At 38.7% G+C, this 481,483-nt stretch overlaps 5 protein-coding genes and 1 long non-coding RNA gene across 28 annotated transcripts; 4 read left to right on the top strand and 2 right to left on the bottom strand.

Moving 5' to 3' along the window:
• The first annotated feature begins 50,777 nt into the window (after nucleotides 1-50,777).
• PTCH1 (patched 1) lies at nucleotides 50,778-124,381 on the top strand. 4 transcript variants are annotated; one of them, XM_038124206.1, is made up of 24 exons: nucleotides 50,778-50,907; nucleotides 58,638-58,830; nucleotides 80,330-80,519; nucleotides 81,825-81,894; nucleotides 82,007-82,098; nucleotides 83,527-83,725; nucleotides 84,372-84,493; nucleotides 85,808-85,955; nucleotides 86,893-87,024; nucleotides 87,324-87,479; nucleotides 88,145-88,243; nucleotides 89,507-89,632; nucleotides 97,086-97,204; nucleotides 99,142-99,541; nucleotides 100,035-100,344; nucleotides 105,631-105,773; nucleotides 107,796-107,979; nucleotides 109,459-109,739; nucleotides 111,260-111,397; nucleotides 113,343-113,485; nucleotides 116,436-116,535; nucleotides 117,896-118,150; nucleotides 119,188-119,719; nucleotides 121,199-124,381. In XM_038124206.1, exons 1-23 carry the CDS (start codon nucleotides 50,845-50,847, stop codon nucleotides 119,716-119,718), a joined length of 4,194 nt encoding a protein of 1,397 aa, XP_037980134.1. In that variant the 5' UTR covers nucleotides 50,778-50,844; the 3' UTR covers nucleotide 119,719; nucleotides 121,199-124,381. The 4 variants fall into 4 exon arrangements, 3 of the variants coding, with proteins under 3 accessions (XP_037980134.1, XP_037980133.1, XP_037980135.1); XM_038124205.1 differs by lacking the exon at nucleotides 50,778-50,907 and adding an exon at nucleotides 56,895-57,103; XR_005255239.1 differs by lacking the exons at nucleotides 50,778-50,907; nucleotides 119,188-119,719; nucleotides 121,199-124,381 and adding exons at nucleotides 54,194-57,103; nucleotides 116,247-116,263 and having other exon boundaries at nucleotides 117,896-118,032.
• On the bottom strand, nucleotides 66,239-79,676 carry LOC119695524. The gene is made up of 2 exons (XR_005255240.1): nucleotides 68,761-79,676; nucleotides 66,239-67,202 (listed from the first exon to the last, which is right to left on the bottom strand). It is a non-coding gene; the product is annotated as an uncharacterized LOC119695524 (long non-coding RNA).
• Nucleotides 124,382-151,225: 26,844 nt separating the features above from the next.
• On the top strand, nucleotides 151,226-229,613 carry FANCC (FA complementation group C). Of its 6 annotated transcripts, none has more exons than XM_038124213.1 (16): nucleotides 151,301-151,374; nucleotides 153,296-153,462; nucleotides 166,034-166,207; nucleotides 167,756-167,843; nucleotides 173,462-173,556; nucleotides 196,917-197,036; nucleotides 197,835-197,899; nucleotides 199,989-200,153; nucleotides 203,033-203,189; nucleotides 210,683-210,735; nucleotides 213,321-213,420; nucleotides 217,952-218,027; nucleotides 218,868-218,949; nucleotides 222,294-222,465; nucleotides 225,278-225,478; nucleotides 227,356-229,613. In XM_038124213.1, exons 3-16 carry the CDS (start codon nucleotides 166,043-166,045, stop codon nucleotides 227,497-227,499), a joined length of 1,683 nt encoding a protein of 560 aa, XP_037980141.1. In that variant the 5' UTR covers nucleotides 151,301-151,374; nucleotides 153,296-153,462; nucleotides 166,034-166,042; the 3' UTR covers nucleotides 227,500-229,613. The 6 variants fall into 6 exon arrangements, with proteins under 6 accessions (XP_037980142.1, XP_037980141.1, XP_037980146.1 ...); XM_038124218.1 differs by having other exon boundaries at nucleotides 167,759-167,843; XM_038124215.1 differs by lacking the exon at nucleotides 151,301-151,374 and adding an exon at nucleotides 152,055-152,107.
• Nucleotides 229,614-240,394: 10,781 nt separating this feature from the next.
• LOC119696000 (aminopeptidase O (putative)) lies at nucleotides 240,395-412,883 on the bottom strand. 15 transcript variants are annotated; one of them, XR_005255474.1, is made up of 18 exons: nucleotides 412,697-412,883; nucleotides 403,856-404,805; nucleotides 396,632-396,798; nucleotides 389,996-390,158; nucleotides 386,011-386,259; nucleotides 355,250-355,439; nucleotides 353,382-353,491; nucleotides 348,164-348,266; nucleotides 347,949-348,056; nucleotides 341,768-341,811; nucleotides 335,649-335,709; nucleotides 316,252-316,314; nucleotides 315,568-315,651; nucleotides 263,683-263,799; nucleotides 246,858-246,944; nucleotides 244,110-244,254; nucleotides 243,575-243,715; nucleotides 240,395-241,840 (listed from the first exon to the last, which is right to left on the bottom strand). XR_005255474.1 is itself a non-coding variant. In XM_038125423.1 (17 exons), exons 3-16 carry the CDS (start codon nucleotides 396,780-396,782, stop codon nucleotides 244,114-244,116), a joined length of 1,671 nt encoding a protein of 556 aa, XP_037981351.1. In that variant the 5' UTR covers nucleotides 396,783-396,798; nucleotides 403,856-404,063; nucleotides 412,697-412,883; the 3' UTR covers nucleotides 240,395-241,216; nucleotides 244,110-244,113. The 15 variants fall into 15 exon arrangements, 11 of the variants coding, with proteins under 11 accessions (XP_037981351.1, XP_037981344.1, XP_037981341.1 ...); XR_005255473.1 differs by having other exon boundaries at nucleotides 243,575-244,254; XM_038125423.1 differs by lacking the exon at nucleotides 243,575-243,715 and having other exon boundaries at nucleotides 240,395-241,216; nucleotides 403,856-404,063.
• Nucleotides 412,884-436,930: 24,047 nt separating this feature from the next.
• Nucleotides 436,931-446,451, top strand: LOC119695899 (fructose-1,6-bisphosphatase 1-like). Its single transcript, XM_038125147.1, has 7 exons — nucleotides 436,931-437,129; nucleotides 439,602-439,764; nucleotides 441,068-441,160; nucleotides 442,189-442,332; nucleotides 443,549-443,686; nucleotides 444,927-445,046; nucleotides 446,028-446,451. Exons 1-7 carry the CDS (start codon nucleotides 436,960-436,962, stop codon nucleotides 446,217-446,219), a joined length of 1,020 nt encoding a protein of 339 aa, XP_037981075.1. The 5' UTR covers nucleotides 436,931-436,959; the 3' UTR covers nucleotides 446,220-446,451.
• A 4,428-nt stretch (nucleotides 446,452-450,879) lies between these two features.
• On the top strand, nucleotides 450,880-471,464 carry LOC119695903 (fructose-1,6-bisphosphatase isozyme 2). Its single transcript, XM_038125151.1, has 7 exons — nucleotides 450,880-451,162; nucleotides 453,843-454,005; nucleotides 454,940-455,032; nucleotides 459,802-459,942; nucleotides 461,138-461,275; nucleotides 467,394-467,513; nucleotides 470,650-471,464. Exons 1-7 carry the CDS (start codon nucleotides 450,990-450,992, stop codon nucleotides 470,842-470,844), a joined length of 1,023 nt encoding a protein of 340 aa, XP_037981079.1. The 5' UTR covers nucleotides 450,880-450,989; the 3' UTR covers nucleotides 470,845-471,464.
• The last annotated feature ends 10,019 nt before the right edge of the window (nucleotides 471,465-481,483 follow it).

Consider the following 481,483-nt stretch of genomic DNA (forward strand, 5'->3'; position numbering starts at 1 on the left):
ACCCTAAAATCATCTAGTCCAAAATCCCTGCCATGGACAGGGGGCATCTTCCACTCAAGCAGACTGCTCAAAGCCCCATCCAGTCTGACCCAAAACACTTCCTGAGACTGGGTATCCACCACTTCTCTGGGCAACATGTTCCCGTGCCTCACCACCCCCACAGCTACCTCATATTTGCCAGTTGAGTCTTCAGACTGTTGAAAAGTAGTGGAGAGAGGTCTTGTGATGACATCAGCCAGATCTTTCAGATATCATCACCCTGGGTTGAGTTCCATCAGGCTCCATAGGCTTATGTGAATTCAGCTGGATCAGCAAGTCACAAACAAGTTCAGAGCTAACTGGGAGTTTACATTTCCTTCAGTTATTATCTTCCAGCTCTCCTGGCTCTGGGACCCAGGGATGATTGTTGCTATTGAAGACAGGGGCAAAGAAGGCATTAAATCTCTCTGCTTTGTCCACATCCCAATTTGTGAGGTGACCAGCCTCATCAAGTAATGGGTCAGTGTTATCTTTGCTTCTCTCACTGTTAACATATAACATAACAAAAAGCTGTGTTGGACTTCACAGAGTTATAGCCAGCCAGCTATAACCCTAATTGAGCTTTGGCCACATGCGTCTTCTTCCTACAGTGGCAAACCACAACTCAGTAGTACTCCCATGTTGCCTGTCCTGGTGTCCAGTGCCCATACACTTTCATTCTCCTCCTAAGTTCTAGAAGATTCCTCCTGGCCCAAGCCACCTCCTGACCCTCTTGCTTGATTTCTGATATTTTGGAATGACCTGTTTCTGCACTCTTAAGACAGGGCTCTTAAAAAGTTACCAGCATTCATGGACTCCAATACTTTCAATCTTCAGCTGTTGTACTGTGCCTTTTGTATACCCTTTGGCAGGGCAGGAAGAGCATTTTGAATGAATGCAGGTCTTTATATCCAGTATACCTACACACTAGCAGGATCTGTAAGATGGAGGTGGGGTTTCCATTACCATGGCCTGCAATCTGTGTGGACCCCTCACACCGTGCTCTGACAATTACAGTAGTGTTCCCATTAATAGTAAAGCTCCTATTGATGTCATTTGTGTCCAAGCATGACCAGTAAAACCTACCTGGCTGCTGGATGGCATTTGACATAGGCTGTTGCCAGGAGCAGCCCAGTGGTGGTAGCCAGGACAAGGCCCAGCAGCACACCTCCCAGCTGAATTTTCTGAGCTTGAACTTGGTCATGTCATAGATGAGGTGAAATCAGCTGCAACAGGTCTTGCTTCTCAGAGAATAGTGCGAGATGTTTGTCCTGCACCAAGGCCTTGTCTTCTCCAGACCTGGTTAATCTGATTCTTCTGTGGGGACACCCATCACAGACCTCAGGCAGAGCTCCTGAAGTTGAGCATTTTTCTCTTCTCACATAAAATTCTCCTGAGTACAAAAAAATACAGTTTTGCCATGCTTCCAAACATACAATTACCTAGTAATTAATAAAAGACTGGTTTTCTCATGTTGGTCTTCAAACTGAGTGAGTAATTAACTCTCCTTCTTTCACAAAAAGGAGTATTTTCTCAGCTTCAAGTCAGACTCCAGACTGTGATTCATTAGGGTTTTCACAAGAAGCCAGTGAGAAAAGAAGGATCCGAGAGTCACTGTAAATACATTTCCCAGATGTCTTACACTTCAGTTGGGATTTGTACAAATAGCCTTTGAGACTAAATGAACCTCACTTATCTGCAGGGCAAAGCTGCCTCTATTGCATTTTCTGTTTGTTACCACAAGCAGTAGGATGACAGTTTGATTACATTTATGATGTTTAAGGAGCCAGGACTTCCCTTCTGTTACCAGAAGAAGAGAAATCAGTTGCTTTGAAACAAAAGAGCCTGTAAGTTAATTTTTTGAGCCTTAATCAATAGCTCTTCATGAATGTTTTATTTTAGAGATTAGAGGAAGTTATCTCAGGCTAAAGGTATGTGGTTATGCATTACCATGAAAAAAAGTGGTATTCCACACTAGCACACCATTCAAGGACTGCAGTTAAAACCAAAAAGAGTAAATGTCACCAAGCCATAATTTCTGTTCTCAACTGCAAACTGATTGAAATGCATGACCTTCTTGTACTACAAGTAAGAGTCAGCCTTTCTCCAGAGAACACAGCAAATCCAAGTAGTGAGACTCATATAGCATGTAATTCGAGAAAGAAGTAATGAACTTAAAAGGAAATGTAATTCAAATAATGGCTGCAGTGTATTTTAAAATTAGAGTCTGCCTTCACTGCAGTTTCAGAGCTCCCACTGAAGTCTCCAAAGTGGGTAGTAAATAACAGAAATATGGGGCTTGATCTTCAAATGACTGCTACAGAAGAGACAAAACCTCTAACTAAATTCACAATGAAATGGGTATGTTCAGCAGGACCTTTTCTGGAGAATGAATAAAGCATGTCATTTTGTACTGATTTTAAGTGGTTAATTGTTCAATCATTCTTTTGAATAGTCCTTCTGCTTACCAATCAGGTTAATAATTTTTGGTAAAAAGAATAAGTTCTGCTGAAATCAAAACAAAAATTCTCATCAGGAGAGGTAAGGCTGTGTCTGTTATTAGCTTAATCCAGGCAACCCTATCCATTTTATTTAGTACTTGTTTCCTCATGTTAAAATTTCTTCATGCCTGTGAAAAGAGAGGCAATGGCTGGAGTGGACTGTGGAGGTGATAATCTTTATGAAGATTCTTGAATCTTTTTCTCACTTAATAAATCCAGCAGTGTCATCTCGTAATGTCCTTTACTTTAACATGTCTTTCAGGGCTTATCAAACTGTTCATGATGGATGAATTCTTTCTGAGCATACTAAAACTATACACATACATTAAAATGCAGTTTAGTTATGACGTAATTCCTAGAGCAGGTAAGAATTCATTTCGTAATACCAGTGACATCTGTCTACTGATTTCCTCTTTTAATTCAAATCACAAAGTACTCCTTCCTTCAGAACTCATGAATGAGTGTTCAGCAGTCTCGTATTTATTTCATTAAGAAAAATAGTTTCTTAATAAGGGAAAAAAATAGTACTTCTAATTATTTCAATTAGTTTCTAATTCGAATTAGTTTCAATTGTGATAAAACTTCAGATCTCAGAAAAAAGGCTCCCGTACAATAAAATCCTTAAAGCAACATAACATTTTTAAAGACAATGGCAATTAACCTTGTTTTGCATTGGCAAGAGTAAAGAGGAGGAAAGAACATGCAAAGGCACATCAGTTATACATTAACGTAATTTTGGTTTCTGCAGTCCCTGGGTCACAGTTGGCTACTGCCTTAGGTAGGGACAGGTATCAGTCATTCATGGGTATTTTAGCAAATACAGACTTACATATCTTGAATGAAATATAATTATATAATAATTATATATATAAATATATTACACATATAATTATATTTGTAAATATTGTTTCTGTAATGAAAAAATATATAAGGCATTGTAAGAGAAAAAAAAAAAAGCTAACATTTTCCTGGAAATTGTGAGGCAATGCTGCTGCTTTTTTAGGAAAAAAGCAAAGAAGGCCAATTCTTTATTGTATATTTTTGCATATATTTTCATTTCAATCCCAAGTAACTAACTATTGCAAATCTATCTCTTTCTAATGCCATGATTTTAATTTTTAGAGGTACTAATTTTTTTATTTCCAAGTAAAAAGAAACAGGATTAAAATAATCATTACTTCCATGTGCAAATAATTGTCTCTGTTTCATATTTCAACTCCCTTTGAAGGTTAATTTGTTATTTCCAAGATTATCTATTTTTAAGATAATGAAGTATATTAGAAGAAACTACTTTGGATTTAGCCAACAGATAGTCTCTACCAGATCTAGTTGTGCAAGTTAAAGATAACTTCTCCTTTTTTTCCTTCAGTTTTATTCTAACATGTTTTGCCAGAATTGACCACACCTGGCAAACGTCAGCAGCTAAGCTATCAGCACCACCCACTCATTTCCCCACCAGCAGGGTCAGGGAGAGAATTGGAAGGGTAAAAGCCTTCATGGGTTGAGATAAGTGCAGTTTAATAGCAAAAGCAAAAGCCATGGAAACAGGCAAAGCCAAACAAGGAATTAATTCACAGCTTCCCATGCAGGAATGTGCTCAGCCATCTACAGGAGAGCAGGGCCCCATCACACGTAACAGTGACTTGGGAAAACAAATGCCACCACTTCAAATGTTCCCCCTTTCTTCTTCATTCCCTCAGCTTTATATCCTGAGCTGTATGATGTCATACAGTCTGGAATATCCCTCTGATCTGTTCAGGTCACCTGTCCTGGCTGTGTCTCCTCCCAGCTTCCTGTGCCACTCCCCCAGCTTCCTCACCATCGAGGTATCGCAAAAAGCAGAAAAGGCCTAGGCTCTGTGCAAGCCCTGCCCCGCTTAGCAACAATAAGAACATCTCTCCATTATCAACCCTCTGTTCATCACAAATCCAAATCTCAGCCCCATACCATCCACTGAGAAGGTTAACGCTACCCCAGCCCAAAACAACACATGTCCTTAGTCTATTCTGGGCAAAACCAGGCAGATAAACACCATCAGTTTATGAAAACCTGGCAAATAGATGGTAGTGAAGAATTTGAGATTATTATCATCAGTTAGAACTGTTGTTTGTGAAATGAGTATTCAACCAGGAAATGAGAAAAAGAGAAGGTTTAATATCTTTAAAGAAAAATGTGGTGAACATGCAATCCCTCAGTGATGCATTTTCTGTCCTGCAGAAGACATGGATGGCTCAGTGAAATTAAGTAGCTCCTGTGTTTTGCTGGGCCATGTGAAAAAGACAGGCACTACAGTACCTCAGCAAATACAAAGCATCATAAATTGTGTAATTTGGGTTATCATAATAAATTTTTTGACATGACATCAACATAAATAATATCCAATAGAACAATCTTCCTGAGATGTGCTGTGTTGTCCATATTGCACAGTGTATGAGTAGTCGCAATTATAGTTTGAGCGTCTTTTTGCTCAATAGCCATGCCAAAACCAATGGTAGCTGCCTTCTATTTTCTAAGGTTTTTAAATTTTATCTCAAGGTATTAAAATATTTTACAAAACAGGTACTAACTGTGATCAGTTGAGTTTTTTTATTTATTTATCGCACTTTAAGGGTTGTGGGGTTTTTGCTATTCTGGTTAGTTTCAGCTAGTTCATATCATGTTGCAGGTCCCAGATTATTTGAGCATGCAGCAATATTACTGACAAGAATACTTAAAATTCCAAATTTAAATGTTCATCTCCATAAGTAGTTAAGAATGGGACTTAAAAAGTTATTCTTTTGGACTAATGTAAGTTAGTTGTGTGAGTGATAGTAGTAGGTAATAGAGGTGAAGGGGAGATAATGTTGACCTAATGTAGGAGTTGCATGGTTTTATACTCAACCCTTTATTTCAGTGCAGCAGAACTGTGTGGCTATTTTAGAAACATTTGCTCCTTATTCTTAGGATTGAAAACTCTATTATAAGGACGATCTGCAAAAAGGAACAGTCAATCTGCAGTTTAGGAGAATTGCCTGGATCATGCATCAGGTGGTATTTCTGATTATGAGCCACAGCTTAGAGCAAGCTTGTAGAGTTGCTGCTGGCAAGAGGTGACAAGGAGAGATTCTATAGCAACATTGTCTAAAAAAAGCACGGCTATAGAGAAATCAACAGTGTCGTAAGCAGTTAATCACAGCAGATCCCAAACTGCTGTTATGTCAGAAAGAGTAGAACTATGATAGAGGTTTAGCAGTCTTCTGATGAATCTCCTGAAGATTTCTGAGTGAGCAGAAAGCTGTAGGTTTTCACACTCTAAATCGGGTATCAGTAAGACAGAAGATTTCCTGGAAATGCTGAGGAGCAAGGTTGGGAGTCCAGCTTTGGTGTCACTGGATGCAAGATCAAAGTAGAACTTTCTGTTCTCTGGAAGGCCTGTGACCACTCAAAGGTTCAATAGGGATGGATTTGGTCACTCAGCATGTCATAGCATAATGTCTGCCTGTCCATCTTCAGTCTTGGACTACAGTGAATGTTGGACACCATACTGTAGGAGGAAATCTAGTATAGACACCTGAATTTTTAAAAACATATTTTTCACCTTTAGACATATCAAAAATTGTTTTTCTTGAATTTAATCTCTCACTTTTCCATGAATAAAGGAAAATAGAAAGGAAAAGAAAAAGAAAAATTTCAGCTCACATAACATTCACATGGCAAAAGCCCATCTGGCATTTATCTTTTTTATTAATTGACTTCACAGCTAAAGACTTCAAAGAGGAGCTGTGTGGGAACTGGTAATAATGTTATTTCAAAATTTGTTTTCATTTAAACTCAAATCAATGTGCTATATTTAGAAATTTTGTATAAAATGTATTTAAATAAATAATTTCAGTCTTGTAGTATTACTTTAAAAGGCTATCAAAACAGTCCTTCTTAATTTTGATAGGTTTCTTCTGTTTTCTTGTTTAGTTGCTGAAGTCTTTTTCAAACGGATTTTCAAGTTTCTATTAAAAGAAAAAAATCAGAATATTCTCTTCAGACTTTTGAAATATTTCACACCAGTTTTTTGCATTCTGCCTTCCCAGTCATTACATTCCCATGTTTCAGTGCAGACTGAGAGCCATTCTCTTTCAGTGAAAAATTTTGTGAGATCTGTCTACAAGGAATCAGCTTTCTAGAGGGTGCTGTCAAACAATCTTTAAAAAAACAAAGAGAAATTCTAGAGATATTAGTGCTGACAAATATCTCTAGATATTTGTGCTGATTTGCGCCTCATCTTTATTGGTTGATATCACCACAATTTCTTGTCCATATCCTATGGATGTTCCATCTGATCTGTGCTCCTGTTTAGTTATATCTTCCTTAAGCACAAGGGATTCTCTCCTGCTGGTCTCTGGAGCATTTCTTTGAAACTGGTTGTACATTTTCTACAAAATATACCTTACTTTGTAATGTGCTCAAAAGGTGATAGTATACACATAGCTTGCCTTTGTAAGCTTGCCTTTACAAAAGTAGGCTAGTACTGCTTGTTTTCAATTGCTTTTTTCTCATTTTGTTTCAGAAAGTCAAAACATGCCACTGTAATAGTAACAACTTTCATTTCCAAAACTTAAATTTTTAAAAATACTTATTTCGTAGGGAATTTTACATTTTACAAGGAAAGAAAAAAATCATCTTCAGGGAAAGCATAAAAAGTTTCCAAGTCATAGCTTTACTGGAAGTTAGAACATACAAAATTGCGTTAGAAGTTATGTGCATTTTCAACCTTAGTGGAAGTTTTGCATTGCAACTGCAAAATTCAAACATTTTTATATGATACAGTGTTATTATATAGTAAATTTTATGCTTTCCACTTTACAAATTTGAAATTTAAAAAATTAGATTCCAGTTTGTTCCTGTGACAAGAATTACTCATAGAGCTTCTAGAAGTGTATTCCACATGTGTCTGTGATGCATGCCAGAAACAGTAAATAAATGTCATTCATGGTGGCTGTGTTGTTATCTACAGTACAGAGGCCAGAGGATAAAGCTGTGCTTTTGAAAGTTTGTGAAAGTCATACTTATTGGTAAAGTTCTGTTTTAGCTAGAAGGGGAAGGGTAAGAAACAGGTAACCCTTGAGGGATTTTAAAGGAGTGACTGGGATGTAGACTTAAGCTAGAATTCAGAAAGAAAAAGCTTCAAAGGATTGCAGCATGTACAGTAGCCGTTGCCAATACTGTGGTGCATGTATACAAACCCACACTGATACACAAACCTAGATTTTCAAGAGAATATCCAAGTTTGGGACTACATTTTTTACATCATCTGACCTCAACTGTCGGCACCACACAGGCAAAAATCTGGCCTCATGGCAAGCACATGGCACATGTTTATATTTAATTGCAGCTTTCAGATTAATTGATAGCAGGGCGTTCAGTTGTGATTACGCAGATCACACTCATTTTTAGTGAAGGTTAAGAAAAAGGTGCTAGGAAAATCCAGCTGAGACCCAATGAATGTCTGAGACCAGTGGTCAAAGCAAATGTGGGTGGGCAGTCCCAAGCTGTTTATGTATGCTGGCCAAGAGACACCAACCAAGAGTGCCAGCTGCTGGAAACCAGACGAGAAGGCACAGCCAGCTCAGTGGTGCAGGGAGTGTTTTCTCTGAAGAAAGCATTACAAGAAAAATATACAGGCCAAAGTCCCATCATGTGAGAACTTTTGACAGATTGCTTTCAGAAAATATTATTTGTTCAAAATTGCAGCGATTAACAAAACAACTACAGTGCAGCTCAGTACCATAGTAGAATAAATGGGGACTGCAGGGAAGTGTCCTGTTATTTTAAAATGTGCTCATAAAATCTTAAGGTGGAAAGGCTACAGGAGTTGTTTCTGGGGTTAACATATTTCACAATGGTTTAGAGTTGTTAACTTTTTCTCATATACTCCTTTGAAGCAAAAGGGGAGGGGCAGAAAATCTCATTGAAACTGTGTATTTCTTCACAAAAAAACCACAAATAACAAAACTTTTCTCAGAATTCACATGAAACCAACTCCAATTGGGTATCTTTGAAAATTTCTTCTCTGGCTAATTAGGCATGAAGAAAGGAAGTGAGCCAGCCTTCTTTTGTTGATAGCATACCCATGCTGATGAGACTTAGCCACAGCCCCCAGTCAGAGGCAGCTCTCTGGAAAGAGGACTCACAGAAGGAGACAAAGAATAAGGGATGGGTAAGAATTTACTCTGTCACAGTACTCACTGGTATTTAGGTTCTGACATTGATAAAAAGTTAAACTTTCTAGAGAACAGGAGAGATAAAAGAAAATCCATCTCCAGGATGTTAAGACTGCTGTCATAATTGAATTTATCATTTGTCAGAGGAGTGAGATTTGTTTCTTTTTTCTTTTCTTTTTGATTTCTTTTCTGTGGGATGATGTTGAATGGTTAAGGAGTGAGAATCAGAAAGGGAGAGGTACTGGGGAAGTCGAACTCTGGCCTCCCTGAGACAGGAGCAGCCACCAGAAACTGAGTGACTTGCTCAGAGAACAATGGAAGCATTACAGATATTATTTATCTGGACTTCTGTAAAGCCTTTGACATGGTTGCCCACAACAACCTTCTTTGTAAATCAAAGAGAGATGGATTTGGTGGGTAGACTCTTAGATGCATAAGGAATTGAGTGGATGGTCACATGCAGAGGGTAGTGGTCAACAGCTCTGACTCCTCATGGACACCAGTGACAAGTGATGTCCCCCAGGAGTCTGTAGTGGGACCAGTGGCAATTAATATCTTCATTAATGACAGACAAAGGGATCAAGTGCACCCTCAGCAAATCTGCAGTTGATACCAATCTGAGTGGTACTATTGACACACCTGAAGGACAGGATGTCATTCAGAGGGACAGGAAAAAGCTTGGCAAGCTGGCCCATGGGACTGTCATGAGGTTTAACAAGACCAAGTGCAAGGTACTGCACCTTGGTCAGGGCAATCCACAGTACCAACACAGGCTGGAGGATGATCAGATGGAGGGCAGCCCTGGGGAGAAGGACTTGGGGTGCTGGTGGGTGAGAGGCTGGACATGACCCAGCCCAGAAAGCCAAACGTGTCCTGGGCTGCATCCAAAGCAGCGTGGGCAGCAGAGCCAGGGAGGGGATTCTGCCCCTCTGCTCTGCTCTGGTGAGAGCCCACCTGGAACCCTGCATCCAACTCTGGGGTCCCAGTACAGGGAGGACATGGACTCCACACGGGAGTGGTTATCCAGAGAAAGACCACCAAGATAATTAGAGGGATCTAGCACCTCTCCTGTGAGGAAAGGCTGAGAAAACTGGGGGTGTTCAGCCTGGAAATGAGAAGGCCTTGGGGTAAACGAATTGTAGTCTTACAGTTCCTAAAGAGCGCCTACAAGAAGGCCTATAAGGGCATGCAGCAACAGGACAAGGATCAATGGCTTCAAACTGACAGTAGATTTAGATTAGATATTAGGAAGAAATTCTCTTCTGTGGGAATGCTCAGGCACTAGAATAGGTTGCCTAGAGAAGTTGTGCCCCATCCCTGGGAGTGTTTAAAGCCAGGTTGTACAAAGTTATGAGAAACCTGGTCTAGTGGGAGGTGTCTCTGTCCACACCAGTGGGGCTGGAGCTAAATTGTCTTTAAGGTCCTTCCATCCCAAGCCATTCTATGATCCTAAGTTCAGCAAACATTTAGAATGGCTGCAAATCGTCCAGTTTGATGTCTGATAATGACATTTTACCTCATGACTGAAAAAGAAAAAAAGCAACAAAGTTAACTTTTACAGCTGCCCTCAGAGGAACAGAATAGGAAGTTACAAAGGAGGTCTGACAATTAAGCTGAGAAAGGTGTCTGTGGAAAATGGGTTTTGGTCATTGGAAAATGGGTTTTAGTCAAAGCCCTAGAGGGAGAAGGGTCCCTGCAGTTTGTCCTGTCTGGCATATTGACCTACAAATATCTGATTTATGATACAGTAAACCCTGCCTTGAGTCAGTCTGTTTCTGAAGCATGGTAAGCACAAAAGGGGAAGGGAAGGGAAGGGAAGGGAAGGGAAGGGAAGGGAAGGGAAGGGAAGGGAAGGGAAGGGAAGGGAAGGGAAGGGAAGGGAAGGGAAGGGAAGGGAAGGGAAGGGAAGGGAAGGGAAGGGAAGGGAAGGGAAGGGAAGGGAAGGGAAGGGAAGGGAAGGGAAGGGAAGGGAAGGGAAGGGAAGGGAAGGGAAGGGAAGGGAAGGGAAGGGAAGGGAAGGGAAGGGAAGGGAAGGGAAAAGTTCTCTGTTACTCCAAAATCTCTCTTACAATATTTACTCTAATTCAAAGGGGCACATCCTCTTGATGTATTTGTCTGTGTATACATATACAAAAAAGAATATATTTAAGGGAAGTGGAAAATGTATTATGCAAGTAATGATGAAAAAGGCCAGGCAATTAATTCTCAGAGAGGATATCTTTTTTCATGGGTGATATAATGTTTATATTGGATCTATATCAATATACAATTTTAGCTAGGGTCATACTAGTAGACTGTGTCTTCAGACTAGCTTAAAACAATTCCTCAGCGCCTCCCTCTTTGTCTTTAAAAGTAATCACTGGTAACAAAAAATTCTACTTGCAGAACCTGGGTTCCTGTGCTGGCCGAAGTTCAGAGCAAGATAGTGGGCTTGGCTAATGCATGTCCAAAAAAATTATTTAGCTATGTTGACGCTGAAGGGGTAATTGCAGTAAAATGAAAGAAGGAAAGTTTTCCTCATAAAAGCAAATACATATTTCCTGAAGCATTTACTAGATAAGCAGATATGTTAAATTAAGAATATTTTTACTTTCTTAATTTCAGAAATCTCCCTAATTTCTATATTTCCACAGCCACTTTTTGTTCATTTTAAAGAAACATTGTAATCACAAAAGATAAGTGATATTTAAGAAGTTATAGGGAAACAGAACTCCAATTCTGAACACAGAAAAGCTGATGTGGGCTTCTACACTCAGGCAAGAGTAGAATCATCCTGTATCACCAAAATGTACATCAATGGCTATATTTTAGAGAACTACTTTCTCTAAATAAACCTGCCTTATAAGTACTTTTGTCAGTCCTCATAGACTAATAAGCTGCTTTGCAATAAAATAGGTAGTTTAAAATTAGGAGGCATACTAGGATTGTGTGTGGTGCAAAATGGTGATGAAAGAGTAAAGATGCTGTGAAAATGACCATAGCAGGGTGTTAATCATCTATCATAGCAGCAGTTGCACTCTCAGTGAAAGGCTTATGGAGACCACCAAATGGATAGGAAAAAAAAATTGGTTTTGATGAAAACTTAATGGAAATAGTAGAGAATATGTTTAATTTATAGTGATTTGAGATAGGATTAATTGAAATACTAATATTTACTACATTAACTTTCATAAACAACAATAAAACATCACAACAGGGGTTTGACAAAGCCTGCATGTTTTATTTTTGCCTTTAAAAATGTAGAGTAATTTCAATATTTGTGTTTTCATTTGTTGAAAAAGGCTTTAACAAGTGACAGAGTTTAATCTTCTATGATTCTGGAAGCAAGACATTCTTTGATAAGAAGCAGGTTTTCCCCTTTTAATATTCTTATTCTTTAAAAATGAAGCAAAACAAATTAATTGTGGGAGCATCTGCAATGACCCTGATAAAAATAAGATGCTACAGGGAAAAAAATTTGCTCAATCATTCTTTTTTCTTCAATCTTAAAAACAAATGCTTGCCTTGTGAACACCAGGTAGGAAGACTAGCCTAGATCCAGCACATAGAAGGCATCTTTCTAGAAACTCCAAGGAACACTGAATTCTGAAGAAACGTCACAAACCTCCAGCAAAATTCTGGTCCTTGTTTCATTACAAAAACCCAACAAGAATAGTCTAATTAGTGGCAAATAGCAAACTCACTCCCTCATAGTTTCTTACCCATAGGAACAATCCACGGGCTGGAATGTGGAATTACTCCACAGCCACTAACTATGCATCTCACCATAGATGCTGCAAGCGCATCTTGGCTAGAGATGCACTTGTGCAGGCAGAATGTGTTCTTGAAACCAAGAGTGAAACATTTGATGAATGTCCTTATGCCAAAGGCTGATGGGGGAATAAGCCAAGCTGAGGGAAGACCATGGAGAGCTGAGTGATGGCTGTCAGGATGAGAAAGGTGGGAAGGGTGAAATTCATTGTGTGGTCTTTAAGAAGGAGTTGCCCCTGTCCTGTGGAGGGTTATCCCATGATTCAGACCTGTCTTGCAGCCACAGAAGTTCTTAATTAACTTTTCAAGACTCAGAATTAATCTAAATTGCTCTTTCACATCTCTTTGCAATCTGCTACAGTGGACTGTTGCCTGGTTTTCTTAAAATCAGGTGTTATTTTCTTAAAACCTGTCATTTTATTAAATTCACAACACTGATTCATTACAAGATGACACTGCAGAATGATGTCCATCTACTCCTTTATTTTTGAAATAAAGGTCTAAAAAAGCATAGTCTGTCTTCTGAAGTCTTCTCATGGAGACCCAGGGGCTTACAGCCCTCATGGAATGGTTGTCTACCTGCGTCATACAATAGAATCTACTGCTATTGGATCTGACAAATGTACTTGGTGTTTGTATCAGTCTTTCTGTTCCAGAAAAATAATGAAGTCTAACCACACTCCTGTCATAGTGCCAGGGCCTTGCTTATTTTCAATAATAACGTCCAGGACAAAGCAGATTTTTAATTGCATAGGACTCCCATGTTGGGTAAAAGATACTGAGATATTTAATATGAGGTTTATATGAGATTAGAGTATTACCAGCATTTTGGTAATAGTTCCAAGCAACACATTTTTCTAATGTCCTTGATATTAGCAATCATGCACATTTATGTGTGATTCTATATTGATTAAAAGCAACACTACATTTATCAGGGTGTTATTTTCTTTCCCTTCCTCTTTAGATCCTCTTCATAGAGACTCCCATGAATTTAAGCTTCAAAGTACTGTCAAATCACTTAAAATGCACAGCCATATATGTAATTTCCTCTCTTTTGAGTAATTGTCAATAGCAGCAACTCTTTCATGATTTTGCATGAGACAGTATATTTTAATTATTCAGCCAAAAGTTAAAATTGTTGCCAACATCATGTTACTGTCATGCACCACTTTCTTATCTCCCTGCTGACATAGCTCCCACAAAGACAATGCTTGGACCAAACCTGTCCAAACCAAAAGATTCAGATGTTTAACAATGTGAGCAGGAGTCAGACTTCTACTATTTACCAAGCAATTAGATGAATCTCTATTACACACAGTGACACAAAGGTAGTGTAGATTTATCCATAGTAATTCAGTGGAATTCAAACCTCATAAACACTAAGGTAGTCTACAATCAAAGTACTGATTCAGTTCTGAAAGAGTAATATTAAAGAGAAAATATTACAATCTCATAATAACCTGAAGGTGATTCCAAGAAAGAAGTTTGTTTAAAAATAGATGTATCATAAAAAATGATAGGCAGATAATTGTTTCAAAGGACCCCAAAACTCAGTTTCAGATTAAGCACAAGCTTAAGCTTTTACCTAACAGTTACCTCATGCAAGGCTGATTTAATAATTTGAAATATCATCTCAGACAAAGGGATAATATATCTCATATATAGTGATAGCACATATATTCAAGCATATATGAATCTTTTTAACCACACACCAATATTGCAAAACTCTATTCTATCATACTTATCTTTAAGTTTGCCTATATGTTAGAATAATAAGATCCCAGGGTATCAGTTTTAAATTACACTGCAAGTAAAATGTTGGTTTAAAAGATGTTGTAATGAAATGAGATGTAAATCTACAGTTACAAAAATCTAAACATTAATTCAGTGAAGAAAAATCACAGCATTTTCTGGGATCAGAGAGGGACGGCTTTGAATGTACAGTAGTTCATTTGTTAATGAATGCAGGATAGCCAGGAAATTAGAGACCTATTTCATTATGGCTGCCCCACAGTTACTCAAACCCTTATATTGCAAGAGCATGAAGAGAATAAAAACTTCTTAAGCTGGTTGTCCTTTACTCTGAGACAGGATAATCTTTGAGAAACATTTTACGGTGCATCTTTTGAAGAAAAGTGCATTAGTCTTTACTGAAAAAACATTTGGTTGACCTTGAAAATAAAGCATTCATGAGAAGTATGAGCAGAAGTTTTCATTATTCCTTAAGCCCTCCCTTCAGAGAGACAAAAAATTCCTCTCTCCATTGCAGCTTCACAATACCCAGTTGCCAAGCAACTGATCTTTTATGGTGGATCTCCATGGCAACTGATGTAAACAAAATCATAAATCCCATTACCTAACTAATACTAAGGCTGCACTATAAAAGGCGAAGGAATCATACTGAAGTTTAAAGACATAATATATGAGTGACAATGAGATTTAAAAAAAAAAAGCTGTTGCTGAAATTACAGTTAATATGGTTCTTCTTACCAAACTTTCTCATTTTGCAATTTTCTGAAAGCTATTCCAAAGAAATTTTCTCCTAACTTAGTAAGTGCATTTTCAGCACAATTGTGCTGCATGAGGAAACCACTACACTTGACAGGTAAACCTGCAGTTACCATTAAGACCAGCCTGTGCAAGGAAGAATTATGCTAACATTGTTATAGTGAGTTGAAGAGCCTTTAGGTAGATAAAACAAAGCCGATGCTGATTGTAAACTAGGGTGGCTAAGCAGGTTCCACCATTCTTGCCTGTGAGAAAGCCAAAATAGAAGTTGCAGCACAAAGTTTGTCTTTGCTCCCAGTGAGAAATTCAGGCTGGTCAGAACCAGGTCAGAACCGAACACAAGCTCCTGGACTCTTCAGAAGGATCTTGCAGCTATGGCAAAAAGACCAGGACAAGGCAAAGACCTGGACTATTCATGCAGCTTTTTCTTTATCTCAGTGGTTGTAGCACCCACTTGGACGCTGTCATCAACAAGTCATTTTAGCACGGTTCTTTAAAGATAGAAACAATGATATTTTGCATCTTGGAGTGGAAATAAGCTTTATTTGCATTTCTTTGTTCTACTTAGTCTCTATTTATATGTTTCCCTGTATATCACAGACAGTCTAGGGGTTTTCTCTTTGTAAAGATCTCCTTCTGCATAGACTCTGTCACTTAAATATCAGTTGGGCATGCGCACTCACAATCTCCCGTAAGATGGAATCTAGTTAGATCGCTAACTTTGGTTACAAGTCTTCCATCTAAAAAGTGATCTTTTGTGACTGATTCTACTTTTTAATATGATCAGCTTGCAATACATACATACAGATCTGTGTATTCTCTTTTAAATCTGATCATAGCACTTCTTTCTTGAGCAGTGTGCATTCAAGTTATGCTTCCAAGAAGGAAAGAAATTTTTGTACCCAAAATATACATCACACTTTTCTTATCTGAATTTATAGTGCAGATGAACTCATCAATTTTAGAAACTGATCAATTTTAGAAATAAGTATTTGTGTTACATATTTAACAATTTAAGTATGCAAAAGTTAAAACTCAAGACTGCAAACTAATAATAGTCACAAGAATGTTACAGTTTTGAGTATATACAAATTATTCTAAAGTACTGACTATTCCTTGTGTGAACACCTGTAGTCTTTTAAAAACTATATGCATTAATGGATTTTGTGCCGAGCAAGCAAGAAAAAAAAGGAAAATAGTAATTTATAGACACCTTCACTGGAAGAGTTTGTGGACTTCTTCTGTCCCTTAACAGTTCACAGCAGTATCTTTTAAAATGGATTACTGAATATTGAAGCAAGGACTGAAGAATCCATATGCTGAACCTTAGGTATGTACAGTCTAGGTCAAACAATATACTTTTCAGATACATGTTACTGTATTGTGGCATTCCATAGTTGAAATTGTATTAACCAGTACATTTCTTTTAGAAAAAAAGAGTTATGTACCTGTCATTGAACGTTTCTTTTAGAGACAAAAGCCCTTTTAGAAATGTTAAGTGAAATTCACAATAGTCCTTGTCAATGATAATTAAGTCCTTTAGCAACTCTCTAGCCTCTAAAAACTTGTTTTGATAGTAAGACAGGCATACCAGAAATTCCCCGAAGTACCTCTCTAGGTCTGCCTGAGGACCTAGAGAAGAATGAAGAATCTGGGTCTTTTTGTAAGAATGTTGTGGAGTTTGTGTGGTCTCCCTTTCTCAGTTAAATTACTCTCTAATTGTTCCACAAACACAATTTGAGTTATAAAAGGATTGGAACAGCAAATCCTTAGAATCTTAGAAAAAAATAGGATCACAGAAACATAGAATCAGAGAATGGTTTGTGTTGAAAGGGACATGAAAGATCATGTAGTTCCAGCCCTCCTGCCATGGGCAGGGACACCCTTCCACTAGACTAGGTTGCTCAGAGCCCTCTGCAGCCCGCACTTGAGCACCTCCAATGATGGGGAGCCCACAACTTCCCTGGATAACTTGTTGCCTCCCTACCCTCATTGTAAGGAATTTCTTCTTAATATTAATCTAAAACTGTCCTCTTTCAGCCTTAGGCCATTCCCCTCTGTCTTATCAATGCAAGCTCTTGTGAAAAATCCCTCTCCATCCACCTTCTAGGACACTTTTAGGTTTTGGAAGGCTGCCACAAGGTCTTCCTGGAGCTCTCTCTTCTCCAGATTGAATGACCCCAACTGGGTCAACCAGTCTCCACTGTCCAAGTGGAGAGTAGTGATGAGTGGTGTCCTCAGGGGTTGGTATTGGGACTGGCACTGTTCCACGTCTCTGTCAGTGACATGGGCAGTGGGGTTGAGTGCACTCTCAGCAAGTTTGCTGATGACACCAAGCTCAGTAGTGCAGTCAACACACTCAAGGATGTCATCCAGAGGGACCTTGACAGACTTGAGAGGTGGGCCCATGCAAACCTCATCAGGTTTAGTAAGGCCGAGTGCCTTCTGCACCTGTACTATGGCAATCCTAAGGCCAGGCTGGGCTGAGAATGGATTGAGAGCAGTCCTTGTGCTGCTTGTGGAGGAAAAATTAAATATAATTTGGGCATATACACTTACAGCCCAGAAGTGTATCGTGGGCTGCATCCAAAGCGGTGTGATCAGCAGTGTGAGGGAGGGGACTCCTCCCATCTGCTGTGCTCTGTTGAGACCCCACCTGGAGTGCTGTGCCCAATTCAGGGGCCCCCAACACAAGAATGACAAGAACCTGTTGAAAGAAGTCCAGAGGAGGCCACTAAGTTGATCAGAGGGCTGGATGAAGGCTGATTCTTCTCCTGTGAAGACAGGCTGAAAGAGTTGTGGTTGTTCAGCCTGGAGAAGAGCAGGTTCTGTGGAGACTTTATAGCAGCCTTACAGTTGACTGCAACTCTTTGAATATGACCATCTAGCAAATTCCTAATTGATTAAGTGGTCCACCCAACAAGTCCACATTATTCCAGTTTAGACTAAAGGATGAAATGTGGGACAATGCCCAGTTCTTAGCTCAAGGCCAGGTAGATGACACGTGTTGCCCTTGTTTCTTCCATCATTGATATAACCCTGTCATGGAAGGTCACCAAATTTCTCAGGACTTATTGGCTGCCACCTTCCTATTTATCATGTGTACTTATTGCTTTTTTTAAATTTGGCTTATATTTCCCCCTTTTTAAAGTCAGTGGGAGCTTCATCAAATCACCATGACTCTTCAGCTGTGATGGGCAGCAGTTTAGCCTCTTCCTTGGCCACTTCCCTCAAGACCCTCAGATGCATCTTATCAGTTCCCATGGATTTGTGCACCTTCAGGTTGCTCAGATGTTCTCCAGCCTGATCTGCTCCTGCATAGGGCAGCTCTTTGTTTTCCCAATCTCTGCTCTCCCTTTCTGTGACTTGGGCAGCGTGCATGGAGCACTTGCTGGTGAAGACTGAGGTGAAAAAGTAACTGAATACCTCAGCCTTCTCCATATCTTGAGTAACCAAGTTTCCCGTATCCTTCCTGAGAAGACTCACATTTTCCCCAGCCTTTCTTTAGTTGCTAAAATAGCTAAAGAACCTTTTTTTAATTAACCTTGATTTCCTTTGCCAGATTTACAGCTGCCAGTCGTTTAGCTTTCCTAAATATCTCCACGGCTGTTCAGACAATTTCTTTGTATTGCTCCCAGGTTACCTTGCCTTGTTTTCATACTCAGTAATCTACCTGTTTGTGTTTAAATTTGTCTAAGGTCTCCTTGTTCATCCATGAAGACCTACAGGCTTTCTGCCTGATTCTCTCTTTGTAGGGATGCATTGCTCTCAAGCTTGGAAGTTCCCCAAGACCTCTTTTCTTTCTGTTGGTAAAACTGCACCCAAATTGCAACATACTAATGAAGCACCCATGCTTACTGGGGACATTCATTGAAATAGGCATGTGGCTAATTCTTTTGGTGGATATAGCTTTTCAAAACCCAAACTAAAACAGGAAATATTTCAGCCTTTGGGACTCACTGTAAAAGGCTGAGAAGGACAGATAAGGCTGTCTTTCTGCAGAGTTGAATTGCTAAGGCCTTGTAGCCTCCTGCGTGCTCAAGTGCAGAACTCACAAGCAGGCATGTGTGAGTGTATTGGAGATTCAGAGGATGATACAATTTGACATCTGCACCTCAAACCTGGCTGTACCACTGCAGATGTTTATGAAAACCCTAAATAAAAATCTTTCAGGGGAAACCCCAGCATGTCCAAGTATTTCCTTACAACTATCTTGCTCATTAGAAAATCCCACAGGACCAAACAGAGAGCAAATGAGTAAAGAAATTTGTAGAAATATGTAATAAAGATTAGCCACTAAATTAATTCCTACCCTTTTGACATGTTCATTGTTCCCATTCAGATTTTGTGTTTAAAATTGTTGTCAAAGGGATTTTAAAAACAAAAATTACCTTTGTTCTTTTTTGTCAATTCAATTATATCAGAAAAAAAAATTGTAAGAGTTGTTTATAGATGGATTTAAATAAAGTAAGATTAAAATTATTTAAAAATTTTTAAAATCTAAACTTAAGACTGACTTAAATAACAGTAAGACCTCTGTAAGCTCAATTTCTAAATGCAACCAGATTGACACCTTTATGTGTTCATCTGACTTCCTGGATTTCAAGGAGTTAAACTGTATTCTTATTCTCATGGTTAAATCAGCTTTGCTGTAGCTGTAAAGCTTCTGCTTGGGAATGTAACTATGATCAGTAGCAGAAATACCATATTAATAACAGTTAACTTTACACACAGTCTTCACAAAGTTTGAAAAACTCTCAACTTGTAATTGAGTATGGAGACTGTATATCTGTAGGGCATCACAAAATACTGTTTAGACTATCTCTTTAGGATTAATTGTGCCTCTCCAATGCTATAGAATAGACTGCTTATTTTAATTTGTTGTGGCATGACATCAAATTTGCCTCTAGAAAGTTTCCCCCTAGTGTCTTCTAAGTACTTTTTAAAATTCTCTTGAGTTTTTCCCCCCTTTAACATGGACATTAATAATTCCCCCTCTTAATAGTTCCCCCCTTTAACATGGACATTAGATGAAAATGGAAGGAAATCCTTGATCACACAGAACATACACTATTTTGTATTTGAATTGCAGTAACTATTCTGACAAGTCCAGAGAACACTCCCTTCATAAATGTTAGAACCCATCTTTTATGTCTCAGAGATGGACAGAAGAGGGAGTGGTTTGCCATCATCTTTTTAAGAGTTTTTTGCCTAATCTCAAAGGGTCCTTTTAGCAATAAGGTGAAGGTGCTTTTGACCACTCTTTCCTATAAAGATCGAGAAAAACAGAAAGTAAGGTAAAAGGAACACACAAAATTCACAGGCCAGTCTTTAATTACAGAAATTAACCAAATGTCTCTGAAAATCACTGGATACAGCTAGGCTTTCAAATACCACTGCATTTGATTTCAGAAGAACATGGAGGGTACCGCACAGCCTAAAGGTGATTGTCACAGAGCAAGCATTAATCTCCAGAGAAATATATCACACCCACCACCAAAACAAACATGCAGACATGTTATAAATGCAGATGGTTCCCAGATCAAGTAAGGTGAAAATATGATCTGTTTCTTCCAGCACTTCAAGTGATTTGTTGGAAAGGAGGTAGACTATTCAACTAAGATGAATGACAGTGAATACTGGTAACAACCACATACAATTAAGAAAATACTTTTCATAATCACAATTCCACTCCAGTCACTCAGAGGAGGTGTTCGCAGTTTTTCTGGAAAACGGCACCTGTTCAGTAGAGGTACTGATTTTGTGGCACTTTAAAACCTTCCTGTTTCTCTTTACCCACTGTACAAGCATTAGCATATTTTTCCCTCCATTCCGATGTATCACTCTACTGTCTTATTTTCTGTCTGTGTTTGACTCTTGCTCAGTAGCCAGAGACGGCAGCCTTTCTTGCTCAGGTATTATAATAAAGCAGCATTACCACAGTTAAGTAAAAGTAATTACACTAATTTTGGTTAGGAAGTCTATTGACTTCCCTGCTTCTTCTCAGACTTGCTGGAGGAATACTGGCACACAAGGTTTTGTCTACATTTTCCACCTGTAGCATGCCATATAGTGAGATAAGACCTTTGTCTATAGTCTTTCATGAAGAAAATCTCTCTCTATGCTAAGAATAAACAAAGTGTATTGACTAGACTCATCTTGAGCACATACAGCTCATATCAACATTTTAATATGTTTTTAAGTTTAAGAGAGAAGCCTTAAATAACTGACTAATTCAGTAAATTACGCCTCTGTATTTGCTTTCAAATGCTTTTAAGGGCAAGAATATTTGCTTCTCAACTCCTCTTGCACAACTACATAGTTCTGTGGTAGTGGGAGCAATGTTGGGATATGGCAGAATAACAATTGAGTGTGAGGCTAAGAGCTTAGTGGGATTTAAGAAAGGATTATACATTTATATGGATAATCAGACCAACCAAAGTTATTTTAAACAATGTAAAAATTAAAGGAATATAGCTTAATTCTTAATTTCTGACGGCAACCCCTATCTACTTTAAAGATTTTTTACACTACTGTGTAAAGATTCTTACAGCAGAAGGTTACAGCAGAGTTATATGACAAGCCTGCTGTTGCAGTAATGCAATTCCTATATTCCTTTATGGCTGTGCAATCAGGCCTGCTTTAGTTGCATCAGTGCCAGACTCCAGTTTGCCACCTAAAAAAAATGGATACAATTCTACCTGGAACAGCTGTTATACTTTGGAACTACTAAACTAGTAAGGTTTTCTGCCGAAAAAGTGGAAAAAATTAATGTGATATGTATACTGCAAATATAACAATACTTGTATTTTTTGCAAAGATAAATGAGTCCTTCTGACATTTTTTGGTGCTAAATTCTAAAAGCCTCCTGTTCTCTTCTATAAACCGTCAGATTAGAAATAGATAAAAAATAAAACAAGCAACACAGTTAAGAGAAATTCAGCGTGGAAAAGAATTATACTCTTTCTCAGAGTCATAAACAACAAGAAATATTCTGTGTTTTTTTCAAAAATAGTTAAACTTCAAAGATGTTCTGTGATTTCTGACTGTTGAAACAAAATTAGATTACAAAATCATTTTTATTTTTCTGTACTCCCTCTCTAAAGAAGAGGGAAGCTGGAACAAATGAAAACACAAGTCACAAACACCTCCAAAAAATGCTTGTGTAAGTCTTACTTATCTTTTAACTAACATTTGTTAACCATGGATTAGTGGAACAGCCTCTTGTAATAATGGTTGCTGTTTCATTTGTGGCTATCTTCATGAGGCCGGTGAATCTTTAAATTACAGGCTGACCACCCGGGAGCACAAGCATTGAATCAGCCACATCTCCATAGGCACCACATTTGGATGATTATCCCGAAAGATGACATGCTAACACACACATACACAACAAAGAAGGTTTATGCTCACAGCTTCAGAGTCACTTTTAGTCCCTGTAGTGGCTTTGAGTTCAATAAAACCAGGGTGGCCCCTGACATAATGCGCTCCAATTTAGTATGGGGGAAATCGCTGTTGAAGATAGTCTTTGTTAAACACCGGGCATTCTGACAGCTATCACGGCATCCTTCGGCTGTAACTCAGACACTGAGCTGCAATGGGAGTTAGGAAGCTGGACCAAAGAAAAGACATTTGTTTGCTTAAAGGTTTGTTGTACACATTTGTATACATTTGAAAGAGACATACATTTATGTTGCATGTATACACATGTAGATATAAACATACATATGTGCACCAACATATACACAAATGTATCAATTAGAAAGAGAAAAAGAAATCTTTTTTGTTCCTAGGAGTCTGTATAGTCAAAGATATTTTAATGTATGTTTGTTGTTTTCTCTATAATGCCTCAGGTCTTACCATTCAAATCACGACTTCCAAGACAAAAGACTTCATGGTCTTTATTGCATGGAAATTCATCTTTTAGTCTTAATCTGTAGTCCCTTAGGATCAGATCACAGATGTAGTTCTCAAAAATCTGAGTCCAAAGAAGTTCAGTCAGCCAGCAAAGAGACTGTCAAGAGACAGCGCTGAACCAGCCTTTCCTTCTCCCATATCTCCATGGAGTTGTGCTGGCATCAGAGATGCACCCAGATGTTGCCTGAAGGACTTGTAAAGAAAGTTGTTCACCTTAAACTGAAATTTATGATCACCAGTTTATAAATACACACAAATTCTTGACTAAAGGCCTTTCTGCAAGCCATACAGCAGATCTGGGTACTTTGCCTTTGCCCAGGGTGTAATTCAAGGTGGCTAAGCAATGTCATTCAAAACCAGCTCTCTTCTTCCAGAAAATTTGCTCTCATATATTCATTGTCCAGTAAATCATTTCTTTTGAATAAAATGTCAGAAAGAGACCCAGCATCCTTCCAAAATCCCACCTTATGTAAACAGAGGCAAGGAATCTGGCTTTTACTTAGTTTTTCATTCCTTGTTTACTGTATAAATGATATGTGTGCAATACATACACACTTATAGAATTCAAAGAGTATTTGGCTCCCCCTTGTAGAGGTCACCATAGAAACACTCTTTTATAAGGTGGTCCTTTCCCCAGAGGCCTTACAAAATAATGCTAGGCCAATGGATGCTTCACTGTCTGTACAGAGCCTGTTACCAAACAACTGTCAAATTACATACAAGCAATGCACATCTGAACCAAAAATGTTTCAGTGTAGAGAGTTCCAGGTAGAAGGTGTATACCTGGTGTTAATTTGGAACTGCAATGTGTATTCCAAATTGCTTCTGGAATGCATAAAATCCGTCTGCTGTACTTTAAACAGAGTCCTCTGTACTGTGAATCAGGATTTGGCTCTTTGTTTATCTAGTGTTTCTTCTATTGAAGGGGAGAGGAAGTTTTGTTTTACTGTGCAAAAATTGTCACAGGATCTTAAAATATAGGGTGACTCTACACAGCATACAGTGGGTCACCCACAGTGTGTAGGGTAAACCTTGCCCACAGCACACCTCCTGTTTGCCTCCTAACTCTGCACCAGCTTGGGATCTTGGGATCTGCATCAGCTTGAGCATGTTGATACCACAGAGTACACCCTAGCTCTCTTTGGAATCAAAAACTAGATGGGAAACAGCCCTAGTTCACCTCAGTGTTTCCTCTGGTTTGACAGAGCAGGGGTAGAGGAGCACTAGCATCCCCTGCCCTGCTGCAAGGATGTGGCCCAAGGCACTAGTAGATACCCCAGAGTCCTGGTTTTCAGCAGTAGCCCTGAGGGCATGAAGACTGGAGCCATGTGGGCATGTCTGGGTAGTTATTCTATACCCCTTCACATCACTGCTAGGGGGCAGAAGCACAGGATTCTCATTTCCTGGAAGAAGGTGACCTGGCTTGAGGTAGGGAAAAAGCCATGGTGGCTGGAGGGCCTGTGCACCATTTTTTCATTGTCCTGGGCTTTGGTGAGCATTTTTCATGTAAATCACCATCTCTATGAACACTTTTATTAGTAGTATTGTTGCTGTTACTGCTCACTTTCTTGTCTCATTGCTGATTATAGCAAAATGTTCTCATTTCAGCCAGAAATCTCTGCCTTTTTTCTCCCTCACTAAAGGCCAGGAGGGGAGTACTCATGGTTTTCCTTTAAGTCGTAGTACCAGCATGGGAATACCAAATCTGGGAATACCATCGGTAAAACAGGACAGCCATAACTGGTGCCCAGTGTGGCTCACAAAGGTTTGAGGTAATAACAGATCTGAGCAGGTCGGAAACAATTTTGGTCTAAGGATTTGTTGTGTTACATGTAGAGCCACTGGTCACAATGTTGCTTGCCTGTTCATGTGGGTATGAAACATAACCCAGTACATGTTCCCATATGTCCTCCCCACAGTGCTGTTTTTCACATATTCTTTTTCCACGATTGCTTTGCTGCTATGCTGTGTGATATTAGTTTATGATATGATAACATCGAGGGTAATGATAGGATGTGGGATTTGTGTTCGTTTATAACCTGGGATGTGTATTCTTGTTGCACTTTTGCTCTGGGCTTGGGTGAAGCCTCTGGAAGTTCACCAATAATTGTGCCCAAACTGTGGGGGAAAGGAAAGGATAATTTTCCCCAGCCTGTCACCCCCTTTTCCTCTTCAGACCTGTTACAACAGCTTTTGAGAATTTTAGATTCCCTTTGGATGTTAAGGAAAGTATGTTCTTGTTGCTAGGTCTGCATGGTCTCCTCAGCATAATTCACACCATGTTCAGAGTGACAAAAGCTGTTTCTAGGAAGGTCATTCACAGATACACCCTGAGGATGAATAGTCATGAGTGGCATGGAATGTGGGAGAAAATGGGCCAGGTTTTGGGGAAATTTTCTGCTCTAGTGATTTGGAAGTTCACTCCTGAGTAACTACAGGACCCTGTTAAAGTTGCAGAATATTTTCATGGATAGTGCTGTGGTGTCTCCAGACAGGAGCAACTTACTGCAGTGTGATGGGCCACAGCTCCTACTTATTGGACACTGCTCATCACTAGAGAGACCCCTCAGGGTAGGAGGTACTCACTCAGGTACGAGTGGAAAACAGACCAACAGGCACTGTGGCCACTCAAACTACAGCTGTACCAGAGGAACAACTCATGCCAGTAGTGGTCACACCCATACAGAAAAATGCAAGAACAAGTCAATTAGCTTAGTGAGGGATGAAGAGAAAGAAAGCAAGGTCCTCAGAGAAGGAGGAAGAGACAGGGCCAGAGATAATCACCTAGTTTCTGTGTCTGTCTGAGCTGAGTGAGATATGTGAATAGATTTCAGCTTCCAGTTGGGTGAGATCTGAGTGACCTCTCTGCTCTGATGCTGGGATTTCTTACGTTGTGGGATAGCTACTATGGAAACAGAGGAAGTTAGACAGCTGAATACCTTGCCTGGTCTCTCTGAGAGCCCTTCTGCTCTGTGGCTGCCAAGGGTCAAAGGACAACAGGTACTGATCGCTACCACATCACTGCACTGTCAGCAAAATGGCACCAGCTGGGACTCTGTGGTCCCCACCCATGAGATAATTTGTGAGCTGAAGAACCAGGGAGTGGTCAGCAAGCCTCCCTAACCCTTTAACAGCCCTGTATGGCCAGTGTGTAAGTCCAGTGGAGAATGGAAACTGACAGTGCTTGTCAGGGCCTGAATGAAGCCACGCCATCTCTAAGCGCCACTGTGCTGGCACTGGACATGCTGGAACTTCAGTATGGACTGGAGTCCAAGGCAGCAAAGTGGTGCCACCATTGACACCTCTAATGTGCTTTTCTCCATTCCTTTAGCAGCAGAGTTTTAGTCAGGCCAGTTTGCTTTCAGCTGGAGGGCTGTGCACTTGGAATCAACTGCCCCAAGGGTGGAAACACAGCCCCATTATTTGTCATGGATTGATCCAGACTGCACTGGAAAAGGGTGAGGCTCCAGAACACTTGCAGTACAGCGATGACATCGCATGGGACAGCCCAGCCGAGGAAGTTTTTGGGAAAGGAGAGAAAATATTCCAAAAGGCTGGTTTTGCCATAAAACAGGGTAAGGTCAAGGGACCTGCCCAGGAAATTCAGTTTTCAGGAGTAAGATGGCAAGATGTACCTTGTCAGATTGTATGGTCAACAAAATAGCAGCTATGTCCCCACCGACCAGCAAGAAGGAAATACAGGCTTTCCTAGGTGCTGTGGGTTTTTGGAAGATGTGTATTCCAGATTACAGTCAAGTTGTAAACCTGCTCTGTCATATGAAACAGAAGAAGAATGGTAACCCCTGGGCCAGTCAGGACAGGACAAGATGAGAAAAATATGCTCTACACTGCAGACAGGGGAGCATGGTCCTTCCTGGAGCCATTGGAAAAATTACCCAGGGAGACTCCAGGATGACTCCCAGGATTCTGCAGCTGGGGATACAAAGGATCCAAGGTTTGCTACACCCCAAGAGAAAAAGAGATACAGTTTATGAAGGGGTTTGATCTCCTCCAGACATGATTGACATACAAGCACAGCTCCTCCTGGCGTCCTGACTTCGAGAGTTGGGCTGGATGCTCAAAGAGAAAGTACCCTTCAAACATCATGACACTGATGATACGAGAAGTAAGAGGATGACTCTAATCATATGAGCTCAAATAGGTACCCAAATCACATAGGGCTCTTGTAAGTCATCACTAAATGGCCTGAAGGTGAACATTTCAAACCATTGTCAGAGGAGAAGGAGAAGGAAAAGGTGACAGGCTGAGGAGCTTCCACAATTTAGGCAGCTACCTGAGAATGAAAAGCCATACATTTTATTCACTGGCAGTTCCTGCCATATTGTAGGGATACATTGAAAATGGAAAGCAGCTACGGAGCCCTGTGCAGAGTCATAGAAGCAATTGAGCGACAAGGTGGATCAAGTCATGTTGCAGAGTGGAAGACTGCCCAGCTGACTTTAGATATTGCTGAATGAACCAGCGCTCTACCTCTGCACTGACTTGTGGATTGTGGTATTCACATGCCCTCTGAACAGAGAGAAGCTGTGAGAGAAGCAGAGAAAAGAATGATCAAAACAATCCTTACCTCATTTGCTGCTCCTCTGTTTGTGAACATGTGGAATGTGTTGGAAGATTATTTATCTGAAGGAATTTGGTGATTGGATTCTGCTGAGGATTGTTTTGTTTCCTCGGCCAATCAGGCAAAGCTGTGTCCTGACAGTCATGAGTTTTCTTTAGTATCAGTAGTATTCTTTAGTATTCTTTGTAATAGTTATAGTATAATATAGTAAAATAAAGTAATAACTTAGCCTTCTGATATCATGGAGTTCTGCGCATCATTCTTCCCTCTCAGGGGCGCCTTGCAAATCCGATAGTGGATGGTGTCAAATGCTCTATGGAGGTGGCCGGAAGGATAGAAAAAAGACCATTTGGGAGAAGAGAGACAAACCCACCTGAGCTGCTGAACTGTGGCAAGATGTCACTGCCTGGAAAGAGAAGTTGGCTGTAGAAGTTCATCATGACATGCATGTGTGCCCAGGAGTTGGGCTGCTGAAGAACGTCGCAACAATGGACAGGTGGATTGAGCTGCCAGGATTAAAATGTCTCAGGAGGATCTGGACTGGCAACATAAGGGTGAATTATTTCTGACTTGGTGGGCCCATGATGCCTCATCAGGGAAGATATACAGCACCCAGATGGGCTTGTGATCAAGGGATGGGCTCTTTATCCCAGGTTGTCCATAACTGTGAAAGGTGCTGGGATCAAGCAGGCCAGGAAAAGCCTCTGTGGTACGGTAGACGATGGTCAAAGCAGAAATAAGAGGAGGCCTGGCAGATCGGTTGCCTCATGCTCCTGCAGGCCTGCCAAAGCAAGTGCTGCGTGCTCTTCTAAACAGCCACTGGATGGCTGGAGAGGTAACCTGTGCCTTGCACCACTGCCTGGAACACCATCCTGGGCCTTAGAAAGCAAGTCCTGTGGTGACCTGGCACCCCTGAGAGAACTGAGTCAGACAAGGGGACTCATTTCCAAAACAACCTCCTGGACAACCAGGCCAAGGAACACAGTATCAAGAGGCTGTATCATATTCCCTAGCACTCACCAGCCTCTGGGAAGATTCAACAGTGAATGGACTGTTAAAAACCACATTGAAAGCAACGGGTGATGGGACCTTCAACCATTGGGCTCTACATTTAGCTAAGGCCGCCTGGTTTAGTTAATACCCCAGGCTCTACCAGTAGAGCTGTCCCTGCCCAATCAAAACCTCCATGTACTGTAGAAGGGGATAAAGTTCCCATAATTCATGCAAGAAAAGTTTTAAGGGAATACAGTTTGAATTAGTCCTGCCTCAAGCAAAGGCAAACCCATCCTTGGGATTATTTTTGCTCAAGGACCTGAGTGCACTTGGTGGGTAGTGCAGAGGAAGCAGGAAACATGATGTGTACCTCAAGGGGATTTGATTTTGGGGTGAGGAGAGTGTAATATTGAATTGTATAACATTGGTTGCAGAATGGCACTGCCAGTGTACGCCACAACTACCAGGAAGAATGAGTATGGACTGCTCCAGCAGTCTTGAGCTCCTGATGCAGACTGCAACCCCAGCAGTACACCAGCTCTCCTGCCCTGGAAGACATCTAGGATGGATAGAACCCACAATTATAGACTAAACGAACTCAATAGACAACTTGGAGGGATGGGTGTTGACTACGGAAGTGCTGCCTGTTCTTATGTGTGTATATATATACTTGAAAGGTGTGGGTCTAGGCAGGATGCATATGGTATACAATAAAAGGTCAATAATATCCTGGTTTTCAGCCAGGACAAAGTTAATTTTTTGCAGTAGCAGTGAGAGAGGGGAGTCTGCAGCCACACAGGTGTGTCAATGCAGCTGGGTTGTTATTTTATACCACCTCAGGTCATTGCTGGGGACAGAAGTATGGGACTCTTGCTTCCAGGAAGAAAGTGGCTTGTGGCCAGGTAAAGTTGTGGTGGCCAGAGGGCCTCTCTGCCATTGTTTTTTATTGTCCTGGGCTTTGCTGAGCATTTGTGCATGTAAATCACCCTCTCTTTGAACACTTTTGTTATTAGTATTATGTTATTGTTACGTTGCTCTTACTGTCAATTTTCTTATCTCACTGCTGTTTCCAGTAAATTGTTCTTATCTCAACCCATAATTTCTCCCTTTCTTTTTTTCTCTTTCCATAGCAAGGAGGAGAGCAACTCCTGGTTTTCTCTCTAGCCAGAGTGCTAAATTTGAGAATACTATTCCTAAACCACAAAACCCAGGACCTTCAAGAGTGTAGCAGAACTTGCCATCATTTTACTCACTGGCTGTTTTCCTGAGGACAGCAGGGATGTACTGGGCAGCAATGAGAATTCGGTTCTCCGGAATAATTGGCTTCTCTTCTTCTCCTTTCTCCCTTTGAGCAGTCTGTGAAAGCATTCCTGTGAAATGTCGCTGCCTGTTCCCTCATCTCATGTCAAGAATGCACATAGATACAAAATAGTAATTTCTCCTAATTTTTCCTCTGCTACCATTATAATTGCATGCCACCTGCCTGCTTTTGGGTCTGTGTTCAGGATGCAGTGATTCACAAATCATATTTCAATTCCTACACGACCTTCCTGTAAAACAGATTTTCCTTGTTGGCAGTTAGTAAACAAAATATTGAGGTTCACAACTTCATCCTGTTTATTTCTTGGTCTGTGTAGCCACAAGCGTATTTATCTAGCAAGAATGTTACTCCTTAGACTGTTTCACTCTGGCAACAAAATGCTGTGTATGGAGAAGAGCTCATTCTATTGTTTCCCTATCCAAAATAATTTGGGGGAGGGACAAAAGACGTGGAAAAATTACAAGATGAGACAGCCACAGTTGTAATTATGCAGTAGTCTTTTAAGGCTGATGCAATATTTAAAAGTAGTTTGCTTTGGATATCAAAAAGGCTGAGAAGCATTATCAAGGCATAATTTGCACCAAAAATTACTTCTGTCTAATAGGAGAGATTAACTAAGAGCCAAAACTAAGATTGCAGTTAGGGACAGAGGGGAGTTCATCATATCAGTGGACGAGAAATTAAATTAACAACTGTCCCATTTACAAAAATGCATTTGAACATGTTGGTGGTTTGACATGGTCAAAAATATCTGTCAACATAATTCAAAGGCAGTTTCCTTATCTTTTTTGTCATGTGAGAGTGCCCAAATGTACTAGTTTCACAGATTAACCCATATTACAGCTACAATTTGGATTATAGCCAAAGACCTCACAAAAACCCCACACATAATAATATTCCTGTGTTGTTGCAGTAGATATTTTGTCAGATGACTGAAAACCTGGACTAGCATCCATCTGCCATAAAAGTAGCAGAAGCAGCTGCATCCTATTAACTTTTCATGTTTAATTGGGAATGGACCATCACATATGGTAAAATATGAAAAATCTGTATTTTCTTGAATATGTGGTGTCCAGCCTTGGTGCAGGGAGTCTCAAGAGCCTTTGCAGAGTATACCCCTGAGTCTCAGTGAGGTAGTGGTATAGGTAAGCAGGAGAGCAGCTGTATGTAGAGGGTATTTTCTGCTCTGCTTGTTCCCCATTTTGTAACTGAGAGAAGGATGATTTGAGTGTCAGCAAATGGCAACTGCTCTGAAGTTGAAGCTTGAAATAAAATTAATCTTAGAACCACAAACTGTTTCATAACATCTTTCATAATAACAACAATTTATTGCCTTATGATGCTAAGTCCTTCCCTGTTTCTTCACTCTGCAAAACCTCTATTGTACTGGTTTCTTCCTGTTTCATTGAAGGGAACAGCTTGAATGAATCAGTGATGAACCACTCTCCAGAGTTATGAATACCCAGCTATCACTCTCTGTCTTGACTGTCCAGAAAGGCCAGAGCTGCATCTTCAAACATCTTTTCATTCTTCCACTCTTTTCCCTCTGTGTAAGTGAGACATGGCTGAAACCAGGGTATTAGCCAAGCTTGTGTGCAACAGAGATTCAGGCCTCCTAATGGCATCAGGACCACATAGCTGTCAGTTTGTGCTCTATATTCTGTTATAAGCCATTTCTACTTGTAAAGTTTTTTAATTCCTTTTAAAGAAAATTAAATTCCCTCTTGAAGACAGGGTGTAGTTGAGACACCCTTACCCAACCATGAGATTTTTCACTGAAACTTTAAGGATCATCTGAAGATACCATTAAGTCTTGCAATACACGAATAACAAAGGTATGAACTTAACATCTCAAGAAACAAATTGATAAGTAAGCTGATAACAAAAATTTTATCACTTATGAGCTACCAGTCTTCTAAGAGATTATTCAGTCTGTTTTCAGATTTCCTGCTTCATAAGTACTCTGGAAAATTTTGCCTGGTTTAGCAATGTTCCTAAATTCCTCAGTTCCTTCCTTGGTGGTGCAGAACCTCCTGTTCAGGCTCTTTGGCTCTTGTCATGACCAGTGTTCTCACAACCAGACTGAAAGGGCTAATGAGCAAACGTTATAGTTTAGCATAAATATGCAATTAAGAGCACATATTAAAAAAATGTAACTCATTACTAACATCGCTTTTCCACTCAAACCAAAGTAAAATCAATAATGTTAAAGGGAGGATATGACAAGCTCATATACAGAGCTTTCACAGTTGGTTACAGCCTAATACCGAGAGCAAAGCATTTTTTACGTGCAATGCTGGACGCTGTAGGGTTTCATTGTGAATCTGCAAGAGAATGACTGTTCAGCACTTGGATGGAGTACACAGCCAACTAAGATTACCATCCCAGAAAACATGGGACATGAGAAGAATATTGTTTTCTGACCATGAAAAGACCACACACAGAGTTAATGTGGAATGCACACTGGACCATCTTCAAAAACATAGAAGTTGCATTCTTTGTTATGCTCACAGACTGGTTTAATTAAATATAGGCATTAGGCAGTAAATGTGTTGGCAGTTTCACACTGAAATGCTGCTGTTCTACAAGTGCTGTTCAACTTCCTCACTGTAGTTTATTATTTTAAAATGGTACCACATTTTTTCATTCTGCTTAAGACTGTAGAGGCTTGCAAGGAAATATATTTCTATAAATCAGAATCTTTAAAAACATGAAAATAATTAATTTGTTCATTCAATTAATAAATGTTTAAAATTTTAGTAATTAAAAACATAGGTGTTTACAAGGCTTGAGCTTCAAAAGAGTTATGGGTCATATTATACATTCAAGTGTTTATTGTTTTATATTTCAACAATTAATTTTCTGAGGACAGGATTTTCTCATTAATGCTATTATTTTAATATATACGTATATATCTATCTATATACTTACATAAATATCATCCATATTTTATTCAATTTACCATGTCAAAGCTAGACTGGGCCTGAATAACTTATGTTAAATGTCTGTGACCAAAAATGTAGCTAATAAAAATTTAATATATGAGCTTTTCGGAACACAAACGTGAGCTACTTGATAGTGCATGAGTTTTTAGTTTTGAAAATTCAGGATGTTTAATGATAACACTGATTTTCTTCTCTCAAAACATCCTTCCAGGGATAAAAAGAATCATTGCTAATAGCTTTTCCTTCTAAGGTACTTTTTCTCATTGCAAATTAGCTACTTGCCTAGCACACTGCTACAAAGTCATGAGCTCTACAGCTTGTTGACTTGTATAGCTGCAAGCTTAAAATTATTTCAATCCTGTCTTGCATAAGCATATAGAAAGGGTTTATGAAGGTCATCTTTTCCATTTTTTTCCCCATTAAAAGCAGGAGATGCAAAATCTGACTGATAGATGAGTGCAGACTAAGGCCACAGTCACTGGCGGGGTTGCCCATTGAAATGATGCCTTGCCTTGAGAAACCTTAAACACCGCTTATTGAAGCTGCAGTTATGTATGTACATCCTCACAAGTTAAGCTCACAGATTCCAATGAGATCAATAAAGTTATATCTGGCTCAAGGACTCTGGAAGCAGCAAACTTCAGGCTGGAAAAACTCTTTTTATTCCTATTTTAACCTGCCCACAAAGATTGAATAGGCTTTATTTTATGGGTGTATATTAGCATGAGCTAGCTAACAACACACTGCTGGTAAGATGTAGGCACCAGAAAAGTGATCATGGACAAGAAAAGATTTGACATGAGCAGGGATGAAAGACTTTCAGGGACTGGAATCAGAATTTGCTTCTGATAACAAATTTCATTACATCTTCTCTTTTGACATTTTTATTTGGAGACTCAACCTCTGAATTTGGGTTGGGTCTTGCAAGTAACCTGAACAACAGCTAGCAACCCTCAGCTTCTAGAAGCAACATCTCCAGGGGGTTTAGCTTGTTTTCTCTGTACTTGAGGTTGTAAGTGTTTTGTAAGGCATATGACTTGGGAGGGCAGAAAGAGGACACAGTTGGTTATGTGTTATTTGTATTGTTCTGACTTTACTAGCTCTACTGTGGTTTTAAAATTCTGAATAAAATTCTTCTAAATTCACTCTTTTTAAGCTGCTTCTTTGAGACAATTCCTATTAATTCCATGTGGTTGCCAAATCACATCCAATATCAGTGTGTCTTCACTTGGGATACCTCTCTAAGACTTCCCACTAGCATTATTGTATAAATGAGGTGGCATCCTCATATATACAATAGGGCTGTGGACTGGTGTCCATTCTATGGACTCCACCCCCCTTAGTGTATCCCAGAGATCCTGAACCTGTCATGAAAGACATCAGTGTGCCTAATAACCTATTTCCAGGCTACACTGGTAGATAAACACATGGAGCAGTGCAGTAAGTGACTAAGGCATAGATAAGGTACCACTGCAGGTCTGAATGAGACATTCACCCTCCCTGGTAACTGCGGATATACATCACTGTGTAAATAAGTGCTCCTCAGAAGGCACAGCACTGTTTGCTCCTGCTTTGAGGAAAAAAGGTTATTTAAATAGATGGCATAGATGGAACCAAAATATTTTGCAGAATAGAATAACTATTTCAGTGTTTACAACTTCAGTTGCAACTCTCCTGAGATTGCTGATCACAGTTTGCGAAGTCCTTGGGTCATGGTGCCCACTATTTTTTGTGATGTATAGGGACAGGGCCGTTAAATAAGCAGCCTTTGTCACAAATTGACAGCAATATTTTTTTTCTGTTCTGAGCCTGCATCCACGCACATCTCAAGTCAGCATTTAGTATTAAAAACATATGTTGTTTTAATCTGCTTTATGTCTTGTATCAGTAATAACAGCAGCAATATAACCCATTTATTTTGCCTGAATGAAAGAAGCCAAAAGCCACTCTTTTAATGATTTTTCCATTCCTGCTGTTTATATTTTTATAGTGCCTATTAATTGGAAACTATTAGTAAAACAATACTGCGCACACTGTTTAGGAGGCACAGATAAAAAGAACTCATTAACTGACAAGTTGTTACAGAGAAATACTTTGGAGTTTAAAATAAATAAATAAGTAAGCGCATGCACTCCAGCTCAGTCTTCACTGGCTGGCATTGAAAGGATTTCCCCCATTTTCTGAAAGCCCTTCCATGGGGGAGAGTGAGCTTACTTCCTAAGGAAATTACTCTAGAGGTGTCTGTAAGAGAAAACCAGGCACCACTTTGCAGCTCTACAATTGCAATGAGAGTAATCATGAATGAACCCTGAGCCAAAAGAGTGATGCATGTTTACATTATGCTTACTATATTAAGCCTGCAAATGCATAAAAATGTAGCTGCCATGAACAACTGCCATGTATAGCACTTAGTATTCAGGAAAGCATTTGGTTCTGGATATGGGCCTCTGTGTTGACCTTCTGCTTTAAAAAATTCTTGCAGGCTTGGAGAGGTGAATGCTCTGAAATGTAGTGCACATAGCAGCAGATGAGCAGTGACTGTGGGTGTGTTTCTTTTAAAGAAACCTCACTGGCTCTTACACTTTTCTGGAACTTCAAAAGGAGCCAAGTTTGCTTCATGCCAGGCAGTTGCTTAGTTGCTTTGCACTGCCCCAGTGGCACCCGTGGGCAGGGAGCAGGGCAGCCAATGGATTGCATGTGTGTTTCCCTTGGCATTTGGAGAGGTTCCTCCTCCTCCCTCCGGCCTCATCTGGCACAGGTTATGCTGGTGCTACTCTTTGTGGGACTGTATGAGTGAAATGAGTCAATGACTGTGTCAAGTCGAAAATTACCCTTAAAAAAGCAAAAACAAACCTGTGTTTTTAACCTGGATGTACTACCTGATTACTTTATCTCATGGCTCCACAAGCACTTGAACTGACACTACTAAAAGGACAGAAAAATGAGCAAGTGGAAGATGCTTACATCACTTGGCCACTGAGAAACAGGCATGTGTAAACCATATCCATAGTGTGGAAAAAGAAAATCAATCCACAAGTATTTGTTTGTGATTTTTTTGGGATCAGTTAATGTTCAGAGTTTTTTAATACAGTGAATTCTCTTATTCCTTCTAGCTAGAAGTTCCCAGAGTGACACATTTAGAGGGGCTAAAGAACCCTTAAAAGTTGTTTTAGATGGTTGCTAAAGAATCAAACACATTTATAATTCCTTTTGAGGTTAACAAATCAGCCTCATAAGGTTGAGGTTGTGCTACCAATCCTGTAATACATCGGAATATTAGTGACTATTAAAAGCACATGAGTTTTCAAGGTGATTTTAAAAATATTTTTATTTTTTGTGTAGCTCTGAAAAAAAAAATAGTGTCATCATTAAGTTGATCTTGAAGAAAAAGATATTTTCACAATCGATTCCTGCAATCTCTTTTGCACATTCACTTCTTTATTGGTGTATTAGTGTTCTAACATTCATTACACAGAAAATGCACTGGTGAGTGACTCCATAAAGAGGACCAAAAATACAAGTTGATTAAATTATTTTGAATTCCCTGACAAGAAAACAAGTATTATGAAAAGGTGCTGAAAAGAAATTGTTTAAGTAGTGCTGTATTCACAATCTAATGACTTAGGCCTGCCTATTTCCTTTGGACTTACTTTTAAAACCCTTCCAGTATCCCATGTAGGCTGATAGAGAACAAATTATCCTGAGTGTGAAAATAGATGGCATTCAATCACACCTGTAAATCGTGGCACAGGTAGTTCACCTACTGTGAAGGTCTGTGGCCAGCAAAATGAGGGTCTGCAGGCAAATGGGAGCGTGGTAAGTGCTGTGCCTAATTTCTATAACCATTATGTAAATTGACTAGCCAAGTTTAGCAGCATCCTGTGCTACTGCACAGGCACAAATCCCTCCATCCATTGATGGCAGTGTGGTGGAGTGAAAGGAAAAGCAAAAGAAATAACAGCTTCTGCCTGCACCAAAACCTAACTTAATGCCTGGTACATAAAGCTTGGTTATGTTATACCATACTTCCAAAAAAACCTTCAACTTTTGAAATATTATGCATTTGCATCTTGTAGCTAATTGTAAACTAAATACATGTGTCAAGTGATTTTCAAATATTAGTATTTTGCACCTAGCTGATGTGTATGATTTTTAGCAAGCCTCACTGACTAGCATTCTTTGTGTAGAAATTTAGAAAGAAATCATTGTAAGTTCTTTGCTGTCAGTTCTCCTCACCATATTAACAATTAGTCCTGAGGATTTTCACTGACAGTACTTAAAAAATAAAAAATCTTTGCTTCAAAGTCAGTCTTGCATGTGGTACTCTATACTGTATGCTCCATGCTGACATATCAATGATCATGTTGTGAACCCACCCAGCACCACAGAAAGCCTGGTGGCATCAAGTTCCCTGGTTCCTTGGTCACATTCAGGGTATTAATGTGACAGAGAAATTAGTGGATTGATGAAAAGCTGATGCTCTTCAACAGAATGCTTACAGATCTTTAATCAGATAAGTGTTAGGAGCAGATAGCTTTTAACAGTCTCACTTTGAGACAACAGGCAGAAAGAAAATAGCAGCTGGCAGATGTAAAGTTAGCAAGAGAAAAGGGTCAACAAAGGTTTAGACAGCCTCAGGTGGGAAAGCTGGCAGGCTGCACCAATTGCAAAAGGCCAGACAGGGAAGTAAGGATGAAATATTTTGTTTATAGCCATATTCTGTAATGTTCCTTGAAAGGCAGTCTGGCTAGAGATTTTCCTGCCAAACATTCAAATCTGGATTCTTTTACATCCACATGGAATGACGTGGAGTGCCAGGTCTAGATCTTGAGAATTTAGCTCAGTGTTCACTTTCAGCCAGTACTGGAACGAGAATTCAACTACATGGAGGCAAGGAACACTGAGGCAGTTTTCACATAAAAGTATGTTAAATCACTTTAGGGCAATCTAGTCAAAGAGCTATACTTGAAAGATTTACTACTGAGGATTTTCCTAAAAATCAAATCAGTCCTAACAAAGATTTTCAGTGATGAATGTGTGAGTTTTAACAGAGAGACAGCTTGGAAGAAATCTAAATATCATCCTGTTACAGCTTTCTGTTTTGTTTATTTTTTTAACTGTATCTTACATATTTACTTCACAACAATGAATCATATTGCTTCTAAAGCCTGCCCACAAAACCTTCCATCCACTAAGTAGATTTTTCCAGCTCACACTATGCAGAGATGACCATGGAAAAAAATAATAGGCTATGACTCAGGCAAGATGGGGCTAGTTTTGTCCCCTTCGTTATTTGGATGGGAAGTCATCAACACAGCCTCAGCTGTCAGAAAGACACACAGACCCTTCTGCAATAAGGCAGCTTGTGAACAGAGAGCCATTCAGAAATTGAATTAACCATCTTCTGTGGCAAGGACTGCACTTGGGTGTTGTGCAAGTTGTGTAAAATCTAGTTCTGTCCATTGAACCACACCGAGACCTGTGGTTACCTTACCATAAGATGCACATGCCAATCCCATTCACCACCTGTGGCTTGCTACCTGAGTCCACAGTGGTATTTGGGATAGTAAGCCCACAGAAACCAGGAGACTGAGAACAACTATCCAGAGGCCTTTGGCACTGGCATACAGCAGCTCCAAACACCTGTGAAATCCCCACTGGCAGAAGCAGCCACGCAGTAAAATGCTTCATCTTTTCAGTGTGTGTAACTCCTGTTTTTCATGTGGTTGTTACTGACTAAGGCACTGCACACACCTCAGTAGTCTACAGCTCAGTACTGGGGAAGGTGGTCTCAGTGCATAGCAGTACTTTTGACTGTACAGACTGACCACAAAGGACATACAACCATCCTCAGGAATCTTGTTGATTAACACAGAGCTTTTGCAGCTACGGGGAAATTATTGCAAGAAGGATAAGTACAATTTTATGCAAACAATGGTTCTACTAATAGTTTTGTCCGAGACCAAACTGCACAAAACTAATGCTATATCTACAAAGCATTCTTCAATCCCATCTCTTAAGGAAGATGACTACATGATTTTAATTTGGTTTTCTGAGGAAATAGGAAGAACAGAATTATATAGTCTAGCTGTTTACTGATTTTAACCAGACTTAAGTTTCACTGAGTTTTGCAAAAGAGTGAAATATGTCTGGGAAACCAAGATTCATTAGTACTCAATTGAATAGAGCAGCTTGCTTATTTCCATTTTCAAAGGCACTCCATTTGTCACCTAACTGATACAGTCAGAATGGAGAAGTTTTGCTTCTTAGCTGTAGAGTGAGGTTCTGAAAAAATATAGGAAAAGCAAGACAGCCTTTGCACAGGCTACACTACCCCTTCCATAGATGGTAAATAAACAGATTTTATCTCATTTAATTTTTTAAAGGATAACAAAAATAAGTATGTAACTAGTTTTTCTGATAAATTACTCGGAAGCACCTGAAAAGTTTCTTGTTAATTTACTACATTATGCTGCTTGCATCATTTTTCTCTTCTATCAGCTGTGATAACAATTGTGATTTTGTATGCTTTTTCTACAGGACAATTCTCCTCACTATGTTCTGTCTACATGGCCTCCTACCTTCTTTTGTTAGAGTGAGACTGCTGGTTTTCACAAGAATTCCCTATTTCTCTTAGTGCACAATAAAAGTACAATGAGGTGAGCAAGTAGAATATAATAACAGAATAATGCACTAACTTCTGGGTGATGCTTGAAGTGCAGAAGCTAATATTAATGAAGAACTCATAAATAAATTATTCAGTTCTGAACTACACTGCAGGTAAAGTAATATTAAGGGGGAATGAAGTACTTAATAATTCTTGACCTGAGAATGAGTCCTTAGTGGAAAATGATACTTGGTTTATGAAGGCCTGGTATTTAAAACAGCAGAATTTTATGCAGTTCTTTTGCCATTTCTGGACACAATCCACATGATCAGCTGGTCTATATTGAAAGCCAGCAACACCATTTTAACAAGATTGGCTCATTTCTTTATGATAGATGATGAAGGCTACATCTCTTTTTTCCTCTGACTTTATATCAGCCTTCCAGATACTCAGATTCTCATCTGTAGTCACTCATCACCATACAGGCTTCCAGTCTGGGCTGTTGTCAGGGCGCCATCCTCATGCTTCTTCCTTGCTCTGGACCACTTGTGCCAGCTCTGATGCATATACACCTACATAGTGAAACAGATTACGAAACTGATCTGGCTGAGACGTAATTGTAACAAGAAGAAAAACTGGTTATGAGTCCTCAAGAATTTTGCTTTGTCTGGCTTGCTGTCATCAGCTCTCAGGCCTTACTTGGTTCAAAGGCTAAGAACACATCCCTGCTTACTTTGCTTTAAGCCACGCACTGCAATCAGATAGTGTCCTTGGACTGACCTTTGTACCGTAGGACTGCAGGAGCTGCAGTGGTTAGTCACGTAAACATTTATTATTTTCCTAGCATTTCTTGTTCAGTATTTCTTTTTGAACATAACTTCTTGCAGTCATAACTTTCCTGCAGTCTGCTGGTGAATTGACTTTTCCACCAATGCATTTTCAGAGGAAGAAGCCAATTACAGAGATGTGGATACATATTTTATTACCTCTGGTTAGTTCTATTCCACGAGGAGGAATATTTTCTAAAATCCCATTCTAGTAGGACTCAATGCTCTTGTTGTAGACATATTGCAGCAAACTCAATATGTGTTCAATTTTAGAAATCAGAATTCAGATATCCTACAGGAAAATAAGATGCTCAGGCTGCTGTATGAATGAAAAAATAAGTCCAGCTTTGAAACTATATTTAAAAACTCTACTGTAACATCAAGAAATGCCAAATTAAATGTAAATTTTTAACCTTCATTCCTCATTTTAGGGATGCATAAACTATGATTTACGTGTAGAACATTGTTGTAAATTTAAGTAAAATGCCTATTTGATTATTTAAGAGGAAATCTCTAGCAAGAATTAAGAAAGAGAAAACTGATTTAGCTAAAAATTTCAACATTCATAACTTTCTATTTGTTTTAGATTCAGAAAAAATTTGTCAGATTAAACATAGCCCGCATGCTGTCAGTTTAACTGGATAAATTCTAACTCAACTAATTATTTTACATAAGGTGTAGAAAGTGAACAGAGTCTTTTTCTACTTGAAAATAAATTAAATACTTGGATTATTCAATGATTACATGTTTTTAAAATGTTTCCCTTTGTGTTTAGCAATCTTAGCTGGAAGTGGTTTCCCATAGTTTTAAAAGTGCTAACCACACAGAGCTGCACTGAGAGGTCATAGCATTGAATTCAATGATCAGGGAGAAGGAACTGCAGAAGTGCCAAATCTTTGAAAATACAGATTTTGGTCTAGCTGTATAGGTATAGAAGCATCAAGTCAAAGATACACCAATCTGTTCTCTACATAACAGTATGCAAACTATGAGCAATCTTGAGAGCACACTGACCACGCAATGAAAAGCCTTTCCAAAATGGACTTTAGTATAGAATTTTTACTAAGACAACAGGTCACTGTCCCTAAAGAGTGAAAAACCCCATTACTGATATGCCATACATCACACCCATTTTTTCCTTATGACTGACTACAGATGAAGAGCCACTGTTCTTATACAAGATCTTGTTAACACATAGAAAAATACTTCCTTTTCAACCATAAGCTTCTTCAATAAAAGTCTTAGAAAAATTTAAAAAGTGTTCCATGTGTCCTCAATTCATGCTAAAGAACACTTCGTTCTGTATTACTGTATGTTTACTGGCTGCTGTCTAAAATTACAAAGCCGCATCTTAGTTTCATGAAGCACAAAACAGAAGCAACCAGTGAAAACCACTCAACTGGTGCTAGCCAAATATAACCATTGATGAGCCCTATTTGACTCTTAAATTCAGGACCCAATCCCTAATGTGATGGCTAAGAAAGCTCTACTTTATTTTGGTGGGTTTTGCCCTTGAAATCTATTGCCTTTTTCACCACAGGAAAAAAATTGATGTCTCTCCCTCTCCCCTTCAGTTGTGTCACACCCAAAATTATAAGCAGAACTGGAGCTCAGGGCAAATACAAGCTCAAAGCAAGCACTGCTGGCAGTTTGAAAGACTGCAATTACTTTCTTCCATTGTTTTCTTCATCTTTTTTTTTACTTTTTTTCCCCTAGTGCTGTATGATTCCTGCAGAGATTGTAATTGGAAATGGAGAAAGAACATAAGAAAACCTGTTTACAGAGAACTGTTCACCTATTCAGAAGGACCCTGGCACAAATCAGTTTTTCAGTCCATGTTTACAAACTGAAGAGCATTGTCAATATTTCAGAATAACATCCACATATCAATGTATAATTATTTTTATTTGTTTATGCTGTGGCAAGATGAAGAGATCCCACAATATTAGGTAAACTGCAAAAGAGTCCCTTTCAACCTTCAGATTAGCAATTGGCTTTAAAATAGTTGTCATGTATTCATCTATATTGCAATAGCTTAAAAGTGTAGGGGGAACTTTAGCCCTCCTACAGAAGATATAAGAAAAAAGCTTGATTAGAGGTAATGTAGGAAAGCTGTCCCCCAATAGATTCCAACTCTTTGTTAAGCTGTGTTCTATAGCATCTTAATTCATCCTGAAAAATCTGTCAACAGAAAGAGAGGGAGGTCCATCTGCTCTCCAGTAAGATTGTGCACAGCTAAAATAAGCCATAAAAAGCTGAAATGCCATAAACTCATATCCTTTAATCTGAATTCAGCTCCTGGTGTTATCAAACACCTATAGACAGTCCCTATCCTACAACTCAATTTAGTACCTAAACACAAAGACGTTTGTTCAAACCAGTATCTTCAAACTAAAGATTCTTCACTTAACCACCACTTGCCCATCAGGCTACCACTTTTTTTTTTTAGTTCGTAACCAATTAACATTAGAAAACACAAGTTCAGAACAGCTTCCTTTTGGTCTCATACAAATGTCAGGGTGATTCAACCAGCCAAGCGGGCTGCCGCCTACTGTAGCAGCTAAGGATGAAATACCAGGAATTCTGGTGTCTGATTTGAATGCATTTTAGTTGGTATATTTCCTACTTTTCTTTTTCACATAAGAAAAGCCTATCCCAAAAAGACATTTATTACTTAGCAAGAGTTAACAATTACTCCCCAGTGATACATATATATAACTTCCATGACAGCTTTGCTCGGTTTGTGGGTCAACAGCGTATGCCTTAATGAAAGAAGGAAAAAACAGAGTTGCTGTTATGATGCAGGTGCTGAAATCTTGGTAACAGTTCCAGAGCAATATGAAACCCCTGTAAATCATTACTGCCTCACAAGGCAACCAAGGCAAATATTTTCCCAAACTACTCTTATTTTGCTAAGAGTGTCATCTTGTGGAATTCTTGGAACATTCTTCGGCCCTGATTGGCAGCTGAAGAGGAGGATTAGTTTTCCTCCTGGTGGAGTAATCCGTTATAGCTGAAGGTGATTACTTTTAAGAAAGCAATGTGTCAACAATGTGCCAATGTTCCCTGACGTCTACCACTAATGAGACACCATTCTTTTGTTTGCTTTCCGGTGGCATTTCTTAATGACAAAGTCTGGGGTAGTAGGAATGGAGAGAATAGAGAGGCCTTTGGTTTCTTTAAGCCACAGCAACTGCACAGACTTTGATATCAAGCTATTGTAATCTCAACTCAAAAGACACTTAGCACATATCTGTACAGACTTTATTACACCTGATGGATCAGATTGCCCCATTGCCATTACCACAGTCATTCTCACCTTCAAAACTCTGTAGTGCTGAAAGCAATTACCGTAATCAAAGCATAAGCTTTCCTCTTGATGTCACACTACAAGAGGTGTTCCTTTAGATTGTCTAATTTTATCAACCTTTCTCTGATGATTGATAATATTTTAGGCCATAGTACTTCCCAATTAACAGCAGAATTAAGAAAAAAAAGTAAATTCGGAGAATGTCATTTATTTCCTGTAACCAAAGCTATAATATGTGGCAGTATGCCAAAAGGCATTTACATTTCTCTTTAGTTATCTAAAGCAATTCACATTCTAAAATATTCTTTTGAAGTAACATGCCAAGAAAATATGGTTTAGAAACTTTAATGATTTTATGTATGTCAGCAGAAAAAGGCAGTTTTCAAAGTACAGTTTGGCACAATGGACTGATATATAGTTCATTGTGCTGAACTGTATGTTGCTTAAAATTTCAACTGGTGTCATTCAGTCCACATAGCTTCTATAGAGGACATATAGGTAGCATATAGGCACCTCGTTTGAAAAAAAAACAAAAACAAATGCAAATCCCCACAAATAACCCAACCTCAAACCCCAAATAAAATGTAAGAAAAAGAAAAAAAATATTCAGAATTGTCGCTCTTGCAGGATCCATGAGCAAGTCAGAATACTTTATTAGTTTTGAAAATATGCAATGAACTCTTTAATTAACTTGTAATACTAAGACACACAGATGGAAGAATTCTGTTGAATAACTCAACAGCAACATGGTATTCAACAGCAATTAATTCTCAGAGAAGTCAACTCTGTTGGAAATACGCCCATGATTCTAACAATCTGCATTTTTCTGAGCCCTTCCATCCAAATATTATGTAGCCTCAGCTTGCGAGAGAATTGTTGCACAAAAAATTACCTCCACATAGGTATTTTAGAAGCATTAATATCTACCTAAATACGAACCCTCACCTTTCCTATGTAAGGTCAGGGATTTTAAAGTGGATTATTGTTTGTTTGTTTGTTTGTTTGCAGGCGGGCTCCTAGCAGCGTGTAAAGTGGACAAAATCAAGCATTTCCCACAATCAAGAATATTGTGAATTAAAAGAGAGTATAAGTCATAGGTCTTCAGTGAACCAGAAGAGTTGCTCTCACTACTACCAGTACAAGCTGGAAACAGCCATTTGCAAAGCTCCAGCTACCTGTCCAGAGAACAAAATCATGCTTTTTTCAAAGAGAGCACAATGGCACTAGTAGCAATAAAGACAATATACAGAAACACAAGTAAACATTAAACATACATTCATAAACACTCACAAGTGTGTCTTTGAGTCATGCATGCTAGACTGCTTGTCCAAACAATTTGTTCCAGATGAGTACAGAATTCTCAATAACACATCACTGAACATCACTAACACAGATGCTTCTATTGAGTTTCACACATTAAAAGAATATTTACTTAGTATAATAGCATAGTGAGTGCAAAGACTTCATTTATAATTTTCCTTAGTAGTAAATAACATCATTAATAAAGAAAACAAAACTGATTAATGTAAAAAAATGTATTGTGATGCATGATTCTTAGAGAAAGAGGGAAAGAATTGCTCTGTGCATTCCTTCCCTGCTTTGCAAAATAATAGGAAAATTTTTTTCCATTGCTATTTAAGAGAAAATATACTCTACCATGAGAGTTGCAATTGGGTTGCAATTTACAATGCAATGTTTTTACCCTGCCTCATTAAATATAGTAGAGAAGGCTAACTGGCTGCTCTTCCCCCAGCGGAACGTGAAAGTACTTGACAAAATGAAAAGGCAAAGAAACTATACAAAACACAGCTTCATCATGATACTGAGGCATGTGTATCTGGGCAGAAAAACCCTATAGCTAACCTAGCTAAGATAAAACATCAAGAGCAATCTAACAATTCTTACACTTCAGGGCTTAAACATATCAGCAAAGGACAAGACAGATTTCTGTCCTGACATCTAAAGACAAGCAATTAAAAACCTGAAGAGAAGAATGTTAGGCTTCCTGACAAGCAGTTTGGCATTCAGAAACACTGGACTTCCTTGTAGCTGAGCTGCTAGTTTGTTAAAATGGGAAGATGTAAAGGCAGAGATAGTATTTTTTATTAGTCCAGCTTGTACAGCTGGGAAAAAAAGGATAACTTTTGGGTACACAAGCCCATCAGTTCTGAAAAACTCCCTTCAAATTATGCACTTGGGAGCTGAAACTCATAATAAAGGGAAGACATTAGAAATCCTGGATTCCTTAGGGTTTAGGGCATACTCAAGTGTATGTATATAAGTATATAAGATGCATAAAAAAACTGTCTTCCATTTTCTCCTCCAGCTCCTTCCAAAAACCTCTGTGTGCTCCCTAAGCAATAAATTCCTGTTTCTAAACTGTATTAGAAGATAGCACCTCTTAACTCCTCTATATTCCAGAGGCTCAAATACCTTTCCTCTCATTTTTAATTAAACTCAGCATAATTAGATTCACGGGCACTGTTCCTAACATGCACAGAACTTTGAAGTTCATTATTTCTGTTTCAGAGCTGAAGAAAGACTTGTGTACAAATGACTTTGCTGAGATTCCCAACTATTCCACTTGTTCCAATTTATTTTTTAAAAAAGTTGCCACAACCTACCAAACCATGTTCTGGCTTATTTTTACCACATATGATCCCAACATCCCAACACAACTTTCACTCTGTTTTAAAGGTGGAGTCAAATATGGTTAGTAGCAAGTGATGGCATAGGAAATCATCTCAGTCCTGGTGATCACTAGTGTTCTAGGAATAGGGAGAAGAGCAGATTGTTTAGCCCTTGTATAACACTTCTTCATGTGGCAGACAAGTAGGAATGACTTGTCAGCATAACCGTAGCAGACTTCCATGGCTTACCATGGCCATTAATGCTCATGTTCCCAGAGGATTTTTCACCAGATTCCAAGTGTCTCTTGGATGAAGTGGCACATGAAGTATACTCTCCCACAGAGGGGTATAGAACTGGGAAACGGTGCAGTAGAAACAGGATGTTTGTAGACTGGTACACACTTCGACATCTCCTCCTAATCATGAATCCTCTCATTAATCAGCATGGTTTCAGTAGGTACAAGGTGTGATTCTGTCTCTTAGATCCAGATAAATTCCTGTCAACCACTCAGACACATAGTACTGCTTATGTGGCTTTTCTGCGCCACATGAAATCTTTGGTCTCATGGAGATGTCTTGCACCATATTTAGGATGATGTGTAGGATCCACAAAGGGTCACACATATCTGAATTTTCACAGCTTCAACTTAGAGCCTGATGGAGAAGAGACTATACAGAAGATCTGCTTCTCTTTTGCCTCCTGGCACTTGCATTCTCTCTGTATTTCCTGTATGAACACACCAGAAACAATATGTGCTAGGTTAATTACACCAATCAACATGAGAAACTTCTTAGACCAGGTATGGCCATTAGTCCAAAGATGACCTAAGAGGTTTCTCACATATATCAAGTTTATATCAAGCCAGGGATGGCCTGAGAGTGCAGCTTAAAGACCCAGTTATTTACTTTCTGCAGAGTTTTCTTCAGCTCTACATTTCTGTTGGCATGGTAGGAATCCATATGTTTATAGCTGAAAACAATGTGGATTTCAAAGTATTGGGTGATAAGGACATGACATCCATTTTCTTGATAGTGAGGGTCAGGACTGGAGTAATAAGGGACTGATTTTATACAAAACAAACAAACAAAACTCATAAACTTGTTTAGCTTTAGATCAGATCTGCAGATGCTTTGTACAAGATTCAGTTGTGTGCCATTGGGTCTTGTGCCCTTGAGGTGACTTTCTGAAGTAAACTGTCAGTCTTAGTCAATGAATTAGCCATGCAAATCACATACTGTTGAAGTCTTACAAAAGATGGGCTAATTTCTAACAGCTGAGCTCTAATATTTACTAATCTTCGAAAAACTTTCTATCAAAAAAATTTTAGCAATATTTTTTAATTAAGTCAGTGAATTTTGAGTTCACTTGCAAGAATAACAAGCTTTTTTTTTTTTTTTTTGCTTTTTTTTTTTTTTTCTGAAGAGGCCCAACAGAGTTATGGTGTTAATGTGCTCATTAATGATGATGAAATTTTTACTTGAGTGCTCATTTTATTGCACTACAATACCAAGAAAAAGTAGATATGAAAATAATATTTCATAACAGCTGAACATCATACATTAAGTTGTAATAGAAGTGTTTTCCACTGGCATACAGGCATGCTTGAAGGGAAGACTTCAGGGAAGGATAATGAAGAAAGGAATCTGGGGATTATAGTGACTTCTATCCTGAGCACAAGAAAAAAAAAAAAACCAAAAAAAACCCAACAACAACAACAACAAAAAAAAAAAAAAAAACCAAAAACCAAAAAAAACCCCACAACTACAAATAAGGTGAATTCCATACTAGGGTCTGTTGGGAGAGGTTCTGTGTGAGAAAATACACCAGTGGAGAAAGGTAGAATAAATTGCCTGAAGAGTAAAGATTGAAGAAAGGCATGGATAATCTAACTATCTCTTTTTTATGTAATGAGAAAGGAAATAAATTTTATGATCAATGCTAAAATGGAAAAGAAGCAATATGTCTAAATTATAGAAATGGAAAGTTTAGGTTAGACATTGAGAAAATATTAATACCTTTCCAACAGCCAGGACCATATTCCCTACTGTCTGAGCTGAAAAATTGTGGAAGGAGATTTTAAAAGCCAGACTGGGCAACCATCTCCCAGGAATATTGTAGGAACCAATCCTATTTTCAGAAAAAGGACGGAGCAAATCATCTAACACTTCTGGTAGTAGGGTTTTCTGAAGAACACTTCGCCATCTCTTTCACGGAGTTTCTTGTATCCCTAGCCATCAGGATGATACATGTGATACAAGTAGTAAAGGACTATCAGACTTGTATCCATGGCTTCCATGGGCTTCCTCTGCAGAACAAATAAAAACAAAGTAAACAAAGTAAGTGAAAAGCTCATATCCCTCCTGCTTCAGAGAAGAACGCGCTTATAGCTCAAAACCATGTAGAGTTTAATGTGCTGGGTGATAAGGACATGACACTCATTTTCTTGATAGTTAGGGTCAGGACTGGAGTAATAAGGGACTGATTTTATACAAAACAAAACAAAACAACCAAACAAACAAAATTCAGAAACTTGTTTCACTTTAGATCAGATCTGCAGGTGCTTCGTACAAGATTCTATTGTCCAGGCATGGACCTGGCCAAGGCTATGAAACAGTTCTCTTAATCTTAGTTAGCTAGTCTAATTGTGTCTCAAACAGAGGTGCAACACATGGTTATTGACAAGATGGACTTGTCACATGTTCAGAATGGTTTTCATGGCAGAACTACCCCATAGTTGCAGCCAAAATAGCTTTAGCTGAAGACCTTCAACAGTGGCTCAGAAGGAAAACACAGAATTGGATTGAAATATGGTCTTTATCCATATAGGAGCAAAGGGGAATAAAACAGGATAAAACAGAAGCACTGAAGTGCAGTGCTGCTTAGAGGGAGGATGTCTGGTATTCAGCAGTAAAGTCAGTTTGGGCATAGTTTTCTCAGTTTCCCTTCCCTTCCCTCCCCTTCCATGTTTTTCATGCATGTTTTAAAAATCCTGTAAAATGTATTTCCCTGTGCTCTTCCAAGACTTTGTCATTGACACAAGCCCCTGTCATGTCAGTTTTGTAGGGGGAAAAAATTTCTTTCTTACTCATTATTTTGATACTTAGACTGGTTTTATGCAGATCATATATATGGAGTACAGGCTGCTTAATGCAATTGGATTATAAGAGGTTTCATTACAGTTTTTCTTATACAATCTTTTTATATTGTTGATAATGAACACATGAGTGTGTTCATACACATTACACATATACATACACATTATTTTCTTTTAGTGGAATTCTCTAACAGTAGAGTGATATAAAATTTGGCTAAAAAGTATTCCAAAAAGTCATGTGAATCACTGAACCCAATCATGAAGCACATTTTCAAAACATAACACAAACAGAATTTTCTGGGCAACTTGGACACAAGACTGCAGCAATATAGAATGTATTTTATTCTCAAAATATGTTCTAGAGATTCCAAATCTAATAATAAATCAAATGTAACCGACTGGAGGGAAAGGATCATCCATAAACAATGAGTGACAATCTTCCAGACAGGTAATTTTTTCCTTACAATGTGCCCTAATTCAGGAGGAACACTTGACAACACTAGTCTCAGATCCTGTAACAATATCAGCCACCCTGAGCTCCAAAAAAGTAGTAGTAAATTTCTGCTTGTGTATGCTGCTTGTAACTATTCAAGAAAATGTTGCTTTTAAAATAAAATCACCGTGGTCTTCCCCAGTAACGTCCAGGAATTATTCACTGGTGGTAACTTCTTGCATTGCCCTGCTTCACTTGAAAGATGCCTTTCTAGTGAATTCTACCAAAACTGAGGAGGACGGGCATAAAGGTTTTAGGAACAAACATACTAAATCTGGTGCAGTCTGGGGTGCTCAGCACCAGAAGGAAACTCCTTCTCTCTCCTCTCTCTGTACCCATCCATCTGCATATTTCTTTTGACGAGGAAACAGCATTCCACCAACCTGATACCTTTCACACTCTTCCTCCCCTGGACACCGGGGTGGGAGCAGGGGGAGGAGGCAGGGGCTGAAGGAGACCGCGCTCTGGTGCGCTGTGCTGCTGGGGGCAGCAGCGGGGCGGGGTCAGCGGTGCGGGGCTCTACCGTCCTGCCTTCCTCCGCTTTTTTCCCTAAAGTTTATTGTAAAGGGGCAGCGTTCGCCGGTCGGTCACGTGACCCTGACAGGTCCTGCCTATTGAGAGCCAGACCACCCACACAGAGGACGATGGAGCTGCTTAATAGAAACAGGCATGTAATTGTGAGGCTTTCCAGCACTCGGCAGAATGTCTGCAACCTAGGAGGGTTGTTTTTTTTACATTTTCAGCTCCTTCAGCGTAAAGGGGAAGGAGGGAAGGAGGGAAGGAGGGAAGGAGGGAAGGAGGGAAGGAGGGAAGGAAGGAAGGAAGGAAGGAAGGAAGGAAGGAAGGAAGGAAGGAAGGAAGGAAGGAAGGAAGGAAGGAAGGAAGGAAGGAAGGAAGGAAGGAAGGAAGGAAGGAAGGAAGGAAGGAAGGAAGGAAGGAAGGAAGGAAGGAAGGAAGGAAGGAAGGAAGGAAGGAAGGAAGGAAGGAAGGAAGGAAGGAAGGAAGGAAGGAAGGAAGGATAAGAAAAGAAAAGAAAAGAAAAGAAAAGAAAAGAAAAGAAAAGAAAAGAAAAGAAAAGAAAAGAAAAGAAAAGAAAAGAAAAGAAAAGAAAAGAAACGCACTGATGTTCCATTTAAGCCGTCAATACCAGTGAATGAGGGCGCACCCAGACCTCCAGCACGGCTCACCCCGAGCGGCTCCCGCCCGGGCAGTGATGGTAGGTGCCTTCCCTTCGGCGGGGCGACAGCGGGCCGGAGCCGCGGGACCCGGCGGACAGGGCCCGGGCCCGGGGCGGTGTTGGAGGGGCTACACGTGCCTTCTCCGGGGTCCGGAGGGGGCGGGAGGAACCTCCCTCTCGCAGTCGGGGGACGAGGCTATCGACCGGGCACCAGGTGCGGCCCGAGCGGGAATAATATCGCGGGGTACGGCAGGCGGGGTGTGACGGGGGCTTGGCGTGGACCAGGGGCTACGGGGCTTGCTCGGAGCCAGGCGCTGCTCTCCCTCGCCCGGCTTGGCAGTGAGGTGGCTCAGAGCTGCGGTAGGGATGCGCGGGGGACATCCCGCTGATGGGAGGCGGCTCCTGAAGCGACTGCAGTGCCGCAGAGGACGGCCGTCTCTGCATTTCGCACCTGTGCGAGCTCTGGTCCGAACAAGCTGCCTTGTGGGGAGCAGAAACTTCTCTAGAGCCTAGCCTAGGGCTAGGCTCTAGAGGACATGGGCCGGCTTAGTTTGAAGTCAATATTGGCTTCAGCCTCCGTCTTCAGGACTGGACTCCTCGCGCGGCTGGTACCGGGCACCATCAGGACCGGTACCGTGCTGCTGTAATGGGTCTCGTGCGTGCTGCCTCACTGCTTCCAGGGACTGGAGAGTGGGGGGATGTTCAGTGACAGATCTCACCTTCTCCGCTGCCTTAGTCCCACTACAGGAGGTAGACGTGGGGGAGGCAAAAGCGCGGAGGGGGGTGGGGAGATATCTGGCATCGTCGGATGGTTTTAAAAGAAGCGCTGCAGCCAAAGTGGGTGTTTCACAGCTCCTAACCAGGTAGCCTTTACGAGCTAGAGTCTCGCACCAGTTTCATAGGTGTATCTAGTTCCTGGTTATGCTACTGGGGGCATTGTGTGTCTGAATTGTAACGTGACATTGTATCTGGACAACAGGTAGTGTTGTTTAGAAACAATAGGGCTGAGGAGGGAGGGGAGGAAAAGGAATCTTTTAAAATCTGTTTGGTTTTTAAGAGCCTGTAGATATAAAACTGGCAGCCCACTCTGAATTAAAATGTCGTAGGCTTCTCTGTTTTTATCCTTATTTTTCACACACACATGCACATGCACGCACACACGCACACACACCTTTTATTTTGTTCTGCCTTTGCCACAGTGTATAAAGCCCTATTGAGACATGTAGGCGTGATGTGTAAACCGGATTAGCAGTATGAAAGAAAGACATACAATGAGCCTGAATTGTTTTACTTCCTTTTCATTTCTCACGCCTATATCTCTAATAAATTTGTTGCTCCAGCAGTGGGTCAAAGAGATTGTGTCGTTCAGCTTTTTTTTTTTTCTTCAAGGCCCGATGGCAGAGATCATGGAAGTGAATGCCCTGCCTTCTGGCACATGCAAAACTTCAGCTCTATCTTAACACAGACCTGGTGTTGTCCAGACTGGCTAAAAGTGGTTCAGTGTAATTTTCCCCTCTCAATGCACATTCATGACCTGTAAGTGGCGGGGCATTATGCCAGGAAAAGAATCTGATTGGAAGACTACTTGGGTTTATAGAGGTACAGCCCCTCGTGGAATATGACAGTCTGCTAGGGCTGGGATGTCCTAGTGGTTTGCATGGAGCGGGCTGTTCCTCCATCCACTGTCTTCCTCAGCTCCCCGTGCGCTCTTCTCCTCTGGTAGTCCACTGCTGTGCGGGAGGAGCCCAGAAGCCTCGGAGACTCCTCTGGAGGCACATTTCCCCGCAGCCCTCCGCAGAAGAAAATGCCAGCGCTCCTGGGTTGGTGCTGTAGATCCCTCATTTGCTCCTTTGTGGCGTGCAGAGCAGCTTTCCATTAAAGGAGATCAGGGGTAATTAGCCGCATTATTTTGACAAGTTGGCTCGAGCAGTTCCCTTTCTTCCAGGGCTGAGGAGGGGGAGAGGCCGCCCGCCTCCTTCCCCAGGCGCGGGCGCTGAGCGGCGGCGCTGCCCTGCAGAGCTGCTCCCCGCTGCGCGCCGCCGCCCCCCGACGGCAACCCCCGCCGGCCCGGTGGCCAGCACGGCACTCCGAGCGGAAAAGGAGAGGGAGGCTCAGGCTGCCCTGCAGAACCCAGTGCCTGTGATCTTATGTCATAGCCAGAATCAGGTGTGCGGGTGGAGCACAGGGCCAGGGTAGGCCTGTCCACTTATGTGATGCAAACCTGTGTGAGAGACAAAAATCTGAGGGAATAGAAAAAATCTGATTATTTTCCCACAGGTCGGTCTTCTCCCAGGGTCAGCACTCTTGTGAACCGTACAAAAGGAATGCAAAGTGGCTGCACTTCATTTTTGTCTTTTTTTTTTTTTTATTAGGGTAATCAGATGCTCCAGCAGTGCAAATGTTTTTGGTGGGTGTCTGCAGGTGAAGAGTGACCTGGAAAAAATGTGTTAAAGTAACATCACTGTAAATATCGGCTACCCATTGCTAATCTCTATTGGATTGATCCCTTACCTGGCTGGAGAAGTGCTCTGCAATATCAGGGGTTATGAACACAAAGGGAATGTATGTAAGAGGCAGAGCATCACAAAATGAAGCCACTATTACTAAAGTCAATGCTGAAAGTCTTGTACACCAGCCTGGGCTGTCTAGGCATTGAAAGGAACAGGTATGAATGGTTGTAGATTGCAGCCCCTCCACATAACGAGGCAACTTCCTAGGCCTTTACCACATAGCATGTCCTATATAAGAAATCTGAGAGATCCCTTCGAGTTGCTGATGATGGAGATAGCCCGTGGTGTGGAGGACCAGTTGCACACTCAGCGCATGCATATCACAGTCAGCAGTGCTTACAAATGTAAATAAGGGCAGATTGATTAGGAACAACATTATTGCCAGGAATGTAGCAAGCAGGCATCAGCTATGAGGCAGACTGGGGGCAGCCCCTGCTCTGACCACCCAAGTGGAGACTTTTACACTGACATTTCTTCCTTGAGGGGAAAAAAAACCCCAACATACATACACACACCCATCCCAGAAACAAGACCAATTAGATCTCTGCAGTAATTAATCTCTTGCGTATGCTTAAAAAAAAAAAAATCCTTCCAGACCACAGGGAGAGAGGAGAGATTAAGACAATGCTTGTTAAATTTGAGTCTTCGGATAGTCTTTTGGAACCAGTAGTGAGAACGGGCTTTAGGCTACTGTGTGAAGACTAGCAGGCAGGAGACATGTAGGACAGTGCTGGGGATTCCAGCTGCTTGAAAGGACACTCTTCCCTGATTTTGGAGCCTACCAGGAGGCTGAACCAAAATGCTTCTGTGCCCATCCCTTCTTTCTCGATTCCCCTGCCCTGCTACCCGATCAGACACAGTGAGGTTGAGCACTTGCAGAAGCAGTGTCACATCCCTTCCTAGCTAGCTGGATGGTCACTTTCGCAAGTGGAAACTTGAATTGGAGGTGACCGACTGCACCCCAGGAACAGTTTTCAGCCTCAAACAGAAAACAGCCTCCAGCTGCAACTGCTTCAGGTTTCTTTCTCCCATACATACACACCTACGTGTGCCTGCATGACTGCTTACTGCTCCTAGCAGCTTTCCTGGACAGAGTCCTGTGCGGGGCACAGGGCAGGGCCTTCACGGAGACAAGTTTCCCAGGGTGGGAAAAAACCAGAGTTGGGATGAAATCAAAGAAGAAAGGAACCCCCTAGCCGGCGGGTTTGGCCCTTGAAAGGTCCTGACCGTTGATGCCTTTAAGCAGTCTCATGGAGAAATCGATGCGGTGCAGTGCGCAGCTCGCTCCCGCCGGCTCTCGGGACCCTGCCAGCCCGCGTTGCGGGCGCCGGGACGGCCCCGCTAAGAGCCGTTGCCAGCCCGCCGAGGGGAGGAGGACGCTTGCAGTGACAAGGGGCTCAGGGGTTTTGCTCAGGACCACTGCCCCCGGTAGACGCACGGCGGGGCTGAAGGGAGAGGTGCGCAGTGCCGGCGGATTTGTCGAGCCGGGCACCGCGCCGAGCAGGGGCTGCACGGGGCTCTCTTCTTACCTCGGGTCCCCATGCCCCTCTCTTCTTTGCAGCATTTCTCCCACCCCCGCCTACAGCTCCCGAACTATTTACAGCCGCGCTCCTCCGCAGGCGTGTAGCAGCCGTCCCGCAGGAAGGCAGCCCCCCAAAGCACCTCCCCGGCCAGGGTCGGGGGCGGAGGGAAGGGCTGTGGGCTGCCCCCCCCCGGTGCCCATGGGTGTCCGCCATGGCCCGTAGCTGCCTCCGCGGGGAGCCGCGCTGCGGGTCGGGGCCCGAGCTCGGGGCTGGGGGGTACGCGCGCAGCCCTAGAGGCAGCAATTAATGGCTGATTCTCAATGAAGAGAGACGCGGAGAAGCGGTGCCCAAAAAGTAACAATCGCGTGTAGTTCGAGAAATGTTTAGCGCGGCCAGGCTGCGTTTCATGGACTTTTACACTAAAAACATTAGAATTGGCTTTCCTCAGGTTTCGGTTAAAGAATGAGTTCTAAGTTGAAACAGCTAGCTACCGCGCGGCTTTAAATCCCTTAAGTTTTAAATTTTCATTGTGTTTTTCTAACTGGACGGAGTGGTTTTCTTGCAAGGAACTACGTCTCATCTTTAGTTAAAAAGAGAGGGGGAGAAAAATCTGGCACTTTCTACCGCAATATCCACCACCCTGTCATTATTCCTGCAAGCCTGGGAATTCAGCTCGGACCTCCCAGTATTTGTTGCAGCTCGAGGCCAAGGTGCCTCTAAAAGGATTTTCTTTTAAGGCCTTTAGAAATCGTCTAATGCTGCTTTTTCTTCGTTTCCCTCTCTTTTTCTTAAAAGGGAAAAATGTATTTCTATATGTCCCTGGCGAGAAAATTCCGCGAGTGTATTTGCAAGCATCCCGGACGGGGGTCGGGGGAGGGGAGTAAGGGGAGGGGGGAGTAACGCTCTTGAAAAGAAAACGAAGAAGAAAGAGGGAGAAGGCATTCCTTAATGGAAGTATTGCATGCAAAGAAGACTGGATCTCTTTAAGGCTCCCCCTGAAGCTGGAGATGCACACACAAGGGTTGCCGGCCTGGGTGGTCTCTCTACTTTGGTGAGCTGTTGCTAAGCAGCTAATAATAGTCATGTTTGCTGAGTAATTTCTGCCCTCCCCGAGCCAATCACCTCTCAGAAACCCAAGCCATCTGACAGCCCCGGGGGCGGGCTCTCAGCCCCTTTTTTTTTTCCCTCCCTCTCTCGCTCTCTCTCCACTCATACTCCCCCCACCCCCCCCACCCCTCCTCCTCCTCCTCCTCCTCCTCCTCCTCCTCCTCCTCTTTATCCAAATGGAGAGAGTCCTTTTTTTCTTCTTCATCTCATCTCTGGAGCCGAGGGGCTGCAGCTCGGTGCTGCCGCGCACACACCGGGGGAGAGCGCCAGGCAGCCGCCCGCCCGCCGCCGCGGCGGGGCCAACCGCGGAACCCCGCCGGCCCCGCGGCCCGCGGGAAGCACCTCGGCCCTGAAGCAGGATGGTGCAGCGCGGCGAGGCAGCCCAGCAGCAGCAGGAGCAGCCGCGGCCCGCCGCGCCGCCGCCCCGCCGCAGCCGCTGAGCGCCGCCGCGGACAGCAGCTTCCCCGAGGCAGCGGAGGCCGGCCGGACTAGGCGATTCCAACGGGAGAGAAGGATAGCGCGGCGGCGGCGGCCGGGAGATCCCGGGGGTCGCGCCCGCCCGTCCGCCCGCCCTCGCCGGGCGCGGGGAGCGACCGCCTGCAGCTCGGGGTCCGCGCGCGATGTGGCAATGGGAGGCGCGGGGAGCGACTCGGCCGGAGCGGCCGCGGCGGCAGCCGCCGCCCCGCGCCCCGCGTGAGGCGGCCGCGCTGCAGCAGCCCCAGCAGCAGCCCCGGCGGCGGCGGCGGCAGCAGCAGCGGCGGCAGCAGCCCCCGCAGCAGCAGCATCAGCCCGCGGCCCGCAACGCCGCCAGCCCCCCGCGGCCCCGCCGCACCCCCGGGGCCCCGGGCCCCGCCGCGGCAGCGCCAGCTCTCCCGTCCCGCCGGCGGCGGCAACATGGCCTCAGCCGGTAACGCGTCGGAGCCGGAGACCAGCAGCAGCGCGGGCGGCGGAGGCCACCCCGGCCGGGCGCCGAGAAACGGCGGCGGGAGGCGGCGAAGGACTGGAGGGAATCGGCGCGCCGCGGTGCCCGACCGGGAGTATCTGCAGCGACCGAGCTACTGCGATGCGGCTTTCGCCTTGGAGCAGATTTCAAAGGTGCATTCAATCTCTCACTCTTTTTTCCAGAGATACACGCTAGTGGTAGTGCTGCTTTTTCCGCGGGGGAGGAGGAGGGAGGTGGTGTGTTTTCTCGCGGGGGTGGAAGGAGGAGATGGAAACGAAACGGCCACCAATAAAATGCTGGGAAAAAGAGAGGGACGTCTGTGACTCTTCAGTGCGGGAGAGAGTGCCCTCCTTCCCTCCCTGCTCGCCTGTGCCTGCCCTGGTGCGTGCCTGTGCACTTCTCCTCCTGAACTTCCCGAAATAGTCTCGGCTAGGTCCCGGCCTCCCCATGGCTAACCCCAGGCCCGCTCTCCCTCTCTCTGTCCGCTTCCTTTTTGCTTCTCCGTCCCCTCGTAGCGCCCTGCGATCTCGGCAACACCCGCTCCCGGCCGGAACAGGGGAGAAACCGGCCGGCTTCTTAGCAGAAGTTGGGCTTTTGTGAAGTTTTCCGCCGAGCGCCGAGACGGCAGCTGCCCTGGGAGAACGGGGTCCCCCAGCAAACAAGGCAGCGGTTTTCTCCCTTGCCCGGCGGCCGGAGGGGGAGCGAGGGCCATAAACAAATTGCCACCTTAACCCTGCCGCGCCGGTCCCCGCGGAGGACTGGAGGTGCCGGGCGGGGCGGGGGACAGCCCTGGCCGCCAATCTCCGCTGGCCAAAAAATGTTCAAAGTAAACAATCTCCAAAAGCTGTCTTGCTGCAGGGATGGTTTCACTTCAGGGAGCGGATTTCTAGGCTTTGTAAGAAGAGGGAAAGGAGGAGGGAAAAAAAAATCCATGTGGCTGCCCTCTTCCGTTCACAAATATTGTCGTAACTTACAGATGGCTGCTCTACTTCCTAATTCAGATCACACAGCGTCTCCAAACTCTATGGAAATGAATTACTGCAGATGTTACAGCGCTGCTCACCACGTGGGTCTTGCCTCAGCACCAAGCCCCTGCTAGGAGCTGGGAATGGGGGAAACGGCCGCTGCTACTCACTATCTGTCATACAACCCCCCCACCCCCCCGCTCCCCGCGTCTCCTCCCTGTCATTCTGGGGTTCCAAGGAGAGCAGGAAAAGGGACTTTTTTTGTGGCTGTAGAGGTTTGTCGGAAGTGGTTCCTACTTCCCTGGAGCCACGGGTCTCGCCAGCACGAATGCTTTGCAGCCTGAGCTGGTGGCGATGCCTCGGGCAAGAGAAGAGTAGATGCCTCGGGCAAGAGAAGAGTATGGTGGTGGCTGGCACAGGCGAGGGCCCGGGGCCAGACGCGGTGTTGTCACCACCAAACCCGCGTGTTGGTCTGGGGCAAGGATGGCTGACAGCAGGTACATCTTGTCCCTGTGTGGGTGCTCAAGGGTGGCTGCACGGCAAGGCCGCGGGGCAAAGGGCCCTGCTGGAAGGATGCCTGTTCACGGCGCTCCCTCCATCATTCCTCCGGGGACTGCGCCCCGAGAGACACGAGCTGTGCCGCTCGTGGGAGGACTGGGGGGCTCCCCCCACTTCTGCGGCTGCCGCAGCCCGCAACTACTGACCTCTTCTTGCTTTGCAGGGGAAGGCGACGGGACGGAAAGCGCCGCTGTGGCTGCGAGCAAAGTTTCAGAGACTGTTGTTTAAACTGGGCTGTTACATTCAGAAAAACTGCGGGAAGTTTTTGGTTGTCGGCCTCCTGATATTTGGGGCTTTCGCTGTAGGATTAAGGGCAGCTAATCTCGAGACCAACGTGGAGGAGCTATGGGTGGAAGGTAAGTCCGGGGGATGCCCCCGTTTTCTGTTGCCGTCCCTGCCCGCCCCGCCGGCCGGGTAGAGCTGCCCGGGAGGAGCGGCCGCCGGCTGGGGAGGCGGGCGGCTGTCGGGGCGGGAGGCGGGCACTGAGCTGCGGCGCGCAGCCCCGGGCGGCGCGTACCACTACTCCGCCCGCGGGGGGCCGCGGCGGCCAGACCCTGCACTCGGCGGGGGCCGCCGGGACAGCCCGTCTCCAGCGCCCCGTACCCTCGCCTCTGCCCCGCCTCGCAGTGCGGGCGAGCTGCGGGCGGCGGGTTTCCGCGTCCCCGTCGGCGGCGGGAAGCGGCGGCACTGCCGGGAGGCGCCCCCTCCGCCATTTTGGGAGTGCGCGCGGCCGCGGCGGGGGAGGGGCGGGCGGCGCGGCAGGGCGGGAGCCTGTGTGTGGTCCTGGGCTTGGACAGCTTTCAGCTGTGGGGAGCGCGGGGCGCAGCGCTGGAAAAAAAAATAGGAGAGGAGAGAGCGAGGGAAAAAAAGCCCTAAAAAAACCTCAAAACCAAAAAACCCAAAACCACGAAAGAAAGGCAGCCGAGGCGAAGCGGAGCCCAGAGTGGGGCACCCAGCCGGGCGCGCCCCGCGCTGAGAACCATGGCTCCAGGCTGCCGCGGGTTTGGGTTTAGGTGTAGTCCTTGGTGTTTTTTTTTTTTCTTTCATTTTTTTTATTTGTTTGTGGTTTTTTGTTTTGTTTTGTTTTGTTCCCCTTACCCCCCCCCCCCCCCCGCCCCCCTTTTTCTTTTTTCTTGTGGGGGAAATACTGTTTATTAAGGATCACGTTCCCCCGTTAGCTGCTGGGTCAACGTGGAAACAGAGTTCCTTGTCTGCAGCAATTACTGCTCTAGGTTTATGTCAAAGTAGCTTGCAGCAGTATTTGGCTTATAAAAGTTAATATGAGAGGCTGCTCGAATAATAATTTCTAAATAGCTCTCTGTACGTGTATGTGTGGAAAAGCTAGGGTTGAGTGCAAACAAAGTCGGTGCCTGTTCTGAAGGTGGTCTGTCCTGCTCGGGTAATTAGAGCGTATAGGGTCGGAGTCCATTCTTGCAAATGACAGCTGTATTGGAGTCAGGTTTGGATTTGCCAGTCCTTTAGTAGGTGTTGTTTTTTTCTGTTGTGGAAAATAGTGATCTTTTTTTGATCCGTGTAGTGTAGTCCCAGAGCCCAAAATATGAGATCTGCTGCCAACAGTTCCGTCTGAGAGACAGAACAAGGCACTGCTGGGTTCCATCTGTAGGCAGGATGTGCAGTCAGAGTTTGCACTGGTTGCTAACTACAGTACCTTAAATACTAATGAAAATTACTGCGAATCTTGTTTTTCTTTGCTGTTATTTTTTCTTCTAAACACGCTGTGAGGTTGTTGTGGAGAGGTTTCTTTTGTCAGTTTTTGCTCTTAGCTATTTTGTTTCTTCTTTTCTGTGTTAGATAGATTAATATGTGATTGCAACTCCATCCCACATGCTTTGCTGACATTTATTATCCTGATGTTACTGGTACTTGCTTGCTTGGAATGGTGATCCTGTTCAATTAGTGCCTCCTGATTTTTGTAGTCTTGTAATACCAAGAAACTACTTGCTGATGATGCCTCAGTGACTGGCCTGTCAGTAAAAATACAATTCTCAAGTTAAAAAATAGGATTTGCAAAATAGTTGCTATACTGGTCTCTTCTCATGTCATTATTGTTATGGGAAAGGAGTGGGGGGAAGTCCCTAGTATAGAATCTAGTGGAAATTGATCTCTGAGGTTTTTATGGACAATTCATAATGCAGCTAGTTTGACAGAGTTGACCTATGTAATTTCACATCTACTTAGTTTAGTATTTTTATTGAAAAGAAATTAAAACTCTGCATTTAGAAACCCTCGCTTTTCAAAACTAACCAGCAAAAACTACCAGATCAGGGTGAAATAAAATATTCTGGATTAGATTTATTTTCCAGTTTTCCCATTCTAGCACTGCATGACTATTCACAGTAAAGAGCTTGCTATAATGTGCTTTCTTGGTAGAGGATCTGTAAGTGTTCTGCTCATAACCCACGGTGTTGTACAATTAAACCTAACAGATAGCAATTGCATATTATTGTTGCTAAACTACAAACAGGAGTACAGATTGAGAGTTTGAGATGGAACAGATAGCATGGAGAATGCCCTTCTTCCTATGCAGAAGTGCAAAGCAGCACCAAACCTTTTCTTCTGCACTTACATGGAGCTGGTCCTAACAGCTTTAAAGTACCTTCCATAGAGGTTGGTACAGTAAGGGATTCTTTAGATCAAGGTTTCTTAGCAATGAAGTAGTGGCTGAATTGTACTGTTTATTAAAACAGCTGTCTCACTTTACCTTTCGTTTACTGAGAGTTTGGATGAACTTGGCAGTGCTGGCCAAATATAGAATCATAGAATTGCTTAAGTTGGAAAAGATTTGCAATATCATCAAATCCAGCACCATTGTGTTCATCATTGAACCGTGTCTTTAAACGTCACATCTAAACACCTTTAAAATACCTCTAGGGATGGTAATTCAGGGGTGGCCTGTTCCAGTGATTAACAGTCCTTTCTGTGAAGAAATTTTTTTTCCTATCCAATCTAAACCTTTCCTGGAGCAACTTGAGACCATTACCTCTCATCCTGTCACTTGTTGCCTACATCCTCCATTCAGGAAGCTGTAGAGAGGGATGAGGTCATCCCAAGGGTGCACTTCTCCAGGCTAAATTACCCCAGCTCCCTCAGCCGCTCCTCCCAGGACTTGTGCTCCATTGCCCTTCTCTGGAATTGCTCCAGCCCCTCAATGTCTTTCTTGTTGCAAGGGGCCCAAAATTGAACATAGAATTCGAGGTCTGGCCTCACCAGTGCTGAGTACAGGGGTACAGTCACTGCCCTGGTCCTGCTGGCCACACTATTGCTGATACAGGGCAGGATGCCATTGGCCTTCTTGGCCACCTGGGCACAGCTGGCTCATGCTCAGCACCCCCAGGTGCTTTTTCTGGGGTGGCTTTCCAGCCACTCTTCCCCAAGCCTGTAGTCCTGCATGGAGCTGTTGTAACTCAAGGACAGGACCTGGCACTTCATGTTGTAGAACATGGTATCAACCTCATACCATTGGCCTTGACCCATCAATCCAGCCTGTCCAGGTCCCTCTGCAGAGCTTTCCTGTCCTCCTGCTGATCAACACTCCCACCCAGCTTGGTGATATCTGGGAACTGACTGGGGGAGCATTTGAACTGCTCATCCAAATAATTGATAAAGATATTAAATAATTGATAAAGATATTAAACAGGACTTGTCCCATCACTGAGCCCTGGGGAACCCCTCCAGTGTCTGGCCACCGACTGGATGTAACTCTCTGGGCCCTGCCATCCAGCCAGTTTTTAATCCAGCAGACAGTGCACCTGTCCAAACCATGAGCAGCTAGTATCACCAGGACAATGCTGTAGGAAATAGTGTTAAAGGCATTATTAAAGTTCAGGTAGACAATATCCATAGCCTTTCCCTCATCCACTAAGTTGTAGAAGAAGATAAGATTGGTCAAGCAGCATATGCCTTTCCCAACTGCATTCCAGCTAGGCCTGATCCCTGTACTGTCAGATCCCATGTGCTGTACAGATTCATAGGTTACTTGAAATATACTTCAAGTAACAGTTTTCATTTGCTACTGAAACTTTTTACAGTTATTATTGCTGAATAAATTGGCAGTATTTAAAGAGACAAATTTGATATGGTCTGTCTCTGAATACCATGGAACATAATACAGCACTGAAGTTTGCTGGAAGTAAATGGTTGCTTTAAAACCATAACAGAATTAATCAACAAACAGTGAAGTGAACTCTGAATGAGTTTTAAGACCATGCACCTTCCAAGTTAAATGATTAGTAGTCTGAACCTGCAGCTGTTATGGTTGAAATATTTATGTGAGTTTAGAAGCTCACCTGGTAGGCAAACTTTCCAGGAGAGATCTTCAAAACATCAGATTTCTTTCAGATTTCCTGCAGCAGTCTTCCTCCTTCAGAATTTATGCTAGGATTCTTGGCCTTCTCTGAACCTCCTGATACCAAAGTGGCTTTCCTCTCAGCTTGTTTCTTGGCACTAAGTGTGGTAGCTTTGGTGTTTTGGGTTTTCTTTTAAATGTAGTCCTCTTCTGGTTGCTGTTCAGAATACTTCAGTTATTACTCTGTGTACCACAGTGGCTCCATCTATGTTGCTGTCTTGTAGACTTGCCCTTAGTCATCTTTGCCTGTACAGGACATACACCTGTATCTTTTCAGCATATGAACAGATCTATCATCCCCATGTGCACATCTTGCTGCTGGTGGCAGAGGGAAGGGGTTCTCTGCCAGGGCAGACAAATTCTGGACTGGCATTTTAATGGCTGTTCGGTTATTCAGCTTGAGTTGAACTGCTGTATGTGAGTGTCCATGAATTCTGGAGTTGTGGAGACTGTTCAGCATTTTTATACATTGTACACACAGTGAGAGAAAGAAAAGCTTTGCATTGATTTCCTCCGTGACTGAATTTTGTTGGACACTGATGTGCTTATCCATTCATAGCTTGAGAGTGCTCTGGATGGAAAAGAAATCATGGTCATAACTGGATATGTTTATTTGCTACCACTCTAAATAGGCAGTCTAAGACCCAGTGTGTCGGCAGCAGTCACACATGTAAATTCACAGCCTCTGCTGCTGAAAGAAGGTAGTTTTTTGGCTCCAGAGGAGGTTCTGTTAAATGAAGCTTGAAATTTAGCTACTGCAATGCCTTAAATTATGTTAATTGGACCAGCTTATAATGGGGGAGATGGTATGGTCTTCTGCTTTGGTATTTCATTTCATGTCATCATTGTCTTGGGATGTTTTTCTCCTCACTTTTTTTCATTAGCTTTCTTCCTTAAGTGGTCAAAGATCATGCTGTTCTTCCCTTCCTTTTTTGCTTTCTTCACTTTTTGCATTAGCTGAAGCTCAGTCAAACTATTCCCTCCTTAAGTAGCCCTCTTCACAAAGCTTTGTGGCGCTTTGTGAGCTTGAACTGAGCTCTAACATGCAGAGCTTCTTCTTTAAGCCGGTTTGAAGGAAGAGGGTGGATGATACAAATAAGTAGGACATCTTACAGAGAATGCTTCAGAAGCTGCATACTTCAGTTCAGGTATGTGGAATAAAGTGAGTGTGTTCATATTGTAAGTGAATTAGGATTGAGTGTCTATGACAGAAACACTTTGTAAGTCAAGATTTGGGCTATGTGTAGTATTATTTCCTTTTTCTCTTAAGGGACAAAAATCAGGTTGCTGTATTGTACTTATGGCTAACCCTTCTTAAAATATGTTAATCTATCCATGCAACTTAAGAATGAGGTGAAAACGAAGAAAGTGTGTGAATGATGCAGGAACCAGTATTATTTCCGTAGATTCTCAGTTTTCTTAACCCAGCAAGATTAAGTGCAGGTGGAGAGAAAAGTTGTTCTTAAGTTCTGCCTAAAGGCACTGGTTAACTTTACACTAGTATTCTTTGGAGAAACAAAAAATAATAGTAATGTAACATATCTGCATGAATTTGTTTTTTAAGGAGACAAATTTATGTAAATGGGCTGAAGTAACATGCTTGGTTTGAGTACAGTTAGCAAGACTTGACACAATCAAGTAAAATTCCTTTCTCCCACAAACATATGCCTTTGAGGACAGCAGCAGGGGAGTACTGTTTTAGATGTGCATGCTCCTGTATGACGACATTGGCATGGTATAGAAGAAGTTACAGAAGTTACTCTGCTCTTCAGGTTGTTGGCAGGCTCTGTGGCAGTCAAGACATTGTCTCTGATCACATCACCAAATTCATCAGTTTCCTGTGAATCAGGTGACTTAAGAGCTTACTTATCCTCGAATGCTGTCTTACACTGTGTTGCATTTCTCAGCGCACATTGAAAGTTCATTGGAAGGTGTTCATCTGGAAAATTTCCAAGCCACTATTTTGTCTGGCTTCAGTATGATTATTTATTACATCTCTTTTTTTCCACATGATAGCTGAAGGATGGACATCTGAGCAACATGTTTATTTAAATGTTTACTGGTGAAGCACAAAAGTATTTCAGTCCATGCTACTGTTTTGTAAAGGAACATAAAATTCTAATATTTACATGATATTTGTGGATAAAAATATCAGGGCAGTGGGTGCTATGTTCCTTTGAATTTGAACTCCCTCTGCTTCTGTGTACTGCAAGTTGTTAGGTAAAGATGTTTAAAAGTTTTACTTATATGTATATTTAATTGATTGTCATCTTTCAAGAGCCTGCTATTAAATTCAAAATCACTGGAGACCTCTGTTAAGTTCCATCTTGACAGGCATCCATGTCATTGCTCGGAGTTGGTGCTCCTTGATGAAAAGCTTGTAGATGAAAAAAATCCCTGCAAGTTCAGTACATAAAATTCTTCTCTTGTCTGTAAGAGTTTTAATAAAGGTATTGTCTGTGACCATTCTTTGGTCATTAAAAATGTAGAGGGTGAAATCCCAAATTGACTGAATGTGGTGGCAGAACTTGGGATGACTTTGGTGTCACCAGGCCCTATCCATGTACAAAGCCAGAGCAGACTAACAGTGTGCCCATGTCTTAGCCTCTTCAGGGAAGGGAAAGAGAAGCTCCTCCTGTAGAATTGGCACCCCTCTAAGCTGTAAGTGCATTGTTGCATGGTTCCTTCTGACTTTCGGACTTCAGAAGCATTTAATTTACTCAAGGCTGTAGAAAATTAATCTTCATTGTTATTTCCAAACTTAACACTGTTGCCAATGCCCTGCTAGAATGTGCCCTACAGATCATTGTTTGGAAGGATCTGTTTTTTTCTCTGTTGGAATGTGTATTTAAACAGGGCAGCGCCTGGGCTGTGCCATTGTCCTCCTGAGCTTTTGAGTGTCATCTTGTGCTCTGGGGATTTTGCTGCCTATGAACAGGGTTTGAAGGCATTTCTGTAGCTCTGGAGAGCTTGCGGATTTTGGTAGAGAAGTCCTGGTGTGAAATAGAATAGTTGAAAGCAACATTGCTTTATTGCTGTTCCCCATGCTGCTGTTGCTGAGCAGGAATGGGGAAGCGTAGGTAAGCAAAAGACCTAACTCAGCTGTCGGGCTGGCTGCTACTGGAGTTGGTGGTGCTATGTGGATGTGGTGTTGAGCGGTTTGGGCCCTACTCACTACCAGCCCTTACCACCTGCTAAGTGGCCTGCTTTTATGTTTATTTGCTTGTTTTTGTACAGAACTGGCCTTCCTTCCTCATTATTCATCAGCAGCCAGTGGGTTCAGAAAAGAATGAACTCTAAAAGCCATGGGTGCTCAAGCTTTCTTTCAGCATAGAATGCATTAAGGTAAACCTGAAGTACTCACCCTGAATCTGTCAATTTTCGTGATTTTTTTTTCCTTTTTTTTTTTTTGTGGCAAGAGGTGGTCCAAGCCCTGTCATTACATAATATTTTCGATGATTCCCCAGAAAGTCATAATATGATGTAGCGTATGCATATAACTGTTCTTGACCACTCAACAAATTTAAAGGCTGTTACATCCAAGTGAATGTTGCACTTACACATAACTGTTAGGAGGCTCCAAAATATGACAGCTTCCAGATGTATGAACCAACTGATCCCTTTATTTAGATTACACACCACAGCTGATGCCTAGATTAGTGCTGGCTGGACAAAGCTATGGGAGATTTTTCTGGTTTCCATAATGCCATGTTTATATTTCAGTTGGATTTTTCCTTAAAAATTGACCTCCCTAAGACCTATTGGAGCTGTGTCCACTAAGATGCTGGTTTTGATGTGTTTGCAACTACTTTTCTTTTCATGTCAAATGGAACATGTTCTCATTTTTGCACTCTTGGACTATTATGCGCAATCTTTTTAACTTAACTGTGAATTACCTACTTCAACCTATAAGCACTCAGGTAAAACCATGCTTGTAAAGTTCTTTGCCCCACAGCTAGCTTTTTTTTCTGATTGGTTCAAACTGCATTTTGATTATAGATCTTGTCGGGCTGTTACTTGTCAGATGTTTTCTTCTGTATACAGAATAAAGTCCAATCCTTTGCACAGTGATTTTTCTGCCTACAGATGATGGTGTGTGTGTATATGTGGCTCTAGCTGCTCTATTTCAGAGTTCAGCAGGATCTGGAGTGCAGAATTTTATCAAGAAGCTCACTCTTCTTTGTGTATACTATACAGTTATATGCATTTTCTCAGCCACCCTTATTTTCTTCAGTTATTTGTCTTATTTTTTCTTCAGTATTTCAGGCTTTGGTTCTTTTCATTTCTCTGATCTCTGCTGACTTGTAGTATGCAGGAAGTCTTGCTGCAGTTATGTTTGTGAGTTACTCTTCCAGGGAAAACCTGAAGACATCAGTAAAACTTCTTAAGGTCTGCATGATAGTTCTGTTCTAAGAATGTAGTCACCTATCAGAGTTCAGAAAAGTAAAGGTGCACAGCATTCATTAGTACTTAAGAAACCATACAATTTTCTGCCTTCTGTTGATGCTTTGCTGGAGTGGCAGATTCCCAAGACAGTGCCTTATGACAGAAAACTGTGCTTTAAAGTGTGGTATCTGTGCTGAGAATGTGTGCCATGTTATAATGGCCCCTTCATTTCTGTGTCCATGAATGAAGGAGAACAGGAAAATACTTTAATCCAGTTTTGCATAATCTGTGCTATTTTATTATCCGCTCAGACTGTGCCAAATATGACTGATGAATACCATATACAATAAATTATGTTCACCCTTGCTCTTGAGTGACTTTTGACTTGGAGAAGTTTTTCATTGTACAGTACAGTAAAATAGATAGAATGGAATTGAAAGGAGTAGTTATTCATTCAGGATTTAAAAAGAAAACATTTTTCTTTATTACTTTTTTACTGTGTAAACTTAGTTTGATATCTGTAAATACAATTTACTTGTTCTTGATTTTGCTCTGCTATTTTCATTTACTATCACTTCAGTTACTATGAACAGACTGATTTTGGCAGCAGTAGTAGTTTCATGAGGTAAAAAGTTCTTTATGGAAACTGCTGACCATATACATGTTTTGATGTATGGAGAATTTTAATTTTGCTTTTTAGCATGAATGTCTTGGCTTTAACTTCTGCTTGGTTTTGGGAAACTTAGTTATTTCAGCGCTTGAGCAAAATATACAAGAGGTAAGGGAATGAAGAGAACCATGACCTGATTCTTTCTGCAAAGGTGCTGCTTCTTTAGAGGATTGTACTGAACTTAATTCCAGCTTCAAATGCACAAGTAATCAGTGTATTTTGCTCATGTGCAAGTACATGTGCAGTGTGGTACACCCATATTACCTGAAGCTGAAGCTCAGTCATTAGACTGTAATACAGTCTTCTTTTATTAACAGCAAGATAAATTATAAAAAACAGTCTTCTCTTGTTTACCAGTATGATGCATTTCTGCCTTTCAGTCAGTAATCAAAAGTTAAGTGCAGCAAACTAGTAATGAGCACTGTTGAGTCAAGTTGTATGATTTTTTTCCCCTGTTAAATCATTCCTTAAGGGCTTCTGGCCCCTAGCTCAGGAATCCTGCCCAAAAATGCCAGATGTATTACACAGTCAAGTATTGCAATGTAAATAGTGTTCTGTGCCATGAGAGCAGGGTGGTCCATCTCCTAGTCAAAAAAAAAAAAAAGGCAGAAAAGGGGAAAATCCACATGCTCTGAAATAAACAGTAGTTGTAGTGTTATTTCTGGTTTTGGCTGCACAACCAGTGTTTTGGAGCTGAAAGAACACAGATAAATTAGTGCTTTGGACTAGCAGAGCACTGAAACTGAGATGCTAGAAAGCAAGATGTGTCTTGGCTGAGGGTCTATAATATAGTCAAGCAGGCAATGTAATAAGTAAAATAGTAAAGTAAAGGCCATTGCTGACAGGCAAAATGTGTTACTTTACCTTATTGTGAGCAGCAGTCTCTTGCATGTGGAAGCAGAGTGGACAAAGATGAGAAGTTGGGAAGGCACAGACATAGGGATCTTCTTGACCTCATGCTGTGACTGGGTGTGTTACTGGACCTTCTGAGCATAAACATTGCTGAGCTGTTCTTGTTTTTAATTAAATCCCTTGGCTGTATATTAACAGTTACTTACCTTCCGGTGTACTTACCTTATTCAGATGTGGTAGTGGATATAAAAGGTTTTTCTATTTTGTGTATGAACATGCCATTTCATAACATTTAAATCTAGTTGAAAAAAGATTCCACAAATCTAACCTGAAAGGAAATGGCCAAGGGTGATGCCATAATCAGATTTATGTTTTGGTTATCTGACAAATCTGTGAACTACCATAGCTTCCTTGGGTGTGTGCAGAGGAGAAGGGGGTTATAGGTGATAAACTGTATTTAAATAGCTTCAGGAATGTGATCCCAATGCATGCAGATCTTGGTGTAGTCTCCTCAGTGTGATACTCAGTAGAATGATGAGCTTTAGGGACTCTATTAAACATCTCCCTTCCTGCTGACACTAAGCATTAAAAAAAACCCTTATTCATTACAACTTTTTTTTTTTTTTTCTAAGTTACCTTTTCTGTAATGGTAAAAAAAGTACTTAAAGAAGATACTTTATTGTACCAGTTCTTCTGGTGAGTATCTCCTGGGCATTTTTCTTATTTGCCTCTCAACATGGGCCTCATTCTGATTTCATTTACAGCAGTCTTCACTAACTTTGCAAAGGGTTCCCATAGTCAGAAGAGAAGCCCTAGCTGTTTAGAAGCTGATGCTGTTTAAGCAGTAGATAAAAGAAAATGTAATATTCTAGGGGAAATTATTAAGATCAAGAAACAAAACCTGAAACATATTTAGTATGATTTCCAACTGTAGATAAAAGGTAGCAACTTGAGAGAACTGTGAGCAGGTGTAAATATCTATTAAACTGTTCTTTGTAGAGATTTGGGGAAATAGGATGACCTTTTTCTTCTTTTTTGTCTTTTTTTTTTTTTTTTTTAAATAGGCTACAGTTTCACATGGCTTGCAAAAGAAATCTTTCTCCCTTTTTGTTTCCCACACCAATTGATTTATCATTTTGCTTGCAAGCAGACTTAGAATGTTAGGGCAGGAACACACTCACTTTTTTCTCGTAACTTTTTTGTTGCGGACCGAAACCAGTTGACTTGAATAAATTTTTCTGTGGTCTGAATGAAGCCAGCAACGTGGAAAAATCTTGCCATTCAGAGACGTCTGAATGTACATTTCAGCCACACAGTAAGCTGTATTGGTAGGCAGTGGACTGCTAAATACAACCATTTTTCGCAGCAGAGAGTTAGACAGGTGATTAGCATAATTAGCACAGAGTAGGCTATACATATGGTAATGTTAAGTGTGTAAATGCCAGCTGCGGTGTAAAATTTATGTCAGGGGTCGACAGGGCTGTGCGAAAGTATTGTGTTACAGCTGCAGGTCAAAGCCTCCATTGCTTTAGCCCCTTTTCTCTTGTCGGTGAATGCGCTAAACAGAAGAGAAAGACAGAAATATAACAGATAAGGCTTTGATTGAACAGCCTGGTTCTGTGCAAGAGGGACTTCTCTTAAACCACGCACTTCGCCCCCCCCCCCCCCAAACTCCCCCAAAACTACACATGCAAAACAAAAGTCCTGCTCTTTCATTATAGATTTTATTTTGCATCATGCTAGCTATAAAAGTGTTGCAGTCTTTGAGTGATGTCATTACGATGGGATGAGGGTAATCTTGCTGGGGGGGAGGTGGGCGAAGTACAAGATGGGTAATTATGCTTTAAAGAGCAAAAACAAACAAAAAACCCCTTTAATTCACCTTCTCCTTTCTTCAATCCAACCCTCTTTTTTTAATGTCTCTGTTACTTACTGCACTTGGGGGGGGGGGGGTAGGAATTAAATAGTCTTGAAGGTGGCAGCATTAAATGTAATAAAATCTCAACAGTGCAACAATCTTGGAACTGCATGACTGGTTTTAAACTAAGTCCCAGAAGTTCCTCTGTGGTTTTTGTGTGTGGGTTGCTACACTTATTCCCCAGGTTCCTCCCACCTCCTAAACCACTAAATTCTTTATAAATTAAAAATTACTAATACAGGTTTCTTGTTTTAAAGAAATGCAGCGTTGGAGGGTACACATCTTTTTAAGCATTTGAGGGGGAAATCGGTAAATCTTTTTGTTGCTGTAAACTGTTCATTCATATATTTCACTTGCAATTTCCTCCTTTCCCCCCCGCCCGCCCCCCCCCCCCCTTTGTATTTTTTGTAGCTGGCTATAAGGAGTGGTGGTGTTGACAGAATATAGTTCACACCACACTGACCTTGTGATGAAACTTCCTCACAGCCGCAGGGGGTCCTTATGAATCGGCCCCTAATCCAGCTAATCCCGCTCGCAACAAAATCGTGAAAGTGGCTCCCAGCGATGTGTGTTTCCCCGCGCAGATGCCACGGGAAGGAGCGGCGTTGGGAACGCACCAGCGCCTCGGGGCCGGGGCGGCCTTTTGTGCGCGGCCCCCCGGGCCGGCGGGGCCTGAGGGTGCCCTTGGGGCAGGGCTGGGGCTGGCGGCGGGGCTGGCTCCTGGCCGGGCTCCAGGTGGGACCCCGCCGTGTGCCCCCTCGGGACTGCCTGGTCCACTCGGCCTCCTCCCGCCCCAGACCTTGGAGCCGCCGCTCTAGGTCCAGAGCGAGCGTGGCCTCCGCCCTGAGCTCCATAGCGAAAAACCACCAGCGTGGTCACAGTGGCCCAAAGCAGAAAATAAAAGCCATGCTGAGGGGTGTGCTTGGCCATTTCTTTGGCTTTTTTTCCCGACCTTTCCTGCTTCGGCATAAACCTGGCCATATGGTCGCACACTCAGAGTGTCTGACAGGAATCCCGGTGTGCATCCCGCACAAAGTGAGACGCACTCTGTCCTGCTCGGTGTGAATGGCGAGCGAGCGATGAAAAATGGGCCTCTTGACAGATGCAGCGCAGGCTCGGGAGCTGGTGGCCAGTAAGAAATATCGAGGTGGGGGAAGCTGTGACAGGCAGCAGGTTCGGTGCTGGGGGGAGCGCTGACCTGACCTGATTGTGTCCAACAGTGAGAGCAGTTCTGCTTCAGTGCAAAGCCATTCAGAAGGAAGCTGCTTAGGCAACAACAGATGGTACAGCAAGCAGCTGGTAGGGAAAACTTGAAAGGAGCTGTACCCTGTGTCGTAACATGTTCATTCCTTTCATTTTCCTATGTTAATTTTGCCATGTCCTAAAAGGGATATTTAGGAAGTGATATCCTCTAAAAGGTTCTGGATTCTGTTTGCATCTGTTTGCATTGCTGTTTGCTGTTCCTTTAAAAACATTGCATTCAAATTTTGTGCTACTCCGTGTACAGATGAAATTTGTGCTATCCCAGGAGTACAGATGAAAAGACCTAAAAATGCTGGTTTTAACCACACAGGAAAACAATTACATATTTGAGGAAAGGGCACTGAGAGGTTAAATGAAAAGTTTGGCCTAGAGGAAAGCTGACTGCTGTGGAACAACACAGCAAATTGTTTGTAACATATTACCCAGCAGAAGCTCTTATTCAACCTAAAGTAACTTAAAGAAATTATATTCAGCTGTTTTGAAATACTTAGCTTTAGACCTTGAAGCCCTTTAGATACCCTTCTCAGCAGAACTTCTCTAAATTTTGCCACTTTCGTGTACAATTGAAGATTTTTGCTTGTTATGAAGCATGCTTGGCTGTTATTTTAAATTACTGAAGAATAAAAATTCAGCTTGCTCCTCATGGGGTATATAATGTTATGTGACCATAAACTGTTGGGAGAATTGCAATAATCTGTATTAGCTGCTGAAGCCAGTCTCCTTGATATCTAGGAAAAAGATAAGTCTGAGACACTTCTGCTACTATTCCTTTGCTACTTGAGCCATAAAATTCAGTGGCTGGGCTTCTTCACTGCAAGCTATGGTTTAGGTGTGATGTGAAGGGAACATGTCTTTGGAAGGAAGTTTGTTCTCCATGCCCATTCATTCCTCAGTTTCTTGCTGGGTTGGTCAACAAGGATGCCTGTTGTGGCAGTGCTGCTTTATAATGTGGACACCTGCCCGTAGGAAATGGACTGAGACCACCAACTCATTTCACATAAGTTAGCAAACAGCTGTCAGATGGTAAACAACTTGTGGTCACTATTGTTCCTGGCTGGATTAGGAACGGTGACCCAGAGGTGAACAGCTCATATCCTGTTACCAAGGACATGTGTCGCAGCTCAGTAAGCAGCCACTGCATTTTATGTTTAATTGAAAAGTTTGAATTGTGATGTACCAGTTTTGTATATTATTGTATGTTTCAAAACTCATTGCATGTTGGCTTTGCTTTTTTTTCTTAAATTTGTGCTGGTTTTTTTTCCCTGCCCTTTTCCACTCTCTCAACCTAGATAGGCACCAAGCAAGAAATAAAAATATCTCTTTTTCTTTAGCAATCTATCTATTTTACCCAATCAAAGAGAATATTTTTCTGCCTATAGGCAATACAGATGTATACACGTAAAACTAGATTTTAGCTGATTTTTAGAAAGAAAAGTTTTAGTTCCTAAAATTGCAGGGAAGGTTGCCCTCTGCAAGCAGCGGCAGCTGTTGTTGGGCTGTCTTCCTGAGTATGCAGACAGCTTTGTGTCCTTGTCACAGCTCCAAACTTTATCATTCTGTGACAGAATGAAAAGGCAACTTTGATGGGTGTTTTTATTTTTGCTATTCACAATCGTGTCAGCGTTAACACAGTTTGTAACAGCAAACGGGAGCCATCCCCATCATGTGTAAGGAGTAACTTAATTCATATCATATGATGGCTTGAGAGATAAAGTGAAGTGCTTTGTTGTTGGGTGGTTTTTTTTGTTAGCTTTTTTTTGCATAGGTTTTATCTCTGTCTCTTCCCACCTCCCTGCCCCCACCCCCCCCACTTTTTAAAAGTAAAAATGAAGAGTCTGGTGTTATCTTATTCTCAGTGTAATAGAAATGGTTGATATGGTCCTATTGCTTTTACATTATCCTAAAGTCTTTGGCACTAAAGAGATATTGATACTGATTATATCTTCTCATTGGGATATGATGATCTAGATGGTGTCCTTTTGTTGGACAGCATAACTGGGGAGAGGGATAAGAGTAGAATGTCTACCTGTGTGTTGGGAAGGGAGATGGTAAGGTGCAGGCTGTTTTAACCTGGGCAGGCACAACAGCTGCTCCATGTGTGCTATACAGATGAATAAATGTGTATTCAGTGAATGCTGTGCAAGAAAACCTAGACAGACACAGCATGCAGTTTCTGACAGCCTGTAGTGCAGTGCTCACAGAGATCATGTCTAGTTACGTGATTAATATGATTTTTTTATTGAGCTGCTGCACAGCCCACTGAATGACCATGTAATCTCTTTAAGACGCTGATTGTTAACCACTGTGTTCTAGCTCTTGTAAGCTCACCATTTCTCAACTGATTTTTTTTTGGCAGCTCAGTTCCATTCACTTTCTGTGAAGTATATATTTTTGCATTACGTTTTTATAATGTAATCCTGATGGATTTATGACAGCCATCCTTAGCATCATTAGATACATCATTAGATGTATCAGTATCTCACAGCAGTAAATACATTGAGAGATCAACCATGTAAACGAACAGCAATTGTGGCCCTACAAGCAGAAGACATTTTAAAAGTTTAAAGAAGCGGGCATTCCAACCAGTCCCATTTCTGCTGCCTTCTAACCTTGGACTTCCAGAAGGTGTTTTGCACTTTCTCCCAGTAAATGGTTTTGCCTGTCAGGCCTGAAGAATGATAATTCTGAGGAAAGTGCTGTCTTCCCTGCTCTTCTGTCAGGATGCTGACTAAAACTGTCCGTATGCAGAAAAACTATATTCTGTTGCTGACACAAAGCAGCACCAGACAAGCTCAAACATCTGAGAGAACATGAAGACAGAACTCCCTAGAGAGCAACAGGAAGCTTTAAATCAAAAGGCCATTATTTTTCTGTGCCCAGTAAGAGACAGGATAGTCTTCATATCTGCTGTAGAACTTCAACTCTTTTTACCAGTTTCTTTGTAGGGGGTTTCAACCCTTTGCGATTAGTATTTGGCTGCTGTGTTTTTTTTCTCATGAGGTCTGCGTTCTTTATCTGTAAAAATGGAGATTGTCACTGGTGCCATTAGGTACTGCTTTCTGCCCTGTGGCATGTGTGACTGCTTGTTATTGTGGTACCCAGTTGGGATGGGGAAGCAGAACTGTGTCTCACTGGCCTGATCCGTGTACCATTGTGATGGACTGAAGCTAGCTTAATTGCTAGTGCTTGAGTAACACCTGCACACACATGTTACAGAGATGCACATAGGAACAGCATTCCATGAGGAAGTGGAGTAGAAGAAAGCCCATAATGGCAGTCAAAGCTGAGGGAGATGGGTTGTGCAGGGTGTCAGGGAGAGAGGTATGAAGTCCCTTTCTGGTTCCCATCCTGGCAGAGAGAGGGTGCTGAAGGTGAGAAGGTAGGGTAGAGGCAGGATGTCTGTTTTCCATGTAAGTCTAGCATCTTTCTCTGTACACTGCTGCTTTTTGAGTTGGTTGGTGAAGGCTGAGACCCAGTGGAACATCTTGGAATATTATTCAGTCCTTGTATGTGATCACTAGGTTGTAAGGGGGTTTTATCTCCTATGCCTCCTGCTGTAGTGGTTACAGGTATTGCAAATTGCAGAGGTTCCCTGCCTTGGCTATTACTATAAAATAAGCACTGCAGGGGATACTTATCCATATGCTTGATTTATCAAAAAGGTCAGCATCTTTCAAAGACATGAAATAAAAACACTGTTTATGTGAGATGTCCGTGACTATTAGAGGTATGATTCTGTTGCTTTGAGTTTTCACTGGCACAAGGTTGCTGAATTGGTCTAATGCTACAGATTTATAGTCCTGAAAAAATTTAAAAGGTGGTGTTGCTCAAACAAAGCAGAACTGTGTCTGCCTCTCAGGTGCTCAGATGGAAATATCTTGAGGCCCATAGTCTTTAGAAGGGAGGTTCTCCAGAAAATTGTTTGTGTACCTAAAATTTGACTGAGAACTTAGGCTCCAAAACCTGTATGTATTTGTGGGAGATTTGGCTTTGGTTTCTCAAAGTCTGTCCTCCGCATTGGTAGGAAAACATTTTTATCCCAAATGTTTGTCTCTCAGGAATGCTCTTTTTTAGAGAGCGCTTGCTGTCTACTAAGCTACTGGTTGCGTGGTAGTGCACAAGGTAAGTATTGAGTGGTTAATAGAGGTAGTGTTCATGTCCAAGAAAAATAAAGAAACCTTGGGCTATGTGATGCAATTCCAGTAACCTGAAATGGAACATTGTAAGACACTCTGAAAAATAAGTAGTTCATGCCTTCAGAGCCACTGGACAGTAAATTAATAAGCAGTGACTTCTGGCTATCCCTGATGTCTTGAACTAGCATTGATCTCTAAGTGTAACAGAGGTCAAATTTACTCCTCAGGCTACTTGGTGTGGAAGGGACTGCAGTGATGGATTTCAGACTTCTTTGTAAACATGTTAATGACATGTAAATTTTGACTTTGGTTGTGAGAAAGGTGTAGATAAGACTGAGATTCTCAGTGGAATGAGCACATGAGCTGAATTACACAGGAACTTCAAAATGGGTACTAAGTCAGTGGAAGGAAATGTGTCAAAAACTGTGCCAATGAAAACAATCACAGTCTTATTCTTACATCATTGAAGGGTGTATCAGTGCCATGCACCAGTCTTAGTGCAAATTACCTTGATCAGCTTCTGTTCCAGTTGGTGGGGAAGTTCAGGAGGAGCAGCAGTTTGTTTCATGGTGTAGGATGCTGTCTTGCTCAAGGCAGATCTGGAGTGCTCTTGCAAAGAGCTAAGAGGGAAGCCTGTGGATATCAGAGAGGGTGGGGAGGAGGAAGATACTTTCCTCTTCTCTGGAAAAAAAACAGCCTTTTAACAATAACTAACCCTCAGCAGTAGTGGTGCTGTCAGCTACACGGTTTCATGTTGAGCAATGGCCTTCAAATACATCCCTGAGAATTAGAAACAGATATATTAAATGTGAAATAATGCCAGGACACTGGTGTTGCTGCTTTGCTGTTTTTTTCTTCCTTAAAAAAAAATTGTAGCTAAATCACACAGATGGCATGGTATCTCATTTTTCATAGGCAGACACCCATGACGCTGCTGGAAAGGTAGTGTACAAGCCACTGCACTGTCTTATCACCAGTCATGAGACTCTGCATTGACCTGTTAATTAAATCATCTTTTGATTATGGAATTCTTGCCACTAACTCAGCCATCTACGTAATTAATCATAAGGAATCATGTAATAAAAGACTAGAATGCCATCAAGTGGCTTTAGGTATATCAAAAAAGAGCAGTGATGTGTGGATTTTTCATTAGAATAATAAAGTGAGATGGTTTTGTCTTTGATATGAAATAAAATTGGAAGTATGTATGCCGTACATAAAATTTCTGTTAGTAGCATTCTGAGTGTAAGATGTTGCCATTACCAAGCAGAAGAAAACAGAGTCCGTAAAGGAAAACCATGAAACAGCAGCATTTTGTTCATTGATCATACTTTCCATTATGTTGTTTGTCCTATGGTGTGGAAATACTATAATGACTATAATGCCTTTTCTTTTCTTCTTTTTTTCTTTTTTTTTTTTTTTTTTTTTTTTAAACAAGTATAAGGAATGAATTCCTGCAGAATGTGTGAGTCTTGCAGGTAATAATATATCCAGCACAGTGACTTTAGTACATTTCCGTGACATTTTTAGTCATTTCTCTCCTTAGTTTTGCACTACTTCTGGATAATCGGGGAAAAAAACCCAAAGCAACAACAGGCTTCATTTTAAATTAATGCCTGTTCAGCTAATTGTGCTGACTGTATATGTTGACTGTGAGTATGGCAGGTTCCAGTGATCTTTGCAAACTTTTAATTGAAATAAGTTGACACATAACTGGTAAAAACTTTTTTTTTTTTTTTTTTTTGTTTTCTCCTTCCCTTTCACTCTCTTTTACTCCTAATAAGTTGAAAGACCACTGATGTGTTCACTTGCTTCTGGTCTGTCCACATGTTTTAACATAACATGGTTTTGCAGATGAAAATTCTGCCAATGTACATTTATGATTTTTTTTTTTTGTATCTGACTGCTACATTGTGTAAAACATTTGCAATATTTGGAGTTACTTTTACTATATTTGGCTGAAGAAATGTAGATAATGGACCCATCAAAGGAATAGTTAAATGGTGTAATGCCTTAAGAAGAATGCGAAGCAGATCTGCTGATGGGTTCTGGAATCTGTGCCCAGCTTCTTGGGTGGTTTTGCTACTCCTGGCTGAAATGTTAGAAAGGGAAAAAACAGCTTCTGTTCTGATGACTGACTTGCATGATGCAATTTTGATTAGCTAGATCCGCCTTGTTCAGTGAAGTTAATGTGGTTTGACAGGACCTTGATTAGGAAGCGATCATCTCTGTTGATAGTAAACAGTTGGTCACTTTCAGCAGAGGTAGGAATGATGCCCTTTGTCTTGCATGAAGTATGATTTGTTGGTTCAAGTTCTGGTTAAATTCAAAAGGAAAGTGTGGGTGGAATGGGAGAGAATATAGTACCAGGAGTAGAAGTTTATGGTAGACTCCCCAGTCCTCTTAACATTGGGGCTTTATTGTCTTGGCTGGCATTGAGAGACAAAAGAGGGAGAGAGTCACTTTGCCTTTGAAGCACTTGCAGTGTAAAGGGTTGTGAAAGAAAGGTTACAAGACATACAGATTAGGATAACTCTGCTCCCTTATTTCCCATATTTCTGTAAGATGAAGCAAAGTTCAAGTATCAAGGACTACTGATTGGTGGACTACTGTGGAAAAACAGCATTGAGCATAAACCTGGGGCTGATGAAGGAAGTATTTTTAGGGTTTAAATCTTGATAAGAATTAGCAATAACATTTTGTTATCATGCAAATGCAGTCTTTAAAAATAGTAAAATATTATGTCTTGTCCTGTCACTGTAGTAAGAGTGATGTTAAAAAGTTCAAAAGGGACTCTAGGTAAAAGTTTGTACTTTGATTTGTTTTGTTTTGCTTTGCGTACTGTGAGCTAGTCTCTGTTCCATGGTATAAAGGAGGTAATCCCACATGTGACAGGCTGAAAAAAATTGGGTGTGTTGTGGAAACACTTATTTCTTCAAAGAATTCTTGAACAAGAAATTAAGCAATGCTTCGTGCCAGAATGTCTGTATGGTTTAATTGTTGAGGGTCTCATTCTGACAGCTTTATGCATGCAGGGGCCCAGCTTCTTGCCTGGTGGTCGTTTTAGCCCCAGGAGTGTTACGGGTGGGTTGAGGACCCGAGTGATTGAAAAAGTATGTCCCTGTTCAGGCTCAGGAATCTCATCTCCCACTCTGCCAACTGGTTATAGATCAGTCTTCTGTTGTATGACCTAGGAAAAAATAAATATATGTGCTTAATTTCTGTTCACACTGTTGCAAGCTCAACTTTGGCAGTAATTCAGATCACCAGTGTCAAGCTTACTAGGACTGAGAAAAATGTAACAAATTAGACCAGATCTGTAGCTTGGATTTACATTCTTGTCCTCCTCATCTGGATGTGGTCTTGATTCAGCTAATAGGCTGAATTAATTGACGTTGCCTCCCACATGCATTGGCTAGAGACACTACAGGGGAGGTTACACGAAGCATATGAACTCTAGCTGGCTGGGATTTTTGTAGAAGGGAAGACAGTTTTCCTTTCTTATGCAATGTTTTCTGGCGAGGCAAATTGTGAATGGCTCCCTCTAGAGCCTGTCGACTCTGCGGTCGTTTATCTTTTTTTCTTTTTTTCCTTTTTCTTTTTTCTTTTTTTCTTTTCTTTCTTATTTCTTTTTGTCTTTTTTTTTTTTTTTCTTTTTTCCCCACCATGTTTTAATATGGAGCACACCATTCAGCTCATGTGGGTTTAGAAACAGATGTTGCACATGAGCAATCTCCTGCATCACAGCAGGCAGACAAAAAAAGACAGACTTTTTTTTTTTTTTTTTTTTTTTTTTGTAAACCAAAGAGAAACATTTGCCTTCTATCTTTGCCAAATTTTTTAGTAGAAGAGTGTAAATAAAAGCCATTATCTTGAAATGTGCTTTTGGAGCAGACTGTACATACAAGTATAAGAATTTGTAACATAGTATTTCTTCTGGTCTGCCAGGTAAAGTTTTCCCTTTTTTCTTCCTCTTCTTTAATTTTTACACTTGGGATATTGGTTATAATATAGAAAAAACAGAGGCTCCAGTTTATGCATCAATGTTTCAGTACAGTAGCAGTAAAGGTATTGTAATGAGGAATGTAGGGCTTTTTTCAGAGATACTGAAAGTTGTTCTTAGTTTTAGAGTTACACAGTGATCAGTTTGAGAAAGATTAGGCCCTGCACACAGTCAGAGTTTTCTGACTAGAGAGTGTTCATCAAAAGAATGCAGAATAAGCAGATACTGGCTAATATAAAGTCCTTAATATTTATCCATCAGTTGGTGGACGAGTGAGTCAGGAGTTAAATTACACAAGGCAGAAGATTGGAGAAGAGGCCATGTTCAACCCCCAGCTCATGATCCAGACTCCACAGGAAGATGGTGCTAATGTACTAACAACAGAAGCTCTCCGACAGCACCTTGAGTCTGCGCTTCAGGCCAGCAGAGTACATGTCTATATGTACAACAGGTGAGGGGAAAATCAAACGTTTTCTTGAACATATGTAGTAGCTGAAAAATGGACGTGTGCTTTCCTCAATGTGTTTTTAAATGGCTAGCACTTCTGAGCCTTTCCCCTGGGGCTGTGTTTTGAGTTGAGCGTCACTGGTTTCTGATAGCTTGACACCGTGGCTTGATAGCTGGGATAAATTGGCATTTAACAAGTAAGATGGGGGACGTGGTGTTACATGAGGCATGCTACAGCATGCAGCATTTCTCTAGGTAAAGGTATAATGTCTGTGGTCTTAAACATAGAACCTTATGGATAGGATTCCAAACATTGAAAATCCTTCCATACTAGAGTTGAATTTACTTGTGAATGTCATAATGAGGTACATAATGGCTGTGAACAGTGGCAGAGGCTAGTGTTCCTCCAATAGTTTGGCTGTAAAGAGAAATGCAGATGTGTTGGAAATGTCAGAGGGTGGAATAAGAGCTGTTTAATAACATAGACAACAGACTGTGCCTTAAAGAGTGTCTGTGGCCCCATACTGGTGGTTGGCAGTTGTGTGTTGTCCAACAGAAAAATAATAATGGGGCACATCAGGACCTGAGGAAGGTAGCAGCACAGGGCTAGGATGTCTCCCTGAAAAATGGTTCTGCCAGGGTTACTGCTTACACAGTGATGTGCCTGGGAGTCCTGCATGTGAGGCACAAAGCTCCCTGTCTTTCAGCAGATGTTTTCAGCACACCCAGCTGGTTCCCCCATGAGCTACTGCTAAGGCTCCTATTATCTTTTACGCAGCTCCTGCCCCTGTCCAAGTCATTAGAAGCCATGGTAGTGGAAGTTGTAATACAGCTGAAATAGGAAGGCAGGAATCTTAATGGTTTATTTTCTTCTGCATGTCTTGGTCCACTGACTATATTTGAATCCTCTGAGGTGGAGGTGGCTTTTCTCCTACTGGTGTCACCAAGTGATACCTTAAGTCACAAGTAGTCTCATATAAATGAGACTGACAAAAATACAAGATGTATTTTTGTCCTATTAACATGTGTTGACTAGCCTGTATGTACAAAAGCACCTCCCTTATTTTGAATGAGTTTTACAGAGGATATGGAAATAACTAAAATAACTGCAATAAAGAAAGGCGCTTTTTTTTTATATCTACTGAATCTATTTTTAATAACATTTGCCTTACTCAATGATTTGCTGCTTGAGGCCAGTGTGTGCATATGAGTCACAGTTTTAAATGTCTGTTACATTTTCAAAATTACTTCTCAGTAAGAAGTAATTTTCTTTGTGCAAGAAAATATTTGTCCTTCATATTTCTTACAGACAGTGGAAATTGGAACATTTGTGTTACAAATCAGGAGAACTCATCACAGAAGCAGGTTACATGGACCAGGTATGTGTAGCAGGCATTTAATTACAAGGTTTGTGTATTTTCATGATTCAGCTTGTGCTGCATTGATTATATTCTCATGTGACTGTGTTTTTCCTCTTTCTGATTTTGACAGATCATAGAACATCTTTATCCTTGCTTAATTATCACTCCTTTGGACTGCTTCTGGGAGGGAGCAAAGCTACAGTCAGGAACTGCCTATCTATTGTAAGGATGTTTTTCCGTAATTTTCTGGTCTGAATGTTTTAAACTCTGTAACTGTGTACAGTGCTTCAGTTTCATTTCCATTGTTTATTCAGATTCTGATTTAACAGGAAAAATAAAAGATGAAACACAGTGTATCTGCATTAAAAATACGCATGGATTTTATTTCATTTAACACAAGGTTTACCTGTTTCTGTGAGATTATTTGTAAATCTCAATTTAAATCCTCTTTTATTTTTCCTATGTTGCTAGCATGCAAATTACAGTGTAAATTCTGAGTTGGAGTTTTAAGAATTTTATGCTTTGCCTTTTTTTTTTTTAATCCCTGGAACAAAGTTGTTTGTGGTGCACTTTTTTTTCCCCCTATAAAATACAAAAACATTGGTTGGCTGGGAATTTTAGACCTAAAAAAATGTCTTGGGTTAATTCCCAAGTCTTCCTGAGGAATAAAGAACAAATCCCTTGCTTCAGGGACCATTAAAGAAACCATATAGTATCTTTTATGGATGGTTTCTCACAGTTTACGAGCGTGATATTAGATGCCCCGCGTTCTTTAAAGAGTTAATTGTTAATCTGTGCAGGTATTTTCTGTTAATTATGCAAGAGTTAGCATTTGAGTTATTGTTTCTGTCCTGGTTTGCATGTCTCTGCAAAAGCAATTTGCAATGGCCATCTCCTAACCTTTAGTATACAGTTTTAGATGGGGAAATAAGGGGGTTTGTGTTTTCTGGTTGGGAGATTCAGAATAATGACTTAAGCCTGGTTAAGCAGATACAGTGTGGTTTGAACCACAGAATAAGGCAGTCAAAAGCCTTTCTGGTCTGTCAACATCACAAATTCAGAAGTGGGGGGTGGGAGACGTGACAGTGATAGTGGTGACAGCCATGGTAGCAAGAAGGCTTGATGGTTGATAGTCAAGCTGCCAGGGTATTTGAAGGAGCACAGTATTGTTACAGATAAACAAAGATCAGTTATATTGATTGATTATATTTGCAAGATGATTTTTAGACTAGCAAGAAGTAATCTGATACTATGAGAAAGGCTTTCTTTCCTCAGCCCCCTCTCTTCTGTCCCTTTCCCCTCCCCCCTAATTCTTTGAAGCAGCAGTTGGCTGCTTTTTTGTTATTTAGGTTCTTGATAATTTGTTTTGCTTTGTTTGTAAGTGAAAGTATTTTTAACCACTTTTACAAGACAGCTTTGTGAGAACCAAGTATTTTTGTTCAAATTACATCTGGGCTTCAAGAAAAGTACATAAACAAATCTAATTAAAGCATGCCTTACATTTTATGAAACAGCCTTACCAGAAAAGGTTTTAACTTGTAGCAGAAAATAACTCAGTTATTTGCTCAAACATGGATTTTAAAGTATGTTTATTTCAGAACTTCTTTTGTCTTTTTTCTATGTGTCTTTTTCTCCTGGTTGCTCTTGCAGAGGGAAGCCTCCTTTGCAGTGGATCAACTTTGACCCCTTAGAATTCTTGGAAGAGTTAAAGAAAATAAACTACCAAGTGGAGAGCTGGGAAGAAATGCTGAATAAAGCGGAGGTTGGTCATGGTTATATGGATCGACCCTGCCTGAATCCTGCTGATCCTGATTGCCCAATCACAGCTCCCAATAAAAATTCCACCAAAGTAAGTTTGCTTGTCCTTGTGCATGTCTTTTCAAGGGAGGCTGGGGCGTGGGGAAGGTTGGGGGAGAAGGTCAAACAGACTAGAAGAAAGTACCATTTCTTCCAAGCTGTATATAGCTTCTATTCTTGCATGATGTCATTTTTCTGTTCCTGTTACCTGCTGTTAGCTCACTGTCATGGATTTTGCCTCGTTGTGTGATGCAATGCTTAATCCTGTACATTTAGAGTGAAAGTACAGTTGTCAGCTGTTGCTGTGGCACTGCAGTGATGTGGCATTTCAGCAAAACAGTGCCCCAGACAGACAATAGCCACTGCTGGAACACAGCTGCTGCTGCACCCCCATGCCATGCAGAAAAGCCTTTCCTCAAGTAGCACCAGTTTTGTTGATTTTTTGTGATGAATTCGAAGTCATAAGCCTTGAATTTATATATCCCTTTATCAGTCACATTAGACTTTGGAGAAATTGCCATCTGGTCAACAAGCACCACCTGGGTGATTTCTTAGCTTGAGTTGTTGAATGCTTTTCTTCTAGTAGACTACCCAGATGGTCTTTAACATCCATGATTCTAATTCACTGGGTGCTGAATTAAGGTATGAATTTATAAAGTTATGAAACCTATTAACTGCTTATTTATTACTTTTTCTAGCCTCTTGATGTAGCCCTTGTTTTGAGTGGTGGATGCTATGGACTATCAAGAAAATACATGCATTGGCAGGAGGAGCTGATTATAGGTGGTACAGTCAAGAACAGTTCTGGTAAACTTGTCAGGTAAAAAAAATATTCAAAGAAAATGTCAGTTTTAATTTGTTAGGATTAATTTTATAGGACACAGTAGGAGGATGATACAAATTTTATTACCCTTCACATGTATTATAAATTTCGCTTCAGGGTAACACGTCTCAAGAGAATAGAATTTAAAAGAATGCTTTGGCTGTTGTTTAAATATAAGGTGGTGTCATCGTTTCCTGCTTCACATCTCAGAATGATGGTGTATGTCAGTCAGAAAGAAAGCTTTTTACTGGCAGCTTTGTTGTTTAGAATGTATGTATAAAGCATTGAACAGTGTGTAAAGCACTGAACACCTTTGATCACATTTTGAAATACAATCAAAGGAAAAAGGAAGGAAAATAATGTGAGTAATGTACTAACTCATTTAACTTCTCTCAGAATTCCAAAATATCCACTGAATGTTTTATTCAGGGTCAATACAGAGAATAGTCTATTTTCATGTCCCTGTATTGTTAAGACAGCTTTGAGTAGTAAAACAAACTCAAACCCATTGTTTTAGACTTCTGAACAAAGACATAGAACACTGGACTTTAGTGGGGAATAAAACTGTGTCATTTACTGTTCTGAAAAATGCAGGTCATACTAAACAAAATCAAGCATAATTTTTTTCCAGAGAACATTTAACCTTTTCAGCATTCACACAACACATTGATAAGTCTCTCAAGAAAGAGCCAAGTAAGGAACTTCTGTTGAAAAAGAAAATGGTTCCTTCTCTTACTAATTAATGGTTCCTTCTTCCTATTAACTAATAAGTGCTTCTGAAATAGTTTTATGGAGTTGCATACTGTGGAAATTCAGGATGGGCTGCCTTTGTGTATTTCCCACAGCTTATTAGGCATGAGGAGTTTAATCTTCTACTTCTCTCCAAGGGGTAAAAAAGACCAAGGTCTTCAAATGACATTTTGCCAGCATTTACAAAACCTCATAGAAATAACTGTTCCTGTGGCATCCTCATAGCAATCTGTCTTATCAAGCATGAACTTCAGTACAGATTTGTAGGGTTTTATTATTTTCTCCTGAAACTAATCCTACTGAAAATAATGTCAAAACTCTTATTAACTTTAGTGAAAACAGATTTAGCCTCAATACTTGCATGAAGCACTACCACTGCACCAGATACACAGTAGAATAATTAAATTCTGTTCAATTGTAATACAAGCAGGTGCCCTATAAAATCAAGAACTCAAGCAAACTCCTGTTAGAATTGCGTTTGGGATTTCATGCAATGAAAATATTTTCCTGAAAATTCTCAGTTTATGCCTATTTTTCCTCTTTCTTCTCTCCATGTCACAGTGCCCAGGCTTTGCAAACCATGTTTCAGTTAATGACCCCTAAGCAAATGTATGAGCATTTCAAGGGGTATGAATATGTTTCACATATCAACTGGAACGAGGACAAGGCAGCGGCAATTCTGGAAGCCTGGCAGAGGATGTATGTTGAGGTAAAATTGAAAATAACTTAGATACTATACTATAAAGTCCTACTAAGATCCACTGCCTACTTTTTATAGTATTTCCTTAAGGAATATGCTTAAACCAGAACTGAGTCATTGTGTGCCTGGTTTTAAGAGTTCTTTTGGTGGTTTGTTGGTTGTTTTTTTAGGTTTTGGTTTTTGGTTTTTTTTTTTGTTTGTTTGTTTGTTTGTTTGTTTGTTTGTTTGTTTTGGGGTTTTTTTGTTTGTTTGAGTGGGTTTTTATGTTTTTGGTTTTGTTTTTCTGTTTTTTCCAGTAAGAAGCTGCTAGGTTATTCGTATATGAGAAGCCATGAAGGTTTTACTTTTTGCTGCCTGGGACAATTTTGTTTAGTTGGGCCTGAGAAGAAACCAAAGAGCTAGCTGGAATTTAAAAGTTTTTGGTTGGCATGATTCTTCTAAAGGTGTCCGGAAAACATTAGCCACCCATGGGCTGCTCCCTCAGCAGCAGCCCAGGTGAGGAGGCTGTGTGACTATGTCTGCCCTCTGTGTCCCAAACCTGCCCTCCACTGTGCTGTTTCTGACCTCCTCAAATGGCCAGGCAGGGAGGGGCAAAGAGATGGCTGGCCTGGGTTAAGCGCAAAACTGGTGCTGCGTTTTGGAGTTACAGGAAGGGGTTCAAGTTAAGTGTTTGTAATGAGCTGGGCATGCAGTAGGCTTTCCTGAAGGGCACAAATTCTGTCTCATAATCAGCAGCTTGCCAGAAAAAAATCAGGAAACACATCAGTGTTGTATCACATCAGGGTAATGTCTGTGTAGAGCATGGGCTTTAGCAGCAACATTAAGGCAAAAAGATTTGATTTCAGATGTGTGCTGTAGAAAATGGTAATGAGTTCTTTTGACTAAATGACTAAAATAGAAGGAAAAAAATCTTTATTCCCACGAAGTTTTATTTTTCTTTTAATAGGTTGTTCATCAAAGTGTTGCACAAAACTCTACTCAGAAGGTGCTTTCCTTCACTACGACCACCCTAGATGACATCTTGAAGTCATTTTCTGATGTCAGTGCTATCCGAGTAGCTAGTGGCTACTTACTAATGGTAATAAAATAAATCTATTTAATTTTCTTTGGTAGTACAGGAAGACTTAAAAATATACTTTATTGTTACCAGTCTGTAGTCCAGAGTATTTTACAAATATTTAAAATAAAGCCTACAGTTTGTAAACTTTACCTCAGGCTTCTCACCTTTCCACTTTGTAACCTCATGACATGTGTATTCTGATTAAAAACTGTGTAAGAATCTGTAGGTGAGTGGGGAAAGACAGCTGATAAATAACGATCTATTCTAATATTTTGGTTTATTTTCCCCAAATTCCCCTCCCTGCCTCCTCTCCTTAGCTTGCCTATGCCTGTTTAACGATGCTGCGGTGGGACTGTGCCAAGTCTCAGGGTGCTGTGGGGCTGGCAGGAGTCTTGTTGGTTGCACTCTCTGTGGCTGCAGGATTGGGCCTGTGCTCGTTGATTGGAATTTCCTTTAATGCTGCCACAACTCAGGTATTTAGAAGACACAAGTCTGCTGTGAAATTGCAAGTACTCTGTTAGTACTCTGTTAATGAATGAACACAAGTCAATCAAGTCAATTGAGAAATAAAGTACTGAAAAAATATTTTGGCTCTAGATTTTTACTTGTACTGTTTTCCTATTTCATAGTTTACACTGTGATAAATTATCATGCTGACAAGTGATAGTGAAGAAAAAACATGTATTATGTAATCTGTATCTTTCTTGTTTGGGATTTCTGTGTCCCAATCCAAGTGGAGGCATCGTAAGTACCTAAGGAGCTGCAGATTTGTTTTTACACCTGAATATACCAGATTGTATATTCTGATGTTCAGTTCTGAAAATATTCAGAACTGAATATTTCAAATTCTGAAAATATCTGGAATGTTACTTGAATTATTATCAGATATTTGTCTGTCCATGACTCGAATTACTTCTGCTGAGAATTTGTACCTGTTAATGGTATATTTTAAATTCCTCAGCTATATTCCACAATAAAAGTTAATACCTGTATTGCATCCTGTCCATTTTCATTTTGCCCTTGGATTTGTGTAGAGTGTTATGTAAAAGTTGCTATAATTAGCCATTTAATGGCTAGCTGCATGGCAGATCATAACACAATCAATTTGGGTTTTGTTTTGTTTTGTTTCTTCCCCAAGGTTTTGCCTTTTCTTGCTCTTGGAGTTGGTGTAGATGATGTTTTCCTTCTGGCACATGCATTTAGTGAAACAGGACAGAATAAGAGAATTCCATTTGAGGTAATAACAAAATTGAGATTTGTGGGAAAATAAAACAAAAGGTTTCCTATAGGAACAGATACTAATATCCAGAATTAATCAGTGGACTTGGGTTTTTTTTAATAGCTTTTCCTAGGGTCTAGAAATTCTTATTTCTGTCGAAATAGGAAATTATAGCAATACATGTGGTCCTAGGACATTTTTGAATGTTCATATTCTTGTTTCCTTTTTTTTTTTTTGTAGTGTCTTAGGTTTATTTTCTCTTGAAATTTTAATTTATAAATGTTTGCATAAAGACAGACTTCCATAATCCAAATTCTACCAAAAAATTTCAGTGAAAGTTAATGCAAATCTAGGAACAAACTCAAATAGGAGCCTTGACAATGAGATGGTAAAAAGAAAGCATAGAATAGAAAAGGGGGAGAGAGAGGGAAGACAGTTACCTTTACTTTTTTCTTTTTTTTTTTTTTTTTGTAGCCTAAAAATTGAATTATTTTCTGTATTTTTCTCTTGTTTTTATTTTCTGAAGTTAATAATTGACCATGACATTTCAAAGCATAACATATAACCGACAGGAAGTCTGAGGTATCATCACTTTTATGATCCTTTGTTAATATTTTTAGTCTCAGTCCAAATTTTCACATCCAGAGTACATCCCATTTAAAACTAGTGTATATTTGCTGATTTTGTTCTGTATGAGTAGCCTTCCATGTGCTTTCTCCAGCTGATTTTGTATGCAGGCAGTACAACCTCGCTCTGTAATCTCTGTTGGCTTCATAATAGCCTGTTGGGTTAGGAAAGGGTCATGTGTTTATCTTCATTTCTTGGTGGGTTTTGTGTGTGGTCCCTAGACTTGGTGGAGTTCTTTTTGTTTGTTTTGTTACATACTTTTTCAAGATGTGTGGCTATGTTATGCCTCTATGCTGTTAATACATACTTATTTTGTCTGAAAAATGAGAACACCAAGTGATTCCACTGGTAAAAATTAAATCCTTCTCAACAGCAGATGTATTTGATATATTGTCAGTATCCATTAGTTGTGTATTCTGAAGCTAGAATCGATTCTAGTCATACTTTCTGCCCTCAAAAACTTGAGCACTTCATCTATGTTCCTATTGAACAGTAAACTTGGTATGTAATTTTCTCACATACTCTGAATTTATATTCAGAATTTAATTGTAATAATTTTTCACAGCTACTGTGTTACATCTGTAGGATGACTCCTTCCTTTGCAGGACATCACCTTATTTGCTTGACTTTTAAGATGCATCCTTTGTTTTGCAGGACAGAACAGGTGAATGTCTGAAGCGAACAGGAGCAAGTGTAGCCCTTACATCTATCAGCAATGTTACTGCTTTCTTTATGGCTGCCTTAATTCCAATTCCGGCTTTAAGAGCATTTTCACTCCAAGTAAGTTTAAACCCTGTTTCGTTAGCTCTGATGCGCTGTGGAAGTGCAATGATAGTACTTGTTAGTAGTGGCACTGGAGCTTGATTTTGGTGTTACTGTGGTTTACTGAGCCAGAACCTCACTGCAGCAGCACCACCGACCTAGCAGTAACAACTGCTGTCTGCTCTCCATTCTCCTGCTCAGAGTCTCTCAGATCCTGCTACCAAGTGAAAGAATACTCTGTCCCACCACAGCAGGGTTGAACGCAAAACCCAAGCTATATGTAACTAAAAAGAAACAAGTTCCCAGATGGATTTGTGTTCTAAAGTCAAGAGGAGTAGGCTGCGGAGTAGTGTGTACTGTAATGTTTCTCAGCAGCAATTTAATCCTGTCATTCATGTTTGTCCAGTTTGCTGCTCTCAAAAACTACCTGTGCAATGACAGCAGTACATATGAATTTGTAATTTTAGTAATTACTGTAGCACTTTTTACTGCCTTACTCACAGTAATTTTAGCAAACTTGGAGGAAACTTAATAATTATGTGTTCCAGATGGGTACAAAGAAAACGTGAATTTTATGTGCTGAACCATACATTGCTTGCTCTCCCTTTCTCTGTCTTCTTGTATTTGTTTGTGATAATATATCTTCAGAAATACGAAATATTTATGATATTGAAGATGGATTTCTTCTAAAAGTGAAGAGTGAAGAAAGATTTGGAAGTTTCTCCCCTGACACAAGCAATTATAGCACTATAGAGCACTGTACTATTTCAGTAGTTATTTTTCTTTTCTGGCCTGGCTCTCCATTGATTTTTATTCTCATTGAGCCATTGGCTACCCAGAGGAAGCAGGGCTGCAATTTTTCCTAGTACATGTGGCAATTACTGCTGTTCGCAGAATGCCTGCATTAAACTGTAAATTGGTAAAGTGTGATTTCAACTATGTTACTAATAATACAGAATCTGAAAAATACAAAAGCTAAAACCTGAGGCATTAATAATTTGTTTACATTTCCTTCTCAATAGGCAATTTGATAGAGATGTAAAGGCCTCATTGGTTTTCTTTATCATTTAGCAGATGCTTGTGGCAACTAAACTGAGATGTTTAGCCTTGAATGGTTAGCAATGTTTATCTCTGCTGATTTGCCAAAAACTAGATGATCTTACAGATCATATCATAGTGAATTGTTTTATTTTAAAGACTCACAGAATAGCTTGAGTTGTAACAGGTCTTTTGAAGGTCATCTAGCTCAACCCTGTCCCCTACACCCTGAGCAGAGACAGCTTTAACTAGATTTTTCTGGGCAACTTGTTCCAGTGTTTTCCTACCCAAAATTTAAAAATTGCTTCTTTCTTATATCTAATTGAAATCTACCCTCTTTCAGTTTAAAGTCATTCCTCTTGTTTTGTCACTACATGCTCTTGTGAAAAACCTGTCCCCAGCCTCCTTGTTGTCCCCCTTTAGGTACTGGGAGGCTGCTGTAAGGTCCCTCCAGAATTTTTTTTTCTTCAGGCTAAGTAATCCAAATTCTCTCAGCCTTTTATCACAGGAGAGGTGTTCAATCCCTCTAATCACCTCTGTGACCCGTCTCTGGACTCAGTCCCATGGGTCCATGTCCTTCCTGTGCTGGGACCCCAGAGCTAGATGCAGGGTTCCAGGTGGGCTCTCACCAGAGCAGAGGGGCAGAATCCCTTCCCTGGCTCTGCTGCCCACGCTGCTTTGGATGCAGCCCAGGGCATGTTTGGCTTTCTGGGCTGGGAGTGCCCATGGCTGGATCATGTCCAGCCTCTCATCCACCAGCACCCCCAAGTCCTTCTCCCCAGGGCTGCTCTCCGTCTGTTCATCCTTCAGCCTGATACCGGGATACCAGGTACAAGTGTAGGTGCAGGACCATGCACTTGGCTTTGTTGGTCTTAATGACGTTTGCATGGTAAAGACTAAGCTTTATATGTGAAATACCTTTGATAGTATATCACTTCTCCCACTGGAAGACGTTATTTATGTCTCCTAAGTTTGTGTCCCAATTTCAAATATTTGATAGGTACCTTCAGCAGCTAACAGGATACTGGAGGTCATCAGACTGTAGTACCTGCTTTATAGAAGTTACATCAGCCTAAATGCATTTCATAAAAAAGTACTCAATACAAATTGACCATTTTGTTGTAATCTCACTGCTGAGCTGTTGGGTGTGAGCCACCAATATTAATTCTCTCTTATCTGATCAAATATTGCTCATTTTTTTTACTTGTTTTCACTCTTCAATGTCAAAATGTGACAGGTTGTCTTTGGAACATATGTGGAGACAGCAGCTGTAATTGGTACTATAATCAGTTAACTTACATATTCCTGTCCTAAAGTAATTTATTTTTGCCTACTACCATCCTACAGACTGAGTCACTGAAAGTTTAAAGTAAAGTCTGCATAGCAAAATGACAAACAAAAAGTTTCCAGTGAGATTTCAGCATACTGTATTATTGTATAAACATGTTGATATTATTCAGAATAAAAACATCAACGTCTTTTATAAGGCAATGATTAATATGGAATTTATGTGTAGGAACTCACATGAGTGTCTAGAAATTAGGATTTGAGTTACTCAAACTTTTCTCACTTGGTAATTTGTCTTTGCTGGAACACAGTAGCCCTGTATACGTATATAAGAGGTGAAACATGCAAAGGAGGAGCAGTGGGAGACTTATATTCATTGATGTCGGAGGCTTATATTCATTGATGCATATATGACTGATGCACTTATAAGTTAGCAACCACTAAAATGAAATCCTTTGTTGTTAGGAGGGAACATCTATTAGTTGATCTGCCTAGCTTCACCAGGTAAAAGCAAAATCAGGTGATACTTTGACCTCAGTACTTGGAATCAGAGAACCATGGCAGTTTTGGTAGGTAGTCTGTATTTATGCATGGATTTCTTTATTTACAGTCTCCTTCATCTCTCTCCCTCTTACTCGAACTTGTTTAAACAAGAAGTCCTTGCTGTTTTGATGGTTTCCTAGCAAAACTTAAAAAGCAATAAAATGCTGCTGCATTTACTTTTCACAGATACTACCATCCTCTCATCTAGATAATGAATTTTTAACAGAGGGGCTTGAAAAAGAAGGATTGCTCTTGACCTTGTTTTGCTCTCCATTCACTTTTCTTAAGACATTACAAGGTAATTGTCAACCTTTGCATAATTTTGAGGCCCAGTATTGGTAAAATAACCTGGCTGCTGAGGGAGAATAAATAATTTCCTGCATCTATAAGATAAACTTTTAGTTAGAAACTCATGTTTTGCACATCAGTGCCTTCTTCTGTCTCAGCTTCTGTCATATTCTGCCAGCTAAAGCAGTTCATTGATACCTCTGAGTTGGTTATTTACTTTATGGAACTTGAATGCTTTAATTCTGATGCTGTCTTAAGAGTCTGCTAGGGTTAGCTCTTTTCAAAACTTAAAAAGTGGAATTTAGTTCTTTTGAAAGTGAGATCTTTGAAGTTAATTACATGCACAAGTAGGGACTATTTTAGCTCTTTCCCTGTTCTATTTTTTTTTTTCATTTGTTAATCTTATTAGTCCCTTATTTAAGCAGTTTTAGGGCTTTGAGATTGCTGAATACGACCTAAATACTCAGTCACAAGAATCATTTCCAAGAGTGCTCAAGACTCTAAAGGAGTAGCTCCTGAATTTTCAGATGCATTTGCTTCTTAAAATGGTGGTGAAGGAAGAGGTTATAATAGGAATGTCTTAAACATAGCCCTTTGTTTTGAGTATAAGTAAAGGAAGTCATGGCGGGGTCTAACTACCTCTGGGCTGTGTTGTTCCCTAAGACAGACTGCTCAGAGACTGTCACACAGTAAATTCTGCCCAGGAAAGATGAGGTAAAAAAAAAAAAATCAACCTCTTCTTTCTTACATCAGAAACTTCCTTCCCTAACAGCAGAGGAGTGATGTGGATCCACTAATGAGCAGAGGTGAAACTTTTCCCAAGAAGTGTTAGAAATAACTTTTTCCCTCACCACAAGAATGACAATTTTTTTCCTAAATGTAGAAGTCCATTACCAGGTGGCAGTGGTGGGTTTCTGGAGGGAAAGAATGTATGCTTTTAAGCTCATTCCATTATCTTACTCTGCTGAAGTGGTTCGTCCCCCACCTTTATCCACACCATTTACCTTTCCCTGCCCCTGACACAAGAATTTAACAAGCAGAATTAAAGCCTAAGGGAAAAGAGGGCAGGGGACGAGGATCTGAGCCTGTACCATATCAGCAGGGAGTTGCAGATAGAGAGCAGTAGGGTGGAAGTTTTCCTGACAGACCTCCTCATCTGTTCATCACCTCTGGCTATACAGCACACCCGGTCTCCTTGGGTGGGCTTCCAGGAATGGCACATAGCAGCACATACTTCAGCGGGGCCCCAGCACATACCTACCAGCCTGGCTCCCTGCTCCCTTGCTGCCTCCGGCACAGACTCTGTTAACAGACTCTGTCTCTGTTAACAGTTGCAGCAGCAATAATATTTTTAAGCTGTGCATTATGAAAAGATGCAAAAACCGTAGCATGTTTCTTAGGAAGTGACCAACATAATTTTCTTCTGATTAATGGAATTTTTTTACTACTCTCTGATCTCATTTCAATGAATGCTTTCATTTTACACCCTTGAGTAGGCTCCATTTTATTCGTTCTAGACTAATCTTTTTTTTGTTGATTTCCTAAGGAAAAAGTCTGAGGCATTTTTCTCTCCCATTTGACCACTGGTCTCCAAAGGTACGAGAGAGGATGCCCTGTTCTCAGAAATCCTAAGCATGCTTTCAGCCTGGGTACTGCCTGTGTTCGGAAAGCTCAGCTGCCACAGTTCCTTGTTGCTTTTACAGATTGTGGCTGTCGTCATGATCTCAGTTCTCGTACTTTCCTATTCCTCAACACTGTGTGTATGAATGACATTGGGAGGGCAGCAGTGGCAGATGCATCGGGTCAGGGACTGAATCACTCCTCAGTAATCAATCCTTTCCTCTCCTTATCAAGTCAGAGGGTGGGGTTTCTTTGATTTTCTTTGATAGGACAACGTATTAGAATTCATACAAGAATGTATTTAGTTGTGAAAGCTGAGAACAGTTTATCTTTGTAATGCTGAGTTAAGGTGGGTGAGGTAGAGTGTGCAATATATAGGTAGTGCAATACTAAGCTCTAGGAATCTATTGAAATTAAAATCAGATCAGAGATTGCTTTGAAATATTTTACTTGCATGGTAGTTAGTACATCAACACTAGGATGGCACAGTGTTCTAAAAAGAGATGTAAGTAGGCAGATTTACTCTGCATTGTTGGATTAGTTTTGAGGCTTCCTAAAAAAAAATCAAATGTCAATATAACTAACTTTAATGGCATCTCTACCATAGTAAAGTATTACTTTTCAGATTCAGTAATATTGGTGATTCAAGGATGTTGGGGTCTAGAAAGGGAACTGATATGGCGTGAAGCATTTGCAGTTTATAGAGCAGAAACAGAGGACTTCTGTTAGTTTTTCAGCCATGCTGAGAGGAGTAAGAATTATTGACTCAGACCTCAGCTATTTTTTCCAAATCTCAGTAAATCTTAGCTGATCCTTGATACAAGATCTTGGTTAGGCACAACTAATTATTCATGTTATATGGGTGATTCAACCTTTTTTTTTTGGTTTAGCACCAGCAAAGAAAGCAGTTGTAAGAACAAGGTCCAACAAACACCTTTCTTTCAACAGCAGCCATTTGTTTTTCTGACAGATTGAATTAATTCTAGAGCAGATCAAAAGCAAATCACTTAATTTTAAAGTCTTGGCTATGACCTTGCATACCTTTCTGTGTGAATATTTATAAATCATTAAATAATCATTGGATCTTTTCTCGCAAAGATGACTAAATACTAATTTGGCTTCAAGTACCAGGTAAATTCTGTTTTAGTAGCCATGTCTGCAGACAACCAGCAGTACTAAAATCTTACTTCAAGCAGGCTGGAGACCAGGAAAGAGAAACAGCAATAAAATCAGCTTTTGTGCACAGTATATTTATGATTGAAATTACTGGAAAATGTTTACATAACTAGTTGACTCTGTCATTTTAAGAACAGTGAAAACAAAATCTAAGCTTTTTATTATATTCTGACTATTTCAAAACTGTAAAAATAATTCAGGATGTTATTAATTGGATTTATGCAGATAAATTAAGATTAATTTAAATTTAATTTTGAAAATCACATTGTTTGTACTGCCAGTTTTGAGGTCTGATCTCTCAAGATCAAAAGAAACCTTATATCATTTTTGGAAAAAAAGACATCACATTTGTATTGGGTCATTTTTGTAGCCCAACTTTTGTTCTTTAAGACTGTATTAACCCAGTAATTTCAGAAGTTACAGGTGGAGGCACTTGATAGTTTATATATAGATAGCTTAATATGAAACTGGGCTACTATCGAGATAGCTGCTGCTTACTGAATGGGTGAAACATAAGGCTTTCAAAGGGTTTTTTCTTTTAATTGGTTGGTGGCTGAAGAATTTTTTTCCCAGTGTTTCCCTACTCTTACAACTGTCTTCCAGTTGCAAGTGCCCAGCTTTCCTTTGTGATGGGTAAGGCTCCTAACAATTCTGCATTATAAATAAACGCTATCAATAATAATGATAGATGCTGCACCACATATGCTTATGGAAATTCTCTGGGAATCTCTGTGTGGGAAAGGGTTTGGAGTATGGTTTGAAAGGGGGTGGGTGGGGAGGTTGTTTTTTTCATTATGTGATACTTGCTTTACAAATTAAATCAAGTATTCTTGTTCCAATTTAAGACTCATTTTGGTAGACTGGCTCATAAATCAAGCTCTGTTAAACACAGGCATATTAATACATATATTTGCTGTGTGGTGTTGGTTTAATTTTGATTCTACTTTAAAAATAATCCCTGATAAACTCAAAATATTGCTCTTTCTTGGCTAAACTTTTAAGTAAGACTATCAAGTGCAGAGTATTTCACTAAAGTGATCTGTTTTTTTTTAAATGTACTGAGATCTTATTTTCTGATTTAATACATGCTGTAATATTATTGTGATACTTAAGTTTCTTCAGATCCCATAACTGTAAGACCTTCAGTTCTAGTTTCAGGTTTTCTTTGATTTTATTTTGCTTTGAGACTCTAAATATGTCAGAATTTTATGTAAAAATATGATTATGGAGTCAACAGACTGTTTTTGCTCTTTAAAAATAATCACCACCTATCCAGGCACAGATGTATTATAATAATACAGGGTTCAGTATTAAATAAAGTTAATTCACCACAATAGTCCTACCATAATGAAATGGGAATGTGAGTATATATCTCTCAGTTTGCTCAGGCAAAAGCTTGAAAGCATCAGGTGGATTGCAATGGTAAATGGGGATGAGAATTGAAAGCGATTTTATGCTTTGTAAAGCTGATGCCCTAAATTAAGTTTAGTAGCATTACTTATCCTATGATTGTCTCTAGGCAGCAGTTGTGGTGGTGTTCAATTTTGCTATGGTTCTGCTGATTTTCCCTGCTATCCTGAGCATGGACCTTTATCGTCGGGAAGACAGGAGACTGGACATATTTTGCTGTTTTACAAGGTGAGAGTTAGCAGTACCTTTGTCCTTTCTGTGGTCTGCAATCAGTGTATCCATTCCTTGTCAGGAGTGGTAGTTCTTCACTAAAGTGGGGTCAGCATGTTATTGTTACCATTTCATTGCTAATGACTGGCTTACATTTGCTACCTTGTTTTTTACCTGCCTGAAGGGAAAAGCTGAAATACATCTGTCTCCCTCTCTTCCCCCACATCCCCTTTCTCTCACACTTTTCCCTTCATTCCTACGTATGACTGTTGGGGAACACTTTCTGAAAGTAGATGAAAGATCCACTATTTAGGAATATCTTGAAGTATTTTTAGAAGGTTATGGCTTACTGCAAGGTGTCCAGTGCCAGTACTAGCTAATCTTGGAAAGCTGTACATAACTCAGGATACTGAGAAGCCTGACTTACAGTAAATCATTATGTGCTAATTTTTATGCTTTTATGCCTTTAAACCTAAGTAAATAAACTGTGAAATTACTTCCCCTTAGGTGAGTTTTTCATAACACTGTAAGGAATAATCACTACCACTACAGCATAATGCTTGATAAAGTATCCTTTGTGGCTGCAGTAGTATTACAGAATGGTAATACTGGTAATACTGCCATTCTAAATTGTGTACAAACACACACCTGATACACAGCCAACTCTAAGCCTATAATGGGGGTTAGGAGTCTGCTGTCATCAGTGCAGCCACTGCTTGGAAATGCAACATCTTTTCTACTTTAGTTTGCTTTTGACTGCAGTGAAGAGTATGAGCTACACTTCTATACAAGTTTTTCTACTGTCACAACCAAGATGTGGACAATCTGCATTGGGACATTTTAGCCTTTTACATGCATCTGAGGTGATAGTTTAATATCTCATGTCCAAGGAAGAAAACATTTTACTAAATTTGTCTCTGAGGGAATGGTTAAGACAGGGAGTAGATCCCAGTCTATTTCTTATTCAGTCATAGTTCCAGACAACAGCTGAATGTATTAGAGTATTGAAGTCATGATTCTCAAGAATTCAGGACACTCAGACCTTCAATTTATTCCCTCATCTAAAGCTGCACCAAATGTGCATCAAAATTCAGTGTCTTTGCATGTGAAGAAATGCAGTTAGTGAGAGCTTGCTTTGATTAGGTAGGCAACATTCTGAATTCCTCTTGTTTTTGTAGAATTTGTGCACTTGGTAAAAAATCTGATACTGTTTAGTATCATCCATTTGTCATTTCTCATGTACAGGAACAGGCTTGTCTCTGATAATTGTATTTTTATAATATAAACTGGGTAACTGTTAGGGTCTTGCATAGAGTAACATAAAAGGAATACTTCAATTACTTCTGTGGTTTTGCCTCTTCATATGTCCCATCCTTCTTAGACATTAATCCTTTCATTAATACTTTAATGTTTTCCTGATTTATAAAATATTTAGTCAGTATATGGCAAATCATTTCAACCTGCCTCCCAAAAGTCTGAGATCTTATCCAGAAGGCTCAAATATTATTTAACAGTTACTTCATTTGTTCTAAACACAAGAACTAGCTATGTCATGCATTTCCCTCTTCATCTGAATATCTTAATTCTCAGCACAGGTACAGAGATGCAAACTCACAGACTTACTGTGCATTCAGACTGTGCAGCTACCTGATGAGCATGTGTAATTAATGGAGTGATGTGTGTACATGTCAATGCCTTCAGACAGATGCTGTTTACTTCTTTCTGGAGGACAAGAAATTAGCACATATTCTCAAGGGCTTACACTATGAACCATGTCTCAGAGATTTTTCCTGAATGCACAGAATGAAATTAATATCTAAGCGTTACACGTAATTAGTGTAAACTGTCCCATATAAGTAGAAAAAAACTCAGATGAAAGCATGATATCCTATCTAGCCTGATTAAAATAAGGATCTGTCTCAATGTGAACAGATGGTTTTTTTCTTCTTTTACAGCCCGTGTGTCACTAGAGTGATTCAGGTTGAGCCTCAAGCGTATGTGGAAAATGACAATACTTGCTACAGTCCTCCACCCCCATACAGCAGCCACAGTTTTGCACACGAAACTCAGATTACAATGCAGTCCACAGTGCAGCTGCGCACAGAATATGATCCTCACACACAGGTGTACTACACCACAGCAGAGCCTCGCTCAGAAATATCTGTGCAGCCAGTGACAGTGACACAAGATAACCTGAGCTGCCAGAGCCCAGAAAGCACAAGCTCGACGAGGGATTTACTTTCCCAATTTTCAGACCCCACTATACATTGCCTTGAGCAACCCTGTTCGAAGTGGACACTCTCATCCTTTGCAGAAAAGCATTATGCTCCATTTCTCCTAAAACCAAAAGCTAAGGTAATCGGGAAACTATTTACCTAGTTTTCAAAATTAGATTTCTGCCTTGCCCAGTTAAAAAACTATCCTAGCAATGGTTTTAAATATAAGGAATAAATACAACTCTTGTGAAATAACAGTTTTTAATACTTTACAGATGATTTCCTATTTTAGAATTTTTATCTTGCAAGTGCTATAGAGACACACTTAAAATATATGTTACAAGTGAGGGTTCTGGTGACTTTTAGTAACACAAGCTTGTGAACAGTGAAATTAATGCCACTTTTAAACTTTACTACAATAGAAATTTCTCATCCCTGGTGCAGAGCCCCTTCAAGGAAGAACAAATGACCTTAGTCTTGTAGTATGTATATGCGTTAAAAAACACCAGAAAAATAAAAGCTTGAAAGTACTGATGGATGTTAATTTTGAATTTGGCTTTGTAGTATGACATTATGAATGGTTAGCTCCTTTAGAAGCCTCAAACCAAATACATCTTTGTTTTCTGTTGCAGATTGTGGTTATTTTTCTTTTTCTGGGTTTACTTGGGCTCAGCCTTTATGGAACTACCCGGGTAAGAGACGGGCTAGATCTCACAGACATCGTACCACGGGAAACACGGGAATATGACTTTATCGCTGCACAGTTCAAGTACTTTTCCTTCTACAACATGTATATTGTGACGCAGAAAGCAGACTATCCCAATGTCCAGCAGTTACTTTATGAACTTCACAGAAGTTTCAGTAATGTGGCATATGTTTTGTTGGAAGAGGATAGGCAGCTCCCCAAAATGTGGTTGCACTACTTTCGAGACTGGCTGCAAGGTAAGAGAGCGTTACAGAAAATTTTCCTAGTTTGTCAGAAAGAGCAGTTGTTCACAGTGGTATTGTTGTAATACAGTCACACAGTTCAAGGCTCTGAGCAGTAGGGAGAATGCCTAGGTGCTGCTTTGACCCCATGTGTGGGCTCCCTGTTTGTCACTTATTTTCTTTAAGTTTACTCCCCAATAAAACAGTTTTCAAACTTTAAGGAATTATATCCATGCCATTCATGTCTAAGCAGTTGATGAGGCATTATGCGTTATGGCTAAATGTAGTCCTGTGTCTTGGGTAAATAAATATTTGCTGTTTTCACCAAACAGTGAATGAAAAATCCCTGTCTGGTGATGTATTCTGACACATACTTAACTTTCAGCTCTTGAGTGATCTTGTTGGCTTCAACTGGGACTGCTGGCATGAAGAAAACTCAATGTGGCTTATGTGTTTTATTGGGCTAGGAACTTACTGTATAGTCCAGGTTTCTAATCAACTATACTCACTGTGGTGCTGTTTTTCTATGCTGAAGTGTAACAGGGTGGGGAAAGACAAGAGACGGCATGGCCTTTTAGGTACTATGATGATAACTATATTGAAACCAAGTAATTGAATATTGAAGATACTTTAACAGTAAACATACCCTGCCCAGGATTACTTTCCTACCTATGTCTTTCTATTGGGAGAATTTCTAGGAAGCGTTTGCAAAAAAAAAAAAAAAAAAAAAATTGTGCTGACCTGGTGAGACTGTAAATTTTAAACTTAATAGTGTATAGATGACCACTGCAGCCTGTGATTCTCAGAAAAATGTATACGTAACTGTCAGTATCTGCTATATTTTATTCCTTCTGAAAATATGTTGAATAAATTAGGAAAGCAGATGCATGTAAGTGACAAATCTACACAAAATGAAGTTTCCTATGTGTTTAATGCATTCCTAAATAATGCAAAGCAGTATTTCAGCTATTAGCTTTGGGGGTTTTTAATGGGTTTTAAATACATTGGATCCATTCATTGCAGTCTACTTACTGGAAGCTTTATTTAAAATATTTTGCTCACATAAGCATATTGAGCTGTAAGGGACGGCATTACTGGCAGGAAGAAAATTCAATGTAGCTAGATGTTTGCTGGATTGGAACTTTACTATACTTGCTGGAATTCTAAGCAATCATCCTTCTACATGCTTTTCCAAATTCTCTTAAACCTCTGCTGTTTACTTTGTTTCTTTTGTGGTTATTTTTTGCTGCTGTTCCAAAACAGTAGGAAAAAGTGTATCTGGTGTCCCCTCTTTCTCTTTTTCCCCCTCCCCCATGAGGGAGATGGAAATCTGAGATTGTGTTCAGGAAGCTTTATTAGTGCTCAGCCTCACTACAGTCTGCCAACGATAAAGTCAGGAGGAGGTGCCCTTGGATCTGCTCCCTTGCAGGCTGCTCAAAGTGAAATGCTGGAGGCTGGCCCACTTGGTGTTACTCCCAGGAGTACTCCCGTTCCCACTGCCCCTCTGTCAGGCGTACCACATACTTTCCCAAACCTCTTTCACTTTGGGTGCCTCCCTGTTCTCTTTGCAATCCCTTGTGTCCCTCTTGAGCTAAGGACTGTTTGTGTGGCCAAGGGCCTGCATGTCCTCTCACACTGTATGTCTGTGCTTGTGTGTGTTCTTTGCAGACATGCTCTTCTCATAGCGGTGTTCCTAATCTGTACTTAGCTCAGCACATAGTTACTTTTCCCTCCAGTCCACATTAGCCAGCCTATCCTTATTTGTCCTCTGCTTTTCTTCCACTAGAGGAGCTGTGTGTATTCCTGGTACCCGGGGCACGCTGACCATTCCTGACCGGAGGCTACAAGGAGCCTAAAATGTTACAGTAGAATAGTCAGGGTGACTCCAGGAAGATGTAGTGACTTTCTGTGGCCCATGTGACATGCCAGTCCTGTGACAGGCTGTGGATTGGCTTTTTGATCACACATAGCTTTAGAATTAATCATTATGATTATTAATTAGCATATAGGTCTGTATCCTTACCTCTCCTCCCCACCTTTTCCGAGGAGGACACAATTAGTACAACCCTGCTGCTTTGTAAAGTTGAAGGGCTCTTAGCACAGAGTGATTGTGCATTCATGGGGCTGTAAAGGAGGATGTTGAGATGTATCAATAGAAAGAGATAATATTTTCAAGTGGTACAGGGAATTGATGTTATAGGGGGGAGCTAGACTGTTGTACTAAAAGCTGCCATGCTTGTCATAGTTGGAGAATTATTGAAAGGTGCAGAATAACATGCAGAATAACACCTGATTGTTACCAACTGTGGCTGATGCCGAAAGAGTCAAGGGAAGGGAAGTTGAAGATAGAATTTTCAAACAAGGTACAGGTTTAGACTGGATTCAGGGAGAATCCTCTGTGAGGTAGAGCAGTTCTACTGGCATAGTTTTATGTGCTGGAAGGACTGGACAATCAAAGCAGGAATAGCTTTGACCTGCATGGCTAATTCCTGCTGACTTGACTGTGAATCCAGTGCCAGAGGTTAATGGCTCAAGATGGCCTTCTGACATGCACACATTTGTCCAGCAGAATGAATGGTTGGTTGTTCACATGTTGTTCACAACAACATGTTGTTCACAACAACATGTGAACAACCTTTTTTTACCAAGTAGGCACCCTTGGTTCAGCTGTGCATTCTTCCTCATCTAATAGCAGTGGAGTGTGCTTTCTGCCTCATGCACTTCTCTTTTCAGAGATCCCTCTTATTTTGCTTTCTAGTATAGTTTATGTTACTGTATTTTCTGTTACTGAAAATGCAACAGAAGAAAAGTTCACACTAATCATTCAGTTAAGCTGCAAATGTTAACATTGCTTTTGTTAGTGACCAAATGTAAATGAGGTAGCTTGGATTCCCTGATGGCTGCTAATTAGGCTTGTTTTTGCAAAGGGAAGCCTTATCTGGTGTTTCAAGGTGGCAGCTGCTCACATGAGCCAGTAGGAATTCCTTCCTCAATCCTACTCCCACATAATTTTTGATATTGTCCCTTTCTTCTGATGCACTAAGCAAAAGAGACTGCTTATGTGAAAAATCCCTCATATAAAGTTTTAAAAATTCCCTTAATTTCTCTAACTTTTCTGCAGAAAGATGTCAGCAAGATACTTTCATCTTTCTGCCCAGAAACATATAGTTTATCCCATTTATGATAGATTAAATGTATATTTAAATAATTGTTATGAGCATGTTTGCTTTGAAAACAGAATAGTCCACTACAATTTTCAAAGTCTAATGGCAAATTTTACTTCTTGCAAGTTTGAAATTCTTCAGAAATTAAGTACAGCTGCCAGTGTTTTCTTATATTCTTTCTGTAGACTTTCAGCAAGGTGAGTTATAAAATGACCCAAAACGTAAAGTGTTTAAGCTAGCTGAAGAATAAAGTGTAAAAGGAAGCAGTTTGTAGGATGATCAAACTTGTGAGAACAGGGGAGCAGGGGGATGTGGAGATGTAAGAGGGTTTTCACTCATCGCAGTAATGTTTCCAAGTACATGCCTTTTTTTGCAACCTCAAACTGGTATGTCACATGCCAATGGATTTATTTATTTATTATTGTGTCTGTGGAGCCCCTTGACAGGGGTGAGACGTTTATGTGAAAGCTCTGCCCTGATGTGCTGTCTATCATAGCAATTTGTGTGCTCCTTCTGTGGAAGGGAGACACTTCTACTGGAAGTTATACTGTTCTTAGGTCATCTCCTTCTTTTCCATGTTTTTTTTTTGAAAACATCCTCTTAACTTTCCAAAGTCGTTGCGTTTCTTGTCACTGATCTAATAGCCCAAATACTCTCACTGGCCACTTTGTGAGAAACTGATGTGGAGCTGGACTTGGCACAGAAGGGATGGATTGGTATTTTTTCATACTCTTACCAATATTTCCCCTCTCTGCAGTGCCAGTTAACAGTGCATTTTTGAAAGGGAACCTCAAAGTCCTTTGGTGATGTCAGAACACCTGATGGCAAATTGTCCTCCTTCTGGAGCAGTGCTAGAGGACTGCATGCAGAGATCTGGCAGGCTACTTTCATCATTTGGTTCTCAGTCTGTTGGCTTCACATGATTTGACATGGTTTAGTGAGACAGCATGGGAGGCAGTTTCTAAGGAAGAGAGGATGAGTTTGTCAATGGGAATGGGTACTCTGCCCCGGAGACAGAGTCAGCTGGGTGCATTTTGTCTTCCAGTGCTCTTATCTCAGTACAGCTGTAGCTAACCTATCCAGCCTGCAGAGATGGTTTTCATTACGGCTGCTCAGCCCAGCTGTGAGGTGGGTCGATGATTTCCTCCACCGCCATTCCCCTGGCCTTTTTTTTCCTTCCCTGGACATGTGGTTTGTCATCTGCTTGCACAGAGCCTCCTTGTACTGGGCTGTGGCTTCCTGTACTAAATCTGATCCAAATTTCTGCTGTGAGGTATTCCCTCCCCCTTGAAGGGTGGCAAGGAGGAAAATAACAGTTGAGAGTGAATAGGTGTTGGCTGTGATCTTTACATGTGCTGGCAGCAGATCCCATGACTTGTATTAGCTGCACAAGTTGAACAGATGGAACAAATTGACAAAATCGTGTTCACTCACGCTGTGCTTGAGGAGCAGCTGAGTTGCTGTTTGAAGTTGAAAGTTTGAGTGTGTTTTTCTCCCCGCTCGTAGTGGAATTTCTGGTTATAGTGTCGAAGCTATTGCCCCAGTACTCTGCAGTAGCTCAAAACAGTAATGAGAGCGGTGTGTGTCCTCCTCTGTGGCTCCATGTACACAGACAGGGTTTTGATGAGGCAGAGGCAAGTAAGGAGACTGTTTACCTTCTAGGTAACAGACTTATGCCTCCCCTGGTTAAAAGATGGTGAAGCTGGATTAGGGCTGAGCTCAGTCCTTTTCTATTCTAGACAAGATTAACTCTTTCCCATACACTTCTCCAAGTGGAACGCTTGGAGAAGATCTTGAATTTCCTTTGAGGGGAAGCCATTTTTGCTAGTTCACAAGGCATCTGCAGCTTGCTAGCTCAACTATGCTGGTCTGCACAACCTGGGGACTCCTGGGGCTTCTCCCTTGCATTTTCTGTGTTTCCCCTGCCTGTATTTGGGCAAAATATTGGACATGCAACTGACGCTTCCCACCCACTGACAATGTGGAGCCCCAAATTTAGGAGGTACCAGATCAATAATTTTCGTTCTGATTCAGCTATGAAAAAGCATCATTATTCTTTCTCCTTCTGAAGCTTGTTTATAATAGTGATTATTCACCTGCTTGTTCTGTCTTCCCCTTGTCTCTCTTAACTCCTCAGGACTTCAGGATGCATTTGACAGTGACTGGGAAACTGGGAAGATCACTTACAACAGCTATAAAAATGGTTCTGATGATGCTGTTTTGGCTTACAAACTCTTGGTACAAACAGGCAACCATGCAAAGCCCATTGACATCAGCCAGGTAGTGTACCAGAGTCCATGCTTGTTGTGATGCACTAGATTGTTATTCGGATACTGCACTGGGTGTTGTGTTATACAAATGTTCCAAATCATGCTGGTTTACACAACAATACACTAATCATCAGGAGGTGGGGGAGGTGCAAAGTCTACAGAGGTTGTAGTATCTTTTGTCCAGCTCAAGGAGCTGAATGTCTGAATTATGCCTTTCTTGTATGGCCTTGCTGATGTTGCTGAAGCCACTCCTCAGATGCAGTATGGCCTATGTTGCAAAGTGTTCAAATCAACATGGCAAATACCAGTCCTAAATTGTTACTGGGTGGTATGCATTTTGTCTTCCCATGCCAGGCATGCTGTTTCCATGGAAATGGTTGTGAAACAAATGGTTGTTTCTCTATATCCATAGGTGTTTGGAGTTTAGTCCTATGTTGGACATTTGCAATTATTTGCTTTGTTCCTACTGATATGTTCAAAGAAGAACATTTTGAAAAGATATTGATGAATTATAGAGGAAGGAGACTGAAATGATTACATGCAGTATCATATTCTTGTACCACCACCACCACTAAATACATCTAAAGTGCTGTAGACCTACCGATGGCAGTTGTTAAAGCTGAGTAAATAAAATATGCTTGAGGTTATCACAGCATATGACTGCATTTGCTGTAGCCATTTGTAAGGGGAAATACATTAGGAATGACTCTTTACATTAAAATTAGATTTCAAACGCTGAAGAAGAAATTCTTCAATAACATATCTTCTCTTCTCTGGGAGTCATCATCAACTCACTGTGCTTCCAGGCAGAAAAATAGTGTTTTTAATGAGCTTCTTGGCAGTTCTGCTGTCTTTCTTTTTTCTTCCTGGCATTAAAAGTGACAGATTTACAGAGTACATTGTTCAAAGTTACTGTAGTGTGTGAAACACACTGCTGTATAGCAACATGCAACATGCTGTCAGGTCTGAATGAAGCTTCAGCAATGAATTAGGCAAAGAAAGGGAGTTGAAGAGAAAACCTTCAGTGAGATTTTGTTTAGCAGAGTGTACCAGGTACGCTGTGGAACAAATGCAATTGGATTGCAGCTGCTGATATAATTTCCTGTGCCTGGGAGGGAGAAAAGTGTGGTGCACCCACAGGGGTTGAGTGCTGTACTGTGCAGTTCCAGAGACAGCTTGAAGACATACAGTTGTTGCATATCCTGTGGACTAATTGAATCCAGATCCTTGGAATCCAACTTTTTTTTTTTTTTTTAACTGCTGTCACTGTTGTTTTTCATTTCATTAAAAAGACCTGGAACTGGAGCTCAGCCAGAATTTTAAATAAACAAAACAAAAAAACCCAGTAATACTTTTCACCCATGGAGTCCTCTGCAAGAACTCTAGCTGCGCAGGATTTGGCTAACAGAACCCTGGAAGTATACCACTGCTGTTTACCCCACAGATGCATTTGCCCACAGTGACCCAAATAACACTGGGCAGTCGTCTGCTTTTTTGAGGCTGGCATTTTCTGAATACACAGGTCATAGGAGGCAAGTGTTAGCAAAATTTATACAGATGTTGTTTTATTTTTATAGCTCTCCTCCATTTACTGGGTGGCATTTCCTTCAGTGTTAACAAGAGAGGTTAACTGCACACAGACATGTATAGGGACTCTTGCCAGGTTTTCTTTCCGTGTCTTTAAATATGTTTCTCCAACTTGGTTGTTTTTCATTCTTGGCTGCAGTCTTTCAGAATTTGGATTTAATTGGTTTAGTGTATTCTGGAACCATCTGTTGATTTACTGGTTATTGTAAATATTATGTGAGTACTAATTTATAAATAACCACTGTCACTGCATTTTTTTAGATTTTGTTTTTGTTGTCCAACAATAGTTTACTGATAAGTCCCTTCAAGTGAAGATTCATCTTCTCTTGCTTTTGCCCTCCTATACGTGCGTTGCATCTCCAGGCCATCTGTTGAAAGCATTATGGCAAGAGCGCTAAAGCAAAAACTTATTCTGAAAGGCTTCTAATTTTTTCCCATTTTGCAGTTGACTAAACAGCGTCTGGTGGATGCGGATGGAATCATTAACCCGAATGCTTTCTACATCTACCTGACAGCCTGGGTTAGCAATGACCCTGTGGCATATGCTGCCTCACAAGCCAACATCCGCCCGCACCGCCCAGAGTGGGTCCATGACAAAGCAGATTACATGCCAGAAACACGGCTGAGGAGTAAGTAGTGTTTCAACTTAACATCCTACAGTTTACCTGAGTGCCCCCACTCCTTCCTTCCACGGGGCTGCACAGGGCTCAGAAGCATAAGCAGGAGAAGACACTGTGTTATGCTGCAGTCATAGGAGATCCAAGCGCTGCTGAGACTGTGACACCATTGCAGGATTTTATCATATTGAATAATGAGTTATAGAACAGCTCAAAGCTCTAAAAATTTATAGTAAGCATTGCTTTTTAAAGTGTTACCTGATAGTTCTGTGTGAGAAACATGGGCATTTCATTAAATTCCTGCCCAAGATTTTCTGAAATTTCATTACTGAAATTCTATCATGGCTCTTCTCAGTTCTTAATATCTAAGAAATTTTTACCAAGGTAACTGGTACACTAAGCTACTGCACTATCATCCAAGAGCTAGTGGGACTAGGGGGTAAGTCCCACTTCACACCATTCACTGTTTTCCTGGTACCAATACCAAAAGCTGGCTTTGATTTAGCTTTCAATTGAGGATGGCTAGTTGGACACCAGTAGGAAAGGAGAGAGGGCATACAGGGGACAACTGGTGCACTTGGAAATGTGGTTGGATAACCATGCTTCAGTGTATCCAAACCCTAGAGCTTTGTGGCAGTCAGCCAAGTTTTGTCTTAATGAAAACTTATAGTTGAGATTATAATAGGGCAAATCACGTTAAGCAAGTCAACTGAATGAGGCTGGAGGGTTGGAACACACAATGACAGTAACCAAAAGCTTGTTGAAGAAACCTTTTCTTTTCTAGTCATAGAGTAGACCTTGCATTACACTCAAAAAGAAGTATGGAGAGTGTTGGTTTGTCAAATTATTAAGGGATAAAAAGTTATGTATTTCCCCAGTAAGCCATTACTTCTATATTATGGAGATTTTTCCTCCACTAATTTCCACCTGAATGTGTATTTCTGCATTTGAATTTCCAAATATTTGATGGAAATCTTTAAAAAACAACCAACATGCTCAAGCCTAATTTTTCTCTAATTTTGTGTCAGTGGATCTCAGTTAATCTTAGAGAAATGATCTTTGATTTCGAAGAAACCGCATAAAAGAGGAGCATTTGGATAAAATTTCTTAATTATGTGATTGTCTGCTCTTATGTTGCAGTTAGGGATTTTTGACTAGCTGTTCAGTAAAAAGCACTGTAACACTGTTAAGGATTAAATACACTGATCAGGATTGAAAGATAACAGTGAAATTATATATAACCATTAGGGAACTTGGTGGAGGCTGTGTTTGTCCCATTGCATTACATGATAAAATAGAGTAATCTCATGTACTGTTTCCAGTTTCTCTTTATTGGAGAGTTTTAAAACTATAATTAATTCCAAACAAGCAAATTTAAATTTGCCATCTTTTATGCATTTTGCTATGAAGAATAAAATGTTTTGCTAATCCTGGTCTCTGTCTATCATCTTTTCCCAAAAGTGCATTTTAACACTGCTGTCATTTTCCTAGTTCCAGCAGCCGAGCCCATAGAATATGCTCAGTTTCCTTTCTACCTCAATGGATTGCGTGAAACTTCTGACTTTGTGGAGGCTATCGAGAAAGTGAGAGCTATCTGTAATAACTACACCAGCTTGGGGATCTCCAGCTACCCTAATGGTTACCCATTTCTCTTCTGGGAGCAGTACATTGGACTTCGTCACTGGCTCCTCTTATCCATTAGTGTGGTTTTGGCTTGCACGTTTCTGGTGTGTGCCCTCTTCCTCCTAAACCCCTGGACAGCTGGGATCATTGTAAGTTTATTATAAGGGTCTTTGTTGAAGTCAAATTCCTTTCAGCATAGCTCTTGCTGTAGTCGGGAAGGTTTTGTTTATGTCTGGGCCTCTGGTGGAGTATGTATATTGCATCATTCATTATATATTTATTCAACTTGAGGGGGTAGGGTTCATGCTGAAGGTACAAAACTTAATAACCTTAATCTTCTGGCCACCTTTTTTGCAGATTTAAAGGTTTCTAAGAAAGGTACATAAACTTTTACCCTTGCTCAAATGCACACTAAGATAAGAAATAAGGACACAGAGGAAAATTAAGAGCTTTATTAAACCAATTTCTAATTCTGTACTCCTTCTTTTCTTTTGTCACACATAATTATGTTTTAAGGCAGTTGCTTATGACTAGCTTGTCGGTAAATTTTCCCAGTCATTTCTGAACACAGTATTTCTGTAAAAAACTGAAATGCTTATGTTGTACGGTACAGATTGTGGAAAGGCTGTAACTGAGCTAGGAGAAAGAGCATAAAATTGTAAACTGCAGAGACTACTCCTCCATGCTTTCTGCAAGGCACCAAAAGCCTCCCAGTAAACATTCAAATTAAATTGAATGGTGATGTTCCTATGTTTAAATTCCATAAACTATTGTATGGTTTATAAAAGGCCAGAAGTAGAAAAGCATAAAACAGTTACTAGTTTTTTTAATGTACATTTATATGACAGGTATGTTAAAAGGTGAATGTTTAGTCTAGAATATTTTTCATAGCACCTTATCAAGCAATTTATGTTATTATGCTTGATTCATTAGCTTATAAAATCACTTATTGTAGAGCATACTTTTTCTCCTTTGGAAAAGGAGTTTGTTTTCAGAGTCCACCATTGCTTTTATAAGTGTATCTATTTTTTTTTTCTCCTGCTTGTCTTTAGCTACTTTTAAAGTTGATTCTCCAGATTCCCTTCCCTCCCTTTTCCTCAGTTTTTTTTACAAGGTAGATGAAAGAAAAATAAAAGCTTCCTCTTATATTTAACTGTTCACTTTGTCCATGTCAATCCCCTCCAAATACTTTCAAAGCTGAGAGTCCCTCTGTAACCTGAGATTCATCAGCTGATTTTGGCATTCAGTTTCTTCTGTGCTTTAGACATCCTCACTTACATTTGCAGTTCTACAAAAGAGAGTTCAAACACAGATAGTTGAAAGATACTTTTTCTGGAAGGATTGTCTGAAAGATGGGTGAAAAAGAAAAATGTACCTTTTGGGAGTATCCATGATAAGGAGGAATAAATCGTTTTTCAGCTCACTGATGGATTGTAACCAACACAAAGCTGGTGCTTCATGTCTTAACTGGTTCTTAGGGTGTAATTTAGACAGGCTGTGCAGCATTCATTGCCATTGAGAATAATGAAACAAGTAAGAGTAGCTTGTTTTTGGGAATATAGGATGGCTTTGAGGAATATGTCCTATCGTAACCATGTTATTTTGAAATGTCTTTCTCCTCATTGTCTGGAGTATAAGAAAATACTAACAGATGTTTGGAATCATCTAGGTGGTGGTGCTGGCTCTGATGACTGTGGAGCTGTTTGGCATGATGGGTCTAATTGGAATAAAGCTGAGTGCAGTGCCTGTGGTTATCCTGATTGCTTCTGTTGGCATTGGTGTGGAATTCACTGTTCATGTTGCTTTGGTACGTAAAATCAAGAAGCATTTTAAAAAGATCTTATAATAAAATGGTGGCAATGTTCAGATCACAAATCCTTACAGTTTCTTGTCAGTGACACGATTCTCAGAAGGAAAATGGTCACAGTTTTGTGTACGTTTCTGTTTGTCTCAATGGAACAAGAGTTGATCTTCATCAGGTGGTTCCTAGTTACTGAGTAAGTCTCCCAGGAGACAAGAGAGAATACATTAGCTGTGATACCTGTTTGTCTGATTAATGCAATTATATAGAGAAAATAGAGATCTTAAATCACCTTGCTTCATTCCAGATTCTCATGATCCTTGTCTGAAGCCTCAGTGTTGCTGCATCAGCGTTAAACAGCTTTTTGTTGCCTCTTGTGTGTAGATTCTCTGTCTCACAAAAGAAAATTCTTCAGGGGAGATTTTCAAAATCAGATATTGTGTCATTTGGTATTTCTGGACTTCTTGAATGTGAACATGTTTGAATTAGTGTTCCATTTGTTAAATTTTTGCCTTCTTTTCAGAAGCCATTGGCTAATAATTGGCTAATAGCAGGCACAAACATGCAGTCTGTAGCAAAATATTTTTCTACTGTTTATCTAGTGGTTTAGATGATGTACAGACTTAGGGCACATAAAGTCACCTAAATGAAAAGAATCATTTTGAGAAAAACCAAAGTGGAAGGGTAAGGTTAAAGAGGAGCAATTGGATCCCTTAAGTGATGACATCTTTTTTTTTTCCCCTGCTGCTACAGATAGACTTTTGGGTGTAAATGAATTTGCTAGGACTTGGAATCATTTGGGAAGTGTTAGTGTAGATGAGAAAAAAAGAAATTACAGCTTCTAAGTATTGAAGAATTAAAACAGGAAAAATGGAGTAAAAAAAAAAGGACAAAACATTTGTTTCTAGATGAGAAGAAACTAATTTAATTTACAGGACTTTACAGGTCACCTGTGCCTGAAGGTAAAATGCTAAGCAAACTGAAAATAGTTTTCTCACATTGACACTGGAGATAAAAACTTTGGAACACATAAATAGTCAAATCAGTGTTGTATGAACAAAAAAGGTAGTGCTGGAACTTTTAACACTGAATTTAATTGAGTTTAAGAGTGATTCACAATCCAGTTGTGGGTCAGTTTTCTGCTATTGCTTGTGAATTGTGACCTTGTTTTTTACTAGTTGTAGAGAAGACAGACTTAAATTCCAGGACTGTGAGGAAGATAGCTGTTTCAGCACATATCTTAATAGGCAGTAGGGAATTAACTAAAGAGAGCCCTTACAAATCACAGTAAGAAGATCAGTCAGGTTCTTGTTTTCTTAAACCATTAAGTCATACACAGAGTAGACAAATTTGTAACAAATTTATAACACCAGCATTTGTGTGTTCTTGATGTAGCTTATTCATACAGAGTTGTAGGGATGAAGACAGTTCACTAGTGATATTGTTGCTCAGGCACTATCATGTTAAGCACTATTCCTAGGATAATTTTTTATGTATAGAACCACTAGCTTTGAAGTACTAAAAGTTTCAAAAACTTTTTGTCATTTCACTCAATGTTAAAAAAAGCCACAGAAGCCATGGACCCACAAGAATGAGAGGAGCAGCCCTGCAATTTTCACACCTGAAGTGCTTTCACCAGGATATGGATTCTTTTCAGGTGGAAATAGGCAAATCCAGAGATAAAAAGCTACTGTTGCTAGTAGGCATTGCTTCCAGAATTATTATGGTCTAACTTTGTTATCAGTGCTTACTCCAGTTGTGTGACTTCAGCAGCTGCTGTGGTATATCTGCAGGATCAAGCCTTCTCTCAAGGGTTAGGCAACTACAGAGATAATTTTGATAAACTGTAGTTTAGAGTAATTAACTGACAGAAATCTGTGTATGCTAGGAGAGAGGCTGTTTGGAAGGTTGTATACATCTGCCTAAGGAAATGGACTTTTTTGTTTTACAGGCGTTTTTAACTGCCATAGGAGACAGGAACCATAGGGCTGTCCTTGCATTGGAACACATGTTTGCACCCGTGCTGGATGGGGCCGTGTCCACACTGCTTGGGGTGTTAATGCTTGCAGGATCAGAGTTTGATTTTATTGTCAGGTAAAGCATTTTTGTGTTTTGACTTTCTTTCAAAAATAAAAAAAAAAGTGTGCTTTTAATTTTTATTAACTTCAGTGAATCTGTCATTTTATTACTATGCATAGTGTGTCAAGTATGCTTATGTCATGGTCCTGCTTTCCCTCTGTTTTATTAACTCCTTGTTACTTGCCAGATATGGTAGTGTTTCCATTGCTGACATTACAATCTGTTCCAGGAAAATCTGAGACTTAGCATGAAGGAACACAAAAATGTTGCTCTTTAGAAAGTTTGCTGATTCTGGGTTTGAATTACTTCAAAGCATCTTGTATTGTCCAGTATTAGCTGCAGCTGACCTTTAGCCTTGAGGTCCTCCAGACTTTTTGTATGCACAAGAATTTGTATGCAAAAGACATGTGAACCTACAAACATTCGACTGTGCTGCTAGTGACTCTCTCAGGGCCTTCCCTTTCTATCCTTATGTAGGTTTTACATAATGAGGAAAAGGGGTGGGGGGATGTGGTGGGGGGAGAAGGCGCTGTTTGGGAGCTGGGGAACCATAAATATGAACACAGAACTTCATGCTAAAATTTTGTACAGCAAAGCCTAAAGGCCCTTCTGTTCAGAACTACAAGCAGGCTGTTTCTTGTGAATATAATTAAGAATGTGTGTTTGTCAAGTACAGAGGAAAGCAAGTCTTTTCTTGAGGGGAATTTGAGAAGTGCAATGAAACAGATCCTCTTCTATTCCAAACAACCTGTGGAGCTCTGCAAAATGGCTAATCTTAGAAGTAACACAGGCTCTTTGTGGTAAACTATAGCACATACACAAAAAAATAATCCAAGCCCTAAAATGGAACTGAGGTAGAACTGGACCAAATAAAAATGCTCTGAAAGATGGCTTGACTACTTAGGGAGACATAAGCTGGATAGATGACTAGACTTAACTAACATCCATTTGACAACAAGAACAACAAATGTCAGGGGCAGGAACTGAGAGAATGACTGCTAAGTCTCATCAGGCTTTTTGTTTATGTATGAAAGAGATTTGAAGAAAGCAGGCGGTTTGCAATTAGATCTCATGAAACCTGCATGAAGATTATTACTATATAGGTATTCCATGTCCCGAAATAATTTTTTCCCCCCAAAATGACTATTTTTTTACTTTATTGAATTCGTATTGAAGAAATAGAATTTTTCTTTTAGGACCTGGTTTTGTAAGGGTTGGAACGTTTTGACATACAGGTTACTGATAGATTTAACCTAAATTTACAGGGTATGTTTTTGGTGTGCTACTTTCCTACTTAATAGATGAGATTTTGGCACACATTTTTGTGTCACAGCAAATGGAAGATTGTAGCAGCCCTTCACACCAAATTTGGATTGGATGTGCTCTCAGTTTATAAAATGAGCCTTTCAACTTTTCAACTTATGTTATTTTACTTTTTTTGGCCATCAGTTTCTGTTTTTATAGCACAATCTCACTTCAGTTTGCTGTGTTTAAAAAATATAGTAAAATAAACTATGGGGAGCCTGAGCATTGTTAGAGTGGGCAAAGATCCTAAACTTCCGGAAAGCGACAGATTAGTCCAGCAATGTGGAAGATTAAGTAAATTAACAGACACTGTATACACCAACTGGTCAAAGCTATAATCCTCCTGTTTATTCTAACATTAGATGGATGAGATGCAAATGTTTTTAATGTCTGTTGTTGATCTGTATCCCAGTTTAAAGTTCTGGTGTTTATGTTAGTAGAGTAGATTGGCTTGCTGATTTTTGTTAATGCAGATCAGAAATTCCCAAATGTTTACAATAGCAGGATATTTATAGTTTTACAGGAGTCTGATATATTTGATCAGATGTGGAAACAGGGAGGCAGTAAAGTTTGTTGCCAGCTAGACAATGTAATCAGCAGACCCATTAGCAGCAAACTTGCCCTCTGTTCTTCTCCGTTGCCTTCTCCTTCAGGAATTTACCAAGACTGAGTCCTTGAAATCATTAGTTACAACGCAGCCTTAAGTTTAGTCTGAGCCCCAGCTGTGCCGAATACCAACTATCAAGACTTTCCTTTTACTGACAGGTTTACCTTGGTATTCATGAAGGATCCCAGACCTTAGCCCTCAGTGGTGGGAAAGGACAACTACTTGTGCACTTTTCTCTTCTTCCATAGTATTTCAGCCTTTATGTTTGAATTGGCTGACGCAAAACAAGAGTATTCAGAGATGCTAAATTGTTCAACAAAAGATTAGCCTGCAATGCAGCTCTGCTATTGTGGAGCGCTCTTACTCAGTACAATGCTGAAGCTTACTATAGAATGGGCATTTTCTTTGCAGAAAGCAGGTTCCTGTGTTGTAAAAGAGTTGCAATTCAAGCTATTTGGTAAAACTGGAACTCACAGAATTCTAGGCGTTAAGTTTGATTAATGAACGGCAAGGAAAACCCGTACCTGATATACTGTAGATTTAATTAGACATTCTGCTGTAAGTTGCAGAAGCATTTCACAGTGGATTAGCTGCTGGGAGAAGAGGGCTTCTTTTCCTTCTACACTAAATTGTTTAAATTCTACACCCTTCACTTCATTTGTTTGCTTCTGCTGGGTTTTCACTAATGGGGGCCCCTTTTCATTGTATTTGTGCTTTCAATCCATTCAGCTATTCCCTGCACATTCCATATTTTTGTGTTTGTGTAACACATTCGTAAATAACATTACATGCTTACAGATTCTAGGAAATTAACAAATTTAATTTTTTTCTTTCCTTTCTCAACTAACACTTTGTGGAATGTAGCTTCTCTAATTCAAAAGGTAAAAAACCCTCTATTTTATATGGAAAGTGATATAAGTTTCCTTTGATGTTAGTAATATGTTGGAGTTAATTTAGTATCTGTATTATTTTAACATATGTAGGAGTAATTTGTAATCCCTTGTTTCTAACAGTGGCTATTCTCTCCCTCAAATCATTTAAACTCTACTTCAGGTATTTCTTTGCTGTTTTGGCAATCCTAACCATTCTGGGAGTTCTCAATGGATTGGTGCTGCTTCCTGTTCTTCTCTCGTTCTTTGGACCATACCCGGAGGTCAGTAAAATTAATGGTGAACAGAAAAATAATACTATGTCTGCGCTGCTGTCCCCCTCAATCACCCCCTGGTTTTAGAAAGTATTTTTTAAATTTTCTTGCATTTAGTTTTTTGCTCTCAGGCTTCTTTATAAATTTTTATTAAAAGTGCTGTTTGTTGCGTAGTTGATACTACTCTTTTTTAAAGTTTTTTTTTTTTAAATAAGTCTTGTTTTAGAAGTCACAATAAGCAAACTTGAACATGTTATTTATACTACTAGCATAATGCGATATGCAAACAAGTTTGTAAAATAAGGATTTCCCTCAATATTTTGCAAAAGATAGTTTGTTTTGTATACATACCTTCTGCTTTCCTACCTCACTGGCTCTGTTGCATTCCTCAAAGTGCTTAACTCAGCAGACCACCAGGAAGGCCTGTGTGGACCAACACACACCGTGGTGGTCGACAGACCACACCTTGATAACCATGGTTGGTCTGCCAGAAGGTCCCCACTGCCCAGTCACCTCTCCCTGCGGCATTCTCCTGCCTCAAGTAGCATTTTTGGTGTGGGGAAGGCTTCACTTAGATGTTGATGACTTTACAGTACGAAGTCCAAGTCCAGACTCCAGGATTCACAGATACCAACTTTATATTTGGTTGTTGGTCATTTACTGCCTACTCTGTAGTTAATACAATTACTGTGTTACGTGGGGTTATCTTTATCACGTATCAATAGAATCAGTGTGCTATGTTTCACGTGTGCTATGTTTTATGTGTGTGCACAAGAATAAAACACAAGGTATGTATTCAGCACTAGTATATTTCAGAAGTGTTTCGGTTATTTTAAACCGAAAACAGTAAAACAGTTTTGACAAGAATGTGTACTCTCCTAATTCCTAACAGTATGCATGACCTGTCTCTTACTCAAACAATGTGAATGTGTGTGTTATTACCATATATATTGCTGTGATGTGTGTACCCATCTCTCTTGCAAACGGTCACGCAGTAACACTGTCCCAAGCCACTGAGGTGATTTTATGAAATCACTGAAATCAATGCTTGCTGAAGGGGGAGCTCACATATTATTTTTATTTTTTTTATTTCCAAGTGCATGCACACACACACATGTATGCTCTTCCTGATACAATGGTATTCAGAAGAATCTGTGTAGTCTTGTTTACATATGTATCTGCAGATGGAGGTCAAGTCTTTTATACTTTCATTAATTTTTTCAGTTCAGTATCTGTGTTCATAAGAAAACTGTTGCTAAGCTTGTTGTGGAATGGCAGGGTGTATTTGGCAGAACATTTTTTGTGTCAAGCACGAGTGATTAAAAGGGTAAAGCTAGCTGAATGTAACTGAAAGTGTTGCTGTCACCAGGTTTCTCCAGCCAATGGACAGGACAGATTGCCCACACCATCTCCTGAGCCACCGCCCGGTACTGTGAGGTTTGCACTGCCACCTGGCCACACAAATAATGCTTCAGATTCCTCTGATTCTGAGTACAGCTCTCAAACCACAGTGTCTGGCATCAGTGAAGAGCTGCATCAGTACGAGGCCACGCGAGGTCCTGGGGCACCAGTCCATCAAGTAATAGTGGAAGCCACTGAGAATCCTCTCTTTGCAAGATCCACTGTAAGTAGCTTTCATATGTAGTAGCAGGAGATCAAAAAGAAGTTTTCTGGTGTGTTTTGTTTTTTGGATTTTTAAAAAAAATCTATTTATTTTTGTGGAAAACACTTTCTGACTGATTGCGCCAAAACCTGTTCACAATGAGTGAAGGTTTTCCTCATTCTCCCCTTTAGAACTGAGCTGAGGGTAAAGTGGTGGTACAAAAGCAGAGCCTTGCAGGGTAATTGCTATTACATCCTATTGGCACCAGCCACAAGAGAGAGCTCTCAGTCTGTTTGATGACTGTTTTCAGAGAGAGGAGGAGAGATTACAAGATCCCAACCTCTTTCACACAGCTCCTTGTGGATTGCTATCATATACCTCTCTGTGGCAGCACATTTTGGAGAGAAAGATTAAAGCCAGAAGAAAGCAGTTTAGGTGTTGTACCAAACCTTGAGCCTTGTTGCATCTTGCTACTGGGTTGGCATAATTGCGATTTCAAAGGAAAGTGAAAAAGCTCTGTCTCCTACCCCTGCTGATGTTGCATGCTGAGCTGCAATGCGGATCTGGTTTTGTTCAGCAGAGGCCTAGAAATAGGTACAAGCACAGCCACATTTGAAGTTGGTCACGGTTTATTGACTGATGTAGCTGCTGTGCTTCACGGTCTTTATGGAAATCAGAAAACAGATCTACAGTCTATACAAACTACCCTACTAACATCCTGTGTATGTTCCCTGCATGGAATAGCCTTTTCCAAATGCCTGCAATTCTGCTTGTTGAGTTAAGACCAAGTGCTTGTCACCCATCCCTTTGAAAAGATGGACCAGCATGTAGGAAGCTTACAATAATGTTTTCAGCTGTCATCCTGTCTGTTTTTAAAGATGTGCTTTCCAGGTTTTAATAACTTCAGACAAAAACCATGGAAAAATCAATTATCAGATTCAACATTCCCTTTGTAGAGTCAGAGCATTATTATAATTATTCCCAGCATAAAATATAAGCAAGCATAGCATTTGCTTGCTTTGCTTTGTCAGAGGCGTAACTGTGCGTGTCTCTCTCAGGTGGTTCAGCCGGAAGCGAGGCATCAGCTGAGCCCTCGGCTGCAGCCGAATCCAGAGCCCAGCATGCAGCAGCCGTGGCATCAGGGCAGACAGCCCAAAAGGGAAGCGAGGGAAGGGCCACGACCACCTCCTTACCGCCCTCGGAGGGACGCTTTTGAAATTTCTACTGAGGGGCACTCGGGACCCAGCAGCGGCAGGGATCGCTTGGGCCACAAGGCTCGTTCCCACAGTGTGAGAAGCCCGGCGTTTGGGGCCGCAGGTGCCACAGGAGCAGCCTACTGCCAGCCTATCACTACTGTGACTGCCTCAGCCTCAGTCACTGTTGCTGTCCATCCTGCCCTGCACAGCCACAGTCCTCGGGGAGCGAGCTTTCCATCCTACGAGGGACACCATGAAGCCGGCCATGCCCCATTTGAGGACCCCCACGTGCCTTTTAATGTACGGTGTGAAAGAAGAAATTCTAAAGTGGAAGTTATAGAACTGCAAGATGTTGAATGTGAGGAAAGGATACCTGGCAACAGCTCACAATAAGGTAGGTTTGTCCTGTGTAACTGCAAACTTTGGCCTGTGTCAGGCAATGGTGTGATCAAAAGAAAGAGGAAAAATACAGTTTCTTAGAGGTAACTTTTCATTGATAGCACTACTTACAGGTCACACTGATCATCTTAAATCTGCTAACTGTAAATATAGTACATTTTGCACTAGACATGAGGTTGGCTGAGATAGTGTACTCCAACACTGGGAAGTCATACTGCATTCAGACATTTACTACTTCGAAGAGCCTTGCAAAATGGGTAAGTACATCATACAATCCCAGTCTACCAGATGAGGAAAATAAAGCAGAGGTATTGTATAACATCTTCAGAGCTGTGCAACTGTATTTACCATTGTGTAAGTCCTGTCTTCTGATCCCTGAATCAGGCATGCTCTAAAACATTATATGAAATGACATTGCCTAGGAGAGTGTAAAAATTGCCAGCTACTTCAGGAGTTGTTCTCTCTTGAATAAAATACTTTGTGAAACAATTTAAAGTCCATAATAAGGACTGGATGCCTCTGGAAGATAAGCCAAGTGAGAAGTGGGAAGTCTTACCATGCCTAGTGTACTGCTGCTCAGCAGAGTGTCCCCTGCTCCTTGGAGAGGCCTTCAGAGACCTCCCCAGTGACCTCGTACACTGGAGGTGTCTGAGCTTACCTCTGTTGTGCCAGGGGCATCTGCAGTGGCAATTGCAGGTTTCCACAGGATAGAGCTGCCGACTGAGTTTTTACACTGAAAACTTCTTCGGGCTCTTACATGAAAAACTATTTCTCACTATTTTTACTATGTTCTTCTCTTGCAGGGGAAAAAGAAGGTGTTAGCATAGTTACTTATCTGTGGATTACTTTTTTTTCTCTTTGCTTGTCTGAGCTTTTCAGTGACAGACACCAGATTGAGCAGAACAAGTAATTTTATTTTGATTCTGGAATATTTTGCATGAACGCATGCATGCATGTGTATGCACACACACAGAGTTTTGATGAAAATTTTTATGATAATTCAAAATGAAACCACTTTCTGAATTATAAAATGTCTCTCCAAACATCCCAAAGCGTAAATAGGTATGTGAATGCCTTTAGCCTTGCAGTCTAGAAATATGACAAATAATAGTATCCACAGAATAAGGAAATACTTGGGCTTAGTTTTTTCCAGCTGAAGCGTATGGTAATGTCAGACTCTTAAATAAACTCAGTATTCAATGTAGCATACTTATCCTTCAATTGTTCATTGGTTTTGACTGAATTTGTCACAGGTATCTAAAACTGGGAACTTAGAAATTAAAACACCTACATTTTTTTAAATTGGCATCAGTATTTCTTCACCAGGAAATTAATGACTGAGATGAAAGTAGAGCTAGCATTTCCTGACTGCTAAATCTAACCACAAGATTAAATGAGTTGGTTTCATTTGATTTGTTTGTTTTTCTTGAAATTTAGTGAATGTTTGCTTTTTTGCCTCTCCTTATGTGTACAGGGTAATAACTGAAGAAAAGAAGAGGCCAAAGATGGAAAACTGAATTCCAGAACTGCTTGAAGAGAAGAACTGCTTGAAGTTGTAGAAAAGGACATGCTGCATCAGGACAACAGTTCACTGTTACTGTAACCTATTGTATTATTTTGTTAAATATTTCTTTTAAGTATTTAAAAGATGTACACATATGTAATATACAAAGGAATGATGTAAAGTAGTATAGTCTGGAGTAATTTGCCTTTGGGCAATAGAATGGGGACAATATTGTGTGCTCTTTGTACTTTTTGTACATTGATATCTGTGCCACAACTAAGCTTAATCTAGTTCTAAATTTCAGCATAAGTTGCTGCTGCTTAAATATTTTATAATTTACTTGTATAATTCTATGCAAATATTGCTTATGTAATAGGATTTTTTAAAGGTACATGTCTGTTTAAAATATTTTAAATTTGTGTATCACAACCCTGTGGTAGTATGAAATGTTACTGTTAACTTTCAAACACGCTATGCGTGGTAATTTTTAAAATAAGCAAATATGAAGAAAAGCAAGTTAATCTGGGAAGCTTAAATAGACTTAGCTATGTGCAGGTTTTGTTTTGCTGTATGTGTCCCAAGTGTGCATCTGGAAATATGCTTTTGTGTGTATGTTCCTGGTGTACTCTAGTTTCTCTTTTACTGTATGTTAACACTTGGTGGGCTTACAAACCCACCGATGCTGATGTGAGTCTGGCTTTCCCTGTTAGTAGGCACTAGTGAAAACTCTGTTGTTGTTTACCAATATATACAACTATAGACTGCCATCATCAAAGGCCCAACTAAAATACTAGGGAAGACAGGGAGTTGAGGTTTAGAATTATGTTTCTCCCAAACCCTTAATTACTTGCTTCACGTGACTTTAGTCAAGTCACTTATCTGCCCCATGCCTCAGTTTTTCATTTTGTAAAATGGTTATTACACTTACCTACCTCCCAGGAATGTTGTGAGGCTTAATTACAGTTCATGTAGTGATTTGAGGGTTTTTTTTTTTCCCTTGCAAAATATACCAGGTAAGTGCAAGCACTATAACCATTATTTTTTCATTTCCAAAGGTGCTGGATATTGATAGGTGCTGGTGGTTATAGAAATACAATGAGCATCTGCCTTATTTTGATACTGTTAATTTTGAATGGCATTAGAAGCTGGATAATGGATTGTCTGATGGTGAGCCACAGCTTAGCTGAGCCATTACAGCATTGAAAGCAGTATCTTTAGTCACCTTATTTTCATGGCAGAAAGGAGTTAATAGTAAGTAATAAAAATCAAATGGAAGGATTAAAAAAAAACGTATATTCACTTTTAAATATAAATGGCTTTCTGGTGGGCCAGGATGGTAATGACACTTAAGGCCTGGGTAGTTATTTTCTTTATTGTTTGTGTTTTCCCATGCTGCATTGGCACTTTTAATTATAACAGCTAAACTGGGATCTCTTTGCGAAACTAATTTAGCTTTTTGTACTATTATTTTTAAACTAAAAGGGGATTGCTGCAGGTGAAGGGTCTGGAAAAACACTACAATCTGTGTTCCAGTTGGAAACAAACTGTAGGAACAAAGAACTTTATTTTAAAATAATGCAACACAAGTTTTCATTATCTCTGTCTTCTTCATCTTTTTTTCTGCCCTTCACCAAGCTGTTTTTTAGAGAAGGTAGATGTTCAGTTTTGTATTCAGAGCCAAACACAACCAATATTCAGTTTCTAAACACAGCAGTGGTGGGGCTTTTCTTTATGTATACCTGAACAGCAGTGGCCAATTCTTTGATGGGAAAGTGTTTTTCTCCAGTGGCTTCAGGGAGTCTATCTTTGCCTACAGACCTTGCCAGCAAAACGAATGGGGATAATTAGAATGCACAAATTTCCATGCCTTTTTTGCTCACTTGAAAACACTTTGATATGAGGCACTTGTTTACAGATCTCCAATGTGAACGCTCGAAGAGCAGGTGGTGAGAGCCTGGTGTCATTCCCGTGATACATAAGCTACTGTTTCAGTGCACACCAAGGGTTAATGTTGCAACTGCCAACTGGTCCAGTTCACTGTCTAACACAAAAACTCTTGGTGACAAAAAGATGAGGGGCCTCAATTTAGCACTAGCAGCATAGTGACCTCAGATCATACAAACTCTGCAACAAAACTGTATGATACTAATTGGAAGCCGCCTTCAACTACCAAGCTTGTGCGCTCACAAGTCAGAGACTGGCAGGGCTCCCACTGGCACTACTCTGTGTCGCAGGCTGCCTTGCTTCCTGCTCTTCCTTGGGAGGGAAGGGCCCAGGGCAAGTTGCAGCGTCTCCCACCTGCCCCTGCCCAAGTCTTCCTGCGTGCTTGTATGTGGGTGAGCTGTCTGCTGCTTTGTGCACAATGTAGACCTTCTTCTTCGATAGTCACATTGGCAAGGGGAGGACTCAGTGGCTGGCAACATTTGTTTTGTTTTGGTTTTGTTTCTTAACTTTTTTAATCATGGGTGATATTTATATTTTTGTATCATAAGAATGTTTTTCTTACAGTATTTGTCATGCCAGTTTATAACAAACAAAATGCAGGGATTTTATTTCTATTAGAAACACTATTACAGTTATGTTTTTACTGTTTAATGGATTTTTATTTGTATAGAGTGCTTACTAATGTTAAATAGGAAAGAGTATATAACATTTACATTATGGACTTGTTGTAGCTTTTAGTGTAAGGAGTTAAAAGGAAAAAAATATTCAAACTGGGTCTCATTGCCTGCCTGTTTGGTAGGAGTGGGTTTGTGTCATTTCAGTTACAAAGATAAAATTATGCCATATAATTTATTTATATGAAAATTTATTTTTGTAGTGTACATAGTAGCCATCAAGTCTTTTGACAGAAGTATATTTTTAAAGAGTTTATATGTAATGATGATACCATTATGTTTTGGAACACTGCTGAGATACAATTACAGTGCACACTTTTCCTTGTAAACCCCCTGGAGAAAAGAAAGTGTTTAACAGTGTTAAGAGAGAAAGAGAGCATGAATATTCATACAATTCTGAACTGTTTTAGTTACCATTTGTGATCTAGCGTGGTTCTCATTTTAAGCTTTGAATGGAAATTGTACAAACTCTCTAAATATTAATGTTCAAACACTGATAGAAATTCTAACATGAATAAAAAAATATTATAACTTACTGGTTATGGATTTGGTTATTTATGGAATGCTTCTTTATTTACTGCTGGTTATCTCTGCAGGTGCAACCATGCAATTTGGAGCATGAATCTGAGATCTTTCAGTATTTGGGATGTATGGGATATTCAGATTTGCCCATTTTGGAGCAAGTGCCATTTGTTAACCCTGTCTAAAGGGTAGCATGCTGGTCCTTGTCTGTTGATTCTGTACCTTTGCATGTTGGGAAGGATAGGTTTAGGACTGGGTTATGCATGTCATTCTCACTCTGAATGAAACAATTTGTTGACTAAAGCACTTTATATAAAGGTTATTTCTTCTTAGACATGGGAGGAAATTCTTTGTCTTTTTTCCCATCTCTGTGGTTGTGCCCTAAACTGGATAACAGAATCAGTCTGGTATTTCCACTTAGTGGAAGAAAAAATAAATGTGTTCTGAGTTCTGAAAACTACAGCCCTCCATAAGAAGGGAGACTCTTGACAAAATTCCCTCCGGGAAGCGTGCTGCTGCTTGCCAGGACAGGATGCAGGTCCCTGTGCCCCACACAAGCCGCACTAAGCAGGAAGGAGAAGCTACAGTGGGCAGCAGAGAACAGAGTAACAACATCTGTCTGAAGTCATTAGCATCACAAACCGCAGTGTGGTTTCTCCAGTGCAGATACTCTGCCGAGCATCCTTCAAAGTGCCACAGAGCCAGCAGTCCGTTTCTTTATCCTTTAACCCTTAGATGATTTTTTTACATGAGACTTCTAAACTTCTCTTAAGGAAAAAGCCCAAACCTGTCTTGAGATAATTTATAATTCAGCCTTTGCTTTCCATGGCCAGAGTAAATACAAATGCAATTTTCAATTTTATGTTTTCTGGAAGTTTAACCACAAAAGAGAAAATCAGAGTTAAAGGACTTGAACTGCAAAACTTCAACACATATGTTTTTACTACTCAAAATACTCTCCCTCACACCCTCAGGATTAGCCAGCCTGAGTCAGGTTGCAGATTTGGCTCTTGTGGATACAGCCCATGAGAATAGTGCTCACTTAGGCCTTGTTTTAGCTCAGCTCACTCACTTCATCTTTTATGCCCCAGCCATCCATGGGAGCTGCTCCATTCACACAGCTGGAAACCATGTAAATAAATCAATACATTCTGTCTGTCAGAATATGGTATTTTTTTCCTTAAAACATTCTGTTTTGCAACAACAATAGTTATTTACATAATATTACTTGTCATGTTTAGTTTTCTTATCATTTTGCCATCAGTCTGATTAACCCCAGGTAAGTACTTGATCTGATTTTTGCCTGAGATTTGCCATATTTATTCAGGCCTTAAGTAAACATGTGGCCAAATTTTTGTTGGCATAATGCATGTATTTAACAGCTTCAGGAATGCTGCATGCTGCTAAACTGCAGCAGCACTGATATATGAACAGGTGTTTCATTTTTGTTAACTTTTACTCCCAAGGAATGTTTGAGACACTGACTGTTCATATCTGAATATACCATTGCCAAATTGTAATTATTTTTAATGTCTGCTTCAAGCAATGAGAACAATTACTACTTTCTAACTCCATTTAATCATTCTTGTCTTTTTTGTTGCAAACATGTTGAATTTTATTGCTAGAACAGGGGGCATGCCAGGCAACAGCACTACCTAGCTTAATTGGCTTGAAAAAACACATGCCCAGTTTAATTTTCCCTGGTTAATTTCAGCTAATTAAGCACAAAAATGAAACAGTACTGTGCTTTGGAAAACGGAAAAAAAGTTTAATGTATATGCTGGCATATTTGATACTGCAGAAATAATTTTGCTCTCCTATAGACACTATGAAAGAAATCTCTGGCTCAGATACTTCGTTATCTGCAGTGTCATCATCTGGGCCACTTATCACCCTACCACAGCTTTCCTTATGAACATTTCCACTGTCATTTTAACAGCTGTAATTGGGTGGGTCACTAGTGTTTCAGCTGCCACAGCAGCTGAAAAGCAGCACCTTGCCATTGGTGCAAGGTAAGGCTGCAATGGAGAACATTGCATTTAGGGTTAATGATTCAGAACAAAAGGCAGCTTGTGTTTTAGCCTGTTTTGCTAATCCAAGCATTCCCACAGGCTCTTCTCCAGGCCTAACTCAAGTTGCCAGTTAAAAGTTACTGGATCTGTGAGTCTCCTAGATGAATTAGAATGTCAAGTGTGCACAGTGGATGCAAACTTTTGCACAATGGAGCACAAAAAATGGGTCTTTTCTCTCTGGTGTTTCCATCCCTTCAGCTCAAATCTTTGCAGTGCATCCAACTTCACAGGCTCCCAGCTGCCTAACACACCACAGCCTAATGAAACCTGCTGGGGAGCAAGGCCGTAAACCACAGAAACTGGGATGTGGGGAGATTGGAAGCTGGAGGTTGGAAGCTGCTTCTCAGGCAAGGAAGAGCTCTGTCTCGGTTGAAGAGGGGCTAGACTTCACTTATGGGTGTGTGAATGAGGTGGATTTCCCCATCTGTTGAGTGGGGGAAGACAATTCAACTATTTGAAAAGTGATTTATGGCAGAAATGAGAGACTCTGGGTGCTCTGGAAGAGGGATAGCTCCACCATTTGATTTAGGAGACCCAAAATGACATAAATTTATTTCAACACCTAGGTAAAACTGATTTTACTGCTCCAGGCTAAGTCAAGGTTAGCACCTGTGGATTTTTTCATCTGAAGTTTGTCTTGGGGAAAAGATTTGTAGGAAGGCATGTCTGCCTAGGCTTTTGAAAGAGAGGAGAAGGGAAAGGCATTTAACAAGAATTACTTGGCAACTGAGAAGAACTCAAAGAAGTAACACTATCATGCTTCTTTTTTATCCAGATTTTGCAACCTCCATGAAGAGAAATCTTAGCTCTTTCTCTACCTGGTGACAGATGTTGTGTCTCATCTGGAAGACAAGGGGTTGCACCTCTGTGGTCTCTCAGATCTTAGCAGAGTTTGTAAGTGGGGAGCTTCCTTTAGGAGAGCTAAGCTGGCTTTGCTGACAGTATATATATGACTCTGTAAGTCGCAAACACAGGTGACCAATAGCCCTTGAGATGTCTGAATTTAAACTAATAATTCTGAGGTTAAAATGCCAATTGACCGTTCCTAGTTACCAAACATTTGAACCATCTACAATTAGAATTCACCTGTGAGACAAACAGGATATTGCTTCTTATTAAACAAAGAACCAGATATTTTTTCAGCTATTAAAACTAATAGGGTAAAATATTTAAGCATCTTATTTCAGTATAATACTGAGGGTAAATAGGAAACTCACAATTTTCATCCTAAAATAGCATTTGCAGTAAGAGAATTCAAACCCTCTTTCAGGATTACACAACCATTTTAATTAGGCTATTCATTTTACTTGAGAGTATTTACTTTGCTAGCCAATATAATGTGCTGCTGTACCATGTCACAATATTTTTGAAGGCTAACAGGTAAAACTTAAAATGATTGTAAAGGCTAAGGGCAGGTATTATAGTACAGGATCACACACCTTGGTGTAGCACATCTGGTTGGTGGCCTGTCGCTAGTGGGGTTCCCCAGGGATCAGTGTTGGGGTTCCTCAGGGATCAGTCCTGTTTAACATCTTTACTAATGAACTGGATGAGAGGATCAAGTGTTCCCAAGTCAGTTCCCAGATGACAACATGTTGGGTAGGAGTGTCAATCTACTGGTGGGTCAGAAGGCTCTGCAGAGGGATCTGGACAGGCTAAAGCCAATTGCATGAGGTTAAACGCAGCAAAGTGCTGAGTCCTGCACTTCAGCTACACCTCCATGCAGTGCTACAGTCTTGGTGAAGAGCGGCTGGAAAGCTGCCCCGTGGAAAAGGACATTGGGGGTATTGAACATGATCTAGCAGAGTGCTCAGGTGGCCAAGAAGGTCACTGGCAACTGGACTGTACCAGCAATACTGTGGCCAGCAGGACCAGGGCAGTGATTGTCCCCAGTTCTGGGCCCATCACTCTAAGAAGGACATTGAGGGGCTGGAGAGTATCCAGAGAAGGGCAACAGAACTGAGGTAGGGTCTGGAGCACTGTATCCTGTAAGGACAGCTGGGTTTGCTTAGCCTGGAGTAAAGGAAGCTCAAGAAGAAGCTGTACTTTTCTCCACACTGGCCTGAAAGGATGGTACATCTGGGTGGCATTCAGCTTCTTCTCCCAGGCAGAAAGTGACAGGGCAAGAGAAAACAGCCTCAAGTTGTGAGAGGGGAGGTTCAAGTTCTCCATGGTTTTCTTCATGGTTGTTGAACCTTGGAATGAACTGCCCAGGGAGGTGGTGGTGTCAGTCTCTGGAGGTGTACAAGAAATGACTGGATGTGGCACTCAGCCCAGATCTAGCTGTTAGTGCTCATCAGTCAAAGGCTGGACTCAGTGATCTCAGGGTCTCTTCCAACCTAAATGATTTTGTGACTCTGTGACTCTTTGTTCAAGCTTCCCAGCACACCCTACACCACCCCACTGCCCTCCCCATCACATCCTCGGCAGGACGTCCATGAGTGCTGTTTGCTGTGAGCACACATCACAAAAAAACTCATCTCTGTGTTCCCCAGGGCTCCTCCCCTTCTGCAGCCAAGCTGACCATCCAAGTGAGCAGGGGGAGAGATGGCAGCTGCTGGGTTTCGTATCAGGAGTTGCTGCTAAGGCACAAAGGAAGGCCCAGCTTCCCATGCCAAGAGATGGTTCCAGACGGCCCCAGGCACACAGCTGGAACAGGCGGGAGAAGCAGAACATGGTGAGGTTCGGTGGGCAGGCTGCGAGGGCAGGCAGAAAGCTGCGAGGGCAGGCCAGGCACCACCCCCGGGGCTGCAGAGGGACAGAGGCGTGTCCTGGGGGGAGCTTGGCTGCAAGGCATGGGGTATTTCTGGAGCTCTCACGATATAGGAAGTTCAGACCTGACATTCAGAAGAATTTCTTTCCTTGAGAGGATTGCCAAACAATGGCACAGGATTCCTGGAGAGGTTCTCAATGCCCTGTGCCTTTCAGTGACCTAAAAAGAGGCCCTTAATGACTGGATTTAACTTTCCTGGTCAGCCCTGTTCAGGCAGTGGAACTAGATGATCATTGTAGGTCTCTGCCAACTGAAACAGTCTATTCTATACTGTTCTATGCTGTGCCATGCTATTCTATTCTGAACATTTGAAAATTTCATTACTTAAATAAGTATACATGGAGCATGGAAATTCCTGAAATATCTGATGGGAATAAGCCATGAGTCAGCAAAGACATTTAAGATCTTTAAGGAAATCAGCTTTTAAATTGTTATCAGTGGAATTACTCAAAGCTAAATCTGCAAATCTAACTTTGTATTAATCTTTAATGGTTTGGTGTGCAGTGAAAAGTGTCGTCCTGGTTATGTTGCTCATACCCTTCCTTTAATTCACAGTATATAACTTGGACACTATGGGTCAACCCTATGGATGTGTCCTCTGCTGTTAAGTACAGAGATTTCTGACTGCTGAGGCTTCAGCTCATTCTTGAGCTAGTTGCATGTAGCTCAGAATCAAGTAAAAAAATACAGGTTTTTTTTTCTTTAGACTGTAATTGCAACTTAGTCAGTGGTACTCTGGTACTTCATGAAGAGATTCACATACTTCAGGAGCCTTTTTGAGCTGCATCTGAAGCAGAAAGTTGGACAAGGAGAAGCAACGAGGATCTGATTTTTTTTGTGGAAGGGACCTGTCACACTCATCTGACATGTGCAGAAGAGCTATGCTAGGATAGCCTTGTGAACCATAAACCTAGGCTTCCAGGTCACTGCCATTATAACCAGTCTTTCTCTTAATATTGTAATATTTTATAATTGTGTTCTGATTTTGCCATTCTGTATTAATTTATCACCTTTTAATTTTTCTTCTGTTTAAATCTTAGAAAACCTTTTAAGTCAAGGAAATTACTGCACCATTACCTCTATGGAACCGCATCTATGTAGGGCAATATTTGAGGTGTAGTTCCTTTCAATTTACATGTTCTTTTACTCACAACTGCAATACCTCTTCCTTTCTTTGGCCTTCCTCTTCCTTACTCTCCTCCTTGTACATCCTTCCAAGTATGTCAGTCAGCATGGCATCCAGCATGGTTAGCCAGCGAATGGAGCTCTGCCCAAAGATACCGAAAATGCAGTTTGAATTGTTTGAAAAAGCCAATGAAAAGAGCTAGTGCAGAAATACAAGATCTCTGGTGTATCAGTAAGATATTACAGTTTTGGTTTGGGGCTGGGCAGGCCTGAGGAAACCCAAAAAATAAATCTCTGTAAGAAGCGTTCAGAGTGTATCCCCTGGGAAATGATTACCTGCATTTCTTCTGTTTTGTTTCCTTTTTGTTTTGTGTGTGTTTCACAAATTATTTTATGATTCAGGTCTTGCATTAGTCTAATGGAGAGTTTGCAGTTTTGCAAGTTGTTTTTATTGGACATGCTTAGCAGAGAAATTTCTGATAGAGAAAGCCCAAGATTCTCCTAACAAAAATTGACATGGGCTCTGATCCTTTGAATAGTTAAGTCCTAATCATGGCAAATAACTAGGACTGTTCAAACTGGAAGAATTAATTCAGAAATTGGATGTGAGTCCTGTAACTGATAAAAGTACATATAAGAAAGTTTGAGTTTTACTACTAATGAGACTTGTTTCAGCTCGGCAACATGGAACTTGGATGTTCTGCATGCAGTAGTACACACAGATGCAGTGGTGCTGGTTTGTTTGCTTTGGTAGATGCAGGGTGAAGGGATGCTGAAACACACAGAAGCAAATAGGCTTGTGAGCCTTGGAGTAGAAAATAAAGGAAACAGCAGAAAGAGAAATAGATTGAACTACATCTGAGCCTATGTAGGAGGACTCACAAAAAATTCTTTAAAAGGTGCATTTGAAGTTTGTGTAAAATGATGAGGGGTGTCATTCTGATGGACAAGGGAGGTTTGGCTGTGCCTGCATGCTAAGCATAAGAGCCCAGTGTTCCTACTCAGAGGTGAGGTGATAACTTGCTTTGGGGGATATTTTTTTATGATGTTGATGCTGGCTTTTTCAGTGTTTTTCTATGCAATGTGTGTGTGTCTATGTGTGTGAGTGTGTATGATGGGAAACACACGAGTGTGTAGTAAGAACTGTGGTTTCAGTGTATGGAATTTGCTACTGGCAAGTTATTTTAGCATTGAGTCCAAGATAAATACCAGTTAGACTTATGTTTTTGCATGTGCTTTTTTGTCCTGAAATGTATTTAAAGTCTTCCAAAATGAGGGAAGTTGCAGCTTGGATTTCACATTTTCCTTGGGACTGACATTCCCAGTGCATATTGCTTAATTTTCTGATTCTGCGTTAATTTTTGTTGTTTAACAAAAGGGAACCATAGGAGAAGAGGCTCCAGACAAGTGTTTGTCTTTGGTCTGGGGGCTGGCTTCCCTGACTTTCCATGAAGAATTTTCTTCAGCAGTGTTCTACACACCATAGGAGTCTCTAGACCTTCTTTCCACACTCCTGTTGTTCTGATTTATTTCTCTGGACTACAAATAGGATTAAGCAGAATTGAAGGGTACTGACTTACTGGAAGTGGCCTTGTTAGCTTCCTTAATGTACATGTAATACAAGAAACAGATTCTGAATTGAAGACACTCCACTGTGTCATTTAAAGTTATTATCTCTCAGAGTACCTTTTCTTTTCAGGTCTTCTTCACATGAATACTTGAATATGCTGGAATAACACTTAATTTTTTTCCCACTGAAATTGTGTGTCAGATGCAGAAGTGGGCTGTGACCCAGCTGACGTTTTTTTCCAGTTCCAGAGAACACACATACCCTGAATAAGCACCATATTATTTCTCACATGCCATCTGACAGACTAAGCATGTGAAAAAGCAAAGGCTCTGGAAGCCCTCATGAAGAAGCACTGCTTAGGAAGCCATTGCTTATGGGTCAGCTGAGAATCTGGTTGTTAGGCTGGCTTTTCCGCTTTTCCTGGGGTTTTTTTTTTGGCTTTTCTGTGGGAATTTGTGACAGGTGCATCTTGGTGCATCTTGGTGGGTGTTTTTCAATCCCTGAACTCTGGTCATAGAATTATAGAATCATTAAGGTTGGAAAAGACCTCTAAGGTAATCAAGTCCAACCAGTAACCCAGCACTACCATGTTTACCACCATGTCCCAAAGTGCCACATCTACACACCTTTCGAACACTTCTAGGAGTGGTGATGCCACTACCAATAGAGCATCCTATTCCAATGCCTGACTACCCTGTCAATGAAGAAATTTTTCCTAATATCCAATCTAAACCTCCCCTGGTGCAACTTGAGGCATTTTTCTCTAGTCCTGTTTTCTGTTACCTGGGAGAGCAGACTGCCCCCTTACTTTGCTACAATCTTTCAGGTACTTACAAGAGAGTGGTGAGGTCTCCCCTTGCCTTCCTTTACTCCAGGCTTAACAACCCCAGCTCCCTCAGCTGCAACTCATAGGACCTGTGCTCCGGACCCTTCACTAGCTCCATTGCCTTTCTCTGGGCACACTCCAGCACCTCAATGTCTTGTTGAATTGAGGGGCCAAAAACTGAACACAGAATTTGAGGTGTGGCTTCACCGGTGCTGAGTACAGAGGGACAGTCACTGCCCTGGTCCTGCTGGCCACACTATTGCTGATACAGGGCAGGATGCCATTGGCCTTCTTGGCCACCTGGGCACAGCTGGCTCATGTTCAGCACCCCCTGGTGCTTTTTCTGGGGTAGCTTTCCAGCCATTCTTCCCCCAGCCCGGCAACCCCCTTCATGGGGTTGTTGTGGCCAAAAGGCAGGACCCGGCACTTCTCCATGAATTACATACCATTGGCCTTGGCCCATTGATCCAACTTGTCTAGATCCCTCTGCAGAGCCTTCCTACCCTCTTGCAGACTGACACTCACACCCAGCTGGTGTCCCTCGGAACAAGTGACTCAGGGCACTTGATTTCCTCTTTCACATAATTGATAAGGATATTAATTAGGACTTGGACCCAACACTGAGTCCTGGGGAGACTGACTAGCAACTGGACATCACCTGGATTTAATTCCAGTAACCACAAATATTAGGGCCCAGCCTTTCTGCCAGTTCTGAATCCAGCAAAGGATACACTCACTCAGGCCATGAGTAACCAGCTGTTCCAGGAGACTGCTGTGGGAAATGGTGTGAAAAGCTTTATTAAAGTCCAGGTAGACAACATCCACAGACTTTCCCTCTTCCATTAAGTTGATCACCTGGTCATAGAAGGTGATCAGATTGGTCAAGCAGGACCTGCCTTTCACAAACCCACACTGGCTGGGTCTGATCCCTGGGTTATCTTGCATGCATTTTGCCATATAATGGCACTCAGAATGACCTGCTTCAGGACAGTCCCCAAGGCCAGGCTAACTGGTCTCTGGTTCCCTGGATTCTTCTCCTGACCCTTCTTGTGGATGGTAAATTGGTCATGTTTACTAACTTCCAGTCAACTGGATCCATTTACCAGTCAGGACTGCTGCTAAATGGTGAAAAGTGGCTCTCTGAGAACTTCCACCAGCGTCCTCAGAACCCTCTCAGCACCATAGACCTGTGTGCATCTAAGAGGCATTGCAGGTTGTTGATCATTTCCTCTTCGGTTGTGAGGGATTATTCTGCTCCTGGTCTCTGTCTTTCAGCTCAGGGGCTGAGTACCCAGAGGACAACTGTTCTCACTATTAAAATCTGAGTCAAAAAAGGCATTAAGTACATCAGCCTCTTATCCCCCTCATCCTTTGTCACTGTGTTTCCCTCTGCATCCAGTTAAGAATGGAGATTCTCCTAAGATCTGCTCTTGTTGCTGATGTATTTGCAGAAGCATTTTTTATTCTCTTTTATGGGATAGACAGATTAGAATCTCACTGGATTTGGCCCTTTTAATTTCCTCACTGCATAACCTCACAGCATCCTTCTAGCTCTCCTGAGTTGTCTGTTCCTTTTTTCAAAGGTCATAAACTCTCCTTTTTTCCCTGAATTCCAGCCAAAGCTCGATGTTCAGCCAAGCTGGTCTTCCCTGGCTGCTTGTCTTTCAGCATATGAGGACAGCTCCTGTGCTCCTGTGCTTTTGGGATTTCCTTCTTAAGTACGTCCAGCCTTCTTGGACTCTTTTGCCCTTCAAGACTGCTGCCCAAGGGAGCCTTTCAACCTAAACCTCTGCCCTCCAGAAGTCCCAGGCACCAGTTCTCCTGTCCCCCCTCCTTATATCTCTGAGAACCAAAAACTCCATAATTTTTTGATCGTTGTGCCCAAGATGGCCTCTAGTGATCACATCACCCACCAGACCCTCTCTATTTGCAAACAACAGGTCCAGGAGCTGCTGTCCCTAGTTGGCTCACACACCAGCTGTGTCAGAAAGTTATCTGCCAAAACCTCCAGGAACCTCCTAGACTAAGGCATTATTTGAAGGCAAGACCTTCACAGGGATAAGTAAAGCACTTGCAGTTCATAGAACTGAGAGAAGTAGTCTTGGGTTGGCAGACTTGGGTTATATTCTCTTACAAACGTGCTTCAGTTGACATTTTGTCTGCTTTGCTATCATTTTGTAAAAAAATTTCAATGACACAAGAAAACTCCCAAATATAAGAGGGGCTGGTGCTGTTCTTAGTTGGAACCCAGGGCACAGGGAATATTTCTCTGCCTGTCCTGAGAAGTCCTGATCCCCAGAAGAACAATGCTTTTAACCTTTGTCCATGGAGAAAGCTTCCAAGACTTTGGGATGAATTGGAATCTATGAGTGTGTCAAAAAGATAGTAGTATAGTTTATCACAGGGTGAAAAACTTGGAGTTTTGGGTTTTCAGTATGGAAGTAGATAGAAGACAAGATGGAGGACTTTAGGCATTGTCTGATCTCCTTCTTGTTCTTCATCTACTCCATTTTCTGCAGTGTTGGAAGCACAGAGTGATTGGTTAGAAAGAACCGCAATGCAGATGTTATGTGGACAGACAAATAATTAGTTGTCAGTAGAAAAGTATAAATAAAATATGTTCTAAGAGTTAATTGGACAAAATAGTTTTAAAAGACCTTGAACATGTGTCTTGTGACTTTTGGGACCTTCTCTTTGTACGCTAAGTCTGGTATGTAGACGATGTACTGAACTGTTGATAAGAGAAAAAATTAACAGCAACCTGAAGACAGAAAAACCCAAAAGTCCTGTTCATCTCTCAATGCTGGCATAGAACTTTTTAGGAGTCTCCCCATCAGGGGTTCCACAGGGGGATTTCCATAGTTCTAGATCCTTTTCTTCTGAAATTCTGCAAAACCAGCAACAGGGAATAATGCATTGTATTTTTTTTTTCTGTTTTGCCTACGAGTAGTTTCTTTTTTTCAAGATAAAATGTGTAATTTTTAGTGGTTTTGTTTTAATAAAAATTATTTAAAAGGCAAATAGGATTTTGTGATTGGCTGTATATAGAGCATAACCTTACTAAGAATACACCGACAATAGATATTATTTAACTTCAGAAATTCTGCTTGCAAACTCATAGATACACATCTATGATCAAAGAACCTTTCTTATCAAGATAGCATGTCAAATATTGTTTCTATAAAGTTTTGATAACAAAGCACTCTTTAAAAACAAGCAGGAAAGAGCCATAATAAAAGACTTACACTGTATAACTGAAGCAAGTGAAAAGGGAATTTTGCCTTCCTACAAGTCCCTTCTGGCTTTTGTTTATCCCGTGGTCCTCTTCAGTATAATACAATTTTATTTAGGCACCAAAAGAGGTAACTAAATTTTCAGGAGCGCTGAGCGCTCAGCGATGGTTTCTCTGTTGGATCGATGCTGGCCCCTTTGTTTCACCCTACAGAAGTAAGAAAGCTTTTTTCTCTTTTATTTCTTGCTATACTTTGTTCCAAAGGAAGCTGTTTCTGGAAACATTCACCATTGTAAATCATGGCTTAAATTTGATACTTGGTCATCTGTTTAACTGCTGCTCTGTTTTCAGATTTGCACCCAGTGCTGCATCGTCAGGAGAATAGAGGGTGCTGTATTGTCACTTGAAAATATATGAAAATCAGAATGGATAGTGTAGTCTACAGTAAAATTACAGTAGTAAATTGTCAGGAAAATACTGATAATAAAGAGTCCTTTATGTTTCAAAATTAAAAGTGGCTACACATTTTATTTGTTGTGTTCCATGAATATTTTCCCATTCTTTTATGATTATACCTTTCACTAACTGATAAAATCTAAGCCTTTCATCCACCACAGATGCTCTATATTCCAGCAGGCCTTTGATCCAATATCATTGTCTTAAATGGCACTATAGGGTCAGAGCATTTTTGCCAGAACTTTTTGAGCTGCAGCATATTTCATAAGGGTGCTCTTTATTAAGATCTCTTCTGCTACTGTAATGGAAAACATAGGTTTGTAATCTGTCCCTTACAGGATATTAAACAAAAATTATGGCATCATTATTGGAGCAGTTACCTCAGTGCTTTCAGAGATTAACTTCTTATCATTACATTTTTTCTAAATGGCTTATTGCTTCTTTAATACAAATGAATGTTGAGTGGCCCTGAAATAGAAAATTAATAAAGAGACAAACTGTGTAATCCTTTAGACGAATTAAAAAATGTGTGACTTTAAGCTTTATAAAATTAAACTTGATTTAAATTCTCTCCTGTATCTTTATCAGGGTTTAAATTCCCTTGTGCACATCCATGGAAGGAAAGTTCCATGCTTAGTAACTCAGGAGATGGCATTGAGGAAGGATTTTTCTTTAACTAGTTGAGATGAGCTGAAGTGAATGTGGAAATATGATACACAGAATTTACTGTGCATGCATAAATGCAAAGAATTTAGATCATGTAGTCTGCCCAGGTATCTACTTCATGATCTTCACATGTGTCTCAAAACATGTTGCTGAAAACAGATGTTCACTGGGTCAGCAGAAACACAGCCACAATACTGGTCTTCGCAAACCCTCTGATGAAAAGGACATGTCTAGGTACATGCGCAGTTAAGCAGTTTGTCATAGCCTGGGAACAATGATTTACAGCACTCCATGGCATACAAAATTTGAAACTACATGTTGTTTGCAAGTGGCTGAAAGAAGACACTGCCTCTATGAAATGTGCAACTTTGTATGGTGCTGTGTAGAATAATTTATACACATTCAAGAAGTTTATGCAAAAGCGTCTTTGTTAGGTTCTCTCTAATATCTTTACAGTACATGAGATCAAATGAAGAGGAAAACTCCAGGAATAAATAAAAGGATACCAGCAATCCTATTAAAGAGAATGCATTGCTTTCCCCATAAAATGCTGCCTCCAAGAAGTGTATTCTACCTTCAATAAAATATCTTTCTAAAGAATAAAATGCATCCACATAGTTATTCTGGGAATTGTCATTAGTGGTTCTGCATAGCAGTAAAACATTGTAACTTTGGGTATAGATTAGTTTAATCTTTCGTGGAATCTGAACACTATCATGTGAACATCTACTGTGTCAATTGGCTTGACTTCAGATTTGTGAACAGAATTCAGTGGATGTTGCTTACTTGGATCTGCGTCTTCTGAATGTTGCAGAGTAATAACTCTTTTATTAAAATACAGAAATTTGTCGTTGTTTCTCGTTCCCAGTGTTCTGGTTTGGACCTCCATACTGCTTATATATGATCACTTATGTTTTTCACTTGGATATTTACTTGCATTTGCTCCAATTTTCCCCTTCTTTTCACATAAGAAAACAGAGACACTTGAGTTAGGTCTTCTAAACAGGTGTCAGATAATATAGAAATAATAAATGATAAAGTGAATGGCCCCAAGAAATTTTCCTTTTATTTTGATGCAACCTATTCTGTTCTGAAGAAAAATATCCTTTCTACCCAGATGAGTGATATCTAAGTATCCTCACAAGGAAAAAAGTCTATTAATATGAAGAAGAGTTAATTCATGGAACAACCCAGTGGGAAAAAAAAATATTTTCAAAGGTTTGGGAGGGTTTTTTGGTTTTTTCCAAGTACTTGTCCACAGGAAGAGAAGCTTCATTTTAAAACCTGGGACAAATCTTTTGCCAGTATACGTCCTGAACATCTGATATGGATTTCAGGACTGAAGCTATTCATTTGGTGAGAAATTTTTGTTCAGGGTAACATGCAACATGTTGGACAATCAGATACTGCTAAATTCGGGTATACATCTGGAGTGCTGATAACTGTGTTTTGGAATAGTGGTTTTATTATTAATTGCCTGGTTGAAAGACTTAAACCATTTGGTGCTTGGACACATTGGAATCCTTTAAGTAAATAGTTTAGTCTTGGCATCCTTTCACTGTAACTGCTGCAACTTATCCAGTTAATGTTGAAGGGGTGGATGTTTCATCTCGAAGCCCATTTAGAAGGACAAAATTTGGTTTAATACACACTGTCTCTTACACTAAAAGCACAGATTTTCAAACACTTTATGAAAGTCCATAATTCATGTCCAGCCACAGGTAGGATTTGTGACTATTTCAGCCTAAGTTGAGAAAGCACCTTTATCTTTGTTGGAGAAACCTGCATTTCTTAGATTGCCTTGAATACAGGTTAGGAGTCTGACATCACAAACTGCATTCAAATATTGCTATCAGAATTTGGTGACAGAGAAAGAAAATTTACATTTAAACAGGTAGTACAGTCATGTACTAAGCATACTCTTATGTGACTAACAATATATTACAATAAAAATAGTCAAGCTATAATCCTGCAAATCTTTACTAAGTGCTTAACTCTCAAAGGACTCCTAAGTCTGTAAAACTAAGCAGACGTGCAACTATTTGCAGGATCTGTGCCTTAGGACTTTTCTGTATCCTATGAAGCTCCATGAAGGTCAAGTGTGGGATATTTAAAAGCTTTGTTGAGGTGTTGAAATATTTTTGAAAGTAGAAGATACTTATATGCCAGTGGAAATAATTTGAAAATAGGATGGAACACCTATCGGCATCTGTATGTGTATCTATGTGCACGGAAAACAAGCAAGTAACTACAGGTGCACTTCAGCAGAAAAGATACAAGATTTTGTAGTGCAACAGGACATCAACAGGATTACGGGAATCACCTTTTACTCTACAGCTCTGAGTACCTTAAGAAAAAATCAGTTTCACTGCTGCAATATAGTTTGCCAGGTAAAACTTTAGAAACTTCCCCATCTACTGATAGGAACCCAACAGTGGCTGAGAGGGATGTGATGATACTTAGTTTTATCTTATTAAAAGCAGTGAAGTCAAATTTCAAAGCGCTGCTGCTTCCCTCTAAATGTAATCACCCAGGGACTTAAACTCTGGTGAAATAAAAGTCTGTCGTTTGACAAGATCAGAACTGGTTTTATGTACTGATAAAGGTCACAAACTTCAGGTAGGTGATTTCACTTCTAGGAAAAGTCAGTACTGAGGTAAAAACTGCAAATATTAGAACACTGGCAACATAAAAGGCTGTACCTAGACTTGTTTGTATTATCACAGTACAAACACATTATAGGCAGTAAAAAGTAATGTGTTTTTTACTAAACATAAAGAATGTTTTTGTTTTTTTTTTTACCCCGGCAGCAAAACCAATTTTTCAATAACAGTGTCTTTACTGTGTTTTGTTTTTTAAAATCTGAATATTACAAAAATATAAACCCATGTGTGATGACTGTTTGGAAAGATATCTGACCTATCAGATACATAAGTTTCAAGATTTGTTTTGTAGACCTTAAATGAAGCCATGGTTTATTCCTAACTATGCCCATCTCCATTTCTGAGCAGGAATAATTCCACTGAATGGTCCTATTCCATTCCAGCAAATCAATTCCAAATGTATTTTCTTGACTTCATCTTTTGCTACTACACTGTCTCCCCAGAAGATGTTTCAAATTGAACTATTTATTATTTATAGGCTCTTGTTAAAGACTGTAAAACTCTGCCTGTGTTAAATTTTCATTTTCGCCTGCTGGCCAGCTGGTATTCGGAATGATCCTGTCTTTGTGCAAACACACTAGATGCTTAGGAGAAAATGAAGTACTTATTTCTTGGGCAATAAATGCTCATATCAGAGACTTTGTTTCCTTGTAGGCAAAAAAGATGCTATATTTGCCAGCAGACGAGAAAGGCTAATCAGATAAACTGATATGAAATTTGCCAGAGCGCTACACTTCCATTTTTCATAATAAGGATAATTAAAACTGTATGACTAGAATGCTGAGAGGTGACTCAAATAATTGACTGGTTAATGTTAAGAAGGTGTAAATTCTCCAGAAAAGCCCTGTGCATACCAGCTGAAAATGCAACCCATGAAATAAATCCATCTGCCTACATTTGTTTTAACAGTAATACTGACCTTGGAGCAAGGTATTTCCGAAGGATTTTTAATGACCAGCTGGAGTTAATAGCCTCTGGCTGTACCTCAGGCTTTAAACTCAGCCTAGCAAGCTATTAATTCCTAGGAAATGCTCTATTCCTTGGTTGTTATTGCCTAACAGCATGACAACCTAGACTGTAAATAGCTCTTAGCAGAGAAAATTATATTCTTATATGCACTCAGAAAAGACTCCAAACTATTTACTAGGTGAGGGTTCTGAAAACTGGTAAGGGTTTCTGAGGGTTCTTCTACTAGGTAAGTAGAAATTATTATATTGCTGGGAAAAGAGTCTTTCATAATGGACAGGCCTAAGCAGATGCATATTACCAGTATGTCTCTGAGAAATTAGACACCCTTAGGGCTGTGTCATTGCTCACTGCTGGTGTTTCTGGCTGTAGGCTAGGGAAGCATCAGCATTACCCTTTTCTACTGCTGGCTATTGGCCAACACAGTCTGAGTTTTGTGGACATTTATAAGTCTTCTGGGGAAATACACTGAATGTCTGCAAACGTCTGTCAGAGAAGCAGAACAGCAAGGAAGAAAAAAATAAGTTGTTTGCAATTAAGTCTTTTTGTGTATGTACAATGTCTAATACATCTAAGGCAATAGAGCCTTATTTGCAGTGATTCCTGGCTGCAGGTGAGGAAAATGTGATTACTGAAAAGGATGAGCCAAACAAAATCTTTTTTGATTGCTGCCGTATCTTCAAAAACATCTGCAATGACATTAGTAAGTATGACATTAGAAGTATTAAGAGTCAGACCCAGTGACTACTAAACCAGAGGAAGCACCTCTCTGGAAGCCAGACTTTCTAGTTTACTCTGTAACACCAGCGTGGTCAGAGTGGCACATTCAGGCCATTTGCCATTCAAGCACAAGCATTAGTGAGGTGCCAAGGAATTTAGTCCTGATGCTGAGAAACTGTAAGCTCATGTTTAACAGCATGCACATCAGTTGCACTTGCCAAGTACTCTGCCTAGCCTTAAGCACAGGGCCTAAGACTTTGTCAGGCCATTAGAAAAGGCTGTGCAGAAGGCTTTGCTAGGTATGCAGCTACACTACACAGAAACACAGAGCTTCTAGAGCCTGAAATTTATTCATAACAACCCACCGTTAAACATGTCTGTTTCAAATTTGTGCATGAGAGGAGACTAATACTACAGATTTGTAACAGTGCTAAATATAATATGATAAATACCTTTTGTCACATGTTGGTTAAGGAATTTTATAATATGGATATGAATAAAAACCAGTGGTGAGCATAAAACTACTAGAGAAATCAACCTCAAAAGCCACAGAAAGAAAACCAACCAGTGGTCTTCTGATAAAGAATATTTTGCAGCATTGATCTTTTTAATTTATCATCATTTGTAACTGGCCTACTATGAATTTTGTAGGTCTAACATGGTTACAAGTTCTCTGAACAAGCACTAATACATTTTATTATAATTTTAAATAGAGTGCTGCTGAAGCTAGCAAAATGACAGTTAGAGATCTGTTTTTCATTTGTTGCAGACTTTCTGAAAAGACCTCTTGTGCTTTCTCCCTGTTGTTTCTTAATTAGGCACTCTTTATCCCATGACAAACAGGTATCACACTATTATTCAGATACAGATCATACGTGTTTTCAGTTCCCATTCATGCTCTGGCACAACTCAGAGCAGCACTAAATCATGTCCATTTCTCATTCCTCTTAGTGGTACAGAGCAGCCATAACTGAACAGAGTGCCTGGCAAAGTATGAATCATCAGGATGTCACAGCACAAGAGCAGCCCTGACAAAAGATGCACAAGGTCTTGCTGATGGAGTTTTTGCTTCACCCTCCTTACACCTTGAGAAAGAAGTCTAGATAGGGTCAAGCTCCCTCTCTTCTCATTCTTTTGGCCATGCTCCCATGTACAGCCTGGCTCACCCTGCGGCATAGAGAAGGATTTTTGAGAGGTAGTAAGTGATGCCACAGTCCCCACATAAGTTTTGAATATTGAGGACACTGGAAACACTGAAAATAGGTAATGTCTCCCTAACTAATTTAGTTACTTGTTTTACATGTTGCATTTCACATGTTGTAATGTATAGCCACACATGATCATATTTAGAACTGCTGTATCCCACATCACAGAATCATAGAATAAGCTGAGTTGGAAGGGACACACAAGGATCACTGAGTCCAAATCCTGGCCCTACACAGCACCATCCCCGAGTCGTACCATATGCCTGAGAACACTGTCCTAATTCTCTAGAGCTCTGCCAGGCTGGTGCTGTGACCACTGCCCTGGGGATCGTGTTCTACTGCCCAACCACCCCCTGGGAGAAGAATCTTTCCTCAAAGTCCAACCTAAATGTCCCCTGGCACATCTTCAGGCCATTACCAAGGGTTCCTCCACTGGGCACCACAGAGAAGAAATCAGTGTCTGTCCCTTCACTTCCTCTCATGAGGATGTTGTAACTGCAGTGAGGCCTGTCTTCAGTCTCCTCTTCATGCTGAACAGACCAAGTGACCTCAGCCACCCATACCGGCTCCCCCAAAGGCCCTTCACCATCTTTATGGCCCTCCTCTGGATGCTCTCTAACATCTTAATGTCTTTTCTATATTGTGGGGTACAAAACCAGTAAGTACACTAAGAAACCACATAGAAGGCTTTTTGCATTCTAGGTTCTTTCCCAGTATCACTTAAAGTTTCCTTCTCAGTTACTAAAGTTACTGATGTTTTAATTTTTTTTCTTTACATTATGGCCTTATAGTATTTAGTTAGTCCTTGGAAAAGGCAAGGATTAATGACTTCCTAGAAACCACAAACCCAAATAATAAAGATTCAGAGCAACCAGGCTTCTTTAGTCCTATCATTTGAGTGTATTTCTTTGATTTATAATAATTATTATACTTGCTTTTAAAATCATATTCCTTAGTCCCCAGTTCTACAAACATTTTACAATTATCATGTTGCTAATTTACTAGATAGAGAAAAATGGCCACTTGGAGGAAGGGCATTCAGCTACATATCATGTTTGATATCATATTATTTCATGACAAAAACTATTTTGTGAGATTGAATATGAAAGAACATCTAATGTTATTGTAGCTGCTGTCAAAGATTTTTTATGTCCTATGAAATGAAAGAAATATGTAAAGGTATGGAAATACATAGTTAAATCTCAGGTTTGAGCTAAAGCTCTTAAGCAAACTTCAGGGCACACCTCTGAGAAATAACATGAAAAACAAGGAATGTGACATCATGCGTAGAAGAGAAACAGGGGGATGCAACTGTTTCCAAAATTAATAACATCTTTTATGGAGCAACAAACTCCATGCCTTAAACTTAGGATTGCATGAACAGCCATATGAGCTTTTGGGCTCCTACTTTGTGATTTTTAATACATTAAGACTTATTTTATAGGTGACAATAACTTGGCCTTGTGACCTTCAGATTTGGAATAATTCAACATAATTTAGGAAACTTATTTATTTGTAGTTTACAGATACATCTCTCAGTCTTTTCATCAACACAATACAATATTTATTTTGCTATTTCACTTTGCATGATGCATTTGCATACATACCTTTCATTTATAGAGGTATTTGAAAAAATTTGAAAAAATGTTTTCCAGCCAGGCTTTATGTGGTGTGTAGAAAGCTGTATAAAGCTCTTTTGAACAGTATGAATTATATTAATGCAAGTGATAATCAGTTGTGAATAAGATTTGGTGTATTAGGTTATAGATCATTTAAAGGTGACCCAATGTAAATATTCAGTTAATGATGCAAGAAATTAAGGGAACAAAGGAACACTGTATTAATGAGAGAATGCTGGAAAACAAATTGGTATTTCATCGGAGATGTCACAAGGAAGGGATTAAATCTGAAGATAAACAAGGTTAAAGAAAGGTTAATACCAATAAAGGAAGAATGATTGTTAAAATAACTGAAAGGAGATTTATGAAAGAGTGCATTCCACCGACTTGCAAATATGAGTACTGCAGGCAAAGGAGTGTGGATGACAAACTGTTTAAAGAAGGAGTGAAGGCAATGGAATACTAGAGTTATACTTCCTTTGGGAGGTCAAAGAAGCATGATATTGCAGTGTCTAACAGGCTAAATGAAGGAATGAGAAATACAGTAATGTATAGAGACTGTGGGGGAAAGTTGACAATCCACAAACTGCTGTTCCTATTTTCTGTCATAGAGCTGTTTCAACCACTTTTTGATTAACATTGAAATGATAGTACAGACTTCTCTATACTATTTTGGTAGCTACTTTAGGCAAGCTACTCAATAGTGGAGATCTCTCCCATTTTTAAGGGATCCCAACCGAGGGATTTCTTTTTTTTTTCCTGTGAGACAGTGATCTGCAATACTGAAAACATGTAATTTGTAAAGGCTTAAAGGCTATAGTCATAGACTGGCCTATGTTGCTGTGAACAAATGACAATATTCAGCAAACATAGAAAAATGCAGACCATAAAGATGACTTTTCCAAACGGGTTAGTTAATAATGGCTGAATGAGATAGGTTTAAAACCAAAAAGAAGTATTTTCTCACTGTCTCTCCATTCAGCCCTCTTTTCCTATGTTCTTTTTTTTTTTTTTTTAATAGTGAGGTGATTACTAGGAGTACTATGATGGAAATCCATGTATTGAGTAAACATTGGTAATTTCTTCGCTTTCATCTGATGTATAACACTTTTGTTTATGTGTGGGATTTGTTTGGTTTTGACAGAAACATAGGCTTGGCAAAGCTTATAGATGAAGAAGCAGTCTCTCGTTTCAAGAAAACTATGTTAGTGTGGAAACTGTGCTTTCATTTTTAATAAAAAGCATTTAATCCTTATGATAAAAGGTAGTTATAGAGAAATTTTTTCACTTAAAGACTTTTCTTTCCTCTTTTTATTCTTACACTTGTCTTATATTCCATGGACAATGACTATCTTGATGCATTTTTAGTACATTTCTAGTACATTTAGTAAATTTCTGTATTTAATGGAATTGGAACTTAAAAGCTGTTTTACTTGCAGTGTTTCACAGTGTTGTGGGCTTTTTTGAAATTTCAGTTTCAAGTAGTGACCAGCTCTCTCATACTTTTAAACTGTGAAGAAAAATTAATTTATTGATATTTACTTGCTTAATTTGAAAATATCATCTGTAATATTCAGGTTTGCAAAGGAAAAAGTCAAATTTCAGTGTGTGATATCTTTGAGTTCACTGATTTACTTTATGATAGGAACTTTATTTTGTAAGATTTAATGCTTCATAACTTATAATGAGTTTGCATAATAATGGAATTAATGAAAGAATATGAAGTTTTGTAGCTGCATACCAATTCTCAACAGGCAGTTTCCCATATCTCCAACTCTCTGAAAATTGGTTCAAGCATGATATTTATCACATTTTGCTGACTTTTTATTATGGCTCCTGCTTGCTGCCAGCAAAAACAGCATTTCACCTTTTATCATCTTAAATTTTGGTTAAACCTCACAGGTTCTAGAATGTGTAAATACCTCTCTTAGTTAAGGAGAGTATTTTATATAAAGCAGGAAGGAATACAGTCACACACATGAAACTGAAATGCTCACTGGAGTATTTCATACTGTTAATAGCTGTCAGTAAGAGAACAGGTCAAGGCAAAGTCACTAACTTTCCATCCTGTAGCAAATATTTCATGCTTCTTCTGTATATGTTACAGCAACTTTTTAGAATATCAGTAGGGAATACCACAGAAATTACTAAGCTCTCTGCTTCAATGTACTGTGCTTGATCCTGTGGAATAAACTTTGGAAATGCTCTCCAGTATTCAAGAGTTCAGCAGAACAGAACAAGAGCAGGAAATCATGAAAGATTTTTTTTTATTTTATTGTCTCAGTGTCTTGGGAATAACTGATGTAACTCATGCTTTCTTTGTATAGCACCTGCTGTGAGTGCAGACAGGTACAGGAAAAGGATTTATTTTCAGGATTATTTTCCACAAGAAAATTTATAAACTATTGATAGAAACATAATCACCAACCTAAACATTTCAGCTTCTCTAATAACATTTTGGAAAGATACATAATAAGACAAATTATGAAAATTTTGACTGTGCCAAGATTAGCTAAGTGATTGATACATGGTACAATTTCCAAATTTTATCCTTGTGACCATGTTTTATACCAGTCTGAGAAACAAGAGGCCTGCCTTAACAGAAGGTAGGAGAACTCCTAGGAGAACTCCTCGGGTCTGGTTTAAAGAACATTTAACAGCACAGGTCAATGCAGGGCCAATCTTTTTGAATTCTTCAGAGGGTCCCCAGCTAAAGACTTAATGGTGTTTGCATTAAGAAGAAACCAAACATATTCATCTATCACTTGGGATACAGAATGCAGAAAATGTTCTTGTCCTGCTCAGGAGTAAGTAAACATCCCCAGGATGTCAAATCAACAGGAACTACATTCCAAATCAACAAAAAGAGAAGGAGAGATAAAATTATCCCAGTGTGAACATATAGACTGTGTTGCATGCACAGCTCATGAAGTTCACCAACAGGATTTGCAGACTCTGATGCCTCCAAGAAGCAACTCCCTTCTCCTTACTGAAGACAGTTTCGTTAATGGAAAAGCATAAGCAACCATGAAATTATATTGCAAATTTAATGAGAGATATGGGAGAAAATGAACTTCCTGTAACTCATGGAAGTCAAAATGTCTAACTATTCGGCTAACAGCTGCCCAAAGTACAGTATTTTAGTGGGTAAATTTTCAAATATATAATCAGCATCTAGAAATGCCACATCTGGCTATTCAGGAATTCCCTACTGTGGCTAGAAAACAGCAATACAATAAAATCTATTGGTGACTTGTTACACACTGTGGCCTTTTCTGGGAATCTCTTGAATACAATTTACGCTTTGGTTGCCACTGCGGTGGTCACGTAGTTCCCATTCCATCTGTAAAGGACAACAATATAGCTGCAGCATTTACCTTGGCTTCTTGTTATCTTTGTTATCTCTGTACCAACCATTTTGAGCTAGCCACAGATCTACATGAAGGTATATACTCAGCTAAGGGGTCTGGGGACATTTTGCTTGGTACTTGTCTATTGCTTAGACCAGTATGTCCTCTGTAGCTAATTGTTATGATGTGCATAAAATATATTATGTATGTGGTGGTCATACGCATTAATAATTATATTTACCATGAACCTTTGTGTGCCTCACCTGCAGTTCATCCCATCAGTCTACCTCCCCCAGCATTTATTCTAACATTCCAAACTTCTGGAAAGCTTCAAACAGCTGGGACTTTTCCTTTTTTTTTTTTTTTCCCCTCTCTTCCTTTTTCCCCCTCAAACTTGTCAAATTTATATTTCTTTCTCTTCCCCTGACAGAGGACTTTTTTTTCCTACCAAATTAATACTGGCCGAAATATCAAGTATAGATTTTTTTACTCTGATTTATAGTATCTGCTGTGTCTCATCAAAGTGTAAGGCTTAATGAGGGGTTTTGGCAACATACCCTGGGCAAGAGGAGATTGCTAGGGTTCTCAGAGAGGAGCCAGGAATTCTCTGGTATGTGGAATATCCTTTCTGAAATATTCAGGGTTTGAAGTCATGGAATTTTTATTTGCAGCAGTACTATTTCTGGTGACTTAATAGTTTCAAATATTATTTGTAAGTGTCAGAGATTTACTATTAGCAATTCTCTAAGGCAGCTGTATTAGCTCTATACGTAGTAGTATCTGTTATTAAAGATCAAGGCTAAAGAAATAGTCCCCATGACATTTTTTAACCTCAAATGTTTTGCATTTATTAAAAGTGAGAGTGGAAAACTCCATATAGACTGTCTGAAGTAATATAACATTTGTATTGGCATTCACTTGATTTGTACTACCTATTTCATTATTCGTATCATTGCCACTTATTTTTTGACTATTCAAAATGAGGGTCCTTTGACAGTAATATTACCAAGTGTTTTTTCCACCTACTGGAGTTTATTCATATTAGTAATTTACTTTCATATTTGTTTTTTATTTGCTCCTATTTTTTATATATTTGTCTATTATACCCTTTCCCATGACTTCCTTAAATGCTCTAGTTTGGCTTTTTTTTTCATTCCTGGGTTGATTTTTTACAGCTCCTAGTATATTACAGTGATCTTTAGCCATATGTTCAGGTGTGCTTGAGAACTTTTTTTTGTGTGGTTGGCTTGTTGAGCATCAACAAAATTGTGTAAGTTGATGGTATATGCATCAAGCCTTACACACATCAATTGTGTAAGTTGATGGTATATGCATATACCACCAGTTGATGGTATATGCATCAAGCCGATTAACAAATGCATAGTCAGAATTTTTGCTACTCTGACTATGTAACAGTAAAACACTTTGGACAACTCTAGAATATGTTCAATCAGGAACATGAGAAATGATGTTATCAAAGTTCTTCCACTCAAGCTTCTTCCAGTGTACCAGAACCATAAAATGTATCGTGAGTGAAACAACTAATAATGCTGAGATTTAAGAAAGTGTTCACAAAATTAATGGCAGAAAACAAATACAAATTCTTCCAGTTTTCACTTGACGAAAAAGAGGAGTAGAATGATTAAAAGAGTTGCATGAGTTATGAACTGGACTCACTGTCTGAATATGGGCATTACATACAAAGCTCCAAGTTGTGGTCTGCAAATGTGTTGGATGTATGGGAAACATTCCTGACAGTTTGTCTTGATGGGTTACCTGATGACCAGTTGCTGTTTCCCAAGAAAAAACTTTGAAATTTTCCCAAACAAGCCTTTAATTCATCAGGTAGTTCTGATTTGACAGAATGAAATGTAAAAAGTAATTTAAGTAATGCACGGGGATTTCACTATATGGGTAGGTTGGATTTGCTTTTGTACTGATAAGGATGTCTCATTTCACAGAAAACTGAAAGCAGTGGTGATCAAAAAAGAGGCAACCTCTAATAAAAAAAGAAAGAATGCAAGAATGAATGCAAGAATATGGAAGCAGAATGGGAGTAAGTTTGATCATCAGCTGGTCTTATAAAATTGAGAAAAAAATTAGCAATTTCAACTTCAGCCGCTATGGCTGTCATATGTTCAAGCAGACTTTAAATCTTGAATGCAAATCTAATACAAACTAGCCTATAATTCAGACTAATGGTGTCATTGCAATTCAATTTAAAATCCATATGAAAAGTAACAATTCAACCTGGGTTAAAGACAGAGAGTGTTTTGCCTTAGTAACTTTGTTCTTTATTTTTTTCTGTTTTTCTTTTCCATAAGTAGGAATGCAATGAGTGCCTTACTATCCAGTTTCTCCAAGGAGGAAATAAGGATAAGGTGGTGTAAGAATATGTATTTAGAGGAAGATGCTAGGAAACAGAGAATTCTGTGTTCTGATAGTTTCTCAAAAAGATGGGTGGAAATATAGTAGCAACTTCCCACCAGCTCTATTTTTCAAATAGTGAACATGAATGTAAAACCGGGCAGGAGTGAAAGAACTACCAGGGTAAACAGGAGAAGGAGCTGAGTAGATGAGCTGAGGAGGAAGAATGAGAGGAAGAATGAGAGGAAGAGGATTAAGTATGATTGTGTAAGTAGGCTAGGGAGTGATGAGCAAAAATGCACCAAGTAGTCAGGTTGTGTAGCATTGGTATTTTCAGCAGAACTGCTTTGAGGACCAGTGTCAGAGAACGGGTCTTGGTAGTTTTATTATTAATGCTTTATAACAAACTGAGGGACAGTAGGGTTCACCCTGTCTATATTTCTCATTTTGGCACCAACACAAATTTCAGTAAATCAAATATTCATTTCCAACCCTAAGTTTACTCAAAATTTCTTATTTACTCTATGTCTGTACTCAAACTGATAGCATTTTGTTCACAGGGATACAAGGACCTTCTATGTTCAGAAAACTGAAAAGAAGCAAAAGTTTAACACGTTTTGCACTTAGTCTTACCAAAAGTGGTAAAGCTGATGGGTTTTATTCATTCACGGTCAAGGGACAAAGACTGTGGGCAGGCACCCTGGCCTGGCCACTGCCAGCATTCAGTGCATGGCGGTCAAGAAGGCACAACCCACACTGGGGCCGCCATGTCTCCGTCACTTTGGTTTCCCTGTGGAGCCGCTCCCGAGCTGCACGTGCAGGTCGGACTGGCTTTGCCCACGTCACTGGTTTTCAGTGTGTGTTTTTCAGTGTGCCCAGTGAATTTTCAGTGTGCAGGCAACCGAGGCGCCTCAGTTTCGCTAGGGACCCCTGGGAGTGCACTGGCCCCGAAGACCGACAGGGCTCCTGCCACAGCTCTGCCTCTTGATGTCCCATGTTTGTGTCAGGACGCCAAGCGCGTGTGGCTGGGGCAGGCTGAATCACGGATTCAGAATCAAAGAACTATGGAGTATCCTGGGTTGGAAGGGACCCACAAGGACCATGGAAGTCCAACTCCTGGCCCTACGCAGGACATCCGCAAGAGTCACAGCATGTGACTGAGAGCCTTGTCCAAAGTCTTCTTTAACTCAGACAGGCTTAGTACTGGGAGGCCTGTTCCAGTGCCAGCCACCCTCTGCGTGAGCACCCGCCTCCCAAACCCCGCATCGCCCGACGAGCGCGGTCCCGGATCCCCGGAGGACAGGCGGCCCCGCCCCGCCCCGCCCCCCGCGCAGGCGCGGCTTGGGCAGCGGGGCAGCGCGCGCGAAAACGCCAATGGTGCGGCGCGGCGGGCGCGGTAAGCGGCGGCCGGGGAGGGAGACGGGGAGAGAGACGGGGAGGGGCGGGACGGAGCGGGCGCGGGGAGCTCCGGCGTGAACCTGCCCAGCCGCTGAAGGGAGCGGCGGCTACTCGCCCGTCCTGCCCCCGCTGGCCGCGCCGCGGTGGTAGCGGGCCGGGGGCTGTCGTGGTGGGAAGGGAACGCGCTAGTGCGGATCATCCGCCGGGCTCCGCGCCTCCCCTTCCGCGCTCCGCGGGAGCTGGCGGCGACGAGCCCGCCGGGGAAAGGGTGACATGGGCAACGAGGCGTCGGGCCGGCCCTCCGTGAGGCTTTGAGGTCGGCAGAGGAAGGTGGCCGGGCCTGCTCTACGTCCTGAGCGCTGCTGCCCGAGCTGCTGCGTGCCTCAGCCCTGTTGTTGTGGTGTCTGTGCCAGCGTGCCCTGTCCAGCCTGGCTCTGAGCACTTCCAGGGATAAGGCATCCCCAGTTTCTCTGGGCAGCCTGTGCCAGTGCCTCACCACTGTCTGGGTGAAAAGTTTCTTTCTAACATTTGGCCTGAACGTACTCTGTCTAAGGCCATTCCCCTTTGTCCTATCACTACGTGCCACTGTAAAAAGTCCATGTCCCGCCTTCTTGTATTCCCCGTGTAGGTACTATCTGGTACTGAAGACATCTGCAAAGAGAGACATCAACATCTGTGCTGTCTGCGTCTTGCTATTCCCCCTCCTTCTAGGGAGGAAACAGTGACAAAAGGTCATATCGTGAAATATGTGCAAGATCGGTGCAACAATAATACACTGATACCTTCCTAAATGGTTGAAAGAGGGAGGGGGATTTGTTTCTGATTCAGCAGACTTTGCCAACTTTTGTACTGTGCAATCGGACACAGACATCTGCTGTGGTGGAGGAACTCCAGTAGAGTAGGCTTTTAAGGAATACTGTCAGAAAATGTAGCTGGCCTTTTATTTAAACTAAAGATTAGGGAAGACAGATGTCCCATAAGTGCTGGGAGAATTTGACATTTTAAGTTTTGGGTTTGGTTCACAAATGTTGTTAATTAAACTTCCACTCCTCTCAAAAATTTTCCAAATGGCCATTTTTCATGTGGGAGGATAACTAAAATAACTAAAATGGCATAATGCTCTCTCTCTGAGAGTGAACAATCCTTTATGTAAAAGTACTATGATAATCTAGTGACAGGCTTTTGAAAAACAGGAGAACCTTCAGAATTTGGGACTTTTTTTCTGACATGTAATTAAAGGATCTTAAGCTGTCCCCCATGTATTTTGTTAAAAAAAGGCTTTATTGTCTGTGCCCAATAAATTAATTCAGTTTATGTTCTGAGTTACATGAATTACTTGCTCCATTATTTGGGTTTATGCTCATCGCCCCTTCTTAGCTCAAGATTGAAAAGTTGTGTCGTAAGAATTGATCACCGTACGGTATTTGAAGCAGGGGTGGAGACGTTGCTGAAGGCAGAGCGCGGGGCGCTGCCAAATCCATGGAATCCTGTTGGGTGCTGGCGGTGCTGGCAGGGCCTCGGGCGCCTTTGGCGCGGCGGGGCGGGTGCTCACTGCTGCCGCCTCCTGGTCAGCGGTGGCGCTGCGGGGCTGGGCCCCTCCGCGGGCACTTGACTCCAGAGGACGCGGCACTGGGAAAACCGGGGTCGTAAACGGATCCCGGAGGTTATCTTCTTGCTTACAAGCATGGATCCAGTTTTGGTAATAACTTCTGTGCTTTTTATCTTTGTATTCTCAGGAAGTGGGATGTGTGTGATTCTGCCTCTCTGTGTCTTTGGCTACTAAGGATTGAACATTGTAATTTTAACCAAGTGTGAAAGCAGGATAAAGATTTTATGGTGATTCTATTCCTATATATATATTCTAAAATTTGAAGGGAGGGTCAAAGAGAAAGACTGATATTCCCTGTGTTGTTGGACAGGAGTCCTCCAGGACTGGATCACCTCCCTTACAAAGACAGACAAAGAAATTTGGGACTGTTCAGTTTGAAGAAGAGAAAGTTACGTAGAGAACTCATAGCCACCTTCCAGTATCTGAAGAGGGCCTACAGGGAAGCTGGAGAGGGACTCTTCATTAGGAACTGCAGTGGTAAGGCAAGGGGTAAAGGGTTCAAACTGAAAGAGGGGAACTTTGGGTTGTATAATAGGAAGAAATTCTTTCCTCTGAGGGTGGTGAGACACTGGAACAGGCTGGCCCAGGAGGTTCTGGGTGCCCCATCCCTGGCAGTGTTCTAGGCCAGGCTACATAAATCCTTGAGCAACTGGTCTAGTGGGTGATGTCCCTGCCTGTGGCAGGGAGGGTTGAGACTAGATTATGTGTAAGGTCCATTCCACCTCCTTAACATTGTATGATTCTGTGATTCCATCTGGTCAGCACATGCATATGGAACAGCAGGGTGAATGCACATGAAATTAACCACACAGTACCATGGTGAAAGTGTCATAAGGAACACTGGTGGAGTTGGGGTGATGTTATGAGGAGTTACAGCAACAAAGGAAAGCATTGGATACAGTTGTTCCATCAGTGGAACAGCCTTGGGTGCTCAGTGTCCTTTTAAACTATAATTTCTTTTTCCCTAAGACGTATGTTTCAGTATACTGCCCTGCAATTGTGAAGGTGCTGCTTTTGGCAAAGGTGTCTTTCAAAAGACATTTGGGTGGAGGATCTTAAGAAGGGTGACAGAGATAGGTGAAACAAGATTTTCTTGAAACAGGAACTCAGGAAGTTCCTATTTCCTTAGAATCCTTTGATGTACATGGAATAATTTTTGGCATTTACAGGAAGATGTGTATATTGCATGAGATTGGTCCCAAATAAAAATCTACAGTTTTTTTCAGATGATTCTTAAAAAATTATTTTAAATGAATACAGCAGATTTTGTGGCAACGTGACTTAAACAGTGCGCAAAAGTGTGCCAGATTGTAAAGATCTTGTGACATGTATAAGTGGTAGAGCTCTCAAAAATCAAAACTTGAACGATTCAACTTTAACCAAGAAGGGTATTCCCAGACAATGTTTTTCAGTTAATGCTATAATAAATTGCTGTCATTGTTAATGTTATTAAAATGAAGACAATGGTAATACTCATTAAAAATCTGTAACTCCTTTCATGCAGCTTTGGGAATTAGAAAATTATTGGTGTTTGTGACTCGGTGGCACATACCACCAGCTTCCAAGAACACTTTAGGATCATACAGTTAGTCTGCTTTCTAAGTTACAGGAATGTACAGTATATTAAATATTATGAGGGTGCAAAATACTTATTATTATATTAATCATAAACTCAGTAAACATAAATAATAAATTAATAAAGAGAAATCTAGTTTATTTATATTAACAATCACAATTTGCTCTTCTGAATTTTGGAAGTTTTGATTACAGTATCTTTAAAATTTGTTCAAGAATTCTTTTACTCTGTGTAATAATAAAGGGCAGACTCATGTCAGATGCTGTTTGTGAGAAGTTTCTGTTAGTTTTTTGACTGTCAGCCTTGCGTATGGTTGCAGGGTTGTGGCATAGTACTTCTCCATGCATTTTTAACTTCCATTAGAAATTTTATTTCTAAGCAATACTGTGAGCTATAGTTTCATAATTCTACTAGTGATGAGTTGTACAGGTATTACTGGACACAGTCTAAAGACAGATTACTTGCTCAGGTGTAATCTGTGCAGCATCATTTATGGTAATCTTGCAAAATAAAGCCCACAAGGCTACTGCAGCAAAAGGAACTTTGTAAATCTTTGAGAGTACTAGATTTTTTAAAAAATGTAAATGGACTAAATCTGATGTCACCAAATATTTGGTTTTAGTTTATTTTTTTGTTGTTGTTTTTGTTTTTTTCTTTAAGTAAACAAGTATATGAGTAAATGTACTATTCTTTAAAATCAGAGCAGAACTAATCAAACTTCTGCAGAGGTGAAGCAGAGTGAGCCTTACTTAACTAACTTTGATTTCTTTAGTGTCATGTGTCAGAAGTGAGAATTGGATTCTTAGACTTCTGTCTCCTGAAGCCAAATTATAGTGCTGTCCTTCCTCCCTATTAGTAGATTCATTGGACATGTTTTTGTTTTATAAATCTTGACTAGCTGTGTGACAGTATTGAAGTATTCCAGATAGGACTTTAATAAGGTATCAACTAAATTGACATAAATGAGTGTCCAAGTAAAAGAGGCCAAGAGACATACCACTAGCTAGTACTTTTTTCCTATGCTGTACATTAGAAATTCTCATTTATCATCAACTGACCACATTCATAAGAAACTCATAAGAGAAAAATACAGCTTTAATTTCATGCCGGGGCAAAATTGTGAGGTTTTCGTGAATGGATGTGACAGGCATTATTGACAAGTCAGAGGATCCTCTGTAGCACATTAAAAAGTAAATGCTCATAAATTGTGGAGGAATAATTGACTGAAAATGCCACAAATCATTGTCTCATCGATTTGAATGTCAGTTCCCTGTCTTCAGTCTAAATGCCCACATAGCTAATTGTTGCTGCAGTATGAGTTTGACTGAGTGAATGACTGAAAGTCTTTGCTCTAGATGTTTCTGAGGAAACTTATCTCTTCTTGTTTGCAAGGAATGAATGGCCTGATTTAATGCCTGTGAATAGCATGAAACCTTTTCAATGGACTCCAGGGACAAGTATCTGTGGGAGTGTGTTAAGATAATGTACAACAAAAACGTGTAAATGTTGATGTGAATGTCATGAAGTTATTTTTATTCTTCTGAAGAATACATTTTACTTTTTCTGTCAGGTGTACTGAGTGCCATAAATACATCTTTATTCTGAAGATTTTATTCTGTGGCTATTTCTGAGTGTGAGTAGACCGAGAGAGAGGACGGGGGAAATCATGAGACTCTTTTCTTTTATGCCAGAGAAGTTCATTCTTTCATTTGCAGGCTTGCTTTTACTGTGGACTCTGTGAATACTTTTCACAGATTTTTTTACTTGCACTATTAAGCTGTCATTAGAGTTCATATAAAGGTAAGTATGTGTAATATAAACTGAAAAGAAGATATTTTTTGGGATTCTTGTGTGGTCATTTTCCTTTTGGTGGAATATTGACCATTATCTCATAAATTGTCATGTCATGCTTGAGGAGCTTAAGGTGAATAACAGATTATCTTTGAGGAAAGCCTTGAAAAACAGTGTTTCCTAATAGGCTAAAGTATATGAGATTTGTGTGTTTCATCTCTTTTTGTCATGTGTTTCCTCAGTGACTTTGAAGAAATTGTTTTCTGTTTGTTCCTCTGTTTCCTTATGCTTATGCAGAAATGCTTTAATTCTGTAGAACTGTGAGATTTCAATGAAAGGTATGTGTTTCATTACTAAATAAATATTAGAGGTTCTTATAAAAATTCTTAGTATGAGAATTAGAACCCAACTGTATGAGTAGCTCTGGATATCAGTGACACAGTCGGTATTTTACCTTATGTTCAAATACTTGAGATAAAGAGTTTGGAACACATCTTTTCATATATCTGTGTAAGCCAGGGGGACAGCTTGAATTTAGCAGTTGCATGACTATCATTGAAGCATTATTGGAAATATGAAGCCCCTTAATGTTCATTATTCAATTGAAGGAAGAAAGGCGAGTAGGCATTCTTCTCTGCATGTAAACAGGTTGTGTCCCTGTTGCTTTCCCTCCCAACCCCCACAGCTTAGCTGGAGGAAGATTATGTTCTGGCAGGAAATTTTTTACGTCTTCCCCTTGCCTCCTTGTAATTTACAGGTGGAAGTAAATGATATTCCTTGATACACTAATACAAAGGAATACACATTTTCTACTACATTACAGGTCATAAGTGACTCCTCTGATGAGAGAATTAATGTTCTTACTTGCTATGTACAGTTTAATGTATGTGCTTCTGTTCATGCTTGGACATGAGGGAATGGCTTTATAATGTATCTGTTAACTGCAGAACTTAAATTTCTGAAAAAGAAAGTACCAAGAATTGGTGTATATGCAACATCCCCATCACTGATGGCTCATAGTATGTAACTGACATGAAATGCTGCTTATTCCATGGTGAAACTTTGAATTGATCTTTACCTAGGTTTTTTCTTTGTTGGTTTTTTCCCCAGAGGAAGTGAATTTTAAGGAAATAAGTTTCTCTGTATTCCGCTCAAGCAGTATACAAATACAAGTTGACAGAAGAGGAGGTTCTGTGATGAGGGAAATTTGGGTGATTGGTTTGGTTCATGTTCAGACCAGAATAGAACAGAATGGACTATTTTGTTGGGACAAAAATCATCTAGTCAAATTGCCTGACCAATTTACAGCTGAACAAATGTTAACTTTGATACTAAATGTGTTGACCAAATGCCTCTTTTTAAGGCACTTGACAGACATGGAGCAAAAACCACATGTGTAGGAAACCTCCTCCAGTGTTTGACCACTCTCCTGGTAAAGAAAGATTTCCCAGTGTCCAGCCTGAACATCCTGTGATAAAGCTTGAATCATTCTCACATATCCTGTTACTGGATTTCAGGAAAACCTGGGAGCAGACCATCACTCCCGCTCCAGGTCCCCTCCTCAGGGAGCTGTACTGAGCAATGAGGTCACCCCTTCTCTCCAAACCAGACAAACCCAGAGCCCTCAACTGCTCCTCACAGGATGTGCCTTCCAGCCCTTCCACCAGCTCTGTTGTCCAGCCTTTTATTGATGAAAGGCTTAATTTTTCTAATGTAGTTACTTGGTAAGCTCTTACGTGGATGGGCTTCTCGCTGTCTTGAAAGCTTAATGTGAAATTTAGGCTTCATTGAGACTAACAAAAATTTTGCCATTGATGTAAACCCGACCAGCATTTCATTCCTTTTCTTGTAACCTGCAAAATATGATCTGAATTATGTGGCATTTAGACTGCTGTTATCAGAGACCCATACACAATTGGTGTGTGATGCTACTGTGTTAGTGAAGCTAAAGTGGTGTTAGCAATAATTGGACTTTCTGCAAAGTGCTGTAAAAATATTTTTATGTTGCCAAGTGCCTGAGAAAGTTCTGCCTTCTGTAGTTTGAAGGCTTGATCAGACCTAGTGTCTCTTTCCAGAATTGCCTTTATTCTTTGCGTAGTTGTTTCAGCTGCAATTTCCCGTGTGTCATCTTTATTTCCATTGTTGTCACAGAAGTGAGCTGAAAATTAGGTGAACTGAATGAAAAGGCCCTGTCCAACAAACTAAAAAATCCAAGGATATTTGACCAATAATTTTCATTAGCAATATCCCCCCAAAAACTTTATTCCACAAGCGCTGGGAGAGATTGCTACATTCTAGTGATCTGAGTTACTAATGGTCTTGTCAGGTGTACGATTTAGATTGCAAGACAAAATACATAAACCTTACTGAGGAAATGTATTGAAAGGAGATGTGCTTCACACCCCCTTCTGTTCCTCCATTTCTAGAAAACTGTGAAGGTGTGTGCTTGTTTATGCTTCTGTACACCATGCTGCACATTTTCAGGATGTAAATTTTAGCTTTGAGGCGTATTGTTGTTACCTCTGTGTTTGATTACTGATAAGAGGAAAGCAATCCATGTATGGAAGAGCAAGCAAGGAATTAAGGGATGAGCTAGCAGCCCTAGAAACTAGCTAGCTAGTTTCTTTCAAGTCTGGGTTTTGTTTTGGAAGGTCATATTGATCTGCTTAGTATCAATGTGCACTGGTCAAATCTGGGATTTGCCTAATAGCCTTGAAACAAATTTTGAGTTTGTGCATTCATCTGATTCCCTGTGTTGTAGTATGGATAGCTTTATGTAAGTCTTGCTGCATTTTGTTCTGGCTTCTGCTGACAGTGAAATACTTCTAAACTAGGACATGGTATGTTTTGGTAATTTGTTGAATTGCAGAGTCTTCTGCCAGAGATGTAAAGGTATCTTACTTTATTGCCTGTTTTCTCCTCTTAAATTTAACTTTTAAAAAAAGTGCTAGTGGTGTTGGAGTATTAGTAACTTCTTTGGTGTGTTCCTTGCAGGTGTGGCTTACAGTAGATTGTGATCAGATTTTTTATTCAGTTTGTTCCTAAAAATCCATTATGTGGGTTGGTACTTACGTATTTTGTGTTTGAAAGTATAGTTGATTGCCTTCTTGCCCTGTTAAGATTCGTTATGGGGAGTAAAATGCAGTGATACCACTCCTGCTTTCACTGTCCTGTGGGCAGAAGATAAGAGTTAGATGGATGTGCTGAGATATTATTTCTGCTTTTCCCAATAAAAAGAGGGTTTTATTCTTCGTTTTCAAGACTCTTGAAATGGGGTAAGGTTAGAGGGACAATCTACTGCTACAAGATGAGCTATTGGAACCAGAAAGTTTTAAAATTAACTTTTGTGTGAAGGCAAATAAATTATATTTTTGGGGTCGTGAAGCCTGATTAATGGAAATCACAGAACATGCTGAGTTGGAAGGGACCCACAAAGATCATTGAGTCCAGCTCCTGGCCCTGCACAGGACACCCTAAGAGTTATAACGTGTGCTGACAGCATTGTCCAAATGCTCTTGTCAGGCTGCTGCTGTGACCACTTTCCTGGGGATCCTGTTCAGTGCCCAGCCAACCTCTGGTAGAGGAAAGCTTTATCATGATCATACAGTCCTTTTGCGGGGGGAGGGAGATGTAATGTTTTCGAAGTATCTGAGAAAGGGAGATCTTGCATGAATCCCAGCAAAGCTTGCTTCCTCAGGGCATCAAGTCTTCTCTAGACCTGCAGAGCAACAGAATGCAACTGGAAGTATAATTCTGCAGTTTGCAATGATACTCAGATGAAAACTGTGCAAGAGGTTTAATATATATGCTGTCCACAAAATTAGCTCTTCTAGGAGCCACATTTGCTTAAACATGAAAACTGAGCTCTTCTTCCTGTGAGACCTGATAATGTAATTCAGAAGGCAACTCTGTTAAATTACCAATTATCAGAGTAAATAGAAGAAACAAATGTAGAGAAGGAAAATAGAACAGTTAATTACTTTCTCCAGGAGAATTTTTAGTCTAAACATTGAATAAAAATGTTAGCCACCTTGTTGACAGCCAGGTTTCACAGGTTGCTTAGCCAATATTGATTCCTTTGTTTTGGTGAAATTCTGTCCTTTATTTTTATTTCCAGGGGAAGGTATAGTAGCATGCAATTTGTTTTAATTTGGAAAGTGTGCATGTAGATAGGCAGTTTTCTATAATAGTTGTTTTTTCTTGCTCTAAAATATCTGTGGATGTAGGCACAAAGAGAAATAGGCTAACTTATTTTTATGTGAAAAGTTACTAAATAAAAAATGAACACTAACCAACACTACTTGTCAGCACACAAGTCTAAAATTGAGATGGAAGTTATTCTGTTGATTATTCTTGACTGCTGGACTGCCAGTGTGTGTAGATTAGACTTAATACCAACCTATAAACCAGCCTGTGAAACTAATTTCTCAACAAGGTATACTGGGAAATAAGATGACAGGAATAAATAATTTTTATAGTAATAGCTTTTAATTTTCATACTTAAAACTAATAATAGTTTTAAATTTTCACATAGTCTTTACTACTCCTGGGCCTTTGTGAAGTTTCTAAAAAATGTTTTTTTCCCTAATAAGCTATTTCTAAAATTTATTTTGGGGAGGCTGGTAACAGATTGTCTTTAGAGTAGGAAATAACTTATGTTTGCTCTTACCTCCTATCTAAGTATATATTGAATTTTCTTCTGTTCTTGGCAAGCAGGAGACTTGATAAAGTGAAGATGAAAAATATACCTGAGACCAAGGTAAAGAAATAGATATTCTATGTAGAGAAGTAATAAATGAGAAAATGGTAACAATGTTCAGGGTAATTGCTACTTTTTTTTCCTCTTGGCATAACCTCAGAATATCCTTTAGGTAGTAAATTTGTGACATGATTATAATAATCTTTGACACACTGAAAAAGTTAATACTCTTTAGTTGTATTACTGTATCAACTGTGCTGTAGCACAATCAAGGGTGATTGAAGAGTAAAAATGATGGTATCTTTTGATTATATAATATACTGAAGTGCTCCTATTTGGTAATATTAGTCTCCTAATATCTATTAGAGTAATAAATATGCACAAAAGGACTGTTCTACTGCTTTTGTAAGTATTGAAACCCCTTAAAATAGTTTGGAATTTGGAGTGTATATTTATATATTTTGTTATCTTAATGGTAACCTTTTGTGCTTCTGGCCACTGGGCCCTGACATCATAAGATGTCTTATGTTTTCTTATTTTGTGTTTTTCCTCATAAGCTAAGGTCGCTGGTGGGTAGGATATAAGAGAGGAGGAGGAAAGTAAAATGTTCATTTAGATCATGGAGCTACTTGTTATTGATTCAAAGTGAGAGCTTTATACCTTGAATACAAGTTTTAGTCATCTTTATTTGGAATGCTGTGACATAAGAAAATATTGTACTTAACAGTACCTCAAAGATCCTTCTACTTAAAAGTCTTTATTTAAATTTAACAGCTGAATTTACAAGATTAAATAGAAATAAATTTATGAACGTTTAATTTTGAAATTTTGTAATCTTTGTGAACCTACTTAAGCAAGATTTAGGGACTTTGCCTCAAGATCTGGTAACAAAAGTTAGTGACTAAAGTGGTGTGTTTCAGACACTATGCTGAGAGCTCTGTTGACAGAATAAAATTCCTTTTTAGAAATGCTGACGTTGACTTCTGAAAGCTATAATGAGATCCTCATACCAGAGCTCCACAAGGTTCCATGTGCATGAAAGTGTGAAGCCAGGAGGGTTTGCCTGGGGGTTCTCAGAGAGGAGGACTAAAGACTTCTTACTAGAAGTAAAAGATACTGAAAGATGATTTGCCATGTTGTGAAGAACCCAGTCAAAATGAGAATCAGTTTCTGATTTTTGGCAGCTAAAATGAGTCCTTAATAACTGAAAAGAATGGAAATTAATCTGAAAGAGACTTTAGGAATATACTTGTCAGTGTTGTAAGTCAAATTATTAATCAAGTATTTATTGTCTGTGATTCCTGTAGCTCTTCTAATGTGTTTTATATGATACTGAGACCTGAACATTTAAGTTACCTTTGATTACCTAGCAGTTTTTTATTTCTCTGATAAACCATATCCTATATCCTATGATGGTTTTTGAGATTAAATCTGTATCTCTGGTATGCTTGCTTTTTAATCAGGTTATTCATACATTCACGGTATTTATACATACACAGTAGCTTTACTGTTTTCCAGTAATGTTGGGGTGAAGACAAGAGTAAGCTGTATTAATCAAATTGCTATTTTCAGGACTAGATGCTATAGTTGAAGTAAACAATCAATAAAATCACTATTTAATTGTAAATTTCTAGTGAAAACAAACAAGTACAGCTTAAAAATCATGCTATTGGAAACAGAGCACTATTGGAAATAGTGTGGAATATGTGGTGTTGTGGCCGAAAATCTTAATGTCTGTTAAATTAGTCACATTCTGGATCAATGATAAATTGAAGCACATAATAAATGCTAAACAAGGGCCAGTGGCCTATATGAATAGTGCAGCAATTCCTAGAAATGCCAGGTTATTGCATTCTTCTGTTGATCTCAGCATAATTTTATGAAAAATGTGAATTGGTGGTATTCCAAAATGGGCAGCAGCAATGCCTTTAGTATTTTTGGTGGTTATAATTCTTTAAAATCTACATTCAACCCTGAAATGAGTTCAGTGGATTGGAGTATGGTACTAACAATGCCGAGGTTGTGGGTTCCATTCCTAAATAGACCATTCCCTTGAAAGTTAGACATGGTGATCCTTATGGGTCCTTTCAACTCAGAGGATTCTGTGACTGTGTAATAGTTGCTGTAAGGGATTCTGCTACCATTAAATCTAGAAGAGTAGTTCTTGTCCAGAGCTTTACAGAAGTGCACAACCCTTCCTCCTCCCACTCACCCCAAAAAGTGCAAAGATCTTTACATGTCCCTCTAAATGGTTATTCAAAAGGTGCACTGAAGATTACATCTTCTCTTAATTGTAGGGATCATTTGTTCCTTGTTGCTGATATATTAGGATTTTTAGCAGTTTCATAAAATTGATTGCATAGAAAAACGCATATATTTGTGCTTTAATCCACTTTGGAAATGCATATAAAACTGACTCCTCTATTTTTTTACCCATAAATGTATCCATGAATTGAGCATTAAACTGCAGTTAACATTTCTGAACTCTGCTTTAGAAACAGCGCAGTGTTTCATTTTCATCAGAAAATTATGCAAAAGGATCAAGGCCAGGACTGATCCTTCTGAGGATAGGTTCTGAACCCTAGATTTTATAGCTGGAGTTTTTTTGGTCCAGGTCCTTCATTTGTGCTTTCATGCAACAAGGTGAGGGCTTTGAATAGCACTGAATGTAGAGCTGCTTTGTCTTGTGTGTGATTATTGCAAGTCTGTTGATGGAGAATACTTTTCTCATCTCCAAAATATTCAGATATTTTAAGGGAGTTAGCTATCAGAAACAGGAAAAATTCACACTTGCAGTTATCAGCATAGAGGAGAGATACACTTCTAAGTGTATTTCTCTTCTAAGGAGAGATACACTTCCACTTATAATTTGTGCTGTTGGTTTTGGTTTTTTTAATAGTAGCAGTACTTAAAAAAAAAAAAAAAAGAAAAAAAAGAATGTGCAGTCCAGTTTCCTTAGCTGTAATAACCAGGGAGACAAAACGCCTTTCTTACTGGAGAACTGCGAGCTCAGACTTCTGGAAAAAGAAGAGTGATGGCTGTGCCATTCTGCATACTGAAGTAGTAGAAACAGGTAAAACAGGTACTCAGTATATTGGATTATCCTGCTTGATTTGCTTTACTTGGATTCTCAATTAATACTTAATCAACTCATTATAGGCCCTAAAATGCTGGAGTTTTTGTGCTTCCTCTTTTTTTTTTTTTGATTTTTTTTTTTCCTTTTTATCTTCATTCCTAAAAGTTTTAGGAGCCATTTTATTAGGGGATTGATTTTTTAGTCATTTGGTAGGATTCATCTTGTCTGGGAACATCAAGTAGGCTCATTAATTTAACCACATGTGTTAGTTCACTTCCTGACTTCAATTTGTTCTGAAAGTCTTTCTTATGTCCCTGTGGTGATAAAAGTGTTTGATGGTGAATTGCCTCTGGGACCTGTGTCGCTTCAGCCAGCTGCTGTGATGGAGAGTCTCATAGCGTGTTTTGGTACTCAGAGAAGATCAGTAACGTCTTGGTACTGCACGAATCCCTAAAGAGCTCTGCTGACAGCAACAGTGGCAGATAAAAATGGGAGTGTAGTAAAGAACACAAGAGCAGTGGATTTGCTTACTTGTCTTTAAACAAATTTGGGGCAAATGCATATTGTACACTAGCAATCCAACAGCTTAACCTCAATTTTATTTTTCACTTTTTTTTTTTTCTGGACAGGATTTAAACTCAAATGATAGTTGTGATTCACTAGGGATTATGTATGTATGTATGTATGTATTTATTTATTTATTTCTCATAGTAATTAAACAAGCTTATTAATTATCTTCAAATTTTTATCTGGCTGAGATTAGCATGCTGTACAAATCCTGTGTTTGTAAGGGTTAGCTGTATAAAGCAAGCTTGGTTTGCAGGGCTGCTGTGGAGGTTCTGGTTTATTTTTTTGGTTCATAGCTTGCAAAGATACATATTCATTCATTTCTTGGCATCTGTGAGTGTCTAAATTTGTCTCCAAGTGGGCAGCAATTCATTTCTGAAAATTGCCCCTACATTCTGTTAATTGGCAGTTGTCTTTACAGTTCTGACAGAAAGAATAATGATTGAAAGGCTACAAGAGCTCATTTGGTCTTCCAGCCTATGAGATTTCTTTCAGAGGGATTTAAAGGTTGTTGTACTGCCTGCGGTGTTATTCTCTGTCCTTCTGTCAAAGAAAAATAATAGCAAAGCTGAAAAAATTTTATGCTGATTTTTGGTATCTTCTACTGGTGCAGTTTGGTTAGGTTTTAATGTTCTGGCTTGGTGATAGTGCTTATCCTGCAAAGACCAGTTTTTTAGAGTGAAGTGTGCCATAGGATGTAGATCATTTATGGTACAGCTTCCATTCAGAACTGGGTTATATGCAAAGCTGCATACGGTTCTATTTTTTCCCTCTTACTTGTATGGTATAGAAGGAGAAACAGATCTGAAATATTAAATTTATTAGTTTCTGTTAAGGAGAATACACTTCTTTCACATAAAGCTAATGATCAATTGCAAGTACAGAAATTAAAATGATCGAAGACCTTCTAGTGCCTTTTGTTTTGATTGAGCTTAATTTTAGTACTTTCATTTATCTTGGAACAAGCATTTTTAATTTTTCATAGCATTTGAAACAAATGCGCACTCAAATTATTCTACAATTCTGAGTGAAATATTGATGATGACAAATTTGGATAAGAAAAGCCTGAAACACATCTGGGTGTAACATTTATTCCAAGATAATTTACTGATTACTGTGCCCCCTTTGGTACTTTGTCATGATGGGGTTATTAGTTCAACTTCTTAATATTGCAAATAAAATTACCAGCCTTATGAGATGTAAACAGACACTCCCTACACCCCATTCTTGTCTTGTGTGCACACAAAAAAGGTAGCAGAAATCCTCTCTTTGTATATTCGTTCCTGGTTGAAGCCAGTGCTCAGTGCTGCCTGATGTGGAGTTAAAATCTTTTTTTCAGGATTGTGTAATGGCTCAGGAAACTGCCGTGCCCAAACTGAACTTTGAGTATTGGTTGGACAAAGCTATTGAATGGGGTCAAGCCACTACTTTGGAATCCCAGAAAGATGTGTGCCTACACTTGCCGCAGCTCCAGGAATTTCTTCATCAGCTTTATGAAACAATAAAACATTTGGTAAGTGACTTTAGAAGAAAGAGTGACCTGTTTTGAAGAGGTCCTCTGAAACAATTTGCACCATGTTTTGACAAAGCCAGAAAGTAACAGTAGCAAAAAGGTTTGTCTTGTTGACCTGAGGTACTACTGGATCAGAGGGGCAAACTGGGGAAAGAGTCACAGGTAATGCAAACAGGAGTGTGCTTCCTGTTTTCCTGATTTATTGTAAAAGGGGCTTTTTCTTCTTGATTGTTTGATGTCACGTGAAGTTTCCCAGCCAATGCTCTAGCCTCTTAAAATGTCTTTAAATAAAGAAGAATTTGATTCTGGTCGTCAGGTCATAAATTGGATGATTTAAAGGCCTTAACATGCAAAACTGTGACTGATCCTTTAAATCTTAGGGGGTCTGCTGACATGTTAACCCCAGTGTTACGGCACACACTGTGAATTCTAGCAGCATGGTCAGATCACTGGCATAAGCTGCTGCCTGTTCTGTTTATTGATTTAATTATTGTCTGCACTCATTTGAGTAAAAGTAGTTGTTCATGTTTAGTTGCTAGTATGTTTTTCTAAGTATCACTTATTCAGTGTATATATTCAGTATAATGAGCCTTAGAAGTACTGTGTTATGGCATAAGGCTTGGTTCTTGTAGAAGTTCTTTTTTAAAAATACTCTTATCTGTAGACTGCAGAGTGAGGTTTGTTTCTGAGCTGACTTTAAGTGTTAAATTTTAAGTAAAAGGTTTTGGGGGAGTGGAGTTTCTTCCTATATTTGTATTTCTTTTTCCTTAAGGAGGAAAAAATGTTGCTACTTCATGTAATCCAAGGCATGGTCTGAAATGGACTTTGTGAATATGGCCCCAGAAAGTCTTGGTCTAGCCCCAAGCATGAGACAATGTCAGGAATTTATTGTAGTAGCAGGAGATGCTTATCATCCCTGCTACTTGTATGTTATCTCAGCACTGCACTGTTTTTCAAAGCCTTCATGTATTAGTAAAGCTACAAATATGGAAAAATAAGACTGACTACACAGGATTGTATATAAACTACATTGTCTACTACTTCTATAGTGAAACGGCTTTCTATTTGGTTCGAAGTTACATGTCAGTTTGTTAACTAGCTAGTTTTTAAGGAAGTTAATTTAGAGAAAGCGAACAAAAGTAGCAAAGATAATTTTCTGCCACAGTAGATAGTAATTTCTTCAGAAACTGTGAGACAGTGTATTATAACAAGGACGATCAACAAAAATGCGTGTTAATTAGGCTTTTAATACAACGAAATTGTCTACTTGCTATTTACTAATACTGATCTGCTTGCTGGATGTGAGGCAAATGAACAAATTTTCTAACATAGTTAAGTATTAGGTAAGAAAATTACCTAGGTTTTAACTTACTTGAGTGATGACATTATAGAAAATCTACATACCTGCAGGTGTTTTGCTTTCAGAGCATTTCACAGTATAATAACTGGGATTGTAATTTACAACAGTGACGGTTAACTGTCATTAACGGTTCTCTTAACCTACTTTTGATGTGCAATATATTTACTATCTTTTTGTTTGTGTTTTAGCAGGGTCCCACTGTAGCAATCCAGCAGTTCCCTTTAATTGGACAACTTCTAGGAAGGCTTTGTTGGAATCCTTTTGTTATAGGATATGGTAAGAATGTGTTATGAAATTTCTGCAGCAATTCCATAAATTTTATTTTGTAGAAATTAGGAAAATATGAGTTGTTATATACTATGATTTTTATTCCATAAAAACACAGCATTCTTTTTTACTGAAGTAAAATTTTGAGATGAAAAGGCTATCCATGTTATTTAAAATATATGGGCTACAGAAATGTTAAATTCACCTTTGGCTCTAATTAATTTCATGGTTTAGGTACGGAATCTTGGCTTGGGACCAGTAGGTTTTAAACCCAGTGAGTGTTTATGTGCATCATGATTTCCATTCTCATTTTTTGTTGTATTGATTGCATTTTGCTGGAGTCTCAAAATGTACAAAATCTAGTGCTTCAAATTACTTTCAACAGAAGTGTCTTTCCATGTGTATCAGAATATACATGTGTGCTAAGATAGAAGAAGTAACTTCTCTGATATGTATGTTTTGTAATTAATCTATGTTATGATTTTGTTTTTATTGAATCCTTACGATGTGTTTTCCCCATCCTTAGCTAGTGAAAATGCACATAGAATCTAAATTAAAACAGTAAAGTAGTAACATAAGAAAAAGTCATATGGAAAAACGAAATGCTCTTACAGGTGGTGAATATGTGTATGGGTGAGAATATAGAAGAAAAAATACACTTGGAAAACTGTTAGGGGGGAGGAGACACTCCTTGTGCTATGTCATCAACAGTTCTGATGCATTTTTCAGGAACTGAGACATCAAATTTTTGATAAATTACTTGGGATCTCATTTAAGCAGAAAACTGATTCTGGGCTTCCCTGTGAGCCCCTTAAAAACTTTTTGTCAGACTTTTGCTCTTATAACAACAACAAATAAAAAAAAAGGAAAGAAAAGAAAAATAAATAACATTATGTCTCTTCTGCTTTATGCTTCCTTTTGGGGAAATACAGAAAGGGGCAACTTTTTTTCATCTAGAAGGGCTTCTTAAGTCAAGTACGGCATACATCTTCTGTTTAGGCTTTGTCTTCTAGAGAGCACCAAGCACAGGCAAAGTGAACTTGTCTGTAAAACTCATAGTAGATGTGTGTAATGTTAGCATTTCACCTCTGAAAGCAAAATTTGGGAAGGAACCATAGGTTTAGACATAGACCACTTCTGCAGAGCAACAAATATGTGCGTTTTGAAAAGCCTTTTCTTACTATGGAGAGGTTTCCCTTCTAATCATAGTTTTTGAGTATGTTGGTAACCATTGATGTTTACATGCTTGGCTTCTAAGTTTTTGTTTGGAATATGCAAGTCTTCAGATGGTCAGTTTTTCTGAGCTGACAGTATATTGTGTTATAGAAAGTAGCTTCACCTCATCAGTCTTGAAAGCCATCTGTGTCTGGTTTTGGCTCCTTTTCACAAAAATCCCAGCAGTACATTCTTGGTTTCTTCTACTTCTTTCCTCTTTTTTGTGTTCCTTCAGCATTTTCTGAAGCTGCAATTTGAACTTCTTCTGTAATTTGGTCATTACCTCTGAAGTTTGCTTAATGATGAAGTCTTACTACAAATTTTTTTTTTGTCTCCAAGTGATAAGCCAGCCAGAGAGCTTTACTTGGTCAAAATGGAATCCTTCAATTTAATGCTTAAAGATTTTCTGACGTCAATAGATTTGAAGATGTCTGCTTATACATTCCCACCACTTCCTTTTCTTAGAGCCACCTGAGCTCTCTTTGGACTGGTGGCATTTTAGATTCAGCAGTTTTTCATTTGGTTTGGCACTGGTTCTGAAGATATTCTTTAAGATAGTGCTGGCTATAGCAGATGCTGACTCTCAAGTGGGTTTCATATAATTTCTTATTTGGATAAATAGCTCATTCAGGCATGTGTCGAGACCAGGCCACCCTCACAGAAGAAGGAACTAATTTTGCTCAATTCAGTCTTTCATACTGAAAAATGGAGCTGGAAAAACATTATACTTTTGCATCATGTCCAAACCACAATACCTATCACCTTAGATGAATGTCTGTTGGTGCTGGAAGCTGACATGGCTCACCACTCAGTGCAGGAAGCATAGTCTCTGAGGGAAAATAATCTCCTCATAAACACTCCTGAGGAGGAGGTGACCAAGTTAGCCTTATTTACAATGCTAATGTGAGGGAGGCATGACTGAAGAAAATCTCGTGGCTGTACTTGTGGTCTTGAACCATGAGGGATAGAAGAGGAATTCAGTTTTGGTTAGGAATTCCAGTGGTGGTGTTTATTCTGTTTGGATGTTTTTTTGTTTATTTGTTTTTTTGGGTTTGGTTTTTGTTTTCTTTGTTTGTTTGGGGGTTTTTGTTTGGTTTTTTGGTGGGTTGTGTGATTATCTTCTCGGTAGAACCCTTCTGGTTTGAGTTTTGAGCCCAAATGTCTCGAATCCCAAACTAGTACTATAAATGCTGGGAGGTTTCTTGGTGGCTCTGTATGTTGGTATATGTGTGTGAGCATGCAGGCTTGGGAATGGACTCATTTCAACAGAAAGTTCAGTTTTAGCTAGTCCACATTTTGTGATATGTTTCAATAAAATTTTACAACAAACTCTACAGTATTTTTGGCTGTACGATTAGGGTTTTCTTTCTTCTGTCTGGCTGCAGGGTATTTATAAACTTAATGTGCTTGGGATGATTGAGACTACATTGTGTTATGAGAAAAACATACCTTTTTGTTCTTTGTCTCTGTTTTTTTATAGGTTTTTTTGTTGTGAGATTGGCAGGAAAGAAGTACAAAATGATCATAAAGGGTTGGACTTTTGACAGGTTGTTTGGTTTGAGGTGTTTCAGTTCTTTTGTTTGTTTGCTTCTTAGTTTCTTTGGGGTTCTTTTCATTTTTTAGTTGGTGCTTTGTTTTTCTTTTTTCCTTTTTTTTTTCCAAAGCAGCTTCCAAGCTGTCTAAAATTTCCTACAGAAATTTTTAATTCCCTTTGTTGGAATACAATATTAACCTTTCTAAAGGAGTTCTGTAGATAGGTGTAGATAAACTTTTTTGAGCTGGAATATCCACCTCTGAGTTTTTAATCTTAGATTTCTGTGGATGTATTAATTGGTTGTTTGGTATTGGGCAACCTTTCATGCCATAGTAAGATCAAATGCCTTTGTTTGTATCCTGATAGTGCTTTTCAGTGTGTATCATGAGATTGCAATTGCTAGAAAACTGGGAGGAAAAAATCCACCACTAGGTTTTTGATGGCTCTGTGTTTGGTCTTTTGATAGGATTATATTGCAGCTGCTGTAATTATTTTAAGGTCTGTCCTAATCTTCCCATCTTTCATCCCCTGTTCCAGGGCAGCTGTGAAAACAGTGAACCAAGAGTTTCCCTCAGAGTGTGTCATGGGGTATATCAGCAAGAGGATTGTATGGGCCGTTTTCCTGTTTTTCACAGATCTATGGGAGGCTACCTCAGTTTTGGTCAAAAAGTAATTTCTTGAACTAGGAAAATCTGAAGTTTTACCAGTTCCTTATTTTTTGGAAACTTGACTTACCTATGAGACCAGCTTAGGTTGGTTTCACTGGGCATGAAGTTTGAATCCATCTGTGTTAATCTGTGTAAATCTATTATGCTGGCAAAGTGTGCCAACTCAGTTTATCTAGGCTTTGTTTTCATCATTTTAGCTTTCATCATAGTGATTTGCATTTTTGACAGGCAGCAATACATGCAAAGTATTTAATAGTATTCAGCAAGTCATCAGATGTAACAAAAAATCTCATCCAGAAATCTATTCAAGCAGTTACTTGTATTTTCTTCACCTCTTTTCTTAATTTTTTAAGTTAAAAGAAAACTAAAATTTAAATAAAATTACTTATTCATGTATTGTAGATGTACACTATAAACTGTAGGAGTCAAAAGAGGAAATACTTGAACTATGTATATGTTGTTTAAGATAAGAGATTTGGAGTTTGTCTTCTCTTTTTCTGTGTAATTTGTATAATTGAAGGGTATGTCAGAAGCCAGACTTTGTAATCAGGCAATATTTAATATTAGTAATTAATAATGTTTAAAATCTTTATTTTCCAAGAAGAAATTTGCTTTGATATTTAGTTATTTAAGTAAAAAAACCACTCATTATTTTTTCCTCCCAGATAATGTCATAGTAGTGTTTAGATGAAAGGTGCTTTTGAGGAAGGTAGTTGTCTGTTAATGATGATGATGTCTGAATGCCAGTTGGATATAATCAGAGTTTAAAACTTCTGCTGAGCAGTATGCAAGATGCGTCCTTTAACTGCAGAATTACAAAACATAGGAAATTATTAGCCTTGTAAAAATCCATATTAAAACAAGTACCCAAACACACAATGGCAGAGTACCCCGAACTGTGGTGGGTTAAAAGTATGTGCTTTGGAAACCCAAATCTCTTTCTGTTGCAGAGATTTTAGTCAGTGGGAGGTCAGTAAGGGCCTCCAGGTTTGTTGGGCATTTATTGAGGAATACTGGTTTAAATCAGTGTTAATGTCTTTGGTCACCTGGTGAAAATACAGGCATTACTTAATGGGCCTTTTATTTTTTCCTCAGGCTTTCTCAACAAAACACTTCTAAATAATACTGTTTATTGCATCCTGGATAACAAATACACAGAAAACAAAAGCATTTACTCATTCAGCTTGATAATCGAATTGTCTCATAATATAATGTCTAAAACTGATAGTATCAGTTATTTTTATTATTTTTAACAAGAAGCTTATTGCTTAGTAAGCGAACATTGTATCTAAATTACATCCAGTTTTCAGAATTTTCATTTCAATCACACAGGTTTGTTCTGGCATTAAATTCACTGTAGAACATTTTAGTCTGTGCTGAAGAACATTAGGGAAAAAACCACCAAAGCCTATTGAAAACAAAATTGTGGGAAATTATCATGAGTTAAATGGCTCTTCAGCTGCTTACTTCAGATAATCAGCTCCTCTATAATGTCTGTTCATCTGAGCAGTGAGAGTTGTTCTCATTTTATAGTAGATTCTTAAAGAAGAGAACTAATTTCAAACAGTGGGTTAGAATTAAGTAAAATCCAATCTGATCCTTAACAGAAAATCGAAATAGGATTTTTTTTCATCATCATTTAGCTATTCTGCTATCTGCAGAAATGTCATATTCCTAAGGCATGGAGTCTCTTTCTGTATTTTTACAGAGAACTTGCCAATTTATATTCTAGTTATGAATGAATTCATCTTCACAAACTTAAGTTTTTCATAAGTGAGCATACTTGAGTTGTGCAAGCTTTAGACACAATGTAATAAACAATTTTACTAATGTAGACTATTGTCTGTTGTAATGATATTATTTGCTGAGTTGAAAGTTCCTTGAAGGTAGCTTCAGGTATTATTTATGTAAATGAATTACTAGGTCCTGCAAATTTTTAAGATCATCCAGCTGTTGTATAGATTCTGAACACTTTGATACCTTTTAAACTGCTGTTGAAGGAAATGTTTACACAAGTTGTATATTGTGATTAAAGTTAAGTGTGTGGTATGAATCTGGTAGAATAAAAGCAGCATGAGTTGAGGCTGATATTTAGGCTGATATCCTCAATTTTGTGGATGAATAGGGATTGTTGTGTGTAATTCTGTCTGTGTTTTGTTTGGGTTTTTCTATTCCTTCTAAGTGTATCTTTATTTGCTTTTTCCCTTCAGATGAAAGCCAGAAAACTCTGATGTGGTGCTTATGTTGTCTGTTCAGCAGTGAACCACAGAATGCTGTGGAACTGAAGGCCAACAGCTGGATACGGGTAAGTGAATGAATCCTTCCTGGGACTGCTTTGAATTAAATTGATGATTTAAAGGTGCTACATCTATAGCATAGATACGCTGTCATTCTGTCGTTTAAGAAAGTGCTCCAAACACATTTTGCCTACCTATTGTGTTGAAGAATATATGATTCTAATTATAACACAGTCAGTGTTAGTCTTGTTTTAAATCTTAAAAGGGTGAGGTATTTTACGTTTGATAGTTTTGAAGCTCTTAACCTCTTAGATTCACCAGGTCTAGTATCCTTGAATAATGAGTAGCAATCTCATATCAAAAGGGAAGTGAGTCTTGCTATTAAAAATGAAGAACCTTTCAATTAAGATAAAATGTCATGATTTGTTTAGAAAGCAACTTACATTTGTTCTGTACTTTTTATTCTTTTTTGGTTTTGTTTAATCTCCTGCCTGTGAACAATTTAATTGTATCCGAACTTTTTTAAAAGACAGTCAGAGAGGGACGAGGCAGTGCTTGTGTGTGGATTTATATTTTGTGACTTAATGAATAATGAATATCTAACTTTAGTCACAAAATTAGGGTTTTGCATGGCACATCTATTAATATTTTACATATTTCCACACTGAATTAACAAAGCACATTAGCATGTAAATAACTTGCAGCATATTGATGCTTAATATTTTACATGGCTGACTAATTTGAGGTTGCAGTTCTGTTGTGTCTTTCCTTTTTCCATGGCTCCATATAAAAATATGGTAGAAAATATAAAGGGAATTGTTAATATGTTTTTTTAATCTTTTAGTCCTCACAACTTTTGAGAATGTAGCAGCCTTATCAGTATTTATGTACAGCTCTGCTAAAGCTGAAGATACTTCTAGATTTCTGTAGGTAGATAATTGCTTACTTACTAGTTTATTTTGTATGTCATAATATCTAGGTCTGCATGTAATACTAGGATGTACAAATTACTATATAAAGTAATTGGTGATTATGACGATGCACATTTTTATGTTAGTAAACAACTGTTGTTGATATAAAAGCAGTAGTCTTAGAAATATGTTCTCACAGTCTTATACAGGCCTTGGGTGCCTGTATATACCTGTTTAGTGGGCTGTACGACCTACCATGAAAATTTGAACAATTTAATACTAAGTAAAATCACCCTTATTTTTTTCCTGTCTTTAATGTTTTTCAAGAGGCTTTTACTGAGGTTAGTATACTTTTAATTCAAAGTGTGGCAATGCTTGAATACCAAAGTAAAATGACACCAAAAAAACTTCTCTGCCTTTTCAAATGTAGTCTTTCTGATTCCTTGTATTCTTTGTAAAGAAATAGGAGAGGCACAGTAGTATGCAGTTAGTTACTAAACAAAGAAAAATTTGTCCATTTTGCTTTTTAGTAGCATAACATATGCATATGCATTAATGATGCATGTTAATAACATGCATTAGTGATGTTAAGTAGTGAGGGAGAGTTGTACCCAGACTTTTTTGCTGTACTACAGACAGCAAAAAAACCCTCAATTGTCTTAATCTACAATATCTGACTCATCTGATTCATGTAACTGAGTTGATGCTGTTATAAGAAAAAGTATCAGGTAAGTAGGAACAAACAGTAGAAGATGGATGGAGATGGAGCTGCTGCTTTTGTCTTATATTGAAACTAACATGTCGAGTATTTGATTCAAACTGCCCCACAATCTGCAGAAATTTTTCCACCTACTCTGTGTTTTAATCACCTGTAATACCCACTGTGATTTGATGGGTCAAGAGTTAACCTAAAATGTTAGGGAAAGAGGGCATGGAGGAATTCAAAACACAAACATATTTCACTAGCTATTTTTATCATTCAGCACTTACCTCGTTGCCTAAAGTGAATGTAGAACGACATGAGAATACAGCAGTTGGAATTAAAAGAAATGGTATTATTAAATGGTTTTCTATAATTAGTAGAATTTCTTCTCAGTTTTTTACTGCCCAGTGGGTGTCGTCACAAAACTTGTTGAAGAAAGTGGTTTTATTTCCCTTTCTTGATCATCACTGTCATTCTAGTCACCAGCAATTGTGATACAATAAGGACTACCATGCTTGGTTTTTCAGAAGAACCTAAACTAAATGTTTTGCTACTCTTGAGGGTTTTCTTTTGCCATCTGAGATAATGATTTATATTTAAAAATCAAACCAAATGCAAAGTTGTATCTGATTAGAAAATGACATTATTTGGTCAAGTTAGTGTTGAATCTCTTCTTCCCTTTGCTTTAATAGCTATGTGCATTAACTATGAAATTACACCTTGCTTTTTTTGTTGGTGTCAGGCGTAAGTTCCTGAGGGGTACTGGGGCCATTCAGTGCATCTTTAGCTAAGGTCATTGATAGGAAGGCTGATCTCAAGACTTTTGTTTTTAGCTACTAAATTGCATTTTCAAAGTTGCAAAAATTGTATTTAATGTTGAATGTATTTAATGCCAGCTTACCTTTAAACTTTCCCGTCATTGTCGTAGAAAAGCTGTGTTGTTTTTAATGGGAAGAAGGGTTCATCACTTGAAATGCGTTATTACTACATTTCTGAAACTTGAGAGTGTGCAGGTCAGTAAGTTCTTTAAAACTTATTGAAAGTTTTAGTGAAAAGAAATTTAGTGACATTTAATTAAAGTGTGCCATGTAGACAGTTTTTAGGATTAGATGCTACTTAAAATGGTAGATATTTTTTGTTTTGTTTATGACTCTGAGCCTTAGTGTTGGAATCCAGGTTACATAGGTCTTTCGTAAAGCCAGGCACAGCACAGGAAGCCAAGACACATGCTGCCACAGATTTCTCACTAATAAAAACGATTATGACCTGGTGAAACCAGTCTCTAAGAAAGTTATTTAATTTCTCCAGCTGGCCTTCTCTGAGCAGAGATTTTTGGAGCTGTGAAGTACATACAGTTTTAGGATAGACTTCTCTGTGATGTGGCTAGAACAGCCTCCTTTCACTGCACGTTACTCTTGCAATCACATTGCTGCAAGTGAGAGCTTTTTTGAAGCAGGTTTCGTTTTTATTGACTTGGCCACACCTTCTTCTCTGCTCTCATTTTATGAACTGTGTTTATGAATTGTTTATGTCTCTGGAATTTATTTCCAATACTGCTTTTAGCGTATTCTGTTGGAAGGCTGTACATAGTGTTGCAGCCCATCTCTTTTCACATGAGGTAAACCAGAAAGTTAATAGCCTTTTAAAAATTTTTGTCTTCTTTTTTGTTTTTCTTTTTTTTTTCAGATTTATTTTTTCATTGCATTACTATCCCTCAAATGAATACAAAGGAATAAGACAGTATATACATAATAGCATAAACCATAGAAGTGGAAGGTGTCTAAGGTCTGCCCTATGTTTTTAGTGGTGTTTTTTTAGTGGTGTTTTTTTAGGCTTCACCAAATTTTCCTTTCTGAAAATGTGTAGTTCTTTTGCAAATCTGTATCTTATGCGTGGCTGTATCTATCCCCATCTTTCGTATAAGCCCTCTTTAAATACTGGTAGGGCTGCAGTAAGGTCTTAAGACCATAAAAAAAGACAATTGTATTTGCTTCTTTGTCTGTTTTATTGGTAGAAGCTTGTGTTGTAGGATATATGGCTTACATGTATTTGCTAAAATACAGAATGCTGAATATGTGAGGCAAAGTTTGAAATTGGACACTGCTGTTTGTAGAACATGGTAATGACAACATTGTTGCCTATTGTGACAGCTGTTCACTAACTTAGAAAGAGTGGTGTATATTTTTATGTACCAGTAGATGGCATTCTTCCTATTACATACACGTACGCATATATTAATTTTCTGTTAATATTATGTTTTCTGTTTCACAGCATTCTAATAAATACACTTCCAAGGAAAACTGAACATTTAATAATAGTCTCACGTTTAGAAGGGCAGCTTCCCTGCAGCTTCTCAGCGGCTTCCCTGCTGCCCTTATTGTGTGGCATTGTTTCGACTCTTAATTTCTAATGTTGGTTGCAGTAGTGAGAGTTCTATGTTACGATTCCTGACATTTTTGGCAACAGTTGAGGATCCTCACTAATAAAAAAATGAATTTAATTATCTTTGCTGTATTCACAGTGCATTCAGTCTAGCTGAGTTTTTTATTTTTCTGCCCATAATTTTTCCACAGATGTGGAAGATTCTACCTGTGTTTTTGCTTGTTTTGATAGTGACTGATTCCTGATATTTGAGGGGGGTTTTAGCACTTAGGGCTTTCTATCCAAGGATCTGTTATATTGAGAGTATATGTGAACAGTTTACTTGTGAACACTTCAGACCTTGGTTCTGAAGTACTTACAATGAAAAACTCACCATACCAATAACTTGAGTAAAAAGAAACAGCCATTCCTTTTCTGTCACTTCCTCCTTCTCTCACTGTTGTAAAATTACAAGTAGTATTCTGAACAGCACAGGTTTTTCTGTATTTCCACTCCTTTGTTTTTCCTTTTTACACAGTTTCCTAGTAGCTCATTTGTATTATTTAAGGACAAACTAACCAGTCTATTCTGAATGTTTGTAGTATGTCTCTGATCATATTTCTTGGTTTGCTGCTCCCATGTTTTAATTAATTCTTTTACCTTTTTTTAATTACTGCTGCTTTCACAAGTTTGTTTTCTGTGGGCACAAGACTTTCTCCACGATGTTGGGTACAAGAAATCGTGCGCTCTTCCGAGTGTGGTCTCTCATTAGGAGCCAGTCTTCCTCAGTGGCCCAGCACAGGCGCTGTTGGAGCCAGGAGATGGCGATCTCTGCCCTGAGCACTCGCCTCTGTGTCCTGCACGCGTCCCTGCCTGCACAGGGGTGTAACTTAGGTGTTGTTAAACTAATGCAATGTTGTTGCGGCCTTTCCCAGGTGTTCCTGCATGTGTTTTGATAAAAAGGCAGTATTGTTGCTGATAATTTGTTAAACTTGCTGTAGAATGGCCTGGGTTGGAAAGGTCCCACTAGACCATGTTGCTCAGAGCTCCATCCAGCTTGAAAACTTCCAGAGCTGGAGCATCCAAAGCTTGTCTGGTAAACCTGTGCCAGTGCTTTACTACCCTCACAGTAAAGAATTTCTTCTTAATATCAAATATAAGCCTACTCTGTTTTAGTTTAAGCCCATTTCCCCTTGTCCTGTCACCACATGCTCTCATAAAAATCTCTCCATCTTTCTTGTAGGTTCCCTTCAGGTGCTGGAAGGCTGCAATTATGTCACCCCAAAACCTTCTTTTCTCTAAGCTCATCCCAATTCTCTCAGCCGTTCCTCACAGGAGAGGTGCTCTATCCCTGTGATCATCTTGGTGTCCCTCCTCTGGACTCTCTCCAGCAGCTCCATGTCCTTCCTATGTTGGGGTCCCCTGGCTGGATGGAGTGTTCCCTGTGGGGTCTCACCAGAGCAGAGGGTGAAAATAAAAACTGGGAATTAGCTGTTGTATATATACATTGTCTTCAGCTATTCTGTGTTTCAAAAGTTTTCCTTTCTTAGTTAAAATTAAGAGCAATCATTAAATAAGCATGTCTTACAAAAAAGGAAACAAGAACAGTTTCCTGCTGCTAATGGTTGCCTGTTTTGGAGGCTTTTCTGAACACACAAGTGATTCTGAATTGCAGACTAGTGATCCCTTTTGTCATACTGCATCATTTGTGTTTGGAGTTTTTTTAGGTTAGTCCTATTTTAGGTTAAAGCCTTGAAGCACTGAAACAATGTTTTTTTAATAAATTTTATTGTTATGCTATGCAGTTATTAATGTTCTTAACATTCATGAAAATTTTAATCCCATTTTCATCCCACGTAGGCTTATATCCTATGGAGAGGGTGGGAAATGCAGATTTTAATGTCATATATAAGTTAATAAGCCATCAGAATTGGATCAAACAAACAAACAAACGCTTGTCTTACAAACTTAAAGGCTGACTCACAACCAAGAGATCATAGTTTAAATTAGATTTTTGAACAAGTGATGAGCTACATGTTAGCAGATATAGACCAAAGTTGTGATTGGTTGTATTCATCAAGCACCAATTGGACAATTAGAGGCAAAAGAAAACAAAAAAGATTATGTCAGTCAGAGCTAAAGAATGGAAAAATTTAATCTCATTTTGGCAGGGCCACGTATCAAAGCAAATCTGACAGAGAGGGAGGAAAAAGGGTGAGCTGAAAGGGCATGCAGATCTAAAATACTTGATGGAACTGAATTACTTTTGCCAGAAGCTGGGACAGTGGACCAAAAAAAAAAACCTTCCACTTCATTAGAGTGGTACTCAAAGTGCAGGACAAACCTGAAGAGGCACAGATATTCTGTGACTCTTTCCTGAAGGCCATCTCTTCTGTGGAATAACTAGTATATTTTTTGGCAATATACAAAGCCAACCGAACACCCATGGAAGATTATTCATTTGAATACATAAGAAGAGAATATGTGATAATAACACAAAAAGGGAAGTTTCTGGCTGGTGCCAGTTACTAAGCTTTCTATAACATCAGGCTTGCTTTCAGAAAAACAGTTCCAGTTCTCTTGCCATAGGGAAAGCTGCATATAAATAAATACATACAGTCAGAAGCTCCAAGTAATTTTTGAAAGAAGCAGAATTCCTGAGCTAAGTGAAAGAAGCACAAAGGGTTTTGCACAGGCGTAACACACCTGTGGAGAAGGGTAGAGCAAGACAGATTGTACTAAGAATATCATACATGTGGATGCACTGCATAAAAAGTCTTCTGAATACCCTTCTTCAAGTGGCCTGAGCCATGCTTATGTTAAATGTACTCTTGTGCAAAACTATTCAAGAAGCAATCTATGTAGATCTTGAAAGATTTTCAAAACAGAATGCAAAAAATAATTTATGAAAAAGAATCCTCAGTTTTGGTGACCATCTCTGCAATAAAACCCAGAGATGGCATCACTGCAGTTATGTCAGTTAAAACGGCAAAATGGTGCTGTTTGTGCCATGGGCCTAACAAAAGCAAGAATAAGAAATCCCTAGTCATCTACTGACCTCAGTTCATGCAGTAAAGTACTTGTGTGCGGTTTTTTTGGTGAAAATAGAGCTTCATCTTAAATAATAATAAACCAGTTGTGGCCAAAAGGTCTGTAAATAAATTCAGAAATTAAACACTTTTCAGCTCTTAATTATTGCATTTATGAAGGTAAATTCAGACCCCAAACAGAATTGCCATTGGCTGGAAAATTCAGTAAGCATTTGGAAAAAAATCAGTGATGCAAAGTGTAGATGTAGATCAACTCTTAATCTGTGTAAGATCTGAGCGTATTCAATAGAGAGGCTAATTAAAAAGACAATTAGTGATAGTAATTATTAGTGACACCTAGTGAAATTGAGTATAGAGCAAGTCCAGTGATAATCACCAGCATCATCTGTGAGTCCAGTGACTGCCACACCAGGCCCACAGTGATGAGGCAGGCCCAGGGTTTAGCTGTGAAGTCATTGCCAGGGGTCAGACTCCGGGCAGCAGGGTATATGGCCAGCACAGGCATGGCTGCAGAGTAGCTCAGGCAAGGCCCAAATGCCTTGAAAGTGTCCCTGCCCATGATGGGTGGGTTGGAATTATATCATCTTCAAGGTCCCCTTCCAACCCAAACCATTCTGTGATGCTGTGTAGGATGTACACTGAATTGGAATTACAATATTCTCTTCTTAGGTAAAAAATGTTGATTTGATTTTAGGGCCAATATACTTGCCATCTTTCAAACTCATTACCTACTATTTTTTTTTGTATGCACACTTTGTCAGATGGTGAGGAAAACATTAGAAATTGTTAAGAAAGGACATATGTTTAAAGTAATCCAAACATAATGTAAAGAGCTTTTCTTTTCCTAAAAGGTATTATTTTAATAATTAACTCTTTATAGAAGAAAGTCTTCAAGTTCACATTTTTCTAGGAGACAGGAATTTAAGGTAACATAAAGAAATATGTAGTGCTCAAATTAGAGTGAACCTCAATATCTGTTCTTTAGTTTGCTTTTTTATGTTAGGAAGAGCCTAAATCGCTTGTGAATTGTCATTCCGTGGGGTATATGGGCCCCAAGATGGGGCCATATACCTTCCATCAGACCATCTGATGGAAGACGTATTAAAATAATGTTGGATTTATAATAAAGGATGTCTCTATGAGATAAGAATACTACTTTAATGACATATGTGGGTAATGTGTCTATTAAAAGGCTTATGAGTTGCTAGAGGACATACTGAGAAACATATTTTTTCCTTCTTATCTAGACAACTTTGAAAGAAGGAGATTAAGAGCTGAACAGAGGTATCTGAGTTAAAATTATGAACATACTTCACCTGCTATTTATTACTGAGAAAGTGAAAGGAGAAATAATCTGTGTCATAGAGCATAGGTTTTAGCAGAGTTCTATTACAATACAGAATTTTCAAACTTTTTTTGTTGTCATTTCCCCTCTCTAAAGGGAAGACAATTTGAGTAGTGTTTGGACTAAGATTAATAACTAGTGGTTTTGGGCTATTTCTTACCTTTGTGATAATATCACTGCAATATATTACCATGATAAAACACAAAATAATCAGAAGGGAATGTCAGTGTAAGAGGGATGGGAAGGCATGGAGCCGGGGATCTGGTTTTCCCTAGCAGTTGTGGGGAGAGGGATGTCTGTGTTCCAGGAGGCAGGCATCCAAGAGACAAATGGAAAATGTTAAGTCTCCTGGAGGCTAAAGTAGTTCAAAGTTACTTAATCATTTTCTGAGACTCACTTTTGTGGTTTTATGGATCTTATGGCTTTTTTGGTATGTTTGGAAAGCGTTGTCATTCCTCCTCTAAGCTGTGCAAATAATCATCAGGAGCTTTGATCACTGCAGAGATCATAGTGTGTTCCTTCAGATGAAAGACATCTGATGGTGATTAAAGTATGTATCTTGTTTGTACTTTTTCTATTAATTTTTTCTGTGTTTTTCACTGGTCCTTCAGGAGTCTTTGTAGCAGTTTTCCTCAATCACTATATATAGAATTTACCCTTGCCTTCCATCAATGGCTTATATGTAAGAGGGTCTAAAGATATTTCCTCAAAGTGGTCTGGAGTGCTTGGAGATAAATAGGCTTTTTACTCAGTCCTTGATTGTTTTCATTCAGCCTTGCTTGTGATATATCCTTTTTCCCCTCTTTTGCTAGGTGGTGGCACACTGGTTGGTGCAATACCTCATAGTTATAGCCAGTAGACAGTAAGCATTTCACAGGAGCATTTGCAGCCAACTCCTGGAAAAATTGTTGAAATGGTACAGGCTGTGTACCATTTGTTAGAGAAGAGTGCAATAACAGCTACATGCTGTGCACAATAGTGTTGTACTGCTTGATTTTGTGTGATAAAACACCAAAAAAATCAAGAGAATGCATATAGTAAAAGTTTTGAACTCCTTTACCACTTAATGGAGAGATCAGAATTCAAAATAAAATTTCTGCTTAGAGAACTGCTACTTATTTTGGTGTCTAGGGCTTATTTTGTTATTTTCAAAGTTGCTGCTGCTATTAAATATTCTTACAGAGGAAGGGAGCAGTTATAATCATAGAGTCATCAGAAATGTTCAGTGTATGTAATAACAAAGTGACAGATATATTCTGATATATTAGTGTTTTCTAGATACATGTCATATCTAGAATTTTCAGGTTTTGTGCTTCAAAGATCAAATGCAACAACTTAGCTCATTATAAAGATGTGTCAGGCTATATCTTTAAGTAATTATGTTAAAGTGAGTATTTTGGTGGTAGATCTGCTTTCTCTATGTCACTGGCTATCCTGTAAGGCAAAATGTTTTCATAAACTTTAAAGAGAAGTATTTAAAGTATCCAGTTTTCAGACCATTTGTGCGCATTAAAAATAACTTGCTATTCAGGTTCAATGGTTTTCTTGTTGGACAGTGCTTACACTGGGGTCTTGCCACAACAGATGCAATAGATTATAAGAAGACAGCAAGTATAATAATTACAGCGTGGAACAGACTGCTGGCAGATACATCAACGTAGCATTCTCTTTAATCATAGTGCTTCCCGTAGTGTGGGTGGCCACAGGCTGCAAATGTTTCAGTCAATCCCTTCTCCATGCAGCAGTGGTTGTAAAAAAGAGCTGAAATAAACAGCATTCCACAGACCATTAAGGGGTTTTAATTTTGAAAAAATATAGCTTCCCTTCACCCTTCCTTTTGGCTGCTTGCTTCTGTCAGCTGTTACCTACCAAATCAATTTTGCTTGAACTAAGTAGTATATAATGTACTATCGGTGGGCTCTTTAAAAAGTTTGTCCTGATATCTTGTAGCTTTTGTTATTAAAATACATATTACTTTAAAACCTGAATGTTTTGTTGGTTTTTGCAGCAAGAAATAACCTCTGGCCTTACATTAAATGCTGTATTATGTTTAATTTAAAGGCTTTTCATCTTTTTTTCATTCTCTTGATTTTTCTTTCCTTTAGTGCCCAGTGTGGTTTTGCTGTTTCTGTAAAATGCTTTTTGTCTCCCTAGCCATTAGCACAATACCTTTTCTCCAACCAAAATGAAGGGGAACTTTCTGGTGTTTTTTAACTTTGTGGCCAGTTTACTCCTTAGAAGTTGATTTCTCCTCCTTGATGTTTGACATGTAGTCATCTGGAATCTGAGTTTAATGGTATAGATTTAATCAGCTAAACTTGGTGTCATGAAAACTGTTACATAGCATTTACAGGCCTTTTTTGGAGTATGTAAATCAGCTGCAGTTGAGGACAAATAATTTTATTTTTTAAGTGCATGTGCAAGAAAGGATATGTTTTGGTAGATGACTTTTAACATTAATTAGTAATTAATTAGTAATTAGTCGCATGTGGAATCAAATATGTGAATGAGCTTCAAAGAAGCTAAAAGAAATGTTTTAAGTGTCAGTGGGTAACAGATACTCAAAGTGAATTTTCTTTTGAATCAAAACAGAGGACAAAAGACTTAGGTTAAACATTGACATGTGTTTAAGATCTGACATAATTAATTAAAACCTAATGACTTAATGAACTCTTAATGTGATAAGAGACTTTTCAAATTTTAAATTACTAGCTAAAATTGAATTTTAAGAATCAAGTTGGCTTGTTTTGCAATGTGTCCCAAGGGAGTAAAGAGCAATACAGGCACTTTTCTCTGTCTTTTGTGCGATTAATTTGTGTCCCAGATACCAAGGACTTTATCCCATTGAAGTGAGTGCACTTCCCAAGGTGTACTCACCTTAGGAAACCCACATCTCATAGCAGTATTTGCTAGAAATTTGACATATCCGCCTCTTAAACTTGATAATGTACCGTTCTGTTAAAGGTGAAAGACCCCAAGGGTCTTAGGTATGGGTGAGGGGAAATATTGCAGTGAAAATGGGAATTGACTGATGAATCAAAAATGAGTAATTGATACAGTGATAGTATATATTTGAGATTTTTATTAGACTAGGTTCTAAAACAATTTAATTCATAAAGGACTAGAGGGTGATAAAAGATGTTAAACTTATTCGTCCAAGAAGAGACTGGGGTTGGATCTTTTTAACATGGAAATCATTTTAGAATAAAGATCTCTTCATATACAACACATAAACTATTTCTAATACTTATTATCTTGAACTTTTACTGAGTTCACTGTCAGTATTTTCTTTTTTCTGTTGTTCTTTCACTTTTATAAAATTAGCCAGAGGGAGTTCTTGGTAATTTTGAACATTTTGAAGATTGTACATCTAGATAGTTAGTCTTCTCACTAGCTCTTTTGAGAATCAGCATTTTAAGCTGATTTGGACCTTCTCTGGTCACCTGTAGACTGTCACATTGGTAAGATGTAAGAGAATTTGCAATGTTTTCAAGTTTGCAAGCATTACTGTAGTGTTCTGGTTGAAAATAAAATGGTATTATGAATGGGCTGGGAAAAAAACAGACCTCTCTTCTTCAAATATAATTCTTTAACAATGCCAAGCTAACATTATAAAAGATTTCTCAGCTTCTGGGTCAAAATAAACAAAGGTTAAGTATGTCAAAGAACAAAATGAGAAACCAAGAATTCTACTTTCCTGCAAGGCTGCTTGAGCTTTAGCAGCAAGTGTCACAAATTGCTAGCCAGCTGACATTTCTCAGAGCACTTTAGTTGTGCCAGGTGGCTCTAGCAAAGAATAATGATTTGTTTCTGAGACAGAAAAAGATGTCTCTATTTGAAGAAATTCTACTGGCATTAGATATTTTTGCTCAATCTAATATAACTATGACCAGCAGTTGTTGTATCACCATTATAGATGTATTTTGTGGTTTTTTTGCTAAGAAGTTTAAGGACAATTTTCTCCCCTTAAACATTTAACATCATTATACTTAATAAGTCCAACCCAAAGTGATTAAAGTAATTTTTCCTGAATATCATTATAAATCGGGTGCAGCATTTGCAATGTGTACCTATTGGAAGTATAAAAATGGGTACATACATTGATTGAAAAAAGCATAAATTTGAGATTATAATTTTTCTAGAAATTATGTAACTCACAGATTTAAAGTAAAAGTGAAACAATCCTACAATCCATCCACTCTTTTTAAACTTATTCATCTCTCTTTTCCACACCTTTTTTTTGTGTGGATAAAAGGAATTCTTCAGTGGGAAGTTTGCATTTTGGCTTTTGAAAATCCAAAAGGGAAGAAGGAAATTAATTGTAAATCACTGGCTAGTTAAACCAGAGAGCTTTAAAAAAAAATAAATTTACGGTTTACTCTGGTAGAGCTATTGAATTTCCTTTTGTTACTTAGTGTAAATGTGTGTTTTATTTCAGCATCAAAAGTCTCCCCTTTTTTAACACAAAGAGTAATAGCACTTTCTAGGTGGGTGTTTCTTAAAGAGAAAGGAGAGACTAAAGGGAAGGAGATTTGAAACTGCTTTTCCTGTCTGAGGCCAAGAGTCGACTCAAAGCTTGCCAGCCCAACAGTTCTTCAGCTTCTTTCTTATGATTTCTGAGAGTTTTGTTAGTGACTTGCAGATGGAGCTTAGACTTTGGAACTCATCCATTAAAAAATTTCATGGTCTTAGCCACAGTAGTAGTGCAAAGTGTTTTTACTGTACCAGTGTCACAGAAAGTAATTGAGGTTGAATTGGTGAGGGAAAAACAGTGCAGCCTTCCCTTCCCCTCCTCATAATTTTCTTTTCCACATTTCATTTGGAAATTGGGATCATGTAACATTTTTCATCCATTTTAAGAAACTGAGGCAGAATATGAGACTAGTCTTTTTACTAAGCCTCTTGTATTGGGAAGAGTAGTACAATTCATAGCATACTTTAATTTCTAAAGAAAAAGCATATTTGTCTCAATGGGTTTTTGAAATTTCTTTCAGTTAAGTTTTTCTAGTAGGTTTTCATTGTCCTTTAGTGTATTTTTGCCATACTTTTAAAATACTTTTAAAGAGAAAAATGTAGTTATTACTGTTGAAACAAAGTTAAGGAAATTGGCCTAATGTAAGAGCACCTAAAGCAGTTTTACTGAACACACTGACTAAAAGTGAGCCTGTTTGATTTTTGAGGGACAGAACAGGGTTAAGGGTAATCATCAGGTAGAGTGTGGAGAACTTCAGAGAATCTATGTTTTCATGTCTGGGAATATGTGAAAAGCAATGAAGTCTGTGTATTAATTTTCTAAAAGAATAGTACTACCTAATAAACCCTGTAGGGGTTATTTTTTGTTTGTTTTATTTTTAGCTCTAAAGTAATTCAGTCTAGTCATTTATCTGTAGATTTTATGTAACCTGATCACATGTTTAAATGACAAGATCCTTGTCTTTGTATGAGTGTTTAGCAGAATAATTTGTTTATGATCAACTAGTCTGTCATAGTTATCAATGGAGATTTAGACGTAGGCAGATATCAGACTTATGTTCCAAGTGAAGAAGGACTAAAATGATAAGATCCAGTAAATCCTAAATGTGGCCAGCAGTTTTATTTAGTGTGCCTGCAAAGAATTTAGCTAATGAAAACCATCCTGTAGATGCATATATCCATAAACTGCTGAAACAGAAAAACTCCCTGACAGTAAATATCAGAAAGAAATGTAGGAAGCAAACCTCTCCTATCCTTGTACTTAGGCACTTTGCTCGTAATTAACTAAATTACTGAAGAATATTCCAAGCTTTCCTAGTGTTAATTGAAACGAAATTGGTTTCTTTTTTGCAAAACCTCTGAGTGATTACTGGAATAGACTCAGTTTGGTGAAGTCAGAGGTTGTGTTGAGTAGCTAATAATTGAAATGTGTATGTGTATGTGAATTAACATTTTGTCTTTCGAAGTGTGTTTTAACCAGTTTTAATTTTAAAGAAGAGACTGAGCTTTTTGGTTAGCTTATCAATGGTCTAGTTAAAGGTATTTTTTTCCGATTTTAACTGGTTTTTTAGCATAATATGTTCTCACATACTGATAATAATTGTTGTTCACAAATATATGCTGTGTAATTTCCCCTAACTGATACACTGAGAATTTTATAAAATGTTGAGGAAACAGAATAATTTTGAGTAAAGTAGTACTTTAAAAGCTAGATGATATTTAAATTGGTATGGTGTTTGATACCTTATGGTGGGAAATGCAAGCACAGAAAGCTCCAAGCCTTCTCCAAAGTCTTAAGTCAAGCACTGTATCCATCTCTGTCTCTGAGCTTGGATGCTGGAGGCCTTGGGAGCTCTCTGCAAATATAAGAGGGAGCTTGAAACTTTTAAGCAAACTATGGGGGTGCAAGAGTTAGAAAATTATTGTACTTCTGTAGTTTGTTTAAAAGTTTCAAGCTTCTTCTTATCTTTCCCTTTCTCTGTAGTATCAGAAGCAGCCAGGTAATACAGCTGGAGCTGCAGGTGCAGTCTGGGCAGCAGGAGCAGAAGCGGGAGGAGGAGTAGGAGCAAGAGAGGGGCACACCCGAGGCAGGGGTTTTGCCTGAGCAAGGCAGAGCCACAGCAGGCAAGCCGCAGCGAGTGGCAGAGCTGAGGGAGTTACCAAGGGTGCAGCTGGACTGAACTGTTTGTTAAATATCTTGATAAGCACATGGCATACTGGGAGCAACCTAGTGACTGTAAAATCCCAACGAGTAACCACATTGTATCGCTTGACTCCAACAGCATCCCAAAAAGACATAGTAAAAGCAAATTAAAAATCAGCATTTTCAAAATTTTTCTGTACCCAGCTTAAAAGATCTGTAAGTTCTTTCTTGGGTATGGCACAAGAGCTAGATATTATCAGAGTGTAAATGTCTCTCTGTTCTTTTGACATCTCTTGTCCTGTTCCCCAGAACTCACCTGATGTCTCTTGGCAGGTGATCCAAGTCGGGCTCAGGCCAGGCTCGGTGCAGCAAGCACGGTAATCTGCTTCCTCTCAGCAGCCGATTGGAGCTTGACTTTCACCCTCTTTTCGGGGCTTCCTTTAACCTTCCTCCAGGATGGTCCCAAACTGAAATAAAAGTCTCATTCCTCACATGGTGGGCGCCAATTGTTTGGGATGCAGAAAGACAGGCTCAACTGATCAGGCGTTTAAAAGATGTTTTATTGCAAAATCAGACTTAGTGAAGGGTGAGACTAAGGTTGTTACATCCATAGTTATCCCATTGGAAGCCTTGTATCTGAAGCTGTTAATTGTAATTAATTCTAGTTGCAATGTCTTTTGTAAATTTCTTATCCAATCAGTTACTTCTGCGAAGCTCACTATCACCTTCTCAACCAATTGCTGATTGCTACATTTTACACAATTTGCCACAATGTGTCTTTTTATATCCAATCATGTAATTCTACAGAAACTTCTTGCTGTATCTTCTACTTTTTATCAACTCTATAACAAGTTCTATTGCGAAGCTCTAATATCTTCTAGTATTTTGCTTAATATATTTGTTCACTTATATGAGGCCTATATCTACTTGCTCAAAACATATTTGTGCTTAAACTACAAATCTTTATTCTTATTTCTTGTCTGTTTCACTATTCTCTTCTGAAGCGCCAAGCCTTCTCCAAGGTTTTAGGTCAAACATGGTATCCATCTCTATCTCTGAGATTGTATGCTTGAGGCCATGGGAGCTCTCTGTACTTGCATTTCCCACACCTTATATTCTTTTACATTTTGATTTTGGTTTGTGGAAATGTTTTTTTCTGTCTTCTCCTGGAGCCATAGAGCAAGTGAGCAAGAGGACTCAGGAGCAAAATTAAAAGTCACAAACATTGTTATGAATGAATAAATGTGTGGAAATAATACGAATTGTATTATGTCAGCATCCCAGTCCCAGAATTGATTTCGTAAACAGTTGTTGAAATGAATGTACTTTAAATGAATATACTGCTTTGTTATTTACAGACTTAGCCACTATGATTCTTCAGAACTGGCTGCTTATTTTGTAGTAAGAAGGTTTTAAAAGTACCAACTCTGTATTTTATTGTCAATTATTCAATCTAGAGAATATGGGACACAGTAAAACTCAGGCCTTTAGGCAGGATTTTTAAGAAAACATTACTAAAAAATACTTACAGGAATTTGAGCTACTGAAAGCTGGCAAACAAAAAATTAATTTATATTTACAAAACAAATCAGAGCAACGTGTATATCTTGCTTACTGAGGACTCTGTTTAAATGATTTAGGAAGTAATGTGGGCTGTTAGGATCCTACATTTAAAGAAAAACACGATTACATAGTGGTTTTGTATTTTTAAATTATGACAGGAAATCATATTGTCTGATTTATCTGTAATGTAATTGTTTATACAGTTTTGAATTACTTTTTAAGCCAGATTGGAAATAGAATTTGATTTCTTGTCTTCTAGACTTGCATTGAAACCCATGGGCCATCTGGCTGTAGAGGAAACGCCTGAGAGCAATACTGATGTACAGACTCTTGAAGTCATTGACATACAAGGAATTCTCATTCCAAAGTCTTAGTAAATGCAAATAAGAAATAGAATTTACATCTAAAGCTTCCTCTGAATTAGATGTAGTTTCTCATGTTATATGTGCTTTCTTTAATAGAGCTGAGAAAATCTGGTTCCCTTGAAGCAGATAGAAAGGTCAGAAATAAACCTGTTACTTGACACCAGATTTGAGAAATTTCCCCTTGACTATCGTGCTGTACTTACTCCAACAGATTTACACAGATCATAACTTTCTGAAAAATGTCATTAATGTCTCTTCTCAAAAAATAACTGCACTTTGTGTTTTCAAGCAGAATATACTAAAGAGAAGTATTTATTTAGAATAAATGATAGATTATTCCGTTTAATCCTGCTCTACTGTTGCTTTGATAGACTCATCCAAGATGGCAAAAAAGAGCTCAGTGTCATTGCTGAGAAGTCTTAGTTAGTGTCAGGTTTGACTGGCTTATCTCAGTGAAACCATCCATCTCCACTGTTCAGAATATTTTGTACGTATTGATTTTCACATCTGCTTCTGAGGACATTCAGAACCATAAATATTTTGGAAAGAGTGTGTTGAGAAGTTTCCAGAAATAAACTGCTTTATCTGCCTCCCCTGGAATGTCTTTGAAATTGTGTCATAAATTCCAGGACAGTGGCTACACAAATACAACTTGGCATTGCCAAGTTTTATGCCATGTTACAAGATGGCATAAAACTTGCCATCTTGTAATAAAAATCAAGTTCTGTTTATGTGTTGATGCCTAATTTCAAAAGTAATTGTGCCTTTAATTCAAGCTTCTATATTTTTCCCCATTGATGTGTACAGGAAAATATTGGCTATTTCAGAAAGAAAAGGGGTAGAAGGGATCAGAGCCTTTGGATCCCTGCTTGCTAAATGAAGTGTCAGAACATAAAGCACCTCCTGCCTTGCTGGATTTGTGGACACTACTGGAGTTGGTGTTTGCCTGGGACTATGTTACTTAAATCAGTGGAGGGACAAATTCTGCTTCAGAAAAGTAATTTCCAGGCTTTCATAGAGTCATGTGCCTCATGAGATGGTCGTTACAAACAAAGTTATGGAGTAACTCAACAAATCCCTTATAGCACATGGAAATCAGCCTTCATTACTTAAAGAGAAATATGAGTATCAGAAGAGTTAGCTTAGCTTGTGTGAAAAGTATTGTAGTTACTTAGTCCACTTAAGAATCATAGAGATTGGAATAGACCTATTAGATCATGAAGTCAAATATTAAAATTGAATTGCCATATTGCCACCTAACCATGTCCCCTAGTGCCACATCTACACACCTTGTGAAGACTTCCAGGAGCCAGCAATACAGCAGTCGATTTCGATGTCTGGTAATCGTGTCAATGAAGAAATTTTTCCTAATCTCCCCTCTAAACCTCCCCTGGTGCAACTTGACACTATGTCTTCTTGTCCTGTCAGCTGTTACTGAGATTGTAACAGAAGAGACCAACCCCTGGCTGGCTACACCCTCCTTTCAGGCAGTTGTAGAGTTGTAGTTGTTGAATGTTGCAGAGCTGCTCCTTTTCTCCCGGCCAAACGGCCCCAGCTCCCACAGCTGGCCCTCACAGGGCCTGTGCTTCAGCTTTTACCAGCTCTGTTGCCCTTCTCTGGACTTGCTCCAGCCCCTCAATGGCCTTCTTGCAGTGAGTGGCCCAGAACTGGACTCAGGATTCAAGGTATGGCCTCACCAGTGCTGAGTACAGGGGACAATCACTGCCCTGTCCTGCCGGCCACACTGATAGAGTGATGATAGAGGCCAAGATGCCGCTGGCCTTCCTGGCCACCTGGGCTCATGCTCAGCCATTGTTGACCAGCACCCACAGGCCCTTTTTAGCTGGGCAGGCTTTCCAACCTCTCTTACCCCAGCCTACAATGCTGCCTGGGGTTGTTGTGACTGGACCCAATGTTAGGCTGGATCCAGCATTTCACTGTATCAAACTTCATACCACTGGCCTCAGCCCATTGATCCAGCATGTCCAGATCCCTCAGTAAAGCCTTCCTACACTTCAGCAAATCAAATCTCCCACCCAACTCGGTTTCATTTGCAAACTGACTGAGGGGGCACTGTAGAGGATCAGACCTAAGCATGTTTTGTCTCAAACATTCTGAGTATAGCTACAAGAAAGGTGTGATTGGAGGAGAGAGTCTTGTGGAGCTGGGGCAGTACTGTTCTGAGCCAAGATCCTGCTCTGCCTGAGGCTCATGCTTAGTCACCCAACCGGACCTCACTTCCAGGAGGAGGGCTGACTGTGCATGAGTGAACAAAGTTGTGTGACAAGTCTAGTTTACATAAGAAGCATGCACCAGATGAACTATAAAAGGGAATTAATCAGGTCCCCTCTTTATTTTTTCTCTCATTCTCTCTTTTCTCTGGCTTTCTTTATCTTTTCTCTCTTTATCCCCTCTTTTTCTTTCGTTTTCTTTGTCTTAATATCCCAGCTCTGGACCATCCACAGAACAAGGACTATTGTGAGGTCTAAGAACTGGAGACAATTTGTTTTCTCCCTTGCTTTGCCTCCACAAATCATATCCTATCCCATATGCCATACTGAATTTTGTTGTGGGAGTGGGGAGGTAGTGGTGGTATGGTATAGGATCTCGTAGATATGAAGCAGTGTGCTTACATTAATAAAGAATGTTTATGAGTTTATGTCTTTGTGGTAATGCTCATAGGATTGTCTGCCTGTTAAAGGTATAAGAAATCTCTCTGCAGCCATGGATTTTGAATTATCTGCAGTATTACTCAGTATAAATTGCATCAGTACAATAAAGTCACTTGCAAGGTTGTTCAAAGAAGTTGGTCTTTGCGAGGGCTTTATAAAAATTCATTAATTCAGTTTCAGGGCGAATGGAATTTTGAATAGCATGCCTTTAATCCTAGGCTGGGAGATGGATTTCTTCTCTTGCAATTACAGCCAAGCTGGTTTCCTTCTTACTTACTCAGTGGTGAGAGAAGTCAAGAAAAAAGTCATTTAAGGTATTAAAGTGTGCCTGACTAGGGTTGGTTTTCCAAAATCAGCCATCTTCAGTCTGGAAATGCAAAAAATAAGAGATCTCTTGTTATTTTTCCTTTTGAATGAAGCATTTCTGCTGCAGATCCACTTTCCTGGCTTGTAGAATGTGGTATTAGTGGATTAGACAGTGAGTGGTAATTGATTCACTGCCAGGAATAACTGATGATTATGCAGATCAGCAGTTGTTAATTTTGCTAGGGTAGTGTAGGATCCTTGGCTGATACCATCAGTACAGGACTACGTTTAGTACTGACAATTTTCTCATCGTGTACTTGAATACCTCGTAGGTATTGATCTTGAAATGATTCCTTAAAAGTCATCAGTATCAAATAACTGTTTGATACTGTTGCTCTGTAATATGTCATGTTTTTTGATTTTCCAAAATGCTTGGGAGGTTCATAATGTGATACTGGAACCTGTCACAAGGTTTGAATGTTGTATTGCTTCCTATATATATGAGAAAATCTGAAATCTTTTCTATTTCTTTATAATACTTTCTGAAAGAGTTAATTTCAAATGTTCCCAAGCCCTTCTCTGCAAGGCTGCTCTCAATCCATTCATCCCTGATAATCAATATTAGAGATTGCCCCAGTTGAGGTGCTGGACTTTTCACTTGGCCTTGTTGAACTTCGTGAAGCTCACACAGGCCTGCCCCTCCTTCCTCTGGATGGCATCCCTTCCCACAGGGAATCAACTGCACCACGTATCTTGGTGTCATCTGCAAACTTTCTGGGGGTGCAGTTGATCCTACTGTCCCACTCAATCCCATCCCAACAATGAAGGCATTAAATATTCCTTATCCTAACAACTCATTTGTCAAATGTGAGTGAAGCATCAGTTCTAATTTTTCTTCCAGACAGCTCTCTCTAAATATAGAGTAGTAAAAGAATTATCACTTACAACCAGAATTGTATAGGAAATAAATAAGCTACTTTTTTCTAGAGGGAAGGAGAACTTTTTGTATGTGTTTTAGAAGAGTAAGAAAGCCTTTAAACTGAAAAAGACAAATGCTTTAACTTACCTTTAACAAATACCTTTGTTGCATGTAGGGATGTCTCAGGCTTTCCGCTGCAACACTGTTGATAAAATGAAGTACATAAGACATAGAGCTAAATTGTAAATGTTTTCCATCTTTAATACCTATTTGTCTTATATCAATACTTAATAGCTTCTTTCATCTGCACTATGATATCTCCTTGCCTGTGTTTCCCTAGCCCCCTTCTGGTTGTTCAGAGATTTTGTACATTTCAAGAAAAAAAATCTGCAAATTCCTTGCACAAGGGTAGGGGGGGAAAGTAATTTCGAAAGTACTCTTCACAAAGAGGGTGTTCAATTTATTTTACCCTTAGGAAAATTCTGGTTACAGAAAGGGTCACTAGATAATAAAATTGGTAGTGTTACAGATTAATATGTGGGGTTTTAAGCCACTCCCTCATTTAGGTGTCATTGGCTGCCATGTCAGCCTGCCAAATCCTTTTCAGAGATTTTTATGTTTATTATCACTGGTCAGGCTTTTTGTAAGTCTTTCACTAATAAATCCAATAGAGTTTGTACTTTTCAAACCTCTTCGTTACCTCTCGCGAAAGTGGCATCCCAGGTTTGCTGTTGTAATGCCTCCTGTATTTTGTTTTTGACTTGTAGTTTGGTCCCTTATCTCATTCTACTTGGCAAACTATCCTGTTAGTGGGAAACTAACCTTGATAGTGTTCTAAAAGAAAATTTAACTTTGGTAATAGTTGCAAAAGACAATAAAAATATATAAAGGTTATTATTTTTATTAATGAATTGATTAATGCCTATTGGGATATTGTACAGTTTAATAGATCTTAGCTTTTGCTTTTGATACATTTACAGGCTTGTGCATTGTTAATATCTGCTCTTTTCTGTCTTTTTCTTAAGAATGCAAAAATCATATGTAAGTTACTACTTTGAAACTGTTTTGCCACAGCATTTTTCCTTCTCTTGTCTGTGGGAATTCTCTGGATGGCAATAGAACAGCAGCTGCTCCTGTTGAGAGCTATCTAGGAAAAAAGTTGCACAATAAAGGAAAAGGATATTTAGATGTTTAACATAGCTCTTCAAGGTAGTAAAAGAATCCTGAAGTACAATAAATAAGGTATCCCAAATTCTTGTTACTTATTTTGATTAGACCTCTGGTGTTCTTCTGCTGATTCTTCTCTCTCACATCCATCAAACATGGAACACATTGATTGAATATATCTAATTCCAGGACTTCTGAAGCAGTTGCTTAGGGATGTTCAACAAATGCATGTATAAATTCTTGTGTTTCTGAAAGGAGAAAGTAAGTTAATGAGATTTCCTTCTCTTTTTTTTATCTCAAAAATCTTTCATCAGGTTCCTCTTTTTATTATTAAGAATGTACAGAATGAAGCAGCCTAAACCCATGGAAGTCACAGAGGTTTGGTCTGAACTTTCCTTTAATCATATGTTTTTTTAAATGAAGGCCTTTTTCAGTGTATACTAATCCTGACCCTCTGTTACAAAGAATTTTATATACTTAGTGCCATATAAAGTTTATACTTTAAGTGTCAGTGATACATAAAGCCCTGAAATGAACCCTGGAAAGGGGACATAACTGTTGTAATGTCAGCGTATAGCAGTCAAGAACGGGAAGAAATGAAAGCTGTAAAAAATGTGGAGCAGATTAGTTTAATGATCAACTTGCAACTACCTCAGCTCAGTTGTAACACCAGGATGCAAAAACCTGCTCAAGATTTCGCACTTGTGGTTTTCATAATGAGTTTGCTAGGGAAGGTGCTGGGGGTGCAAGGTCTGTCCAAATGACAGCAGAGCTGTAGTATAGGGCTGAAAAACTAGGAAAGCATGGATACTATGCTCAGAGTCCCCCGTGCACATCTGCAGAACCAAATCTGTGTACCAATCTGTTCATCTGACTTAGAATCTATCATCAAAGGATTGCTTAGATTATCATATGATGTATTTAAAAGCTTTAATGAAACGTAAAGAATTTTATAGTGAAATTGGTAGAGAAGTAAATGTCAAGATTAGATTTTCATCATAATCTTCTCAAAGTAATGAGGAAATTAAGCAAATCACGTTATGAGATGAGACCCTGAATCCCAGAGCATCTTGATAAAGTGATATGGGAAAGTAGATGTTAATTTCACACTTACTCTTCTTGATCATGGTACCGATCAAGACTATAGATGATTGAAATGGCTCTCAGAGAACTGAAACCTAGCTACAGTCTGTGGTTTTGATGTGAATGGTCTCCATTGCGATTGGACAGCTGCTGAAATTGTGTGGTGTGTGTGAACCCACATTTGATTGTAGCAGCTGCAGAATTTTCCTTATGGTTGGTGGGGCCTATCTGCTCTTCTGAATCAATGGTGTAAAACAACCACAGCTGATCAAAAGGCCTTACCCCAGACAAAGTTCAATAGCTGTCTTATCCCTTTACACAGCTTGTGTTAGCCTGGAACTCTATTGCCATTCTGTTGATTTTTCAGAGTTTGCTGTGCCATCTCCTTTCTTCTTCTAAGTGGGAAAGTAATGAAGCAGAAACCAGTACATTCATATCAGCTCTGGGCTACACGTCAGCAGATTATTATTGTCACTTGGTTAAAAATGTAAGTATTTTGTGTAATTGAGATTTTGACAATAATAAATCACCTGTTTATAACCACATACATGGAGCTGTCATTGTGATAAGGAGCATGAACTGAACTTTGTTTATCTTTTCTTACCTCAGTTACTTTTACAACCTTTTAAGGGAAAAATGAAGTGGGAGATCTCTGGACAAATGAGAATTTTTTATTAGATTACACTGTAATAAATATTCATAAAAACAAAATTCCCATTCCTGTTGTGCTGTAACAAAAGAAAAACCCTATGCTATCATTGTTTTTTCCCCGTGAAGTTAAAATTACGTTTATTGTTTTTTGTATTAGAATGTAACTTCTGAATTTTTTTTTTACTGTATCTGCTGCATTTAAAATAGGAGATGAACCCTAAATGTTAGCTAAAGTCACTTTTCTATTTAAGATACATAAAAATAATGGGAATAATATTTCATGATATATTGACTCAAATTAGACAAAGCATGTAAAAATTGTTAGTAATGCTCTTCTGAAAGTTATGCCTTAACTCTTGGGGAAGCAGGGCTAAAATGAATATCTTCTTTGTTTTAAAATGTATAAAGTATATAATGTGTAAAATAACATTTTGCAGTACAGTTTGTTCAGTGATTTGGAGAGCTTTAATTTGACATCAATCGTTAAAAAAATGAAAAATCAAAATAGATGAACAGAGGAAGTTATTTTCCTTTACAGTACATCCTTTACAGTCACACAGAGAACCATGCAACTAATGTCTGCTTATTGTCAGTAAATGTAATGTATTTTATTTACTTTTATTTTATTTAACAGATGGTCGTTTCATTAGTAACAGAACTCAGAGAAAACCAGTTCAATGGACTTAACGTACAGGAGAGGTAGGTGTTATCTAAACATAAGTTTGATATGTTTTGGTTTGGATCAGTTCAGTGAGGGTCATTTTACAGTCTTGGGCAAATTAGGCTTCAGTTGAAAAGTTTTGGATACATATGTTAGATGATACAAGGTGTGGACGAGCTTGGTAAACTTGGCTTCACGTAAGTGTTTGTGCTTAACCTAGGAATAGTAGAGGGGTTGGAAGAAACCTTCAAAGATCATTTGCCTAATGGTGCTGCTGTCACTCTTTGTCTCATGATCATGTCCTTTTTGCTGTCTGATGTATGCCTTTCTTGGCTTAACTTGGCTATTATCCTCCCCTTCCTCTTTGCATCTACATATTTGGTAAGGAAGATTAAATGAGCTGAATTTGTTTAGAACTGATTTTAGTATTAGAATTCTGGATGTAGTTAATGAGGAGTATCATGAAGTTTATTTCCATGTAGGAACTAAATGCCCACATTTTAAAAAGTAGGGTGAAACAGACTTAGCTGAAAAGCTGGTTGAGACTATTGGGAAGAAAAATACCTGATTTCTGCTGGGAGAAAGAGAAAACTTTGAACTTTGGTTGATTTTTGAGTGTAGAAATTATGATATGGGTGTTTATTCAAATTCCAGAGACAAAAGTAGTTTGCTTTTAGAGGCGTACATTTTCTGCTTTCTCACTTAGTGATATTTTAAAAATTCAGATGATAACATCGTTGCAAGTTCATTATATAGAGTGGAGTGGATTGTGCACTATTTTCCAAGAACATATTTTGAAGATTATGTAGAACAAAACTACCTTTACACGGCTTTTCTTCTGGAGTTAAGTAAGAGTAAATTCATCTGCTAAATTTTGCTAATCCTGGATAAGGAATTAGAAACATAATTTTGTAAAGGGAGCTGATTTAGAGTTTCAGGTCTGTGTATCCTGGAAAATACTCCTGCATGATAAGATCATCCCAATAATTACCATTCTTACAAAAACACTTGTTAAAAATTGCATTTTGAGGTATTTCAGTATAAGAAACCTTGAACAAATGTTTAATTAGGTAATTACTCTGAAATGTCCATCTTTGAAAATATATCATGTTTTATTTCTCTGTCTGTTTGAATGGTGATGATTAGTACCTCGTGCTGCTGAGCAGCCTTCTTAATTCTCATAGGTCCTGAAGTCCTATTGGTGACTCCTCAAAGAAAATACTTTCAGATTATTTCAGAGAATGTACTTCTTTTAGTGAATCAGGAGAAATTTGCAGGAACTCAGGGAAGCCTTTTACAAACAATATAGGACAATATTTTAATTTGCTAAAATTCAGTGTTTCATAGTTTTTCGTCTTTATAAATGTCTTCCTATCAGTGCTACAGTTTCATGTGCTAGAAACAGTATATGTTCTCTGGGAAAGTTGTGATTTCTTTTTGCAAATCTAGTCTCTGCCATTTTAATTTTCTTAAAGTTCCAAACTTTCTATATTTTTTAATGTTCCAGATTCCACTGTCTTTGACTATTTCCAACCGTGTAGTTTTAGTGAGAAGATCCAGCAAGTGGTTTGTGTATTAAGATCCAAAGGGGCTACATATTTCTTCAACTATGGATCTGTAAGACAAAAATTTTCCAGCTGAGTGCTTGAAGAGAGCAGGATTCATAAATTGTTTCTGTTAAGAGGAAAGAAAGGTTAAAAAAGCAACAGGAGGCTTAAAAAGCAGCTAGGTTGTATCTTCTGGGGCTCCAGGAAACTTGCCTGGGAGCTTTGAGTCTCTAGTCTTCTTTCACTGGCCCTTCCTTCACTGGAAAGACAGAGAAGTGTCTGCTAGGAAGGATGTGGTGATGCAGCCATCACAACTGGGTTAAATTCAGAATTGTGTTGATATCCCTCACATGGTTTGATTTGAGCGCTTAAATATCAAAATTTTATCTGACTTTATAAAATTCTGCGCACAATAAGAAATGATATGTCAACAGTCATTCCAGTAAATAATTTTTCAGCAGTTAGGTATGCATGTCTTACATTTAATATTCTGTAATTATTAATGTCCTCTTTTTTTTGCTTAACAGTTTAGAATTTATGACTTTTCTGAAATATGAACTGTGTTTATTTTTTCCCTCAGCATTTCAGCCAGTCGTGTGAATGCTATTTCCATTTTCTGTGTGCCTCTCATTACTTTGCCTGATTTAACTCCATTACTGGAAACTCTCCTTCTTTACCATGGAGGATCATCAAAAGAAATTCTCAGTTCAGAGTTTCTAGAGGCTGTGAATGAGGCCTTTTTAAAGTAAGTAGCTGGGTTTGTATTACTGTTTTGCTTTTCTGTAAGGACTATAAATTCAATTCAATGTCCTTTTTCTAGGTTTGTATGGTGAATGCACTGTATACTCTTTTCTAGTAAAGTATTTCCCTTGCAGTTGAGTAACAGAGCTGAGGATGTGGGCCAAAGCAGAATTTTACATTGCTGTAATGCACAAAGTGTGGCATAACAGCTTTAAATATTGACTGGGACTTTGTCTCACCTATTCCCTAAAAAGGAGGTTAAAACCTTCAATAGATTTTAGGAATGTTGTGGAAGTTGTGATAATTTTTCACAGAAATGTTAAGTATGTGTCATATAAGTGTATTACCATTCCTAACTTCACATTTTGGGAGCGATTTTAGTTTTTCTGTGTGTAAGATAGATCCTTATGTTTGATGTTTTCATAATTCTTTTGGGTTTTGTTGAGGTTTTTTTTTGGTGAAATTGGTTCTCCAGATTTTAAATTCTCCTGGTTTTCAGCAGATTAGTTTTAATGAGTCTGAGAGAGGAGCAATTTGTGAAATACAGCTCTGCTTGTTTTACTACCACTAAACCCACTCTTCTGATAAAATTACTCTACGAAAGCCAGCTGAGTGAACCTGAACATCAGCAAGGTTGGCTATGCCATGAAAGGGAAAATATCAGGGAAAGCACAGCCTACATATGCTTGAGAATTGCTGTATTCAAGTAGCTGAGGCGCTGTGTTAGAAACAATTTTTCTTACATACTAGAAAATGTCCCTTGTGAACATTTTATGTCAATTATCCATTTCTCTCCTTTTTTAATCAGTTTTAATAGTACTCTTTACTCTTAATTTCTGAGATATTCCAGTGAAGATTTTTGTGGTGTCTGTTGAGGGCTCCAGACAAAAATAGATAATTAATGGAAAAATACAATAACTAATCCATGTGTGTTACTAGAAGTCGAGGAAAAGGAATGAAAAAGGAGTGTGAATGTGGCAGTTTGTAGTGAAAGATGTGCCCAAAAAGACAGAGCTATCTTTCACTCTTCCACTTGTCCATCTTTTGTCTTCTGACTGTTCCTGGTCCACAAGTCTGAAAGACTTTGAGAGCAAGTTCACAGGTTCTGTACAGGTGTTTTGTTCTCGTATCAGGAAGCTGATGGGCAGTCCATCATGACGGACTTCTGACACTCCATATTTTGAGTAAGGCCATTCTTTGGATAGTCGTTCGTTTCTGACTGAAACAAATGTCTGTTTTCTTAACTGTTGAGCTACTTACTAATCACAGTGAAAAAATATACCTGATTTCATGTGGCTTTTGACTAAGTTACTCTTGCAGGGTCCTCAGCAAAAGTGCGGTTTGCAAAAGTTTCCCTGAGAGCAGATACAGGATCATGCATGCTTTGCATATGTTCCAGGACTGTCAATGAACTCATGTGGTCTTAATGAGAATGTGCCCTGACAACTGACTTCTATTTTCCTTTACTCTGTTGAGTTCTGAACATGGCTTCTTTCTGAACATGGGTGGAACCTGCCCCAGAGAATAGGGCACTTGTAGTGCCCAAAGAACTCAAAATTATATTGGTGGGGCCATCTGCAAGTTCAGCTGTGGGAGTATAATCACTACACTTAACTTCCTATATGGTTTTTGTATCTTAGAGTTGCAGCACTTCTATGTAAGCTTATTAGCTTTCTTTTCCTGCCATAATATCTAAAATGTCTACCATGCCGTCACAAAAACAACAAGAAAGTTGATAGTGGCAAAATAATCTAATCTCTTGTCATTCTTAATTTACTCTCATGTGTGTATGTGCTTTAATAGTTATATTTAATAAAAGGGCATCCTGAAATTGAGCTTTACAGTTTTGAAATTCTGGATACTTCAATGTATTTCTTGTCTTCTCATGTATACTTTAAGGTCATTACATAATACTGAGTGGAAAAAATACAGGCTATGAGAGCAGATAATGAAACAAACACATGGCAAAATAAATACATCGAAAATAGATCCCAAAATGGCTTTAATATTCTTTCTGCTGGTATTTTTCTCCTTTTATCAGTAGTTTTAGTTTGCATATACTCTCCAGCCTAATTTTAGGTTTTTTAATCTTAACTTGCCTTGGATTTAAGACCAAGGCAAATATTGTTATTTATGTATTGTTTTGTTTTGAACCTTTTAATTTGCAACTCTCACAATAGCTGCAAAAATATTCTAGGTTGTTTGTGCTATCTCTTCTTGGGAGGTTAGTTGAGTGTATTTTGATTCATGCTGGTCCACACTGTGCCTTTTCTTTTGTGGTGATACAACACCAATAGCTGAAGTCTTTAGGTGAAGAGATAACTTGTCTTCTTAACTATTTGTCTGTTCTATAGCTCTGGTCAGTGCTGGTGGAGTAAATTTTTTTTCTTTTTTTGTTGTCTTTTTTTTTTTTTCCTTTTGTTGTTGCTGGCTTTGGGTTTTTTCCTTATTTCTTTGCAAAGATAGGTAATGCTTTGCTTATACAGCAGAAACTTTCCTGTTCATCTGTCAGTAGCTGTCTGCAGGAACTAGTCTGGGTTTGAGAGAGCGCAAGGTCCTGGGACAGGACCTTTCTTGAGAGAGGATGGGAACTCCAGACTTAAACATTCTGTTTCCCTTTGGTGGGATCCAACATGACCAAATTTCTAGGTTTTAAACACATGTGGTAAAGTTGCATTTGTAGATGATGGTGATTTCCTGTCATTCTTGGCTATTATGATTTGCTACTGAACAGGCTACTCTAAACAAGACCTTCTCTCTCTTGCTTCAGGTTGATCTTTGTGTCTCCTTTTTCCCCAGTATATTATAAAAAATTAAAAAGTAAATTTTTTTGGTCTTCCTTCTAGTTACTCAGGTAAAACAGTATTTTCCTCTCTTAACCAGGAAGAAGATCACCCTTCCTGAATCAGCTGTCTTCAGCCTTTGGCTTCGTCACTTACCAAGCCTTGAAAAAGCTACCTTACATCTTTTAGACCAGTTGTTTTCCATTCAGTTGAATTTGCTGGAAGAAGTGGCTCGTGTCATAAAAGACTCATTGCTGGTATGTGCAACATGTAGTACATTTGATACTGCTCTTTCATGCTTCAGCATTGACAGTTTTCAAATATGTCAGCATAGAGACATGTGTCAGCATAAATGACCATTATGGGACATATGGCTTGTCAATGCAAGCCAAATCTTGAGTCTTACAAACATCACTAATTTTTTAGTTTTTACACTGAATTGGTAGAAGAGAAAAAAATATTTCATCCAGTGATGAAGAATGGGTAAAGAAACAAGGATCCCAGTGGTGAGGTTGCTGAGTACCTTTCTTGGTCTTAAAAAATTATAAACTCTGGGCAGGAAGGATTTGAATCTGTTTTTGCTTCAATATCCGTGCCCTTTGTCCAGCGGTCTGAACAATTGGAATCCCTTTTTATGGACTGCTTGGTTACATGGTTTTGTTTGCAAACCTGAACAAAATTCTTAATGCAAAACCTTTGCTAAACTGTAATTAAAATTTGTTTTCAAATGCTATATTATGCAGAGCACCAAAAATCTTCCCTATGAGAAAACCTAGCACAGTACTTCTTCCAAAATAATGAGCTAGTTTGCAGTGCTAAATGTAAATTTAATTGTTATTTGCAGTGTGAAATAGCATGTGTGCTATGCACTCACATTATATATTTCTTAAAATGACAGAACTAATGGAATGGAATGGAATATGGTATTTTATTTTCAGCCTATGAAACTGCTTAGAGAGTACATATTCTAGTCAGGAAAAGAATGCTACCTTTAAATATTCTTCCTTTTTAATTGAACCTGGAAATCTCTTATTTTAGGATTCCATTATGATACTTGCAGATCTCATAAATGCCTTGGTGTCAGCAGTTCTTCATATGCCATCTGGGGATTTAGTTATTTTAGCAAACAAGGCCATATACAGGGTCCATGCATAATTTTTCTATGTCAGATATATTGTGAACTTTATATAGTATCTGGTGCTACACCATGTACCAGCTGAGGAAAAAAATTATATCTAAATGTAGGAAAAAAAAAAGATATCTAAATCTAGGTTATAACTCTAAAATATATATAAAAAGAGGCAAATACTTGTTTCAAATGTTGGTTTTTATCATTTAATAAAAATGTTCATGCTTCAGTTCAGTTATCACATCCTGATCTCTGAAAAGAATGGAAATTACTGTGCTAGCACACTTAGGTTGTCTTTACTTGCCTCTTCTCCAAAGACTTTGTGCTTTCAAAATAAGATATGCACAAGACCAGTGTAGCAGCTTTGAAAGCTGGTTTAGAGAGGACATCCTGTGGACAAAGAATGGAATGAATGGAGCTGTAAAGAACAGAGCAGTAGGCAGCTGGATTGATAGGCATTGATAAGAGGCAGGGTGCATATATGGGAGATGGCATAACAGGGAAAAACAACAGGATGAGGAGCTTCAGAGAGGCAGTATAGAAGGAAAATAATGTGATCCTGAAATAGTGGTCTAGATGCATAATGATATTTTGTACAACATGTTCATGGTACTGTAAAGACACTTGTGTGACATTAAATTAGTCAGCACTTTGAAACCATCAGTATGTTAATTTAACCTGCCTAAAGGATATTTAAATATTTATTTAGGAATGTGGATATGAATTTTTTGGCAGTTGGATTGTGGTGTTTTATGATGTAAGATCTGCTTACCTTATGGATATAGTAATAGTGGAATCACGAGACAAAACTAGATTTCTACTTTCCTACTTGGAAGAAAACCTTTAGAGGACAAGTAGTCAGAAATATGTTGGTGATTTGATTATAGTACATTATAAGAAAGAAATTTCAATCAGCTCTTTCATAGTTTTATTATTAGAGTAACTTATCTAAATCAAGTGTCTTGACACAGTAATCATACTGTACATAAACCTCACAGAGATCTAAGGTATGCAGATAGTTGTAAACTGCTGTGCTTCTCTTATGAAATAAACTTGGTATGTACTACTCACATATTTTAATTCCAAGAGTAATTGTTGTGTGATGGTCCACTACCTTATGTTTATATGGCATGCTATTATGTTTGTGTGTTTGTGGCTAAACTGGAATTAATATTGGAAATTCTGTAGTTACTCAGAAGTAAGAAAAACAAGTGACGTGACTATCACAGATGGTCTCTTAGCTTCTTTGAAATTGAGTGGGTGAGTGGATGTCTTCCTTTCTGAAGTAACTTCAGGATTTGTATGTCTGCATTAATAACTAAACGTGCAGTAAATACACATACTAGTATTTTATGTTTTACCAGGAATGGATAGATATGTATATACACAGATTTTTAAAGCCCATGTATGTAAAAAGAGATGTCATTGAATTGATGTCATTTAGTTTCTGTTTGATTCTGAGATAGCTTTCTAAAGTAGTTTTATTTGTTTCAAAAGTGTGTTGCAAGAAAAGTGCAATAGGTTGAGAGGGCTTAAAATTTGTTGTCTTTTTCTTTATAAACCATCTATTCTTGCTGAATTTTGTTTTCCACCTTGTTAGCATAGAATGGTAGAATCATTAGGGTTGGAAAAAACCTCCAAGATCATAGAGTCCAATCTTTGACTGGAAACTACCACATCAACTAAATCAGTACTCTAAGTTCTACATCCAGTTGTTTTTTAAACATTTCCAGGGATGGTGACTCCAACATCTTCCTGGGCAGCCTGTTCCAATGTTTAACCAACCTCTCACTGACAAAATTCTTCCTGATCTACACACAGGTTGACACTCTTTCCTCTTGCTATGTCACTGGTTCCTGAGAGAAGAGGCTGATCCTCACTCTCCTCTCAGGTAGTTATAGAGAGTGATAAGGTCACCCCTGAGCCTCCTTTTCTCCAGGCTAAGCACCCCCAGCTCCCTCAGCTGCTCTTCACAGGACGTTCCAGACTCTTCACCAGCTTTGTTGCCCTTCTCCGCACTCGCTCCAGCTCCTCAGTGCCCTTGCAATGAGGTGTTTTGCTGAAGTCCAGGTAGATAACATCAACAAATTTTCTCTCATCCAATAGGCAGGTCATCTGATCATAAAAGGCAATTAGATTGGTCAGGCAGCCTGTCCCAAACCCCTGTTGGCTGGGCCTGATTCCCTGATTGTCCTGTATGTGCGCACAGTGTGATGGCGCACAAGGTGCCCTCATCCATAACCTTCCCTAGGCACTAGGGTCAGGCTGATAGTCCAGTAGTTCCGCGGATCCTCCCTTCCACCATTCTTATAGATGGGTGTCACACCAGCCAACCTTGACATATCTGAGACCTCAGCCATGACTAATGATAAATGATGGAGAGCAGCTTAATGAGCACTTCTGCCAGCTCCTTCAGTACCCTTGGGTGGATCCCATCTGACTGCACAGACTTGTGATTGTCTAAGTGGCACAGCAGGTCACTCACAACTTCCTTCCGGATTGCAGGGGGTCTGTTGGGCTCCCCATCCCTGTCTACCGGCTCAGGGGGCTGGCTGCCCTGAGGATAACGCAGCTTTCTGTTAAAGACTGTGGTAAGGAAAGCTTTAAGTATACAGCCCTTTTTCCTCGTCCCCAGCAGGGGACTGTTCCCTTCCGTGTCCAGTAAAGGATGGAGATTTTTCTTGGCCCTCCTCTTGTACTTAGAGTATTTATAAAAACACTTTCTATAATCTTTCACAGCAGTGGCCAAATTAAGTTCTAGTTGAGGTTTTGCCTTTCTAGTTTTCTCTCTTTATGACCTAATGACATGCTGAGTTGCCTGCCCCTTCTTCTGAAGGGGAGAGGCAGAAAAGAGACTCCTTTTTTCTCTGAGTTTCCATGAAAGCTCCCTGCTCAGCCAGGGGAGTTATCTTCTCTGCCAGCTCATCTATTGGCGCATGGAGATGGCCTGCTCCTGCGCCTTAAAAATTTCCTTCCTAAAGGCATGTCCAGCCTTCCCGAACCCCTTTGTTTTTAAGGGCAGTTTCCTGAGGGACTGTCTGAACCCATGTCTTGAACAGGCCAAAGTCTGCCCTCTGGAAGTCCAAGGTAGAGGTTTTGTTGATCCTTTCCTTAGAACAGAGAAACTCTGTCATTCCATGGTCACTGTGCCCAAGATGGCCTCTGACCACCACATGTCCCACAGCCCTTCTCCGTTTGTGAGCAGCAGGTCTGGCAGGGCATGCCCTGGTAGGCTCCCTTATAATCTGTGTCTGGAATTTACCTTCCACACACTGCAGGAACCTCCTAGACTGTCTCCTCTCCACTGCTGAGTTTCCAGCAGACATTTGACTTGGTAAAGTCTCCCACAAGAACAAGGGCCACTGATCACGAAACATCCACTGATAGAATATTTCACTTCATCCTGGCTGGGTGGCCTGTGACAGACTCCCAGCAGGATCTCTGCCTTGCTGGCCATCCCTCTGACTGTCACCCACGGGCACTCAGCCTTATCCCCACTCTCCCTGAGCTCTACGGTTAAAATACTCTCCAATGTAAAGAGCCAATGAAAGAGGCATTAAGGGGGAAGAAAAGAGGAAGGATAGAGAAAATTACTCTTAATGTTGATAGATTCAGGTGCTTTTAAGACTTCTGTAAAAATATGCTTGTGCTTTAAAAAAAATGTATTCTTCAAAATGGAAACACATTTGGCATTCCTGTAAGAAAAAAGTAACATTTCCTATTTTAAACTGATAAATATAAAATAAAATTCAGAAATACAAATACACAATTGGAAGATGCAGACAACATTTGAAATACAGCACCGTAGTAGTTTCCTGAAGTTAGATGTGCTTAACTTCTACAAGTGTCATGTCCAATTAAGAGCATGTGAGTCCGGGAATCGAGAGTTACCACCTCAAATCTGTATGACCTATGTCATGTTTACTTCCCCATGTTTATTCTTACTTGTGGTTGTTACAGAGGACTCTGTAATGTGAATAAAATGTGGATTATGCTGTCTCTTTTTTTTTTCCATTTACTTGCTTACTGTAGATACAGATATATTTTTCTTAATTTTTTATTCAGTCCTAGCTTTGTGTTATAAATAAGTTGTTTCAGATTCTGCTTTCTAATAATACAGTTAGATAAGTGGTGTAGTTCTTTAGACTTGTGTCTGGAAAACGTTATGTTAAAAGTACATTTTTTCTATCGTAATACCACACATGCAGCTCCAGTTCTCTGTGTTTGAATATTTTTGTTTAGTGTGTATTGTGCTGTCAGTATTGTGCATGTTTTAGAAGTGATTGAACAATACATGGGGTTTGATTTCTGTGGAAAGCATTGAATAGTTGTGGACAAGATTATTGAAATGTAAAATGCCTTTTTATTTTGAAATTATAAGGAGATAATGTCAACAAGAAGAAAATTTTATTAAAATCCCTCTTGAAAATTATAATCTCTCCCAAATTCCAGAGCTGCTCCTGGCAGTAGCAGAATTGGGCTGCCTGCTCTTGGCCTGCTACACAAAGGGCATCTCCAAATTGCAGAGCAGAATTTTGTATAATCACAGCATTCTTGTTCTTGAATGCTTGCAGATTAATTCCATACTGTCCATTGATCAAAATCTTGTGAAATTAGGTAACAGTGGGGTTCGGGCTTGGATTTTTTTGTGTGTGTGTGTGTGTGGTTTTTTATTTGTTTGTTTGGTTGTTGTTGTTGTTGTCATTTGCCTTTTTACTACCAGTGATGAAATTCATATTGATTTCAGTAATTTAGATAAAATCCTAGGGGCTATTAACTATGATTTCTTGTAGTGAATACTGTTAGATTGCTGCTGTCTGCCAGGAGGACGTGTGGAGTTTTTCATTGTTGTATACAGCACATTTATTTTGGGGTTGTTCAAAAGAACTAGGATTTGATCGTCATCTGTGAGCTGATGCGCTGTGAGCTGATGGTGGACCTTTTCTGGTTTGTATCCAGCCTGTCTTAAGCAACAGTGTGTCCGTTCCTCATCAGAGAAGTGTGTGTGCAAAGGTGGGTAGAGTGTCTGAAAGACAGGGGAGGAATTATGGAATCAACTGTTCGGCCCACAGGACTGAACACATACTCCCACTTTCCACTGCTCTCCAGAACCTCAGAGTGGTTGGGTCTAGCAGACAGCTCTGGAGATACAGTCCAGTCTTCCCACAGGCAAAGAAAGAAACAAACAAAACACGAGCAACAACAAAAAAAAGCCCCAAACAAGGAGAGGCCCGTGCCTCCTGCCAGTCTGATGCCGGGGGCTCCTTGCCTGCTCCGGCGGGATTTGGGGCGCAGCCGCCGCTGCTGCTGCTCGGGGGCGGGAGGTGGCGCACGCTCCCCGGCGCAGCTCGGCGGCAGCCGCGGCGCGGAGACCCGGGGCGGAGCAGCAGCCGTGCCGCCTCCTGCTCGCTGTGCGGCTGCCGCAGCCGCGGGAGAGGAGCGGCTCTTCCGAGCAGTTTTTAGTAGCGTTTGTGTGTTTTCTAGTATTACCATGTAGGGATCGTAGCAAGCAAAGTCCTTGTTCTCCCTGAGTACAATTAAAAAGATATTATTTTAATTGTTATTACTATTGTTATAATAGTTATTATAGCTTACTTTTATAAACATAATTTATATATATTATTACAGTGTTATGTTTATTTTCCACTTGGTACTTTTTAGCTTGAAGCGAATGCATACAAGTTTTCAGTAGTGCACTTTAAGCTGTATTATGTACTTTAGCTGTATTAATAAATGCCATTTTATAAATACTATGCTTCCTAAAGTTTATAAAATGCATTTTATTAAACATGCTTTACTCTAGGCTGTTCAAGAACTATGTTCTTACTAAATCTTCAGGCACTAATATCAGAGACACTAAGTGAGGATTTGCTTTTCAACTTAGACTTCAACTTAGTACTTCGAGAAATGTGCAAGTGGGGTTTTTTCTAGGTGTTCTATATAAGCCTAAGAATATGAAATTAGAAAGCAGTGTGTTTACTAGTGCATGTTTAATATAACAACTTTCTCAAAACAGTCTTTTGTGTGGTAGCATGGTGAAAGGCTTCACTAGTTAAAAAAAAAAATTGATGCACTGAGACAATTAGCTTGTACTAGCAGCACTGAACTTCACAAAAGATTATACTGTGAGAAAATGTCTTGGATGAAAATGCATGCAGAACTATAAAAGACAAAGGTGATAAAATCAATTTAATTTGTGGAATTTAATTTTGAAAATGTAGCAAGAATCTCAAAGCACATCCTGAGAGGATTGTCTGCAGAGAGGAAAGAAAAGCTTTTTGAAAATCTCCTCCCTGTGTCTAGCCTCTAGCAATTGCATGCAACAACCTGTTCTTTCTGTCTGCCACCTTTAGTATTTGTAGTGATTGTTGTCATAAACAGTGTGGGATCCCAGGTGTTTGCATTTGTCAGCTGTTGAGCCTGCTTGGTCTCGCTGTGGAGAATCCTAAGAATTCTAATCCTGAGAAAATATGAGGGCTCAGTGAGAGTTGGTCTTAGAGTTACAGTTTAATAATGGCTGTGTAATAGCATCCATGAGTTAAGTTGTAAATTATGCAATGACAGTTGTGTGAGTTGTTCTTTATTAATACCTAATTTTTTTTTTTATTTGATTATCAACAGCCACAAGCAGCAAGCCATCCTGCTATTTTCAGAATTGTAAATGAAATTTTCAAGTAAGTTTTGAAATTACTGTGGGAGGGGCTTTAAATGACCCATTTAAACATTGAGGTGTTCTTCAAGAGCAGAAACAGTACTATAATCGCAGCATATTATAATTTCAGGATATCTTTTTCTTTACCTGTATGCTTTAAAGTCCTTTTCCGTGTAGTACACTGCAAATAATGAAAAATGTTAAAAATCTTATGAATTTTAAGTGAAAGTTACATCATAATTGTTGGTACAGTTGACTACACTGTATTTTAGCCTTTAAAATTTGTAGTTTATTTTGTACTTCAGTAGAGATTTGCGGTTGAAATACAGTTTTGAGGTGAAAATTATAAATGCTGAAATGGCTTGGCCCATGCCAACATGAAGGCAGCATTTAGCAAAAACATTTGCACTTACCAGTGTAGCCTCTTACATTTTATTTATACTTTTCAGGATTTATGTTAGATACGCTCTTAATGGCCTTCAACTACTGATCCACCTATTAATAGTGAGTTTGGTTTTGAATGCATTAAAATTATTTTGAAGCAACCAATGTATTGGTTACCACGTGGGGGCTTCAAATCCTTTATACTCAGTTTTCAGTGGCTTTTCTCTTTTTTTCATTTGACTTAATACTTACTAATTTTAAGTAGATCTACTGCCGGGGTTATCAGTATTTACAATTCCAATACAACAACAATGTATTCAGTGACTGACATCCTTTGCTGATCAAGTGTTTCCTTTCTTAGGAAAACAGGGCTCCCAGGTACATGTGTGCGGAGGTATTTGTGTGTCTGTGTGCACATTTAGGTTTGTGCAGGCACTAACAGAAGAAGCTTGGCTATAGAAACTGTAGACCACTGTATTGGGAGAGTGGAGCCACTTGGGAGCCACTGCTCTGGCAGTCCTTTGTTGCTGTGGTCCCACATCTGCATAGAGATAGCATTTTCTGAAGAGTTGAGATTAATCACTTTCCCAAAGCAAGATGCGTTTAAAAGTTGATATGACTTCAGCAGATGTGTACTGATGTCTTAGGCTGGAGACTAATTGTGATAGTACAGGGAGACAAAATTTGTCCAAGCTGTTTAAGGTCATGCTATATGGAATATTTTTTTTAAAAAATCACATAATTTCACTACTCTTTTTCATCCTTCCCCTTTGGTAGACAGTAGAAATTGATAAAATTAGGTTTCTCAGCTAATGCAGGACTGTGTCCAACACAGTATTTCCTGGTAAAACTTTGCACTTCTATTAATGTTTCAAATTGTCTTTAAAAATGATGTTTTCCTCTTTCTGAGCCTACATTTCTGCTCCCTTTCTTTACTTTGAATTGTTTCTGCTTAGTGTGCTTGTTCCTCTACATTGTTGGTATTAAAACGCTGATGCATTTTAAGAATACTGTGTCTCACCTCCTCTTGATACTTACATGAAGCTGTATATGTTAGCTGGTTTTTGCAGACCAGTTGGTTTATGCAGCCTTCTGTTTATTTTTGTTCTATTTCTCTAACGTCTTTCCAACTATTATCAAGTGGTGTGCAGATGTTAAGATACTATTCCTAGTATCTAGTTGTAATCACATGTGAAATTTTAGAGAACTGCTGATAAAGAAAATGTACTTCCTTACTTGGAAACTGTGTACGTTTCTATAGCTGGCACAAAATTTATTTTATATTTGGGGTTAGTGTTCTGTTATAAGTATGGATCTAAGCATTGTGACTCTTTCTGTAATAACTTTTCCTGCTATTTGCATGCATATTGAGATTAATTGTTCTATATTATCTTATCACAGTGATATTACTTACTGCTTTTATTTCCCAGTGTTTTCTTCCTATGTTTTCTTGCCTTGTGTAGTTACACAGAAGTCTATACACCTAGACTGTCTTGAGTTTCCATGTACTATTTCTTCTTTTTTTACCAGTTATTATATTTGCCTGTAGTTTTGTGACTTTTCTGTGTAATAGTAATATGTTAGCTCTTCATATGTTTCAGAAGGAATGAAACAATTCTCTAATACTGATATCTCACTGGCAACTTACTTTGAACATTTTTTCTCCTTTCCACTATATGTCTTTCAAATGAAAATTGCTGCTATGTGTTTTTCTCCACTTGCTCCATTTGCTCAAGGTTATTTTGCTCTGTGGAAGGCAAGTTGAAGCACTCACCTTTGTAAACCTCTGAAGTGGCCTATGGGATGCAGTGCCACAAAACACTATAAAGTATGCTTAACTCAGTCATGGGAGTAGTTGCTCTGAACACAATAAACTGATCAGATGCCAAATTTGGCTAATAAAGTTCTGCTAGTCTTTTTAATTGTATGCTTATTTAGGTAGGATAAATTATGTGTCTGCATGTACATTGTATATATTTACTAAGTCTTATTTATTTGTAGGAGTTGTGTGTGAGGTTGGTTTTCTTGTTTTGGTTTTTTTAAAACTAACAATGAAATCTAAAAAGCCTGCAAGTTAGTATTTCTGTCAGTGGTGTAATGAGCTCAGACACAGTTTGAATGTACAGCATACAAAGAATATACTTTTTTCTTTCATTCAGTTAACAGTGGTGTGATGGGCAGACTAATTATCTGATCTGTCGTATCTAACTTTTCAATGCACAGGAATGCACTGATGGAAACTGATGGAACTTCAGAAGTTATCACAATAATACAGGTGTTTACACAGCTCTTCCTTCAGGCTTATCAGGATGAAAATAAACAGGTTAGTCAAGATCTCTTTCTTAGTGTTTTTTTTTTTTTTAAATTGCAAAATTTTGCAAGAAGAAACCCCAATTCTACTCTTAAGAGAGGTGACTGAATATAAATAATAGCATCCCTCTGTAGTTGCATAGATATGCCAAAGCTCAGTTCAAACATCTTCACCTGCGCATAAAATTATAGCATGAAACCAGTATGTAAAAGCAGTTTACCTAACTTAACCCTCAAGTTCGTCGGCCTAAAGTGCTTTTTCCTGGCTCAGTTCCCCTGATGCTGAGGTTTCTGCCTGTAGAGTGAACAGGAACATTCATCTTTGATAAAAAGGAGGAAAAATGCTAGATGCATTTTTCTTTTGCAGTAGCAGGGTCTCTGACAATAAATGAAGCAGAGATAACAATCCCATTCCTAGTCCTGTAAATAATTATTAGAAGGATAAAGGATATTGAATAGTCATATTTGTCTGTTCAGAAGGTGAAAGACACAGGGTAATACATACTGGGACACAGAATACATACTGGTTTCAGTTCCTGATCCTCATCAGTGGTCTCTCTGAAATTTTCCTTGGTCTAAATTTTTGAATTTCACAGCTTAGTCTTTCTTCTTCTGCACAGATTTTTGTACAGGTCTTACTTAACTGAATTAAGTAGAATTAGTTTTGTGCTAATTTGAATGACAGCAAGATCAGTTTCTTACCTTAAAAATTTCAAAATACAGTTGTGAAAATCTTACTTTACTTATAGGTTGCAAACTTGACTTCAGATTCCCAAATCACATGGTCACGTCCTGACCATCTTGTTTGTTTTTTGAAATCAAATTTGTATGATGTAAGTTAGGGAAGACCTTGTCACTTAAAACCTTCCACTTTAAACTTAAGAAAATTTTCAGTTCCTTTGATTTTTTTACATCTTTTTGAGGGAGATGGTAATTAAGAGAAGGCTGGGATTTCTTGAAACTTGTGGCATTCTGGCTTTTAATTAGCAATGTGATTGAATCTGTCTTCTAGCTTCAGGCAGCTATCTTGCTTAATACATTAGTGCTGTGCATGATAATCTTGTGCCACCCTGACTGCATGGCAACAGGTGGGGATCAGTGGATGAGAATGAAAGTGAAGATTCCACACCCATCAGACACCCAAGAGCTAATCCTGCTGTGCAAGTAATATGTTTACTTCAAGGTGAAAGTCCTTCGCCTGCTGGCATTGCAGTATGGACTACAGCCCATTTTTCTGAAGGGGTTTTAAATATTGAGTTTCCTTTATTTAACTTGTATGCTGTTTAAGTCATGGAGTTCTAATAAAGGTATTATCTTCATTGATAGAATTAAAAGTCACTTGCCTCAGAGTTTATGAATCAACTGTAATTTTAGTTAACAGTTAGCTTGCAAAAAGGCAGGTAGAGATTGCTTCCTAAACTTTAGGTCAGTCAGATCCCTTTTTTTTTCCTTTGGTCATACCATCATTACATATATTCATAAGGTATTTTTTGTCTTATCTGATTGCCCTTGACAGGACATAATGTGCTCCAGCAGCATTTAGTAGAAGAATGGTAAAAACATTAAAGACAGAAGATGAAGTGGGTTCTACCTGGTCACTGAGACCTTCAGAATTTATGGACAGTTAACTGAAAAAACTAGGCAAACATATGTCCATAAAATTTGCAAAAGAAATGGCTTGTGTCTGGCAGTTTACAGGGTTGTGTGATAGGAGAGTGATTCTCTATTGCAATGTAGCAGTTGTCAGAAATAGCTGTCTTTTATAATAACTTTGTCGACCATTTAGACAGAACAGTTTGGAGAAAAAAAGCTGAAGAGTGGGAAAAACCTGTGCTGCTGGGTTTAGGATAGTCTTTTCGTCCATGTTTTTGGAGACTGAAAACAGTATAAATGGAATATGGGGTTTAAACCTACTTAGGAAAAAGTCCCATTTCTGTAGTCATTGAAGACGAAATTTAAGAATTGGTGTACTGAGATCACTGTTGGGGTATGTTTTGTATTAGCAGATTTTCTTTAAGTTTGTGGTGCTAGTGAAAGCTGACCTGAGGATAGTTAAGTCATGCTGCTTGAAAATTTATGAAGTTAAAGTTCATATTTCTGTTTGATAGAAATTGTAATTTCCTCATGGTTTATTTTCCCTTGATAATTTCAGAATTATCATTGGTTTTCACCTAGGAATTTTGTTTTCAATAGCTGGATAAATATTTTAAACCTGTGTTCAATGTTTATTTCCAATTATACATCATGGCAGTTATTATAACCAGCCACATCCAAACTTGTTCTTTCTGATAGTATCTTGTTTTCCATTTTGTGATGGCTTATGTGAGGAAAGAACAGACTAAAATGTTGTGTTTATATGACAAATCTTTTTGGCTTTGCCTAGACAGTATACTGAAAATTGTTTTTCACTTACTTCACAATACTGTTTTTGTATGTAGTGTATGCTGTGAGTTGTCTTGGTTACTACTAAATGTATTAAGGGGCTGCTTTTTCCTGGGAATTTTTGGTGCAAGTTAATTTGCTACATGCGTACTTTACTATGGGGATTATTATTTTTTCTATTTAGCCTAATTCCTCTCAACAAAAAGACTTCAGAGTCTTACTACACCAGTGATATATAGACTGTCTAAGAATGTATATATTCATGTGCTGTAATTTCACTTAACTGTTGTTGACAGAATAAAAAAAAAGGTAATGGAGAGAATGTATCTTTTTGTTTGTTTATAAGATGCATGCATATCTATGCCAATAGAAAATAGTTATTAAATACAGTCTTCATTGGATTCGCAGCTCTATCACATTTTATAGAGTTCATATTCCCAGTCTATGTTTCAAGAGGTGATCTGTTAGCTAAATGCCTTCTTATTCCTAAAAAAAGAAGACAGAAGAGTTCTAAGATTAATGGTATGGAGATATGGAGATTCAAATTGGAAGAGACCTCTGGATAGCCTCTTGTCCAACTCCCCAGCTCCAAATCATGGCTATTTAGAACCAATTGTCCAGGTCTATGTCCAGGTGGGACTCTACAACTCTTATAGGCAAACTGTGGCAGTGCTCAGCCACCTCACAGTAAAAACAAAGTGAAAAGATAAATTACAGAAGTGTTTTCTGATATACAGACAAAACCTCCTGTGCTTGAGTTTGTGCCATTACCTCTGATCCTGTCACTGTGCACCACTGCGAAAACCCTAGTTCTGTTGTTTTGCACCCTCCTTTTAGGTGTTTATATACATCAGTAAGATCCCCCTTGAGCCTTCTCTTCAGGCTCTCTCAATCTTTCCTCATAGAAGTTCTCTGGTCCTTTAATGATCCTTGTGGCCCTTTATTTAACTGGGCATTAACTGGGCATGACTTCAGGTTAGGCTGCTGGAGTGGCTGCTTACAGTGCTGACGGGAGGGGAAGGAGCACCTCCCTGGACCTGCTGGCAATCCTTTGCTAATGCAGCTCGAAATACCACTCGCCGCTCTGTCACAGGGCACACTGCTGACTCACATTCACCTTGGTGTCCACTGGGTCCCCAGGTCCTTATCTGCAAGCTGTTTTCCAGCTGGGTGTCTGCTACCATGTACTTGGAGTTATTCCTGCCCAGGTGCAGGACTTTATACTTTCTCCTTGTTGACATTTATTTGGCTTCTGTCAGCCCATTTCTCCAGCCTGGTAAGGTCCCTCTGGATGGCAGCACAATCCTTTCATGTGTCAGCCACTCCTCCCAGTTTTGTGTCATCACCAAACTTGCCAAGGGAACTCACTGCCCCTTCATCCATTTCATTAATGAAAATGTTAAATTAAGTCTGTGCCCAGTGCTGATCCTGCTGTGCGCTGGACTCCAACTAGACTTTGTGCCAGTGATCACCATGTGGGCCTGGCTGGCTTTCTGTCTGTCTCAGGGGGAGTTGGTGTTGCACTTGCACCTACATGCTCCATGTTAGACGTGCCTCTAGTACGCGTTTGCAGAACAAACAGATTAGAGGTGTGCTACTGCTAGTCTCAGTTACACAAGCAGTGTTCACGGTCACACGTTCTCAGATAAACAGGGCAAGTCTGTTATCTGTGACTGCCCTACCTGCTGCGGGATCAGGTCCTAAGAATTTTAGGTTTCCATTTTTGAACAGATGGCAATAATCTACACAACACCCTCAGATTCTGTAGATGTCATTACTTCTTAGTTTAATATCATCTGTGAATCTGTTTACACTGGAAAATGAAATTAAACTAGTGTCTCTTTTAAGCTCTGCATATTAAGAGTGAAAACTTACGTGATTACAGGGAACAAGACTAAGACTTGTAATGTAATTTTCTTAATGCTCTGAATATTTTTTGATGCATATACTTTTAAAATATATAAATAATTACTTTTTATAAGCAAGCATTTCCTAAATATCTCCCTTTTTAATGCCAAATCCTAAAATTAACTGAAGAGTTAATTTTCTGTTTTCTTGCTTTAGTCTGTATTGTTAATTACTGCCTTAGATGAGATTACTCACTGTGGGTTTGTTTTGGAAACTGAGCAGAAACTTCTTAAAATAATGATTTTGTGTCTTAGCATAAATTTCCACTGAGGGTCTACTTTCCATGCCATCACCAGCCTCTTGTTAGAAGTTTAGTCAGACGTCCTTTTGGTAAGTTTTTTTCATAAAGTATTTGCAGCATTATGAATCTGCATGATCTGTATGTGTCTTAAAATAACTTTGAAAGGGATAGCCATAACTTTTTGCCATTTCATTTATAGGGTGTGGGGTTTTTTGCTAATTGATTTATCTAATTGCTAATTGATTTGCTAATTGATTTAGCAATTTTCATAATATTCTTATAATGCATTTTTCTGCAGGAACATCTGTTCATATGTAACAATACTACAGATGTAACTTTAAAGAAAGCTAAATCAGAAGTTAATAACAAAGAAAGAATACATAATTATGTAGGAAGGAAGCCATGTTACAGAAATTGTAAAAATACTTTAATCTTATGTTATGGTATCAGTAATTGTCACTATGGAAAAATTCACATGTATTTCACAGGAAACAGGCTTTCTGTTTCTCTCTGAGACTTGAATTCTGATATCTTAGATTGCAAACACAACTTTTTTTCAGGTTTTGTATTCATACATATCAAGAAACCACTGTTCAATCTGGTATGATTTTTTTTATAGACAATAATTAAAGCTCAGTACAAGAGCCTCTAAAAATACTACTGCACTGATTATATATTAATATTGCAGTAGCAAAGGAACATCAGCCTCATTTCAATATTCCTAGCTGTACTTCCTTCCATGGCTTTATCAATGAATTGTATGAAACACAGTAATAGGTATTGCTTAAAATTGGGAGATTTTGAAATGAAATTTTAAATACTTCATGATAACTTAATCAATTTGGAGAAATCTTACAGCTACCTTAATGCTTCAGTGCTACATTCTAGTGGACCGGCTATGATTTTAAGTGTTTTGTTTTCATCCTCAGAACTCCCATCTACATATTGGTCTCAACACGTGAAACACATTTCAGATATGCTCAAAGCAATAGCAGAAGATACAAACGATAGGTAAGCAGTATAAGATCTTCAAACTTTTTGTCCTTTGCATGTTAGTTTGTGAAAGGTCATGTCATTTGAAGTCTTTAGTGACTATATTTCATCATTTTCTTATTATTCTCTAAGTCGAGCTTTATTTTTAAGAATATAATTTGGATTACTTTCTAAACCTGAGCTTTATAGCATCTGTCTACCTGGCCAATAAGCCTCTGAGGAAACAAAATCTTGTTATTCCTTCCAACAAATATCTAGCTGCATAATGGAAATGCTTACTTGTCTATTCTCCCATTTCTGCCTCAAAACTTATAACCCTGTTTTATGAAGAAGCTTGGCTTTCTGCAGGTTTGTACAAACGCCGAAACTGCAAACTTCCTTATTTTCATAAATTTGACTGACAGACTGCAGTATCATTTTTGTTGTGTTAATCTTTGGGCTGTCACTCTATGTTTCTGACCTGCTGCCCTTGGGGTTTGTTTGTCTACATAAATTATGCTTTGGTAGGGCATGTTCTGTGACTATATGAAAATAATGAAAAAGCATACATCTCTATCTGCTGTGCCTTGTAATTCTTTCTTATAAGGAGTGTGATGAGACCTGACTTGTACAGCACTTGGATACAAATTTGCTTAGGTCTACTCTGAGAGTTAGCTGTCCAAAGAATGTCGAACAGCTTTTAAGTTCAAAAAAAACCAAATTAATTTTGATTTTAAACTTGAAATATATCAAAAGAAACAAAGAACACCGAGGCCAGCCAGATTTGCAAAACAAGATCATAGAATCGCAGAATCACCTAGGCTGGAAAAAACCTTTGAGATCATCAAGTCCAACCTATGATCTAACACCACATTGTCAACACCAAGTGCCACATCCAGTCTTTTTTAAACATCTCCAGAGACAGTGACTCCACCACATCCCTGGGCAGCCCATTTCAATGTGTGATTACTCTTGCTGTGAAGAACTTCTTTCTAATGTCCAATGTAAACCTTCCCTGGTGCAGCTTAAGACTGTCACCTTGTCCTGTCACTGGTGCCTGTGAGAAGAGACAGATCCCCACCTGGCTGCATCCTCCTTTCTGGTCATTTTGGAAAGCAGTAAGGTCTCCCCTGTGCCTTCTCTAGGCTAAACAACCCCTCAGCTGCTCCTCATAGGGTTTGGTTCACCCTTCACCAGCTTGGTTTCCCTTCTCTGGACTCCCTCCAGCATCTCACTGTCCTTCCTAAATTCAGGGAAGAACTGGACACAGCACTCAAGGTGTGGCCTCACCAGTGCCCAGCACAGGGGAACTGCCTTGGTCCTGTTGCTGATACAGGTCAGGATGCCATTGGCCTTCTTGGCCCCTGGGCTCTCTGCTGCCTAGTGTTCAGTCTGCCTTTAATCAGTACCCCCAGGTCCCTTTCTTCCTGGCTGCTGTCCAGCCACTCTGTCCCAGTTTTCCCCTGGATACTGGAACAAAGATGTTTGCAACCATGCTTGGTTTCAGTTAACTCACAGGGGCCTTTTTTTTGTTGTTGCTGAGTGGCAGAAAAAGCTTTTTGTTGCTCCCTCTGAGGCCAGGCTGTCTGGTGGTAGCTTCTCACTTTCTGTATGAGCTGCAGTTCAGTGCTCGCCTGTTCCTCCCTGAAGTTTGTCAAACCTTTCTGTCCTTGAAGTGACCCATAGCTGACCTTGATTTCTTAAAGAAACACATAACTTGAGGTTAGAACAAATAAATAAAACAAATACCAACCATCATTATACATTACAGTAATATAACCATGTCTGGGCAACCTTTTGTTGCCCAGCCCTTTCTTGGTTTATATATAGTCTTTTCCCCCCTTTATATTGAACAGTACACTAGTTTGAACAGTATTGTACTTGCCAGAATACACTCCTACTTCCTTTAGAACTCCTACAACAATTATGTTTTCTACCAAACCCCTCCCAGTTAGAAAGAAAATTGATCCAACATCTTATAAATACTAATATCTATGACGAAACTGTATTCAGTTTTCTTTCATTGCTTTATTCCTGATTCTGTATTCTTTCGACTTAATAAGATTTACAGAGGAGAAAAGAAATTCTGTTACACAGCATATCCTGTTGGTTCTCAATGCTCTCTTTTTATATAGGTTTTGGTTTTCAGGGGGCTTATTTTATACCAAATGTGAGTCTTATAGCAAAGTGCTTTCTGTGTCCTTCTAATCAACAGATTGCTTCTGTGCTGAGATTTATTATTATATGTAGTACTCTCAGTGAGCAGTGAATGTTACATGACATTTTTAACTAGAAATCAGTTGATCAGTTGATGAACTTACAGACATTTTGTGGGGGAAAGTCCCAGAAATAGTGAAGGGACACTTTCGGCAATGACAGTGGAGCATAGGTGCCACTACAGAGTGGGCAGAAACAGCAGTGGGGATGGAAGTGGAGGGTACATGACTGCAAAACAGGCTCTGTAATTGTAGAAAGTGTTCAAGATAATGGTAACATCAACTCCTGGAATTTCTAAGATCTTCTTGTAGTTTCCTTGCAAAGGTGGCGCAGCAGCGTTTGGAGTCCTCAGGAATAAAACATAAGAAAACCATCTAATTCTTTCAAGTTTTGGCAAATTTATTAGAAATAATTGTTCCTAGTTCTTAATCTAGCTGTCCTTCTGTTTGTCCTTCCATGCTTAGTTTAACTTTTTGCTTCTGAGACACCTACCATTAGTTTGCATCTCTTTTCTTTAGTCTTCTCTGACTTTAGAGGAATACACATGAGAAAGTGTGGAGATGAGTGGTGGTCCTTTCTTACTGCAATAATTCTCGTGTAAACACCTTCAAAATTTTCATTTAAGAAAACATGAACTTATACAGTCAGGAGATATACTTTAAAATATACTTTAAAACTTTATATTTAGTCCGTCTAAATATAATTCCTCATTAATGACCAAAAAAGATGCACTTAATGAATTACCAAAAAGCAGAAAATAACCCTGGAAAGCAACAGAGAGAAAGTGAAAGGCATCAGTATGTTAAGAGTATAATATGATTTTAAAGTTTTGGAAATCCTGCAGCTGAAGCGTATAAACAGTAGGGATGAATTCTATTATGTATATTTTCTTACATAATATTTTGTCACAGTTTATTAGAAGCTGCTGTTAAGGATAGTCTGTTGTACTGTCAGAGTTAATCTGTAGTAACACTGGGTGTGTCTCATTTGATTGTGATTTCAGATAATAGACTAAGTAGTACATGGCTGTATGATTAGCAGGTAAAGTATTCTCTGTTGAAGTGTAGTTTAAATTTTTTTTTAAATTAACTGTCAGCATCCCTTCTAGTTAATTTAAGGCAATTAAATAATGAGAAATACCTAATTTTATCTGTGTTGTTTTCCAGTTCTCTCACTGACCTCTTTGAAATCTGGTTTTTGGTTGCTTGTTTTGGAGAATGGCTGGATATTGCAGCAGAACAATTACTGAAGGCTGCTGTAGAACCAGATGCTGTGCTGTGGCTGCTGGCATTTTACTACTGTCCTAAGAATGAAAATCAACAAAGGACTCAAACAATGGTGGGTAACATAGTGATAGTAAGTGGCAATATGCAGTCAATAGTCTGATGTTATCTTATTGCTGTAAAACAAATAGTGCACATCAGAAAAATGAAGGGTATTGACTTTACAAAGTCTCTGAGAATTGTGTCACAGTGGACAATTTGAAAGTTGGGGTTTTTCTGGCTTTTGACATTTAGAAAAGCTTTTTCCTCCTTTTTGAGTATGTGATATAGATTAACACCCTCTTGGCCTTCTTTCGGATAACCAGGGTGTTTTTAATCTTAAATAAAAATACCCTAGTGATGGTATTTTTAAAATCAGTGGGACAGAATTCAGCATGCCTGTGTTATGGCATCTTCTGAGAAGGAAACAAGAGAAATCACAGCAGTTGAAACCATGAAGACACTTAATCAAACACAGTCTTGAATCCTGACCTTCCCCAGCTACTCTGATTTCTCTCCAGTTTTTGGCATGTGATGCAGTAACAAATGCCTGATAATACCATATGCTGAGCTGGTGACAGAAGGAGCAGTGCTCTAACCATACTCCACGAAGAGTGCTGTGTGCGTGGGTATGCACGCAGATACTTGAAAGCCTTTAATTTGAACCTATTGTGCAAATCCGAACTAGCCCAAGCAATTGGATCTACAAAGGCCCAATTCAAAAGGCTCCAGCTTGTCTAGTTTACCTTAATTTGAAAATGGATTCTGGTGGATTTAAAAATGTAGCTCAGTACACCACAGTAGTAAAAATCATGTTTTAAATTTAAATGTAATGCTCTACGTACAACAGTGCATTATGCAGTATTTTATTTCCTTTCCTTCCCTCCTGCTTTTCAGATGGCACTAAAAATGCAAGATCACATCCCAGTAACCTACAGGATTTTTTTTCACTTACATTTCTCATAGTATAGGAGCAAGGGATGGGAAGGCAAGGGAAGGTTTGGCTGAGCAGAGTTAGGTTAGAGCTAGGGTAAAGTAAAGAAATCAGGGTTGTTTTTAGAACGTATTTTTGGGAAAGTAGGCAATATATGAGCAATAAACAAGAGTGATTGAAGCTATTGCACTATAGCTGCAGATCAATGTATTGGTTTAACTCCACAGAGTGAAATCACTTTGTCCCATATATGAAATCATCTTCTTGTGTGTCCCCTGTTCCATTTTGTTATTCAGTCATAACATAAGACAAACTTTAGAAACAACAAAACAACCCACCTAGTGACTCATCTTTTCCCAGAAGTCTGATAGTCTGATATTTCAGTTCATTATCATTATTTTTTCTTTTCTTACGTATTTGAACTGAGACTTTTCTTTTTTCTTTTTTTTTTTTTTTTTTTTTTTTTTGCACTGGTCAGGCTCTTCAGAAGGATCCCCACACCTCATGCAAAACTTCTGCCTTCAGTTAGGTGTTTGGATTTTTTTTTTTAAATTTGTCCTTCAGCAGATTAGCTCTCAGCTCTTTCAAATGAAGTGGTTTCCACCTCAAACCCAGCACCTTTCACTAGTTAAGGATTAACACGCTGTGGGAACTTCTGGTAGATGTCAATCTGGTGTACTTTTCATTCAGTATTATTTTTGTGTGGGAAGGTTTGCATTTAAGATTTTTTCTTCCTATTCTGTGCTTTAGGTAACACCTTTATATTAGCCAGAGTGTAATACAAAGTGTTTAAATTATTTAAAGAAGAAAAAGGCTACTTCTGCTGTTCACTGGAGTTCACGCATGTGCAGGAATAAAACTTCTGCTTCTCAATATTTATTCCTTTGTTGCACTCCCATCATACCTTTAGGGTTTGAAACATTGAGGGAGCAAAACTTGGAGTTTGGCCCTAAGAATGAGATTTTTAGGGTACATGAGTTCTCGGAGCAGGACCAGCTACTCTCCATCTGCAGTCTCTGGCTCATATGATGCACAGAGGAATACAGAATCGTGAGGAATTCCAGTTACTTTTCTGTAGATCCTGGTATGATTTGTGCCTCACATGTAGTTGTGGACTTGAAGCAAGAATAACAGCTTTTTCAGGCTGTATTATGTGAAATTGTTGAAAGGGTAGGTCAATGTTAGACAAATGTCTGAAAAAAATTGTCCCAGTGAATATCCTTGAGAAACAGGTGTTCTTTTCCTTTAGGTCTGCAGTGGTGTATTTTTCTTTTGCTCCAGCTGATACTCGTTTGCATTCCATGTACAAGTTTTTTTCCAGTTAATTTTTAATACAGGGAACAGAATTATTGTTAGGATTTTTTTTCAGTAGTTGCTCATAGTCCTTTTTCTAGAGGTGCCAAAATGTTCTGTTTCCTACCCCCAGTAAAAGTTAGGTTTTATTGTCCAGCTCACAACATAAAAACATAAGTTGCAAACAACACAGGAAGAAGTTAAATCACACATTCCTACCAGAACATTTTATCAGCCGAGATCAGACTGCATGGGGATTTAATTGATTTACAGCAGCTATACTGAAATGAGCCCTTGAGGAGCCTTTGTTCTTTTTCCCACAATGTGAAAATTGGACCATGTTCTTCTGAGGGACTTTCTCCATTTCCTTATATTATTAAAAAAGGTAAAATCCTGGCTTGATGCCCTGTCTGCTTCATTTGTAAGACCAAAGAAAAAAAAAGTCCATTTTGTTCACCTTTGTGTGTATGAATCAGTGTAAAAGAAATGTGTTACAGCCCTTCCTTTCCTGGTTTTCCTGCTGTTTAAATTCAAACTTTTTTTTAAATCTTTGTTTCTCTGAGGATTCAGTTTTGTTTTAGTGAATAAATCCAAAGTAAATACGATAGATTTGACCTTTACTCTTCTCTGATCCTTCACCCTTTGAAATTATTTTCTACAGGTGGAAGCTCAAGCAGTCTACAATCACCTAATGATGTTGTTCAGTTGCACAGACCTTTCTCTCAAAGACCTGGAGGCTGCTGTACACAGGGTCATGGGTATAGAGCACTGTTGTAACCAGCGACTCACAACACATCTTCTGACCAGCTTCTTGCTCTTTTCACCTGGTGGACATAAGATTGCCCAGGAATGTATTTACCATGTAAGTGTTTCTTTCTTTTTTTTTCAGGTTAACTTAAATACATACTTATTTTACTATTTTTGATTTAGGTTTCTACCTCTTAATAAATAAAACACATAGCAGGGAATTAAAGGAGACTGTGGCTACAACAGCCATATCTAACCTGCTACATACCTCTTTCAGCTAAAATTCAGTTAAAATATTTTTCATTCACTAATATTTTTCATTCACTTCTTGATCTCACTGACAAGGTTAATGTCGTCACTCTACAGATGCAGAAACAGCTTAAGTAATAGCTTGCAGTTAAGGGATACCTACAGTTCATTTACAATGGTGTAGATAGCATGTGCAAACATTTTGATTTTCCCAAAGAAAATCACTCCCTAAATTATCCAGCTACTGCAGACATGATGGAACTCTCTTCTCGCTGATTCCCATTGGGTGGAACAGCTGGTTACTAGGTCTTAGCATTGATGTGGCAGAAGCTTGGTTGGCAAAGCCAGTGAAGAAAATAGTGTGGTAATTGAGAGAGAAGGAGAAAATGAAGAGCTAAGACAGTGTCTCTTAAGGTGTAAAAAAAGATGAAGAGATGTAAAAGGCTGGAAGCTTGCCACAGTATCTTCCTGTTGGTGATGACAGCCTTCAGGTGTATTGGTATGAACTATAAAATGTGTTTGTGTTACTTAAGATAAACAGTGCTGTCTCAGTGTAGGATTAGAAATCCATTCCTTAATATCAAACCATATTCTTGTAAGAAGTGCATGCCCCCATGCAAGCAGGTCTAGGGCCAGTGTGTAGTTTTAATATTTCCAGAAGTTTTCCATTCAGCAGCATTGTGGTCCTACGGATAGACCTGTATAGGGTATATGGCATATGTAAGGCATCTGATTTTCTGACACAGCTGGCTGACTAAAAAGACATAACATTTTTCTCTTTAGGAAGGGCTAAGGTATTTCTCACATCCTAGGGTACAAGTTCACAAATGATCAATTCTTTTCATGGTTTAAGAATGTAATGATAAAGTTTGTGGGGGTTGTATATATTTTTACAGACTGCTATTTCTAGTTTCTCTTCATGAAGAGAGTGCAGCTGTTGAGTTGTGATGCTGTAATGTATTAGCCTGCTACTTTAAATCCCTCCAGGAGGACCAAAGACAATCTTCTGCTTCTTTGTAGATAGCAATATAACTAACTTTGAAAACTCTGAATATTTCCCAGTGCAGAGTGGGTCATGAACTGTTGTAGGCCAGTTTGTTGGTTTATCAGTCTGATTAATTTTGACTGTATCTGTATAATCACTAATGTGTAGCTAGACTGTTCATGTGATTTGAAAGGGACTAAAGACAATATATGAAAGGCAGAATGGAGTGGAACTGATTTGGGATGCACGGCTGTGGTTCTTTTTAGCACAGTAAACTCGGGTTTAACACAGATAATGAGGAGTCAAGTCCCTTCCAATCTGCAAAAATTGCAACTTATAGTCTTCCTGGTTTTTTTCATCTCTTGGGGGAGGTATTTATTTTCATTTTTGAAAGCTTTACAGAACTGAATTGTTGCCCCTAGCACACACAGAACCTTCATGTGCTTTAAGTTCTTTTCTATGGCAATGACTTACAAATGGTTATACTCTCCATTTGTGTTTCCTTTAAAAACTTTCTGGCCTCTTGATTTGTTTCACTTAAATTTGAGAAAACAACAGAAATCTCAAAGTTGCTCGACACCACTGGGTATGAAAATAGATACCTCGGGCACAGATATGAAAAGAGATACCTCAGGCAGAAGTTGGTTCTCTTATAGTCAGGGGTGAGGAAAAAATCTGGTTTTCTTCCAAGTATTTTGAAGAATTCTTAGTGTTTAGCAACATAATTGCCAAATTTAACTTTTTGTGTTTCCTTTCAGATTACTGAGATAACTGATACAAGCAAAGAAGTTTATAACCTTCTTATCCGTACTGCTTACAGATTTAATGATAGTGGAGAAGAAAACCAAAGGACTGTGAAGCTTATGAATGAACTTCTTCAAAAACTTACATTGAAAGTTTAGGATTTTAATGTGATCTATTTATCAAACCATCAAATCAGGTCTTTGTCCAGGTGTCAGACTTCCATTAGCATCTAGCACTGCAGGTTACCAAGGGCAGAAACATACCTGTATAAGCTATAGCTGCTAATTTATATTCCCTCATCTATATTGAAAAATAATCTGTTGTTTGGAATTGTTAATCTTTTGAAGCACAGTAGTAAATATTAAAGATGCTTGAAAATGCTTGTTCTGAGTACCTTCTGTAACAAGAGACCAACATCATTTAAAATAGTTTGCTCATCTCCCTGTTGTTTATCTGGCTGAGGATCAGTTTTTCTCCCAAATTACTCATGTGGGGTTTTTTGAGTAAGTAATATCCAATTACTTGATTGGTGAGTTTTACTAAAATGTTTTGTTCTGTGCTTCTGCTTTTATGAAACTAGCGATGATCTCAAGTGATTCATAGTGTTCTCAGGAAATCAGTGAGTGATATTTCCTGAACTCTTTCCTTATTTTTGAAAACGTTTCCAAAATGAAACTCTTCACAGATTTGCTAAATGCGGGGGTTTTTAAATACTGCAGCTTTCACAGGACAGTGTTCTCCTCTAAGTACTAGACCAATAGCTGGTCTTTGCCAAAAGATACTGCGGGCATAAAGTTGCTTGCAGTACAGCCCACTTAACAGCGTGCCATGACTGATGCTATTATTTATTCATTTAAGAAATATGGGGCTTTTATTCAGACAAAAGAGGGCAAGCAAAACAGAGACATAGGGACATCTTCCAGTTCAAAGGGACAGATTTCCTATAAAGGTTGCAACTCATTGCCTCTATTTTTGTGCCCAGCAGTAATTTACTTACTTCTTTCTTTAGGTTTTTTGTGTCCTGCAAGGAACATAGACAGGTAGCAATGGTTTTTTGTTTTTTTTTTCCCTTAGGAAGGTATTTTTCTCTAGAAGTTTTGTGAAGCTGTCTTTAGCTTAACTAGAAAAATAAGCGTGGACAATAGTAGTGACAGAGCATCCTAACTTTCTTCAGTAGTTTGTTCCCCTGTATTACTTATCTATAATGCCAGTGCCTGTGCTATGCTACTCAAAGATGCTACTTGGAATTCTATTCTTGCATATAAAATCCAAGACATGTATCTTGAATTAATAAAGCTTTTTGAATGTAGCATTTGTTTTTGAGTAAGGGGAAAGAAAAACAGTGTACTTAGTGTCCTTTGGCTGTAAGAGGTGGAAAGATATTTTCTGTTATGCTATTAACTGATTTCTTACAGTTTTGTTCCCAGTGAGTCATATTACGGAAGTTACATGTCCTCTCAGTCAGTTTGCTAGTAAAAAATAGCAAACACATACTGTGTTTGTATGTCTGCAAAGAAAAGGGTTTTTTCTCTTTTTTTGATTAAAAATATTTTAAATGAAAATTCAGAAAGAAATAAGTATCAATTTTTTCTGTTGTTAAATAGCCACACATATCTAAAAAAGTTAAATCAAGCAACCCAGTTTTCTGTTCCCTGAATACCAAAACTGAAAAGCATTGGATTAAACTAAATTATTTTTTGGTCACAAGGTATTCAGAGGTATTCATCTAGTGGAAACAAATGTGGAATGCTCTATTTAGAATAAGAAATAATGTAAAATTTTAATCAAAAGGAAAAATTATTGAATTGTTTTTCTTTGGGGTTTCTTTTGGGGTTTTCTTTGTTTGTTTGTTTTGGGATGGGTTTTTTGTTTTTTGGGGGGGTTTTTTGGTGTTTTTTTTGTTGTTTTGTTTAATGTCTAATCTGGTTGTTGGATGTGAGGCTCTTTGGCTGTGTTTTCTCCATAGTGTGCCTGTATGTCATTTGAACTATGTAGAAGAAAGATAGCAAAGCACTGCAATATCTAATTCTTGCAGATTAATTAGGTGAATGATGTGGGTATAATATTTAAATGTGTATGGCAGTTTTTGGACAGGTATGTTTAAGTATCTTTTCTTTATCAGTGTTTTTATTTTTCCATTGATAAAATGCATGAAAATTCTTCTAACTTCATTTAACAAAATCATTATGCTGATAAATAAGGATAAATAGAATCAAGCAGGAAGGAAATGTGCAATGAAAGCAGTAAAAACCCAGAATTAGCAGTGAATTGATACATTCTTGTTTTCTTGTGTTTGGCTTCATAAGAAAAACTGAATTATTTAAATACTAAGGAGGGTGTGCTAGTTTCAGAAGGCTCTAAGGAAGAAACCTAATTGATGTAACTTAAAAAAGATACATCTGTACTGGTATTCTTTTTGCTCTTTTTAGCATAGTGGTTATAAATTGTTGGTATTTCTTTTTCCTTACTCTTTCACTATGCTTGAATTATAATCTAACTTTGATATAAGCTGTGATTTTGTGGGATGTTGAAGCTACTTTTGTTAGTTTGCTAGTGGAAGTCTACAGAGCAATTTGGTAGATCTGAGTAATGGAAGATTTCTCATACAGTGGCTTCTGCATTATCCATTCAACGTGCATCTTTTCCTCTGTAATTGCTACTTTCCAGAAATGTTCTTTGGGCCTTCAAGGCAGCACTTCTTTGCTGAACCAGCCTACTAGTCCTGAAATCAGACTTCAAGTAGATTGTTCCCTTGCGTTCTATCTGCAGCACACACCCTGGTTCTGGACAGTACATAGAGAACTTTTCAAAACTGTTCTGCTTCAAGGCATTTTTTGAATGAGAATACAGACAGTAAATTTTACTTCTTTGTTGATTATGCTCTTTTCCAGCCTAAGACTGCTAAGTTAGCGCTTTTTGAATTCTGCAAGCTTTGCAGCATGGTGCTGGGTGGTTTCTGTGGATTTTCTTCAGGCAGAAAAAAAGGTCATTTCTGTGGCTTTTATTTAATCAAGATCTCAGAACAGTGCCTATACAAAGCAGAATGTATTTTATTTTGTCATGTGTTGTCAGATACTGCAATTTAGCTGACGAACAGTAACATTTTTTGTGTTTGTTCCAGCATTTGTGATTAAGTTTCTGTACTCTCAGCACTGTAAGTGTCAAGAGGTGTTAATAGACACTGTGAGTTAATATTTGTTTCAGTGAGCTGAAAACTATGATATATATTTGGCTTAGCAGGGATACAATTTAAAAAAATTCGGAAGCATTAGCATTATAGAAGTACAGGATAAAACATCTAGCACAAATTACTTGCAGTTACTTGACTAAAATAGTGTTAAAGAAGATTTAGACCGTTTCATTGCTGTGTTATCTAATGTCAGAATAAAGTACCTAATATTCTGTGTGAATGAGTAATGTCATACTCCATTAAAACACAGTTTTCCAGTAGACCCAAGTTTGAAAATTCACAACCTGGAATGTTACGGGAGGAGTCCTCCATGAGCACACAGAGCATGTGTTTGAATGTTTTATGCTTTCCTGATAGTCTGCAATGGCTTTCTTAAGCAGCAGCCAGCATGTTTTGTTGGGCAACACCAGTAGTTAAAGCACTGTAGCTGAATGCTCTGGTACTAGAGGCATCCCACTAGCACTTCATGCATTTCAGTGCTCAGACGTGGGCTGCTTTAATCCACTTCTCTGGCAAGTTTTCCTTACTTGTAATGCAAGTTTTTCTTAAATGCTTGCCTGGATTTAAAAGATATGTTCATGGTAGACATTCCATTTGCTGCCCTAGCAGAGAGAAGCCTTTTCTGGGAATTTGCTGTTAGGTGGTCTGTTCACTAGTGAATACCACAGAGACGTTTCCCTTGCTTGCACTTGCCATCTTCCTTTAACCAGCTGTCTGGCTGCTGGGAAGGAATAAACCTCACAAGATCCTTCTGATGGCTTGAGTGTGCTCACTGTTTTCTGAGCTGCCTGAAGCCAGCTAGGGATAAGCATTGGACGGCTGTCAGCCGCTGAAAGAAAAATTTGAAATGTCAGCTGGCTCTAGCTGTGTTGTAGTGATGTAGTCCATAGGCAAGGGTGGTGCTTTAGTTTGCATTCTATATTCTTGCATGTGTGTGAAGGGAGGGAGTGACAAAAAAGATAAAACCCAACATGTTTGAAACTTAGCTGTAGAAATTTAGCTGTGATTTTTATATTCAACACTGATAGAATTAGGAAGCAACAGTTCCATACATGACATTCCATTAACCTGCATATCAACAAGTAGCAGAAAAAAATCCAGAACTAGTGTCTTTAATAGGTCTGTATATTTAACTAACTATATTAACTTTAACTTTAATATTCACGTCTCTTACTGCTTTAAAGGCTTTTTTCATAACTCTTTTGTACTATGTCAGATGATAGACTCATTTAATAAAAAATAGACCCTCAGAAACAATGACCCTCTCTTTTCTATCCTTTTCAATAAAAATATTTGTTAGGCCCATGAACTTTTGCAGACGCATAAATGCCATCTTGAAGAGATTATGCTTTTACATATTCTTGGTTAACATTGTGAATTGCACTGATGAGATGTCTCATGTGTATGTGCCAGTTAGCCTGCATGTACAGTTCACTCCTTAATGTTTTATTTCTTAGCTTTGAGGCTTCCAAAACAGGTGCATGTAATATGTCATTTGCCTGCTACTGTTAAAAGTTTCCTTAATATTTCACATATGAGAAAGCAGCTTCTGTTTATTTTGACTTATGATGCCATAACTTCTACTATGTATAGGTTTTCTGAAAACAGGACTTCAGCTTTTTTATTTCCAACTAACTTGTAATGGTAGCTGGCAATACAAATTTCCTATCTGTACCATTGGTCCCTGTAGAGACTACCAGTAACTGTTTAAGTGGTTTTAATCTCATGACTGTGCTGCACTTCCATATCAGCTTCAGATGTCTGCAAAAAGAGAGAAAAGCCAGTATCAGATTCCATGGAAGACAAGAGAAGCCTTGAAATATGACACAGGGTTAGTTTATAAGATGGAAATTGGTGATACGTGTCTGTGAACTCAGGCACTTTGTGAGTAGGGAGGACCAATAGCAGCAGCTTTTCTGGAAACATAAGAAAACTACCAGTCTTTTTTCCATAGACCTGTAAATTTCTCCAAGTTCATTGCAAACCCCAGTATTATGTTTCAGGTTTCTTTTCTTGTGTGTTTGCTTCTTTGTTGAAGTACAGATGGTCAGTGCTGAGCAATTTGCTGCACAGCACACTTTTCAGGCCAGACCAAATTGCTGTAGCTGTTTTTTCTGACTGGCTTGTCCTAGGCCAGTGGATACTGAGCAAATGTCAAGCCCAAACCTTAGAATTAAGCAATAACATCTGTTTAGAAAAGATAATTTCATTGGGATTTAAAGTCTTCAGTTGACAGCTGTTGACTATTTTTCATCGTGGCTCTTCTGATCTTGATTTCACGAGTTCTGCTCGTATTGGCAGAGCAAGATCCCACATGTGCCTACTCTTCAGGAAGAAGCATTGCCTTTTTTTTTCTTCTTTCCCTTTCTGGCGAGGATCCAAGATGAACATACAAATCGTAGATCCAGCCTCTTTATTTTTCTTTTGTTGTTTTCTTAAAATGTAATACTCTAAACCTAAGTAAACATCATAGAATGAAGTTTAGGAACTTGCATATAAAATCAAGTATGGGCTGAATATCTGTTTTTCTGCTGAGATCCTTCACTCACAGACTTGTGTCTAACCACCAGCAATCTGTAGGTCAGTTTTTCCCTGCCCTGATTGCTTCAGATTTGGCAAACTTGTTATAGAAGAATGAACGAACAGACTTTGGTATCTATGCTGTCCCCGCTCTGCTTCAAAAATCATGTATTTGAACAGCCCAGTTGGTGCACCACTTAAACATGGCTTTGGGACAGTTCCTCAAAATGCAATGTAGAGTTGGCAATCCACATGCATTTAAAGTATAAGAAACTGTGTGACATCCTGCTGTGGTGCCATTTTCATAATTTTCCTATCAATTCAGTTTTATTTTGTGAATCTGAAAGACAGTTTACCTCATGATTTTCCAGACATTCAGGGAGTAAGCAGGAGGAAGAACCATTCAGAAGATTCCTCCTGACTGCATTGGGTCCTTACCACCTCCAAAGCATAACCAAAAAGTACAGTCTTTAATAGCTGTATTTCAAGACAAAGGGGGGAATAATTTTTGGTTTTTGCATGTTACAAACCTGTGGTTTTGATGCTGAATGCCCCTGATGCAAAAATACAGTGCTCTACCAGCTTTTAGCACTGACCTTCATTCTGTGATGCAGAACTTTTCTCAGCCTCACATCTGCCCTTCAGCTGATGCTGGCATTACTTCATACTGGTAACAGTGAATCAACTAGCTTAAGAAATAAGTGAGACTGGTCTTTCTGTTTACTTAGTCTGGATGCTTTCTAGTTTCCATTCCTTCCTTCCAGCTATCAAGTAAGAAATTTACATTCCTGTGATTTGATTGAAAGGAGAGGCAAGTGCTGCTGGGGAGAAGGTGTGTGCAGAAACTGTAAAATGTTAGGAGGTGGGCTTACCTCTTCTTGTATAACACTGACAGTCTTGTGATTATTTATCTGGCTCTTCATCTGTCTAAAGAAGTGTGCTGGTTTAGGCTTAGGCTTAATTTCCTTCTCAGAGGCTGCTGTGGAGCCGAGTTTTGGATTTTTGTTAAACACAGAGTTGATAATAAAGAGCTGCTTTTTCTGTTGCTGAGCAGGGCTTTCACAGAATCAAGGCCTTTTCTGATTTTCACACAGCCGTGTTGGGCAAGAAGTTTGGAGGTGCATGAGAGGTTGAGACAGAACACAGCCAGGACAGGTGACCGAAACTGACCAAAGGGATATTCCAGACCATATGACATCATGCTCAGGATATTAAGTGGGGGAAGACAGAGGAACGGGGAACATTTGAAGTGGCAGTGTTTGTCTTCCCAAGTCACTGTTATGTGTGATGGGGCCCTGCTCTCCTGGAGATGGCTGAACACCTGCCTGCCCATAGGAAGCAGTGAAATAATTCCTTGTTTGGCTTTGCTTGTCTGTGTGGCCTTTGCTTTCCCTATTAAACTATCTTTATCTCAGCCTATGAGTTTTCTCACATTTACCCTTCCAATTCTCTCCCTGATCATGCTGGTGGGGGAGTGAGCAAGCATCTGCATGGGGATTGGCTGCTGGGGTTAAACCATGACAAGAAAAAAAAAAAGTTCAGCATTTATGTCATATAATTGTTTTTTTTAATACTCAAGTAAATAGGAACAATGTTTTCCCTCAGCTAAAACTGGGAGCTTATTAAAAAGCCTTCATATATAGACAAAAGCAACAAGAGATTATAATGCAAACAGGACATGATGGGCAGTTTCAGCACAAGCGAGGACGTTGGTTTTGGAGGGTAATATTGCCATGATACTGATGGGAACAAAGATGGCTGTAGGGACATGTCGCCTCAGGATAGGGAAATGGTGGCTGGAGAGGCATGTGAAAGGTGGAATAAGGGAGAAGGGGCAGTGTCCCCTATGTTAGAGAGCAAAATAAAAGTAATGTACTTTTCAGGAGTAAAACTGAATAAATCAGAATGAAACTTTAATTGGTCATGCTTGGCAATTAAATAGGTGAGTTTCAGGCACACTAAAGGAACAGATGGAGACTGGAGTAAGATGGTTGCTGAGATATTGTAATTTTTAGTTCTATTGTACTTGCAGGAGTTGACTATAAGGAGGTGCAGCTGTAGAGCAAATAGCTTTTACTACCGAATATAAAAATAACTGTGGGACAAAGTTACTGTGAAGAAACAACTTGAGGTTAGAAAGGATTTTTAAAAAAATATGTTTTTTCTGTGTGGAAGATGATGAGCGCTGTCGTCCTTTCAGGATTAGAGATGAAGTGAATCACATTATGGTGCCAAGCACCAGCTTCTCAAACTAGCCTGTTTAGATCCAGTCATGATGACTGAGGATGATGCCAGTGGCAAAGCAGCCAACAGTGGCCCGTGAATAAAATGTCTCAGATGGAGCTTTCGCAGAGAGCTCCAGTGCTGAGACAGCAGTCCCAACAAGCCCAGAGGAAAAGCCTAGATGTGGTCAGAAATAGGCAGTTTTCAGAGATGACTGAAGTGAGATACATTAACTAAAGGGTACAGCAGTGTCCAGCTGCTGCTCAGGGGCATGTGAGAAGACAGCAGAGCTGTCATCTCTGCAATGGGGCAATGAGCATTACCACTGGGGTACTGTGCTAATAGTTTCTGATGTGTAATGATCATGTAAAAGCAAATTTTTACAGAACTGCAATTTCTGCATGCTTTCAGGTAACAGAGCAAATGCCTGTTGTTCTTCTGGAAAGCAGGTATATTTTAGTATATTAATTTTGTGCAGAGAATATGCACTTAGTTTAAATCACAACAAACAGACAAATACAGTTAGTCTCCCAAGGACTGTGCAAATGCCTCAATTTCTTTAAGCACTGCCATATTTCACTGACCTAAAATGTCAGCTTGGCAGCAGATAAGATTTTAAAATAAATTTTCCAGTATATTGTGTCCACAGAAACAAAGGAACATAGCTATGTCAATGTGTATGTTCACTTCAAATTTTATGGGCCTAAACTCAGTATACTTGTGAAATTCTAGATGAGTCAGCTCCTCTGTTTGGTTGCTTCCTTGTCCTTTCTTGCAATTTTCTTTTCTTCTGACTAGTCTGGGCATCAGCGATTGAGGCTGGGAAGAGAAATGCACTTAGGCATCTGGTGAAATCTTTGACTGTTACAGAAGACATCAGTCATGACTCATGAACCCTGGGAACTGTAGCACAAAGGTAGATATTTTATAGCTTTAAAAAAACACAAGATGTAATTTTTTTTTTTTTTAAGATACTGAAATTTAGTGTTGTGGAATAGGATTTTCAGTGAATTAGAGTATGGTTTTGTGGTCAGTATGTGGGTGTATTTCAAATGTTGCTCTATCTTAGTACATTATTATGTGAATGTTTTTTTTAAAGTAAAATACCATTAAGTTACTGGTAAAAATTTGAATGGCCTTAGATATTTCATGTACTACTAGTCACTCTTAAATGTAGTGAAAGTGAGACCTGCTGCAGCACGCATGTGCCTGAGCTGGCACTTGCCTACAGTATGGGGGTCTGTAAGGTGTGGATTTTCCAGACATTTACAGTCCAGATTCTGCATGGAAAGAATCAACCCCAAACTAATAGAGCCTTTGGAACATAATGGCTCATGGTAACTCAGCTGCTCACTGATTCTTACAAAAGCATGATGGTTTCCTCCCATATACCTCTATATGCAGAGGAGCCTACAAACACCTGAAATTTTCTGTAGTACAAATACCAGTTCTCAGGACTTTCATCAGCTGTAGAGACGAACTGACTGGCTGCAGTGCTCTGCATGATACATTTTAATGCTGCATATAAATTCTTTGATTCGTTTTGGTAGTTTCCTTTTTCATAGTGCTTTTTATATGTAAGAAATCCTTAGGCTCTTTATGCCAGCTCGTTTCCTCAAGCTGCCCACTTGCTGCATTTCCAGTCAGACCTTTGTTTCCAGACCATTTTCCTTTGCTATTTTGTGTGAGGCATGGGCAATAGGGTACAGCTAATTCCCTTGTAAAGGAGAAGTCACAGAGACAGCAGCAGCTGCAAACACCTCCCAGCAAAGCTGCAGACAGAAAACAGCTGTCAGCAAAATGGTGTGTTTTACTGGGTACTTGCAACAGAAAGTGTACGACAAGGAATGAATGCATTCCCATGGAGGGGCTAAGGGACTCACAGAGCCACCCCCTTGTTATAGTCTGCCTTTACTCTGAAAAAGCAACCCAGTCAGCAGCATGATGGTGATACTTGCCTAACTATATGGATGCAGTTCTAATAGTTCATCTGAGATTTGTTTTCAGAGCTGAAAGGTACATCCAGAAAAGAATCACTGACTGAGATCCTAACTAGATGCTGGCCTGAAGTAAGTGGGAGATAGTCCAGCACTGGGCTTTCTGATGCTATTCAGAATAACATTACCACTGTGCTTGGAAAGGACTGAATTAGGGATGGGAGGGGGGAAAAAACCCTACAAAATGCTGTATTTTATCCAGAGGGGGTGGCCTATGAAACAAGTAAATGAAACAAGTAAAGGGCAAAGGCATACCTATATAGATGCCTGTGTTGTCATAGCCACATACAATCATAGAATACACTGAAATGGAAGCGACCCACAAGGACCAGTGAGTCCATCTCCTAGATTAAAGTATTTTTTGAAAAGGCATTGCTTCCTGTAACGATTTAGTTAGAGGAAGTTTGGAAATAGATTTCTTTGTTGTTTACTTCTATTTGCTACAATTAGAATCTGTAACTTCCTTCTGCCAGGAACTCAATATAAGAACACCCACCTGTAAGAAAACCATAGCGTTGGTAGTTTGTTGTTTTGTTTTTTTCTGTTAGGCTTCTGATGGAGTCTGTTAAAAACTTACATGTGCAGGATCTACTGCTCCAGCTGGATCCCTACAAACCTATGGGGCCTGATAGGATTAATCCAAGAATCCTTCCGGAGCTGGCTGATGTAATAATAAAATGTCTCTTTTGAGTGGTCCTGGGAATCCAGAAGTCCAAGCTGACTATAAGCTGGCAAATATTTGTCCTGATTTTCAGGAAAGGAAGGAGGACCCAGGAAACGACAGGCCTATCAGTCTCACTCCAGTGCCTGATGAAGTTATGGAGAAGTTTATTCCGGAGGTACTGAAAAACACCGGAAAGACAACACAGTTATTGGTCTCAGCCAGCACAGCTTCATGAGAAGGAAATCCTGCTTATCAACCTGGTTTCATTTCATGACTAGGTAACCCATCCAGCTGACCATGGAAAGCCAGTAAAGGTTTTGATACTGTCTCTCACAGGATTCTTCTGGACCTGATGTGCAGCCCACAGCAGGATAAACACATCATGGGGTGGGTCAGCAGCTGGGTCACAGGTTGGGCACAAAGGGTGACAGTGAATGGGGTGACATCAGACTGGGGACCTGTCACTAGTGGGGTTCCGCAGGACCCCACCCTCAGCCCTCTGCTCTTCAACATCTTCATAAATGACCTGGACACAGAACTGGAAGGGATGAGCGTGAGACTGAGCATGTCTGCAGAGGATACAAAACTGGGAGGAGCTGTTGACTCCCTGGAGGGCAGGGACCGGCCCTGCAGAGAGACCTCCACAAATCAGGGGTCTGGGCAATCGCCAACCATGTGCAGTCCACCAGGGGAAAGTGCTGGATTCTGCATCGGGGATGGGGCACCCTGGATGTATGGACAGACAAGGAAATGAGATACTGGAAAGCAGTGCCATGGAAAGGGACCTGGGGGTCCTGGCAAGTTGAACATGGGTCAGCAGTGCCCTGGCAGCCAGGAGGGCCAACCCTGTCCTGGGGTGCATCAGGCACAGCATGGCCAGCTGGGCAAGGGAGGGGATTGTCCTGCTCTGCTCGGAGCTGGGGCAGCCTCACCTCGAGTGCTGGGGGCTGGTTTGCTATACGAGCAGCAGCTGAGGCCACTTGGTCTGTTCAGCCCAGAGGAGACTGAGGGGAGCCCTCATTGCAGGTACAACTTCATCATGAGGGGAAGAGGAGGGGCAGGCACTGATCTCTGCTCTGTGGTGACCAGTGACAGTACCTGAGGGAATGGCCTGAAGTTGTTTCAGGGGAGGTTTAGACTGGACATTTGAAAAAGGTTCTTCCCCCAGAGGTTGTTTGGGCACTGGAAAGTGGTCACAGCCTGACAAGAGTTCAAGAAGCATTTGGACAGCGCTCTCAGGCACACATGGTGTGACTCTTGGGGCTGGTGCTGTGCAGGGTCAGGAGTTGAATTCAATAATTTTTGTGGGTCTCTTCCAACTCATCTTATTCTGTGATTCTGTAAATAATTATATGGTTCCCTTCCAATCCTTTTTACATGATTCAGAAGGATTTTAACCTAAGGGTAATGTTTATGTCATGTTAATGACCCAACTAAACAATAAATATGTGAGTCTCCTCTGCTCTCTGACGAGTTATAGTAACCATAACTGTTCAATTCCAGCTTCAGCATTCTTAATCTGGAGCCTCATTCTATATCACAATGCTTGGATTAGCAACAAAAGGCCCCATAAGCCTGATAAAGGGCCAGGACTGACACCTCTTTGTCATCTTTTAGGTTTTTTGGTGTTTGTGTTTTATCTTGTGTTCCTTTTTTCAGTTTCTACCATGCATGATGGGTCATGACATTGTAGTGTTGGGAAATGTTCAAGTTAATAGTGCTGAAGCAGACTGTAAGAGCTGTAGCAAACAAAACAAATTACTGCTGTGCTCAGTATTAAAAAAAAAAAAAGGCAAATAGATTGTTTTGAAAGAAGAAAATTTTGGTGCTATTTTAAAAAGCATGCAGTATCTTACTTGCCCTGTAGCTTTAACAGTACTGATTACAAAGAGGCCTACAATGTATTTAATTTCTGCATATTTTGTGCAGGAATCTTATCCAGCTCTGCATTTTTTCCTTACACAATGAAAAAGGCAAAAAGCAAGCCGGTTTCCTTTGCTGGCCTTTGCAGAAAAATCTGTGAAATGAAGCGTAACTCTGTTATGAATGGGATCCTGTAATAACTACGTCTGTGAGAGTCACTACATTAGAAGTCATTGTGGTGTCTCAGTGCCTTCTTGGACAATTTCCTAACTCTTGCTGCATTTGAAAGAACTTGCTGAGTATCCCTTAATTCAGGTTTTGACACTGTATGCCTGCAAAGGGGGAGGTCAGAAAATGTGGTGACATGAAAAGGAACTGTACTCTTTGTACTGAAGACAATGTTGAGGCAGGCTTTTACTTTAGATTCTGAGCCTAAGAACTTTTAAAAAGTACCCCATTTATTTTTTTCTCATTAACATCCCTTAAGTGATGAGTTCCAGGTTCTTTTCTCCTGCTACAAAAGAAGGAATGAAGTCATTCTTCTTCCCATGTTTTTAAATTAATGTTGAACCACAGTGCAATGGAAAGACTGTATCTACTTGAAAAACAAATAATTTATTTTGATAATTTTATTATTATCAAAGAGGATTTGATATAAAACAATAGAGTACAAGGGAAATAACTTCACAGATTTTTATGGTTTAAATTCTCACTCTCTGAAAGTAACAATTAAGATGTCTTCTAAAAATGTAGAGATTCACTGATCAGGAAAGAAGAGATACACTTGACATATCATTGCAAAAGAAGTATCACAAGGGTATGAAAGACACTTTCAGAAAATGGGAGGACTGACATTTTTTGTAAAATTTAACCTAAACATGACAGAGAGAGCATGATGATCTTTGTTTTTTCTTCAGTCCCATCCCATCACCAGGATGATGGCAAGTAACTTTCCATAGTTGATTTCTGCTTCTATCTAATCTTACAAGCCCCAGCCCCTGCTGATTTTTTACTGAGGTTTTATAAATATGACATAAAAATTACAAACAAAATTTTAATTACACAACACAGTTTCATCCATTTTCAGAATGTCCAAATTAATAAAGTTGTTAAAATCAAGAATCTTTGGCATCTGCAATCCAGAATGATTGTATTACCAAAGCACAAGGATAAATCCCAAAATTCTTGTATCAAAGAATTACCTAGAGCCAGAGTAACACGTGTGTGTGTGTAGTTTGTCTTGTGTGCATGTGTTCTCAGTTACAGTGGACCTCTAGAAATACAGAAAGGTAAATATTTCTGTCAGCTGATTGTTTTAGCAGTCACATAATCCTTCCTTTGATGTCCTGGGTCAATGAAATCCTAGTACCATCGGGGTTTAGTAGAAGATCTATTAAAAGAGTTGTCTGTGATCTTTCCTGCAACGGAAACAGCATTTAAAGTTATTACTCTGTCACAATGAAGGAATATCTGTGCTTTTTTGATTGCCCCAGCTTTTCAAATTGAGTTATATTTTAGGTTACCAGTAGAGTGTAACTGTAGCTACAGAGTTAACAATGATCTCTTTAGCTTCCTAAAGCTAACAAGGTCTGGAGAAGACAGGGAGGGATCCATGGTGGAAGCACTAACTCTCTTGGTTATTAGCAGGTTACTCTGAAAATAATGTTGGAGGCAAGTTACCAGAGCAATACTGTGTGATGTGCTACATATCCACATACCTTCTCATCTTTAGCCAACAGTCCTCTTAAACAGTACTGAGGTAGCTTTTCCACCTTAGGCCATTTAGTGTCTAACATCAGGATATCATAATGTGTACTGATTCATTTTTTGAGAGAAAACAGCAACAACATTTCTCAAAGGCTCTTAGGAAAGGTACATCTTGTTTTTTGCTCTAGGGCTCGACTCCTGTTCCTGCTGAACTGAGCCAGTGTGTAAAATCAGAACTGATATCAGCTCAGTAGGCACCGGAGGACGGGTCCATCAACAGCCTGGAACAACAGCAGCAGCTGTAAGTTGTTTCCGACTGGAGCTGCCACCATTTCCTGCAAACGACACACAGTGCTAAGCTAAAACTGCAGAGAGGATCATGACAGCATCCATTAAAGAGAAGACTATAAAACAAAAGCTTTATTGACAATTTCAGGTTAAAGTCACAAACATTATTTCCTCTGACCTTTAGGAAAGCATGGTAACCAAATTACTGTAGGCAATGCCTTACATTTGCAGTCAGACTGAGAACTTAAGGAGCACTGTTTATTCTCAACTAGAACTAAAAGTCTTTGGTCCTTCCCAGGTTGCCTCTGCCTCTTATTCTCCATACACTGAACCTTGGACACATGCATTCATCACAAATCTGTCCGTTCAGCAGCAAGGGATCTCAGCCAGCAAACTCTCTCTGCCCTGCAGAGAGTCTCCTCTCCCTTCTCTTCAGGTGCAGAACTTAGCCACTGTGAACAAAGAGGAAAACAATCACTGTTCACCAATCAGCTAAGCTCTGCACCTCACCAGAGAGATCTTGGTCTCAGCAGAGATAGTTTTCGGAGGAGGTTCTTCCATGATGCTCTGCTGCTTTCCTCTGGTTTTGGTGGGTTTGGGGGTTTGTTTCTCTCTCCCTCTCTCAATTTTTTTTTTTTTTGTGTGTGTGTGTGTATATATGGGTTTTTGTTTGTTTGTTTGATAGATGGAGAGGATTCCACGCTGTGTGCCCATCAGACCGTTAATGGTGAGTTTCATGTTAGCAGCTGTGGTCATGGCTGCGTGGTAATCCCTGGCAATGTGATTTTAATTGTAAGTCACAAATCATCATGCCAGGAACCCAAACAGCCATAACATTAAAAGAAAGCTATGTAGTCACACAGAGTATTGTACTCAGTATCTTTAGATTTTATGTTATAGCTAACCATGCCCTTCCACTCTGTCTATAAAATCAAATTCTAGACTATTGCTAACACCTGCATACCATATAATTTTCCTGTGCTAGATACTTACCATCAGAAACTTGCAGGAATTTTGATTTTATTATTTCTGGCCTTCAGACACTTGAAGACACCTACCAGATTAAGATTAAGAACTGTTGAACATAACTCAAATTCCTGTGAGTCCTTGATAATTGGGATAATTGGGAGTACACAAGTGTCTCTTTAACCCTAACTGTTTTAAAAGGTGTCTCTCCTACCCCACCACTGATATCCTGCCACTCTACAGTCTGATCCACCTTTCCCCAAAAGTTTTCTTGGCAGGCACAGTTCTATACAGAAGAACTACATGGCTTTTCATAATCAAACTTGCTTTCATAGTATCTTCATTGGGTGTATTTCATATAAACATAGCAAAAAACCACTACAAAATCAAGTGGAACTCACAGTCAAATACTGCTAGAACAGAAGAAAATTAAGGTTTTTGCTTGGTATCAATTGGGTGACAATGTTTTTGCTAAATTAGAAGCCTGAATTTTGATATCACAAATCAGCTGTAAAGTTTTGTGAACAACCATGGCAATCAGTCTGTTGGATGAGTTACATGAATAACCAAAAAATACTGTACTCAAAGAAACTTTCATACAAATCTTAATGGGTTATGGTTAAACATGCATGTGCAGACACTGTAAGGCTACCTCCCACTGCTCAGACAGAGAATTGGAAAGTATCTTTGCAAATTTATAGCCTACAGCAATCTTCATTCCATAAATATTTTTGCAATTCTGCTTTTTCTGGTGATTCCTCTCCTTTAATTTCATAAACAAGCTAGCTTCTTCCTGTTAAGGCTACTTTTCTTACCTCATAATCAATCTTCAAAACCTCCATACCCTTAACACAAAAAAATTTGAATTATCAGCTTGTTCTCACATGATACTTGCTTCCAAGTCCAAAGTTTCATATTTCCACTGTGGGATCAGGCTTTTTCAGAGACTATGCTGCCTGTCAAGTAAACATGCAGCTCTATTAAACAGAAATGCTCCTGGCACAATTGAAATTTTTGTAAGCAGAGTTAGGAATACAGGATGGGAAACAACTGTAAGCAGAGCCTTGCTTTCTTTGGCCATTTGGACTTACAGTTGCCTCTCGTACAGTCCATTACAACAAAGCCATTCTCCACGTTCTCCAGCTATGCCTACATGTATGTAACTCACTGCTCCCGCAGCTAGGCTTAAGAAAAAAAAAACAAGCCAACAAGATACATAACAAGAGTTATTTCTCAGCCTAAGCAGCCACAAGCTGTGTGGTATGCCACAGTTTACGATGTTCACTGAGCTCTGCATATTCTTTCTATATGAAGCAAAATCAGGGTGTTAGGATTAAAATGAAAAATCACCTTTTCAGAATAACATCTCTGCCACCACTTTGGCTGAGGATGCATCCATATGTTCTTGTGCTGCAGCAAAGCATTTCCGTGCAAGTTCTTGTTGTTTTGCATCTTCATTCACCATTAATTCACCATAGAGATACACACCCATAGCCTGAAAGAGGAACATAATTCACAAGCATCCTACCGCCAGTAATAACTAGTTAGCTGGGTTTTTGCCACTGACCCTCTAGTATTCATTTAAACTAGAAATGAAACAAAATAGACAATCCAAAACACAGAAAATACCATTTACTCTATAATGTCTATTCTCCCCTCCTTGAAGAACTAATTTTTTCTGTGTCTCTTTAGCCTAAGGACGGTTGTCTATATGCTGTGTTGACTCTGGAAAAACAGATGATTAATGTCAGAATTTTGTGTTATGGCATGACAAGAAAATTATTCCTCACTCTACTTGCCTTGCTGCTGTTAAGTTGAATACTGTTTCCTTTTACCAACTATCCGACTTTTTTCCTTATGAAAAAAGCTTCTCCTTCCTTCAACAGGATACACATTTTCTTTCAAATTGTCACGTTTACTCACATATCCACGAACAAAGACTGAAGTACTCCACTCTAAAATTCCCATTTGGCAACTCTGTAACTGGACATCAACTGAATATGGTCACATCTATGTTTGACTCCTTTTACATCAGAGAGACAGTTTAACATGCATAAATTCTGGTTGGGTATGAAGGCAGGTTTTTCCTAACTATTTATTCTGGACATAGCCACTATAAAAAAAGATAATGGGGTTCCTGTGGGGAGATCTGGGCCCCTTTGACCACTGCAAACAAAGCTCTGGCCAACTTAACAGGAAACATATTGGAGATTGTCTTTTTTTTCTGATGATACATTTTTTTCAGCTAATTACAGGAATTCAGTAAATGTTAAACTGCACTTACCAAAACAGGATTACATATGTGACAAAATATTAGCAGCTTAGCATGCTGACTTTTACAAGTGTCTGGACTCTTGCAGGAGCAGGAAAATTCAGACAGCATTGAGAAAATGTAATTTTTAATGCTATTCCTCGCAATTTCTAGCATTGGCTGGTAAGCCTTAAAAACCCCTTCAGCCAGAAGAGAAATTTAAAATTTAAAAATGACTGAAGTAAAAGAAGAAAGTCCCAGAGTGTCAGGAACCTGCCAGACTCCTTGCCAATTCTCTAAGCATACTGTGACACCAAGAGAACCAAAACCTCAGATTTCCAAGGTTTGAAGCTGCAGCAAGGTCTGGCAGCCACACAAATGGCCTTGAAGCTGGGCTCCAGTTGCTCTCATTGAGAATTTCTTTAATGGTGAAATTTTCTTACTATAGGAACTACCTTCTCCACCCAGCATTAATAACTCTCCCCTAGGTCTAAACATTTATATGCAGTAAACACACTAGTGTTTTGTAGAACTTCAAAGGATTTAAACAGTCTATTTGCATTTTCCCCCAGACTTTTAAAAGTACCATGCTACATGATCAGTACAGACATGCAACTGCTCTAAATACTAATCACACCAGCTTGTTGTGCCACTAACTATACACACTGCTGAAGTAAATGAAATGAAGATTACATTAAAAAGTTGCAAAAAGTTATTTCCCTACACTGCAGAAAATGTCTTTATTTGACATAATAGCTACTCCAAATATAATGCAATTCTGTATGGTTTTATCAGCTCAAGGGTTTCCTAAAACCCGAACCCCCAGGTTCTGCTGATGCTTATCTCCATCCTTTCATTGAATATAATTATGCACAATGCATGTAACTCCTTATGAAATAATGTTATTTCGTGTCTTTTTTGTTTGTTTGTTTTAATACAGAGCTTGCCAAGAGCTCTGGGGCCTGTTTGTTGGCTGAGATATAAATAATAGGAGGTATACTTCCGAGCTAGAAGCACACATGACAAACTGCAATAATTCAATTGTGCTGTCCTGCCTGAAAGCAGAATATCCTCATTGGCTGTAAACAGCTTTGTTCATTGTCAGCATAAAAGGTAAAAGCATTAATATCTTGCCTAGATTTTAATGTATCTTCACCATTTTCTATTTTCTTAACATACATTTAAATATTTAAAATTCCTCCTAGGCAGTGAATGTCTCGATTTAATGGGCTCATAGTGAATAAAGATAAATAAAAGTGAAAATAGAAAAAGAACAAGGCAGAGATGCAATTAAAATTCTAAGTTCTCAGTGACCTAAATAAAAGGCCATAGTAAGGGAATAATGTATGTCCAGCCTTTTAATGCCTCCACAATCCTGTCTTACCATGTCTCTACCCGTGGAGGGGCTAGTATTCCCTGGATGTGCTATACTAGTTCTGGCTGTCATCTTCAAATCTGAGGTTACCACAGCACTGACTGCTTTGCACCTACCTCATTACCTGCACTGACATTCACAGCCACACCTACCTTCCTCATCCTGCAAAAGGAACCTGCTGAGAAGTATCTTCCTAGTATCACTCATATCTCTGGCTTGCATAAAACGCAAAGAGGGGGAAATTCTATCCTATTTCACCACTTGACAGAGGATTAACAGTCTTGAGGTTTAGCTGAGGTTGAATACTCCTATCCTAAGTGGCTTCCTTAAATTACAATGTTTAGGGGATCACAGAAGAAAAAGATGAATACACAGCCGAGTTTTTTACAAACTGCAGTAAGAAAATATACAAAAAATTTTTTTTCAGCATAAGGGTGTTAAAAATTCCAAATGCTTGTTAAATGTAACTTACCTGATCCTCTCTAAGGAATCTCTCAATGTCTCCATACCCAGGCTCATATTTGTGTTTAATGACAAGTTCACACCACCGATGACGAACCTTTGGAAAGAAAAATAAAACTAGGTAAAAAACAAATGAACAAACAAACAAACAACCCCCTGTATTCTGCCTGAGTGTTGATAATGTATCTGTACCAGTTTGGCTTTTTCATCTTTGTTGGGTTTGTGTCTCTTGGCAGGTTGCAGCCTGACAAGTCAGTCAGCTGGACAGAGGAGACACAAGTTCTGCGCCCCTCAGCGTGGGCTTTAGACACCCAGGATGCTCAAAGACTAACTCCTGATTCTATGCTAGAAACTAACCCAGATCCTGGCACACATCTGCAGCATCTTCACTGCCACTGTTTCCAGTCTTGACTTTCTTCCTTTTAAATTAGGCTAGATGTTATTTCTTTCATATTGTCAAAACGGGGTCATGAGGGGTGGCAGGAAACAGAGATTACCACTGCAAAGATCTGGAGAAGTCACAAAATATAACTGATAATATCCCCTATTTAAGTGTATCCTACAAGATATCATATCATTAAGAAAGCTTAAATGTAATTCTGTACCAATGTTAAATCCATGCCAAAAGGACAAAAGTTAGATATCAACCCATGAAACAGGGAACTTCCACTTAAATTAATCAATTTTGCTACTAACAGATTTTAAGCACTTTCTTAAGCATTTAAAATTCATCTGCATTTGAAAAGCTGTCATGCTGTTCTACCAACACACATTGATAAAAACAGTTATTGACACACTATAACAAAGTTTTCAAGCAAATTACAACTGAAAAAAATGTTTTTACTTAACTAGTATGAACATGAATTACATGTATGTTGTCTTTACATTTTTCACTTTGTTCTTAGCCACTCTTGTGGCCTAAGTGTCATCTTACTCTCCAGTAAGGCTTTCCTGACTGCAGGCAGTGATCAGCCTAACATTTTATATTCCATTAGCAATTCAGCACTGATAGTAAAGGAAAACAGTTAAGGGGAATAACTCCCAATGCTTCTGTTTCAGTCTTTTACCATCTCAAAAGACAGGGCACCTAATGAAAATCACCTTTCACAGTAAGAGTGAAATGTAAGCAGTTTTATTAGTTTTCGAAACTGAGTCCAAATTGTGCTTATATCAAGTAACCATACACCTCTCCTATGTGTAAGATGAGTTAAGCAAACAATATAAACACATTTAAAAGACTGTAGATACACTTTACTCTGCAGATTCTTCCATATATAACAAACAATCCAAACAGAATTCCTAATGTATTCTGATAGCAACAATGAGAAACATGAGGAGAAAGGGTCTGTTGTCCCCTCCTGTGATCACTGCTCTTCTACATCTCATGATCCAGCAGTTACAGCACTTACCCAGGAGGTAGGCAATCAAGTGCAGCTTCTGTGGCTGCTCATAACCTCAAACTGTGCCTTCAGTGAGAATATTTCAACAGCAGGGATGGGGCTGTCTTTATATCTCCTGGTGCTCCTGGTGGAGCTGTTATTTCCCCTGCAGTTATTAAAGTATTTCTTGATGTAAAGGTGGAGTCACAAGACTTAAGGGCTTACATTTCTGAGCACTCTTTGTAACAAGTGCAACCCCTGTAGCTGCATTGAGAGCAGAACAGAAGGTTTCTCTGGTGAAGGTGAAGGCGTTCATGTGGTCTTACTTCCTGACATATTAACATCACATATGACTGGCACTGCATCACGGCCTGAGCATCTGAATTCCAATGGCTTTGGAAAACACAGAACTAAGCTGTGCCTGTTCCCTTAACTGTTCCTTCCTCCATATGGTTTCTGTCCTTGGCAACCAACATTTATTCAAATAGTTAAAAAGAAAAATATTTATTTGTTGAGTAAGATCTGAGACAGCACACACTTTTCTTTCTCTCTTTTGCCTTTTTCCCTTTCTTTCCCAGGGTGAGTATAAACCCCAGCACATTCCCAGACCTGAAACGCTGGCACTTTGCCAGCTGGGGCAGGAGCAGCATGCCTCTTATCCTCAGATTACATATTTGCCTCCTGTCTGCCCCAAATATTCCCGTGGCAGTTCTCCTGCAGGAGAACCAATGGCTGCTGAAGGGCCTGTGAAACCATCAGCTCAGTTAGTCTTGCTCTCTGACTTGTGCAAGACCCCAGAAAGCAGAGCACAGAAACCAAAGCTGGCTCCAAGTGCAAGAGGGGCAGGGGGCCTTGCACTATGTGGACTGAAATGTACTGGTTACATTCCTGCCCCCTGCACCATATGGTGTGTAGACAGCCGTGCTGCCCAAACTGCAGCTAGAACAGTTTCTCAGACACATGAACTATAAAGAAGGAATGTTTCTGTGATACTCCGTAGCTGTAAGGCTGATTCCACAAACATAAGAATTTTAGTCACATACGAGTAGGATGCAAAAAAAAACCCGCAGTTCCCAGCGTCTCATCAAATGCTCAGAGTGGCAAGAGCAAAATGGGCCCCACAGCTTCACAGCCTAATGAATGACTCATATGTGAACAGGCATTTTCAACAAAGCAGTTTCAAAAGGAAATTTTGAAAACCAAGTTGGTTGTGGTCAGACTGGGCTAACCATACCACATCCTGTGCATGCTCTTCTTGGCTTTTCTTTTCCTCCCGGGAGCAAATATTCAGTGGCAAAAATAAGAATTCATTAGTTCTCTCGCAGTTTTCTCTCTGCACGTTTCTCTGTGCTCTTCTACAGTTCAGAGATTCACAGCATATGTCGTTTTGGCTGGTTATATCATAAACAATATAAACTAAACCTGAAAAGTAATTTACAGCAATCCATCCTGTTATTGCTGGCAGAAAGCACAGAGGACTTTGCTGGATCTGAAGCAACACCTTTAACTGCTCACCCACCCACGCACACTCTTACTGGTTTGGCAGCTGCAAGGACCCACATGCTGATATTGGAATTTAAATTTATTTTCGCAGCCTGCAATACCAGGGTGAGAGCTATTCTCCCAAGTCCAGGACTGATGGCTGGCACTCCCAAGGATGAGGAAAAGTAGGGCAGAGGAGTGATGGAGGCCTGCTGACATGTCAGGTTCCTTGTGGATGGACTCTCATTGCTTGGAAATTGTTTTGTCCTCCCACCCTGCTTTTGGAGATGGTGGGGGTCTCTCCACTGCCAGGTTTTTAAGCATGTTTTTTTAATGCAGTACTCATATTAGTAGTACATTTCTGAGGTACAGTCCAGTAACATGAAGACAGAGAGACTCAATGTTTCAGGTACAAAAATTAATTTTCATAAGTACCAGCAATATTGAGATCTAAGTATTGGCACGTATCTACATGAAACATTGTGAAGGGATGCTACTGCCAGACAGCAGAGTCCCAAATATAGGAGCAGTAGCTTATACAAATAATTCTGGGAGCCTCATAATATATTTTAATTTCATTTTTAAGAAAAAATACACAGTATTGCACAATATTGTTTGTAACTCAAAAATACCTGCATTTGGACAGCTCAGTGGAAGATACCAAGACCAAAATTTTGCTTGCTCTGTTTTCTGACAATGCAAGCTGCTGCATGAGATTATTTGGGGGGGGGGGGGGGGGGGGGGGGGGGGGGGAAGTACATAAAATATTCTAATAATCCAGCTCTGAGGCAGTCCCTTTAACAACCTGGGCCAAGACCTTTTGGGAAACAGTGCTTGAAACTGACAGACTAAAGCCATGTAAGGTACCAAACATATGGCTTGACTTTCAAAAGAAAAGCTCCCAGTGACATACCTACCTGAGAAAAAATATTTTAAAAGATATTTTGAACATGTCTTAAAATTAAAGAGATGCTGACTGTTTCTGACCCAGGTGATAAATTCTTTTGCCTAATCCATGTTCTTCTCCCCTGGCTCACACAATCACAGAATCATGGAATCCCAGAATGGAATTTGTAGAAAAGGACTTTAAGAATGATGTAGTTTCAACCTGCCTGCCATGGCAGGGATACTTTCCACTAGATCAGGTAGCTCAAAGCCCCATGCAACCTTGGTGTTGGATGGGGCAACTTCCACAGAAGGGGAAATTTTTAAGGGAAACCTGTTCCAGTGTCTGTCCATTTTCAGAGTAAAGAAGTTTTTCTAATGTCTAATCTAAGGCTACTCTGAGTTTAAAGCCATTCCCCCTTGTCCTGTCACTATATGCTCTTGCAATAGTCCCTCTCCATCTTTCTTACAGGCTCCCTTCAGGCACAGGATGGCTGCAATTAGGTCACTCCTTCTCTTCACCAGGCTGAACGATCTCAATTCTTTGGCCTTTCCTCACATGAATCACAGAATCTCACAGAATCACAGCTGAGTTGGAAAGAACCCTTAAGGATAACTGAGTCCAATTCTCAGAGTTGTATACAAGCAAAAAAAAAAAAAAAAAAAAAAAAAAAAAAAAAAAAAAAAAAAAAAATTACTTCTGAGGTCTACCCATAAGATTTAGAACACAAGTAATTTAAACCATGCCTTTATTAAAGGGAGAAAAAAGTTTGACTTTACTAAGCCTTTGGTCTGCAGAATGCGAGTCTAGCTCCAGGGAAAATTAGTACATTTTGCTAATAGCTGGATCCAATTTAAAAGGCACCATAAGACAACAAATCTAAATCACAAAGCAAAAGCAACCTACTTAAAATATCTTAGAAAATAAGACTATTTGAAATAGAGTAAGAGCTATTGTCCAACAAAGTGAAACCTTTATTAAAGGTACCGGGCATCTGTGATCTTTACCAAATACAGGTTCAGACTCTATTGAAAAAATTATTTGAATAACATGACTCTTTTTAAAGAGTCTCAGAGGTCAGACTCCAGTCTAATTCACAGAGGAAAAAAACAGATTTTTTTTTCAAATAACAAAGCTATGCAACAACAGATTGATTTTGATTAACAATAAGGAAGCATTCCAGAGCACCTGAATGTTGCTCTGTTCCATCTGAAAGCATTTATCACCAGTCTCTTCCTATCTACAGATAAATTGGATTCAAATACTAGATCATCTGCCTACCTAATTAAGGAACAAATGTTGCCAGACAATATTTAAACTTAAAAACAGGTTTTACAGTTGTTTAGCATGGAAGAATTGCAGTTTAAGAATTGCCAATTTTGCAGTGCATTTAATGACTTTTTTCCCCCTCTATCTTAGCTGAAATAGTTATTCTTTAATACACCAGTGACTTTTCATTCTATATAGTCTGAATTTCAAGTGGGCACTCCTATCTTTTATGCCATAGTAAACACAGACTTTAGAAGGTGAATTTGATTTCACTGAAGCTTGTGCAAGTGAGGGATGCTGAGGCAGCTCACCAGGAGCAATGAAATAGCTTTTTGTGTTACAACTGTGTTGACAGACTATCAGTTTGGCAATCTGAAAAAGTGTACTCAAAGAGCCAAAAAACCTACTGGATGCAACCAGAATGGATTAATCATTTTTACAAGGATTCTATAATTGTGATTATTGTGTTTGCCAAGGGTTTGTCAGGAGACTGAGTAAAGAAGCCATCTATCAGCTTAAATTCGTTTTGTTTTAGACTAAAAATTGGACTTTTCATAGTCTAAGTTTTATCTCATGTCTTGTAGCGCTTGCTCTGCCAGTATTGCAGAGCCCAAAGAATCTAAAGTCCAGACACAGCACCACAGCAGCAGCAATCTTTAAAGCAAATTTTCTTCCTGAGATCCTCATGGCATCAGTGTTCAGTTAATGCTGTTTCTCACAGTGCAATGCTCTGTTTTTGCTATAAAACCCTTAATTTTCCGGAGCTATGGCCAAAATGATGATAACATTTCTAATTTTAAAAATGGCTTTTGGTAGCCTTACTCATGCTGTATTTTACTTTGAGTACTGGAATGAACCACAGTTCAGTAGCTGGACCTGAGGCAGACTGAGCTCACGGAGCTCCCCCATGCTCTGCATTTGACACCACTGATTGTATAAGCAGCTCCAGGTTGTATAGGCAGATTGTACATGCCATTCCCACCACCCTGGGCAATCTCCTTTCCTGCTGTGCAGCTCAGCATGAGTATCTCAGCCCACTGACACCCCAGAAAAAAAAAAGAAAAAAAAGCATGGTCATTCAGGAAAACCTAAGGCAGTAATGAGCTGGCAGATCAAAAGTTTGTCAGGAGCTAATGGTAATTTTGAGGAGGACTATGTAGAGGTCTAAAATAATTTAAGCGACCAGCTCATACCTGGAGTATGAGCTGGTCACTAAAAAGTCAATTAAAAGCTAATTTTAGCGGAATATCAGATATTAGATTTTTGTAATATTGGTAGCAATATTCTACTTCTGTATTTATTTTTTCTTCTTCTGATTTGTATTTCTGCAGAGATCTAGCAATTGTACTCTATGAGGAGTGCTGGAAACAATGGAGAAGGACATGTAAGTCCCATCTCTCCTTCCTTAATAGTACTGATGAAGAGCTGTAGGTGGAGCCCATACAGCAACTGCCTACATTTAGTAGCAGAAGAGAAAGAAAGGTGTGGCCCAATCAAGGTTTGAAAGGCAAATTCTGTTGCTTGGTCAATGGCAGACTGTGGGGCAGCTGGCAGCATTTGAACCTATACCTGTGTTAGTGTGCCCATGGGCCAGGCAGCATGCTTCCACAGCTGTGCAAGGCTCAAGCAGCACCAGATGCCTGCTTGAACCTTCTCACATTTATAAATGTGACTTAGACGCATGTATTTCCTTCCTGACCTTTCTCCTGTGCTCCAACCACATGCTCCTGTTTTAGCATTCACACAGTTCTAGATAACACGATGTTAAAAAGTTTATATAGTACCATATCTTTGCTCAAGAGCAACCTCATCAGCTTCCATGGGCTGTAAACATGACTCCACTTCCACCTGCAAATAAAACATGTATCTTTCCCACAGCCAGCACAGAGGCTCTTTTCTACATGACCAAGCAGAAACCAGGAATCACAAAACACGCTTCTTCAGAAAGCCCAGGCAGAGCAGCAGGCAACCTTGCTGTGATCAAAAAGGCATAGCAACCGAAGGATAGCACTTTGGGACAGGATTCACTCTTGGCAATGCAGCAAATGCTGAGGAGTTGTTTGGAGAAGACAAATGCTCTTTTTTCCCCCCACTTCAGGCTTACAGCAGAGAGCTCCCAGTTACAAACCAGACACTCTTCTCCCTATGTGGGCCCCATCTGTGATCAAGGACAGCTGTGTTGGTAGAAAAAAAAAATTTCCAAAAGAAGTCAGAAGAGGCAAGAGACTAAGAAGCCATGTCTAATCCTTTTTCAAAGGTAGCATTGGCTGTCTCTCTGTTCTGATGTCAAAGCTGTCACTGTGAATAAGAGGCTTGGTTGGGATGCCTAATTGTGTAATCTCAATGCTCTTCAGCCTGCCCCTCCTTACCCTAACAGGAGATGGATACAAAACAGGATGGTCTCTAGCTTTACAGCAAACCAACAAAGTGATGATAGGAAAATGACCCGGATAACAGATGAGGAAAAGGCCACCAGCAGCAAAGCAGTGTGACAGCTTCAACAGCACTGTCTGAGAGACCACATTGCCATGGTGCCTGAAGGCTTTTCTCACAACATGCACATTTGTGCTGCCACTGTCCCCATGCTGGGGAGAGCAGCTTCTATATCATAGTGCATGTAAGGTAAGGAAATGTTTAACACAGCATGTGAACTTACTTAATTTCAAAAACAAAGGTTTCAAAAAATAAGCCTTAATGTAAAACACAGATACACTACTTATACTGAAACCAAATGTTTCCCCTTTGCCTGCATTTTCACTACTGCCTGTTCAGCATGCTGGAGCACCAGTGCCATTCACAGCTTGCAGCAAGATGAAGATGGCAGAAAAGATGTCACCATCTGCCTTTTCAACAATTTCACTGGAGATGTGTGCTGAGCTTTGCTTTGCTGTGGTGCTGCCAGCTCTCAGGAGCAAGGCTGCCTTCTGGCTGGTAACAGAAACAATGCTTGCGCCACCTTGCCTGCTCTCCATTCTTGCTCCTTCCTTCCCCAGCAGGGTGCTCTGGTGAGGATGGCTGCATGTTTGAAGACACAGTCTGAGGGTGAGTATGGAGAGGGTGCTAGGGAGCCAGAAGATCCTGCACCTCAGAGGGAGGGAAAGGAAGACCAGGACCCAGCCTAAGGTACAGCCAGCATCAGAGGGGTACTGCAGGGGCAAGCTTCATGCTTTCAGGAAGCTAAGCCTGGCACATGTTCACATCCAAACAGAAACTTTTGCCAAAATGCAGCAACACAACTGTCTGCAATTTCCTATACGGCTCCATCCATCTTCTCTCTGACAGCCTACTGAAACACCTATCTACAATAATAGCTAGATTATGACAGAACATCAAATGGGTTGGGCGGGAAGAGACCTTAAAGATCACCTCCTTCCAACCCTCCCACCAGGGGCAGGGAGACCTTTCACTAAATCAGGTTGCTCAAAGCTTCAAACTACCTGACATTGAACACAGCCAGGGATGGGGCATCCACAGCTTCTCTGGGCAACCTGTTTCAGTGCCTCACCATCCTCACAGTAAAGAATTTCTTCCTAACAGCTAATTTAAACCTACCCTCTTTCAGTTTGAAGCTGTCACACCTTGTCCTATCCCAGCAGGATCTCTGGAATCAGCAGAAATTTATATCACCATAGCAAGCAATTAAAACACTTCTCATTACCACTGTCTCTTCTGGCTGTCTCCAGATAGAGTCTGCTTATAATTTTACCCATACAGTGTCTGCATATGTGTTTCAACATAGGTTATTTATATATGCACATAAAAGCATGCTGGACTTATAAATCCAAATGTTACAGTGGGAAAAAAGCACATAAACATATACATCTGATGTAGAAATTCAACTCTGAAGAGTTTGAGATCAAGCACACCAACAGTCTGTTACCAATTATTATCACATTATATCTCCTGTTCAGCAAAAGGAAAGGCTGCTGTAAGTATCAAGGCAACAGTAAGCTATCCCCTTTGCCTATGCTCCTCTCTCCATCCCTCTGCTTTTACCTCATCCATCTTGTAGCTAAAGATAAAAACCTTTTATCTTTGGTCTCTCAACAGTGACTGTGGTCAAAACATTTGTTATTTCCAGACAAGACTACTGTCATAGACAGAATCTGGAACTCCATATGAAAATAAGACTCAAATTCCAAGCAATGAACAATGTGGCTGCCTGCTTTTTCCATAACTTAGGTCACAGGCAGCCTATTCAGTCCATGCTCACATCCTTCTAATCTCCCATTGTTTAAAACCTGGATTTCCACTTTCAAAATAGTTACATACAAGATTTTTACTCCAAAGACCTTTTGCATCACTCTTATTCTCCCTTCTTCAATGCCCAGCAAAAATTCTTAAGTGAAAAATACATTGATTTTATAAACTCAGAAGAAATATGCTCATTCATACAATGAGAACATTTAGATTTTTCTCTCTGATTGACATTTTTTAGTCATCTTCTCCACTTCTTTTATTCCGTGCTTCTGGAATACAGTGATAGTTGTTGCTTAGGACAATGGTTACACCACACGGAACACAACAAAATTCCTCTTCTTTCTCAGGACACTGCAACTCCAAATGGCACAAGGGTTGAAAGCAGGACAGCAGACTTTACCCAAATGTATTAAGTCAGTGACTCAGTGATGGACTCTTATCTGTGTGGTTAAGAAATTATGTCAGAACCTGGACCTTTGAATTGTCCTGCTTCTTGAAGTATTTAGACCTCACAGGGCACAGCAGATTTTTTCCAAATTGTGGTCCTATTCAGGCATACCCTGCATCTGCAGCCTGCCTTCAAACAGGAATGAGAAGTATTAGATGAGCTATTTGGATAAAGTCTCAAAATAAGTTTATTTTAAATAAAAATATTTTCAGATTGTTTTTCAGAATTAAAAACCAAAACAAGCCAACCAAAAAACCTCCCAAAGAAAGCAAACCTCAGAGGAACATCCCTACTACTGACAGCTAGGGGATTTTGTTTGTATTTTAGAACTACCCCCTCTTTGTCATGGGCACTATTCCAGTGATCTCATATATATTTCCAAATCGTGTAACTTTTTAAATTTCATAACAAAGGCAGGTGGTTTGTATCACAGCACTGGGTTTATATTGCCTGACAAAGAAATACTGAGTAAAACTTTATGTAGAGCAATTGCATCCAATTCAGAAAACCTTTAGGACTGAGTTCAGAAGCCCAGAGGACTCCACCACTTCATTCTCCTTGCTGGACATAGAATTATCTCCAATCCCTTCCTCCACAGATTATTTGAAAAAGCAGTTAAAAAATGCCAAACTAACCCAGTTGCATATTTGGTTCCCTCCTACCATCAGCTCCTCTTCTTTCCAAGTTTCGCTAAATTTCTGGACTGCCACACAGAGGAAATTCAGTTCAAAACTGGTTAGAAAAATTGGGCGATAAGTGAACAGCACCAGTATGGCAGCAGTCAGGGCACAAAAACTCCTACTCATGCCACCCAGCAGCCACTGAGATCACTTGGAAAAAACATGTTGCTGTTAGCTCCTGGAGGGGTGTGGGACTAGGAGTGCTGACTGGTTGAAAGCTATTTCCAGTGCTCCATAAATCTCGTGTTCTGATCATGCCCTTCAGCAAATGCTGATGGAGGGATTTTCTGTTCTTCTCAAGTGGCTGGAAAAGTCCCCCTACTTTGCATGTGGAAACAAAACAAACTCAAATTATAACTACTCAAAATTATCCTTCAGACAGTCTTCAGACAAATTTACTTCAACACATCCACTCAGTCACAATGGGCACATGAACCAGAGCGAGTCTCATGGCAGGACTTCCATGGCTGTCACTGGAAGCGTTTTTCCCTCATCTTGTTCCAATTTTCTTAGCTTAGAATTTTGGACCTCATCTTTGGGAAGCAAGTGCCACCTTCCTAAAAGCTACCTTTTTCCAAGCTCCTTTCATTCGGAAAAAGATCCAACTCCTGCAAATGCACCCTATCTTAACTAAAAGCTATCTTAACCAATATCAATACCAATACTGTCTGTGCCAAAGAGCCTGCAAATCGCATTTAGATGCAACATGAACAAGAACATGAAACAGAGTGAAGACTTAAATTTTGTCAAGATCACAGAGAACATTTTGCAAGTGGCTGTGGCTTCAGTCAACATTATCTATCAGCAAAGAGGACAGTCTACAATATACACCCTGATATTAGCCCTGTTTCTAGTGAAAACAGGAAGGGCTTTCTATGACAGAGATATATTCTTTGCAATTTGCATAAGGAAGCAGGAGAAGCAGACCAGGGAAAAAACAGTATTTCTGTGAGGATGTGTTTGTAAAACATCAGACTGATAATAGTAAAGAGATTTCACTTTGTGAAAACATACATTTCTTCTTTCTTTTCCATTTAATTAAAGTACTGCCTCAGTAATGGTTGGGTGTACAAACCTCAAATATGATTTATTCCAGAAACAAACCTACTGTGCAGGCTGACTCATCTACAGAGCCTTTTCTAGGTTCCTTATTATTCTTTTCTAGATTCCTTATATGAGGTTCCTCCTGATGTGCTAACAACAATTAAACTACAAATAAAAAATTATTCAATGTAACCATACTTATGTCTAGTGGCACAAAAATGCTTTAACTAAAACATTCAGAAAGGAAAAGGCAGGTGAAATTTATTTTGCAAGTCCTGCAAAACATACTGTCCTATCTGAAATAAGGCATCTCCTCCTGACTTGAACTGAAACTGAGTAATAATCTGTATATTTAAATACAAAATAAGTACAGAAACTATTTTTACTTTTGCAGAAAAAAAATCACTAGAAAGCAATGCTTTGTAATATAGTCATCAGCTCAAGTTGGCACCTTTTTTATCTTCTGATTTGGTGCTTCAGAACAACAATGACATCAGTTAAGGAAAAGAACCATGATTCTCCCCCTGTGGTTGCAATGCCACTGTCTGAAACATGCCTACTGTTGCTACACAGTTCAGTCAGGAAGGGTTGGCAAGCCTGTGCAGGTATTTGCAGTACATCACTAACTGTACTCAAAAGCTGGAGACTGCTTCTGAGTCTCTACCACATGGGAAGACTGGCCCAGTGGCTGTGCTGAAAGGAAAGCTCACCAAGGGCCTTCTTCAAGTGTACACTGACCTTTCCCAAGCAGTTCCCTTTTCCCACCCAGTTTTACGGCATCGTTTACAGAGCTGTGTTCCATAAGACTGTCTTCAAACAATGCCCATCCACAATCAGCAGGACAGCTGAATTATGCAACCTGAGAATGTGCTCACAGTCACCATCATATGGGAAATGACAAGAATTCATTTGTACTTCCACATCTGCCAGCTTTTCACAGGCTAGGAAAGATCAATGAATCAAAGTTATTTTGTCCTAACAGAATTCTCACCACTTCTAGGATGCCAAGTACCTTAGATGGTTTGTATTAGGTGACTGCATTTCCGTCAGTGAAATAAGATGCCACCACTTTATAGCCTTGGTCACACAGGCAGACCTCATGCACAATGAAGTACATGTGTGAGAACAGCTTTATGCCACCCACATGACTAATGATATTATGATCTTAACTCATTTTACTCACATAGAAAGAGTTCTAGTTTCTCTTCTCTCCCCAAAATATACCACATTATGATCCCAAATACAGGGAAAGCATTATGTAAGTGAAGAGCATTTCAGTCTGCTTGCTGAGACAAGGAAACACAGCAAGGCAACTTTCCATACGGTGTGCAGGCCAGATAAAAGTGATATCTATAGTAGGAAAGAAAGGAAAGCTAACTCTACAATGAAAAATCTGGGGAAGTACACCAGAAATATTTCTGCTTCATCCACATTCTGTAGTTTTTATCACTTCTTAGATAATTCAGCAACAAGTAAAACACACTTGCAGAAATATCAAGTCTTAAATAGGACTGAAAGTGTCACACCCACTGCTCTTCTCCTATGGCTGTGATCTTCTTACAGTCACGTTTCATTATTTTTCAGGCTACTCAGCCATTCTGTGTCCTTGTGTGCCCACAAGTAACAGGCATTTGGCCAAATTAAGAACAGAAATAATGGGAGCAATGAGAGGGCTCATCTAGCTAAGAGATTCATTGAGTGTTAACTCAGATCTCATGGTGTTGTCTTTCATAAATTATTGACTCCACTTTATTTATATGAAAGTTCTCAATAGCTTGTTCAAATGAGGTAAGACTGCACTGCCACATCAGAAGAGATGTCATCAAGGTTAGACAGATTTTAAAAAATACTAGACACCCAAAACTTTCCATGTAGACCAACTCTCTACATTCTGCCAGATACTAGATATTGAATAAATGAAACAGCTGCCTAGAACAGCCACTTTGGAAAGAAACAAAACAAAAACAACCCCAGACCCGCTTTAAATTTTATTATCCCACTGTGCTGTCTGATGGCAACTGTAGCTGCTGCTTTATAACATATCCCATTTCTCCTCAGCCAGCTGAACTTACAGCTGGACTTTGTCATGTTCAAAATGCAGCCAGTTTTTATAATGCTTCTCTCCGATTCAGGATGTGGTATGTCATGGAGATGTAGCCTGTGCGTGAGTTATTTTGTTATGTAGTGGGAAGCAGCACAACAAGACAGGGGGAACAGGAAGAGAAAATTGAGGACACAATCCAATGCTTCCCACTTGTCTGACACTACTTGCCTGAGCCACAATATGCTGAAGGCACAGAGAGAAGAATGGAAAAATGGCTTTAAACTTTGAAACCGTCATTGCTTTTAAAACACAGCTCTCTTGGATATGCTCAATTCAAACAGCTCAGATCAATGAATTTAATCCTTTGAAAACAAACTTGTAGTTTTGTGTCTTCTCAGATGTTCCAAGGTTTGAGGAGTAAATGGAAAATGAAATAATTATTTGTTACAGAAGAGGACTGCAAAAAGTGGAAAGGAGTCACAAATTCTGCAATTTGGCAGATGCCCTACAAGCCTCTCTTGGCATCCAAGACTAGGGGCAGACCAATCTGAAATGCGATTAAGCCATCTGCAGTTCTGGCTCTTGTGGCTCCAAAGTTATACATTATGAATCACAAATATGTTACTTAACCTATGATTTATTTTTTGTTTGCTAAAAGAAGCATTCAAATGTCTGTCCTAGTAGGAAGATAGACACTGAGCCTACGTATCTGCATTGAAACCTAATTTGAGAGGAGAGGAACTGCACTGAGCCTAGCTGTGGAGATCCCTTCAAGAGAGATCAACCTTTACATTCCAGGCCAAGGCTGACTCTGACCTCTCTCCTCTCCTGACTGACACAAAGGAATTGACTCAGGACAGATTACCTGCTGGAAACCCTCCACTTCTTTCTGAAGCAACAAGTACCCCTAGGTTGTTAAATCTGGACATGCACATGGTAACAAATTGTCAGGAGTACCAAACGATGTTGTCAGCTTCACTGGCTGGGGACAGACCTACACTTTGCTGTGGGCAGGTGCAGAAGCCACCAGGTATGCAATGCTTTACTACAACAAGCATGGTCAATTTTGAAGTCAAAATAAAGATGCTTCAGTCACACAGAACAGCTTCAAGAAATATAAACAAGGACTTTCCATGCTGTACTTGTGCAATACAGATAGACCCCCAGTAATAATCTTCAAAATTATTATGTACAAATTTTAAGACCAAACTTTGTGAAAATACATAAAAAACCACACTCTTTTGTGTATGTACCCTCTCACACTCTTGGCCATATCATTGCTTATCCCTACTGGAAGATGATTGTGAATGCTGCTTTTCAAAAATAAGAAAACAAGTTTATTTCTTAACTTTCTGCTGCTGGATGGAACACAGCTGACAACCTCACTTCCAAAAATCCTGGAATAAACCCTCTACCACTGACTGTTTCCTTTTATTGGCCTGCATGCAAATTTTTAATAATCCATTTCTGATGTTTAGCTACTGAGAACATTTGAACTCCGGTAATACAACAGGATCACTATTTGTGATTTGTGTATCCACAAATTAAATCTAGAGAAGAACAGGGCTCAGACTGCAGCTCTTTGCCCAGGGGTCACAACAACAAAAATACCCTATGCACATACAAGAGAATGAGGCCCAAATGGTCTGTTCCTCAGGTAGATGAGGGCATGGGAGCTAGTTCCCTTTAAAGGACTGTAGGTGCCTGCGGTCTGATGACTGGTAAAATGCTAATGGTAATTTTATCTTAGTTGTACTTCTAAGTGAGTCGTCTGCTAAGCCCTTGGTTTCACCTTGTAAAATAAAATGGAGATTATGTTCATTTCATAGAGGTCCTAATCTTGAGGGTTTGTGGAGGTTTTTCACAAAAACATTCTGATAGATTGTTTGTGTACTTTTACAGTAACAATGATAGGAAAAAAGAAATCATGAAAGTGAAGAGGAAGGAAAAACCTGAGACACTGAAGCTTGTGGCTTGGTGCTTACAATTCATAGGCATGAAACAGCAACAACAACACAGCTATTGCTTTGATCTATGTCCCTGTTAATTCCTCTTCCCATAATAGAACCACTGACATTTCACTGGTATTCAGATGTGATTAAAATATATTCTAATACATATAAATAGAAATGTTGATTCAACTACTAATTAAAAACAAATCTGGCATTTGGAAAACTGTATCAACAAAAAGTAAAAAGGTGCACTAAACAGCAGCAATTGAAATGTTGTTCTTTTTTTTGTTTGGTTTTTTTCCTGAGAAAAAGGTAGACATCTGTTCTATCAATCTTTACGTTAAGGTTTGGATTTCCGAGTCTTTTGAAATATCTACCCAGCAACTTCAGCATAAGAGTAACAAGACAGATTTTGCTCTCTCCTTCAATTCTCATAATTGCCACAAAGTTCCAAGAATAACAGGGTAAGTCAAGCACACTGGCTTTCTGCAATCTTCTGCAAGGTAGTTTTCAAATAAACAGGAGCCAAATGTTAAGTTCACCATATTCCTTCATTGCACAGTAGCTTGGTCATCTGTCATAATTAAGCCTTGTTTTATACATATATACACACACACACCTCTAGACTCAAAGATATTAATCTCTTTCTTACCTCCTCCTGAATACTACATACTCGAAGCAAAGGCTGTTTGCAAGGGTGCTTTCAGCCACCACTTCTGCATTAATTTTCAGAACTCTCCCAGCTCAATAAAACCACGGGACTTAAGAGTCCTCTCTGCACGTGGTAATAAAGATTTACTGGTTTGCCTCCCAAAGATATAAAGCACTTTGGAGCAGGGATGCTACCTTTTATGATATCATATACAGTAGTGTTTTCCTCGGGGGCTATTAAAGTCACTGGCACTTAGTAGAAGCAACTGCAAAAAACATTAAATCAGGGCCCCAAACCAGAAAACACTGTAGTCTCTCTGGAAAGCTAACTTTCCTAAATCCTAAGTGAGACTTTGGAGCATGCAAAGAGGAACAATATGAGCTGACAATGGGGGAAAATATTTTTAGACTATAACAGACATGATTACATTTGAAGACAATATCACAACAAAAACAAACTGGGCTCCACTACACAGAAAAACGTAGTGAAAAATTTAACACTTGAACAAATGTGCTGCCTAAGGTACATGTAAAATAGTTTGGACATCTGGGTTGCGCTGTAATTTACTACCACAGTATGCAAAACACACCAGAACCTACCTACACAAAACACACAGGAATACTGAGTCATTATGGCACATGAAGATGCAACAACACTGAAGTTAAGATCATCCAGTTTCAGATTCAGACATGAAGAAAACCCAAAAACTGCAGTGAGCCTGGTTCCTAGTGGAACACTGTCATTCCTCATCAACAACACAGTGGTGTACATTAGAGAGATTTGTTTTTACATGACTTACCTCAGCATCTTGCTCCCGGAGCTGGTATGTTCTCTCTAAGCACTGCAGTATCCTAGGACACAATGTCTTCTCCTCCAAGAGGAACTCCAGAAGTAAGACCAGCTGGTCAGGGAGAAGCTAAAAGAAAAATAAATGCCATGTGTGAATGAAGATCTCTGGATGAGAATGTAAATGGAAACAAACCAAAGAGGACAAGATTGTCATAACCTGTGTACTTCCAGTATGTGCTTTAAATACAACTTTGACCTCTAGCTGGTTTCTGAAAAACCTCAGGGTTTATGTGTCTGTGTTCTGAAAGACTGTGCTGGGGCACAATTAGGACTTATTTTCCATAGTTTCCATTGCTATAGTTAGGTCAGATCTAAAACATGCTTATCTTATTGAAATATAATCATAGCTTAATAAGTAAAATTTTTATGGAATGTATAAAAAAAGTAATTCTATCTTGTTTGGGTTTGAAGAGAGAATAATTTACAGCGCATAATTTGAGGAATCAATGAGACATATGAACACAATTTTTAGAGTGGTGTTGTTATCTGATATACAAGCATTTGCATGATATGTTTATAGTGAACAAAGAAACACAAAATGAGTAAGTGACCCACCAAAAAATTGTTGTAAAAACACATTCTGAGGCATATTTTAGTGCAATGAGTCATAAACCATGCATTCTTTCATGGGAAATATGCATGAATGTTATATTTGTGGCACAAATGGTACAGCATCTACACACGGATATATATTCAGTAGTTTCAGTTAGTTTCTTGACTCCAGAACTTATAATTTTGAGCTGGAACCTAATGTAACCGGAAAAAAAAAAAAAAAGGCAGCACAAGAAGTCTATTGTAGCCAGTGCTTAAGTGCTCTGTTTAATAGGCTTATTGGATGAACAAATAAATAATTCAAACAGAGCTCAGAGAGAAATTGCATCAGCTGCCAGGAAACACCTCTTGGAAAATCAGACTCCAAGGTGATCAGTCAGAAGTTTGTCATATGCCCCAAAACTTTCTCCACTATTCATCATTGCAGGGCACCAGGGGAGGAAGGGGAAAGGGAAAAGAATTTCAGTAAAGCTTTTGCATACAAAAAGAAACCAACCCTGCTCACTTCTGATGTTCTTGGGACAGACTAATGAAAAAAGACATCCTGTTACTTTGACAGTACTTCCAGCTTTCACCATATTTGGTGATTTTCTCTTCCCACCTTGCAGCTCGCCCATGTCTGCTTTGCCACGACAATGTGCTAAGCAGGGATGAAATGAAGTCAGCTATAGGAAATGCCTCTTCCAACAACACATCGCACAGCCAGGGCTGTACATGTGGATTGAACATGACTGGACTCCTGATCTCAGACAGCAAGTCCATGAAGATACTCAGGATCTTCTGATAAGTCTTAATCTGTAAAATATCTACATTAACAACTAATTTATCAACATGACATTTTCTTCTCTTTTAGACTAGTACCTAAATCAGAATAAAGAGGAAAGGGCATCTCTATTATGATAATGCTTTGGTTTCTTTGCATTTTTATTTCTTTGCATTTTTTTATTGGTAACGTTGTATTCCTGGAGACTGAAAATACCTCACATCTTACTAGTGCTTAGTGAAACATTTTGTAAGTAATACCAAAGCCTGCCAATGACATGGTATTGTTAAAAGTGGTCAGGTATTTAAAAATATTGAATACTTCATTTCAGGACAAACACTAAAATGGCAGCTTAAATGCTTATTACAGAGTCCAACAGCAGCTGCCAGGGGGTTGGTGAGACAAGTTAAAAAATAAAACAGGGAAAGCTTCTGGGAAGTGACTCTACTTGGAAACAGAATTAATTCTGATTACTAATAAAATACAAAATGTTCCAGAACACCACACAAAGAAAGGTAACTTCTGATCTAGACAGTTTTCACTGCTAACTAAAAAGACAGAAGAACAATACTTAATTTGCAGAAGCTATAGAACAGTTGCTTGAATACGTAGGTACAGAACAGCGGAGTATTTTATAATATATCTGCAGTATAATTGCTACACAGATTCACCCACAGAAAGCTACTGTTTAAGGTAGCATTACAGAATCTCATCGAAGACAACAAAAGAGCAACAGCAGAGCAGCAGCCATGCCCTTAATTTACGTCTGTCTAGTGCTGCATCGTGGCTGAAGCTTTTTCAGAATTGCCGGTTAAACTCTGAGAGTTAGTAAAACAAACAAACAAAACCCCAATCAAACAAACAAATAAACAAAACCAAGAGTTCATGAAGTGTTTGGACAATGCTGTCAGGCATATGGTGTGATTACTGAAGTGTCTTGTACAAGGCCAGGCATTGGACTGGATGATCCTTGTGGGCCCCTTCAAAACTCAGCATCTTCTATGATTCTATGAAAAAGACCATGGCTTCTGCTGTTTTCCTACATTCTATCTGCCCAAGATGATACCTTACATACCAGTTTTTAGCTCATGGATTAATTACAGTCCAAGGCAGGAGTTAGCAAACACCGGCAGAGAGGGCGGGGCGCTGGCAGGGGAACACTGGCTGGCAGACCTCTCCCCACAGAGGCACTACTGGGCACAGCTATTACAGTTTGTTCTCTGACTTGTTTCTAACACAAAGGAGGAACGTTCCCATCTACACTTTTAACCTTTCCTTTCAATAAAAGAGACTCTGCTTTAAAACCCTAACTTGGGCCGAGAGACAGAAAATTGTAACCAGGGTTTCATAACACCAGCTGCTACAAAATCCATTCAGGGGTGCGGACATTTTCTTTTCCCCACAGACAACAATATGAGTATCATTCTCACCAAAACAGTTTTTTAATGGTTATAAATAAGCTTCAAAACTTGCACTTGAATTTTCTGTTAGAAACCCCACCCTCATTGTTTTTTGTTTTCCCATCACCATCCTTATTTGCCCTGCCCACCTGTTACTTTCCATCTTTATCTTTCATACCAGGCAAATTGTTTGGGATGCATGTTGTCAATTTTCAATTTGTTTGCCTCATGCTTAATACAAAGAGGCCCTTGCCTTAAGTGCTATCTAAACATAAATACTGTAGAGACCTAAATGCAAATTCCTTTTCAAGCACTGTACAACCACTTTCCTTTTACAACAGCTCATCTTCTGTGAATGCATATTGAATATCTAACAAGTAGAAAATGTCTAGCATCTAGAAAAATACACAACACAGATACAGCAAGTTACAGCAGGATAATCGTCACACTCTCAAGTTGTGTCTTCAGGCTGAAAACATTCAGAAAACAACCATACACAGTAAATGCAAAATTTCAGTGTTCCTCATAAAATAAAATGAACTAAAATAAAATAAAAAATAACCCCTTCATACTCTGAACTAGAACAGAGAATGCTCAATCAAAATGTTCAAATATATGCAATTATGAAAGCAGATCACTTCAATCAGGAAATGTGGTCAGGATCAAGAAACAGTTTTTATCAAGTCAATGATTGCTGCAACAGGATCTATTTATACCGTAAAGTAGATAGTTCCTGTCCCAACCTATGCCTGCTGCATGGAAATAATTTCTCAGGCTGGCCCTCCCCCAGCTGTGACTACAAAGAGGATATAAATGAATATGTTGTGATCAAGCACACTAGAGGTTTTCTGTCATGTCCCATGTAATTAAACATCATCTCCTCTATACATCTGTATCCCAACACTGTATATACAATCTTGCCCTCAAGACTGTAAGACCTTTCCTCCAACTCTTCAGCCTTCTGAAAGAGTTCACTTTCTCCTGCCACTAAACAACCATTTGCTCCCTGCTTCCCCTAAGTTACCTGATGTGGCAGCTTTAAAGTTTGAGTAAAGAGGCTATTACCGTTAAAACAAACTGTAAATGATAGGGAATATCGAAACTGGCTCTGTATTTGAAAAATGCAAGATGAAAGAAATAAAGAAAACATATATAAATTGAAAATACAACTGATATTCACTGTATACTAAATCTCTTAGAAGTAAGAAAAGCATACTTTGTATTTTATTTGTATCAGTACACAAAACACTTAAACCATAATACTGTGTTGCAAGAGTATCTTAATAGATTAGTAGGTTTGAAAGGTTTTCTACAAATGATCTTCAAACAAAACTATGAATTTTCCAAATACAATCCCTAATCTGTAAAAAGCACAAAGAAAACAAATCTTTCCTCTTCAGAGATCTGGTATAGCAGGTCAACAATCTCACATCCCAGAAGACCACCCACATGAAAGAGTGTATTTATCAATTTCTACATTAACAAACACAATAAATGCCAGATTCACCCTTTATACTAGAAAAAAATTTGCCAATGAAACATTTGACTACTGACCTTTCAGCCATGAAATGTGACACAAATATATCTACTTGAGTTGATCCACACCACCAGCACTTGCACTGTACCCCTCCACCAGGACACAAATCACTAAAGTTGTACAGCTGGTATGTTGAATATCCCATTTGCTCCTGCCTGCACTTGAATGAAGTCATTGAAAGCCTCCTTGGAGGGAAAATCTGCCTCAGACTAATGCAGCAACGGATTGACAGTGGCGTGATTTCTATTATTACTCCATTATCACACTGGGATCTGTGCCTAAATGAGCATACTTCCTCCCTGATGCCATTTCCTTTTATCCTGGCTCTAGTCTAAAAGTGGATCAATGGGAGTAATATATATGATGTCACTTCAATTTACAGCTACTGCCTCCCTCTCTTGCATGCACGAATAGATCAATTCTTCCCAAAAATGGTTAAAAAATGCACAGGGAGAATCTTCTCTGAGGAAAGGGTTCTCTGCTATATTTGTCTGTGTAACCACAGCAAGGAACTGTTTACACTGAGCAAAAAACAGGGGGGAAAAGGAAAAAAAATCACTAGTGTGCACTGGAAAATGCTGGCTGATATACAAGAAAAACAAGGCCTTATAGAGAATTAAAGCAATTTGACCTTTGAAAATTACACAGAAATGTTTAAAGTTTTTAAGGCACAGTATATTTCTCCTGTACTTGGTGGTAGATAATCTTGTGTCCTTTCCCCAAAACCACAAAATGTATTTTCATTTCTATATACAAAGTTTTCCTAAGTCAAACCAAATTCCTTCCCACTCCCCTCTTAGGAAAGAAAGGGAAAACCCCCACTACATAGTTCAGTTGTGAATGATTCCCTTAAGAAAAAATTTGATCATAAAATCATTTAGGTTGGAAAAGACCTCTAATATCATCAAGTACAACCACTAATCCAGCACTGCAATGTTGACCATTAAACTATGTTCCTAAGCACCAAGTCCACATGTTTTTTTAAATACCTCCAGAGAAACTGAATCAACCTTGTGCAGCCTGTTCAATTTCCTCATAAACTGCAGTCAAGAAAGCAATGCTACTAGTCCAGGAGACAGGATTTATAGGTCCAGGCCATCTCTGCACTTTTACTTCACATCATCAAACGGACCTCTGAGTGAATTTCATTTTATGCCTTGAATGCTCTTTTCTACAGGCTGCAACTAAATAAAAACTGTTATAGAACAAATCCCCTTATTCCTCAAACTGTTAAGCAAATTGAAAATTTGCTTGAAAATTCAAAAAAGCGCTGTTTACTCAACCATGGTTTTAACCACATGTTTTCATTGTTTACCTCAATATTATTTAGATACTGATTGGCACAGTGACTTCTTTTAAATGAAAACAAGACATGTTCCCCCCCACCCAAGGGCAAAAATGTATTCATATCAAGTAACATATGAATAAATATCAATACAAAAATGTCCACACTTACAGTTGTTAACTAGTGTAGTGCAATATACTAGTGAAAAGAGTTTAACTCTGAAAGAACTAGTCTTCTGTTTGATTAATATGCAGGGGAAAAAAGTATTCTGCAGCTGACATATGCTTTGCGCTGATTTGCAAAATAAAGCTCAACTTTGCCACAGGCTGACAAAATTTCACAAGCACATAGTGAAAAAGACAGTTCTGCTCAACTTCATTTAGGTGAGTTTATTTGACTTCTCTCTTGTTGAAAAGTCAGCTCCCCTTTCAATGTTTATGAAAGATAACTAGTCCTCACTATATTTGAAGGCAAAATATCTCAGTCTAACATATTCTCATCTACTTATGAACTGCACTTGTATGATATCTCTTCCCCCTGTGTGTGGTCTATCTGTATCTGTACAGTTGGCTCTTTCTAAGCTCAGCAATTCATTTTTGAACAAAATTATTTTAAAAACACAAACCAGGAATTGTACCTGATAATTATAATGAAAAATATGTTCCAATGAACTTTGCTTCAATAAGCCTTATTTCAAAAAATAATAATTCCAACAAGTTCATAAGCATTTCATTTGTGTTTTACTTCAAAACGCTTTTTGAGGGACATTTATACCTAGCATCACCTACTTCTTACTAGTAGAACATAAAAATGACACAGATCAATTTATTTAATAAACAATTGCACTGGCATTTTGTTCCCAGTTACTTTCCTCCTTATATATCAAAATTAAGGCTGTTTTTTGAAAGCAAATAAGCTCTATCAGGAATAATTTTAAGGCTGATACCTACTAAAACACAAAGGTTTGGTTTGTTCCAGCCACAAATATGAAAACACTGCTGAATGAAGGACACAAATTGCTGTTGTACATTCTGTGTTGTATATTCTGGTTACATATTACTGGTAATAATTTTAAAAGGCCAGCCACTGCTACCAGCCCATGAACTGGAACTTTTTCTTAGGCTTTGGTATGAAGCATTTTCCCATAATTTACCTAATGGAGAGAAGATCCACTTACAAAGAAATTCAACATCTGCAATCTAATATAAATGCACTGAAATGTCAAAATTGATTAAACCTTCATGATCTAACATATTGCTGAGCCAGCAAAATGGAAAACAGGTGGCTTCCACTACAGGTTCAGTCAGGTTATGGAGTGCTTTTCTCAACCTTAGCTTTCTCAAAGAAACAGTTCACTGTAACTTTACCCTCAAGCATAATAATTCCCTTTCAAGCATAATGGGCTACACATTCTCTATTCTGTGCAGATTACCAGCCCTGCCAGTTACTATCATGCTTCCAGGATGTGCTGCTCCTGCTTTCAGATTAAATGGCCACACCAAGAGAAAAAGGACACAGAAAGCCAAATTCCAGATCTCAAGACACACTTCACAAACAGCATTATTGTGATACAAACCAAAGGTGATGCTGACAGCAGCAAGATCTTCAGTCATCCCTTCACTCGATCTCAGGAGTCCCCAGCAGTGCAGAGGAATGATGAGAATATCAGCCCTGTGGTTAGTGCTCACCAGCTGTAAGCAGCTGGCATTAAGACCATCTTTTCTCATTTAACAGCACACCCAGCAGAGGCACTGCAGGTTCAGCAAACTATTAATCTAACTGCAAAGAACAAAGCCAAGAAGACCTTTTGTTTTATTTTCCAGATTCTCTGTCTATTACCTATTAGAGGAGTCACAGAAAAGACCACCAAGTCTTAGCAATTGTTGGGAAGATTTCATACACACATTGTAGCAGATGCTGAAGTGCAAGTATCTGCCTCCTAATTTGTCCACCCAAAACAGTGTAGGTGTCAACTGCTCCAAATCACATGCTTAAGCTGATCAGCGGCAGTATAAACCATCTCACCTTGAATGACCAATATCTATCTCCTCTGAAACCAACTGGCTATCAAGTGGCCTCTGAGACATTAAGAAAGTGTCAGACTACAGCAGACACTGAAAAATGAAGAGCTGAAGAAGCATGATGGTGAGCCACAATCATCAGTGAGAACACGCTCAGCACCCCAAGAGATTTCCTTTATTCTTCTCATTCTAAGTACTAGACGAAAAAAGACAAAAACCTGAGAGCCTAAGAAAATTAACTATTTTTTCTAGCAAATTACTGGGCAAGTAACCTCACCACCCAGTAATGAAAATGAAAAATGCTATCTCTGGAAACTAACCCAGGAAGTTAAGATACCTCTTCAGTATGAAATATTCTTACAATAGAACTGAGCAAGGGCCAGCTTGAAGAAGTATAATCCTTTTCCTTGAAAGTTTGGTACACATTTGGCCACTCCTGGCACAGAAATTTGTTCTGTCTATACCTACCAAAGCAAGACTTACTCAATGCCCAGAGTTGAGCTAGGATAGTTATCTTCAAGGAATTCACTACAGGTTTTCCAACTCTCCTACGGTGTGGTCAGCTCTTGGGGAAATCTCAGCTTGTTCACCAGAACACATTCATTTCTGGTAAATCAAGTACAAAGGTACTAGATCTAGTACCTACTAGATGCCCCAAACAGCTGGAATTCAGGGAAAGGACCTAAAGAAAGAGAGAGAAAAAACTTTTCATTGTCTTCAAAGCTTTCACTAGCATGGCTGTACTGAAGGAAGTTTTATCAATCAGCTCATGCTGGAGCTGCAGGATACACCACCACTTCAGGGAGGGCTGTCTGAGATTCATCATAAAGCACTAACAGTGTCACAATCCTTCCTGGACAAAAGCATTAAAGCACAGATGGGAACCTGCACTTCCATCTCTTAACCCTTTACTACTGGAATCCAAAGAATTTATTTTCTTTTCTACTCTTTTTGATTTCAGAACAACAGGTTATGAGGGCTTTCATGTTTAATTTTGTCCTGTGTCTTTTAAGATTTGTAGATAAACTGCATTTCCCATATTTTCTTTCTTCTATGAAATCTGGCTCTAGTGGACTGTGTGTCCAACACAGCCTGTGCATACTCACAACAATTTTTCAATGCACCACATCCATTTGATTCCTTTTTCTTTTAGAGTAGTTTTGTTGTTTGCTGGTTGGTTGCTGTTTTGGGTGTTGGTCTTGGGATTTTTTTCATTTCTTGAGAATGCAGTTGACCAGACTGAGTGAAATCCAGTTTCAGAAATGCACACATACCACCAAGAAAGTCTTAATCATGGACAACCTTAACACACATGTAGTTCTAACAGTCTGAACCTAAGAACAGGTGCTGCTGGGAACATAGAAAAGCAGTATATAGAATTTGCAGTCATGAAACTGTCCCCATTGATCAAAGACATGGAGATTTCAATCCACTGCCATCAGCTTCTAGACTTTTTCTTTTAACTAAGGTCTCACAATGGCCAGGACTAAAACTACCCAGTTGTCTGAAAGAACTCTTTTGCTGTGGTGGAAAGTCATCTAGTTCCACAGCTGCTGTCACTTCTCAGACATATCGTCTCATCATCCCAAAAGAAAGCCTTTGGCACTTTAGAAGATAACTGGCACTGAACACTGCACCATGACTAGCAACACAAGTTACTGTATGGTTACCTGGTTTTCAAGTTTTTTGTGTTTCCTGCCACAATACCATGAAATCAACCACTGCAGACTACACTGAGGCAGCTACTGCAGACTGCTGCTCAAAGATCACAGGTGACAGCCAGGCACTTCCTCCACTCCACAATTCTCCACTCAAAGCACACCAACTTCATGAAAAGGCACCTGATCTTTCAATGAGTTGTCCCAAAACTTGTACTATCACCTACGACTGGTCACAAGCATCACCACCTCTCAATCCAGATGCAGGCCAAGTTTCTCAGTTTTGCCTGCTCTACTACAAATACATACAAGGTGTACTTAAAAGAAAAAAAAAGCAACAACTTCTACCTCCTAAAAAACCACTTCTGAAACAAAACGCTTCACTGCATACAGCTCTCTCCAGAAGCAGAGGGTAAGACAATGAAATACACTGTCTTTACTTTTGTCTACAAGACGAAAGTTCATTGCTTAATACTTCTGTGAAGGCTACTCAAATCCTATTGTGATTAGTGTGCTATGGAACAGAACAAGTGTATCCCACTACTTTTTATTCATGATTTTAAAAATATGGATAAGGTTTTAATTTAAACTGTTGCAAAAGACAATTAACACTGGAAAAAAACCGAAAATCAAGCCATTAAAAGATCTGAGAACAAGTGTTGCACAACATCATTATTAAGCCCAGTGATGTTTAAAAAGATACTATAATTACTAGCAAGGATGTCACTGCCAATTTTTCTCTTTCAAAATCTGTATTTCAAAATCTATATTTCTCCTATACAGGTGGATTAAAACTAACTATAAAAATAATCCAAGCTCAAACTTGCTAGACACAAACTTTTCCAAACTGCAGTTTGACTTACGGATTATTTAGCTTGAAGGAGTGCAAGAAATTTAGTGGCCTGAGACAGTATTTGCATACTATTAGTGCATGCAGGAACCGAACTTCTTTAAAAAAATTAAAAAAAAACCAAACCCACCAAACCCATAAAGTTATTATTGAAATACTAATGTTTTCAGAAGTAATTATTAGATAAAATGAGTTTAAAATGTGGTAAGTGCTACACTCTGCTCATGTGTTTCAGATGAGACTTTCTGTAATGTCTAGGACGATAGGTGAATCATAAAAAGCAATCAGGAACTATTTTATCTCATGTACTAACCAGTAGTTTCACATATTGACACAATATTAATAATGACTTTTTGATCTTGACAATGGATTTGGTTTTTGATTCTTTATGCGGAAACTCTATTCAATTTAACAGAATTGCATAAAAACACTAGCCTCCAAACAGCTCTCCTTTAAAAATATCCCCAAAATTAGTACATTTTGTGATTATAGAAACATGTGTCGGTTTTAGGAAAACATGACAGGAACAGAAAAAAATATTTTAGACATACTAAGTAACTACTACGCTGATAAAGGAGTAAGAATAAAAGTATGACATTTAAGGCATAAACCACCTTATAAATTCAGTCTCACAGAAGAGGTAAAACTAGAGGCTTTAAACATATTAATTGCATGCAACTTTTTATGCTCATCTGTAATACTGGTATATGCATGCAAGTATATAAAGATACGCTCACATAATAATTCAGCAAATTTTTTTACCTGCCTCCAAACAGTAGTGATGGTGTTTTAAGATTTTTTTTTGGTTGGTTGTTTGGCTGGTTTTTTTTGCATCTGTAAGGAAGATTCAGTGAAGTGCTTAAAATAATTTGATTTTATACCCTCCATCCATTAGGTTTATGCATCACATTGCAGAGTACTACAAATCATTTAACATAAAATAGAGGTACCTGCAACTTGGTTTCCAGAAGCAGATACGAAGATGAGTTTTCATGATGAAATCAAAGAGCGTTCTAAGTTCTGCATTTTCAAATAGAGATTTTCTACCATACTTTCCATCAATAATTTACTACAACCTTAATTTTTAAAGATACCTGAATATTTCCAATGCTTTACAATTGACTGAAAAAATAACGGTAAAAGCAGTTGTTGCAGAAAAATTAAAACAAATTCTTAACCAAAACCTCCAGACTAAAGGTGTTCATTTTTACTCTATAAATGCGCAGAGAAACTATTCAGTTTACTGCAATTCCTTTCAATATTACTTTTCCCCTTAGCAAAAGGACCTAAAATGTGTTAAGCAGAGAGCACTCCATATCCTGCCCTGTGCATTTTGGGTTCCATTCCAGATACTTTATGCCCTACTTAAGCCCTTGAAGAAACAGGATGGGCTACAGCAAGACTTCCTGGTAAATAGGCAGATTCGAGACAACTGAGAACGGGGGAGCCTATCCTCCACCAAACAGCATTCACTTACTTATTTCCAAGGCTGCATGCTATTTCACTTCTACCTCTTCTACCTCAGGAAACAAGGGGGAAGAAAGAATATTGACTGCCAAGAACGATACCTAGAAAATCTGCTGACTTTTGGGCTCATTACATACTTCTTATGGAAGGAGAGCTCCCATTAGCTTTAAGGGATTATTTTTTTCTAGGAAGGAGAATAAGACCAGCACTTCATCACTGAATTTACATAGAAATGTGAAAATAATCAAGCAGATAATGCCAGGGAGCAGTGGGCCGACTGTAGAGCAGCAGAGTATTATTTAGTACAAATGGCCGGATAACCACTAAGTGCAGTACTTCAACAGTAATTCATAATCTTATCTACAGTTGACTGAAAGCTGGCTTTAGCGAGAACCTGCAGTGCTTTGCAGTCACAGCACCAAGTTATTCACATAAAAGTTTTAAACAGTGCAATCCCACTCTAATGTAAGAAATGGCTGGATAACAATCATTTAAAACTAATTTAACACAAGTAATAAATGCTTTTGAATACTGAAAGGCAACCTATTCCACTGTACAAGCAAAATATCTGTTTAGTATAGGTCTTGTTCTTAAGAAGCAAAAGCAAGCAGCTGGTCTCTCAGCTCTTCTAGCTAAGTCAGTCTCTTTCATTTTAGAAACGTGTGCTGCTGCAGCAAAAATGGACCTTAAGTTTCCATTATAAACTGCAGTTTTCAGGTGTTTATAACTTCACTGTAAAAATTTTCCTCCAGAGAGAAACTTGGCATTAAAGTTCTCAGTTTATAAAAGATTGTAAAAATACTTTTTTTATTATTTTTCCAAATAAAATTTCCAAGGTGTCTTACTGATTTAAGACAAATGTCTTATCACTGGACTCCTATTTTTAACAAATGAAAACTTGGCAGTTGACTACTCTACTTTGACTCTAATGGCATTTGCAAGTCTTCGAAATTAGGAAAGCTATGGTAACATAGAGCAAACAGCTATGATTAAGGAATACTTTCCACTGGCAAAATTAACCCTTCATAGTTCTGTCTTTAAAAAAAACCCAAGCCAATAGCACTTCTCCCTTATCTCTCAAATTAAGCAGTAGAGATTTAAGCTTGCTATGCGTTTTTTTCCCCATGCTTTAACATAATCCCCTGAACATGCCTTAATATCCCAGCTACATCATCACCTACACCAACAATACCCCATGAAAATCATCGTTTATGTGCACAATGCTGCAAACACTCAGGTGTAATTAACTTGATGTGCATGAGTACCTCCACAGAAAGAAGCAGCCTATTCTTGCTCTCTAGTTTATGCATTTGGCCCCCTTAAATGTGCCTTTCACAATGACATTAGAGGGCTTAATAAATGAATGGCAAAAAAACCTGTAGAATTTTGCAGTGATAGTACAGTTATTGCTTTTTCAAACTAGCTCAAAACATATTATACAGGCTTTAGACAAATTTCTGTTAAAAGCAGCTTATTCTCAGCAGAATCTAAAGAAGTCATAAATTTGTATAAAACTTTAGCCAGCCCAGCCTGAAAATAGACTAAAATAACAACTTATTATTGGAAATTTAATGCTTTTTGCTACCCTGGCATTTTCAACCAGAGACATCTCAGCTCCAACAATATGCTGCAGTTTCTGTGCACCACTGACCCCAGCCTGGGAAGCCTCTGCAGCACCAACTTTCAGATGGATACATACCTGTAAATCCCAGAAAGCTGGGAACCAGGCACACTCAGCACCTCTGCAAATTAAACACCTCCCAGCCAGAGTGCATACATTGTAGAGCCCTAAGCAAAGCAGGCACTGTAGAGCGAAATATGTTTCTCTTCATAGTTATTTTGCCATTGGTTGTTACAAGGACAAACTGCAGCCCACAATCAGCTTAGCTATGAATCAGTGTGTCTGTCTTCATTTTGTCAATTATGTCTGCATAAATTCCAGAAAGATCCACTTTAAAGAACAAAAAGCATGTTAAACTGTCACAGATTTTACAATTAAAACAAAATTTGCCTTGAAAAAAAATCCAAATAGGTACAGCAAGCTGATTACATGAGTATTAGAAATATTTTTCCCTCACAACCTTTTCCTAAAGAAGTCGGTATCTCTTATACCCCTAAATCACCAAACGGATACCAGGTGTGCTGTAAATGCTTAGTGAGGCATTGCCAGGTAAAACACTCTCAGCTGAGTTTTAATATTGTGATTGAACTCAGCAACAGACACTGACATTCTTTCATAAACACACCTGAAACAAGTGATTAATGATAAATCCAACTTCTTATCAACTTCTAATTGCAAATGGACAATAGAGGCAAGAAGGCGACATGAAAGGAATTTTTTGCTGATACTCAAAATGAGTGCTGTAACCCATAACAGCTGAGTTACTCCAAGAATTGGTAAAGCACGTGACGAAAGAACTGCACTGTTACTCTAAAAAGGCCAAAAGATGAAAACATACTTACTGAAAATGCAATTTCAGTTCCACTCTGTTAGCAAGAGCACAAAGTCCTTTAACCTGATTACAGCTGTGCTGTGGTGCCTCTAATATTTGTCTTCTCTCAGACTAAATACACAAGCTCTTCTTCTTAATCTAAATCCAATCACAAACCAGTCTTGGACATGCTCCACCCTTCCAATTACGTCTTGCTGTCATGATCATATTCCACTTCTTTCCTTCCCTATTCTGTTTGCTTAGTGTAGCCGTTTTTACTCAATGCTCTTCTGGGAATATTATCTCTCATCTAATAATCACATTAATTAGAAATTTTAATTTTGGCATTAAACAACACAAAACTAGTTTTGACAAATCTTACAGTTCCAGGGGCAATAACAATGTAAAAGAAAACCACTTTTTCATCTGCCTCTTAATATATTTGCATTTTTAAAAGTCAAGACCAAAAGAAGAAATGTTACCCTTCTGCTTTCTATAACAAGATGAGTGTGTCCATTTGCAGAAGGACTCTTAATTTCAGGTACTAGTGCACTGACTTCCAGAAAACATAACCAATAAACACATCCTTTTACTTTAATAGCTGAAAAACCAAGTGCACCAAGGTTTACCAAAGACAGCACATATGTCACAATCTTCGAAAGAACTGCATTTTTTTATTGTAAATAAAATTTTAATGCAAATAAAAGTAATAAAAGGAAATAAGTCTATTGCAACTATTTTCTGCTAATTATGAATGTTATATAATTTGCATGCTTACAGTAAATGACTGTAAAAGTGCTGGTCTCTGTGATTTCACAACTCCAAGCCCAGCTCATAGGCAGTCTAGATGGAAGAAACTAATGCAGCAATGGTATTTTACCAGGTCTGTATCATTAATAATGCCAGTATAAATAAGCAGCCTTTGCAGTACATACCGCCTTTCTGTATTACCCTTTGTAGTCAAAAAAATAGTTTACCCCAATAGAAGCAGTGTTTACAATACTGATTAGTTTTGAATGTATCTGCATGGAGCAAAATAGGGATCTGAACCTTTCTGAGATGTGTCTCAAGGGGAAGAACAGGAAGGTGACAACAAAGACACATTGAGATATTAACAGAAAGCAATTTTTTTCACACAGCTGCCTAAGTTCCATACAGTGCTTAGGACTGTTTTTCTCTGGAAAACTTGTTTTCCCTTTTTTTAGTCCCCTTGGGATCTTTCACCATACAGCTTGAACTGACTTGAAAAGTAAAGCAGAGGCAGAGGAGGGAGGGGAGAGGGGTGGTGGTGCAGCAGGAGACAGACAAAACCCAAACCGTAGTGACTGGCATTTTCAGCATTTACATGGATAAATTTGTATTGCCAAACCAATTACAGCTTATTGGTCTGAACACTGAAAATCACTGATTTATGTTTAGCAACCCTGCAAATGACAACCCTTGCTGCTCACAGTAAGGAAACCAATTTAAGGGCCTCTCAATGTATACAGTACTGCCATTAATATATTTATTTTTTAAGGCTCAGGTTTCCAGTTCCACCAGTAAGTGCTCGCTTTGTAGACCCACGATACTGTGGTGATACACACACGCACTGTATATCACAGCACAGCTCTAAGTGCAGCAAGTACACAGCCAGTCCGATTAGTTTATTCTAGATTTTGGGTATGTAAAATTGCAAAGGATAGAACAAAAGCTGTTGAGTCAGGCTGTTGAGACCTCAAAATCATGGGAAAACATACTTTTAGGTGGCTTTTAGCCAGCTGTTTGCTGAACGCCTCTCCTTTCCACTTATACAATCTATGTTTAAATCAAATATTGTCTGTCTTTTAAAGAATTCATTGTAGGTTATTCATAGGAGAAAAATGTGAGTTCCATTACACTAACATACTTTTCCTTTTATTAATTTTTTTAAGTATTTATTTATTATATAGACATTGGGTCGCTTGTTGGGATGTTTTCCTTTGGTTTTGGTGATTGGATTTTCCTCTGTTTTTGGAAAGTTTACTTAATGTTCGACATCTCACTGTTTCCTCCAGTCAGTTTTTGTTTTGTTTTGTTTTTAAATTACTCACACAGCAATACGGAAGAGAGAAAAAAAAAAAAAAAAAAAAAAAAAAGTAATTTTTTTTTTTTTTTAAAACCCTCTCCAGGAAACTGGGTTGTAAAACCACAAAATCTGGCAGGGTATCAAAGCAGGGGAGTACCTTACATACATTTATATAAAGCTGAGGTTTAAAAAAAAAGAGGAAAACGAACATACTTTGCTCAATTGAAACCCAGGCTTTCTAGAGGGAGTGGATAGGAACAAAGACTTGTGCTACAAAATTGAGGAAGCAAACTGCAGCCGTGGAGAGGCCGTGTGTGCGCACACAAGGCCACCTCCCCCAGCGGCCAGCGGGAGCCACTCGTGCCAGCGGCACATCTCGTGCAGAAAATACTTGGTTCCCAAAAGCCAGCTCTAAACTCCTTCTGTACAACCCTCCTGAGCCCTGTCTAAAGGCTTTCCGGGGGTGTTGTTTAATTAAGAGAGACAGACAAACATCCCTGGAAACTGGGAATAAGTACAATTAAACTTTTGTTGTTTGTGGTTGAAACAATTGAATTTGGTTGTAATTCAAAGCTGTAAGACAGAAAAATGCACAATTCAAGGCAGAACATGACGCCACCTAACACCTACAGAATGATTTTGTCAAACTGTATTTTGCTATTATTCATTTTCTACCATATTTTAATTTATAAACTTTAATAAAATAAAAAAACGTAATAAAAAGAAAATAAAAATAATAATGTCTATAAACAAAAGTAAAATTTTGGTAATTACTATGAAACAACCCCATATTTCTATTTCTTAGACAAAAACATTCAGTAGTTCACAATTAGCTTATACTTGAACAATGTTCAAAGCTGTGACCATATTCAACTTTTAGCAATGTTCAACCATATTGCTAAAAGGCAGATAGAAGTACTCTTCACTGAAATGCATTTACTGCTAAATAATAAGAAGAAAAATAATATTAGAAAGAAAGTCAAGCATGGAGACTACATGCTCACATCAAATCTCTGCATTTTTCTACATTAACTCTGATGCTAATTTTCCAACTACATTAGCTTACCCGTACATTTTCATAATTAAATTGTATAATGTGGCACTTCAAAGAACACATTAGGTAAGCATCACAGACACTTTAATTCAGCATAAGAGCTTGGCCTTGTATTTAAAATTTGTTGCTGTTCCTAATACACGACTACTCCGGAAAAAATGCTGCAGTGAATCTATAAATCAAATTTCCCCAATTATACAAATCAACAAATACATAGAAAAAATTCTATGCATTTTTAAATACAGATTTTATTACTCCTTGAATGAAGTAACAAGAGAAATTTCTGTTCAGATGTCTAAAAAGTACTTTTTTTTTTTGCACATTTGCAGCTTCCTCACAACTTGCAAACAAACTGTGTTTCTCAGAGCAAACTAGCGGGAACCAATGTAAAATGCTAATACAATTTTGCACTACTTTTCTGACAAGTGTGCATACAATGCTATGCTGTAAATGGGAAAACTGTAAATCCATACAAACACTTTAAGAATGAGCAATATTGAATTTTAAACAAAATATACTGAACAGATACTTCCAACAGCTGATGAATTCTGACAGAACAGATCTGACTAAACTGACTTCAGGCTAAAACTTTGGAAGAGGACATCAGAGAACCACCTTATAACAACAAAGTTGAAGAAAAAGAAAAAAAAATGTGCCTAGTTATTTCTGACAATATTAACATCAAAAATGGTTTTGCTGTGAATATTAAAAGTGATTTTATTTTTTGTTACACTTTGTGGACTATCTAAACCAGACCTGTTCACAGTTTTTAGAAACTAGGGAATCTGAGCTGCAACTGCCTTGCTTTGCGCTAGATTTATATGTTAAGCCTTTCAGACGTAACAAACTTGATTTTAGCAACAGAACTTGTTGAGACAAAATTCCCACAGATTTCAGTGAAACTCATCTGCAAGGATTGCAGGGTGGAGCACACAACACCTTCTGAGTAATCGTTTTAAAATACACACACTGTGATCATTTAAATTTATTTTGACATTTTATATTCTTTGGTTAACTTTAAACTTTCAGTGCAGTGCTGAAAAACAAAGACATTAAAGAGCATAACATAAAGCATAGTGCTGCAGAGAATAGACTTGTTCAAATTTGATAGGGGTTGAAGTCAACATATTACACACTCCCAAACACCTTGTTCACAGATTTTATTATTGATGACATCTGCACACTGCGTCAATTCTTATTTGGCAATACCAAGTATACTGGTATGGGTCAAACTAATTTTATATATAGGAATAAAAAGGTTTCAAAATAATATATATGTGGGAAGCAACACAAAATTATGTAACCTACATGCCATTAAAGTGATGAAATTCAGAAGTTATATTTTCCAACTGCAACACGAAAGGTTTTTAGAAATCAGTAGGAAGCTGCTATGGAATCTAAACCAAGAAAGCATGCATAGGTGCATAAGAAGCATGTATTATCAAAGCATTTTCTGACATATGTTTTGATCACTGGACATTGCCAAAAAAACTTGTTCTAGTAAATTGACTTTAGATGTCTCTAAATGCTTTAGAGAAATTATTTGTGGCCATGAAGGTAAATAGACAAATGCTAAGCCGTGACTTCAGCAACTGGAAACAGCAAGATTTGTATGAGGAAACTGCAAAAATAGGAAACTTTAAAAGGCTTAAAAATTACATCTCAGCGCTACCCTAAATGTAAAGGGCTGTTACAATAAGTTGTCTCATGAGGAAAATTAGAGGTTTTTATTTATACACACACTTTGAGGCTAGTCCTGACACCTTTACATAGCTGTATCTCCAATATTTTTACTTGTACAGCAGGGGCAAAATGCCATCTTCTCCACTTTTTGTAGTATTCCTTAGTGGAATTAGGAGCAAATGCAGACAAGCCCCCTGCAAGCTGTGTCAGTCTTGGCTTCTGAGTTAAAGGAAATATGTTCATAGCGTCTATTCTGTATACTTCCAGCATTGTAAAAGGATAAATGTACTTTTGGCATATGACCTTGTATACAAAAAAAAGATTTACCAAATGGGAGAGAGAGGCTTAACTTCTTATAGCTTCTTTCTGAAGAAAGGCAACACCAAAACAAAAGCAACCAGCAAAATGATAGCTAAGTGAAATTAGCTTATTTGCCTTGGTTCAGCCCCTACTGGAAAAGCCATCCACAAGGCAAAAGTGCCCTCACAACTATCAACATTGAAAGACATGGAATTGAATGAGTGTGGAAATTGAATTACACCCTCCCTCCCTGTAGGTGGTCCTTATGGATGTGTGTACCAGATCGAAGTCGGCACCACTCCTGTCCATGATGCATCTGTTCCCTGGACACAATCCTTCAGACTGCAGCTTTCTCAGTACAATGCTATTCAAGGAGATAAATACCATTTTTTAAAAAACCTCTCTTTGAAGCAGTAATTTAAGATAAACATCCATTTGCAACAGACATTTGCAATAGGAACTCTCATTGCAGGCTCCTACTAATCAGATTTGTGCATGATTTTGTTTCCACTCAGGAAGCTTAAATTAATTTAGCTATTCCTGAACAGTGTTCCTACAGAAAGATGAAGTATCCAGTAGCTCACAACTACAATTCCTAGCTCTACAGCCACATTTACTACACGGTTAGGGTATGCTGAAAATTTGTTTGCCTTAGCTTCGGAATTACACAAGGAATTTTTACTATTACACTGTTATCCAATTACATTTACTTTTTAGACTTGTACAGATTGCCTAGAGACTGAAAAGCAGAATTCTCATGTGTGCCAGATTACCATCTGTGAGAAGATATGTGGTGTATTCCCCACATTGATGAGACTCTGCCATTAATGCAGCCCAACACTGAGTAATCAGATGTGTCTTCCCACTATTGTCTGCTTTCAAGTTCTACATTTATTAGCAGTGACAATAAATATACTAATAATTAATACATGATTATTGCTATTATGATTCTATGAATTTGCAGTCCAGGACTACTTTTAATTTTAAAAGTAGTAGTTGGTAATTCCTCTTGTGCATAGACTTAATTTTGTGGGTAACAACAGGCAGGACTGAAACTATGATCAAAAATGTCAAAACAGATAATCTATGAGGCTCAAACTGAAGTCTCACGATGTTTTTCAGAGACTTTGAAAACAGTTTTTGAATAAAGGCCCTTCTTCCCTTCAGTTGTTCCATAATTACACAGAGGACTCCTTTAAGACAACTAGAAAATCAAGACACATGACCCTGTTAAATTTCCTAATTCTAGGACTTTGACTCTTCCTTTCAAAATGGAAAGTAAATACTGAATCCAAATTTAAACAATGGATTAAGACAGCCAAAATCACTGATCGAGGGATGTCTAAATAGATTAATAACTCAGTTCAGAGGCTCAAGTTTGCTCCTTTTTGCATGCCCCTTCTGCTATACACTTGAGGGCAGGTATCCCAAGATAACCCACAAACAAACAGTCTACTAGTAGCATACAAAGAGATGCTTTGCTCTTATGCAAAAATTTATGGCATGGCTAGTGCATTGTTAGCACTCTCTTTTCAAGAAAAAACAACTAGATGTTTCCATCACTTTGAGAAAAACAGCCATGGCAAATGCCCAAGTACCCTCACCATAATCACACCATTGTGAGCTGAATTACTTGCTGTTCCTAGACATCAAAGTTCTCCTGGCTGGTGTTTCATTTAAACTCACAAACTGCTATCTATGGATGCTAAGCAATGCCGCCACCACACACACACACACTCCTGACCCCCACTCCCCGCTCTCATGATCTTCACAGCTTTCTCTTTAAAACAAAAATTTAACACACAGCTCAGGAAATACGGTAAGATGAAGCTGGCAGCACTCCTAGAAATAAAAAATTAAAGTTTCAGTAGAAACTGGCATCTCCCTGTAAATTACAGTTTAACCCCCCAAAACAAACAGGAAAAGATACTATTACCTAATGTCTGAAAATTCAAAGAATATATTCATTCATGGAAAATACTTCTTGCAAGTGGCAAGAACTAAAATTACTTCCTCTGCTTATTACACAGTAATCAAGATATCCAGGTATCTTTTTAACCTGTGCCTTCCTGGAAGTAGTGCATTTTTTTTTTCCTTTTAGCAAGGAAAGAGAACATTGTCTTGGCATAGGTAATATTACTAACAAAAACATGTTCAACAAGACAGAACTGGACACTGTTTTTACAGAGGCACGCTATAGCAGTTTCCACTGTGATCCCAAAGAGTTCCTGATTTCCAATTAATACAGCTAAGAAAATTTGTGCAACTAGGTAAAAACATCGTATCCTATATGCTTTTAACTGTATTTTCAGAGAAACAACTTTATTTGCAAGCAAGAGATCTAAGATTTATTCACTGCAAATCTCAGTGAGTCATTTAATCCCATGACAATCACATCATCTTTCAGATCATTCATGTGGCTATGACTGTAAATGCAGTGTTTGTGGCCAGACCAAAACACAGACCCGATCAAAGGAACAATATAAGAATAGCCCCACAAGGGCAACTTTACATGCTGTGCCTACAGACTACTGCTTCCATGGCTATGGCTTTCTCTCCATGTCACGTTGTATCAGCCTTCATAACACTCAAAATTAACAGAAGTTTCCTTCTCAGAAAAATAAACCACAATAATTCCAGCATCTGCTCAAAGGAAATTATCATGTTTCTTTATGTCACAGTAAAACTATTTTATTTCTAAGACAACAAGGAGCCACAGAAACCTTCTGCGCAATGGAAACATACAGTCAGATCTTTTTTTTTTTGCACTGCATTAGTCTGATGAAGTGAAAGAAGGGTTTCTGCTCTTGGGAGCCTGTTTACAGGAGAGCTGGCACCACCATGTACAACCTGCCTCCAAGGGATCTTCCTTCAAGAAGCATAATGTGGTGCACAGTATTGACAGTTTGGGCAAAGCTTCAGTCCTAATTTAAAGTTTAAAACTAAATCTGGACCCTAGTGGAAATTAAAACCTCTCTGCTCTGGCTTGGCTTGATTTGATGGTTTTTGTGGCTTAACAAATAAGTAATGAGTATTCATTAAGCCCATTAAGACACAAGTTTGCAGCAAATAGATGAAAATCAAGTGTAGGAAGCACAGACACTCTTTATCTAGTTGAAGATGTCCCTTCCACGGCAGAAGGGTGTACTAGATGACATTTAAAGGTCTCCTCCAACCCAAACTATTTGGTGATTCCGTGATTTTTCAAAGTATCGTGAATCTTACTTAGCACTGTGTTTTAACTCCAACTTTGGTACTCTAGCCCACTGACTACCGCATTCTAGCTCCCTTTTGTTGCAGCAGCATATTCAGCAGAAATAGAAAGTACAATTACGGTTAGGCCACATTAACTTGCTGAAATTAGGCTCAAAAGCATCTCTTTTTGGATGGCTTCAATTCTTGTATGAGTCAGCAGCTAGATAAGTAGGTATTAATTTGGCAACTAAATCACTCCAGAATATGTGAAGCGAAGTCTCTGTTTTCTGTTAGCTCAGGCTCAGCTGCCTTTCCTGTTACTTCTGAGCTGTATATGTGAGCTATGATTGCACAGGACACAAAATCACAGCAGGTTCTTTAGACGTGGCCATTTCTCTCTACAGTCCTCTCAAGCCACCACTGAACATGAATATGATGAACATGAACAAGACTCTGTATTATCTCCATGTGAAGATAACCAAACAAAAGCTATGTTTATAAGTTCATTCAAATAGTAGATTCATATAAAGTTAAGAGATTGGAATGGACCTTAAAGAACATCTAGACCTCAATGCCTTGTGTGATGGGCAGGGCACTAGACCAGGGTTGCTCAGAGCTCCATCCAGCCTGGCCTTAAACACTGCCAGGGCTAGGGTACCCACATCCTTCCTGGACAACTTGTTTCAGTGTCTCATCACCCTCACAGCAAAGAACTTCTTCCCACTATCTGACCTGATTTTCCCCTCTTTCAATTTGCATTCATTACTCCTTTAATAATTTGTAATCTTACAATTTTACATCTGTCAAACACAAATCATTCGCGCTACATTACACTACTACGCCCTCAGAACGCCCCACATTTAGCAAACAGGATTATTTAAGGGATTGTAGATTCAGAAATGCATTGATGCATCCAAGTATGATCAACAGTAGTCAAAAGCACAGAAATATTACTTTCTACAGGGGTGTTAGGCTGAGGGAAAAACCACAGACCTGAAACACCTAACAGTTTTAACTTGGAATCTATAAAGTATAACCATAGTGTTCTTTTATTTTGCAACACAATGAGAATATTCTGTGTGTTATTACTTACTTGTAATGAAATACATATGATATTGAAACCAGTAATACTTGTTTCTGTCTCTGAAATAGAAGACTGCTCAACAGTCTCATAATGATTGAGAAAAACTCTTCCAGGAATGTCCACACCTCAGAGCCTGAAGAGGCTGCAGCCTTTATATTTTATGTGATGATAATACTGCAAGACTTTAAAAAAATAAGTTTAAAAATACAAGCAAATCAGGAGCTAAAAAAGATATTTTTAAATATTCAGTAATGCTCTTCCATGACTTCTGACCTTGCCATGGTGCTCAAAGACTTAGGGAGAAGCTTGAAAGAAAAGACAGAAATGACGAGATTTCATGCAAGTCCTCTGAAGGAAAATTTGCCTCCCATCTTCTTTTCTTTAAATAAACCCTGGCTGCAAACTAGAAACATAATTTTTAATACCTCTTGAAAGTAGCCAGAAATAAATTTAGCTTCATGTTTACATGGTGGGAAGAGAGGAAAATAAATTCTGTGAGCTACTAACACTGCAAATAAAACTTTGAATCCATGGAAGCTTTACAATTCTGACTAAATTTAGTTTGGCCATTCAATAGCTAATAGCAACTACTGTTTGTTTGAATCAGCAGTAAAATGCAGAGGTCTGGCCCCATTGCAACTGTCACTTTCACAAAAAATAATTAAGAGGTTACTTATATTTTCATACTGACCAGTCTAAAAGAACAATTAACATTCACTTGATGCTGCAGATGGAGCATCTAATAATGGGGCAACATGAGGCCAACACAAATGCAGTTGCACCTCTCAGTTAATGTTGCCATCTCTCAGTGCCAACCACACAACCAGTGTGGATCATCAAGCTCTTGAAGTTCTGGGTGGGCACAAGGACCAACTCCACTACAGCATCTGCTACAAAAGCTGTCTCCTTGCCTTCCTGAAATAGCCATAAGACATGGTGGAGCTTGTGTCCCCTCTAACAGTTGGGTCCATGTGAAAGTGAGATTCTTCTAATGAGAATGAAATGCAGCAGCATTTTTCTTTTGATTTGTATGTAAAGGACTAAGAGTTTAGGGAAAACACAAGTGAATTTGAAATTATTTAAAAGTATTCACATCTTCTCAAAGTAGTAAAGTAGTATTTTGGAAGTCAATAAACACAGTCCTCTCCTCTTAGTTTCTAATAAAATTACTGTATCCACCATTATCATACTCAACTATCTAGGAAAGTTGAAGGCTCCTCCTGACAACTTTACAGCAAAAGACTGCTTAGACACGATGACTTAAGTAAGACAGCACCAAAATCAACAAGTTCTAAGTTTATACTAATTTCAGATTTTGAAAATAGAAAAAGATTCATGCAAAAAGCAAAGCATACTCTCCTCTCCTCCCACTCCAAAGGGACACAGCAACAAAACCAACAAGAAACAAGTTTGTTTTAGTCAACTATGGTGCATAGTCCGAGCACTATATTTCATTTAAAAACCAGCAAGTTTTGATACATGATGCAGTCAAGTGTCCATAAAACTCATACAACAAAGCACATTCAAGAACAGAAGGAGATGGTAATTTCTAGTGTCAACCTGGAATCTACTAACCACTGCAGATGCAAAAGGTTCCGTGTCTTGGGCCACGACTCTTTTCATGGGATAAAATTTCAGGTGCAACACCCTGCACATCATCAAAATCAAACCCCTTTTCTCAAGCAGTAAATAATTTCACAGAAGTTCTGTTTACCTGCCACTACTTTACCACTGGGATAGTCACAGTTAAATATTTGACAGTGTCAATTGAGGACAGGAGAGAACAAGTTAGGCTTCTGTCCTCGAATTCTAGCATGACCATATTCAGAAGAAAAGAAAAATTAATCCCTCCATTATAAAGAAAGAGTCCAAGAGATTGGGAAAAACCCTGGTGTTTTCTGTAAGCCCAAGCAACACTGAAAAAAACAAACAAACAACCTTTTCTCTTTTTTTGGTGCTGTTGTTGTTGGTTGGAGTTTTTTGACTTTTGGTTTTTGACAGAGCACAAGAAGACCAAAACCAAACTGAGGAGAATCCTACCATTTGTAGCAGAAAGAGCTCTAAAGTATGGAATAAAATGGAAGTTATTTCTCAAAGTCATTGCTGATACTAGCATCACAATCCATAAAATTGCATTTAGTGTCAGTAACATAAAAAGGAACAAAGAAATAATTCAGTAATGGATCTTCATGCCTTGACATTAAAACAGAGCTGGAACTATGAGACACTGCTTAACAGTTAAGCTCTGGACAGACCGTTTTCCAGTGCTTCAATTCAACAGATTGGTATTCAACGGACATTTTCCACACTCTCTTTTACAGACATTCTCTATACAAAAAGAGGTTTCAAATCATACACACTAGCCAAACCATAACAAGTTACACAAGGGGAAAGGAAACGTCATAGAATAAGGCGGGTAATAATGTGCTGTTCAGTCTGTGGGGCAAAGAATGCAAGCCATTAAAACACAGTAGCTATCTAACATGAACAACTAAACCATAAAAACCTTAGGCATTTTTAAAAATTCCAGGACCATACTTGCAAAGTGATCAGTAACAAAACTACAAAAATTTTTTCCTTTTACCTTCACAGAACACTATCACATGAAAAAAGGTCATGGATTACTCATCTACAACTAATATGCATTTCCAGATGGCATCACTGCTCACTGACTCCCTGTGTCACAGAGGCTCTGTTAGGTTTTGTCATGGCAGAAAGCATACACCTAAAAAGAGTAAATGAAAATACCCAGTTGAACATCCTTTGATCAGACTGAACTTACTGCTTCAGCACAGATCCTATGACCAAAGTGCTCTGACATTAATGAAAAAGTGCACTACTACAACAGTTGTGTGGTTTGCAAAAAAGAGAAAAAAAAGATCTCAAAGCAAGAAAATACTGCTCTCTTGGTATGTTTTCTGTTAAGAGGACAAAGCTCTTCTCCCAGAATTTAACTTAGATGTAGTGTTTCCTTCTGGTTTCCCTTCTGGTTTTGACTTAAAGAAACCAACTAAGAACACAAATAGGGACAATGGTGATGTATACAATGCTGCTACCATTAACTCTCACGTAAGCACAGAGGAAACTGAGTCCACTGAATATTCTGCCTGGGAGATGCTGAGGTTGCATTGTACACCTCTCAGGAGAACACACCCCAATGGTGCAGGCAGGTGCAGACCCCTGGACACTGCTCCTGCGAACACCACTGCTTCACTTCAGTTCAGGCATTCACTGAGGCCACAGGAAAGCAGTCACCTCATCCTGCCCTAGGCCACCAGAATTGAAGTGTAATTTCTTTCTGATTTTTTCCACTCATTTTAATTTCCCTACCCACCCACCCCAGTAAGCTCTGTCTAAAATATAAGTCCCAAACCAAAGTATTCAGCAGAAGTTTTGACATTTTCCCCAGAGCTTTTTACTCTGAGCCCTACTACTCAACATAAATGCTAACACATATATAGAGCACAGCAGCACCATACTTTGAGGGGTAATCTAAATCCCTCCCACAGTACAAATTACATACAGTTTTATTTGTGTCCCAACATGCAGGATGGACATGAGCTGACACAGATTTCACATATGCCACAGCAATGCCATTTTGCTATGCACCAGCCAAATTTTACTACAGAGATCACTGGCTGTTGATTGGAGTTGAAGAGATTCTGAAGTTTTTTCTGCTGAAGATCAAAGTCCCTGACATCTTGCAACTAGATGATCAAGTTTTAGTAGACAACTGAAACACTGCTTTAGGGTAAAACAAAGAGTTGTTTTTGTCTAAATGCATCAGTTAATGTCCAGACCACAGCACAAACAGACTTTTTCGGCATACTCTGGATATTTATACAAAACAAATAAAGAGTTAGCTTAGATGCCAAAAAAGCTGCCAAGAAAGCCAAAGAATCATGAAAGGAACTACAATTAACAATGACTGTTCTTTGCAGGAGGGATAAAGGGATAATGACAAGGCCATGCAACTTCTAAGCAACACACTTTATTTCAAGAAAATACATGCCTGAGCTTAAGAGATGATGTGAACATTGAGTATATTTAAATACCTACTTGTCTTATTGGAAGTATTAATGTATTAAAATACTCAGGACTGTACTTTATTTCCACCTAACTGCCAAGTCCTTTCCAGGGCTAAAATCAAAGTTACTTGGAAAATGGATACAGCAGATACTTTTTAAAACACGGTCTATAAATAAATCAATGGATATCTGCATTTTCTGCCTTTTTTTTTTCCTTAGGAAATCACTGTTTCACAAAGAAACATTTTATGGTTGAGTACAAAGCATTGATCTACTCTATAGGCTCAGGTGGACATTGCCTTCAGCCCCCACAAACTGAAGAATTAAGAACAGATTCTCAGTATGTGAAAAACTTTGGATTACCTTAACACAAAAGGAAACACTGACACCACTGCTTCTGCTGTCAGGCTAAGCAATGTTTCCCAGTGTCCGCTTGCAAGACTGGCTATAAATTCAGCATCAATCCAAAACCAACATGCTTAGGATGTAGTAAAACAGGTGCACTGCACAGGGATATGTTGTGAAATGTCTTAATGGCGACTGTAAAATTTCTTCCTTTCCTGCTGAAACTTTTCAGAAATTAGGAAAGTACTGTATTAACATCTCCTTATAAAGCTTAAAATAAAGCTTATATTTTGAAATAGTTTAATTGTGATATTCAAAAGCAGTTCACATGAGACAGAGTCTTTCATATTAGATGTGCAACTTTGAAGGAAAAAAAAAATCATGTCTGATCAATACAAATTCTAAGATGCGCATTGCAAAGCAGAGAGAGGAAAGGCATATGCTTCCCAACCGGAAATACATTGGCACTGTCTCACTTCTAAAAATCACAAACTAATATCCCATCACAGTATTTTACAACACCAAATAAAAAGTTACTTGTTACTTTACCTAATGGCTCTCTCCACTAGATAGTTCAGGCTTCTAGCACAACCCCCACAAGAGATCCAACTAATCTTCAATCACTTGAACACATTCAACAGGAATTATCTACATTTTACAGGAGTAAAATTATTTACTATTTACAGGAGTAAATATTTTAAAAGTTAAGTTCAAGATTTATTTTCTTCTATGTATTTTACTTTTAGAGGCTATTACAGACCCCTTAGTGTGAGGTGGAAAATACTGCCAAACTACACAGTCAAAGCTGAAAATCTTCCAGTGCAGGGCACATCACACCACCACGTACAATAGCTCTTACAACAGTTGTAGCTGCTCCATTATACAGCACCAGGCATTACCAAGATTCTTCCTGGACTACTGCAGAAGCACTGTCTCCCCTCATTTGCAAGAAGGGGAATCATCTATAGCCTCTTTAATTCCCCCACTGACTTCAGAAATCAGAACCTGGTCTTTGAAGGACACACCTTCATCAGCTGATGTTGTTACACAGGGTGTAAAATAAAACAACGAAGACCACCATGATTGCACAATTTCTTGGCCTGCAAAGCAATAAAGCATTCTGCACTCAGAATCTGCCAGCTGACATCACTACAGAGTGCTTCTGTGATGAATGCAAGTATTTATTTAAAGCAGCCATTCTTTACATGCTAGGTGCATATTACAAGGGAGAAAATATGAGGACAGAGAGGCAAAGAAACAAAAAAAGTAAGAAAGAGAACAAAAGAAAAGGGCCAGCAGAAACAAATAGAGGGACAGATCATGACTGCAAACCTCAAATCTTTGTTTTGTTTCCTGTGCCTATCAAATCCCCAGAGAATGAAAGGATTGGAGAAGAGACATAACACCTCCTTTCTGATGCTCCTTTTTCCCTTGTTCTAAAGACTTTATTGGTTTGTATTGTGGAAGACCACAGGGAGGCCTGGGGGAGCTAATCAAACAACTTATTTCTGTAAAGAAACTTGGAAGGACGATTCATACTCATGAAAGAATGGCTTGTAAGCTCTGAAAATTCTGGAAGTTTGCTAAGATGGAAAATACCAGAAAAAATTATCCACTGGGCAGGTAAAAGAATGAGTTCAGCTTACTTAAATGGCCACTGATGTACTTTTGCTGACAGCTGCAGCATCCATGATAGCCAGAGACGGGCCTCTTGAAGGTGAAAACCTTCAAAGTTATGACACATGTAGACACATACCACCCACATGCATACATGTACCTTGCAGCAAAATACTTAGAGAAAAACAGTGTTTTCTTCCTTATCTATAAGATGCCAGAGAAAGGTGTTAATCAGCACCAGAAAAATCTTGGAACAGAGTTAATGCAATTACCAGCCATGAGAATGAAAATTTTTCTGTCCTTTAAGGCTGTGCACAATGTCAAGCAGAAGCTGCTTCACAGGCCACTGTACTTTCAGGTGGAACAAGAGAGATCATCACAACTTGCTCTGCCCACATAGGCAATGTAAGACTTATTAATTGCTGCTACAATGGGATGTCAGTTGTTTTACCCGAAGTCCCTAAGAATACTGGCTCTGTCTCTTCTTTTTCATCATAAGCCAAAGTTCATGGCAGGAAAAGAGAGACTAGTAAAATTTAGTAAGATTATTTAACAGAAATTAATTAACAGAGACATTCCTGTCTGATCAGGCTTCTCCCAAAGATGAAATGAAGTAAAATATACACTTGCCACAGTGTTTTTTAGTTATACATCAGCGAACTAGGTGAATCAAGAATAAATTGAAATATAAATTATTTCTGTTTACTTTTAGGCAAGTTAAAAAAATATTGGTTCTTCGTTACCAAAGTATAATTCATCTTATCTAATGATGCACACAGAGCATATCTTGATTACTGCCAACTACTAGACTATGAGAGAAACAAGCTGGGATGAATTTCCACCTGTATTTTAAATTGGTCTGTAAGGCAGTCCGAAAAAAATACTTCTGTCTAGTTAACAGTATTATGCACATGCACTTTGTGGGAGAGGCCAAGCTGCATCTTTTGAAGTTGGCTTAGTCCAGCTTACAGCAAGCATGACTACTAAAACAACTGGACAACCTGAGTGGAGTTCATCACTAACTTTGTCTAAATGAATACAGTACAGTCATTGTTAGTTAACTTTCAGGAAAACAAAAGATAAAACCATTCTTTTTCAGAATGTTGAAAGAACAGCCTGCACACCTCTGATATGACTTTCCTTAACACTTTTATTCACAAAAAAAAAAACTAGGAAATATATACTGGCAGATTTTGTATTCTTTTCAATCCCCTCACAAGATACTTCAACAGTTAGCCCTAGAGGTTTATTAATCTAAAAACCTCATCAGAATGTATTTACTATTTTACATTTGTCCTATCATACACAGCTTTGCCCTGATCACATTATGTTATCCTCTCTGAAAGTGTGAAAAAGCAAGATACATCAGGAAGTCTTGTTCATGCCACACTACAGTGAAACAAGAGCACCAAGTGGCTAACATCACAACAAATACAACTGCAACAAATACAACTCCCTTATAAAGCTGGACATACAGTAACTGCAGTGCAATACAAACCATGGTTTTAACACCAAGAATTTTGAATGGTCTCAAATACTCCTCTTTGAAACAAGTCCTTTATTTTTATGCTCATGTAAACCATTTCTGAAAAAGTACTACAAAGTGCAGGAGAGAACAGATAGGTCTTCAAGGCTGGAATATAAAAACAGTTAATGTATGGCCAGCCAGCCCAATCAGGGGCAGAGGTCTGCAGATCATACACTGGAAATGGAGTGTGGAGCACACTGCTTATGTTGAGTCATTTGTAGAAAACCTAAGGAGAATTAGTCTGCCTAAAGGCATTCAGTTCATTGCCATCAAAAGGAGAAACTGACTTACACATCCTGTTTCCTGATTATAAGCTGCACCCAGCATCCCACTTGTCCCTTTGACACTAATGTCTGAGAATGTTACAAGGTCACACAAGCAAGAGCTTTATTCCATTACAACGAAGCATCATGTGTTGTTCCCAGAAGCATAAGAATCTATTAAGTCCATGTTTCCCCTCGGTGTGGTTGATTGTCAACTCTGGAGTTTATTCAGAAACTTCTAGGATCTTTTTACAGAAAGAGATCCCCTGTGTCTAACAAATCACAAGCTCTATTTCAACAATGTCATGATTTACTAACTCTCCTTCCTCTATCTGGCTACTGTTTACTGGTTGCCTTTGACATTTGCTTTTCTCCCATACCTGATTAAAACAAGCGAGGTTACAAGAGAAAACATTTGGGGGTAAACACATATACATTGAAATTAGATTTATGTGAGCATATGTTATAGGAAACAAGACTAAAATAATCTTGATTCTTTCAGGAGGTGAAAGACAGCATCCATAAAGTCTCTGAGGAGCAATTATTAATACCACAATATCACAAGCCCTGCCCCTGCAGCTACCAAAGGAATTTCCTGGAAGCTGATCAGCTTTCTTCCTCTTCTCTGAAATCAGATGGGAATGTCCTTGAAGCAAATACAGCATTGTAGGAAATTATAACTAGGGAAAAAGGTAAAGGGTAAGAAAGAATTACATATAATTTAGGTAAAAGCCTTAGTCTAGCTGACCTACATTGCCATTCAAAGCAACATAGTGGTAGAAGACTCAATTTTCATATCTAACCTGTTCTCTGGTAGCTGTGCTAGAGAAGTGTGATCATAGCCCAGGGCCTGGACTTTAGCAGAAAGGAGAGAAAAACCTGTGTGGCACTAGGATAACTTCTCAAGTGAACTGAAGTACAAACTACCAGCTATTCACATTTATATGCCTTAGAGGATCTTAGGCTAAAGAATTCAGCCTAGCCTGAAGACAGACAGCAACTCCAAGGGCTGTAAGATCATGGCTTGACATCCTGTATTGTGCATGCAAACCCTGCCTGTAAAAGAGAGGAATACACAATGTAGAAAATTATCCGGCAGTCAGTATTAAGCAGCTCAGAAAAAAGAGAGTTGGAATAAGTCACCCTGAATAACAAGATTATTACACAATGAATGCAAATCTTTCTAACAATAAGTAAAAAAATATACCAAAACCCCAGAAAACCCCTGTGAACAAAAACCCTAAGACCTATCAATTGGTAATATACAAATGAGATTGTACTAGGTCAAATTAAAAAAAAAAATAATATGTCAGCATGTATTAACAGTTTTAGAGGAACGAGGTCCTTTTAGATTTCATTCTCTATAAACTAGGAAAAATATCTCGCCTAGTCAGTGGGGAAACATCAGTGAACAAAGATATTTGTAGAGCAGATCTGCGAGGACATTCACACGACTCTTACATTCAGGAATGGGAAGCCTCACACAACTCTTACACAGAGCTGCCTACTTCACTGAGGGCCATCACCCAGTTAAGGATGCAGAAAACCCATAGTTTCCCCTACACAGGGCTGCACTGTTTCATCTGGAAAAGGTGAAGTCCAAAGGAACCTCCAGGACACCCAGGAAAGTTCCTTCATTGTAAGGAACAACAGCCATAATGAAATAAACATGATGGCAGAAGAACTCTGAGTCACTGGCTCAACAATCAGCAGAAGAAAATTTGTTTAAAACATTTTTACACCAAATTTTATTTTTGTGAAAGCAAAGCACTGACCATATCTATAAAGAACTATGAAAAGTAATGCAAGTCATTAAGCATTCCTGTTCCTCCAGCCATGATATGGTAAAGTGGGTGGACTAACACCCCCTCTGTTATTCTTCACTAATCTCTCTAAACTGATCTTTCTGAGATCACTAAATGAAGTGGTATTGTTGCACTGTGGAATACTGCTGGGTGCAACCATTCTGTCTATACATACTGCGCAGTGTCTCAGGACAATTTACATTCTTTACACCTAACTCACTGTAATTTGAAAGGCACAAACACTCAGTCTGCAGTGAACTACTGCAGAGGCTCAGTGACTTTTCTATTTATGCAGCTGAATTTCTCTAAAAAGTAAAAGAGTAGCTAATGTATCTGGGCATTAAATTACTCTTTCACTACCTTTCAAAACAGATAATTATTTGTCCTACCACTGTAGTATGAACATTTATTAGGTGAACTAGAACAATCACAAAACTATTGAGCTTTTCCATAAGCTGTTGTAGAGTTCTGTATTTCTTTATGCCAGTATGGTATCATTGCATTCTTCAGGTTACATGAAGTTTATACCAGTTCAGATTTTCAATAGAGAAAATATATGTAATGGCAGTTATTTTAAACTAGCATAGATTCACTCCAAGCGTACAGTTAGCTTTTTTTTATATGGAGCATTGCACTCTAGCTTCATTCTAGGTTATAAACCATGGAACCACTGAAGTTAAACACAGCATGGGACTAAAAAACAAAAGAGCTTCACTCAAAACATACAGTACTTCTCCATCACAGCTGACAGACATATGAGTTTTACTCAGGTCCTCAACTTTAAATTCCAAACTCAGAAGTAAACCTAAACAACAAAAAATAATTTAAAAGAACAGATCTGCTAACATTAATTCATGGCTTCATTCCCAGAACAATAATAGTGTGCATGCCACATCTGTAAAAATTTCTGCTAATTTCAGCTAAGTCTGAACTCTTTAATCCTTTGGTCTTTCACCACACTTGATATACTGCAGACAATCGTGGACATGAGCATCACATTCCTGTGATGAGCTTGCTTAAGGACTGAAACCTCTGAATAGCACATTGCTACAGAACTATGTTGCTTAGATTTGAAATTGGCCCAGTATTAAAATGTCTAACTGACCAATAAAAGGCAAAATATGGTTTGGACTAGAAAATCTGCTTTTACTCTTTTGGGAACTCTGTTTCACAGAAAGATGTAGCAGTCTCTGCTTTGTGCACCTATGTGTAGAAACGTGGTATGCACAAAAATGAGAAGTGAAGATAGAGCTTCTGACTCAAAAACCAGAATTTTTTGAATCTTGAATAGATTATGGTTTATGGTTTTAGTCACCCTCTTCTTTTCATAAATGTCATTACTTGGAAACAAAGTAAGTATCTACTAACACTTAAGCAGAAGGAGTGATCCAAGCTGTCCATTAAAATACAGCCAAATTTCTATTAATCCACAACAGATGAGTGCCTGCTAATTTCCTGTGAAAACCTACCATCAATAAAGTGTATTGATGATTGACAATGCAGTATTTGTAGCTTTTCACTGTTCTGTAGACACATGCACAGGAGATAAGAAAACTTCAGTTTTGCGATCGTTTGTGGCCAGAACATTTGAAAGAGCACACTTTTCAGTTTTTCTTAAGAGTCTCATCCTGGAGTCATGCAATTTATCAACCGGATCACTTCAGAGCACATAAATTGGTAACAGAGGGATTCATAAACATATTTGATGCCAATTTTACATGCCCGCTCCAATCTTTTAGCATTAGTTGCAGTGAAGAGCTTCAACATACTCCATGCTGGCATGATACTGGCAGAGCATCCTCTGAAGAATTACTGTATCTTGTTCAAAGCAAAAGGTATCAGGCCAGGAGATCACGGCAGGCTGGCTCTTGTACAGCTTCAGAGTCAGCAAGGAGAAATGCAGACAATGCCCACACCCTCAACATAGTCTCATGCACCTAAAGACCTGGCTGTCTACTCAATGATTAATGTTCAAATCATCTGAGCTGTGGGATGCCTCCTCACACTCTTGAGAAAAGGCTGCTGCACCCCTAGCATACCTTTGCAGAAAAAGCAAGCAGGCTGTGAAAGTGAAGCTCTGGCCACACCCGGGCATGTGAACCTCAGCAGGCATGCAGTCAGGACAGCTGGTGAGGACATTAGGTGGGGAGGAAGAAAGCCTTTTGTGGGTGTCAAGTACATTTGCTGTAGACCAACACACCTTTTCAAAATCTAATCCACATCCTCTCCTGTCACAGACCCAAATGTGCTTGGTCTTCTGCAAGCCTAACTTTGCTGAGATATTGATGGCACAGAAAGATGATTCTTGAAGAGGACCAAGCAAGGACTTAACAGGAATTAATCAGACTTTACCAACAAGATCAAAAAAGCAGCACTGCCAAATTTCTTTTTAAAACCACCTCTTTCGAACTAAAAAATAAATTGTAATGAAACCAATTAAAAGTGTAGAGTTACATTTCTTAAAACACAGCACTTCTTTTTGGTTTTGAGAGAAGGGGAGAAAGCTAAATCATATGAACACACACACTACATCCTGTGCCTTATTTAAGAACATAAATAAGATCTCAAGAGAAAGCTTCCCCCAGTCTGAGAAGCCATCAAAACTTGATAAAAGCTTTTTGTCAATCCCACTTCACTACTGTAGATACATTTCTCGTATCATACACTCTTCCAACATTTTGCATTCACATACACATTTTATTTTCTCAAACAATAGCTTCAGACTTGTATTTTTCCACTATAAACTGACACCAACCCAAAGCCTTCCCCATAACTATGCAAGGGCATGTAGGCACAAAAAAAATATTGTCCTCCTAAGCAGGCTGGGTGTGGTATTTGAGTGTTGTACATTCCTTCAGTTAATTGAACATTTTATCTCTCTTTTCAAAGGTTCAGTAAACAAATGGCTTGGCAAAAATGTATTGAGATATTTGAAATAGGTATTCCTGGCTTATAACTTTTATTTCCAATATGCCATTAATACATATGCTAATACACAATAGAATTTCTGGTGCTGTAAGCAAACATTTTTCTTTAAAAGGAAGAGGAAGAAAAATCAGAAAGTAGGGTACAATCAAAAACCTAAGAACTTAGCAGAGATCCAAAATGACAATCTGTATGTACATATTTAGTACACACGACCAATATTCTTAGATACTTTTTACCTCTTATTTTGATACATTAATGAATTTTCTCCTCAAACTTAGGGTAGTCTGCTTTTCAGTTGAAACAGATGCAAATTTCAAGAGCAACAAAAAAGAACACAATAGAGAAGGTTAATTTCAACTAAGGGCAGTTGCCACAGCTTACCACATTTCACAACAATATCAATGCAAATACTATATTTGCATATGGCAATAATGAGAGCCCCATGTGCTGCAGCTCTCCAGAGCCAGCCCGATTCTCTTGTAAGCCATCACATGATAGGCAGGGATTGTGAGCACAAAATATTCTCTGTGCTAAAATGTCAGCCAGTCTAGTCCAGGCTTCAAACTGCAGGAATGTTCACCTGCCTATTATGCTGAAGAAGATGTTTCCTTAATAGTTCTACTGTAAATGGTCAAGGAGGAATGCACTATATGATGCACAGAAGACTCACTGTGTCCTGTTGCCAGGGCAGCACAGCCCATCTCCCATAACTATTGGTTTGTTAATCCAATTGGTACAAGTAGTTTAGGAACTTGAAATACAAATCTCCGTACTCCTCACCTACATACCTCATACCCTACTTCCAAATTTAATATCAGAGAAAAAAAATAACACTACTATTAAAAAGAAATTGAAAAGTTCCACTGGCTACAGCTGGAGGCAAAACTAATGCTTTACAGAAAGGATGTATCAGCTACAGAGCAGGAGTGGTGTATGTGCTGTTCCCTGGAGGTACTAATTAATTTCTTCACATTACTCCTTAATGGCTAGCTCATTCCTTCCATGAGCCACCATGTTGCTGTGAGCACATTAAAAAGGACTCTTATTCACAGTCACGAGGCTCCTCGCTGCTCTCTGATGTCCGCACAGAAGGCCAGCTGCATAAATACCAGGCAGCCAAAGCTGAACTGTTATGACCAGACATCCTGTTTGCTGTGAATTCTATTTTTAATATTTTTATGATGATAATAATGGGAACTCCCAGTTTAACCAGTTAACTTTTTGTTATAATTTATCCTGCACTCAATCAAAACCCACTTCATCAGAGATTCAAGTATATACAGATTCTATTTTTTGCTGTCAGCTTTAAGCTGTCTTTTCCCTCTACACTTCTTACTCCTTCCTTTCAGGAGGTTTTAAGATTTTTCAGGAGCAAAGATAGAGGTTTTTGTGAAGATTTCAAAAGACACCCTGCTACCTAATCTTCAAGCAGTGTAGTCAAAGAACATTTTAATATTTTGCTTCTGCATGAGAGCCAAGACATTAGAAAAAAACCACACAACATACAACATTTTATGTAGAAATTTTCTTGAACTAGTCAAGAGGCTGTGAAGACTGGGAATTGCTGTTCACTTTCAACACTAGTATGATATTCCATCTGCAACAAAGTGAAGATAGCTACATGAGATTTCATTCTTATTTGAGCTACAATGAATCCATCACATTCTTAATATAATTTCAATTTTAGCATTTTCTACACATCCAGAAATGCTTCATCAGATTAAAACAAGCATAGTTACAAAGAATCAGGTCTCTGCAGTTTATATTACATTATCTTTCACAAGAACAGACACATAATAGTACAAAAAAAAAAAAAAAGGAGAAGTATCTGTCGCAGCATGGAGTTGCTCCATTAAAAAGTGTATTTGCTTCTCACTGATACAATTAAAAATTACAAAACAAGCAGAGATTTCATCATCTCCCTTTTTTCACAGGCAAACCAGAAACACCTGAGCATAACAGAGGTTTATATCAGGTAAAACACAGCTACTCATTACAGTAATACATCTATAAACATTCCTGGGTTAGAAATGGATTTTCACTCTCATTATAGCCTTTTTTTTTGCAAAGCAAGGGAGGATGTATGAGGTTGTTGAAACTCAAGTCTTCCCTAAAAAATAAAGAGCAAAATGATAAGGAACCAATGTGGAATGCAGGCAGATGGGATACGATGCATGACAGGAAAGGAAAATAAAAGGATTGCAAGGTGGAGAGCCGGACTTCATGATTATATCACTATCTTTCATTTCCCTCTAAGCACCCAGTGATGCTAATCCTGACATAAGCAAGTGATTAATCCAGCAGGAACCATGAAGAAGACTTAAGTGTAGATAGATAGCTGCCAGAATTTTTAACACTGTTTTCCCTAATCACACATCAATCTAAACTTGTCAAAGACACAGCTATTTTCAAAGCATAGCACAATTTTGTATTGGGAAAAAAAGTAACATTTAAGGGGTCATTTAGATCTTTAATAGAGATTTCTGCCTGGAATGGCATGGGATAATCTTTATGCCATGATTCTCATTCATGATATGACCCAAAATACTAGCAAAAATATCAGAAGCAGCCTGCCCCAAAGAATAACAGCAATATAGACATAAATAAAGCCATGGAAATGAATAGCAAGTGCTTTTGGTCACTGCCACACCCCAGAAGACATTTGACAAAGTACGTTAAAGTATTGCAAAAACGCAGCTGAACAGAAAAAAAAACAAAACCAAACCCCCAAATATTGTCTGGTTGAAATACATGGAATAGTGGCCTGAAGTGTCAGGTGTTTAAAAAAAAAAAAGGAAGTCCTTATTTGAGGTGAAATCCTCAAACAAGGATAACTTGCACAAAGAAGTTGAGGGAGGGGTGTTTTTAATTTTAAACATATTAAGGCTGTCTTTTTATCTATGTCCCTTCAAATCATATAGGAGCCCTTTGTATCCCATATATATTTTTTGACCAATGATTTGCATGCCTGTTGCCTGTTTTGCTAGTCACATGCTTAATAAAAACTTCAAAAATAATGCTTGTGTTGTAACCATGCTTAATTTAATATGAAAGTCAGAATTTCACTTCAAACCCTCAGGGAAACTCAGCTGGATTTACTGTAAATCTTTGCCAGTGCTTTGGAAAGAGTCCGCATAGCAAAACACCCACCCAATCCGCTCTTAACTAAGCCAAAATGGCAGTAAATTCAATAAACTGGAAAAAGAAATGGCAGTTGCACTGTAAGCTAGCTTCCAGAAGAGGAAGAATATCTTCAAATGGACATTCCCTTCATACAGCTTTTCATTCCCATCCCCCAACTCCTAACATTGAAATCAAATGCAATAGAAGTAGACAAATTCTCCTTACCTGTAACTTAAAACAACTTTACTTCTGTGTCCTGTTCTGAAGTGCTTTACCAGGCACTAGTGGTGTTATTTGTAAAACTCCCACAGAAACCGAACCGTAATGGAAAATGCAGGCACTTGCTAAGGAGGTTGAACACAAACCAAAAACCTTTAGCTTTTAAGTTTCCTTCTACAGTTACAGAATCACAGATTACCCTGACCTAGAAGGACTAAGGACCAAGTCCACAAGATCCACAAGGACCAAGTCCAGCTCCTGGCCCTGCACAGCACCATCCCCAAAGGTCACACCATGTGCCTGACAACATTATCTGAAGACTTCTTGAACTCTGCCAGGCTGGTGCTGTGACCACTTCCCTGGGAATCCTGTTCCAGCACCCAACCACACTCTGGGTGAAGAACGTTTTTCTAATGTCCAACCTAAACCTCCCCTGACACAGCTTCAAGCCATTCCCTGGGGTCCTGTCACTGGTCACCACAGAGGAGAGACCAGCGCCTGCCCCTCCTCTTTCCTTCCTGAGGAATTTGTAACTGCAATGAGGTCTGTCCTGAGTCTCCTCTTCTCCAGGCTGAACAGACCAAGTGGCCTCAACTGCTCCTCGTATAGCCAAACCCCCAATACTGGGGATGAGGCCACCCCAGCTCAGAGCAGAGCAGGACAATCCCCCTTGCTGCCCAGCTGGCAATGCTGTGCCTGATGTACCCCAGAGTAGCCTACTGGCCAACCTATCCTTTCCTTTCTTCCTTTCTTATGCCTACCTAGATCTCCTCAGACAACAAGTGAGTAGCAATGAGCATTGTGAAATCTCAAGGATATTATTTGTGTTGATAATAATTGGTCATTCACATATTGTGACTCAGAAATTTATTAAAATTTTAAATATAATTAGAATCACAATAATGAAGGTGATGGTATATTGATCCAACTTTTCTCATTTTCCTGTTTCTCCTCTATGTAGTCGGTACTGAGCTCTTCTGTTGGGAGGTTTATTTTCTATCTGTAAATGAGTAATCTAGATTTCATGTTTCAGCATCCATAATCAGATTTTTATAAATTTTAACAGATACTCACGATGTTTTTGGCCAAGTAAAACTCTCTAGTCTTCAAAAGTAACTTTTCCATAGCAGATTTTCTGAGTCACAAGGGATTTTTATTCTGTCATGAAAAGACATTTTTGTAACATTTTATGCATTTGGCTTTTTCTAAGTTGTGATGGTGATAGAAACATTCAGATCAAGATGACTCAAGATAAGCTGAAAAGCCCTAGCTTTTCACTGATGAAAGGAATATAGTCAAACACTGAGTACCATATGATTTAGACACCATCATGTTGTATTGCACCACAGATATAGGTATGATAGTGAACAGCTTATGTGTAGCCCAAAGAACACAATTTCCTTAGTTGAAACTGTAATTGAAACCATTGCTCTAACACCAGCAATGACAAACAAAAATTCCATGAACTCTCACATTTACCAAACTCAGTATGTTTTACAAATACTATCTTACTGTCACAAGTAACAAAACACATAGATAAAAATATGTTTAGTTTACAAAGATGTAGAACTTGAAACTACTTACCCTTTCTACATAGTACAGCTTATTTGTGTGGTAGAAGAAAGGATAGTAATATTCTGTAATTCAGCAGCCTATGCGTGGTTAAGTCAACATCTGTGTACAAGTTTCACACATTTTAAGGCTGTAAATGGAATGGGGAGCAATGGTAGGTGCTAGAGAAACACACTGATGTACTCAATTTCTTTTTATTTTAGAAAAAGGGGGACATCAACTAAAACAGCAGCAGCTCCACAATGAAGGTGTAAAGATGCAGTGGGAGTAATAGCTCACTTCTCAGACGAATGTGTAAATAGAAAATAAGCAGGATATAAACTAAAAAGGAAACCAGAATCACTGACTCCTAACTGCTCAGCCATCTTTCTGTCACAGCAAATATGATGTCATAAAGAAAACACAATTATAGAGCTAGGATGTGATCTTTTACACACATGCAAACTAGACAGCAATAAATCAAAACACTTAGTGATTTAGGCACACTATGAGAAGAATCATGGATACACTGGGTAGTGCTTTCTTCCATACCCAAAGAGTTAATGTATGAAAACCTGGTATAAATTGAAGTTTCTGAGTACTTTATTTAAAAAAACAACAACAACAACCAAAAAAACCACTAAAAAACCCAACACAGGCATCAAAATGAAACAAAAAAATCTCAAACACATGGCACTATTGAAGAGTAAACAGTACTGCTTTCAGGCCCAGCCAAGGGATTACCGTTACACAGGGAAATCAAGGCTGACTTTTAAAAATCCAAAAGTAATTGTAAGAATCCTTCCCATCTCTATGCTCTGGACAAGAGAAAACAAATGAAGAAACTTAGTATCTACATGCCATCTAGGTCACTGGTATTGCACAACCTTCCTTTCAAAAACACTTCAAACAAATTCCTGTATGAGATATTCACAGGCTTCAACTGATTAAAAACAAGTTCAAGATATGAAATATCCTCTGGAAGTACAAAACAGGTTGTTTTCAGAAAAAGTCCCTGTCTTCCTAATGAAGCAATAGAGAATCTGGTAGTCTGACCAGTTACTTTCTATTAAATACAACTCGTTAAGTATTTACTCACGTGCCACTTTATACCAGAAGGCCAGATAGCTACACAAGACATTCACACAAGACACTTAACTCCACATTTCTGGCTCACATAAGTTGTGAAGCAACACACATCACTAGGATAAATACACCTCTGTAGCAAAGGGCTATGCATGCTACCTTCTTTATCGTAGGTTCCAACTCGGTACTACCTCCAAGTTAATAAAACAGGAACAGACTTGCCATCATACCTCTTTCTATGCTCTGAAGACACAACACACGGGAATATTTCTGACTTCTGGCTGTTATCTTGCTCTCCAACACCTTTTCACACTATGCCTGAATGTTTTACAATCAAAAATTTTTGCACTGAAAAAGCCCATGAGTTAGCAAGCTTTTATTAATTATTTTATTCTCCCTTTGCATTAAAGGTTACAGGCTGCACACACACATTCAAACAGTCAAAGACAAAAAGGTAAACCGTTGTCCATTAAATTATTATTATTTAAAATAGACTCAAAGGAAACACCTATATTGATACTTATAATCTAAAATCACTGGAGCTGAAATTCACTACTAGAAAGTATGTTCTATTACAATATTATTATTGATAATCCTCCCATGCTCTCATCCTCTTTTCAATTGCATTGCACTATGCACTGGTCCTTTCATAGCACTGTGGAAGTGAAGTCACAGCTCTAGCTATGACTGATCTGTTCTGATCTATGCTGCAGGTTAAAATATCACCAAACTGTATGCATTTTGGTGCAGAGAGGACTAAGTCCTTCATGGAAGAATGCATGGCTCAATTCTTATCTGTGATATAGACAGCCTTCAACTTAAGGTTTGTGTTGGGCCACAAAACTTGACTTCATTTCCTTGCCATGCCCAACTTCCTTAGGTATCTGCAGACATGCTATCTATTATCTCCATGCTTTGGATTATGATCTGAAAAATCAAGATAAACATCCTTATTTCAGTTTAGAAGGACAGAGAATTTTAAGAGATATTATGTGTTTTTGAGGTATCACACAATGGTAATGAGGTCCTTATAAAAAAAGTACTTGGCACTTGTTTAGTTGAAGACATTTAGTAAACACTGAATTCGATAAAACTATCACCACACTACTAGGTAGTATCTTTTGAGTTATCTTAAATTTCTCAGTTTCTTTTACATAACTCTGAGCTGCTGTAAAGTTAGGAGCAATGCAAGCGGTACAGACAAGCATTTTGTTGTCAGGTACATCTCCTCTACTGATAAATAAGCATAGTAGTTTTTCAAGTAAGAGCAAAATTTTATTTCCTTGGAAAATATTATGTATGTCATAAAATAAGGGTGGGAATTTATACAAAAGTATGGTATATTAATTATATTGACCATCAAGAGAGTCAAAATGCACCTTTCTTTCACATATTCCCAGCTATAAAACCAGGTAAGTTGAAATCACACTCCCTGGCTTCCCAAGCCCTTCAGGCAATCACTTGTCCTAAATATGAACACATGTGCTGCTTGTGTTCCACACCAGACAAAATTAACATTTTTTACTTCCTTCTGGAAGCATTTGAAAACCTAAAAGCTTTGCTCAGGGTAACATTTGCTGTCAAAAAATAGGCCATATTTATCAAGCAACAATGAAGGTATATTTGGGTGATAAACCAAGAATTCCATCTTGCATGAACTGGCATACACTCAGAAGGGAACCTACTTTTGCTTTAACAAGTAGTCTCTCTTTAACAAGCAAAACCAGAGTGAGGAAATTGCAGGACATAAAAGGAAACTGAGCTTTCGACAAATTAATTCTACAGTTATTGCCTCTCAAGCATTATCTGCCCTCTCACAAAGGTGTCATCTATGCTGTAAGATTTAGATACACAGATAAATAGATATATTTAAAAATATTGACAAATATCTCCCAGTTAAAAAGTCTCTGGGCAATTAGAAATCAAATCTCCTCTTCAACAAGGAAGTGATCACTACAAAAGTAAATCATGAGGATGAATGACTAAGGCCTGGTTCAGCAAAGCATTTTATATATTAATAGCTTCACCATGTTTGTCAGAAGTACAGCCAAAACACAGAGAAACCAAGTTAAACAAAAACAAGACAACTACAGTTACTGCATAACTGGCACTACATGTCATTTTTTTATTTGAAATAAACAGGATCCTGAGCATGGAAACATTTAATACTCTCTAGCTGTACTTAATTCTCTTTTGAAATATGGATGACAGAACATGAGACCCTGATCATGCCAAGTCCTAAGACCCTGTTTTACTCATGTATTTATGAGTGAAGAAGAAAATCAACTATAAGACAAATTCTTTACATGGTGTCCAGCACATTTAGAGCATGCAGCCTGAAGAGTATGCAGAATACAGTTCATAAATACAAAACATTAAAATTTTTAAGAAGCAAAAGTAATGGAATCCAATTTCAACAAGAAACTCGTGTCTTATGACCAAAACTTCTCATAGACTCAAAGTAGCAACAAAAATGCTTCCTGTGGTTGGGACAGTCATATCATCTTCCTCTTAACACATCTGTTAGGACTGCCAAAAATGATGGAGCTCGCACATCTGCATTGCTTTTCTGTGGGCTTTCCCCACAACATCTCTTAAAGAAACATGTTCTGATGTTAGAGCTCTAACAACTTTAATTGAAAATGCCCAGTGGATGCCTATATTTAAGGCAGAAAAGGGAAAAAGATATCCAGAGCAATATAATTGCCTAAGCTTACTTTTTAGGAAGCAATTTTTCCAGATAAAAATAAAAGCTTTTCTCGAAAAATCCTAATGAACTCCAGCACATAATGAGGACCAAAAAAAAAATCTTGTCGTGAAAAAATCATCACTGGCAATAATTTTTTAATCAAAACTATGGAAATTTAAGTGTATATACATATATATAAATACACACATACATATATATACATATACATACATATATATATATATCTATACAAACAAACACATGGTAATATTAAGAAGTAGTCTAGTTTCAAATGTTGGTACAGGTTTCACAAAATCTGCATGTGAAGCATCTGATGAGATGAGTTGGACAGTTGTGATCAGTCACTTGGTTTGTGTCCACATGAAAAGTAATACAAGAAAAATATATGCAGCATAGACCATATTAATACAATAAAATTTACACATCTTTAAAAACTGAATCCTGTCCATTTAGTTAAAGCAACAAAGAATGCATTTGCTTTCAATTGCAAGCTACCTTCCTGCTCGAAAAGGAGCTTCTTAGGGGACTCTAGGGGAAGGAGAGAATGACAGTATTTTAAGTTATATCCATGACTACTTTTAGTACTGTGGCCATGAAAAAACAGATTGAGAACCACCAAAACCTTTTTAACAGGTCATGCAAAAGGCCTAGCCTTTACCTTCTGTGCTCGTACATTACTTTAAAAAACAATGTCTGCACTTACTACTACTACTACACATGTGCTTTTACTATACAGCATGTGAACACAAACCAAACTGAAAATAGACATACAAAGAGGACAATAGCTAAGATCAGTCATCAAAAAATAGTTAAGCCTATTTCTGAAAATGTGTAATAAATATAAAACTGAAATAAAGCACACATTTGAGCCAGCAGACCAATAAGCCTCCTTAGGAGTCATTACAGTCAATCACATCAAGAAGAACCTGGGGACATTTAAATCAAGTAGATCATTCAGCTGGCATGCACAAGTGTATATTCTCAGCTAATAAAAAATCCATAGGAAAAATCTGTAGGAGAAAACTTATGGAGTGTTTGACTGCAGTGCACTGCTTTTTTCCAAATGTGGTATGCTGCTCCAGTTGCAAATGCCCTGAAAGGGACAGCCTTCTTTCTGCTCCCAGAACTCACTACATCACCACTCAGAATTCACTGTGCAAACATTGGTGGGGGCATACACTTGAGAAGCATTAAAAACTATCAAATGATTTTTGTTTTTTTTCTATTTGGGAAAGAATAAAACTGTTCTCACATTTTCCATTTCCTGTCTTATTAAAGACAAAACTTCTTTTTATTAGACTAAGGTATGAATGATCATGTTTCAACCACCAAAAAAAAGGGCTTTATAATGACAAACAACAGCAGACTGAAAAAGTTAGTGGCAGCAGTCAATCCCAGTAATGTAGCTCTAGATAGCATCATATGGTAATATACACAAACACAACCTTCTTAAAATGCCTCCAGTGAGACTGATAGCCAAACAGTGCTCCATCACAGATGTGTAACCAATTCTTCCTACAAATCAAAAGCAATAAACCCCTCTACTAAAACTGCCTTTTTCTGCCTTTCTGGACAAAACTTGTGTTTTACAACACAGTGGCTGAAATCTACCATTGCACAGGATGGTTGATTGCTTGGACAACTATAATTAACAGTGATGTAAATATCTGCAAACTTTATTTCAACACATAGCCATGCTGGCCTGAGGTCTCCTAATTTAGAGATGGTCATCTTGGAGTCAGAAAGGGAGCAGAAGCATTAGCATATGCGTGGGAATATGATCTAAAAACGTAGCCTAATGAGAACATTCACTCTTTGACAATATATACCTGGGAGGCTCCATATGAAAAGCAATTCCTTGCTAAGAGGGATGGGTGCTATTGTAAAGAAAACTATGATTCTGGCATACCACAACTGGAAATAAGATACAGCTGATACTGTGGTTAGAACTGGACTATTAAAAAAAACTTACTAAACCAAAAATTTCACTCTTGTTTTGGGTTTTTTCTTTTTTTTTCTTTTTTTTTTGGGGGGGGGTTTAGTAGTTTGCTTTTTTTTTTTTACACAAAGACACAGTATTTCTTGTTCCGTTAAATGTTTCTTAGATGAATTTTCAGAAGCAGCACTATCCTAAAAAAACAATAGTTCTTTAGAAAAGAGCATTTAAAGAGTTTCTAAACGATTCACAAATACAAATATTCTTTTAGGAATGGAGAACTAAATACTAAAATTGCTTTGTTCCAATGGCTTGAAATTATTTTCTTATGTACTCATAAAAAAAAAAAAGGTTTTAAATGACAGTGTCTATCTCCCAGACAGCTTAACAACATTTAATGCAAATCAGATCATGTACATGAGCTGGCAAAAATTTTCCATTCAAATTTCTGAGTAAGAAGGGAACTAAATGTTTTCTGTAATCAGTGAAGGCCAGTTTACAGGGTTCCTAGAAAGTTCTGTGAAATTAACAGAATTTGGTGCAGCAAATAACACCACTGAAGCCTCTCTGAATAACAATTTAAGATTTTTCACCATGTTTCTCTTAGCTGTTAAGCAGTGCACAAGTTCACCAGACTATTTCAGATTTGATCCTTGCTTTGATCCTTAGTCTGGTAGATTCAAATAAAAAAAAACCCCTCATTTTGACAAACAAAAAATATATGCCAATTAAAGATTTAATGTAATTTTTATGCATTGTCTGTTATTGCATTGTATGTTATTAACATTAACATTATATGTTAATGTTAATATTATATGTATGTTATGCATTGTATTTTTATGCATTATCTGAATTAGCAGAAGCACACAATCCTGAGTAAGTTTTCTAGTTAACTAAGAGCTTTCTTATACCACATGGTATTTTTTATCAGTATTTCTTATGAGACTTCAAAATATTTTCTACTTGAAGTATAACAAGACAACTCATTTTAGAGAATTGCAAGATTTGTTTCTTGTGGTTCACTTATGCTGGTGAATTCATTATTAAAGGGCAAAGACAGCATTTAGCATTAGTCATATATATCATAACTGGTTTGGGATTTTTTTTTTTATTAAATCTTAAAATCAATATCAACAAAGTAATTTATGCTCAGGTTATTAAGAGAGCTTAAATATTGACAACTCTTAAGTCTCCGGAGTGACACAAAGGATCAATAGCAACAACCAATAGGAAAAAAAGTTGAAGTCACATTGCTAGTAAAACTAGCAGACAAACTTTAAACACAAGAAAACAGTACTTCTGAGAAAGCAGCAGAAATTATTCTAGAAAAGTTGAATCACTCCCCGAAGTTTCAGTATACAATCAAAACTGAAACAAACTGAAACAGTTAAATGCAATTTTGATCATACTCAGGAAACACATTCCTTATCTAGTGTGAATATATATGCATGCTTATTTCAGTGTTTTTCCTAAATCCTGTGTATCCTTGTTATCTCATCTGATGACACTTTTTATACTACTGAAATATGATTAAATCAGCTTTTATGTTTTGACACTGAAGTCATGTAAAAGTGAATTAGTCTTCTGACGAAAAGATGTTTCTCCCCAGTAGATACAGATGGGACGCCACAATTCCACTAGTCTGACTAGAAGATCATTTTCTTCTGCCTAACAGAGACAGGACAATGGACTATTTTTTTTAAGCAGACAAAGTCAACTATTGATACAAACATCATCATCATCACAACAACACCATTTAACAGTTCTATCATACTCTTCATTACAAAACATTGCTTATTTTAACCAAGTAATTCTTATCAACTCTGTTACACCTTCTCTAAATTTCACACACGAACAGCATTCTGTATTGATTCACATACTGACTGCTAAATGTGCTGACCAGATAAATGACAACCTGAAGAGACAGCATAATTTTAAATGAAGAGTAAAAAATGTACAAGACTAGAAAGGAGGACAAAAGTAGAAATGCAAAGGGTGAATGTGTTTAAGTTTGTGTATGTGTACACGTATTGTAAGAAGAGTAGCTATAGAGAACTATAAGCATAAAACACAGTGAGCAAAAGGTAAAAAGTTTTTTCAATTTTTCAATTTGTTTTTCTATGTTTTTCAAACAGATAGAGAGACTGAAAGTAAATAGAAAGGGGTGAACAGTAGTGAAGATGACCAAATGAGTCAAAAGAAGACAGGGAAAGACATGAGCTGTGAAAAAGAAGTAGGAAAGAAAAAATCAGCATAAAAGGTGTTAAGAAAAGAACACCTTTTTCAGCTTCAGAGATAGAACAGCAGTTTCAGAGACAGAACAGCAAAAAGGTCAGAAATTCAAAAAAGCTTAAAAACAAACAAAAAAAAACCTAAATAAAGAAGACGAGCAAAAGTGTGAGAACCCTCAGCTATTTGGCTAGAAGTCTTTCTCACTCATTGATTCTGTTCCACTGCCATAATCTGCCGTGAATTCACACTGGAGAGCAGCACCACACCTTTCTACACAGACTTCCACACTGGTTCCTCTTGAGCACAGTTAACACTACAGTCACATAGTTTTATCCAGCACATGGTATCCCCAACTGTTTTTTAAGTATGTATAAAACATATGTAAAGTGAGCTCCTACAAACTTAACTGTTTAGAAAGCAACTTTTTTCAAGAAGCAATTCCTCAGCAGTTGTCAGCAACCTTTCCTTCACCATTTCACTTTTTCCAGATAGTTGTCTTTCTGTCCTAGATTTTGTACTTGGACACAGTTGCTTTGATTTGGTAGTGACTCAGTATAGCAAAGTCATCCACCTTATATTAGAAATAGGACTTCTTATCACAAAGAAGAAAAATAATAGAGGAAAACTGACAGCACAGGCACATGAAACCTTAGAAGAAAATCCAACAGCACAGGCAGATGGAAGTTTAGAAACTACCTATAAAAAGTTAGTGCTTGTTTTGAAAGTTTAGAGGCCTCATTTAATAAGCTGGCGCTTGTTTTGAAAGGATAAGCAAGCTCAAAGCAAAGCTCAGTTTTCAAGGTGTAGCAAAATACATCAGTACCCTTATTTTAATCACAGTTGTAATATGAGCTGCTATCAGCTCTCTGACTTCTCTGTTTATTGCTTTTCTTCTTACCTCCCTCTTCCCACTGAACATCTTTATTTCTATTTCTTTGCTATCTTCAAGGTTGCCTTACTTTTCCATTACATGCTTTTCTCTTTCTTGTTCTCTTGTTTATCTCTGAAGATACTTTAACTTCTGTATAATGCCATTTCTTCTATAAGCGGACACAACTAAAAATCAAGAATTCTCATAGAAGAGAGGTTAGCATCACCTACACTGAGTAGGAATTGCACTGGCAAGTAAGGGTTGGAAACCTAGTGCAACCAACATTGAAACCAAATAATAAAGCTCAGCTAGCACCAGGGAGGTCCCTCACTCTTTTTCTCCTCTATTCTCTTAGCTGTAACTGTATTGAAAAAGTCACCATTGCAATGGCCAAACTTCTAGGCAACATAAAAAATTCCAAACTCAGTGAATAGTCAGAGGTTTACTATCAAATATAAGATTATTGTTACGACCCTTCCTGTGTGGTTAAGTACCTCGCAAATGCAGTGCTATGAATCTGCATTGGATTGCCATGAATTATTGATACTTATAGATATTAGAAGACAATGGTTATGCTTGCCTTCAATTTTAATTCATTTGTCTACTCACAGACCTTGCTCTAGAATTACTGTTTGGAAAACCAATGAGTATATCTTATGTTTACACATCAGGTTTTTCATTTCTATCACCGCAAGGTGCATGCTGAAGTTCTCTCACAAACTTTGAACACTTGCAGAACAACGTCCTCAATAGAAAAGGAGTTTTATCAGTACAAAGGGATTTTGCACTAATGAAGCTTTCTCCTACAGAAAGAGATTAGGATTTGTACAACAGCATAAGGGACTTTTAAACCTACTGTTAAGACGTAACAGAGGACCTACCATCGTCTTTAGAATGTACCATTTAAAATCTGCTTCAAAATGTATGCAGTCTGGTTTGTACTAGTGCTATTTGTACCATCAATGCATTTTGCTCACCAATTCCCAAGGCAAAACAATTTTTATCTTAAAAAAATATTCTTTATCTTAGCATAAAATGATTGTAAATACAAATGCTACATATACACACAAACACACATTGACAAACAGAAATATAAACAGAAATGAAATTACCTGGTGAAAACGTTTATGCTGTCGCTATCTAGATCACACCATTCTAAAGCACAACATCACAGAACACCTTTCCTAAATTATGTACTCCAGTTACAATATAAAAGTCGTGAATTTAAGGATGCTACTTGGCAGTTTTTAGCTAATCATGGAGCTCGTAAATCATCCCCCCACAACAATGCACTTCGTGGACATTTGTCATATACTTGCAATGCCCATACTAAGGCAACATATCGCAGGAGCTGGCAGTCATTCTATCAGGAAGAATTTGGCTACAGAAACAGCAATGATTCATTATGCATTTTAGAAGCACTGTCAAAACAGCAAATCAGCACACTATTATTTTAATCCTTTAAAGCTTACAAGAGCTTTTAAATACAATCATAAATTTGTTTTCAAAATTAAAACAAGAAAAAAAAATCACAGTTCTGATAATGCATTTGGAAGTGCATCTTTATTCACCTTTTTTTTCCCCTCAAGGGACAGAATACAGCTATTTAGTATCAGCTATCTACTTACCTCTCTACATTATAATTTAAATTGTCAATTCAAACTTCTTGAACAGGTCTTTCACAATAGATTAATTAAAATTCACTGTTTTAAAACCAGTTTAAATTCGGTTGTATTCAGGTTTTTAAATCCTCTGTAGTAATTTTTAAAATAATCATCACATTTTAATTAACTGAAATCTGTACTACAAATGGATGATTTTGAAACTCACCCTGCGAATGAAGAGTCAACAACATAGTCCAAATATTTTGTTCCAACATGCACATCACATCTATTGTTGTCCCAAAGTCTACCATGAAAGCTGCTCTCACCTACCAGTATCTGAAAACAGTGCTTCAGGTCCTGTCAAAAGCTCTTAAGGGCTGTATTTCTCTGCCCCCTTCTATTTCTTCCTTAGAATATGCCAGTAAAATACAAATAGATGAAAATTCTGCCTCCTGAACACAGACATCTAAAAAGGTTATTAATTTCTTGCTATTATAACTACATAATGACTCTGAAACTTCATCTTGTAACATCCATTTACTATCATCTTGTTGAAGACACTAAGTAACATCTCCACCAAGCTTAAGAAGGCATAATCAGGAAGGTATTTGGATATTGCGCCCTTTGTCCCATTACACAAACTGACATCATGATCGCTTACCTGCTGGAAAACAACTTCATCCTGCTTCATTTTCTTTTTGCTGCTTTTTCTGATCCTCCGGTTTGTCTGAATCCATTTTGTGACCTGGAGTTCAAAATCATGGTGCTTTTTTAGGTAGAAGAAGCAACCTGATTGTAGTTATTCAGCATTAGATCTCTATAAAGATACTCAAGACAACTTTCTTCATTGCTTCACTGGAAAGAAAAAAGCACTTTTCTTCTCTAAAGTAATGTGGTCTGAGGTAATCTGGTTATTACCTGTACATGATCAAAGTGTGAGGTGATGTTCTTCTTCATAGAGCTTTTGGTTTAAGGGGCTTTGCACAAAGAACATTTTGATGTCAGACTAGGTTGCCAGATGTGAAAAACTCCTGGGGAAAACCTCTCTGCTTTATCCCTTACACCTTCTATTTCAAGAGATTTATTTCCAGCCACCCACACGAACATTGTTCCAGACTACCAACAGCAAATTTGGGTGGCACGGTTATTATTTAATAAAGTAGTAACACTTGGTGGGACTTTTCCCCCCGTACTAATATTTTTATTCTTAATACGGAAGCAAGTATTTTTTAAAGCAAAAGCGTGGCAGGGTGGGGATGGTGTGTAAGGTAGAAAACTCCAGGAGCAGATCTGAAAGGGGAAGAAGCGGGTGCATCATAACAGCTGTGAAAGGTTTCCTCCTCACCTCGCCGGTCACTTGCTGGACGAGCTGACATTCCTTCCACGTCTCTCCCTCCTCCAGCAGGGGCTACACGGGGGAGAAAGCGCACGGTGAGGCGGGATCGCCCGCGGAGGATCCGCGATGCGCTCCGCTCCCCGGGGCCCCGAGGCGGCAGGCGCGGGGGAAGCGAGGTCCGGCTGCCGCCAGTCCCCGGAGCCTCGCCCGCTCCTTTCCGCCTCGTCCCGTTCCGTCCCGCGCCGCTGTTCCCGACCTCGGCAGCGGCACACCGCAACCCTCAGTAGGAAATGAAACACCTCCGCAGGGTCCCCCGCCCCCGCGCCCCGGCCCCCGGAGCCCCGCGGAGAGGAGGAGCCTTAAAGACGTCAGGGCCCGCCGGCTCCGGGGCGGCCCGGGCGGGGCACCGCGCCTGAGACAACTCCAGCGGGGCGGCCGCGGGCTCGGCTCGGCCCGGCCCGGCCCGGCCAGGCCACATTCGCCCCACCCCACCCCTCAGGTGCGGAGCCCGGCCCGGCCCGGCCACTGGCGGTGCTACTGCCAACACACAGGGTCGCCAACGGGCCGGCCATCCACAAGCTCCACATCCATACTCGTCACGGTTTGCAGCCTAATTATTAGCGATACGCTCTCTCCTCGAGATCCTTACTATGGAAGCCGCTTTCCTATGAACCCTTCTATAAACATGCTCTGTCATAGGTCTTTACGGACGGACGAATGGCCTAGTGGGGATAGTTGAAGAAAGCGTCATCACCACTACCTGCTTCAACATTGGCCTTGGTACTTGCTCTCGCCTCCAGAATCCAGCCACTAAACTACCTTGGAGGGTCTGAAATGAACATTAAAAGCAAGATCCAAAGCAGCTTTGTAGGTATACTGCACCACAGCAGGCCCTTTATCAAGGCCTTGGCTAAAGGCTTTGTTTAACAAGATGCCATGAGCAGGTAATTAAATTTAGGCATAGGACTTCAGGTATTCTTGCACCCACAGAGGAGGATATTCATACTTCAGCATGTTGGGAGATAATTACGTCAACCATGCAAAATCCAATTACTATTAAATCCTAAATCAGGATTTAATCAAGTGCTTTTGTGTTTATATTTAAAAAATAAAAGAGGCAGTAAAGGATAGAGTGCATAATACTTGTTATAGTTAAAATTATATTACAAAAGTCAGTATTTTAAAAATTATTGATACTCATTTGAAAAATTTTTTTACTCTTATACTATATATTGCTATAATCTCTGAAAGCTCCAAAAGGAAATCTGTGCTCCAGCAAAAGAATAGGGCATATTAAAGCGTGTGTATAAGGAAACCCTCAAAATATAGAATTAGATGTACTTTGTAAACAGATAAGTAAATAAAGGTAGATCCAATAAGTGTGTATTAAATCTTGAGAGTATCCTTTTATCACTTGAAAAAAAAATCTCTCCTAGCCTTCTTGTTTTACTGCCACAACATCCTTCTTTCAAGATCAAAAGCTTTAGATCAAAGCTGAGATCAAACTCAATGCTTTAAATAGAAGCAACTTCACTATGAAGCATTAAACAAAGAACTTTTTAACAGAGATATCACAATAGAAAATCTTACTGTAGTTTTTTATTTCACATTTACAACAGGTCTACTTGAAACAAGTATAAACAACCTGGTTTTGTTTTGTAAAGCCACAACAGATTTTTCTACTAAATGGTAATTCTGAAAGTGCCTACAAATTGACTCTTGAACTGAGTGTATTTAAATGAAGAAAGAAGAACAGAACATAGTTCAAAGACAGTGAACAAAAAATTATGTTAATGGCAAACACAAATTAATGCAACTGATAAAACAGTATTTCCTTGGATCAGCTAACAGATTAGACTGTGCACTCCCATAGAAACAGTTATAGGAAACACTGGACCATAGAAACAATGAAACATATTTATACTTTAAGTCCTTGAATGAATTGTGCTTCCTTTCCTGACAAATGTTTTGAGAAAACTAGGGGGGAAAATGGTTAGGAGAGACATTGATTTTCAGACCTGCAGATCCTGAGGCTGATTTGGGATGAAAATCCACAAACACACAAACATACTGTGTGTTGAAACTCAGAGAAGGCTCCTGTTTTCTTGTTAGCAGTTGCATAGCAGTGAAGGAAATTCAAGAGGAGTTGTAACTGACTGCTAATGGATCTGTCCTATACAACAGATACGATGGGGAACAAGCAGCTATACATGTCAAAACATGTCAGGATCCCTCATTCATGCAGCAGCAGGATTAAATAGAACTGAATTTTGAAAATATGGGGGAGGAGGTAGCACTTTGTAGAAATTGGGTGAATACAGACCAAATGTCCTGGACTTAGGCAATGATTTACACCAGCTCTTACTCAAGTCAGACCAGATCCCAAGCATACAATGAACATGCATACATAGCCTAGGAAACAAGAAAATATTTTTGCAGCAAACACCTCTTGCATTTATATTGAAACAAACTGTTTTTAAATTGTTCTGGCTGTGATGGCTACTAATGGTATTTCATAACTTGGTGAAAAACTGTAATTGTGAACTTTACATAGGTTGCCTGCAACTTCAACTCTTATGCAAAAACAACCAGTACTGATAAGCTAAGAAGGTAGTTTTACCTAAGGTGAACATTGAATCAATACCATTTTGTTGGCTTTCCAACAATCCTCAGATACTGGAAGGCAAAAAGAAAAAATGGAAAATGCAGGAATAAAAATCTTTACTGTAAATGAACTTCAGAAGAGCTCCTGCAAAGTAGAGGAAATTAGCAAAGTCATTTTCCAACCTCTCATTTCTAGAATCTCAATTACTGAATGTTACATCACACAAACAACCTGGACATTTGTATATTCAGATCTACATAGACACCAGTAACTACACAGAGAAGTCATTTTCTCCTACAAGATATAGCTAACTTCACCAGTACACAAATTGCAGTTTTGTACCTTTCTACACATTCCCATTGAACAGAAAACAAAATACGTATTTCCCCCGCCAGTTTCATTCTACCATACTAGAATGACACAGACTACTTTCTTAGACATCAGAAAAAGATAATTTAAAGGGGAATAAAAATGATCATTTATAGGGAAAAAAAGTACAGTAGTTTAAATTAGAAAATTAGTTAACTTGTAAACTAAGAATACGTGTTCTCAGAATAATCTGTGTGACCTGAAAATTATTTCAGCAGGAAAAATGTGGCTTCTAATTTTTTGTTAAAAAAGAAAATACAGAAAAGTATTTTATCCAATAGCTCACTAGATGATAAGTATCACTTGAAACATATGACTGTGAAACAATTGCAAGGATTTTAAAACACTGCTGCTACCAGGACTTTGCAGTCCTAAGGAGGCAGTGGGCTACATCTGAAAGTGACAAGATGGCTGATGCACCCACATTGCAAGAGTATCAGCACCACATAAAAATTACTGAAAAAGAATTCCAGCCCAGCATGTGCTCCTGTTAGAACAGCAAGTTCTCCAACTCATTTTGTGCAGTCTTCATGCATACAGCTTTATCCATTGAAATGAAAAATCAAGTTTTTCTATCATTATCCATTTTTTAGGAAATATGCTAATTTATATTGATATAATAAATCTAAATGCTGTAAATCTATATGTGCTGGTATAAGCACTGTTTTCAGATCAGCATGCTGTGTCTGGTATTTTTCAATGTAACATCCCTCCAGAGAAATCCCGTTCAAGTCAAACTTGCTCCTCCTGAAGCTATCTCTACCTCTAAGAGACAAAAACCTGTTGAAACAATAACTTTGAGGATGTACTTTCAGTACACTGCAACATGATTTCATATATTGTGGGCAGGAGTATTTTTTTCAAAGTGGTTATGCAAATATTTCCTTCATATACACATTGGCAACTCTGCTTTGTGAAGAAAGTTCTTAGGTACGGATGGGTCACTGTAACCACCTATTTAGTTGCATGATCAGATTCATAATCTGATAAAGAAAATATCTCTGACCACATGACCACAGGATCTCTAAATAATAGGCTTGTTACTGAATAATCCTATATAACATGTAAGAGAAATAATTCATGTATCAGATTATATTATCTAGAATATGATAATATTTTCAGGGTGTGCTAAAATGTCCTTTTTTTTTTAATTCTCCTCCTGATTTCACCAGGTGCTCTCACTACTATGCAGGTATCTCAAGCAAGTTAGAGAGGTGTTGCCCTGATTTTTTAAGATTTTCAAAGCCTTCTCATGTTTACATTCTTGTAACAAACTTTCTCACACACTTTCTGTAAATAACTCATTGTTTTACATTCTTTTATGGAGGCAAAAAATTTTAATGGACTGTTAGTTTGTCCAGTGTCATTAGAGAAATGGCACTGTCACCCTCCAATCCACTGTCACTTTTGGAAAACTATAGATGTTGGAGTCAGAAAATAAATGTCCCCTTTTTTCCTTCACCTTGAGAACAGCAGTGCGCATGCCATTCATTTCGTGTCCTATAGTGACAGAGAGGCAACGTCCCATGTCTCACTAGCATGGGAACAGAGTCTCTGCTATTGGCAGCAAGCACCTCCCAGCTCAAGAGAGAATACACACCATGAGGTAACCTGTGGCTTTACCTGAATTACCTCAGAGAGGACATGAGGAAGTGGGATGGAAAATCCACCTCTGAACTAGTAGCACAGGTATATGAGCTGAAAGGAAGAACAGGTAGCCCAGGAAGTTCTTCAAGGATAAATGCCACTCCAGTTTCCAATGGGCAAGTCCTCCCTCAGACAGAATAGAAGGGCTGGTGTTACTTCTGGTCCTTTTGAAGGGACCTTAGTTTATATTTACAAGAAGTGAGCAATGAGAAAACTATGACAGAACTATGACCAGAACTAGAGGGGGGCCCTGACTCCAGCCAGGTAGTGGAAAGGGACAATCAGATCTATTGCACTGTGTGTATCCCATGCCCTGGCACATCAGACATGTAAGGGTATAAAGCTTTAGTTGACACCAGTGCACAATGTACCCTGATGCCATCAAGATATGTAGAAGTAGAATCCATCTCCATTTCTGAGGTGACAAGGGAATCCCAATAGCTGACTGCACTGGAAGCTGGAGTGAATGGCAATGAATGGCAAATGAATGAATGGCAAAACATTCCGCTGTGACTAGCCCAGAAGCTGCATGGATCCTTGGCATAGATTACCTCAGGAGAAGGTTTTTCAAGGACCCAAAATGCTGTTGTTAGGCTTTTGGGATAGCTACTATGGAGACAGAGGAAATCAGACAGCTGAATACCTTGCCTGGTCTCTCAGAGGATCTTTCTGCTGTGTGGCTGCCGAGGGTCAAAGGACAACAGGTACTGATCGCTACCACATCACTGCACTGTCAGCAAAACTGCGCCAGCTGGGACTCTGTGGTCCCCACCCATGAGATGATTTGTGAGTTGAAGACCCAGGGAGTGGTCAGCAAGCCTCCCTAACCCTTTAACAGCCCTGTATGGCCAGTGTGTAAGTCCAGTGGAGAATGGAAACTGACAGTGCTTGTCAGGGCCTGAATGAAGCCACGCCATCTCTAAGCGCCGCTGTGCTGGACATGCTGGAACTTCAGTATGGACTGGAGTCCAAGGCAGCAAAGTGGTGCCACCATTGACACCTCTAATGTGCTTTTCTCCATTCCTTTAGCAGCAGAGTTTTAGTCAGGCCAGTTTGCTTTCAGCTGGAGGGCTGTGCACTTGGAATCAACTGCCCCAAGGGTGGAAACACAGCCCCATTATTTGTCATGGATTGATCCAGAATGCACTGGAAAAGGGTGAGGCTCCAGAACACTTGCAGTACATTTGATGGCATCATAGTATGGGGCAGCCCAGCCGAGGAAGTTTTTGAGAAAGGGGCAAAGATAATCCAAATCCTCTTGAAGGTTAGTTTTGCTATAAAGCAAAGTAAGGTCAAGGGATCTGCCCAGAAAATTCAGTATTTAGGTGTAAAATGGCAAGATGTCTAAGTCTACTCATTAGACTCCAACAGACGTGATAAGCAAAGTAGCAGCTATGTCTCTGTCCTGGGTAACACAAAATATTACTGTATTCCATACTCTCTGTGCCAAAAAATCATTACTGTCTCTATAGGATCCTGTGGCTGGCAAACAAAATCACAGGTCAGGGGCTAGAGGCTAAGGTTGTCCCAGCACCTTTGAAAGTCAAGGCGCTCAGGCAGAATCGCACTCTTGCCTGTCTCTGGCCGCTTAGCTTGCCTCTTGGCTTCTTCTTGCCTCTGCTTGCAGCAACAGCAACTCAAGCGGTTTCATTTCACAACCAAAACCTGTTTCAGAGTGGATTTTGCAACGCCTGCCTGAACGCCCAGAGGAGAAGAGCAGCCCTGCTCCGTGCAGCCACCCCAGCCCACCAGCAGTGTCTGGCTGAGGCAAAAAGGGGTGAGTGAGAGGCTCCCCAGCCAACTGTACTGCCGTCTGCTGCTGACAGCAAGGCCAAGGCCCCCCACGAGTTCTACCCCCATAGCCGAGTCCCAGCTGCCAGAGTTTGCCAGCTGCATTTGCCAGCAGAGCTTCTGCCTGCCCCCCCAGGGTGGGGAGGGCGGCCACCATCTGCCCTCTGCTTCCCTACAGCGGTTGCCCATGCCTGGTGCCGTTTTGGGGAAGGGGATATGCCACCATTTTGAATTTCTCTTTGTTGCTGGGGAGTCCATGAGATTTCACCAACTTTGTAACTAACCAACTAGTGACTATTACTGTTATTTTTTACCTGTTGTTATTTCAGTTTTTTAGTAAACTATTTTTTTCACTTGTAACAACTACTCATATTGGTTTCTCCTTATTGGTGAAAAGAGGTTGATTAAAACTAACTCATTTTAGAGCGTCCCCCTTAAACTATCTTAAACCAAGACAGTCGTCACTGACCAGCAAAAAGGAAATGCCTAGGCATTCCTAAGTCCAAGGGTTTTTGGAAGATGCATATTTCTGATTACAGACAGATTGTAAACCCTCTCTATCATGTGATGCAGAAGTAAAATTATTTCAAGTGGAGTCCTGAACAGCAATAAGCTTTTGAACCCCAGTTACCCAGGGATCTTGGAATTAATCACTAACTGTCCTGAAAACAAACATTTCAGACCATCATCATGGACCTGAAAATGAAAAGCCATACACTTTCTTCACTGACAGTTCCTGCCATATTGTAGGGATACATTGAAAATGGAAAGCAGCTACAGAGCCCTGTGCAGAGTCACAGAAGCAATTGAGTGACAAGGTGGATCAAGTCATGTTGCAGAGCGGAAGACTGCCCAGCTGGCTTTAGATATTGCTGAATGAGAGAAGTAGCCAGCGTTCTACCTCTGCACTGATTTGTGGATGGTGTCAAATGCTCTATGGAGGGGGCCAGAAAGATAGAAAAAAAGACCATCTGGGAAAAGAGAGACAAACCCACCTGAGCTGCTGAACTGTGGCAAGATGTCACTGCCTGGAAAGAGAAGTTGGCTGTAGAAGTTCATCATGACATGCATGTGTGCCCAGGAGTTGGGCTGCTGAAGAACGTCGCAACAATGGACAGGTAGATTGAGCTGCCAGGATTAAAATGTCTCAGGAGGATCTAGACTGGCAACGTAAGGGTGAATTATTTCTGACTTGGTGGGCCCATGATGCCTCATCAGGGAAGATATACAGCACCCAGATGGGCTTGTGATCAAGGGATGGGCTCTTTATCCCAGGTTGTCCACAACTGTGAAAGGTGCTGGGATCAAGCAGGCCAGGAAAAGCCTCTGTGGTACGGTAGACGATGGTCAAAGCAGAAATAAGAGGAGGCCTGGCAGATCGGTTGCCTCATGCTCCTGCAGGCCTGCCAAGGCAAGTGCTGCGTGCTCTTCTAAACAGCCACTGGATGGCTGGAGAGGTAACCTGTGCCTTGCACCACTGCCTGGAACACCATCCTGGGCCTTGGAAAGCAAGTCCTGTGGTGACCTGGCACCCCTGAGAGAACTGAGTCAGACAAGGGGACTCATTTCCAAAACAACCTCCTGGACAACCAGGCCAAGGAACACAGTATCAAGAGGCTGTATCATATTCCCTAGCACTCACCAGCCTCTGGGAAGATTCAACAGTGAATGGACTGTTAAAAACCACATTGAAAGCAACGGGTGATGGGACCTTCAACCATTGGGCTCTACATTTAGCTAAGGCCGCCTGGTTTAGTTAATACCCCAGGCTCTACCAGTAGAGCTGTCCCTGCCCAATCAAAACCTCCATGTACTGTAGAAGGGGATAAAGTTCCCATAATTCATGCAAGAAAAGTTTTAAGGGAATACAGTTTGAATTAGTCCTGCCTCAAGCAAAGGCAAACCCATCCTTGGGATTATTTTTGCTCAAGGACCTGAGTGCACTTGGTGGGTAGTGCAGAGGAAGCAGGAAACATGATGTGTACCTCAAGGGGATTTGATTTTGGGGTGAGGAGAGTGTAATATTGAATTGTATAACATTGGTTGCAGAATGGCACTGCCAGTGTACGCCACAACTACCAGGAAGAATGAGTATGGACTGCTCCAGCAGTCTTGAGCTCCTGATGCAGACTGCAACCCCAGCAGTACACCAGCTCTCCTGCCCTGGAAGACATCTAGGATGGATAGAACCCACAATTACAGACTAAACGAACTCAATAGACAACTTGGAGGGATGGGTGTTGCCTACGGAAATTATACCTGTGCTTGTGTATATGTATATAGTTCGAAGGTGTAGGATCTGGGTGTCATATAAATGGTAAAGAATAATGGGGAGATATTGTCCTAATTTCAGCCAAGAGTGAATTTTTTTCAGTAGCTGGGAGAGTGCGTGGCTAAGGCCCAGATATTACTTGATAGAACCTCAATTGTTTGTTGAATTTCCTATTGAGGAAATAAAATACACTTTCCAGAGGTATTGAAATTTGAGTTTTACTGATCCATTTAAGTAGTCAAAAATACTTCTGACAGCTTTACTAATGAAACATATTCAAAACAAAAGTTCTCTATCCCTCTGGCCATGATATACTGCTTACCCAAATGTTAAGGAAAATTAACCATAAACTGAACCATGACATATACTAGCTCTGTCAGCCAATAGACTTTTCAAACCTATCTTTCTCCAGACATTCTCATTTCAGCATTTAAATTCCTCTTTGACCTTAGAAGGGAATAGACAGAATAGATAACACATTCCTTCTTTATGGAGATGGAATAAATTTTAGAAAAATCATCTATTTTTTATGATTAAGAGAAGGTGATCAATATCTCTGTCTTCAGTCTGATTCATAAGCATGGCTAAGTCAAAAGGAGATAAGGAAGTTACTGTAAACTGAGAAATGTCTCAACATTGCTCCTGCTGACTTATGTGGAAGATGATGAACTGATGGAGATGGAATGAAGACTGTAACACAAACTTAGTTACCATCTGCTCTCAAGAAGTATTCAGTAGCTCAGTATTTCTGCAGAATGTCTGAAAAAAAGCATAGGGCTCAAAAGCAAGAACTTCCATCCTCAAGTCTAGCCAGCTAGAAATACAGAAATGCAGCAGCATTTGAACCCTCAGGATCACTTTGAGTTTCTGACTGAATCACTAGACCTGAATGCACAGGTGACAGTTTTTAGGTCAGCACACAGTGGCCTGCATGGATTTCACATACAGAGTATGTGTTGCACTATATCTTCTTCACATATTCACTCCTTCCAGTCACAAACAAGATTTTTTTAAAGCCTAGGGAAAATTTCCAGGAAGTAAAATGTGTGTTATTTTAAAAATCATAGACCAGTCTGGAGGTTATATAGCAATTTGTTCCTGTCACGTAAGATTTTAACCTCAGTTTCAGGCCCAATTGTATATCTTTCTGAGCTAAAAAGATCTCAGATACTGTTTCCTAGAGTAGCATTTCACTTCTTGTTATTTCATAGCGTGGTTCCAATTCACTAAAATTACTTGTAAGGAACTTGAAGCTGGAGTGGTTTCAGGTTATCTCAAAGGCTACTCTTTCCTAATTACACACTAATACAGAAAAATTTTCTGGCAGGGTAGCATGAAAAATATTTTAAACCTTTATGGTTTGTTTCCATTGAGTAAAGAAAACAATGAACAAGCTAAAAATTAATTGGTGCTGACTTCTGTGCTTTTCTTCAGATGTTTTTACAAGCAGTAATTAAAACCTATGTGTATTGCTATGCAAGCCCAGCTGTGTCCTTATTAGGCCTTATTATTAAGTCCAAGTTCAATATTTCTGTGTAAAAGAGGGCCTGTCCTCCCTCTGCTTGCTATGTTTCCACCTCCTGTGTACGTAGGTGGGAGAGTGGGAGCTTGGGAATGTGAACTTGGTTCAGCATTGATCAGTCAGGCAGCAAAATGTTATTGTTCTCTAGATACCAAACATAACGCCTTTCTAGAACGGATAAGCTCAGTCATTCTGCACATAACACAACTTTTGTGTTCAGTAGTGCAGTTAACAGGAAAAGGGAATGAAAACGACTGCTTGAGATTTATTAAACATAAAAGAGATTCTAATGAACAAACACATGGAATCCAGTCCACTATTATTTCAGAAACTGAACATTTGTTTCAAATGCACTTCAACTTCTTGAACTTATGCAGATTTATTACACTACTGCAAGTACTTTACCTCTGAGCTGCATGGAAGGCAGTCTGAAGAAAAACAGGACACTTGTGAAAATCTAGCTTGTAACTGGAGAGGCAAGCCAGTGTTTCAGTAGCTCATTAAACTAGAACTATTAAAGCATCTTTCTCATCCTTAATGTAGACTCAGGGTTCCAGCTGAGAATCTCAAAAGCATTTTTTTCTTAATTATTCAATTAATGGAGAGTCCTAAAACTGCTTAAAGCTTCACTTTTAGAAATTAGAACAACAGAGGCACTAAAATGTTACGGCCAATGCTTTCAAATCTAAATTTTAAAAATTAGTATCTACATTCAGCCTAGACACCAAGTTACTCAGTGCTACATAAGCATCTCACCTGAGGCAGCATGTTACCCAGTTTTAGAATGTGATCACATGATACGGTGTAACTATGCTACTTGGATCTTGAATGTCTTTGGTTTTCTCTAAATTGGCAATCATATGCAATGCAGAAAAAAATCTACATCACAACTTCTAAAATTATAACAAGACTAAACCATGACTGAACTTGAAGAGCTCTGTAATAAATTTGGGTCTTTACTGACCTTTAGTGATGTATTTTTTTAGATAAGTGATTTTTTTAACTTTTTGAACTATTCTAGAAACGAAAATAAACCACTGTTGTGTCTCATGTAGCATATTTTAGGTGCAATTTATAGGAATGGCTAAGTAAATTACAAAGCCATTTTATGCCAATGCCCTTCTTTAGATCAACACAGAATCTATCTAAATAATAACTGACCTTAGAACTTTTTTTATAGCTTGTTACAAACAAAATACCAAAATTCTCTGTATACATAATCTATCTAGAAGAACTTTCAGGTGGATAGTCTTTACCTAAAGCATTTTTCAGAGTCAAGAACATAAAGACAAAGTATCTCTTGATTTGTTTATCTTCATAATTCATGCAAATTTTATGCATGCTATAGTACCATAACATTGTTTGATTACATTTTTATATTTTCCTAAATCCCTTCTTCTAAGAAAATTAGATGTAATGTTGTCAGTACATTGACAGAAAAACCATTTCAGAAAAACCTCAGCACTGGTGATTCATATTCAAAAACTTTCTTACTGTGCTTGTTATCATTACAGAAGATATTAAATATTTTATATTGTTGACCTATACTCAAATGCATTTTTAAGAACTTTAGAAAGATCATTTCATCTTCCAATTTGCAACCTTGCTAACATAGAAAAAAAGAAAAACAAACAAACCAATTTTCTTGAGGGGAAGTGTCTATTATTCAAAGTGTGGTTTCCATGTACAAAAATAAGCACATATCTTAAGATAGCTGCTACAGTTTCTTCAAATTATTTCTCAGATAGAATTCAACCATCAGTTATATTTTCTGCACTCACAGTAAAATACATACAAAAATCTCTATCTTCAGATAAAAAACTAACCAAGAAGTAAGCCTCAAACTTCGGTATTTAAGCAGCAACATTTTGTTCTTGGAACTAATATTTAACACCAATTTTGAAACTCATCTAACAGATTCAGTATTGAACTCTATTGAGTACTGAAGAAAATTATACCCATTTCCTGTTTTTTCTCCAAATTATTTATGTTTGAATGAGATTTTTGTACTTAAGAGATCATTTTCACTGCCAATACCTACTAATTTACTGTATCTCAACAAAAAATGCGCATTTCACTTGTGTATTTGGTTCCAATGTTGCTATCTACCAATATGTAGTTATTATGTACATCCAGAAAAATAATTGCAATATAAGGCATAACTAACAATAACAAAAAATAGCAAGTGTTAACAATCCATAGCTTTAACTTACATTCTGATCTAGCAAGAATGGTTTTAATGTAAGAAAAATGTTCGGGTACCCTCTGTAAAACCTGGGTGAACACATGCTAAAGATAATTCAGTAGTTTCGTAAGACCATTCTTTTAAAAAACATTTCAGTGTGGTTGGTTTGTTAGTCATTGACTATAACTGTTAACCTATAAAGCATTTTCCTGAAGAGCTATCCCTTCACTTGTACTTTTGTCTTAGTAAAAGGAAACAGGAAGTCTATAAAGCTTAGAACTGGGGCAAAAGCCAGGACCCTTCTTAACAACATGTTGCTTTAGCAGAAATCATATTAAGGGCTTGAATTGCTGCTGTAACATCCTCCTAAAATTTATAAAACCACAAAAGTACTCTACTTACATTGATTTAGAACCCTTCAAAAATTGCATTTCAGTTCAAATTTTTAAACAGCTTTGCTATGAGTTTTCTTTGCAATCCATTTCTTCTTCAAATAGGACAATCATGGAATCACAGAATGGTGTGGATTGAAAGGGACTCTAAAGAATATATAGTCCTAACTCATCTGCCATGGATAGGGGCACATTCCACTAGACCAGGTTGCTCAAATCCAAGAATTAACCATTTACAAACAAAACCAGAAATACTATTAATAAATTAATATTCACTACCAGAAGATTTATTTTGACTGTGTATTTCCATATATGTTGATGATTTACAAATAAGTCCATTAGTATATGGACATTAAACTATTGCTTTATCACAGCCACAAAAAGCAGTGCAGATAGGAGAAAAGAACTGGCAAAAAAATAAATGGCAAAATTCTTACTGCTGTAACTGCTGGAAGCTGTACTCCAGTGTTCATTCAAGATTAGAAAACATGGCACAGTAGTCTCTCAAGTTACACTAAGAGTTGTACATACTCTGAAATATGTGTTGGCAATTCCAGGTCTCCTTGGTGGTGCTGAGTAATAGCAGAAGAGGCAATAGGCAGAAACTGATGCACAGGAAGTTCCACCTGAACACGAGGAAGAAATTTACTGTGTGGGTGACCAAACACTGGAACAGGTTGCCCAGAAAGGTTGTGGAGTCTCCCTCACTGGAGATATTCAAGAACTGCCTGGATGCAATCCTGTGGAATGTGCTCTAGAATGACCCTGCTTGAGTCAGGAGGTTGGACCAGATGACCCCCTGTAGTCCTTTTCAACCTGACTCATTATGTGATACTGAGACAGTGTAGGATATATTGGAAACTAAAAATCATGAAGGAGGAGGCCAACCACTCTACTTTTTTTCCCCCCCTTTTTTTTCAACTGGAGAGTGAATGTGGAGAAGATGATTTTCACTATACAAGACACCAACTGAAATACACAGGCAAGAAAGAATCAATATCAGAAATTTAACAGTAAATAATAGCATGTGCCACTTCAAAAGAAAAAGAAAAAGCGATTTAAACTGGAATGAGTTAAATACATTTAGAAGTTCATGCAATGCAGAGACCACCTAATGTTTATTGAACTACTTGTCAAACAGTGTACAACAGAGTTCAGAAAGGGGGAAAAACTTAAAGCTTATTTTAAAAATGTTAATTATCTAGGATAGAATAAAAAAAACCACCAGGTAATAGTAACTTGTCAATACAAGACAAAGACAAATTTGTGCAGAGCTGAGAAAATCTTTTTATCTAAAGAGGCATATAGCCTTTTAGCCTTAAATTCTAATTAAACACTGCACATACTGAAAGAAACAATAGAATTGTACTTAGGAAAGCAAATCCTCATGAGCCAGTATGAAGTGGACTGCAATGATTTCATAGGTGTTTTCCAGTTGTAAAAGTATTTGGTTCTTTTGATGCTACTCCTTGCTAGCTTAACTCATTTTCAAAAGTTAGTGGTATTAACTCATTACTATTTGCACATGATGAAAAGTTGCTGTAATCCCCCAGTGAGTCACCGCTGAGACAGTAGCACATACTGAAAGTTGCATAATTTAATAAAAGGTATTTTCAACCATGCAATATACTTCACCTTATTTAACACCACTATGAAGCATCCCCAGGAAAAAGCCCTCATGAAAATTTGTATTTGAGAACTGCTTTCTTTTCATCTTTTATATTCCTTATTGTTTTGCATGTGAGAAAACTCTGCTCAGCAAGCCTGAAACCAAGCATTGTGCAGTGGCACTCTTCCGTGTAAGGAAGAATTGGCCAGGTTATAACCACATTTTCTTTTTCGTAACATTAATCTTTAATGCTTTAGAAAATAACAAATCGAAAACATTAGGTGGTATGCAGAATTACTTTTTCATGGCAGCAAGCCAAATTCTGATTTTATTTATTCTTATGACCCCCTTACATCAACTTATTCTTGATTACTGCTAGTATATACCTGAGCCTGGAAACTAGCCCAGTATTTAGAAAAGACCAAATAACTTTTCCAGGAGTGAAACAGTAATAGAAACTGACAAATATTAAAGTTTTGACAGCTTTAAGCTGCAAGTATAAAGGGGCATATGTGTATCTCTATATCATCTATATCTATAAATCTGCAGTTCCCTGGACAGAGTTGGAGAGAGAGCTTGGAATGGCAAATGTAACAAAGCACAAGTAAAGGACTAGAGAGTCTTCAGTTAGACAGATGACATGACTTATGACCACAAAGAATACAAAATGTAAAGAATATAAGATTCCTGTACCGCAAGGAAGATGGTAAAATTGTTTCAGCAATCTGGGGAGTGTAAAGTATTTACCCTTATGCATCTTTTGCATACTTTTTTGTACCCTTACAGTGTCCTTAAGCTGGACACTGTTGTGAAGATAGTGAACTAAGGGGTGGGGTAAGAACTCTGGTTTTAAGTGACCCTTTGGTTACTGAATTTTAAATAGTACCAGCTGCTTTCAGAGGATAGATGTGAATATGAACACAGAAGAGAATTCTTGAAATCACCTTGATAGCCACTGCTCTAAATGAACCACTTGAGGTGAATTTTCTTTATACTCAGTGAATGGCATGAATTTTCTGTCCAAAATCCACCAAAACATGAAAATATAAACACAGAAGCACCACAGCAAGTATAAAATACAAAAATTGTTGTATGAGAGGGATATAAAGCAATCATATTGGGACTTTAGTACATTATTATGCACATTTCCCAATTCCATTACAAAGTATAATCTCTCCAGTAAGGAGATTTCCTCTGCAAATGCAGTGAAGCCTTAGTATTTGTAATTTAAAAAGTCAAGTACTTTCTCATAGTAGGGGCTGCAGTATTAAGAGTGTCAGAACCAGTATAACAAGGGTTATAAACAGAAAGGTGTTGGATCTTGTGTGTAGGATGCAGGATGCTGCTTCTATGCCTTTGGGACATATTTGAAGACATATTTGGGATATTTGCCTTTGGGACATATTTGGGACATATTCAACAGCTGCTTTTAATTTCCTTCAGTATAGAAAGAAGGCAGTCAGTTGTAGCGGGTACTTCGTACCTCATCCTGCTTACACTGACTGACTGGCTCTGTTGTATGACTGTGCCCAAAGGAGCTGACAGAAATCTTCCTGTGAACACACCCTAGTCCACTCACCTAGTAAACCATATGAGAGAGATTAAATTCTGTACCATTCCTGGACTGCTATTTATAATGCAGCTCATCTGTACTTCATGTACCTGGATTTTTTAATGTAGTTCATTTGCATGTAAGTTGTGTCCTTATGTGCCTTCATATGGATTCATCAAATTATCCAGGTTATTAGTTTGCTGAAATAATCTAAATACTTTTAAAGATCCTGTAAACCACACAAGTAGATCTACAGATTTACAGTTCTGTAATCAGTAATTATAGGCATACTTACACTATAGCTACAAACATATTGAGAGCTACTAAGCAACCACTACAGTCTGGATTTCAGGAGTAAAGGCTCCTCTAATGATTTAATAAAGCATAAAGGAAATAAGGTTTCCTATTCACTGAATGACAACTTCAGTTCTTCCAATAAAATGAAAGTTGGTTCCCATAAGACTCTGGCAAGTGATGAAGACAACAAGTATAAATCATCTTATAAAGGGCAAAAAAGAGGACCCTGGTAACTACTGACTTGTCAGCATCATCTCTGTGACTGGAAAGATCATGGGGGACAGGGAAGTGATTTGAGATGCCCATCAAGGGCATGTCCTGCCTGACCAACTCAGTAGCCTTCTCTGGCTCCACCAGTGGACAAGAGAAGGGCTATGGATGTCATTTATCTGGACTTCTGTAAAGCCTTTGACACAACATCCTTCTGTCTAAATGGGAGAGGGAGCAAATCAACGGGTGGACTATTAGATGGATAAGAAAGTGATTGGCCAGTTGCATCCAGAAGGAAGCAGTCAATGACTCAGAGTCTGAATGGACATCAGTGACAAGTGGGGTCCCTCAGGCATCAGTATTAGGACCTGTGTTATTAAATATCTTCATTAATGACACAGACATAAGGATCAAGTGCACCTTAGCAAATTTGTGGATGACACCAAGCTGAGTGGTGCTGTTGACACACCTGAAGGACAGGATGCCATCCAGAGGGACCTGGACAAGCTCAAGAACTGGGCCCATGTGAATCTCCTGAGGTTTAACAAGAGCAAGTACAAGGTTCTGCACCTGGGTCAGGGCAACTCCCGGTACCGACACAGGCTGGGGATGAACAGATGGAGAGCAGCCCTGGGGAGAAGGACTTGGGGGTGCCGGTGGGTGAGAGGCTGGACATGACCCAGCCATGGGCACTCCCAGCCCAGAAAGCCAAACGTGTCCTGGGCTGCATCCAAAGCAGCATGGGCAGCAGAGCCAGGGAAGGGATTCTGCCCCTCTGCTCTGCTCTGGTGAGAGCCCACCTGGAACCCTGCATCCAGCTCTGGGGTCCCAGCACAAGGAAGGATATGGACCTGTGGGAGTGAGTCCAGAGGAGGGTTACCAACATGATCAGAGGGATGGAGCACCTCTCCTGTGAAGAAAGGCTGAGAGAGTTTGGTTTGTTCAGCCTGGAAGAGAGAAAGGGTGACCTAATTGCAGTCTTCCAGTACCTGAAGGGAGCCTACAAGGAAAATGGAAAAATGCATTTTACAGAGTATGTAGAGCCAGGACGAGGGGGAAGAGAATGGATTCAAACTGAGACAGAAGTTTTAGATCAGATATGAGGAGGAAGTTTTTTACTATGAGAGTGGTAAAGCACTGGAACAGGTTTGCCAGAAAAGCTGTGTATGCTCCATCCCTGGAAGGCCAGGTTGGATGGTGCTCTGAGTAATGTGTTCTAGTGGAAGGTGTCCTTGTCCATGGCAGGGGGATTGGAACTAGATGATCTTTAATGTCCCTTTCAACCCAAAACATTTACAAATTTATGATCAACAATATTATTAAGGGGGTAGAGAGAGAGAGAGAGAGAGAGGGAGAGAGATGTTGTTTACATGAGCAACAAATGCTTGCAGCATATAATGAAACTACTCACTATTCATTCTGAGCAACTTGTGGTACTCAGGAAAACAGAGTTTAGTTTGCACATTGGTCAAAACCATTTCCAATTCTTTAGTTTGCTCCTATCTTCCTAATTTGTGATTATAAGTTGATTGTCAGACATTAATAAAGAACATCCTTAAAAAGATATGTGTAGATAAAATGCAAGAAAACTGTTACATTTCAGGAGCCAGTTCAGCCTCTTAGAGCTACAGCTATGCAACATCAACCTCCTCCATATACTGAATCAGCTGTTTGACAATGTGTGCCATTTTTTAACCAAAAATAAAACCTTGATTGAACATAGAATTAAAATCAAGGTCCTCTTCTAGGACTGAGCATCAAGACGCATGATGATACTATCCATTCCTTTTCTCCCTTCTAATTAAAGTTAATTTTATTTTCAATAACTTTACAACAACAACAACAAAAAAAACCCCTCTGCTTTGATTTTACAGCTTATTCAAATAGTTTCAAAGCATTTTGATCTCAGGGTACATCTTTCCCAAAAGCCTTCTACAGCCTACAGGCATCAATGGACACACACATCTCTCAAGCTGTCAAGGGAAGAGCTCAACCACAGTGTCTGGGTACAGATCAGGTTCTCTGAGCACTGTCAGAGCTCTCCAGTTTTGTCCATTCTACCTGCAAACATGCTCACTCAGTCATGCTGCCTAAGCATCCACACTTTTGCACATGGAAACCACAACTTAACATTCATCTTTTAAAAGTTGGTGTTGTTTTTTTTTTTTTAAATACTAATGCAAGTGGAAACAAATTCAAGCACTAGGCAGGAAAAATCACAAGCATCCTAGAGGATGCCTGCTTAGGGGAAATCAGTTAGAAACTGAGTCCTGAGTGTATGCTAAAAATTACTTTGAATAAAATTGGGTTTTACGAAGATTAATGTACAGATACCATTTGTTATCTCATCCCAGTTTTGGTCCAAAATGAATAATCAGAGACTTCACATAGCACAGATGCAACTAAGCATTTTTAGTTCACAAAATTTAAACTATTAAAAAACATTCTAGCATCAAAAGCAGAAAACAAAGCTCAGTCTCAATGATGGAACACCAATAATAGATGTTATCTATGCAGCAGATTTACAAGCAAGTCACAAAATTCACAAGTTATGAAAGCACAAATAATTTAACATTTAATTACTACGATCAAGCATTACTTGAAAGTAGTAATGCTTTCAAGTAATTCATATTCCAACAACTGTGAACAATGCTCCTTGCATTTAGTAGGCTCCATCATTATACTGTAAAGTATACTTTCATATGACTACAACATTAATTTATAGGATAAATTTTGTAAGATTTGCCCTTTTGCAGGTTTGTTGAGACCATTGTAGAAGAAAAACCTGCAATTGGTAAAAGCTAAAGCCATACAAAGATGGGGAAAGGAGTCATCATCAAAACTGTTTATTTAATATTATACCTGTTACAAGATCAGGTAGTGATTTAAAAAATAAATAATGCAACAAGAAAATCAAGACTCCAGAAATAACTGTGACCTGGTATTTATATTTACCTTTGGTATTCCAGAAGTATCCAGCCAGTTCTGGAAGATACTTTCTACAGTTAACCCAGACCTTTAAAAAAAAAAAAAATTAGAAGATATGCAAAAAAATCAACTTTTTTTCAAGTGAAAAATAACCCTTTAAAAGCTAGGCAAACCTTCTAAATTCAAGTATTGGTTGTACTGAAGTACTAAAGAAAAATCATTTTTGTTTTTTCTTTTAATGAATAAAACCATCAGAGGTCTGATGAGCAAATTAAAGGTAGATCAGGTTTTGTGTACTTAAAAGTCAAACCATAAATTTAGTGCTGATAAGGATTGATGGAGAAAGTGTTATGTGGTAAACTACATCTATGAAACATGTAAAGTATGAAGGGGTGCTCTACTTCTTGTTACATGAATAAACTTTAGGGTTTTAAAAAGCACTGATAGATATTATTTCTCAAAGTTACTAAATGTCTAGTACACTTTAATTTAGTCCTTTCTGCGCTTTCTCTATATCTTGATTCACAGTGAAGTCACAGAATAGTCTGGAGCTTTATTTCCCTACAAAAGGAAATAGTTTGTCATTATGAAGCTGTGTCAGACTGAAATAACCATACACATGAGTATTTGTAAATTCGGAAACTATATTTGCGCTTTTACTTTTGTAGGCAGCTATTGTGGTATTTACTTCAACTCTGGTGAAAGACTTCCCAACTTGCAGCGAAGACAAATAAAAATAAAGAAATAAAATTTAAATAATTAAAAAAATATTCACACATGCAAGTACTGAAAAAGTGAAGTTAAGTAAGCCCTTGATGAATAAAAATATTCTGAGAATAAGAACATATGTGTATGCTCCTCTGCATGGTAATGCCTTGGCAAGATTCATTCTAATTGCAGTTACTTTCACATATATAATGTAGACTCAACCAAGAAAGCATTCATGAAAAGAACAGCCATTTCCAAGCTCTGAATCAGGAAGGCAAACAACCCAATAAACACTTTTAACTGATCAGATGATTTAAATAATCAGCTGTCAGGAAGGAGCATTTCCACATAGCCAGGATTCTGAACTTTCAGGAAAACACCATTGTGTGCATTAGATCACTATATAAATCAGTTTTCTACAGACAACTGAACTTATATGTGATACTTGTGTGGTGTATTAAAATAAAAGACTAAATAGCTAGACTTGTTCCTTGTTATTTGTGCAAACTTATTAAATTTAGAACATTTGACTGCTAATGCCTCAGACTATGATTATCTTCATCTTACCACTGTGCTCTAAAAATTGGCATCTAGTGTTAAGTCAAATTAGCTGAGTATCTTGACTAGGAGCAGTGATAAAGAGAAAGATTTCCAGTCAGTCAATTTACTTCCCCAGAAGAAGATGGTCTTGATTTCTTATTTCTGTCTGGTTACAAAAAAGGGTGCATACAGAACTAGAAAACGGATAACAAAACGTTATACATGCAAAGGTAGATCACTTGGACTGTACCATTTATTCTGTCTCCAAAAGCATAAGCAGGATAAACATTTTTGTTATCTATTGTTGTATGAATTAAACCCAATACAGCTTAGTGTTCTAATGCTGAAGCAGATCTAGGAGCTGGGAAAAATTCCCTTAGTTGCAGATTTAATTTTTCTTACCAAGGCGTAAGAAACACAGCTTCACCATGTCAGCTAATCCCTTTTTCCCCTATCCCCAGAAACTAAACCTATAGTGTGAGAAAAAAATCTCCGCAAAATAACCTATATTATATTTGCTATTTAGATCTGTTTAATATACCCTCTATTTAGTTTCAAAAACTGACTTTGAAATGAGCTTATGACACTCAGGGGAATCACACTGTTCTGACACCACGCTAATCCAGGCATAAACCACTAGAAAGTTTCTCAGTCTCTCCTAAAAGTTTGCCGTTTTTCTCAAGAACAAAACCAGTAACACTGCTTTTTCTCTTCCTGCAGCACCCACATTTTCAGAAAAACACCTGTCATACAACAATATGCAATCTTTTTTGTTTGTACTTGTGCAAAAGTACTTTTTTAAATTCCAAATTAGGATATTCCTGTTGGCACCTATCAAAAAAGCAATTTGTTTAAGAGGCATTCACTATTTTAAAAAATACAACAGCAATGAACAGACTATTGCAAAGATCTACCCTGAATCTCTTAATTGTCAGTGCTGAAGAACTATGAAGATGTTGGAAATGCTTCTGCTAAATTGTTTGACTTAGAAATAACCCTCCAAAAATTATCACAAGCAGACTGCCATCTCACAAGTGTCTTACAGAAAAAACAGAGAGCCTGGTATTTGTAGAGACTGCAGTTCAGTAAGGGCATTTACCACCTGCTTACATTGCAGCTAAGCATCTGTAAGGACTTAAATCTGGTGTTTGTGTGAATTCCTGAATGGCCTTCTGGTTAAGGTATTGGACAGTGGGGTCTGTGTTGAGTTGACTAGCACTAATTCTTACAAGACCAAGTTTCTTCAATTGCTTTGTACAACAGCTCCCTACTATAAAATGAGAACGTGGTTACATCCATTATCTCATCCCTCGTCTGTTTGTTTAGACGATAAGCCAAATCAGCCTAGCCTAACATTACACACACAGTTCAGATTCAACATTTTAAAAAAAGTCTGTAAAATACTAACATTAATTATAATTAGAAAATTGGCATTATAAAAGATGTCTATCCATGATGTTTTCAGTGCACAAGGCTCTAACGTACTCTACAAATTTTAACAAAAACGCACTTAATGCCTAAATCAAGGAGAAAAAGCATCAAAGTGTGCAACTTCTTTTTAGGTAAAGGAAGATAGAAAAGTCTACTATGTCCAACTGAAAATATGCAAACAAGCATATCTGCTTCATCATACATTTATACACGTCAGTAATTTTCAAAGTGAACTATTCCAGCTAAATATGGCAGCATTATTAGAGCAAACCAAAAGACAATGATTAGGGATTTTGTCAACAAGACATAACTTCCTACCGATAAATTTTCTTTGGATTTTATCGAGCATATATATTTTGGCTCATAAGAAAAAGAGGAATCAAAACCACTGGGAAACTGGGAATAATTTTTCACAATTATTTGCTTCAGTAGCTAGGTGCCTACCAGCCACTTGTCTCATTCAAAATCACCGCATTCACAACAATGTGCATGTGAATCAAATAAAGCAATTGTGAAAGAAAGAGATACACTTATACAGCTGAGTAATTTGAAATTGCAGCACTATTTTTGTACTTAATTGACTATTTGTGAAGACATCTAAGCAATGTGCTTAGTGAACCTGGGTTATTAACAGTACAAATAGCAGAGCTATAACACAAGCCTTCCTTTGTTTATCATGTATTATTAAAACCATAGCTTATATAGCTTATTAGTAGATTTGCTTGCTTTATTGAATGAAATTAAATAAAAAATACCAGCAGAAAACCCCTATGATCAGAACTGATCTGCTCAAAAATATTTTGCAGTCACAAAGTAGCTGCATAAGCTGCAACTCTGATTTATCTAAGACTGGTGAAACCCTCTGTTACAAGGGTAAACAGTGATTCTTTGCACAGCTCACATGTTGGGCACATATGGAAAGGATCAACTTGCAGGAAAGACTATGGGTGCAAGCCTTGGGGAGAATAGAGCCACTGGAGTTTTATCAAATCTATTGCATTTTGATATACAGACAGGTAAGAGGGGGTTTCTTGGTGTTTCGTTTGTTTGGTTTGCTTTGTTTCAATGTAGTGAAGTTTCAAATTATATGAGTAAATAAAATGACTCAGTGCATAAATAAAAAGTAAATAAAACTTTTTGGTGGGAAGTGTTTTCCACAGAAAGGCAGGGATAATGTGAGACACTAGCCAGTGCACGCAGTATTTTAAAAGGCTTTGTAAACAGAGAAGAATAATGATCAATATTTGTTTGGCGTTGTTTCCATTAGTCCTTCACTCAGACAAATAATCAGTCTTAAAGGCAAGTTAAGAAATCAAAAAGGACCAGAAGGTACTGCTCAGCTTATCTGATGTCACTGTTCATCTGCAGTCCAGAAACAGAAGGATCCTGCCTCACAGCATGGATTCCTGAAGCTAACATGCCATTATAATTGAGTCAGAGGAGGAAGTGAAGTAGCCCTATAAAGGAGGCATAGAACTGTCCTCCTTCAATTACAGAAGGCAGCAAAAATCAATAAAAAGTTACATCTGGATCCTGGAGCTACTCATTACTCTGAATGTAGTAAAAAAATCTCCTTTGAATAAAAACTAAAGGAATTAAGTACTTGGAGGTGAGAATCTTTTAGATCCAGTCTCTGTATGCAATAGTAGAAAGCTAAAGTTACATTACTACAGTGTAATAACTACAGAAAATTTCCACACTGTTTCATGATAGTTTTCTTCCAATGTTCATCCTGTTCTCATTACAAAAGTCTCCCATAAGCCAAGTTCTACACAGTTTGCCCCATTGCCACAGCTGAAAACAAGATTTGGTTTGATTACCTACTACAAATGTCTCTTTACTTCTATTTTTTTTAAATGATTGAGACCAGCCTCCATCACAAACTATAGGGTATTAGAGTGCTTAATATTTGTCAAATTTGAAGTACGTAGTTTAAACAGTTTAAATTTTACTTGGTAGAACTGCACAAGTCTGAGAGGTTTTATGTGCTACACAGTATTTTTGCTCTAATATTGAAATGCACTTCATTTCTACATCAAACTTTGTGCAAAAAAGCACTCATCAGCAGATGGTCTTTAAAAATACTTGATTTTTATCTTTCCTCCTTTTTCTTTTACTTCAGGTGAGTATTTCTGTACTAGCCACAGAATGTATTAAGAATGAAAAGAATATTCTCACAGCAGATAAGAAATAAAGGTCTTCTGTATATCAAGATTCCTTGCATTGCTGCTGCTATCTGCCAGGTAATTTTGTCAATAGATAGTTCAGATATGCTATATATATATGACTGTAAAATGAATTACCATATATCTAAAATTTATTTCATACATTGTGGAATGTGATGCATCACAAACGGAGCCACACTTCTTTTGCATTAGTCTTATTGAAAGTTTAAGTATGTTTTTAGGCAGAAAAATGGATGCTTATGCAACAACATTTTGCACTGGGTTTAGAGTTCAGAGAAACGCAAGTAAAAAATAAAAGCAAGGAAAACAGAAGTTTTTTTAACATGCCAATGTATAATCATACCATTAAAAAAATCACTTCCACATCTATTCCATATACTATAACTTGTTATATTTGGGCTAGAAGCTATATTGAATCATATATAGAGAGTATTATCCACTACATCACTGGAGAATGTAAAAGCACCCAAATTAAAGCTGAGATGCCACAAAACACATTTTCTCAATGGTAACTAGCTTCTCTGTTCTTCAACACTTAGGAACAAAAGTATTTCACTAAAGAACTAAATACATTTGACTTCTATGAACATCATCTTCTTTTTCACTCCAAAGCACTCACACGGAGTTATGAACACTTTTGCAATCCTGGCCTTCAACACTGTATTTTTCAAGTGAATATTTTTTAAAACTGTAACATGTAAAGCTCCTCTACAAAAGACTCTTTATTTGTAGCATAGTCTAGAATAGCACAGAACCACCCAAAATATAAGCCTCAAAGTTCTGCTAATGACTATCATCTTCAATCAGTCACAGTCACACACAGGAGTATTTTGAAGGACATGTCAGGCAATTAACGCTCAATTTACATTCATGTTTTCCATCTTTCCTCATGCAGCGCAATCTATGACTGAGAGGGGATGGTATCAGACTACATGAAAAAATCCATCTTCTCTGGTATCCCAGACTTACAGTAAAGTTCTGGCGTCCTTGCTGTAGGGCGCCATATGCCAAAAGCAGCTGGCAGGAGAACCACAGGTTAGTTTGAGCAGGCAGCTATGCCTGGCACTTCAGCTATGCCTGGCACAGGACGTCACCTGTGACCTGATATGCAAGTTAAAGGCACTGTTTGGGGAGAGCATGGTATAGGATAACCACAAGTCTCATAATTTTTTGTGCATATTTGTATTGGGAATCTTCAGGCAAGCACTATTTCTGGCTAGCACATATTAAAATCTTCTTTCTACATATTTCTTTGGCTTTTCTAGCCCAATTCTTACTTACTGTTTTTGTTTAGGAATGTCTTCCAACAGCATGCTAAGAAAATCCTGGAAAATGAACAGAGGAGCACAGTTAGTATGTTTATGAAGCCATAACCTTGTGTCTTCAGTGCTAGTGAGAGATTAAAGATTAGAGAGATTACAGATAACAGAATGATAGGGAAAAGTTTATATATCCACTATGGTGATATAATGACAACATAATGTATATTGTTATTTATACAATGTACATTATATTGTCAGTTTTCCAACTCATTCAAGCAAGGACTGTCAGCATTGAAAGAAAATGGGCTTGAAAAACCTGCTGACTATTTCAACACAATTCCACATTCCTACTTTAATTTTGTCTATAATAGACACACACAAACTATATTTAAAACTGTTAAAGGCTGCAGATTTACATACAAAAGTTAAGAAACAACAAATGTAATTATGCCCTCTTCACTGTGCTTATGTTATCACATTGTCCTTAATTACATAACTACATAAAGCTTTTTCCTCCTTAGCGCACATGCCTGGTTAGATCACACCTACTCATCATTCTGTGACAAAAATTGCAATATTGTTGATAACCACATCATCTAAGGAGTAAATTCTTCAAATAAAAGGTAGCTAGAATTTCTTTTGTGGTTTTACAAAGACAATGCAATGCCAGTGGAAGAGCATTACTATCATACACATGATAAGGGTATGATAAGCCCTCTTAAGAAAGTTACACCTGACGTCCTTAAAAGGTTCTCTGACACCCTGTGTTCTACATAACTCGATTTTCATGACAATCACTTTGACAGAATACACTCCTTTGAACAATCACATAATAATAAGATTTATTAATGTTAATTATTAATTTATATGCTGTTTCATACAACCAATTCATCTGCTTTATTAATACTGATCTTTGTGGAGACAAGTTTCATAGGCTAATAATGTTCCTCACTTCAGTATACAAGTACAGGCTGACTGACTGTACTGTACAACAACAGAGAGAGAGCAAACTGTTGCTCTCTAAGGTCTTAAAGAATGTTTCCTAAAAGGCAGAAATCTTTTATTTATGGACCATGCCATAACAGTCAAGAAGCAATACTGTTTCTCTGTCTGAGTATGGCATTGTTAGGGAATCAAAATAAGACTGATTGCAAATTGAAACTACTGGTAACACAGTTAAGCCTTCCTTCTTTACATATAAGTGAGACTCAGGCTGCATTGCAGTGGCTGCAAAATTGGCTTATAACAAAAAGTAAATTACATAATGCTCGGCTCGATGTTGCTGTGGCAAGAACGCCATCATTAACTGTGACAGGAGTCATTTTGTCCCAGTCACAGTGTATTGCAGACATGATGATGATGATGATGATGATGATGTGTGAAAGCCCATTATTTCATACAACTACTTGTAGTTTTGCTGTAGACATTACATTATTCTGTATATAAACAGAAAACTACTGTCTCCTTCCACTTGTGGAAGTTTTGCTGGAGATACAAAGTAAATACATGTACATACAATAAGGATATGGTATAAGAAAGATCATTGTTAGAGTTATTTCAAAAGTGTGTGAATAAGTGGTTATCCTTCACACTATTTGCACTGTGTATACATTAATGCAGCTAGATTCCCTGGTTAGATTCCATCAACTTTTCATAATCAATCATACAGTGAATGGTTTTATAATCTGTATACTATACTATGAAATTAAGCATCTTCTTTGTGTTCCAAACATCATGAAAAAGGCACTGTCATTCTAGAGGCCTTCTTAAAATTAGGATTAATCTATCATATCTTATTTTTCAATGCTCCAAAACAGAGTAGGAAAGCAAATTACCACTTACCTCATATTAGCATGGCTTTTAACATTTGCCTATTATCAATGCTGCATGACGCATCTCATTATAGGTCTGACTTTTCAGCTGTTTTTAATTTTTTCATTTTAACTGTCTGCAGTGAAATTTTACTCTTAGGCTACTTTTTCTTCCTCCACAGATGAAATGGTTCAGAAGTGCCAAGGAGAAAGGTCAGAGGATAATGTGGGGGTTTTTAAGATTTGATGCCACTTCTTTAAGATGATTTAGTTATTTTACACTTTGAAGCAAACACTTGTGGATGACTATTGTAATCATAAATAAATTCTGGTTCAGACCATAAAGCAAATTATAGTTTGGGGGGGTTTTTGTTTTTGTTGCAAGTAATTTAATGAAGGCATAAAGAATATATGAGTTAGAAACTACATGCTACCACAGTGCTGCAATATTAACAAACTGATCAAATAATAACACTTTCTTATATATTCCTGTTGTTCTTACCTGGATAGAGACCCTGAGGCTAGAAAACAACTTTTCTCTGTATAAAGAGACTGTTATTCTGCAGTTTGTGGAATTCTACTGACATTTGGCCAAGCTCAAAAAACTGTTGAAAGAATGAATTCTACACATTTACTAAGGATCTGCTAGCCCATCATAATTGAATTCCCTGGTGACTCTCATCCACTCTCACCATAGTCCTGACTGAAGCCAATAACTTTAATCACAGTTTTAACTCTGGGCTTCTGCTGGGCAGATGAAATCTGTATACAGACTGTGAACTTGACATCAAGGAGAAATTTTCTTTGCTCTGTTAATGGATGTACTGTATCTGAGTCAAAAGAAAGTAGAGCCAAGACACAAAAACTGAGAAGTAGGTTGAAAGAAGTAACTGGAAATGAAGGCTAGTTAAAGCATTAACTAGATGTATGTGGTTTTAGAAGACCTTTTATTTCATTCCAAAAGATGTTTTATTACTACTCCAACTTTTGTCTTGAGTAATGGCCAGCAAGTTTCTACCCTTGAACTGTTTTGGAGCATCAGGCAAGTACCTCTCCCTGATCGCACATATTGATATCAAAAAAAAAGAACACTCAATATTAAAAGACAAATTATGTCTTCATATTAAAACCTCAAATCCAGACATTTCAAGTACTCTACAACCAACAGATACTTTTGTTCAAATTCCCTAACTGGAATATAATGCAGTGGATAAAAACAATGGAGATGTCATGACTGAAAGGGATAGGTCCAAATGGACAGTCACTTTGCAACAAATAAACTTTGACTACACTTGCATCCAGTTCCTTGAAGGAATTATCCACTCAAACTATTCCTAAAAAAATTGGAGTTTGTGAATGACATAACTAAGCGGAAAATATTAATTTGTCCCTTCTAGGTGGGAAAAATAAATAGTGAGCACCCTTCTAGAGTCCTGTTTATTTGGAATTCCTTCCCTAGACATTATTCTGGCTTTTGGTGACAATTCCAGACTGCACCTACAAAGAGACAACTTCCTGTCCAGAGTAAGCAAGACTCCTCCACTGTATGCTTTATTAACAGGCCGCAATCATTAGCCAGACAGCTTAACAGTGTACGCCCCAGGTAATGCAACCTCCGTCTAGCTTTAGTCAAAAGTCAATTTGTTGCCCCTTATAACAGACAGAACCAACAGAAAATCAAAATCTGCAAACAATTCAGTTTCCAAGTTATTTTATTTCAAGATAAAATGGAACAACAGCTTTAACTCTGTTAGGAGTACCAGCAATTTGCACTTCTTTCTTTTTATTTATAGTCAAAACACTCCATTATTTTAAAGGTCACTCAAAGCAATTAGTAAGTGAATTCTCTCATAAAAAGAAAAATGGAATATTTTTTTTTAATCCTTCTCAAAGATTCCAGATTTGTGTTACTCATCTGTTGCAAACTCAACTAAAATAAAGCTACTATTAAAAATCTACTAAGCATGCAAGCAAAATGAAGGAAAAAGGCAAACTGATTAATGTTTCACATCTGAAGTAATTTCCTTGCACCTGCAGCTCCCATCTGGGAAAATTACTACAAACAGCACTTAAAACAAGACTAGTATTCATAAGGTGGGCAATTTTTCACTGTTTTACTTTCCCTCATTCCCACAATTCCTAAACCTGGGAACTTTTACAGTTATTCTGGACAAGGTGAAAAGTATAGCACTATAATATTTAAACTTGCCATCTGCACCTCTATTTATTTTTAATCTTTTATTCATTTAATCACTGACAGCATGTTTGTTCAAGAAGGATCTTGAATAAGAAACTTTGTACTAACTTGACTTCATTGCTTCTGCATTTAAAACTCCTGCTGTGATTCCTTATCTACCTATACCAGACCCCAACAAAACCCACAATGTTAAATATTTCTTACAAAGACAGAAAATGCATTTTAATTGGATACAGCCCTATCACATTTGCATTTTTCAGTGACCAAAAACCAGTATTATGTTAAAATTCTCTTCTCAATAATTTCACTAGGAGCTGGATTTAGGCTGATGGTAGACAAAGTAAAAGCACAAAAGCGAACAACAGAAGTTTTAATGTACCACACTACCACACTCTTTCTCCACCACATCAGGTAGTATTTCTAAATGAAGAAAAGTACCTTTCTTTTTCTTTACATATATTAAGGACATAGTTATGGACATACTGCACATATCCAAATAAAAAGTAGCCAAAGAAACAAAAGGTTAACTTTTGCTCCAACAATTCAATAACAAAACATTGAGCAGTTTTTTTATCCTAACCAAAATGGATGTTTCTGGGTGTAGTAGTTAATCTTCGGATACTGGAGTAGGTAAGCTACAAATTGACACTTCATAGCTAGACAAAGGGAGAAGTCTCTAGTGTATGTGCTAGCTAGCTACCTGCTGAACATTTTGCAGCATTCAAATAGTCTACTGACACAATTCACCCCACATCAACCAGGAGCAACAAGCTAACGTTTTCTTACCAAAATCTGAGCACCTTTCTTACCACCAGCTTAAAACAATAGGTTTCTTCTTCTTCTTGTTAGCAGTCTTATGACTTCTGTAATTTTCAAAATTCTTCCAGATGTATAATAGTGAGGCATCATTTTTATGATTTTGGATACCCTAATGTAGACAAGGCTCATATAGTCACTGGCATTTTCCACACTATGCCAAATGTAACTGCTTATAGTCTCAATAACATGGCACAGGAAACGGCTGCAGCAGTGTTAACTCCCTTAAAACCCCACACATTCCTCCACAGGGCAGAAATTATGAGTTAAGAGCTATTTACATACAGAGACATACAAAAGAAATCACCAATCTGTAAGCAATTTGTAAGATACCTGGGCATACATCTCACCCCATAAGAGCAAGATTTAAAACAGAATGCATGCAAGCAAAAAAACACTGTGGCTGGAAGAAACAGCAAGTGCTAGACTTCAGTTACACAAAATCAGAAATGTTTCAAGGAAACATTTATCACTGTTCTGAATATCCTCAAATATTTCTAGCATAAGACCTTTCAATCTTCAGAAGCAAAGAAAGTGTTTTCAGAAAGTCACTCATAGCCCTTCTCTTTTCTCTTCCCTTGCCCCCACTGTCATCATACTGCTCTTCTAGCAATGCTAAATATTTGTTGTGTTGTGGGTTTTGTTCCAGGCATGCTTTTTACCACGATGAGTTCAGTGACCAGGTTCACAGACACCTCCATGAACGGTTGTTTTCACAGCATTACTGAAGCCAGAAGCTGCACTGCTATTTGTGCAAGCTGGATTCATCACCAGTGAGAGGATTCCTAGAACTTTGGGCTCAGAGAGCCATGTAATTTTCTAAATCAAAACAAAACTAGAGACAGTAGTTACATGACTTTTACAGAAAGAGCTAGCAGGAGGTAAATTTCTACTTATAACACTACTTGTCTTTGTCCTTATAAGAAATAGGGTGAAATTAGAAGCATTGAATGAAACAGCATGCAGAGAAAGAAAATAAATTCAGAAGTATAATTTCTTCTCTTTCAGAAACAGAGAGGAATCTGAGTTAAGACTTGACTGATCACAGCCAAAAACCACAAGCTAAAAGATCACAGGCAATAATTCCAGTATGGTAAATGACCCTATCTTTGAGAACAGCAGTACCTATGAACATTGTCCATTTGAAGTATAATGTTAAAAAAATATCCCTCATTGTTTATATTATCAGATACTAGCTGGGTGTGATTCAAGTGTCACTGTGAAAAAAATGTTCTGCCCTCTACCAGGTGGGAATTTTACCTATATTGCCAAATTACAATTGCCTCTCACATCACAACCAGAAGTGATGATTTAGGCAACGAATCCAAACATTTGGGTTGCTGGTTTTTCCCAAACGTGAGGAACAAGCACAATACCTGAGAAAGGACAAGCTGCCCATGGAACTTGACGACAAATTTCCGTAAAGATGCAAGGTACGAGACCTCTCCTATTTTCCTTGCCAGAGATCGTAAAAGAAAATAGCCCTGCAAAAAATTAAGGCAGAAGCCATGAATTTTCTGATATCTAGAAGACTGAAGTCTTTATGATATTCATAAAGCAATCTCAGTAAAAATCAGCTGACAACACTCACCTTCAAATAGTGAACCTGCATGAAGATTTTTTCTGCTTTAAGACCATATTTGACAACAGAGGCTCCAGACTCACTCACTTCCCCTGTACTCTCCTTTTTGGGCCTAAAATGGAAACATACTAATTAAGTTTTGGATAAGTAAGTAAAGAAATAAGTCATACATTACAGGTTCTGATAGTTGAAAGCATTGTGTGGCATAGTAACTTTAAACACCTGTGACTGGTTTAGTCTTTTTCTTCACCATAAGTATATAAATTGACTTAGACAGTCTAACAAGTCAATTTTCTTCTAAATAAAATTCATCGGTAGGTTGGTGTAGTCTTTTCACAGCCAGCATGACACTTGGTCGCATTCCATTTTCCAGTGCAGATACCTTATGAACAAAGAGAAAAAAATAAAAACCCACAACATTTTAAAGTAAGGGGAAGTGGAGGGGAAGACAGTGAAGTCACTACATTCAACTAGAGTTTTCTCTTTTTTTTAGCTGAACTTTGGTTTAATAGCTTACATGACTATCCTTGCAAGAATAACATCTTTCATCTGCATGCAATAGGCTGCTGCAGGAAGTGTTCTGATTTTCATTTTTCCATTTGAATTGGAAGAAAAGTAGTTCAAATTTTAAAAAAGGAAGTATTTTGCACATGGGATTGAGGTTTACAGACAATAATATCTAGAAAAAATACTATTTACTGCCTGATTTAAAATGTAGTACAGCATCTGGTATACCAAAAATCTACAACAGTTAAGTGCGGAGGACTTTTAGGCTCTAAAGAGCACAGACTGAAACTAAAGAGAAGCTATGCGAGCATTTTTTCTTCATTTGTATAAAGTGCCTTCACAGGCATAGTACTGAAGATCATCTAGATTTTTTTCTTCCATTCAGAAAACATCTCAACAAACAGTAGTCCGAAAACAGTTGCCCATCTTAGGAGCCTAACCCTGTGACTAAAACAACCTCTCCAATTCTAAATGTGGATTTTGAAATGGTCAGTCTTCGAAACCACACGTCTTTCCCTTCATTTCTGCAGAATAGGGGAAATATGGGCCACAGCATTACAAGATCCTTCAAACCACACCACTCATGCAGGAGCGATTTCAAGAGCTTCGTGATCAATTTTTTTCCATATCTCATTTGAGGAAAGTGTTCTTCCTTTTTTATATCTGTGTCACAGTTTTTTATTAAAGTTTTGTCCAGAGTGCTAAATTGGGATATTTTTTAGACATTACTGTTAGGGCCTGTGCACATAAAATCCACAATACAGAAAATTTTCATAAAATGTAATTGTTTGGAATAAAATAGAGAGAAAAAAACAGATTGAATTTTACACTGTGTTTCTGTCCTCTTCCATGTTATCATTCAAAAATATCTTTTCAGTAAGATCTTTCCTCTACATTGAAAGAACAATACCAGTAACTGTTTTCTTATTCTATGGCAACTCCAGTTCTTTCAGACTGTGTAAACGTTGCAGACCCACAGCAGGAAAGCAGAAATCCAGCTTCTGGATCAGTCTCCTGGAAGGAAGACCTGCTGACATTCCATGCATGAATTTTCATTATTCTCTGCATACATAAAATGCAAAAACTGCTTAATTTCTCTTAATAAATAGGCCCATCTATTGACTTTGATAAATAGAGTTTGAGCACAGGATACAGAATCCACACTAAATTGAAATCTCTCTCATAATCACAATTATTCTAAATTAGGCAACCATACTTCCTTCCTCCTCTGACTTTGTTCCTGTGTAGATCCTAGGACTGACCAGAAAAAAGTACTGCATCTGGATGATGGTAGCGAAGAATTCCATACAGAAAACTTATACACATTCCTCTGCAAAGGCTGTATATATATTCTTGAAAATGTCTGTAAACAAGTGTAACTATTTAGAATGTAACCCTGTTCTCTGCTATCAGGACTTCAGAACACTATTTTAAAGCAATGCTCACTGTATTTACCAGACATTGAAAGTACAAAGATTGAAATTTTGTTACACTGACCTACAAAAGCTGCATCTAACCTGGTAGATAAAGTCTACTATAATGCTAAAGGCAAGCTGTCTCAAAATATTCAAGATGCTATCTGGCACATTTTAGATAGTGATAAATTTCTGAAGAGGGTAGAAGATGCTGCTATCTGTTTGCTGGGCAGATGAGTACATTGTACTAGAAAAAGTAGAATGCACTGGGATATCCTAGGTAATTAAAGGCTCTGATGTGCCAGGTGGTCATGAAAACTTACACAGAGACTGTAAGAGACCATCTGAAAGCACATTTCCTTTCAGATAGAATAAAACTCTTCAAACACCTACAGAGCAGTCAGAAGCATTGTTTCAGGACAGAATGGACCTGACACAAGTGGAGAGAACTCAGAGACTAATTTAGAGCTAGATATCAACATTGGCTTGCCTTAATGAATAACCACAAGATGCAGTTCAGCCATAAGGGCCAGGAGATGAAACAAATGTCAACACCAGCTTTATTCTGCAGAACAGAATGCTCTTCTTTGCTTTCCTAACAGGAGATATGAGAGTGCTCGATGAAAGTGCTGGTGTTGATGATCACCAGCAAAACAGATGCCAAGAGCTTTTTCGTAGGTGCTTTTATCCCTGCAGGTTTCTTTCCAATTCTGTGAGAAAATAGGCACAGGTCTGTTGGAAGTGTCATCCCATATGAGCATGGATGTGCCATAAACTCCTTCTTCAATGTTCAGATTTGCTCGTGCTGCCTTTCAGAGCTGCTGCCTGTTGAAAAGACACTTATCCAATTTCTTTCTTACCTGACCTCTTCTTTTACAGGTAGCTTATGACTTGCTACTTGCAACATAATACCAACTACCCATAATAAGAAGAAACATCAGGCTGACCATTAGTTTGCTGAGTGGCTTTCACCCACTCTAAAAAGGTATTCATTTGATAGATCAAAAATTGATAGGATCAGCTGGTAAGCTTGGGGCAGATTTTTCCAGCTGTCAGGAGAAAGCACAAATGATCATATGATCAGCAGGGAACAAAAAAAATAATGGATGAATGAGCTTATGCTTGGGAAGAGTGAGTTGGTTGATTTTTTTCTTCCTGAAATGATCAGCAACAAATAGTCATAATTTACCTTTAATATTCTGTATAAAAACACAAGTTAGAACCAGCCCAAGTCTCAGTACAGACTCACAACCCAGACCAAGGGCCAGGACTGAGATTTCTCTCTTACACGTCAATTTTGGAAAGCATGAGGACATATTTTCATGAAGGAAAAAAAACCCAGTAAATATGCAAAAAGAGAATTTATTCAGGTCCTTGCCACAAAAATAGTAGAAAATATTATATCTAACCGAAATCAGTAGGAAGTCCTTAAATGCAATCACAAGGAACTAGAGATATCAGAGAAGAAATGGCCAGAATCACAAAGTGGCATCATGTGCCTGGCCTGAAGTGTTTATAGGAGACACATTTTTCAAATGAGAAATTAATTTTTCACTCTTTTGTATTAACATTAGGAATAACACTATCCTAAAGGTAAGAAAAATGCTTATTATTATGTTGAATAAATGTGCAAGTCAATAGAAAGCGCAAGTTTCATTTTCAAAATGAATCAATCCTTCTTGAGTTTCAAACTACAAAGGATTATGGCCCTTAGAAAAATTATTTTGAAAATCTACACCACATAACATTTGATTAAAAGTAACAGCTATATAAATACAAAAGACCACAAATGTGATTCCATGATTTTGAAAATGGAAAGCACTTATCCAGATAAGCATCATATCCCAAGAACCAATATTTAAAAAAATTATTTAAACCAAACAAAAACCTCAGCATGTAACTTGGTAGTTGTGTTGGCAGCAGCTTTATAACAACTAGTGATTAAGCTTGCTTTTGCATTTACAACTATGGTCAAATTATACACCTGAACAGTTACACAACTGAGTAACTTCATTGACTCTGCTTACACATAGATACACAATTCATCAGTAAACATAAAGTAAAACAGATCAGTGGAAGACTACAGTTACACAGATGGTGATATGCTCTTGGATTACGTGAGGCCTTGGAGAGGAACTTCTATGTTGGTGAGCACTCTCTAGAGTGTCCAAGTAGAGCCTTTTAGGTTCTACTGGGCAAGCACAAGACAGGAAGGTCTCAAACAAATGAAATGGCAACAGTCTTCCAAAAACATATAAAAATTGATAATCTAGAAGATGGGTATCAATTTATTCTTCACTTCCACTTGGTGAAAGAAAGAAATGAAATCTACATTTTTTGAAATAAACAGGATCTCAGTTGTGCATTAGGGAGTAATTTTTAATTCTTAACACTAACTATCTTATTGAGACAGCTTGTCTCTCTCATGAAAACTTTTTATTGGAGCCTTCTAAGGCTCCAGTATTAGTAAGAACCCACTTAGGATGGTCTGTGTGTACTGCCTTTATTTCAGAGCAGGAGAATAGACTACATAATTGTTTGAAATCTGTCCCTGTACCTCCATGATTTAGTCAGAAATCATGGCTAATATGAACTAAGATTAGTACACTCATTATTCTTGGTGAAAGGCTGTGAAGAGACAAGACGTAGAGGCTCAGTGGATCTTGAATTAGACAGACACTCAAGATCAAAGACTGTTTGAAAATTCCTAACACACCAATCAGAACAGATTATTAATCACTGTCAAAGGAAGACTGTCTTTAGATATCTATAAAGGAGCCTTGAGTTTAGCATCTGATACGTAAGGACCAAAAATCTATTTTAACTATAACTATTACCAATTTCTAATTAGAAAGTAGGTTTATAAAGTTTATATATTGTACTTTTTCCTTGTTTTTTAAAGCTTCATTCAGCTTGGCAGTTAAATACCATACTAATATATGTATTTGTCCTCAGCTACAGAAAATGACTCTGTTATGGCTTCCAACAGTCATCTTTTTCAGGAAATGGTCTTTTATTTTTTCCCTGAATAGAAGCTCTTGTAAACTGCTCAGAGACATTTCATATCAAAATAATCCCATGGTTTTCTAAAAGCTTTCTATAACAAAGGGAGAAGCAATTGCATTATAGTCAAGATGTATAACCCAGTCAGTTTAATTTGCATTTTCTTTTTTTATTAGAAGGAAATAAGGAAATGCATTGGATTTAATCAGATGATTCAGATGTATATCTTTTGAAGGGAGAAAATGTGGAAAACAGGAGAGAGTGAAAATACAGAAGCAATGATGGTGCTATCATATTGTTACCTTAAAACTTGCAGCTCTTCTTCAGAGTTTTGCACCTCATCTCTGAGTCTGCGCCAGCGAAGTAAAGCTTTCAATTCCTGTTGCCCTTTTATTTCATCATGTGACAGCTGCTTAGTAAACAAAAAACACAGATCACTGATTGCTGTTTCCCAACAGACAGTAATCATTTGCAGAACAAGAAACTTGGTTTGTTTCTCTTCAATGTGCAGAAGAGGCAGGAAAGGGTATCAATATCCATGATAAAAAATAACAGTTGCTGCTATGAGAGATAATAGCAGCACTAATGAAAACAAAAGCCTCACTGTGCATGTCAAATCAATAGTCAGTCAAATAGTTCTGACTGAGGAGAGAGATGGGCATGTTGTCTTCCCTTTAGTGAATGGCAAGAAACAAGCTGAATTTACAGTAGAGACACCTGGCTTAAAGGTTTTGGTTGCATCCTTAACCTTCCCAAATTGAAAGCAAAGAGCTACATTGTGTCCTGATTTCACCCCTCTTTCCTACTACTTCTGCCATACTCCTGAAAGCTCCCTGTCGTGTTTTCCCTCATTTATGTAATATTAACAGAGATTCATAGTTATGAAATAAATGCCAGGTTGCCATCTGAAAATAACTGTTTTAAACATAATTATGTTTTTCTATTATAAGAGTAGATGGGAAATTGGGGAAAGCAAAAACAGCTAATACTACCCTGCATTGCATTCAATCACAACTGAAACTATTCTCAGGCACTATGGAATACACTCATAATCCTTAAATTCTGTGATTGCATTGAATCAAAAACTACTCAATAATGTTCAGAAGGTATGCCTTACATGGTAACAAGGGAACTAATCACACTGTTCTTTTGTTTTCTCCTTTACACTCAGCTCCAAGGAAGATGTCTACTACAATCAAAATGCTTTCAAGTGACTAACAAAAGCAAAGAATTAATGTGAACAGCTCACAGCAGTGTAGTTATGCTCAATGTGAGGGCACAAATGAGTTTCAGAATCAAAAGGGAAAAGCCAACTGTTTAGACAGCCTTTCTCTCTTTCTTTTTCCAGAAATATGGTACATAACAAGGCACTCTATTTAGTTTGGTGCAATAAGTATGCCAGATACTTAATAAAATGGAGGTCCAGAGGAGTGTGTTATGTTAGTTCCCAGTTCTACCAGGGTTTTCCTCAGGTAGAAATCTGCAGCCTAAAGGGTAGAATCTGATGAAGGTACAGGTAGAAAGGACTGACACATTAAATGCTTGAAGTAGCAGAGGTACTAAAAAAGTAAGAGTTGCATCAGAAAAATACTTTACCAGCTGACCATGCAACTTATGAACTTTTCACCTTAAGGGAGGCAGTGATTTCTAAGTCTCTGACAGGACAGTAACTTGGTGTGCAGTAGAAGAGAAAAAAAAAAAGTGTAAGTGCCAGTGTGCCCCATTTAAAATCATCTTCTATTTTGCTTTGAGGTACACTTCTTGGTCATCCATTGGACAAAACCAAACACTTTTAATTAGGTACCTGGAATATTACAATATTCAGTAAGACTGTTGATTCTTCCAGTTTCAGGTATACAACAGAAGTGGAAAGAATTCATAGCAATTGTTTGATAAATGAATTTTAATAACAGAGTATAAAATTTGTGGGAAGGTAATCATTGACAAATAGATGTTTGTATTCTCATTTGCACTGACCCCTATCTCTGTAAAGATTTGTATTCATTGTGGATCACTTTTTTTTTTTAATCCAGTAAGCCTGTGAATTCCAATAACATTTTAATATATGTTACTTCATAGCACAGTTTGAGTTTTGAGGTTTAACTTATATCTAATTCACATATAATTTCGATTTCCACATTAATTTTGAAGCAATGTGTCATCACCTTACCTGTTGTGCCCTAGCCCAAAATAAATCTTCTAAAAAAGTGGCAAACCCTTCACTTATCCATTCTTCTGTCCAATCACGAGCACCAATGGCCAGTCCAAACCAAGCATGAGCAATTTCGTGGCACAGACGAGTTCCACAGAGATGGCTCCCTCCTGGCAGTACACTTTGTGACAGAAAGATGATGTGTGGGCTGCACAGAGAAATGAGTGACAGAATCCATTACGGACCTGCTACAATGTGTGTTGCACAGACATAACAATAACAGAACCAAAGAATGGCCTGAACTGGATGGGACCTTGAAGATCTCCTGGTTTCAACTCTCCTGCTGTAGAGAGGGACAGCTTTCACTAGTCTCAGTTGCTCAGAGACCCATCCAAATTGGCCTTGAACACTTCCAGAGACGTGGCATCCACAGCTTCCCTAGGAAACCTGTGCCAGTGCCTCACCATCCTCAAAAGGAAGAACTTTCTCCTAATATCTAACCTAAACCTACTCTCTTTCAGTTTGAAGCCATTCCACCTTGTCCTGCCACTACATGCTCCGTAAATAGTCCCTCTCCATCTTTCTTGCAGGCTCCCTTCAGGTCAGCTTAATTAGCCCGTTAGCTTCTTATTAGTGTATGCATGCTAGGTAATGACTAATAGCTTATATCTCAGGAATTTATAGGAATTAAGCTGTACTTTATTGTTGGCTGGTAGAAAATCAAACTAAAATTCCACCATACCGCTGTAAGGTATTCGACCATCAAACAGCTATTAATTGTAAGTAACTTGAACCAAAGTTTTGTATTTTTCATGTTACAAGACTGATTTATTTCAATAGAACCATTTATATATACACCAAGATAATAAAATAAGAGCAGTGTTAATATTGACAACAAGTATTTATCAGTTAACTGATCAAAGATGGAAATAAATAAAGGATAAAATTTAATAAAGAAAACAAATCAGTATCTGAAAGTAAAAAGCGCCATACCTAGTAAAGCACATGTGTTTGCCAAAATTTCAAACAAGCTAAGAAGATACCATCTTGTGATAAGAGTTTATCATTTTTGCAAATGCAGAGATAGGAGAACATATTTTACCACAACCACAGAGGTGAGAAGCAGTAGATATGTGCTTTTTACAACAGCAGGGGAACAATTCAGTCTGTATCTACTGTGCTTTGTCCTCAAGCAAGAAGAAGAAATTGCAGGGGAAAACTGTTATGAATTGTCACTCTGCTATTGAAAATACCCTGAACTGCAAGTTACTGCAGTTCCCAATCATGTGCTACTGTAAGGCAATTTCTGCTATGCTAACAGAAATTACAGACCTTAACAACTCAAAACCGATACAACTTCTGAAACTAAGTACATCTAAATAAAACAACAGAATTAATCCCTCTGACTAATATCCAAGGGGTTAATGGGGCACCATGTCACAGATGGGAGTAGCAAGGACACAAACCAAGACCACCATCCACAGAATGTTCCTCCATTAACCTATGGTATGCATCATCTGTATTTCAACTCTTCTCTCACTTTTCTCTCAGTTACAAAGGAAATAAAACACAAGCATATCTTCAAGACCAGAGGTCTTTAAGTCTAGCCTTCCAAGCATGGGAGGGGAGTCTATGGCCTTAAGACATTTCCAAGAGTCAAGTATTATTTGTCAGCGTTCCAAAAAGCTTCCCCACCCATCCCACCCTTCTGTTGGAAATGTTAAAACGCCCACAGTTTTCTTGCAACCAGCTGGATGTCTAGTACTGGGACCATAAAATATGATACACATGTAGATAGAAAAACATACTCAACAACTATCTACTTATAAAAAAAGTAGTTACCTAGCCAAGAAAGTTAATACATTTCAATCAGACAGCGTTGTAAGACACAATGTGAGGAGTTAAAGTACTAAATCAAGGAATCAAGTAGCATAAAAAACGCAAGTAAAAACAGCAGCTCTCCAAGTCTTTGCCAAAAGCAATTCTGATTAAGAGAATGAAGAGGGAGAGAGATGGGGGGAAAGTGTGAGCACAGAAGGTACAGAACATGATAAATCTTTTATTATAAAGCCCTGATGAGAATAATAACCACAGTTTTGAGGGTATTACTTTGGTCAGTTTTAAGCAAATGACCCCTAGTTGTGGCATGTGTACAGTGCTACAAAGAAAACTGCAGAAATAACAAGTAAATAACATTCCAGACATACTGGTGGCAACATTTCAGCCACTTGGTTAAGCAAAACAAAAGTAACTTCATGCCTCATAAACAGGCTCACAGAACAGTTTGCATTTTAGGTCTATTGCAGCAAAATATACAATAAAGATTGTAATTCCTGCTTTCTTCAATCACTTAAAAACAGAAATGCCATATTTAGACAATATTCTCTTTTACAGATGGATTACAAATCACTTCAGTAAGAAATGTATATGAGTTAAATTTTTGCCAAATAATATGAGCACAGCTTCCTACAAGGCTAAAATAAGATTATGTGCTGCAGCAGAATTTAATTTTAGATTCTGAGTAGAGCCAGCAACTTCCTTTCCTGAGAATGACTTAAATTATTTATTTCCTTTTGTTTGCCCTTAACAAACAGTACTAGCTCCAATTCAAACCATTGAAAAGTTCCCATTTTTCTTAAGAGTAATTTTATCAAAGACTGAACACATCTCTGGAAGATGTCCAGCACCTATTAGTTTGGAAAAAGTTTACATCTATGTATTTGCTTAAAACACAGATTCTCTATTTTCAATAAATATTCGAATTCCAGAAACTGCTCCACTTATGCTAACCAAATCTGCCTTTTTAATATCATCTAGGATGTGCCATGTTCATAAAATCATGGAATGGCTTGCATCAGAAGGGACCTTAAAGATCGTGTAGTTCCAACCCTGCTGCTGTGGGCAGGAACACTTTTCGCTAGACCAGGTTGCCCCATCCAGAATGGTCTTGAGCATCTCCAGAGCTGGGGAGCCCGCAGCTTCTCTGGGAAACCTGTTCCAGAGCCTCACCACTCTCCCAGAAAAGACTACTTCCTAACATTTAATCTAAACCTTCTGGTTTTGAGCTTGAAGCCAGTCCTCCTCATCCTGTCACTACCTGCTCTTGCAACAAATCTTTCTCCATCATTCTTATAGGCTTCCTTCAAGTGCTGGAAGGCTGCAGTTAAGTCACCCCAAAGCCTTCTCTTTTCCAGGTTGAACAAACCCAATTCTCTCAGCCTTTCCTCCCAGGAGAGGTCCATCCCTCTGATCATCTTGGTGACCCTTCTCTGGACTCGCTCACTTGAACAGGTTGATGTCTTCTCTGTGTTGGGAAAACATTATGAATGTTATTAATTGCACATTGTTACTTAGCAGTGCTGCTCTTAAAGCACTCCATAATTTAAGAAAGTCTCTAAGTGAAAAATAAGACAATTTGATGGGTAACTAAATTGCAAGACCCAAAAGCTTTTTTTTTAACTTTTTTTTTACAAGAAGAGAAAAGTGGCCTTCCTACCATCTGTTTGATTTACTAGAAGCAGATTATAAGGCTTGATATCCATTTCTTTGATTCTAATTGAATAGGAAAGAAATCCATCCATCCATTAGAAATGGGCAAAGATTATTCATCTCAGAAACTACATCAAGACCTGACAAGGACTGTACAGATTATAAATGCCTTTAGCAAGTAGGGTCCAAGTTTCTAAAGCAGGCCAGAACAAGAAGGCAAGCTGGATATGGTAAAAAAGATGGGAAATCTCTCCTAGTTAACAAAAAAACCAACAACCGTACCAGTCATTCCCAGGAAGTTGGACAAGTTCCCAGGGACTCCAAGAGAAAAATAAGTTAACAACTTGTTTTTGACAAGTATACACTTGGTTACCCTTCTAAAGCAAAAGAACATTATACTGACCAAAATCCCATGCTCATAATTTAGACATTTGACTGGAAGAAGGAACACGTTCCCCCTCCCAGTTAAATTGCAGTTAAGGGGAATCTCAACACTGTAAGTATGGCATGAATGCATATAAAGGAAAAAACTGTGTCCCAAAGGGAAAGAAATTGTTGTGAAAGACCAAAGAGTCCTGATGTTCCAATCATTCACATCCACCCACATACACATCCTCAACAGTTAGTCTCTTTGACAAATAAAAGGTTTCCAATGCATCCTAAAGCTCTGAACAGTAATCTGCCCATCTGAGAAACCAAATCTGTAAGAGGAATTTTTCAAAACTTTCTCTAGACTCACGACTTAGATGCAAGTGCTGCTTTGCATACAGTCTGCAAGAGTGTGGTATCTTTGGCTGCTCACACATAATCAGATGAGACACACAGCACAAACCCATGCCACGTGTATGGATAAGAACCTAAATACATATTTAAGATGGGAATCTGAAGTTAATTTCTAACAAACTTGTTCCATTCATTTGAAGTAGAAATATTTCCCTCTTAACACAAAGAGATCTGCACACACATTTTCTTACATATTTGTGGAAATAACAGAACCAAGACTATTGTCACCTGAGAAATAATGCTTCTGAAGTCCAAAGTAGCACCAAAAATCACTAACACAGATACTACTTACATATATATAAAATGATATTTTGAATTTGAATTTTCTATTTTGAAAAAATGTAATCAGATAATAAATGGGTGAGACAGTTATTGTAGTTCTAAAAAAATCTCTTAAATATGTAGAAGGGAGCAGGGAAAGTCTCAAATATTTTCATAGGAACATATTAAAACTAAGGTATACATTTAAAGATTACTGGAATTTGGGAAAGTTAAAGAATTAAATGACAGCTCTTCACAAACAGTTCATGCAAATTCTCATCAGTTGCCTTTAACCTCGTGTTGGTTTTGCTCAGCCTGGTTTCTGATAGTGGAGGGGCCACAGAGGTGGCTGCTGTGAGAAGCTGCTGTAAGCTTCCAGGAGAGGCAATCCCTGATGGCTCTGAAGATGGAGATGCTGCTGGCCAAAACTGGGCCAATTAGGGATGGTGGTAACACCTGTGTGATGACATATTTAGGAACAAAATCAAAATAAAATCATAGGGTTTTGCTCCTAGTCACAGAAGAGGAGGAGGTGAGAACTTGTGAGGGAAACAACATGGAGACACCAAGATCAGTGGAGAAGTAAAGGCAGGAGGTGCTCCAGGCACGGGAGCTGAGATTCCTTCGCAGGCCATGGTGAGACCATGGGGAAGCAGCTGTGCCCCTTTGGGATCCACAGGGGATGCAGAAATCCACCCACAGCCCATGGGGGAGGTGCCCAGGACAGAGCAGGTGGATGCCTGGAGGAGGCTGTGATCCAGTGGGAGACCTGGTGGAGAGAGAGGGCCCTGCTTCCAGGCTGGAGCAGCCTGTCCTTGTAGGGCTGCACTCCGTGGAAAGAGAGACCCAAGTGGCAGCTGTTTTGGGAGGACTGCGTGCCCATGAGAGGGACTCAGCTGCTGCAGTTTTGGGAGGACTGCTGCTCATGAGAGTGGACCCACGCTGGAGTAGTTTATGGAGAACTTTCTCCCATGGGAGGGACCCCACGGTCTCACAGTGGAAGGACCCCTCTCCCAGAGCAGCAGAAGAAAGTCTTGGTGATGAACTGACCGAAACCCCCATGACTTGTCTCCCTGCACTGTCTGTGGGAAGGAGGGAGGGACTGGGAAAAAATGGTGTTGTAATGTCTTAATTTACTTCTCATTATCCTCCTTTGACTCTGTTAGTGGTAAATTCACTTCATACCCTTAAACTGAGCCTGTTTTGCCCTTGAAGTGTTTTCTCCCAGTCCTTATCTCAACTCACTTTATTAATTTCCTTATCTCAACTCACTTTCTTAATTAACCCTTTGTTAATTTCTCTCTGTCCTCTGCCCAGCTGTGGCAGGGGAGGGTGAGTAACCAGCTTTCGTGGGTGCCTGGCATTTGGCCAGTGTCAAACCATAACAAAACTATTCTTTCAGTGATACAAAGAACAGTATCAATATAATGTCCGCAATATCTATATCAGACTTTGAATGTTAGCTTAATTTATCTTTCCAGGTACTTGTGCCATTGGAATACAGACACAGGACCACTCAACATCCACTTTCTTACCTTTATAATCTCCACTGGCCTAGTGTATGTTACAGTGCAGAATTCAGAGAACTACGATCTTTTTGACCTCCTAGGTTTACAGTATACCAGAAACTCAAATATATATTCAGATGCAGTTGTAGAGACAAGGATCTGGTAGAATACTCTGAGCACTATTCTAGAAATAATGGAAGCTAATTTTTGCCTTCCTAACATCATAGGGAGAAACTGAAAAGTGAGAGAAGTTACAGGTGAAAGTCATTCTAGAGCATTTGTTACCTGGGAGAAGAGACGGACCCCTATCTGGCTGCATGCTCCTCCCTCTCTGTAGTCGCAGAGAACAAAAAGGACCCTGACCCTCCTTTCCTCCAGGCTAAACAACCCCAGCTCCCTCAGCCACTCTTCAGAGGACTTGTGCTCCAGACCCTTCACCAGCTCTGTTACCCATCTCTAGACACACTCCAGCCCCTCAATGTCCTTCTTAGAGTGGTGGGCCCAAAACGGAACATTCCAGATGTGGCCTCACCAGTGCTCAGCACAGGGGGACAATCACTGCCCCGGTCCTGCTGGCCACACTATTGCTGGTATAGGCCAGGATGCCACTGACCTTCTTTGCTACCTGGGCACACACATTGGCTCATGTTCAGCCACGGTTAGCCAGCAGCCCCAGGCCTTTTTCCTATGAGCACTTCCCAGCCGCTCTGACCCAAGGCTATAGCGAAAGGCATGGCTGTTGTAACCCAAAGGCATGACCCAGCACTTGATCTTGTTAAATCTCATACCACTGACCTCAGCCCATCCAACCTGTCCAGGTCCCTCTGCAGAGCATTCCTGCCCTCCAGCAGATCAACACGCCCACCCAACTTCTTATTGTTTGCAAATGAACAATCTGGTAATAACACAACTAATTTCTTCAAATTATGTCACATCCTCTCTCTAACACACACAGAGCACACACTCTTTGACAGTGCTAAGTCAAAAACTTTTGACTGTGTTTTTACAAAAAAAATCATGAAACAACTTACCCATGGCTGATACCCTGCTGCACTTGTATCATGGTAATATATCTTATCTCCTTAAAATACCTGACTTGGGAAGTAAAGCAAGAAGGAAACAAAGAACAGTGTATTTTACATATGAACTTCAGTCTGATATCTGAGACTCAAGTGTTGGCAGTAACTTAACCCAATTTTGTAATAAGATTAGCAACTAGATGTGACAAAAACAACCAGGAGCCAAGTCAAGTAAGAACTGGAGAGCTGAAGAGTTATTCATCAGTTGACCTGTGATGCACCCAGGATGCCTAACAACACCTTTAGCTCATTTCTTTTCATCTTCCACATTCTGTATCACAATGAGGAAATCGCAGAGCATGAACATATTTTTGAATTCTCCATATTTTGCTTACTAATGTCACACGTAAGCTCAGCAATATCTGTTCATTTAGAAAGTTCCATAATCCCAAGATTTGTGTCAGGCAGCAAATTGCCTACTATGCTAAAGAGAAGAAAACATAGAAAATTATGGGGTGGGGGGAGAGAAGGAATTACAATTTCAAAGTCTCAAGTTCCCATCAAGATTTTTTTACAGATTTGTTTGAAATCTCTTGTCCAAAAAACCCATGAAATAACAAACTTTTATAAAAATCAGTTACAGAACATCTCCAAGTAACAAATGGCTTCATCATGGTCAAAAATCTTACACCCAGCCAGAGAAAAACCTTGAGAGACTATAGCTTTTCATGTTGTATGTCACACAATGTCTTTTCCATATTTAATTGATTTAGTTAAGTGATTTATGGCTAAGTATAAATTAAGTGACTTCAATAAATATAAGCACCTGTTTCACTACTGAAAAAAAAACAACAAAAAACTCTGTGTTTTATGCAGCTCAGTTTCTAACCTTCACACTTCACTTCCAACTGCTCCTCAAAAAAATATTGACACTGCTAACACTGAAAATAATTTGTAACACCATTTTCCAGATCCCTTACTAAATATTCATAGTATAAAACTGCACTGTATCATGGCACACATTTCCGAACAAATCTTACAAGCTGCAGAATTGAATTTGGCTGTGTTTTTCTTAAAAACCAGATAGATTGGATGTCAATCTACAGTAATTCAATTATAGAGCAAGAAATAAAGATGAAGAAAATAAACTTATTTTTAATTCAGATTGCTCTGCAAAGTATCTTAGGATATGGATTTTTTCATCTTATATTTTTTGTTTGATGTAAGAGAGCTGATAGACCACAACGATGATAAAACATCTTTACTCTTGGTGATATAGGTAGCTTCACAAAAGGTCAGATATTGAGAAACAAATTTTGCTCATGTCTAAGGAGACAGAGGAAATATCACAGTTCCACTAAATTCAGCAGGAGTTTTATATACAGATAAAAATGCAATACTTGGTTTACATTATGAATTTGCTATGTTCCAGATTTTATATGAAACTTTTACCACATTTCTGAGTCCTTCCAAATATTTGAAATTGGTCAACTGAAGAAAATATTAAAAACACCTAACAGTTATACTATTAGCCATGTGAAAGTACTTAATAACAAATAATAGTGTGGAAAGTCTCTTTTTGAACCATGCGTTTGTATTAACTACTTTTCATTTAACACTGATTTTATAACACAAAATTAATCTAACATGATGAAATTTTAAAAAGTGAACAGAAAATAGCAATGGATGGACATTGATCATTGTAATGAAATATTTTAATTCATCACACTGTTTCTGCAAGAAATGAGCAATGGAAAGAAATACAGATACAGGTACTCACACTTTTCATTTTATAAATATAAAATAGTTCTTTGTACTCTTTTTGTTTTCTTCTCATATGCCAAAGGGAAACTTTAAAAAAGAAGATTCTCTTGTTTTATATTAGAAATTAATACAGCATTTGTTTCACTAACTTTTCAAACTATTTGAATTCTTGCAAAAAATTATTAATGTGATGAACAGTCACTAACGACATTCCTCAGCTCCAGTCTAAGTGATGACATTTTGTCACTGGTGGATGATATTACTTGATCTTCAATGGATTTTGTTATTTGTAGCTTTCCATGTTATTACTGGAATATTTGGACTTCCCATTACTATATAATGAAGTTTCTGGCAGATATTAACACAGCAGAGAGACACAGTACAAATAAACAGCTATGATAAACAATTAAACAGAAAGCAATATATATATACACACATATATATATGCTTCACCATATTCAGTGAAAATTACTCAAGGTAAGGGCCTATACATTAGTGGTCTCAAAAAGTGACATGGACAAGACAAAATAAAGTAAAGAATGAGTAATTTTTTATTCACCAAATCTATACAAAAAAGATTTTATCTACAACAAAAAGGCCAAATCAATGAGAAAAGTAAAATAGATTGCTTGCTCTTTGAGTTTCCCAGTATTCTTTTCTCAATTCAAGGCCTTGTGGTATCCCTCTTTTAAAGGAAATTAAATCTGCAGGAAGGCAGAAGTGGTTCTTATTAAATCTTTATGAGCTACAGTAAAGGTAGCATCACAAACAAAATCAAACCTTAGTAGCACTCTTGTTTTTTAAGGATTTTTGTGACAAATACTTAATCTGCAGAATGAGAAAACTCCAGATATGTACCCAAATCATTCAGAAAAGCCCAAACATTACTGGAGGAGAAAGAGCTATAAATCCTTGATGTTTCTAAGAAAAAAACAAATGAAGAGGTAAAGCTCAGATCTAAAAAAAAAAAATATTAGAACTTCTCACATCATACAAGAGGCACAGATACAATTCTTTTAAATTTTCAGTTAGTACCTATTACACTCTCACAGCTTGCACCGATTATAAATATGGAACCAAACAAAAATTTAAGATAGTTATCCAAATCCCATGTAGTCTATTTTTTGCCCATATTTAGTATCACCCACAATTCCTGCTTCTAAGAATTTGTAGTTATTATTCTATTTGCTGAAGTCTTTCATTTTACTTTAAAAATTGGTGTAGAATGGTGCAAATTCAACACTATCATGTCTTTTCTGATTTTCAGCATTACTGCTAAAATGCATTATTTCTAGTATGCCTATATCATCTGTTTATAAAAATATATATTCATCTTAGAAATGTAGAAATTTATCTAATCAGCTGTACTACTATCCATAACCTGTTTTCCTTATTTTTGTCATCTCTAAACAGTATATAAATTGATAAAAATTACATGGTTTCATTTTACTGAATGAGTATCCAATGCTTTTGGCTACTTTGACTAAGGAGGTACATGCTGTGAGCAAAAAAAAAAAAAAAAAGAGAGAGGAAAATATAGAAGAATACGTAATGGCTTCATTTTCTTAGTTTATTCTACACAGCAGCTACACAAGCCTTCTTTTTTGTATGTGTTGGTCAATAAGATATCTGTTGTGCTTTTATACAAAGAACAAAGATGCCTTTATCAATTCTCGAAAGTCTGCAGGACAAACCATTCATGCTGTCAAACCTCCTAAAACCCTTTCACCAAATAATGAAATCCATCAGTGACAAATGTCAACATACTAATTTATTAAATACTGAACAAAAGGAGCATTCAGAAGAGGTGCTTCATTTCATGTTATATCAGCCCTTCAATTTGTAACAACTTTATGGCAGCCCACAGATCATGCAATATTAAAACAGAACAGCACTATGATTATTAAAACTAGAACAATCTGCCATCCTCACAATAAATGCTAAGTTCAACAAAACTATAAACAGAATCTGTTGGGAACATGGGACTCTTTGCCAATGCATTCATTTTTCTCCTTTTTGGAAGATTATTTCCAAGTAAAATCTTACAAACAAACACAGATTCTTTTTCACACACAGTCCCATTTATTGTGCTGATGGAGAAATAAGATAAAATTACATCATATCCAGTGAAAGAAGAGCTTCAGTGTGCCTGAGAATTACTTTATCCATTATACAGGACATCCAGCTATTAATGTAGAATCATATACCAAAGGGATAGTTAAACTTGAAGTAGCTAGTGTGCATGTGAATTACAACATTCATCATACAAAGACATTCAGCTATTACTGAAGCACACAGCAAGGGATAGTCTAATTGGAAATAGCTAGCATAACTAAGAACTACATTAATTAGTTATGATACTAAGTATCACATATTAATGAACTTCTGTTGCATTTTCTATCAATTTAACTTTTTTTACATCTCCAGATTGTTTCAGGCCATCCTAAGGACTAAATAAATACTTTTCCTATTGTCCAGGACACTGCCACAGGCTATATTTATGAGTTCTTTTCAAAGATGCCAAATGATAAGGCAACAACTTTATATTCTAGAAACATCTCTTGCATCCATCATTTCTCTGTGGCCTGATAATTTCTGTTTTGTGAATTCACCCAGTTAACCTTGAAGATAGAATTTCAGTTTTGAAGTTGTTGATAATGCCAAATTACTTGGTAAAATGCTAATACCGATTCTATTAATAAGTAAGTATTTTTCCAAATCCAAAAGAATACAATGAGGTGGTTTCCCATCTTGCAGGATCACAGTGACTACACTACCATGTGTCAAAAGATACTAATTTTGAGGTGGTTGTTTTTTACTTTTTTTTGGATTTTTTTTTTAATTCATCATGGATCTTATATTTTAATATACGCAGAAAAATTTTGACTGCTTCCACATATTCTCCTGACAGTTCTCCTAGCACACTGAAACCTCTCTTTTTACGAGACCACACATTCATATTTTCATGTGGATATTGACCACTCACAGGATGTGAATATATTCCAAAATTTCTACCAAGACAGAAGGTAATTATATTTACAGTTAAATTCAGTTAATACCAGTTGCATAACCAGTAGTTCATGGATGTTTCCCTGAAGATTTACTTAAGCCTACATCTTGCCAAATGGTTAAAATTTGCTACTTACTCTGTCTTGTCAGCATTGATCAATTTTTTTTAAATGTCAAATGGTATTTGGCATTCACATCAATTTAGATTTAGGAACCTGATGACCAAAAAGTTGTATAAACTGTGAATTTTTCAGGGAGTACCAATGTGAGCTTCCAAATAGCTAGCAGTTTTACAGCCAAATCCAGTCACTCTGATAGAGTGACTGATAGAGTGATCTAGTCAATCTCCATAGATAGTGTAATTGCTTTACATTTTTAAAGTGGAACAACACTCCTTGAGACTAGCTTCAAATATGAGCGTGTCTGTGGCAAACTGTATACATGTACTTGACTGCAACTTAAGCTGTAATGTAGCTTGTTGGTTTTAGATTAGAAAACACCTAATAATGTAAATTCTGTACTGAGGTTATATACTGGATTCAAACCTCGAGGTCTCCCATGCTGTCCTCACCACTCCTTAGACACAGGTAGAAATAAGAACCTGTTACTCTCTCCATGGCCTTACTCTCCAAGGAACAATATCTCTCAGTGCATTTCTCAAGGCTCAGTTCCAAGTTCTGGAGATACGAGCTTTCCAGTGAGCTTGTTACTGCTGACAGCCATCACTCTATAGCTATTACTCCAGCAGGTTTAAAATTAATCAACTAGGAATCCACCGCAAATATTAGTTATACGGACATATACAAACAGGGTGTAGCTGTTTTTCCTCACAAAGAGAAGAAATACCTCTGTGATTGCAATACATTTTCTTTTCTGGGAGCTTACAGAACTTGCATGCATACATGTGTACTGTTGTGTTAGCCCAGAACAACTGGCCACGGAAAAAGTTAAGCTTTAAGAGAAAAATAACCTATCTAATCTGGCACTACCAGACAACAGAGTAACAACAGAAACTGATGAAAATCAGACATTTTAAGAAAAAAGGCAAACAGCTGTTAGGCAGAGACTGTTTGTGTATATACCAGCTGTACAAGGATGTGTCCACTGTTGGTCTACTGTTTTGCTTTTAAGAAGAAAGAAGTTGTTTAAAGCGTAAATATAATTTGCTGAATTCTACTTTCTCTACCAATAGATCTTTTTTTTAGAAAATTATGTGAAGCTAAGACTTCACACGGACTGTAGATCAATAGCACAACTTCATTTTATCCTCAACTCCTTCCCTGCAACAAAGGCAGATTATTTTTTTAAACCAGGCATCTTCATGCCACTGAATTATTATAGTATTCCAATCTTCTAGAGTAGTGAGTGAATAAAACTAGTTTTCTTAGCAGTGTTTCAGCACATATTTAGTCTATCAAATTTGTGCAAAGAAAACATGATAACTCAAACTTAATAGTGGGATTCAGAAAGGGGAATTTATCTGTTATCTGTTTGTTCCAGACATTACTTGCACATACTGCCTTTACATGCATACTATGTACTATCAATATGTAATGTTTAGCATTAGAAATACATCATACAAGATCAGAAAAGCAGCATTGGCCCTGAAGATTATTTTACCTTTTTATGCTACTGAAGCCAGTGGGAAAGAGAAAAAAATTCCCCAGATAGTTCAAAGTCATGATCTACAGCCACTGAGGAATAATTTCACTTTCTTTTCAAATTAACAATTTTGTCTCTGATATGCTGCATTTTTGTCTGCAGCACTGTACTTTAAGTAAAATACAATGGTACTTCAGCTAGCCCTCAAAAGTGCAAAAAATTTTATGTGCAAAGACAGACTCTACTAAATATTGAAAAATACATAGGTAAGATGTAGAAGATAGTAGCAAAGCCATTTCTATCACTGAAAACAAACCTCTTTCTACATTTCAACATGCTAAAGCCTAATTTAGGTTGCTAAAAAAATTGTTCAGTGACCAAATGATATGCACTTCTCTTTTGGTGGTCTATAAAGTTATTGTCAAGAAGACTAACAAGGCTATTCAGAATTATCTCATTGCTTTACCTCACTATCTATCATTACCAACTTGGTGATCATACAAAAAAATCCCCATATCCCTAAGAGCAAATTCCTTCATGTTTATTAGACAAAATAGCTCTGTATACAATAAATTAAATTCCCTGTACTGGCTCTTTATAATTCAAAACACTACCTTAATTTTTACTTTCAAACAATTTAAGCAGAGGAGAACAATTTTCCAAGTAATCTCAGAGATACTTGAAAATCTAAAATTATTCTATAATTAAAGGGAAATGAAACTTTAATAAATACCAGTGCAGCATCATATCACAAATGTCACATTATCAAATGAATATGACTTCAACATTCAAAATGTTTCAACATTTAAAACTAGACTCAGAAGTCAAAATTATTATAAACATAGCATATAGTAACTTGCTTTGTTGAGCAGAGTTAGAATTTACACAATATTGTGGAAAGAGCAGAGAGTTACCACAACCAGATGCCTGCCACCCAGCAAAAAATCAGACTGGTCTTTAAATTGAAAGAAGTTAAACCACCTATTTCCTTCATGATACCACAGACAAAGGAAGTCCAAAAACTATCTGAGAAAACAAAGTTAGTATTTTATTCATAAACCACAATCTCCAAGCAGATTTTTCATAGACTCAAACCCATTCATCCCAACTCATTTACACCAAATCCTCCACAGACCAAATTGCCTCACAGAAAAAGGGAACACACTGCACCCTTTTCTTGTCCTTGGCAGCACACTCAGCAGTGTGCTTGTCCTTCTTATCTCCCTAAGGAGAAACTGTTTTTGCACACATTCCTCCACCTATTTTAACAGTTTAACTCTCAATCTATATCACAAGATTCCCACCAGTCCAAAAGTGAATCTACAACAGCCACAAACTGGTGGGAAGCACGAGTGTGTGCAGAGAAAATAAATATGCAACACTCTGACTGTAATACATTATATACCAGCTCTTGTAAAAATGAAAAAAAAATTTCAAATTTCCAGTCAAATATAATGACCCACAAGCAATAGGTGCTAACTTTTTATGGAACAAACTATTGTGTTTTGAAAACACTCTGAAAAATTCTGTACTTCCACCATTCATCTTTTCTCAAAGAAAACCCCCAATAAACCAACTTTTCCTTAGTCAGTGCTATCAGAAGAAATCTATGTCAGAAATTCAATCACTGAAATATAAAATAAGGCAGGCATATCTATTTTTAGCTGTATTAAATGTTTAGCATTTAATGGTAGTATAGATCCACTTTGGAAAGCATGGAGGCTTGTCATCATTATTTTTTTCTAAAAATTAAACAATGTTGCAATTATTTGACTGGAACAGATGGAAAGAGACTTCAGAAGAAATTGTTTACAAAGTGCAACTGATGTAGTTTAATGTATTTTAGGAGCTCTAACTAAACTGTTCCTTTACGCATATAGGTACAAAAATCTGCTTGTACCTCTTAAATATTCTTCCCTGTAAAAGGGATGCAGAATGTAAAAAAAGATGCAGAGTAATTTGAACATCACTTACATACATCAGAGAAATCTGTTCTGCCTACAATCTAAAACCTTAAAACTTTGGCAGAGAAAGTGTAAAAGCTAGCAAGCAATTTTTTTTCAGATGTTTAGTATAAGTGAATTATAATAACCATCCCTCATTTTATTGTCTTTATCAGTGCATTTGATGCAACAGTCTCAGTACAAGGATAAACTAAAACATTAATATCACTACAGCCCAGATTCCCCACAATGTGTCCTATAATATCTCCTCTCCTTTCAACACATTTTTCATTGTGATTTAATGAATTTTCTTATGCATTTCATTAAACATTTTCAAAACAAGCATGTGGATATTCGTGTCATGACAAAATACTGTATCAAACACGTCCTATTCAGTCTTCTCTGCTTGTACTTGCATGTCAAGGAAAAAATTTGAAAAGCTTCCTACGCTTCAGGAAAGAGAAATAATCTACTGCCAAAGAGAGCTAACTCACACCAGTTAAGCTTAGAATAAGCAGGTTATAATGATTAGCTGAAAGTAAAGTCTGTTGGAACACCTGCTTTGAGATTTGAGAATTAGTAATAAAAACAATAGCTACCAGCCTTACATTCTTAAATCAAGCAACCTTTCAAAAAAGGAGAAAGGGAACAAAACATCAAGAAATCCATGCCATTGCTTGAGGGGTTTTGTAAAGATTAAAATCACCCACCATTAAGAATTCCATGTATTCATTGCATTCAAATGTCAAAAGTCTGAAAATTATGTGATCAAGAGCGTGGTTTCTAGGCAGATAATAAATAAAGAATAAGATTAAAATAGAAAGTTTAAAAAACTCCCACAGAATTACATATAAAAGAGCAGACCATTGCTATAATTTCCACTGTGATCACAGGTATAGGACTCTGCTCAAAGCAGTCACAATAATAGCAAAAAAAACTTTTCCTGTGGTTTACGATGAAACAGCTAAAGATAGCAAGATGAAACAAGATCATTTGAAACCACCAAATTAACAGAAATTAACAAGCTTGCAGACATTTTGCAAGAATTTTGGTGTCAGCATGGGTGTCTTAAGTCTAACAAGTAAATACTAAACAACTTTTGTGAGCCTCGCAGTGAAGGGAATACTGGGGTGTTTTGGTGCACTACCAACATTTCTCTGCCTTTTATTAAAGGCAGTAAAAACTGCTATATACGACAACAACTAGAGTTGCCAGTGTATAACTACTGTGGCAAAGGGCAGCACAGGACCCTCCAACCATATTTTACATTTATACTCAAACTGAATCTGTTACAAAGCTTAGCATCTGCCGACAGGGTTAAAGCCTTTATCTTTTTAAATCCTAGCTTTCTTTTTCCTTCAGGAGTACACAGAGAGCTAACTGTTCTTCTGGCACAAATATTGAGACCCACAGCGTCTAGGAGATCCTAGGACTATTTCCAGATGACAGCACCACAGATTAGCCACAGAGAGCAAATACCTAAAGTAACTCCAATATTGCCAGATTAGTCAAGTGAACTCAGCCATGTCAGATAAAAAGCCAAGGCCTTGAGGAAGCAGTTGAAACAGCAAAATTTGCCAGTTTAGTCTCATGACAGGAACTTGTACACAAGATGAAAAAATCTTCATCACTTGATACCAAATACAAAGAATACAACTAAATTCTCTGAACCACACTTTTCGCAAAGCTTTTGGAAATGAGAATATTAATAGGTAAACAAATCAGATTAGAATTTAGCCAGCTGATTTACTCAGGTTACCCATAATACAATACAATACATAGGTTAACCATAATACAATCTCATACCTATTAATACAAGCAGATAATTTGGACCACACTGTCCATATGTAGAAAAACATTTCATAAAATGATATAAAAATAAGCAACATTGAAAAATTTCTTTCTTTTGGAGTCTTAACTTCAAAAAGTCCGACTACTAGAAGTACCCATACCTTTGGAGGAAGAAAGTGACCAAATATTTTAACTGTTTAAAACACACACTTGACACATATATTGCAATCTTTTTCACTGTACATGCAATATTAGTGGTAACTACGTGGATGGTACATGTAAAAGATACACAGAAGTAGAAACACTGTATATTGCAAATCATGGGTTCATTTTCAATTAACACGAAGAGACATAAAACTGAATATTCAAAAAATCACAGGGCAAATACCATACACATGTGGAAAACAGAATGCTTAAATGCTGTGAGAAAGTGGCTAGTTATTATTTATAATATGTCTCACACTTTCAATCAAGCCAAGAGGAGAAAAAGAAAAGACCCGTGTGATAAGAGTTTATAAACTTGAAGGATTTATTCTTGTATCAATATGAAATACTAAAAGCAAAATCTAATCAAAAGGAACAAGCTGGCCGACTAAGAAAACTTTAATATAATAACAGCCCTTTTAAAATCTGATCTTGGATCATTAACTTCGCAACAAGATTACAGCACAACAATATTACATTCAGATCTGGATGATTTGTGCTTAGCTACATCTGGCTACACAAAAAATATGAAGTAGAGGGCAAGCTTTCTAGAACATCTATCCATTGACGGATAGTTTAATTCAAGGTTTGATTTCAGGGAATTTTTTTTATCCAAAGAAAAGTTATATTTATAAACTGATTGGGAATGCTCACATTTCCCTTATTTTTCCTAGTGCCAAGATCAACATCTTAAGTATGCCTTGCATTTTCAGACATATTATGTTAGATTAAAACATCTAAATTTACATGCATATTCATAACCATTTCACCCATGTCTCTCTATTTAAGTATTTCTCTGGCTCAGATAATCTTGGGTTCTGAGCGCTGATCCATATGTTATGTGGAAAAAACAAACAATTACACTCTGTAGTTATGAAAACATTCCTCCTACTGACATCAAGACTAACCCTGTGAAGAAAAACTCACGCCTGAATGCAACACAGAAATCATTACAAACAACATCACAAAAATTATATAAATCTCAGACACATGGTTATCCTTCTCCCTCTTTGTAAGCATGCAATGTCCATAAGATTTAACAAGATTTATGCAGGTGTTTCAAAAGAGCAGGATATATTATATAGAATCAAAGATTTTTAGGCCAGTTACATTTATGAAATTTCTTCTGGCTAGAAAGCATGTGCAGTGATCTGAGGAGGGCTGAGCACTTTCAGAAAAGCAGAGAACATATTCAGTTCAAAGTGGCACACAGCAGAACAGTAGTCACACCTCAGCCAGGCATTCAGGTACCAATACTTCCAAAAACTACCAAATATGTTTTACTCAAAATGTGAAGAAAGCAAACTGTGGAGAATATTGACCTTTTCATGAGACTGGGAAGTTATGGCAATTCTCAGAAAACCTGTGGGAGTAATGATGACTAAATGTGAATAGCCAGAGAAGAGGCAGTACATCTACAGATGGCAGGAGTTCTCTTCATGGAAATATAGCTGTAAGATTATGTCATCTTCAGTGTGTGTCATGTCCATTTAACTTAAAATTAATCTATGTTAAAATTTATTCTAAGTAACAGTAAACCACAGAGAAAAAAAAAAAGAAGTGAAACCCTCCTAAACTTTTGACTTGCACAATTTTTAATGGTCTGCTATCACAATAATGTGATTTATGTGTGACATTATTTTTAAGTAGAGGGAAAATATAATGATGAATGTTTGATATCTTCACCTGCATCAAGTAAAAAAATTGACAGCTGTGTTATTTTCTACTTTCAAGGTGTTTATTACTGGAAAGGTATTTTTGTTTTGACACACTCAGCATTCCTGTTAAGCAATACACTGTTCAGAATATAATTTTATATAGAAGTTCAACTATTACAACAGCCCACAAATATAAGCTCATAAACAAATGCTGCTGGCACAAAATAATAACAAACTCCACTCCTTACCTTCACAATGGATCATATTGAAGATAATATAAGACTGAAGAGTAAGACACAAAAACGGATTTGCTTTGAAATGGAGAAAAATAGAAATAATTCCTACTCTACACTCCTGAAATACTAGATTAATAATCAATTCAGAATGCAAATGTAACAAATTTAGCACATTTTGGACTTGTTATGCAGATGTTAATTAAAAGTTCTTTTGCTGGGATATGCCAGACATTGCTAAGGATAAAGAATTTATCTGTTGAATTCTATTTGAAAATAGCACTGATGCTCTACCCCCTAATGTCAGACAACTGGAAAAAACCCTCAGAAAAGGGGACTCTGTCTTTCACACGAAGTAAACTGCTAACTCTGCTATTAATCACTGGAAAAGTTCTTTGCACACTCAGCAAAAAGTTGCCACCTATTTTCTCAGGTTTTAATTGAAAGCACAACTACTCTTCATTAAAAGAACAGTTTCAGAGTGTCTAGAATGTACTACCCAATCTTACACAGTACAGTTTCACACCAAATATGCAATGTATTCAATAGCTTATACCTGTTAATAATTTACTGCATACATAACACCCGGTAGCAAGTGTATGCAAACAAAAGCACAATGCAGAGTTACCTTAACACACCTTTTTGATTTAGTTTTATTAACTTCTGTAGTGCAACTAAACCCAACCATTTACCATTAAAGTCACTTTCTAAAGGGGGCTCTTCTTACACTACTGAGTTACCTATGAAGTCACTGGGGGCAGGTTTACACTCTCTTACACAAGGTGTAAGGTTTGTATCAATGTGTGTGTCCTAATAGCTTTGATTAGCTTTTGGAGCACTTCCCACTTGAATATTAATTAACTAAAACAGTAATGCTATCATAATGAAAACACATAATTCATAAGAAAGACTGTTAAAATACGCATAATTTTCAACTGACTATTGCTGCAATACCAACTGAGATAGAATGCAAACACTTCTACTGGTAAAACATTATTTTTTTCATACTTTGACAACTGAAAAAAACAGTTCTTGCCAACTGCAGAAAATAAAATCTCATTTTCATTAAGCTTTAAAGCAACATTAATAAATTGTCTAAATCATAAAATAAAAATGGACTGCTACAGGACTCAAAATTTTAATCTTTTAACAGTTTTTATATGTTTCAGAAAATCAGCCCCGGAAATACACAGTCTATAAACAAAAGCTCATGACTGAACAGCACTGGTTTAAGTAACATATACACAAAGTTTGGAAAGTCTTCTTCAAGCCTTACTATTCAAAATCAATTAGATGTGTGAGGATGAGTAATTCAGTTGTTGCGTACTTGTGTAATTTTGGACTATTTTGACCAGATTTCAGTTGAGATAATCTACTAACAACCATCAAACTGGAAGCAAATTCGTATTATGCATGTATTTTGTATTCTGGATGTATTTTATACATCATACTGCATTAAGCCATGTGACTAACATCTGTTGCACATTGTTTCTTCTTTGATCCTTCCTCCAGGGAAAAAGCAGACGCAAAGATGCTTCCTGTTTTGATAGAGTTTAGGGGTTTTATATGTATTTATATCAATAGCTATATCTGTCTCTCACTATATATATATTTATTTATTTATATTAATATATGCATAAATATTAGATATTTGCATAAATATTAGGTATTTATGAAAAGCAAGCATGGGCAAAAACATTCCTTTTGCTCTTGAGAGTAAGGTGGTACACACTATTTAGAATTTTAAACTACTTCTGGGAAATCTCTTGGTTTGTAAAAGAGATTTCCAGTAAGGACCGAGTCTGGGGTATTCAGGGTGATAACAAGGATATCTCTCTCGGGATGGGACTGTGTGTATTGTTAAGCTTAGTCCTGTCTAGCACAAGACCAGAAGCCAATGAATTATTCCCGAAGACATCAAGGACCGGACCACCTTCCATCAGATAGCATTCTACTGGACCAGAGAAACCTTTGGAACTTTTTTGATTATGAAAAGGACAATGGACTTCCTAGCCCGCGGCAAGAAAAACAGGATAAAAACCTGAGTGGAAGGAGACCTAGGTGTGCCGCCGCACTCCAAAGCTGCCAGTGCTTGGGGTTGCTCAGCGTGGCACCCAGAGTCTGTTCCCGGGCTAGACTCTGTCCGATCTGTGGCTTACCGAAATTCTGTCAAATTTGCGCGAAGTAAATTTTGTACTTTGTTTTTATATCATAATTTGGCTCTTGCAAATTATTGATAAAATTAGATTGGCAATTTCATTCATAACACTCAGATTGAAGTTACTTGGTTCAAACACTCGCCCAGATCTATGTGATGTGTCTAGCTCCTGCTGATGTCAACTCACAAGAAGTTTAATCATATCAAGCTGCTCTCAAGGAACAGACACTGCTTCAGAGTTTTACTAATCTAATTCTGCCAAGTCCTCCTCTCACTGCAAAATCCTTTCTCGGTGTAGTCATTCCACACTGCTTGGATATGGGTATGATATCAACGTGCTGATTTTCATTAAGTTTTCAGTTCACCACCTTTTCTCTGCAGTGTTACCTCTACACACTGACTTCTGCAGGAGTTCCAGTTAGTTGAACATAAAATTAGTTAAGTCTCGTAGTCTCCAAAGTTGATTTGATGGTTGCCAAGCAAGAGGCTGTGCAAATATTAATGGCTCATCACAACCATGTTGTTATGCTAGTTATAACATAGTCATAAGTACTGTTATGGTTTCTTCTGTATTGTCTGAGTCTTCTTGGGTCACACAGGCCCCTGAGTAGGCTTGTTTAACTTAGTGGTACATATTCTTCAGAGAGAAAGTCAGTGTACTCTGTTGATCAGCACCTTAATCTTGCTGACACAAGCCACAGGATTCAGAATCACTCTGTACCTCCTCTCTGTATCTCCACATGCCTTAAATACCTGTAGCTTATAAGGTTGTTACTGGCCTACATGTTCTGCCAAAAACTGTTCTGTGCTCTCCTAGCCCAAATTCAACACCACAGCCACCAGTTGTCCCAAGGTTTACCTTTTAACAAAACTTTTGTGAAAAAATGCCATAAAGAGAACAAAAACTAAGTCACAGAATATAACATCTCATTAGTGTTTGATCTTTGGCAGGAAAACTGCTGAAAACTACAATGGTATGCATGAACGGAGAATGAATGGGACTGCCTGGGTGTGGTAGCATGCAGAGGAACATTCAGGCAGACAAGGCTCTCAAAATGTCCTGTGTTAATGGCACACAATTTAGCAGGTTATCAAGCTCCCGGGTCACTCAGGCTTCAAAAAGATATCCAGATCCAGAGACAAAGAGCAGTGATCAAAGTCTGACCATTCACAAAGGGGAAAATAATGAAAACACTGTTATCTCAAAAAAGGCAACCTACAAGCTAAGAACTCAGGAGATGTCAGAACTTGAAGCATGTCCCTTGTGTCATGGCAACCAATCCACAGCCTAAAGTCTGGACAGAAATACCATGATGCCAGACTGTTGGACAGACTTCTTGGACATCATACCTATTCTGGTGCTCATTTGACAGTGAGCAAATGAAACCCACCTTGTTTCAGGCTTTGTTTTAGATAAAATCACCTTCCCACCTATAAGATCTCCCCATTGGTGTTAACTACATGGTTACTACATTTAAACAGTACAGTAAAAGTACAGTATTCCATATAGTTTGTATATTAACTACTTCGTTCAGTAAGAGAGTTTGTTGCTGAGGATGACAATGCTTATGTCTCCATTAGTGTTTTCAGCTGGATTAACAGTCTGTTTCTAAAGCAAGTCCTTCAGTCATTCTCATGTTCCAATCTGTTTCAGGTCTTAGGGAGATTTTGGTGCAGGCAAATTGGATTATTTCTTGTGGAAACTAGAGAGGAATTTCTGTTCCAGTTGTGCACCATTTCAATCAAAAAGTAACATAAGTGTGTGAAAAAATAAGCACTCTTATGAACAGCTTCAATGTTGAGGAAGGAATATTTAGCTCAGGGAGCCAGACTAAATCAAGCAGGAAGTACATCTCTCCAACTGTACAGACTCTAGATGTAGGAGTCTCCATACTGACTACTTCAGACTATTTCTTCATCCAACACATTGGCACTGTATTACTTGTTAACACAGTCAACTCCATTAAATGTGTGGGATTTTTAACTACTATTTTTAACTGTTTTTAACAAAACTACTTTTTGTTCAGGCAGAACTAAAAAGACATTTAAAAGAAGTTTGTAAAGTTACTGGCCTGGTTCTAAGCAAGCTGGTCTATAAACTTGAAATTAGCTCAACACTGTCATTGTGAACATTTAGCACTTGAGACTGATTTCAATGCAAAACAGGCACATAACGTACTCACTGCCTAAAAGCTGGACTGACTTAAACCTGTAGTGAAAAGTCACTTAGCTCAATTAAATTTCTCAGGTTTACAGGTCTCCAGGACAAAACATCTGTGACTCAAGTCAGTACCCATGGAATTTATTTCAAGCAAAATCTGCAAGGCAGTACTAACTATGTCCCTTCCTGTCTTATTACAGGGAAAAAAATCAAAAGAGAAGGTCAGCCAATCCTCTCAACACACACACTCCAAAAATAACAGAGAAGGATCATAAGATCTCTCTACAGTTGCTGGACCAAGTGTTTCCTATAGTATCTACCAAAAATGTGTACTTTGCTGAAAATGTAATATTGCTCAAGCTATTCTTAGCAGTTCTGCCATCCATCAGGCCTTGTAAGCAAACAGAATTTCTAATCTAAAAATAAAAACTTTCTTGTGGAAGTGTGATAAAGCACTTAAACACTCACATCCAAATGTTCTTGCACAAACCAAATAAGCAGAAGGCTATTTAATTTCAAAAAAAAAAAAAAAAAAAAAACCACACGGTACTACAATGGTGTGTAAAGCAGCTGGAAGTGACACACAATGGAAAGAAGCCAGACTGAAAAAGAAATTATATTCCTTGGCAAAATAGGCCCAAAGCTGCCAGCATGTGATGGTGGCAGTGTTGAAAAATAAGTACTGCACTCTTAGCCAAACAGGAGCAGCAGCTTATTGAATGTCATAATCACAGCTAAGCAGTGGATTCAGAAGCAAATTTAGGTAATCAGGATTAAAATGTCAAAACAGTAAAACTAGCCAAACAGACTGCATTAACTTTTCTAAAAGCACAGAACACGCGACAGATGAAAATGATGCCTTTTGACACGTGCTGGTGTCTCCTGAAGATGATAGGCCAAACTCAGACTTGAAAAGGCCCCTAGAAGAGCTTGAAGCCCACTGCTGCCAAAATTACAGGAAAACCTCAGACCTCAGGTCTGATACCAAGTGACTGTCAGAATTTTGCTTAGACAACTAGCAAATGATCATGAGGCACTAAAAAGTTTTGGCTGTTACTGAAATGTTACCTAGGCCCTTGAGAAAGCCCACTCCAGCAGATGTTGGTGAGCATAGCAAGAAAGGGATTAGCAAAATGTTCAAGTGAAAAGGATATTCTAAGTTCAAATAGCTGCTTAACAATACAAATTAAATAAAACTGTCCTTCAGGAATGAAGTCTCCCAAATGACAGATTGATATGACAGCAAAGAAACAGGAAGAATAGCAAATACAGGAAGTATAGGATCCGAGTCATTAAGCAGAGGGAGACTTAACTGAATGGTCATGATCAAAGCTAGTACTAAATTACAATATATGAGGAAAAGAGACTTAACTGTACAATAGCACAGAGGGGGTAAATGTTATGAACTGAGAATAAAGACTTGCAACAGCTGAAAAAAAGTGGGGGAAAATCCAAAGTGCCTGTTTGGAGATGTAGAATTCCTGCGTAGAGATAACACTCTACATGAGTAGAGTAGGCTTGAGCCTCTTGCTGGGAGAGAGCAAGATCATAAAAATACTGCCTTATAATATATGGTGTGTGCATGAGATATGTGGGGTTAGGCAGCAGGCGCCCCACGATGCACCTGGGTGAACCAAGCCTTGCAGAGGCTGTGTTGCTGTGGGTCTCTTTGCACTGGGATGAACTAAGCCTAACAGAGCCTGTGCTCTTCTGGGTCTCTGTCCAATGTTGTTAGTGGGTCAATGAAATAAATCTACTCTTTGCATTTCAGCTGCAAAGTGGTGGCTGCCCCGGTTGCCTCTTTGTGTCAATTCATGCAACTTCTAAATGCCACTGAGTACATACGTCTGTGTTGTACAGCCACACACTCTGATTTATTGCCATCATAGCTAAGACTTATTTTTTCTTTCACCATATTTTCACTTTTGCTTGATATTTTGTACATGATTATTTCTGTGTGGATAACCAACTAGTGATATGAAAAAAATAAACTAAATATTAAAGGATTACTCTTGTGAATATTTTGTCAAATCAAAACAACTGGGAATGTGTAAAAAGTGTGTCTACATTTGTATTGACTCAGAAAAGGCTTCTACAACTATATCAAACAGTAAAAGGCAGTTCTGCAAGACTGAACAATATTAAAGGTTTTGCGTTTAACTTTGACCTTGAATGTTTTCCAGTAGTCCTGGCTGATTTTCTATGGGCTTATCAGTTGTCATTGTAACACTGCAGACATACAGAACAGACAAATGATGGCTACAGACGCACTGATCAAAGAGGCTCCTTTAGCCTTCTCCCTTTTCAATTTAAGAAGTTAACAACCTTGGTGACATAGACTGGAAAGACTCAAGAGTTCTGCTGATACAACATTTTTTGAAGAAACAGATATTCTTTCTTCAAAGAAGAAAGGTGTATGTACCAAAGACAATTTTTTAACATGACAGGAGAAGAGTGAGTAAGAACTTTATGAACAGGAATTGAAAGCTGGGTTGCTATATTTAGTCAGCTATATATGCAGACCTGATTTATAAATATCCCAAGCATCCTCATCATCAAACATCATTTGGGTTTCAAGGGTGTCCAGCATAGTTGAAAGTAAGGCCACTAATTTTAGAGCCTTAATAGAATTCAAATTATCTAACACTAGGATCTTGTTTTGAAAATGTCAAAATCTTGCTCAGTTCTTTGGTTCCACTAGTTTTGATGGGCAAAATCGTCGGTAATACAGATGAACTAGGTTAAACCAGATGTCCATCTATCCCACAGTCACTATTAATACTAAGAGTTTAAAGAAAAACTAGGGAGCATGGTATTTACCAAAGGACATTTTCCTCATCATACTCTTCTAGATCCCAGCAACATGTGATGCACCTAGAAAGATTATTTATACATAGTACTAGGATAAGAACATTTCCTTGTGCTAGCCCTTAGTACAAAACTAGTACATTAATACATTAATTTCAAAGACAAAAAAGCAGAAATCTTACGTTATTCAAACAATGTGTGCTGGAAACAAAACTTTAAAAACCTCTGAAAAAAAGGTTTTCAAAAGGTTTTAAAAACTTTTGAAACATTGTTTCAAAAAGAGAATTTAAACTGAATGTAAAGGCTTACAGTTCTCAGGAGAGTAAAATAAACACCAGGACACTTGCTCTGAAGAAGCAGAAAGCTGCTAAGCAGTTTCTAACACCACAGAAACACAAGGGATTGGTGTGACTGTGAAAAAGCTAAAGTAGTTAAACAGTGCAAGAAAAGTGAAAGTCTCAAGTGCAGGCTCAGGTGGCCCTAAAAGTTAGAGTTTCTGTATTTGAAAGAATGTTTTGTTTCTCAGGGAATGAAAAAGAACAAGGAATTCAGAGTATCTTCAGGTTCTGAAAAAAAAGAAAGGAAATTGAATTGTGAGAAGAGACATCTAAACACTAGGATTTCAAATGGGATCAACAAAACTGGATTGGGAGTGAACTGATTTGAAGAGCCCAAACAACCAGTGAATACACAGACCGTACTTTTCATCTGAAATCTTTCATTCAGCTCTGTTCATATGAGTAATTTCTGGCTCTTATGAGAGCATCTGCAACGGTGAAATACCTCTGATATTTAAATGCCAATAGGGTTAACAACTCCTCAGGAAGTACCATATCATCAACAGCATCAAAACATAGTGCTACTTTTAATCTGATTTTAACCTCTTAGCTCGCTGAGTGCATGAATGATATGCACCTTTCAATATAGTGTGTGGTCAGGGATCTCTTCCATGAGGAACCTAATTAGAATCTCTAGGGCCTTGTAGTCTGACACACTTCCCTATTCCTTTTACTCCAATTCACTCTCTTCTGTTAGTGAAAGAACTTAAAATTAGATAACTAACTGCTGTTACATGTTCATGAGATTCCCAACTTTCTAGAGAAAGCATTGAATCACAGGCTTTAAAGCTACTTAAATTTGGCCCGCAATGGTTTATGAATTTAATTTCTGTACAGTTTAACATAATATCACCAACAAAGATGTGTAGACCACACCGTTCTTTTACTAGCATGAATTTAGGAGAAGCTATACAGAATCACTTAAATTAAAACAGTGTAAAACTAAAGTGTGCAAAACAAAACCCTCCATCTTCAAAGATCCGTAGGAAGCAAGAGGAAATTATTGCAATTATTATGTATTTCCATACAGATGTCCATAGCAAATTAAAAAAAACAGGAAAATATGAACAGAAAGCACAAGTACAATGAATATGCTTTCAACTACAGTTTTTCTCGTAATGCATCTGTCAGACTTCAAGAGAAATGCAGATGGCCCACAGTAGCTGCCACTGAAATAGACAGTTCAAAACACCTAATTAGATAATTCTGTGCAAGAACTATCATAATTTCATACCAATTTAATGTGTTGGGGAAACATCTCTCCTAAATAAGAAGCATTTTGAGATGTGAAAAGCACAGTAAGTATAATTAATGGAGGAACCAAGAAAAGTACCAAATGCTGTAAAGCCCTAATAGTTCAGATAATGACTAAAATTCATGTTTGTTTCCTACCCTGGTTGACAGGAGACCAATTAGAGTGCTCATAACATCAACTTCTATGTGCTGACATGCTTTATTATGTTTGTACTGCTACAGATTGACTAGAAGATAAAAAAATAAATACTACAGGAACCTTTTTAACCCAAGGTAATTGCCAACTTTTTTTTTCTTTGTGTGAGTTTTGACATGGATTTGCACACAGTTTATTGTTAGCTTAAGCAATTTAGGCAATTATCATTGCATGCATAGGAATTAACCATTTAAGCAGCTTGCTATATACACAGAAGCTTATATTGGAAAAATACCATACAATAAGAACAAATGAGCTGTTATGAGTCACTTAATAATCTCCTGCCCAAATACAACTTGACATTTAAACACCTTAAATTAGCTCTTATATTAGGTAAATTTTGAAAAATTGGAATGTGTTTGGCTTGATGCACTGTTAAATAACAGGCATAGAAAGTATGCAAACCCCTTCCTGCATCCTTATTTTCAATGATATAGATTGCTTGGAACTGACAGCGGTTAGATGAAGCATAAGGAAATAAAAGCACAGGTTTTTCTCATCTCCTTCACAAAGAAAACACAATTATAGTATTCTGAACACAAAGTCTGGATTCAGATAATGACAGACAGTTTTGCAACACAATTCCCTGCAGGTACCTTTTTCCTATAAATTCTCAGAAAGGTACATGCAGAGAAGGCACTGAAAATTTCCCATAAAGCAATAGCATATCAACAACTAAATTGTGAAGATTTCTCCTACTGCGTGCTGTAATTTTGGCCCAGACATCATTGACTGCTTTCTCTTTCATTCTGAACTATTTGTGTGTCTTGCCATTCACAATTCCACAGGTCCCTGCTCTTATCTCACAGCTAAGTCAAATGGCTGGATTCTTTCCCAATTATAGCAAGGCCCTGTGCCTTTAGTACCATGCCTTTGAAGTCACAGAAGACGGCTGAGCAGCAGCAAATTTCATATGGCTTCAAGAACATGGCACACAGTACCACACCTCACTTCAAATCAAACCACCAGGCAAAGAACTGGAGAATCTGTGGTAGGTGCACAAACCAACTTGATGCCTTCATTGAGTGAAGAACTATCATTGAAAAGTCAGTAACCAGTAAAAGGTATCTAGAAAGGAACGAGCCTTATATGACTGAGACAGGTGACTGAATGCTAAAAGTTTTACATTTTCTAGATCTAAATGAAATTTAAAAGCAAGTAAACTTCTACTAAAAACTATACAATATTGTTAATGTGCCAACATAATTTTCTACTTTTCACCCAGAAGAGGATTGCAAGAGGAAAGCTGTAGGAAAAAAAGTCTACAGCTTAAAAGGGCCAGTCAAGTCAGCTAAAGGTTATAGAACTGGTTAAAGTCACCAGGAATCTGGTGACTCTGACCATGGGACCCGCTTTGCGAAACCTGGCCTGCTGATGGGGTCCATTGGTCAGAGAAGGATAGGAGCATCTTCAGTCCTAGGCTTGCCAGCTTGGTGAAGATAGCTTTAAATAAAGTTGCTGGTGCTGGAAAAAAAAGAAACACAACCCCCATTTTTAGAAAGCTACAGAAGGATGACCTGGGGAGCTACAGGCCAGCCAGTCTCTACTCATGGTCTAGCAAAAGCATGGAGCAGATCTGTCTGGAAACTATGCCAAGGCACATCAAAGATAAAGAGGTGATTGGTGACAGCCAACATGGCTGCACTACTGATAAATCATGCCTGAGAAGTTTCGTGGCTTTCTAAGACGGGGTTACAACAGTGGTGGACAAGGATGTCATCTACTTGAATGAAAAGCATTGGACACTGTCCTGCACAACACCTTTGTCTCTAAAATGGAGAGACATGGATTTTATGGAAGGACCACTCAGTGAATAAGCAATTGGTTGGATGCTCAAAATTGATGTGGATGCCACACTCAAAAGGGTTGCAGTGAATGACTCATTGTCCAAGTGGAGAACAGTGATAAGTGGTATCCTTTGAGGTCAGTAATGGGACTGGCACTGTTCAGTATATTTTTAACAGACATGGACAGTGGGATCAAATGCATACAGCTGGTTTGTTATGTGTGCAGTTTCTGATGACACCAATCTGAGAGGTACAGTCAAATTGCTGGAGGGAACAGATGCCATTCAGAAGTACCTGGATGGGCTTGAGAGCCCTCACAATTCCATGAAAACTTGATAATATAATCCTTACTATTTGCCTTCAGCTTCTGAAGATAAGTGTTTGACTAGATACCCACTCATTTGAAACACTTAGGAAGAAACACTAGATTTGGATTTTAACATATTTTTAACATATCTACTATTCTGTCAAAATATAAAGCTAAAATCAATGCCAAAAGAAAACAAGACAATGACATCAAGTATTTAGATCAACAAACCAATTAAAGAACTTCAGTTTGACAAATGTAAAAATTCACACCCGCACTTCTAATAAGCTTATATTTCCCTTCCCTATGCCCTGTAAAAACTAAAACTAAAGGTTGCAAAGGAGGCAAACAAACCTACCCACATGAAGTCAGAACAAGAGTTTTAAGTTTGGTTTAAGAAAAATAGCTCAGCAACTTTATATTAACAGCAACTTGACACTGTTAACTAGCTGGTAAGAAAGAGTCTAACAAAATACAGCAGATTGGATACTAGTAAGTTTCTTTACCTAGCCATTCCCAGGCTGGAAAAGTTGGAAGGAACTATCAGAACATCAAGCCTGGAAAAGGGGTGGGTACCCAGTGTGGCGTAAGCAGCTGAGAGGCACTGAGGCACTAGCTGAAGCAAATATTCTTCACAGCTTTCCAAAAGGCACCTGGGAGCAAAGACTCTATAAGGAATGACTGCTTGCAACCTGGCAGCGGGATTTTGGAAACGGCAGGGATATTCCATATGACCACAGATTTCTTCATGCCACCTGACAATACAAAACAAAACAAAACAATATTTAATTGTGATATCAGAAACATGCACAACTGACTATGCTAAGACAAGGATATTCTCTAGATATCTGAATGACAGAATTAATTTCCATAGAACCAGCTCACTTGCATTCTCACCCTGTTCACACATGAACTTTGAAACACTCACTACTACATCTGAATAGAACTCATAACTAAAGAGAGAGACGAGTCACATCTTGTTTTTATAACAGATAAGGATCAAAAGAATAAGTGCTCAAAATATATGTAAAGAGAAGTAATAAGAATACAGAAGTATTTACTCAGAAAATTCCAATTCAAACTTGGCTATAAAAATAAAATTCTATGCATATTACCATAATATTAATACAAGTATTTTAGGTTCAATTGCAATGCAATTCCAGGAGGGATTTTTTCTGTTGTTGTTATTAAAATTCTCCAGAAGCTTCAAGTAAATTTTATTATTATTACTATTAAGTAAAAATCCCCAGTAGATGTCAATTTAGGCTTATCATGCTAGACATTCAATAATACCACATAAGGCCAACCTTACCTTATAGTACTTTTACAGGATATTTAGAGCTCGAGCTGGAAGAAAAGAGGGGTAAACCAAATCCTTCCTAAACACTGAGTCATATACCTTCACAATAAGTTATCTGCCCAAACAGATTCTTATCTAAACAGAAATCAGCTTCATGTTTTCACCTGTTAGCCTATATTCTCTACAGTGCACAGCCTCTCCTTGGTTTGAAACTTCAGTTTAAGTAATCTAGTTCTACTGTGCCTCGACGGGCAATGCACCTAGCATTGCCCAAAGCACTTATGCTTGGAAGATCGTGCTGACACAGAAAACAAAATGATGACATGTAGAAAAGGATGAGATTTTGCTGAAGTATTAACACTTTAGCACCTTACATGAGTCTTTCTGTCAAAGAAGTGGACTCTAAGTCCTTTCATTGACTACATATGGTAGTCAATGGTAAAGAAACCATATCTGCCGCTTCATAATTTCTTTTTTCTAAGGATTGATTTAATCTAATATATTTCTACCCTAAAACAATGTCACTTTGCATTTTATTATCAGAGTTGAGATTAGGCAGGAACATGAAAGCATGGTATCTTTTATAAAGATTGCCGATTCCTTAATGACCACAAAGAGATAAAAAGTTATAAACATCATAACTCCATTTAACATTTACTTTGATACAGCCTCCTTAGGTCAAACTCACTGGCACCTGGATACACTTACATTACAGGTAAAACTCAGAGGCACCTGGACACAAATTACATTACACATTTCAACAGCTTCTTTCAGAATTCCTTTCTTTTCCTGCTGCCCTAGAGTTAATCTCCACTATCTTATCTGAGCACATGCTTAACATTCTATCAACACTGAGCTGGAATAATCTTTTGCACCAAAATCAATAAATAAATTAATAATTAATGATCAATCAATAAATAAATTCCTATTACAAAATGTGCTGCACTTTGGAGAGGAATACATCTACAGCTTATTTTTTCAGAGGCAGTCATATTATAAACATATATGTAGCAAAGAAATAAACATAAACCAATTTCTAGAAGCTCATCAAACCTATAAATTATTTCAAAATTAGAACTGATATTTCTTACTGATCCTACATAAAGTATGAAAATTTCTATTCTCAAGATTAATTAGCATTTTTAACCAAAATCAGCCAAGCTGCAAGCCATTAGAACAATTTAATTTTTAAATTCCAACAAAATAATTCCAACAAAAACATCCATTTTAAGTCCTCAAGTTCCAAAGTCTCAGTAGTTCCACTGTCTTAATGCTAACAAAGTATTATTCAATACAGCTGTCTAAAAGACAAGTATTTTTTCAGCAAAGCTTCAAACTGAGTAACAGAAAATGTTAAATACTTAAATAATAAAGTGAAATAAATTAATAAATAATAAAGTTTAATATATAAAAACTTATAACCCAAATCACCTTCTACAACAAAATAACAATTCCTGTTGATGTGGGAAGAATAGTAGACCTTGTTTGCCCAGACTTTTGCAAACCATTTGCCACAGTTTCCCACAGCCTTCTCCTGGACAAACTGGCAACATACAATCTGGATAGGTGGTCTGCAAGATGGGTATGAAAACTGATGCACAGGCCACATGCAGAGAGTGGTGACCAGTGGTTTTCACTACGGCTGGCAGCCTGTAACTACTGGAGTTCCCCAAGAAATTGTGTTGGACCCCACACGGTTCAACATCTGCACAACAACCATTCTGGATGATGGATTTGAAAGCATCCTCACCAGGTTAGCTGTTGAGGTGGACACATCAGAAGGGAGAGGCACCTCAGAGACCTGGACAGGCTGAAAGGGTGGGGCTGGCAAGAGCAGTGTGAAGAGCAGTAGAGACAAGGGCACAGTCCTGCACGTGGGGTGACATCACCAAAGGGCCCATCACAGGCAGTGACCTGCATGTCTGGGGAACAGGCTCGCTGAAAGGGACACAGAAGTTCAGGGGACAATCTCTTGACCGCCGCTCACTGGCGTGGCACTGCAGCTACGAAGGCAAATCAGACCCTGGGCTGCAGCTGCAGGGGCACTGCTGGCTGAGTCGGGGACAGCGCGGTCAGCACAGCTTGTTGGGCAGCACCCACGGGAAACATCACGTCTCCTTCTGGTCCTCACAACTCAAAGAAGACACAAAAACGAACAAAGGACTGCAGAACCCACCCCGTGAGGAAAAGCAGAAGGAGCTAGACGTTTTCAGGGAAGAGGAATGAGAACCTCATCACAGTGTTTCAGTACTTGAAGGGCATCTACAAAGGTCACTGAGTGGTTCTCTTCACAAGGAGCCACATGGCCAAGACAAGGCCAATGGATGTTAGATATCTTTATCTAAGCTGCTTCCCATGAAAGAATGGACCAGAAAAACTTTCAAAGTCCATTACAACCTGGGTTGTTCTATGATGCTATGATATGAATTCAAAAAGCTGAGAGTAATATATATGAGGAAATCAAGTCCTATGTCTGAGACTTCTGCTAACTAAAGCGAATACATGTGAAAGCAAATGGTATTTTTCCAGAAACTTGTTTTCTATCTTCAAATCTTATTTTCAGACATATATTGTTCTGCTCATCTCTTATCACTCTGTAAAAATTCAAACTTAATGAGTTTTGACTAGACTGGGAGGAGGAATAGATGTATCCAAAATAATTTAATTTCTACTAGTTTGGTCAAAACCAGCTAAGAATCATTGGTCACACTCTATTTTATGGGACCACTGTACTAGATCTTTCATGTACCTGGTCATTGCATGTCACCCCAGGCAAACCATTGCACAGGCCAGCTCTAAATGGGCAATGAGACTGGAGCAGAACAAAAAAGTAAGTAGGCAATATTGTAGTAGGAGTCATTAGGTATCCAGAATGGACTGAGTCAAATATTTTAAGAAACAAGACAGCAGCTGGCATTGCTGCAGCAGAGTGTTAAGTATACAGGATACAAATCTAGCAGACAGTGGAATTCACAAACCCTGTTGCTCACTAAGTAGCTTGCTTTCACATAAAAAGAACCACTCCCATGAAATAATGCCTTTGGAATTATTTTCCTGACAAGATTTTTCTGTTCAGATTAAACAAGTTCTATTTTGATTCCTGTGCTAATATGACTCATTTTAACATTTCACAGAGTAAATGGAAATTCTACCCATATATCTAATTTTTCAATAATATTATAAACACCAACCTTAAATCAGTTTGTGATGATGGCAAGGAAAACTCAGTATTTGTTCCAATAGCAGCTTTTTGTTTGAAGGACTGCTGTTTAACTTCCTGCCAGCACCCCACAGCAATAGTGAAGGTGGATGCTGGCATTGGCATAGACACATAGTAGTACCAGTTCAAGATACCTGTAAAGAAAAGAACATTTGTACAGACTCATGAGTCTTGCAGCACACATTAAGTAGTTGATATTTTCATGTACGTGAGATTTTGGGCCAAACCTCCCACCTTACATCCTGGTATTTTTGTGGAGAAAATAAAAATAATTGCATCGAGACACATAAAAACAGTTGTATGGGAACACCATGGAGTCTGTTTACTTACACCTGTAACTTTGCTCTTTCTGCTGATGTCTTTACCTGTAAATAAATCATCCATAAGCGGGATGTTATTAATGCAACTTAACATGATTGTACTGTTACTACCCAAGAATTACATCAGACACAAAATCTAGACACAACACCTTTAAATACATATACACACAATATTAAAATGTAACTCTTTCAACCTTACGACTATCTTACAATTTTGTTTTGTTTGTATTATTATTTCACACAAAGCAAAACCTTTCCTTTGTGTTCTGGGCAGTACCAAACTGATAGGCAAGTTCTAACAAATAACACTAATGTTAGTGAATTGGACCCAGCTATTTGAGGTACATAATATGTCAGCCAGGCAGTTTAGAAATCAAAGCTTAGACTCAGATGAGATATTACCTAAGTCAGCAACTTGGTCATATTACCCCATGAAGATGCTAAAAGACAAGAATTTACTAGAAGGTAAAAATATACTAAGTTTAATCATTATGGGAACACAATGTGAGGAGACAAGGAGTATGCCACAGGATTAATGTATGTACAATCACATTTTTATAAGGTGGATGTTTTAGAACAGCATACTTTTCATTAATACAAATGTTGCTTAGATTTTCTGTTTGTCCCTTAAAAAAAGTATAGTTTAAGAATCACATCCACGTATTAATTTATGGTCATAATACAGTTACTACACCATACTAATAGATTCATTATCTTGAAAAGAACCTAGCATGAGTTACAATCTGATGAATCATGTGCAAATGACTGTAGCTAGGGCAACATGAAAACACACAATCTTCAGTTATTTTGACAGAACCTTAGTACTTGTTCCTTTGCAAAAGTATTCTGACTAGGACTATGGAACACTACCAAAAGGGAAAAAAAAAGAAAAAAAAACACAACTAAGTGGAGACCACAAGGCACAGAGGAAAGGAAATGGACAACTGCTGGAAAGAATCACTTGATTTCCTACCTCAAGGACCCACGAAGGTCAGGCTGTCCAAAGGAAGGACCAAGAAAAAAATCTTTAGTTTAGCCTCGATAAGATTTCTACCTCCTATTTAGTATGACAAAACAATACCATTTGTGAAGTTTTCTGGGAGGCATATGAAGTCTTTGCCTTTTATATGCACTAGAAACCACTTATACTCCTTCACCCCATTCCACTTTAGGCAACATCCATCAAAAACCTTTTGTCAGTATTGTCAGGTGAACGTAATTTTCCTAAGCTCCTGTCAGTATGTAAGCAGAATGGACTTATTTGCTCCGAACACATTAAGAATAAGGAGGATAACTTTGCAAAATTTCACTCTGCCTTTTGTTTTTTTATTATTATTATTAACTTAACAAAGCTGCAAACAAGCCAAGACAAGCAAATGCCGCCTTGAGAAAAAAAGGGTCATCCCTGGCAGCAACAATATATTATTTCGGAATACCAAATTCCTGATGTACAGAGTTTCATTGACAGACACTGTGCTAAAGGCCCAAGCTTACACAGACTGTAGCTAGTAACAACTTTGCCATTAACTTACATACATACAGGACAAGGTTCAGCGGTTCTGCACTTAGTGTTACATCTAAATGCTATAAAGCATTACTAAATGCTCCATGCAGTTATGTTAATTGTAAAAACTTAAGAATTAAATAACATCAGAGAAAACTGTAGTCAAAAAACTGTCACATGTTCTCAACTATGTTCTGAAAAGAGCATGGAAGTCAAAAAGCAGTTACAGAAAACTGTTTGAAATGGCACAAGGTATTAAGGGGAAGGCTCTCACAACTGTGAGATTGGCTGGTGCTAGGTAGAGATCAGAGAGGGTTACAGCGAGAAACAGGTTTAGTAAGACAGGCTAGAGCAAGCAAGAGGGTTGTTTTTTCTAATAAACACTCCACTAACAGCTTGAACAGAACAACTAAAAGGCAAGGCAATCAGATTAGCAATTCAGAGAGAAGAACAACATGTACTTCATTCAGAAATCTATACAAATTAGCAAGGAACAGAATATTTGGAGCTGAACTGATGCAAAAAGAGTGAAGGTACCGAAGTCCCTTTTACCTTGCAAGGATTTTAGAAATCATGTGAACTATGGATCCTCCCAGAGGAGGATCCAAGTTCTATAATGTTTCTGCATATCTACCCAAGGCTAAGTCCACTTCCTGCAGAGCTTTTTGATGCCTTTTGCATTCGTATTCAAGAACTATGTAGAATACCTATATATTTATCCTACAGTTGTTGACTGAAATCACATGCACGGGCGTGACAAGTGAGTTCTCCCTGTAGAACGACAGAATCCTTCGGGTTGGAAAACAGTGCATTTGCTGATCAATGACCGAAAAGGTCTTTTTGCTGGCAGAAGTTCTCTCTGGAGAGAACCATGAAGCATTGTCTCAAAGACAGCTTAACTAACCCACTGACCTTGTGTCTTCTCTCACTATTGGTAAGATTGTCTTCCAGCCTGACCTCTCCCATAACTTCACTTCCTTCCTTACACTGTCTTCATGTCAGTGGGCTTTGTTTTGTTTTCCTTCATCTGTATCCTATGATCTATCCCAACACATAGATTGTGATCAGAAGCTTCACTCAACTCCTTTTTGCTGCTCTCCTCATCCTCTAGCTGCTTGTGCTTTTCAGAGTCAGCCTTGAAGACAGCTCCATCTCTAGGATAACAGAAAACAGTGCAGCCGAAACGTGGCTTTGCTTACCAAACACAGCATAAAAACATCTTCAAACTAAGTAAGAACACATTGGGAAAAACAAGAGGTTGGGCTGGGATTAGTCCATGGGAAAAATACAAGTAGATCACACCAGTACTTGTACTTGTAATGTATTTTTACAACATTTTGATTCTTACACATAATTCTTTTAGGCAATTATAATATATTCAAAACATTTTCTTATTTCCCCTACCTGTAGTTCTGATTTTTTTTTTTCAGTTTGGCAAAGCAAATATATTGTGTCATAACTGCACTAATCATGCAGCAACAATCACCTATTCTATGAGTTAAAAGTGAAAAACGTTTCATGCAAATGTTTAACAAGAACAGGAAATTTTAATCTAGTTATAATTGTGCAAAAGAACAATTTAAAGATAATTTATTTCTCCTACTTGAAATAATAATAATGAATGATGTAATTACTTCCTAGAATTTTTAATGCATTCAGTTATCTTTGACATCACTAAAATTGTTTGAGTCTTCTAGAGTTCATTACAACTGAAAAGAAAGCCAAAGCTATACCTGTTAATGCCAGATGCAAGTACATTATGAACATTTTTATTTACGAGTATATTTTTTGTCAAATAGTTTGCACTAACACAAACACCACAAAATACAGCTGATGTTTACTATTCACTAAAACCCATAAAGTTCAACTACCTCTATGGAAAAGGAGAAATAGCCCCACACAGCAACAGATATACAAGGTAAAAGATAGTGCTAATATAAAAACGTGCAGCTAAATAAGTAGTTATGTAAAAACAACTCTCTGGCTGGAGCATTAGGATTAAGAACCCTCCGGCTTTCAGAAACTCTTTGTGACTTGTAGGGATTTTTTGATCTTAGCTGAAAACCAGAACTCCCCACAGAGCTCTCTCACATTCATGCCAGAGCATTAGCTCAGCACTGGGTCAGAGGGATGAGTAGCTCATGACAAGCTCTCAACTACCATGCTGTAGACCCTGATACATACTGGAGATCAACCAACACAAGTACTGCACTCTTTTGTTTCACCTTGTAGAAAGTGAGGAGCATGAGCAAAGGCAACTGTTACTGCTAACTATCGCAGGAGCAGTGGCTCTTCTAGCACTCTATTTTTTCTCAGGACCAGTGTACTCCTCACTTACAGCGCAGGTGTCAAAACAAGATCAAGGATTACATAGTAGTAGAGTAACCACACAAAAAGCAAACCAGTCTGTTTTACACTTAATGGCTGAATATCTACTTCTTGAATACGAATTGAACAAACAGAAAGGTGTTTGTGACTAAATGTATTTGCAGCTAACTATGTGTTATAGTAATGTGTTAAAGGAAAGTAAAACTGAAAAATGTAGAAAAATAAATCTAGTGTTTAAATAGCTCACATACACACACATGTAGTGCTCCCCATCAAGCTTTATCCCAAAGGGCATTATTAATTGTATTTTTCTGATCAACTTCTCTAAGTACTCCATAAAAAATGCAAGGTATTTTAAGCACTTTTGGTCACACTCAAATAGTTACCATTTCTATTTGAGTAAGTATTCTATCACTATTTTCAAACAAACGTGGGCTCCCTCTGTTTCAAATGACAGGATCAACCATAGCTTTGTAGGAGGCAGAATGCAAAAATGGCACATAGGGGAGGAAACAGACTCTTGCCAAAACCTGCAAATATAAGTGGTAAATGAGGAACCTAAATGAGTGGTAAATGATGGCACATAGGGGAGGAAACAGACTCTTGCCAAAACCTGCAAATATAAGTGGTAAATGAGGAACCTAGCCCAGCTATGCACTGGATTAATGCATCCGTACACGTAGATATGTGTGTCTGTGAAGCAGAATGCAGATCTCTAAAAGCTTGAAGGAATCAACTTTGCTTGGTATTCTCTTACATTCTGCCTGCCCACTGGTTTTAAATATGACTTTTAAAGGAAAAAAAAATCAGCTATCTTGTAATTCTATTCAAAAGAATTTTCTTCACAACTGCTTACCAAAATGCTAATTCTTTCCATTAAATTGCATTTTTTAAAAATAGATTTTATTATTCTGCCAGTTTGTATGGTATTATAAATATGCAGCACTAGCAATAGCATACTGTATGTAAACAACTTGGCAAACTTATTTAAATTGAAGCTACCCGGGAAGGGTTTCTGGTGCATAAAGACAAAATTTTAAGCGGAATACATTTCATACACCTTCTAGAATTGCCAAACAACAAGATCTACGTGGACAGGTTATTTAAAGCACAGAACATTTCAAACATTTTAACTCTTAGGACTAAATCTTAGAGGTTCTATTAATTAAACTCACAAATTTGTATTCCTAAATTCTTAAAGAATTTATCCAAGGCTTCAGATTAGCACTTAAATCTTGGGTTTACTTGGATTTTAAAACATCCCTCAGAATATTACTCCTTTCCCTTTTTGCCCCTTTATTAGTTTTGTAAATTTTTACAATTCCCAACAGCTTGCTGCTTTTTCATTTCCAGCTGTATCTAAGCAAGAAAATGAGGGTCTCTCACTAAACTAGTTAAACACTGATGGAAAAGCTATTATCCTAGTCTGAAGTCAAAAAGGTGCTTGCTTTCTTGATGCTAAGACAGGAAAGTATTATTCTCCAAGGGAACTGAGCAGCTCATCATAGCAGTTTTCCATATTTCAGCAGCAGAGACAAGCCTTGAAAGAGGCCCCATATATGGCCAAATATAACTAGACAATTCCACGAAAATGGATTAACTGATGATTCTCAAATCAAGAGACTTTTTCTTTTTTTTCCACCCAAGAATAAACCTGCCCATTTAAAGGGGAACAGAAAATATTTTCCCCAGAAAAGCTTAATTCTAACCTTTTCTTACATGCTATGTCTCATCAGTACTACTCACACTAGAAAATACTGACCCAGTTTGACAGATTATATCAAAACTCATGAGAACAAGACCCACTTCATTATATGTAGAACTTACACAAGCCTTAAAAACTTCCTTCTCTGTGCAGAAAGAAGTTTAGATAATAAAGTATAACCAACACAGAAAAAATCCTTGTTTGCTTACTGTTGAAAAAGGTATGTTTTATCAAATCAAAAAAAAAAACCCACAGAGATCAGATTTTCAGGGCACTAACCAGATATTCTTCAGATATTCCATGTATTCTAGGCAACACATATGGCACAATCGCTGCTTCTAATGACATGCTGAACTATTTTCAGACTGGAGTACTAAAACTGAAAGATAGTTCTCTACCAAGGCCTGAAGTTGTTGAGAGCCTGATAAGGTTTGCATCTACAAAACTCGAGCACACTGTGTTCAAAATAAAGCCAATAAATGAAAAATTAAATCTAGGTTTGGAAACACAGAGGGAGAAAAAAAAAGCAACACAGTGAAATGCAGAAATGTAGATACTTCAAATACTCATAAAGTTATCCTGAGGCCTTGAGCATATAACTTTTCCACAGAATGACACAGAGATTACACAGAGGCATGGGAGTGTTTTTAAGGTTAGGCACATCATTCTTTCACAAATCACTTATTTACCAAGCTTGATTTCTAATTATAAAAGTATGGAAAATAATTTGTCTTGAAAAATGTATTTCACCTTCTCGAAGCTGGACTGGTTCAGCTGAGTTTTCACCACTCATTAACACAACAAAGCCTGCAGCTGCTCGAACTGAGGCTTGCCATGTTGACAAGGCAATTGGTGGTTCTTGGCATGGAAAGAGGGCTCTGTTGTTTATTGGTGATCCCATTGTGTAAACACATGGCCTAGATGGAAGGAAAAGAGATTGATGTTGGAATTACAATAAGAAAGATTGAATTACGTTCTACATAAAAAAATTAAAGATGTTGCCGTACTGAGATGGTTTCTTTCTTTAACTTCAGCTCTGCAGGTTCCAAACCTGCATGACATGAACTAATCAAAGTACAATCTAAGTAATTTAAGACAAAAAAAAAGCAAGATTACTACAATACCTTCAAACTAGAAAAGACTAACTCCAGTCTTTTCCCCTCTCCTTTTCAAGAGTCTTCCAGCCTAATATAATAGCTTCCAGTTGAACTCATAAGGTCAAAGAAGGCTTCTGAGTATCTTCTGACTATGCCATTGCAGGACTTCATCAACACCTGTGACACCTCCCTGCTATCATTCCAGTAGTGCTTTCACTATCATGAATCCAGTCTCCTCGATTAGCAACCTAGAGGCTCATGCAAAATGCAGTCGATCTAGTTTTGAGTCTTCCTTAGTCCAAGTCTCAATAAATCCTGGCATTTTTACATTTAATCTTAAAGGTAACGCATACTAGCTCACCTGTCCTTGGGAATTTCAGCCACAGGGCATATAATAAGATTAATTTCTATCCTGGTAGCTTCAGCCTCCTTCTTGCTTCTTACATAGCAATCTTCCTTGTAGTACTGCTCCTTTTGCAGTTACTCTAAACCTCTCCCCAGCCAAACCTCTCAGTCTACTACCCCTTTCCAATTTCAACTGCAATATTTCATGACTGTAGATTTCTTATTAACCATTTAGTTACAGCTGGGAAGGTAACAAGGCCTTTAATTAGCTCCTTCTAACTTGCTATTGCTGGTGTATGGACTTAATGATTCTTGCTTTACTTATTTTGCTCCATTTTGCAGTATCATCTAAATTCTTATTACGTGCATATTAACACTACTTATCTTAAGGGGAAAAAAAGGTAATTTTTCAATTACAAATTATATAAAAAACCCATAGTCAATAGGTTTCTTCAGTAAAAGAAAGAAAATCCTGAAATCATCACTTCACTACACTGAACTTTTTAAAACCTACGATATTTAAAGCTAAATATTATGGGAGCAAAATACATTATTTTGCGAATGCTTGAAGCTAAAAATATTCTGATCAGTATCTTTCATTACTTGGGTTGAAAAATTATCAAAACACTTCAGAAGGTAGGAGACAAATTGTTAGAGCAAAACTGATTTTGCAATGGCTAAGATCTTAGCATTTTATTTACTCCCATCTAAACTGCTTTTCCTTTCAAATCATTCCTTTTCTGAAGCCAACTTCAAACCATACAGAAAGAAAGAACTTGGAAATGCTCACAGTCACAGGTTAAATATATTCCAAAGATATTTTTGCCCTCTTGTCATTGCTATCTGTGCTATTGGATCCAGAGCTGTCTTGGCACACTTAAATTACTGTGGCTTAACTAATGCAGGCCAGCTGATATCTTTGAGCAAAACAGAGAAGAAAGCTGCAGTTTAAGTAGGCCTATTGTTAGCGCACGCAAGCAGAAAAAGAAAATAGCCCAATGTCCCCCATCATGTACCAGAGTGAATGGAGTAGCACCTAGACATTGAGTGAAGTTCAGGTAACTGCAGTGGAGAGAAAGCAAAGTGGTTATATTTTAAACAGTAAAACACGAAGTACAGCTAAATGTAATAGACCACTAATCTGCATGGATTTTTAGTTTATTTAGTTAGAATTAAACTCCCAAAACTGAATCTGTAACCTATCTCATATACATAGAATAATTGGCTTTTCTCCCGTAAAAAAAAAGAGTGCATGGCAGTGAGTTCACAGGAAAAAAGAAGAACCTGTTTTTTCACTTTCCAAGAAGACCTGCTTCCTCCTGGTAATGTTAGTCAAGAGCTACTGGGATTATTATTTACCCTACAACACATACATGCTGAGAAGGCATGGAAAGGAAAAAGGAAAGGTGGGATTAGTGACTACTGCTACACACATTTTCCTAATGATTTGCCCTGCACTGTGAAGGCTGTTTTGCCAGGTGCCATTGGTACAATCCAATCTTAGGAGCAGTATAGGGGATCTTCATAATCTGTACAGGGAAATGCCACAATGGCAGAGAAAACTGACTGGCAGAACAGTGCTAAACTAAATGTTATAATGCTGTGTCAAATACAATATAAACATTACAGAGAATAGATTTGTGAGGGGAACATTTATGTCACCTGCTCTCAGAGAGCACCTTTACCGGCAGACTGTAAGGTATTTTACAGATAATGTCAATGCCATTTTGCAGATGGGGAAAAAGAAACTCAGTGAATGGATATGCTTAGTGCTAGTACTCAAGCTGCTCCTACAGGCTTAGTTCTAACCCTTCTAGTCCAGTAGCTTTTTTTTTTTCCCTAAGACATTTTAATTCTAAAATATACACACACAGGAAGGTCACAAGTCTCTACCATAAAAGCCCAAGTAGAAAGTGAGTTAGATAAGTGGAGAAAGACTGGTCACATACATACTGACTGTTCTTGAGAAGTAGGACTTCTCACCCATTTTAATACAATTTTTGACCAGGTATATTTATTAACTTATTATTTTCCTGAATATACCCAATTATGTCTGTCTGCTAAAAAAACAGTAATGAAATAGACAAGTTCTAAATATTTAAAGGAAACTATCAGAAGAACAATTATATAAGCCTTTAATTAGATATTTGTTATACTTCTTTACAGTGGTAATTTCTTTTTATAGCATTGGAAATTGTGCAGTGTTACTTTAGGATATCCACTGCAGCTGACAACTGTCTTTGTTTGGGGTCACGCAGAACAATTTTAGCACATAAGAGGACCAGAAATATAATTCTTATCCTGGTATCAATCAGTTTCTTAATTTTGATCCAGGAAAAAAAAACCAGCTAATCTAAGCATATGACAGAATAGCAAAGACAAATAATTAGGTTTGGACTGCTTTTGTCAATTGATACCTGAATTTGCCCTTTTTTAATCATTTATCTCTACCCCTCCTAGCAAGAAACTTCACAGTCCCTTTCAGGGGGGTACTTCACAGTACCTTTCCTCTTTCTCTCCCTTCCCCCCCAGTCTTTAACTTTTAATGATCCTGTAATACTCAAATCATCTACTTATGTAATATTTATGTCAACCATAATCTTTGCCATGATGAGGTTTCAAGAGTTAAGGAAATTTCATGCAGCAAAAGAAAGATAAGCAGAGAACTCAGAATATTTATCTAGTTATTTGTCACACTGGAAGAACAAGCATCCACAAAACACGGGACTGACATCTCTGGTCACTCCTCTGGACAACTTTATGACAAGTAAACAAACAAACAAACAAACAAACAAAAAAGGCAAACCCCGAGTGCAAAATGAATGGATTCGATATTCCTGGAAAAGTAGAAGGCAAGAAACAAATATTTGTAAAAAATTTAAATTATCTCCTCTGAATTAGTTGTCCTAACTAAAAGGAAGACTGTGAGAAAAATGAGTAAATATTCCCAAGCAAACAGTCATCCAGACTACTGGAGAAATCAAGTACTAGTTGTGGTAATGTTTGGTTTTGCCCCAAGAGGAGACTAGAGACTATCTGTTGTTTAGTAATCTCTCTGATGAAAATTTGATTTATGCATTGCAACTCATCAGTAGTCAACATATCTTTACAACTCAACAAAATCAGTTCAAACCAGCTCTTGACAGATCTCCCTCTCCCATATAAGCCTATCCACTATACTATAATAATGAATTAACATGATCTTCAAGTTAATAATAAATGTTCCGTTGATAATCTGTTCTCTGCACAGGAATCTGCAGGCCATGAGATGCCTGCCATCAATACCCCTAAAACATATTCTAAGGCTCACCATGTCAACCTGCTTTGCCTAATGTCTGAAGCTTTATCAAGGAAAATGCCCACCTCAGAAACTCTATCCCCTTCTGGTATTTGAAAAATTACATTCCCTATTTCTGCAACGGGAAATTCTGTTCCTTACTCTAGATTACATTGTCAAAGCAGCAGAACTTTCCCGCATCTAAATCACAAGAACTTTTTTACTCAGCCTCATCAATTTACATACCTGCAAGGTTCCAGTGACTGTCATCATATTCCACCAGAGCAGGTATTCTTGTTTAAATTTTACTGTTGAAAAAACCACCAGTCAATAATACCCATGTTTATCATTGTCTTTCTTTAAGTTAGGACAACTAATTCAGAGGATAGTATTTTTATTTTTTACAAATATTGGTTTCTTGCCTTCCACTTATCAGGAATATCAAATCCATTTATTTTGTACTCAGGGTTTGCCTACTTTTTTGTTTGGTTTTGTTTTATTTTTTTTTATTTGTTTGGGGTTTTTTTGTTGTTTTGGGTTTGTTTTTTTTCTGTTTGGTTTTCCTTTTTGGGGTTTTTTGTGATTTATTTTCATTTGTTTGTTTTACTTTTCCATTCTATTCATATAATTTGTCAGTCTTTAGAATTCATTGCATATCACATGAATAATCCAATGAACTTCAAAAAACTTAATTAATTTGTCAAATATTTATATTCCCATGTTCCCATTACTGGGAACAAAATTAAACAAAATAACAGTAGAGATTCCCCACAGTTGAGGAGAGCCTCTTAGGGTTTGGTCTGTGACCTACCAGGGCTCTGGACTATTTTATTCTACCAAATCATGCCTACGAAGAAAACCAAATTCTTTACTCCCTTCCTGCATTTCCAGCTTTCAAGAGCACAGAACAATGCTAACTCATGCCACTGAAAAACCAAACATCTATTTTCATGACACATTTTATAATTTGTACTGAATAACTCTACCTTCCAAACTAACCTCAATAGTATTTTCCAAACACATCTTATTCCCATCTATTCTCTTCCCTGCTCTACTTACTTTCAATTAGATTAGCTCCCTCATGTGCCTTATGACCCAGCTGTACACACACCTGTGTCATCACACCAGTGATGGAAGGAACTAGCACCCAAGTTTAGAGAGGTCAAAAGTGTCCCTTTCATCAAGTGTATTTTGGTAGGTGCCCTGGTCATTCCTTTACACTTTCTCTCCTTTCCTCTTTCCGTTATCACAAGTCAGCTCTGTCATTGCCTTTTTTGTTTGGCCCCAAAAGCTTGGACAGGGAAATACTGAAATTCCACGTGTTCAGTTCCTCTACTAAAAACAGAAGTGTGTCCTGCTGTGATAACAAGTTTGTACACATATATCTGATCTTGCTTAAACTCATCCCAGAAAGCCTTGTTTCAGCTGGTGTTGTTTGTGTATTATAATACATCATTCTTTAAAATAAATAAAATGAAGCTCTTGATAAAATTGTGCATAAGCTATATTTCAAAACATTGTACTATTGTTTAATTACAGGAAACAATGGAAGTGGTTACACAACGTGTGTACTTTGTTATTTACTTTTCTTCAGGATTGGAACCACAGTATAGACTCCTTTGGCAAGGAGTTTGACAGATTTGACATCTGGAAAAAAAAAGCACCAGAATGTTCCAAATTTGGAATAATTTGAAGAATCCTCCTATGGCAATATGAGATTTACCACTATGTTTATGGGCTCATCACATATAGAATCTGATTTTAAAAGAATACCAAGAAAGATTCAAATGACTATGCTATCACAACTAATTTTCCGACAGGCATTAGTTTTTGGAATACCCTACCTAGGCCTGATAATAAATCAGTTTGTACTATTTTATACCATCAGACTGCTGGATCCATGTCAAGTCTGCTTTTTCTGCTCTATTACTGATCCATAAAATTCCATCCATTAGTGTACAACTGCCATGAAATGTCACTAAAGTAAAAACAATGCTTTGCAGTGAAAGGGATAAAGAGTCAAAACTGTTTGTGATCTAGCTGCTTAAAGGAAATATTCAAATGCTCAAAACCACAGAGAGGAGGAGTCCTATATCAGCTGAGTGTTGCTAACGTAAGTTAGGCGGGCAGGTGGACATAGATATGAGGTCATGGGCAATTGCTCTACTGTCACATGCAGTCAAAATTCAGAATTTTCAGATACAAGAGTACTATATCAAGTTAAATTTCCTAAACTCATACCAAAAATAACACCTCAGGGAGTGAGGAAAGGAAGGGAAAGAAATAATGAACACGACTAAGACATTTCTGGACTTGATGGTGCTTACAGATTAGTAGCAGAATTCCCTAACCATGACAAATACAATCAAAAGGCCTCATTTTCCTCACCAACAGAGATGCTAGTGAAAAGACTTAATTTATATTAATATAACTGAAATAAAAAGTAACCATTTATCTCTTGACTGGGAAAGAAAAGCAAGTATTCAATTAGGTCACATTTGTTCCTATCTTCCAACTTTTTTCCTGCTTTTTAGACATCAGAAAGAAATAACAGCCATTAAAATCCACCTTACAACATTTCAATAAAACAATTACAGTTGTAGAAGTCAAGAGTGGATTGTAGTTTTCCTTCTATAAAAGGCTTATATTGAAGATTTCAGTACAATACTATGTCCTTCTCACTAACACTAAATATAATGCCAATTCTCCTTTCAGTTTGCAGTTCATTTGCTATCATCAATGTTCTTAACATTATAGATGAAGAAGATTTTGAAAGCTGATTATGAGAGACTAAACAGCAAAAACTGTATTTCTAAGCTAATTAAAATATTGATAAAGGACTAATTGTGAAGTAAATTCTAGTAAATGTTATGTATATTGAACCTTATGCTGTGTAAGTCAGGAAGGAAAAAGAGCACAAAGTAACCTGTCATTCATACCTTTTCTTTCCCTAAATGATGATTTCCCATTCCCCCCACACGTTTACTGAAATACACACAAGTTATATACTCCCACCCAGAAAGACCTAACACAACCACTAAGACAGGCCTGTGATCTTCAAGTCCATTAGGGTTTCACGAGCAGAGATTGTCTGTTCTTCTACAGGACAGCAAAAAGATTCAAACCAAGGATGAAATGAAAACTGTGGAACAGTGTACTCACCATCTTCATGGTTGCTCAGCAATTATATGATTCTCAATTCTTGCACCTATTTAAATTTATTGCATACAAAGCTTTTAGCAAACAGTTACATACCTGCCACTTTGGTCTGTAGTCCATGTAACAGATCTTCCCTCTGGCTTGGTTTTGTACCATATTCTTATTGCATGAGGAAAGTCTGCTGGAGTCTGAATTCCTGATTTCCTTATCTCCAAACTCCAGGTGCCAGTACTAAACAGAAGCTCCCCACAGCCAGGTGCCTGGCTACAGTGAGTAAAATAGTATAGCTGCTCCTTCCAGCGATCTGCAGGTAAAGTCACAAGTTCATGTACAATCTGATTCCTGAGATTTTCCAGCTTTGAAACACCAGTTAGCTTGGCAGACCTTGTAAATTTTTCAATGCCTGACACAGCAGCAACATCTACCTCTTCAACCTTTAGCACAGATAAATCACAGCAATCCAATACCAGCAGAAAATCCTTGTTTCCATGATCCTCTATGTCACAACAGTCCTTTGAACTAGAAATCCCAGAAGCCTGTTCATTGTTGCTATGGTTACTATTTTCATCAGAAGCAGCTTCCTCTTCTTTACCACTGACAGCAAAATCATTATATTCCATTTTAGATGAACAGGTACTAACATTTATCATAGGAGTGTGGCAGGGTTCAGATGCCCTCATTTTACAGGTTTCATCAAACTGTGACTGGCAGCATTCTTTGCCAGCACTGCTGGTTTTCCTGTACTGGCTCCCGGTCTCAAAGAACAAAACTATGCTGCCTTCAATAACTTTACTTTTAAAATCCACATCCAAGTCCAATACATAGTGCTTTACAAGCATGTAGCTAGTGTTTGCCATTAAAGGCAAATCATCCTTCATGGGGTCTAGCTGTGTCTCCATGTTCACCTATTGGACAACTGTTTTACAAAGCCTTGGACAATTCTGATATAAGATGACTCCAGAAGGAGAATATTCAGTCTCCAGTCCTAAAAATAATTTTGAATAAGATGACAATATTGAAATTGTAGTTTATCCACTTCTTGCACTCTAAAAAGAAAAAAAAAAAAAAGAAAGAAAATAATCTCACAACCATTTCTGAAATGCACTGATTCTAAATCTATTTAAAATCTATTTAAAGTCCAGCTGCCTTTATTACAGTAGTACTGCTAAAGGGTGATTGTATTTCCATACAATGGCATCAGGCTAGAATGGCATCTGCTTGCTTCAGGATTTGCTATCAAGGACCAGTGGCTGTATTTTTCAGATAAGAACTCAAATTCAGATAAGAACTCAAATACTTTCATTTGAGTTGTTATTTCACAGAAGAACTCAAATGAAAGTATTTCTAAATAGCTTTTATAAACTGTTAGAAACAACCAAAAGTATCAAAAGATAGTGATATATTTCTGCTGTGATTTTAAATAACAAGAGGAAGTCTAAATCACCTCACAGGTCTTAAACGTTTAGAGTAATAAATTCCTATATACAATGCTTGTCCACAGATTAATATACTTTCCACATTACAACCACTCTCATATCAGCACTTACAAGAAAATGACTCAATTTACAAGGAGTGCATTCCAAGTATTCCTTTGAGATTGCTCATGAAGATTTTAAAAATCTTAAATACCTGAGGTATATAATTACATTTTTGTAGCTGGAAACTCACAATAATAACTCAGAATAGTGCCTAACAGAAAACAGAAAGTCTTTTCACTGGAAAATAAGTAAATACCTATAAAGGCACAAAAATACCAAAATGCACCAAAATTTGTAGCAACAATAGGCAGAAGTTCATCACAAAGTTAAACTGACATGCATTCTCTGTTTTGCCATGACCATTAGCCAAAGTCATGCACTTTTAGCCCACTTAAGTCCTTTCTATTTGCTTTCTAGATCAGGAATAAATATCAGAGGATGAAATACAGACAGTTGTCTCTCTGGCATTTCAGTGACATTCACCATGATAGGCAGCCAGGCCTGCTTCTAAGTGCCTTAAGAGAACAGATACTCCATTGTGACATACACAATCCATTTCACAGTTTTACACCTCATCAAAGACTTCACTATACAAAACCAATTTTTATATAATTCTCAAAGTCAGCACAGAGGGGAACTCAGACTCCCCAAAGATTTGCTGTATCTTTTTTTGTAGGAATCCAGGGCATGCTATCAAGCTGCTATCATTACGTGAGAGGCTCATGGCAAGAAACTGTCCATATAGTTCCCTCAACTAGTTTCACAGAAAGCACAAAAACATAGCATGTATCTCCCTATCTCAGTGGCTTTCTAGCTGTCAGAAACAGCTCTTTCAGGGCTGTCTTTGACGGCAAGCTGAGAAAAACCTTCCTTTGAATTTTCAACAATCTTCCAGTACTTCTGCAAACATACCTGGGCAACAAGCTCAGATCAGAAGGTTCTTCCACTGAAATAGCTCCGTAAATTCAGGCAACATGAGCAATGCATCTACGACGTTACCTGGATTTTTTTCTTACTACCAAAACCTCATGACTGCTAGCAGGTCAAGTAATTATTGGTGATACAGTAAAGAAATAAAGTGACTTGGTGAGGAAAAACACAACATTTAACTAACATTCAAACTCTGTTTTGCACAAACACATTTTTAATTTAATGTAAATATTTATAATATAATACTAGTATTATACTGATATTATACTGATATAATATAATACTAATATTATAATATAATACACCTTTTATAAAATGTGAGTGCTATCCTATGCACACAATTGTAGTGAGGAGAGGCCAGCCTTGGGAAAAGGCAATTAGGGAAGATTACCTGCTATACCCCAGGTCCTGACTGGGTGTGTACAGCAGATGTAGGCAGCCTCTCCCTCGAGGAGCATGGAGAAAAGACAAGCAAAAAAACTAAGCTGTCTTGCAAATACAACTACCCTCCATGCATTCCAAGGCATTACACTGAGCTAATTTTTTTAAACTGTAAAAATTGATTGGTTTTTGTATTCTGTAGAGCTGCTTTTTTGTTACTGAACTGAAACACTAAGTGAAAAGGGAATAATAAAATAAAGAATAAGAGGAGAAATACACAATTTTAAGTATAAGAATACCAAAATATACTTCCAGGAAACATTGTTCTCTATCATTGTCATGAACAGCACTGCTGTTTTGATGACATTCAAATACATGGATAAATGCTTGTGTCCCACACAAGATAGCTATCTACTTTTCCTTCAGGCTCTGGTTGGCTTATCAAATATTGGACCTCAACCACCTTGGGAAATTATCAGTTTTATTCAAGAAGAAAATACAGGAATAAACTATTTATTTGGATGTTGAAATAGGCAGTGGACACTTAAATAGACAGCCTTTTATTATCAAGGAAAAAGTAAAATATCAGGGCATTGAATGACCAGACACACAACCTCTGTAGTAATAAAACAAATAACACAGGAATCACATTAAAGCAAATCTGAAAGAAAGCCAAGTGAAAAAAAAATGCAAGCAAAAAATGGTAAAGGAAGGATGCACTTCAGCAAAACACGAGGATAAAAATTACAACAGAATGTAATATCAGAGTTAAAAGGTAATGAACTTTTTCACAAATTTTTTTAAAGGACCATTTTCAGAATACATAACTGAACTGGACAAAATTATTTATATGTATATATATATTGTTACATTTGTTAAAAGTGTAGGTATCTGTACATTTGCTTTCAATCAGCAATGCTAGTTCAATGATGTTGTAAAACAACATACTGATCCTTTGTTTGAAATTTGGCATCTACACAGAGACCATCCCTCATTGGTCCAACATGACTAAACCACTGAGATGACATACAGAGAAAGTACATCCGCCCCCACAGAAAAAAAAAGTTGTAATCACAGATACTAGGGACTGGTGAGCAGGAAAAAGGTAGCTGTGCAACTATCAAATATGCAAATCCCATTCTCTTCTTTGCATAGACTGTGATGTCTTTTCATAAATACATGATATTTTGGGGGCTTTAACTGAACAGGCTGTAAATAATGATGTTATTTACCATTTGATTCCAAGCATTTGAACAAATATAACTTCATGGTGTCTTTTTTTCAATCAAGTCTTCTCAAAAATTGCAAATAAATCATAGTATTATTATCCCTCCAACACAATTACTACTGCTGGTACTAAAATACAGCCTATTGAAATCCTAAGCAGAATCAACAGGAGCTGCAATGCTATACAAATTTGCAAGTCAAGCCTAGATAAACAAATGAAGGATTCTTTCCTACGAAGGAAAAATTACTTCTGACATGTTTTGTGACAAATTAAGTACAGACTGAGATGGAGTGTAAAAAACATAACTCCCAAACTGTGTACAATCATATAACTAATTCAGTCTAGCATTTGTCATTCTGTTTTTCTTTTCATTTTTCCTTAATAGGTTAAGAGAACAAATTCTAATCATGATGTTGATATAATACAGGAAACACACTACCTCACCTTCTGAATCCAAACCCTTGATGTACACCTTGAAATTTCTCTGTGCATATTTGAGCTTTGTGTATGCAAACAGAACATCTTTTACTACTGATTCATAAATATGCTGTTCTGAGAAATACTCTTTGAATTCGGTACAACAAATTGTTCACTATCTTAAACACATATCATGGTACTGGCATCACAGAAAAGATACATTTTTGACAGCTTTTCTTGAAATACATCTCTTATTCAACATTGTCTTCTGTAATATCTTTTGCTATATTATGCCCCGAGTATCTGGTTTTCATTTCTGTGCAATGAATGCATTTCACCTTTAGAAAAGGAGGTTCACTAGCTGAACTCCATGAAAAAAAAAATTAGAAATTGTAATGCTGCTACAAAGTCCTTATGATCATTTCATAAACAGTGTTTCATGTCATATGTCTTTCACACAAAGAGATGTAAAAAATTACTAGTATATTTTAAAGGTAGACCTTAAATTCAATGGATTTTTCTTATTAAATGTACTTTGTAAATACATTTTGTAATTAATAAAAGTAATAAAATTACAGGGAAAGCTGATTTTTTAATGTTTTAATATTTTAGAAGACAGATGTTCACAAAAGAATAAACAATAACAGCAGATGGTGGCCAACATTAATAGAGTCAATCTTGATCAGCAGCACATAATAGAATTGCATGAAAGACATGAAGAATGGGAAACAGGAGAGATATGATCCTTTGGGGAATTATATTTGTATAACATTGTTTTCCACTCAATACAAAAAGCATCAGCCTGAATTAGAAACACAAGTTTCTGAAAGAAAATGAGAAAAAAAGTTTCCAGGCAACATAAAACACAGTTGCAAAGTAGACAAGATTAAGCTTGCTAAAAATGTCGGGGGATGGGGGGGGGGGGGGGGGGGGGGGGGGTGGTTGGGGAGAAGAGGTTTCTTTTCGGTAGGCAATACATTGTAACTCATAGTCTCAGCATTACACAGAATAGGCATTTCAAATGGTGAGCCAGAAAGGGGAGAACTGTTATACAAAGGAGTGTAGTTAAACTTGTAAACAGCACATTAAAAACTAGAGTGATCAATTATGATACCTGATATTGATATTTCATTAATGAAAGAAGCTGTTATTTTAAATGCTAATAGTTAACTACTCCAATCAACTCCACTCTAACAGTAATAATCCAGATAAGAAAATTAGAAAAGCCTCTGAACTTGCTGAAATGTCCATCAAAGACACTACTAGGTGGAAACAAGTGAAAGGGTTACAAACTTAAAAAAAAACCCAAACAAACTCAGCTTGAAAAACAGAAGATGCGCGGCCATTAGAGATGACTTCATAATACAGTGTCAGGAGCCAGAAACACACTATCAGGAATGTACTGAATTATCTACAGCCTTTCCAAGCACATGGCTAATTTCACTGCACTCTTGCTGCACCAGCCAGCCAAGGACTGTCTTACATGTGACACTGTCATGGCTTACACGACTGTGAAAGGCAGGCATAAAACACAGCTGCCTAAAATAGTCCTGCATCTTGTCATGAAGGCATACACCAAACATGAAGCATACACAAAATATGTCTTGTTTCAGAGCACAACTACAGCTGTCATTTTTCATGCATTTCCAAAATCTTAGAAAGCAAAAATGAATGAAAAGAGGGCCGTACAATAGAAGATCAAGTCTCCAATGAATCCAAGCAGTTACAGCTCTGTAGCTGATATCTATCAAGCCCTGGAAAACTCCCAACATGGAGTTGCTGCAAATATTTGAATACATAAACCAGTTAATGCCTTACAAACCATACCACTATTTTTTATTGTGTAAAATCAGAATCACACAAAGTAACACACAAATGCTGACACAAGTAGCAGGTATCAATCCCTAAGATGGTGCCCATTTCTATCTCAGCTTTTCTGTTTTTCACACCTTACACAAACTCATTCCCTGAAATAACAGTCCATTTAAGTAACTCCATAGAAATTTATGCAAATTTAGTTTTCTAGCAAACTAAGGATGGTCAGAAGAATCCTAGCAATTTACGATAAGCCTGTTTGAAGTTCCTGCCAGAATCATCTACTTAGATCAACAGTCAGCAGAGATAGCTATTGAGAGATAGCTCCATGCACAGCCACTCGAACACATAGCCTGGCATGTGCACCTGAGCTGGTAATGTAAGCTAATATCCTGATCCACAAACAAGGATCTCTGAAGCACAGAGCATTTGATTGTGTTCCATAATCATGGTATTCTTCAAAAGGTGTAGAAGAATTTCAGTGACAAAGACTTTCCCTACATGCCACTAGCCAATATTAAGACACATTTAAACACCACCTTTTTGTACAAGGAAAACCTTCAGCCAAGCATGATTTTCTTCATCTGTACAAAAAAGCTAATTCAATTGCTTTCAACAAGCAGGTGCTTAGAATTAAGGCTATAATGCTCTCTACTTAACATTTAAAGAAACTTTAAAATGGAAAAAAAAAAAAAGTGCCTTTTGGATAAACTTTCTCTTTGATAATTAGAAGAAGTATAACTAACACCGTTTCAACTGCTTTCAAGGCAGCTCCTTCCAAATCCAGGTTTATACATTTTCCACCCATTATAATACACTAAGATCTTACTAAAAACTCAATTTTGACCACCAGCATCAACAATAATTTTACTCTTTAGATACCAAGAAATATGAATACATTATTTTTGGTAATTACAAACTTTTTTCCCTGCACACATATAAGACAAATACCAAAGAGATCTTAAGCATTTTTAAGGCAAGAATGGGTTCTATAGATGAAAGTAAGGCTTAAACAAACTAACAGAAACATTTGCTCATAGTTAACTACTATAAAAGAATCCACAGAAGAGACCTTACAGACCTCACTCTGCATCACAAGAAAAACAGCACATTTTGTAATGAGGCTTTGATGTGAAAATTAATTCAATCACTGATATCCCTTGATAAAACAATTGGTACCATTCCAGAAGTCTTCTTCTAAGTCTGAAAACTACAGGAATAATGAGTATAACAGAAGACTTTCTTTACCAACTACAACAGCAAGTTAGCAGCAAGGGACATTTATTTCTATGAGCTGAACTGACAAGCCAAGAGACAAAACTCCATCTTCCAGCTTAAATAAGATAATAAATACCGAAAAAAAGAAGTCCCCATCTGCCTCCAAAATACTAACTCCCAAAGAAAAACACCCAGGACTGAAAAAGAAGCATAACTTGCATCCGGTAAAGGACCTAGGAAGAGTATCCTGATATTACCCTTAACCCATCTTTACTCCATTGACAATTATTTGTATTACAGTAATGACCAAATACTTAAAGAGAGACCAAATATGTGTTTTACAGTTTTCTGCGCCCAAATTTACCATTACTTTGTTTATCAAAAAACCCACAAAAACAAAAAACAAAAGAAAAACAACACCCCAAAAAAAAAAAAAAAGAGAAAGAGAAAACCCCAGCAAAATCCAAAATTAAAAAACAAAACAACACCACAAAAACAAAACAAACCCCGTGACCAACACTTGTGTAAGGACAGAATTTTCCAGCTTTTATTTTCCAAAATGATTTCAAGGTGGACATGGGCCTGGGTAATTTTCTATACCTAACCCCGCTTGATATGGACTAGATGATCATCATTTCAGTGGTCCCTCCAAAGCGAGTGATTCTATAGAGATGCTGAACAGCATTAAAGAGGAACTACCTTGGATTTTATTTCCACTCAAAATACGCATGGAAAGGTTGTGTGTGACTGACTTTCAGGACATGGAGTATGCATGTCTGACGACATTCATACATAGGAATCACCCAAATAAAATCTGTGCTGAAACGGAATGACTGTTTTCAACTTAATGCAACTGTAGTTAATGAATAATACCTACAATGTCAAAGAACTAAATCTTTAAGGCTGGTATCAGAAAAAGTCTTTCCAAAGTTGACATTGGCAAGCCATCTCAGCCATTTAACTAGATCTCTGCAATCTAACCATTATCTTGAGTAAAGGACCTAACATACAACTAAGCTGAGATCCTCAGATGAATTACACGCCACCATTTACAAAGACAGGGGTTTCACCTACGTGTTTCCCCTGTAAAGAGGACAATGAGTGGAACAGATTTGGGAGGGTCGAACACATCCACGTTTAAAGTTCTTTCAGGACACTAGCAGCCCATAAGAAGGCCACCGACCCAGGCTGCGTGAAAAAGGACAGCAGCGATCGCCGGCCGCACACTCCCTACTGCTTTGCATTCTACCTCCTCTACTGCTCCCTATGCTCTGGGCGCAGCCATTTAGTCTGTAAGGAAAGGCAGGGACGGAAAATTTTGTCACTTCCAGCAGCGCCTCCCTCGCACGAGGCGTGGCGGAGCGGCGGGAAGCGCTGCGGGACAGCGATGCCGGCCCGTCCGGCCGAGCGCGGCGGGACCCGGCCGGAAGCACGGGGACGGGGGGCGACGGACAAGGAAGGAACACTTACAGCGGCGGCCACTGCCCCGCCTGCGCGCCGGCTCCCGGGGCGTGTGCGGGGACGCACAGGGACGCGCCGTCCCCTGCCCGGCCCCGCCAGGCGCCCGAGCTGCTGCTGCCGTCGTTGCCGCCACCCACCCGCGCCCGGCGCGGCACCGGCTTCACCTCCCCGCCCCTGCGGCGCGGCCGCGGCGCCCACGGATGAGCTCATCCGCCCGGGCCCGCCCCGCCGCCGCCGCCGCCGCCATCGCCGCCATCGCCGCGGCCTTCCCCGGCCTCGGTGCGGGCAACCGAGTGTAACGCGTCTGCTGTCAGCAGAGCTGGCCTCGCCTTCCCAGCTAGAGGCTGATTTGTTGGATAGCAAGTTGTCCGTCAGCCGGCAGTGCCCTTGTGGCTGGGAGGGCCAAGGGTATCCTGGGGTGCATCGGGAAGAGTGTAGGAAGTTGAGGGAGGTGGTGCTGTCCGTCTACTCGGACAGCGGCCTTGTGAGGCCGCATCTGGAGTGCTGTGTCCAGTTCTGGTCTCCTCAGTAAAAGAGAGTCAAGGAGCAACGGGAAGAGCTCATAAACAGTGGCAACAGTGGCCATAAACATAAAAAAAATCACTTCAACATAAGGAATAATTTATTTTAAATTGAAGGTTGCAGAATACTGGAATAGGCTGTGCAGGAGATGAAGGGTTTCCCTCTCTGGAGATACTCAAAACCCGCATGGATGTGTTCCTACGTAACCTGCTGTAAGTGACCCTACCTGGGTGGGGGGGCTGGACTGCCTCATTTCCAAAGGTCCCTTCCAACCCTAACTATTTTGTGTTTCTGTGAATTTCCCTCTTCCCTGGGTGTGGGGGAAGAGGGGCAGGGCAAGAATTGCATTGGTGCGGTCGCTGGTGGTGATGTTCAGTGTCGGGATTGCCCAGCCATTTGTACCAGCCCTGGTGGGCACATTGAAATATCTACATGGAGACACACACAGTTTGCACACTGAGGTGGGGCCATGTGACTGATCTGCAGGCAGTCAAAATCCCAGTAGCCTCTGCTTAGAGCATAAATAAAAGCATTTATTTTTACATCATATGTGTGATTAGACACTTAATTCAGTCATTTGAATTGGCAGTGAATGATTTAGCTCTTGGAGCAGTTAATCACTGGTTAGCTGATTCCATGTGACAGGGCTGGTTGGACACAGGCTCCAAGGATGCACCTCAGTGGGAAGTTTTTCTTTTACTCCTGCTAGTAAAATGAAGAAACATTAAGCATTTCCAGTGATTTTGAGCACTGAAACAACCCCGTGAACATTTAATTACTTATGCAACATGGAAAACCACTGACAGCAAAATTTGGGCGTCACTCCCAGAACTTCCAGTTGCATTTTCTAGGGCATTTTCAAGGGCGGTGGGAAATTTGGATTCAGATCCTTGCTAACCAGCAGAAATAGCAAACAAATTTATCTCCCATCAAGCAATTGCTGTTATCCTTGGATTACAGAGATTTCCTGTCCCCACTGGACAAATTATGCTAGGCAGGGAATTTGTGAATGTAGTTTGAAAATCTTCCTGAGGAGAAGGATTTGGCTTAGTTTTGTGAATATGTTATCAGATGAAAAATTGGTTGCACCTGGTGCGCCAATACAATGCTTACTCTTCAAAAACCACTGGCCTGTGGAACCACACCGTGCTTATTCTGTAGGAACAACAACTGGAAAGTAGCCAGCTCTGCTGTGCCAAATTTTACCAGTTCACCAGGTAGTCAGGTATAACTTTGGAGTCACTGACCACCAGGAACCCCGAAAGAGACCCCCAGGACAGAAGAACGCATATGCAGAGGGAAAAGAACATATGTCAGTGATTTTAGGGAAATCATTGTCAATGTATGTTTATTCCAGGAAAGTCAATGAATGTGCATGTAAAGAATAGTATACAAACAGGAACTTTTTCTGTACTCGGCGTGCATGATTTCTGGAGGAGATAAGCCTTCGTGCATCCGGCTGAATAAAGAATGCCTGCTTCTCAGTGCTACACTGGTGTTAAGGGGTTCTTTTCTTTTTCCTGGTTTTTGGTGTCAAATGCCTGTTAGCAGAAAATACTGCTAACAATACTGGAATGGGACACAAATACTGGACTCAGGAGCCTATATGACATTTGGATGCCTACTTGGCCTTGTGAATTGCAAACTTATTTAGAACAGGTCTGATGGAAATGGTTTTTAAAGCATCAAAAACTGCCAGAAATCTCAATCTTTCCAAAGTAATTGGAGCATACTAGCACTGATAGGAACATGATAGAAAATATCTCTGACACAGTCAGATCTAGTATAGGGATCCAGTTCTCTGTTTGAGGATTGCATCCGCACTACCTATATTCCAGAAGGACTTTCGGACTAGGTCTATCTGCAGTAACCAAGGGAAGGCCGAGTGTAACATCAATATGCCACTTTGAGTGGTTAGGTTTGAGTCCTGAATCCAGATAAAGCCACTATTGTAACAGTTCATTTTGAGAAGATCTGAGATATGCAGATACATATATATAGATGTATAGATATAAACAATGAAACTACACATTACTTTGCAAATGCTAGAAAAGGAATCTGTCACCCTGATTTTCTAAGACTTTGCTAAGCCTTCTGATGTTTTCATTCTTGTAACGAACTTTCTCACACACAGTTCTGTAAACAACTTATGTTTTGCATTCTTTCATGGAGGAGGAGAGAATTGATGGACTCTTGGTCTGTCCAGTGTCATTGGAGAGGTGGCACTGTCACCCTCCAATCCACTGTCACTTTTGGAAAACTATAAATGTTGGAGTCAGAAAATAAAGGTCCCTTTTTTGTTCACCTGGAGAGCAGCAGTGTCCGTGTCGTCTTTTCGTGTCGTATTGCGACAGGAATCTATTTTTTTCTGATCAGGAAAACCATAGGCTTAAGCAAATGCTGCACTGCAGCATCCTTTGAGGTTTGTTTTTTTTTGTTGTTTTCAGTGCACAATATGGTTCAGGTTTCCTGCTGATGTAATAGTGATGTACAGAGCTCTTTAATTTAAGTGCACTTTGTAAAAGATCTCTGGATTGTCATAATTGTTGACTATTCTCACTTTTATTTGCAAACATGACAGCTTTTCCAGGGACTGAGAGAATGCACCATTATAGCCTAAAGAAAATAAACCAGAATATCATCATGAGCATAAACCCACCTGTTTCTTGCTCTATATTTACCCAAAATCCACTAATTTCTTGAAAGAAGAGCTGTTCTCTGACAAATACCATCTGCCCATATCCATACAGCATAGCACATTATCATCATCCTTCCCATTTACAATAAATCACTGTGGATTGCTCTTGTCAAGTGAACAATGGATAGCCTGGTATTTATGAATATTGGAGGCTTGCTTTATTTGACATTAAACATAAGCCAAGTAGTTACCTGCTTGTGATTCATTAATGAATTTTATTTGTTACTAAAAAGAACAGCTTAGTGTAAAAATCCTGCTGTGATTACTAATATTACTGTGAAACTAAGGGTTACATTAAGGGGTATTTTGATAACAGCTTATTCAGGCAATATTTCAAGACTATTCATATTTAACACGTTTAACAATCATACTTTGTCACTAGACAGGTTCTAAAAGTAAAAAATACTGAAAGTAATTGCTGAATACTTTGAAAAAGAATTCATCACTAGTATTTTGGTGCCAAACCTGACAGCAGTGGCAATTATTTGGAGCAGTTGCTGTATGTTAGGAGTACTTGAAACATTGAGAAGAGAACAAAACTCAGTCTAACAAGGGCTGTCTGGTCTGCTCACAATTAATAAACTCTATTTACAAACCACCTTTTAATTGATCACAAGATGCCAATGACAGAGAAACAAAAGACATGAAGATTGTATTCTGGAGTGACTAATATTGTCATTAACTAGCATAGTTGATAATACTAATTACTATGCCCATTATCTTGTAATTAGTGTGATCTTGTAACTAGTATTTGCTCCATCTGGTGAAGTCAAAGCAGATTAGAGCTTGTGTATAAATTCTTTTTCAATTACACTACACAGTTGTGCTGTTCAGGAATAGTATGAGCCCATGTTAAAAATGGGTTTGTTCTTTAGAGCCACAAAAAGAAATGCTACATGTGGGTTCGGCACTTTGTTGAAATAGCAAACTGTGCAGTTAAAGATCAGTTGAAGACTATATTTGACAATTGACATTGAAGATGCATTTGATGAAGAGTGTGCAAAATTTTGGTAATAGTTTGAAACTTGATGTTGGCTGCTTTCAAACTTCTTTGAACATATAACTTGCCTTACACTGTGAATTATTGTTTGTGATAATAGGGCCTAAAACCCAGTTATGCTAAAAGCTCTACCAACACAGAGGAAGAGGCATCGTGTATTTTAGAGAGATATCACGTAAAGAAACAACAGACACAATTAGTATCAAGGGAAAGGGTTTAACAAAGAGGCAGCAGGAATGGTATGATGGCAGCAAGGATCTCCCACACGTCTTCACAGCAGTAACAGTGGTATGTAAGTAAGAAATATTATAAATGTATATAAATTTTATAAATGAAATAAAAAGGTGATTAAGGAAGCACAACAGACAAGGTGGTATAAAAGCAGGTATGCATGAAACATGTTTAAAACCTTATAAACTTGCATACCTCAGTCTTTTTTATTTTATTTTGATGGCTTTCACAGGGGTCCTTACTACTAAATTCTTGACTTGTTTTATCATGGTGTTTTTTCCCCCAATGACACATATTTAAGAAAAAGAGTAAATACTCCTAAAATTATCACTGGTTATCACAGAATGAATTGAGTTGACTGCAGTAGGGACTGCAGTAGGTCATGTAGTTCAGCCTTCCCGCTCAAGAAGGGTCATCCTAGAGCACATGGCACAGGATTGCATCCAAGTGGATTGTTGGTTATCTCCAGCGAGGGAAATTCCACAACCTCTCCAGGCAATCTGTTCCAGTGCATGGTCACCTGCAGGTCAGGTGAAGTTCTTCCTCATGTTCAGGTGGAACTTGCTGTGCATCAGTTTCTGCCCACTGCCTTTGCACCACTGAGAAGAGCCCGGCTCCATCCTCTCGCCATTCTCCCTTCAGATACTCACAGACAGTGGTGACATTCCCTCTCAGTCATCTCTTCTCCAGGCTGAACAGGCCCATCTCCCTCAGCCTTTTCTTGAAACATTATCCAGACCCTGGAGCAACTCTGTAGATCTTTTCTGGTCTCTCTCCAGGAGCTCCATGTCTGTCTTGTCCTGAGGAGCTCGGAACTAGACACAGCACTCCAGATGTGCCTCACCAGGGCTGAGTAGAAGGACAGGATCACCTCCTTCACCCTGTTGGCAATGCTGTTTCCTAATGCACCCCAGGACACTATTGGCCTTGGCCACCAGGGCACACTGCTGTCTCGTGAACAGCTTCTTGTCCACCAGGACGTCCAGGTCCTTCTCCACAGAGCTGCTTTCCAGGTCCGCCCCCAGCCTGTGCTAGTACCCGGGGTTATTCCTCCCCAGGTGCAGGACCCTGCGTTTGCCTTTGATGAATTTCAGATGGTTTATCTCTGCTCATCTCTCCAACCTAAGTTGTCAGGTATGCTGCTTGACATTAAAACTGGTGCATTTGCCTGCACAGGTCAGAGTGGTCAGATGGCCCTGCTGCAGCTAAGCTTTATCCTCTTCCAAGTAAGCCCTTTCTGCTTTAGTTGTTTCTGAAGATAAAGTTGGGAGGCACTGTCCCACTTTGTCATATAAAAGGAGACTTATCTGCAAATCCAGTTCTGGAATATTCAAAATCAATGTGTTATGTATACCATATGTGAAAGCTTGTAAAGCAATTAGCTGTGGAGACACCCTTGAAGCTCCAGGAGAGGTAGGGAAAAAACAAATTATACCTTGCAAGACTGCACATTTTGAAACAGTAAAAAGAACCTTAAAAAAAAACCAAACAAGCTAAAAATTAATTCAGATGCTGTGTTTTATCTTAGCTGGACACATGCAGCATTTGAACGCTTGGGTTTACAGAGATATCTCTCACATGAAGTTACCTTTTTGGAAGCAAATATAAAGATAAAAATGGACTCCTGATCTTAGGATCAAATTTTATGTGGATTCAGCGACTACTGCTCATCACTTTAAAGTATTAGATAATGCTAAAGCTGCTAAATATAATATTTTTCTGTGGCTTGATTATTGAATTGAATTGATTATTGAATTTAACTTGTGTTTTCCTAAAATAATTATTTCTTTTTTCCAGTCTGTTATTTCAGCTGCAGTGATTCTTATCCTCTTGTGCAGATAAATGCCCCACACAATGGTTGTCTTAATTTGGTCTCATGCTTTGATACAAGTTTGGCCTGATCATATCTTAATATAGTTTTAAATGTGGAGGTTCAGTGGATTGGCCGGGCCAGCCAACCAGCTGTAGCTGGGACCAACCCAAGGCCACGGAAAGCAACACCCTAAGTTAGGGGACGCTGTTTCAAGTTTATGAGAGTTAAAGCTTGTTCCAATGGGATCATGGGAATTACTATGTTAATATGTGTTACATTGCCATTGTGATTGGTTAGAATGTTGCTAGAATGTTCCATGATAGTGTGTATAAATTGGAATTGCCCCTTGTTGGGGCAATTGTTGGAGGTCTTAGTGTTTGGCTGTATTCGGGAGCACTCCTGTTACTGCGGCAAAATAAAGGACCCTCGAATTTTCCCATCATATGCCTTTTCTTCTGAGTTGATCCCTCACAATCACTGCCTGTCCTCATGGGCATGGATGGAGTGATGTGACATTTAAATACTGGAGAAAGGGACTGAAAATCTTGCCTTTAGAAAACCACTCTCAACAAGCACAAGAAAATTTTTCACTGCCCCTGAGACTGTAGGTTTCATTATGCTTAATGGAGGGATCGGCTCATTGTGATTCCTCCCAGCTAGTACACCAAGGGAAGTTGAATGGACTGACTCATCATTAAAAACTCCTGTTCACTCTCTGGTCTCCAAATGTAATGTAAACAAAGAATTTAAGTAAACTTATGCATAATTTAATAGTGACTTGCCACTAGCAAAATGAAAGAAAAGGCCAGGAACACAAAAAATGCTACAGGATAGAAATAAATATAAGCAAATGAGTGTCTAGAGAATATAATATGACAGATAGGCTGTAAAACTTCTGACACTTAACTAGAGGAGAATGGCTGCAGGGAATGCAGGGAATGCAGAGAAAGGCCTGTGGTACTGTAACCCATCCATCCCCATATTTGTCAGAAAGAAATATGATTATATCCCTTAAGAATACAGGTTGCTTGGTGCCAACATAAGTTTCACTTGTTGCCTGTAGATTTCTTAACCTTGCAGAGTGTATCCTCCCTTTTCTGAGCAAGAAGATGTCGAAAGGTGTCAAGGTCAAGTTTCCTGAGCCAGCTGTCCACTGTCAGGGTTTGGGGCCACTGAGGTGCAAAGGCTGTCCAAGATGCAGCTGCTGGCCCCTCAGCTCTGCTGGCATCCTCCCCCTTCCTGCCAGCTGTGCTCCTGCATATCAGCAGCTCTGTCTGTCACACCCATAAGAAGCTATAGGAATGCACTCAAATCTTTGGCTGCAGACTGTGTAGGTTTTTCAGACAATACCAGAAGTAAATATGATAGAGGGCTCAGATCTGCAGTTCAGCTGCAGTTCAGATCTGCAGATTCAGCTTCCCACATAATTTGATTCAAAATCTACAAGAAAGCTTATTCAGGAGTGGATGGTGAGGACATAAGTTGGAGAGCCTGACAGAAAGATTTATGTAAAACTCTCTGTCTCTTTCAGGCCAGTACGCACTGTCTCAATATTTAAGTAACACACACACCAGCCTGAGAAGGCACTGATTGAAACTGACTATAAAGTGACTTAGCATAAAAGTGTGACAAAGTTGTCTCCCCATTTCTTAACTGCCCTCTGGTTACTGAATCTGGGAACCAAGATCTCAGAACTGGACGGAGAATACAATACATAAAAGTGATTTCATTAAGAATTAATTTAAAATTAAATTAATTAAATTAAAATTAATTAAAAAACAGCATAATTATTTTTTTCTGCTTTCTTCAGCATGTTCACCATGTTTTCTACCATAGGAACTGAGCTGTGTCTCTAGTTGAGGTTGTTACTCCATGTTTTGGCAAGGAAGAAGCAAGATGTAGAGATGTAGATGATGTAGAGAAGACAGAATTCCTACTTCAAAACTTTGTAAGAGTTTTTGAGATATCAGGGTGATGGGTGACATATAAATACACTGTGCCAGCTTTAGTGAGGGAAATACATGTTTGTTTTTTATCAAATAAAGCTGTTGTGATTTAGAACTCAAAGTGGCATTTTGGATCAACTCTTTGTGGAAACCCTTTTGTTAGCTCTTGGAATACTGTGTTTGGGGAGGTCGATGGACCTGTTCTGGGGAATCAGTCCATCATCTCAGCACGAGGGTGTTAAGGAAAAATCTCAGAAGCACCAAATTTAAAGAGCAAAATTCAGCATTTCTTTCACAGGACTGAAGATAAGGTTTTGTCCTAATTTGATATGTGCCTAGTAAATTGTAGACTTGCACATGAGGAAGATTTAACATTTTATGTGAGTATTCGACATGACACAGGCCAAAAAAAATGCAAACCAAACCGTTATATTATGTGAAAAAGAATGATCTGGAAAACAATTTTTTGAAAAGGCGTTCAGATTATGTACTCAGTTTTCACAAGAGCAGTATCATGATACTTTTTCCAAAAAGTGTACATTGCAGCTTCCAGAGGAAGACATACTGCACAACACATCACTCTATAATATATGCATTACATACCATAAATGACTTAACTGTTTCTAACTCTTACTATTAACAGCTATAAATTTTGAAAGGTAACTTTTCTCAAGTTAGCAATGTATTAGAGGTTTTATTCTCTTAAGTTAGACTTGTGTGATAATGTATTCATTATCTACCAAGAAGCAATACACACAAAAAACCCACACTTGCTTATAATGTTGTAACTTGCACGTAATAACTAACTAACTAACTCAAATCAATCAATCAATCAATCAATGAACCATATAGCATGTAATTTGTAAATGTTGCAAGTTTGGAAACATTTTTCGGAAGCTACTCTAAAATTATAAGAAGAACATCAATTAAGAGGAACTGCTGAAATCTTAAACCATGATTCAGCATCTGCAGTGATAATGTGAAATGTTTTAATATTTGAAAGAAAGGAAATTACAACATCCATAATATACATACTTTAGAAATAGTATTAAGACAAATTCAAGTCATTCAGTCTTCACTAATAAAATCTATACAATTGTCTAGGAATGTGCTGGTTTGGGCTGGTTAAACCATGACAGTGATTATCAAATTCTTTATGAATTGTCATTTTACCTTTGAAACAATAGGTGTAATTGAAATTACTGCTGTCTTCCTCATGCTTTGCCTAATTTACAATGCTTGTGCTTATTTGATACTAAATTTTTGTGGTTAATTTTGATAAAGCAGACAAAAGATCTGAATCTCTGTCCCAAAGCTACTGTGCAAGTCACAGTCTCTCTGGTGCTCTCAGTTGAGAAGAGACTGTCAATAACATGTAAATATAGGATAGTAATAACTTGAGAACTGAAAATTTTTGCAGGGAAAACATGACCATAATGACCATCTCTGAAACCTGTAGGTTAACAATTAATGAATTCTGTGTGTTGTCTTGTATAGTCTCCAGGCAAAGTATATGTTTGCCACTACTACCACACACTAATGGTTGCAGAGATATCTGAAAGTATCACCAAAGAAACCTATTTAATTTATGAGGATCAGAAATAAAAAGGTCAAGTACTGTTCTGAGACTATTTTGTTGTATGCATGGATGAAAAGCATGATGACTGGGTGATCAGCATGATTATGGTGATGTTGTAAGGATCAAGCTTTCAAAAATCTTACCAAAAGGAAGAAGACTGGAAAGTGGGTGTTATTTAGTAAGTCTTCTTGACATATAGGGGTTTTTTAATCTGTAATTTTCTTTTCACAGTGTCCAATAACTTGCCTTTATGATAGAGGACCTGGCTAACTCTCTTCTCAAGGACAGTTGATATTTCTCATTGCACTTCTCTGCTTGTGTAGGGTAGGGTCTGGCTTTGTAGGTGGTAGATAAAACTCAGTGCCCTGTTTTGAACTGGTGAGCAGTCCCAGTGACATGACTTTATCTTGGGGGAAGTTTTCTCTTATTCCCACACGCTCCATTTTAAGGATTGGGTCAACAAAGTAGGCTACACAAGCACATTTTATGGGGAATCTAGGATTCCTTAAGAAATATTGATTTCCTTTTCTTATCTTAAGCAAATTGATGTAACCATGGTTTTTGGCATGCAGTAGATGCAGCTGAACATAAGGTGTTTTTTAGCTTTTTTATGATCTAAATACACGTGAAAATAATGCTTGAGAATTTTGTATTTTCCTAGAACCTCTACTTAATGGACATATTTTTTCGTCAAGTCAGAGCTCGTAAGAGAACTTGCTGCTTGTGGGAATGATGTGAGTGAGGAGGTGTTAGGTAGGCAGATTCATCTCTGAGTAGTGGTTTGTTACTGCCCGTTTGTGCTTGAGGGAAGAGGTGACTCAACTTGCTATGTTGATTTTAAAATCTGGTACTAGGAAATGATGTCACAGGTAATAGATATTTCTAGATCATAGCCAAATATGGCATTGAATATGTTCAGGTTTGCAGCCATGACCAATAGCAACTTGTGAAAAACCTTTGGTGGGGAAGGATACTGTTTTTGCATGTGCATTGTCTGTGGGGATGTTAAATCTTGAATAAAATTAATCTTAATAAATCCTTGAGTGCTTGCTGTTGAGAAATGCAAGCAAAATTCAATATTTAGGCAAGTCTACATTGATGTAAATGTAAGTACCATCATTTTGACTTAAAGTTGGCAGAATAATCAAATAGATTTATTAAACTAAGTTGCCTCCGGATCTAGAAAGAAAAGATCTAATAAAAAATAAAAAGGCACATAAAGAATATTTCACTTGAGATAAACAAAACACACATTGAAGCAAAGCAATGATGGTAATAATTTGATTTATTGAGGGCCATGGTGTGAGTCACTCATGGTTTAATTTTCACATACTAATAAAAAATTCATTTACATTGCCTCTGTGTCTGTCATTATTATGTCATAATGTCTACTAAATTAATACCCCATCCTTCTCTATTTAAAATTTCATCCTCTACCAATAGAAACCATTTTTATATTATAAACAATTAATGGCACTTTAAAATCTGTATATAAGTATTTACATTTATAGTGAATATAATCAAGTACAATTGCAGACCTAGAAAATCCTAAAATAACTCAAGCTGTTTTACAGCATTGTCTTAAATTATTAGAACTGTACACCTAATACTAATTACTCATGAGCGAACTAATGTAGACTAAAAGACTAATATTGAGAGAACAAATTACTTTAATCTGTAATGCTTTAGTTGAGTGCTAACTTGAATAACAATCTGCTTAAAGATACAGGCAGTACTGTGTCCTGGGTACCCAGGCTATTAATACCTCCAGGTCCCATGCTACCTGCTGGAAATAGGCAATAGCTGTCATGAGAGCTCTGGAACTTCTCATTTACTATTAAGTATTTATATTGCAGTGTCATACAGAGACTCGAACTATGGAAAAATGCTTCCTTTCCAGCTGTCTCTAGATGTTTCCCTTCCAGGGGGACAGAAGGCTCACAAATGCTGTGTGAATATAATGCTAGGATTAGACTGTAAGAGTGAAGATATAAACAAATACATTAAATAAAACTTATTTTGCACTAACTCAGTGTTATTGTACTACAAGTATAGTAAGAAAATAAGAGAGAAAATCTTTAAAATATCAAGTTTAGCTTATGCAAATTCTCTATATATTTATTCCAGGGGGAATTACAATCACTTGGTTGTGTCCAAATCAAGACTAATATAGTAAAGCACAGCTCTGGAAATCTCAGATTTATAGCTCAGAATATCTGCTTATATCTGTGGTGATTTTTTCCTGTTGAGCTTATATTAGCAAATGACAACTGTCACATACTGAGAACTTACCATTTTAGTTCATAATGTGATCACTCACATATGCTATAACAGAAATAACCAGTTCTTCTTATAATAACTCAAAACTGCTGTGTTTTCTCATTCTTTATTGCGATCCTATATATTTATTTATTAATCTGTTCTCTTTCCATAGTCAAAGACACTGGTAATCTCTTCATTTCCTCCTTTCCTTTATGTTTTCTGTTCATTGGATTTTTTAATAAAATAAGCACCTCAGAGAGGTCTGTGGGACAATTCTTCCATTAATGAAGGTGAGTTGAGCAAATGACTTTACAAAAGAACATTGCAAAACTTTGTGTCTGAAGACAAAATTCAAAACTGAGTTTTACGAAGTTTCCCATAATGTTTAACAGATTTCTTTCTGTATTTGAGCTCGTATCTCTCTGGTGAGCATCCATTTCTCTAGCACCAGAAAGATGTGTCTCCACTACAACTAGTCAACACTTTGGACTTTTGTAGTCCTGGTATTTTCTGCCCTATACAAAGAAGAAAAAAGTCACTGGAAGAGGTATAAAGACCTTTCCTGATGTGTTTCCTCTCATAATTTTCTCTTGTTTTTAACAGGATAGAAACTTGAACAAAGGTAAAGAATAGAGCTGATGTTTTCCAGGCAGCATATGAACAGAGTGATAAGATTCCCTTGTCCTGCAACCCACTGAGTGTACATTGTTATCAGGAGCAAATAATTGCAAACACTGTAGTTAATTGTTAGATTCATACACAATTTTGGCACCTCATTACACTTCTTGCCCCTCTGACTTCCACTGCTTAGTGTACCTTATGGGATACATTCTTCAGTATATGATGAAATTAATGAAACTATATGTCTATTATATTCATGCTCCTGAATTTTCCATGTTCATTCATGTGACATGATGTGGGGATTTCTTCTCTTCCTCTCATACACTCTTTTCATTGCTGTCCATGTCTGCCTGGGAGTCAGATGGGCTTCCTTGTCCCTCTCCACAGTACAGGGGTGAGTCTGCATTTTGACACCAGGAGAGATTCTTTTGCCTACCCAGACCTCTGCTGTTGCATGCAGATAGCACAACATCTGTCCCAATTGCCAATATCATCTTTCCGTTGCAAGTTAGAAATGAGCGTGTGGTGTGTAGATTGCAGGTGTCAAAGAAGGTATCTGTAGATGGCTGTCCATTTGATAACTGTTATCTGTGGTGTGCAGCTGTGAGGAAATTGAACTTGATTAGTCAGGCAGAGATCTTTCCAGTATTAAATTCTAGCTGGGGGAACTACTTTAACTTGGCTTTTCCTTTTCATTCAGTGCCCACAATCTGATACACCTGATACATAATCTAAGGGTTGTCTTTTTAGGTCAGTGCACAGCCATGCTAACAGAACTTGAATTACACTTCTGTATAAAAATCAGTTCCTGTGGATCTGACTGCTGGACAAGTGGCACAGAATGTAAATGCTAAGGTAAAGGGAGTCACTTGTCTCAGTTCTGTAATGTACCTATATAAATCTGTATCATGGATGTTGGGGAGGGAACTGAAGCTCTCACATAACTTGGGAATTCAATGGAAGTCCAAGAAGAAACCTTCTTGTTATGCATTTGTATATTTCTAAAGAAAGAGTGAAAATTGAGAGCAATTTTGTGCAATTTCATTCACAAACAGTTATTCTTGAAAGTTTAACCAAAAAGAGTTAATACTTAAAAGGGCCCTTTTCAGTGGAAAAACATTACTCAATCCTCTGCTGTTCTTGTAAATGTAATTGTTAGTCTGCATGTGAGATCTCTGTTGGTTGTAATTCTGGGACAATATTACTTCTCCTAGTTTTTGTTTTCCTGTTTCTTGCTGTTTATGAACTAGTACTTATTGCTTAACATATAAGAATTAGTTTTGGTCAGCTGAAGAGTAGGTTGCAGTTGAGTTTTAGCAAGAGACGTCTGAACTGTCACAATAGGCAGCTGGGTTTTCAGCGGTATGCTGGGAAGGCAAAAGGCCTTGGAAGAGAGGGATTGAAATAAAATGTACTCTTAGGGCATAAATGGACTTATGACTGGTGATGAATGACATATTTCTGTTTGACTGAACTACTTTACAGTAAAAAAGAAGGCAATATTTGCAGAGATATTTACCATAGCTCTTTAAAATTTTATGACTGCCCATGCAGTCATTATTAAGCATTCCCAGGATAAACAAATCAGCCAAGGGGATGCTCTTAGTATTTTTTAGCCTGACCTTTTGACTGTTATAATTGTGTAAGATACAGAAAAATTGTAATGACATGTCAGATCATCATGTTTCACCTAAGTGTTGCTTCCATTTTTCTTCATTTTTAATTCCACTGAAAGTTTAAATGTGACACTGATGGCTCAAGGGATACTTCTGGCCATCCATCATAGAGACATCTTTGGCTTTTTGGTTACTTTAGAGTGTGGAGCTTTCCACTGATAATTTGCTGTTTGACCTTCAATGAGTACAGAGAAGCAGAGTAACATTTATGGATGCCTATCTACAAATTCATTCTAATATCCTGGTTCTTACATCACTACTACTCACAGTAACCAGGAGCCCCTGATTTATGAGATGTTACAATGCCTCATTTCAAAGCATGCAGCTTTACATAAATCATTGTAATTTTTTATTTCTTGTTCAGATTCAAGATATCCTTAAGTTCCTATAGGGTGCTAGACCTTAAAATATTCCACTATTTACCTTAGTTCATGTGTTGATTATAGCCACTAGATAGCTCTTACACTGCTCGTTCAGTAAAGCACAATTATCTTAGCCAGAGCTATGGTGTTTTTTCAAAGAAATCAGCATTTCAGTAATCTTCTGCTTTTATTTTGTTGTGTAAACTGAAAGTAACAGATTGAAAATAGAATTACAAGTTCCAAACACAAGAAAATATAAAAGTAGTAACCATTCATTTGTCCAAGATTTTACTTCCTTTTTCCTATAAGGAGAACACCTGCTTACTTCTCTAGGTAAAATGACTTTTCCCAGCTTTTTAATCTTAAACATCCAGAGCAGATGGAGATCTAAGAGGAAGACCACATGTCCTCTGTCCTTCCCCAGTTTACAGAGATGTTAATTGAGTCTGAGCTGTGGAGTCTTCCAGCCAACAAGACACCAATGCTCATTCAAAAAATAAGTAAGAGTTATCCCAACAGCTGCAGTGCGTGTCTTCCTGAAGTCAAAACTCAGTTCTAGAACACAGAGAGTTACATTTCCAAAGTGTTCAAAAGCAGATTTTAAATACATCCTAGAATAGAGGTGGCCTGGTATTATGTCAAAGTGAGACTCCCAACATTTCACTGACTTATGTTCTTCATTCAAACACTCTCTTTATTTTAGAGAAACATTATTTTTCATTGGTATATCTTCTTTTTATCCTTCATATCTCTTCAAAGCTCTTCTTTATTCAGACCATCAGGCAACAAAACCCTTTACCTTTTCCCTGCTGTTGATTTGCTCTGCCAGCATATCAGTGCTTTGTTACTCAAATTCTACCAGCCTGTATGAACCACTCCTAGCTTGGTTTTAAGAAGTAAAGGGCAGCTGTGATCAGGATCTGAAGATCAGTAGCTCATGGAACACGGGCTGAAAAAAGTGTGCATGGGGTTGCACAGAATCCCTGTATCCTCCTGCCACAGTCCTATCTATTGAGTACCAGTTAATTTTGTAAGGCTCTCCATGAGACCAGCAACAAAGGTGGCACATGGTTGTTTCATTTCTTTCTTTATATTCTCTGGTCTAGCTTTTCATTAAAAAGTAATGCCATACATTCCCTAAGCCATTTTAGATAGTAGTGCTTTTATAAAAAGCATTCAAACAAAAGGAGTTCAGTGGGAAGCAAGAATACACTTGCTAAATATTTGTCTAATTAATGCAAAATCAGGACACACAGACTTGCTGAGAAGATAATTTAACTTTGAGTAGAGGATATAATCTCCACCAACAGGGTATACCTGCAGCAAAATTCATTTATATTAAGCAAAAATATCCATAACTCATGCCCACTCAGAAATTTTGTACTTATTCAGACAGGCCTTTGTGTATGGAACCTGCATTCCCTGGCACTAATGTTAATATAGTAAAGTGAATTAAATACATGTTATTAGTTGGAAATGATGAGATTGTTGGTGGGAAAAAAAGAAAATAAAATGAAAGCAAGCAGAACATCACAGGCCTTTTCCAGGTCCAAAACTGCTTAGCTTAGATTGTAGACAAGAAAAAACTAAATTAGTGAAAGAAAAGAATGGGCTAAATGTGAGAATAGGGTTTATTTTACTTTAAATGTATCATTAAACATTCATAGATCTGAAAGTTGCAAAAAGAAAAAAAAAACAATCAGTGAGTTTCTTCATTGCCACAGCTACTTATGGCTCATTGGCAGCTTTTATCTTTAAGAAGAATGCAGGAGGTCAAGAAGTCTATCTGTTGCTTAACTCTGTTTTCATTTTTAGCTCTAAGTGTGGTTCATCCAATTTCTCCTTCTGTGTGAAAGGATCAAATGACACTGTATATATGTCAGAACTGGGTTAAAAGTCAAACAACTATGTTTTGATGTAGGATATGCAGAGACTATTGGCTAGGATTTGTTTTAAGATTTGGTGCTTACAGCAACCTTCAAGTTACTTGCAGAAATGTGACCCTAAAACTTCAAATAAATACTGATAAACAGGAGTAATTCCTCAAAAGCTTGAGTAGCCCTAGGTTTGTAGTTGAAAAGCTTTCAGGCTGTTAAATCTGACATGGGGGTACTGTTCTGTCTCTCAACAGTTCTAATTGTTCAGCTGGGTTTATGTGACCAGACCACGCAATGGGAGTGGTGGGAGCAGGTATCTCACAGCTGTCTTAAGATGGGGGACTCTCAGGAGTCAGTGCATTAACAGATCTGTCTGAGTTTTTTAGCTCTTTTTAGTTTTTTCTCTCCTTAAGGTAATATATTCAGTACATATTAGCAAAATACCATTCATAGATCAACATTAGACTGCACCATGCAAAGCAGAAAAGGTGAAAAACTGACCATAAATTTTTGAATGGCAGTGGAAGCATTGCAGCAGCTCATCTGTAAAACCAGGGACATCATATGCCTCTTTTTTTTCTTTTTTCTCTTCTTGTCAGACTGGATTTTTCTCTGTCTGTACACTGCCAATAATTACTTCCATGAAATCATGCCCTTCATCCTAAACAACTGCTGTACTAAAAATAAAAATCACAGCCATCACCAACAGCAGTATGTAAGGATGTCAAATGCAGAAGGTCTAATCATGTACTGGTGGACCACTGGAAACTGTCTGAAAGCAGCCAGACTGGGACGACTGATGCAGAGATGGGACTGTGTGAAGTATTCAGTGAGCACAAGCAGAGACCTCCAAATAATGAATGCACATTTCCAGTAGGATTTAAATTATAATTTTGTATTAGCAGTAGGTTTGGAATACGGTGGCAGTCTCTTGTCTTCTGATATAGATGGAGAGAACCGACCTTCGAGTTCCTCTCCGTTAACTTGGTAACTAAGAGCTTCATTTCCTCTTTCCAAGGGAGAGACGCATGAAGCTGCTCTCTGCAGCTTCTTCTTCCCCCGGAGAGCTGCCAGGCTCTGGTTCTGCAGTAGCTCCTCCTAAATAAGCATTGCCATCTGATGGCAGAGTCTTGGTACTGCACAGTCTCTTTGCCTAGGGCAAGCTGAAAATAAACCAAGTGACTTGTTCTGAAATGAAGTGTCTATGACTGAACACCTGATTTCATTTTTTTTTTTTCTGACACCATTTTATGATGATTACCCTGGGAGGTTGTGGAGTCTCCTTCAGTGGGGATATTCAGGACATCTAGACACAGCCGTATGCCATGTGCTCTGTGATATTCCTGCTTCAGCAGGAAGGTTGCACCACATGACCCACTGTGGGTCCTTCCAACGTCACTCATTCCGTGATTCTGTGATTTCCTCTGAGTCACACTAAAAAGTGCTTCTTCAGCCATATCCTTGGTATTCTTGTTGCCTTTTCTCTGTGTTCATGCTGTTTTCATCAGATCCACAGAAAGAGATGCCTCTGCTTAATAATGTAAGAGGCTCCTAGGATGACAGAGCCATATCTTGCAATGCACTAATGTTTTACATTATGGCTTCCTATTAGGTTACTGATCACAAATATAGCTGGGCTACAGCAACAGGGGTGCACCTTCTAGAAGTGCTACACAACATATGTAAGGAAGGAGTAGGAAGCGAGAGTATGCAGGCCAGGCTCACATCTTCTTCTGAGCAGCACCTCTAGCTACTACTTGGAGGAGGTGAGCCCTGAGCGGCTATGCCCCTCAGCTCTCATACCTACATTCTAAAATCAAATGGGAGCTAGCATGCCTAGATGCTGGAATTTGAGCAAATGGAAATATTTTTCCCAGTGATCAAAAGCCTGATTCTGACATTGCCATCTAGTTGATAGAGTTCTTCCTGTCTTGACACATACTGTGTTTTGGGTATCAGCCTTGTGTCATGTGATGAACTGGCACCGGGACCATGCAAGGCAAGGGCAGGAGTTTAGCCTATGCAATCTTCCACATGTGTGTGAGTCATGAAATTGAATCTTGAGCGGTCTTAAAATTTATTCTTTTCATTTAAACCTGTACATGTACTCATGAACAGGTGAATTTGATTTTAGAAATTTAGAATTTGATTTTTGATTTTATGAATAGATCATATGATAAGAACAAAAGCATATACCCAAAACCACTACAAATGTCAAGACAAAGTTGCTCAACGTGCATCTCAAGCAAGAGTGATGACTGCCTTTTCTGTATTGCGCTGTCACCTACAAGATTCAGTTGTGGACTAGATCCCTCACATGCTAAAGGCTGTACACAGAAAGCACAAAATGGCCATGCGTGTCTGATACTCTCATTGTCAAAGGAAATGTTTTTGCTACTACTGCCATCAGTAAGGAAAGACTATTCGCAGCAATGATGGCAAATTTTAAGATAATATCTGACTTTAGAACTGGATTTTAATGTAAGAAAATTTTGAGCTGGTGTTTATTAATCCAATCACAATAAAATGTGATTGGCTCTTAAGCTACCTAAAGTATTCTTACCACCCACCTATCATCCCTGTTTTTAAAGTCATAGCAACTTGCAGTAATGTCCTAGCAGTATGTGTTCAACTTTCTTTTCAGTTCTCTAGGGCTGGCCCTGTATGTGCTTGGTATATCCCTCCCCCACTTTCTTCTATACTATTCACATTTGTATCACCAAAGAAATATCAAGTTAGTAGAGAAAAAGAAAATACACGCAAATGCAATTCTTGTATATTTGAGTTAGATACCTCATTATCCCATTTTTCTTCATTGTTTCTCAGAGTGAATTCCCAAAGTAAGCAGTTAGCTTTTCATGAAGTCACAATTTTTTGCTGTGGCACAGGATAAAGTTTTTCCTTTGATTTTCTTTACCAGCCTCCCTACATCACAACATAAGGATTAGCTAATGCTTATTCAGAATTCAGAAGCTGTGGCAAACCATGCAAACAATGGATAAAATTAATTTTTAAAATGTAATAGTAGTCAGTAATTTTAAATAGGTTTATTGACTGTACTTCAGGCATGGAACAGAATACTTAAGATGGAGATGAACAGGAAATGACCATCTAAACCATCACTCATTCATTTGTTGGCCATGTTTTTCATCACTTATACAAAAGGATTTTTTTGTGGATATAATGTTGCATTTCTGCATCATAATTCATAGCATGTATATCACTACTAGAAGTGTTCAGATCTGACCCTCCTCACATGGTCGATAAACCTGGAAAAGCCAACCAGCCTTCTGGACCTTTATGTAGGAAAACAGTTTTTGTTATGCTGATTAACAGAGATTATCTAGAAATTCTGAATTGAATCATGTGCAGTTAAAATTACCATAGCTAAAAATGGCGAGTTGGACCTCTGAACCTCTGTGACACTGTCCATGTAATGCTTCCAGAAGAATAGGATCTGAAAAACCTAGACAGATTATACTTGGAAATACTACAATATAAATATTTATTTAACCCAGCAAATAAATCTGTAAGGACATTAATGTAAAATGTCTCCCAGCAATCTAACCTATGATTAGGGTTTGAGAATGGAGTCTGACCATTTATATGAAGTGTTTTTCCTCCATCAACCTTGAATTTTACAGGTTTACAGATTAAATTTTAGACAAATATTTTTTGTTTTTCTAGTTGGTTGTTACATTGACAAACTGTGTCATATAATCATGACATCAGTGTTGACAGAAGTTAGTTATTTCCGCAAAGGGAACTCTTATAAGTATATAATTATAACTCTACTTCAATTGCCTTCTTAGCTTGGTTTTGAAGTCTCATCTCTTAGCACTGAAATCTCCATCTGGTATTAACTGTGGTTTTGGGGTTTCTTTCTGGGTTTTTTTGGTTGTTTTTTGTTGGTTTTGTTTGTTTGTTTGTGTTTTGTTTTGTTTTGTTTTTGTTCTTGGGTTTTTTGGGGGGGGTTAAATTTATTTTTTCTTTACATAGACTTTGTGTGATTATTTAAAATACTTTTCATTTATACATTTTACAAGGTGAGAAGTCATAGCAAATGCAATAACTTATATTTAATATCTTATTTGCCTGGTAGACTCTTGTGAATAAGTAAAAAATACAGAGATATAAAACTTGTGGTTCAATATCTGTATTTCAGAGATATATGGACATCCTTTCCAGGATCTACTGCCTGCACATTAAGTGCTTTGTCCCCCTCCAGAAAACTGCAAAGGTACTCTCTCCTGAGCTGGTCTCACACTGAAATGTTCCCATTTTGTTCCCATTCCCAGAAGAGGGCACCACGCACAGGAAAATCCCTTCACATTCATTAATATCAACCTTATAGTTCATCTCTACTTCTTTATCAGTCATAGTACTGTAATGCATAGTATCAAATGAAACCCCTTTTACATCTACTACACAAATAAATTACCTTTTAGCCAATTTGTACTCATAATTACCTATGTTTAAACATCAGTTTATGACACTTGTTATATTTCACCTGTGTCCAGAGAGGTGAAGTGCTTTGCTATCACACTTGTAAACCGATGTTATATTTTGTTGACTATGTGTGGACATAGGAAATTCACATAGGCAAAATGAAGCACTTTCTGAGGCAAAGAAGGCAAAAGATTGATTGTGCATCTAGAAATCTTCCTGATTTCATATGTGCAGTTCCCCTTTTCTCCTTGATCCATCTCTTGCAGCAGGCAGGATCTGCCTCATTCATGCCCTTGAAGCTGCTCCAGCCTTAATCATCATGGCATAACATGGCAGAGAGCACCTGCACCAGTGGAGTGACATTGCCTTGCAAATTATCTCCATGTAACTTGCCTGATCATACCTCCTGTCCACCCAACCAGCACAAAACTTCTGCAGTTGTGGGACTCCTACACAAAGAAAGTTCTTCAGCAAAGGTGGAATCTAAAGCTGGTTTTCCCACATGGATGCTCTTACTTCAGGGGGAAGAAAAAGTCCTTTGTGAAGGGGTTTCACTCCTATTGTCTTTTTGTCTGGCATTTGAACCTACAAGAGGTAACCTTTATAATGAAGGATTTCTCATCAGTGTTTGTCCTATTTTCAAGATAATTATGCAATTGGGATTCTATGTGCTGGGAGAAAAGTTCGTTTCAAAGTAGTTACATGGACTTGTAATCTTAGAGTTCTAAAACTGCTGTGAACCATGTCTACTTGACGTCATCTGTGCGCAAACAAGTCCCTGTTTTCTTCTGAATAGAAGTGAGCTGTTTCAGCAATGTTTAGTCAACCAGTACTGACTGACCTTCTCAAACCCACAGATTCATTTTCAATAAATGTTTAACTACTGTTTTCTAAAGCCAAAGGTTCACAACATGCAAAGCCTACTTTTAATCTTACGCTGATTTTATAGTTACCAAACAGCATGGTTGCTGTAGGGCTGCATGGCTTGTCTACCCTCAACCATTTGATATTAATTAATTAATGTCATGTCAGCTTTCTATACTAAGAGTGGAATTCCAGAAGTGACCAATGTATGCACACATTCTAAGGCCAGGCGTGTTGAGGTGGATTAATCTCAATCTTACATTAAGTTGCCTCAAATACAGAAGATTAAGGACATGCTAAATAGGCTGAAAATAATTCTCCTTCTCTGCAACAGAAAATGCACATTTAGAAGGACTTGTATGAAACCACAACCTTTCAAATGTTTGCAATTTCAGTTCACAATACTTGTTTCTACCTGTCTTCCATAGTGGGAATGGAGGAGTAAAACTCATCTCTCATGCATCTCACAAGCCCCAAAAGTTCAGGGATAAAATCTCATCATCAACTCAAGGACAGTATATCTTCCCTGTAAGATAGAAGACGTTACTTATCCTCAGGCATAAATACCAATACCTTAGGTTTTGAACTAATCTCGACTATTTTATACTGAAGTACAGCTCTTCCTGCAGATTACTAATGTGCTTGTTAGAGTCTTCACATTTAAGGCAAATTGTCCCTAATCAGAGACTCTGTGGTTTGTTACTGTAAGTCATATATTCCCAGGTTGTTCTGCCTACTTGCTGTTACCCAATTTCAGTGCACTCATCCAAAATTTTATTGGGTCATTTGCTGTTCTCTACTACTGAGATTGCAGTAGCTGCTGTAGATGGTTCTAAAGCATTGCTTACCCTTAAAGAATGAGGTAACTTCCATGTTTTGTAAATTTTCCCAAATCCACCTGCCTCTAAAAGAATATTTTTATGATACTGGGCTGTTGACCACTAGCCAAAGACTGAAATACCTTGTTCAGAAGAGCACTACTGCTCATATCTAATATCTTCAGGAGTGTTTGTAATACTGGGCATGGGCAAATTAGGCCAAAGTTGTTTACACTTTTAGCAGAAGACATTTATGCATGCCTTCCAAGTATTTAATGAATAGATGCACAATGTACTTTGCATAAAGATAGAATGTACATATATGCAAAGATGTGCATCTTGTAAAAGACTTTTGCCCTGTGTTTGACACCATTTGGAATGATTTCAATTTGTGGTTTCAACATAGAATTCAAGACTGTGCTTATTCAACTCATGAATGTATTCTACTGAAAAATAATTTTTAAAATATTCATCTTCTTATATATTATGAATATAAAATAATAGCTAGTACAAAAAAATCTGAGTAGTACACTCAAATTCAGATTTGTGTTTGTCAAATTATTGTGTGAATAATAGGGTGAATCTAGAGTCAAGTGTAGGGTGAACCTGGTTTCCTTTACTAGTCCTTGGATTTTTCTGATCAAACATAAGCAGCAAAACATCTTGCTTGTTTTTGCTGCAAAATCAAAAAGGTTAGAACCAAAAGAAATGAGATTCAGGAGGGTCTTGATTCCCTTACAGCAGTATTTGTGTGAGGAGCTTCAACTTCTAGCTTTTGAAGTGGGACTCAGCCTATGTTTTTCTATTGAACAGGTTTGGAGAGTTTGTTATAAAAGTCTTATTGGGTCCAGCTGCCAGGGTCTTTTTCCTTGCAGCTTTTTTATGGTGCTGGATAAGGCTGGGACACGTGGGGCTAACATGACCTCTGTAAACTGAGTAAGTTAATACTTGATGGAATCGTTTACTGAATATGTGGTTTTCCTGTACTGAAGAGTCAGGATGAGAGTGTTCCTGTGCAGCAGAAGATACTGACCTTGCTCTGTAGGTTGTGTGCAGTTCACTATAATCTACAATCACACACTCAAGAGTGTTGCAATCAAGTGGTGAAACCAAGCTGACTTCTGAATTTTGGGGCACAATTTCAGGACCCTTAGCATTCAAGTGCCATCACTGCAAACTGTAAGAACGGAACTACCAGCACTCGTGTCTCGATCGTCGACTCCGTGCCGTTTCACATAACGAGTGCCCAAAGCATCCTTTCCTCGCTTCTCTCCGGACAATGTATGAGACAAGATCTGATTAGTAAAAAAAAAAAAAAAAAAAAAAAAAAAAAAAAAAAAAAAAAAAAAGATGCGGCGGGGATTCCCCGCGGCGGACATTTCAGAATGTCGGTGGGAGGGAGGGGTGGGATCGCTTTCCTCACTGTCAGCCTTGCCACCGCCTTCCCGCTGCCCGGCGGTGGCGGGGCCGGGCCCGTCCCGCCCCGTCCCGCCCCGCCCCGCTGAGGCAAGTGGCGGTGCTGGCGGCCGCGGCCCCACTCGCAGCGCCGCCACCATGACGGACCGCTCCACCTTCGACACCAATGTCATCACCATGACCCGCTTCGTGATGGAAGAAGGCAGGCGGGCGAAGGGCACCGGGGAGTTCACGCAGCTCCTCAACTCCCTGTGCACGGCCATCAAAGCCATCTCCACCGCTGTCCGCAAAGCGGGCATTGCCAACCTGTGAGTCCCGGGATGCGCCCCGCACCTTCCCGCATCCCCGCGGGTCCAGGGCATCCTGCTGCCTCCGGGGTGGTGGGTGTCGGGATGAGGATGGGAATGGGTGTTTCTTTCACCAGAAAAGCCTGTGAATAGGGTTGCATGAACTCATCCTCTCGCACAGTGCTGGAGGTAACTCCTTTAGTATTTTGGTTTCCTGATTTTTTTCAAGCGACACCGGTCCTATGACTTTTCAACAGCGTAATGTGCCTAGTCTTTGAGAAATGTCTGCTGATAATAGAACTTAGTTAATACTTTAGCAGGCATAGGTGCCTGGAGCCATAATACCAAATATTCTGAAAGACAAAGCCTAGCAAAATAAGGCTGAATTATTGCTCACTGCGTATTGCTCAATATCAAAGCATTGTTTTATCCTTTGAGGTGTCAAATCAAATTCAGAGTGGTTTTTCTTTTCATAGTGCATCATAGCAACTAGACTTTATTTATGAAACTTTAGATACCTAAGGCTTTTAAAGAGTACACTGGTAGCGCACTTTCTAAAAGCCTTAGGTATCCAAAGTTGGTAGTGTCTGTAGTCAGCCAGTCAGAAGGATGTTGTTCTGGAGATGCATCAAAAGGAATTTGGAACTCTTGAAATGTGAAATACCTGAAACTACCTAGTGGGTAACTAATCCCCATAGTATTTTTCTTACTAAGTAGATTACTAAGTATCTTCATATGCCCAGTTGTGTGCTGGTCAAGGCTTTAGACATGGGCTACTTCATTACTTAATGGAAAATGCTGTAAAGAGAAAATGAACTTGCCTCTACAAGCTATGCAGAGGAAAATATATTAAGAAGAAAGGCAAAAATCCTCTACTTTATGTATGTTCGAGCTATTTTTCTGTAACTGCATGTAACTGTGGTAATTTTAATTGTGAAGTGCTAGCCCCTTAATATGCTTCCTGTATCTATGAATAGAGACCAGGGTGTCCCAGCTCTAATCTGATTTGTAAGCTTAGGGAGGGCCCTATTCCTTTAGTGTTTTACAGTTGTGTCTGTTGGCAGCTGCCCACAGGTTTGGTATCTGTGCCCATAGACTTCCCTTATGATCCCCTGCACAGTGGGTTTAACTCCCCATCAGTGCTGGGGTAGCAGGCTTTGGACTCATAAGCCTCCTTGAACAGTACATCTCGTGCTGTGGAACTGCATTGTATAAGCAGGAGTGAGATTTTGCTCTGCTGTCAGGTAATGTGAGCAAGTAGGGATCACTGCAATCCATTTCTTTGGACCATCCTCCAACTCAACTATGTGCTTAGTGCTGCTCAGCACTGGAGGTGCAGAGCAGCTGTGGAAGACATGCAGACCCTTCCCAGCTGCAGGCTCCACGCCTGATACATCTCCTCCCAGGAGTCCCCAAAAGATGAGGTACAGAAGCTGTTCTGCTGCTGTGCTCCACTCATAAGCACAGTGTTCCAAGTACTTTTTTTCTAAATGCCCTTTCACAGTGGCAGAAAAATATTCAAGTCACTGTAGCAGAGGTAGAGAAAGACAGAGTTATGCCAGGTCTTTTTCTTTGTCTCATGCAAAAAACTGAAGAAATTCTTTGCTAAAGTAATTTGTTCAGTGTTATTACATAAAACCTGAAATACCAGTGTTCAGCCTAATCAATGAATTGTAGCTGAAAGACCTAAGAGTCATCTATCTGAATGTGTACTGAGCTGGCTATTGTTTTCCCCCTTCTAAGAGCTAAATTTCCCCTTTCTCTGTTTTGTGTGCTTACGTAATCACCTGTCATAAGGTCTCCTGATACTTCCGTATGCCAGATGTTTTGATTCTGATTAGCTTGCAGCATTTTATTTGCATTTCTTATTTGTATTTCTCAGTTCTTTTCACAAGGAGACATTTACTACTTCAAATCAAAACTGAAAACATTAAATCATTAATAGGTTGATTTCTCTGTGAACAGACTTTTTCTGCCGCAATCTGCACATCATATTGCTCATCAGGAGTATATTACATACAGAGGATATAGCATAACTAGTGTGGCCAGATTCACATATATATTCATATTTTTGAAGTATATATTCATATGCTTTTCAAACGTAAAATATTCAAATGAATTCCTAGCTTTTAGGGTATGCAGAGCCAAGAATTCAGAAATAATATGTAGGTCTTAAGAGCTCATTAAAAAGCACAGCTGTAAATCAGCCTTCACAGCCTAGTGTGGCTGTGTTTAACTATAGTTCACAAACTATTGAAATGCAATTCCTTGTTTTGTATATCTTAGCAACTTCTAGATATGCAAACACAGCTAATGATAACATGTCTCAGCAAGAATTCACTGGCCAGTAAATATAAAGCAGGTTTAGAGAGCTGCCATGTCATTTGAAAGTGCAGTATGTTTACAGGAGGTTTTACAAGTATAAGAAACAGAACCCTTTAGAAGATGCAGTACTCCATTCTCATGAAATGCTCTCTCTTGCAATTGCTCTAGCTATGGAATTGCTGGGTCTACCAATGTGACCGGAGATCAAGTGAAAAAGCTGGATATTCTTTCCAATGACCTGGTGATCAACATGCTCAAGTCATCCTTCAGTACATGTGTTATTGTGTCCGAAGAAAACAAAGATGCTGTGATAGTGGAAACTGAAAAACAGGTTAGTAACTTTAAAAGTTCTCCCTGCTTGATTTCAGATCAGCCTGTACAAGTGTACTGCTCCACATCTAAAGAAGTAAACTGAACTAAAAGTTCCAGAAAACAGGTACTTTCCTAAACTGGCAGATGAAGGTGGAGGTGATGGGTGGAGAGAGTGTTAGTCAACATTTGTTCTTTCTGTCATTTCTGCTCTCTAGACTAATGTTTGTTGGTTTTATTTATTTTTATGTGCTGTTCCTCCTCACCTTCTTTTTCTCCCACCATTTTTTTATTGTGGGGAAAACATTTAATTCATCCCTATGTGATCTCTGGAAGTATGCTCTGAGTCAATCAAGCCCTTCTGAAGTATTACTTTTTAAGTGGGACACTGATGAGCTGTTCTCTGCAAGTCAAATCTTGAGGTCTTTAATTCATGAGAGTTCTTCTTGAAGGCTATGAAAGATTTAGCAGCAATGAAACAAAAGCATTATTTACATTTATTATTCTTTGTATTCACAAGCCTGCATGCACTTGTTGTGGGATAATTCCTATTTCCCAGCTAATATTTTGGTCTGATCATGTAAAAATCTGAGTAAAAATTTAGTAAAAACAAAACAGCAAAAACATAAGTTATTAAGTATAATGAGGTTTGCTTTGTTTAAGCAGTTATTTCTCTCCATGTTGAGAAATCTTCAAAAATTGATTTTCTAGGCATTGGATTTCCTTAGATCTGAACAAATATTCTCAAAGATCACCGAGAGAGTCCAAGTAGTAATGCTTTTCTAAACTAAATGTGAGCCAATACACTATTTTTATCAATGCATACCAGGAAATCCTACTTGCAGAGTAGAGCATTGCTGAACTTAAATTTAAGTTTCTGACATGCAGGATAAAATAAAATGAAAAACAAATAACTATTATTAAGACAACAGAATATTTAAAAGGTACAGTTAATTCAGCTTTTCCCCTGTACTGTCAATTTCCTATATTAAGGAATCCAATTGGATTTTTTTTCTTTTCTCACATTAAATTTCCCTTTTCTCACATTAAAAAGTGAGAGTTCACTTTTCCTGTGTTATCAACTGCTATGTACTTTAAAGATTTCTCAGCTTCTGGTTTGGCACAAATCACAGTTGTAATTAAGGGTTGACGTCTGGGCCAAAGAATTGCTGACATTTGTATTCGGTTCCTTCATAATCGATAAAGGTGTTTTAGCTTAAATTGCTGTGTAAATCTCTGAGAAAATTTTCCTACTGAAATGTTTTTATTTGGAGGAAGTGGATAAATACTGTCACTAAACTAATTCTCTGGTTTTTGTTTTTTAGGGTAAATACATAGTCTGCATAGACCCTCTAGATGGTTCGTCGAACATTGACTGTCTTGTTTCCATTGGGACCATCTTTGCAATTTATAGAAAGGTAAAATTCTTTCATGTAGAATAGGAAAAACTATTATCGTGCAGCTCTTGGTGAAATAAAATTGCACGGGAAGACAATAAAATCTAACTTGTTTGCGAAGGAGACTCAGGGCCAGCTTTAAGTTAAATCTAGTATTTCACAGACACATGGATTTGAATTTGAATTAGTCAGGATTTGAATTAGTTTCTTAGAAGAAGAAGAAGAAGAACCTATGTGTACATGGAAGCCTAGCTGATATTTAATTAGCCAGCTAATGAAATTACCCCTTGGAAATGATCATGTCTAAGATTTCATGCATATTTGTGTTGAGACAAAATACCACATGGTTGTCATCTACTTGGGGGATGTGCTTTCAGGTTTTCTTGTTCTCTGTACTAATAGTTCCGTTGGCCTGAGGACAGACTTCAAAAACAAACCAGAGCTGAAACATGTCATATGCATTTGAAGTGTCTAATTCACTCTGAAAGGCAGAAATGCTGTCTGAAGGAGGTTGAAATACCAGACTTACAGGTCACAACATGGGGGAAAAAGCAAATCAGATAAAACACACCCAGCTGTCCATTTTAATCATCTTTTGCATGTTGTCATATATCCCAAAGTAGCTATTTTCAAATTCATTTTTGTGTGAAGCAAAAGAAAACAAAACAAAAAAAAATCCCAAGTATTTTGGGATCAGCTTTGAACTCTGTGAGTCATGTTTCATTTCTTTTCAACTGTGCCTCTGAGTTTTCCTCTGAGCTGTGTTCATTGTCACCTACAAGGAGGGGCATAGCTCTTTATTATCTCCTTAATCCTTTCCTGCTTCCTGCATTCCTGCTAGGCTTAGTTAGAAGTGCATTTCTAGATCAATGTGTTTGTATCCTGTGTATAATTTGTATTAGTTCATCCAGTAGGAATCTTAGTTGAGGATCATGGAAACATTTGTGCCGCCACATGGCATGGATATGGAGCAGAAGACTGTCCCTATCCCAGAGTCCTGTCATGTACCAGCAGTGGAAATGAAATAAAATTGACCGCACTTGTTCTAGGTGTCCCCTAATGAGCCTTCTGGGAAAGATGCTTTACAGCCTGGACGTAATCTTGTGGCAGCTGGTTATGCACTCTATGGGAGTGCCACCATGCTGGTACTGGCAACTTCTGCTGGAGGTGTCAACTGTTTCATGCTGGATCCGGTGAGAATATCTTCTGGTTTTTTGTTTCTGTGTTAGGGGTTGCCAGGTACTGTCTATAAGAACTGTTTGTCCCCAGGAAAATCAACCAAAGGAGCAATTTTCAAGGTAGCATGAAGGAATGAAGTACAAATGTACTTCTACTTATAACCCACCAGCAATAAAGAGACTTGCATTCCACCTGCCTGATGCAGTGGTGCCATGTGTGACTGAACAACAGGAAGATAGCCGAATCAGCAGAGCAAATACACAGTGTGTGCAATCATGTGATATTTAAAATGAGCAGTTTTCCGCAGTGCAAAATACTCTTTAAGTCTTATTTGTCTTTTCCTTAATGCTAGGACCTTAGTAAACCAGAGGAGCATAAATATTTAACCTTCTTCTGTATTTTGCGATCCCACCATGATACATAAAAGAGTAAGTGATGTAGTGTATGGGTGATGTGACTTTCTAGCATGCATTTGCCATGACTTTTAAAACAAAAGTCATGTTGATCATAGCAGAAAGTAGTTTGCTTTAGTGGCCTGTTCCTTTGTGATCAGCCAGTGTGCCACCTGCCAGTCTTAAATTTTTATGACCTGCAGTGGTCAATCTGCAGGAAATATAACTTGGTACTCTCTGTTTAGTAGCAACTTAAATAGATGCATGTATTTTTGACTTTTTTCAAGTAACAGATTTAACTTTGAGAATGCATGCATGTTATTTTGTTTACTGTTAGCACTAACTTGGAAATTTACTTCAGAGAAAACTAAACAGACCAGCCCTTGGTCTGTTTACGCTTCCCATCAGCCCAATCTAAAAAGAACTGGAGTATCTGCAGTTATTTGAGGATGTTTATGCACTGGTTCAGCCAGCACTCTCAGTTTCCAAACTCCCTAGAGTTCTGAAACTTATATTGTTCTCAGTCTAACAAAATAATGAAGAGATAAACAAATTTACAAATATCATTTTTTGGGCATAGAAAATAAAGAATGCATGGAATGGTAGTATGAGGAAGCTTGTATGATGACAGGATTCATGCCCTGTCTGTGTTTTATGTATAAACAAAATGTGTTGCATGTAGACTGCAAAGACTACTTTTTTGTAGGTACTGAATTATTTAAAAAATTGACAGTGGTAGTGAGTTTTTATTAAATTGTGTATATTATTGGATTTTGCTTTGGTTTGCAAATAAGTGAGCAATTAATGTTAACAAATATTTTTTCTTTCTTATTGTTAGGCAATTGGAGAATTTATTTTGGTGGAAAGAGATGTGAAAATCAAAAAGAAGGGAAATATCTACAGTCTAAATGAAGGCTATGCTAAATATTTTGATCCTGCCATCACAGAGTATCTCAAAAAGAAGAAATTCCCTGAGGTAAAAGATCCTGTTTCAGAGAAACTCTCTGATGACTGACACCATTCACGATTTACAGCTTTATGATCAATCACTCATTCTCTCATGAACTGTTCAGAGCTTGTTTTCCTTTCCTGTCTGTTTAAAATATAACTTGATATATGATTGCTAATGCGAGCAACAGTTGATATAACCAGATATTTCAGCATTCTCCAATACTGAACTGCACCTCTTTTGCATTTTTTTACTTTCTTCCTTTTTTCTTTTTTGATCTTTTTTCGAATCTTTTTTCCTGAATGAGGACCTGAGTAATGGTGCTTGGAGGCAAAACTGGGCATTTGGTAATCAAGTAGAGAGGCAATCTTGTCTGGTGATGAAGAAATCTGATTAAGATGTGTTGTATTGCTTCTTCTTCACTGCTACATCTGAGTAGCCAGAGAGTGGCGTGGAGACGGCAGTGGGTCATTGCTCAGTGGTAACACAAACTGTGTCCTAGGAGTGCCTCTCTCTTGAAAATCTAGTGTATTTTCGAGGTCTGCTTAGTGTTTGTGCAACTTCCTGGTGTCAGGAGGCCCAAAGCTCCAAGGAGTGCCCACAAAAGGTTCTCATGCCTTACACATTTCATCACTGACGTTATTACACTGGCGATGGCATGTGAACACCTACTATTGTCAAGTGTTGGTGTCTCTTCCTGACTTCCTGATCTTGCTTTGAAAGAAGATTGATGTTTTCATCATTCATCTTTCCAGGCTTAAGTTGTTGTTTTAGTAGATATTACAATGTACTCCAGGGAGTAGAATAAGGAAGTAACATCAGAAGTGAACTATTAACTTTTTCTTAAAACAAAAAAATTGCAGAAGCTGACAAAAATGGTTGGAAGAAGTAGGAAAGATCACTTCTTTTGCTCTTTGATTCTTTTTCTGCTAGAAAAGACAAGGCCTCAGTATAAATTCCTAGCACTTGAGTTTTTGCTACTGGAAATGCAGTGTTTTCCAAGGGATAGAACCAGTGGAGAGTTGGTATACATTTTCTGGTTTTGGCACTACTGCTCGTCTATGCTAAAGTCTTCTGTCACTCCTTTTCCTTGGATTTTCCTAGTTAGAAAATGAAGAGGACACTGACATACTCTGCAAAACTACTTTGAGTATTATCAATGAAGCATGATATGGGGATGAAAGATTGTAGGACTGCAAAAGGAGCATGTGGGGGAGGTCGACCTGGTGTGGTGTACAGTTATTTTTATTGGAACGTTTTTCTGTAGGATGGCAGTTCACCGTATGGTGGGAGGTACATAGGATCTATGGTGGCAGACGTGCATCGCACACTGGTGTATGGAGGAATCTTTCTGTATCCTGCTAACTCCAAAAGTCCCAAAGGAAAGGTAAGCCTGAATAAGCCCAGTTATAGAAAATATTGCATTATGTAGGCATTTCACTATTGAGATCAATATTTTGATTACAGAGCCTGTGGTTTGTGACTTGGTAGCTTGTGTTTCTTGTGTGGGGGATATGGCCATCCCTTGCACTCTGTCACAAGCAACAGCAGCCTGCTGTCAGACACCTGTTCTAGGGCTGCTACTCACCTGTTTCAACTTTAGTGACTTCTCTTTGTCTGCAAACATATTCAGCTTGTGGAACATACCAGGAGGTGGGCTGCTCAAACAGGCTCCCCTGCACCGTATCAGCCAAAACTGGTCCCACTTGAGTAGAACATTACAAAGCAAAGAATCTGCATTACCTGAGATTTCTAGCACAAGCTAGTTTGTAAGAAGCCTAAATGTAGTTGACCCACTGAGAGAAGAGAAAACCATCTGCATCTTGTGCGTGGTAACAGGACTTCATCTGGAGGAATTGTGCTTGGCTGCATCTGCCAGGACAATGGTCAGTCAGGGAAGATCACGCACATACAGGCTGACAAGAGGACTGTTTATTCAGCAAAGACCTTTGATCTGTTTTGTAATTCTCTGTAAAATATTGCCTCAGCTTGCAGATAAGATACAGTTATTCATTAGAGAAACCTAGTGGCAAGCTCAGAGCTCATGTTTTTATTTTCACACAGTCCTGTGTGAGTCTGCCTCATTAACATCTGTGTCTTAAGATACAAGCTTTATCTCTCCGTAGATAGCACAGTGCCAACATGGGCTATGGAGAAAGCACTCAGATTGGGGAAAATCCAAAATCCAGCATTCACTGTGTTTTTGAAAGAAAAATCCACACAATTTCATTGTCGCGTCAATGTTTATATGAAATAAAGAGTACTTAGAATATTGATTGGTTTAAAATCATATGCCAAATATATTTACATATCATGTTTTTTGGCATTGCCTGGCCTGACTTCTGCAATTTTGACTTTTGTCTTCTAGCTGAGACTGCTCTACGAATGCAATCCTATGGCTTTTGTTATTGAGAAGGCTGGGGGCATAGCTACAACTGGTCATCAAGCCATACTAGATATAGTGCCTGAGGATATCCACCAAAGAGTGCCTGTTGTCTTGGGGTCTCCTGATGATGTGAAGGAGTACCTTGAGATAGTCAAGAAACATTCAGCTAAGTAAACAAAGCTTGTTGAATTCACTGTGCACAGGGGATAAAATGTCTTACAGCTGAACCAAAGAATATGCTGCAGTACTGTGAGATTGAGCTGTCTGACTTCTGTAGCAAAAGAGCAAATGAGCCATGTTTTCATAAGATTTTTTTAAAGTGAAATCTTGTGCAACTGCATTGTGCAATGAAAGGCATTAAAAGATTGCATTAAAGGAAGCATTAAAAATTAAATCAATGGAAAAATATGTTTTCTTTTTCATTTATCATTTGTGGTTATGGAAGAGCCACATGTGCTGCAAGGAAATACTGTGTTGCATTCAATATCTAGGGGGAAGAATCTCACCTTTCTCAGAACAAGTTACAGACTATCAGAATACAGCTAACTCTGTCCTCTTTTAGAAGTCCTGAGAAAAAGACTCAGCAGCCTCTTACAGTGAGTGGCCTTTCCTAGACGAGTGTCTACACTGCAGAAGTTGCTCACTGTACTTCGGTCTGGGTTTACTCTGATGGAGATTTGATGTCTGTGAAACATAAGCAGTAGTGTATGTTAATTCTGACACATGATGTTAATATTGCTGGTTGCCACTCTATCAGATCCAGTTACATAATGATGGAAAATGACATACTAGTGTGCAGGGGTTTTAATGGGATAAAGAGTATGTGTAGACAGCTTGTACATTCACAGATTCTGCTGTGATGAGCTGACTATCTTTGCCAAAAATTAACCTGCTTGTTTGATGAAAATATGAACTTTTGTATTGCAAGCAATCTCCACCAGATGTTCTTTGTATTATTTTGGGATTGGGGATTACCCCAAAGGATTCTGCTGTGCAAGCAGGGGGAAGGTGCAAAGATCCCCCCAAAGCACACTGACATTTAATATGCTCATTCAGAGCATGCTGCTGGTAAGAGCACACTACTGCTTGGGAGCTAGATGGGCTGTCCAGCACTGTGTGGATACACTTTTTGAATGAATTAAAATCAGCATATTTTTGATATTTCTCACTTCCCCCTTACCTTCCCCAAACTCAAAGTAAGGATCACATGGGTGTTGCTGGGGATAAACTGCCAGCGAATGTTGACTTAGTTCATGGTCTGGAAGGTCCTGTCTAGGGGTGCCATGAGCTATAAACCTGCCTGTATCAGTGCAGATAGCCTGACTGGGCATGGTTCTTCTTGTAAAACAAGAGAAAAGTGTGGGGAAGCTAAAATCCAGGGTGCAGGGCATACTTTATGAGGGCTCAGACAGATAAAAACCTGAGGACCCTCGTTCTGAGGGGTCATGCATTTGGAGGCATACGGACAAACCTTAGTTGTACATCTGTTCTCCAAACTGATGGGGGCAAGATGATTCTATCAGGGACCAAATGGCCTAGTTTCTGCTGAAAATGTCAATTCTGATGAGGCTTTGGTAGTGGAGACAACTTTCAGGGACCTGAACCCTTAAAAGACTATGAGAGTGCTGGCAGCAGTCAGCTTGGACTGCAGTGCCTTAGTGGTCTGTTACCATAACTCAGCAGACAGAATCCACAGCTGTGATTTTTGCCTGCTTACCGTAATTCCTTGTTAGTATTCTGCCCTCAATCTTTACAGGAATCCTGGACTGCATATATCTATTTTTAATACACCCTACTGACAGCATGTAAAGGTTATAGGAGGAAAGTCAATACTGACCATGTTTGCTAGGTCAGTACTCAGTGGTTTAGTTTTGCCTGTGGGCTGACATTTCATACTTAGCATTTTACCCATTGTAAAATGGGTTTATCTTCTAATCAGTAATATGTAAGCCCACATTTGAACAACATGTCTGGCTAGCCACCAGAGGGGAGAACTACTCAGCAATCTCCTTCCATACCCCCCTTTCCAGAGCTCTCCCTGCCTGTCAGTGCAGAACTGGAACATGGATTTGTCACAGGGTCAGCTTGTCAGCCCCCACAGCACTTTTACCCACTGCCCTCCTCAGAGGCTTTGGTGAAAGGTCACTGGCTCCAGTTTCATCTGGTGCCATCCAAGCAGCTAACATTTCACATCAATTAGAAAAGGTGTCACCTTTAAGGCTCAGGACTGGCCATGCACCAGTGCAAGTGTGAATAATCCCCAGGAGCTCTTTATATTAGAGGGAAAATCTCCCAGATCAGTCAAATTGAGGTGTTTATTTTTTTGGCCTTCCTATATTATCCCAACCCCTTGTAATGAGAAGTTGTCGGGCTTATGGACAATCATCACACATTATTTACACAATCTGATTTCTCCTCACCTCCCCAGAATGGTATTATTTATATAGCCTAATCATTCCATATAATCATTTGGATTGTTATGTTTCAGTGGGATCACAGTATTAACAAAACAATAAGGGGTGAAGTTTTCATATAATCCAATTGTGTGCCTTTATCCAGGTTTTATTTCTCTTTTTGCTGTGCTGTTGACTCCAGTATTTATGGAAAGATTGGTTGAAGAGTCTATGTTCTTTACATAATAGTGTAAGTTAATTTCTTATTTAAGGACTATTATTTGAGAAGCTCAAAGCACTGTGCTTTATATCTACTGAAAAATCCAGTACCTATAAAATACATTCACAGATTTTGAAGAAAAAAAAAAAAGAAAAAAAAAGAAAAAAAAGATTAAAAAAGGCAAATAGTGGGCTTATTAGCTCTGAAAACACTCTTTGAACCACTAACTCCAAAACAAACTTTCGCTTAGAAGATTATCTGAACTTTGTCTTTTTGACCAGTGTAAAAGATTACTTGGAATCTACAGAATATCTGCATGTGATGTTTTGACAAAAGTTAGAAGTCATAGGCCAACCCCCACCCCATTTCTTATTTACTAATTTGATTTGGTATGCTCATGGTATTCTAGCCACACAGCAGAGAGATTTGGCACTAAAAGCATTTTAGTATGGGTCAGGCTGACAGCTGCCATGATGATGAAATAATGTGCAGAATGTAATGGTTGTACTTTAAGCCAGCAGGTATTTTTGCATGTATAACGTGAAACCTTCTTTTGAAGGTTGATCCTACCATGTGTTATCCCAAAGCTCCACATACATTATTTTTGGTTTTCTACACAGTCTGTTCAAAAGAGGAAAGTCTCCAAACCAGGCAGAACATGCTGTCTTGTGATGTGAACAGTATCCTGTACATTTAACTCTGCACTGTAGTAGAAACGAGAAATCTTCAAGATTTCTTTCTTCTTCAACCATTGCCTTAGAGGATGTAGTATAAAACCTGCCTGTTGCTCCATCTGAGCAACTCCACTCACCAATCCTTTCTCCACCTTTGAACAGGACTGGAAAAATATCCCCAAAGCTAAGCACACGGGATGGAAGCAGCAATGAACTCTGTCTTTCTGCTTGTGGCTAGTGTTCAGTGCTGTCGATCTCTAGAACCCTTTCTTGCTGCTGATTTCAAAGTAGAAAACCTTAGCATTCAAATCCCTTTAAAGACCCTACAAATAATGTCTTTTTCATAGATGAAGAGACACCTCTAGGAAAATCTGAAGAAATGCTTCAGCTGCAGTTCCTATTAACAAAAACACATTAGGTATATGGTTTGATACTGAATTTTGTTTCTGTCTTCCTGGCAAGATTTTAGTGCAGTAATGTGGTTAAAGGAATAACAATGAAACTTAATAAAACTTTTCTTCTGTTACTCCAGATTTTCTTGTTTTGCTGGTGGGTTTTCCATTTCTTCTACTTTAAAATAGGAGTGCTACTACTAAGTAAAATGAAGGCTACAGCATGTAACAACATATAGTTTCTTTTACTGCCTAGTCAGAGCGAGAAGACAGTGCTGTAATTAAAATCCATAACTCCAGTGTTCCAGACAGCATGTATCTAATGCAAAATCTAATACATTACTTGGAGAGTTTATGTGTAACTTCACGTTGGCATCATGTGCTCCTAGGATATTGCTTGTAAGGAGTTACTGGCAGCGTAATTGCAAATTTGGACATATCTATATTTATATGGTGTACTACAATATGGAAGCCGACCTAAAATTTTATTTTGTGAGCTATGCCATTGACATGCTTAAATCAGAGAAGCCTTATTTGTAAATTATTGGAGACATAATTACTTTGTAACTAGTCAAGCCACAGCTAACCAATACTTCTCATTCACTCAAGCACTATAATATTACAAACAACCCAGACCAGGAATAAATCATTAAAATAGAACTGCAGCAGACCAACTAGCAACATAAAACACTTCAAAAAATGCATGTCTTGATGCACCCCTTCAAAACTCTCCTTCAGGGTGGAGGCCAAAGAGAGTGAAAAAACAGGACTTATGGGAAGGGAACTTCACTGTCTGGAGTCACAGTGCTCTGGGACACTGTGGCACATACGGTTATTGGTGTCTGGTGCTTTCCTTTCTGGTGCCTTGTAAACATAGCCCTGGCTATGCTGAGCCCATTACTGAACAGGATCTACAGGAAAGTCATTTCCAAGAATGCAGACAGTGAGAGTTTTGCATTATAATCAGTCTGATGTGCAGCGAGAATATATAGGTAGATCTGTGCAGAGCTAATTTCAGAGCAGTAGTTGCTCAGCTGTAGTCCTGTCTCAGGCTCCTTTCCTGCATCCCAGTGGAGCCATGGAACCAGCCTGGGGTGCAGTTATTCTAAGCACTCAATCACATGGTCTCAGAAACATCTTAATAAATTCTGACCAGCAACACAGCCAAACACAGCTTAGCCTCAAAATAAAACAGCTACCCAGGATCTCAACACAGCAAGAGAGCATCTTGTCCAGCTGAGAAGGAGCTCTGGTACCAAGCAAAAATGACTGACAAAAGCCCCTTCGAAACGGATATGCTGACGCTCACGCGATTTGTTATGGAGAAGGGACGTCGTGTAAAAGGAGCGACGGGGGAGCTGACGCAGCTGCTCAACTCCATGCTGACTGCCATAAAGGCTATTTCTGCTGCTGTCAGAAAGGCAGGCCTTGCCCACATGTGAGTCCTACCTTGCACTACTGGGAGGAACAGGAGGCAGAGGGACAGCTACTGGCATAGCAAGGCTGGGGAGTGGGCAGAGATTCATAAATATCTTGGAAGTGTCTTTTTTAAGCTGAGTAAGGTCAGAGCCCAGATTATCAAGAGTGGGAAGCAGGAAAGCTTTCTTTCTGGAGCATTTTAATACTGGGTGCAAGATAGACATTCAAACCAACTTCTGTTCTGTAATATTTTACTCTAAAAATGTAAGTCAGAACAGAACTTCAATGCACTGCTCACCTTGCTATCTCTTGCACTTGTTGATACTGATCTGTTATTAGATCTACTGTGAATTTGCTGAAAATCACACCATATTTTTAATGCAGAACATCTCACTGTGATATTTTCTCCTAACATCCAAGCCCTCTGCTGAACTGTACAAGTCAGGGCTTGGCTTATCTTGGGAAGCTGATTTTCTGTCTGCTGTATAAGCAATGATCTAAAGCAACAGCCCTGAGAGAAATTCAGGCACTGCTGTGCCTGGCTGCATTTCTCTTTCTGTCCTCAAGCAGTATCCCACGTGTAGGGTTACAGGCAGGGAGTCTCAAAAGGCCCTCTAGGAAAACCAAACTTAACAATTTGGCATCTAGTGCTTTTGTAGGTGGAATAAAAAATGGCCTTAGCAAAACCTGGAATGTACTGAGCTGTTCCACGTGGACAAGTGCAATAGCCATTAGTCTAAGTCTTTTAATAGTGATCTATCAGAAGGAGTTCAGAGATATGGAATGCCCTAATAAAATTGTGCATTTAAAATAGAAAGTTCTTTATATGTATCAAAAGATATTTTTCTGAACATGCCTCAGTATATACTTACACCTGCATGCTTGAAAGAGACCAGGAATACATTTGTGAAAGAAAGTCAACATTTATTATTTGCTCAGGGATTTGGGATTTTCTTTCCTTCCACAGAAACACCAAAATGTGTGACCCTAGGGGTTGGGAGGGATTTTGTGCTTCTGTTGATTATTTGGTCCAAGTCCTCAATCATCTTGGCAAATCACGAATTCAATGTCTCAGAACTATTGCCCTCACTTTATAGTGCCTAGAGAGGACATGAGACATATTCAGAGTGGACCACAGTTTCAGTCTCCTATGCCCTTACTCTTAAACTATGCTTTCTCTCTGTCCTTACTAGGTGAAATGGAGATACTTTGCTTCCTTGACTTAAAGGAACAGTGGCTCTTACATAATTTTCATCTTTATATTGACAATCTCTGAAATAGTTTGTAACAGCAGAGAAACTGACAGGCTGGAGTTGGAATAACCTCTAATAGTAACAACAGTAATCCTTCTTCCCCTTCAGAGAAAAGCCCAAACCGTCCATTACATTAATGGCATAGCTTTTTATGAACAAAAATCTTCAGATGTTGTGTCAGAAATATCTAAAGTATACAAACATAACTTGCACCATTCAAATTACTGAAACTAACCATGGAATTTCAGGGATTCCCATGGCAAACTTTCAACCACTGTGAAAGTGGCTTGCATTCATCTGCATTTGTGCAATTAAAGAGCCCTGATCTTTCTACTTCCTCCAAATAGAAGACTGTGTCTTATTTAATGTTAAAGCACTGAGCATGAATTTTTGACAAATTTTCAGTTCAAAAGTGAAGGAGAACTTTTTTCAAGTTACAGACTTGAGCTGTGATGGTGCCTGAAAACACACTAACTGGAGAGTAGGTACTTACCGTTCCCTGAAAATCATAGTCCTTTTCAAAATCCTAAATTTGGCACCCAAAAATAAAATGTCCCAAGCACTCAATACTTCTGAAAAGCACAGGCAGCTTTGAGCTTTGAGAAAGACAAAAGACCTACTCCACTCCCAGCTCAGGTCTGCCACTGACCAACATCATTCTAGGGACTACTTGCTTCTTTCTCCTCCTCTCTTCTCGTGCCCCCTCCCCCCAACTCCTGCTCAATGACTCCCCCCCCCCCCCAATATTTAATTTCTCTTAATGAATAAAAAAAGCTCTATCCCTGTATGGTTTTTGTGTTTTTAAGATGCCCAGAACATGCACATTGGGCCTAAACAGCGCTTCTTCAACTGGAAGTCTCAGAAATATATATACTACTATACTATGTCATTAGCATATTGCTAAAATAGGGATAGGGAAAAGAAGCATCATCCTAAATCAGCTGAGCATCACCAAATAAAACAGAATTTGATCCTGAGATCCAGTTCCATATGGCAAATTCCATGGGGATGCCTTTAAAGTGCTGATTTGGGGCTGGCAGGGGTCTGAGTGAATGTGGGTTAAAGGACCACCATGAAGCTCTGAGCAGCTAGTGGCAGAAAATATTGCAGGTGCTCACTGCACTTTCTGCTTCTTCAAAACTGCCAGCTGCTTCATGGGGCTGCTGGGGAAGCCTGATACTTACCACCTGGGCTGTAGGCTCTGCTTCTGGCCTGGAGAACATCTACATAGGAGCAAAAGGACCCAGGTAAGGCCTCAAAGCAAATGCTTTTGTTTTCTACAGCAGCAACAGTCTTATAATGCACCTTAGCTGTTTCATCCAAATATTATCTAAAGATGTAGGCAGATAAGATGAAGGAACAACCTCAACTTGTTGGGGTATTTTTTCCTAAAAGCCTGTAACGTTGGCCTCCTTCAGGTTTCTTGACATTTTTACTGCTCTGTAGGTTTGGTATAGCTGGCACTGTGAATGTGACGGGTGATGAGGTGAAGAAGCTGGATGTGTTATCCAACTCCCTGGTGATTAACATGCTCCAGTCCTCCTACAGCACCTGCGTCCTGGTCACAGAGGAGAACAAGGAGGCCATCATCACCCCGAAAGACAAGCGGGTCTGTGCAGCTCCGACGTTCAGGGGGGTTGTCGGCTCAGGCAGCAGCAGGTGGCACTCTTGCTTCAAGTATGAAACCTGGCCCTGGCCCCCAGACCCAACCCTTCCCAGGGGAATTCAGAAAATTTGCACCATTTCTGCGTTGTTTTGATTAATAACTGTAGTGGGTGGCATGATTTCAACAGCTAAAAGAGATGTGGAGAGTAAAATTATTATAAAAGTTTTGTGAAGGGGGGGGGGGGGGGGCGGGGGGGGGAGAATGATTATTTTTAAGCTTGTTAACACATCCCAAATCCCAGATGTAAGGGTACTATTACATTCCCTGACCACTGGTGCGATGGTTTTGGATTACATTAGTATTCAGAAAGATAAAATGAGAGGAGAGGCTGGCAGAACTGAGTGTTATGTTACATGTCCAAAGGAAACACCTGACTGCTTTACCAGGCTTCCCTCAAGAGGGGATCCTATTACAGCGAGTTACTGTTCATGCTGATGTAACCTGCCCTTTCCCGAAGATTTTTTTCTTTCTGCCTTTGGCCCCTCAAACATCACAACACAGAAAAATTCTCCCATTCACAGCAAAAGTAGCAAAAATTAAACGTATTCCTTAGAGGAAGGTACTTGATTCAAAAATGAGTCACTCCTTTTGCTTTTAAACAATTTCTTGCACTGCTTGGCAAGTGCTCCTCTCTATCATCTATTTGTGCTGTCTGAGCAGAAATATGTCCTCTCCAATTTCTCTGGCAGGCCCCTGGGGGGTTGGTGTTGTGCTGCAGGGCCAGCTGGGTCAGCAGTGCAGCCTTCTCTGACAAGCTGTATCAGGGACGCTTGGAGGGCTAAATTCAGAGTTAAATACATGGGAGTTTTCAAGTAACAGGAAATAATAATGCCAAAAAACTTATCATTAAATGGTTCCCTTGCCACTTCTGTTTTAGGGTAAATATGTGGTGTGCTTTGACCCCCTTGATGGTTCATCCAATATAGACTGCTTGGCACCAATAGGAACAATATTTGCTATCTACAAAAAGGTAAGAGGAGCAAATCACACATGGCATGATTTGCTTGGTGAAAGCAAAACATCTTGAGTTCACCTCCTTGCCTAGTTTCTTTCCATGGTCCCTTAGGAACCTGGGCAAAAGGGAGCCTTAGAAAGAGTAGACAAATACTTGATACTCACGTGTGCTAAAATGGTGCCTGAATTCAGAGGAAGGGGACATCCAGCCCCATGAAATTGTTAGGTGACAGCACTTCCATCCTCCACACACAAGGGCACTTAATTAAAACGATCTCACCTCTCAGGCAGCTGGTTAGCTCCTTCAGTGATGCTTGACTCAGCCTTAGGTGCCAACTAATGGCAGCACTTGTCCTCCTGGACACCCATTACAGGGGGTTGGCAGCCCTGGACCGTACCATGTGGCCTGCCAGAGCCAGCTGCTGTGCCTGTCATGGATGGGAGTCTGCAAGCATGGAAATGCTGGGGGCTGAAGGAGGCAATCACCAACATTCATCGGGGCCCTGGTAGCATGTCTGCTCCCATGCGGCTGCGCAGAGCAGCAGCTGTGCAGCCAATTACAAGCACTAAGAGTTACAGTCATGCCAAGTCTTGTGATTTGTTTGCTAATCTCCCAGCAGTTGGTGTTTTTTCCAAAGCCTGAGCTCACAGTCATATGACTGTGGGAGACCCTCAGCCATTGCAATTGTGAAATAAAAATTTACAGTACTTGCGACTTCAAAGAAATCTTTGCAGACTCAGATGTTACACTTCAAGCATACGAAGATATGTTTTCTAAGTCTCTCACTTTTAGGTTACAATTTTCAACTGGCTAGTCCTTGGTTTTTACATTTCTTGAAGGTAATACAGTAGTCATCATTGTTGAGAATATGCATCTACTAGTGAATCAAATAGTTATGGCACAACCTCAAAAGGGTTGTGGCGCAAGCCAAGTCCTGGAATTTGGCTGTCCACACTGTTAATGGTTAGTGCAAACCCACACACAGATGTCGTGCAGGCCAGAAAACACTGACATGGTGCCTGGATATGATTTTTGAAAGAGCATTCCTGGGATTATCTCCAGTACCATGCAGTATCTTGCTTTTTGCAGGGAAAAGAGCTTATCTGTGTTGATGGAATCTATGAAATGTGCTCTAATGTTAAGTAGAGGGACCTCCACCCTTTTCAGTTATCTCTCCAAAACACCCTAAATGACAACAGCATCTCCCAATACTTGCAGTAGTCAGTAGCTGCATTTTCCTTTGAAATTATGAAATAAGAAGTGCTTTATTGATTGTCACTAAAGGGTAGTGTGAAAGAATAAAAGTGAGATGTTTATTCCAATTGATAAGTATCACTTAAGAAAGATAATATAATTTTAGGCCATTTAAGATTCATTAATAACATCTTTGAAAAGGTAGAACCATTGTGATTCCAAAGGATGAACCTTAGCATCTATCAGTTCTGAGATGAGCTCTTGACTGATTTTCTCACCATGTCTCACCTTAACTTCATTTCCAAAGGCACATTCTTCAAAGCAGAAACATTTGGCTTATTTTAGAAAAAAAACCAAAACAGATAATAAGCAGTCTTATAGAAAGGCCAGGCTTGGACAATACATTTCAATCCTGAAAGCAGTTGTTTGATTGCTCCCAATCCAATCCACAATGAACCATTTAATCATGTAAGAAAAGCACTCTATCAGCTTCTTAGAAAAACCCATGAAGAAATAAATACTATCTCATCTTTATTTAATTTCCCACCTGGTCTTTGCTTTCTGAGACCAGGGTGGGGCAGTTGAAAATCAGAAACACCAGAAAAGTGGCGCTGAGGGAGGAGGCTTGCAGAATCAGCAGGTGATTGGACAGCTGCTGCCACTGAGGGTCTCTCAGTTGCCAAAGTGTCAAGATGTGGTGACAATAAATGCTTTTTGCTTGGGTTCTTCCCAAGTTTTCATGCCACTGAGCTCAATCTGCAACCCTTAATTCATACTGCACAAATATGCTATGAAATTCTCTTGCTTTGTTTCATTTTTGTTTTAATTTGTAGCTTTGCCCAATGCCTCTGATGTATTTTATTTGCTACCCTTCATTGTCGTGAGGACAATGTCCTCCCCTTCATGTGGTCCCTCACAGAGAAGGTGTAAGAATTCAGTAAAAACACAAAGGCTATTCATGAAACACATGATACAAATGGACACCTGGAAATCAAGTCATTTTAGTGCTGCTCCCAGTGCTGATGAGAATTCCCTCATGTGATGTCAGGCAAATCACAAACACAAAAAAATTCAAACTGAGATATCACCTGAGGGTACCCCTATAGCCAAACTCTGCAGCCTTTGTTTCATCAGCCTCACACCAATTATGAGTTATAGTGACTCTGTCACTATTTGACTATGTCACTCTGTCATTATTTGCAGTCCATCTGTCTATTTTATTGTTTTGCATAAAGGCCTCTAAAGGTATTTCACTACCACCATCATAGTCAAAATATAATGGACAGGAAATCCATCTGTGCACCAGAAAGAAGAGAAAATAGCAATTATCAGAGTGTAATGCCCAGCTCAATTCCTTGGTTTGTTTAACAGTACATGGTACTTGACAGGACAAAATTCCTGCAGTCCTAACATTGAAGTAGCCACTGATCTGTAGCTTTTTCACATTTTGACTCGCTCTGCAAAATGTTTTCTCTTTTCTTCTTCTTTTTGGAAGTTAGCTTTTGGAAACACAGTTGTGAATAAAGATGAAAAAACAAGTGAATTCAGCCCAACTGACTGTATCTTGAGGGAGGAGTTCCTCTGCTTTTTTCAGAATAGTCAACAAATATATAGTTTCTCGGTCATATTAACATAGAAAATGCATTTAGGAAATGGGACTGAAAAGCTCATCTCAGAAAAAATATATTTTAAACAATATCATATATAACCCAAAGTCTCATGTATTGTATATACACTGTGTTCTAGAAAACAAACCCCTTTGCTCTATACAAAATTATTTTTTCTTTAATGAGAGGAGAATAAAAAAAGCTATGACAACCATAATATGTGTGTAACTAACTGTCTAAATGAATGTTTAATTCTGCATTTGATGTTGCAAATAATTGGTCTGCTGTAGACAACCACTGCTTTTAATGGTGCAATGTATGTACCATAGGGGTGTATTTCTGAAAGAGATCAAGCTACCTAGGCCATTATAGTTGGTACTGTGAGGATTGATAGTAGCAAAGTATTAGCTACTATTAGTCAATTTTTGAAGCTCTGAAATATGCAAAAAAAAAAAGCTTAAACTAGTCTTCCTTCATTATCTGCATTCTAACCTTCCAGAATAAGCAGCTTGACATAGTTTCAAGGGACTGAGTACCACATATATTTGTACATGCTGTATTTCAGTTCCCATCAACTGGATTTTTTATTTCCACAGAAAGACTTGGCAAAGTAGTAATAAAAGGATTTGAGCAAAATACAGTTAAAGACTGTAAGTGAAGTGACTTAAGTAATTAAGCTGAAAATGAAAATATTTTGATGTGAAATTACTGTCTTCTTGTACCAAGGTGGTGTCATTTTGGTGTCCCACATCTCAGTTTTCCTCGAGGTGTTGGCATACAACGATGAATGGGAACACCTTACTAGGACCCTGATAGGCAAATATTTTATTTTCTACACAAGACAGTCTTCATAGATTATAATTTTTTAACCAAATATTCAGGGCTAGACCTGCTGTTTCTATTTAGCTGCTACTCAATCTAAATAAGCCTGTGCAATCACTGAGAAACTGTCTGAGTTGGGAACAATAAAATACTAAGCCATGGTCTGAAGAAAGGAGGATGTTTCATTTCAATTCCCCATGGACCACTACCAAAACATCGATACAAGACTCACCACAACTGATGAACTTTTAAATAAACATTGATATCAAGCAATCCCTACACATTCTGTAGCAGCAGGAGATGAAGGCTGTAACCAGCCTTCCCAAGTACTGTTGGCTGTCCTCCTTACCTACCCCACCAGACAAACTCTCGTAAGCCATGGCTGAGTCACAGCCCTGGAGCTGGCTGGAAATATTTGCACCTTGTCTGCTTGGGCTACTGCTACTCCATGATAACCCAAGTGCCAAGTCAAAATACGAGTGTCAGAAATTGATTAAAAGCATGAAGTAAAATGCCACCTGAATGTTCTATGTAGACTTATAAATCTGTGAGTACCTGCACACATGCACACTTTACATAACCACATGCACTTGTTATTTTTTATGTAATATGATGAGCATTTGTATACAATAGATGAACATTTATGTCTCTTCAGTTATGCATCCCTTCACTAGACGAGACCAATGCAAAAACTTGGTTCCATCATGTTGCACCCTTTTATTCTGTATTATAGGAGCATTTTTTATGTAATGTTAATTACAGCATTTATCTCTCAGTTATTCCCTCTGAGGGGTGTCAGTATCATAGCTTATGTTACATTTACAGAAGATTCGTATCTCTGCTCTGTCTCAGTTTTCTGATGATCCTCAATTAATAGCTGGGGATATAATGCTAAGGGATCAGCTTTGTGGAATGTATCACATTGATTGCATGACATGTATAAAATAACAAACTCTCAGCATCCTGTCCCAGCATGTACATGTGCCTGTACCAAACTTGCCCTGAACGAGGCGGGGAGGAGGGTAACAGTCTCTGTTTTTGTTGTTTTGAAGGCCTGCATAGGCAGAAAAAGGAAATCTGTCACACATTATTACTGAAAAGTTGTTTTTATTGTTCATTATCAGAATTTAACCTTTGGTTCAAATGATAATTTTTCCTCAGGAAACAGATGGTGAGCCCTCTGAAAAAGATGCTTTACAGCCTGGACGCAATATTGTTGCTGCAGGCTATGCCCTGTATGGTAGTGCTACGCTGGTTGCTCTCTCCACAGGGCAAGGAGTGGACTGCTTCATGCTTGATCCGGTACAGTCATGGTGTTAATCACATTGTCACTCTCTTTTAGAGCTCTCTGTGCTTGGTTTTACTTTTTTTTGTTAGTTCTTGTCTCTGTAATCTATCCACTTTATGCAATTCTTTTTTCCATATCCTGGATCATCTCACCTTCTCTTTATAAATATTTAATAATACACAAGCATGTTGGTTGCAATACCTGTTTGATTTTTTCCTACTCAGTAGAAGTCAAAATAACTTGAATTCTCAGTTAAGTGTTTGAAACCCTCTTCATTCAAACCAACACTAAAGAAAATTTAATTTGTACTGTGTCTTTGTCTTCATTTAAAAGAATCTGTGTTTATTTTAGTCTTGATTTTTCTGTCTGAATAAGAACATCAACATGTTCACTCTTTAGCCTGAGGCAAGGATGGTTTTTTTGATAGCTTGAGCTAAGTGATGTTTCATTTCCTGAGTGCAGTAGAGTTTTATGGCTGTCACCTGAGGGGCATACCCAAAAATTTGCAAAACTACAACGTCTGCACAATTGTACATGTGCCACTCTTGAGTGCCCAGGAACACAATGAGTGTTACTGTGGGAACACATGGAAGGTTATAAATTTGTAAAACCAGAATTAGATGTGGGGAATAACATACTGTGGTCTTTTATGGCTTTGTGGGGTTGTTTTTAATAACAGGATGAATTATTTCCAAAGCTTCTTGTAATGTTTGTAAATAGTCTCATTCCAAGTGAAAAGAACTGGGAGATGAGCTGCTCTGCTTGAGAAAGAGAAAGAGAAGGTGGAAATTGAAATCAAACTGCAGAGAGCAACACAACCGGTGTAGCTGACCACATTCACTTAAAGTTATTTAGACAAGACAGGCAAAAAGAGTCCAAAAGTCAGACAGCAGTGCCATTTCTTAATTTGCAGTCTTATGATTTGAGGACTGAGATTCATGATCCGTCTCCTTTCAGGGCTGATTAGTGTTCTTTTGATACTCTGTTCCATTTAGGTTTTGTTTATAGTACCAATGTGACAAGTTTTCATTAATTTAATGTAAATTCTCTGCTTTCTGCTCTTTTTGAAATATTGTGAGGTTATACACTAGACCGATACTGAAAGGATCAAGCTGTGCTAGCATTTCTGTCATGCCTAATGTGACAACTGTTACAGAAAGTCATCAAAATTCTGCTGCCTGCTAATACCTCATTTATCCTGTCCTGCAGGGTCTTGGTGAATTTATTTTGGTGGACAGAGATGTTAAAATCAAGAAGAAGGGGAAGGTATACAGTCTCAATGAAGGTTACGCAAAGTATTTTGATCCTGCAATGACAGAATATTTGCAAAAGAAGAAATTTCCTGAGGTAAGAAAATATTAGCCCTGTACCCAATGTACCGTGCGCTGGCAAGCACTGCATTCCATGCAGTCCTGGCTGATGGAAAAGGATTTGTGAAAGTCTTCCTGAGTTCAGACCCACGTAACCCTTTCATACCAGCTGGTCCATTTTGGATATGCATGTAATGGAACTTTTTTTTTGCATCCTGACATCTTTTATAACTTAGACTTTGGTAAATAAAGTCATAGCTTGTTTGTGTGAAGGGAAATGTGCTGAAGAACTAGATCTTTCAATAAAACTCTGGAAATGTGCACGCCAAATTTGGGGATAACCTCTTTTTCTAGCTTTATCTGAATATACAGTTCAGTAATGTGTGCAGCTGGGCATTCAGGGCTAGATTCCATGTGCTGTCCAGAAGGTGTTTGCAGGAATCTGGGTGGCATCACCTTCTCCTTCCTATACTCTCTTGCATCTGAAAAATGCAGTATCATTCTTGCACAGTTTACTTGCATCATATGGAGCATGAACCTACCTATAGGCTGGGGAGAAAACCTAAACTAATGGTTTGAGGCACAAATTCACTATATTTGGTGGTTAAAAGAGAGACATCCCATGTCTGATGAACTCGGAGAAAGACATCCCATGTCTGATGAACTTCCTTGGACAAATACAGTTTGGTATTAACTTATCTAGTTACATGTCCTCTTATGTCCTCTTATGCTAGGAGGACAGAACACAAGCTCTCAATGCAGAAAACTGAAAGCTCTCTAGAAAGTGTGGCTGTGAAGAGTAATTAATAATAAAATATGGTGATGTGGATCAACTCAGGACTTAATTTGGTTAGGAAGCTGTTTTTCAAGCTCTTCCTATTAAGAAAAAGTCAGATTATTTTTAAGTTATTAGTTGTCAAGGATACTTGTAATATGGTTTGTGTTAAATATATGGATTCAGTAAAAACTTCAGGGCGCAGTAAAAGGGAAATTTAATGAGTAAGCATTTAAACTATGGTCCCATGATAAGCTCCTCGTTCTGAGCTAAAAAATCTGGATTTACTGTATCAGCTACAGCTGCAAGTCTACTGACTGAATATCAAACCCTCCTTTTCATACTACCCAGACAGTAGCTACAAAGAGTCTAACATCACAGCATTCTAAATATATTAACATTGAATATTTGAGATTATTTTGAGACTTCAAAGTCTGCATTCAGTTCAGCTGTGAGAGAAGCATAACGACACAATGACACAACTTTCATACTTCCTGAAATCCAGCTGGGAAAGTGAAGAACATCTGTGCTTCTCATTCTGCTCATGTTATATCAGGCTATGTATTCAGTATAATGCACTAAGACTGGATTTATTAATTTGCGTTTTTGCAAACCACCAAAGTGTCGTTTAAAGTAAAATTCTTAAACAAATGCATCAGCCCCAGGCAACTAGGAAAAGACTGAAGAGATTTCAAACTCAGTGGAAAGACCAGATAGAGATAGTTCCCCACAGGATCAATGAGGACAGCTCTATCATGTGACTTACTAAATCCTAAAGTTAGGACATACCAGAAAAAACTCATTTGCAAACACTATTTTATCTCAAATCTGTGCATAATTTGATGAAAACATATTGAAATCATTTGTCTAATGCAAGAGAAGTTGGCAGATTTTTTTTTTTTTACTTAAAAGCAAGCAGCACAGAAGTGCATGGGTTATTTGGGGCACAGGAAATCTTCTCAGTTGTGCTGAACAATCAAAATTTTTGCTGCTCTGAGATGTTCAGTTATCAGCATGAGAAGGGCTGAGGCACAAATGTTATGGCCACAAAGCACAAGGAAGTGCCCTGCCCATCTAAAGCTTGTTATGAACCTGAGTTTTGGAAACAGCATAACTCAGTTCCTTGATTTGGAAAGGACATAATAGTTGCATTGTGAGGAGGACTAGAGAGGTTTTGCCATTTCTCTGTAGCATGAAACGTGCTTCCTAGCCTCATGTGTAAGGCTACCCAGATGCAGCCACATTGGTGATGTCCCTACCTTCACTACAGGAGCCAGGTGGAGATTTTCACAGTTTTGGTCTCTGTCCCCTTCCCTCCTGCATGCAGAAGGGTAGTGAGGGTGTCTGCCGAATATCCCCTGCCTGTGACTTGAGGAGGAACTGATGTGTGGGTGCGGAGGAACACCTCCTTTATTCAGGCAGATCATTCACACTATACTCTTCAGGCCGCTAGAAGCCTAGAGACTAGGCATCAGTTTTAGCTATATGTAACTTTTTTGCATTTTTCTTCCTTAGATCTTACCTCTATTAACTTCTTTCTGTGGTTCTTGGTCAATATGCTGTTCAGATGACTCTCTGACATTGCCATGAAAAACTGAATAGTTAAAAATATAACAGGGAATTAAAAGTACAGTGTGGACCACAACATATCCTATGTTATATGTAATTGTCATTAGCAACAAAACACTAAAAATCAACCATTTATGAGTAGAAGAGAGATTTCCCCTTATTATCTAACAGCAGTGTCCCAGATCAGACCATTTGGACTACAAGACTGCATTGACCCTCAGATTTTCTTGTGGATCACCATTTACCTAAGGCATCAATTCTGAATAGAAAACACTAGGAAAATGCTGATGTTCTGCAGGCCAGACCTAAGCCTCCTACTACTATCATGTAGTGGGAAACATATGTCTAACCACATCTCTTCTGGTATGAGAGTGATGATTTTTTTATTTAGCATGACAAAATCACACTACTGCTTAACCAGTTTGAAGAGTAAGCTTCTATTTGCAAAGTTGCCTGTATTGCAACATGTTTACTCTAGTCTGCAATGCTTAGTGGGTGCTGCTGGGCCAGAAACCATCTCTGCACAAATTTTACTACAACTGCTCCCCAAAATGGGTTCTTCCTCCCATAATGGCTGCAAGGCCCTAGCTTCTCTCTGGCACTGGTAGAATTTTAAATACCCTGTGGACATTGTCACACTTTGCTAAGACACCTACTTTTATCATTGCTTCCTACAGTCAGGCACAAGAGAAGTTGAGTATCATCACAGCTTGCTGATGATGAAAGCTATGCAATTGAGACTCCCTAGTTAAGAATTTGTCTCAGCAATGCCATTAACAACTTGGCCTCAACAGCACATTTCAGTATGAAGCCAGGCTGTGTCCAAGGGATACAAAAAAGCTAGTAAAGCCCCTATTCTTTTGTCACCACATCTGTATGTGGAGTAAGGGATGCAGGGTGTTGCTGTTGTAGTGTGTAGAAAAAAATTTCTTGCCCCCCCTCTCCTAGTCATCATATTTATATTAGAAAAACCTGGTCTTGTTCTGCTGTGGAAGAACTGGGCCGTCAGAAAATAGTAGAAGAAAGAAATGAAAAATTGACTTCTATCAGAATGTGAAGGAACAAAAATCACAGGACCTATCTGTTATGAATCATTTTTGTTCCTTTGAGTCAACCAAAAAAAGAAAAAGCAGCCGAAGGGGTAAAACAAAGAGTAGCCACAAGTTTACTCAACATGGATGCTGACCAAGGGTGCATGAAAGTTCTCTAGCTCTTTCATTGGCATCAACTAAGCAATCAGAAGTGCTTATTGAGCAAACACAGAGCTTGGCATTTCTGAGGACTTGGGATGAACCTGTCTAGCATTCATACTCTATTATTTTGTTTGAGAAGAACCCCTGGGCAATATGCCAATATGCATGCAAAACCTATTAACTTTCTTATCTGTAAAAAAAATGCATGAGCAACAAAACTGGAGAAACAAGAAATAGCATTTCACTAACTAAAATGAGTATTTATTCTTCTATGCAGACAGCTGTATGCTAAGGGAAATAAAAATTTTATTTCAATATGTGGTTCAAGTGATAACCTTATCAGAAGGGAGGAATTTATCTGTATTTTTCTCAGCACAGTTTCAGCACTGTGTCTCTAGGTGGTGAGTATCTATCTGGGTAAGAAGCAACTAAAATTGTCAGTGGTGTGTCATGAGCTTAGAATATTCTGCGATGGAAGCGAACCCACAAAGCATCCTTCGCATAACACGGTCCATGTACACACAAATAATGTAAATAATCTGCATGTGAATAGGAAATCTACCACATTCCAAACCTGTCAGATGATGTGTACACAGGTGACTCAGCTGTGCAGTTCATGGTCACTAAATTTCATACCTGTGGTTTACAGAGTCCTTATCTGATAATATCCTTAGCAGTCTGGTTCAGGGGCTGCTTGTTAATATGTTATGGTTTTTCTTAGTGTTCAACAAACTGTTCTTTAGACTCAGTTCATTACCTTTTAAAACCACAAAAGAAAGTTCTTCTTTTGATTGTATTTTTAAAGGTAATTTGAGGCTATAATTATATCTTTCCCAGATTTTAACTGAAAACTCACATTTGTCTCTCTTTAAGTCTTACTCTAACTCACTTTTGTCTCTCTTTACCTCTTAAAGTGTTTGGTTTTTCCTGATGTCAGATTTTTACAATTGTGAAGACACAGACACAAACAACTGTGAGATGGAGAAGCTACCATTTGAAGCTTAAATATGCAATTATTTGGGCATAAGCCATGAAAAACAAGGGAACAAATACTTAAAAGCTTTGTTCATTTGTGCCTACAATTAATAGGACCAGATTTAAACAAAACTAAATGTAAAAGCTCTAGGCTGTGTCTTATCCATCAGTCTTTCACAGTTTGCATTGTTTTCTTCTGAATTTTTCATAGCTCTTCTAATGTGTGCAACACAAATCGTAAAAACCAACATATGTACATTTGAACAAGGCTTATTACATAGCCTGGAATAGGTCTCTTTTCTAATTCTATGATCAGCTATATCAAAAATCCAAGTCTTATGTTTAGCAGCATAGAGCTTAACTTCCTAGTGTTCCGTTGCTTTATAATATGTAATTTCATGAGAATTTTTTCCATTTTAATAGAGAGTAATTATCAATACTTCACAGTCACATTGAACAATTTGAAAAAATTATTCAAAATAGAATTATGTTTTTCTCTATTTTCCTTACAGTTGTGGATTTTTTTCCTCTGCCAACCTTATGATTTTGCAGGGATAGATGACTAACTTGTGGTGTCTGAAAGTCTTGGAGCTGGCATTGCTGAACAAGTTTTCTATGTATTTTTCTAGATGTAGTATCAGTACAGGATGAGCTTTGTAGAAAGTGCTGAGATCTTTTATTAGAAAACTGACCCAGACAGGGAAAAAACCCACTGAGATCTTTGTAATACAAAACATATATGTGTATTAAATGTTCATGAAGTTCAATCTCTAGTAATGTTCTGGGAAGATGAAAATTCCTCCTCAGCTTTATTGAAGACAGACTGAGAGATATGAAAAGACCAGCAAAATTATTTTCTTAAAAAGCTTTTCTTCAGTTTACATCTATATTTTGCATTTCCCCTTCATAAAAGTATAGTGACATGTTAAATTTCTTGAGTGGAGCTAATTTGGTCTACTGTATGTACTTCTATTTGTTCAAGACACCCTGCTTGTCTCATGTATCTTCTATCTACCCATTTCTGTGACAAGCAGACCTGAGACTGACATGAATACTTCCTTGATTGTTCTTGTTAAAATGGCCTGTCCTTCAACAACATCAATTTCTAAGCTGAGAGCAAGGAAAATTACATTCATTATTAAATTGCAATCTCCCAAACTAAACTGCAGAATGAATGCCATGACCAATTTCTCCACCTGACAAGTAAGCTAGAAGGTAAAAGTTGGAGTCCGCCTGGAACCATCTGGACATGTAGAGGAGTGACATCACTCCTCATGCTCTGGTTTAGGAACCAGTGAAAGATCAAAAATCAAATGATTTTGACCTTCTTCTGATAAGGTGAAGAAGTTTTCAGTCCCTTGGTTTTTCACAGGCTGGGGTATGATTCCAAATTGTGCATCCACATTACAGGCACTCTGGTTTACATACTATGAATGCAGCTCTTTAAAACTGTTATCTTTGAAACGTATAGGCAATTACATCTTACAAAAGGCTGAGCTTAGGACTGATTTTGGTATTTGCAGTATCCATAAGCAGCCATTGATTTAAGCAGCTTTGATTCCTGTTTCATACCAAAATGACATTTTGCCACTTTACTAATCATCTAGCCTGGTAAATATAGTGCTTTGATCTATGTTTTTCAGGATGGCAGTTCCCCATATGGTGCCAGGTATGTGGGCTCCATGGTAGCTGATGTTCACCGTACATTGATGTATGGTGGGATCTTCATGTATCCTGCTAATCAGAAGAGTCCTAAAGGAAAGGTATTTATTTTGAATTCCTTTCTGGCAAAATTAGCCAACCTAATATCTGGTATTACCAGAGCAATGGTTTAGATAAATAAACAAATAATAATGTTCTACTGCGGAAAAAATTATTAATGAAAATTACGCGCAGCAATTGAATTTAGGACAGAAATTTAGACAATTCCCAATTTAAGCCAGAAATCTTCCTCTGTGTTTTTATATTATTAGATACTCAAGTGGTTTTCACTGCAACCAAGGACTTAATGATTTTTCTGAAGGTAGTATTTCAGTACCATAGAAACTCATTGAGACACTTGCGCATGGCTGGCAGATACAACATGGATCTAAGGAAAACCTCTGCACTTTAAACTGGCAACTAGAGTTATCACACCAGCCAGTGGGATATGCTGAGCCCCAGAAAGGGTTTTGTCCAATGCTAGAAAAAAAGGTTTCCTACCTTACGTTTCCAAAGGACAGTTATATCATCAGCTCTGCAAACTCAGGCTTCTACTGCCTGATCAGAAAAGGTGATTACAATGGAGGGTGGGTTTCATTCAGTATTTTAGGAAAATATGACTTCCCATTTGGACACCAGTACAAAATGCACTGTGACAATGCAGTGCAATGCAGTGCAATGCAGTCTTTAAAGGGATGGGCCACAGACCACTGCCAACCTCAACTTCTCTTCTGCAGTATCAACTACCCATATAATCAACTTCTAAACAAATGTTTTAAGAGACCTAGTCATACAGCCGATCTGTGGCCCAGCAGTAACCTGCAGGTCATCCTTAGGAAATCATTGGCTCAGTACATATTAGGTTGGACATGGTGTTCTGATTCCAAGAATACATTCTTTCCTGATCTACACCATACTTTAAACCTTCTATTCAAATGTTTTTGCATCCATGGATGGTACATGAAGGAATCTGCCTCATCTCCCACACTGGTCTCAGAATATCCCAATATCTACCGTCTTTAGGGAGAGAGGACTACTGGTTTCATCATGGTGAGCTTGTATTAACCAAAATACCAGCAGATCCAAATGGTCTTCAAAGTAAAAACAGGAAAATAGTTATCTTCAACATATGCAATCAAAAATGTTTGTCCAGGCAAAAATTATTAAAATTTTTGAATCACCATCCCACAGAAAAAAACCCCAAAACACCACCACAAAAAGCCCTCACTAAATGATGTGGATCTGTTTGTACATAGGAGAAAGGGACAAAAAAAAGGAATTTGCTGTATGTGAAAAAAGTGGATTCGCTGACTGGCCTCTTCAAATGAAACTTTTTGTTTTGAAATCTGTACTAAACTATTGTTGAAAAGAGAGAATGAAAAACAGGACAAAAGTACAAAGGAACAAAGCAGTTGCATAACTTTATCGAAATAAGCGTTTCCACAGAGTTAACCCACATTTATTATTGTATTGCTCTGGCTTGAACTGTCACAGTAAAGAGATAATGGAAGAAGCAAAATATGCTATCATTAAAAATAAGTTTTCTTTCTGTCTCAGAGTGCAGGAGCATATAGCTCTTTTCACAGGTATCTTTTCCTACTGGAGAAATAATATTCTTGTGGCAAGTGCCCTCATCATCTTTCCCCTGAAAGACAGTCTATGCACTTGGTTAGAGAGCTGCAAAGAATCAAATGTCACTGGAATTGACCAAAAATAATTGATCAAAAGTCTTTATAGTAAATGCAAATTTCATGGATGTAGGCCCTAAAATTTACAGATCCTTCCTTAAGTTAAAGAAAGAAAACTAAATGCTCAATAAACACTACAGGACAAGACAACAAATAAATATTCTTTTCAAATGGTACATTTTGAATAATATTTTTTATAAACTTAAGGCTTATAGGTCTCTATTAGATGAAAATGTTAAACCTATCTGAAGATAGAGCCCAGCTGAAGATCCCTAAGTGCAGTTGCACTGCTACCTGGTGAAAAACTGCTTTCCTCAAGTTGCATAGTCACAGTAGCAACAAGAAACTTGAAATGTGGTTCCATGGTGATACCACAGCTGTTTGTTGGCTCATGACCTTCCAGAACTGAGCCAAGCAGTAGGAAGAAGACAGAAAGATACTGGTCCTATGCTGCCTCAGAGATGGAGTTCTTGTACCAGAAGTAGCACTTCAGTGGGCTTTAAAGATAAGAAAGGAGGTAATACAGTGCTATTTAAGTTGTGGTATATCATGGTTTTATTGCAGTGTGATAAAGGCATGATGGGTAGTGAAGTCGAGTGTTCAACCCATTTCTCCGTCTCTATATACAGTAGCATTCTGTTGCACTTCCTTTTTCCTAGAAAACTTTTCCTCTTTTGTACATGTCAAGAGTCCTTTAAACAAAATACGTGCTACTATTGTTATACATGAGCACATGTAGATATCGTAGATATACCTACAGAAATAATAATTGTTCAGAACTGACCAGCTATTACCACTGTTCATTTAAACATGGAAACTTTTGGTATATGTCCTAAATAAATCTGCATTCCACCAGAACACACTCACCCAAGAGGTAATATTTTAAAAAAATGTATAGAGATATCAGGGTCCAAACCAAAAGGGAAATTTTACCTTTAATAAATAACTGCAGCTCCTTCTGAAGCCACTATCTGGATAAGTTCAGGCCACTAATATCTATCTTCATTTCTGAAGAGAAGCAATAAAGTCCTGAAATTTGAAACTGGGAGCATCAAGTTTCAAACTCCAAAATATCCTGAATAAACACAACATGATTATCCCAAGCTCTGAGTTAATACGTAAAGACTCCATATGAGAAGATATTTTGGCTTTTCTTTCGCAGTACTGTTAGCTTAGCTGGCTTAACTGTTTTGCTGATGCCTGTGGGACACCCACTTTTGACATTTTTGACAAAATACAGCTTCACTGGTGCTGCATGTCTGTATGTCAGCTTGGAAATGATAGTGGTGATGCCTGATGTAAGGTCAGCGCACTGTTCCTCCAAGCAGTAGGCATTAGGAAAGGTGAGAAGAAGAGAGGCAAGGAAGGGCTCTCTGAAAGACATTGCTACTTAGGTCAATTGAAGTTTGGCACAAAATTTTCTAAAATCACAAAAGGAATGCTAAGTTTTGGCAAGTCCTTTGATATAATTTCTCCCATAGACAATCAGGTGTTTCCTCTTTCTCTCTAGCTCCGACTTCTCTATGAATGCAACCCTATGGCTTTCATCATCGAGCAGGCAGGTGGGATGGCAACTACAGGAACTGAAGCAGTGCTGGATGTGAAACCTGAGACTATTCACCAGAGAGTTCCTCTTATACTTGGCTCTCCAGATGATGTGCAAGAATACCTTGCTTGTGTACAGAAACACCAGAAGAGCAGCTAAAGACTTTCCACATCAGATCTTGCTTGCCCAATTTCAGTCTTCAAGAAAAGCTTTACCTTTCAAAATAGTGGATTCTAGCATTTACCACCAATCTCTCAGTGAAAGTTCCAGTTTACAAGAGCAGGAAAAACAGTGAGATTTTTTTTTCTCCTTGCAGGCAAGTGTAAAATCCTTTAATTCTGATTTATTCAGGACAAGTGCAGAGACGGAGTCATGACAAACAGAAACTACTTACTTTATATAATATTAACAAAAGTAAGTGAGCTGTGTCAGTATCCCCATTTGATCTGAAGTTTTACATCTAACATTACATAGATGGCATTGTTTGCAACAGGATTTCCACATCAGTATTTCCAATGTCACTACCTGGATTTCCTGTCAGAGACTTTCTAGCAGATGCTTTTTATCTTGACAGCCTTAAGAAGAGCAGAAGTCTTATGCTGTCTGAAACAGTATTTTTAAGCTGCGAATTATATATACTTTGGGTAATTAATAGAAATGAAAAGGCTGCAGCATCACCGCCAGGATATTTAATTTCTCATAAGAACAGGAAATATCATGTGTTATTTACACACACCTTTCAAAGCACAAATTACAATAAACCATGGATGTGACACCCAGATCATGCCTATTCTGTTGATCCATTGTCCTCTACAAGAAGATACAAATACACTATTATACCTCCATTTTCTCTTACTTTGAAAGGTTCCTATTTCAGATTGAAGCTTGCCCTTTTACACGTTATATTGCCATCACTAGTCACAGTGTTGTCCTGTCCTTCAGTGGAAGGGAACACCCAAGTTTTGTAGATGCTGTATGTAAAGATGCTGTATGTAAAGATGCTGTTTTGTAGATGTGGTCAAAGGAAACGACAAAAGTCAGACGGTCTACAGAAGCTTATGAAACTTTATTAGTAAATTCCACACTTGGCATGAGAATTAATACAAGTTAGTCCCTGATTTCCTGGAATATGCACACAGCAGTGGGTTTGGATAAAGAGGTAGGGCAAAAGAGGAGAAAACAGGAAGCAGAGAGAGAGAGAGAGAGAGAGAGAAAGAGAGAGAGACAGAGAGAGAGACAGAGAGGTGATTTAAAGAGGAGGGGGGAGGCAAGAGAAACACAGAGAGAAAGTCCTGTCTCCAGCAAGGCTTCAGCTGATGGGGATCCAGGGACAGGCAGTGCACATATGTCTGGGCTTTGTGAGGATACCATTTTTTTCCCTGCCATGAATACAATTTTCTCATTTTCTATACAAAATAGTTATCGTGCACAGTCAGTTCTTTCAGACCTTCCTGTAAATGGGTCAGAGGGCTTCAGGCATCTTGGCTGGTCTTGATCCCTCGCTATAGTCCATGCATGCCCCTTTCTCAGTCTCATTGTGGTGCTTGCACTCTGTTGTCCTTATCTCCAAGAGTTACAGCAAGGATGTTTGTCCTGGAAAGGTGCTGCCCTACTTACGTATGGCCACCTTCTCCAGCCACACCCTGTTCTTTCTCACAGTGTGTGTTACCAACAATCGCTGGTTGTTATTACCAACAATCCTTGGTTGGCTCCACAACTATCTGGCTATTGCTGTTTGAGACATACACATTGGCCCTTTGTCCTAGGAGTCAGGATCCTGTGTGACCTTCCTGAGAGTCACCTTTGACCTCTTCAAAGACCTACTTAGAAGAATCACATGAGATAAGGCTCTAGAAGATAAGGAGGTCCAAGAGAGCTGGTCAATACTCAAGTATCACTTCCTCCAAGCTCAAGATCAGTGTAGCCCTATGAGCAGGAAATCAGGCAAAGGGGACAGTAGATCTGCATGGATGAGCAGAGAGTCTCTAGAAAGAAATTGCTGGGATGTGAAAAAAGAGCCAGGCCTTTTTTATAGGAACGTCATCACAGCATGCAGGCATGAGACGAGGAAGACCAAGGCCCTACTGGCATTGAATCTGGCAAGGGTAACTGAAAGGGCTTCTACAAGTACATCAGCAGCAAAATGAAGATTGGGAAAATGTGGGGCCACTGCTGAATCAGATGGATGTCCTGGTGATGGAAGACACAGAGAAGGCAGAATTACTGAATGCCTTCTTTGTCTCAGTCTTTACTGGTGAGGCCAGCCCTGAGGAGTCCCAGACCTCAGAGGCAAGAGAGGAAGGCTGGAGAAAGGAAGACTTCGCCATGGTCACACAGGGTTGGGTTAGAGATCAGCTAGAGAGACCTAACATCCATAAATCCATGGGCTCTGATGGGATGCACTCATGGGTGCCCAGGGAGCTGGCAGATAAGCCAGCTGATAAGGTTGATAAGCCATCCTCCATTATCTGTGCAAAAGCATGGAGAACAGCAGAGGCACCCAATGACTGGAGCAAAGTCAAAATTACTGCCATCTCCAAAAAGGACAAGAAGGAGGACCTGGGAAGACATGTCCTGTCAGCCTCACCTCCATATCTGAAAAGGGAATGGAACAGCCCATTCTGGAGGTCCTGCCCAGGCATGTAGAGGACAATAAGGTCATTGGGAGTAGTCACCATGAATTCACCAAGGGGAACTCATGCTTGACCGATCTGATAAACTTCTGTGGTTGCATGGCAGGATGGATCAGTGGGGGGAGAGCAGTGGATGTTGTCTGCCGTGACTTCAGCAAGGCTTTTGACACTGTTTCCCTCAACATCCTCGCACGTAAGTTCAGGAAATGTGGGTTAAAGGAATGGATGGTGAGGTGGATGGAGAACTGGCTGAATGGCAGAGTTCAGAGGGTCGTGATCAGCAGAAAGAATCCACCACCTGGAGACCAACAGCCAATGGCATTCTCTGGGATCAATACTGGAACCAGTCTTGTTCAACTTGTTTATCAATGACCCAGATGAAGGGATAGAATGTACCCTCAGCAAGTTTGCCAATGGCACTAAACTGAGGGAGTGGTGATCCACCTGAAGGCTCTTCTGCCATTCTGTGGGACGTTGATAGGCTGGAGAGCTGGGCAGAGAAAATGAGTTCAACAAGGGCAGGTGTCGGGTCCTGCTCCTGGGCAGGAACAGCCCCAAGAGCCAGCACAGGCCAGGGGTTGTTCCTACAGAGCAGCTCTGTGGAGAAGGACCTGAGACTCCTGGTGGATCACAAGCTGTCCATGAGCTGGCAGTGCCCCTGAGGCCAGGAGGGCCAAGGGTATCCCGGGGTGCATCAGGAAGAGCATGGCCAGAAGGTTGAGGGAGTTGTGCCTCCACCCTGGTGAGGCCTCATCTGGAGCGCTGTGTCCAGTTCTGCTCCTCGCTAAAAGAGAAACAAGGAGCTGCTGGAGAGGGTCCAGCAGAGGGGCACAAAGATAATTTGGGGTCTGGAGCATCCCTCTTATGAGGAGAGACTGCAGGAACTGGGTCTGTTTAGTCTGGAGAAGAGAACACTGAGGAGATCTCATTAACACATATAAGTATCTCAAAGGTGGGTGCCAAGAGGATGGTGCCAGACCTTTTTCAGTGTTGCCCAGTGACTGGATGAGGACTAATGGCCATAAACCAAAACACAGGAAATTCCACCTCAGCATAAGGAAGAATTTCTCTACACTGAGGGTGGCAGGGCACTCGACCAGGTTGTCCTGGAGTCTTCCTCTGTGAAGACATTCAAAATCCATTTGAACACATTCCTGTGTAACTTGCTTTAGCTGACCATGCCTTAAAAGGGAGGTTTGACTGGATGATCTCCAGGGTCCTTTCCTACCCTAATGATTCTGTGATTCTGACACTTCTAGGTTTCTATAGCCATCCATCTCATAGGTTTTCTGGTGCTAGATCTCAGACTTGACACTGCCTAAGGAGATCAGAGAACCACTGTGAAACTAGCAGTCATTGACCAATGAGAGCAAAAATTAGCAATTAAAAGAAATATGTGATTGCATTAAGTGATAAGGATGTGAAAACTGGGCTTTAGGTCACTTTAAGTATTAGACCCTTCTGTCTAACCCCCTTTATAACTCTCCTGTCTCATTATATGAATGTTTTTTTAGTGAACCTCCTTGATGTAAACAACTCCTGCACCCTCTTCTCATTTTCACTCCTGATCCACATCCCCCCAATGTGCTGGTACAAAACTTTATTAAGAACATTCTGTGAATTACATTAGGACATAGAGAGGAGTTAAGAATACTCCTGTCAAGAAAATCCAACAGTTATTTTTTAACTTACAAATGTGTTTTATTATTTCTAACGAAGAGGCAGGCTGAACAAATGCAGACAGAAAATTATTCAGGATGAGTATTTACCCTTAGTTATTGCTGTCCCAGGGGTGAAGATGAGATTTCAGTGCTGCTTCAGGTATCAAAGCACTCTTCATTCAGGTGTTTATCTGCCACTTTTTAAAGCTGTGACAACTGCCCAGGACAAGCAAGTACAGAGTGTACTTGTTTACTCTGTTCCTCATCACGTGTTTCCCAAGCTCTACTATCAGCAGCAGAACACAAACAACACTCAAATCCTGGAGACTGAAGAGGAAGCAGAAAAAAAAAGATGGTTTTGGTAATAATAAAATCTTTTTACTTCATGATGGAATTGTGCACCCTGATTATGGAAACTAATGAATCAGTTTCCCTGTGAAAAAAAATGTGCACAGAGTACATATACACATATATATAATATTTTTTTTAGACATACATACATATATAGTAATTCTCTCTCTCTTTCTCTCTCTCTCTCTCTCTCAGAGTCTCTATATAGGAACACAGATGTTGATGTCACTAATTTATTGAGGAACTCCATTGCATTTTTTAAGTTGGAAACCTAAAACCAAGTTTAATTTGAGGCCAGTCTAAGTAAGCTAACAATACTAGTTTTACATCAGAAGGATCACTGGAAACTTGGTCCTGTTCCCAAGAGCCAGGAGAGATGAAAAGGCAAGAACAGATATGTGGCATTCCTCAGCATAACCACAGGGTCTCTAAAAACCACCACTTAGGGACATGCTGAAAGTTTGTTTTGCAGTGGGTGTACCCAGTCTAGTGGCTAAGATCTGTGCTTCTGCAGGCAGGATGTATACACCTGCACACTGCAACGTGTCAGTGATTCAGTGCCCTACTTACTGTCACTCAACTTGCCTTCATTGAAGTATAGCTTCATAGGAAAGCCTGGATCTAATCCCAGCTGCTATTTTCCCCACATTTTGTTCTTTTTCCTCAGTTTGCACCAAAAGCACGTGGTAGTGGAGGGGCTAGTGCTGAGACACTGCTCTGACTAATAACTGCTGCTTGGGTGGCTGCTGACACTTAAATGAAAATTCTCCTAGTTTGTGGACTGCTGGGTGGCTGGTGCTTACAAAGAGATCCATATCTGCTCTGTATAAACAACCCATACAAGCCTCAAATGCAGATTAAGAAAGCAGTTACTAATTTATTCAGTGTGAACAGTGGATATTATTTGCTACAGTCCTGCTTCGATCTACCTCACCTGCCTAAGTACTTGTATGTATTCTGCTACATACAGCACAACCCTGCAAGCACACCACTCCACAAAGTCCTTCTTAAAGGCTCAGAGTTTTAAAGTTTCCCTCTGCAGTGTGAGATGAATTCAGACAATTTCTGCAGAGCTCTCTCATACTAACTATGGGGTAAGGGGACACCACCTTGCAACACCAGGCCACAACTTCCTTCCATGGCCTCCCACCTCCCATCATGGTTTTGCAAGGTATCTGCTGAGGGCAGATTATTTAAGAATCAGAGACTGTTTAGTGGTTGGACTGGTGTGAAAGGGAACACACCACAAGCTGCCATCAAGGCTGCTGAGAGACACAGGCAGTGTTCATGATGAAGATGTTGTGATCAGCAATGCCTGATACTATTCCTCAGATACTCATCAGCATGATACAAAATTAAAAATTCATGGAAATGCCAAGTAAGACATATGTGAACTGAATAGTAGTTCACATATGTGCCTTTGTTTCAATATTTAATAGTTTCTTGTCATAAAATTATATATTAATAAATCAGTGCCCACTTCCTATTACTTCTGGAGAAAGATGCAGAAATGATACTATTTGTACTGTATCATATATATATATATATATATATACACACACACACATATATATATGTATGTATGTGTGTGTGTGTGTGTGTGACTGTTATTAAAGCACTGGTTGTCAAACTTGTTGCCAAAATTAATTCTTCTTTGCAATTATGGGGAACATTTACACCTGTTTCAGAAGTAAAATAAAGGCAAACTACCTAAACCTAGTGGTGTCCAATAACAAGAAAACACAGCTTGCCCACCAGTTTCTAATAAATGAGCAGTTGTTCACAAATTACTTTGTCTGGAAACTGAGTTAGTGTGAGCACCCAGCCGCAGAGAGGTGGCCTTGTGACTGCAATCACAAGATGGGAGATCAGAGAACAGGTTGGGGCTGGCAGGCTTCCCACCAGTCCCGTGGCACCCTGGATGCCTGTGTTACTGCCCTGCCAGGCCAGCATGCTGAGGAGCTGATCCTGGACACTCTGCAGCAGGACCTCACCCAACCCTGAGAAATCAAGGCAGCTGAAATGCAGATGGTCTTTGAAACATAGGAGCAAATGTGACTGAGCATTTGTACCAAAAGTTGATACTTTATTCTGTTTTCAACAAAATATACCCGTATGGAGTTTTGCTGGTTTTTTAATAAAGCCAACTCATATTTCTGGAAAAGTCAGGGAAAAGTTTTATTCATTTATAAAATGATAGCTATTTAGAGACAGAGAACAAGAAAGAGCTTTTCGCTTACATGGATTATACCACACAGACTCATTGTGAGAAAAGGGGGGTTGATGCCCATGGAAGAGAAGAAGAGGTTCAATAACAAGAAAGATTATAAAATCGATAACTTCTGTGGGACTGCAATGGATAAAAGTATCTATTTTTCAGAGATGTCCAGGGCCCAAAAGTGGGAACAGCAGAGAGTAAATAAATGTTGAGATAGAGAATCTGCACACAGTTACCCAAAAGGACAGAATGCCTGAAGTTTTGATGAGACGTTCCCTACTATTCAGGCTTCATGTCATCACGGACAGCTTTCACAATCCCTATGTATCACTAGCAAAAACACCTTTGGTTTTAGTTCCTAGCTTTCTGCAGCTACAGCTGTGGTTTCAGAAAACACAAAACCAAAAACCTCTAAGCATGTGATCTGACTCAAGTGAACTAATTTTAATACTTCATAGAGATAGGATTTTCCACTGTGATCTGCCCTGAGGAGGCTGCTTTCATCTGATGCAATGATTTGCATCATGGCTTTGCAAGACTCTGTTCATCAGGAGCCCAGCAACCTGTTTTCTGGTAGCAGCTTTTGTAGTTCTGACCACTACACTCAGTGAAGGCAATTTGGTGAGCCGGCTTGCAGAGGGTATTGGCCAAGACAGCTATGTACTCCCACGTTAATAAACAAGAATTTGGCCTAAGAATTGTTGTCAGCTGCTGAGCAGATCACCCAGTGAATATTTTATCACTTTTGAAGGGACACCTCTGAAGGAGATAATGCTCCCACCCAATTACTGGGTCAGCTGTGCTCATGCTGAATGTGCATGGCCAGCCTAACCCCAGCCTGGGCACGACTGTTTCTGATCCTGATGTCTCATCGATTCAGCAGACGCTCCAATGCACCATTGGCACATGCCCGGGGGAAAAAAGAGGTCAGCTTCTCTCCACGCCCAGCTGCCGCGACACCGGCCTGAGGAGCACAGTTCTGAGACACCGTACCGGGTGACACACCATCTGTCTTTTGCCCTTTTGAGCACCAGGTTTCCTGTTTTGCTCCTGCGTGGACAATTTTCTCCCTCTTTTAACAACACAGCATGATTTATTATTCCAGAACAGAAGGAGAAAAAGGAGACTGCTCAAACAAAAGCAGGGAGGATAAGTGGAAAGAGCCATGCAGGCAAACACAGATCTGAAATTTAAACTCAGCAGAAGAACGCTGACAACGGGGATATTTACTTTTTAGGTCTTTTGAAGATATGCTGGGGGAAAACAAAGCCAAAGGGGGAGGCTATCCTTCTTGCAAATCCACACCCACAGCTGCTAATCAGTTGCCTGCCCTCTGGCAGGCAGCCTCACTGCTTTTGGCCTTCTTCCTCTCCCACTTTTCAGCTCTGTGTCAGTTTAGATTAAAAATTCAGTGTGGAGGGAATTTCTTTTGCTCTTGGGTCGCAGAATTACTAACAAAAAGGGGCTATGAAGTTCATTGAAATGTCTGGAAATAGTGCTACAGAAATACCATTTCAAAAGTATTCCTGATGGGGACCCAGTGTACACAAGGTTTGCTTCCAAAATGCTCTATTACATTGTGAGAGAAATGTGACAGAAATGCACATAACAGCACTGAAGCAGAAAACACAAGTCCTCTCCAATTCTTCCCATGAGTAGCAAACAACAAATAGCAAAAAGGCAGCAGGATTTATTCTTAACCTTTGCACAAGGCATTGGAATTTCTATATAAACAGAGAGAGAAGTGTCTTTTAACTACAAGAGAAATCTCCAAAAGCCAATGCAATTTTACAACACAGCTGATGTTTCCAGTACATATTTCCTGTTCCAAAAAAATCCGGCTGTCAGTTTAGGCTTCATGCTTGAATGAGGAAAGCAATACTGCTAAACATGCTGAGCGGAAGGAATGTTAAGATGGTTATTGAGAAGAACTTGCATTCATAATTCTAGTGTGGTTGTGCTATTATGGTAAAAGATTGCGCTATGTGGCTTTATTTTTGATGGGTTTGATTGGGGGCTTTATTGGTGGTTTTTTTGGTGGGTTTTTTTTGTTGCTGTTGTTTTTGTTTCTGGTTTGTTTTGTTGGTTTTGTTTTTTTTTTTTTTGTTTTGCTATATCTAGCAAAAATGGGCACCTGCACACACAGCAATGAACTGGTTTAAGTGTTCTGTGGGCAGCCCTATCTAGGGGTGTTTCTGTTACCAGTAGCATAAACTGATAAATTACAGAGATATGCTTAAAAGTCCCCTTTGTGGGGAAAAACACCTGACTTGGCAGCTCTGAAGCCATGGCATTTGACCTTTGGGTTTAAGCAAAATTAAGCATGTTCCAAGACACACTACAACCTCAAGAGGTTCTCAACATCCCACTTCAGCATCAACTTCTCAGACACTCTAAGCCAGTTTGAGAGTCTAACAGCCCAGTATTTATTTTAAACAGTTCTATGTCATAGCATGCATGCTGTGCAGGAGGCTTTCATCAATAATTTTTTAAAAAATCTTACTCCATAGAACTTAGAATATTTCCATGGCACTTAGTAGCATGCAGTTTCTGAGACTACAATTTTTCCTAGAAGAGGCAGGAACTAGCTGTAATAGCTTCAGAGGGTCCTCAGTGGCACCCTAGGGAAGCACACCTAAGCCATTCTCACTCTGGGAGAACACACAGTAGTACAAAGAACTTTGAAACACTAAGTTAATTCCAGGTCAATGTCCAAAGTGTCACTAAGCATATGAACAACACAAGGCTGGAAAATCATCTCTTCTTTGATGAGCTCTCAGACCAGAGGACTGGAGGACCTCATAAAGTCACACTTAACCAGAACAGCCTTCTGAAGGTGGTGGGGAGGGGAATAGCTCACTCTCTGACTCTGCTCCATTTTTGATCACTTCTTCCCAAACCTGGACTGCAGAAGGTACCAGGTATCAGCACTGCAACACCACACCTGACAACACAGTGTTACTTCTACAATGTGTTTCCCAGCATCATTTTATTGGGAAAGTCTAACAGGTTTCACTCAGAAGTAGGTTTTGGATTTCCTAAAGGTGGTGAGAACCGTCAGTGAACAAAACAAGGAAGAAGAAGCATTGTAAAAAAGAATCCAATAAATATTTTACAAATGGCCATCACCACAGTTTCTTTGCTTCTTTGCACACAGAGGTTGGCAGTAGCTCTTCAGTAGAAGCCAGGCAGGATGGAAACAAAGAGTGTTGCAATTGTATTTTAAGGCCACTGGACAATAACTCTTTGCGCAACCGAGCTTTTAAAAAAACCCAAAACAGCCACTGGTGTTTGTGAACACAAATGAAGGTGGCATCCTCTTAGATTCTTCTACAACTCCTAATCTATTAAACTAATCAATCTATGGATCAGGTCTCCAATCCAACTGTGGCCAACCCTCCTGCTCCCCCAAACTAAAATCCTGGTTGGGCTCCCTGTCTGTTTTCAGAAGAGCCTTATTATCATTTAAGTTCAGTTTTGTGAATTGTGAATGAAATTTTGCTTTTGATTTTAGCCTTTCTTCCAAATGCTTTAGGTGGCCCTGCACTTACCCAAAATTTCACTCATGATTCGATAAAACTATGATTAGCACACAAGATAATAAAATCCCCATTAGCAATTTAAACATTTCTTCAAAACAATGTATTAGTTGAATCAGCATTTTATGCTATGACTTCCCAGCAAAAAGACTGAAGAGCATTGGATGGACAGCAAGTAAAAATAGGTGCTCACTCTGTCATACATCTTGGTGAAGTCCAAAGAGAGCCAGAAAGCAGAAACATCAGGTTACATTATGACAGCTTTCAGGCTATGCTCAATTCTTTGGTTTATAGCCAGAAACTGATGTCAATTTCTAATATGTCAAAACTGATTAGCTGGCATTAATCTTAAGACATATATGACAGGATTTGTTATTTTATCAAAGAGATTAGGGA

Source organism: Motacilla alba, chromosome Z (assembly GCF_015832195.1).
Source record: "Motacilla alba alba isolate MOTALB_02 chromosome Z, Motacilla_alba_V1.0_pri, whole genome shotgun sequence".
Lineage (NCBI taxonomy): Eukaryota > Metazoa > Chordata > Aves > Passeriformes > Motacillidae > Motacilla > Motacilla alba.

What these genes read in the sequence shown, in the direction of transcription:
- FANCC (XM_038124214.1), top strand. Translation starts at nt 166,043, where the DNA reads ATGGCTCAGGAAACTGCCGTGCCCAAACTGAACTTTGAGTATTGGTTG. An exon ending in AGGCCAACAGCTGGATACGG is followed by an intron (nt 173,557 to 196,916) that starts GTAAGTGAATGA and finishes TTGATTTTTCAG; the next exon opens with AGTTTGCTGTGCCATCTCCT. An exon ending in CCCAGGAATGTATTTACCAT is followed by an intron (nt 225,479 to 227,355) that starts GTAAGTGTTTCT and finishes GTTTCCTTTCAG; the next exon opens with ATTACTGAGATAACTGATAC.
- LOC119696000 (XM_038125413.1), bottom strand. Translation starts at nt 404,658, where the DNA reads ATGGAGACACAGCTAGACCCCATGAAGGATGATTTGCCTTTAATGGCA. An exon ending in TTTGGGCTAGGGCACAACAG is followed by an intron (nt 353,492 to 355,249) that starts GTAAGGTGATGA and finishes TTGTTTACTAAG; the next exon opens with CAGCTGTCACATGATGAAAT. An exon ending in TGCAGGTTCACTATTTGAAG is followed by an intron (nt 348,057 to 348,163) that starts GTGAGTGTTGTC and finishes AATTTTTTGCAG; the next exon opens with GGCTATTTTCTTTTACGATC.
- PTCH1 (XM_038124205.1), top strand. Translation starts at nt 56,903, where the DNA reads ATGGCCTCAGCCGGTAACGCGTCGGAGCCGGAGACCAGCAGCAGCGCG. An exon ending in AAGCAGGTTACATGGACCAG is followed by an intron (nt 81,895 to 82,006) that starts GTATGTGTAGCA and finishes TGATTTTGACAG; the next exon opens with ATCATAGAACATCTTTATCC. An exon ending in TCCTAAAACCAAAAGCTAAG is followed by an intron (nt 99,542 to 100,034) that starts GTAATCGGGAAA and finishes TTTCTGTTGCAG; the next exon opens with ATTGTGGTTATTTTTCTTTT.
- LOC119695903 (XM_038125151.1), top strand. Translation starts at nt 450,990, where the DNA reads ATGACTGACAAAAGCCCCTTCGAAACGGATATGCTGACGCTCACGCGA. An exon ending in TATTTGCTATCTACAAAAAG is followed by an intron (nt 455,033 to 459,801) that starts GTAAGAGGAGCA and finishes ATTTTTCCTCAG; the next exon opens with GAAACAGATGGTGAGCCCTC. An exon ending in ACTGCTTCATGCTTGATCCG is followed by an intron (nt 459,943 to 461,137) that starts GTACAGTCATGG and finishes CCTGTCCTGCAG; the next exon opens with GGTCTTGGTGAATTTATTTT.
- LOC119695899 (XM_038125147.1), top strand. Translation starts at nt 436,960, where the DNA reads ATGACGGACCGCTCCACCTTCGACACCAATGTCATCACCATGACCCGC. An exon ending in TAGTGGAAACTGAAAAACAG is followed by an intron (nt 439,765 to 441,067) that starts GTTAGTAACTTT and finishes TTTGTTTTTTAG; the next exon opens with GGTAAATACATAGTCTGCAT. An exon ending in AAAAGAAGAAATTCCCTGAG is followed by an intron (nt 443,687 to 444,926) that starts GTAAAAGATCCT and finishes GTTTTTCTGTAG; the next exon opens with GATGGCAGTTCACCGTATGG.